This window comes from Mirounga angustirostris, unplaced genomic scaffold (genome assembly GCF_029215605.1).
Source record: "Mirounga angustirostris isolate CCGP_5_RB_7025 unplaced genomic scaffold, mMirAng1.0.hap1 SCAF_5, whole genome shotgun sequence".
NCBI lineage: Eukaryota > Metazoa > Chordata > Mammalia > Carnivora > Phocidae > Mirounga > Mirounga angustirostris.
The window spans coordinates 127,709,688-128,240,208 of NW_026991713.1; the positions used below are offsets into that span (position 1 = coordinate 127,709,688).

The 530,521-nt window shown below is 43.8% G+C and overlaps 1 protein-coding gene and 1 non-coding gene across 5 annotated transcripts; both read right to left on the reverse strand.

Annotated features, from left to right (window-relative positions):
- Positions 1-43,020: 43,020 nt before the first annotated feature.
- Positions 43,021-468,052, reverse strand: CAMK1D (calcium/calmodulin dependent protein kinase ID). Of its 4 annotated transcripts, none has more exons than XM_045874421.3 (11): positions 467,570-468,052; positions 312,709-312,840; positions 203,322-203,396; positions 99,553-99,691; positions 93,592-93,718; positions 76,949-77,024; positions 55,996-56,108; positions 54,360-54,438; positions 45,937-46,024; positions 44,924-45,041; positions 43,021-43,440 (listed from the first exon to the last, which is right to left on the reverse strand). In XM_045874421.3, the coding sequence occupies exons 1-11, from the start codon at positions 467,659-467,661 to the stop codon at positions 43,322-43,324; spliced, it is 1,158 nt and encodes a 385-aa protein (XP_045730377.1). In that variant the 5' UTR covers positions 467,662-468,052; the 3' UTR covers positions 43,021-43,321. The 4 variants fall into 4 exon arrangements, with proteins under 4 accessions (XP_045730377.1, XP_054363336.1, XP_064448137.1 ...); XM_054507361.2 differs by lacking the exon at positions 467,570-468,052 and adding an exon at positions 417,370-417,719; XM_064592067.1 differs by lacking the exon at positions 467,570-468,052 and adding an exon at positions 387,301-387,797.
- On the reverse strand, positions 389,726-389,850 carry LOC123845163 (U6atac minor spliceosomal RNA). Its single transcript, XR_006790996.1, has one exon. It is a non-coding gene; the product is annotated as a U6atac minor spliceosomal RNA (small nuclear RNA).
- Positions 468,053-530,521: the final 62,469 nt, after the last annotated feature.

Sequence of the window (530,521 nt, forward strand, 5' to 3'; positions counted from 1 at the left end):
GATTCATCCTGAAGCACAGTTCTTCTCCAGTTATGAATTTATGAAACCAAACAAGTGATATGCTTCCAAAATACAACAGTGGAACAGGTATAGGGACATTTCTATTCTAAAAGGGAGAACTTATAAAGAAGCAAGGGGAGACAGGCTGCAAACAGTCCAAAATCTAGCAAGATAAATTCCACTGAATCTTAAGTATGGAGAATAATCTTCTTTTGCTGGATGCTGTGCCCACTTGGGTGGTCGCATCACCCCCATGGCTTTAGGCAGCAGCCCTGCCCCCAGCTCTTTGTGGTAGCCCCACCCCTGAGGTCCTGGGTGGGGCAGCCTGACATGTAGAAACTGAGGAGGGGAGCCCTATCTTCTGAAATCTTTGAGACTAGTAAGGAGGAAACTTCCTTGCACCCTGTGCCTGTGGTGGGAATAACATCCTTGATGATCTCTGGATCACCTTAGGGGTCATTCTTCTCTTTTTCTGTAGCATAAAAAATGTTCACAGCCAAATAGCTCTACTGTCCTGTTCCCTTTGGTCTAAGCTGGCAGTGTCTGCTGGTATAATCCCATTTCTATGTCTGCTTCTGCTGAGATTGCTGATTAAATGCAGGGCTCAGCTCCATGACCTCTTTATCAAATGATTTCCCACTCACATCCTGGGTGTTCTCTTCAGAGCATACATTCTCATTTTTTACAATAAAGATAGGCTGGGAATTTTTGAAATCTTCAAGTTCTGGTTCCTTTTTGCTTAATAATTCCTGCAGTTTCTCTCTCTCCTCTCACATTTTCCTATAAGTGATGAGAGACTAAGCCACTCCTTTAACGCCTTGCTTAAAAACCTCCTCAGCTGTGTCCATTATACCTCAATAAAGCTGAAATTTTAAAATCTCCTCAGGTAAATATCCAATTTCATCACTCACAAGTTCCACCTTCCACAAAACACTAGAACACAATTCAGCCAAATTCTTTGCTAACTTATAGCAAGAGAGAATGCACTTCATAAAATAAAAGCTGTATATGCCAAGTAACATCAAGTCAATGGTAAAAAGCTGAAAGTTTCCTACAAGATCAGGAACACCTTTATTCTTGCCACTTTTATTCAAAATGGTACTGAGTCTTAACCAGAGCAACTAGGCAGGAAAAGACACAAGGCATTCAAATAGGAAAAGATGAAGTAAAATGGTTTCCATTTGCAGATGACATAATCATATATAAAACCCTAAAAACTCTACAAAAAAATATTAAATAAATTCAATAAATTTGGGGCACCTGGGTGGCTCAGGCAGTTAAGCATCTGCCTTTGGCTCAGGTCATGATCTCAGGGCCCTGAGATCGATCCCTGCATTGGGCTCCCTGCTCTGCGGGGAGTCTGCTTCTCCCTCTCTCCCTGCCTCTCCCCACCTTGTTCATGCTCTATCTCTCTCTCTTAAATAAAATTTTAAAAATTCAATACAGTTGCAAGATACATAATCAACATTAAAAATCAGTTGCATTTCTATACACTAACAACAAACTATCTAAAGGGAGAGATAAAAATAAAAAATAATCCCATTTGCAATAGCATCAAAACCAATGAAATATTTAGGAATAAATTTAATCAAGGAGGTGGAAGACGTGTACACTGAAAACTATAAAACACTGATAAAAGAAATTGAAGACTCAAATACATGAAATAATCTGTGCTTATGGACTGGAAAAATTAATATTGTTAAAATGTCCATTCTATCCACAGTGACCTCCAGATTCAATGCAATCCCTATCAAAAATTCAATGGCATTTCTTACAGTAATAAAAAACAATCATACAATTTGTATGGATCTACAAAAAATTCCAAATAATAAAAACAATCTTAAAAAAGAACAAAGCTAGAGGCATCAAACTTCCTGATTTCAAACCATATTACAAATCTACAGTAATCAAAACAGTTTGGTACTGACATAAAACAGACATGTAGATCAATAGAACAGAATAAAGATCTCAGAAATAACCACACACACACACACAAAATTTACAACAAAAGAGACAAGAATATACAATACGTAAAAGATAGCCCCTTCAATAAATGGTGCTGGGACTGGGTGTTATGTGCAAACAATGAATCATGGAACACTACATCAAAAACTAATGATGTAATGTATGGTGATTAACATAACATTAAAAAAAAACACACAATTTGAGGGGCATCTGGGTGGCTCAGTTGGTTAAGCACCCGCCTTCAGCTCAGATCATGATCTCAGAGTCCTGGGATGGAACCCCACGTTGGGCTCCCTGCTCGGTGAGAAGTCTGCTTCTCCCTTTCCCTCTGCCGCTCCCCCCCGTGCTCATGCTCTCTCTCTCTATCAAGTAAATAAATAAAAATCTTTAAAATAAAAAAAAATGGTGCTGGGAAAAGTCAATAGCCAAATGCAAAAGAATGAAACTGGATCACTATTTTATACCATAGATAAAAATCAACTCAAAATTAAAGACTTGAACATAAGACCTGAAATTATAAAACTTCTAGAAGAAAATATAGGGAGTAAGGTCCTTGACATCAGTCTTGGCAATGATTTTTTTTTTTTTTTTGTATTTGACACCAAAAACAAACACAGCAAAAGCAAATACACCATTACATCAAACTAAAAAGCTTCTATAAAGCAAAGGTTATCATAACAAAACAAAAAGGCAACCTACTGAAATGGAGAATATCTTTACAAATTGTGACATGTGAGTGAGGGATGTAAACTGGTACAGCCACTATGAAAAACAGTATGGAGGCTCCTCAGAAAGTAAAAATAAAGCTACCATATGATCGAGCAATTGTACTTTTGAGTATTTACCCAAAGGAAGTGAAATCACTATCTCAAAAAGATATCTGTATCCCCCCACGATCATTGCAGCTTAATTGATAGTAGCTAAGATATGTGTCCATTTGTGGTCAAATGCATAAGAGAAATGTGCTATATGTACACATGGAATATCATCTAGCCATAAAAAAGGAAATCCTGCCATTTGTGACAACAGGGATTTCACCTAGCATAATCTCAAAGTCCATAAGTCAGACAGAGAAAGACAAAGACTGTAAGATTCAACTTATATGCAGAATCTTAAAAAAAATCCTAAACTTATACGGTGGTGAAATGGAAGAACAAACAAGGTCCATCTATATGCTACTACAAGACACTCACCTCTGACCTAAACACACATAAAGACTGAAAGTAAAAGGATAGAAAACGATACTCCATGCAAACGCAAGTGAAAAAAGAGCTGAGGTACCAATACTCACATCAAACAAAACTGACTTTAAAACAAAGACTAACAAGAGACAAAGGACATTAAATAGTGATAAAGGGTTCAATTCAACAAGAAGACATAACAATTACAAATATCTATGTACCCAATTCTGATGCACCTAAATACATAAAGTAAATATTAACAAATATAAAGGGAGAAATTGACAGTAATACCATCATAGTAGGGGACTATAACACCTCTCTTAAATTTTTAGATAAATAATTCAGGCAGAAAATCAACAAGGTGTGTCTTTGAATGACCCATTAGACCAGATATATACAGAACAGATATATACAGAACATTCCATCCAAAGGCAGAAGACACATTCTTTTCAAGTACACGTGGAACATTCTTCAGGATAGATCACACATTAGGCCACAAAATAAGTCCCAATACATTTAAGATTGAAATCACATCATGCATCTTTTGTGACCACAATGGTACGAAATTACAAAGCCATCACAAGAAAACAACGAAAACCACACAAATACATGGTAGCTAAGCAATGTGCTACTAAACAACCTGTGGGTCGATGAAGAAATCAAAAAAGAAACAAAAAAATACATGGAGAAAAATGAAAATGAAAACACAATGGTCTAAAATCTTTGGGACACAGCAAAAGCAGTTCTAAGTGGGAAATTTATAGTGACACAGATCTAACTCAAAAAACAAGAAAAATTTCAATCTAACCCTACACCTAAAGGAACTAGAAAAAGGAGAACAAACAAAGCCCAAGATTGGGAGAAGGAAATAAAGATCAGAGCAGAAATAAAAGAAATAGAGACTAAAAAAATGTAAAGATCAATGAAACCAAGAGCTGGTTCTTTGAGAAGATAAAATTAATAAACCTTTAATAAGATTTATCAAGAAAAAGAGAAAGCTGGGGGGAGAGGAGTCAAGATGGCAGAGAAGAGGGGACCCTAAGTTTATCTGGTCCCTGGAATTCAGCTAGATAGTTTAACCATTCTGAACACCTGTGAAATCAATCGGAGACTTCAGAAAAGAATTGCAACAATTCTACATATAGAAAAGTGACCACTTTTTGGAACATAGGAGGTGCAGAGATGTGAATCTGGGGTGATAGAGGGAGGATACACCGCAGGGCCGGGATCCTGCTTCAAAAAGGCTACTGCAAAGTATTATAAGTAGTGGAGTGCAAAATCTGAACTTACAGTGGGGGACTTCCCTGGCTTAAAGGTGCTCAGGTGGCAGAGGGGGGGCAGAACGGCATGGCCTCAGGATCCCTGGGGTCACAAGAAGAATGGGGGTGCTTGAGTGCAGCAGAATTTCCAGGCATTGGAGGGGGGATGCCCACCAAACACAAGTCTAGGTGTGGGCATTCTGCTCATTGGTGCTATAAATTGTGAACTGCTGTGCAGTTGGGTGATCACTCTCTGGGTGGGGGCCCAGCAAAAGGCAGAAGCGAAGGGAGACCCTCCCCGCCCTCCCCAGGGAGGAGGAGCAGAGTGGGTCTGTGCCCTGGGAATCCATAGTTTGGAGATTCAAAACTGGGTCATGTACCTGAGACAAAAGCACTCGGTCACAGGCTGGGTGAACACAGAGTTCGGACAGAAACCAGGGAGACAAGAGTGGCTGACTGCTTTTCTGTGAGGGCTCATTGATGAGTGGGGGGTGCAAACTTTCAGCTCTGGGGCTAGAGATCAGGGGGCCACCATTTTCATTCCTCCATCAGTGTTGAAAGGCCTTCAGGGAGCAAAACAGTGCCACATAGTGGAATCCAGAGCTGCTTACACTGAGCCTGGACCCCTGGCAAGGTGGTACATTTCCACCTGAGCAAGACACCTGAGAATCAGTGCAACAGGCCTCTCCCCCAGAAGACCAGTGGGAACAACTAGCTAGCACCAAGTTTACTGATCACAGAGAACAGCAAAACTTCAGCTCTTGGGGAAAACAGTATATAGCATTTTTAAAAATTATTATTCTTTAGTCTCTCAGTTTTATTTTTTATCAGCTATTTTATTTTTCAATTCTTTTTTTTTTATTTTTTAAAAATATTTTATTTATTTATTTATTTGAGAGAGAGACAGCAGGAACAGGGCAGAGGGAGAGGGACAAGCAGGCTCCCAGCTGAGCAGGGAGCCTGACATGGGGCTCAATCCCAGGATTCTGGGGTCACAATCAGAGCTGAAGGCAGACACTTAACCAACTGAGTCACCAGGCATCCCTAAATTTTTATTTTTATATATATGTTGCATATGTATATTTTTATTTTTGGTTTCCTTTCCTTTCCTTTAATTTTTGTATGTAAGTTTTTCTTTCTTTCCTATTTTGGGATCTAGTTTCTTCTAACAAAAAGACCAAAATACACTCAGGATCTAGTTTAGTGTTTTGTTCTGTTTTTTTTTTTTTTTAACATTTTTTTATTTGAGAGAGATAGCGAGCGAGAGAGAGAGAGAACATGAGCAGGGGGAGGGAGAAGCAGACTCCCCGCTGAGCAGGGAGATTGATGCAGGGCTTGATCCCAGGACTCCAGGATCATGACATGAGCTGAAGGCAGATGCTTAACAGACTGAGCTACCCAGGTACCCCCTGCTCTGTATTACTTTTTGCTTGATTTTTTTCTTATTTTGTTTTGTTTTTCTTTTCTTTTTTTTTTTTCCTGGTGTTGTTATTTTGTCTTTTGTCTCTTTCTTTTATTCTTTTCTGGACATGACGATAAGATGGAGAAACTCACCCCAAAAGAAAGAACAAGAGGTATTACTCACTGCTAGGGATTTAATCAATATGGATACAGGTAAGAATTCGGAACTAGAATTCAAAACAAGGACTATAAAGATCCTAGCTGGGCTTGAAAAAAATCATAGAAGACACTAGAGAATCCCTTACTAGAGAAATAAAATAACTAAAATCTAATCAGGCCAAAATTAAAAATGCCATTACTTAGATGCAGTCACAAATGGAGGCTCTAACAGTGAGGATAAATGAGGCAGAAGAGTCAGTGATATAGAAGACAAAATGATGGAAAATAAGGAACCTGAGAAAAAGAGAGTAAACAACTACTGGATCACAAAGGGAGAGTTTGAGAAATCAGCTATACCTTCAAGTGAAATAATGTCTACATAATAGGGGTCCCAGAAGATGGAGAGAGAGAGAGAGAGGGGCAGAAGGTTTATTTGAACAAATTATACCTGATAACTTCCCTAATCTGGGGAAGGAAAGAGTCATTCAAATCCAGGAGGCACAGAGAACCCCTGTCACATCAATAAAAATAGGTCAACTCCATGACATATAATAGTGAAGCTTGCAAATTTCAGAGATAAAGAGAAAATCTTGAAAGTAGCTCAGGACAAGAGGTCCTTACCCTACAAGGGTAGAAACATAAGGCTGGCAGCAGACCTGTCTACAGAGACCTGGCAGGCCAGAAAGAACTGGCATGAGATATTCAATGTGCTAAATGGTAAAAATATGCAGCCAAGAATACTTTATCCAGGACGGCTATCATTCAGAATAGAAAGAGAGATAAAGAGTTTCCAGGACAAACAAAAACTAAAGGAATTTATGAACACTAAATGAGCCCTGCAAGAAATATTAAAGGGGATCCTTTGAGCAAAGAGAGAGCCCAGAATTAACAAAGACCAGAAAGGAACACAGACAATATGTAGAAACAGTGGCTTTACAGGTAATACAATGGCACTAAATTCATATCTTTCAATAATTACTCTGAATGTAAATGGACTAAATGCTCCAATCAAAAGACATAGGGTATCAGATTAGATTAAAACAAAAAAACAACAAAAAAACCCAAGACACATTGATATGCTGTCTATAAGAGACTCCTTTTGGGGCGCCTGGGTGGCTTAGTCATTAAGCATCTACCTTCAGCTCAGGTCATGATCCCAGGATCCTGGGGTCGAGCCCCGAATTGGGCTCCTGCTCTGAGGGAAGCCTGCTTCTCCCTCTTCCGCTCCCCCTCTTGTGTTCCCTCTCTCGCTGTCTCTCTCTGTCAAACAAATAAATAAATAATCTTAAAAAAAGAGAGAGAGACTCATTTTAGATACAAAGCCACCTCCAGATTGAAAGTGAGGGGGTTTAGAACCATTTATCATGCTAATGGACATCAAAAGAAAGCTGGGGTAGCAATTCTTATATAAAACAAACTAGATTTTCTTTAAGATTTTATTTGTCAGAGAGTGAGAGCACAAGCAGGGGGAGCAGCAGGTAGAGGGGGAAGCAGGCTCCTTGCTGAGGTAGGAGCCCAATGTGGGACTCAATCCCAGGACCCTGGAATCATGACCTGAGCTGAAGGCAGATGCTTAACTGACTGAGCCACCCCGGTGTCCCACGACAAACTAGATTTTAAACCAAAAACTGTGATAAGAGATGAAGGACACTATATCATAATAAAAGGGTCTATCCAACAAGAAGATCTTAGGATTGTAAATATTTATGCCCCTAACTTGGGAGTAGCCAACTATATAAACCAATTAATAACTAAATTAAACATATTGATAATAGTACAATAATAGTAGGAGACTTTAACACCCCACTCATAGCAATGGACATATCATCTAAGCAGAAGATCAACATGGAAACAAGGGCTTTGAATGACACACTGGACCAGATGGACTTCACAGATATATTCAGAGCATTTCATCCTAAAGCAACAGAATACACATTCTTCTTCAGTGCACATGGAACATTCTCCAGAATAGATCACATCCTGGGTCACAAATCAGGTCTCAACCAGTACAAAAAGATTGAGATTATACCATGCATATTTTCAGACCACAATGCCTTAAAACTTGAACTCAATCACAAGAAAAAATTTAGAAGGAACACAAATACATGGAGGTTAAAGAGCAGGTCAAAGAATGGGTCAGCCAGGAATTAAAGAATTTAAAAAATTCATGGAAACAAATGAAAATGAAAGCACAACTGTTCAAAATCTTTGGGAGACAGCAAAGGCAATCCTAAGAGGAAAGAGAGGAAAGTATATAGCAATACAAACCTTTCTCAAGAAACAAGAAAGGTCTCAAATACACAACCTAACCTTACCCCTAAAGGAGCTGGAGAAAGAACAGCAAATAAAGCCTAAATCCAGCAGGAGAAGAGAAATAATAAAGATTTGAACAGAAATCAATGAAATAGAGATCAAATAAACAGTAGAACAGATCAATGAAACTAGAGCTGGTTCTTTGAAACAATTAATAAGATCAATAAGCCCCTAGCTGGACTCATCAAAAAGAAAAGAGAAAGGATCCAAATTAATAAAATCATGAATGAAAGAGGAGAGATCACAACCAACACAAAAGAAATACAAACAATTATAAGAGAATATTTTGAGCAATTATATGCCAATGAATTAGGCAATCTGGAAGAAACCGATGCATTCCTAGAGATGTATAAACTACCAAAACTGCAACAGGAAGAAAAAGAAAACCTGAACAGACCCATATCAGCAAAGAAATTGAAGCAGTAATTAAGAATCTCCCAACAAACAAGACTCCAGGGCAGAATGACCTCCCAGTGGAATTCTACCAAACATTTAAAGAAGAATACCTATTCTGAAACTGTTTTAAAAAATAGAAATGGAAGGAAAACTTCCAAGCTCATTCTATGAGGCCAGCATTACCTTGATCCCAAAATCAGACAAAGACCCCATGAAAAGGAGAATTACAGACTAATATCCCTGATGAACATGGATGCAAAAATTCTCACCAAGATACTAGCTAATAGGATCCGACAGTATATTAAAAGGATTATTCACCACCTCCAGGTGGGATTTATTCCTGGACTGCAAAGGTGGTTCAACATCCACAAATCAATCAATGTGGTACACCTCATTAATAAAAGATAGGACAAAACCATATGATCCTCTCAATAGATGCAGAAAAAGCATGTGACCAAATATAGCATCTTTTCTTGATAAAAACTCTGTGCAGTGTAGGGATAGAAGGAACATAGCTCAATATAAAAGTCATACACAAAAACCCACAGCGAATATCATCCTCAACAGGGAAAAACAGAGCTCTTCCCCAAAGGTCAGGAACACAACAGGGATGCCCTCTGTCACTACCGTTGTTCAACATAGTACTAGAAATTCTAGCCTCAGCAATTCAAACATAAATAAAAGGCATCCTAAATTGGCAAAGAGGCCAAACTTTCACTCTTCACAGATGACGTGATACTCTATATAGAAAACCCAAAAGACTTCACCCAAAAATTGCTGGAACTGATAAAGGAATTCAGCAAAGTTGCAGGATATAAAACCAATGCACAGAAGTCAGTTGCATTTCTATACACTAACAATGAGGTAGAAGAAAGAGATATCAAGGAATCAATCCCATTTACAATTGCACCAAAAACCATAAGATATCTAGGAATAAACCGAACCAAAGAGGTAAAGGATGTGTAATCCGAAAACTATAGAACACTTATGAAAGAAATGGGGGAAGACACAAAGAAATAGAAAAACATTCCATGCTTATGGATTGGAAGAACAAAAATTTGTTAAAATGTCTATGTAACCCAAAGCAATCTACACATTCAGTGCAATCCCTATCAAAATGCCATCAGCATTTTTCATAGAGCTGGAACAAACAATCCTAAAATTTGTATGGAACCAGAAAAGACCCCAAATAGCCAAAGGAATATTAAAAAGAAAACCAAAGCTGGGGGCATCACAATTCTGGACTTCAAGCTGTATTACAAAGCTATAATCATCAAGATAGTATGGTACTGGCACAAAAACAGATACACAGATCAATGGAACAGAATAGAGAGCCCAGAAATGGACCCTCAACTCTATGTCAACTAGTCTTCAACAAAGCAGGAAAGAATATCCAATGGAAAAAAGATAGTTCAACAAACGGTGTTGAGAAAATTGGACAGCCATATGTAGAAGAGTGAAACTGTACCATTTTCTTATACCATCCACAAAGATAAACTCAAAATGGGTGAAAAACCTAAATGTGAGACAGGAATCCATCAAAATCCTAGAGGAAAACACAGGCAGCAACCTCTTCAACCTTGGCCTCAGCAACTTCTTGCTAGGCATGTCTCCAAAGGCAAGGGAAATAATAGCAAAAATGAACTATTGAGAATTCATCAAGATAAAAAGCTTTTGCACAACAAAGGAAACAGTCAACAAAACTAAAAGGCAACATACGGAATGGGAGAAGATATTTGTAAGTATCTTATCAGATAAAGGGCTAGTATCCAAAATCTATAAAGTACTCATCAAACACAACAACCAAAAACCAAAAAATCCATTCAAGAAATGGGCAGAAGACATGAATAGACATTTCCCAAAGAAGACATACAAATGGCCAACAGATACATGAAAAAGTGCTCAAAATCACTCATCATCAGGGAAATATAAATCAAAACCACCATGAGATACCACCTCACACTGGTCAGAATGGCTAAAATTAACCCAGGAAACAACAGATGTTGGCTAGGATGTGGAGAAAGGGGAACTCTCTTACACTGTTGGTGGGAATGCAAGCTGGTACAGCCACTCTGGAAAACAGTATGGAGATTCCTCAAAAAGTTAAAAATAGAGCTATCCTATGACCCAGCAATTACACTACTAGGTATTTATGCCAAGGATACAAACATGGTGATTCTAAGGGGCACATGCATCCCAGTGTTTACAGCAGCAATTTCCACAATAACCAAAATATGGAAAAAGCCCAGATGTCTATTGACAGATGAATGGATAAAGAAGATGTAGTATATATACACACAGTGGAATATTACTCAGTCATCTAAAAGAATGAAATCTTGCCATTTGTAATGACGTGGATGGAACTAGAGGGTATTAACGCTAAGTGAACTAAGTCAGAGAAAGACAAATACCATACAATTTCACACACATGTGTAATTTAAGAAACAAAACAGATAACACAGAGGAAGGGAGGGAAAAAATAAAAAGATAAGAACAGAGAGGGAGGCAAAGCATAGAGATTCTTAGGTATAGAGAACAAACTGAGGATTGCTGGAGGGGAGGTGGGCAGAGAGATGGGATAATTGGGTGATGGGCATTAAGGAGGGCCCTTGAAGTAATGAGCACTGGGTATTGTATGCAACTGATGAATCACTAAATTCTACCTCTGAAACTAATAATACCGTATATGTTAATTTAAAAAAAGAAAAAGAGAAAGAGAAAACTCATAAATAATATAAAAAACAAAAGAAGAGTAATAACCTACACCACAGGAATACAAAGGATTATGAGACTACTATGAAAAATTATATGCCAATGAATTGGACAACCTGAAAGAAATGGGTAAATTCCTAGAAACATACAATCTTCCACACCAAATCAGGAATAAATAGAAAATCTGAACAGAGAAATTATTAGTAATGAAATTGAACAGCTAATCAAAAAACTCCCAAAAAGAAAAATCCAGGACCAGATGGATTCATAAGTACATTCTACCAAACATTTAAAGCATAGTTAATGCCTATTCTCCTCAAACTACTCCAAAAAATAGAACAGGAAGGAAAGCTTCCAAATACATCATCTGAGGCCAGCATTATTCTGATACATAAATCAGACAGACACTACAAAAACAAAAAGAGGACAATACCTCTGATCAACATAAATGCAAAAATTTTCAACAAAATATTAGTAAACTGTATAATACATTAAGAGGATCATTCATCATGATCAAGGGGGATTTCTTCCAGGGACACAAGGATGGTTCAATATTTGGAAGTCACTGTGATACACCACATCAACAAAACCAAGGATAAAAATCATATGATCATCTCAATAGATGGAGAAAAAGCATTAGACAAGATTCAACATCTACTTATGATTAAAAAAAGAACTTTTAACAAAGGGGGTTTAGAGGGAACATAACATAATAAAGGCTTTATATGAAAATCCCACAGATAACATCATACTCAGTGGTGAAAAACAGAGCTTCTCCTCTAAGGTCAAGAAAAATACAAGGATGTCCAATGTCATCAATTTTATTTAACATAGATTGGAAAGTTTTAGCCTTGCAATCAGACAAAACAAAGAAATAGATGGCATTCAAATTGGTCACTATTTGCAGATGACATGATACTATATTTAGAAAGCCCTAAAAACCCACCAAAAAAACTATTAGAAGTATAAATGAATTCAGTGAAGTTGTAGAATAATATTAATACACAGAAGTTGGTTGCATTTCTAAACACTAATTACAAAGTAGCAGAAATAGAAATTAAGTAAACAATTCCATTTGCAACAGCACCAAAAAGAAAAAAAAACCTAGGAATAAACCTAATCAAGGAGATGAACAACCTGTACTTTGGAAACTATACAACACTGATGAAAGAAATTGAATAGGACACACACAAATGGAAAGATACTCCATATTCATGAATTGGAGGAATTAACATTGTTAAAGTGTTCGTACTACCCAAAGCAAACTACACATTCCATGCAATCCCTATTGAAATACCAATAGCATTTTTCACCAAACTGTAACAAATAATCCTAAAATTTGTATGGAACCACACAAGACCTGGAATAGGCAAAGCATCTTGAGAAAGAAGAACAAAGCTGGAGGTATCCCAATCCCCCAGTTCAAGATATACTACAAAGTTGTAGTAATCAAACAGTATGGTACATGACAAAAACATAGACATAGATCAATGGAACAGAATTGAGAGGCTAGAAATAAATCCATGCTTATGTGGTCAATTCATTCGTGACATAAGAGACAAGAATATACAATGAGGAAAAGACAGTCTCTTCAATAAATGATGCTGGGAAAACTGGACAGCTAAATGTAAAAGAATGAAACTGGACCATTTTCTCACATTATACACAAAAATAAACTAAAAAATGGATTAAAGATCTAACTGTAAGACCACAAACTGTAAAACTCCTAAAGAAAACATAGGCAGTAATTGACATCAGCCATAGCAACATTTTTCTAGATAAGTAGCCTCAGGCAAGGGAAACAAAAGCAAAAATAAACTATCAGGACTACATTAAAATAAAAAGCTTTTTTGCACAGTGAAGAAAACCATCAATAAAATGAAAAGGCAACACGCTGAATGGGAAAGGATATTGACAAATGATATATCCCACAAGCAGTTAATATCCAAAACATATAAAGAGCACATACAACTCAATACGAATGAAACCAATCCAATTAACAAATGGGCGGAAGTCTTGAATAGACAGTTCTCCAAAGACAACACATAGAGGGTCAACAGACACATGAAAAAATGTTCAATATCACTAATAATCAGGTAAATGCAAATCAAAACCATAGGAAATATCACCTTATACCTGTTAGAATGCTATTACCAAAAAGAGAAGAAATAACAAGTGTTGGCGAGGATATGGAGGAAAGGGAACCCTTATGCACTGCTGGTGTGAATGTAAATTAGTGCAGTCACTGTGAAAACAGTATGGAGTTTCTTCAAAAAATTAAAAACAGAAGTACCATACCAGCAAGTAATTCCACTACTGGGTATCTACTCAAAGAACAAAAAAACACTAATTTGAAAAATATATGCACCCCTATGTTGCAGCATTATTTAGAAGCCAAGATATGGGAGCAACCTAAGTGTCTATCAATAGATGAAAGGATAAAGATGTGATACATCTTTACACACACACACACACACACACACATAATGGAGTATTACCCATAAAAAAGAATGAGATCTTGCCATTTGCAACAACATGGATGGACCTAGAGGGTATTATGCTAAGTGAAGGAAGTCAGATTAAGAAAGACAAATACCATATACATAATTTCACTTAATGTGCAATCCAAAAAACCAATGAATAAACAAACAAACAAAATGCAAATACAGTTGCATAAATACAGAGAACAATCTGACGGTTGCCAGAGGGGAGGAGGATGGTGGAATGGGCAAAATAGGTGCTTGGAGTGGGAGATACAGAATTTTGGTCCTGGAATAAATAAATCACAGGAGTAAAAAGTACAGCACAGGGAATATAGTCAATGGTACTGTAATAGCATTGTATGGTGACAGATGGTAGCTACACATGTGGTGAGCATAGCATAATATATATATACCTATTGAATCACTGTACTTTACACCTGAAACTAATGCAACATTGTGTATCAACTCTACTTCTGTTTTTTATTATGTTAATCACCATACATTACATCTATGAAATCCCAAACTTACAGTTACACAGAACAGACTGTTGGTAGTCAGAGGCTGGATATAGAGGGTGGGCAAAATGGGTGAAGATGGTCAAAAGGTACAATCTTCAGTTACATGATAAATAAGCCCTGGGAATATAACATACAGCATGATGACTATCATTAACAATGCTTTATTGTACATTTGAAAGTTACTAATTGTGGGGAGCCTGGGTGGCTCAGCCAGTTAAGTGTCTGCCTTCAGCTCAGGTCATGATCCCGGGGTCCTGGGATCGAGCCCCACGTCAGGCTCCCTGCTCAGCGGGAAGCCTGCTTCTCCCTCTCCCACTCCCCCTGCTTGTGTTCCTGCTCTTGCTATCTCTCTGTCAAATAAATAAAATCTTAAAAAAAAGAAAGTTACTAATTGAGTAGACCTTAAAAGTCTTATCATAATATAAAAATTATACCTATGTGTGGTTTGGATGTTAACTAAACTCATTGTAGCAAACATTTTGCAGTATATACATATATCAAATAATTATGTTATACAGCTAAACCTAATGTTATAATGTCAATTACATCTCAGTAAAGAAAGAAAAAAAGAGAAGGTGTAGGAAGCCCTTCTTGTTTTAACATTGAGCTAGAGCTTAAGTTTTAATTGTTGAATCCAAAAATATAATGCTTCCTGAATAGCCAACCTAAGGGCACCGAGAGAACAAAATTATGTATTTCCCAAAAAAAAATACTTCTCAGATCTCTTGGGAGACATTCAGTCCTTTTCAAAGTAGAGCCAGATTAAATGCTTAAAAACTTAATTTATGGCAGATGGCCTTGTTTGATATCACCAAGTAGTTCTTTCCTAAAACAGATATTGTGAGATTGAGAGAGTGAAGGCTAGAGTAAGGGCAGGATGTTATTAAAAAGATGTTCAGCCCCATTGAAGAGCTGCCCTCTGATTGGCCGAAAACTGTTCTTGAATACACAACAATGGCTAATGGCTCATGGTCCACATTAAGAGACCTCATCGTATGAGGGTTGGGTTATTATTGACTCTGCAGCTGGTTCTGGGTTAAGTGATTTTCAAACTATGTTATCTCATTGAATCCACACAACCATCCTGGATCAAGTATTTTATAAATATAAAATGGAGCCTCATTTTACAGATGAAAAAAAGAAATAAAACCCAGAAAGGCTAACTTCCTTCCACTCATATAGCTAGTAGGTGATGGAATGAGGCTTGTGAACTTTGAGCTATCTCATTCCCAAGGATTCCCTTAGCCAAAAAGCTAATTGCAGAGAAGCAATGCTAACGAGAGCTTCTATGTTGGGAGCTCTTGCTAGATGTTAAGGTATTGTAATACACACTCTAAGTTAGCAAAGAGTCCCACAGGGTGGACGATGATAGCGATGGAGTACTTTGGGAAACAGGCAGGAACTGGAATGTACTATTAAGGGATCCCCTAGGAAGGCTTCAATTTTAACTACTTTCCTTTTAGACTTGGAGGAAAGTCATATCTAGCATACAATTTAAATAAGTTATCCCTACACCCTACGATGAAATTCCATTTAAGTACCCAAACTCTTTAGTAAACGGCACCAGGGAGCTGGTGGAAACATTGAGAAACCCATACAGAACTCACTAAGGAAGCAAAAAGAACGAAGTTAACCATGAGAATTTCACATGTGAGGAACAGACATTTGCCTCATGGATGGAAACAAACTAAATATATATATATATATCAGTAAAGATATCTCAGTCCAGATGCCTTGGTTGCAAATGACAGAAAACCCAACTCAAAGTATGTTAAACAGAAACTGAGAACTTCATTTTTAATTTTTGATTTGGTAATACATTCCCATGATTCCAAATCCAAAAGTTGGTAAAAGATGTATATGGAGAGGTCTTACCTGAATCTCCCAATCATTCTGGTTTCCTCTTGGGAACAGCCCAAATTACCAGTTTCTTGTGTATTCTTTCACACAGACACATTCACACAGTGTACTATTCTGCGCTTTGACTTTTTACTTAAAAATCGAGTGGTAGAGGGTGGGAGGGATGGGTGGCTGGGTGATGGACACTGGGGATGGTATGTGCTAAGGTGAGTGCTGTGAATTGTGTAAGACTGATGAATCACAGACCTGTACCTCTGAAACAAATAATACATTATATGTTAAAAAAAAAAAAAAGATAGTAGGAAGGAGAAAATGAAGGGGGGGGGAATTGGAGGGGGAGACAAACCATGAGAGACTATGGACTCTGAGAAACAAACTGAGGGTTCTAGAGAGGAGGGGGGTGGGGGGATGGGTTAGCCTGGTGATGGGTATTAAAGAGGGCATGTATTGACTGGAGCACTGGGTGTTATACACAAACAATGAATCATGGAACACTACATCAAAAACTAATGATGTAATGTATGGTGATTAACATAAAATAAAATTTTAAAAAAAGGAAAAAAGATCTGTATTCGAGATCGTTCCATATCAGTGCATGAAGAAATACCTCACTCTTGAAGCAGGTAATTTATCGTCCACAGAGGATTAAATTCTGGGGCATTTTTCTGTCAACTATGAGGGAAGTCTTATCTGGTGGCTCTCTCCCATGTCGTCATATCAAACCTAATGAGGCATTGTGTGGAGACTTCAGCTTCGTATGGTGCTGGTATGGACCCTAATGTGAGGGACAAGGAGGGGAACTGGGTGGGCCCCACATCCCTCCTTCCACCGGTACCCGGGAGCAGGGAATGGCATCCTGTTACAGGCAGCAGGAAAGTGGGACCCTGGAGGGACGGGAGAGCTTTCAGACTCCAGGAGTTTGGCCTCCAGTTCTCTCAGGAGAAACTAAAACTAACACCTACATCTTCACCATATGTACTGGGAAGAGGGGAGCCTTGAAACGGAGGAAGACTGATGCTTGGTTTCCACACGGAACTGAAAGTTAGTTCTACCTTAGCTCTAGTCTCCACTTGGGAGTGTCCCCACATAAAAGGCATTTGCATAGGAGAATGCCAGCATCACTCCCCTGTAGTCCGTTGTAGAAGTTAACGTAGGAGCCCCACACAGCCCATCGAGGCCCCCTTCCAACACCGTTCTCAGGAAGGTCTACAAATATGAATTCTATTCCTAGGAGATGGTTAGAGCTGCACTGAGTTCAGTGGCTGGGGACAGGAAACAGCTACTTCTCAGGGGCAAGAGTGCTGTTAGTGTTTTAAAAAACAGAAGCAAAAGGGAGAGTGGGAGGGCAGTAGGAAGTGATCCTTCTCCTGCCTTCAGTATTCCTGGTCCCCAGACCTGCAGGTTTGGACTGGAATCTATTCTACTGGCTCTCTGGCCTTGGAACTACACCACTGGGTCTCCAGCTTACACAAGACAGAGCATGGACTTTTCAGCTTTCTTAATAGCATGAACCAATACCTTATAATAACTCTCTTTCTAAATAGAGATATAGAGATATAGCCAATATCTTATAGTAAATCTCCTTTTAGATCTATTATCCATGTATCCATTCATACATCCCATTGGTTCCATTTCTCTGGAGAACTCTGAGTAATACCTTCATAAAAACCACAATGCCCACTTCTTAGTCATCCTCATCCCATAGTGGAACCCATATTGCTAAGAGAAGTAAGAGTTTGCCAATTTATAAGTCTTTTTCTACCAAACACAACTTAAATAAAATCCAAAAGAAAAAAGAAAGCAAAGCATACCAAATTCTTATGTCTGTAGCCTAAAAAATCAGGGGGGAAAAAAGCAAACAATACCAAATTCCTAAGTCTGTGGCCTAATTCTAAGTCAACCCTGATTTTTCTAAAACTCTGGCCACAGAGTGCTTTCCCCTGGGATCATGTCTCCACAAACTAAACAAGGTTTCACCCCAGACCCAAATTTCTGCCTCAGATTCACCAGAGTTTCACCGCAGCCTCGTGTTCCATTAAATCAGCTTTGTGTCTCCCTCTAATTGCAAAATTTAGATGAAGACTCATGGCTCTCTTCCACCCACAATGCTTATCTGAAGCTTCGTTCCTTTGGGTACACATATTTCTAGCTGGGCCTGCCAGCATCACTGAGTGCTAGCCAAGTTTGGCAGACATTAAGGGCTTGGGGCTCTTCTCCATGTTCTCTGCTCCAAGCTGGCAATAAATTCTCTCTACTCCCCAAAGTCCACCAGGCATATGGCCATTCCTGCCATGCTCCCAGGCTGGTTGATCCACCATCTTCCTTGCTATAAGCTCTGTGCCCACCTTGCACCTGCCTGCCCTGTTTGGAGTCAGGGTATCTATCATTAGTGTCAGTCTTCTAAATGTCCTCATAGCTCATTTCAGGCCCTGCTTCCCACATGTTGCTCAAGTGGGGAAAGCCTTAATTCCCCAGTTCAGTTGCTAGAAATAATGACAATTGAGGAGGATTGGAGAGATCAAAGATCAGTGTCAAGAAGTGTTGATGGAGACTTTTCTTGCCCCAGAATTTCAGCTAAAGGCCAAACCTGGGAGAAAAAAACCCAAAAAGCTATGCTAGGTACCTCTCATACTAAAAAGAGCCAACCATGGTTAGACATCATAGATTGGGATTAGCCATTCTTTGGCATGGTTAACTAAAATGTGTCCTTCCCTGGGACGGGGAGCCCAATTGGCAGGTACCCAAATCAAAGCTCAACTGGAAAATAGAAATGCTAGTCTCTTTCTTGCTTATTGCTTAATCTTTGCCACTTGGCCTCTGTGAAGGCAAGACACACCTCTTCATCCCTACAGACAGTTCACCACTGTGAACACCTATGGCCCACCAAGGTAACCACAACTTCCATTTTTCCCCCTTTCATTTCTCTTTCGATGGTAACAAGACAGAGGTAAAGGGGGTGGAGTGGTATTTTCTATCAAAGCCTCAAGCATTGGAGTCTTTCCTTGGCAACACTCTGTTGAAGGTAGGGGGACTTATTTAAAACCTGTGAACTTTGGGCCCAGCTGAATTTCTCAGAAAGCAGCACAGTTGCACTTGGCATTCTCCTACATTCAGTGACCTCAGGCCAATGATGGGCCAAATTATGGAGTAGAGATGATGCATCCTCACTTTTTCTCTTGATGCCCAATGGCCTTCTACCACATCAGCACCCACGTTAGTGGATGCCCTGGTCCTGTCTGCCTCAACAAGTGTCCTATTGCTGTGTTTTTTGACTTGCATCCCTTTTAAAATATCCATGTTCCATTCTCCCAGGGCTCTGAGCCCCGGCACTAAGGTGTTCTCCGGGTTTAGCTCTCTACACTATGGTATTTGCATTTAAACAGAGACCTGCTCCCAAATTTAACAGAAAGAACAGCCCTGAAGGTAAGAATTTTATTTTTATTTTTAAAATTATGTTATGTTAGTCACCATACAGTACATTATTAGTTTTTGATGTAGTGTCCCATTATTCATTGTTTGTGTATAACACCCAGTGCTCCATTCAATACGTGCCCTCCTTAATACCCATTACCAGGTTAACCCATCCCCCCACCCACCTCCCTTTCTGCAACCCTCAGTTTTTTCCTGGAGTACATAGTCTCTCATGGTTCATCTCCCCCTCTGATTTCCCCCCGCTTCATTTTTCCCTTCCTTCTCCTAATGTCCTCCATGCTATTCCTTGTTCCACAAATGAGTGAAACTAGATGATAATTGTCTTTCTCTGCTTGATTTATTTCACTTAGCATAATCTCCAGTTCCATCCATGTTGGTACAAATGCTGGGTTTTAGACATAGTAACAGGTTAAGGGGTAGATATGTTTGTAGGCAAGTTGGATTTCCAGGGCCTTCCCAATGAGACCATGTAGGCAGTAACTACAGGTCAGGGCAAACCCATTCATCATTTACAGAAAACACCAGTCAATTCAGAGTGAAAGGAAAGCAACACCCATTTCCATCTCCTTGCATCCTATGAAGTCTCATGGCATCAAGTTGCTTATTGAGTAAGGCTCTTTAAGCTCATTGAGGGGATTTCTTGGTGATGATTGGTATATAATTCACAAGGCACAAGGAGTTTACAAAAACACTGGATTAGATTCCTGAGTTAAAAATGTATTTGGATTGGATGAAAAGTTTCTCCAACCTCTCCTGAAATCACTGTGACTGCTTATTATGAGATTTGGGATGAGGAGTGGGCATTCATTATGGACAGGGATCAAGTAGGGTGACCACATAATTGTCCAAACTGGGATGCTGAGTGTGAAAGGGATACTTGAACATACTTCTGAGACACTAGTTTTAAACTGGGACTGTCCCAGACAAACTAAGACACAGGTCATCCTACATCCTATGTGTTGCAATTATAATGTAGTAAGAACTTGCATGCCATGTGGATAATCATTCTCCCCATACTGCTTTAGCAACTCCAGGATCCACTTTAGCAACTGGAAGGGGGCTGGTAATGGGAAATAGCATGCAAAGCTCAAAATAACCGACTCAGATGTTGTAGCAATGTCAACTTGCTAAAACCTTTCTAGATGCTTACACTCACTTTCTGTATTTTTCTCTTGTGGTCTCAGACCACACTTTGAGCCCTGCATGCAGTGTATTTGAGAGTCCTTGTTATGCAAAGGAGAGGTGAAATTCTTCTTAGTAGAGATTGTAACTGGGAGAAGAGCCATAAGAGGAGAGCTGTGTACCGGTCTCTTTGGCGTGAAGTGACTATAAGGAGGCAGATACATTGCTTTCAGAATGACAGAAGGATAAATAAGAAGGAAAGTCTTGGAAGCCGAATACTGAGATGATTTTTAGTGGTCACACCAGTCAAAGGAGATACAGAGTTGGCATGGAAAGAACAAAGAGAAATCTAAAATGTTGAGGAGAAAAAAAGCTAGATGTTGGGGTAAGGGTGTTCAGTGGAGGTACGGTCTGTGAAGGTTTCTCTCTCTTCTCAATATGCCCATATCCCTCCAAAGACGACTGCCCTCATGCATGATTATTCACTTTATAAAGGGAGGCACACAAAAGAGAGGATTTAGAAATGGGAACGACTCCAGGGTGTTCAAGTCCCTCTGTAAACCATCACCAAATTCTCCATCTGTCCTCTTATCCCCTACTATTGGCAACAATTTCAGGGCATTCAGTATGGTCTGGGGGACAAGAGAAGCTGCTCAGAAGAGAGAGCAGAGGGTAAGCTGACAGATGTAGCAACTGAAATAAGAATCAGATTCATTGTTGTGCTTTTCATCCCCAGGTAACTGTATTAATGGTCTTTTAGGGTGCACAAACATTTATAGAAGGCTTCTAGGGCAAGGTGATATTTTCTGAGCTGTGAGAGTTGAGGCATAGTCACTGATGGGTCAAAGGGATTTGCCATCTCTGTCTACCAGCTTAGCAGTCAAGTTTGCAAAACCTATATATAATATTAAACCTATATATAACTTAGGCCAGTGGTTCTTAGCTGTGGTGGTAATTGGTAACTTGAAGCTCCTTGAGTGACCATAACCTTAAGAACGGGTGATCAACACCTTCTCTTATAGGTGAGACAACCCCATTCTCTAGTCTCTCTTCCCTCCCCCCAAGCAGCTTTAATTTCCCTGGCCAGACCCCAAATACTAGGAAAATGAAAATGAACATTTTTATTACTCACCAAGCCAAAGGACTAAGGTCACAGAACACTATAGGTACAATCTGCATCAAGACAATCCTTAGGTTTTCCCTAGTTCCTGCTTTAGAGAGTCCTGTGGGCTCTGAAAGAATTTACCTGAACTAATATGAAGGCCTGACATCTCAAAGGGGCAGAAGAACCAGAGAAGGGAATAAGGGCAGAAACAGGAAGGGGAGAAAAATACTTATCGGGGAAAGTGAGACCAGAGATAGAGGCCGGAGTAAGTCACTTCCCTGGTGATCTGAGAATGTTGTCACCAGGCAACCTGATTGAGGACCTGTGGAAAAGACACTTGACTCCCCACAGACCTTCTTCCCTTCTTTCTTTTATTGGTAGAACTCAAGTTTTGGATCCTCAGCTAAAGACTACAATTCCCAGCCTTCCTTGCAACTAGATGTAACCATATATCTAAGTTCGGTCCAGTTAAGTGAGTGGAAGTGATATATACAATTCTGGTTGGACACTGAAATGGGAGCCACTTGCCCATCACTTCTTCTCTCTTCTCATTGGCTGGGGCAGGTAGATGTATTGAGCTTTTCCTGTCCATGCAGATAGGGAGAACATTAGTGGGATGGTGGAGCCAAAGAATGGAATTAGTGCCCTTATAAACACCAGAGAGCTCTCTTGCCCTTTCTGCAATATAAAGAGACAGGAAGAAGACACTATCTATGAAATGGGCTCTCACTGGACACCATCTGCTGGTGCCTTGATTTTGGACTTCCCAGCCTCCAGAACTCCAAAAAAATGTTTTTTTTTTTTTTCAGCCACTTAGTATGGCAGTTTGTTATAGCAGCCTGAGCAGACTAAGACATTTGTCTTTTGATTACATGGTAATCTTTGCTTCCTTTTGGAACCTTACCATATGTAGAAAGGGTATTTGGGATATGCTATCTTCCAGTATACTATGCTGAGTTACAGACATTTCTAGAATCCAAGAGAATGAAATACACTGGCTAGACAGACTGGACCCAAGACATTCAAAAGTATTTGAGGTAGGAAAGTAGAGCACAAGATCCCATGCACAACCTAAGCAGAGTTTTCCCTCCCTTCTCCCTGCCTCTTTGAGCCTCAGAGAAACAGAATCTCTATACTCCATCTTTGGATTATAGCTCAGGATCAAGAGAAATAAAATAAAAAAATCAACGAACTATAGCTACATGCATCCACATGGATAAATCTCATAAATGTAATGTCAAGCAAAATAAACCACAAAAAATGCATAAATTATGATTCAACTTACACAAAGTTCAAAATAGGCCAAATTAAGTCAGGATGTTTACGGATACATACATAAGTGGTAAAAAGCATCAAGAATAGCAGGACAGAGAACACCATGGAAAGGAGGATATGGTTAACTCTAATGGATAATAAGGGCATCATAGATGGGAAAGATCATGTGGTAGACTTTTGAGGTGCTGGCCATGATCTATTTTCCCGACCCTGGTGGAGTTATGCAGGACTTCTCTTTACAGGTATTTGTTAAATTATGTGTAGAGGCGGTATATATCTTTATGCGTGTAGGTTAACACCTAGCGGTGTGCTGGAGACAACTTGTGAGAGTCTGTTGTGTCAGCTCTCCCCACCTCCATACTCAGTGAGGCACGTTGGTAGCTTGAAATCAGCCTTGGAGGGAATATTTACATCACTATAACCAGCCAACAATCCAGGATTTTTTTCTTTTACCCGAGAACAGGTTTAACAGTACACCACTGCTTAAAAGTAACAATACATTTTTAAAAATATCCAAATTGGCTTATATAGACAGATAGGTTTTCATGTCAGAATATGTTCAATGACTTCAAGGCAAAGCCACATTTAGGAAGAACTCAACATGACAAGATCCCTGCAATGAAGAAAGGCTTAGAGTTAGATGATGAGAAAGGGTTGAAAGAACTATTGTTCTTCATTGATTGGGACTCTTAATTGATGTGTAACAAAAATCATTGCATTGATAGTAAAAATAGTGACCCTATCTAAGGACCCAGGAAAAATCTTCCCTTACAGTTTTTTTTTTTTTTTTTTTTTTTAGGGATTTAATTGTTTTTTGGCCCAGGCCTGAGGGGCATCTGGGGACATGTATGTGGGGACTCAAGCTTCCAAATGGTGGAAAATGTTCTTGATGAAGGCTTTGTGGGGCACCTGGGTGACTCAGTTGGTTAAGCATCTGACTTTTGATTTCAGCTCAGGTCTTGATGTGAAGTTTGGGTCATGAGTTCAAGCCCTGCATTGAGCTCCACACTGGGCATAGAGCTTGTATAATTAATTACTAAAAGACTTTGCAAGATGGTAAAAGATATAGTGGATCAGGTACTTTTTCAGTCTACCATCAACTTCATGGTCTCAGGAAATTTACACCAAAAATGACCCCAAACATACCATACCAACTCTTCAGCAATATTCTGGGCAGCTTTCTTAGTAACTAATTGTCATAACTTGTAAGGCAGTGAAAAAACTATATATTTGTAAGAGTCTATGTTCTTAACATTTTATAACCCTAACATAAGGCTATATGGTATCACCTATGTTTAATTCAGCTTTCCCAATAAAGTATTATTTTACATTAAAATAATCCCATATCTATTATGATGTAGAATAAGGAAATTTTCAGTTGTTTTGAAGGTATATTTTAAGCCTTCAGACAAGTTTTAGGCCTGTGAATGGCTTCTTTAGACAGTGAGTTGAGATCCCACTGAAGGGTGTAGGGAGGCATATAGCCCTATTTCAGTGGAAAAATTTCCACTGCTGGAGAAGAAAGTCAATGGGAATTTTTTTTTTTTTTAAGATTTTTTTATTTATTCAACAGGAGAGAGAGAGCACAAGCAGGGGTAGCAGCAGGCAGAGGGAAAGGGAGACGCAGTCTCCCCGCTGAGCAGGGAGCCCGATGTGGGACTCGAACCCAGGACCCTGGGATCATGACCTGAGCTGAAGGCAGACGCTTAACCATCTGAGCCACCCAGGCGCCCCTCAATGGGAATTTTTTTAAGTATAAGTATTATCATTTCAGTTAAAATAGGAATCTGAAAATAGATTTGGTTGGATGTTAATATCCTCATATATAAACCTGCAATGTGGAAACTTTGCTTGACTGGAAAATAGTGCTTTTGTTTGAGGGTGGGGTTGGGATGTGAAGAGTTGGGGAAAGAGAGGTCCCTTTGTGAATGGTTTTGACTTGTTTTCATTTAAGACCTAAGGACTGGGCCAAAGGATCTATACAATATAGCCATAGAGTTTTGTTATTTTTCCACTGGCTCTTGAGAAGAGTGGTTTACCTGGAGTTTAGTGGGATGGGCATGCAAGAGACTTGTGTTGAAGAAAGCTCTTCTATGGTGGCTGGTCATTAGGACCTGGAGTTCAATAGGTGGTGTCTACATCACAGGTATGGGAGAGTCTCCAAGCTCTCACCTATTCTTTCTGATTTTTACCAGCCTAGCAATCCATACTGCTATTACTCAGACTTCTGCTTCTCAGCTCCCCATTCCTTTTGGCTTCACTGGGCAGGATCTAATTCTTATTCATTGTAACAGGAGATAAAACAATGAGAGCATTCATTCATCGTATTTAATATCTGTGTTGCCAATGGCAGTTCCACCCCAAAATAATCATGAGGATTACTGTCACAACATGTTTTCCAAGAGTTAGGAGAGAAAGTGATGGGAATTCTACCACCAAGCTGTGTTGGAACTACACGTAAGCCATCAGAAGAGGAACCACCTCCCCTAATTAAGGAAAATTTTTTTCTAGAAATCTCTTTATGTCTTCATGAAAGTAGTTCTAAATATAAAACTAGAATTGGTTAGTAGCATGCAACTTTAGGTTGGCTCACATTTCTGTTAAATTATTTCCATCACAATTGGGGTAGACCATAGTGTGAGGATGTGTTGAAATCAAACCACAGGCATTGTTGTTCTAGACTTAGTTCGGATATTCCAAGCAGTTGAAGAGAATTAATTTCAAACTATTTTCAATTAAAGTTGGTTTGTGGGAAGAAGAGAGTTTATCAGACTTACTGGTGGAGCTCTTCAAAAACAAAAATTCCAATTCAACCCTACATTTCACTTGTCTCAATCAGAATTTCTCGAAGTATGAGTTAGGCAATTTCGTTTGAAAAAGTTGATTCTGATATGCACCACTTGATGGAGAGGTATGTTAAATAGGAATGCTGATTTACAAAAACTGGAGACAAGAGGGTAAAAGAGCCTCTTCCCCATCCTTCTAGTAACTTAAAACATTCAACAAAGCCCTGTATGGACTCTGTGGAAGAATGAAGAATGTCTACCTTCCAGCAGCCTATCCACTCTGATGGAATAGTTGAGAACTCAAACATGAGACACATGAACAGAAAGCTCACAGAACAGAGCAGAATGGGGCCATTCCTGCCAATCTCCCGCTCCCTCAGGAGCCTAAGTACCCACTTGCCCATGGAACCAGTGAATTTTCAGGTGTCACCTTGGTTAGCGTCAAGAGAATATGGATGAGTCATGCAAGCATTAGAAGCGGGTATCTTCAGCCATAGCAGATTGAGAGGTTTCTCTCCACTTTCATAGCTGGCGAGCTATACAGAGCTGCAAGAAGGATGCTTCCTTTGAGCACAGCATTGACCTCCTAGCCCCTTAAATGATACACTAATGACCTTCATCACCTCTTCTCCATGCAGAAGTTCTTGCTGGTTGGCAGACAGGAGGCAAGGTGTTTGTGAGTGCTGCTGCTAGACCTCCTGAGCATCTACCCAGTTCATTTAGAGACCCTCAGTAGAGAATTGCTTGCTCTCTGACCTCACAGCCATCCTAATTTAGGTTCTCCCTTCCCTAGGCAGTCATGCTTACATGTTTGGGATGATCAAGAAATGCATTTCCTCTTTGGATGGAGTACACATGTGTTTGCTCAAAATCCTTTTCCTTGGAAAACCACCCATAGCTGGTCTATCATAAAGCTCACCATCCCCTGTGATTTTTGGGGGGAGGAGGGGGAAGAGGGTGACCACCCTCTGGGCCTAGGCATGGGCATGTGATCAACACCACAGCAAACCAAATGCTCAACTTCCTTGGCCACAGTGACTCAGTGAGAGACCTGTGGCTCAAGCCAGAATAGCCTTGCCTGTTTCTGAAACTCTCAGAGAGACTTTCTTCCAGTGGGATCATAAGCCATTAGGGGGTCTTCTTTCCTTCTGTTTAAAAAAACCTGGATGGAGCAAAGAAGAGCTAAGAAACATGGAGAGAGTTCCCTGGATACATCTGAATAGAGCCCAAATACATGAACTTCTTAGTGATATAAACCCATTACTTTTTTTTTTTTTGCTTGAATTACTTAGAGTTCGGTTTTGTCATCTGTAACAAAAAGTTCTGATTAATCTATCTAATACAGTCACCAGATTTATCAAGTAAATATACAGAATGCCCAGTTGAAATTGGATCATTTCTTAGTGTAAGTATATCCTAGATGTTGTGTAGGATATACTTATACTAAAAAAAAATCTCTTTGTTTTCTCAAACTCAAATTTAACTGAGTGTTCCATATTTTATCTGTCAACATTATCTGGGATTTTTAATTTGTGTCAAAATTGTTTTAAATCCTTTGCTCAGGGTGCCTGTGTGGCTCAGTTGGTTAAGCGACTGCTTTTGGCTCAGGTCATGATCCCGGAGTCCTGGGATTGAGTCCCACATCAGGCTCCCTGCTCAGCAGGGAGTCTGCTTCTCCCTCTGACCCTACCCCCTCTTGGGCTCTCTCTCTCTCTCTCTCAAATAAATAAATAAAATCTTAAAAAAAATCCTTTGCTCAAAAGGGAAGAGACTGGTCACCTGGTGGATTTGCCCTTAAAGACCGTAGAGAGAAGACAAGAAGCATTCCTGTAAGAGCCACAGACAGAAGCATCCTAATTGAATCTTTGTTCTCTTTGTTCTCCAAGTCATCCCTGCCCTGACAAGGGCAGTAAGGAGTTTCAGGGTCAGGCTGTTTAATCCTCATCAGATCCAGAAATGCTTCAGCTGGGCCAGTGAGTCCCACTTTCCCTTACATGAGCATCATCTGAGGAAGCTTTACAAATTCCCACAGCACAGGTCACAGCCCAGACCAATTACATCAGAACTAGTGAAGACTCACATGGGGGATTTCAGCATGGAGTGAGGCCCCTAAGAAGATTCAGGCAAATTGGAAAAATTCAAACAAGTGAGAAGAGTCATCCTCAAGCTGCCCTCCTGCCCTCCAAGGAACTACCAGGAGTGAGCAAGTCACCGCCAAATGGGAGTTGGCTGAAATGCAGCCTCCCTGCTTGGACAGCATGGCATCACCCCTGCCACAGGGCATTGGGCCCCCATTTCAGAATTGCCCACGCATGGCCATGCAAGTGTTTGGGCAGGTGGGCAGGTGTTTGGGCCACAGGGAAGCAGATAGGGAGGCCCATCCTTGACTATAGTCTGCTCCAGAACAAACAAAGCATCTGACAGTTTCCTGCCTACACACACCTCAGTGCATGTTCCCCGAGCAAAGATAAGCCACATTATCAAGTTGAGGGGAGGGAGGGGACGGGCGAGGCAGAGTGGGGGCAAGGTGCCCTAGATGAGTTTCTGTGATAACCAAGAACAGCATTTCTTTCCTGCTCTTTCCTGCTCTCAACCCACCCCTCAGGGATAGGTCTGCCCGAGTGCAGCCCTGCCGGCTCCAGGTTCTTTTTTTTTTTTTTTTTTTAAGATTTTATTTATTTTTTAGAGAGCGAGAGAGAAACAGCATGAGAGGGGCAAGGGTCAGAGGGAGAAGCAGGCTCCCCGCTGAGCCGGGAGCCCGATGTGGGACTCGATCCCAGGACCCTGGGATCATGACCTGAGCCAAAGGCAGACGCTTAACCATCTGAGCCACCCAGGCGCCCCCGGCTCCAGGTTCTAATTGATGACTTTCTATTCCTGTAACTCATCTCAGAGGAACAGACCTTCCTCAGAGCCCCAGGATCACCAACAAGGCACCTGGGGAGGGCGCTCCTCAACCACCCCCAACACAGTCTCTGCCCCATCATACCCTTCCACCCCCGAGGGAGGAAATCATGTTTATTCTCCGAGACTATTTTCTAGAGCAGTTTTAGGTTCACAGCAAAATGGAGAGGAAGGTGCAGAGATTTCCTATCTGCCCCCGCCCCCACACACGCACAGCCTCCCCCATTAGCAACATCCCCACCAGACAGGAACAGTCGTTATAATTGATGAACCCCCACAGACCCATCATCATCTCCCAAAGTCCATAGTGAACATTAGGGTCACTCTTGGTGTTGTACCCTCTCTGGGTTTGGACAAGTATAGAACGCCACATATCCCTCGTTATAGTAGCACAAGAGTCTTTTCATTGCCCTGACAAAATCCTCCCCTCTCCACCTGTTCATCCCTGCCCCCCAGCTAACCCTTGGCAATTACTGCCTAGCCAGGTCTATTCTTGATTAGGTGCTCGAAGCTCCTGGCATTCTCCTCGGCATCCTGGATGCATCAGACACACACACACACACACACACACACAAATTGGCCAACTGAAAGGAAACAGCTGGGACTGTCTGATTAAAATGACTTGGAACACGGCCCCTTCTAGCTGTCATCAGTATCACCAGTGGGCCAAGCTTGGCTAAACGGAATATGGCATCCACATCCATCCTTGTGGTGGGATGACGCTAAGATGGCACTTAGCTGACACTGGGCAAGGTCCAGAGTAGGCTGGTGGACTCAAGTCCCTAGTGGCTCCCAGTGGGTTCTGGCCGCTTCCTGGAAGCCAGGCTGGGACGCCCAGTTCTGAACCAACACCTTTCAAGTTTTAAAGCCCTTCTGCCTACACAAAAGGAAAGACAAACAGGATAAGGCAGTAGAAGGAGGGTTTTGAGCCCTATTCCAGTGGGGCCTCAAGGTAAATGTGGCAGAGCCCTACCTTCCAGGAACCCTGCTTCTTACGGCTCCCACAAGCAGGTTAACAGTGACACGGGGCTGGTGCTACATGCCTGGTGAGGGATTTGTGACAAGGCTCTTCCTACCTGTCCTCTGTAAGCTGGGAAGCAGAGCGAATGGCCAGACAGTTCCTAAGAGGGCCGTACCTCTAGCAGGCTAACAAATGGCTAGAGGGAGAGCAGTGTGGACAAAGGGCAAATGAGCCACAAAATCAGAGACAGTGCCCAGATTTGTGTGCTCCAGAAAGGGGGTCCCTGAGGTGAGCAGCGTTAGGGGATCCCGTGCATTCATGTGGCACACGTAATTGGCAGGGGCTGACCAGCTAAGAGACACAGAAGCCATTCCATTTACCGGCTCGGCCATTTGGTGATTGATGAACTCATCCAACAAACAATTGTCCAGTGCCACCCAGTGTGTACTGGGCAGAAGGGGAGCAAAATAGTCACGGTCCTTGCCCTCGTTCACGCATACCCACGCTCCGCTCCTCCTGTGTGCAACAAAATAGGGGGAGGTAAGGAGCAACGAGGGGCTCCCACAGCTCACCCCAAATTCGGAGATGAACTTAGTAGCTTCCTAAACGGATTCACAAGCAAGTCTGCTCGAAGTGCGAATCTGTGGGCGGATGTTTTTAAGAGCATTGCAAGCTAATGCACAGTCACCTTAGGAAACTTTTCAAAACCATCTCACTTCCTCTGAGAAAAAGAGGATGGTACACGTTTCCCTGGGGGTGGGGGGATGGTTGGGGTGCTCTGATTCCCTTTAACCAAGTCTTGCCAGCTTTCACGGCTGCTGTAGAGGGGAGACCCTGCCCGAGCACAGATTAATCTTTCATCTCCTCCTTTTTAAAGACAATAGAAGTTTCCACTGTCCTCCCCCGCCCGCCGTAACCCCTATGTCTTACCTTCAAGGTGTAGGGTGCTGCAAAATCAGTCCCGCCCTGCCCTCCAGAGCCAGCTTATTCCACTGGTGGCTCAGATCCCACGGGACTTTCTAGGACGAGCAGCTGTGCAGAGCTTCTGTGCTAACACCCAAGGGCTTCACCTGCCTTTAGCTTTCACCTTCAGCCACTCAGCCGCTGCCTCTTCCCTAACACGTGGCTGGTCTCCCGTTTAGGGTTCCCTCCAGCCCGCAGGGCTCCTCCTTGGCATCACTGCTACATCCGCTCTTTGGAGGGGAGGGACTCTGAATTTAAGGAGGTTTAACCCAAAGGTGCCATCTAACTTGGCCGGAGGTAATACGGAGGAGTTGTGACTCGGGGTGGGGGCGCGGCCACCCTCCTGATAATGACTTACCACTTATGCCTTCTGTGCTTTAGAGACGGCTCCCCAGGGCCCGGCTCCGCTGGGTTCCCACCTGCCAGCTGCCACCGGCGAGTTGAGAGAGGCCCAAGGAAGCCTGGGCCCTGCTGTCAAACACTCACAACTGCTAGGGCCTGGCTCCTCCGGGTGTGGTCTCGAACCAGCAGCACTTGCCTCTCTCGGGAGCTTGTTAGCGAAGCAGAAGCTCAGCCCATCCTGGACCTGTTGCGTCAAATCCTGGGGCGCCACAAGACGCCAGGTGTTTCGTGGGCCTGCTTCAGTTCCAAAACCACTGCGCGAGGGGATGGTTCTTTTTCTGTGCAAGTGTTTTATCTGCATCTCTCTCTCTTTTCTCTCATTTTACTTCTTGCTCCATGAGGTCACGAGTGTCGATTGGCACAATGGCTGCTTTACCGTAAGGTCCTTTGGCCAGCAGAAGGCTTGTCACCGTGTAATAGGGTGGAGGTTTCCAGACAGACACTCGGAGAGCTGGATATTTATTCCTAAGTCCTTGCCCTCCCACAAAGGGAAAGCGATCAAGGGGTCTTGGCTGTGGTCAAGCATAGCAGACTGGTTGCAAGGGCTGCTTAATTCCTTCACGGGCCATGCTTTGCCTGTGGATTGATGAAATAGGTCTCCCGCAGGTATTTCCTATTGCTCAATAAACATAGATGCCCCTTTGAGTAATAAAATACACATTCATTTTTTTACAGCTTTATTGGAGTATAACTGATATACCAAGGATGGCATCTATCTATCTATCTATCTATCTATCTATCTATTTATTTATTTATTTTAAAAGATTTATTTATTTGGAGCGGGGAAGGGCAGAAGGTGAGGGAGAGAGAGTCCCAAGCAGACTCTGAGCTGAGCACGGAGCCCAATATGGGGTTTGATCTCATGACCCTGAGATCACGACCCGAGCCGAAACCAAGAGTTGGACGTTCAACCTACTGCGCCCCCCAGGTGCCCCAAGGATGGCACATATTTAGTGTGTACGATGTGATGAGTCTGGACTTCTGTCAACACCTGTGATACTACACTGCAGTGAAAGGAACAGACATTTGACACCTCCCAGAGTTTTCTTATGTCCCTTTGGGGTTCTTTTTTTTGTTATTTTAGTTTTGTTTTGGTAAGAAGACTTCACATGAGATCTACTCTTGTAAGAAATTTTGAAGTGCCCGAGATCTTACAGTTAACAGCAACAGATCTCTAGAATATATTCATCTTGCTTGACTTAAAGTTTATACCCATTGAATAACTAAATCTCCATTCCCCCCAGCCCCGACGACCACTACCGTGTTCTCTGCTTCTACAAATTTGATTTGTAGAATTTTATTTTAGATTCCTCGTATGGGTGGAATCATGTGGTATCTGTCCCTCTGTGACTGGCTCATTTCACTCAGCAAAATGTCCTCCATGTTGTCACGAATGGCAGGATTTCCTTCTTTTTTAAGGCTGGGTAATATTTCATCAAATGTATGTATATACCACCAATTCTTTACAAATTCGTAACTGTAAGTTTTTTGCACTGTACCTTTTCTTAGCCAATTCTATTTGCTAGTGTGCTCAGTTCCATGAAAAGAGGCCACATTCTTCAAGAGTTGGGGGGGCCATGGCTCTAAGCACTCTGAAGCTCCACGCTCCCTGGAGTGCCTTAATCAAGAGCAAATATGTATTTGTATTCAGTTGTGAGTTTTCAAAAGATTTAAGTGTTTACTAAAAGCTAAAGTATAAACATTGACCTCTTATTTTGCAGAGAAATAAGGTCTTTGGGGAGCTTTTTGCACCTGGATTATAGTGATGCTTGTGTAACATGACTTAGAGGAGTCCAAGGGTCCTTGGCAGGAAGGGTAGAAGGAGACTGTTTGTACTGTGATTACCTGAGGGAGAGAAAGGAAGAGCGAAGGAAGAGAGACGAAGAGTAGATACGTCTCTGCAGGACAGAACGCCCCTAACCATGGCCAAGCAAAGTGCTGAGGGCCTGGGTTCTGGCACCAGGCGACCTGCATTTAAATCCTGGCTCTGTCACCGGATGAGTGTCCTTGGGCTGCCGTAACAAAGTTCCACACACCAGTGGCTTCAGCCACAGAGATGGATTGTCTCACACCTTCTTGGAGACGAGAAGTCCGAGATGAAGGTGTTGGTTCCTCTGAGGGCTGTGAGGTCAGCAATCTGTTCATGCCTCCCCCCTAACTTCTGGCGATTTTCTGGCAATCCTTGGCAGCCTCGCCTTGTAGGTCTCTGTCTTAATCTTCCCATGGCATTCCCCCCCGTGTCTCTGTCTGTCTCTGTTCAAATTTCCGTTTCAAAAAGATAAGGATGCCAGTCATAGTGGATTAGGATCTGCCCTCAAAGACCCTATTTCCAAATCAGGGCCCATTCTGAGGTATTGAGGGTTAGTACTTCAATATTTGAATTTTTACGAGGCACAGTTCAACCCATAAGAGCCCCTCGCTAGTGGTGTGGCTGGGAGAAGTCACCTAACCTTCCTGTGCCTTGGTATCCTCATCTATAAAATGGAGATAATAGTAGTACCCCTACAGTAGAGTCATTAGAAGGACTGAAAAAGTCAAAACAGTGGCAGGCACACAGCACTATACGTGTTTGTTGTATGAGTTAATCAATCTCTTCTATCTCAGACGCCAGGTCTGTGGGTCCCTCCCTGCTGCGTGCTGCCTCCTCGTCTTCTCCACCTGCATGTCGAATATAGGGGATTTTGCTGATGAGAGATGGTGAGTTCCAGAAAGCACAGTGGGAGCGCCTCAGAGCGATGGGAAGACAGAGGTTAGTTCAGACAAGAGGAGACACCCCATGCTTGTTGAAGCTAGACCTGGAAGGCCTGGGCTAGAGTTGACCCTGGGCCCTCAGAGGAAGGCAGGTGATCACTTATGGTCCAGTTGTGTTTTGCTGTGAGCTAGGGAGTTTCTCAGCACAAGGTGGCTTGATGACTAGGCTGCCCTGGTTCTGCCCTTGAGAATCACCAAGGCCACCTCTCCCCCCAGAGATCCTGGTTCAGTTGGCCTGGGCATTAGTATCTTCAAAATGTCCCCAAGATGATCCAAACACTCAGGCAGGCATGAGAACCAGAGGGAGAGGTTCCTTCGAGTCTCAAAGTGGGGTCCAGGGTTGGGGCAGTGGTAGCACCTGAGAGCTTGTGAGGAAGGTAGAAGCTCGGGCCCCAGCCTAGACCTGCTGAATCAGAGTCTGCATCTTAGCATGATTCCCCAGGAGAATGCACTGGGATGCAGCTTTCTGAGCAGTGGCCGGGGGGAGGGGGAGTTCTGTAGCCAGGAGCATAGCCGAGGAGGCTGGGCTCTCCTCTAGGGCAGACCCACTTACCTGAGCCGGCGGTGATGCCCAGTGTTCCCCACTTGCAGTGCCCTTGAGACATTCCTTCATGGTGGGGATTCCTGTCCAGATACAAGACCATTACTTGTAAAGACTTACTCCCTGAGTAAGCTTTCTTTTCTCCCTCAGGGGTGCCATGTGACAAGCACCTTGGGCTAGGTGAGTACAAAAGTCAGCTGTTTTCCTCCGTACTGGGGAACAGCTGGTCCTCATTGGGGTGGGGGGGCGGTATGCTCATCTGCGAGTTCATAGCCAGGTTGGGCCGGCGGCTCAGCATCCCAAGTGAATTTCTCCATGAGCTGACATAAACAGCAAGGCCCACATAAATAGATCTTGGTGCACTCAAGAAAGAAAATATAGTGTTGAAGCTAAGGGGATGTTATTGGGAGGGGAGGAGGGGGCAAAGAGGTAGGCAAGAGGAAAAGGGTTAATAAATAGGCCATGAGCTGCATTTTCCTGGCCCACTGTCTTTCTGGAAAGAGTCCCCTTGCTGATGGAAACACACTAGGTGGATGAGCTCATGCTAAATACAGTTCCTCTCAAGGGAGGCTGGAAGAAAACAAGAGATCTGAGACACTTTCTTGAAAATATATCAGCAGCTTTGAAGGTGATCTGCAGGAGAATAGCAGATGACAGGGAGGTCTGCATGTCAGGAATGAAACTGTGTGTATGAACAGAACTTCCCTGAGATACGAATCCGAGCAAGAGAACAGACTAATTTTAAAAAATCCAGCAGTATTAACTGCATCTCTGATTCTAGATCAAGTCCAGCTTCTGTGACATTCATCCTTGAGAAATGGAACAACAGAACAGCAGAAAACACGTGGGCTGTTTGCATAGCGATGCCTATGCCCTCCCTGTGGGTCCTCATCACTGGGTGACAGGTAAGGCCAGGCTGAGCTACCAAACAAGATAAATGTCTCTTGGGGATTGGACCCTAGGAACAGTGTGGTTCTGAAAAGTTAACTGATTTGATTGTGTCAATCCTCAACTCCGTAATCATCATCGGTCCCCACTTACCTACTAAATAGAGTCCAGATTTCATGCTTTCGAATTCAGTGACCTGGACAAAATCATGAGAGGCGACTGGGCAGAATGGCCTTTGGTGTCAGTCCCAGCTGAGTCGAATTGGCTGACCTCGGTCAATCGCCAAAACTTTCTGAACCCAGCTGTGCACTGAAGGCACCTTCCTTATCAGGCTGATGGGCAAACGAGATGTGGAATGGGGTGCACTTAGCACAGTATCTAGAACTCAGTACATGATCCGTACATGACATCATCATTACTATGAGTTCTCGTTGTCACTACTAACACCAAGACTCCTCCCAGCCTGCCTTCTCTCCCCTTGGTTTGCCCACACCCTTGGCTCGTGCCTACCGAGAGAACGTACTATTCCGTCTGCATCCATGCTCTTGCTCACACGGTTCCTACTCACTTCCTGGATGGCAACTTCGTGGATAAACAAGCCCCCTTTCCCCCGAGCGAGGGTGCAGGGCCTGGCGGGGGAGGGTGTGGATTGGCAATCGGCCCCCACTACTGACTCCCTCAACTGGAAGCCCCTCTGTATGGAGGGTCCAAGAGCACATGTGCGTGCATACACAGACACTCTCTCTTTTTTGTTATGATGAGCTAACGTAACAGGAGTGCTTTTTGGAAATTACACATTCTGGGGGCTCCACACAGGTTTTGCAGCCAAATATGTAAAAAAGAAGGAGCTCACTACAGCTTCTCTCCCTTGGTCTTTGTCCACTAGAGTGTGCTGGCATAGTGATGCACATACACACCCCCGAGACCACCACTAGCCCGGCCAAATGTCTCGGCACGCATGTGACCTGAAGACATTCTGTTTTCCGATCCTTTCTCTATGAGATAGTTTTGTTGTAATCGTCCTCCTTGGGGGCACGGAGGGCCAGGACGATGTGGGTAGACATGATTCGTACCCCTTTTTGCCATTAAGCTTTGTGCTTGCTGTGATCAGGCATGGCTCTTTTCTGGATGGACAATCCCGTAACCATGCGAGAAGTCTTTTCTTCTTGTACTGTTGGCCCCTAGTGCATTATGATCAATGATAGATATTCACAAGAGAATGTGTCAGACCAAGTGTTATCTGGAAAATACAGGAAATTTGGGGTGAATTTCAGTGTCCCCAGAGAGGCTGGGTAAATCTAGGAAGGACAGAAGGGCTGACCTGCTCAATGTGTCTGGAGCCAAGCACTAAAAAAGTTTGACCTTAAACATTTCGACTTGAAGGCACTAATAAATACCAGCTTTCTATCAGGGTATGTTTTATACTTTAGTGTGTTTGCATTGGCTAAATTTTCAGTCACACTTGGCGAGTCCTATCTTTAATAAATCCTTACAAAGTTTTCAAAAGTGGTTAGGTTACCAAAGTTCTTTGGTTCCTTAAAATTTGCATCAACACTGTCACCTATGAACCCACCGAATGATCCATTTGCTTTGATATACTTCATAATTAGGGTCTGCACTAAGAGAAGCCAAACTGAATCAGAAAAGACTAGATGTCAGATGGTGTGTGCCATATTTCCTCGGGGCTCCCTTATTTCCACAAAGGCCATTTTCATCGATACTTGCTGCATGGGAAAGCATTAATCCTATGTTCCTCTAACACACGTCCGGTTCATTTCCCTCTGCAAACAGCCACTTACCATTTGGATTGGAGGTATCGTCTGGTCATCAGATCTACTCCCCACAACATATTTGATGACCTATGAAATGCTGGTCCCCCCACCCAAGAGAAAGAAAGATAGCAGGCAGCCTTCTGCTCAGAATGAATCTTTCTTTAGGCATGGAGAGCTCCAAAGTTATGCAGAGCAAACAGATGGGTGTGGGGGTGAAACTACTGACCCCCTACTCAGACAGGGGTTCCTTGAAATCGGCTTTTCCTCTAAGCAACTCATGAATATCTAGTTAGTGCAATTTGAGTTAATGGGCCCACCTCCAGCCTCTTTCTGCAGCAGCAAGGAAAAGGGGGAGCTTTCCCATCCAGCAGGGTGGTAAAGTGGGGCACCCTCCACAGACCTCAAAGCCAAGATGTGCCCACCTCTTCCTCTCCTGGCACTTCTGGCTCATTGGGCGGGTGACATGAAATATTTAGGGAACCTCATGAGTTTCCAGGGGCTCAGTTCAAACTCCCTGACTTCAAATCCAAACTTCGGAAAGGGGAGGAAAGAGAGAGCTCTTGGAACACCCCCCTCTCCCGCTTTATGGAGGAAACAAGCCGCATACATCTGAAGGTGATTAATTGTCTTTATTGGAGGAAAACAAGAAGTCATCAATCTCGTTATCATTATGATAGAAATCTTGATATGTGTACATGATTGTCAAGGCAGAGAATCATTTGCTACATAGGCCCATGAACAATTTTGCAGTGCCGCAAACCTATGTGGGTTAAACTTCTTGCAGTTTGTTACATGCATGGAATAAATGCACAGTTTCCCTTCTTTGGGACAAACATGTTTTTATGGGAAAATTAAACCAATCACAAGCCTCGTAATAATAGACGCGGGGACATTCCTGGATTCACCAGTTGTAAGCTTTTGGAAAACATGCTCGCTCGCTGGTGGGAAGGCTCGGAGAAGTGACGAAGGCCAATTAAGAAATTGTTCCCAATTTTATTCTGGACAGAACATGCCTTTTATGTCGTCCAACCTGAAAGTGGCACTAAGCTAAATGTTCTCTGAAACGTGCCGCCCTCTTTGGAAACAAAGATGCTCTGCAGCCTTTCTCCTGTCATCGGATGGCTCGTCATACACTCTGATGCTGGGGCCCTGGAGGGAGGGCGGTAGGCTTCTGTGTGTACGACTGATGTCCAAACGAGCGATTCTCTTGTTCCTTCTTTCTCCTTCTGGAGAGCACGGCTGCCAGCCCTGACCCAGACCCTGCAGGGCTGACATGAGGGCCTGGCCATCTCCATCTGCCCAGATTAAGGTTTGCCTTTGAGGACTAATTTATTTCGTGTTTGGGGCTTTGGGGTCCCTGGTGATGACTTGTCTCTATGACTGAAGCCTCAAACACTCCTCTTTTTCTTTTTTTTTTTTCCTGTCCATAAGAAAATAAAATCACCTCTAAGTAAAATAATTCCGTAAATAATCAGAAGAAATAATCACCGTATGAGAAGTTCCCTGGGGACCAAAAGGTTAAAAATAGATATGGCAAATGCAGAAGTGGTGTTGGTACAAAGGGTGAATGCAACAGTTTGTCCCTTTGGTGGAGACAGAGAGAGAGAGGCAGACACTGAGAAGCCATTCCACACTTGCTTTTGTCCACAAAACCAGACCTGGCAGCCACATGCTGCAGGGTTGGCTGCCAAATGCACAGCCTTTGGGTTCGCAGAAGCGGAGCCCCAACGCCGAGCCGCTCCAGCCACAGGCGGCAGGGAAGGCCGGGAAGGGCTGCTGTGCCTTCCAGTGATGGCCTGAGCCCGCGTGGGGCAGGAGACGGGCCGGGCCCTGGCCAGCGTGTGCAGCCGGCTTCACAGTGGGGCTGGGCTCCCGGGCCCTCGGCCAGGCTGCGACCATGATGCGCTGGGACCCCAGGTGGGGTACGGGCACAAGGGGGCACTCTGTCCGCTGGACCCTTTGGCCAGCTCCCCAGCAGACGGGGGTTTCCTGGTATCTTCGGGAAAGAAGCCCCCCTCGGAAGACTCCGTCCGGTTCACCTTTTCTAGCTCAACACTTTCAACTCTGGGAGCCAAAGGCTTGGAATGCTTGTTTGCAAATGTCAGGTGCACTTGCAGCCCCAACCGAGGACCAGGTGCCCCCCCCCGAAAAGAGCGGTGGGTTACATACAGGTATACACAATTTTTGGGGGGGGGGCGGGAAACAAACTGAACAGTGTTTGGTCTGGAATGTGTTTAAGGAAAAGGCAAACTCTTTTGCCGAGTGTGGGGAGACAGGACGTGGAAGGAGTACTGTTTGAGAAGAACATGCAAAGGTTTCGTGCATTGGTTGAAACAGAGGCCCTTCATCTCTTTGGCCAGAAGTGAGTGTGTGACCTTGGGAAAGAGTACATCTTATTTCTTTTTATGAGATGGGAGGAGGAGCTGCCGTTTGCTGGCCCTGGCTTTCCCTTCGTGTATCTGAGGGAAACCTCATGAGTCACATGGGGTAGGGAGTGTTGCAGCAACCCGAGTGCCCCCCGGCCTTCAGCCCTGGAGCCATGGTTCTTGCTGGGCCACAGAGCCTTCAAATACCGAGTTCTCTCCCCTGGATATGGTCTCTTCCGTCTAAAATTGCTCATAAAATGTCACATCCCATGGGTTAATCAGATGAAGCTGTCCCTCCTCGAGAGAGAGAGAGAGGGTCAACCCCCTTTCAGGAGGGGTCCCTGGGGTTCCCTCCCCTTTGTCCCTGGTGTTCCTGACCTTCACTCTAAAGGGGAGTTCCTGTCTCCCACCCGCAACCTGTCCCCAAGATATGCTGGACACCAAGGCAGACAAATGACAAGATGAGGTCAGTGCTGGGCAGGTAAACTGAGTCTGAGGGTCCTATGCCCAATCCCTGTCATCGATGGCCCTGGCTTCCTAAGCGCCAGAGCCTTGCTTGTTTAGCCAAAGCCATCTCGTGTTGCCCCATGCTGGCCTGCTGAGCTCCTTGAACATCATGCTAACCGCTGGCTGGAGAGCGGGAACCTCTCCAAGGCCACAAGCTCCCATGCAGGGAGGGGGCGCTACTCCTACTCTTGAGGTGGGGGTGCAGAAGTGACCAGAATTGTTGCCACAGTCAAGAACACTAAGCCCTGCCCTTTTTTTTTGGCATGCTTTCTGCATAGTCCTTTACAAAGGAGACACAAAGGGGAGATTATCCTTGCTGCTCTCTTATGGGGCTGGAGGCAGCAGGAGACGGGGAGCCCTGCCCCCGGCAACAGAGCTGTGGTCCATCTATCTGGGCATCTCCATTTCTCAAGGGTTTTCCATGGTCCTGTGTACTTCCCATTGGGGCTCCCTGCCCCTCTTGGCTCCAGCGGCCTTTACCCCATCCCAACCCAATACCCCAGGCCCTGGTGTGCTCGTGATGGAGAGCCATGAGCAGTCCGGACTCCGGGGTACCCTGGTTAAGAGTGATCAGCCGCTGGTCTGGGGGGCCCCACATGTGGGCGCACGCTTGCTGCTTGTCTCAGACCAGCGCTAGCTTTGCCTACTGCCTCATGGAGGAGGTGAAAAGCGGGACACGAGGGAAGGACAGACGGCAGCTGAGGGAGAGACCATTCACGGACATGATTTCAACATGTCCTATTCAAGTAGGAAAAACTGTCCACTTGCTCTGAGAAGCTTAGGAGACCAATGGGGAGCTTGGGGTTGAAAGGAAGCCCATGATGGGACCAGTGGCTGTCCCTGAGCCTCGGCCACACACTGGCTTCCACAGGGAGTGGAAGCCTAGGGCACGTAGGAGATGCGCAGCTCCTACGGGTGGGATCTGACATCGGCGAGGGGCCTGGGACTCAAATGCCCCACTCGGCAGGTCTTAACAAAAGGCACATTCTGGGTTCTCTTGTCGTGTGATATGATAATAAAGCATAAACAATACCAAATGCGGTTGAAAGAGAACCTCTCTCCTTCTGCCACAGAGGCTCTCTCAAAGAGCAAAAGTTCTTCCATATGGTATTTCTTTTTCTCCTCTTCCTAAAACAACAGGAAATGACCGAAGTCTGGTGGCGTTGAAACAGTCTTGACTTGCCTGATGTCAAGTTCAACGGAGTTTACCTTTTGGGCTGAAAGCAGTCACCGTCTCCTCACACAATGTTTTGGAGACCTGAAGCGTTACAGGCCAAGCATGGCCAGGGGCTGGCCCAAACCACAGAAGGGACGCTTGGGACAGGCCGCAACTTTCACCTCCTCTGCAAGTGTCAGGTAAGACATACCTTCAAACTAATAGAATAGAACATACATCCCATATATCAGCTCGAGGAAATAATTTAATCACCCATCAGTGAATGTGGCTCTCCCAATGCAAAGGACTGCATCGAGCACACAGGCCAAAGGACTGATCACGACTCCGGCACACATTACAGGGACCCCATCCGGGCAAATGATCACCCCCTGCAACATCTAATTACTTGTTTTCTGATACTATGGCAACACGAATGCTCCATTACGCCTGTTAGTAAGCAACACCCTAATAAAGCTCCTGGAGAGACACCTCAGTTTTCTCAGATACTCTTTCAAGTCTTCAGGCCATTTTTTTCTACCAGTAAGGCAGACCTACAGATCTACAGGGACATGTGGTGGACTTGAGGCTCGCGGTGCAAAATGCAGACTCATGGTCTTGCATGGGCAGGAGGGCCAAGGGATGCATGCCTCTGCAAGAGAGGGTCCTGGAAGCCCCCTTGAGAAGGGTTTGCCCCCGGGTTCACGCAGCGCTCTATCCTGCACACCTATGCACCACACGGACCGATAACACGGCCAGTTTGCCTGGGACATCGCCAGATTTAGCAATGAAAGTCCTCCAACCCAAGAAATTTTTCACTCCCAGGCAACCTGGGCCCTTTGGTGACTCCACCATCACAGGTCTTTGGTTTTTCAGATTGCCCTGGTCAGAGGGAGGCCTTCCAGCCCCAGCCGGGCCTGGTGGAGGCCGTCTCTGGCCATCCCTGTGGTGGTCAGTGTCCCGCTTGCTCGGCAGGCCACCTCTCCTTACCACACCCCAGATAGATGGACTCTTTTCCAAGGCCACTTCCCTCTCCTTGCCTGGATAACATTCAGAGAAGGACCAGGTAAAAATCTGCAGAAACGACTTATGTGAGTCAGAGGCCATTTTAAGTGTAAGATTAGAAATGCATTTTTTAAAAAACAGAGAGATTAACTTGAAAACTGCATAGCTGAGAGGGGAGCTTTCTGCGTTACCCTCAGGAGACATGGGGGCTGGGCGGGGAGTTCCCTTTGGACAAAATGGCATCTGGTTCCTTGTGGAAGGGGGGCTCTTATGTCTTTGCTGGGCATCCCCTTTACAGCACGTGGAGCCTCTGAAGTTTAGCCTTAGTCTCGGGGAAGGAGCAGGTTTCTGTATTTCTGACCACTGACAGAGAAGGTCCCTAGGGTCCCCAGTTGGCCAGGGATGGGCTGGAGGGGGTGCTGGAAAAGGTTTTCTGTAGATTCCCTCCCAAGGTGGCCCTGGAGACAAGACAGACCTGAGGAACTGCAGAGTCGTTTTCTTAGAGAGCTGCCCCTCCAGGGAAGGGGAGAGAAAGAGGAGAAGTAAAGTGCACTCTTCGCCTTGGAGACAGATGCTTGATCCTCTTATTAGAATTTTAAAAAATACGTTTACATTCCCCTAGGTGGGGAAAAAAAAAATCTCTTAAAGGTTAACATAAAACTCTACTACTGACAAGCAAAAGATACAGGTCATGGGACTCAGGAGTATAGATCAGAAAGCATATTTCGTAAAAGGTAAAAAATAAAACCCTAATGCACAATATTTACCGATACTTAAATAATCCAGTTGAAACCTTTTTTTTCATTAATGAAAAAAATACAACATAGACGGTTACCCATACCGAGAAGAGCGGAAATGACAGGGCTTGGGGGAGAGGACGCGGGAGGTCCGTTCCGTCAGAGCTTCTGCAAGATTCATATGTACAGCACCAGATCCTATTACGTCAGCTCCCTTGAGTCAGTATAGTTTGTGAGAAATGAACACTTCAGAATTGCAGTATAAAATATGGCCATAAAAAACTTCTGTCTTCCAGTCCTGTGCAGGAAGGTGCACCATGCAAGGTGGGATCGCTCCAGAGTGGCTGGTGGCGCTGGGGGCCCCCTTCCCTGGCCCCGCCCCTGGGCCCCGCCTCCAGAGCCAGTCACTTGCTTCCAGAGTGCACTGTGGTCACAGTGGTGGGCCTCGGTCTCCGCTCTGCCCCCACTCCAGAGACCCCCGATGAGGAAGAAACGAGACTACAGAGCGTGGAGGGTGCCCGACCTGCAGGGGGACAGTGGACACAGGAGGTCAAAGCTCCAGAAGAAAATACTCGCTCCCCTTTCCCACGGCAGGGTTTGGGGGTGAGGGGCAAACTTTTATACACTTGATTCTAAATTTTTACCTACCTGTAGGAAAGCATTTGCAAAGGGTCCTTAAAATGCTTTTTTCTTAGGCCCAACTCTTCCCTCCCATTCTCATTATCATGATCATAAGGGCTTTGTAGTTGACAACGACAGCGTTTAGCATCCTCATAGGATCGGTGCTGCTTACTGAGCACTTACTATGTACTAGGCTTCAGGCTAGGTGTTGAAGACACACTGTCATTATAAGAGCTGTTGTCACCACAGCTCCATGAGTAGAGATTTGAAGAATAAAGAAAGAATACGATCCCCCTTCTGCCCCCTTGTTTGGTGTGTGGTCTCTACTCCTGCTAAGAGGTGTCTGTGACACAGAGAGATCGCCATGGGAAATCACCTCTTTCTCCTATTCCAGCAGCCCTGGCCTAGAAAAATGCCTCACAGATTGCACCACCATGCTCCCCAAGCGCATGTGTTGGCGTCAGACAATCCTGATGTGGGATGAATCCCCTGAAGCTCAGCTCCAGTAGTGCATTTGCCTGTGAACTCTGTGGGCTCCGACAGAGGGAGATCCATTATATGTGGGTCTACCACGGTGTGCGATTGGGTCAGGGGATGCTCATGGATATTTCTGGGGAAAATATAAGGGCTCACCTTCCCCCATGAGTTGGGAAGACTATGGAGAGGGGGAGGGAACCCTTTTCTGAGGGTAATGGGGTGAAACGTGATGCCCAGAGCGAGACCAAATGGAAGGGCCTCATGATCAAGGAGATAAGGGCCAATGGGCACCATCAAGGCAACTGCTCTGAAATGGACAGGAGCCCCTGGGATGGCCTAATATAGAATTAAGATAAGTACATCAGAGGGTGGTGGGGAATGTGAGAGAGAAATAGACGAGTGCAAGCGACCGTCCACGCAAAGATGAGGGACCGTGCAATACTCTTACTTGGACTGCAAAGCCAATGCATGTCACATACTTCAGCTCCAATTATCATCATCCTCATCAAAAAACAGATATTAAAAGCCAATGAGATCAGGCGATCATGAGTCTCTGCCATCCCTTCCTCAACCCCTAAGAATGACACACAATGACGAGCGAACCTCAGGGGAAGGAGACACAGATCCGAAAGTGTCTGGGCTTTTGTCCAGACAGACATGGCCGTGTGGGACTTGAGCCACGGATTTCTCATCTCAAACTGGGAATAACAATCCTCACTATTGTGTGAATATCCGATAATGAAATGTTTAGGAAATATTCTTTCTAAATTAAATAAGGTCCCCGGGTTGTTGGGACATTCAATGGGATGAGGTATCAAAGACCGGGTGCTCATGGACGCCAGTCCCCTCCCCACCCCAGACGTGTCGGCAATACGGATTGGAAAGTTCTGTCCTTGCAGCATACGCACAATCTTTTTGGCTGGCCAAGCTGAGGCCGCTGGAAACACTTGCATTTGAACTGTCCAGGCTGCTGCCAAGATGAAGCTTCCTCATATGCCTCACGACGGCTGTGGCATTGAACGCTTGCTGAAATTTAAGAAAGGGAGAAAACGCACAAAATAGTCGGGCTCATTCGAAAAGACTCAGGTTGTGTCCGGTCGTTTCTCCTGTTACCCCGAGCATTTTGGACATCTTAAAACATTCTCATGATACTTTAGAAAGGAAGCTCATCTTGCCCATTCTTCCAAAATGACACGAAGTCATTGAGCCCCTCCCCCGCCGAGATGTATTTTGGAGATTTAAACAAATACTCTTCTTCTGACATAGCAAACATCTAGAATGAATGTAAACCAATTCTCTCTGTAATTTTAGAGAAGTGACTTTTAGAATCAAAGGCATGTTATAAAAGACAGTATCTGAAATGATACTCTATGATGAGGTTTTAAGGTAGTTTTTATTTCCTGTTGTTGGTGTTCGTGTCCTAACTCATAGCCTTTCCTCTGAATAAAGTAGGTCAGTGGAATTCATTTCGTTTCTGTACAGCCTCTTGGGGCAGAACAGCCAGCTCTTAATTTATGCACACTGATTAGAGCCTGGGGTTTAGGCTTTCCTAAACAGGGTTTCCCTGGGTTTCCCCTCCTGCTTTCGTATCATTTTAATAGAAGTCAACTATTCAAAGTTCCAGTAACGGAAAGGCAGACAACAGGAATTATGGTCTTAAGAAACAGCAACTGAGTAAGAACCAGCACTGTTGCTGGGGAAATATTAAATCGTGTACTTTATCCCTCCCACACCATGACACCCCCTTTGCGTCTTAATCCTCGTCGGTTAAAATTAGCAAGATTTTTCTGGGTGAGGTTCTGGGGATTTTCATCCAACTCAGGTGATAGTAACATTTAGAAATAATAAATGCTCCAACCGCAGGGAAAATTTTGTGGGAGTTGTTCGATTCACCAGGAATTGAATAAAGCATGAGACTTACTCTCCATTTGCTTTTTGCGAAGTTCTTCCGGATCTGGGCACTGACAGACTCATGGATGTTTTTATTGAGGGCCGTGTCACCAGCAATCCTGAAACAGAGGCAAAGATGCTTCTTTAAAAGAGTTTCTTGGGCAGGGGGTGGGGTGGGGGGTACTGTGACACTGGGTCCCACGCTGCTTTCCCAGGAAAGACTCAATGCTGCGCCCGTCCCGAGGTTCCCTGAGAGGGTGGCTCGTCGGCACCCTACCAGGCTGCGTGGCTCTTGTCTGAATCCACCACCATGCTCAAAGTCCTGTCCCCCTTCTAGACCCTGCACCCTCTGGGGGATTCGTGGACCTCTCTGCCTGGTTCCTACTTCTTCTCTTTTGACCTCAGTTCCTGCAACAGCAGAAGACACAAGGCAACCTGAACCCAGTTTCCCCTCCTCCTTCCTCCGTCTCCCTCTTCACCAGCTCTCTACCTGTAGGAGGTCCTGATGTGTTTCCTGCCTGATCTGACCGCCAGATCCCTACCTAGGGCCATCTTCCCAGCTTCTCCCTGCCTGAGGCTCCGTATTTGTGTCCTCTCCAGGCCCGCTGCTCCATGGACCCGCTCACAGCCTGGGCCCAGAACATCCTTCCGGCTCCATTCCAGCAGAATGAGGCTCGGCCACGTTGTCCTCGCCCACACCGGGTACCCCCTCACCTCTGTGCTCAGTGAAAGGGCACCCAGCCTCAGCTCACCCTGCTTGGCAAATCTTCTTCCTTTGCATTTCCCGGAAAAGTTCTCAGAATGGCTAGGACCAAATCCACTCTGCACTCAGCTGGTCATTCGTTGTTGCTTGTTCTATAGCCCTCTATTAGCAGGAAAGAAGGCGGGTCTGCTCTTCACCTCTGTCCTTAGAAACTACTTAGGAATTACCGCCCTCACCCTAGTCCTTCCTCCGTCTGCTTTATCACCTCTCCTTCCCTCCCGTCCTCCTCCCCTTCCCCTGGTCTCCCACCTCCCCCACCTCTCGGCTCACAATCTCCAGTCTCATTGGTAACATGAAGGTCACTCCCTTCTTCTCCCACACATTCCCATCAACCTCAGCACCATCCCTCCACTACAACTAATCACCTGGCCTTCCCCCCAGTTTCAGAGGAAGCTGTGTTTTGCTCTCATTCTTTTCTGCACTTAGAACCTTCCATATCTTCCTTTTCATTTAACAACTATTAAATTCTAGCTTGGTATCCAATACCTATGAAATAAATTTTTTTTTTAAGATTTTATGTATTTATTTGACAGAGAGAGACACAGCGAGAGAGGGAACACAAGCAGGGGGAGTGGGAGACAGAGAAGCAAGCTTCCTGCCGAGCAGGGAGCCCGATGTGGGGCCCGATCCCAGGACCCTGGGATCATGACCTGAGCTGAAGGCAGACGCTTAATTACTGAGCCACCCAGGCGCCCCCCCTATGAAATAAATTTTTGCATCTTGGAGGTTAAGGGGCAGATAAATGCTGGGAACACTGACCATCCTTTCTGGCTGGAAGGTGACTGGATGGTGAGAAAACCTGTCATCTCCCAGACCCACATGGCCCTGGACCCCAAAACAGCCTGGATGCCACACCTTGTGATGTCCAACCGTTTGGGGATATGAAGGTAACAAGCTTAGGCCTTATTCAGACAAGAAATCATCCCCAGGTAAAAAATATGTCCCCACCCACCCAGCCTTTCACTTTTTTTTTTTTTAAGATTTTATTTATTTATTTGAGAGAGAGAATGAGATAGAGAGAGAGAGCATGAGGGGGGAGGGTCAGAGGGAGAAGCAGACTCCCTGCTGAGCAGGGAGCCCGATGCGGGACTCGATCCTGGGACTCCAGGATCATGACCTGAGCCAAAGGCAGTCGCTTAACCAACTGAGCCACCCAGGCGCCCAGCCTTTCACTTTAGAATAGAAAACATGGTGCAGGACTGGACCTTTAGTCTGTGCCAGGCTGGGATGCAGTTTGGAAGGCAGTCCGATATTCTCAGCTAAGAGCAAGCCCTGCCCCTCCCAGTATAGACTCCCATCTTTTTCCCAGCAGGGCTGGAAAGACTTAGCCGAGAGGACGCTCAGAAACGGACTCAAGAGAACCAGGCTTCCATTTCTAACAGCTGCCAGTTGCCCACTTTCCCCAGAAACACACCAGTGAAATAGAATATCTGGCAAATCCATTCAAAACAAGAGGAACAAGGTTAGGGGACTGCGGACATCTTTATTAAGCTTTTCCTTCTAGATAATTCATGTGAGTGTTTTCCTCCTGCACCATTTTTAAAAGCTACATCCTCGGGGTGCCTGGATGGCTCAGTCGTTGGGTGTCTGCCTTTGGCTCAGGTCATGATCTCGGGGTCCTGGGATTGAGCCCCATGTCAGGCTCCCTGCTCAATGGGAAGCCTGCTTCTCCCTCTACCTCTGCTCCTCCCCACCCCACTCGTGTTCTCTCTCTCTCTCAAATAAATAAATAAATTCTTAAAAGGAAATAAAAGCTACGTCCTCAGAGAAGAAGGCCAATTCCAACTCAACGGTGGCCAGCACCTTCTTGGAAACGAGCATGCAGAAATGGTAGGAGTACGGGGTGCCTCAGGCTGAATACCGCCGCAGGGCAGAGCCATGCTCCAAACCAAACAGACCAGTGAGGGGGTCAGAGAGACTCCCTTCTCTGTGGGTTAGCATGGGCTGAGATGGAAGGAAAATGCAAACTTCCAATTATTTCAGGAATGTTCCGTGCTTACTTCCCCCATCCCAGGGCGTGCTGCAGCTGAGTAAGACCCAGCAGGGTAGATGTGGCCCAGAGGCTCCCATGAGGCCCTCTCCTTGGGGAGGTTGGCCCATGACAGCACATAGTCTTCCTCAAATGGGCCCCATCACGGAAATGCCTGCTGCTGATCATGAGCCAGGGAGTTTACAGCGACAACGTACGCCACTCTCCATGCTCAGCATACTGGCTTCAGCATTATTCGTTGACAACACTGGAGGCATGGAATGTTAGGATTGGAAAGGACTCTGATTGTACCTCGATGGTCCTAGGAATTAAACAATGCCTCCGACCCAGGGGAATCTCCTTATAAATCTGTATACATGCACACATATAAAGCTATGGACACCCACATTCCATTCATGTCTCTTCTGCTTTCCAGGTTTTTAAAAATAGTTTATTTTTATTTTTAAGTAACCTCTACACCCAACAGGGGGCTTGAACTTACAACCCTGAGATCAAGAGTTGAATGTTCTACAGACTGACCCAGCCAGGAGCCCCACTTTGCTTTCCAGTTTTAACCCCATGCTAAAAACGCAGATGGCATTCACATAAATCAACCTTTGCGATGTCTGTCTGGCTCTCCATACACAAATCATCAAACTCATCTCTCCCTGCCTTCTGGGGTTTTGTTTTGTACCTAGTCTGCTGTATTTCCACAGCTCTGATTTTGCATTTTTCTAGCCACCTGCTCAAGACAGGCTTGGTGATGCCTGTGTGTACCCCAGAGAGGGGTTTCTCAGACTCCTGGGCTGCTTCCTGATTCCTACAGTCAACCACAGCTTGGCAGGCTGGAGCCCAGAAGAGGGGAGGGGTCTCAGTGAGCACTGAGGAGAGGGCTGTAGGTGCCACCCTGGCCTGGCCGACACACGATGTCCCCCCAGGTGGGTCCACTGCCAAGCGTTGCCTGGGGCATGGATGCCCAGAAATCATCATTTTGGTTTCTGTGTCGACATAACTAGAGACAGAGGTCCAGAACAACCTGAACCAGACAAACCCCGTCAAGGTGCTTCCCTGTAAGGAGGAATGGGCTCCCACCCGGCCAGCAGGCTGGTGCTTCCTTACCATGAACCACCATGAAAAGGCAAAGCCTCACATGGGAGAGGCACAGAAACATCTAGCAAGATGGGCTGACTGACACAGCTTTGAAAGGAGCCCTGTCCTGGCCAAAGTGCCTGTTTTGGGCCGAGGGAAGGTGTCTGTGACTGCCAGGGGCCCTCCTGGCTCCAGGGAGCCTTGATTAAGTTGGAAGAGCAAGTGCAGAATAAGAGATCATGTTCTCTGGACAGAATCGATGTGCCAAGAGCACAGCTTCCAGAACAGTGGTGTGGACAGAGCCAGGCTTCCCTGGAATCATGACTCCACTTTCTGCCAGCTCTCTGTTGAATCTGTGCTCTTTGCCCAGGGAATTTTACATAAAAGAAACAAGGATATCAGAAATGCAGGCAGCAGGGGGCATTTCCCTGATGTTTGAGTCAAATTGCATTCATTTTTACCATTTCCTAATGGCTGACTTCCTGGGTCTTGGGAAACTCACGGTAGAAATGATACAGCGTCCGAAGTAAAGGAGAAGCTCTGAAGTAAAGAGGCATCAATTTGCTCAGGAGCTCACATGCTACTGCATCCTGAGTCTGGAGCCCAGGAAAGAGGTTGGCAACGCTGGAGACAGAGACTTCAGGGTCCATTGGCCTGGGTCCACTCAGGATGCAGTAGCATGTGAGTTGTTCCAGAGGCCAGCCGTCTAGGTCCTGAGTGGACCCAGGCCAATGACCCTGAAGTCTCTGTCTCCAGCCCAACCTCTTTCCTGGGCTCCAGACTCAGCAAAGTCTCCCCCCCGGCCCCGCTCCACACACAAGCTGCTACTCTTCTCAGTGGAGGCATCTCACCGGCCCAGTCCCTTCAACTGGAACCCTGGCAATAACCTCTGGGACCCCTGCCCCGAGGCTCCCCGCCCCTGGCATGTCCCTCGCACTCTCTGTCTGCTGCATCCCTGTGGCTCCAGACAGGCCCCCTCCCCCCTTCTCTGGGCCAGCCTCCACTCCACCTCCAGCCTGCACCTCCCTGCTGGCCTCCCTTGGCCCAGCGCCAGGGATTCATCCCCATCCTGCAGCCTGTTGAGCTGAGATGCAAATCTGATCACCTGCTTGAAACCTGTCAGGGGCCCCCACTGCCCAAAGGGAAAAGTACAAATTGCTTTGTGTGATGATAAATTAATGGCAACTCATACAGATGGGAGATATATTAGGTACCAGGTCCTCTTCTTCTTATCTGTATGTCATGTCTCGTTCAATCCCTGGAAAAGCCCTAGAGGATAAATACTGCCATTATTCATGATCTCAGTTTGACACGGGGGGCCCCCAGGGCTGGGGAGGTCGCCCAAGCAGTAACAGAGGGTGAAGTGGGGACCGGGACTCAGAGCTTGCACTACCCTGGCGGAGACCCCGGAGCTCGCGCCAGAACGCCGATGGCCGTGCCTTCCTTTCTGGTTCCCTCCTGCCTTGCTTCTTTGTCCATTGCCCCTCCAGCAATATGGAGTATGTGGTTCCAGGACAGAGATGCGGTTAGGTCCTGATGATGGGCCAGGCCGCTCACCCCACCTGGAAATCCTCTCCTCCCTCGACAGCCTGGTGAAGGCCTCATGGCATGAGGCTTGGCCCCTCTGGGAAGTCCTCTGCCAGGCCCCTCAGTGAAATGACCTCCCCCTTCTTTGGTTTTTCAAAAAAATGTCTGGTGAAGCAGGGACTAGGTTTCAGCTGGCCTCCTTCCTATCTTCCACAGAGCAAGGCTGGATAAGAGAACACATCGGAGGAAAACTGCTTCCCTTCCTTAGACATCACTTTCCTCCTCCATCAGATCATCCCCAAAGTCTCATACCTTTAGTCCTCATACAAGATAAATATGTGCTGCAATGTAACAGGATGGCTATGGTCAACCCTGCTCTAGCGTATATTTCAAAGTTGCAGAAGAGTAAATCCTAAAAGGTCTCATCCCAAGGAAACAATTGTTTCTGGTACCTACATAACAGGGTGGATGTTAATTACACTTCCTGCGGGAATCATTTTGCAATATATGCAGATTTTTTTGCATATTTTTGCAAAATATGAAGTCATGATGCTCTACACCATAAATTTATATACCGTGTACGTCAACCAGACCTCAACAAAACTGGAAGAAGACAAAGTCTCCTACAGCTTTGAAGGCCAGTGTTGGTATTGTTGGTGAAGTAAGAGAAGGTTTACTAACTTTATTGTCACATACTTTGACCTATTGTCCAATGTAACTTGTTACAAAATAAAATATCATTTATTTTAAACTTCTTAAAAATAGATATGACCGAATCGGCCTCCTTATTCAGAAGCATCTTTCCCTCCCCTTCTGCCATTCCTATCTTCCTTTTCCTTTCCTGACAGGGTGGTGTTGAAGAGCATTTATTTTGGAATCAGTTCTGGCCAGAAACAAGGGTGGCTTTACCATCAGGTAGTGGTTGCACAGTCTTGGATCAGGCTAAGTTACTTTATCTTTCTACATCGATTTTCTTATTTCTTTTTAAAAATTTTTTTTTAAAGATTTTATTTATTCATTTGAGAGAGAGAATGGGAGAGAGAGCACGAGAGGGGGGAGGGTCAGAGGGAGAAGCAGACTCCCCGCCGAGCAGGGAGCCCGATGCGGGACTCAATCCTGGGACTCCAGGATCATGACCTGAGCCGAAGGCAGTCGCTTAACCAACTGAGCCACCCAGGCGCCTGATTTTCTTATTTCTGACATGGAGACAAAACCTACCTTACAGGGTTATTATGAAGAAAAACATGAGATGATATTTTAACGCAATTAGAACTGCACCCGAAATAATTGATGCTCAGTGAGTGACAACTGTGGTCATAGATTAAAATATAGAGCTTCCTTGACTCACGATGGAGTTACGTCCCAATAAACCCATTGTAAGTGGAAACTATCATATGTCGAAAATGCATTTAATATACCAAACCTGCCAAACATAGCTTAGCCTTGTCTACCCTAACCATGTTCAGAACACTCACGGTAGCCTACAGTTGGGCAACATCATCTAACACAAAGCTCCTTGTGTGATCAAGTGTTGAGTAGCTCATGGAATTTCCTGAATACTGCACTGAAGGTGAAGAACAGAATGGCTGTACGGGGACAGAATGGGTGTCAGCGTATCGGTTGGAGACCGTCGTGGTCGCGTGGCTGACGGGAACCATGGCTGCCAGCGCCCGGCATCACGAGACAAGATTGTCACTGATGCAGCTAGCTCAAGAAAAGATTGCAATTCAAAACCGGAAGTACAGTCGCTACTGAATGGGTACCACTTTGGCACTATCGTAAAGTCAAAAAACATCATGAAGTTGGGAACCGTCTGTCCAATGAAACCAGCTCACGATGCTCCTCGGAGCAGGTGCCCTTTGGAGGACTAACTAGCATATGATGCTCGGGAGGAAACGCTATAGACAGTGGTGAAACAAACAAGGGGTAGTTTCCTAGAGCGCTTTTTAGGGGAATTTCTCCTGAAGCCAAAGGCTGTTTGTTGCCATCATACTGCATATTCTACCATTCCTGCTCTTTGTTTCCAAATGGATGTTCCTGGTGGTTTAATGAGAACAGCCTAACGAAGAATTTACTATGTCCCAGACATTGAGCTAAGCCCTTTGCAGGCATGATCTCAATGATTTCTTACATCAACTCTGTAAACAAGGTATTCTTGTTCTCATTTTAAAGATAAGAAAACTGGGGGGGCCTGGGTGGCTCAGTCGGTTAAGTGTCTGACTTGGTTTCAGCTCAGGTTATGATCTCAGGGTCGTGAGACTGAGCCCCACATCGGGCACCGTGCTCAGTGTGGAGTCTGCTAAAGACTCTTTCTCTGCCCCTCCCATCCACACACTCTCTCTCTCTAAAATAAACAAATAAATCTTTTAAAGAAATTAAAAAAAAATAATAAAGATAAGAAAATTGAGGCTCAGAGAAGTTACGTACAAGCCCAGAATAACGGCTAATTGATAGTGAAGCTGGGTTCAAACCTAGTAAGTGGTGCAAAAACAAGATGGCATCATGGGCACTGCTGAAAGCCTAGTATAGAATATCACAAGCCATTGATGAATGCCTCTGGGGTTGAAGACACATTAACTTGAAAGGCATTTCCTTTTTCTTTTCTTTTCTTTTTTTTTTTTTTTAAGTAGGCTCCACACCCACCTAGAACCCAACACGGGGCTTGAACTCACGACCCTGAGATCATGACCTGAGCCGAGATTAAGAGTCAGCTGCTTAACTGCCTGAGCCCCCCAGGTGCCCCAAAAAACATTTTAAAAGTAAAAGAATATATAACATCAATTCACTTACTTATTGAACGGTAAGCTCAAGGAATAAAACTCCAATCCTAATGCCTCCCTGGAGAACTACCTTCAATAAAAATGATCCTAAAATACTTCCTGTAGAATGAAAAGCCTACAGCTATCTTTTGCACAGTGTACTCGTCATCCGTGCATTCAGGAGGCTGTGTCCCGAGGGAACAGAAGAGTTCAAGTGTTGCCCTGGGGATGGGATGAAAGCCAGTGGTCGGAAGGAGAGGCAGTCACTCCACAGTTAGGAACGGCTGAGAGGGGGTTTAGCCTGGGAAGGCATCAGCGTGTCCTTCCTCGTGGGTGACTTTTCTTACCATGGGTGCCGAGCTGCTTGCTCACAAGTGTATCTTTTATTTGGATCTTTCTCCATCAGATTCCGGATGAAGTCTTTTGCTGTTTAGAAAGAAAGCACAAGGGGCAGAATCAGGGTGCGGCTGCAGATGTAACAACTTGCTGCCGCAGGGTCTTTGGGAATATGGCGTGAAGCATGAAAAACAGCCCAGTCCCGCCCCTGACCCTATGGTACGTTGAACACAAAAGGCAGGCGGGAACTGACATTTTGGGAGAAAGAGAAGTCAAGACTTGCACTGTCAGAGGGGACAGTGAATGAGGAGGCAGTCACACCAGGCCTGGGACCCTGCCTGCGCAACTCAAAGCCCTTCCCTTGGGCAGCTAGTGACATCTTTGGTTCAGAGATCAAAGATCTTTGTCATCATGTGCCTCCCGCTGGGCTCACTGCTGCCTGAGGACGCTGCTTTGTTGATGTCCTCTCTGTGTTTTAGACATCACTGATTCAACAAAATCCCTTCAGCCTCTGCTAAGGCCACCAGGACCTGAGGCTCTGTGGAGACAGAGCCCTCGAGAAGCCCCTCACAGCCCACTCAGCTGCCTGCAATGAACAGGACATCGAGATGTAACAAGATATGCCCCGGCGGGGAAGTGCGAAGCGCTAGGAGGCCCAGTCGGGTTAGGACCCAGAAGCGGGACCCTGAGAACATGAGGGACTGGGTCACAGAACCAGAGGATGACACCTGTATGCCAGGCCAGAGACCCGTGGCATCGCAGGGCCTGGCAGCTCTCTGCCCACAAGACTGGGTTTCTGGGGGCAAGGCTGTGCCCTCCTGAGCTCAGAAATAAAATATTCCCCATGTAGCTTTTCCCTGCAAGCCTTGGAGAACTGTACTCAGGTCCCAGGTTCTGGAAGGCTGAGGAACAAAGCAGGTGCCTCCAGTGAGGAGGAAATAACACATATTAAAAGGCGATATTTGAACAGCTCACCAGGACGAGCAGGGCTCTGCCCCATTTATTATTTTATTTGATCCTTGTACCACCCTCTGTGGTAGGGAGGACTATTGTTACCATCTTGACCTTGAGGCTCAAGAGACTTGTCAGTCTACCTGAGCCTTGGTTTTGATCTTTATCCCTGAGGAGGAAACAGTAAATGTCTCTGGGACAGTGTGGCACAGTAGCTGAGACGTGGGCTCTGGAGTGAGGGTCTGGGTTCAAATCCCAGCTCGGCCACTTACTAGCTGTATGGCTTGCATCAAGGCATATCACCTTCTGGGGCCTCAGTTTGCTTACCTGTCAAGTGGGGATACTAGTAACACCCATCTGATAGGTTGTCCTGAGGACTGAGTGAGTTAACACGTGTGCAGACCTTTTGGTGCTCGGCACACAGTAAACACTCAATAAATGTTAGCTAATATTGCTTCAGTCCTGGAGTGCTCAGACCAGGGCATGGCTTAGAATGATGGAGGAGTTGGTCCCGTCCCTCAGCGTGGCTCCGGTCAGATGTCCCAAGCCTGCCTTCTGCTTTGCAAGTCAAGTCCAAGTATGTAGGCTCATGGAGCTTCCTTGGGAGCCTCAGGACCACTCTGAAACCCCCGGGGTCCATCAGGGTCAAGTGGTCTGGGTGTAAGGGTCCCACCCCTGGGGAGCTAAGAGACCTACCAGAGTCGGAGATGTCATCCCAGTAGGGGGAGTCGAACTCATATTCTGCCTTGAGGATCTGTTCAAAGAGCTTGGAATCATTTTCATCATAAAAAGGAGGGTAGCCACAGAGCCTGGAAGACAAGACAGTGTAAGGATCTGTAACAGCTGTATATCCGCTGTGGTCACTGGACATTCTGCCTGGAAGGAAGAACCGTCACTCAAGGGGAGAAAACTGCACTGTGTGTGTTGGAAATACAACCTGAGCAAAGAAATCACACCTTCTAGGGGCAGAGGTGGCACAGAAATAAAGCTGTGATTTGATAAATTGCAAAAAGGTGGTGATCTAAAGTAAACACATACGTAAGTCCACCTTTCTTTCCATGTTATTAACCAGAGCCCCATATACTCCCAAACCAACACCTACACCTTCTGTGTGTAAAAGCTATTGAGGGATCTAGTACATGCTTGAGCCCACGTGAGGCAGGGCATCCAGGAAGGGGTGGCAGTTAGGCTGTAGCTCTAAGGGATGGGCAGAGCAGAGGCAAGGTCGGATTTTCCAGAAGGCCGGGCGCAAAGCTGCATCGTGTAGAACCTGGTTCTGGGCCCACGGCAGCCCAGAGGGTGGCCCCCGCGGTGGCAGCTCTGAATTTCCCCAGATCGCCAAACTTTGTTCAAAACACATCTCCAGCCTAGAGACCTGTGGAATGAGAACATATGAACGGGAATCCATAGGCCTATAAGGGATGAGGCTGTCGGCAAATAAGAAACCGAAGAAAGGTTCAAAATGCAGACTTGGTACACTCGTTCTTCAGCTACTCCTGCTGTGACACAGAGTATCACTTGTCACGCTGCCCAGGGGGGAGGCTGATGACATTTTTAAAGGCTGTGAGACATTGCGCGGGCCGATAAGATTCAAAATCATCTATCCCCACAAGGTTGATTTAGGGGCTAAGTGCCTGGAAAATTTCATTTTTTAAAGATTTGCTGCTTTTGGTAAAATGAATACGAGCCAGTGCTTCTGAAACCACTGAGGGCGTATTTTACTGCCCAGGAAACCGTGGAGCCGGGAGATGGATATGTAAATGCTTCCCATAATGAGGATTTGGGCTCAATGAAATGTGCATATTAGGAAAAGCAGACAGAGCAAAATGTTAGTTCATCTTGGAAAATAACTAAATTTTAGATATGTGAGGTTTTTGTTTATTAACAACTGTGTTTTACTTTACAGTTTGGCTTTCTTCTCAAGGGAAAAAAAATCTTTAAGAAAATTCCAAGAAAGATGTATTCTTCTTGTGCCAATTTTCTTAATGTATATTCCAATTTCTTCTGGTTTTTAAGCTCTCTTGGAGGGGAGAGGATACTGTTTATGTGGCTGTATGGAGGACGGGAGAAAAGGATGTGGATCTAGCCTGGAGATTAAGTTAACCTTAGGAAAGAGGATTTTAAAATAAGGATTGGAAAAGAAGAGAAGGACAGATAGAAGTTGCAGAATCTTCCCCAGATCTAGAAATTTCACAGAGCTCCCTGGCCAGGCTATTCCATTAGTAGGCTTGTGCAGAGGGTCCAAATAGGAAAAAAAAAACAACTTTGAGCTATTTATCTCCATATACAGAATGTGGAATTTTGTGGTCTGGACCTATTTGCAAGTGGAACCTCTATGTTCTTATTTTACATATCAAACCATTTAAATAATGTACAAATTATCTCACCAGGTGTACTCAAAGACAATAAAGCTATTTCCAACTGTTCTAAACTTAAAGTCTGTGGTTCAGAATAACATAACTTGCCAATCCAATGACTGAGGGTCACACCCAATTGTAGGCAACACACGTCCCCGGGGCTCAAGGATTGCCTCCAGCCCAGCCTCAGGATGGTCATCCAAGGAGTATCCTTACACCTTCAGTCTTTCCCACTTTGCCATCTTATCTACCTGTGGCCCCCTCCCGTAGATGTACTGCTAGATTCTAGTTTAGCCTTGACTGAGCACTTGTTTTGGGTCAAAAATGCCACTAAGAGCTTTGTGGTATTATCTCACTCAAACTTCACTCCCTGCAGGAGGTGAGCGTCCCCAACACCTTCTGTTCGTCCTTTAAAGCCATTTTCCACTCGCTCTGTGCCCTGGGAGGCTGACCTGTAGAGATACCAAAATGAGGAGTGAACTCCGTGACATCTGGTAGAGGTTGGTTAATGGGGTCCCCGGTGGAGATGGTGAAGGAAGAGGGAGTTCAGGGCCAGGGTATGTGCTGACCTGACCCCTCTCGTCTAGCACGCACCCTTTGACTGAAGACCACTGCTCCTCTCAGGGAGCAGAGCCTACCAGGCACTCCTCCTCGGATTCTGGTAACTGCTCCCAGCCTCCCTTCACCACCTTGGGTTTAGGGATGTTTACAGCTCAGTTGCTACAAAGCTCGGGGTCACAGTCCCTTCTACAATTCTCACTTTGAAGGCAAAGAAACTAATATGGAGCAAAGTCAGGACTCGAGGCCTATCCATCTGATTCCAGGTTTGTGTTCTTAACTATTTTGCTGATTCACTCAAGGGAAGGAGGCATGAGAATTGAACCTTAGGTTTCAGTCTTGACTTTGAATGCTCTCTGTAGGTCATTTGCCCACCTGCCCCTTCATCTGTAAGTAGAACCCGGTGATTGGACCCTACCTTTCCAACCCCATTTCCCATACTCGGGGTCTTGTATGCTAAGATGCTCAGAGTTCGCTCCCTACTGGGCACTTTTTATTTCTGGACCAAGGTAAATGTATGTACTTGACCTGGGCTGTCCTTCCCCTGTCACTTGCCTCTGGCACACCCTTGAAGACCAGCTGGGGTGTTACTAGGAAGACCCAGCTCCTTTCCGCCAGGTGGGGTGGCACTCCCCGCTGACACTTACTACACTGCAAGTTGCCCTGAGCTGTCCTCGAGCTCCCTAAGGCAGGACCACATCTCAGGTCTTACTCTCATCTTTGAACTCTCAGTGGCCAGCCCCGAGGTCCGCCCATAGCAGATGCTGAGTAAATGCTTGGATGAACAAACATGCTCTTGAAGAGGCTTCATCGTTGGCTGTTGAGCCCCCTGGCTGGGCTCTGAGACAGAGATAAGGATCTACAGTTTAGGAGAGTCCACCACTACCCCAGCTTAGGGAGCCCTCAGAGATCCCGCCTACCCTCCTGTACAATAACCCTATCAGGAGGCAATATTCTGTTATTGTTGACAGACATTCCAGAAGAACTCAATGTGTAAGGCCCGGTGTTGGGAGCAACCCGGCCTATCTTTGTAGAGAGAATGCAATGTGGTTTGGATGACCTAAAATGTCCCTGTTGGGCATGGACACATCTCATAAAGAAGAGTTTCCACGAAGGAGAAGCCTTTTCACATAAATGAATATGAAAATCGGCAATGGCCAACCACGGCTGATTCGGCAGTGCACAGTTTTTCTTGGAAACTGAAATGCTGTAATAGCTTAAGAGCTCCTGCTGAGAAGCCCCGCGAGTTTACTGGGGTAATTATGCTACATATGTTCCTCTTGCTTGTTTGCCCTTGGCCCCGTGTCTCTGTCCCTCTGAAAATGGATGCCTGCTAACAGGATTCCCAAGTAACAATCAGTCGTTACCTCTTTACCCTTTTATGTAACTTTATTTCCATAATTCAGCTCAACTCATTGGGGCAAAACAGTATGGAGGTGCCTCAAAAAATTAAAAATAGGACAACCATATTATCCAGTAATATCTCTTCTGGATATATTCCCAAGGGAAATGAAATCAGTACCTTGAAGAGAGATATGCATTCCCATGTTCACTGCAACATTATTCACAATAGTCAAGACATGGAAACAACCCAAGTGTTCATTGACAAATAATGGATAAAGAAATTATGGCAAATGGGGCCCCTAGGTACCTCATTCGGTTAAGGGTCTGACTCTTGAGATTCTCTCTGTCCCTCTCCCTCTGTCCCTTCCCCTACTCTCTCTCAAATAAATAAATGAATCTTAAAAAAAAAAAATGATGGTATGTATAGAAAATGGAATTTAGTCAGCCATAAAAGGAAGGTGATCCTGCCATTTGCAACAACATGGATGAAACCAGAGGGTTTAGTGAAATAAGCCAGGCACAGAAAGAAAAAAAAGTCAAATACATAGAAGCATAGAACAGTGGTTACCAGGGGTGGGGAGGTGGTGAGGGAAATGGGGAGATGGTGGTCAAAGGTCAAAGTCACATATATGTAGGGCAAATAAGTCTAGAGATCTTAAGGTACGGTGTGAGAACTATAGTTAATAATACTGTACTGAATACTGCACATTGGTTAAGACAGTAGACTTCAGGTGCTTTCATCACAAAATAGTAACAATGTCAGAATATATGTTAATTAGCTTAACTATAGTAATCATTTCACTACGTATATTAAATCATCACATTATAACCTTAAATATATACAGCTTTTATTGAAAAAAAGTCATGGTAGAGAAAGTACTAGCCGTGTTTAACATTAGGCAGTGACTTTTTAAAAAAGTGTTATTATGGGGGCACCTGGGTGGCTTAGTTGGTTAAGCATCTGACTTCGGCTCAGGTCATGATCTCGGTGTTCTGGGATTGAGCCCGCTTCTGGCTCTGTGCTCAGCAGGGAGTCTGCTTGTCCCTCTCCCTCTGCCCTTCCCCACGGCTCATGCTCGCTTTCTCTCTCAAATAAATAAATAAAATCTTTTAAAAAATGTTATTATGGTAAAAAAAAAAACAATATGAGATCTACCATTTTAATAAATTTTAAGTGTCTAGTACAGTACTGTTGACTCCAAGCACAATGTCTTCCAGCAGATCTCTAGAGCTTATTCATTTTTCATAACTGAAATGTTATGCCTGTTGCTTCCCCATTTCCCCCTCTCCAGCCCCTGTCAACCACCATTCCAGTCTGATTCTATGAATTTGGCTATTTTAGATACTTCATATGAGTAGAATCATGCAGTATTGGTCTTCCTGTGACTGACTTACTTCACTTAGTGTAATGTCCTAAAGGTTACCAATATTCCACTGTATGCATAGACCATGTTTTCTTTATCCATTCATCTATTGATGGACATTTACATTGTCACCATGTCTTCACTCTTGTGAATAATGCTGCAACGAACATGGGTGTGCTAATACCTCTTGGCGATCCTAATTTCAATTCTTTTGGATAGATACCCAGAACTGGGATTGCTGGATCATATAGTAAGTTCTAATTCTAATTTTTTTTAAGATTTATTTATTTATTTGCTAGAGAGGGAGGGTGGGGGGGGGCCGAGGGAGAAGAAAAGAATCTCCCCGCTGAGCGCTCAATGTGGTGCTCAATCCCATGACCTTGAGATCATGATCTGAGCCAAAACCAAGAGCCAGTCGCTTAACCAACTGAGCCGCCCAGGCGCCCCATTTCTAACTTTCTGAGGCACCTCCATTCCGTTCTCCACAGTCGCTGTGTCATTTTGTATTCCCTGCAACCGTGTGCGAGGGTTTTCTTTTTTCCACGTTCCCACCAACACTTTCTCTTGCTTTTTGGATTTCTCCAAAGAAGACATACACATGGCTAACAGGTACAGGACAACAGCACGTGTGTACGTGTCTGGGGTACCAGAATTCAGACTACCGGACCTATGGCACTGACTGTATGGCTGTGTAACAACAACAACGGCTGGTTTGGTTCTTTGCACGGGCCAGCGAGCGCTCAGCGTGAACACGAATGATCCCTCTTCCTGGGGAATGCGCTTGATTTTTCCCTGTTAGGTTTCCATCAACTATTAGCTGGCTGGCTTTCATGCCTTCTGTCCTGGATGTGACCACAGGCCTGCGGCAGCTGTTCCTACCCCTCCCGAAGTCACATGTACCTTCCCTGAGTGGTCCCCTCAGGTCCCCGCTGAGGACAGAGGATGAAAAACCACCCATCAGGTAGCCCTCTGGGGGGGTGCCCAGATGCTAACTGGGCATCGGCTGTGTCCCAGGCCTGGGGATCTAGCGTGGAAGGAGACCATGAGTCCTACTCTCGTGGCTTTTACATTCTATTTGGGGGGGTGGGGGTAGGGGACAGACACTCAACACTAAGCTTCAAAAGAAACAGGAAATTGAAAAAACAAACAGGAAATAGAAAAGTAGACAGGAAAGGTAATGGGAAGGTGGTCACAGGAAGCCACAGTATTGCATTCTGATTTGAGAGTATTTCTTTTCATACACTGTTCCCTATGCCTGGAATGCTCTTCCTCCTGTGTCCACCGCTGTGGCTCCTCTTTGCTCCTAGGGCCCCATGTGCCTGGCCTTTATCCCATGATGCCTTTCCTGACAACCACCCTTCCTCTGAGCTCCCCAACCTCTTAGGTGCAGCCATCATGGCGCACATGTGGGTTGATATGTGGGTCCCACCATCTCCTGTTAGATTCTGAGCTCCCTAAGGGAGGTGACAGTACCTCATTCATCTTCACCATCCCCAACACCCAGCCCAGGACATGCTCAGCAAAAATCAGCTGGATGAATGAGCCCATCAACACCTCAATGTTTCAGGGACTGCCACACCCCCACCACACTCAACTTCTCTCTGAACACTTCCCAATCTTAACACTCTACCTCAATCCCATCTCTTTCTTGGGTACCCTCAAAAAACTTAAAAAAGATTACTTCATGGTTATTACATGTGTCTGCCCACCTTGATCATGAGTTCCTGCAGGAGAGAGACAATGTCATATATTGCATTTCCTTTGTATCTTTCATTAGCATTCAACAATAATCAATATGTGTCAACTGACTATTCTTTCATAAATGGGAAATTTTACACGAAAATTGCTTGTGTGTGTTTGCGTGCAAAATGGCACTCATTCAAGTTGACTTACAAAGTAGGGTTGAACACCCTGAAATGGATATTTACTCTGGGGGAAATAATTTAACTAAAGTTTCTCATGTGTTAAAATTTTTAAGTTATTTTTGCAGTGAAGCCTGCTCATGCCCAATAGCCCCTGTTGTAAGTCCTCCAAAGTGGAGCAGAATGAGCACAACCATTCGTCAACAACCATTCTCGAAGCTCACGTTTGCCCTGCACCCTGATGGTTTCCTCCATGTATCAGTCTCTCTGGTCTGTTTTCCCTCCAACCAGATGATGCTCATGAGATGACACAACCCATATATCATACCCCATTCCCAGTCTGAATCCTCAAACCCAAAGCTGAAATATATGCCCGAGGAAGGACTTTGCCTCGTAGGGGGATTTGCACAGAATCACAGAATTTTATTCTGTGGGGTCCAGTAGTCATCCTCTGGCATTGGCCAACCCCTCACTTAGGAGGCTGGGAAAGTGGGCCCCAGTGAGATGAAGGGGTGGCCTCAACCAGAGCAAGTGGCAGGCATGGACATCTATCAGCCCAGGGCTCTGGCTTAGAGAAACAAAAGCCATTTCAGCCCCATTCTACAGAGATTTATGGAGTGCGAATGTTTAGGCCAAATGCTGATCATCTAATAGTGAAGAAGACAGGCCCTGTCCTAGCTCCTCAGAGTTCAGAGTCCAGCCATATGTGAAGAGCACAAGCAGAATGCTGACTCCTCTATAAAGGAGAAACTAAGTTGTATGTGTCCTGTAAACTTAATATTAATAGCCACCATGTGTTGAGTATTTACTGTGTGCCAGGCACTGGGCTATGCAACTTAACAGGTTTTGTCTCATTTATGAGACATGTGTGCTTATGACATAAGCACTTCCATCTTCCATTTCCAGATGAGGGACTGCATGAGAGATGAGGCAACTTTCTCACACCTAAGGGCAGAACAGAATTTTAACTTTACTCATCCAATTCCAGAGCCAAGTTGTATTAACCTTTAATATGAACACTGCAGTCAAGTATGTTATGGCAAAGATGAGGAAATGCATACACACCCTCTTCCTAGACCTGTCTCTGAAGTCAGGGTGCATGTTTTAGTATGTGATACATGAATCAGAGCCAGGACCAAGGCTGTAAGACCTGCCAAAGAAATAAAGACCAGCTGAGTCCTTGCACTCAGAAAGTCAACACCTAACCATCTAACCCAGCCTGCCTTCTGGAAAGACAGAGGGGAGGAGACTGGCTGGGACTATTAGGGCCTGTCCATGGGAGACAGGGATTGGAGAAAAATGGACCTGAGTTTATACTGAACCAAATTCCAATAGGATCATGTCCAGTAGCCTCATTGAACTCCCATGTGGAACCTTGAAAGGACATAAAGTATAGAAATCCTTCTGTCAAACATGAAAAAGTGCTCAACATCACTCGGCATCAGGGAAATCCAAATCAAAACCTCAGTGAGATACCACTTCACGCCAGTCAGAATGGCTAAAATTAACAAGTCAGGAAATGACAGATGCTGGCGAGGATGCAGAGAAATCCTCGCCAACATCTGTTGGTGGGAATGCAAGCTGGTGTAGCCACTCTGGAAAACAGTATGGCGGTTCCTCAAAATAGAAATAGAAAACAGAAATAGTTGAAAATAGAGCTACCCTATGACCCAGCAATTGTACTACTGGGTGTCTACCCCAAAGATACAAATGTAGTGATCTGAAGGGGCACATGCACCCCAATGTTTATGACAGCAATGTCCACAATAGCCAAACTATGGAAAGAGCCAAGATGTCCATCAACAGATGAATGGATAAAGAAGATGTGGTATATATATACAATGGAATATTATGCAGCTATCAAAAAAACGCGAAATCTTGCCATTTGCAACGACATGGATGGAACTAGAGGGTATTATGCTAAGTGAAATAAGTCAATCAGAGAAAGACAAGCATCATATGATCTCACTGATATGAAAAATTTGAGAAACAAGACAGAAGATCATAAGGGAAGGGAGGGAAAAATGAAACAAGACAAAACCAGAGAGGGAGACAAACCATAAGAGACTCTTAATCTCAGGAAACAAACTGAGGGTTGCTGGAGTGGAGGGGGGTGGGAGGGATGGGGTGGCTGGGTGATGGACACTGGGGAAGGTATGTGCTATGGTGAGTGCTGTGAATTGTGTAAGACTGACGAATCACAGAACTGTACCCCTGAAACAAATAATACATTGATTATATGTTAATAAAAATATAAAAATAAATAAATTAAAAAAAAAAAAGAAACCCTCTGTCAAGACTTTGTGGAATTCTACAGGACTGGGCAGGAGATGTGCCTCACCGACCCAGAATAACTGGGAAATCAAATAACATACATAAGTGAATTTCCTAAGCACCTGAAATGTGCTTAAGTGCCAAAACTTATTTTCAATATTTTAGAGTTTTGGGGGTTTTTTTGAGAGAGAGAGCGAGCATGTGTGAGGTGGGAGAGAGGCAGATGGAGAGGGAGAGAATCTTAAGCAGGCTCTATGCCCAGCACGGAGCACAACGCAGAGCTCAATCTCACGACCCTGAGATCATGACCTGAGCTGAAATCAAGAGTCGGACGATCAAATGACTAAGCCACCCAGTTGCCCCAATTATTTTCAATATTTTATACAAAAAGCATTTGGGTGCAATAGCTCACATTGACAATCGAATAATCACCAGAAAAAGGCAACCCAGAATTTGCTGTTGAGTCTAATTGGATAAAAGAGCTCTGAAGGAGAATGGAGATGTGACTTTTCAAGGAAAGGCTTGCTATTGTCCTCTGAAGGCCGACTGTCCCTCCGTTTTCAGAGAGGTTTCCTGCTGTGGTTTCCTCAGCCTGGGATTTCGAGAAACAAAACACAGATTCCAAATCTCAGCTCCAGCAAGTACAAGTTGAGTGACCTTGGGGAAATGACATATCCTCTTTAAGACTCAGTTTCTTCAGGGCACCTGGGTGGCTCGGTTGGGCGACTGCCTTCGGCTCAGGTCATGATCCCAGGGTCCTGGGATCGAGCCCCACATCGGGCTTCCTGCTCGGCGGGAAGCCTGCTTCTCCCTCTCCCACTCCCCCTGCTTGTGTTACCTCTCTCGCTGTCTCTCTCTCTCTGCCAAGTAAATAAATAAAATCTTTAAAAAAAATCTAAAAAATCTAAAAATCTAAAAAAAAAAGACTCAGTTTTTCTGTGAAATGAGGATAATAGCGCCCACCTTATATAGAGAAATAATATATATAACACATACTATATAATAATATGCACTATACATAAAACACACGCATAGATGGATAGATGGATGCGGAGACATACAGATAACAGGCAGAACATACAAAAGTGCTGTCACATGCTCTGTAATCCCTTTCCGGTCCTTCAGCAGAAGCACTCAAGTGGAACGCTGCTCACCACCAAGAAGAACAACGGAAGGGGGACAGAGCAGCAGACAAACCCCAAGGGACTCAGTCCAATGGCCTCAACATGGAAATGAAGCAATATATTTTTAAACTCTGTGCAAAGTCTCAGAATCGTCCACGAATGCCCATCCGTCCTGACCTAAACTTCTAAGCTTGCTCAAGAAAGGAAGAAGAGCAATGACTGAATTTTTATGGTCCTAACATTGTGTGCTGTGTCATGAATATGAGGACAGGGTGTCCCAGAGACCAGCTTGTCACTTTGCTCTTTGTAGACCAGTATTTCCAATCATTTAGCCCAGGAGCCCTCGATTCCAGGAAGAGCTCAAGATCTCCTGCATATGCCTGTATTCAATGGCATATTTATGAAGAAAGAATATTTTTATGCAATTAGACCAGGGTGCCATGGAAATGACTAAAACAACAAACCTCTATGTATATTATTGCAAACTAAGTAAGCCACATAGGGCCAACCCAGGCCCAAAGAGTCTCTGAAAAACATTCACAAAGCCAATCAAATCTGGGTGTCTCTTCCTTTGGAAATGAGAGTCTGTCTGATAAGCAACAACTCTGGGAAGGCCCCATTTACCTTTTTGTTTTGGCACTCAGTGGGTATTTACGAACGTCTGGGGCCTGTGCTAAAGAATCTGAGTTTTATCCATCTGACTCTGGATAATATGACAGACTTTAATAAAATAAAGCAAAGCTTTTTAAGCTGATAAACCTCTTGTACTTAGCTGCAAGGCCCACTTAGTGAACAAAACAGGTTTCAGCATATTATTCGGATTTATAAAATAGAATGACCAACGAGACCCGAATCATTACCAAGAAGTAATCCAATTATTTCAGCAACCATATGTTTGATTATGCACGCTCTAGAACTTTCTCCGTGCAATCTTGGAAGAGAGCAGGCTGGAGAAACTAGGAATGGTTCACATATTAAAACCATGTGCAGGCTGACTTCAGCAAAGCACGACTGATGAAAATACAGTGGATAAAGGTCCCATGTCACCCCCGGAGATTTGGATCATGCCTTGAAAGCTGAGAATGAGTAAGCAGATCAGGGAAAGATCTAGGGGAGAAAGGGAACACACTTCTTGGAAAGTTTATACACAACTGGCCTGAAGATTGGGAGCTGGGAAGAGGGGGTGGGGAGGGGACTCAGTACTTCCCCAAGCGTGAGAAATGAGTAGCATCCTCCATTTGGAGTTAAACGGTTTTAAAGGGGTGGGCTAGACAATGTAGTGTCCATAGCTGTTGCGTCGTGATCCATGGCCCCACTTCCAAGTGTCTAACTTTTTGATCGTTGCATTAGCCAGATGGATAGTACCTTGAGGATGTCTGGGGGATTGTGCAGAGGCTCTGCACCTCCTCCTGCAGGTCAAACCCAGCCAGAGGAAGCCCAGACCAAACGCCTTGTACTCTGCTCTCACTAATGGTGGAAGGGAGAACAGGAGGGGAGGAGGATGAGCAGGGAGAGCTTCAAACAGTTGGGAGTGTTGCGTTCGGAAAAACCCAGCGAAACTTCCAGCAGCTAAAATTAGTTCTCACGAGTCACAGATTTCATCCCGAAGCCCCGAGGGGTGCAGACATCCCGTCTGGAGGTGATTAACACCAGTGCTAACTGATGATTCTGAACCCCGGGCGGATTTCCAATTCAACTTTTTGCATCGAGACTTTTTTTTCCTGGTTGTGGGGCTCTTGCTTCCTCCCTCCCAGCTTGCTTCCTCCCTCCTCCTTCTCCAGCCTCTCTCTCTCTCACGTTCTGATCGGTAAGTGGTTGTGATGGTGTGCAGATGAACAGCCGCGTGCATTTGGGAAACTGCCACACCACGAGCTTCGGCCTTTGGTCACGCTGTGCACTTGGCCTCTGCTTACTCTCTTCCAGAGCACTCTGAGGATGCCTAGACAGTGAGGCCTTGGTGCACGGCAAGGGGACCTCAGGGCCCGAGGGCTGTCCTCAGCAGGGTCTCGCCACTGCACGCCGCACTGTTGGGTGCAGTCACCTGCTTCCAGTCTGTCCTTCCCTGGGTCCTCTCACCACCTCCGCAAACATTTCCTGACTTGTTCCTGAAAATCAGGGCCTCTCCCCTCCCCGCCTCCATCATCTGCACCTCCTGGTCACACACCCAGCATGGAGTAAGGGGTCCAAACTCATGACTTGCCACGGCACCTCCGATGGGCTTTCTGCTTCTTCACGCCATCTACGCGCCACCTCCCTCCCGACTCCGGTCTGCCGCCTGCATACCAGATGGTAAATATGGTAAAACGTCATCAGGGCCTCTTCTGACGCTTCCATTTGCCCACTCTGGTGACAGGTGAATTAAAAATCCTGATAATTCAAAGATGATACTTTTTTCCCCACCACCGATTGTTAGACATTAGAAGGTCAAAGCTGGATCAAATCTTTGAAGTTCTATTTGAAAAATTCATTTCAGATCGAATGCTACATCTTGTCTCAAACAGAGTAAGCACATCGTATCTTCAGATAATTGGTGCTGAAGGATAAACCATCCATCTCCCTGCACGATGGCCAATATTTGAAGATAGCCTGTCCAGAGCCAGATCACCATCGCCTCTGCTGGGGAGACCTCCTCAAGGCCAGGGCAGGGTTCAGGGCTCTGCCCTGGGAGCTCTTACCTCTCATTTCGGTGACAGCCGACAAGACTGGATTTTAACTGATCTGTTTACTGTCTGTCGCCTCCAGCAGACAGTCAGCACCTCCAAGACCAGTTGGTGATGAATCCATCTCTGCAACCCCATCATATCGCCTGACACATATTAGGCTCAATAAATGTTCGCTAAGTGAGTGAATGTCAATCCCCTGCCTTCCATTCTCCAAGGCTACATCTCCTGAAACGTTTAGCTGATGCTAAAATGACGGTTTCCAGGAGACGATGCTGACATGAACAAAAGAGAGCAGAGGAAGTGATGTGTTCTTCCATCTGGCCTGAAGCCACTGGCCATTGAGTGTAAAGATGATATAGGTGAGACGTTCCCTTCCTGCCTCTCCCTCCAGGTGTCCTCTCTACCCCAGGGCCTTTGAGAGACAAAGACAATGGTGGATTCACCATTGCCCCCACCACCTAAAGTGCAGAATTGCTTTATCTCGATTGCACTGCTTGTAAAATTCCCTCCCTCACCGCTGTGCACACCCCTCCACCTACTTTCTGAAACCAGAGAGTATTTGTTTGACTATGTCCTAAGGGGCTAGAGGTGAACCAACTGTCAACAGACAACCAATAAACTCTTTGTCCAGAAGCAGCAGGGAGAGGGCCACAGGCCCACAAACAAAGCAGAAATGTGGCCAAGCGATACCTGTGTCTGAGATTAAAGCTAACCAAAAGGCACTTAGCCACGCACAGGATCCACTCAGCAGAGACGATGGAGGGGAGATGAGGCACCTTTCTGGAAATCCTCGGAAAGCACCACGCTGAAATGCAGTCAGTGGAGTAAAATCAGTAAGCCTGAGAATGACAACCACCAAAGCCCGCGGCAATACAAGTGATGATACCTGAGGGATGGAAAGAGTGAGCAGGGTGGAGGCTGCTGTGCAGGGCAGGAGGCAGGACGGGGAGGTGTGCGCACCGGCCAGCATGGGGCCACTCCGGCCACCCCCAGGAACAGCCGTGCCGCAGCGGGACAGAAAGACTCCCTGGTAGAGAAAAACCCTGGAGACGACTATAGGCTTTGTGAAAACACATCAGGCCATCCAGCTCTAGGGCTCTGATTTCTTGTTCGTAAAGGAAACTTCTGCTTTTAATTTGCTTTCTCGTGGAGCATTTCCTCTTTGGGGGAGAACATGCTAGTTTGATGACATGCATATCCAATTACCCGGTGGGGCACAGATCTCATGATTTAGTAAACTGACACTCCAGGTTTTTTGTTTTGTTTTGTTTTGTTTTTAATCTCTTTTGAGTCTGGCTAGTGTGAATCAATTCGCTGGGATCGTCTGAGCAAGATGAATAAACAGATTAATTTAGTTTCTGAACTTCTAAAGCCAAAGTCCAGACCATGGACCCAAGGCAGCCTAAACAAGGCAATGTGTCCCATCCCACAAAGCTTAGGAATATAACAAGATGATTGCTGCCTGCTAGCAAGGCCAGTTAATTACTCCTATTAGTGTTAACACTCCTCCTACTGATGGTAGTAACCACCATCATAATGCCCCATGCTTGGGTCTTTCCCGGGCACTAATTATGCTACATTCTCTCCTACGGGAGCTTGGGTTCATGCTCTCTCCCTTGGACATGTGTATCCATAAAGAAGCAGCTGTCAATGGTTTAAAATCATGATGACTGCCTTGGCAAGGAGCATCCTTTGTCTCCGAAAATGGACCTACCATGCAGATGAGGCATTCTTAGCGCGGCTCTCACAAAGCCTATTAGGCTGTGTATGTTGGCCAATCGATATTTACGTGACCTGGTTTTAAAGACTGAACAACATCAGAGGCCAGTCAAAAAGCAAGGGAATTATGGTAAGTACTTGGCCTGGAGGTTCTGGTAGGCAGGGAAGTCAGAGGTCACAGCACGGGTAGGGGCCTCCCCACCCACGGCAGACCCGCCCTAACCATCCAGCCTGCCCTAAGGCTCTAATGCCTAAACTTCTTAAGACCTCCGCCCAGTTCTTGCCGGCAAACATCCCCTGTGTTTCTCCATAGCGCGCTGTATCCCCGAGCATAGTTTAGGCAAGCCATCATTAACTCATCTCCTTGACGTTTCGAGAAGAAAGGCAGCATATGTGTGATCACAAAATTCAGTCTGGTCAGTGAGATGCTGATTCTATGTCCTTGGAACTTGTGCTTTCTTGGCTGAGCCACATCTCCAGCCTGGACACCAACATGCTCATCGGGGGTTCCAGAACACTCTGTCCTCCATCCTTCTCAGTAACTTAAGTGGTGCAGGCAAAGATGGTTTTTTTTTTTGTTAAGTCCTGATCCCCAAAGAGAGATGCCTGACACGATAAGGACCCATTCGATGTATTTTTAAAAATGAGTATCCCTGATAGAAAAAAAATATTTCTCCTTCCAAATGATGGATAACATAGACATGAGTGCAGAGATCAAAAGAGAAGCAATTCGTCAAGTATCTGTGCTGGCAAAATGCGGAATCTTTTGCCTGGTGTGCAGAGAGGAGGACCTTTGGTACGTGGTCTGTCACAGGCGCTTTTGCCGTGATTGGGTATCTCAGAGTGACAGGTTAATCAAATGAAAATAATGCTGTACCCCCAAAAAACCGCAGAGGCTAACCCCTTCTCCATCCCAGGTAACACGAAGAATGGGAGTTGAGTGCGGACCCCTGTGGCAGAGCTGGCTTCCCCTGTGTGCTGTCTGTGGGTCATGGCCAGCTCAGCAGCCGTGCTCTCTGGTCTCCCGGTGCAGGATGGGAGTGGGGCGTCTGGGCGCAGTGTGTCAGTGGGAAGTAGCAAGAGTCTGAGAGTGAGATCCACGAGTTCCAGCTTCTAACCCTAGTTCGACCCGGAGCCAGCCTTGTGCTGGGAACACCAACCGAGGTCACAGGCCTCTCACAGAGGCCCTGCCTGCCATTTTGGAGTCTGACCCAGTCGTTCAATCAACCTGAGACTAATCCCTGGAGCAAAGCTAGTGGTGACCAGGGAACTACCACGTTTAAGCTTAACAAGTTTATACTTAAATAGAAATAAATATAGTATTGCTTTACTTAATACCGTATTTTAACCCTGCCAAGTATTGTGTTGTATACATGATAAGGATTTGGATGTACTATGTTCAAACTATCCTCAGATATATGTATATATATGCCCAGATCTCTCCCCCAGACTTCTGACCTCCCCATGTACATACACTATTCCATGGATATCTCAAAGAGGTCCCAACATGCCCAAGACAAAATTCTTGATCTCCCTGATCCTCCTAAACTTGCTCCTCCACCACCCCCTAATTCTTTTTTCTTAGCCATTTACATGATTGCTTAAGCCAAAGACTTGGCTTTATACTTGAAACTTCTCTTTTATCTCCCACATCCAAAATACCCCTACCACCTGACCCCCATCACTGCCTCCCTGGTAGAAGCAACTCTCACTGCTCACCTGACAGTGCCTCTCAAGGGTCTCCACCCTCCACTGCTGCCCTGTCCAACCCCTGTTCACAGAGTAGCTGGAATAGGAATAATCCTCGAGTGAAAATCAGGTCAGTGCACACCTCAGGCCCAAATCCTTCTTTGGCTTCCCATTAACCTCTGTTAAACCAAACTTTCTGCCAAGTCTCTCCCTCCCCAGGCTCTTGCCTACCTCTTGGAATATAACTTTTCTGATATCCTGTCTTGACACCATACTGTAACCATGCTGGCCTTTCAGATATTGCCCTCCCGGTGGGCTGGGGCAGACACATTCTTTACCTACTGCAAATCTGTTTCCTGCTTTTTCTTCCCCAGCACAACTGTGATTTGCCGCTCCTTCACATGGTCACCTGCTTCATTCGGCCAGCTGTTACCATCCCATTCTCTCTTCCAGGACCGCTTTAGAAATGAGCATGGGTGGCATTTCTGGCCAAGGAGACATGGCTGAGGGACTTCCGGGGAAGACAGTCTAGCCCTTACAGGTACACGGGGCTAAACATCCCCTCTTCTTCCACCAGCTGGTGCTGTGTCTGTCCCCGAGGCCTGCAGCTATGACGGCCATCATGTTTGGTTGAGGAGGGTGCAAGGAAAAACCAATGCACTGAGGATGGCAGAGAGCAAAGGTGGATATAACCTGGGAATGAGGATCTGACTTAGGCACTCATGGGGCTTTCCCACCTATGCACTTGTTATTGTGTGAGGTATGACTTTTTTTTAAATGCTTATGCCAGTTGGGCCTGGTTTGTCCCTTACTTGCAGCTGAAAGCATCTTCTGCTCACACTATTCACTCTGCCTGGAATACTTCCTCCTCACGCTTTATCTGCCTAACCTACTCATCATTTAGGTTTTGTTTTATTAGGTCCTCTGCTCAGAGAAGGCTTCCCTAGCCACCTGCTAGAAATAGGTAACCTCTGTTCCACTTTGCCAGAGCCCCTCATCCTCTTCCTTCAAAGCACTTTGCACATTTAAAATTCCATGTTCATTTATGAGGTTTCTTTGAATGCCTGTCTCTTTCACGAGACTGTGAGCCAGCTTCACAAACACAGGGGCTGTGTATGTGTTGTTGAGCACTCATTCCCAGTATCGAGCATAGTGACAGGTGCATGGTACATATTCTGTAAACATTTGCACAAAGAAATAAACACAAGCTGGATATAACATGGAAAGAAACGTCCTCTTCTCTCAGCGACATGGCCATGTCTGCATGTGAGGGCATAAGATGTTAGCACAAAGAGCTGGACTGGAAGTCAGAGTGGGGCTTGGGTTCAAATGTCGATTCCGATACCAAGTTATATAGTCTCCCTAAGTTTTATCTTCTCTCAGTGGGTTTAATAAAAACTGCATCTATCTTGTAGGATTGCAGGGAGGGTGAAGGGAGATAAAACTTGTGACCATATTTATATTCTTGCACTGTTCTACAGATGTTTGATGTCAGCATTATTATAAAGTAGGTGCTATGTCCATCCTGAAATGTCCATGTTTTAAGGGGATTCCACTGTAATACTTCTATTAAGCACAGCACAACCAAACCATTTCCTATGGACTGAAGAGTATCCCCCTCAAATTCATAGGTTGAAACCCTAACCCCCAATGTGATGGTGTTTGGAAATGGGCCTTTGAGAGGCAATTAAATTCAGATGAGGTCATGAGGATGGGGCCTCCATACTGGGGTCAGTGCCTTTATAAGAAGAGACACCAGAGAACATGCATGTTCCCCTTCTGCCTTGCGAGGACACAAGAAGGTGGCGGTCTGTGAGGTGGGGAGAAGGTCCTCACCAGGAATTGAATCAGCAGGCACCTAGATCTTGAACTTCCCAGACTTCTGAACTGTAAGAAATGAATCTGCTGATTGAGTCATCTGGTCTACCGTATTTTGTTCTAGCAGCCAGAATGTCTAAGATACCAATGCTTATCTCAGTAAAGCCATCTGCACCTCCTCATAGCTGTGCAGATAGATACCCTACCCCAGTGCCAAGACTTCAGGGAGACAATTACATATACAGTTATATATACAAAGGCAATCTATCGACATTGGTGTAGACCAGAGCGGTGGTTCAGGATTCAGAACAGATGTGAAGGAACAAGCAAGCAGAAGCCCAGATGAAGGGGCACTTTTTGCCTAGCCCCAGATTTCTCTAGATGATACCAGCTTTGGTCCTCTACAGGAAGGACAGTGGCTCGTCATTCATTTCTTTAAATCTTCCATGTCAAGTTTGGCAAGGTAGGATCTCTGACAAGAATTTCCACTGGGGTTTTAAGGAGCCAGAGTGAAGAACACATGGCCTGTGTCTGCTTTCGGCTTACCCAGGAAGCTCCCTAACGAGGTATGCAGAAGTGTGTGTGTGTGTGTGTGTGTGTGTGTGTGTGTGTGTGTGAAATTATTAGGGGAAAGGGCCCACAGCTTTCACCAGATTCTCAAAGGGTCTGTAACTCCCCCCTCCCCACGAAAAAGGATGAAACTACCTTAGAAAACAGTCAACGTGCTTTGAAAGTGAAAGCACTCTGTATGCAATATGCTAGTTTTATAGCTCAGACGAACCTGGCCTTTACCTATTTCCATAAGTGGGAGCCATAGGGGCCAAGGACATTATAATGGATAAATCCTGTGATAATGGCAGGCATCTACAGGAGCTGTCAACTAAATCCACACTAAACTACAAAAGCTGCCCAGTTGAATGTATGCTGTAGAAAGACTGCTTGCCTTCCAGATAATGAGACAAAGCCAACACAGGGGGGATGTTTCCAGCAGTCCCTGAGGATGCCACATACTGTCAGACCTTTCTCTGATCACAATCCCCCATGGTCTTTCATTGTGTGTAGCAGGCTCTATCTGCTAGAAAGCCTTCCCTTCCTTGGGGAGAAATTCATTTCCTATCAATTACAGACACCAGTTGGCCCAAACCCACTCTAGGAATATGCTCCGTAGTAAGCGTTTGAAAGTATCACTGCAAAAAGAAATTGTAATTAAAAAATAACTTGACAGTGGACTTAAGCAAAATAGAAAATAATAATAAAACCCAAAATTGATCACTCTTAATTAACTGTGACAACACTATGCCTATGATAGCATTTCCTGGGTTGTATAAGTGAGGTACCTGAGAAGAAATGAGGAATCTAAAAGCTCAATTTTGGTTTTCATCAAATTTTTTCTCATTTTGATTTCTTTTGGCGATGTCCTAATACTTTTATAGTGGTTTGTGTCCCCAGGAAATCCAAGGTGGCACATGAGAAAATGCTCAACATCATTAGCCATAAGAGAAACATTGCAGTATTATTTATAATAGCCAAGACATGGAAGCAACCCATGTGTCCATTGACAGACAGACAGACAGACAGACAGACACACACACACACACACACACAGAGGAATATTACTCAGCCATAAAAAAGGATGAGATCTTGTCATTTGCAATAACATGGATTGACATAGAGAGTATTATGCTAAGTGAATTAAGTCAGACCGAGAAAGACAAATACCATAAGATTTCATTCATATGTGGAATCTAAAAAAATGAAACAAATACATACATAAACAAATAAAAAGCAGAATCAGACCTATAAACACAGAGAACAAACTGATGGTTGCCAGAGGGAAGGGGGGTGGGGGATGAGCCAAATGGGTGAAGGGGAGAGGGAGGTCCAGGCTTCTAGCGATGGAAAGACTAAGTCATGGGGATGGAAGGTACAGCACGGGGAATATGGTCAATGATACTGTAATAGCCTTGTAAGGTGACAGAGGGCAGCTACACTTTTGAGCACAGCGTAAGCTATAGAGTTCAAATCACTATGTTGTACATCCGAAACTAATGTTAACACTGTGTGTCAACTCTACTCAAACAAGCACACTACAAATAAATTTTAAAAACGAGGAAGCAAATCACACCCACAATGAAAGCACTTCATACCGATCAGGACAGCTATTATAAAACATGGGAAATCAGTGTTGGGAGGGGTGTGGAGAAACTGGAACCCTTGCGCATTGCTGTCAGGAACGTAAAGCGAGGGTGCTGCTTTGCAAGACAGTATGGAGATTCCTCAAAAAGTTAAACGGAAGTACCATATGATCCAGCAACCCCACTTCCGGTATACCCCTAAAGGCAGACATCTGTACAGCTGTGCTCGTAACAGCATTAGGCACAATAGCCACGAGGTGGAAACCACCCACTGTCCATTGATGGATAAATGGAAAAACACAATGTATTATATGCATATAATGGACAATTATTCAGCCTTAAAAAGAAGAAAATTCTGACACCTGCTACAACATGGGTGAATCTTGAGGACATTATGATAAATGAAAAAGCCAGTCACGAAAGGCCAAATACTGGATGATCCCACTGACACAAGGAATCAAGAGTAGTCAAATGCACAGAGACAGAAAGTAGGAGGGTGGCTGCCAGGGACTTCAGGGAGTTAGTGTTTAACGGGGACAGAGCTGTCCTTTGGGAAGATGAGAAAGTTCCAGAGATGGCGGGTGGTGATAGTTGCCCAACACTGTGAATGTACCTGATGCCACTGAGCAGTTCATTAAAAAATGGTAAAAGTGGTAAATTTTGTGTTATGTATATTTTTCCACAATAAAAAAGAAAAAAAGAAAGAAAGAAAAAACCAGCCAAGGTGGCAAGCAATACTTACAAGATATAGGCAATCACCCCGATGGACCAGCAGTCAACAGCTTTGCTGTATGGTTTCTGGGCCAGGACCTCAGGAGCTGTGAAGTGATAAAGGAGAGACACAAGCCTGACTATTTAAACGCCCGAGACATAAAACATTTTTTTAGATTTTTCTTCTCTTTTTCTGTCTGCCCCCCAGGCTGAGCTTTCTGTGATTCTAAAAACTGGGTAGAGATATAGAAATTATTTTATGTGTTGGTTTTTCTAGCTAGAAAATCATGAGAGCATTGTGTGTGTGTGTGCGTGTGTGTAATGAGATTAACAAAAAAGTTCAACTAATCAATCTATCAATGAATTGGAATAGGGTGACTATTTCATGTCAGTGCTGTGCTAGGTACCGCAGCTCAGACGAGACTGAGTCAGAGACAGGTGGACTCCACTTGGAGCCTGGGGTGTGACTTCACCTAAAATTAATTCAGGGAAGCATTTCTGGCCCCTGGGGTAGGGCCCTCCTGGGTGCCGTGGGGGCATGAAAGTGAACCCTTCTCCTAATACCTTCATGGAGCTCACAATCCAGGGAAGGTGAGACCTGAAATCTGGTCCCTGGGAAACTACCTTAGGCCTGCTCTCAGCTCACTCTCGAAGGTTTGGGGCAGGTGTTTCTCATCCATGAAACAGCAAAAACACTCCTTAATTCCAATTCCTCGGTTCTAATCCAAGAGTCCTCCAGCCTGTCTCAGCTTATTTTGTCCTATTCTTGCACTTTCTGTTCCTGGCCTTGTGGCTTGAGCCCCGGGTTGGATACCCACTCCCAGTGTCTCCCAGCTGGAAGTGGCTGCCATATGTATTTGTGCAAAGACTAAATAAATATAAGAAAAACAGTGCATCTTCACAAGCAAAATCTCCTTTTCACCCAAATATACTTGACGGACATGTCTTTAGCATAGACTTTCCAGAAAACTTAAGAGAGTAGACAAAGTAAAACTAGCTGTCTGCTGGATTGTGTGTTCTATGGCTTTGGGATGCATTAACTCACTTATCCTGACTGGCCTTGAGGGGAAGAGCTTAATTATCATTATCATGATGACTCTCAAGTCACAGGTGAGGACCCAGAGGGACTGACAGTTCCAGGAACCTGCCCAAAGTGATCCACTGAGAAACTGGTCTCTAAACCAACTCCCTGTCGTGACCTGGGTTATTCATAAATGTTTTCTACTATAACCCTTTCAGCAACCCTCATGATGATCATTCGCTGCACCTGATCTAAGGGAAATGAGCCTCAGAGAAGTTCTCTTTCTGATGCCACCCAGTAGATATGGACCAGCTGGGATTTGAACCAGGTCGATCTCACCCTTGTCCCAGTTCCATCCATTGAAATATATTTACGGTTAAAGTGAGTGCTTCTTTAGTCTGTAAGAAAAGTCCCGTTGCAGGAAAACTAACAGGGAAATCCTCTCTTATGTTTGTTACGATAAATTTTCCTAAGTAGGACTGGGGACTATACAAACTTTTGTTGAAAGTTTCTGTTTATGATGGATGGTAAGAAATACAATCCACAGATAACCCCCAAATCTACTTTCCGATTTCAGCCCCCATTCCTCCACACTTGAATTAGACTTTATTTTTGTCTTTTTTACCAAGAGCAAAATAAATACATATGTCCTTTCTTTGCTTCGTTCACCCTCAGTGCAAGAGCGAAAGGAGAAACAGAACTATGAAGCTAGGGAACTCACAAATCGGAGAAGTGGCCCTTGGATAATTGGGAGCTGGCCACATCGATACTTCCATTTCCCTATAACTGCTAAGAGCATATTTCTCAGACACTCCTATTATGGCAACTGACAAAAGGGAGCCGTTTACCACAGTAAATGTCTTGCTGATTTAGGACGTATGCTCTCTCCGCGCTGATGTTCTGGTCTGAGCGGCCACAAGGGCACAGATGGTGGGAGGTGACTGCATTCTGTAAGGAGCTTATTTCTGAGCCTCCAGAGCCATCCGTGTGCCCTGACGGAAAGTTCAGGGAGGCACAGATGGCTCATCGGCGACGTCTGACCCGGTGTCACTTCCCAGCAGGACAGATGGCAGATATCCTGAGCACAGAGCCAGGCTGGTGGGCAGGAGCCCTGGCTTCCATGTCATGGGATCTGCTCGACTCCTTAGGGAGATGGCAAGCTAGCCAGGCTCAGCCACTCCAGGGCATCGACTGTCCAACAGTGGTGCAGGGGCAGCCAGAGTTCAGTGCAGGATTTGGGGCACAAGCTCATGTCACGTACCAGGTGTGACACGGGTGACAGACATGGGGAAGGAGCCCTGAAAAGGAAGAGGTCGGCCCCTCCAACAGCTGATTCCAAAGTTTATAAGCAAAGACTGAGCCGATCCCCTGAGCCATGATGTGTAGAGGGGTAAGACTCACGGCCCCTGCAAAGCAGGTTTCACTCCGAGGAGGAGCTGATACTGTATTATTTGGAGCTCCCCAGACTCCGCTCTCCAGCACTCTGGGCATGAGAGGGAGGGCTCCTTAAAAAAACATCCTCTTCCTCCTTCTCTTCCCCCTCTCCCTCCTTCCCTGCCTTTTAGAAAGAGGGAAATTCTGGCCACCATCCCTCACTCAGAAAAAGAAAGAATAAAGAACGCGGGGTCCCTCCAGAAGTCTGTATGCCCAGGGGCTCGTGCACACTCAGCATCTCCCCTTGGCGCTGGCAGAGCGACCCGCGTTCTGGAGAACCGTGCAAGGCCCCGCGTGCACTTGAAAACCAAGTGGCTGATTTTTATGCAGTGTGGAACTGGGATGTTGCTTGTGATGTTTAGACTCCTGAAGCCACAGATGACACACAGAATTTTTAAAATACTAGATTTTGTTTAAGTGGTAAAGTTTATAACATCAAATTTGTTTTGTTTTGTTTTGTTTTTTAAGGTATCTGGATCTTTCTCAGATGCTTCTAGTCTCACAATTGACAAAAGGGAGCTGCTGACAGAAGGATGACAGGATCAGTAGCTTGGGTGTTAGTGGGAAAATTTCTAAACGATTAACAAGCAAACATCGAGGTAGCAATACTGGGGGTAGAAGTCTATGTACTTGTGCCAAACATTTCTTGTTCTTTCTGGTGTTGTGTCTTATCTAGGTTCTGTCAACAACAGCACAATAAACATTTTTTAACCAATTGTTGACAGGTGAACCACTGGCCTTCAGGTGAGATTCTTCACTGCACTTGAAACAAATGGAGAGAGTAAAGTCCTTGGACGTGTAATGTAACAATAAAAAAGAGAAAGCGGACTGATCTGGGAAAGGATATTCTCACCAACCAAAAATATTTTTAAAAATTGTATTCATGGCAACACACACTAATGGCCTTAATTCCAATTCCACTCTTGATTTGATTCTTGAAACCAAATGTACTCAGGGCACCTGGGTGGCGCAGTCGGTTAAGCACCCGACTCTGGATTTCAGCTCAGGGCATGATCTCAGGGTCATGAGACCGAGCCCCGCATCGGGCTCAATGCTTCGCTCGGAGTCTGCTCGAGATTCCCTCCCTCTCCCGCTGGGTAAATAAATAAATAAATAAATAAATAAATAAAAAAAATCTTAAAAAAAACAACAACAAATGTTCTCTGGGACATTGTTTGAACAAGCCTACTATATCCCTTTAGCTACTTTTCATCTCGTAGTGATTCTTGGAAAGCATCAATTCTCAGGCAATATTCAGAACCCTCCTGACAATCTGCTATGGCGAGCAAATCATGCTGAATCCCTGGGATCTGCTGGCATATTTTCTTTCCTGTTCTCCTCTGGGTCCTGCAGTTGGCTCCCCTTGTTTGGCCAACCTGTTGAATTCTCCTGGTTTTTGGCCCACCTCCTACCCTCTCCCAGATCCTTTCAGCCTGTAGCCAGTGCTCTGTGAGATTCTACCTCTGGCTCTGATCACTTGAGAGACCAAGTGCCACTTTGAGAACCAGCTATGCTCCCTCGTATTATGTTATTAATCTTTTTATTACTTTATTAATCTTATACTATATAATCCTTGGCAAGAATTCGGCTGTAATTCTAAAAAGTCACAGCAACCAATTTACAAACTCTCAGACAACAAATGCGCTTCCAGGCAGAGGAGGCCCCGAGCACAGCCGACCAGGGGCCTTGCAAAGTGGGAAGGCTTCTCCGAGCCATGCCCACCACAAATCCACCGCCCCCCCAACACTGTCAGATGCCGAAGAACATCTGACAGAGAAACGATTTTCTCTTCTGACTGTACCCAGTGCAACTCACGCATTTCACGTGTAGTGGGAGGGTGACAGTGAATCTCACCACCCCCACACCTCCTCATAGAGGGAGGCTTTGAACTGAAATAACTTATTTTTTTTAAGATTTTATTTATTTATTTGACAGAGAGATAGAGAGAGCACAAGTAGGCAGAGGGGCAGGCAGAGGGAGAGGGAGAAGCAGGCTCCCCACCGAGCAGGGAGCCCAATGCGGGGCTCGATCTCAGGACCCTGGGATCATGACCTGAGCCGAAGACAGACGCTTAACCGACTGAGCCACCCAGGCGCCCCTAAACTGAAATAACTTAATTGGAACTATTGACACTTGACAAAAAGAGCTGTCATGAAAACACACCGCAGCCTGTTTGTGATGCCATCAGCCCCCAGGTAGAGCAGGACAGGGCTTTGTCTCCTGGTACAGCCTAGACTGAAGGAAAGGAATTGAGGCAAGAGGACTCTTGCATTCCTCCAGCTCATCTGAAGTCCCGGTCCCTGGAGGCTGTCAGGGGCTGTCAGGGGAACAGAGCCCCCCGGAGGTGCTGAAAAGGACATGCGCAAGATGGGTAGTGGTTGAGTGGGAGCAGCTCTGCCTGGGTGACACGTGTTGGGTTCCCAGGTCCACTCACCCAAATCCCATAGCATGCCAGCCTCCTGGACGCCCTACCGGACCTTCTGCATCTCTTCCCCGCTGCGTGTATCACACTGTCAAATACCAGGCTTCATGCCCCCTGACCACAAGCACATCGCTCGGGTCTGTATTTTTAGGGCTTAGCATAGTCTGTGTGGTTAACAAATGGCTATTCCTGACATGAATTTGGGGGATAAAAACAGGCAGAATTAGCCTTAAGTCTCTGCATGTGGCCGATTGTCATGCGTGCCGCTCTCCTTGTAAAACTTTTCTTCAAAGGGATTTCAGAATTACTACTTTTCGGTCTCAAGGGCAGAAAAGATATTCTATCAAGTGATCTCTCAGAACTTCCTTCCCAGCCGGATCTTGGGGTTAACAATTCCGTGCTCTTTGCCATCCCTGACAGAAACAGCATCCCATTGGCTGGTTTCGTTTACTCCAGCAAACAGAAGTTCTGATACCACGTATAGGATGCAGCTTTAGCAAAGCATCCCCGAGCTACTGGAGATATCTTCGGACCGACAGATATGGTCCTCTTTTCTGAGGCTTTTCTCATGCTTTTTAATGAAACAGTTGGTTCAAAATGTAAAATAATCGAATTTACTGCTGGGAGACTTGCTACCAACCCACTGGAAAATTCCACTGGGTGGGAAACGTCCTACAACCCGAGCTGTTTTATTTTGGTTGAGAGCAAGGGTTCCTGGTAAAGGGAAGGACTCCAGAGGTTTCAAAAAGGAAGGAAAAAAAATTCAGAAACCTTTCATCTTGTTTTTAAAACAATTAAATTGCCCATATTCCTTACTGAAAGAGAAGAGAAGGGCCTAACCAAGTCTAACTGGAAGCGGGAAGAGGGGCTGTCTATTGGCGTGGGGGTGATACTCAATCCCCAGGCTCTAAAAAAACAGAAAAGGAATTTTGCCTTTTCCTGCGCTCTCAGGGATGTGCTGAAGAGCACTTTCTGCAGAGAGAGGAGGAGACGGAGACTAGCTCACCCTGTTACCAAGTTCATGTCCTTCAGTAAAAGAAATCTGGGATCCCCCACTTATTACACCTGTGGACTTGGCGAGCCATTTGATCTCTTTAAGCCTCCAGTTTGTTCATCTGTAAAATGGGAACATTCACAGATCCCACCCTTTAGGACTGTAATGAGGCTTCATGAAAATAATAAACATAATAAGTTACAGAGAGAGCTAATAGTAGTTCATTATGTAAGGATGAAGGGTTGAGAGAACCACAGGAACAAAAAGAGAACAGAGGGTTTATTATTTTTTAGAATTAAGGATGGACAGATCCTTGATGTCGTTTAGTACTTTGCCTTGATTCTAGCTTTACATAATGGAAATGATTCATAAATGGAGATTTCCACCCTTTGCATTAGAACCTTCAGAAATCAGACCTGAACTGGGCCCCAAGTGATGGAAGGGCACGACTGAGGACGTGAATCTTTGAGTTGGAGGGAGCCTTCAAACTCCCTATACCAACCTCCTATCCAGTTGGTCCCTCTGTCCATTGAGTTACGGATCCTTCTGTTCACTTATTCACCAACATACTTCTACAGTCCCCTCTCGGTCCAGGCACAGTTCTAGAGACTGCATCCCAGGAACTGCCCATTCATCATTGCTGGCAGCGCCACGGGCGTGAGAACAGTCTGTCATGGCTGCAAGGTGCAATGCCCAGCTGCAGCCGATTCTTCATTTCATTGGCCCCAATTATAATTCCTTCTAAAGGGAGGTTAGAAAAATTTGTTCTAGGATAAAGAAGTTGTGGTATATATATACGATGGAATATTATACAGCCATCAAAAGGAATGAGATCTTGCCATTGGCAACAATGTGGATGGAACTGGAGGGTGTTATGCTGAGCGAAATAAGTCAATCAGAGAAAGACATGTATCATATGACCTCACTGATATGAGGAATTCTTAATCTCAGGAAACAAACTGAGGGTTGCTGGAGTGATGGGGGGGTGGGAGGGATGGGGTGGCTGGGTGATAGACATTGGGGAGGGTATGTGCTATGGTGAGCGCTGTGAAGTGTGCAAGACTGTTGAATCATAGATCTGTTCCTCTGAAACAAATAATACATTATATGTTAAGAAAAAAAAAAAAGAAGAAGATAGCAGGAGGGGAGGAATGAAGGGGGGGGAATCGGAGGGGGAGACGAACCATGAGAAACGATGGACTCTGAAAAACAAACTGAGGGTTCTAGAGGGGAGGGGAGTGGGAGGATGGGTTAGCCTGGTGATGGGTATTAAAGAGGGCACATTCTGCATGGAGCACTGGGTGTTATGCACAAACAATGAATCATGGAACACTACATCAAAAACTAATGATGTAATGTATGGTGATTAACATAACAATAAAAATTTTTTTTAAAAATTTGTTCCAGAAGACTACTTATAAATATGAATGTATCCTGATTTTTTCCCTAATTCTTTGGAGTTTGCAAAATTCCTGTGTATCTCAGAGAATTTGTTAACTTTCTGTGCCTCAGTTTCCTGTCTTGAAGGGCATCTGCTACTTCATCCTGAAGTTATGTCTTTGTGGTAAAGAATCTGAGCTCAAGTGAAGCGTTGCATGGGACCCTTCGTGTCAAGGAATACGGTTAGGGATTTGTGTCTAATCCAGCCCCAAAGAGTCAGTGACAACACGTGTCCAAGAAGTGGCAAGAAGGATTTCTTGCAAACACTGAGAGAGAAACAGGACATTTCTACCCAGGGGCTGCCTGTCCAGGGCTGATGAATAAAATTCTACAGATCAAGGGAAATAAAATTCAGGCATCCATTTCAGGTGGAATTTGGCTTTAGGAAGAACCGATTACAATGAGGGGCAGGACCGACGGCCCTGAGTCAGAACCGTTTCTGTCGGCGGAACGACCAGCAGCAGGGGGATTAAAAAAGAAAAATTCCGGATAACGAGGGGCTTTACTGTGAGCGTCCTCATAAATGGTGTTGCCCCACCGAGGTTTAGAGTACTGCCATCTGGGTGGCTGGCACATAAAAATACAGCTGAAATACAGACTCATTCTTTGCCTGTGGTTTGCCTTCCACCCAAAGTCCCGGTAGGTCAGACGAGTGTTCTTGGATCCCCTCTGTCCTTCTGCCAATACAAGTTCCTTTGCACTTTCTCGTCCTTCCCTTAGAGTTGCAATTGACTAAAACTGCATCACAAAACAGCAGCTCGCTCTGATTTTCCTGGTAGCCTCTTGAATGTTACCACAGGCATGAAAAGTCCCCTCGAAAGCATCGGCCCGGTTTGTAATTACCGTTCCGATTGGAGCTGGATTGCCATTCAAATGCTGCCAAAGCCAGAATGTGGCCGGTGGGAGGGGGTGGGGTGAGGCTGAGGACTGGGAAGGGAGTGGAAAATGGGAAGGCAGCTGGTGTTTGAAAATGTGGGAGAGACCTGGAATTTGGTGGGAGGGAGGAGGGCAAGTGTTCTGAGTGAGGCAATTCAGAGCAACGTGGCAAGAAATAAGACTGTGATGTGCTCCTTTAGAGGTGGTCCCAAGATCCAGGCTCTGCCCTCCGGGGTTCGTGACGGCAACGGGATGGCACCTTCACTACTTCTGAAATCTGACAAGCTCCGCGTCAAGATTGAGAGGACCTTTACAGGCATTCTGGTGTTTGGGGTTTTGATCATTAAAAGAAAAAAAACAACAACCCAGTAAGTTCCAAAACGGCACAGGGCCTCTTTTCCTCCTTGCCAGTTTGGAAACTATGACTCTCCGTCCCAATGTGATGTAGAGAGGAACCATCCAGAAATTGCAGAAGGGCACAGAGTGAAGAGTGAGGTAGGGGGACTGGACACGTGGAGTGGGGGCTCCTCCAAGGCATGGCTGGGTGAGCTCTGCCCATATGCTGACAAGGAGCTTCTGTCCCCGTCAGGCTAATCGAAGGAGCAGTCTTCCCACTCAAGGGGCCCTGTTCTCTCTAACAGATGGGGTCTGGCTGCCGCACCCGGGGCGACGAAACGCTCGCTGCTGGTTGTCACTGACTAGCTGCTGAGAGAGAAGGAAAGAGAAAATTCTTATCTGGGTCCTCTGCCTACCTGTCTGTGCCCTGCATGGCCATTTACGAGTTCTATAAACCCCATTTCAACACCAACGGTCTAAGAGGATGAGAATGACGTGATGCTCATAGCCATATACTAAAATGGGATGTTTAAGGGAGTAAATAAAAAAATCAAGCTCTGTGGGACAAATGGCCACACAGAAGAGTAAGGACGAAGCGCTAAGGCCAGAGGGCCCACGGGGAAAGATGAGAGGAATCACCATGACAGGTTGCCGACGAGGACAAAAATGGGTGATGGTAACTTACTCTTTTTTTCTTATCTGGTCTGAGGGAAGACGGGAAAAAATGGTGTCAGTATTCTCGACACATGGATATTTATAGATTTAAAGGAGTCACGTGTCTCTAGAAATATATGATATGGCAGAACCAGAAAAAAATCAGAGAGCTCAGTTAATCCCTCCAAGAAACTGAGAACCCAAGAGTTTAATGAAGGGCTCAGGCCTCCCACCTGTCTAACCAGTGGCAGAGATATGCAGGCTACTTGTCCTAGTGCTGTGACTGGTAACAGCTAGGGGCTGGATGGCTTGGAGAACAGAGGTCCTCATCCCAACACCATGCTGGCTGCAAAGACTACTTTCCAAGATCTCATCAGAGCCACAAGTCCCAAATCAAGCTCGAAGAACGCCACGGTCTCATGAATTAAGGGCATTCCTCTAACTGTCAAAAAAATATGCCAAGAATATTGACCAACCTTTCTTCATTTCCATTTACAAGAGACACGATGAAACTTGTTTCAACTCTTTTAGCCCAAGCTAGACCAAAGAGTTGTGTGGGCAGCACTACAAGTAAGTTATGGAAGGAAACCAGAAGGACTCCTTTTCCCGAAGCTTTAGTAACATGACAATCAGCCACCACGTGAAGAACCATGGTGTGGTTGTGCTGATACACACAGCCGTGGGCCAGGTGTAAGCGCGCCTTCCTATTTTTGAGCAACATCCCACAATGAAACAGTGTGGTTGCTGGTGTGGACTCCAGACGAAGGACTGTGCACTGTGGTGGATCATCAGTCAGTAGGGCTCGATGAAAAAGGAAAGTCTTATTTAGCTCAGAAACATCACGAAGCAATTCGAGTCTCTGCCACCCTGCCTTCCTGCCCCTTCTAAAGAGAAGTTTGGGATTCCTGAGTCACCCTGCTAGCAAGAGAACACATGCTTGCCTTCCTCTGGCAAGGCACTCTGTCATTTAATCTATAGACCATGGTTTGAAGGTCTTCTAAACTGCTTAATTTTCTTTCTGAAATCAGGAGAACGAGACCCACAGAATTGGAGAAATCACATTAGTGCACAAACCGCAACATCAAGAAATAGAACAATAGGCTTTCCTCTACCAAGAGGAGTTGATGTGTCATCTTTAGTTTATCAATGACATGACTAGAATGGGTGTTTTCTGTGACTGCCTGCTTCTATTTAGTGATTCAAGAGAGACCATTTGGATATTTTAGTTAACGTAGCAGAGCAAGCAACGTAAGTAACTTACTAACTTTCTTAGCTCTGACTTTCTCCTTATTGGTGACACCAAGGGGAGTGTTACACCTGGCTCAATTACATGGATTCCAAATCTAGGTCAATACCGTCCTGACTGCCACCATGTTACCCTGAGAAGCTGATTGCCACCAGAGAGCCCCATCCTTTCTTCTAAATTATCCCCAAGTACTTGTTTATGCGAGCCCCCTCTCCGAGCCAAATGAGTCTGTTCATTTCTTCCACACCCGACAAAAAGTAGTTTGGGACTCTGGGCCTTTGTTCTCCTGCTTATACTCTCCCCATCTTGGTCCAGAATTCTACTCTTTCTTCAAATCACGCCTCTCCCACGAGTTTTTCCCTGGTCATTCCAGTCCTTGCTGATCCCTCTCTCACCTGTATTTGTAATGTTGCTTCTGAAATACAGCAAACACGCTGCCTTATATGGGTCTGTATCACCCACCAGCCAGACTCCACTGGAGGGGCCCTAGGTGTTAGAGCGAGCTCTAGGAGCTGCCAGCAGTGGGAACCCCATACACAGTGATGGACAGATGCCCACACTCTCCTGCCATCAATGAGCTGATGCTCTGCAAGCACCCCGGCTCCTCATAAAGGACACATAATATCTGGACAGCTGTTAAGGGTAAAGGGTGAAGTTCAAGGTACTCAGATCCCTTTGCCTTCTCAGGCACCATGTGCACTGGGATACTTGGGATAAACAGCCCTTTTTTTTTCATTATTTCATCATTATTAGAGAGCTCATTTAAACTGAAGTAATCTTGATATTGCCAAAATTCACTATTCAGCTGAATAGCCATTTAGGCAATAGCAGTAAGAACAACAACAACAAAACAACAGCCTTCACAAATTGAAGCCGATACTTCTATCTAGAAGGAGTCTGAACTAGAGCTGAAAGCAGAGAGCAGCCCTCTGCATCTGGCTTGGGGTCCTGGACAGCACGGACCCCAGAATCGGGAGTGCCGATGGGGCGATGGGGCTGGGCTCTCCTGTGTACAAATCGAAACTGACCAGTAGAGGTGGGACTGTGGCTTCTTTGTCCAAGATCCCAAATTCCAAGACCTTGCAGAGATAAGCCAGTGGTGGGGGGCAGGTGGGAGTGGCGGCGTCCAGCCCCAGGGTTGACAGCATGCTGGGGTCCTCTTTACAAAGACCCGCTTCACTTTGTGCCCACTGGCTGTCAGGCTCCCACTGGCTTAATCAATTAATCATTCAAATGATCCATAAGTCAAGGCCCCCAAAGTCAAAGGTCAACACCCAGTCTTCATCTTACTTGATTTAATAGCAACAACGGACAAGAGAACTTTCTCCAACCCGAAGCACTTCCCAAGATACCACAGTGCCCTGGTTCTCTTCCCGCTTCACACGCTGCCCCCTCATAGTCCCAAGGTCTCCAGGGCTCAGCCGTGGGACCTCTCTTCTCCTCCATAATTCCCTGCCCCCGCGCCCCCGCCACCCTTGGCCATTTCATCCAGGTTCACGGCTTCAAAATACATCTGGAAGCTGTCAGCCCTCAAATACAGTCCACCCTCATGACACACGGGTTCTGTACTTGTGTAAATTTGCCTCCTTGCTAAAATTTGTAGCCGCCAAATCAATGCTTGCCATGCCTTTGCAGTCACTTATGGACATGAGCAGAGAGGCTCTGGCTGAGTTTCTAAGGCGCACTTTCCCTTGTTTGATCTCAAACAAGGCGACACTCTACCCTCCTGTTTAGACTCTCACGTTATAAACAAGTATCATTTTCATGGTCTAGTTAGCGTCAGGTTTTTCACATTTCTGCACATTTTGTAGATTCATGGTTTAAAACGGCCCCCAAGCGCAGTGATGAAGTGCCGTCTAGTGTTCCCGGCACAAGAAAGTGGAGATGTGCTTATAGAGAAAATATGTAGCTAGAGAAGCTTCCTTTAGGCATAAATTATGGGGCTGTTGACCATGAGCTCAACATTCATGAATCGAGACTATATATTAAATAAGGTGTCACTGAACAGAAATACACGTAAAACAATGTCAGGCATCAATCAGTAGATGAAAATGAGAGGACCAGAGGCTCATGAGGAATCTGACCCTGATCTCCCCTGGGAACAGTGGGTCAGTATTTACTAGTTCAGGGTCAAGGTGATGTTACAGAACATCATTACTGTGCATAATGAGAATCGATTGTATCTTGTTGCAGACCAGATCTCTCCCCAGAACTCCAGACTTGTGTTCCAACTGCCTTCTTGACCTTGCAAACTTTAACAAATCAAAATCTGAGCCCCTGGTAATATTTCTGCAACCTGCTCTTTCCACAGACTTTTACTTCTCAAGTAAGGGAAACTGCACCCTTCCAGGGGCTCAGGCCAAAAAGACCTTAGAATTATCATTGATTTCTCTGTCTCTAAAACCCTACTTTTAGTTTTTCAGAAGATCTCCATGGTATTACCTTCAAATTTTATCTGGAATCTGACAACTTCTCACTACGTCCCCTCTGCCAACCTAGCTCAGACCCCACCATTTCTCACTTGGATAATTCCAGAGCCTTCTAACTGGTCTCCCTCCTTCCACCCTGGCCCTGCACGCTGGCATCTCTCCTAATCCCCACCTGTCTCCTAGAAGTATCCTGGTAAGAGTCAGATCATGCCATGCCTTGCCTCAGAACCCTCCCATGCCTCCCCCAACCCTGAGTAAAAGCCATACTCTTGATAAAGACTTCTAAGTCCTGGTCTGCACATGTTCTGCCTGTTCCTTCTCTGACTTCACCTTCTACTGCTCTCCTCTTTGCTCACCCTGCTCCTGTTGCCCCCCCTCCCCCACATACCCCTGCCTCAGGGCCTTTGCACCATCCTTGGAATGCTCTTCTTCCAAATAACAATATGGCCAGCGACTTCACTTCTATCAAATCTTGACCTCTTAGTGTAGGCTGCCTTGATGACTTTATTTAAAATTGTAACCCCCTACACACACACACACACACACACACACACACACACACACCCTATTCTCTTTCCTGCTTTATTTTTCTCCATAGTACTTATCAATTTAAGATATTAAGTAATAGACTTAGCTGTTTGCATACAGTCTGTCTCCCTCTCACTCAAATGTAAGCACCTTGATTGAGGGCAGCGACTTTTATCTGTTTTTCTTTTCCTTTCTACTGATGCATCCCCAGTACCTAGAATAGCAGGTAGGCACTAAATAAATAATCCTTAAGTGATAAATAATGTAGCACCTACCAGACATTATTCAACCTGCCTGTTTGCCCTCTGTCTTTCACAATACTGTGAACATTTTGAAGTCAGAAACACTGTCCCTACATATTCATATTCCTAACACCAAACCACTGAGCATGGCACATAACAGGAATTTAGTAAATGCATGCTGAATGACTGGAAGAAGAGAAGAGAGAGAAAAATGCTAATTTTCATCATGAACCTTGGGTTTTTACCAATTTAACAAACGTCTGTGCAGAGATGAATAAGATAATCCCCCCTGTAGAAAAACCTGCAGTGCAGTGGGAAAGAGACACTGATACTTATGGACCCTGACACAATGTAGTCAGAGCCATGGTGAAAAAGTGGTCAGGAAAGGTCAGGAAAAGAACTAGGATGACAAAAGAGAGAATGGGTGTTGGGAAAGCAGCCCAAAGGGGGCAACAGGTAAGGTGGGTTTTGATGGATGAACAGGAGTTTGCCATGCAGCCTGGGTGGGGGTTGGGGGGTGGGGAGGAAACAGCCCAAACTCTGCTGCTCACTGCCCAAGGTATAGGTCTACAAGGTATGAGCTGCCCAATGTAGCCCCTTCCTTGCTCTAAGAGGACTCCCCAGGCATCTCAGTGCTCAACAAATATGAATGATCGGAACAGCTACATTCCCACAGAGTTCCTCTCTCCCTCCTCACTCAAAGAAAATTCCATATTTGACAATGGGATTACTTGACAGCTCCACTTGCCACCCTTTAGGGTAGCAACATTAAGGGCCACATCTACACATTGTTCCCAGTTCCCAGACTCATCAGCATCTGACATCTAAACAGAACCAGACCACAGGGATGACAGCCGCTTAGAAACCCAGAGAAAGTGCCGTTCCTGGGTTTTGCCAAGGCACAAAGAAGCAAAAACCCATTTGGAAAGTGCTAGAGCTTTCCAGTGTCAGAGCCCAATAGGAGAACAGTGTGATGCATATGTTAGTATGGACACTTGTGTCAGAACATCTGCCCTGCAGCCTGAGAGTCAACTTCTTGCAGGGGGAAGCTGGCGAGTCCCAGCAGCTCCTTGGCCCGGCGGGGGCCAGGGCCGTGGACTGCGCTGCAGACAGCAAAGCCATCCTGGCAAGAAGACCAGACACCATGACCTCACGGGCCTTTGCATTTCCTGATTCACCTGCTGAAACAGGCTTTTCTCCTCTGTGTCTTTGAAGAGAAAGGAGGAGAAGCACATCTCATTCATTTTTATTTGCCGCTTGCCTGGAGGCTTGGACTGAACTGGAGAAATCCCACATACACACCGCACGCACTCCTGCTCCCACCCCCCCCGCCCCCAGGGCACATGCGTGCAGCTCCCACGTGCAGCGATTCTAAGTCCCTCCCGTTGGGGTCCAGCCGGGTCCTGCTGCATCACTTCACCAGCCCAGAACTGAGAACGCGCATGGCGCCATGCATCTCATCCAGGCCAAGGTTGTGCTGGCTGGCTTCTCTGTGAGCAGAACCACCTCCCCGTCTCTGTCCAGCGCACACACCAACCAGGGACACGGTCCCTGCCCGTGACGCTCACACCGCCTTTATCTCCTCCTGAGTCTGTTGCTTCCCTTCACGTTATTCTCCGTTCCCCTTGGCCAGCTCTTCTCTCCTGTCCTTCGGGCACCTTTAAATATGAGAGGGTTGTGATCTAACACCCACGTTATGCCAGCACTCGAAGGGCCGAGAAGGGACCCGGAGGTCATTTGGAGTTTCCCACAATGCACTGGGCCCCAGGCTCATGAGGTTTGAGGCCTGCTGACCTCAGCCTGGCCTGAGAAGGCCATATGATTGTCCCTCAAACCAAACAGGAATGATGCCATTCATAGAACATTCCCTCCTCTCTTTCAGGCGGGCTGCCTATTCTCATGAGGAAAAGCCATCCTGTTGTGTATGACGAGAATTCAGCCTTGGTCTCCGTTTTTCAAAGTCTTTTCCAACTCCCTTTCCCCCTGCTCTCAGACATTCCCAGCTTGTATCCTCTCCCCAGACTTTTCCCACTTAGGGCTTTGACACCAAGCTGATGCCTCCACCTGGGACACTCTGTCCCCTCACAGCCCCAAGGCCGGATGCTTCTCCACATGCAGGTGAATACCCCAGTCTCGTTCCTGTTGCCCTTAGCCGTCCTAATCCCCCCAGCGCCTTGCCACTCTATTGCAAGCTCCCATTTTATCTTCTTCATTTTTTTCCCCTTTTATTTTCTTCATTTTCCACTTACCGTGGCCTGAAACAACCCCATTCTTCGCATCTTTGTCTGGTGTCTGTCACTCCCAACTAAAATGTGAACTCCATGAGGGCAGGCGCCCCGTGTGTCTCATGCACGGCCTTCACCCTCATGCCTAGAACAGCTGCTGGTACATAGTAGGCACCTTAGTATACATTTGCTACATGAGTGAATACATTTGTGTATATCAAAGTCTCGAAAACCACCAAGAATGCCCATGGCCTTTCTCCAGGTCCCCAGAAGACAGAAGGCGCTTCTCAGCATGCACGTGTTCAGCTCTGCCACAGCCTTTTCTGCATTCTCAATGTTTGGTACAAAGAATGTGGGGTTCTGATTTTAGGAAAAACTTTAGTTCTTGGCTTCGCCAGTACCGATAGGGACTTCAAGAGTGACTTCGTCAAGGTATGAAGTAGGTTCCTCCTATCGATATTCTCTTTCTGGTCGCTGCTATGTCAACATTTTACATGTTCTACTTGTGTCTGCACCTCATCATATCTTAGCACCTCACTGTAAATCATTTGAAAACACGGACATGTATGCCATATTTCTGGCATCAGAACCCGGGCATTCATCCAAATCAACTCCAGGCCTCCACTCAGGCCCACACCCAAATTAGACAGGATTTCTCCCCAACTATTAAAAGGTTTCAGGGGAAACTGCTTCTCTTCTAACTCATTCCAATGTCTCTCAGCCTTTTTATTCTCCCCTCGAGGGGAACGAAGACAGTTGTGATCCTGCGCCAGGCTCAGGTGCTTTAAGACAGACAAATTGGACCCGAACACACACACTGCGCTTACCAACATAGCCCGGGGTCCCACAGGCTGTGGACATCACATCTCCTTTGCCCTCCATTTTTGACAATCCAAAGTCACTGATCATTATTTTGGATTCCTCATCTTGACTGTAGTACAACAGATTTTCAGGCTGGAAGGAAAATAAGAAAAAAAATGGACAAAGTGTGTTTAAAGCTGGCTTCATTGTGGGAGACTCACCAAGCCATGAAATCTTGTTTTTTTTTTTTAATTTAAATTCAATTAGCCAACATATAGTATATCATTAGTTTCAGATGTAGTGTTCAATAATTCATCTGTTGCATATAAAACCCAGTGCTCATCACATCACGTGCCCTCCTTAATGCCCATTACCCAATTACCCCATCCCCCAACCATCTCCCCCCCAGCAACCCTCAGTTTGTTTCCCATAGTTAAGAGTCTCTCATGGTTTTTCTCCCTCTCTGATTTCTTTCCACTCAGTTTTCCCTCCCTTCCCCTATGATCCTCTGCACTGCTTCTTATATTCCACATATAAGTGAAACCATATGATAATTGCCTTTCTCTGATTGACTTATTTCACTTTTTAGCATAATACCCTCCAGTTCCATCCACATTGATGCAAATTGTAAGTATTCATCATTTCTGATCAAGCCACACAATCTAATCACAGTTTAAGAACATGCTTGACCTTCGGACATAGTAAATGCATTAAGAAAAGCAGTGTTTAGTAAGAGCGATGTGGAGGACCCTGCACAGTATTGGACACTTAGAGGTTTTCAGGAAATGTGATTCCCTTTCCCTTATCAGTACTTTGTCTTCTTCACAAAAGTGAACCTTATATTGGGGAAGCCTTGCATACCTCTCAGACTTGTCAGTTTATTTCTTGGGCTGAGAGAGGGGGGATCCCCAGAAATGACATGACTTCTGCAGGGGCTCTTCTGTTCCCTTTTTCTGACCCTTGTTAGCAACCTCTCTCTAGTCTAAGGGTCTCTCTTCCCGCCTTTAGTAACGTCCCATGTCTTGTCATTCTGACAGATGCGTCCCGCTTTCGCCTCTCCTGAGCCAGTGGACACCCCCTCCCCTGACTCTGCTTCCTGGGAAATAGAGGGATGTCATCACGGAAGACCCAGCACTTCATAGCCACGTGTCCTTAAGTACCCTGAGCTTCTGTTTGCCTTTCTGGAAAACATGGGTTGTGGTGGTTCTTCATTTGCTTCCCGGAAGAATACATGACAGAACTCAGCTCGACATGTGGCAGAGGTGTGATCACAGTTCCCGTCCCCACTACCGTTCTGCACCTCAGGGGCACCTCCAAGGCAGCTCCGTAGGAGGGGCCGAGGGGAGGCAAAGCAGAGGTGCAGCAGGGAGACAATGAAGCAAATAAAGCTTCATTGCATAATGTTTTATGAAAAATTGGGTATCATTCTTAACAAAAAAGAGAGAGAGAGTGGAGCTCAGGGAGACCGAGGGAGATGTTCCAGCCTCCGGGGCCGGGCCAGTCCTGCTCGGACGGAGCTTGAACACAGAAGGGCTGCCTCAATTAATGGCGTTGTCCCTGAGGGAGATAATGTTGAGGACTGACACCTCTCCTCTTCACCCACTAGGAAAATTCTGAAGATTGACCCAGCGAATAAGCAAATCACTTCTCTCCTTTACATTAAACCTTAAGGGAAACACAATAGGAAGACTCAGAACTGGGGAAGCCACTTCCCCTCACTGTTTCAGGTCTGGCTCTTCTCTCATCCCCAAGAGTGAAGCAAGAGCGTCTGTCAGTGGTTTGCAATGAATCTTTGGTTCCTGAGTGTTGAATTTGAGGAACCATTCTCTCATAGAGTGACTCGGCCCATTTCGAGAAGTGGTTCTAGTCTTGGCTGCCCAGCAGAATCACCTGTGACAACACCAAATGTCTGCATGTCTTCTTCAGTGGATTTGAGACGGGCCCGGGCCTCTGGATGTTAGAATCCACGGGGGGATTCTGATGTGCAACCACTGCTGTGAGGAAATTCTGAGAACTGCCTAAGACCCCCTCCTTGACCAAACTGTAGTCAGCCCTCTTCTTGATTAGGCCTCGACCTTGGCCTTCTGTGTCCTTCCTGTCTGCCGGGCCTGCATAGTCTAGTCTTAGCAAGAATCCTGCTGAGTCAGCATAGGAAGAATTCCCTCACCCTTGATATCTGGCCAAGTTCTTCACCTCCCACCTTGCATGTTATTTAAAAAAATGTATTCAGACACTTGGTAAAGACAGTAAGGAAAACTTTATTCAGGGGGACCACTGCCATGGGGTTCTACAGTCAGAGAGGAAGAGTAGACTCAAGTCCTAACACAACAAGGACGAATGGAAATTTATACCCAGGAACAGGGGGAGCGTCAGTGGATGGAAAGTTACTAAGAGGGGATATCAAGGGTGGGGGGTGTGTGGCTACATCAGTTTCAGAGGATCCTTGTTGAAAGGCGGGCCAGGGTGGGCAGATATGGAGGGTGGAGGATAAGGAATCTGATCAGATCTCAAGGGTGGGGGATGTTCACCAAAGTGACTCAGTGGGATTCTTGCTCAGCCTGGACTACATGGGCAGAGCCAATGGACTAAGCACAGAGCCCAAGAATGGAGCCTGGTCAGAAAGAAGACTCAGGAGGGGCTGAACTCAAGTTTGGTCAAGGGAGAGAGTCTACCAATGTCTAATAGGTTCTTGGCCAGCCTTTAGCAAGAATCCCCCCATCCCTGGTATCCCTTCTTAGCAATTTTCTATCTACAACCCTCATTCTGCTCAAAGGCTATAAATCCCCACATGTCCTTGATGAACTTGGAGTTGAACCCAATTCTCTCCCCTATTGTGATATTCTTGCAGTAGCCTTAAATAAAGTCTTCTTTAGTTTAAAAAGTGTCAGAATAATTTTTTTTTTAACAGAACCCAAAAGAAAAAATACTATCCTTCATCCAAACTCATAACATGAGAAGGAATGGCACTTAACATTCACAGTGACATTAATTCCGTGGATGAAGCATGCGGTTAGAAGAAAATCAAAATGTATGCTTGAGGGTGCTCTCAAGGAGTTTGAAGAGAGAATAAAATGGGCCAATCAATAATCAAAATAAGAATAGTGCTTTAAAAATGGGGTGAAATAATCTCATCAAAAGGTGCACATGGTTCATGATGAACAGTACGGATCTGATCATGGGGCAGAGAGGACTTTTTTTAAGTTTCTGATTTTTAATCTTCCTGACCCAGTACTTCTGCAGCTGAACAGCTAAGTAAGGAGTGGGAAGCCAGTGACCTCAGGCTACTCAACAAGGCTGCCTCTAGGCAAGAGATTGCCATGGGGCCAAATACCCCTCCTTACACATTCTTCTTCCAGGGGATACATCTGGGTCAGCAAAGCACTCTTTTGCAGGACAATTACCAAGGAGGTTCAAGAAACTGGTCATTCACAGCCTAGATCAGTACTTGTCCACAAGCATCTCCTGACTTAGTAAAGATGGCGGGGCTTTTTCTTGAGGGGAGTGGGGAACAGGAAAGTGGGAGAGAAGATAGGCTCAGGGGTAATCCAGATGGAGGCCCCCAGTTGGCAGTAGGAGGGCTTGGTCAGGCAGGGGGCCCAAGGGGGATCTGGCAATTCTGCCTGGGGTCCTGAGAAGCCCAGGATTCACCTAAAAAAAATAATGTCCTTTATTTTATGACATCCTTGCAAGACAACAGGTGGCCAATGCTAGAGTTGGAAAGTCAATACCAACCTTTTAATAGTTCACATAACAAGCTTTTAAAAGATCTGAATCAACACTTCCTATAAAGTTAATGTTATACACAATCACTCTCCTAATTCAGTGATTCCCAGCTGGTAGCAATTTAGCACCCCAGGGGACATTTGGCAGCGTCTATGGTTGTCTCGGCTATAGGAGTGGTCCTGGGTTCTAGTAGGTAGAGGTCAGAGATGTTGCTCAGCATCCTACAATGCACGGGCCAGCCCCCCACAACAAAGAACATCATGCAGGGGCTGAGCCCTATCCTGATCTGAGGGGGCAGCAGTGGACATTTCCTTCCTCAGTCCCTTGTTTTGAAAAAAGGACAACTGATTGTCTCTAGTAGCTTCCTGGGGCAAGAAGACACGAGACTACTTTTCTGGAGGAAGAGGGAGGAGGTGTATTCGCATGTGAGGGTGCGGTGGTATCCCAGATCATGCCCTAATCTTAAACTAACCTCATCATGTTCTTGGCCCTGGAGCATACACTTTGTTTTCATTTTTCTCAGATGTTTATGAAAATTTAATAACCCTAGCCCAACTTCTGCCATGTAGCTCAAACTCCTCTGTGTCTCTGAAAAGCAGCGACGAAAGGTCCCAACATGGCACTTCTTTCCACAGTGATCACCAGCCTGGTGGTCTCACAGCTGCCGGGGCTGGGAGCCTCAAATCCTTCCCTGAAAGCTCTGTGTGGGCAGAAAAAGCAGTTTCTCCTGTGCAGCCCATCTGCCTTCCAAAGGGGGAATACACAGTGCCCCTCGAGGAATGTTCTCTGCGTAGGAATGCCCATCATGGGACACCTCTGTGGTCGGTCACCACGCTAACTTGTTAAGAGAGCTGCCTCCTGTGTTCTAGAAGCAGGGAATCAGCATTTGGTGAGGGCACGAGAGAGCCGAGCAGGCGCCACCGCCTGGCATAGAGGGGCCAAGTGGGCTTAGCCCTCTCAAAGGCCTCTAGGTCCTGAAGATTAACCAGTTGGACTCACAGCCCATTTCAGCTCTCAAGAAGCCTGCAAAAGGCAAAAGCTGTAAGGACTCCATCAACATTCCCAAATACCCTTGTCTGGCAGTTCTCTAAGAATATTCCCAGGATAACATCAGCATCACCTGTAAACCCCTTAGAAATGTGAGTTCCTGGGCCCCACTGCAGACCCACAGCACCAGAACCTCTGGAGTGGGGCCAGACAATTCTGACGTAGGCTAACATTTGGGAGCCACTCCCCTAGTTGCTGGAAAATATCACAGAGAAGAAGAGGAGAGAACTTCACAGTGAGACCTTACGAAAAGAAAAGCTATACCATTTATTCACACCCAGTACTAGATAATGGACAGTTACTGAAATTCTGTTTTAAAAAAGGCTTCTGGTTTGTTCTTTAAACTGATTTAGATTTCACAGAGTCATGCAGAGCATGGCTTCATTGCAATAAAATCCCTGTGTTTATGAGGTGAGTGCAGGTATGTGGGCTGGAGTGGAGTTTCTGTCTTTACTGGTGCAGTGAGCTCTGGGGCCTGGACCCGTGGCCGCTGTAGAATGAAGCCTCAGTCCAGCCTTCATTGCTTTTTTGCTGTTCCTCCAATCAATATGTTCGCTATCTACCCTTGATGGCGTATGTTTGATACCTACCCTTTGGTATCTATACTGACCGGGGAGGGATGAAATGCCAGGGTGCCCGATGAAGGCCCCGATCCTTCAGTGCTATTGGGTGAAGGGTCAGTATGCCAACTCTTCATCAAGAAAAGATAACACTGTAACCTACAGGACACCGGGGGAAGGCTGTGATCGTAGGTCGTTCAACCTGTTTTTCTGGGTAACCTTCCATTTGTCTTCTTCTGTCATGCCCTCTATGTACTCGCTCCCTTTCTTTTACTCAGCATGGTGTACCAAAATGGGGCCAGAACTGGGGGAAGACTGTGAAGAACTGCACTGGGAGAAAGGTTTTCATGGCCAATAGATCCTAAACAAAATTACCTTTCAGGTCGGCTTGAAGCAAGACAAAACCTACCTCCCTGGGGCCCTTTGGCTGTATCGTGGTTATAAAATCTCCCAAATGATGGCCAGTGTCATTGATCTACATCATCTTTCTTTGGGTCCCAAAGGCCCTGACAACTAACAGTACACAAATGTCCACCATTCATTCCACCCATATCGCCATCAAGGCAACCTCATCCATTTTCTGGAGACTATCCTCTTGGAAAGGTCATTGTGGGTGGGAGAGTGGTCATGGAGGATGTTGCTAAGTGACGGCCTTACCTTGAGGTCCCTGTGGACAATGCCCATTCTATGGAGATAGTAGACAGCATCCAAGACTTGGCGGATCAGAGTGCTGGCATCTTTCTCTGTGTAAAATCCTTTCTCCACTATCCGATCAAACAGCTCTCCGCCGGATACACTGTTTTGTTTTGTTTTTTTAAAAAAAGAACAAATAAGAAATTTGAGGGACCTGAAATTGTTCAGGGAAAGCCATCAATAAGAGATTTCAATATGACAAAAGAACCAAACTTTATTTCCAAATAAATTCCTTTTCAGATTTAAGTTTTGCCCCATGGATTCCCCAGAAGCTATACCAGGGAAGCGTTTCTATGTCATGATGGTATGAGTATCCAGAATGGAATAAAGGCAATACAAATAAACCAGGGCTCATGGACTAGCCAGGATTGAGAAGTCTCTTCTGGCCTTTGCTTCCAACCTGCTATGACAATGTAAGGTCAGAACAACTTTCTAGAATATTGGCATCATCAGATACAGGGAGATGATGGATAGAATGCCTCCTTCACATAAGGAATTATCCTTAAAGGTCTGGAGGGTAGGGAGAATGGGGGGCAGTATTGTGGGCAAAGCAATGAATAGCCACAGGAATGTTTGGGTTCTTGACCAAGTTCTGCTCCTAATATGGTGAGGGCATGGGCGTTCCTTGAATCTCGGACCTCAGTCTTTTTATCTGTAAAATAAAGGGGTTAATCTAGTCAACCATATCCAACAGAAGGTAGGGGCATGCCCTCGGAGGCATCAGAACCTGAAAGCCAATTGTGATTTACAAAAAAAGGAAGAGGAACAACACTCCATTACCTTAACACTGATTTTTGGTGATATTTACTTTTAATTTGTTTTGAAATTCATGCTGCACTATACGTTTTCTTTGTGTTTATTGTGTTTGTTATTTATTGTATTTATTGTCTAGATTGGCAAAGGTCAAACAAGCCCAGGTGGACAGCCCCCAGAGCCCCATTCAGCTCCGATATTTGCTGTTGCTTTGAGTTTAGCAAAGTAACAGAGCTGCACAAATCTAACTTGGAACAATCCCCCAGCCTAGCCTTCCAACCCGCAGAATATATACTCCTCCAAGAAACACAGTGCTTCTTTCAAATAATTACGCCATCTTGGAAATCAGCTTCAAGGGATATATTAACACCATTTTCCTGTATAAAAAGAGAATTCCGAAAAACAAAATGAAGATGATTTATTTGAACTACTAAAATCATAAAACGGCTTCCCAAACAACTTTTACAGCTTTCATAGATACAGTAAAAGACATGCCCTAGCAGTAACACACATACACACACACGCAGCTCTGAATCATTTGCGGCAAGTCATGGCAATTAATAGGCAATAGCTGATCCACCAAAACCTTCCTTTTAAAAAACCAATAAAGAAAACCAGTTGCGGCTTTAAAAGGCCTAGGTGTTCAAGTGTCTCCCATTACCGAGAGTCATTCTAAGCGATGTTGTGCTTGGATAATGTCTTGTTTCCAAAGCAAACTGAGCAGTCAAGATAAGGAAAGGAAAGACGTTCGGGAGCAATAAACAATTCAGAGAGTGAAAAGAAATGGAGACATCAGGGCGAAACATCTTTTGATGACCAGGTTGTCTAAATGGTCCATCCTTAAGTAAACCCAGATCCCAAGACCTCCCCCCCTCAGCAGCAGGACATCAAGCTCTCACCAGGCTTCATGTTTTCAGATCCTTCTTGCCATGAGTTCCAGTGGAAGAACTCTGTAGACCTTGAGGGTCTACTACAGAACCTGTGTGTGTTCACTTCAGTTGATCATCTCTTCAAGCATTCATTTAAGACTCCCTGGGTGCCCACTAGGGGCCACCTACCGTGCCCTGTGGGTGCCAATCCTGGCAGCATTAGCTCTGAAGGAGGAAAGGTCTGTTTGGATTCTGCCCCTCTTCCTCCTCCGCCGTCCACCCACATTCCAATCATGGCACCCCTTCCAAGGGCTCCCGCGCTTTCTTACCACTGATCTGCCTGCCGCTCACATCCTCTGTTCTGCAGCCTACTGGAAGAGCTCAGGCAGGAATGCTCATCCCCTGACTGCCCCCACCTCCCACCCTGAGTACTCTATGACCCACCTTTACCAGATTCTCTCCCTCCTTCAAAACTGATCTCTCCTGCTTCCCATTCTCTCAAAGATCACATCTCCTATGTGATCTATAAGGTATTAATAGATCTTATTGAAGCAAATATTTGTCCTCCGATAGGGCAGCTATGCAGTAAGAACTGAAGCATCAGAGTTGAAGTGTAATTGTAACTGTAGTACGTTCTGTCACGGTCTCCATGCTCCGCACATTTGATATTTCAGTTCTGAAATTTCAAATTGCACCAGGGCTTTCTTCTGAACAGGGCTCAGAAAGTATTCGGTTTCTTTAGAAACCAAGGCAGAGGGGAGAAGTCAAAAAACTTGCCAATAAAAAAAAAAAATGTAAGGATACTCATAAAAATGCCTTAAAATTTGCAAATCACTGTATACTTTTCAAAAATCTCCTTAAGCATACATTTCAAATGGCTACTGTTATGTACTAATAACTGTTTATGCCCCCTCCCATATTCATGTGAAACCCTAAGCCCCAGTGTGATGGCATTTGGAGATGGGGTCATAGGCAGGTATTTAGGTTTAGATGAGGTCAGGAGAGTGGGGCCCTCATGGTGGGATTAGTGTCCTTATAAGAAGAGAAATCAGAATCCAGTCCAGTTCTCTCCTCTCCTCTCCCTCCCTCTCTCTCTCTCTCTGCCATGTGAGTACACAGTAAGGAGAAGGCCATCTATAAGTCAGGAAGAGTCCTTAAAAGGAGTCAAATCAGTTGGCACCTTGATTTTGGATATGCCGGACTCCAGAACTGTGATGTCTGTCATTTAAGCTGCCCTGTTTCTGGTATTTTGTTATGGCAGCCTGAGCTAAGACACCCACTTATTTTGAAAACCATCTGTGAACCACCAGAATCCCAGAATCACTGATGGGAATGTAAGTTTAGAATTGTGGTGAGGGGTGTGACTCATTTTCAGGCCTGCAGATCATGAATAGGTCGGGTGGTTGGCTGCTGAGCTGACTGACAGGTTGCTTTCTTCAATCAATAACCTTTTACAGCACGTTTCCCAAGTGCATGGTTTACAGCTCCACGTTAGAAATGGAGTACCCCAATGAGAGCAGGCCAAGCACTGGGACAGAGTTAGAAGGGTCAGGGGTCAGGTGATGGGGAAAAAGGAGTAGAACCATCATGACAGATCAACAAATAAAATTAATTAATGGTGGCTATGGGAGAGAGGTTCATTGGGGGGGGTGTAGATGTAGAAAGAAACTGGCTATTGGGGTGCCTGGAAGGCTCAGTGGGTTAAGCATCTGACTCTTGGTTTCAGCTCAGGTTGTCATCTTATGGTCATGGGATCGAGCACCATACCAGGCTCAGCAGAGTCTGCTTCAGATTCTCTCTCCCTCTGCCCCTCCCCTCCTCTCTTAAATAAATAAATTAAATTAAATCTTCAAAAAAAGAAAGAAACTAGCAATTAAAGAGGAGAGGACAGACATCATTCAAAATTCTCTATTCTTCTTAATTTAAACTTTTCCATTAATTTAGAACAACCTGTTTTTGCTTTGAACTTGGGTTTGCTCAGTCTCTGATCTTCCATGTCTATTATATTGTCCTGCTATCCCTGCATGTGAATTTTAAATATGCAAATATGAAATCTCAACAAAATTTCAGTTTATTTGTAAAATTTTAAGTAGTGCAATTCTCTTCAAATTAAAGAATCATTGTCAAGAAACATAATTTCAACGCTGCTGGATCAAGTACACGGTAAGTTCTGATTCCACCACAGCATACCGCGACATAACCGAGTCAGCATACCATGCACCCACTGTTAGTACTGGGTAGACCAAGCCATTCTTTACATGCACTTGAACTTCTCCATGCAGTTTCCATAGATGTTATCCCCTTGTTTTAAAATTCACTGCTAAGTATAACTTAAATTTTTTTTATCTTACAACAATATATACACATTCATTAAAAGATAGTACTTGTGCTAATGCTGAAAAATGGGGTCCAAAAACCTGCTCCTCTAGAAGATAGGTATAATAAAATATGAAGAAGGCTGCAGGAAACCAGAATATGTCACCCCAAAATATGCCTCCTTGACATAAAATTTACTTTGAGCTGCAAGCAATTAAGAAGCAGTAAATGCAAGAAAAATATTCCCCCTCTTTTGTCTAAAGGCAAGAAATAAGTTCTCCTTTTACTGGAGATAGACTCTATCAGTTCACAGACTGCACCAGGGAATGTACAAACAAACCTCATTCAACTAACCTTTTAGCTCCCTAGACTCCTCACCATTTACCATCCCTGGCCCAAACCCCTCTGCATTGTCAATTCTTCACAAATTTATTGTTTGTGTAAAAGGTATAGAAGCTTCCAGCTCTGATCACTCCACCCAGGTCTTCGTTCTCTGGGGAAGGATCCCAAGTAACTGCCAAACTTCATTAACACGTGTGTTTTCTTCCCACTAATCTGTCTTCGTCCGTTTCATCTTCAGAGCTAGCCAGGGACCTGACAAGGGTCAAGGAAAACTTTTTTCTCCCTCAAAGGCCAAACGGTATAAGGCTGTGCTGTTAATTTTAGAGAGCAGTCTGAGAAATATTAGCAGTAATGCTGAGATAATAAAAAGCAATGTTATAGCAAATATGCCTTGAAATTTACAAAGACCGCTGTTACCTAACTAGACAGCGATGGCAGAAAAGAGCTGGGGACACGGCTACGAAGCAAGGTGGCCTTTATGTGCCCCAGAGCAGCGCTAGTTATAAATGTTTTTTTCCAGAACCATCTCCCCCATTCACATGTAGTCCTAAGAGGAAGGATGAAATATGCAGGATGTGATTGAGAGAGGCTGCAAGCGAAGCATTTTCACCTGTGAGACCCCCAAGGCCCAGATGGCAGAGGTGTGTATTTTTTCACCGAGCCTGGAGAAAGAAAGGGCCCGTCTTCCCAGTTCTTTCCTCAATGAGATCCCAACTCTGTGGTCTCTGGGATTTCCCTCCTCCCACACAGGGCAGCCGCCCAGCTCCGGGGCCTGTGTTCTTAATCCTCATAGCTTCCCTTGGCTTTGGCACCCATGCACCCTGCTCCTGGGGGGACTCTCTCACCCACTCTGGGAAGATTAGGGGTTTATTCCATGCAACCTCTATCCTCAATATTTCCTCCTTTGACAAATCCTACTTTAATAATAAAAATATATTTTTTTCTTAGAATTCAGTTTCATAATATCTTCCTGGCTCAATCTGTTCAGAAAATTCCAAAACACAAACGCATGCCTCTCCACCTCATGGACCGGATCAGTGTAACTCCTGGTGTTCCATTGTACTTCAATTCTGGCTATTTTGCCTTCTCGATGTCTGGGTGTTACAGACTGACTGGTGTTCCACCCACTGATTTCAGATGTGGAGATCCTAACCCCTCGTACATCTCAGAATGTGACCGTATTGGAGGTGGGGTCTTTAAAGAGGTAATTATGGTTCAATAAGGTCAGATGTGTCCAATATGATGGGTGTCCATATAAGAGAGAAAGAAAGAGAGAGAGAGAGAGAGAGACCAGAATGTGAGCACATAGATACAACACTATGGGAACGCAGAGAGAAGATGGCCGCCTATAAGCCAAGGAGATGGACCTCAGGAAAAACCAAATCTGCCAACCCCCTGAACCTGGACTTTCTGTTGTTAAGCCCCCCAGTGAGTAGCATTTTTGTTAAAGCATCCCTAGCAAAGTAATAGACTGGGCAATATAAAGGATACCCCATAATCATACAGGGGATCTTTGAATTACATTCTCTTCTTGTGTTTTTCAAGATTTATTGGGGGGATGGGACAGTTTCTTCCACTGTATTTGCATTCTATGCTTTGTTTAATCATCAAATCATCAAATAATCTTGTATCAAGCCAAATATGTTGTCCCTGTTTCCAAGGGGCACATCGTCCACCATGGCAGGGGTGGGGTGGGGACTAAGATACACAGACAAGTAAGCACAGTGTAGATGGTTCTGAAGCTGGGGGGTGGGGGGGTGATGAAGGTGCTTTGGAAAATCCCAGAAAGACACCTAGAAGGGTCCTAGGGACAGGGCAGGAAAAGGAGAGTCTGAGCTGTCTTAAAGGACAAGTGATATTTAGTCAAGTGAAGAAAAGCCCAGGGGACAGGCAGACCCCAGTAATTTGGATTGTCATGAAAGGAGTCTCTGGTGAACTAAATATCTTTGGGGGAATACAGTCAGTGAAAGAGGATTCCCGAAGGCAGGGCAGACTTGAGAGAACAGAGTTAAGAGGAAGGACACGACAGGTGGAAGAAGAGGGTGGAGGCAGGAAGGAACAATGTATGTACAGCAGGCTGACTTATCTGGAAAATGCACCTGGTGAGGATGAAGTCACATCATAAAGGAATCTGCAAATCAAGCCTTGGACTCAGATGGGCTGCAGGGGAAGACAGCAAATTCTAATCTACCTGGGATCTAAGGTGACCCACTTCGGAAAGGGATGCTGCTAAAGGAGTGACCGTGTGTGGGTGTGGGTTTGGGGTGAGGGGCGTCATGGGCCAAGGGCCCTTTCTGAGATGTGCATGCTGTCATCCAACAAAGGTCTGTCATTGCCATCCTGGAGGCCCACAGCTTTTAGATTCTGGGCCCTGTAGCCTTCCTGCCACCCTCAGAGGTGTTCACAGGAGCAAACCCATTCCTCCAGACCCTTGTTGGCCCACTCTGCTGTGTGCACTGATTTTCCACCCACCCAAGCAACAACTTCCATTGCTTTCCATGGGGCCTCAGGGATTCCTTGGAATCATCTTCTCTCCAGGTTTCCAACTACGCCCCTTTAGTTCCCAGCCGGCTGCCCCTCGAGGTGGGCCAGGGCAAGTGTGGTTATGGCCAAAACCATGGAAAAGAAACAACTAAAGGCATTTTAATTGTGTATGGGAAACTTGCTTGCTGAGACCCTAATAAAGAAATTCTACTTCTGCATTACTCGTGAGGAAAAGACCAGAGGATTTATTGAGAAATTATTAGCATGTTCAAGGTTTCAAGAGAAAATAATTCCTCTAACTCAAAGCACCTGTTCGTTTCAATAAAGATAATTAGAAATCATTTTTAGGTTTTTGCATTCCAAGAGGGCAAAGCATATCTTATTCCTCTTGAATCCCCAGTATCTACGACTATTGTATTCCAGTGGGAAAGGAAGAGAAAGAAAAGAAAGAAATCCACAAATAAAGAAATGAAAAACATTCAGGGTCCAAAATGTGGTACAGAGAACCGAAACAAGCCTGAGATGAGTGGTGTAACCCTTTTTGAGCAGGCTCCAGGACCCACCCCATCCCTGGATGACAGGAAAGAGCCAGCCGAGGGACCATGGAGGGGAAGCAAAGGGGTGAGCCAGTCCCAAGATCCTGAGGACAGCAAAGGTCTTAACAGTATTTGGGGATCAAAAAAAAAGGTCAGCAGTGACTGGAGTCTGGTGGGCAATGGGTAGAATGGTTGAGAAAGAGGAAGGCCCAGATCATATGGCGCCACGTGTGACAGATTGAATGTTTGTGCCCCACCCCCCTCGATTCATATGTTGAAAACCTAATCCCCAATGTGATGGTATTTGGGGGTGGGGTCTGTGGGAGGTCATTGGGCCATGATGTCTCTCACTGGCACCCAACTATGCTGTTGCTCTGATCTAGGACTTCCAGGCTCCACAAACTGTGAGACATCAATTTCTACTGTTTATAAGCCACTGTCTATGGTCCTTTGTAATGGCAGCCCAAATGGACTAAGGCACCATGCAAACGAATGTTCAAACAGGATGTGTTTATCCTACCTTTGGTAAGAAATCATTAGAAGATTTTCAGTTGAGGGACAGGTGAACTTATATTTTTTCATGATCATGCTGGCTGCTACGTGGAGAATGGGTTTTAGAGGCAAGAGTGACCACAGGCAGATCACTGAGGAGCTCCTGCGGCCACATCCGGGTGAGAGAGGAGGGTGGTTCAGCTTGGGGAACACTGGAACTAGAGAGAAGTGGACACACGTGGAGTACGTTTTGGAGACACAGTAGACAAGACTCACTGATGAGGCTGACATGGGCATGCAGGAAAGAGAAGAATCAAGAATGCCTCCTAGATTTTTGGCTTGAGACACAGCCAGGTGGTAGCGCCATTATTTGAAATGTGGGACCTGGTGAAAGAACAGGTTTGGAAGGGTTAGGACAGCACTGACCACCAGAACTTCCTACAATGACAGAATGCTCTTTACCTACAATGTCCAATATGGTAGCTGCTAGTCACAGGAGGTTATTGTACATTTGAAATATGCCAGCACACCTGAAGAATTGTCTTTTGCATTTAACTTTAATTAATGTAAATAGCCACATGGCCCTACCGTATTGGATTGCTCAGACCTAGAGCCTTGAGTAGGATATGTGGAATCTGAGGTGCCTTTTGGATGAAGATATCAAGCAACAGCTGTGGGTATAAGTCTGAAGTTCAAGGACAAAGATCAGGACTAGCATTTAAAATCAGCAAGTCATCCACAGGGAGATGGTCCCCAAAGCCAAGATGCTAGACATGATCAACCACTGAGAGAGTGCAGTTGGATAAAAGAAAGATGTCTGAGCACTGGGAATGCCAACAATCAGATAAGGAAGAGCCGGCAAAGGACCAGGCAGAGAGGTAGGAAGCAAAGGAGGAGAGTGTGGTGCCATGGAAACCAAGTGTGGTGCCATGTAAACCAAGGAGGAGAGTGTGGTGCCATGGAAACCTCTGAGAGGTCAAGCACCATGAGGACAGAGAAATATCCATTGTATTGGGCAAGACAAAGTCCAGGGCTGGAGGCAGTGAGCCGGGAGTCATTGGCATATGAGATGGCCTCTAGACTGTGGGACTGGAGATGTCTGAGGACACAGAGAAGAGACGGGTACCCAGGACTGAGCTCTCTGAGCCTCATTTTTCTCCTCTGTAAAAGGGGTAATTATACTTGCTTTAAGAATCAAGTGAGACAATGCAAGTCTGTCCTAGACAGATTCCTGGCATGCCTCACATGCCTCACTGTTCTGCAAAAGTGCCTTCTCCCCTCCCACTGAGGATCTCGGGCAGGTGCACAGACAAGGCATCTGTGAGAAAGCTGCTAGGAACAGAGCTGCCACCAGAGGAAGGTGGCGCAGGACCTCTGGTTCTCTGGACACGAGAGCCCCTGTGCTTCTCTGTTCCCCGCAGACAGGCTGGGGATTTTGGAAAATATCCATGCCCTTGATTAGGATAGAGATTTGTGAAAATTTCAGCATTATTACATAATCTTGCAGTTTAGTATTGTGACTTCTTCTGCACTAATTAGTAATCTTTCTATAACCTTATATAACGAGGATTTGCAAGGGGAGGGTCAGAATGCTATCAACCTAGCACGGAGTATTTCCTGAGATGTTCTAGGTTCATCAAGCACTAGCTGACATGCCATAGCCCCACACAGTGACCTTCTGGTAGAACACACACAACACGGGCTCTGTAGGAACAGACACTCTTGGATGTTTTAAATACAGTTTGGGGAAAAGTTCTGCAAAGAACTGTTTGACTATTACACCCTGGCTTTCCAGGATTAGTTCCAATTAGGAAGATTTTACTTGGCAACACATTGTTCTGTTATAATTTTTCTAATATTAGAATAGCCTTGCATTCCTTGAGCAGATAACAACTGGAAGAGGCAGGAGATGGCTCTGGAATAGGTCTAGGAATGTGGCTTGGATACAGATAGTCCATAAATTGTAACTCCCATGTAGGGAGTCGCCATTGGACTGTAAGCACATCTTTGTCTATCTTGGGTAAGGGGCTGTGTTCAAAGCTGATAAGAGAGCGACCGCACACTCTCATGCACGCTCAGAGAGTCAGACTCTGAAGGCAACTGGCTAAGGCTCCAATTTTAGGACAAGCTTAAAAACTGCATTTTAAATTCTTTTTTGTTTGTCCAGTTTTTTTTAAAGATTTATTTATTTATTTATTTATTTATTTGAGACAGAGAATGAGATAGAGCATGAGAGGGTCAGAGGGAGAAGCAGACTCCCTGCCAAGCAGGGAGCCCGATGTGGGACTCGATCCAGGGACTCCAGGATCATGACCTGAGCCGAAGGCAGTCGCTTAACCAACTGAGCCACCCAGGCGCCCTGTTTGTCCAGTTTTAATGAAGTTCATTGTATGTATTTATATGAGTTCTAGTGTTTCTCAGCCAATGGGGATCTCTACTGAAAACCTTACAGCATATGTGTGGGAGAGCATGTGTATTTAGGTAATGCAAGAAAGATCTAACGATGCCTTCAAAAAAGTAAAAACAAAATAAAAATCTCCTGTCTACTGTTCAGCCTTGCGATATGCTCAGTGCCTTTGCTGATGAAGTCTGTGGGCTCCCCAAGTTTACTTTCTATCAATAGCGCTGACAAAGGTCATGGTCACGGCTACCCACTGCAGGGTTCCCTGGCTCCAGGCCACCCCTGTACTTGTTGAACCCTCACATAGTTTCTTAATCTGATTCTTACTCATTGTGGGGGTGAATGTCATTACTTCAGAAAAGGCTTTCCTGACCCCCAGACCAGATTAGGTTCCCCCCAATTATATTCTCTTAACTCCTGTATTTCTATGCAACACTCAGCTGTTAGAGTTAATTATTGGTATATTGGTATATATTGGTATATTCATTCGTGTAATGCTCTGTCCTCCCCACCTATCCCAGATGGTGAACTCCATGAGGCAGAGGCAATTTCAGCCTCCTTGCTGCTTTTACCCAGGGCCTAGCAGGGTACTGGCACAGATGAAACACTAACTAAATATTTACCGAATAAAAAAAGATGTTGCATAAGAAATGCATAGTGAGTGGGGTCTGGGTCTTGCTGGGCATGGCATCCTTCAGCAATCATGCACATCCTCAAAGCATGTGCCACAGAGCACCAGACAGAAGGGCCCCGAAGACTACTCTATGGAGCAGACCAGCAGCTGAGCCAATTTTCTCTTGCTCTCCACCACATCCATTCCCTCCCTTATTCATTCATTTATTCCTGCTCTCCCAGCCTCCTAAACCTGCTGCTAGTTTGCATGTTATAGCTTTGTCTCACCCGTCTTATCCTCCCTTGGCCTCCTCTGCTCTGGGTCTTGACTTTTTGCTTGGAGTAGGCACCCACACTCTGAAGAATGTCCTGGCTTTGCCCAGGGACCCTGAGCAGACTAGACCTTGTGGCTTCCCCTCAAAAGAAGGTCATACCTACAAGCATCTACATTAAGAGAAGCCCTTCATCATATTTTTATAATCATTCATTTAAAAAATTATGCCAAGAACAGACACATGAAAAGGTGCTCAACATCACTCATCATCAGGGAAATGCAAATCAAAACCACAATGAGACATCATCTCACACCTGTCAGAGTGGTTAAAATACAAAACACAAGAAATAACAAGTGTTGGCGAGGATGTGGAGAAAAAGGAACCCCCATGCACTGTTGGTGGGAATGCAAACCGGTGCAGCCATTGTGGAAACCAATACGGAGGTTCCTCGAAAAATTAAAAATAGAACTACCCTATGATCCAGTAATTGCACTACTGGGTATTTACCCAAAGATACAAAAACACAAACTCAGAGGAACACATGCACCCCTATGTTTACTGCAGCAGTGTTTACAATAGCCAAAATATGGAAGCAGCCCAAGTGTCCATCAAAAGATGAATGGGTAAAGATGTGGTGTATACATATACAATGGAATATTCTTCAGATATAAAAAAGAATCTTGCCATTTGCAACAACATGGGTGGAGCTAGAGAGTATAATGCTAAGTGAAATATGTCAGTCAGAGAAAGACAAATACCACATGATCTCACTCATATGTGGAAGTTAGGAAACAAAACAAACAAACAAAGGGGAAAAAGGGAGATAAACCAAAAAAATCCCAGACTCTTTACTATAGAGAACCAAGTGATGGTTACCAGAGGGGAGGTGGATAGGGGGATGGGTGAAACAGGTGGTGGGGATTAAGGAGTGCAACTGTTGTGATGAGCACTGGGTGTTATATGGAAGTGTTGAATCGCCATATCGTACACCAGAAACTAATATAACTGTATGTTAACTAACTGGAATTAAAATTTTTTAAAATGCAAAAACAAAAGTAAAAACAAAGAAATAAGAAAATGATGTCCAAAACGCATTTCAGAGAATCTGCCAAAGGGTAAGTTAGTGAGTGCTAGAGATCAGGGCTTGGCAACGGAGGGTGAGGGACTGGCTGGCAATGACTCGGCCCGATCTGTGCCATGTGGACAGGATGGGGCTGATCACAAGAGACCCAAACAGGCTGCAGAACAAAAGCAGGTAAGCCACGGAGTTTGTTGTCATTTGTATGTTTGATGGCTAAGTGTTTTAAGGCATTCCCTGGTAAATGTACACATACACATTATATGTGCACTGAAATGTTTTCTTCAATTAATGTGCTCTTTTAGGAGGAAGGTAACAAAACGAACCACTTGCCAGACATTCCAGGTCAACCCTCCGCTCTATCGCTCTTTCACTCAGCTCAAACTGCTGCAAGGCTGAGGCTGTAACAAAACCTTCACTCGTGGCTATATGGCCAGCAGCTTCTAGAACATACTTCCTATGTGTCCTAGTGCCCATATTGGGTAAAAGTAATGCTTGCTGGTGGATTTCTTCTTTTTTTCTTTCTAGCAGCCACACACTGACCTTCCACACTTAGCAAAGAGGGAAATAAGATGCCACATGACATTGAATGTGATCGTTGCAACATGTTCAAAGACAACATGTCACAACCTATAAAACCATATTATGTTTGTGTCTAGTGTGAGCCTTCACATAAAAAGTTGGCAAAAGTTTCTTCCAAGTTGATAAGGTCCATTAAGAAGGCAGGTCACTAACCCCAAACTACCACCCTGAAATTTGAATGACAATTTAGAATTACTGTCTCCTTGAAGCAGCCATGCCCAAAACTGAGGGGCGGCCTTTGGGCGAAGACTGTTTGTCAAGGTATGGATTGCTAGTAAGACCTCCAGTTCATATTTTTACAAGGAAACTGTCTCTCTGCAAACACAAATCATTAAAATAAGAGAGTAAAATCTCTTCAGTGACAATCAAATTCAATAGAGAAACAGAAGTCATGGAAAGAATCTGAACCTCTGTAGTCCACACTTGGCTTGTTATCCGTCACTGCTAAGGAACATTCCAGGCCTTGTGCGGCCATGCCCATTGCCCACAGTTTGGGGACATGGCACAGTGGAGCCCCTCCCAATGGGCTGTGTAAGTAGCCACTGTCCTCACCGACAGAGAGTCACTCTGGGCTGCCACTGATCCCCAGATCAGAAGCTTGGAGCGGCTTGCAGTAGTTTTTCAGATTCCAAAAAGGAAGCTCTTTCTTTCCCTCCTTAAGTTTTAAAATTGTCCTAAAGGAGAACTCCGAGCCCTGCCCACCTGGTCCCTCTTCCAACACCACGCATGTCTCCAAGATGTGATGGCCGGGGCTCACATGAGCTTCATGCATCATTCCCCTTCTTTCTTCCTGATGTTCTAAGCACAGAATGGTTCTGTACTCCCTCAGGTCCACAAGAGGACTTTGGCAGAAATATTGCTTACTCAAGATTCTTCTGAAAGGCACACTACTACTATGCTTGCTTTTGAACCATTTTTAAATATATATATATTTATATATTTTTATATATTTGTACTATAAATTAAATATATTATAAATTATCATATATGTATTTTAATAAATAATAACTAGAAAAGTTTAAATATTATGAGCTATGAGGGGTAAAGAGTGGAGTAGTCCCAGCCAAACTAGACACCAGGATAGCTCCTTAGCTTCTCTTTGCTGTATCTCTGACTGGGGCCAAGATGGTTAATTTTGCATTTCAACTCGACAGGAACACAGGATGCCCTATTCTGTGTGTGTCTGTGAGGGTGGGGTGTTTTTTTTTTTATTGCAAGATTAACATATGAATAGGTAGACTGAGTAAAGCAGATTGCTCTCCCCAATGTGGGTGGGCCCCGTCCAATCAGCTGAAGGCCTGGATAGAACAAAAAGGCTAAGAAAGAGGGAACTCCTCCTGCCTGAGTGCCTTAAAGCTGACACATCTGTTTTTTCTTGCCTTTGAACTTGAGCCAATACATCATCAGCTCTTTCTGGGTCTTGAGCCTATCAGTCTTTGGATGAGAACTACATCATCAACAATCCTGAGTCTCCAGCTTGCTGACTCACCCTGATGATCTTGGGACTTGTCAGCCTCTCTAAAATTGTAAACCAGTTCCTTACAATAAATCTCTTTATATATATGTATATATACTTATATAAAATATATAAAACATCATGTGTACACACACCTTATTGGCCCTGTTTCTCTGGAGAACCCTGACTAATGCATGACCAGGAACTTTCAACGTCCAGGTTTCTGAAGCTTCTAGAACTCCTTGGCTCAACCCAAACCCCAATTAACGGCATCATTTGTGGTATTCAGAAAAATAAATGTCTGGCCTCCAAAACATAGGTACCTTTGAGGCCATCTGGTGAAGCCCCTCGTTCTGCTGATGGGGACAGGGGTTCCCTGGCTGCAGTGTCACTCACCTACGGTCACATGGTTCTCGATGGTGGGGTCTCCTGGCATTGCGTCCTGTTGCCTCTTGTGAAAAGACACTTTTCTAGCAACCCTAGTCACTATCTATAAGAGAAGCCAGAGAGCAGAGAAAACAATGTAGCAAAAGAAGAGGAGATGAAGAAGAGGGGAACAGAAGAGGCAGCAAGGACCAGGAAAAGAGGAAGTATTTTCAGAAGCTGTCTGTCTGTCCAGAGACCATCCCCCCACGGCCCCCCCAAAACGTTCTCTGGAATGGAATGGGAGCATACGACATGGAAAATTCCCATTTGTAAATACTTCATCTACTGCTCCAAGTGCCCCCACGATGTCTGGCAAGCTCTTCTAAGGTACTTGAACCCCAAGCAGACAGATCTAAGGACTCAGTAACTTCTGTTTTTACTTTTACAGGTAATTGTAGGCATCCAGCCAAATACTAAATGCACCTTTGATGACAAAAACCCTTCAAGGCCAACTACAGCCTAATATGCTGTCCAAGGGCCAAAGGGGCCCCAGGACATACTTTCAACAAAGTTGCTGTCTTTGATTCATAGTTTTCTAGAAGAAAGTTCTTACACCACCCTCTCTTCTATTTGGAAACACAAAAACACAAATAAAAACCCATATACAGCAATACCTAAAAAACTCACAAAGCCACCTTAGGCAGAGACACACTTTCTTCAGTGCGACCAGAATTATTTACCTTTCCTATTCTCTTCAGCACACTCTGTTTCTAGTGTTTTTGCCTGGGGTGTGTGTTTACATAGACGTTTATTTGAAAATAACCATGAGCTTTGATCACTCGGGCTGTTATAAAACAGAGCAGGTTCTGTTTAATGAGTGAGGCCAGAGTGGACATCCTCACAGTCCTGCAAGTGACAGGGTTCTCAGCACCAACGGTCACCAAACTCATTCACTGTGCCCACAAAGCTTCATTTTTTGTGGGCACAGAACTGAGGGCCCCAAGCATAGAACTTATGTTCTAGTGTTCACCTTTCTTTGCTGCCAGAGTGTTTTAAAATGTGCCTTTCCACTTCATGCACACTGGGATGGTTATAACTTAAAAACAAAGCAAAAAGAAAAAATGGAAATGACAGCTGTTGGTGGGAATGTGGTTAAACTGGAATCCTCCCATATTGCTGGTGGGAATATAAAATGGTGCAGCCCCTCTGGGGAATAGAGTATGGTGGTTCTTCAAAATGTAAACAGAGAGTTACAATAGAACCCAGCAATTTCATTGCTAGGTGAATTAAACATATATATGCTTATAAAAATTTGTACCTGAAGTTCACCACAAAATTACTCATAATAGCCAAAAAGTGGAAATAACCCAATGGGCATCAACTGATGAATGGATTAACAATATGTGGTATATCCATATAATTCGTACAGGAATATTATTCAGCCATAAAAAGGAATTCAGTACTGGTACATACTATACAACACTGCAAACATATTGAAAACATTATGTTAAGGGAAAGAAATGAGACATAAGGCTACACATTGTGTGATTCCATTTATATGAAATTTCCAGAATAGGCAAATCTATAGAGATGGAAAAAAGATTAGTGTTTACCAAAGTCTGGAGTCGGGGGGATGGGGGATGGAAGGGGGGCTAACCACTAATGGGTACAGAGTTTATTTTGAGGGTGATGAAAAGTTTCTGGAATTATATAGTGGTGACGTTTTCATAATCTAGTGAATATACTAAAAAACACTGGATTTCATACCTTAAAAGGGTGAATTTGTGGTAGTGAATTATATTTTATCTTAAAAATCTTCTCTTTTGCTTTTTTAGACTCCTTATTTTATCAACAGGATGACAAATGTGCAAAGGCTTTTATACAAACCTTAGAATTTTCTCCCTTTGTCTTTTATCACTTCCTGTCTTTTCCTTACCTATTCCTTCTCCTCCTTTTGATGCCATACAAAGGTGGTCTCTCACTGGAGCTACTATTTCCTTTTTTAGAAAGCCCTCTCTCACTGCCTGCTGTCTTGCACACACTAATACAGCTCCCTGTCTCTGATATAAGTTCTCTTAGGGAATGGAGTAGAACTATAATGCACAGAGCCATCTGTCAAATGCGGTATTCTTAGATGACCTCTGGGAATAACTCACTTAAAGGGAGTGAGCCTCATTCTCTCTGGAAAGAGCCTGCCTTACATCTCCCAAGGTCTTACATGATGTGACCTCAAATAACTGGTAAATGGCACCTCACTCATATAAATGTGAGTCTTGTCTTTTTCCTATCAATAGATCCCTTCAGATAAGAACTTAATTGCGTTAAAACTTCACTAAAGTAATTTGCTTCAAAATATATCAGGAATGATTTTTTTTTTTTTTTTAAAGGGAGCATGCTGTTAGAGTGACAAAGATATTCTAAAACTGGATCGGGGGTATGGTTACATAACTTGGTGAAATTTACTGAAAAATCATTGAGTTGTACACTTCAGATGAGTGAATTTTATGGTATATAAATTATACCTCAATAAATTGTCAAAAAAAAAAAAAACCCAAAATAAGTAAACCATGGGGCTGGAAGGGGGAGATGTGAGTGGAGGTGGACAAAAGGAAGATGGGCTCTAGGCTGACAATTGTGGAAGCTGAGTGATGGGTAAATGGAGTGGGTACTGTTGGGCAGTGCCTAGTGCTACCCTTGAGACCATCTTAGGTGAGGGACTGGTGGCTGAGGATGGCTCTTGGCTGAGTCCCTCCAAAGGCCTTTCCCTTAGTGGAAGAGCTCTGCTTGTCCAAGGCTGTGCCTCCCTCTCTGGGCAGAGCCCACGGACAAAGACCAGACACTTGTTTCAAGGAAAGAGAGATCCTTTAAGGGCCATGCCCATCCACAGGTCCCAGAGTTAGCTGAGGCTTTTGTTGAGACTTGCAGCTCAGCATCTCCCTCTGGCCTGGCCTGCTTCCTTTCCTCCCTGCAGATACTGATTGCAACAGTTCTCCCCAGAAAACCACCTGCACCCAAACCCCTGCTTCAGAGTCTGTCTCCAGGGAACCTGATCTGAGACTGAGGCTCATTATATATTCTTTCTATGTTTGCAAGCATTTAAAATTTTTCATAAAAAGGAGTAAAAAAACAAAACAAAACCCCAAATTCCCCAAACTAAAAGACCACAAACTCTGGGGAAAATATATCTGACGTTTCATAGACTGTGTAGCCAATAATAAATTTGTCATTTGATGAATTCTACATCAGAACCCTGGCTCATCTTTATCAGCACTTTCCCTGCTCTTTCTTAATGACTGAGATGCATTTACCCATCTGTGTAGATGGGGTTGGTGAACTCAGGTCTCCTCTTGTCCCGACTGTCTCCAATCATTTTAAGAGTGTGCAGTCTCTGCCAAGCATGAAGAAAGGAAAACAAGGAATCTGAGAGTAATGAGACTTTCAGAAAGGCAATGAGATGCCAAGTAAGTCTGTACCCACACTTGAATTTAGAGTCCATTTGTTTCCTACATTTAATATAATTCCACTTGCTGCTAGAAAGCCCATAGGCAGGAGGATAATAAGATTTTGGTGATTAAATTATTTAAAGTCACTGATACTATAACATTTTAGAGCACATTCCACATATTCTGTCTGTTACATCAAAAGGATGATCTGGAAAATCCCCTTTCCTTAGGGAGCCCAGGAACCAATTATCTGAAATTGCCTTGCTTAAAAAAAAATCCCAAATCTTATTAGAAATCTCTGGTTATCTTACCATCATTAACTCCCATTGGCCCATTTCATGAATGTTGGTACTATATTAAATGTCCTCAACCAAAGAGATATAAATTATTGATGTTGTTATGCTAGATCCAACTCAGTTCCCAACACTATGGCATGTGTTGTTCTATGTGAAAACAGTTCTCTGCAGAGGCGGCACTGCCTTCCAAATTCTTACAAATTGCTGCAGAACTGCCTTGGTTCACCTATTTCTGCCTTATTCAGTCTCTTAGCTTCTCGAGTTGTCAGCCTGCCTATGTTCATCCATCTGTCCTGCCCACCTTTCTGATTCCATCTCCTGCTTCTGATCTTGTCTCTCCCATGATGTGGTACTTCCATGAATGAATCACTTACTTATAACACAAAGTCCTCTCCTACATGTAAATTTCCCCATAGGCTGTTCTTTGTGCCCACCTTTCTAAAACCCCAAACTTGTTTCGGGGAATACTACCCAAATGGAGAACAGGGGAGGGATCAGGGGATAGCAAATAGCACTACTCCTTTACCATGCTTTTTTTAAAATTGTATTTATCTTATTTTATTTTACTTTTACCTATTGACTCCCTTCACTCGTTTTTCCACCTCCCACCCCCTGCCTCTGGAAACCACCTCTATTCTCTGCATCTATGGGCTTGGTTATTTTTCATTTTTTTTTAAATTATTTTTAGATTTTACCTAGAAGAGAGATTGTACGGTATTTGTCTTTCTCTGACCATGCTAACTATTACATAATATTTTTACAAGTTAGGAAACATTTGACACAAATAATACCACATTTCAACTCATAACTGTTGTCAATCTTTTACTTTTTGAAAGTATCTGTGAGGTCAAAATGGCAAAATAGTTGTCTTCTATTGTCTTCTTCCAAAGAACACATATTTTGATAATCACCCACAATAAGAATGCCTTTGTGAAAGTCTAACAGTCCAGAGAAGATGTTTCAGCATACCCCTGGGGCCTAAGAAGAATCCAAGATTGGACCCATTGGAGAGAGTAAGAGGAACAGTTTAGCTTTACCTGTGTCATCCTTCTTCCACAGCTCAGGGCCAAGGGAGAGCTCCTTGTCCCATGACTTCTCCCATTTGGAAAGTGAGGACATATGAGTGAGCATCTGGCTTCCCTAGATGTGCAGGACACCACCAAAGATACCCACGTCTTTCTCCCCCTACCAGAAAACTGTGGTATACTGCATGGGTAGAAGACAAGAAGATGCTGGCAGACCAGTAGCCAGGTCTCTTTGATGCCCTCCAAGGGACACATATGGCTATCAGGGGGTTTCTCAGCAGAGACTTTACAGGCCAGGAGAGAGTGGAATGACAGATTCAAAGTGGTAAAAGAAAAAAAAAAAACAGCCAACCAAGAATACTTTACCTGGCCAAGTCCTTCAATAATGAAAGTGAGATAGAAACTTTCCCAAACAAACAAAAACTGAGGAAGTTAATCACCATTTAGAGATACCGTGTAAGAAATGCTTAAAGGTAATTTTCAAGCTGAAATGAAAGGATGCTAATTTTAACATGAAAACGAATGAAAATATAAAAAACACTGGTGAAGGCAAATATATAGTCAAATTCAGAGTACTCTAATACTGTATTGTGCTGGGGTGTTAATCAACTCTAGTATAAAGGTTAAAGGACAAATGTATTTAAAAATATAGCTATGAGGGGCACCTGGGTGGCTCAGATGGTTAAGCGTCTGCCTTCAGGTCATGATCCCAGGGTCCTGGGATCAAGCCCCGCATCAGGCTCCCTGCTCAAAGCGGGGCCTGCTTCTCCCCCTCCCTCTACTTCTCCCCCTGCTCATATTCTCTCTCTCTCTCTCTGTATCTCTGTGTCTCCAATGAATAAATAAAAAAATAAAAATAAAAAATAAAAATATAGCTATGATAATTTTTCAGTGGATGTAAAACATAAAAAAGAGGTAAATTGTGACATCAAATACATGATCTGTATGGGGAGAGGATTAAAGGGTAAAGTTTTTGTGTGCAATTGAAGTTAGTAATTATCAGCTTAAAACAGACTGTTATATTTATAAGATGTTTTCTGTAAGCTTCATGGTAACCACAAAGTAAAAAACCTACAGTAGATACACAAAATATAAAAAGAAGGGAATCAAAGCATATCACTATGGAAAATCAATTCACAATGGAAGGCTGCAAGAGAGGAAGCAAGGAATACAGGAACTATAAGCCAGAAAACAATGCAGTGGCATAGTAAGTCCTTACCTATTAATAATTACTTTAAATGTAAATTAATTAAATTCTCCACTCAAAAGGCATGGAGTAACTAAGTGTATAAAAGACCCAACAGTATGCTGCCTACAAAAGGCTCACCTCAGCTAAAAGGAAATATATAGACTCAGAGTAAAGTAATGGAAAAAGATATTCCATACAAATGGAAAATAAAATAGAGCAGGGGTAACCACACTTACAGACAAAAGAGACTTTAAGCAAAAAACTAACAAGAGACATAAAAGGTTATAATATAATAATAAGTGGGTCAAATCATCATGAAAATATAACAATTTAAACATATATGCACCCAACATTGAAGCATTAACTTATTTGAAGGGAGAAATAGACAATAGTACAATAATAGTAGAGGACTTTAATACCCTGCTTTCAATAATGGATTGATCATCTAAATAGAAAATCAATAAGGAAACATTGGACTTAAACTATACTTTAGACCAAATGGACCTAACAGACATATACAGACATTCCATCCAACAGTAACAGAATACACATTCTTCTCAAGTGCACATGAAATATTCTCCAGGATAGATCATATATTAGGTCACAAAGCAAGTATTAGCAGATTGAAGAAGACTGAAATCATACAAAGTATCTTTTCCAATTACAATGGTATGAAATTAAAATAACAGAAGGAAAACTAGAATATTCACAAATTACTAGATATTAAACAAAACACTCATGAACAAACAATGGGTCAAAGTAAAAGCCAAAATAGAAACAAAAAATCTTGAAACAAATGGAAATGGAAATATAATATAACAAAAGTTATGGAACACAGTAAAAACAGTTCTAAAGGGAAGTTTTAGAAATACAAAGATAAATGCTTATATTAAGAAAAAACAAAGAACAACCCAGGAAACAAGTGTTGGTGAGGATGCGGAGAAAGGGGAACTCTCTTACACTGTTGCTGGGAATGCAAACTGGTGCAGCCACTCTGGAAAACAGCATGGAGTTTCCTCAAAAAATTAAAAATAGAACTACCCTACAATTAATCAATTGCACTACTAGGTATTTAACCAAAGGATACAAAAATACTAATTCAAAGGGACACATACACCCTGATATTTATAGCAGCATTATCAACAATAGCCAAATTATGGAAAGAGCCCAAATGTCCATTAACTGATGAATAGATAAAGAAGAGGTGGTATACACACACACACACACACACACATACACACAAGGAAAATTAGCCATAAAAAAGAATGAAATCTTGCCATTTGCAACGTGGATGGAGCTAGAGAGTATAATGCTAAGTGAAATAAGTTAGTCAGAGAAAGCCAAATACCATATGATTTCACTCATATGTGGAATTTAAGAAACAAAACAGATGAAGATGGTGGGGGAAGACAAGCAAACCATAAAACAGCCTCAACTATAGAGAACAAACTAAGGGTTGCTGGAGGGGAGGTGGATAGGGAATGGGCTAGATGGATGATGGGTATTAGGAGGGTACTTGCAATGAGTATTAGATGTTGTATGTAAGTGATGAATCACAAAATTCTACTACTGAAACTAATATTCCACAATATATTAACTAACCAGAATTTAAATAAAAACTTAAAAAATAAAATAAATAAAAGAAAGAATGGGGAAAAAAAAGAAAAATCTTAAATAAACAAGCTAACTTTACACTTCAAGGAACAAGGAAAAAAACTGCCAAATTAACAGAAGGGAGGAAAAAGATGATAGCAGAAATAACTGAAATAGAGATTGGGAAAACAATAGAAAAGATTAATGAAAACATGAGCTGTTTTTTGAAAATATAAGCAATATATATATTTTTAAAGATTTTATTTATTTATTTGAGACAGAGAGAATGAGAGAGAGAGAGCACATGAGAGGGGGGAGGGTCAGAGGGAGAAGCAGGCTCCCTGCCGAGCAGGGAGCCCGATGAGGGACTTGATCCAGGGACTCCAGGATCATGACCTGAGCCGAAAGCAGTCACTTAACCAACTGAGCCACCCAGGCGCCCTGAAAATATAAGCAATATTGATAAAACTTTACTAACTATAAAAAATGAAACAAATAAAATCAGAAATAAAAAGAGGAGACATTACCACAGAGGAGACATAACCCACAGTTACCACAGAAATGAAAAAGATCATAAGAGACTACTATGAACAGTTATACACCAACTAATTGGATAACTTAAAAGAAATGGATAAATTCCTTAAACATAAAACCTACCAAGACTGATTAAAGAAGAGATAGGAAATCTGAACAGACAAATAATAAGTAAGGGGATTAAAGTAGTGGTTAAAACCATCCCAACCAAGAGAAGCTCATAGCAGATGGTTTCCCTGGTGAATTCTACCAAATGTTTAAAGAAGAATTAATGTCAATCGTTCTCAAGCTCTTCCAAAATAATTGACGAGGACACTACCAAACTCAGTTTATGTGGCCAACCTTACCCTGATACCAAGGCCAGAAAAGAACACAACAAGAAAACTACAGGCCAACCTGATGAACAAAGATGCAAAAATCCTCAACAAAATACTAGCAAACTGAATTCAACAGCACATTAAAAAGCTCATACACCATGATCAAGTAGAATTTATCCATGGTACACAAGGATGGTTCAACATACACCAATCAACGTGACACCACATTAACACAATGGTAGATAAAAATCATATGATCTTCTCAATAGATGGAGTAAAATCACTTGACAATTTCAGCATCTTTTCATGACAAAAACTTTCAACAAATTGAGAGTAGAAGGAACATACCTGAACATAATAAAAGCTACACTTGACAAGCTTACAGAAATCACATACTAAATGGCAAAAGATTGGAAACTTTTCCTTTAAGATGAGGATCAAGACAAAGGTGCCCACTCGGATCACTTGCATTCAACCTAGTACTGGAAGTCCTAGCAAGAGCAATTGGGCAAGAAAAATATAGGTAAGGGAGAAGGAAAATTGTCTCTGTTTGCAGATAATATGATTTTATGTAAAGAAAACCCTAAAGACTTCACAAAAAAAACTTTTTACAACTAATAAAAGAATGCAGTCGAATCTCAGGATAAAAAAATCAACATACAAAAGTCCGTTGTATTTCTATACACTAACAATGAGCTATCTAAAAGGAAATTAAGAAAATATTCTCATTTAAAATAATATCCAAAAAATGAAATAGAATACTTAGGAATATATTTAACCAAGGAGGCAAAAGATCTGTACACTAGAACTATAAGACACTGATAAAAGAAATTGAAGATGACACAAATAAATTGAAAGATATCCCATGTTCGTGAATCAAAAGAATTGATGTTGTTAAAATGTCTGTATTACCTAAAGCAACTGAATAGATTCAATACAATTCCCATCAAAATTCCAACTGAGTTTTTCACAGAAATAGAAAAAACAACCTTAAAACTCTTATGAAACCACAATAGACCCCATATAACCAAAGCAATACTGGGAAGGAAAAACAAAGCTGGAGGCATTACACTTCCTGACTTTGAACCATACTGCAAAGTTACAGCAATCCAAATGGTATGGTACCAGCATAAAAATGGACACACTGACCAATGGAACTGCCTTGAAAGCCCAGAAATAAACCCATGAATATATGGTCAACTAATATTTGACAAGAGGGCCAAGAATGCTCAATGGGAAAATGAAGTCTTTTGAATAAATGGTGCTGGGAAAACTGGATATTCAAAGTAAAAGAATGAAATTAGACTTTATCGTACACCACTCACAAAACTTCACTGAATATGGATTAAAGACTTAAATGAAAACCCTGAAACTACAAAATTCTAGAAGAAAATGCAGGGGGAAAACTGAGACACTGGTTGTGGGCATTGAATTTTTTAATAAGACACCAAAAACACAGGTGACAAAAGCAAAAAACACAAAACAAGTGGGACATCAAACTAAAAAGCTTCTGCACAGCAATGGAAATAATAAAATGAAAAGGCAACCTACAAAATGGGGAAAAGTATCTGCAAACCGTGTATCTAATAAGGGGTCAATATCCAAAATATATAAGGAACTCATACAACTCAATAGCAAAAACTCCATAAATAATCCAATTAATAGATGGCCAGAGGACCTGAATAAACACTTTTCCAAAGTAAATATACAAATGGCCAACAGGTATATTAAAAGATGTTCAACATCACTAATCATCAGGGAAATGGAAAACAAAACCACACTGAGATATCACCTGTCATCAAAACGATAAGAGGTAACAAGTATTGGTGAGGACGTGAGGCAAGGGGATCCTGGAAATTAAATTGGTGCAGCCACTATGGAAAACAATATGGAGGGTTCCTCAAAAAACTAAAAATCAAAATACCCTATGATCCAGGAATCCCACTACTGGATATATATCTGAAGGAAATGAAATCATTTTCTCAAAGTGATATCAATACCCCCCATTCATTACAGCATTATTCACAATAGCCAAGGCAAGAAAACAACCCAAGTGTCCATGGAAAGATGGGTGGATGAAGAAAATGTGGTGTATGTATGTATATATAAAATGGGCTATTATTTAACCATAAAGAAGGAAATCCTGCCATTCATGACATTATGGATCGTCCTTGAGGGCATTATGCTAAGTGAAATAAGTCAGACAGAGAAAGACAAGGACTGTATGTTCTCACACATGTCATCTAAAAAAGTCAAACTCACAGAAACAAGAAAGTGGAATGGTGGTTTTCAGGTGCTGAGGTGTGTGGGAAACGGGCAAATGTTGGTCAAAGGGTACAAATTTCCACTGGTAAGATGAATAAATTCTGGGGATTAAATGTATAGTGTGGTGATTACAGTTAATACTATTGCATTATATACTTGAATCTTAAATGTTCTCACCACACACAAGAAGAAATGACAATTATGCGAGGTGAAGGATGTGTTAATTGTTATTATCATCACTTCACCATTCATGTATCAAGTCACGCTGTACACCTTAAATTTATACAATATCATGTGTCCATTATATCTCAATAAAACTGGGGAAAAAGCATTTGTGCAAATGTATAAATTTCATTTGCTTCTCACAAGCAAGCTATTGCCGGTGTTGTTTTAAGGATGAAGTAGAAGAATTACAGAAAGGACAAATGGTTCAGCTGGTTAGTAGCTGAGCTGAAATGAACGCAAAGTCAGAGAATATGATACAGTTAGAGGCCTTCCAAATTTCTGATTGCAAATAATACACGCTCGTTAGAGACAATATGGAATGCACACAAAGCATACAAAACTTTAAAATAACACCCAAAACTACCCCCAGGGGCAGCCACAATTAACACTTTGCCTTTAACCTCTCAGTCTGTTATCTAAATTATATTGAGACCAAATTACATATATATGTAATTTTGTAGGGAACTTTTAAAGTAATATTATATAACAAATGTTTCTTAACATTAATAAAGATACTTTGTAAAATAATTTTTGAGGTTTTCACAATACTAAGTGTGGTTAAAGATATGGGGCGCCTCGGTGGCTCAGTGTTAAGCATCTGCCTTCGGCTTGGGTCATGTTCCCAGGGTCCTGGGATCGAGCCCCGCATAGGGCTCCCTGCTTTGCGGGAAGCCTGCTTCTCCCTCTCCCACTCCCCCTGCTTGTGCTCCTTCTCTCGCTGTGTCTCTCTCTGTCAAATAAATAAATAAAATCTTTTAAAAAAAGATAATTTAACAATATACTCCTTGGGAATATTTTGGTTATTATAAATAAAAAGTGAAGAACTTGGTGTAAATATCTTTGTGTATATTTTGGATAATACCTTTGGGGTCCATTCCTAGAAAGAACTATAGCCCACAAGATACTAGGAGGAAAGAAAGTGCTCATTTTCACTCATACCAAATCTCCTATAGAATGTTTGGCTCCTTGCCAAAATTAATTTTTTTTTTCACTTTATAGGTCACACATATACATTGCTGTAATTTGCATGTCTTTACGTACTAGTGAGTTGCAACATTTTACATGTTTATTTGCCATGTCTTACACATCTATGCCTTTGTTTACTCATTTCATTGGATTAAGCATCTGATGGTAGAAATTAGTATGAACTCTTAGTATGGTAAGGATACTAATCCTGGAGTCTATCAACTTTTGAAATATTTTTCACAGTTTAATATTTGACTTTTAATGTTATCCTCCATGCTTTGTCACTTATAGTTGCTTTCAATTTTATTAGGCCATTAAGTCTGTACACATAGTTTTTACTTATTTTTTTTAAAGACTTTATTTATTTATTTGAGAGAAGAGAAAGCATGAGTAGGGGGAGGGGCAGTGGGAGAGGGAGAAGCAGACTCCCCACTGAGCAGGGAGCCTGATGTGGGGCTTAATTCCAGGACCCCGGGATCATGACCTGAGCCGAAGGCAGACGTCTCACCAACTGAGCAATGCGTGTGCCCTTATTTTTTCTTTCTTTGAAGAAAGGTCTTTCCTCTTTCAAAGATCTCACAACTACTTCTTCCCAGAGATTGTGTGATTTGATTTGCTATTTTATATTATTTAATCCATCTAGAATTTGTTTTGGTGTGGTATCTGAGTCTTGTCTAATATAACTGGCCCATGAGATCAATAACTCTCAAGTGACAGTATGTTTTTTGTTTATTTTAGGTACTATAACACCCATTCTTAAGAGTATTTCTTATTCATTTGTGCTGGTCTTGTTTCCTAAAAGCAAGTAGAAAGCTATGGAATCTAGGATGTGGTCATAAGTGACAAAAATGGAAAACTTTCAATATACTATACTCAATACTCAGTAACTATATAAATAAACATTCACAATATAAAGCACTGATGACAGAAATATTATCTATCCTCACAGATACTAGTGGAGGGGCCAAACCATGGAGAGAAGGCCTTGGGACTTTATTCCATGGGCAACAGAGACAGTGCTCTAAGCACAGAAATCTCATGTGTAGGGTTATGTTCTAGAATGAGCATTCCAGAGCTGAGACTTGCCCAGGGGAAAACTAATGAAGGCGCAGATATCGTCAAAAGGTTAATGCAACCGGCCAGAAAGATGAGTGCAGTTGCCCAAAAGAAGCAACAGGGAGGGGAAGGAAGAAAAGAATTTGAGAGAGCGCTGGGAAAAGAATTGTCAGAACTCGGTGGTTAATTAGATGTTTGGGGGAGGGAAGGACGGGGCCAGGGAGAAGGTTTGAGAGAGTGGGGTGTGTGTCTAGCAGCCTTTCCACCAATAAGAGGACACTGTAAGCTCGCGTAATTAGTGAGCGAGAGATACAAAGAGTCACATAGATGACTTAGAAATGCTTATAAACATTTTAAATGTTCAAACTCACAACTTATAAAACACAGGTTGAAGCTTTGTGAGTGTCCTCCTGTGACTTAGGCTTGGCCAGGGCACATCCTCCTTGGACCTGCATCTCCTGAACTTGTTCGGGGATGCTTGCTGCTCTCTTGGGTTGGTAAGCCAGCATGATCAGCAGCCACGGTCCCCACTTGTGGGGGCAAAGCTCCTCCATGGCAGCAAAAATGAACCAACATGCAGAGAGAGTATGAGAGGAGAGAGGCTGAGAATGGCCAGAAGAGAGAATGAATGAACATGAGAGAATCAACACTGGCCAAAGGAGCTCCATTCTGGAACTCAGTTCTACTTGGGGTTGCTCTCGCTTGCAACCAAAGCAGTCTTTTTTTTTTTTTTTTAACATTTTATTTATTTATTTATTTATTTAGAGAGGTGGGGGAGGAGCAGAAAGAGAGGGAGAGGGAGAGGATCCCAGGCAGACTGTGCTGAGCCCAACACAGGGCTCGATCTCATGACCCAGAGATCATGACCTGAGCTGAAATCAAGAGTCAGATGCCCAGCCATCTGAGCCACCCACACGCCCCAACCAAAGAAGTCTTAACTAAGTACAAATGTCGTGCTGGCTTCTGGCATGGGCAACCAGGTAGATGGTGGGGTCATTCATCTAGAGAAACAATACGGGTGGCAGAAAATGTACTAGAAGGAAACAAAGTTTGAAATTAGAGCATGTGGATATATCCAAGTAAATGCATACAGCCTGTGCTTATCCATATACACTTGGCTTTATTATTCACTTGTCATATATTCTTTGAGTTTTGTATTGAAGTATTTTTTCTTTTTTTTTAAATTTTATTTCCTTTTTTTTTTTTTAAGATTTTATTTATTTATTTGACAGAGAGAGATACAGCGAGAGAGGGAACACAAGCAGGGGGAGTGGGAGAGGGAGAAGCAGGCTTCCTGCTGAGCAGGGAGCCCGATGCGGGGCTCGATCCTAGGACCCTGGGATCATGACCTGAGCCGAAGGCAGACGCTTAACGACTGAGCCACCCAGGTGCCCCATATTTTTTCAAAATTATAAAATACAAGGGGCGCCTGGGTGGCTCAGTTGGTTAAGCGACTGCCTTCGGCTCAGGTCATGATCCTGGAGTCCCAGGATCGAGTCCCGCATCGGGCTCCCTGCTCGGCAGGGAGTCTGCTTCTCTCTCTAACCCTCCCCTCTCTCATGTACTCTCTCTCTCTCATTCTCGCTCTCTCAAATAAATAAATAAATCTTTAAAAAAAAATTATAAAATACAAATCCTTATTTAAGAACTACCAAAAAACTTTTAATGCTAGAAGTTGCTTTGTTTCTAAAAAATTGAATTGTTTAAAAATTTTTTTTTAATTGTCAGTATTACTTTGACAAGAATTTGGAAGTTAATGAATAAAACTACTCAGTCTAACACAATGTTTATCTCTTCAATGGTTAGAGATCTGAGTCTCTTGGGTCGAGACCAATGGCAGCCTGTGTCTTCTTGGACACTCCATGGGGACATGGAAGGGAGGGCAGTGGCTGGTGACAGGGTGCAAGGGCAGGTCTGGGGCTTTCACTGAAGGGGAAAAGAGGAGAGGAGAAAAGCAAGAGCGTGGCTTCTCTTCTCCCCATTGAGGAAGAAACTTGTGGGCTGCTTGGGGCAATACAGACTCCACAGAAGTTTTGGCTTCTGGCACCATGATTAAAATCTCTGGATGAAAAAAGAGCACAGTTCAGGACTTGCTGCAGATCTGGCTGTCCTCCACATTAGCTCCCTCTGGCAGCACAGCCTTCTAGATGGTGCCAAATCTAAACAAAAGGATCCCACAGCATTCACTAGCTCAGAGATTCTTTAGAATTCCTCAAGGTGCCTACAGTGGAATTTCAATCAAAATCAGCTTATCCTTCTTTTCCCTTGCAATTTGAGCATCTGCCAGCCATCTATCAACCTTATAGCAATGGAATATGGGGGTCAAGGGTACAAGGAGGACAGCTTTTTTTTTTTAGCAGACTTTATTTTTTAGAGCAGTTTTAGGTCCACAGCAGAACTGAGAGGAAGGTACAGAGATTTCCCATATACCCCTTACCCCCACGCATGGAGAGCATCCTCATCACAACATCCCTCACCAGAGTGGTACGTTCGTCATACCTGATGAACCTACACTGACACATCATCATCATTCAAAGTCCACATTAGAGTCATTCTTGGTGTTGGACATTCTACGGGTCTGGATAAGTGTCTAATGACATGGATCCACCATTTTCATATCATACAGAGTAGTTTCACTGCCCTAAAAATCCTCTCTGGGCTCTGCATGTTCATCCCTCCCTCCTCAGTAACCCCTGGCAACCACTGTTTCTTTTATTATCTTCATAATTTTGCCTTTTCCAGAATGTCATATAGTTGGAATTGTACAGCACATAGCATTTTCAGATTGGCTTCTTCCACTTACTAATATGCATTTAAGTTTCCTCCAAGTCTTTCCATGGTAAATGCAGCTTTTTCATGTCTTTGTTTCTTTAAAAAAATAAATAAAAATAAAAAAACACTGATTGACTCTGCCACCCCATAACTCTCCTGGGATTAGAACTTGGTAGGCTGTCAGCCCCACATCTCAGACTGCTGCTCCTGGCTCCAAGGTCAGAGCAGGGCAATCGAAGTGAAGTGTGGTGATCCGGATCGAAGGGCACTTTGAGAGGGCTGGTGCCACAGACGGGTGAGTGCCCAGCCCTGTGATATGTTCCTCCCACCAAGCAATTCTCAGACCCCAGCTGGAGGTCCTACAATTTAACTCAATTCTGCCACTGTCTACCTGGAGATGGGTCCAATCCCACAGGGGAAGGGCTCCATTCTACAAGACTGTCCCCTCCCCTACTTCAGATGCCAATCGCACGCAAGTCCGGATTGTTACCTGTGTTGCTGACCCCCTGGCTATAAAGCAGAGAGTCCCATGACCATTAGCGTGGCTCACAGAACTCAGAGAAATATTTTCCTTACTAGATCACTGGTTTATTAGAAAAGGATAGGACTCAGAAATGACCAGAAGGAAGAGATGCGTAGGACAAGGTATAGGGAAAGGGCGTGGAGCTTCTATTGCTCTTGGAGCTCACTGCTCTCCCTGAATCTCCCTATGTTCACAAACCCTCTGAGCCTCATCCTTTTGGGGTTTTCTGGAGGCTCCACTACACAGGCATGATTGATTGAATCGCTGGCTGTTAGTGACTGAACGTCTCCAACCCTCTTCCCTTCCCAGAAGGTCTGGTGGGTATAACTGCCAAGTTCCAAAGCTCTAATCACCTGGTTGGTTCCCCCAGAGCTTTCCAAAAGTTGCCTCATTAACATTACAAAGACAACGCGCCACTTAGAAAATTTCAACGGTTTTAGGAGCTCGGTGCCAGGAACGGGACAAAAGCCAAACATCTATTTCCTGTCTCCTTTATAAATGACAGTATTACGAGTTCTTTTTAGGGAGACATGCTTCTGCCAGTTTATCATGTGGATGGTGTATTGCAAGGTAGTGGTGGGATGCCAGGTGCTGGAGTTTCAGTCCTCACTCCTCAACCTGTAGCTCCCTGAATTTGGACAAGATACTTTCCACTCCGGCACCCACATCTGTAAAATGGGCATAAAAATTGCGCTCAGCTCACAGGACCACTAGGATGAAGATACTGTATGAAAAACAGACACAGAGCAAGCCACTGTAAATACTAGCCATTATTATTATTATTATTTTAAGGAACTTCAATCTAGGCAAACGGTTGAGATCGTATCTCTATCACCCTGATGGGATCAAGTAAACGCTCACTGATTGAGCAGATATTTACTAAATGCATGTTTTGTGACAGTCATTCTGCTAGGGGTGGGGAGGAACCTGCCCAAATGCCCCCATCCATCCAAAGGAACTGCTTTTTATGCCCAACCCTATTCCAGAGAGCAGGCTGGAAAGGATGCAGGCAATAAAGAAAGAGAAAGCATATGTACTGTAAGAAAACTGAAGTTAAGGAACAGAATAAAACTAAGATAGGGTGAGGGAGAGGCAAGCATGCAAAGCCATCCTTGCACCATCCTTGGTGGAAGCAGATCACAATGTGGCTCTAAGATTTTTCTACAGCAAAGTGCAAGAGGTTTGTGTCTATAAATTAACACAAATCAATTGCTCGTGGGAAGCACAAGAAATATGGGGCTGAATGGAGGCCACTGCAGGAGGCTCAATCACACACAGTCTGGGCAGGGCTCAAGATTTGATCTTCTCACCTTTGAACCTCTCGCCTTTCAAAACCTTTAAAATAACTTAGAAATTGGGGCACCTGGGTGGCTCAGTCAGTTAAACTTCCAACTCTTGATTTTGGTTCAGGTCACAATCTCAGGGTCATGAGATCGAGCCCCACGTCGGGCTCTGCGCTCAGCAGGGGAGGCCACTGGAGATTCTCTCTCCCCCTCTCCCTCTGCCCCTCCCCCTGCTCTCTCTCTCTCTTAAAATAAGTAAGTAAATCTTTAAAAAAAAAAAAAATTTGTTGAATGAAAAATACACACAGAACTGCCCTGTCCCATGTTCCAAAGCTCCATTATGCTGGGAATTCTATTATACCCAACCACAATGACATGAAGGCCTAAAGGATGGCATCAAAATGCTGAACTGCAGTAAGAAAGCTAAGAATTATTTGTTACTTTTTAGTTGTTTCATGGGTTGGAGTATCTTTAAATTTTTTTCCCTTGTTACAGAATTTGTAGTAGTTGCAATCACTTCTGTTCAGAAGAGCTACTGCAAGTTATCATCTTCAGGACTACAAACTCTTCTAAATTTTTCTGTAAGCAGGCGCCTGACTGAAGAGCAAATGAGGGTGGAAACCCAGACACATGTACCAAAAGCCAAATAACAGTGGCAACCTCTATGGAATCATGGACTTTGGCAGCCAAGGTTCGCGGCTCTGGAGCATGGGTCAGGGAGGGGCATGAGGGGAGGTTAGAAAGGGCACGTAGAGAGACCAGGCTGCCTCATCTCATGCAGCCATCAAGAGCACAAAGACAGTATCTCCTTTATAGTGACCGCGTACAAGCAAAGCCTCTGGCTCGGTCTCGTTACTACACCAGCGATGCAGGACTGGAGCATTTCTTCCAATAGACTGTCACTCACAGCCTATGCTTCTTAAAACATGGGCCACGTCGTCGGGCCACTTATCTCTACTCTGATGCCAATTCACACGCACACACTCTCCTAGCCCTGCAGTGGCCTTTACCCTCAGACAGGGGCCCTGCTCGTGGATTAAAATTGTAACCCGTCTCAAATGCTTGCACAGGCATCACCAGTCCTGCCCCAGGATCCATACAAGCAGCGAGCTGGGATCACGAAACAGACGGGGCTGTTCCTGCAAGATGTTAGCACAAAATGGTTGCTAGAAAAACACGCAGTATTGCCCTTGATCTGTAATTTTAAAGATTGCTGCCACATTTATTAAGAAATGCAGTGCCATGAGTCTGTCAGCCCTCCAAGGCACAACACAAGTCTGGAAACGTGCTCAGTCCTATGGAGGCAGCATTTCTACTTTACTCATAGGGAGGCATCCGAGCACATTTTCCAGGTTAAATGGCCACCACGATCTATTTAGAAATATGCTACGTTTGAAAAAATCTGTGGCTCTTAGATATATCCTATGATATACAGTGATGCACCAGAATCTGACCTTGAGCATAATCAAATTTTTTTAAAAAGCCTAATTTCTTTAATGTTGGGAGTTGCATGTAAGGCTGTATGCCAGGGGTCACCACCTGGTATGGAAGAGTGCCCGAAAGACACCCCCATCCCAGTGTATGTAACTTACACCCCTAAATTATTTGTTTATCATCATCGCGACACAGGGATATAATCACAGTACAAACGTCAAAACACAAACTGCTTCGGAATTCACATGCTCCGTCAGTCAGAGTGAGACTGGAAGCAAGACATTACGAAATACCGTGAATAGGCACAGACCCATGATGATTAAACCCCGGATCACAAATACATCCTGGCTTGATGTTTCTGAGACATCACCTCTCTAATACTTCTGGACCTGAAAGGGATTGTTTAAAGGCTGCAGAAGGCTTGAGGTTGTAGCCTACTGTAATCAAAGTGAGCCTTATTTTTGCTTCCCTCACTGGCATAATGAGTTTTCAAAAAGCAGCAAAGCCTCAGCTGCTGGCTCTTTGGTCCCAGTACCCCCAAGCCTGATGCACGCTGCTGGGTGCCTGAGCAGAGCATCCGGGGGCGCTGCACGGGCGGGTCTGCATGTGGTCACGGGCGCAGCTGCTGGAGGCATGGGTTTAATGGGATGGGCCTGCGTGTACAGCTCGGAGTAAATTTGGTCCCAGTGAACATTTACCCAGATGCACAAAGAAGTGCAAAGAATTTGAGAGACAGAGAGAGAGAGAGAGACAGAGAGCCCGCAAGAGAGGGAGAACTCTTTTGATGGAAAAAAAGATGGGGACTCAAAGCCCTGCCCTATGTTTGAAAACCACAGTTGTGGTAGGCACAGCTTGGGAACTGGAAGATAGGACAACACACCCGAGCCCTATCACTTTGGCAAGTCACTTCTTTGTCCAACTCTCTGCTCCTCCACCAGCACAGAGTGGGTCTGAGGACTTAATAAATAAATAATATGGTGTTCAGCACGGTTTGCTCTATGATCTGGAGGTCTGACATTACTAACAGTAACACGTTCTGATGGTAGCTTCTGGAGAACGGTTTTCTGGAACATGCCTCTCTGAAGTTCTGTGGCAGAGAAGGATCTAATTAAAGTCGACAAGACGCAAGCCTGTTTTTTATTTGACTTCAGTATTCTCTTTGTAATATTAAATGTCACCAATTCTATTTTGTAAGTTCCATAAGAATCCTGATGAAGTATGCATTAGCTAGAAAAAGCAAATGGTGTGTGCACAGTGATGAAATACTGGAAAGTTCTGCCACAGAATCCTTTTCCAATGTGTTTGTAATGCATGGAGAGAGAGAGAAAGAGAAATTAGTATTTATTTGAAAAAATTTAAGTGCTGCCTGTAAATCCATTACGTAAACAATGGATTTAAAGAAAAACAAATGATAAAACGTTCTCTGTGGGGCAGGGGGCACCAATTTTAAATATATGCAACATCTGATATAAAAATTTCATTCTGTGATGGTCATTGACGGAGAACAAAATTGGAAATCGTCCACAGCAAATGTTATTTTGGGTATATGTCTGATACTGAATGTACTCAGAAGTACATTAAAATGGTTTGGGGGGCGCCTGGGTGGCTCAGTCGTTAAGCGTCTGCCTTCGGCTCAGGTCATGATCCCAGGGTCCTGGAATCGAGCCCCGCATCGGGCTCCCTGCTTGGCGGGAAGCCTGCTTCTCCCTCTCCCACTCCCCCTGCTTGTGTTACCTCTGTCACTGTGTCTCTCTGTCAAATAAATATATAAAATCTTTAAAAAACAATAAAATGGTTTTGGCCTTAAGTAAAACAGGAAAAAAAACCCTTGTTTTGATCTTCAACACGTATGAACTAGGAATATTCCCTAAAAAGAGAAACAATCTATACAAGGCAACACCGTACTATTCCGCAGTGTCTAATCTCTCAGGAACACATGACCCGCTTTGGAGTCCTTTCCATTCCTTCCTTCTCGGGAACAGGTGCAGACATGCCTCATGATACTAATCTCACCTGCCAGATTCCAAGATGAGAGATGAACGTTGAGAAAATAAAGTATCACTTAACATTGCCAGTGGGTACTTAGAACTTTTTGAGGGAGTTGTTAAAGGTTATATGATTAGTAATAATTCTGGCTGAATAAGCATTCTCTGAAAGAATTTTTCTAAAATCCTGTTTGGACTAATATTTCTGAGTTGAGCTTACATTTTGTTTTCTCTTTAAAAGGACTGTTTTCGTATCTTTTTTATTTAGGAAAAAAACACCCTATTTTTGAGTTTAGATGTAAAGGAGCTTCGAAATCCATTCACATGTAGAAATATATTATGCCTGATGTTGGTGAGGATTTCCAAAGTCGTGATCACAAGTGCTTTCGCGTGCACTTTCTTATTTCAGGTCTGTGGTGATCTGGTGGGGAGCTAGGACAGGGGTCTGCACGCTGATTTCAGAGACAGAGGATCATGGATCTGGGGGTGTTCCCCAGATCCCCCCACCACATGGCTAAAGAGAAACACAGCAGGGACTCTCTTCTGCTGCAGACTACTAGACAAACATGTTTAGTTATTATTTGAGACATTTATATTTTGAAAAAGTTGGGTGGAAGGAAATGTGCCTTTAACACTTTCCACAGTGACATCAAACATGTCTGGTGGCAGAAATATGGCCACAGATGGAGCATATTATGTTACCTGGTTAGACCCCAAGGAAGATCCAGAGAAGTAAGGCTGGGCAGGGCTCTATTTCAAGACAGAAGGAGCATCGCCTTCCATTTAGATCCCAGGCACCAGGCTGCCTGCTACTAATTCTCTAAAGTATGAACACTTCTGCAAATAGCCTTCTAGATGCGAAGACTCCTCAACGTTCACAACAATAGGGATATATACAACTGCGTTCTTTAAAGCAGATTTACAAAATTTCGGTTTTATCCAATAGTGACATTCCATTCTCAGCCCAGAAGATACAGAGTGATAGCTGTAATGAATCCAAGGAAGTGACAAGCCCCGGCAATGAGGTGACTCCTACCCTTAGTTAACTACAGGACGCTCTCAGGGAAATAAAAGCCCCAGAGTATAAACATCGAACCTTCTCCATTTGTACCAGTGTCATTTTCTTTACACTTTTAAGATAAAAGACAACCATAGATAAAAAAGATACAAATCCAGAAATACATTTAAAAGATCTGCTCGTGTATATTAAAACTACTGCGGGGGGGCGCCTGGGTGGCTCAGTCGTTAAGCGTCTGCCTTTGGCTCAGGTCATGATCCCAGGGTCTGGGATCGAGCCCCGTGTTGGGCTCCTTGTTCAGGAGGGAGCCTGCTTCTCCCTCTCCCTCTGCCCCTCCCTCTGCTTTTTCTCTCTCTCTCTCAAATAAATAAATAAAATCTTAAAAAAAAAAAAAGAAACCTACTACATGGACATGATAATTTACGGTGTATTTTAATCAGAAAAAAATTACTTTTGGTTTATAGAGAAACTGCCGCCTCTCAGATGCCTTGTTTTCATTCAATCTACAGGCTGATTAGTGAGGATAACAAGGGCGGAAGACGCATATTCACCTGCGCCAGGCTGCAGTTCGGCATGCTTTTACTTAACCGATTCCTCTGTGGTATTCTTAATAATTTGTTTCCTTAAGTAGATAACCTTCCCCTTCTTTCTGAAATGAGATGCCCTATAAATGATGCCAGGAGAGGTAGGCTTGTTTTAATTCTGGGTATGTCACTGACCAGCTGTGTTAGGTTAAGAAAGGTACTTACCCTCTCTGAGCTGTAGGTCCTTCACCTTTTCCTTTTTGAGCTATAATTCTCCAGTTCTCCTGCTTGAGAATTCACGTGTTCAAAAGGCGAACAAATCTCTGTCCTCCCACACTGTAGACTGTCTCTTTCCAAATAATTGTGAGTTCTAAATTAGTTAAGTGTGACTCCATGAGATTGCCTGATTAAGATCTGTGGGCCCACACCCATGCACACCCCACACCTCAACGCCCCAGAGGCTTTAGTCTCTTCATACACGCATATATTCTTGTCTCCATGCCTGTGCGTATATTGTAGACCATCCTTCTCCCCTTTCCCCCCATCTACACTCTCCTCAAGTTCCAGCTCACACCGCTTTCCATGTACTGCCATTAGAGATGGGCGGATTAATACTTTCAGCATCCTGTCACTTGTTTATTAAATAGTATCTGTTAACTGTTTACTGTGTTTTCTCATTTTTAACTCTTGTTTCAAGTGGTCCCAATTACACTACATGCATTTCAGTGACTATGTTTCTCTTGTTTGCTGCCCTAATACTAGAAACTCCTTTAGAAGGGAGATTTTTATCTTTCATCAAATTTAAATGGTAAGGCCCTTAGAGATCACCTGGTCCAAATGCCCCAGTAAGCTGTGGGAGAGAAAATCCACATTTGGTGAATGGAATGGCTATCGTCTTAGTTACCACAGACCAGGTGGCTTTAACAAACACTTATTTCTCACCATTCTTGAAGTCCAAGTTCACAGTGCTGACAGCTCTGGGTTTAGGGAGAGCTGGGTTCCTCGTTTTCAAATGCCACTATGCCCTCCTGCAGTGGAGAGCAGAGAGGAAGAGCTTGCTCTTGCCTCTTCTTACAAGGGCACTAATCCCATCATGAGGTTCCACCCTCAGAACCTATCTCCCAAAGGGCCCACCTCCTAATACCGGCGCATTAAGGTTAGGATTTCAACATGAATTTGGGGGGCACACATTCAGTCCATAATAACTATAACATGTCAAGCACTTGGCTACATATTCTTCACAATACCTCCATAAAGAATAATTTTTTCCACCTTCCATACGAGGATACGGATGGACACGCTTCTATTACTTCTAGGGGATGACTTTACAATTGGTGCTAATTTCAGACCTCTCTGGAATTAAAGTGCAGCCCAGGTGTTGATTCTTTTTGTAGATCTTCCAATTCGCATGTCCCCTGATCAGACTTTATTATTCACAACACCAGCCTAGACACCCAACTAGGCTCTGCTTTGAATTCACCAGAAGGGATCCAGCCACAGAATAGCACTAATGAGCAATGCAGACCCTGCTGAGGCTTGAAGGCAGCATGGAGGAAGGTCACCTCTCGCTCTGCACAGAGTGGAGACACACATCATGACGAGACAGCTCTGTTACTGCTCCAAAGTCCTTCCTTGCCCAAGCTCTCAGCAGAGGCTTTAGTTTGCCCCCAGCCCCGCCAGCTCTTAGCATGTCCAGGTCCGTTCCTCTCTCCCGGATCTCTCCCATTTCTCACTCCCTCCATGTACAAATCAATTCACTCTACCCTGCAGCGGCGTCTCCACTCACACTCCCTAAGGCGCTTCTGGGATCAGTAAAATGGGGGTCCCCCAGTTACAGACACCGCTGTTCTTAGAAACCAGCAAGGGGCTTAAACAACTCCTGCAAAACCTTCTGTTAGCAAAGGTTACCAGTAATTCGGAGCCCTAGAGACTGGCACTGCGTCCATAACCGGTACTTGTCTGTGGGGTAGAAAGCAGCCAAACCTGTTTCCCACCAATGATTTCCCATCCAACCCAAACCTACTGCTTCCCACCAGGGACTCTCCATCAGATCTTCACAGCGCTACCTTACCCGGAATACTGTGATCATTTATGTGTTTCCCTATTACTATGGTTTCCCTCTCCTAGGGGATGAGCTCTATGAGTACAGGGTCCTGTTCACTGCTGTATTCCTGATGCCTAAAAAGGGCCTGTCACCTAGGATATGCTCAGTAAATATTTTTTGAATGAATGAACAAATATATGAATGAATAGTGGCCAGAAAAAGCAACATGGAATTTGGAAGCTCTGAGCTATCTAACACCAGAATCCCAGATTTTGACCTGCCAGCCAACAATGCAAAATCGAGTGATAAACGACCTCCCTAATACATCTCCTCTAGAGAAATTCCATTCTTTCTTATATGGAGTTCTATAAAGTATTTTATTGAGCTGAATGTGGAGGGAGCCAGATGCAGAAAAGCTGCTAGCTCTCATCAAGGCTGTCCACCCTGTAAAAAAAATGTATGGGAATCAGTCTCAAAATACTTATGGAGTGACTGGAATGTCCCAGAACTGGGGGTAGGCAATGAGACTACACGAGTTGCAACATGGTCCCTGTCTCCATGTCCTTAGGTCCATGTGTCCATGTTTTTCCAGACTCTAGTCCCTTGGCCTTGAAATCCAGGTTCTGCCTGGAAAATCCTCCTTCCTCAATCCTGTACCCACCTGCATGACCCCAAGCCAGTCCTTCCATCGCTGATGCTGCCCAAGCACACTGGAGATGGCTCAATGTCTGCTACTCATGTGATGTAAATTAACCAGTCTAATTATTTGTGTATGTACATCTATACATCACCCAATGGCACCAAGTCCATGAGTCAGGGCCTGTGTTATATCATCCCACACAGAGTCTTGCCAAAGGTCTCTGTTGAGTGAATTCATAAATTCCAGAAGATAGGTACCCTATTGTTGGCTTCTGAGAACTACTCACACGCATGGTTTGACATATGTCCTTGGGTTGCAATTAATTCTAAGGCTGAAAAGGCTAAAGGATGATAGCACACACAGTAGGTCCTCGGCATCACCTGCCAAGAGCAGCCACCTTTCCATGGATTAGAAAAGCCTTGGATATGAATCCTTATTGATTCTGCAGGGCCATTCAAGAGATAAAATTTTTTTCTCCAGTGTAGCAGTATCATTCTCAAAAAATGCTGGAAAGGCTCCTATTTCATGTCTAAACTCCTTCAAGAGAATCAGGGCTTTGTGCCAGCCACTGGCTTGGGACAATGGCTCTCTGTTTACCTTAGTTGAGATTAGAGAATCCATCAACAATCATCTTATCTAACATGTCACCTTTGGGTCCCATTGCCCAGAAGCAATGGTTGGGTTGAAAGATCGGCAAGAATGCCTTGCAGTGACTTGTTGGAGGAGGCTGGTCACAGACTTGCCACATTTCTCATCACTCATCATGTCCCCTCATGTTCAACAACAACAGGCATCAATTCCTGTGTGTTATTAATGGGGTGATGTCTTGAGATACATTGCCATCATCTCCTCTAAATGTAACTGAAGACATAAAACCAAGTAGGGACATTCACTGGGTGATGTTCCAACATCCTTCCTCTTCTCACATTGAAACCCCCAAAGTTCTCTTTCCTAGGAATTCTGGAGATGGACCAAATGGGATTTCTTTACACCCTAATGAAAGTCATGAGTCCCAAGTCACATAAAATCATGTGTGCTTTGGACTTGCAAATGGTTTGATGTGGCTGCACCCTGTTGTTTACCTACAAAGGAATTCCTCCCTACAGGTGACAAAACTGAGTATTAAAACCATGTTTTCAAAGGTCTTTCTGCTTGAAGGTTAGTCCATGGGCCACCAGCATCAGCATCACCAGCATCACCAGGGAGCTCATTTGAAATGCAAATTCATAGCCCCTTTCCCACACAGATCTCTGAAGGTGGGGCCCAGGAACCTTTGCTTTAACAAAATATCTAGGTGATTCTTATGTGTGCTAAAATTTGAGATCTACTGCTCTAAAGCAGTAGATTTCTCAGCCATACTTCCTAGAGGACTGGAATCTAAAGGCTGCACTGAGCAATTATTTTGGGGTCCCTACAGTTGCTAACAGAGTTTTTCCCTAGGATAATTGCAAAAGAAACTTGCTACATAAAAACTGACTGAAGGAGGAGTAAGGTTGATAGGGAGACATGGGTTCACTGTAAGGACTTAGTACTTATCGAGTTCCTAGAGTCTTCTGGTGAGTGGTTTCGAGTGAGGTCAATACAAAGTGGTTCTAACCCTAAAAAGAGAAGAGGATTATTGGTGAAGGTCTGCTCAGTTCAGCCTGCCTACTCTCCTTGCCTCATATCTGGTGATCACAAGAACACTGGGTGAATTTCTCCTCGTAGATTTCTTTCATCATTATGATAACCTGCACCTTGAGACCTACTGTGGTGCATTTGTGAAATGAGTGAGACTCAACAATTCCTCAGGTGAATCTTCTTTTTTTTTTAAGATTTTATTTATTTATTTGAGAGAGAGAGAGCACATGAGACGGGGGGAGGGTCAGAGGGAGAAGCAGACTCACTGCTGAGCGGGGAGCCTGATGCGGGACTCGATCCAGGGACTCCAGGATCATGACCTGAGCCGAAGGCAGTCGCTTAACCAACTGAGCCACCCAGGCGCCCCCTCAGGTGAATCTTTAATGAGAAACTTTGGAGGAGAAATTACAATGATGCTATAGGAATACAAAAAATTTATAAGAGACTACTATGAAAAGTGACACACCAACAAACTGAATAACCAAAAGAATTGGATAAATTCCTAGAAACATACAACCTACCAGGACTGAATCATGAAGAAATAAAAAATCTGAACCAACCATGAACAAGTAAGGAGATTGGATTAGCAATCAAAAACCTCCCAACAAAGAAAAGCCCAGGACCAGATGCTTTCCCCTGTGAATTTTAGCAACCAGTTAAAGAAGGATTTATGCCAATCCTTCTGAAGCTCTTCCAAAAAACTGAAGACAAGGGAACACTTCCAAACTCATTCTACAAGGCCAGCATTACATTGATACCGAAGCCACATAAGGACACTACAAGAAAAGAAACCTACAGGCCAATATCCCTGATGAACATAGAGGAAAAAACCTCACAGAATATTAGCAAACCTAATTCAACCACACATTAAAGGGATCACATACCATGGCCAAGTGCAGTTGAATCCTGAGATGCAAGAACAGTTCAACACATGTAAAATGATTTATATGATACACTACATTAACAGAATGGAGGAATGATCCTCTTAATAGATGAAAAAAAAATCATTTGACAAAATTCACATCCTTTTATGATAAAAACCCTCAAGAAAGTAGGTATAGAAGGAATTTACTCAATATAACAAAGGCCGTATCTGACAAGCCCACAGCTAACATACTCAGTGGTGAAAAACTGAACACTTTTCCTCTAAGATCAGGACAAAACAAGAGTGACCACTCTCATCACTTCTATTTAACATAGTACCAGAAGTCCTAGAAAAGAGCAATCAGGCAAGAAAAAGAAATAAAAGGCATCCGAATAGAAAAGGAAGAAGTAAAATTGTCTGTGCAGATGACACAATATTCTATGTAAAGAACCCCAAAGACTCCACAAAACAACTGTTAGTAAACAAATATACTAAGGTTGCAGGATACACAATCAACTTACAAAAATCAGTTGCATTTTTATACACTAACCGTGAACTATCCAGAAAGGAAGTTAAGAAAACAATCCCATTTCAAAGCATCAAAAAGAATAAAAGACTTAGGAATAAACTTAACCAAGGAGGTGAAAGGCTTGTACACTGAAAACTACAAAACATTGGGTAGTATGGACTACCCAAAGCCATCTATATAATCAATGCAATTCCTATCAAAATCACAATGACATTCTTACAACAGAAATAGAGCAATCCTAAAATTTATAAGGAACTCTACAATTGATGCCAAATAGCAAAAGTAATCTTGAGAAAGACAAATAAAGCTGGAGGCATCACATTTCCTGATTTCAAAATATATTAAAAAGTGATGGTAATTAAAGCAGTATGGAACTGGCATAAAGATAGAAATATAAACCAGTGGAATAGAGTTGAGACCCCAGAAATAAATGCACACATATATGGTCAACTGATCTACCACAAGATTGGAAGAATACAAAATGGGGAAAGGATAGTCTCTTTGAAAAATGGTGCTGGGAAAACTGGATATACACATGTAAAAGAATGAAATTGGAGCCCTATCTCACACCATACACAAAAATCAACTTGAAATGGATAAGGCTTAAACGTAAGACTTGAAACTGTAAAACTCCCTAGCACACATAGAGGTAAGCTCCTTGACATGGGTCTTGGCAATGATTTCTTGGATAGGACACCAAAAGCACAGGCAACAAAAGCAAAAATAGACAAATGGGATGACATCAAACTAAGAATTTTCTGCACAGAAAAGGAAAAAATCAACAACATGTAAAGGTAACTTAAGGAATGGGAAAAAGCATTTGCAAATCATGTATCTGATAAGGAGTCGATATCCACAATTTATAAGGAACTCTTACAACTCAACATTAAAAACATCAAAGAACTGGATTGTGAAAAGGGGCAAAAGGACTGGAACCAACATTTCTTCAATAAGATACACAAATGGTCAGCAAGTATATGAAATGGTGCTCAAAGTCCCTAATCCTCAGGGAAATGCATGCAAAGCAAAACCACAAGGGGATATCACCTCATATCTGTTAGAATGGCTGTTACCAAAAAAAGCTACAACTTCTTCAGCCAAAGATCTGCTGACAGCATTGTGCCTACATTAGCGATACTGTACTCTGCACTTAAAAATTAAAGAGGATATATCTCATGTTGTGTTCTTACCACAATGAGAAAACATGCCCATAATCCTTTGCTTCTGTTTCCTTTTGGTTAAAAAATCTCTCCCAGGGGCGCCTGGGTGGCTCAGGTCATGATCCTGGAGTCCCGGGATCGAGTCCCGCATCGGGCTTCCTGCTCGGCAGGGAGTCTGCTTCTCCCTCTGACCCTCCCCCCGTCTCATGTGCTCTCTCTCATTCTCGCTCTCTCAAATAAATAAATCAATCTTTAAAAAAAAAAAAAAAAAGAATCTCTCCCATTGGATCTTGAAGTACTTTATAGATGGGAAAGTGCCCAATAGTGAGAACTATGAGAAGCAGGTACACAAGATTAGCAGAGAATATTGAAGTCAGATGAGCAACACACAACTTTTATGTTCTGCTCTGGGTGTGAACTCCCAACCCTGTCTTCGGAAGGACTAGGCCCAGTGATGAGACTTCTAAGGCACAGCATATGCACTAAAGAAAGGCTAGATGAAAGAAAAAGAAACAAGATATGAGGCATTTCAACTCTGAGTAAACACACACACACACACACACACACACAAAACAATTAAAAAGAAAAGCCAACGAAGATGGTAAGTCATGATGCGTGCAGTAAAACCATCCTGATGATCTTGTTTAGTAACCCCCTGCCAGCTCTAAACCTATACATTTAGTTTGAAATGATGAAGATCTGCTCACATTACCACATTAGGGCATTATTCAAAATTTACTCAAGTAATTTCTTCAGAGAAAGCCAACTTATTTATCCAAGGGGAGATTCAAAAAACTAAGGGAGCCATCTGGTGGCTCGTGTGCCTACTAACTGACATTCTTCCCTTGGGCACGAGATTCCTGTCCTATAAGCACTGTCCCTGGAGCAAATGGCCCAAGCCAACCCAGAGCTGACAGAAAGCATTCTGATGCTGTAGCAAAATGGGACAGTGTAATTTAGACACAATCAAACCAAAATGAAAGACGGATAAGATTAAGAGTAATCTGATATTATTCTCCCTACTTGCTCTGAAAAAGAGACCAAATAATGGCTATGAGTAACATATCGACTACGGAGACAATTAATTTAATAATTACCAAACTAGAAATCCAACCAAAAAAACATGAAGCAATGGCTCGCTGAAATGATGCATAGGTTTACTTAGCTTTATATCTTGCTCCTATTTTGTAAGAGAAGCAGTAGGGTAGGGTGGGAAGATGCAGTTCCTGCTCAGAAAAATAAAAAAAAATCACATTCTAAGCAAATTGTAATTAAAAGTACCTTAGGGGCACCTGGGTGGCTTGGTTGGTTAAATGTCTGCCTTCGGCCCAGGTCATGATCTCAGGGTCCTGGGACTGAGTCCCACGTCTGGTTCCCTGCTCAGCAGGGAGTCTGCTTGTCCCTCTACCCCTCCTCCCTACTCATGCTCCCCCCCTCACGCTCTCTCTCTCTCTCAAATAGATAAAAATCTTTAAAAAACAATAATACGTTAAAAATAAATAAAAACACCTTAGTATTTAATGCATACTTCCTTTCTCGTCTATAATGTCACACTAAAATTGTTAATGGTTTCAGTGCAGTGTCTATTTCTTCAAATACTCTTTCTCTATGGTACATTTTTTTCATGTTGAAAAATGTATATGTATCACTCTTTCTATGGAGGGAAGATGACTTCAAAATTTCAGATAATTGCCTTGAGTAAGAGATGGCTCTTCTGTAACAATACATTTCCATAAACTTTTCTTCTAATGTTTCTATCACTCCAATGTGCCCAGGCCCAAATAAGTTACTGGAAATGATTTTCTTCTTGCATGAGCAAAATGCAGTTCCTTACACGAAAGCCTAATTATACCGATTTTACTGGCAACCACAAAGAACAAGCAGTTAAGAGTTGCTCATTACTGCCTTTATACCTCATTGTTAAAGTATAAATTGGCTGTAAAAATGCACTAGAAAGTTGGCATAAATGTTAAAAACCAAAATGCAATTTTCCAAATTACTTACAAAACCAATACAAAGACTACTTTAAAAAAAGAGATATGTCTTCTAAACTATAGTTTATTTATAAAGCTTTTATTTATCTATTTGAGAGAGAGAGGGTGAGAGAGAGCACAAGCTGGGGGAGAAGCAGAGGGAGAGGGACAAGTAGACTCCATGCTGAGCACAGAGCCCAATGTGGGGCTCGATCCCATGACACTGAGATCATGACCTGAGCCAAAATCAAGAGTCAGACGCTTAACCGACTGAGCCACCCAGGCGCCCCTAAACTATAGGTTAAACCAAATATAATAATAAAACTGTGAAGTGTACTATGAAATGTACATTGTCACTGGACTATTCCTAAATTGATGGCATCCTGGGTTCTTTTTTAATTGCTTAACATTTTTGTTTATTTATTATTGTGGTTGTCTTGGATAAACTAAACATTTTCTGAGGTTCATATCTAGAAGTATGTAAATTATATATATCTGTTAGTTTGAAACACTCTAATTACATTAATTGTATGTTCCACCTTCTATTGAATTGCTTTCTTTAAATCAGTTTTAACTCCAATTGCTATTGCAATGTTTATTTCCTATGGGTATTAATGTATAAGTTGTTTCAACTTTTATTTTTAACTTATATTCATCTTTCTGTTGTATTCAATATGAAACTTACGGTTTGGTTTTTAAAACGCAAACGATTCCTTCATATTTATAATCACAAATTCATTACTTTAAGTTTAATGAAATCCAGCCATTTTTGCTATAATACTTGCTTTGAAAATGTAAACTTGTTCCACCATGATTGATATATTAGGGAATAATATATCACAAAATTTCATTTCTGCTTATATACAATTTTATCTGTCAGAAACACTAGATCAGTTCCAAATTGGGGTGGTTTTGCCCCTTCAGAGGACCATCTGGCAATGTCTAGAGACATCTGTGTCATGACTGAGGGATTTGCCACCAGTATCTAGTGAGTAGAGGCCAAGGACAATGATGAACATCCCACAATGAGTAAGACAACCCCCACAACACAAAATTGTGCAGTACAAAATGTCAGCAGTATAAAGGGTGCAAAAAGTTGCCCTGGGTGGACACAGAGAACCAAGCTGAGCAGGAATATAGAACACACTCATGCAGACCCTTCCAGCATCTACCATCACCTCGGATGACTCCTGTCTAGCCATCTGCTATCACAACTTACCGGATTTCAGGTAACCCTCCTTCCACCATTTTACAATAACTCACAAGCTCCATCCCTTCTTACACCCACTTCCACAAATTTCAGATAGTTTTTAAGGGAATTGTTCACTTCCTAATCATTTAACATGCATAAAACTGGGCATGTTCCTATCTTTCCATTTTAACTCATCACCAATGAATTTACTGAAAGTGGTGTGCCTAACACCATTCTCCCCATAAGCTCTGTGGTTTTGATTGCATGATTTTGCATCACGCTGTGAGTCTTAGAAACACACATGATGTATTATAGCAGAACCGAACGCATGGCTTCGTTTCTGCATTAAATACACTCCTCTTCTCTGATTAAATTCCTTACTTTCCAAATGTTTAAAAAAAAAAAAAAAGAAGGCTCGATTTTCTTCACTGTTTATTACTTGCATTTTCCGAAGTTCAGGAGATCCAAAATCTTACAGAGAACACGCTAACAGGCATCCTAGGATTTACCACCAACTGAACAAATTTAATGTTTTTCTTCAGATTTCCTTCTAATGAAATAAATAGAACATGACAAAGGAAACTCAAGCCCCCTTGTTTCCCTCTTCAATCCTGTTCTTATGTTCAGTCTCATTCTCTTTCTTGCCTGGAAACAAACATGATGATTGCGGTAACTTTTCAGTTCATGTTTTTATTTTCTACCACACGTAGGTATCCACACATAATGTGTGGTACTGCTGTGTCTTTTGTGGACAAGTCCTTTCTTAAACTGTAGCTCGCATTTTTCATTTGACATCTTCATACCTGTATACTTTGAGATGTAAAGAACTGATTTATTTTAAATTTGTATAGCGGTCCCTTCTCTGAACAGATCAGTCTTTAACCCAATTTTATCCACTGACCTTTTTTTTTTTTTCTTTTTTTTTCCGGTTCTGTGAAGTCCCTGATCATATCCTTTGCCTGTGGTTTTATTGGGTCACTTGACCTTTCATTTCTAGGATTTCTTTATATAATTTGTATATTGATTATTTGTGGACTACATTAGGTTACGAATACTTCCTCCTAGTCTGTGGTTTATCTTTTAATTTTATTTGTAGTGTCTTACAGAAGTTTTCAATTTTTAAAAAAATTTTTAATTTAATTTTTTTAAAGTAGGCTCCATGTCCAGCATGGATGTGGAGCCCAACACGGGGCCTGAACACACCACCCAAGATCAAGACCTGAGCTGAGATCGAGAGTCTGACACTCAACCAACTGAACCACCCAGGCATCCCAGGAGTTTTCTGTTTTGATGCAAATATATCAATCTTTTCTTAGGTTCTTTCACTTTTTGCATTTTAAGAAATTCCTTTCTACATTGAGGCTACAAAGATTTTCCACATTTTCTTCCAAAAGGCTGAAGGGCTGCTTTTCATGCTTGGATTTTTAATTTCGCAAGAATGTGGTTTTTTGATAGCAGACAGTAGTGATCCACCTTCGTGGTTTTTTTTCCAAATGGAAAAGTCAATGGTCCCAACACCAGTTTGAAGGTCTGTATATTAGTTTCCTATGGCTACTGTCACAAGGACCCCAAACTGGGTGGTTTAAGACAGTGGAAATGTGTTATCTGCCAGTTCTGGTGGCCATAAGTCTGAAATCCAGCAGGTGTCAGCAGGGCCATGCTCCCTCTGAACGCTGGAGGGGCGCCTCTGTGCCAGGCCTTTCTCTTGGCTGCTGGTGGCGGCTATTGATCCTTGGGGTTCCCTGGCTTGTGCTGAGTATCTCCCACTTGTGCCTCTGCTGTCACATGGATTCTCCCCTCATGTGTCTGTCTCTCCTCTTTGGAATCAGCTCAGCCATGGTCCTTTGAGGTCTCTCCTGGCCCTGCCCCGGTGACACTGAGCATCCCCGGTTGCTCTCCAGCACCTTCCCTACCGCCCGCTGCCCAGACCCTTAGGCCAAACCCAACTGCCCCAACCCCAGTGGCATTCTTTTTTTTATAATGTGTATTTTCTTTTCTAAAAAATGGAAGTATCATTAACAGTATTATGTTAATTTGAGGTGTACAATATAATAACCCAATAATTCTATACATTATTCAGTGCTTACAATGATAAGTATACTCTTAGTCTCCTTTACCTACTTCACCCATTCCCCCCAACTCCCCTCTGGCAACCATCAGCTTATTCTCTGTATTTAAGAATCTGGGGTTTTTGTTTTGTTTTGTTTTGTTGGTTTGTCTCTTTTTTTCTTTGTTCATTTGTTTTATTTCTTAAATTTCACATGAGTGAAATTATATGCTGTTTGTCTTTATCTGACTGACTTACTTCCTTTAGCATAATACCCTCTAGGTCCACCCATGTTGTTGCAAACGGCAAGATCTCATTCTTTTTTATGGCTGAGGAATATTCCCGTGTGTGTGTGTGTGTGTGTGTGTGTCTTTGTCTGTGTCTGTGTGTCTGTGTATGATTTTTATCCATCTATAGATGGACACTTGGGTTGCCTCCATATCTTCACTATTACAAATAACACTGCAATAAACATAGAGGTGCATATATCTTTTCAAATTAGTGTTTTCATTTTCGTTGGGTAAATATCCAGTAGCAGAATTACCGGATTATATGGTCACTCTATTTTAAAATTTTTAAGGAACCTCCATACCGTTTCCCACAGTGGCTGAACCAATTTGGATTCCCATCAACAGTGTGCGATAGTTCGTTTTTCTCCACATCCTTGCCAACAATTGTTTCTTGTGCTTTTTTATTTTAGCCATTCTGACAGGTGTAAAGTGGTATTGTGGTTTTGATTTGCACTTCCCTGATGATGAGTGATGTTGAGTATCTTTCCATGTGTCTATTGGGCATTTGTATGTCTTCTTTGGGAAAATGCCTATTCAGGTCCTCTGTCCATTGGATTTTTTTGGGGGGGGGGTTTGGTGTTGAGTTGTATGAGTTCTTTATTTATTTTTGGTATTAACCCCTTATTGAATATATCATGTGCTAATATCTTTTCCCATTCAGTTGGTTGCCTTGTTGTTTTGTTGATGGTTTCCCTTCCCTTCCTGTCATCCCAATAGTTTAATTTTGTTTTGGTTTCCTTTGCCGTAGGAGACATACCTAGAAAAATGTTTCTATAGATGATGTCAAAGAAATTACTGCCTATGTTTTTTTCTAGGACTTTCATGGTTTCAGGTCTCACAGTTAAGTCTCTAATTTGTTTTGAGTTTATTTTTGTGTATGGTGTAAGAAGTGGTCCAGTTTCATTCTTTTGTATGTGGCCGTCCAGTTTTCCTGGCACCATTTAGAGACTGTCTTTTCCCTATTGCATGTTCTTGCTTCCTTTGTCATAAATTAATTGACCATATGATTGTGGGTTTATTTCTGGGCTCTTTATTCTGTTCCATTGATCTGTCTATTTTTGTGATTGGCATTTTTAAAAAATGTTAACCACTACAGTTAAAATGAGAAATTATCAGTGTAGTCCCAGTGAATCTATGCTCTGACTATCTCTGTGGTCGGCAGCACTGTGTAGGGTATCTGGAAGAGACTGAAGATCACTGCCACTCTGCTCTCCTTTTTCCTCTGCTCTCTTCCTTGCTCCAGTAAGAGAATCCCAACAGCTGGGTTAGGGTTGATGGGCGGTGGCCTGCCCTCTAATCAGTCTTGACTTTCAGCTCACTGCTGTCATTCTTTATGCTTGAGGAGACAACGGGCCAAGACACCAGTTCAATTCCAGAAACTGAGTTCACAAAGTGTCGTACCAGCTTCCCAGGCACGCTGTCTGCCGAATATTATACTGTGAGTGTGGCTGAGTTGTTCAGATTGACATTGCGTAGACACAGCCCACACCTTGCGCAATGGGGAACAGGCCAAGGAGGTGGGGGTGCCGGCTGCGCAGATGTGAGCGTGTATGACAAGAGTGCTCATTAAGTAGCACATGTACCCTGTCGCAAGCCGAACATGAGCCCTCCTGTCTCGCATGCACAGCCCTGAAAGCTGAGCAAACGGATTCGAGAAGTATAACCCCTCACTGGAACAGCAGGGAGGCCCAATGCAAATTTCTCTGGCAGGGGCAACAAAGTTGGAGGGTCTCATGCAGTGGTTCTCAACTTGGGGGGGGGGAGCGATTTTGTCCCCCAGGGAACGTATGCCAATATCTGGAGACATTTTTTATTTCCTGACTGGGGAGTGCCACTAGCATGTGGTGGGTAGAAGCCGGGGATGCTACTAAATATCCTATATTACACAGGACAGCCTCCCACAACAAAGAATTATCCAGTCCAAAAGGTCTACAGTGCGGAGGTTGAGAATCTCTGTTCTCAAGGAATATGAAAACTACTTCAAAAAGATGATTTGTAAGCATACATAAGGGCAAAGGGAGGTGTTCCTCTCATTCTACCACTACTTGTAACTTAAAAATAGATGCCTAGCACAGTGCTCAATATACAGTAGGCATTCAATAACTATTTAATGAATTTACTAAAATAAGCCAAATGCACCCCCTCTCCTCCAAGATTCAATTATAATCTGGCTGAGGGTAAGGATGTACCTAAGTTGTATACATTTAACTTTTTAAAAAACGACATACTATCATAAGCACGTGGTGACACTGCCTTTTGCATGTAGAAGTTGGACTTTCGCACGAATAATCTGAGGTTTGCATTGCAGGAATGACTTCTAGTCAGACATTAGGTTTCAGTGGAATCACTGTATTTGTCTACAGCGCTGTATTTGTTCGTTTGATTATTCTTTTTAGCATTTCCTATTATTATTTGTAAAAACAAACTGAAAATGATCAAATGCAAGTGAAGCAACTAGAAGTAAGAAATGGCGAACTTACAACAGTAATGCAGTTGAGAAGAGACGAAGCTGGAACTCCCTAAATGGAGGAAAAGTGTCCGATCGGGTGCTTGCTGAACTCTAGCTCACCCACGGTTTGCATTTAGTTACGAGAAAACAAAGAACTATATGGGATGCTGGAAATACATAATCAGAAACTGTGGCTAAAGGACTAGCAGTAATGAGGGACCTTTTGTATGTTTTATATGCTCATTCATATAAATATTAATGTATTTTTAAAACTTCCTGGCATAGAAACAATGTCAGCTCAATCTTCAAGTTTTGCACATTAGTGCACATCTTAGGAAATACACTATACATGCAGGTAGAGGGTTGTCTGTATTAATCTTCTAAAGTGGGAACATGCCTCTGGGGTTCTGGTAAGGGTGGGGGTCGGCCCACAAGGGAAACCTACAGAAGAGGGTCAGGGCAGCAGTGTCCCCCCGCACTGTGGGCAGAGGCAGTCCCAGCCCACTACCCGTGGACTGTGCAAGATTTGCCTGCAGCGGAAGGGAAGACTTCACACTATCACAGTCCGATGGCAGTAGCCTACCTACCGCCTCTCGAGGGGATTCTATGCATCCAACAATCTTCTGACTGTACTTTGCCTTTCCAGGTATTTTTGCCTAAAGGGAACGAATATGCTGCTTTTAGCAAACATAAGCCTGCTGGCTAATTATATATTTCATTAGAACTTAATAAAACTGGCATTCTCCCACTGTTGATTAATAGGATGCTGCTCTGTCCAAAAGACCTGATCTTGATGTGTTGACACGTCGGCTGAGGTCTAGACCTTGGACTGCGGGAAATTAACTGTTGCAGTAAATGCCACTCCTTGGGGGCTGTTTATGCGTGTGGCTGATGTTCCAAGGTCTTCCCCGATCCTAATGACCATCTGCAGCTGAACGAATTTCAAGCTTGGGGATGGCCTGGCCAAGCAGCAGGTAAGTAGTATCTACTCTGCCAACATGGCACATCCAGGGGTTAATGTCACTGCTGCAAAAAACTCATTAGCCCTGAGTACCCTGGGAATTCTTGCGAGCCACCCTTCCACCAACCTCTGGGTAAAATGCAATTCATGGAGACCCCAAAGCCAAAACAAGCCCGATAATAAACCTGAGGGGGCTCCCACAAGTCTCCTGTGGTTTGATTTCTTAAAGGAGGCACCTACTTAGCAGAAGCCCTAAAAAGATCTGCAATAGGTTCAACGCCTCCAGGAGTCTCAAAAGGATCTTTTCTGCACAGAAATGTATTTTTCCGCATGATGATGCTTTGCTCCGTTCACAGAGAAGGGTCTTTGAAGCTCCTTGGAGTGTCAGATTGACAACGTAGCCTGCTGTTGCTAAACTCTGTGCCCTTTGTACTTCAGTCTTCTTGTCGGTAAAGGTGTGTGTGTGTGCGTGCGCGCATGCACTGGGGGCAGAAAGGGATATCAGGTCCCAATAACCCCAAGCTGAACCTTCCCCTCCTCGGCCCTGTGTGCCTCTATCCATGGCACTTCACAAGGTTGGCTTTGAATGATATTTAGCTGTATGACTATCCTAGGATCCGCCACTTGACTGTAAGCACTCTAGAAACAAGGGTGGCATCTTAACATCCCTGAATTCTCCACAATGACCACTATGCTGTGATGCTTCAAAAAAATGTCAGTTCTGGATGCCTGAGGGGCACAGTCGGATAAAGCGTCTGACTCTTGGTTTTGGCTCCGGTCGTGATCTATACAGATTGAGCCCCGTGTTGGGCTCTGTGCTCCGTGTGGAATCTGAGTTTCTCTCTCCCTTTGCCCCTCCCACTCGTGCACGCTCTCTCTCTCCCTCTTAAATAAATAAATCTCTTATTTATTTATTAAGATTTTATTTATTTATCTGACAGAGAGAGAGACACAGCGAGAGAGGGAACACAAGCAGGGGGAGTGGGAGAGGGAGAAGCAGGCTTCCCGCGGAGCAGGGAGCCCGATGTGGGGCTCGATCCCAGGACCCTGGGATTATGACATGAGCCGAAGGCAGACGCCCAACAACTGAGCCACCCAGGCACCCCCCAAATGCAGGTTTCTTTTTTTTTTTTTAAGATTTTATTTATTTATTTGAAAGAGAGAGACAGAGCGAGAGAGGGAACACAAGCAGGGGGAGTGGGAGAGAGAGAAGCAGGCTTCCCCTGAGCATGGAGCTCAATGGAGGGCTCCATCCCAGGACGCTGGGATCATGACCTGAGCCGAAGGCAGACGCTTAACGACTAAGCCACCCAGGCGCTCCTAAATAAATCTTTTAAAACAAAACAAAACAAAACAAAAAATCATCAGTTCCTATTGACTGTTTTTCCTATCGACGGTTCTGAGGAGTTTCAGGTGAAGAAGAGTGGGTGTTCCATAGGAGGCACCGAAACCTTGACTCTTGAGCTTCTTGGTGAAACTCTTAAAAGTACCTTCTGTATCTGCTGGGTCCCCTGTTCCTGGCACAACAGCTGATGCTCCACAGACAGATACTGACAAAATGTATAAATCAGCGAATAAACCCTACTTTGCCCCCTTGGAAGCAGCAATAAACAAAACCAAAAGAAGAACAGCTGATATGTGGCTCAGCATATGGGAATCATGATCAGATCGCATAGTACTCAGAATATTTGAAATTAGGTCTGTCCAAGAAAAATGTGTTCCCTTAATGGAAGTATACATTTCAACAGAAGAATTCTAGTGGAAATTTGTGGAAGTATACATTTCAAGAGAAGAATTCTGGTGGAAATTTGTTTTGGACCGACTTACTGTTTGTGGCATACAGAAAAAAACTGATGTCTGATCATCTTCATTACCAATGTTCCCTTAATGCTAGACTAGCACTGTTGTTTCTGCAGAACAGGTGCGTGGGAGCAGGTGGACTAGATATTTGGAGAAGCTGGAAAGGAAAGACACCAAAACGGTGTGGGGACGGTGGGTTGAGGCTGAATGTCCTCCCCTAACACATACTAGCAGAGTTTGCAATAACATCCACTTGTCTTGTCAAAACAAAGAATGCTTTGCATGGCGTTGCTTTTTATTAAGACATCAGCCCGCAGTAGCATGAAGCAGCAAGGTCTCTGAAGGACAATTTAGTGTCTCCCAACTCCGAAGAAGAAGAAAAAAAAATGAAACTACAGGAACAAAGGGAATTTGTCAGAACTCTTGCAAGGCTATGTTGTCACACATATCTATCTGCAAGTGATCCTGCTGAGCTCTCTGCTTTCTTTGGCTTCTTTTCCTTTTTCTTTTCCTTTTCCTGTAAAGCAGGGTTTGTTGAGTTTTTCACTGTGTTTTTCTCCGTTGGCCCTGCAGGTGGCGCCTCTGTCCCAGTAGGATCAGAAAGCCCGGCTATAAATACATCTTGATTCCTCAGAAGCAAGTACTCGCCACATCAACTTATGTAACTAAAACGGGCAGTTTTCTGTTTTGCTTTTTAGCTAGAAACCAACTGTTCTGGCAATCACAGGGCCATTAGACCTTATTAAGCTGAAATTAATACAAAGAGGCAGAGAAGAAGAAAAAGAACAGGCAACCGTGACTGGGAGTTCTAGGGAACTGGTTTAAGTTGGGGGGGGTGGGTGGATTTTGACTTCATAATGAATCAGACCAGCAAAACACACAAACACATATTCTGCCAAACAAAAATCCATGTTACAGTCTGAAAAGATGAAAATTCCAACTACGGCTGATCAAATGGCAAATACAACAGGGATTTGTGTAACTTTTTGTCTGCTGGTGGTGCTCATGGATACCCCAGTGTACACTTGGGGGGCCATATTCATGATAGGGGTCTGTTCATCCTGGTTTCCTGGTTGTACTGGAAGTATGAGGTGATATCTGCTCTTTATGGGATATATAGTTTGTTCTTTACAAAATCTCTCTCTGCCAGGGTCATGTCTCTTACATTCACTGGTTAAGGTTGGAGAGTGTTCTGGGCTGCAGCAAGTGGATTAATCCAAGCATTGCCAGCCACACATTATTCCATCCTCCACCCCACAACTTGCAGGACCTGAGCCCTAAAGAAGTCTATGCCCCTGGTCTCCCCAGGTTGTCCCAAGTGCTAATAACTGTCATGTACAAAATCAAGAGCTGTTACACTACAGAAGTACTTGGTTGCTTTTTTGTCTCGCCCACCAATCAGCAAGCTCTTTATTTTTCATCTGGGTATCTTCCATAGCTGGTGTTGTTCCTACTACAGAACAGTGCTCAATAAACAGGTACAATGACAGGGTACAGCCATCAACGGATTGTCCAAAGGGTTCTGCTGGAGGCAGCATAGAACTTATTTATAAGCCGGGGCGCCTGGGTGGCTCAGTTGGTTAAGCGACTGCCTTCGGCTCAGATCATGATCCTGGAGTCCCGGGATCGAGTCCCGCATCAGGCTCCCCGCTCAGCGGGGAGTCTGCCTCTCCCTCTGACTCTCCCCCTCTCATGCTCTCTCTCTATCGCTATCTCTCTCAATAAATAAATAAAAATCTTAAAAAAAAAAAAAAGAACTTATTTATAAGCCAATGTTGTTCCATCTGGACCCAGCTACTGCACCTATTTGTAGAAATACACCTTGGGTTCTAGGTAGGAAAACTAAGGAAGAAACTGAGTGTCTTTGAATCAGTTAGCTGTAGGTGACAGCAGTCAATATTTCTTGGAAAAATGACGTGACATTGTTTAAGCACTGATATAATATCTCACTTAACGTTCATAGCAATCTGTAGGATCAGGTCTTATCATATTTTAAGAGAGGAAACCAAGGAACGGAGAAGTTGAGTGATTTGCTTAAAGGCACACAGTAAAGTTGCTGAGTCAGGGTGAGAACCCATGCGGTCTGACTTGAGAGCTCTTTCTCTGAATCACTACCTGTCCTGCCTCCCTGTACTGCGTGGGTGTCTCCAATTCCATTAATGGAAAGTCTTAAGCAGCACCCACACGAATACCAGTAACTTCTTGCTGGGAGGTGGGAGAGATGGGGGAGGAAGGGCTTTGCAATCCGACCTTATTCATCCTTATCAGTAGCTGATCATCCATGTTGCTCTTAAACATACATCGTCGTCCACTAAGGGAAGTTTCTAGTACATCGGTTCAGAATTTCTGTTGTCCTTGGAACTTTTCAAGTGCTTCTCGGAGATCCTATTTTCTAATCAGGATGAATGGAATTAGCTAATGAAATGATGATGACGAGCTCTATTGGGATAAACGAACCTCAAAACCTACAATGGCTCATACATTCATGATCACTACTCTCCTCCTCGGAGTGACTCCAGGACCCAAGATCCTTCCTTCAGGTTGTTCCATCTTCAACAAGAAGTGTGTGCATCTCCATCAATTCAGCCGAAGGAGAAACAGTGCAAAGAATTTTGAACGGGTGGTTTCGATGGGCCAGGCCCAGATGCACACATTACTTCTGCTTACATACGATTGGGCAGAACATGCTCGTGGGGCTCAATCTAGCTGCAGGATTGACTGGAAAAATACAACCCAGCACTGTGCCCAGGAAGAAAAGGAAATGGCTTTGATAAAGAGCTAGCCAGCTTGGGCCACACAGGCTAATCTTAGAATTAACAGGAGGTGCAATCAATAAAAGAATTTCAAACCCTTACATTATTACAGTACATCAAATAGTCTTTTTTTTTTTTAAGGGAGAGAACCATGACATTGGAACTTCCAGGTTCTTCATTTTATGCAAGTAATTCAATGGCACAAGGAGACCACGGCTGATCTCCTTCCATTGCTTATGGGTCATGGTTGTGCCGGCACGAGGGGGCTGCACCCAGCAGTTACTACTGTTTGGGCACTGACCTTATAGTGAACATAACCAGTATTTCTTTCCATCCTCTGATGAGAGCACCACCACTGGTGACAGATGGCAAAGGCAAAACCGCTGATCACGTCAGAAATCACAAAAAGGTGAACCTATTCTGGGGAAAGGAGGGTTGGGGAGGGCTGGTGCTATCCACTGGACTCCTCGCCCTTATTCCCTCTTTCCACCCCAGGCTCCCAGCTACTGTAAAGAGCCATGGACAGACTGACTGATAAATAACTCTGTGCTATTATCCCAGGAGTGAGTTGTTTTTTTGTTTTGTTTTTTTTTAAGATTGTATTTATTTATTTGAGAGAGAGAGAATGAGAGAGAGCACATGAGATGGGGGAGGGCCAGAGGGAGAAGCAGACTCCCTGCCGAGCAGGGAGCCCGATGCGGGACTTGATCCAGAGACTCCAGGATCATGACCTGAGCCAAAGGCAGCCGCTCAACCAACTGAGCCACCCAGGCGCCCAGGAGTGAGTATTTCTACCACTACCCCTACAGCTCTGCTTTTCTAATTAATAGCAACTATATGATGCTCAGGTGCCCCTTTTCTAAGGATAAATGCTGTTGAATGAAAAATGATGGATGGGTCCCCGACTGTTCCTGCAATCAGATCACCTTTCTGTGCATCACTGGAGTCTTTCAGGGGCTCATGTTCACAGAAGGTCACAAGCCTGGGGACCAAACACCAGGTGCCAATTGCTGAGCCACTTTCCACTGCAGAAAATGGATGGTATCACACCCTCTCTAGCAGAATCTGGAGATTAGGATTACATTTTTGCCCCTGCCCCATCCCTTTCTAACTGACCAAATCAACTAAGTAGGATCACAAATTAGTTCCTGTCTAAAACTGAATATAGAGTGGTGACTGGTCATATAAGGCAGCAAAGAAATTTGACTAGGGCACTTCAATCATAAGCCTTTATAATGAGCTAGCTACCCTAAAGGATTTATCTTTTAGAGGATACCCATATTCTAATTCCAGAAGATAGAACACCATTGCACAAATTTGGTTTATTTTCCCCTTTCATATTATAAGAAGGACAATGATGCTATCACGCTTATATAATATACATACTTCATTATATATTTATAATTTTATAAATCATATAATTATATATTTATAACATATTTATATAAAATAGATCATATATAATATATAAACTAATTCTATTTATAATATATTACATAGTATAGTATAGTATGATATACTTTATGTGTTATTATAGTAATACAATATTATATATAACATATATAATATAGTGTGTGTGTGTGTGTGTATATATATATATATATATATATATATATATATATATATATATATATAGTCTTCAGCACCTTCCACAGTGGTCACAGAGGTATTTAAGAAATAGCTAGGGAAGGAAGGAAGCAACTAATGAATGAGTTTACAGACAAGGAAGGAAGGGAGAGAGGGGACCATTGTGATACAATCGGAAATACACTTAAAGCCCTGTTAGATATTCACAAGAAGATACTGCAGTCGGATGAGGAGATAGCCCTTTGCCCTTGACTCACTGATAAAATGAAAGCGAAGCCAAGCCCTGCAAACAGTAGGTTCCTTGGGCCTGGTTTAATGGCCTAAATCCCTGATTAAGAACCAAGAGATCTGGAATTGGAATTTGTCTTTGCTAAATAACTAAAGAGTTACAGTTTGGACAGAATAATTTACATCTCTTCTGGGCCTCATTTTGGACGGAATAATTTACATCTCTTCTGGGCCTCATTTTCAACATTATAAAATGAGAATACTTCCTGGTCTTTCTCATGGAGGGGGATGGGGGGCAGGCAGGCAGGGAGGGGCTGTGAGCGGGCTGTGGGATAACAAAAGGGTAAACTACTGGGGGAAGATACAAGGACTCCACAGATGCAAAGTGTTGCTGATGTCAATTCAGAATTTAGAAGACAGCACTCGTTACATATTCGTCTGTAATTTTCAAAATGCATTCTCCCGCATGTTCCAAGTTTTATTAAAACAAATAATAAAGGTGTCTGCTTTTGCATCTGGGACAAGACCTCAGAAATCATCAAAACTGAGACAGGGAAACTGAAGGAGTCCACAAAAATCTGCTTTTTGCTCCTTTTCCTGCTTCTATTCTTGCTAGGACCTGCACCACCCCTCCCCACCCCCCAATCTACACATGCCTCAGAATGCAAATAGTGTCTGTCTTCCTTATAAGGGACAAGGAGTGAATTATTTCTCTAGAAAAGGTAACATCTAAAGAAAGACCAGGTGAGAATGACTGGACAAAGCCATATTCCGGACCACCTGCGCTAGACATCTCAACGCCAAGACCCCCTGGCTTGGGCCCTCGTCTTTGTTCTAACCAGTTCCTGGATACCTGAGAGGACACATACACCAGACCACAATCCTCAATAAAAACCCCAGACCCAGAGCAAAGAAAAGACTCCCTCCTTTCCTTGTCTGAACCTGCACTCTCTATATACCTTCAATAAACTCTGTTTTCACCTCCTGCTGGCGCGAGTCTAATTTCCACCCTACTCTCTTGGCTGGTCCTGTGAGACCCCCTCTGGGTCCCTGGACCAGGCCTGCCTGCATCAAAACCACTGATGACCCTGTATGGTTTCCTGGGTGGGGGGCAGGGGGCAGTAAAACCAAACAGTTTGGCTGGCCTCACAAATGATCAAGTAAACAGCTCTAGAAAATAATGAAAATCCCAGCCACCATGCGAGCAGTACCCATCAGATAGCTTTTTTTTTTTTAATCAGGTAATGAGGAAAAAGCATCGGTGTAGCCACAATGATTAATGAATGAGCAGACTCTGAAAAGCCCACAATGGTGTCAACCAGCTCTTACCTCACACCTGAGTCACCTTGAGGTGCTTCCCTTAATTCTACTCAACAGACCATCAGTTGTTTTTTTTTTTTGGAAGTGCCCTAAGTGGTCTCTATGTGTGACGAGCTTAAAAACAAAAACAAATCGCCCCCCAAAACTGTAATTATGGGCAACAGTACTTAAAGCAAGAAATTCCAGGCAGCTAGTTCATTGTCTTTAATTTCTTTCTTATTGGCTTCCTATCAAAAATAACCTTTGCTTCGAAATGTCCCACCTGCTAAATATGCCTAAAATCCACCAGCTACTAAAATATTAAAAATTAAATTAAACAAAGTGACAAAACTCAACAGAATTATTTTGAAACTGACTGGATCATAAACTCTCTCGGATGCTGGTCTGGGGAGGACACGGAATGACCCAATCCTGCAGCTACTGAAGAAAATGCTCCTTGTTTCTGAGTTAGCAGACTCTTAGCCTCCATTCTAGATATTTTTATCCCCTGAAAGATTTAGAAATGCATTCAATTCTTTATATTCCCCCATTCTTACACTTTGCCTCCCCAGACTCTTAATTGCATTGCAAAGTCTTTTTTTTTTTCCATTTCCCTGTTTGTTTCCACAATGGCAAAGGGGTGAGACCAGCTCCTTTCTAGGCCAGCAACAACAAAAACCCTCCAACAAAGGCCTGAGGGCTCACCCCACATTTTCTCAGCCAAGAATTTTCTTTGCTACAATGTATTCCATCTTTACAAACCCTCGCTGTCTTTTTTTTTTTCCGTTTTACTTTCCATTTATATCACTGTGGAGGCTCCAGGCTTGACGTGGGATTTCCCCCAGCCTCCACAATCAGGTTCTCACCCGCCCCCCAGACTGGGTGACTCATCCAGGAGGAAGGTCTAACAATGTGCTGGGCTGCCGCCAGCTTCCAATATAGCCCTCCCCTCCCCCACCACAATTCAAGCCCCCCTCCTGCAACCCCTGAGACTCAGGGCCACTCCCTTGGCAGTGCAGCACCTGGGAGGCTGCTGAGAGGGAACACGGCCCCCCACCCCCTACCCCCAACTCACAGCTTCCCCCTTAAGATCAGGCCAGCTGCTAGTAGTGCTTCCCTGCTCTCTTACAGACCCTTCCATCCTCTAAGGCTCCCAGCTTCCAAATCTCTGAATGACTCGTGGACCTGAATTTGAATCCGGGTCAAGTTCCAATCTCCGGGCACCCAGGTCTTAGGCATCACCCCCCTCGGAACGCTAAGTTCGGCACTTCTGACCACGAATTTCCCTTCAGTTCCAGCAGCCTCCAGCCCCACCTGACCTTATCCCATTGTTTCATGGTGCCTGGTACTCAGGAGGCTGTCATGGTTTACCGACCTGAGTGCCCAGGTATTCGATTTTACACTGTGAGGCCCGGGCGCTGTAGCTATTTCTTTTGCTTCTTAGGACACTCGAGCCACGCAAGGCAGGTGCTAAGGATTTTACCGAGTAACCCACGCAAGGGGCCACAGCTAGGAAGTAAAGTTTGTTTGGTTTTGGAACTCCCGAAATTCTGTATATTTTCATGCTGTCTAGGGTTTCTGACAATAGCTTCAAAATTGCAACCAAGTGTCAAAACTAATCACCCGCCCCCCCCAGGTTTTCTTATCAGCTCACCAAGCTCATGAATGACAACCAAAGAAATGCCACCGATTAGCCAAAGTCCTTCCCAACCTGCAGTTTGTGCAGCCACTGGGTGGCCCCAGTGAGGCCACGGGGAGAGGCCTGGCCAGCTCTGGTCTTCGGAGACTTCTTCTGACCGTAATATTTTGAGCTCATTATGTGATACAAGTTGTCACTCACCCTCTACCTGGGAGAGTTCGGTTTGCTTCAGGACTTAAGGGAGGAGAGGAGTTCACTTTAAATATTTCATAGAATCCTAGAGCCATGAACATTGGTTGCAGTTGTCCCCCTGCAACCTTCAACCAAATCAGTACTTCACTGGACATCAAGGCCCAGGTCTAATTTTACAAAGCAGGGTTTTGAAAGGATGTGCATCTGCACGTAGTTGTATAAACAATGTAGCTGTCTGTGTCATATATTTCCACATATCACATATCTGGGGGCTAATGCTGCCCAGGAAACTCCCAGAGGAATGGAGACGGACAGGAGAAAATTCATATTGAAGTGTGGACTCCACCCCAGCTTCTTACTGTGCACCTGAGAACTTCAGGACTCCAACATCTAAGCAGGGTCATTTAAACTATGCTCCAGTAGGGGCGCCTGGGGGGCTCAGTTGGTTAAGTGTCTGCCCTTGGCTCAGGTCAAGATCCCGGGGTCCTGGGATCGAGTCCTGCATCGGGCTCCCTGCTCAGCGGGAAGTCGACTTCTTCCTCTGTTCCTCCCCCGCTCAAGCTTGTTCTCTCTCTGTCTTTGAAATAAATAAATAACATCTTTAAAAAAAAAAAAGGAAGAAAAATATGCTCCAGTACATCAAGCAAGTCGCCCATATTTAATACCCGATAATACCCTAGATCAGTAAAATTACACAGAGTCTCACTATATAACAAAAATGAAAAGAAGGAAAGAGCCTACCTGTCTGCAAGACTATAACGACTGAACTGTCCTCGGTGTTAATATGCATAATATGATTCAAGGAAATCCATGCTATTAAAGAGCACAAAGACACGCAAGATATTTTTAAATTATGAGCAAAGGAAAAGATCCCCAATTCTTCTGCTGAGGTCACCCGAAGATTTTAGAGAAACAAGTAATGAAAGTATATCCCCGAGTTTAACAAAAAAACAATTTGCACGATGCTACCTTGATCACTGTTATGCTAAGCTGAGGTCTGACTGGGATCAGCAATCGGGCAGAAGAGAAGGGAAGTAAGTATATAGGGCATATTGGTCATCCTTGCTATGCTTTTTCAATCTCCAAATGGAGTTAAGTTGCTTCTTCTTACACCTTACCTCCCTACCCACACCCAAATCTGTACCTTTCAACAGCAAAGTGTGTAAGCACATCCAAACCCCCCTACACCTGAACCTCCAGGCTTCCCTGGGGCGGGGGGCGGGGGGGAGGGCATCAACTTGGCTACAAGCCTGGGTTACAGCGGGCAGATAGTCACACATGCCACTATGGGATGGGTCTTGAAGGCTGAGGCTAAAATGACTGTACTCTGTGCTACTCTGAAATTTACTGTTGTGGAAACACAGTCTGCATTTGTAAACTAAATACAACGTGTGCCCTGGTCATTGCCATGACAAAGTCACCTCGATGATTCCTAGAGAGGCTACCATAGGATTACAGGTGAGGTGAGGGGGGAGGGGGGGGAGGAAAACCATCGAAGGAACACCTCCAATGCCCCAGGCCTTGTGCTAAGCAGAAACAAATCCTTAGAAATCTCCACCAAACCATGACTTGAAGGGCGTCTTTTTAGGGCTGATTTTACGGCTCAGGACATAGGCTCAAAGAGGTTCTAGTCCCAGACTTTGAATGCAGGTCTTCTAGAACCCAGGCTCTTTCCGAGAGGCCACACTCCTCTGAACCTTAACTGTCCTCATCATACTCAAACAACAGGGAATCCATGAGAGGTTAGAAGCAGGAAACTGAAGGCTGAAGCAACTGTATCGACCTTTGCCCTCCAGGTTCTGGAATTCCCCACCCCCCCACGCTGTCCTCACCTCTGTCATCTGTTCTTTGACCACACCCAACAGACGTGTCCTGCTTCCTCCTGGGCTTTGGCCACCTTCCCTGCTACCTACGCTCTATTTGGCCTTCTAGCTCTCTTCCCTTATCAAGAAACACTAAATTCGGGGTGCCTGAGTGGCTCAGTCGGTTGGGCGTCTGCCTTCGGCTCAGGTCATGATCTCAGGGTCCTGGGATCGAGCCCCGCGTCGCATTCCCAGCTCAGCAGCGAGTCTGCTTCTCCCTCCTCCTCTGTGAGCTCTTTCACTTTCGCTCTCTCAAATAAATAAATAAAATCTTAAAGAAAAAGAAACACTAAATTCTTGTTGGGAAGAACATATGAGATGACAAATTGGATTTGTAAGGGAGAACTCAAAATCAAAATTTCACACATTGATTTCTACCCCAGACAAAATAAACACACACAAAAAAACAACAATTAAAAAAAACTCTAGATAGATACAGTTAAAACAAAAACGCATTATTATAATCCTGCTTTCTGATACACTAAAGTTACAGTGAAATCTTAACTAGCCAGACTTCCACTAACCGGTACTCTGAATAACTAGAATTACTTTTTTTCTGAATTCAGTTTTGAAGAGAAAGATAATCGATACTCAAAGCTCATCAAGTGCTAACTAAGCAAAACAGATTCTGGGCTGTGTTCTCAAGTAGGGGTATGTCTCCCACTCCTCTCTAACTCCTATCTTTCTCCAGCTGGAAAATTCTTACTTGCCTGTCGGGCTTTATTCCAGTGATTTTGTAATGGGTTACGTCTTCCCAAACTGCACAGTTAGTTCTTCCTTTAAAATCCCAGATAACTTTACACATCTCTCTCTCTCTCTCTTTCTCTCTCTCTCTCTCTCTCTCGACATTAGCACTTACCATCCTAAATTGCCACTGTGGATATACACATATAGTTTCTGAATCTGGACCAAGGGCCAAGGCAATCATCTGTGTGTTCCCAGAGCACAACGTATAAAAAGTGTTCCCCCAAAATGCTTGTATTAAAGATTAAATGAGGGAATGAATGAAAAAGAGATCTTTTCCACTTTCTATCTTCACATCTACATAGCTGCACTATTGATTCCTCATTTCAGAACAATTATGCTGTAATTTCCTAAATCAATAGAGATGAAATGACTTTAGTGTAACTAAGTGCTAAATAAGGATGCCAATGTATGATAATGCATCTCATAAAGATGCTCAACTACTGCTGAAATCATGAAAGCATGAGTTTCTAGTTAACAATCACTTTTACTTAATCCTACTGTTCAATTCATAAAAGCATTCCTGTCCTCCAGGCAGTCCAGCTAAGGAAGAGATGGCTGTTCTTAGAGCAACACACAGCATACATCACACTTTGGTGAGATTGACAGGAGGTACGTCTCCACTCTTAGCATGAGAGCTGAGGAGAGGTCGTGATCCAAACGGAAATGGACCGCCGTACTCACAACCGAAGACCAGGCCAGTCTTCCTAAACCAGCATATATTATACACACCCCCCATGTCCATGTAAGTGAAACAAAAGTTGCAAAAAACAGTATTTTCTTATCCTCACTAGGTATGGTATATTTTATTGCCTATTCTGTTCTGTTTCTTTCTTCAAAGCCAGTTGCAATCCACCGAAGTGGTTTCAGGATCCACTGGTGTGTCAAAACCTGAGTATAAAGACATCTAAACTCTATCCAGAAACCACCAATCAAACAGAGCACAAGTCAGCCGCCTTAACTTATCCCTGATCCCCACTGGTCAGGACAAACAGCTCTGAGAGACAGCGCACCCACGACCTCTATATTTTAATTCTGTCCAATAACTTTTACCAGGTCTTACTTACATCATGCTTACGAAACACAAATTCCTACCAACACCACCACTGCAAGGGAGTAATTTACTAGAACAAGAAGAGAGAGAACTGATATGTAACTCGTGTTATAAATATACACTAACAAGTAGACTTTCCATGGGAGATTCATAGAATGAATGCCATCGAACATAAAGGGAAGGAATGACACAAACAACGCTTACATCTAATGATCCCCATGTCCTATGTCACTCCCAGTTCACAAAGTTTGACAGAAACCATTTTATTCCCAGGTGTCATTTCATAAATTGTCAGTCATCCAGAATATGCACTTCACCTGAGTTTCAATACTTGATGACTCATTCTTGGGGAAGTCTCTCTTTTTTTTGAGTGTTAGCACCTTAGATACAGAAAATGAGAGACTCTTGAAAATGTGACTAAGTGCTGGGAGGACTGTCGATGGTAGGGCTGTCGGTGGTAGACAAAGGTCTTAACTCAACACCCTGATGGCCGGATGCAGGGTCTACAGATGGCCCCCGGCCCACATTTTCGTCTGTCCTTAGCCATTATCCCTCGGTGGTTCATATGAGACTAAGATGGTAATAATGTAATTGTGAGAATGAGCTCGTGTTTATATTCCAGCAATGGTGGGGGACTGCTGACTGTAATCAGCTACATTTATAGGAAATCCTGACACCAGCAAGGGGTTTTACATAAATAATGTTCTATTTTTTAACCTTGCCTAATGAGTCTACTTCTTAAACTTATATTTAAAAGACTGAAAAGGGATGAACAGAGCACAGCTGTGGACACGCCTGCAGTGGGAGCTCATTAATACCACTAATTGGAGGGGCAGTTAAAGTACTTACCCTGCACACATCTACACACACACACACACACACACACTCTCTCTCTCTCTCTCTCTCTTCAAAAAAGCTGGGAAATAATTCAGGGAATAATATTGGTTTATTTTTGGCTCACCGAGAAGAGTGAATCAAGTACCAAACATTAGATGATTCATCTATGGAATGTATACATCAACTCCAGGCACCACATCCCTCACCTGGACTGATTTTGGGACTGAGCACATAGGTCCATCAGGGTTAGCACCATATTTGTGTCCCAAGTCTGGAAAGATCCAGGTATTGGTATTGACTAAAATTGCTTATGAGACAGACGGCTATTTACCAAATGACAGATTTATTTCTTAAAATGGCTAAACTTGGGGATGCAGGAGTGCACTTGTCACGATGAGCACTGGGTGATGTATGGAATTGTTGAATCACTATATTGTACACCTGAAACTCATATTACACTACATGTTAAAAAATTTTTTTTAAATTAAAAACGCCTAGGGGCTCCTGGGTGGCTCTGTCGGTTAAGCATCAGACTCTTGATTTCGGCTCAGGTCAAGGTTTCAGGGTTATGAGATAGAGCCCTGCCTCTGACTCTGTGCTAAGCAGGGAGCCTGCTTAATATTCTCTCTCTCTCCCCCTGACCCTCCCCCCCACCATGCATGTGCATGCTCTCCCTAAAAAATAAAAAATAAAATAAAAATGGCTAAAATTCAGGAAAAATCTTGAGTTTATTTCACAACTGGTTATCTTCTTAATGGTGATAAGCTATTGCTTAGAAGGAACCCCAAGGATCAAATTAACTTTTTGGGAGACAACTCTGACCTACGATGTAGCTGTGGGCCAGGCATTTACTTACTGAGCCTCAGTTTCTCTGTCCGTAAAGTAGGGACTATAAAATTGTAACATTCCCCTTAGTCCTAGTCTCTGGCCTCATGATCTGGAAGGAACAACAGTGCCTCCCTGATAGGGATCTAAAATAATGCACTTCAATGACCGTCAGTCACCACGGAGGACGCTATGTGAAACCCTCCGGAAGTACCAAAGAGGGACAACATGTCACTCATTCATTCCCAGCGCTACGCATTTCCTTCATCCATCCTCCCCCACCCTCCACTGGTGGTCTGGGCTCAAATCCTAGCTCTGCTATTTCCAGGCTATGTGCTGTGAGCAAGTTACGTGCCTTGGTGATTTAGAGATTAAATGAGGTAAGAGATGGTAAGGGCTCAGCACAGTCTCTGGCCCACAGTAGTGCACGGTACAGACTAGCTAGCATTCTGTGTGCTCAACTTGCAGGTACGGAGAGCCTCCTCTATAGGAGGCTCACAGGGAACCTGTCTTCCCGTAGCTCCAGTGAGTGTCCAAACCAGATTCCCACGCCCTGTCCCGGATTTGCCTGAAATCGAAATGGAGAAAACAAGCCTTCTCTACCTTGGAGGCGGGGCACTGATCGGGGCTCAACTTGAGCCTGGGGACAATTTGACAGAAACATGGCCAACAACCTCACCTCCTGGATGTTGGCATCAGCTCTCCTATCATCTCACTAGGCTGCACCAAGGGTGGCGCCCCCCGACGTCTTCTGCTGTATGCCAGGGACAGCAAGCCGTCCCTGAACACTTCGTGCTTCCCTCCTGCCTGGCCACAGGATTCCAGCCCCTACCTTGTTATATCTAAGGGGAGCCACACGAGTGAGTCAGAGCAAGGAATGTGGGGAGAAGTGATGTGCACAGCTTTTAGGCCTCAGAAAAACCTCCTGCCTGATGGTCTGTTCATTTTCTTATCCCTGCTACTGGTGCATATCTACACCTAGGAGTCTCTGCCTGCCTGGGAGTATGAATGACAGCAGGAAGAGAACCCCTGGCCCCCAGCCACGCTCCCAATTGCATATCACAGGAATGAGAAATGTGCTTCTCTCCTATGTAGCCCCTAAGATCTGGGATTTATCCACTCTAGCAGGAAAGAACCCGAGATTTCCTTTCTAGGAGCAAGTAAGAATGCACCATGTGTTTGGAGAAAAATAAAACTGCCTTAATTTATACAAGGCTTCTAGAGTAAATACTGGGGAATGACCTGAGGTTCATGGGAAGATGGACATTTAAGAAACATTTTACAGTGCAAAGCACAGGGTGGTTTATCACAGAGATGTCATTTAAGAAGCCACACTACCTTAAACAAAACAGAACTGACACAGAAGAGGCCATCGAGCCGGCCAGAAAGAATCGACACAGCCTTCTGTTCTCTCCTGATCCCCAGCCCGGCTCATACTGGAAGAAGCCTGAAGCCTGCTAAGTGTGTACTTAAAAAATAGGCAAATTCATTGCAATTAATTAATTTTTTAGTTAAATATTTGTGCAGGTTTTTATTTTTGATGGGGTTTTGTTTGTTTTGTCTTGTTTTTTTTTTTTACAAATTACTTTAGTTTATAATTCTAGTGAATAAGCCATCGGAAGTGAAAATTCTTTTTTTTTTTTGTTTAAGATTTTATTTATTTATTTGACAGAGAGAGAGGCAGCGAGAGAGGGAACACAAGCAAGGGGAGTGTGAGAAGGAGAAGCAGGCTTCCCGCGGAGCAGGGAGCCCGATGCGGGGCCCGATCCCAGGACCCTGGGATCGTGACCTGAGCTGAAGGCAGACGCTTAACGACTGAGCCACCCAGGCGCCCCGGAAGTGAAAATTCTTTACACGCTAAAGAATAAGCTATAGCCACTACAGAGTGGAAACGGGCTTTTAAATAACAGTACATTTTCAATCATACCCAAGGTGAGTAACAATACTGAATCCAATATAATTTATAGTTAAAAAAAAAAAAAGGCTAAGGTAGGGGCAGTGTAAGGTAAAGCCCAAAGCAATCTATAGGAATAATACACAGATTCAACCAGATTTTAGAAAAACAGATTGAAATCAGATTTGGGTTAAATTGTCCTAAAAACTCTCCAAATGGTTCTTACTTTCATATGTTCAAGAATCAGAACTAGAACCAGAGCTAGAATTTAGGAATCTCTAGGTACTAGAAAATGTTTCTCTACTTTTACCTGCTAACTCGTTACTCTGTTGTTAAATGAAAGGCAGGGAAGATTAAGAATAGGAATCTGCCGCTCAACTTCTGCAGTGTTGCCAAGTTTTTGGAGAATGCAAGGGATGGTTTTAAAAAATCAAAGACAAGGGGGAGATCCTTGACACAGACGCACTTCCTGTGTTTCCACTGCCCTTATTGAGCCTCTGGCTCTGGTCTGAATTTTGGCGGGTATCACAAGGGGAAATGCCTGATTTTTTACGCTTTATAAATTTGTAGAGAAAGATATGTAGTAAACTAAATTAAAACCGAGTACAATCCATCCTCATTATTTGTGGATTCCATATCTGCAAATTCCCAAACCTGCTAAAATTTCTTTGTAACACCAAAATCAGTCCTTGTGGCACTTTTGTGGTCCTTGGTGGACAGGAGCAGAGGGGAGGAGGACATTTGAACCCCAACTCACAGGAGTCCAGCCTCAGTCAAACAAGGCGAGATGCTTTGCCTTCCTGTTTCAGCTCCCGTACTCTAAGTAAGTTTCTTTTTGAAATTTATTTCGTGCCAATGCTTTTTGTCAGTGATTTTGTTGTTTAAAACGGCTCCCGGTCACAGTCCTGAAATGCTGCCTAGTGTTCCCGATTGCGAGAAGGCTGGGCTGTACCTTCCGGCAAAAATACATGTGCCAGATAAGCTTTGTTCAGACACGAGCTGTGGAGTTACGTTGGCTGTGAGTTCAATGGCAATGAATCAATTAAAAAAAAAAAAACCATATTAAACAGAAACACAAATTAATGTTATGTATTGACAGGTTGATGAAAAAGTTGTGACCAGAGGCTCACTGGCACCCAACCTTGTGTTCCCCTAGGAGCAATGGCGCAGGATTTGCTAGTCCAGTGTCCGTGGTGACCTTTTAAGTCTGAGAATTCCAGTAGTAAATTGCAGAGGCATTTACTATGCATCACACAGGATGCTAAACGTTTTCATAAACATGGTTTTGCAATTTAAGCATACTTAAAAACTGTATCGGGCCTGACAATAGAGTGGTATTTACAGAGTAAATACCTTGAGAAAACTAGTATCACGATTTCAATAAATAGCAGTCGGCCCAAGGCCATATAAGCTTTCCTGCCAAACCAACAATCCTTGCCAAGTAAACTGAACAAACTTCATGGGATTTAGTAGTTTTGGAAACTACCAGAGCCACTTCCTGTGGATTGCCTACAAAGACCACTGACCTTTCGCACCACATGGCTGCTAAAACGAACACAGCCCACCCTCTATTCCAAACCCTGAGCAATGCCTGGCCCACATCCAGCCTGGAACCAGAGGCTCAGTACCAGCAGTGGAAACACAGGAAGTGTGTCCGTGTCAAGCGTCTTTCCCTTGTCCTTGATTTTTAAAACCCTCACTGCATTCTCAAAAAACATGGCAACACTGCAGAAGTTGAACCCAGATTCTTAATCTTCCCTGCTTTGCATTTAGCAACAGAGTAGCAAGCCAGGAGGTCACAGTAGAGAAATCTTTTCTGGTGCCTAGAGAATCCCAGACTCTAGTTCTTGTTCTCAGACATAGGAAAGGTAAGAACCATTTTGAGAGTTTTTAGGACAATTTAACCCAAATCTCAATCCATCGTTTCCTTTAAATGCTGGGTGAATTCGGGAATTATTCCTACAGCCTGACTCGGGCTTTACCTCACACTGCCCCTGAGGTAGCCTCCTTTTTAACTATAAATTATATTGAATTCGGTATCATTTCTTTTTCCTAAGGTCAGTGACGGGTACCGATTAGCATGACAGCAAACAAACTGCTTAGCTGGGAACTCTGATCTACTTTATGAGGATCCAGGTGGATAAATACCCTGGAACATCAAACAAGACTGCCAAAATGGAGCCATTTCCAACCCCGACCCGTGTATTTACATAAAACTGACACAGCTTCATAAACTGTTTTTTTCGAAAGTCCCATTTTCCTATGAAAGCAAGAAATTCAAAACTGATTACTAGAACTACTTGTCCTACTGAGTAGAAAATCCTTACCTTTCCAAACATAATGAAGAAAACATCAAGAATTATAAGTAGAATTTAGTCAGTAAATGACAGCTTTTAGGGGATGACATTTTCATCTATTAAGACAATTATTGTTGAACATGAATATGAATGTATAACTTAAGTGGATGGATATTTCTGCAGGCATTCAGACTCCTGGGATAATTTTAAAGCAATAATTTTCAAGCTTCTTCACCCCAGGACAATTATTGAAAAAAAATCTGCAGAACATTCAAGCTCCACATGTCTCTTTTTCTAAGTCAAAGATACGGCAGGATTTCCAAAGAGATAAAATATCCCTTTATTTTTCAGTTGACTACCTTGTTACGTGGATTACGTGGTAAAACCGTTCCATTTTAGAGCGGGGCATGAATTCAGTGCCTCTACTCAGGGCCACAGTACAAATGGAAACCATAGCAGGTGCTCTGTCCCAGTACCTTATTCAAGAGGGCGGCTAAGGGGCCATCAGACAGCCACTGCCTGTCCTGTTTCTGCTGGAACTTTTGGGGACAAAAGAAGAGTTCTTTCTGCAGGGTGAAGGGGCTTTCAGCTGGAAAAACCACCTAAAAATAAAGAACCCAAGAGGATGCAGACCAAAAAGATGAAAACAGATTTGGACTGGAATCCAGCTGTGTCAGAAACAAGTTTTACCCCCATGAACTTTCAATTTTGAAGCGATACTCTTTTGCTCAAGCCAGGGTGAACTGGGTTGCTAATACTGTAACTGAATGAGCCCGGAATCATATATAGTCATTACAAAACTTCTCTTTCTTCTTCAAATAAAAATGCTAGTTCTCTGACATTTTTAAAAAGGCAAATAAATTTGGGGCCAGGGGGGTAAGGAGAGAAGAATAAAGTCCAGAACATACTAGCCATGTCTTTCGTTCAGCCAGCCTCACACTTTAAAAACTCTCTTAAATATTTTTTTAAAATTAAACAAATAGTGTGTGGTAACTGTATAAAACTATAAACATAGAGAGAAGAAAATAAATCACCTATCATCTCACTATTGTAAGACAACCTCTGTGGATGCTTTAATTTATATACTTTCAAACTTTGGAGGAGATCTATTTTTTAAATAAACTTTTAAAAAAGATTTATCTTTTTATCTGAGAAAGTGGAGGAGAGGGAGAGAGAATCTCAAGCAGACTCCCTGCTGAGTGCAGAGCCTGACACGGGGCTCCATCTCATGACCCTGAGATCATGACCTGAGCTGAAATCAAGAGTTGGAGGCCTAACCCCCCAGGCGCCCCTTAAATACTTTTTATTTGAGAAGTTTTAGATCTCCCGAAAAACTGCAAAGACAGTACAGCAAATATATGGATATCTCACTTCATATATCTCACAATCGGTTTCCCCTAATATTAATAGCTGCAGCTAGTTCAGAGGTGTTGCTCCCATTCCCATCCCACTCCCTATCATTAGCCAAAGATGTTTCTTGTGTTATGGGTTTTTTTTTTTAAGATTTTATTTATTTATTGAAGAGACAGAGAGAGAGAGTGAGCGCACACGCGCACACGCGCACACAAGAGAGGGGAGGAGGGGCAGAGGGGAAAGAGAGGGAGAGGGAGAGAATCCCAAGAAGATTCCGCACAGAGCCCAACATGGGGCCCAATCCCACGACCCCAAGAACATGACCTGAGCCAAAACCAAGAGTCAGACACTTAACCAACGGAACCACCCAGGTACCCCTTGTGTCTGTTTTAAAATTCACTGTGCATCCATCCTATACAATTGATTGTGAAATACAAAATATACATAATATGTCCTCTTTCCCCTAAAAAGGGTATATGTATGTGTAAGTCTATGTGTATCATATGAGCAATAAATACATATTTAAATATTACATATGAATAATAAAGGTAGACAATTTTTCATATCAGCACATATCCATCTGTGTCCTGCTACGCTATATTAATGTCCCATAATTTATTTAACTAGTTTCTTATTAATAGCTTGTTTCCACTTCTGTTTGTTTTGTGATCACAAATGAGGCAATAAATTGATTTGTTGGACAATTTTCCAGACTTGGAACTGCTGGGTCTAGAGTATGTGCATTTATTTTATTTTATTTTTTTTAAAGATTTTATTTATTTATTTGAGACAGAGAGAATGAGAGACAGAGAGCATGAGAGGGAGGAGGGTCAGAGGGAGAAGCAGATTCCCTGCCGAGCAGGGAGCCCGATGCGGGACTTGATCCCGGGACTCCAGGATCATGACCTGAGCCAAAGGCAGTCGCTTAACCGACTGAGCCACCCAGGTGCCCGAGTATGTGCATTTATATATGAAGAACTGATGCAACTAAACACCAAAAAGCAAACAATCCAATTATAAAATGGGCAGAGGACCTGGACAGAAATTTCTCCAGAGAAGACGTGCAGATGGCCGGCAGGCACATGCAAAGATGTTTGACATCATGCATCATCAAGGAAATGCAAATCATTACTACAATGAGGTATCACCTTACACCAGTCAGAATGAGTAGGACCAAAAAGACAAGAAATAACCAGTGTTGGCGAGGATGCAGAGAAAAGGGAACCCTCCTACACTGTTGGTGGAAACGTAAACTGCTGCAGCCACTGTGGGAAACACTATGAAGGTTCCTCAACAAAAAAAAATAGAACTACCATATGACCCAATAATTTACCCCCCAAAACCCCAAAACACTAATTTGAAAAGATGTATGCTCTTCTGTGTTTATTACAGCATTATTTACAATGGCCAAGATATGGAAGAGACCTAAGTGTCCATCAATAGATGAATGGATAAAGAAGATGTAAGATAGAGATCTCATATCATCTCATATATCTATCTACACTACATCTGATTTTATTTACATTTATGAAAAAAGGATGAGATCTTGCCATTTGCAACAATATGGATGAACCTAGAGGGTATTATGGTAAGTAAAATAAGACTGACAAAGACGAACACCACATGATTTCACTTTTATGTGGAATCTAAAAAGCAAAACAAATGAATAAACAAACAAAAAGCAGAAATCAGACTTATAAATACAGAGAACAAACTGCTGGTTGCCAGAGGGAATGGGGCTCAGGGGGAGGGGCCAAATGGGTGAAGGAGAGAGGGAGGTCCAGGCTTCTAGTGATGGAATGACTAAGTCATGGGGATGAAAGGTACAGCACAGGGAATATGGTCAATGTAAGGTGACAGAGGGCAGCTACACTTGTGGTGAGCACAGCATAAGAGGTGGTGAATCACTATGTTGCACACCTGAAATTAATGTACCAGCGTGTGTCGGCTGTCCTCAAGAAGATTTTTAAGAAGAGTATGTGCATTTAAAATCCTGAGCGATATGGCCACATTATCCTCCATAAAGATTGTACAAATGTCCAATCGCACAAAGAGTACCCAAGAATGCTTATTACCCTGCACTCTGCACTCCGTGGGTATTATCAACCTTTAACATCTTTACCGTGTGATCGTTTCTTTCTTTTTTTTTTAAAGATTTTATTTATTTATTTGACAGAGACACAACAAGAGAGGGAACACAAGCAGGGGGAGTGGGAGAGGGAGAAGCAGGCTACCCGTGGAGCACGGAGCCCGATGTGGGGCTCGATCCCATGACCCTGGGATCATGACCTGAGCCCAAGGCAGATGTGTAATGACTGAGCCACCCAGGTGTCCCGTTTCTTTCTTTTTTTTTTCAAAGCCATGTTGATTTCATCTGCGGGCCTCTCCGACTTCCTATCTTACATTCTCTCCAACTCTGAATCTGCTCCAGCCATACAGCCTTTATTCTGTTCGTCTTTTGCATCAAGCATATCCCACCCAGGACCTCTGCAGAAGTTACTTCTGCTGCCTGGAATGCTTTCCCCAGTTCTTTGCCCAACAGCCCCCTCCTTGTCTTAAATAACTTCACGTAAATGTCACTTCTTCCGAGAAGACTTCTCTGCAAACCTAAGCAAAGTCCAAGTCACTCTTGGTTTTATTTTATTATTATTTTTAAAGATTGAATCTATTTATCTGAGAGAGAGACAGCACAAGCAGGGGGAGGGGCAGAGGGACAGGGAGAAGGAGACTCCCCACTGAGCAGGGAGCCCGATGCGGGGTTCGATCGCAGGACCCCGAGATCATGACCTGAGCTGAAGTCAGATGCTTAACCTACTGAGCCACCCAGGTGCCCCCAAGCCACTTTTTGTTTTAAAATGTACATTTTAATTTTATTCAGTAAATTGAGGCCAACAGATCAGGGGACGATTGGCACTGAAAAGACAAACTGCTACTGAGGGTTTGCAAGAGAAGGAGGCACATGACGCCACGTGGGTCCACATGAGGAAGCCCTGGGGTCAGTCAGGAGGCAGAAAGAGTGGGGGAAATGTGGGCAAGAGCCTTTATTGTGGTTTCCAAGAAGAAATATGCAAGGCAGGGCAAGAGGGCTTACGACTGTCTAGTTTTAATAATTTCAGTCTGAGTAATTTCTAGGGTGCAAGGCCTGTCTTAAATTGTCTGCTACTTGTCCCTGGGGCATTAGGTTGAGAGGAACAGTGCTCCTGAGTGTAAGAGCCCCCTGGAGGAGGTGGTTAGGCTGTGGGCTCTAGATTGGTTGATGTGCATGTGTGATCACAGGTGAGTCATTTACTCTCTCTAGAAATTGGCTAACGAGGGTGGGGCAGCCTCTCCAAGGCTATCAAGTCCCGGAGATGTCAGAACATCAGAGACACATGGTTAATACACTGTCATATTATCCCACAACACCTCACCAAGGTGCCACCGCCTTGCTACCGTATTCGTGGACTGTATGCTGTCCGTTAGCGCCACTAGAATGCAAGCGCCTTAGGGCAGGATCATTGTCCTGGTCGCTGCTAATTCCCAGCCCTACTAAAACCTACAGCAGTGGAAGACACTCAATCCTCGTGTATTGAAAGAATGAATGACCACCTCTTCTTGGAATTGCTTATGTATGTCCTTTGCCTATTTATTTGTGACTTAAGACAAATTTATTATCTTACAGCTCTGTAAGTCAGAAGTGCCCATTTTTCTATTTAAATGGCTTGTACTTTTCTTGTTGATTTGCATTTTAATTAACGCAAAAATTAAAGCTCAGTCAGTTACATGTTTTGCAAATATTTTTCCTGTTTCCTTTTACTTTTTAAATTGCTTTATCTGTAAAGAACTTTTTATTTTTATTTGCCTGTAGTCAAACTCTCAATATTATTTGTTATGGCTTCTTAGTTTTATCTCAAGCTTAGAAATTTTTTGCAACCCAACATGATAAGAAATAGTATGATATTTAGTATTTTATTATTTCAGTATTTTACAATTATGTATTTGGTACAACTAGAGTTTATTTTGTATGAGTTAGTAAGGTAGAGATCATTTTTTCCCTCAATTACTAGCATGATATATTAAACAATCTGCCTTTCCCACTGGTCTGAAATATTTTCTTTAACATCTACCAAATTGTGTGTGTGTGTGTGTGTGTGTTTAATTGTGGGGGGCCTATTTTCCGAACTTTCTCCTCTGTCCCTTTATCTGTCTTGCACCAACATCACACATTACATAAATCACTCAGTACCAATGACCTCTACTGTATCAGTAAGAAACAGGCCACGCTCTATTATCAGATTATTGAATGGGCTAGTTTTGCAGCTAAATTGAAAAGCTGTATCAAAATACAGAAATACCTGTGAAGGAGAAGTAAAATTAACAACGTGTGAAATAAAAACAGCTGCTTTGTTAATACAGCCCTTTGTGACAGGGGAAAATAATTCAACCAAATGGTTTAACGTAACTTGGCCCTTTAAAGCAAAATGAGCAAAACAGGAACTGCCAGCCCTGTATCATCTCTCTTTGGAATCTAAGGTGACCTTCCTGAAAGCTATGTCAGTTGTAGGAGCGAAAGTGAACCGGGCAGGAAGGCCAGAGCTGAAGTCAACCACAGCCACGGAGGAACCAGACTTTCCCTCATTGGTGCTGACAATCTCAGCGTCTCCAGCCACAGGATGTAAATGTTGGTTTGGTTATGCAAGACCTCCCTCTCCTTTCATTTTATTTCACAGAATAGATGCACTACATATGTTGCATATTACAATACCGAGGAACTGGGCCCAGGCCAGGACTCCTACCTCTTTTGTCCGTAGTCCTCGAATGCTCACACTCAGTGCCAACTCATACTTCCTATCTGTTCAGCTGCTCTGCGTCCAACACTCGGCTGATCATGCATCAGTCCAATTTCTGGAAGGCCCTGCCTACCACGGCTCTTCTTCTATTTCAAGCACCACCTCAGAGCAGTCTTCAAGACTTTGGGGAGAAGGAAGAGAAAGTCTCTGGAGACCCTCTTTGTTATTTCGGGGACCAGTGGTTCAGCCATACGTGTGTGATCATTTGCATTGTGAAACAATGGTATCAACCTGCTATCAGTAGAAAATGTCACTGGAGTTGACTTCAGAAGGCACTGAAATATTAAGAGTCAAGGCACAAACAGTACATGGATAGTGGCTGGCCCAGTAAGTGCTCAATAAATGTAGCTCTTCCATATTTCTGCCAGTTCTCCCTGACTCTCAGCAAGTCTATGGTCACACGGCATATGAGGTCATTGCAAAGCTTGAGCGAAGCTCACAGGTCCACGGGGGGTGGGGGGGGTGTGGGGGCCACGGGGCAGAGGACCGACCAGTCCCCAGCACACAGGATGGTGCTTAGATGAGAGGGCAGGGCTCTGGTCAAGACCAAGTCATAAAACAATATAAATATCTATCACATCCATGATCTCTGCACATTGGAGAGATCTCTGTATGTTAACATCTTGTTCACTTCGCATACTTTTCAATGAAATTGTGAACCAGAATGAACCATCAGAAAAAAAATGACTAGGGCCGCCTGGATGGCTCAGTCGGTTAAGCGTCTGCCTTCAGCTCAGGTCATGATCCCAGGATTCTGGGATCGAGCCCCGCATCGGGCTCCCTGCTTGGCGAGGAGCCTGCTTCTCCCTCTGCCTCTGCTTCTCTCCCTGCTTGTGCTCTCTCGCTCTCTCTCTGTCAAATAAGTAAATAAAATCTTTAAAAAAACCCGAAATGACCAAATGTTAACCTTATTTTGTTTTCTACTTAATGTTAAACTGAATATAAGTAGAAACTGAATATAACTTTTTAAGTTATAAATAGTAAGCTCAGCTCAGTTCAGACCAATTCCTAATATCCACACTTTTGTGAGAAAACCACTTTACATATGCATTTAAGTGGGTTTTCTGTTCAAATGGATTTTAAATTTTGGATGAGGGGCAAGAGAAGCAAAATCTCTTTATGAAGCAGGCTGTCAAGCTGCCAGAAGGAGAAATACAGTATTAGAGAGTACACTTTGTTTAGTTAATGAGTATATTTAACCAGTTAATAGAGACTGAGTGGTGTTTGAAAGGAGAGGGGGTGGTAGGAGGAGAGAAGTAAGTAAGTTATTCAACTAGTTGCTAGGGAGACCTTCTAAGTGAAAAAATGCAGTCACATAGCGTGGTCATAATCTCCTTCTTGCAGCTTACTCCAAGTTGTATGGAGGAGGAAAGCAAGGGGGAACGTCCCTCTTCCCCCTTCTGGAGCATACGTGGGACCACTGAGAAGGGGCCTCCATGCTCCCTTTCTCAGAAGCATAAACAGCCTTCCAACAGACCTGAAAGAAGAAACTCATTACAGAGACACCTGAGGATAAACTGAAGCTGTGAGCATTCTGGAAATTAAAGGAATTCTAGGCCCTTGAAAGATCTACACCACTTCACTGACCTGTGGATCTCAAGGATTCTGGATGAGTTTTCTACCCAAACACGGCAGGGTAAAACTGCCAACATTATTAAAAAAAAAAACAAAAAACAAAACAAAAAAAAACCCTGTAATATTAAGGCACCAAATTCTATTGAGTTGTTTGTATTTCTTTAAATCTTTCTCCTCATTATTCATCTTTGAGAACAGAGGTTATTTATTAGTGACTGGGTTTTATCTGTTCTTCTTTCAATTAATTATTTACTTTTTTAGGATTAAAGCAGACACCGTGACACTATGATTCAGTCATTCACGCCAAATGGAGCTTTGCCAACTGACCCCCATGGGCATCACCATAAGCCACTTGTTCACCTGGTGGCCAGGAGAGATGTCGGCCCTGGAAGGAATGAGACAGCTCTGAAGAGCCATCCTGGAAAACGACAGGACTCCGATCACGACGGTATTCTCTAACCTTGGAAAACAAGCAGAGAGAACTTGGGAATACTTCCTGAGCAGAGCCTGGATGAAAACCATCTGTCATTTACCTTATTCCCTGGCTGCTTTCTGTCACGTCCATTTCTGGTGAGCGGGATTCCTTGTTTTCAACTAATTTTTACAGTTCAGGTGAAAGACCCACAGGTACATAGGTCATTTCATCAACCGTATTTATGGCCGCTCTCAAAGGCAGTCGATCACACAAACTGAAACACAGTGTTCTGGAGCGTAGGGGCCGCGGTGTTCCTGAGAAATTGTGAGGGAAGAACACGGGATAATTGGCAGAAGTGGCCTTTATTCTAGCCAACGGCTCTCTTGCATGCACTGCGGCCAATGCGGCCTCCTGCCCCAGCCTGGTGCCTCTGTGCCCCCTGGTTCAGGCACACCTACGCCGCACACCCAGGGGCCTCTGGTTTCGTTTAGGGATTTGGTCACGAGAAATATCATCGTGTTAGGATTTGGCCACCGTTCCCAGATCATCCATCTACCAGTTCACATCATGACAAAAAGAGAAGCTCATAAACTCACAAAGGTTCCACAGACATCAATTAAAGTCGTAACAAAAATTAAACAGCAACTTTAATCTATTACAAACATAAAACCCAGTAGGGAGAGAGCAGATGTACAAAGTCGGGGCACAGCCCAGGAGGCACTGTGTTAAAAGGCTCTTTGTCAAAACATACTGTGAAAAAAAAATTTTTTTTTGTGAGCATAGAATTGATAAATCAGAGAGAATGGCTGATCTTGAATCAACATGAATTCTCAGTGAGATAATTGAAGACCCAAATCATTAAGGGCTCAGTACAAAGGCTGATGTTAAAAATGAACCTGTTCTGGAAATGCACCACATCAGACTTTCTCCTATTTCGAGTCTGATATGACCCATCCATCCCCCGCCCCCTCGCTCTCTCCATCACATCCTTACACAGGAAGACTCGGGCTCTGATTACACCAGCAAAATGAAATTTTTGTCATCCTGAACACCGATTCTCATTGTGAGAATTACTGGTAGCTGCAAAATCGTTCCTATTCAAAACTGGCAGTGAAAGGTCCATTCTGCTTTAGTAACTAATGGTTCTTAAAGATCTGGTAAGCAATTTTCACAATATAGTCTTAAAGCCCTGGGAATAAGTACAGACGGGGGCTCTTTAAAGGCATTTTTTTTAATATGGCAAAATAAGAAATTTTATTTGTACAAAAGGGTATTGAGTAAAAACAGGTTCTTTTCCCATTCTAAACACCCAATCTTTCTCCCAAGAATCAACCCCTAGCAATTTTCTAAACATATCTCTGGACATTTCCTATGTATATAAGCATATATGTGTCTATATTACCTTATTTTATTATTTTTTAAATTTTTTTTAAGATTTTATTTATTTATTTAATTGACAGAGAGAGAGAGAGAGACAGCGAGAGAGGGAATACAAGCAGGGGGAGTGAGAGAGGGAGAAGCAGGCTTCCCGCTGAGCAGGGAGCCCGATGTGGGGCTCGATCCCAGGACCCCAGGATCATGACCTGAGCCAAAGGCAGTCGCTTAACCAACTGAGCCACCTAGGCGCCCCATATATTACCTTATTTTAAAAAACATAAATAAGAGCGTACACTCCAGACTGTTAATGTATAGTGTTCATTCATTAACATCCCATCTTCGCAACCATCCCGTATCAGTACGTACAAAGTAACCTCATTCAGGACATAACATTTCCACATATGTACGTTGCACCAATGATGGACCTTTCAAACTGTAAATAATGTTAATTTCCAAATAGGCTGAATTGAGACCGAAAGAATCTTAGACACACACCGTCCCTGGGGAGTTACTGCTGTTCTAACTCGTGGTCACCACTCGATGGGACTCACGGCTGCCTCTGTTACTCCAGTCCGGGAAATGGTGTCTGTTCCTCAGCTCTCTGGCCAGAGGTATAGTTGGGGGATGATGGGACAGCCTGAGATACACCTGACGGGCAGAAGCAGGCGAGGCGGAGTCCTACCCAAGCCTCATCATCTCCTGCAAAAGTGGACGAGTCTAAAGTTCCCATTCCTGCCCACTCACCTGTTCTCCAGGCGTCTGTCTCTCCTTCCCCAGGCACTCCCCAGTCCTCAACCCTCCATGACTTTCCGCCACACGAAACCACCACTCCCTCTCTCCCTATTAAGCTCAGGATGATTGAGAACAGGGAGAGAGTGAATCACTGCCCAGAGGGGCCCAGAGTGACTTTTCTGAATAAAAATATGCATAATTCAGTGGCTGAAGAACTATTCCTGGAGATGATGAACAATGCAGTCTTTTCATAAGGGACCCCGGTCAGGCTGCCATCAGTGAAACAAGCTGCACTCCATGGGAAGGCAGGTGCCTGAAAGAAGTCAATACTGTATGTATTACTGGCTTCTGGTGGCTCTTCCAGCATGGGAGGGATGGTCCCTCAGCACTGAGTCCTTGTAAAAGATGCTAAAACTCAGGCATGTCTCTCTGTTCTGACGTGTCTACACTCAAGGTCACAGTTCTGATATTGTGGAGTTAGAAATGACTATTTTTAGATAACTTTTGGAAGACAAGGCTTAGCCCTTTAGAAGCCCTTGGAAAACATCCCTCAGTTACAGACCTTGCTGGGATCTCAGGAGGCAGCTACTCTGTTCCCATTTCTCTCTGGAGCATTTCCTATGAGCCACTCTACATAAAGGTTTGTCTATTTCTACAGGGAAAAGGAACCTGTTCTAGGTTAATTCTATTTCCTGAGTTTAGAGATTTTAGCACCAAAAAAATAAATGAAAAGCACAATGATGGAAAGGGATTTTCCCCAACTCCCAACATCTTCTGGATATATTCTCTTTTGTTTTTTTTTTCATTATAGGGATTACCAAAGGTATGTATAATATATATTTACACAAGAAGCTGACAGATCACATCATCTTTACATTTCATGGCTATAGGCAGTTGTTTGATCCATACAGTGATGTGATTTTTTAAATAAGCAGTTGTTTAAAAAATATTTTAGGGGCACCTGGGTGATTCAGTCGGTTAAGCATCTGCCTTTGGCTCAGGTCATGATCCCAGGGTCCTGGGATGGAGCCCTGCATCGGGCTCCTGCTCAGCGGGAAGCCTGCTTCTCTCTCTCCCACTCCCCCTGCTTGTGTTCCCTCTCTCGCTGTCTCTCTCTCTGCCAAATAAATAAAATCTTTAAAATATATTTTTTAGAACAATCCCATCATTTGAATTTTTTTATTTAGACATATGAATCAAAGATCTCCTACTATACTTAGAGATGTCTTCTAAAGATTCAGTTACCTCCCTCAAAGACCCTTACCAAGTACTCCTATCTTCAAATGGCTGGAGTCCTTTCTTCCAAAGAACTTGGCATCAGTCAGTGGGAAATACCCTGGCTGGGACTGCTTCTGAGATATTTGCTTCTCCAATGTACTGACCCCGTGTCTGACCCAAGACAGCTTCTCCACTTCCCCCCATCCCATCTGACCCTCCAGAGATGCAGTGGGAGGTCACCGATCCATCGAAAGCACCTGCTAACTCAAAGTACTGCACTCTCCCAGGAGGAACGAAGTCTTCTTAAAATACCAGGATGTTACAGACTTCCTGCTGTGGCTGAGTCCCTGCACAGGAGGTCTCTGACTTGCCGGATGCCACACCAACAGGCCCCCGGGCTCTGCGGTGTGCATACTAAGGGCATCTGTGTGCGTCACTCACTTCACAGACAAGAAATTGCCCTTCCTTAACTTACTGTGCTCCTTATGGCTTAATTCACTTGTTTTAAAGGCATTAGGTGCCACATCTGTATGCAAGGCAACCTCACCCCTATGAGAGCCCACTTGTGCATCCATTATGAGTGAAATATCAGGTTTAGTTGCCCTGAGATATCTCCTTCTCATTTGCTTAGTCACTAGGGGTCTGAATAAATGGTTATCCCAGGGGTAATGAAAAGAAAAGTGTAATGTTGAATACAAATGTTTACTGATAGTTTAATTTATTAGGGAGCTCTACAAAAAAAAAAAGCCCCTAGATCCCTAAATTTATTTACTTAATAATCATGATGACAGACCTATTATGTTCCAGGCATTGGGCTGGACCTTGAGGATGCAAAAATAGTAAGACAATGATCCTGTTCTCAAGGGCCTTAGTTAGATGAGACACAAATGAGCAAATATGAGCAGAAAGAGCACGATAAAATCACGTGTGGGCACAGGTGGAAGAGTCAGGAAGATGGGCTTCACTCCCAGAGAGAAGGCAGGTTGGAAAGAGCATCACAGACAGAACTGCTGTATAATTTAGTATCCAACCAGTCCATTTTAAGAGTGAATAAAACCATACAATGTCTGAAATTTTTACTTGTGGACTGACAAACTGATTTATCACGTTGATTTAGCCCATAAAAGGAACTCTGTTTAACAACTATTTTTTTAAAGCAAAATTATCTCCAAAAAATTAAAATAACCTATATCCATGTACATCAAAACAAAAAAAAATTTTAACTTCTTTCTGTTCATTGTCTGAATATCAGAAAATAATCTCAGCATAGTAATTAGTCTTGGCACATATTCACAGATTTTAATCAGTTTTTATTCACGTCTGTCTCTACACGCATAGCTGAAGGATTTACTTTGTTCCAAAGTGGGTTTGTTATTTTGTATTTTTTTCATAAGAAGGCTTACAATCGTCTTACAATCATCTTCACAGTTGTATTTATGATCACTAAGTTTGAACCTGTCAACACCTTCAGTGAATTCTTCTCTAATGACCATAATGTTTTAACTTGGAAAATACTGCAATGCTCTAATACCTGTAATCCTGCTAAACGGACACATTCTAACTGTATATTTTTAGTCAAAATGTATAAATATTTCAGCCCCGATTTTTTTTTTACAGGTACTGCCGTTTTCAACAAGTAATACCTTTCTTGGATAAATATTTTGAAAAGATAAACCTTGTCAGAGAAACTGTCCCTATTAATGGTTTTTTAATTGCTTCTCCAAATTTGGATGCTGCAAAATAATCAGGCTTCTCAATCTTATTCCATTGTGGTACAGATATAAAATTATCCGATTAAAAATAGGAGCTCCGACCAAGACACTTCCCACAGATTGAGTTATTCCAAAGCACAATTCTAAAATTTCAAAACTAACTCTTATACACTATCAAGCGCTCATCGCCTAATTTGTTCAGCTTCTTTCTTTCTTTCATAGGGATGTCTTTCAAGTGTTGTTTTCAATAACTGCAATTTGCTAAAAGCTTCCAAAGTTGCTGTTTTTCACACTTCGCTCATTGAATACTTTGATTAAAGATTTCCAACTGTCTTTGAACCAATGCCATCAAAATATAGGGGATTTATTTACCAAGAAGTTTGATACTATGTAGTATACTTAAACTGGTTTGCAAAGTACGTCCCTTAAAGGCTCATACACTTCTAATAATACAATTGATGGAGCAGGTAGTTTAAGAAGAATAATAGAAGTCTGGAATACATAGAATATAAGAGAATGGAGGAAGACTGACCAGAAGCATGGGACAGGAGAGCTGAGTTGTGCTGAGGACTGAGAGTAAATGGTTCTCTCAGGGGTAATACAATGGGACACTGTTTCTGGGATGAGCAACATCTAATTTTCAGCAGCTCCAAGCCACCGACCTTCGTGCTGCCCTCCAGCAGTACCCAGCAGCCCTGCGTGGGAGCAGAGGATGCAGGCAGCTACACTGATGTCCAGTTTTATGTCTGCAGGGTGGATGCAGTGGGCACAGAGGGAAGGATGCTGGTGGGGGAGGGCCAGTGGCCATCGACGTGGTGCGGCTGGGTAGGGAAGCCCAGGGAGGGAGGCAGTGGGGGTTCCTAGCAATGTCAAAGAACTGGCGAGAAAGACATTAGGGGTTGTTGTCAGCCAGGCTGAAGGCAGCCTGGAGTGGTGGACACTAAGACGACAGAGCCACAGCAGCTCCAGGAACACCATTCTAGAGAGCGGCCACAGGCAGGAGAAGAGCAAGGCAGGCTGGCCAGGACAGAGCGTGAGAGCCTGAACGACAAAGGAAGCAAGGATTTTTTACTTCCAGATGTACAATTAATCATCTGGATGTGGCATCGGGGGATCCAGCAGAATTCTAAATGCCTGCTTCAAAACAGGAACCGGAGACCCTCTCTCCAACCCAGCCATTCCGGTGCCAGCCCCCCTCCCACCATGTGAAATATCGAAATGGGCTGCCAAGCCAGCTTCAGCACCAACATGTCTTATTTATAAAGCCATGGATTCGAAGAGATAAGACATGGTTTTAGAAACATCATCTTGGGAAATGGAGAGACTTAGCTAGCAAATGCAGAAAACCCAACAGATTTCTAACATCTGCGCTTGTGTCATGGGGATTTACACTGAGAAAATGGAGAGCAGCAAAAGAAACACGAGACCATGGGATTTTAGACCAGAGGCCATAAGCTCATCTTAAACAAATGAACAAACACCAGTAAGAACCCCTCCATGTTACAGGTAGACCCAGGGAGACCAGACGCTGAGCATTCACAGAGCCCATCAGAGGCAGAAAGGAGCCTGGAACCCACAGCTTGGGACACTTGTCCAATGCTCTTCCCATTGCACAGCATTCCTAAATAAATTTCTCAACTAATCCCTTTGAGATCTCCCTCAAACCTCCTTCCAGATGCCTGACACCATGTCCCACGTGGGAACATGAGGGGGTTTACACCTAGTAATCCCACCTTTCCTCATGACACAATCTGAAAACCATTTGCATTTCCATGATTCTAATGAAGGGGCAGTGATTTCCTCAAAAGGACAGAAGTTGGGGTTGGATTAGATGATTTCCAAGCTCCTGGACTGGAAAAACAAATATTGTTAAAATGTCTATACTACCCAAAAGCAATCTACACGTTTAGTGCAGTCCCCATCGAAATACCAACAGCATTTTTCACAGAACTAGAACAAAGAATCCTAAAAGATGTATGGAACGACAAAAGACCCTGATGAGCCAAAGCAGTCTTGAAAAAGAAAGCAAAGCTGGAGACATCAGAATTCTGGACTTCAAGTTATGTACAAAGCTGAAGTGATCAAAACAGTACGGCACTGGCACAACAGACACATAGATCAATAGCTCAGAAGAGAAAACCCAGAAACGAGCCCACAATTACATGGTCAATTAGTCTTTGACAAAGCAGGAAAGAATATTCAATGGAAAAAGTCTCTTCAACAAATGGTGTTGGGAGAGCTGGACAGCCACATGCAAAAGAATGAAACTGGACCACTGTCTGACACCATACACAAAAATAAATTCAGAATGGATTAAAGGCCTCAGTGTGAGACCTGAAACCATAAAAGTCCTAGAAGACAACACAGGCTGTACCTCTTTGAAATCAGCAGTAGCAACTTCTTTCTAGATATGTCTCCTGAGGCAAGGGAAACAAAAGCAAAAAATAAACTTGGGACTCATCAAAATAAAAAAGCTTCTGCACAGTGAAGGAAACAACCGACAAAACTAAAAGGCAACCTGTGGAGTGGGAGAAGATATTTGCAAATATCAGATAAAGGATTAGTATCCAAAATATATAAAGAACTTATGCAACTCAACACCCCAAACCCAAATAATCCAATTAAAAAATGAACAGACATTTCTCCAAAGCAGACATCCAGATGACCAACAGACATATGAAAAGAGGCTCAACATCACTCATCGTCAGGGAAATGCAAATCATAACAACGAGATATCACCTCACACCTGTCAGAATGGCTAAAATCAACAACACAAGAAACAACAGGTATTGGTGAAGATATGGAGAAAAAGAAACCCTGGTATATTGTTGGTGGGAATGCAAACTGGTGCAGCCATTGTGGCAAACAGTATGGAGGTTCCTCAAAATGTTAAAAATAGAACTACCTTATGATCCAGCAGTCGCTCTACAGAGTGTTTACAAGGAATACAAAAACACTAATTCAAAGGGATACATGCTCCCCGATGTTTATAGCAGCTTATTTACAATGGCAAGATATGGAAGCAGCCCAAGTGTCCATGGAATGATGAATGGATAAAGAAGAAGTGGTATACAAACACAATGGAATATTACCCAGCCATAAAAAGAATGAAATCTTGCCTTTTGCAACGACATGGATGGAGCTAGAGAGTGTAATGCTAAGTGAAATAAGTCAGTTAGAGAAAGACAAATACCATATGATCTGGAATTTAAGAAACAACCGCCATTTCTCCTCCTGACTCAGGGTCCACTCACGCAGCTCTCCTCTCCTGTGAGAGTCATTCTGCTGCACCCACTCCCCAACTCCCTGGGGGCCCTGATCTCCTTCAGCACAGGGCTTTGGGGGCTCACACCTATCCTGCACCTGCGGCAGACGTGCAGAGGTGCTTCTTCTGACAGTCACATGCAGGGCTGGCCACATAATCTGCTGCGCCCAGCTCAGAATAAAAATGTACACTCCTTATGCAAAAAAAAAAAAAAAAAAAAAAACAGGAAAAAATTGGTTTCCTTTCTTATACTATCTCTCACTCAACCTGTCATGGTGCTTTTTAATCTGTTGTTTAAGGTCATGCTCCCTTGGTCATGCAGATACTCGCCTGCAGGCTACGTGCAGACCCCTGTGGCCCCTGGGGGTCCGGCCCACACTGGTGTGCTGTGTTCATGCATCTGATCCAACTCCCTGCATGAGTGCCCAGGTCCCCACCGGGTGGAACTAGGGGAGTGGGTGGCCGAGAACCTCTCCTGGAAGGCGGCAGAAGGTGGAACCTGAAGTCCCTTAGACTTCACTGACAAAACACAGATTCAAAAATTAAATTACTAAGACCATGGCAAGTGCAAAGCATTAATCCCCAAGTATGGGGCCCTCCTGAGTGTGGGGCTCTGTGTGACTACACAGGTCATACACTGATGAAGTCAGGCCTGGTCACGTGGCTTACCCCCCACCCCCTTCCACCAGGTCTCTGCTCAAATGTCCAAATGTTATCAGAGAGGTCTCCCCTGACCATTTTGTATAAAATAGCAAACCACCTACCTACCTTTTGGCATTCCTATCTCCCTCACTTCTGTTATTTTTCTCAATAGACTTTGTCATTACCCAATAGATACTTATTTTATTAATTGTTTGTCCATTGTCTATCCCTTCTGCTGCCATGTAATTCTTCTATAAGAGAAGGGAGTCCATTTTATTCATGTCTGTATCTCCACTGGCTACTCATGCCAGACACATGGCAAGGGCTCCGAAACTACTTGTTGAGTAAATGAATGAATGGTTATCATGATGCATAATGATCGTTGCAGACAAAAAAATGTTGCAGAATTTCAGGTAAGGGCAAAAGAGCCCCTGGGATTACAGAGGGTGCAGCTCACATTTTAGAGGGGAATGATTAAAATCCACAGTTGCATTCTTCAAGGTCTATGCAGGATGTCTGGGTCCTGGGGAGGGCCCCAGTGGAGGAGACACCCTCGGGGAAAGGGTGACTAGGACTTAGCTGATGGCTATGCTGGCCTGGGTGGGGTTGGGGGTGAGGGAGTACTGTGCTCCAGGATGAAGGGCTGGTACAAAGACAGGCATTATAAGGAGCCCAAGTGGGACCGTGAGGGGTTTACTCTGATGCTCTGAAAGAAAAGAAAGGATCTAGATGCCTGACAAAAGTAAAAAGAACATTATTGAAATTGGGAAAACACGAGAGCCAACCTGAGGTTGGAGTGTACACATCCTATTTACAGGGCATGAGGAAATTGGTTTAGCCAAAGTGGAGAGCTTGTTTCTTTTAGTAAGTCATCAGATAGAATGGCAGTTCAGGAGCATCTCAAACCAAAAAGTGTCCTCTGATATATTCAGAAATGTATTCCTGCGTAGGCATGTTCTGTTTTGTGTGTGTGTGTGTGTGTTTTTTTACAAGCCCTGTTTTTATCTACTTAGGAAATTAGAAGCAATGAAGTTCATGGTAATACCTTCTGGATTTTTAATTTTACAAGCCTCAGCTTGCTGGCTTTAGAGCATTACATGTTTCCTTAAATCAAATAATTATTTGTACAACATATAAGTTAATAAATGGATAATTTCTGAAATTGATGCTTCATATTCTACACATGACTCTACTCTTTATGAACTTCTATGGATTCTCATACTCACTTGAGTACTAATAACCAGTTGTTACTATCAAAATTTTTACAATTGTAGGGGAGGTAGGCAGGGGAAATGGGTGAAACTGGTGAAGGGGATGAAGAGTACACTTATCACAATGAGCACTGAGTACTGAATAGAATTACTGAATCACTATATTGTGCACCTGAAACTAATATAACACTGTATAGTAACTCTACTGGAATTAAAATTAAAAACTATTAAAAAAAAACCCAAAACAACAACAACAACAAATGTTTACAATTGTTCTATAATGTATGGGATATTTAAATTGTGCACACTTTAAAGAACTCATTAGAAATTTAGTGGAAGATGTTAAATTTCATCCAAATTGGAAAGAATGGACATGATGATGTTTAGAAAGGCACTGTGAAAATCTTTAAGTCAAAAGTGATTGTATTAAAAACATGGTTATAAAAAGTAAAAACTGGGGGCGCCTGGTGTCTCAGTTGCTAAGTGTCTGACTCTTGGTTTCAGCTCAGATCATGATCTCAGGGTAGTGAGAATGAGCCCCTCATCAGGCTCCGTGCTCAACATGGAGGCCGCTTAAGATTCTCTCTCTCCCTCTCTGCTCTCTCTCTCAAAAAAAAAAAGTAAAACCTATTACAAAAGACAAAAGAGAATATTATACAATGATAAGAGGGTCAATTCACCAAGAAGACACAAGCACCATACATGTAGGGAACATCAGAGCTCCAAAATACATGGAGCAAACATAGACAGAATTGCAAGGAGAAAAAAGACAGCTCTATAAAAATGGTAGGAGACTTCCATACTCTAATCTCAATAGCAGATAGAACAACCAGACAGAACATCAGTTAGGAAATCGAGGACATGAACAACATTAAAGACCAGTTGGACCTAACAGACACACACAGAATGCCATCCAACAAGAGCGAAATACACATTTTTCCCAAGTTCACACAGAACATTTTTCACCATATGCTAGGCAAAAAAACAAGCCTTAATAATTTTTAAAAGACTGAAAATCATACAAAGTATCTTTTCCAAGCACAGTGGAAGGAAACTAGAAAATCAATAGCAGAAAGAAAACTGGAAAATTCACAAAAACATAGAAATTAAACAACACTTTCTTAAACAGCCACGGGGTCAAAGAAGAAATCACAGGGAAATGAGAAAATATCTTGAGACAAATGCAAATGAAAACACAGCATACCAAAACTGATGGGATGCAGCAAAAGCAATGCTAAGAGGAAAATTCATAGTCATAAATCCTTACATTAAAAGAGAAGAAAGTTCTCAGAAAACATGATTGTATATTAGAAATTTCATAGACTTGAACCTGGTAAAAGTGGTTTATGTTTATAATGGACCTTGGCTTTTTTTTTTTTTTCTTTACTTTCTTAGCTCTCTAAGGCCTTTACATATATTCAGTGGGTTTTCCAGCGGCAGGAGGGAAAAAAATAACAACGTATATTAAATTATTAGCTTGGAGGATGACAAAGCAGCAGCAGAGCCCAAAGTGCTGAACTCCACCCCCAAGACTGGACCCCTTACAGACTGGACCCCACCACAGACAACCCTCATAGACTGGACACCCCCCCCCGACAGACTGGACCCCTTACGATTTGGACCCCCATGGACTGAACTCCTCACAAACTGAACCCCCTCACAGACTGGACCCCCTCACAGCAGGACCCCTCACAGACTGGACCCCCTTACAGACAAGAATCCCTCACAGACTGGAAATCCTCACAGACTGGACCCCTTCACAGACTGGACCCCTCACAGACTGGACCCCCTCACAGACAGGACCCCTCACAGACTGGACCCCCTCACAGACAGGAATCCCTCACAGACTGGACCCCTTCACAGACAGGACCCCTCACAGACTGGACCCCTCACAGACTGGACCCCCTCACAGACAGGACCCCTCACAGACTGGACCCCCTCACAGACAGGAATCCCTCACAGACTGGACCCCTTCACAGACAGGACCCCTCACAGACTGGACCCCCTCACAGACAGAACCCCCTCACAGACTGGACCCCTTCACAGACTGGACCCCCTCACAGACAGAACCCCCTCACAGACTGGACCCCCTCACAGACTAGACCCCCTCACAGACTGGACCCCTTCACAGACAGGACCCCTCACAGACTGGACCCCCTCACAGACAGGAATCCCTCACAGACTGGACCCCTTCACAGACAGGACCCCTTCACAGACTGGACCCCTCACAGACTGGACCCCCTCACAGACAGGACCCCTCACAGACTGGACCCCCTCACAGACAGGAATCCCTCACAGACTGGACCCCTTCACAGACAGGACCCCTCACAGACTGGACCCCCTCACAGACAGAACCCCCTCACAGACTGGACCCCCTCACAGACAGGACCCCTCACAGACTGGACCCCTTCACAGACAGGACCCCTCACAGACTGGACCCCCTCACAGACTAGACCCCCTCACAGACTGGACCCCTTCACAGACAGGACCCCTTCACAGACTGGACCCCTCACAGACTGGACCCCCTCACAGACAGGACCCCTCACAGACTGGACCCCCTCACAGACAGGACCCCTCACAGACTGGACCCCCTCACAGACTAGACCCCTCACAGACTGGACCCCTTCACAGACAGGACCCCTCACAGACTGGACCCCTTCACAGACAGGACCCCTCACAGACTGGACCCCCTCACAGACAGAACCCCCTCACAGACTGGACCCCCTCACAGACTAGACCCCCTCACAGACTGGACCCCTTCACAGACAGGACCCCTCACAGACTGGACCCCCTCACAGACAGGAATCCCTCACAGACTGGACCCCTTCACAGACAGGACCCCTTCACAGACTGGACCCCTCACAGACTGGACCCCCTCACAGACAGGACCCCTCACAGACTGGACCCCCTCACAGACAGGAATCCCTCACAGACTGGACCCCTTCACAGACAGGACCCCTCACAGACTGGACCCCCTCACAGACAGAACCCCCTCACAGACTGGACCCCCTCACAGACAGGACCCCTCACAGACTGGACCCCTTCACAGACAGGACCCCTCACAGACTGGACCCCCTCACAGACTAGACCCCCTCACAGACTGGACCCCTTCACAGACAGGACCCCTTCACAGACTGGACCCCTCACAGACTGGACCCCCTCACAGACAGGACCCCTCACAGACTGGACCCCCTCACAGACAGGACCCCTCACAGACTGGACCCCCTCACAGACTAGACCCCTCACAGACTGGACCCCTTCACAGACAGGACCCCTCACAGACTGGACCCCTTCACAGACAGGACCCCTCACAGACTGGACCCCCTCACAGACAGAACCCCCTCACAGACTGGACCCCCTCACAGACTAGACCCCCTCACAGACTGGACCCCTTCACAGACAGGACCCCTCACAGACTGGACCCCCTCACAGACAGGAATCCCTCACAGACTGGACCCCTTCACAGACAGGACCCCTTCACAGACTGGACCCCTCACAGACTGGACCCCCTCACAGACAGGACCCCTCACAGACTGGACCCCCTCACAGACTGGAATCCCTCACAGACTGGACCCCTTCACAGACAGGACCCCTCACAGACTGGACCCCCTCACAGACAGGACCCCCTCACAGACTGGACCCCCTCACAGACAGGACCCCTCACAGACTGGACCCCCTTACCTTCTGGTCCCCCTCACAGACTGGACCCCCTCAAAGACTAAACCCTCATGTCCCACCCAGGCTCCTTATTACTTCTCCTTGTATCAGCCCTTCAGCCTGGAACACAGCCCCCACCACACCTATGCCCAGAACATCCATCTGGCTTGTCCTAATCCCCCTCTACCCAAGGATATATCCTCTACACAGTCTTCCCTGTGACCCAGAGTCCCTGCACAATCCCCAAGGGGTGCAGTGGTTGTGCGTCATGATGGCTCCTCCACAAAGAAAACCACTGGAGAGACCAGCTGTGCGCCCAACCCCTTCCCACCCACCCAATACTAAACAAAAGTCACCAGCCCCTAGGTTCTCAATTAGTGTCTGTTGTGAACAAAGATAAGGTTTTGGAAATCTATATGTAAATATATTAAGGTGTCATAGGTAGAACCACTTTTGTCTTCATTATTACACTTGGCTACTTAAAAAAACTTTCTACTGGGAGTAATAATTTGTGTTCTAATTACAAGTGTTTCTGGGAACACACTGTCTGGATTATGAATACAATATCCACATGAAGCTAACAGTGGCAACCCCCACAAACAGGGAATGTTTCAAATAGCCTTCTGCAGATGCCAATGGAGTAGATAAACCACATTTTTCTCTTGGAAGTGCATACATTTTCATGTCCTGAACCATGCAGGAATCTAAAATTCTTTAAAGAAAGTGCATTTCATTATTAGTGTTTCGAGCTCAGCAGGTTACTTCTACATATCTTAATACTATCATGAAATGAAAGAAATATTAGAAATATTTGTATCTTATGTGGAATATACATAATGCAACATATCATTATATTGGTAAAATTCATTAATTGACAAAATTATTTAAGAAAGAAACATGATCATTGCTGTGTATGTTGAGATTAGTTTAGTGATTTCCTGTGATATTATTTAGTAAACTGTTCCCCTCACAAAAATGACAAAATACAGGGCATTTTCTTGTTAGCTCTGCTTTTAAAATACTTATTGAATCATAAATAATTTTTTCCAAGTAAACCAAACTATTCACATTAGTATTACCTACAAGGTTTTTTCCTAGAAATTATCTGCAGTGTTGTATTATGCTGGTTAAGCTCATTCCCTGGGTCACTTGCCAGCTTGGGTAAATGATCCAACCACTCTGCTTAGGTTCTTCTTGTAAAATTGGGATAAAAGTGGCCCCTCAGGGGCCTGGGGGGCTCAGTTGGTTAAGTGTCTACGTTCAGCTCAGGTCATGAACCCAGGGTCCTGGGATGGAGCCCTGCATTGGGCTCCCTGCTCAGCGAGGAGTCTGCTTTTCCCCTCTCCCTCTGCCCCTCTCCCTGCTTGTGCTCTCTCTCTCTCACTCACTCTCTCTCTCTCAAATAAATAAATAAAGCATTTTTGTTTAAAAAGTGGCTCCTAAGTTTTTTGTAAGGGTTAAATGAATGAATACATGTTAACCATTGTCCCTTTTATATGTAATTATATTAATTGAACAAATACGTATTAAATGCCTACCATACCGTGCAAGCAGTTCTAGCAGAGAACAAAGGTGAGAGACATTTTCCGAGGAAGACAAGTGCTACAGAGAAAAATCAAGTTGGGGAAGGGGACAGGGAATGAATGTGAGCGTGGCAGGAATTGGTGGGAGTGTCTATCTCATACAGGGGATCTGGGGAACATCTCAATGAGAAGGTGCTATCTGGCAAAATTTTGAATATTTCCTTCATTCCATGAGAGCATTAAGTTCTCTAAGGGAAAGTGTTCCAAGCAGATAGAATACAAGGACAAAGGCCCACGGTGGTGCAGGCTTCGCATCTTTGGGGACCAGCAAGGAGGCCAGTGTGGCTGCAGGTGAATGAGATCATGAGAGAGAAGGGGAAGATGAGGTCAGAGAGGTGACCAGGGGTGCAGGACACACAGTGCCCTGGACGTCGCTCTAAGGACTTGGGTCTTCTACCCTGAGATGGGGAGCAATTGGGAGTTTTCAACAGAGACACAGTAAAATCTGGCTGATCTGTTAAGAAAGAAGAGTGCGGTGGGGAAGGTTGTGGGGAGAAAGCTAAGTTTTATAGATGATGGTGGCTTGAGTCAGGGTGGTAGCTATGGAGGTGATGGGACAGTGGTTAGATTGTCAACGGTCCCAAGCTGGGCCCACGGGATTTGCCAATGGATAGGACTGCGGGGCAGAAGAGCAAAAGATGAGTCAAGGATGACTGTGGCTTTTGGCCTGAGCAGCTTAGAAAAACAGAGTTGCCATTTGCTAAGATGAGCTAGACAGCAGGAGAAGCAGATTTTGTGTAAAATTCAGGAGTTTATTTTGGATCTGGTAAGTGAGTGATGCTTATTACACAGCCAAGTGGAACTCTTGAGCAGAAAGTTGGATATACATGCATGGTTTCAGGGGAGGAGTCCAGGCTGATGATAGAAATTTGGGAGTGACCCATATATAGAAATTTAAGTCTTACTGAAAATATGATATAATTCAATAGGGAATATAATATTTTTTTAGGGAAAAAAAGTCATTCTGATATATCCTTTGACTTGTACCAGCCCGAAGTATATTTTATAGCCTACCCTAGAATAGACATCAAAGAGGAGGAGTTGAGGTGTGTCCTTTATCATCTCCAAATATGTGGGCTGATATTCCACAACCAAAGTCAGATGAGGAATAAAGTCTAAACAAACGGACTTTTCATCTATAACTTATCTCAATGTTACACTGACCTTATACTATCTAAAGAAGAATGTTCCAAAAATTAGCATTCTGGAAAAAAAATATCATTCTCCAAAAACCCAAAAAAATTGTAAATATAGACCACTATAAACAATCAAATCTCTTCTGCTATAGCGGCAAAGGAACAAATATGCTACAGTACTCAGAATCGAAATAGCAATTAGCTAAGTAATAAAATTAGGGTGCTGAGCATCCCCTGTTATATCTGAGCATCAGTGCCCAAGATGATGTTTCCTAGGAAACCAAAAACCTCCCCAGCACAAATGTTGTGAAAGAAGTCCCCCCAAATGTTGCATTCTAGACACTCCCCAAGTATTTAAAAACAAAATCAATCAAACCAAGTCAGTTAAAAAAAGAAAATATTTCAGAATAAATTTAACAAAGATATAGAAGGCTTACACACTGAAAACTATATAACATTAAGAGAAATGAAAGATCTAAATAAATGAGGGATTGACCATGTTTATGGGTTGAAACATTTGATTTTTTTAAGTTGTCACTTGGTTCCAAACTAATATACAGATTCAACACAATCCCAAACAAATTCCCACAAGCCCTTCTGCAAAATAAATAAAAAGATAAACTGATTCTGACATTCATATGAAAATGCAAACAATCAAGAATACCCAAAGCAATTTTTAAAAAGATTTATTGACTTATTTGAGAGAGAGAAGCAGACTCTCCACTGAGCACAGAGCCCAACACGGGGCTTGATCCCATGACCCTGAGATCACGACCTGAGCCGAAATCAGTCAGATGCTTAACTGACTGAGCCACCCAGGCACCCCTAGAATACCCAAAGCAATTTTAAGAAAATATTAACAAAGTTAGAGGACTATGATACCTGATTTCAAGACTTACTAGAAAGCTATAGTAAATGAGATGGTATGGTATTGACAAAAGACATATAGAATAATGGAATAGAATGAGTCCAGAAATTAAATCAGCCTTATATGGTCAATTGATTTTTGACACAGGTACCAAGGCAATGAATTGAGAAAAGAAAAGTCTTTTTAACGAATGGTGCTGAAAATCGGATATTCCAATGGAAAAATAAAAGAATATCATCTTTACTTCACACCATACATCAAAATCAACTTGAAGTTGGTCTTATAACAGACCTAAGTAGAAAAACTAAAACTATACAACTTCTAGAAGAAAAGAACGTTTGCAAACTTAGGGTAGGCCAAAACTCCTCATACAGGACACAAAAAGCACAAACCATAAGAGAAAATAAATTGATGAGTTGAACTTTATCACAATTAAAACATTTCCTATTCAAAAGGTGCCATGAAGAATTAGGTGTTGGTTTCTTGGATATGATACCAAAAACATAAGTGACAAAAGAAAAAAATAAGCTGAACTATGTCAATATTAAAAACTTTGGTGTTACAAGCGATACCACTGACAAAGTAAAAGGACAACCCATAGGACAGGAGAAAATATTTTAATGTATGTCTAAGAAGGGACTTACAGTAGAATATATAAAGAAGTCTTACAGCTCAAAAACAAAAGGCAAACAACCCAATTTAAAAATGCATAAGGTATTTGAATAGATATTTCTTTAAACAGATACACAAGTGTCCTATAAGCACATGAAAAGATGATCAACATCATTAGTCATCAGGGAAATGTGAATCAAAACTGCAATGAGTTATCACTTCACACCCACAAGGATGGCTATCAACAGAAAGACAAAAAATAAACAAGTCTTGGAGAGGGTGTGGAGACACCAGAATCCTGACACACTACTTGGTGGGATCGTAAAATGGTGCCGTCTCTTTGGAACACAGTTCAGAAGTTCCTCAAAATGTTCAACATAGAGTTACCATTTGACCCAGCCATTCCACTCCTAGGTATACACCCAAGGGAAATGAAAACATTCAGTCACACAAAAATTTGTACATGGAAATGTCTAGCATCATTATCATTAATAGCTGAGAAGTATAAACAACCTAAATGTCCATCAACCAATGAATGGATAGATAAAATATGATATGTCCATACAGTGGGATATTATTTGGCCATAAAAGGGAATGAAGTATCAACACATGCTACAACATGGATAAATCCTGAAAACACGGAGCCACATGAGAGAAGACAGTCACCAAAGACCACACATCATCTGATCTAGAATAGGCAAACCCATGGGAACAGAAAGTAAGAGGCTGGGGAGAGAACTGAGAGTCACTGCTAATGGTATGGATCTTTTTTAGTTGTTCTCCTTTAGAGCATTAAGTGTTCTAAAATTAGATTGTATGATGGCTGTTCAACCTTGTGACTAAAACAAAAACCTCTGAATTGTACACTTTAAATGCATGAATTGTATGGCATGTGGACTATGTCTCAAGAAAGCTAGTTTTTAAAAAAGGCTCCATTAAGAAAACAAAAAAAGCAAGCTACAAAATGGGAGAAAAATTCATACTACATATATCTGACAAAACATAGAATAGATAAAGAACACTTACAACCCAATAATATGATGATGAACAATCCAATAAAAAGTGAGCAAAAGATCTGAAGAGACACTTTACCAGAGAAGATATGCAAATGGCCCATCAGGATATACGAGGGTGATCACCATCATTTATCAGCAGGGAAATGCAAATTAAAACTACTGTGAGATACGACTATACACCCATTAAATACATTTTTTTAAAGATTTTATTTATTTATTTGACAGACAGAGAGAGAGAGAGAGGGGGAACACAAGCAGGGGGAGTGGGAGAGGGAGAAGCAGGCTTCCTGCTGAGCAGGGAGCCCGATGCAGGGCTGGATCCTAGGAACCTGGGACCACACCCAAGCCGGAGGCAGACGCCTAACGACTGAACCACCCAGGTGCCCACGACTATACACCCATTAAAATGGCTAAAATTGAAAACACAAAGTATGAAGTGTTGATAGGAATGTACAGTAACAAGAACTTACATGCACTGTTGACAAAAATGTAAAATGGTAAAACCACTTTGGAAAACTGACAGTTTCTTAAAAAGTTCAACCTAACCCCTACTCTATGGCCCACTCATTCTGCTCCTAGGTCTTCACCCAAACATAGACCCACACCAAGGCTGTCCATGAATGTTCATAGCAGCTTTGTTCATAATAGCACCCAAACTGGAAATAATCCAAATGTCCAGCAACAGCAAATGGATAAAATGTGGACTAGTTGTAAGGATGGAATACTACTCAGCAATGAAAAAGAACAAACTACGGACCATGCTACCACACGAATGAATGTCAGTAAGTATGAGGAGTGAAATAAGCCAGACACAAAATGTACTGCTATATAATTTCATTCACATAACATTTTAGAAAATGCAAAATCATCTCTAATGAGTATAAATGGTAGCTTCCAGTGTCAGGGGTAAGGAAGGGAGCACGTCAAAGGACCAAAGGGATCTCTGGGGTGATGGAAATTTTCTGGTTTTGATTATGGCGGTGGTTTGGCCCGTATGATTCGCTCTCACATTCATCACTGAATTGTTCACTTTAAATGGGTGCATTTAATTGGATGTAAATTATACCTCAACAACGTTGCTTTAAAAAAAAAGGAATGAACTAGTAGGTATTATGTTAAGCGAAATAAGTCAATCAGAGAAAGACAATTATCATATGATCTCAATGACATGAGGAATTTAAGAAACAAGGCAGAGGATCATAGGGGAAGGGAGGGGAAAAATGAAACAAGACAAAACCAGAGAGGGAGACAAACCATAAGAGACTCTTAATCTCAGGAAACAAACTAAGGGTTGCTGGAGGGGAGGGGGGTGGGAGGGATGGGGGGGCTGGGTGATAGACATTGCAGAGGATATGTGCTATGGTGAGCGCTGTGAATTGTGTAAGACTGACGAATCACAGACCTGTACCCCTGAAACAAATAATACATTATATGTTAATAAAAAAATAAAAAACTAATAAAAAATTTAAAAAGGAATGAGAACCAATGGAAAAAAGAATTTATACACAAGTTAACAGCTGACAATTAGCAAATCCAATATTTGTGTAAACAGCACCTCTAAACTTCTCAACAGTGCACATAGATCGTGTTCTCCTTAAACACTTTAAACATTCCTTGCCTCTAGATCACCAACTTGCCTCACAAACCTCATATGGTACCCCCAAGAGTTAATTCTAGCCCAACTCCTCTGGGTTATTACAAATTCTGAGCAAACATGATCCATATTGAGGAGGTTTTAGGATAACTGCGAAAGAGAGGATAAATCCCTGGTAGAAAAGCTCAGTGAAGGGGTGGGGACAGCTGTGCCCCAAGAAGACTTCCAAACTTTGTCCTCAGGTTTGTTCCATTCCAGACACTCTTATGCCCTCATGCTGACCTATCTTTACATAAACTGCTGCTGGTAAGGATGCAATCAAGTTGCTTAGAAAGTTAGAATTTAAATCTACTTGAACTTCATCTCATAAAACGAAAGACCATCTGCAGAGATACTAATGAAACAAGACAGATGTCCATAAAGAAACAGTCTGTATTGAGGACCTGCTATTTATGGCACTCTTTATTTTTAATACATTTTTATTTTTTATACATTTTTCTCATTCAGTACTCCCTATAACCTTCTAATGTAAATATGATGATGAGGATGATGTCAATATTATTATTTCTTTCCATTAAGGAAACTGATATTCAGAGAGGCCCAATTATTTGTCCAAATTCACCCAGCTAGTAAGAGGCAGAGCTGAGATTTACATAGGGGGATGCTTTCAACTGATTTATTTAGTGACAGATCCATAAACAGAGAAGTTAAACAAATGAATACATATAGCACTGGATTCTAGTACTAATGATTTTTCTTTCTTTTTTTTTTTTTGCATCACCCATAAAAGACACACATTTAAATATACTACTGACATTTTGTGGGCTTTTTTCTCGTCATTAAAATGTTATATTCTTCCTACTGGGAAGTCAATATTTGGTGAGAAAGTGGTTCACCTGCTTCTTTAAGAGGAACCTCTATTGTTAAAAAGAAAACCAAAATGACACCACTTAGGTTAAGGCCCCAAGTCAATAAAACAAGACTTAATACATAACCTAACGGCAGTTTCAATCCCCCAGGAATGTAATTTTGAAATAGTCAATATAGAATTTCCTGGTCAATACTAGGAAATTTACTGATAGACCCCCTCTATTCCCTTTAGGAGGGCAACCTTGCCTAAACAACGCATTCCTTGCTAATAAATTCCTTTTTCCCCCCTTTGTAAGTGCTCTCTCTTTGCCTTTAAAAACCTTTCTTCTGTTTAGCTCAGTGGAGCTCTCTACTTGCTAGATGGGATGCTTGCCCAACTCATGAATCATTTAATAAAGCCAACTAGATCTTCATATTTACTAGGTTGAATTATGTTTTTTAACACTAGATAAAATAAAGTCACAAGAGCCTGCTAGGGAGTATCCCAAATTTGGGGAGAGCTATTGCTCTCAAGGAAGAACCAGGATGTGGCAAATTATAAAACAAACTGTATTGCAAGGAACTAGGAAAGACGGCATTTAGGTAATCAGAAATTAATGAGGAACCAGCAGTCAAAACTGCTTAAACCACCAATCTCATGGCTGACACTAACACCCAAAGCTATAAAACTGGTCACTGATGTGGGAAACACAGGCAAAAGAAAAAAAATTGTATTTCCTTACTACTTACAGCCCACTGACAAGTCCTTAGAATAGGCAGTGACATTCCTCTAGGAACTCCGCTGCCTGGATGTTAATACTTTGCTTAGGCAAGAGGCAATCTTAGCCCAACACCCCCAGATCCTGGAAGTCTACTTTAACATATAAAAATTCCTTTGGAAACTTCCTCTGTCTCTACCCTCCCAAGATACAGGTTGGCAATCATTCTCCAAGCATATGGCCCACTGATAGACATCTGAAGAGTCTCATGACTGAGTTTTTACTAAACAGTCATAAATGACCTTTTCCTAACAATAGCCAGCCCCCTCAGGATCCTGGAAACCTTGTTTCCAAAATACCTTGGAGGCTTGTGCTGTCCCTAACCCCTTCCCAACTTCAAAGTATATAATGAGTCAACCGTTACAACCCCAGGGTAGTTCTTTCTGCCCAGGGGTCCTATCCGGTGCTTTAATAAAACCACCTTTCTGCACGGAAGACATCTCAAGAATTCCTTCTTGGCCTTCGGCTCTAAACCCCAACATTTTCCTACATCAGTCACCACCTAGGACAGTCACTTGACAGAGAAAAATAGTCCACATGCTTCCAGTCTGGATACTTTTAAAAATGTTTGTACAAAAATGTCCTACAATGTCCTATAAAAACTCTCATGAAAGAAAGGAAAGAAAGAAAGAAAGAAAGAAAGAAAGAAAGAAGGAAGGAAGGAAGGAAGGAAGGAAGGAAGGAAGGAAAGAAAGAAAGAAAGAAAGAAAGAAAGAAAGAAAGAAAGAAAGAAAGAAAGAAAGAAAAAAAGAAAGAAAAGAAAGAAAGAAAGAAAGAAAGAAAGAAAGAAAGAAAAGGAAAGAAAGAAACAACCTACTAGTTGGGAGGGGAGGCTAATTTCATTTAACGGTTTACGTGTTACGTTTACATGTGTCTTACATGTTCGGGTCAAGGTTCAACCTGAATATTCAGCTTTCTTATTTCCTCCCTCTTCTGGTAACTTCCAGCATTTACTGGAATGCAGAAATCATCTGCAGGGGGTGACAATGTCACGGTCTGACCCCAACTAGACTTGTCTCACGCCTGGCACAAGATCCAGTTCAGTCCCATGTGCGTTTCTGTGCCAGCAGAGTAGATGGAAGGACAGAGCCCACAGCTACCATCTGCTGCCCTCCCCCAGGATCCCTCGAAATGAAGACGAGGTGGGAGTTTCTCCTAGAGACGGGAGCAGAGTGTCCCTCGCAGTGGGCCCACAGAAGTGTTTTCAGGAAGCAACATGTGGACCTCGCACATGAAAAAGCAAGAGACCCCCCGAATGGAGGCACCCTGCGACGGCCGCAGCAGGCTCCTCAATGAGGGCGAGAGATCATCAGTCTGGTGCAGTTCCTGCAGGGCAGACCCAGCCAGGCCCTCAGACTCTGTATCCGGCCTGCCGTCTAGAAGGGCACCCCAGCTCCCCGGGTCCCCGCTCCTGCTCCCACGGCTCACCTGGCCCACTACCTCAGTTTCTTTTACCGGCCGGTGGTCCCCACCGCCCCCCGACCCCCTTCCGCACCCCTCAGGCAAAGCGGGTACTTACAGCTGCATGACCAAGTACAAGTGGTTTGGGCTTTCGTAAATGTCCTCCAGGGCGACAATGTTTTCATGCTTGATCCTGAAAGAGAAAAAAGCACACACAAACAGAAGAGTGAGTATAGTGAGGCATGGAAACTTTTAAAAACAGACATCATTAGCTTCACTGTCACGTCCATGACTCCAGTCCAGGCAGAGGGAAACCAGACTGACCCCTCATTGGGGTTCTAGTCACCACCACTACCAAAGGTCAACCTAGGACCCCATGCCAACTAGACTGCTGCAATCAAAATGTGGTTCCCAGACACAGCACGGGCAGGCATCTCCTGATGGGGTGGCTGGGTGATGGACACTGGGGAGGGTATGTGTTATGGTGAGCACTGTGAATTGTGTAAGACTGATGAATCACAGACCTGTACCCCTGAAACAAATAATACATTATATGTTTTTAAAAAAAGATAGTAGGAAGGGAAAAATGAAGGGGGGGATATTGGAGGGGGAGACGAACCATGAGAGACAATGGACTCTGACAAACAAACAGAGGGTTCTAGAGGGGAGGGGGTGGGGGGATGGGTTAGCCTGGTGATGGTATTAAAGAGGGCACGTATTGAATGGAGCACTGGGTGTTATACACAAACAATGAATCAAGGAACACTACATCAAAAACTAATGATGTAATGTATGGTGATTATTATAATAAAATAAAATTTAAAAAAAGAAATGCAAATTCTCAGGCTCCACCCTGGTCAAACAGATCCTGACTCCCTGAGGGCAGACCCCAGGAACTGGTTCAGTATGACCCTTAGATGATCTGTAGGCACAAAGCAGAAATTCGGTAGTCAACCCTGTGCTTTTCAAGCTTCAGTGTGCACGCGAGCCAACATGGATTCTGGCTGCCCTGCCCATTTTGGTCCTGTGGGGCTGGGGCAGGCCGGAGCGTCTGCATTTCTAACAAGTTCCCAGGAGATGCTGAGGCTTCTGGTCTGAGTCGAGTAGCAAAGTCCTGACTCCAGAAGCGAGAGAGAGGGAAATAGCCTAATGCCAGCCCCTGGAACTACCCATTAAGAGTAGCTTTTGCTCAGAAGATAAGGCTTGCTAATTATTTTAAAGCATTTGAGGGAAGAATCATTTCACTACGTACGAGCTAATGAACTCTTACCACAAGCCTTTCACTGAAATGACTGCTGAACCATACAAAAGCAAGCATTTCATATGCAGATTCCCCCAACCCCGAAAGCAGGGACTACTTACTTATTTTGTTTCCCCTCATACCTAGCATCCATCTGCTTAATAAATAAGGGCTAAATGAATGAATAATATTTAAAGGCTGTCCCTACTCAACATTAAGAATCATTATTTACTTAGGGAAAAATGGAGGCAATTTTCCTAAGTGTGAGCTGTCTTTCCCTCAAATAGAAGTTTATAAGGTGGAACAAACCAGAATATTATCTTCCCTCCGAGCAGATGAGAGAAGAGAACAAAACACCTAACAGAGGGCGGCAATGTTTTCCTCTGATTTCTACAGCTCTGATTAGTCAACACGGGTGTTTGTAGGAGCGGAGATGACAGATTACATGAAATTCACATTTCATCTGGCTCCCGTGCGCAGAGCTACAGCCTAATATTTCCTTGTTACCACTGGTTACTTTGCTACCTGAGCAAAATAATACCCAAATTATATAAATAATTTATATAATAATATTATATAGATAATATAATAATAGTATATCATAGGAACCAAGTAAACTATGCTACCAAGGAAACCATGACAAATTAAGTTAGGACTGCTGAGATCCTAGACGTTTATGGAATGATCATTATTGGATATCCTGAAAGAATTATGACCACAAAAAGTACACAGCATACGGATGCTCCCAGTTTTTTAATTTTTTTTTTTAAAGATTTTATTTATTTATTTGACAGAGAGAGACACAGCGAGAGAGGGAACACAAGCAGGGGGAGTGGGAGAGGGAGAAGCAGCTTCCTGCGGAGCAGGGAGCCTGATGCGGGGCTCGATCCCAGGACCCTGGGATCATGACCTGAGCCGAAGGCAGATGCTTAACGACTGAGCCACCCAGGCTCACCAGTTTTTTAATTTTTAAAAATTTCCAATTAGAGTCATTTCCAAGGGCACAAACATTTTCTTTTAGTGAGGTTAATTTGGAGGTTCACGAAAAGCTTAGACTTACGGAGGGATATGAAATAGTGGGGTTTACATGAAGGGTTGCCAGATAAAATGCTGGGCACCCGGTTATGTTTAATTCTAGATAAACAACAAATACTTTTTTCAGTGTAAGTACACCCCAAATATTGCACTGTTATTTATCTGACATTCAAAAGTGACTAGGCAGCCTGCATTTTTATGTGCTAAATCTGGCCACCCTGGTTACATAAGTCACAGTCAATGAGCCTCTAAACTGAGCTTAGAGATTTGTACCTGCCGTCCCACCTCCCCTCAGATATTGAGGCAAGAAGGCTGTTTGAGCCCTGGAGTATAGCCATTAACACAGATTCAACTATATACAAAGAATCAACTCTGTGCAAAGCCCTTGCCCAGCCAAAATAGGAGACTCTAATAAATTAAGAACATAATCCCTTCTTTGGATGCAAGGGATAGAGAAATTAAAGTCTACTTAACCTGCCATTCTTACATGAGTCCTTGCAGTGGCTGGAATGATATCGCTCCTGACTCTCCCCCTCAACTAATAATTCAAGCAGTCAAGCAGTTGTCATGTACTGAGTTTCTACTCTGCTTCTGGAAGAATACGAGAAAAATATAAAATAAGATTTTCCTCTCAAAAGACTTATCACCTCGGGCGCCTGGGTGGCTCAGTTGTTAAGCGTCTGCCTTCGGCTCAGGTCATGATCCCAGGGTCCTGGGATCGAGCCCCACATCGGGCTCCCTGCTCGGCGGGAAGCCTGCTTCTCCCTCTCACACTCCCCCTGCTTGTGTTCCTGCTCTCGCTATCTCTCTCTCTGTCAAATAAATAAATAAAATCTTTAAAAAAAAAAAAAAAAAAGACTTATCACCCAGATAGAGAGACCCACGAAGCGGTTAGGAAAAAATTAAATGCTAACCTCTGTAGCATTGCCGTGAAGTTTAGAAAAAAGCAAGACCCCGGATGAGCCAGAAGTACAGTGAAGGCCTCAAAACATGATGGGCATCGTGCTGGATGGGTGACGTTTGAATAAGCATACTGCAGAAATTTCAAGGAAATCCTCACATGGCCTCTGAAATGTCTCTTAAGAAAAGTGGTTTAACTAACTTGTGGATGTTAGAACATGACAGAAGAAAACATTCTGGCCCCCAACAGCAGTTCTTAGGTACATTATTCCACCCTCAGACTCTTAAGATATACAAAAACCAAGCTTCAAGCTTTAGCATTGGGTACCTAGCTTGCCTTTACAAACATCAGAGGAACATCCCCCCACAGGCGCCCACCATAGATCAGGCACTGCGCCAGGAGTCCCAAGAGCACCAGGTTAGTTAGCCCTCGTGGAGCTCACACAGGTGGGCTTCCAGCTACAGTAAGGACACCTCCCAGCCAGCCTTTCTTATATGTACCAGGAATCAGCCTCCTTGCAATGAGTGGTGACACCTGGGAGCGACAGAGAACAAGATGACACCCTCTTCTCGTACTCCTGCAAATATTGGAGGGATATAATGTCTGCTTAGTGTTCTCTCCTTCCGGCCGATCAGTCCTCCTCCACCATGTTTTATATTACTCTCATCCTATTGCCGCTCTCATTGGTCCAAAACTGAGAGCATTGATCCCAGTATAAATTATAGCACCAAGAATAGGGTATTAAATAAGAGAGGTGAACTACCAACCATCATGAGTGGATGTTATACTTTAGCAAATAAAGCCTAATATTGGGTTCATTTTTTTTTTTAAAGCAGTTGCTCAACTGTTGGCACCTCAAGAGTATAAGCTCCACAGAGGTGGGGATTTTTAACTATTTTGTTCACTACCGTCTCCCTAATGCCAAGGAAAGTGCACAGCAGGTAGTACTTTTGATACATATTTGTTGAATGAATGAATGAACAATGAATGAATATTACATGCTGGGTCAATTAAATAACCAGATCAGTTTTACCTGAACTTCTACTAAACAAGATCTCCTTTCTTTTTCTGTCTTGAGCTTTTGAGCTTCAAGTCTTCCCTTTAGCTTAATTAAATTCAATCTTTTGGGGTTCCATGCGGTGCTTCAGACGATCAAGACTATTCTGAATTTTTATTCTCCCATCTATTATATTTACTGTCCCTCTCAACTTTGGGCCATCTACATATTTTGTTGGTACACATCCATCCCATATGTCTTTTTTTTTTTTTTTTTTTGAGCGCGAGCAAGAGAGTGCGCATGTGCGAGCAGGGAGGGGCAGAGGGAGAAGGAAAGAGAGAATGTTAAGCAGACTCCATGTCCAGCACAGAGCTCGATACAGGGCTTGACCTCACAACCCTAAGATCATGACTTGAGCTGAAATCAAGAGTCAGAGACTTAACTGACTGAGCCACCCAGGTGCCTCTCAACCCATATGTCTTGATCCAAATCCCTCAAGTCTTAAATGGGAACGTTACCCGTCAGAGCTGGCCTCTGGTATTACACCAGAGACCCCCATCAAGATAACCATGACACGAATCAACTGACTTTCACTGCTATCAAGCTGTACACCCAGCAGGACTATCATCTAGCCCATATTTTACCATCTTATCCATAAGAAGACAATTAGATTCCTTGCTGAAATGGCATTCCTTAGTCTTACACACCATATTATACTATATAAAAGGGAAATGGAACGTTTGGGAAGATTTGTTCTTAGTAAACCCATGGTGGCTCCTAGCAACCACTACCGTCTTTACTAAATGATCACAAACCATCTGCTTAATTTACTGTTCCAGAATTGTGCTGTGCATTGAAGTCAAACTTTCTGATCTGTCCATCTCATACCCTACCTGTTTTATGTTTGGAAAATTTGTCAACATCTCTTATATTCTTTTCTCAAACATTTCAGCTCTCTTTTGTGATAAATGCAATTTCCTCAGTCTCCTGGGATGTGAGACATCTAAATCTAGGGATGAACTAATCTTCTCACTTTCTTTAGGCCCTACGTACGTAGCTGTTTTATATGTACCATTTACTGAGTGTTAACTACAGGCATACCTCAGAGATATTGCTGGCTCGGTTCCAGACAACCACAATAAAGTGAATATCACAACAAAGAGAGTTAAATGAATTTTTTTGGTTTCCCAGTACATATAAAAGTTAAGTTTACACCATATTGCAGTCCAGTAAGTGTGCCATAACATTATGTCTAAAAAACCAATGTACATACAAAAAATACTTTATTGCTGGGGTGCCTGGCTGGCTCAGTCAGGAGAGCATACAACTCTTGATCTTGGGGTCATGAGACCAAGTCCCATGTTGGGCCTGGACTTTACTTAAAAGAATACATGATTGCCAAAAAAAAAAATGCTAACCATCATCTGAGCTTTCAGCAAGTCATAAACTTTTTGCTGGTCAAGGGTCTCACCTTGATGTTAATGGTTGCTGACTGATCAGGGTGGTGGTTGCTGAAGGCTGGGTTAGCTGTGGTAATTTCTTAAAATAAAACAACATTGAAGTTTGCTGTGATTGACTCTTCCTTTCATGAATGATTTCTCTGTAGCATGTGATGCTGTTTGACAGCATTTTACCCACGGAAGAACTTCTTTCAAAAGTGGAGTCAGTCCTCTCAAACCCTATTGTTGCTTTACCAACTAGGTTCATATAATATTCTAAATCCTTTATTGTCATTTCAACAGTCTTCACAGCATGTTCACTAGGACTAGATTCCATCTCAAGGAATGGTTTTCTTTGCTCTTCCATAAGAAGCAATTCCTCATCCATGAAAATTTTATCATAAGATTGATGTGATTCAGTCACATCTTCAGGCTTCACTTCAAATTCTGGTGCTCTTCCTACTTCCACCATATCTGCAGTGACTTCCTCCACTGATGTCTTGAGCCCCTCAAAATTATTCAAGACAGAGTTAAAATCACTTCTTCCAAACTCCTGTTCATGTTGATACTTTGACCTCTTCCCAGAATCAGAAATGTTCTTCATGGCATTTAGAACAGTGAATCCTTTCCAGAAGGTTTTCCATTTACTTTGCCCAAATCCATCAGTGGAATCGCTATTAATGGCAGCTATAGACTTACAAAATGTTTTTCTTAATAATAAGACTTGAAAGTCAAAATGACTCCTTGATCCCTGGGCTGCTGAATGGATGTTATATTAACACGCATGAAAACACCATTCATCTCATTGAACATCTCCATCAGAGCTCTTGGGTGACCAGGTACATTGTCAATGAGCAGTCATATCTTGGAAGGAATCCTTTGGGCAGGTCACAAGAGCAGGATTAAAATATTCAATACACCATGTTGTAAACAAATGTGCTGTCATCCAGGCTTTGTAAGATTAGATTTAGGATACTTCTAAGTATCCTAAACACAGAGTAGATTTAGGATACTTCTTAAAGGCCCTAGATTTTCGGAATGATAAGGGAACACTGGCTTCATGCTAAAGTCACGAGCTGCATTGGCCCCTAACAAGAGAGTCAGTCTGTCCTTTGAAGCTTTGAAGCCAGGCACTGATTTGTCCTCTCTAGCTATGACAGTCCTAGATGGCATCTTCTTCCAATAGAAAGCTGTTTCATCTACACTGAAAATCTGTTGTTTAGTGTAGCCACCTTCATTAATTATCTCGGTGGGATCTCCTGGAGAACTTGCTGCAGCTTCTACACCTGCACTTGGTGCTTCGCCTTGTGCTTTGATGTTGTGAAGACAGCTTCTTTCCTTAAGTGTCATGACATGATCTCTACTACCTTCAAACTTTTCTTCTGCAGGTTCATCACCTCTCTCAGCCCTCACAGAATTGAAGAGAGTCAGGACCTTTCTCTGGATGAGGCTTTGGCTTAAGGGAATGTTGTGGCCAGCTTATTCTTCTATCTAAACCATTAAAACTCTCTCCACATCAACAATAAGCCTCTTTTGCTTTCTTAGCATTTGTGTGCTCACTGGAGTAACACCTTTAATTTCCTTCGAGAACTTTTACTTCGCCTTTGCAACTTGCCTAACTGTTTGGGCCAAGAGACCTAGGTTTCAGACTATCTCGGCTTCTGGCATGCCTTTCTGACTGAGTTTAATCATTTCTAGCTTTTGATTTACAGTGAGAGATGTGTGAGTCTTCCTTTCACTTGAACACTTAGGGGCCATTCTATGATTATTAATTGACCTAACTTCAATACTGTTGTGTCTCATGGGATAGGAAGGCCTGAGGAGAAGGAGAGAGGTGGGGGAAGGGCAAGTCAAGAACAGGGCCATCAGAACACACACAAGAGTTATGGGTGAGGTTTGCCATCTGGTAAGGCATGATTTGTGGTGCCCCAAAACAATTACAATAGTAACATCAAAGATCACTGATAGCAGATCACTGTAACAAATATGATAATAATGAAAGAGATTGAAATATTGCAGGAATTACCAAAATATGACACAGAGACACGAAGTGAGCAAATGCTGTTGGAAAAAATGGTACTGTTAGAATTTCTCCACACACGGTTGCCACAAGCCTTTAATTTTGTTCATGAAAAACAAACAAACAAAAAACAAAATAAATGTAAAGTACAATAAAATGAGGTATGCCCTGGGGCACCTGGGTGGTTTAGTCCATTGAGCATCTCACTCTTGATCCCAGAGTCGTGAGTTCAAGCCCTGTGTTGGGCTCCATGAAAAATGAGATATGCCTGTATGTATCAAGACCATACTAAGTATTTTTCATTATGTTGTTTAATACACCAATCCTATGAAGCAGCTATCTGTGAGATAATAGAAAATATATATTGGTCTCTGCCCCTGGTTGCTGGCACAGAGCTCCTGAAATCCTTGTAATTTCCTAAGTGATAAGAACACTAGGAGTATCTCTTGTTCTAATATTTGGTCTTTGACCCCATCCCTGACACAGGGCTTCTAAAACTTTCAAATTTCTGGGTGACAGGAGTATCTTTTGTTCTAATGAAACTATCTGAGTGGGTTCCTGGATGGCTCCTTGGTGAGGGCTGGAAAAACCAACTCATGATTGGAATCTTCACCCTGTCCCTTACTTCTCTGGAGAGGGGAGAAGGGCTGAAAACAGAGTTAATGATCCATCATAACTCCATGATGAAACTTCCATGATATCTCAAAAGTACAGGGCTCAGAGAGCCTCCAGGTGGGCAAACACATCCATATAGGGAGGGTGACACATCCTAAATTCATGGAGACAGAAGGTTCTATGCTTGGGACACTCCAAGATCTCACCCTATGTATCTCTTCATCTGGCTGTTCATCTGTATCCTTTACCATATCCTTTAATAAACTGGTAAACACAGTGTTACCCTGAGTTCTGTGAGCCACTCTAGCAAATTAATTGAACCAAGGGAGGGGTCATTGGAACCTCCACTCTCAGGCCTGTTGCTCAGAAACACAAATGACAACCTGGGCTTGCAATTGGCAACTGTTTGTGTGTTGGGGGCGGTCCTGCAGGACCAAGCCCTTAACTTGTGGGATCTGACTCTACCTCTGGGAAGACAGAGTTAGAACTGAGTTAAATTGTAGGACACCCAGATGGTCTCCAAGAATTACTTGATGGAGGGGAAACCCACACACATTCAGTGGCCAGAAGTGAACTTCTACAGTGTTCTGTGTAAGTAAAAAAGGAAGATGCATAGGGAAGAAACACACAATAGGAAAGAACTGGAGTTTTCCCTACACAGGAGAAAGTAAAATGGAAAAACTTAGTTCAGTCTATCATTCCCCGCATTTGTAAAAGGGGAAAACTAAGACTCCAAGACATGAAGTACATATTCCAAGGTCACACAACTGGGAATTGGAATTGCTGAGAGTCTAACTCCCAAGTCCATGTTAAAGCACTTATACTATAATTTTCTGTTAACTAAGTTATAATGAGAATATGGAGGAGCACATATAAGTTCAATTATTTGTATGAAATCATGACACCTAAAGTCAGGGTGTTAAATTTCATAATTAACGATATAATATCCATGTCTGGAAGTGTGGGGATTTGAACTATCCTGAAATCTAGTGGAAGTTCTCAAGACCCCTGGTTGTAAATATCGTGACAGATAAAATCCCAGTGGGTCAAAATGAACGAGAGAAAGAGATATTCAGAAGCAGAAAGAATAGTTATGAGTCCAGAAATTATAGTTAGAAAGGGCCTAGGGTGCCTGGGTGGCTCAGTCGTTGAGTGACTGACTCTTGGTTTTGGTTCAGGTCATGATCTCATGGGTTGTGGGATGGAGCCCCTGTCGGGCTCTGCACTTGGTGGGGAATCTGCTTAAAGATTCTCTCCTTCTGCCCCTCCCCTGGCTCGCATGCTCCTGTTTTCTCTCTCTCTTTCTCTCAAATAAATAAATACTTTTTTTAAAAAAGGGGGGCCTTTCATCAGCCCAGATCTGCCAGTGTCATCAAAAGGAAGAATAAAATGGACAGAGAGAAGAGGCAAGGATGTCAGCTACAAGCAAATGGAAAAACCAAGGTGCCATTAACCTTGCATAGCTTATATAGCTAAATTCCGTAGTTCAGCATTCAGTCTTTCTAAAATACGGCCAAGAGGACCTTCATACATAAGGAATGTTCGTCCCCAAACAACAAACCTTTCTAAAATGCTCATATTTCAAAGGAACAATATCACTAAAAACAACTTTAGGTGATGAAAATAACCTCACTTAATTTTAATCACTTAGCATCTACCAGGACCAAAGTAAACATTAGCTGATACATCTATGTACAGAAGGTAGATGGTTTACATGACAATCTATGCTGAAGTCTCCATAATCCCCAATAAAAGACAGATGAGCTGGATAGAGGGAAGTGGGCCCAGGCTGGGGGGGCGGGGGGAGGGGGCGGGGAGAGAGAGAGAGAAGCTGAATGGGAGCACAGCATATATGGGCATTGATGCACACACAGCGTGCATGGTAACTGACAGCCAAGCAAGAAATCCCCAGAAAGAGCCAGGAAAACATTTTAAAGTTAATTCGTGCAACAAATCATACCAAATGCACAAGCAGGCCCCGTTCCAAAACCCCCAACCTGGAGGGAACATCAGGACCCAGAGAACAGGCACTCTATTGAATACACATGCCTCTTTGAAACAGCCACGCCACTTCTCCCTCCAGTTAATTCTCCACAGTTCAAGGATCCCCGAATTTTGAACTCCTTGTAAAACGAGGAATGTTAGAAAAACACAGAAGAGGAGAGAAAGGAAAGTTCAGCATATTTCACTGTCATGGCTCACTGATCTGGAGGAGGGGAGATTGTGGCAGCAATTATGAGTATTGTGAGAACTAACAGAAGAAGGAGAAGGCAACAAAACACCTTTCCTTTGTGTGGTCGTTGGAAATGGCCACTGATCTACTTAGATTAAAGGGGCCACTAGAGGATAAGAGATGGACAGGAGACAAGGTGATTACTAATGACGACAGAGGGGAGGATGGGAGGACCAGATCTCCGCGCAGAGGCTCAAAACGGAAGTTACGTCAATGAGCCGTGACTGACTTCCGGCCCTCCTCTCTCACCACTTCCGCGTTAATTGTCCAGTCAGGAGAAGGCGCTTCTCAGGTGAAAGGCAAGCCCCTTTTTCAAAGATCGTAAAGGACTAGGTCTTTCCCTAACCACCACGACGTTTTTCTAAACGGTCTGGAAAATTTAATTGTTGTTCACAAAAAAGATGCTATGGTTCTCTGGCATGGCAAATTGCCTCCAAAACATTTGAAGACTATTCTGATTTCTTGCCAAACACTCTTGTTTGTCTAAGTAAACACTAGGCTTTTTGTAAATAAAGCAAACCATTTCCTCCTTTCCTGGGTCAGACTATCTCCACCCCTCCTCCAGTTATAAGCAGTACAGGAAATAATGCTGAGAAAATTAGGATACTGTCAGTCACAAGGGAAAGTGGTAGAGTTGAAATATTTGCCAGATGGTATTAAAAGATAATACCTTTCTGGGCGCCTGGGTGGCTCAGTCGGTTAAGCAACTGCCTTCGGCTCAGGTCATGATCCCGGAGTCCCGGGATCGAGTCCCGCATCGGGCTCCCTGCTCGGCGGGGAGTCTGCTTCTCCCTCTGACCCTCCACCCTCTCATGCTCTCTATCTCATTCTCTCTCTCAAATAAATAAAACCTTTAAAAAAATAAAAATAAAAGATAATACCTTTCCTTTTTATAACTTAACAGGCACATTCACAGATGTTCCTTTGCTTCATTCTCACAACAACTCCATGAAGTAGGCATTATTATTCTTACTTTATAGATGATCACTCCCAGTTTATAGCCACTTAATTGTTCTCCCTCCCTCCCTTGCTCTTACTCTCTCACCATTCTCCATGCTGTCTCCTGAGCCATCACTCCACAAAACAGAAGTGATTAAACTTTTTGGCTTGAAATCCTTCCATAGCTCCTCATAGTCCAGGATAAAACCCACATGACTTGACACGACTTACAAGGTCCCTGTTGCTTGGTCCTTACCTGCCCCTCCCATTTTCCACCATTGCCCCACACCAAAACGTTACTGGCCCCTGGACAGCTCTCACACACCTGTGTACACCTTCTTCTCTGGCCACCTAGGTGTGCTCATCCCTCTCGTATCTTCTCACCAAACTACGCATCCTCTGAGACTTGTTCTAGATCATCCACTGAGAACCCTTTGCTATTCCTCATCTCTTGCAGGATGGATCCTCCCCCTTCTGGGCCAGCCCTGTTCTTTTATCACTTTGTTGTTGTACTACATTGCATCCATCTGTTTGCATGTACATGTGTGTACATATTTAGATGGTTTTATATGCAGAGAAAAAAAGTCTAGAAGGATACATATCAAACCAGCTACTAATACCGCAGAAAGTATGCTAGGGTGGGAGAGGATTTTCACCTTGCAGTTTTTCTGAACTGGGATTCTTCATCTGAGCCAAAAAACAGAGAAAAATGACTCGAGGGACTATTTTCTCAGTTCTCCCAGGGAAGGTACCATTCTAGTCGCATAGGAGAGAAAGTTAATTCAGTATACACAACAAATGCCTTAGAGCATTAGGGCTCGATTCTCTCACTGAGCCCAAGTAGAGAAAGGGTTGCCAGACTGTTCTACTGCCAGATTTTTACAAAGAGGTGCTTTTTAAAAGTTCTTGATCAAAATCATTAACATCTGGTTCACCAAAATATATCCATAATGCTGGACACAAAGAAATAGATACTAATTAGTCTAACTGCTCAAGAAATCAGGAGATTGGGTTGGGTCTCAGTTCCGACCATCTAACTGCAGGATTTTAGACAGGTCATTAAATACTTTCTGACTTGATTTCCTCATCTGTTAAATGAACATTAAAATATATGGTCTCATTATCTAGCTACAGAAACACACACCTGTGTAGAGGTAAAATATGCTATGTATACACATGTATATATCACACTACATATAGAGAGAGATCTTGTCTATTAAGAATATAGGTCGGGGCACCTGGATGGCTCAGTCGGCTGAGTGGTGGACTCTCGGTTTTGACTCAGGTCATGATTGGGGTCCTGGGATCGAGCCCAGCATCGGGCTCCACATTCAGTGCAGAGTCTACCTGGGATTCTCTCCCTCTGCTCCTCCCCCCACTCGTGTGCTCTCTCTGTCTCTCTCTCCAAAATAAAATAAATAACATCTTAAAAAAAGAAAGAAAGAAAGAAAAAGAAAAGAATATAGGCCACCTTGGGAAAGGCCAGAATTCAAAATCCAAAGCTTCAAATCATCTCCGTTGCCGCCAGCAGATGGAGCTGTAATCAATGGGAGACTAAGGAGCAAAGCCTGGTAAGTAAATCAACTACATCTTAAGAATGCAAGGCAGTTTTGTTGTTGTTGTTAAGGAGTAAGTACCACATGTGATAAGTCCCTCATTGTGAAATACGTTTTGCTTTGAATTCTTAAAAACAAACAAACAACAATTAAAACCCTTGTGCGCAGCTGACGATGTTTTCAAAAAAAAGCATCTCAGGCATCTTTAGCACACTGTAGAACACACGGGGTGGGGGGGCCTGGCCAGCATTCCCTGGCAGCCCTAGGGAGGCAGGGCAGGAGTCTGTATTGGTAGACTGGGAGGGGCACCAACTTGGCTGGCTCTGTCTCTAGGGGATGGAACGCTGGTCATGTCACTTCCCAGGGTCTCAGTTTTCTCATCTAGAAATTAACTTGTCAAACAGGATCCTCTCTGAGGTCCTCTCTAATAATCAATGAATTTAAAATTACTATGAGGCAGAGTGTACTGAAGTATATAGGGGCCCCCAAAGCTTGACCCTAACCAATAGGGTTCTCTAGGATAGTGTTTGCTGCATGGAAGCGTGGATGACAACGCACGCTTTAACAGGCTCTTCTGCATCAGTAAGCTTGTCGTTAGACATGGAATAGAATTCCTTAAGATAGGAAGCCACTTACATGGAAAAGACCTCTCTCTGCTCCCACAGCCAGCCTCTACAATGCCATGGACCAGCAGAGAAATGGCCAACTAATTTGCTCCTGTCTACAATAGCTCCAGAAGACCCAGTTGAAGCCTGGTGGTCTTTAGTACAAAAGAGAAAAAAGTTAGGTCCAAAATCAGTGTGCAATGCCCAGAGCTTGGCATATCCCAGCATTCCATGAATGTTCTGAAGAACGAATAAATGAATGAACAGCTAATTCTGGCCTTCCTAAAGTCTTACACACCAAAGGCACTCAAAAGCTGGATACCTGAATGAAAAAAAAAAAAAGTTTGAAAGGATTGACCTTATGCTTCTTTCCTACTCCTATTACCACCCAGGAGAAGTTACGTTGGGTTTCAAAATCGGCTGCATGTTCGAATTACCTGAGGAGTTTGAAAACATACTGACCCCCAGTCCACCCCTGGAGATTAGGATATGATTGGCCTGGGATGTGGATTAGGATTTTGTAAGCCTCCTAAAGGAGTCGGATGCAAAGTTTGAGAACCAGGGGCAAATTACTGAATTAACAACAAAAACCTTGGCGTGCTGCACAAGAATGCACATGAGATATTTGGGAGTTGGTAATGCCACAGTCTTAGTGTTCATTTCAAATTTTCTTGGCTGAATACATTTACTTCACAATAGGTCTGATTTAAAGGTAAGGTGTCCTGAGGATAAAGGTTCAAGTCTACTTGGCCAACACATTAGTAGTCCTCTTGGGAAAAGAGTATGAAAAAGAAGAAAATGTCACCTGGTTAACCGTAACATTAGCTTCTGATGATTCTCAGTCAGGCCTTGCAACACTAAGACATTTAAGGGAATGTTGTCATTTCTTTCTCCTGATTTTTTGGGGACCTTTTGTCAAAGGGAAATATATATTTTCTGGATGTTTCAACATGAGAATAGATGCCTGGAGTCTTGGAGGATATCAAGGGGCTTGCCTGTCTCAGGACAGAGAGGAGGCCTTGTAACTTTGATTTACTAGCTCTGCTGATATCAAAATACAGCATGCCAAGGTGTTCCAAGGTCACTGCAGATAATGATAATGCAAATTTAGAAGCCATGCCCATATGAAATACTGCTGACATAAAAGCAAGCTCCACTTGCCTGGACTGCTCTCCGAAGCTTCATGACACACAATCTGTGCCCCAGATGGAAGACTCTGGGCTGGAATTCAAGAGGCATCTTAGATGCATCCAGCTCTGAACCCTTGGATTTGAGTGAGCAAAAAGAAAAGGGGACCAAAACAATGCGTTGGTATCTTGGGAAAAAAACATCATTTCCTTTTTTCTTTCCTACCATGAAAGCCGCATGCTTTCCCCACGCTGATCCCCAGAGTGAGGATCCCGGGTTTCACCACTTGAACCCAAGACCATGCCAAGCCAAAAGGTGCCCTCCCTGGCAGGCTCCATGGCACGGGCCTGGCACAGGCACAGCCTTCTTGCTGACACAGGGACCCAAGGGTGCAACCCATGGGACAGTGGCCTACACCCACTCCAGATAATGAAGCATCTGGGGCCAGGTGAGCATCTCACTAAGCCTGCTAGCATACCATGCCATTTGTTTATACAGTGAGAAGCAAATGGTAAAAGAAAAAGATGGGGTGGGAAAGAGTAAGAAGCAAAATAGAAAAGGTTGTCTGTCTTGGACAACCATCTAATATCCACTTTCAGACTTTGGAGGGTTGAACGTGCACTGTAAAGTGTTCTTCGCTGTTCTAGGAAAGTACCCACATTCAAAGATAATAGTGCAGAATCGAGCATTCTTTAGTTTTTTTCACATCAGTAATTAATGCTGTCACATAATCTGTTCATATCAGACCCTGGCTTCACAAAATCAGGTGCGTTCAAATAGAAAACACCACTTTTTTTCAAGTACTCACATGTTGGGAATTCATAAGGGTGTTTGTGGTTGGTTGGGTATAATATATGCATTTTGTTTTATTCCTTAATTTTTTAGATTTATTTTATGTTATTTTAGAGAGAGCGTGCATGCAAGTGGGGGAAAGGGCAGAGAGAGAGAATTTTGAAGCAGACTCCCCGCTGAGCGCAGAGCCCCACGTGGAGCTTGATCCTATGACCCATGAGATCATGATCTGAGCCAAAACCAAGAGTCAGATGCTCAAAAGACTGAGCCACCCAGGTGCCCCAATATATGCATTTTAAAAACACAGAGATCATCTCTGTGGGTGTGTGTAGTAAGGGCAACTCTGTATTCTTTCTCAATAAAGCAAGAGCCATCTCTTCATAACTGAGATTGGAGTCATGATTAGAAAGAACAGCATGTTTTGTTTTGTTGATGATATTTTAAAAGGTGTGTGATATTCACATCACCTTTCTAGCTTACAGTTTTATGGGAGATGGATATTAAATGCTGAGGCAGTTCAGAATTTATAGTTTTATTATGTCCTACTCATAAAAGATTATAATAACCCAAGGGATTTCAGTTCTTAAGAAACTTCCCAGGGTGAGCTCCAGGGCTATGTGCAAATTCTCAGGAATGATAGTATAATTGACGATTGTGAATAAAACAATTGCCAGATTACCCAGCTGTCTATTCCCTCGTTTGGCAAGGGAATTAAGGAAAGCAAGTGCACCACGAAGGATTAGGGGATGGGAGAAATCCAGACACGTGGATCGTCCCCACCGATGACACAAAGGTAGCCAGAAAGGGGAGAATAGCAGTGGCCACACTCCCATGCCTGAGCAGAGCGGCTGATGTGTCCACTTGGTGGCCACGGTGTGTGAGCCACGGAGCGGGGAAGCCTGGGCCAGGTTCAGGTCATCCTCAGGCCACCGGGGGCATCTGAGGTGATTCTGCTTTTTTTTTTTTTTAGAACCAGGCCTAGAGAGATTTTTCCTCTAAGCATCAGAGCATATTAGTGCAATGGCTAGACTTCACTGAGGTCACTTTTGGCCGGTGCTTTTCAATCTGGTTTCCCCCGGAGCCTCCAGGTTCTCAATAAATATTTTAGAAACTGCAGTGAAACACAACTAACTGCACAGGCCCAAGTGCAACAGATACCAGATGTGAACCCACAGCAGAGAGGGCCAACGTGTTCGCTTATGTCCTCATTGACAGGATTCGTAATGACGCTTTTATAAAATTAAACTTAGAAATTCACTCTGATAAAATGCGACACTTCTGACCTGTTTATGTTTGGGGGTTCTATATAAGAATTTATGTTTTAAAAGGGTTCTGCTACTAAAAAAATGAAGAGGGAAAGAAAACAACAAAACAGGGGGAAAAGGGAAGGAGACAGGAAACTAGTACAGTAAACAACGCAGAAGTGAAGTGAAAGGCTTCTTCCCTAGAAGAAGACTATTAATAAACTTTCAGATACAATGGGAAGTCCTGCCTCTCAGAAAGTTATTCCCGAAGATGCTAGTGTATTTCTTCTTCCTCAATCTTTGGCCTCTTGAGAGTTTTGGTTTTTGTTTTTTTTTTTAAGTTAGGTTAAAATCAGGAAGAAACTGCCCTCTTTTTTGGGGGGGCAATTATTTATTTATTTGAGAGAGAGAGAGTGCGCGCACAAGCAGGGCGAGAGGCAGAGGGAGAAGGAGACTCCCCGCTGAGCAGGGAGCCCCAAGCGGGGCTCAATCCCAGGACCCTGGAATCATGATCTGAGCCGAAGGCAGACACTTAACCGACTGAGCCACCCAGGCGCCCACTATCTGCCCTTTTGTACCCTATGAATAGTATACCATGTGCTTCCCCAGGGAAGAACAAATAAATACAATTTAATTTTTTTAAAAATGAGGAAGAAACTAACAATGCAACAGTAGGGACAGGTAGGGTGGTAAGGACAGAAATACATACACGCACGCATGCACACATACAAACATGCACACACATACATACATGTACACAGTTTGGAGGCCACTGTCCTTAAGCCCAGTCTCAAGTCACAGTGTTGGGTCCACAGCATTGGCGTTCTTCACCCGAGGCTGGGGAACAGCCAGCCCTGTGTAACCCACTCTGCAGGCAGAGAACCTGGCAGAATGATTTATCTCAGGGAAAGGGTGCCAAGAACATTTGAGGGGCAAAGAAACAAAAAGAATAAGGGCGTGTGTGGAGGAAGGAGCAAAGCGTGTGCCTCCTGAAAAGCACACACAAGCCTGAGTCAGGATTATTTCCCAGTCTCCTGATGCAAAAGCAGAAGGCAGCCGAAGGCCCTGCGTGGATGTGTGCTGCTAGATTTCAGGAGCGTTAGGGAGTGGCAAGCTCTACTTGAGGGAATGAAGACTGGCAGTTCTAGGATCTTGCAGTAAGGAGGAGGAGTTAAAAGAACCATCTGGTGGCTTTTCCTCTTTTCTGTTTTTTTTTTTTCTCTCTCTCTCTTTTGTTGGGGGAGTGAGGAATGGGGCTGGTGGTGGATGTCGCATTTGGAAGTCTAACATGGTTAGATGATGGTTTGATGATGAATAAACACGGAGAAGTTTTGCTTGATAAGACAGTTTCGGGAGCCAACATGTACTCTGGGTGTTGGCTAGTTTGGGAAGGGGAAGACAAGGAAAAGAGCATACCAGAGGGAAGGAACAGCATTTGCAAAGACATAAAAGAGTGAGGTGTGCTGTGTTGGGACATAAGAGTCCTCAGGTGGGTGGGGGTCAGGGGAGATGGGTCGATGAGGGTCCATTGGGGAACATGATGAGGGGCTTTGGTACCAAGTTCAACAGTGTGAAGCTAAAGGAACTAAGAAGCAGTTTGCAAGTGTCGAGATCCAGCTCTGAAAAAAAGGAAATAAGAGTTTTTTGTTTTGCAGGGATATTTAAAGTGAGCAATGTGAAAGAGTTCCTTATAAACCATGCTTGATGCCTTACCCCATCTCTCCTACAAATGGCGTAACTTTAAACACGAAATTCACTTTACTCCGCTCCACTTTTAATTTCCCAAGTGAAAAGTTCATATGCATGTTTCTCTTTCGTCACGAACAAGCATAAGAAGTCAATTTGACCATAGTGTAAATGTCTAGATATCTTTGGGGACTGAGGCTAATTCAGGAACTCTTAATAGGTAGTGATGGAAAGACTAGAGTCTTGCGAAATGTCAAGTTCATGACTCTTTTCGCTGATACTTTTTTTCCCTCTAAAAGAAAAGGGGACTGTGAGAAAGAAAACATTATCTGTCATTATCTGGGGTTTTGTTCTTCAGAGTTTTCCTACATCTCCAGATTTGGAATACCATTCACTGCTGTTGTCTCCAGAAAACACACCATATATATTGGAAAGACCTTTTTTTTAATCTTCGTCAACCACAAACACTTTGAATAGAGAAAATGCCAGTTACTTAATGGAATTTCTGATAATCCAGAAACCCACCTAATGTTCCTTGGGCTCCTATCACACAGCCTCTGGCCATTTATTAGTCTGGCCTCTCTTTCCTTTCAGAGGTCTATCTATCTGCTCTTTTTCTTCTTGACTGTCATTCAAACTCGGTACCTAATAAAAGTAGAGACTGAAAATCAAGGCAGTGGACCTCACAGCTGCCTCTCTCTATTAGTGTGTGTTCAAACCCAGCAAAGCACAGATCTTAAGAGATACCAAGTAGACAAAGTGTCTCCCAATGAACACATGGCCCCTGATCTCCATATATATTGGAAAAGAATCTTTGAAGTGGAGAATAAATAAACAGAATAACCCTAAAGTCTGTTTAGTGGAGTGGTGGTGAGAGCCAACTGATCACCAAGCTCCCGCCTGTAATATACAAAGCACGTACATTCCCAGCTCTTACTCAAACACCATTGCTAGGCTGGTGGAACCTGGGAACCATGTATATTTTTAAAAGTCCTCAGCAATTCTGAAAATCAGCCAAATCTGAGAACCAGTGTTCTAGCCAGCCCTCCATTTACAGATGGAAAACTTAGGTGATTATCCAATAAACTCTGAGCTAGTTATAATGACAATATGTCCCAGTAGATAATTGCTTGATATTCTATGAAGAAACGATTCTTTTGTATAAAGTAATAAATCGAGACAACACAGTATTAAGTGAAATATGTTCTAACTCCTACCAGGTTTGAATTTTGGATTCTCAGATTCCTTTCAAGGTGGTAGGATGGGGAGGATCTCTGGGGTCAAAGTGGAGGGCACATGCACTGGGTGGGAGCATCTCCTTGGCCCTGTGTCCTTGACCCTTGCAGACACCTCACCCAGGAGAAGGGCAGGACCGGCACAGGGCTGGAAGGGACCCGTGAACCAGGGCTCTTCTTGCCTGGAATCAGGACAGAACTGCTTGTGAGGACAGAACCTGCCCCGATGAAAGCCAGCCTCTTTCCCTCTCTGTGAATATATAATATTCACAAATGTAACGATGTATATAGATTTCTACGGTGATAGATTTTCTACTAAGTATTGGCCTACAGAACATTTTGAAGGAACTTGTGTATTTCTAATAAAAAGAATCCAGTATGACAAAGGATAGAGAATTTCTAAAGTTTTAAAGTAATAGAATAATTTCCTACAATTCAGTCGGATTTGTTTTCTTGTTCAGCCTCATATTTTTTGAAATCACTATCATGTGTTTCTCCAGGCAGGCCACTGGGTTAATCATGCTTCATTTCAATATCTTATTGGAACAAGAGAAAATGCTAGGAAGGGCCTATTATCCTTATTCTACAAGGAAGGAAACTGAGATTTCAGGGGATTTAATAATCGGCCTGAGGTTACTCATGTGGCACATCCTGGACTCAAAACCCTGAGTTTTTCCTCTTTTTATACAGGAATTGCCTTTGAAATGAACATATGGATGTATTTCTCCATATTTCTTTAAGAAAAGTTAATTTCCCCAGAAAAATAGGGGTTTTACTACTTGTGTAATAGCATAACAATATTATTTACGTAACAAGATTTTTTTCATGTTTCTACTCTATCTGTGATTGTGGTAAGAGAGGGTTCTTTAAAGCTACACAAGTCAGACAGGGAGAAGCTATGAACTATTAAAATGAAAGAATATTAAAGAGCCTCACTGACATTTCAGGAAATTACTATCCTAACATCCTTGAAAAAACTATTTTAAAATCGATTACAAGAATCCTTCACTTCAGAAATCACCTCTCATACTAAGATTCAAGGTTTTATCCAGTTTCTGGATTAAAATACTTAACAGAATGAAAGAGAAGAGTAAGTAATTTTTCTCATAGAAATTTATTTTCTGTTTAGTGGAAGATTCTAAACAGAAGCTATTTATGATGTTTCAATTACTTTAAAGAAAACTAAGCATGTGTGAGAAATTATAGAAATTCTTCAAATAATATGCAAATAATTGAAATAAAGCCAGATAGCCTCATAATGAAAATGGGACAGATGAACTGTAACGTTTCCTTAGTCCTATTTACAACACAGGCAGGATTTTTGGATGAACTGCCTACAGATGGTATGGTGGATACCAGGTTGCCTCTCACTGGCCATGAACCCCTTCCTTCATTAAATTCTTGATTTTCACTGGGTCCACATTGCTGACTCACAACTTGTGCTTTGGGGAAAATGACCTCTACCCCTGGCAGTAAGACCGGGGCTTCTAGCTCAGGCCTGGAGCAAGGACACAATTGTTCTAGAAGTGGCTGGCAGCCATCTTGTGAGCAAAGAAGAAACTCTAGAATGATGCTGTGGACAGAAGAGCAAAGAAGTGGGCGGAAGCCAAGGTCTTGATCTCAGTATTGTTTTACTGAATCAAACTAAATGTAACCCATCCTGTCTTTGGAGGATCAGATGCATCAACCAATTTCCCCTCTTGGTGGTTTCAGCCAACTTGAGCTTTGTTTTCTGTCGCTTGCAATCAAATGTGTCCCAACTGATACAGATGGTCCAACAGGTGAAGAAGTTTGTGTATTTCTAAGTTGTTCCGTAAGTGCAAACAAAAAGAGAGGTATATTTCTTATCTAGGTTTAGAAATCCCATTGAGGGGCACCTAGGTGGCTCAGTTGGTTAATTGTCTGACTCTTGATTTTGGCTTAAGTCATGATGTCAGGGTTCTGAGATCAAGCCCCTTGTCGGGCTCCGTGCTCATCAGGGAATCTGCTTGAGATTCTGTCTGTCTCTCCCTGTGCCGCTCCCCCCACTTGCACATGTGTGTGCGTGCGGGTACACACTCTCTTTCAAATAAGTAAATAAACCTTTTTAAAAAAAGAAATCTAACTGAAAACCACACTGGTAGTGCAATAATGAATATGTCATTACTACTGATCCAGGCTAAAAACAGTAGGGAGTAAATGGTTGCTCCCATCAAACAGAAAGTGTGGGAAAGTCTTAATTGCTCCTCATACACTTCAAGAAAACGTTCAGCCACTTAAACATGTGAAAAGAACAAGACAGAAGAGGGTATGAACTTTGGAATGATTTTTGAGAGACCTGAGACACATGGTAGAGGTCAGGTGCTATGAAAAGTCAGCTCTGCAGAAGAAAGAAGCAGATTTAAACCATTTGTGAAGATTATCTAACCTTCAAACAATCCCACTTGGATTTCTGTGTATCAGAAATCTCATCCTAACATATGAAACTTCTATGTGAGCAATCTGACATGTATTTCCACTTTCTTCAGAGATAAAGAAAAGATCTACGGAATGCAGCCTTTTGGAATATTAACATGAAATTAACATTAACTTGTAATGGCTTATAAAAAAATAATGTAGGAATTTATTTCTCTGTGGCATTATACAAGACACGAATCAGAGCTTGCACTGCTGGGAAGGAAAAATGTATAATTTAGTATGAAAGGCCTAGAGCCCCTTCAGAATCAGAAGAAATCCTCTACATTTGAGGTGGCTGAGAAGAGCCAGGAATTCTGAGGAAAAGGTGCAGGCAAGCCAAGCACCGAGGCGGGAGCAACAACCAAGGAGGGGAATGAAGACAAGCCAGCTTCTGAGGAGAAGGGTCATGGAGGTCTCCAGTGATGAGGCAAAAGCTTTAGGTAAGGAAATATTAAATTTGATGGCGTATTAAGATGTTGAGTTATCTGATTTGTCCAAAACATGAAAGGAATTGGATTTCGGTGTTAAATATTTAGTCACTTGGCACGATCCTTGGGTTTGGCTTGTGTTTATTTGGTTGACTCACACTAATGGAAAAAGAGACATTTATTTTTGTTGAGACATTCCAAGAGGTAACTCTGCCCTGTTTGTTTTACTCAGGCAGCTCTAGGGTAGGGGCAACTGGGTGAGAGGCCTGGGGCGGGGGGGGCGGGTAGGAGGCTCTTACACCCCAAAGAAACCTGGCTCGCACCGGCCACATGAAAAGAATGTGTCATTTGCCAAGGAGAATAAATAAGTTATCCCTAGTTTTTACAGTCATTTGGAAAAGGAAAAGTTACATAACTCACTCTTCTAAGACTACTTTTGACTCATCTTTTTTTTTTTTTTTAACCTCGAATATACTAGGAAAAACTCTGGAGTTTTCTTCATAGAATATTCCCCTATACTCCCTGAAAATGACTACAGAACATTCTTCTATATTCTTCCATATTGTCAAGATCCAATCAAAACCAGAAACCCTAAAATAAACTAAAGAGAGTGAGTGGAAAATTAAATTAAAAGCATAAAAAACATGAAAAAAAAAAAAGAAACCAGTTATTAGGGTAAATTTAATTTGTGTCATCTATTATTGGTAGAATTATTTTTGAATCTAGCTTCTGGCCATATGTAAATGTAATAAGTATGCTTTTCATGCCTTCTTCTAAGCTATTTCCTTTTGCAGGATTGGGAAAAAATATGTTCTGAGCCAGCTCTGGGGAAAATCCCTAGAAATTTCCTTTCAGGTCCTACTGTCCACTGATCAACAGCTTTGGGGCATGACTGTTCAACCAGTCATCCATCCATTTAAGTGTGATATTATTTTTCTATCTCACCTACAAGGATATTCGTTAATTCATTCACAATCATTTATTGAAACTTCTAATGCTCCAGGCCCTGTCCGGGCTGCCCTCGGTGACTCTTAGCCCTGGCCTCAAGGAAATCACAGTCTCGTCCGTCGATGGGCCAGTTAATAATGAGAACACACCTGTGACAGGTACCGCATCTCTGGCACATGAAATTTCATCTGGGTCAAAATTTTGCTGAAAATTCAACGCTGGCTCAGAGCTATTCCTGCTTCCTTTTCTTAAGGTGCTCATGACCCATCTCTTCCACGATGTGTGTTACAGTCTCTAAAGAATCAACTTATTCCTTAGAATCATGGATTTAAATGTTTCTATTATTTAAATATTTACTTATTTTTACATCAAAATAGTTTATGAAAACTGTATTTTAAGCAAAGGATATCTATGACGACTGATAAAGTACTTTTTAAAAATTTTTAATTATTTTTTGAAGATTTTATTTATTTATTTGACAGAGAGAGAGAGAGAGAGACAGCAGGAGAGGGAACACAGCAGGGGGAGTGGGAGAGGGAGAAGCGGGCTTCCCTCGGTCCAGGGAGCCTGACGTGGGGCTCAATCCCAGGACCCTGGGATCATGACCTGAGCCGAACCTGAGCTTAACGACTGAGCCACCCAGATGCCCTTTACTTATCTATTTTAAAGTCGGCTCTACACCTAACGTGGGGCTCGAACTCATGACCCACCCCCCACCCCCCGGGAGATCAAGAGTCACAGGCTCTACTGATGAAGCCAGCCGGGTGCCCCTGATAGAGCATTCTTTAAAATCAACTCAAAAGAAAGACTTTACCTAGGATATGCAGTTTAGAGAGAGATTCCCAGTTTTTTCATGATGCCACAGGCTGGAAATAGATCCTATTTGTCGAGGACTGCAGTAAAAACAGAGCTAGGCCTCGCCCAGCAAAGTCAGCGACAGCATAGCACACAGGAGAGTTGCGTCAGGAATATTCTCTGAGAATGTGGAAAAAGTGTGCTTAATGTTCTTTTTAACAATTACAGAGAGATGCACATCGCCTGGTTTTTTTCTCATGAAACAAACAAAAAAAAATTTGTTTGTCCCTTTCTAACATCCTCATGGTTTCCAGAGCAAATAAAGTACCACTTGCTGCATGTGTCTACCTGGTTTGCCCATACTCAGCTCCCCAGATGGGGCTCAATGCCATTGATAGAACATACATCCTCTGAGAAGGAACATGTGGAAAGCTCTGTGCTCGCATGTGGAGGCCCCACCTGTAGGACTGCCTTGTTTCTACAGTGAGCGGGTCTGGGAACGGAGGGGCTCCTTGGCCTGCTGCATACCATAGGACCAGGCTTTCTGCATCTGAAATCCTTTTACTTTCCAACCCTCCACCCCTCACCCCGCTGGCAAAGCCTCGCCTAACTGAATGGGGGTAAAGGCAAGCTGACAGCAAACAAAATCCCAAATCAGGAGGAACATTCTCACGAGCAGAGTGAATGGAAATGGTTTTCTAGGAGCAGAAATCGCTGGGTCTAGGAACACAGATTCTCCTCGGTGAGAGGAAGGAGCTGTTCCGTGGAATAATAATAAGGACATCTGTCGGTTTCTATCATCCAATATAGTTTTTTTTTTTTTTTTCCCCTCTCATTAAAGTCACAGAGTTTGAGGGACTAGGGCTATCAGAAATCATCAATGATTCCGGCAGATCTAGCAAGGAAGTTTTCATGTAAAATTTCAGGTGTATAGAAGTCTCCAGTTGAATACCAGGGACACAGATAGAATCTCCAATTAAGGAATATATATCCACGAGTCATTGGATTGTTACATAATAACCCTTTCCCACAGAGCACTGTGATGAGAAATACCTAGGGGCTTAAATGATCTGGTAATGAATGCAATAATATGCAAATCAAAGTAACTAAACACATAATAAACAGATGGACAGTGAAAAACAAAATGTTAATTAAAAAGTAAATAAACATTACATCTCCTTTAAAACATGTTTTCACAGGAGTGTGTCCTAGAGCAAATGGAGACGAACATCCTCCTGGGGTCTCCCGGGAGTGGGGAATGAGCTGGATGGACTAACCCCTAAAGCCCTTTCTGGGTCTGATCCCATTTCTTGAAAAACTTTTTCTCCGTATTTATAAGGCAAATAAAAGGAAAGCAGTCTTTTTCCTTCTGATGCTGAAAGTCCTGTACATCGCTGCCATCTGAATTAATGAATGTATGCATTCGGCGTATAGATACTGAACACCTTGTGTGTTGCAGGAGAAAGGTGGGGGACGAGGCCCCGCCCCGGGGAGGAGAATGACAGACAGGTGAGATGGTTCCTAGTTGGACTAAACACTGGGAGGGAAGTGGCGGTGACAGGGACAGTCATGGCGACAAGGGTGGCCACAGAATGTGTGTCTGAGAGGCTTCCCCCACCACGGTGGAGGGAGGGGAGGGTCTCACCTTCCCCCTCCCACACTGGTCCCACATGTACAGATTTGATGATACAAAATGCAGCTTGGGCAGGGAGGTCTGCAAAGGCAGTGCCCGAGGGAGCGCATCCATCGCTTCGACAGACATGCACTGAATCTGAGGACAGAGCTCTAAGCAACATCCCCCCAGGTTGTCTGAGGGGACTTGGAGAGACTCCGGTGGGGAGCCTACTCTGTGGCTGTGGGTTTACATGTCAACTGGGGGTTGCGGGATCACGCAGGAGAGGGGGCTGACCAGTTGCAGACTTCCTGATGGAAATGAAGGAGACAGATGAAAGACCAGTAGGCTTTACTCGAGCAAAGTGGGGTGGGGTGGGAAATAAGGCAGACAGCGTCCTCCAGGCAGGGAAGAGCCTTGGCAAAAGGCGGGAGGCAGCAGAGAGCGTGATGCATGGTGAACAGCATGGAGTGGTTGGATTATAAAAGGCCGGGGGTGGGGATGAGGAAGGCTGGTGGAGGTGCAGGGATGAAGCCATGAACAAGGGCTAGATCATGGAGAGCAGCCAGGCCAAGAGTTTGGACCTCATCCAGAGAGCAATGCAGAGCCATTAAAAGTTGACCTGAGGAGGGTCATATGACAAAAATTATAGATCTGCAAATGAAAAAAAAACCCCGAAAAATCAGCTGGGAGCTTAGCCTCTGTCAATCCCTCGCCCTTCACATTGACCTTCGGGTCAGTCAATGAGGGTGGCGCTGTGTGTGGGGGGTGGGGGGGAGGCAGAGATAAGGGGTAGAGAGAGAGAGGAGGAGGGGGGCTCCTACAAACATGGTAGGCACCACTGCCTTCCCTTCCCTGAGGGCCTTCTGGCCACAAGGATCTCGGGAACCCCGCCCCATCCCCCCATCATTCTGCTGCCTGTGGTCCCTGGAGGCACCAGCCAGCAGGAGGGGTGGCAGTGGGGATGGGGCTCCCGGCTTGGGGCATTGGATGGCCATCCCCTACTCTCTAATATTAGAAACCAGCTTCTGCCTTTGCAGTGTTTTCCCTCTTATTTGCGTGTCAAACTAGAGAAAGAACATGTTTCTTTCCTTCTTTTACCATATGTTTGATGTTACCATCTGAGTGATATGCCTTAATATAGCACCGCAGCCTCATAAGCAGCTGAGGCTGCTTTACTGCTAATTCCTAACCGTGTTCTCTAACGGACTGTTTCTTCCAAGAATAAAAAAGATTGCTAACATTTGCACGATTTTATGCAACTGTTTTGCGCGTGGCCCACCCCCACATCAAAATGAGGGCACATGTACATTAGCAAGTTCAGGAACACCGGCACTGGGGTCTTCCCTGGACCTTCTGTACTATTAACATTTCCACCACCCACCTCCGCATGCATCCCGGCCAATAATGAGATTCAGAAGGAAATTTATGTCATATGTCCACATGTTTTCACAAAAGAAAGACACAGATGCCACCATCAATGGGCAGAAAGGTACATGTAACAGTGAGGACATTCACAGCCTCGAATTAGTTAAAAAAACCAATGCATGGCTTTTTTTGGTGGGGGCGGGGGGAGTATTCTCAACAGACAGAAGTACCCAGTCGTCACATCTTAGGAGTATGTTTCCACGCCAGCTTTAAAACGAAAGTATGGTTTTAATTTTTAGGTGCTTTTGCAGATGACCGTTGTGTTGGCATCTCACATTTATTGATTAGGAAAATCTGAGCACAAAGGAAACATGCCTAGCATTCTGAGAAAATGTGAGCCATGCTCTGATCTGTGAGGACAGTGACTGAAAGAAGCAAGATGCCAGAATCAAAATTTCAAGCTGAAAATCACCACGGAACAAGGGGGGAAAAAACCACGGCTTTGGAGGCAGCTGAGTTCAAATTCCCATCCCCATGTCTCCTGGCTGGGGAACTTTAAACCGGTTAACCCCTCTTAGCCTGTTTTCTCATCAGCAAAAATAGTGCATATCGTGTCCCCCTCTGGGATCAGGGTGACAATTAAATAAGATAACGTATACAATACCTGGTGCCTTGGCGAAATAAAACACACCTATTAGCACGGGAAGCCGTACCAAGTCCAAGGCCTTTGAGCAAGACGTAAAGAATCTGTGGGTGGACGCTGGTGATGGGTGCCCAGCAATGTGATGTATTTCATGCCACTGAACCATACACTTAAAAATGGTTAAGATGGTAAATTTTACGTGTATTTTACCGCAATTAAAAAAAAAAAAACAAAACTTCGAGAACAATTTGGAAAGTATTTAAAATGTGTGGATGGAGAAACTCGATCAAGGGGGAGATTTCTTGGTTTTCTTTCCAGTCTTGTGGATTGTTTCTCATTACTAAAATATGCATTTTAAGTAGTGAATGGGTAGTAATAAAATGTTTAATGGAGCATCATTTAACTCTAACATGAAAATGCTGGGTTTTATCAGGAATCACCTATTTTAGGAGAGAGGGAAGAAAAGAATTCACCATAATAAGATAAAAGCCTTAGTTCTCCAGATCACGGCTCCTGCTCTGAACGTAGGTTTAACGCTTATAAATAAAATCAGTTTTCCCGCATGAAAACATGTAGGCCTCATTTCTACTGACTATGGACGTTTGCAGGACTGTGTACCAATAGACCTGAATTGTAGACAGGCCTCTTCCATCCCTGGGAAGGTCCGCTGGGCCTTCCTGTCTCTCAGCGGTGTGTTGATCCCTCCACCCAGCCCCAGACTGGAGCTCCTGAGGGCAGGACCCCCTCCCCATGCTCCTGCGGGATGCCATGGGCTCAGAGGGCACTCGGTAAACTGGTGAGTGAATACGACATTGTATTTACTACAAATGGTGAAGTTGGAACAGTTTTCCACTCGCTCAGATGTTTCAATGATTACATTCATTAGAACAAACCAACAACTGCGAGGGTCTGTAAGTGGCCAGGGAAGGGGGGAAGCAAACACTTCATGAGCTGAAGTCACAGGAGATGGCTGTTCTCCATGCTGCTGTCCCCACCACAAGATCAGGCCCTGCCTGCACAGTCATGGTGCTGGGGTTTGGGGGCTCTCAGTACACAATCCACAAAGAGGCCTCCTAGCCCCCAAGCCTCGGTCTTCCACCACTCACCCCCATGGCATCCTATCTTATATCCTTCACAGCACACATCAACTTCTGCAATTATCTGGCTTATTGTCTATCTCCCCCATCCCTCCCCCTGCCATATTAACTCCATCAAAATTAAGACTTTATCTTGGTTTTGTTACTCCTAGCTTGGTACTGGCACATGCTGAATGAATGAATGAATGAATGAACAAATAGAAGATTGAACAAAACAAATCCTGATCTCCTCCTTATGCTGTCACCCAAGCCCCACTGAACATGGTCACCATCATGACCTCCAAATGCCTGGCTCACGTTATGATGGAACTCCCTCCCTCCCTCCCTCCCTCCCCTGGGAAGCCTGAGACACTGGCTCTCGATAGCAGGGAAGGTGATGGGGAAGGAGCCAGTAGGAAGAACAGCTGCACCAGACTCTAGTTGCAAGGACATGGAACATTGGTATCGCAAAAAAAGTCAAGAATCATGCTGACACTCTGGGGAAGGTAGATCAGGTGGCTCCAGAGACCAGGGCACAGTGTCTCCTGAACAGAATGTACACAGAAGAAAAAGGATGCGCCGCACCCGCTGGACAGGGGACAAGACTTCCTTGGTCCCCCATGCCACTCAGCTATGTGATAAGCCTCAAAAACCCCCAAACCTCATCTGTCCCCGTAGAACCAGAGCCTGAAGGGCAATTGGTGGAACCACAGGATGGTCACCTGGGGGCTGTCTTATGGCTGAAAACACCTGCCAAAGGGGTCCATGCAGGCATCTGTTTGGAGGTGACTCCTGACAAAGCAAAGGGGGTTTTTGTTGTGATGTTTTATTTGTTCTTTTCCAAATGAATCACTGCCCCTTCTATGCTGTGCGGCGGAAGAAGAGGAAGATGCAGATAAGAAGGAGGGTGGGTGCTTACGCATGAGAATCTGTCAAAGAATTGCTCCAGCCACATGGAAAACACTTGTTTTTCACCACGATGAGGCTGAAAGTCATCCTTCAAGAGACAAATAAAAAGCTCCTCTGAGTGGCTAAGGTGCAACCCAGGACCCTCCCCAGTAGGCCTCGGCCTCACGGCCCGTTGCCCACAGCGCCCCCGCGAGGCCGGAGGGGATCCTCTGTCCAAGGGTAGGTTGTGCCAAATCTGAAAACTCTTCTTTCAGTGTGAATGTCAAACTTACGGGGATCACAGACTCAGCGAGTCCAGTGATCGTAAAAGGTCAGAGCATCCCTGACAAAAGCCTGTGCCTAACCTTTCCAGAAGAATAGCTCTGTGATTTCCTTGGGACCAGGTTTCTACAACCGCCCTGCGTGGGCTGCATGGGTATCTACTGACGCTTATTGCTAAGAAGCTCACTATGCCTCCTCGCTCTTGAAGTTGACCTTCTCCAGTTTAATTTTCTGTGGAGACAGAAGTAACTGGACAGAAACCTCAGTTATTCAAAGATCGTTGTTGCCCCATCTTGCACTGTTGCTTCTCAGAGAAGAAGAAATTGCAAACCCCTCCATTCCGTGAACCTCCTCCCATAATACACCCTTTTGTCTACTTTTCTTGTTCCCCCGGCATGTCTCCCATTCCCCCACTTTCTCCCAAAGTGGGGCAGCCAAAACGGAATATGCCACTCCAGGGACGGGACCAAGAGAAAGGAGGGGATTCTCTCAGCTCCTGCTCAGCACATACATTCCTATCAGAGCAGGGTGCAACCGACTCACTGTGGTCAGCCTCTTGGAGCCTTGAAAGGGGAGGCCACAATCTGGAAGTCACTCCACCTTTTAGGCCAGGCATGGGGCAGCAAACAGGGAGAACTCCTCTGACCTTCTCAGAGTCCCATTTCCTTCATCTCTACAATGGGAATAACTACATCAAATGGACTTACTCCAGGTTGTGTGAGGTTCAAATACATGTGGAGACACTTAAGGCTGGTACTAGCCTGCAGTAGACTCCCCATGCCATTAGGATACAATCCAGTCCCACCAGGATGGCCCGCAAGGGCTGCCACGGTCTGATCCCATGAGCCCTTCTGACCATTCAACTCACTGTCACCCATCACATGGATCTGCCTACACTCCAAGGTCACCCTCCCCACTTTCCGGGCTTTCACATTTATATTTCCCTGCCTGGGATTCTCATCCCCAGATTCTCCACGGCTGGCTCCTCACACTTACCGTTTCTGCACACAAAAACATGACATTCTCTGATCCCCTATCTAAAATAGTTGCATGTGAAATGGGGAAGAGACCCGGGGGGAGGTGAATCTTAGCTACAAAGTCTGCAAATGACAGAGAAGGCTGAACTAAAGTTCAGTGTGGCCGTAATCAAATAGAGACCTCATCCATCAGCCAGGGGGCAGGGGCATCGTTCCAGACAGAGACAGATCAGTTCTGCTAGATTGGCAACAACCAACCTTGGCATAGTGCTTTAGAGTTTTTATTCATTTACTCATTCATTCGACGAATATTTGCTGAGCACCTCCTGCATGCCAGGGTCAGGATACAGACAGACAGAGTTTCTGCTCTCATGGCTTTTGTATCCTACTGGATGAGCTTTCCGAGACCGGCAAATGCATATCCTCAAGCCACTCCCTGCCTTCATATCCTTGTATTTTCTGCATAGCACATGATCTGACTCATTCCCTGTTCTGAACAATGGCCCCTGAACAATGATGGACACTGTCTTGATTTTTTTTGTCCACACTCAATAGATTGAAACCCTTTTTACTATGATTCACCACTGCCCTTAAAGTACCTACTCAAAGATCCTTTACTGACAAATATTTTGCACATGCAAAAATCACTGTGAGAACGGCAATACAGAGCTTCACAGGGTCTGTGCGGACCTCTAGAGACTTAAATTACTCCCCACTTTCAAAATAATGTCTTGGGGCGGGCGCCTGGGTGGCTCAGTCCATTAATCGACTGACTCGTGATTTCAGTTCAGATCATTGTCTCAGGGTCGTGAGATCGAGCCCGCCTCTGCCGCCTTGAGCCCCCAGTCAGGCTCCATGCTCAGGTCTGATTCCACTTGAGACTCCCTCTGCCCCTCCCCCTGCTCGTGCACAGGCGCTCTCTCTCAACTAAATAAATCAATCCATCAGATCTCAAATAAATAAATAAAGTCTTGACTGCAACCTCAAAACAGTTCCTCTACCTTGTTTTGGTTGGTTTGTGTTGTAAAATGATGCATCATCAAGTACTAAGAAGGATCCTAAAGACTATAAGGCATAGTTTCTGCTCTTAAGGAATGTTTACTTTGATGGGAGACATGGGGTGGAGGGACCCTGCTTTATCCACAGTGTTGCATCGTCTTGGTCCACCACCTCATCTACCCATCCTTACATGGAAACGCTGAAGGCTCTACTGACTTTCACCCTAAAAACAGCATTTATAAAGTGCTAGATACTGTGCTGTGCAGGAAGTAGATACAATCGGGTCTCAAAGAAGGGAGATTTGGAGAGATGCTGAGGTCATGAGTGAAAACTCACAGGCAAGATGAAGAAAGGAAATCTCACTGAGCAGAACATAGATAAGGAAAGAAGAGAAGCAGGGTCCTACCCATGGTCATGATGGGGGGAAGGGAATGTTTGGGGGGGGTTCGTGAGGAAAAGCAAGACATTAGTTCCAGAGGCAGAAGTGAGCCTGCCAGCAAGAAAAAGATGTGAGGAAGACTCACATCTGACAGTGAGGTCTGACAGTCATGTAACAGATAACCAGGTGATAAATGGCTCCAAGTATCAAGGGGCTAAATTGTTTAAATCCTATATCCTTAGGGTAAGAAAGGACTTCGGAGATCATTTGTCCAAACTATACACACAAGCAAGATAAAAGCCCACTTTGGGAGCTGCCCTGAGGTCCCTCTGAGCTCATGAAGGAGCAGGTCATCAGTACAAAGTGATGTAGCCCTGTCTCTCTCTGCCTCCTTCTACCGTCCATGCCATGGACCTCTTAACCGTTTCAGGGGGTGTCCACCCCCTTCTGTACCTGGAGCTCCTTGCTTAGATGATGCTACCAACCAACACCCGTTCCAGCCCAGAGAAATGGAACATCACAACAAAATCAGGAACTCCAGTGTTCAGATACTGTAAGAGTTACCGTTTGACACTTTTCTGCAAGATATTGTGGAGGCTGAAACAAAACCAGAGGTAGAGAATATGTCCCCATCTGTAATGACTATAATCAAGATCTTCCCACACAATGAGCTCTTCACTTAACAGCCACACAGAAGGCCTCTAACTTTGCTCCGTGTGATGTTCTGACAACTTTGACGTGGGAACAACATGCAAGAGATCTGAAAGAAAGGACAAGACTTTAGCTCTGTTTCTCTACTGGTTTTACTTTATATATAAATGTGTTTATTGTCATCTTGGGCTTTCAGTGCCTTGGAACAAGATATTTCCATGGCATCAAGTGGAGTGCAAAGTTTATTGCATAAAGTCACAGATTTTGAAATCACAATGAAATAAACTCCCTGGTAAATTTAAATGGAAAGGTAATACTTGTTATAGGTTTTTTTTTTTGGTTAACTAACAAATAAGAACTCAGCATCTAATAAAAATCTCCCCTTTCAAGCGCAGACTGTTATTGCTCTGTTGTTTTATCTTTCTTCCATAGTTTCATAACACTTGATAGAACAACTGAGTTATTGTGAGACCAAGAAAGTCTGTTGGACTCCTGAATATGTTGCTCAACATCTTACCTCTTCCAAGGTTAAGTGCATTTCAGAGCAACATCAAATGGGGGGATGCATCAGAACCAAGCAGAGAGAGCTTTTATAAATACAAATTCCAGGACCCCACCCCAGGCTTAATGAGTCAGAATCTCTGAAGGGGAGCCCACAGGTTTTCCTCAGCTACACCTACAGTTAAGAAGTATTCTTCAAGACAAAGAAGTTATTTTCTGACTGTGAGTTTTAGCCTTTAATAAGCTCTATGAAGAAAATGCAAAATATGGAATCATTCTAGTGTTCCTGGAAAGAAACCTGCATAGGTTTTTGTACAGGAAGCTCTCATTTCTGAACAGAAAAGCTCCATCAGTTCACTCCAACAGGGAAGAAGGGTCCCAGACTCTCAAAAAGGAGACAGGAGACCGGTACATAAGGGGCTTTCCACAAAGGTCCAGATAAGTCCACACTAGCTAAATGTGTTCATTTCTTCCAACAAAAGCAGCTCAGGGCTGTGCCTCAATCTAGTTCTCTAACAGCAGGTGGTGAGGACAGTCCTCAGAATGTCCTGGAAAATCTACTGCACATGCCCAGATCAAACATGCAGGAGGAACTTGGAGCTGCCGGAGCCCATTCTCTGTAATAAGCTTGAAGGGACAGACGAGGAGCTAAAAGGGCAGCGATTCAGGCTGTTTCCTGGATATAAGGCCGGATCAAGTAAATTGGAGAGCAATTCTGAAGGGCTCTGAAGGCCGGGGCAAAGGATCTGAACACCTCTCAATTAACAAGCATGTAGCTACCAAAGATGTTTTGGTATCAAGTGACAAAACAGTAATGAGGAACATGGGCTCTGGAGCCAGGCTGGCTGGGGTGTGAATCGCAGCTCTACAAATTCCAGCTGTGGGCTCTCGGGCAAGTGGCTTGCCCTCTCTGTGCCCGGACTTCTCCCCTTAGAAAGTGGGGATAATAGTGGTTCCTACCCCCCTGGGCTGCTCTGATGACCAGGTGAGTTTGTCTGTATGAAGCATCCGGGACATAGTAATACAGCGGAATGTGAGTCTGTATTTGTTCAATGGATTGATACACCAACTGGCATTATCCTAATACACTAGCCAGACGGAGCCTCTCAGGGGACTGCAATGATCTCGTGATGTGACACTGAGGGAAAGGATGCGAGGGCAGCACTGGCCAAGAAGAGAACAAGGCCCCGTCGGGGGTGAGGGGGAGGGGCTCAGCTGGGCAGCCAGGGGCCTGGGTTTGAATCCCAGCTGAGGCATGCTGGGCTTCCCTTAACCTCTCTCTGTTCTGCTTTCCCCCACTGTCAAAATGGGGGCACTTTCAGGACATGCCTTGCAGAGCTGCTATGAGGATTACACAAATAATATATAAACTATGAGGATATGTAACATAATAAAATTACATAATAACACAACATATATTGTTGTCCATAGCATAGCAACGTCAAGTGCTTAGAGGGGTTTCTGGCAGGGAGTGAACAGTCAGTAACACTGAGGTCGTTGTTACGATGATGATGAAAGTCAGGTGTTCTTGCCGCTGACCACAGCGGGAAGGGCATCCCCATCACCGACCTGGGGAGGAGCCGGGGAGGAAAGTCACAGGAGCAGGGCTCTGAACTCTGGGTTTACTGTTAACAGATATCATCTGGCGTCCTCCCTCCCACCTGGTGGAGAAGACGGGTGAGATGTCATCACTGCTCTCTGGATGACCCATCCAATGCTTGAGAAGCTGGGCTGCCCTTGGCCATGACACCAGAAAGCTCTGCACTGCGCCTAGAACCCGGTTCTTCCAACGCCCAGCCCTGCAGCTCCTCAGCCACTGGCAGGCTAATGAGGCTGCCGTGCCCCATTCCAGTGTCTTCCTGGAGCTTCCAACTCTGGGGGACACACTCTCCGTGGGAGCAATCCCCATCCACACCCCGTGCTGGGGGCCTGAGGCTGGTGGCAACTGCTCCCCACAAAGGCAGGGTTCCCATTGTCCACACACACACGGACTCGTTACTAGTAGGGAGTTAAAGCCAGAGCAGTGAAAAAGGCAGGTGGAGGGGGTCGCAATGCCCAATAAGACCAGTTTGGGCACTTTCTCGGTGGCCCAGAGAAGGAAGAAATGCTTTGAGCCTCGAACGGCCGCAAGAACAGAATGTTTTGTTCCTGAAAGAAAAAACCATCTGGGATCAGTGAGCTGAGCAACGCCTGAAGCCCTTGTCTTCAGTGGGGTGAGGGGTGGCGTCCCCGCCGGGGCTCCTGCAGGGCACACATGGCTGTCCACGGCCCTTCACTGAGGAACCGATGACCTCCTCCAGGAGAAGGGGCCCAGAGATTGTCCCTTCAAGCTCCAACCGAAGCTACTGTTGCCACGTGGAATATCAAATAGGGAATGTTCCTTTGCCAACCTGAGAAGCCTTTGCTTCTGTTTTGGGTTTCCCCTTTACCTTCAAAATAATCCAGCAGTATTTATCAAAACTTACTGTTGAAAAAAAAAAAAAAGCAATCATCTAATTGCAAATACACTGCTTAAAATAATGCTGCGTGCTCAGCCCTCCTGGGACCCTAATTTTCTCACTTGGGAAGTGAAAAGGACTCCAGCGCTGATGGGAGTGTAAACTGCAACCAAATTTTGGAAAATTAATCTGACAGTACCTATTAAAATGTAAAACAGACACATCTCTGACCCTACAATCCCATGCAGAGGAATCTTTCTATAGAAATAAAAGAACCCAGTAAGAAAGGATATGTGCAGGAGGATGTTTATCCAAGCATTATGTGTAGAGGCAATAATAAAAATAATAAAGTACGGAAACCAACCTAAAAGCCCATCAATGGTGAGATGGTTGAATAAATGACAGTATGTTCATATTATAGTATAAAATAAGGATCTTATTAAGAAGGACGAGTTGGGGGCTTTCATTAGGCACAGCAGAAAACACAGAGGAGGGGAAGAAATGACTCATCAAGACAAGGTCAACAAAACTGTGGCAGTAGAAGCAGATGGACAAGCTGCAACTGACTTGACAAAGACCAGCAGACCCAAACCTATGCCCAAGGGTGGGATGGGGACGGGGGCATGGAAAGTAAATAAAATCAGGGCCGGTTTGCATCACTGAGCCCCAGAAGGCTCAGAAACTGAAGGTGCCAGAGACCTCAGAAGGTTGATTTAAAAACAAGGGGATGCATCAGTCTTCAGAAGGACCATAGAGACTCCCCAGATTGTCTCCCCTACCCTCAAGCAAGCCCAAGGGGAAAGCTGGAGGTTCGCTTTCCAGGGAAAATGACTCAGGCAGGCTGAGATGTGGCTGAGGGGAGACAGAAGGACTTCAGGGAAGACAGGAGACTGACCAAAAGTCCTCACCTCACTCAGATCCTAGACGCTGGCAGCCAACCTCCATCTCCACCAAACAAAGACTCGTGGATGTTTATGGCAGCTTCGTTCATCACTGCCCAAACCAGAAAGCAACAAAGGTGTTCTTCAGTAGGCAGATGGATAAACCAACTGTGGTCCATCCGGACAAGATAACACTATTCAGCGCTAACAAGAAATGAGCCATCAAGCCACAAAAGAAGACATGGAGGAGGCTTGACTGCCTATTGCTAAGCGAAGGAAGCCAGTCTGGAAAGGCTACATACTGTCCGATTCCAACTATATGACTTTCTGGAAAAGGTAAAACTATGGAGGCAATAAAAAGGTCAGTGACTGGGGGGATGGGTAGGGAAGGAGAAGAAGGGAGAGAGAGAGATGAATAGGTGCAGGACAGTGAAACTATTCTATATGATACTGTAACAACAGGTACATGTCATTACACATTTGGTAAAATCCATAAAATACAACACAAAGAGTTAACCCCAATGTGAACTATATACTTTAGCTAATAATAATGTATCAATAATGACTTATCAATTGTTACAATGTATCACACTAATGCAAGACAATAGCTACTAAAATGAAAAACATACACACGTCTGATCCTACAATCCTATAATAGGAGATACTGTCACCTGAAACTAATGTCACATGTGTGTCAACTATACTCAAATAAAAATTTTTTAAAAATAGGGAAAACTAAGGGTGAGGGTTTATAGAAACTCTCTGTACTTTGCACTCTGTTTTTCTGAAAATGGGAAACTGCTTAAACAAACAAATAAAGTCTACTGATTTTTTTTAAAAACCCACAATGAGTCATGACTACATATGCACTAAAATGGCTAAAATTAAAAACACTGACAGCACCAACTATTAATGAGCAACCAGAATTCTCTTTGTTACTAGAGGGAATGAAAATGGTGCAACCACTTTGGAAAACAAATACACCACCTACCAAGTTACCCAGTTGTGCCCCCTCCTAAAGATTTACCCCAGAAAAGTGAAAACACATCTACACAAAGACTTGAACACAAATGTTTATAATGGCTTTAATATAATAGCCCCAAACTGTAAAGATCCCAAATGTTCATCAATAAGTAAATGGATAAACACTGTGTGATATGTTTATACAGTAGAATACTAGCCAGCAGTAAAGAACAAATACAGTAGCATGAAAGAAGCTCAATAACATTATGCTGAGGGAAAGAGACCAAACAAAAAGAGTACATGCTGTATGATTTCATTTACATTAAGTTCTAGAACAAGCAAAAATAATTTATAGTGGAGGCGCCTGGCTGGCTCAGTTGGTAGAACATGCAGGTCTTAATCTCGGGGTTGTGAGTTCGAGCCCCACATTGGGCATAGAGCCTACGGTTTTTTAAAGATTTTATTTATTTATTTGAGAGGGAGAGCACAAGTGGGGAGGAGGGGCAGAGGGAGAGGGAGAAGCAGACTCCCCGCTGAGCAGGGATCCCAATGTAGGGCTCGATTCCAAGACCCTGGGATCATGACCTGAGCTGAAGGTGGACGCTTAACCAACTGAGCCACCCAGGTGCCCCAAGGGCATAGAGCCTACTTCAAAAATAATAATAATAATTTATAGTGAAAAAAACTAAAAATAAAAAAAAAAAATCAGTGGTTGCCTGAGACAGAAGGTGAAGGGGATTAACTAGAAAGGGACACTGGGCATGTTTTTTTTTTTTTGAGGCTATGGAAATATTCTCTATTCTGTTTGGGCTGGTGATTATCTGGATGTACACACAAGTCAAAAACTCATAGAACTTTAAATGCTTTAAAGGGATGCATTTCATTGTATATAAATTAAGTTCTAACAGAGGTCATTAAAATGAAAAAGATAAACAGGGTAATTATTAAGTCCAAGAGAACATAAAAAAGTACAAGAAAGAAAATGTAATCCTAATGCAATTCTATGATTTTGCTGTGAATATTATTTACATAGTCACATAATGTAAGCACTAATCATTTAAGACATATGTGTGTGTCTGTATGTGTGTGAGCATATCTGTTTTGTGTGGTTAGATAAAAACGCTAAATCCTCTTGTTAGTATGACATCACTAGATGATGTTCTAAAACAGACGAATCACAGAATAGAAACATGTTGTTTAGAAATTTGGAGGTAAATGCCAGAGGAAACAGTTTAAGGAGTTTGAAGTGTGTCTGTGAAGAGAGAATCCAAGAATAGGGAGGATTGGGGCAAATGGCTGCTATTATTCATTTAAAGTCTAGTGTTACTATTGATTTTTAAAATTATGTACAAGTGTCTTGCTTTGCCAAAAGTAAAGTTAAATTTTAAAATAATGTAAAGACCCACAAGAATGTTCATGACATACTGTTAAGTGTGGAAAGCTGATTTTGGTAGAATATGAGTATGAAATAGCTTTCATTTAAAAACAAAAACTAATGATATAGGTAGAGGAATTTATGAGTATAAAGAAAAGTAAAGAATGGTGAACAACAAAAATGTTAACATTAGCTACTTCAGAGGGGAGGAATTTAAAGATTACAGAGGTGGTGCAATAGATTATTAACTTTTTCCACACATACTTCTGAGTCACTTATGTGTTATAATAAATGTATATTAGTTTTCCTATGAAAAACTCAACAACAGCAAAAATTGAGTAAAAAGGATTAGACTGGCTGGTCTCTAAGATCTAATATCATAAAAATATGGGACTCCAGCCTAATTTCTACAAGAAGTCCAGACTTACTGTAATGTGACTTTTATCCCAGACATGCCCACATGTAATCTTGGCAAATCATTAAAACCTCAAGCAAAGACATCTACCGATTGTACCATAATTTGACGTAACTGAATCCAAGCAATTAGAAAGCTAGCCCTTCACAGATTTCCAGGAGGTGAGAGAGAGTTGAAGCAGAGTGTATGCCAGCATGCAGGGAGTCATGGGCGAAGGTAAGGAAAGTTCTGGCAACCAGGGTCATGTGGATACTTTACGTGATATGCCATTTAATTCTTACAACAACCATAAAAGGAGTATGATGAAGAAGTTAAGGCTTAGGGGGTTCCAGATAAATGGAAAGCAACCATCTGTCGCTCTCACCTCGCAGCAGAAATGACTACCAGCTGAACTGGCCTCACCTGGACCAAGAGATTTGTTTTTCTAAATGAGATGGGCTCTCCTGTATAAAAGGAAGGAAGAGGGTAGGGGGCGCCTGGGTGGCTCGGTCAGTCAAGCATCTGCTTTCAGCTCAGGCCGTGATCCCAAGGTCCTGGGATGGAGCCCTGCATTAGGCTCCCTGCTTAGCAGGGGAGTCTGCTTCTCCCTCTGCCTCTGCCCCTCCTCCCTTGTGCTCTCTCTCTCTCAAATCTATAAATAAAATCTTTTAAAAAGGAGGGGGGAAAGCACATTTTGGCTACTGCCATCTTGGGTTTGTCATCTCTAAAGCAAGGACCTTTCCAGCCTAATGTAGCACCCTGATGGTGCCTGTCCCCATACAGCCCTCACTGCTGTGGGCCAGGTTCCTTCCTGCTTTTTCAAACACACCTTACTCCTTCCTCCCCTCTACTTGGGCTATTTGAGGAAGAAAAATGGCCTTCCACTTTAGCTTCTACAAAACCTAAGCTTCTGACCAACTCAAATACTTCCCTGACCACTCCAGCCATGCTTCTCTCTCCTTTCCCTGGAGTAGGCTGTTTAGGCAGAAGGGCCCAGGTGCCAAACTGATGGGGTTCAAAATCCAGCGGTCCACCACCCCCTTGCAGGAGAAAGGAATAGACCTATTTTTCCTATTCTTCCTGCTAGATACAAGTGGAAACCCTAGGCATTAGACATAAAACAAACATAAAAACATGCTGCAAGGTGGAAGGGAAAAGACAGACTAGCTAGACACCTCAGGATCTGAGGCACAGCATGGCAGCGCACTCCCTGGCTTTTCTCTATGCCTCATATATCCCAGATTTGGGGCTGGAAAAAGTGGCATCCCAGAAACACCAACGGGTGCAGACCAAAAAAAGTCCCAACAAATCCTGCTTTTTCTCTAGCCAAAAGACCAGGTTGGGGGCAAGCTAGCAAGACAAAACTTTTAGACCATAACCACTTGACTACAGCTAAATAGCGCAGATAAAACTTGTGGCCCATCATCACCCATACCAGCAAACGTCAAGTGGGAAGCCTAGACTTGTAACCTTGAGAGGCTATACCAAGGTGCCCCAATACCTTCACCAAGTATTCAAAGAAGGCCAGATAAGGAGCTGAGACTTTCATCTCCACTGGCTAGTAATAAGGGCTGTGTCCATCCTTTGCCCCCATCTTCCCTGCATTGTCAATGGAAACCCAGAGGTAGGCTACACTTCTGTCCTTACCTGACAGTAATGGTAACCATCCCCACCCCCTCCCCTCCACCCCCAGGAAGGAAACAGTGGTGAACCTGGACCTCTATCCCCTTCCATTTGGCAGTAATCAGGTGGCACCCACCCCCTTTACCTGCTAGAGCAGTGTCAGCAAAGCCATCTAAAATAGAAGGTTTTATGGTGCCTCAGTTGGTTAAGCATCTGCCTTTGGCTCAGGTCATGATCTTGGGGTCCTGGATTGAGCCCAGCATCGGGCTTCCTGCTCAATGGGGAGCCTGCTTCTCCCTCTCCCTCTGCCCCTTCCCACCCCCACTAGTGGCTCTCTCTTTTGCTCTCAAATAAATAAATTATTTTAAAAAATAAAATAGGAGGTTTGAATAATATCTAAAGTCTCATAAGGTAATACAAAAATGCCCAGTAACAACAACAACTTTTAGAACTAATAAGTGAGTTCAGCAAGATCTCAGGATGCAAGAAAAACCTGCAAAAGTCAATTGTAGTTCTGCATACTAGCAGTGAACACATGAACACCAATATTTAAAATATAATACCGTCTACAGTCCCTCAAAAAAAAAAAAAAAGTACTTTGATAAAAATCTAACCAAACATGTACAGGACTGATATAATGAAAAGTACATAGTCCTGATTAAAGAAATGGAGAGACATACCATGTTCATAGATTGGCAAGCTCAACATGGCAAAGATGTCAATTCTCCCTAAATTAATATACCAAATTATACCTCTCAAAATCACAGCATGATTTTTTGTGAATGTAAACAAGGTTGTTCTAATATTTATATGTAAAACAGCAAAAAAAAAATGAGGATACAGCTAAAGTCATTTTGAAAAAGGAGAATTTCAAAAATGAAGTGGAAGGAGTAACATCACTTGAAAGACTTACTGTCTAGCTACAGTAATCAAAAGTGTGGTACTGAAAGGGCAGCGGACATGTAGACCAATGGAATAGTACAGAGAATGCAGAAATAAACCCAGCTGATTTTTGGTAAAGCTGCAAAAGCAACTCAGTGAAGAAAGCCTTTTTAACACATGGCGCTCGGGCAACTGGAGAAAAAGGCAAAAATATTGAAGCAATAGGCAACAACAAAAACCCTGATCTAAGTCTCACACCGTATACAAAAATTAACCCAAAATGGATCACGAGGTTAAGAGTAAAGGTTAAAACTATAGAACTTTTAGGGGGGGAAAAGATAGTAGAAAATTTTTAGGATCTAAGTCTAGGCAAAGACTTTTTAGGCTTGACACCAAAAGTATGACAGATTTAGAAAAAAATGAGATAAATTAGACTTCATCAAAATTAAAAACTTTTGCTTTGTAAAAGACCCTGTTAGGAGGATGAAAAGACAAGCTACAGAGTGGAGAAACTATTTGCAAACCACATATCCAACAAAGGACTACTATACTCAGACTATATACTATATACTCGGACTATATAAAGAACTTTCAAACTCAACACTAAAAAAGCAACCAATCCAAATAGAACATGGGCACAAAGCAACATTTCACCAAAGAAGTAAAAAGATGGTGAAAATACACATGAAAACATGCTTGACACTGTTGGTCATTAGAGAAATACAAATTAAAGCCACAATAAGATACCATTACACACCTATCAGGATAGCTAAAATAAAAAACAGTGACACCGTTGAATGCTGGCAATGCAAAGATACTGGATCACTCATACTTTGCTGGTGGGAATGTAAAATGGTACACCTACTCTGGGAAACAGTTTGACAATTTCTTAAAAACCAAACATGTAACCACTATATAACCCAGCAATTGACTTCTGGGCATTTATCCCAGAGAAATAAAAATTTATGTTCACTCAAAAACCTGTACACAGAAGTTTATAGCAGCTTTATTTATTTATTTATTTGACAGAAAGAGAGACAGCGAGAGAGGGAACACAAGCAAGGGGAGTGGGAGAGGGAGAAGCAGGCTCCCCACGGAGCAGGGAACCCGATGCGGGGCTCGACCCCAGGACCGTGGGATCACGACCCGAGCCGAAGGCAGACGCTCAAGGACTGAGCCACCCAGGCGCCCCAGCAGCTTTATTTTTAATGGCTTAAAAAATGGAAACAAGCCAGATGTCCTTCAACTGGTGAGTAGTTAAATAAACTGTGGTCCACCCATTCCATGTAATACTTCTCAGCAATAAAATGGAATGAACTATTGATACATGCAACAACCTGAAAGAATTCCCAGAGAAAGTTGAGTGACAAAGACAATCTCAAGTTTACATATCTATGTATAACATTATAATGTTAATTTATGTATATAATTACATGTTAAGCACATGTATAATTTCACAACATTATTTTAAAAATAAAACTATAAAAACATAGAACAGGGGCCCCCGGGTGGCTCAGTCAGTTAAGCATCTGCCTTGGGCTCAGGTTATGATCTCCTTGGGTCCTGGGATGGAGCCCCGAGTCGGGCTCCCTGCTCAGTGGGGAGTCTGCTTCTCCCCCTTTTTCTGCCCCTCCCCTGGCTCATATGCTCTCTCGCTCTCTCTCTCTCTCCCCGTTTCAAATAAATAAATAAAATCTTAAAAAAAAAAAAGAAACAGAGAACAGGTTCCAGGTTGCCAGGCGTTAAGGAGGGGGTGGGAGCAGAAAAAACGTGAGTGTGTTACAAAAGCCCACGATGAGGGATGCTGGAACCTTCTGTATCTTGACTGTATCCATGTCAATATCCTGATTGTGACATTGTACTTCAGTTTTACAAGATGTTACCATTGGTGGAAACTGGGTAAAGGATTCATGAGATCTCTCTGTATTATTTCTTACAATTGCATTTGAATCTATAATAATCTCAAATAAAATGTTCGCGTTTTTTAAAAACCCATCTCTGTGTGGATTTGGTCAAGTTATCCTATGCCTATCTATGCCTCAGTTTCCTCAGGAGTAAAACAGAGATAATAGTAATAACACCAACCTCATAAAATTATTGTGATATTGAAGAGTTTACTAGATAGTAAATATTTAAAGAGAGTTTAGCAGATATTACTCAAAAAATACTAGCCCCCATTATTTCAATCAATAATTCAGAAGTATTTATTGAGCACCTGCTATAGGCCAAGACTCAATAATTTCTTTAAAAATCAGCATCTCATCTTGGGAGGTAGTACTACATAGTAGTGAGAGCATAGATTTTCGCATGAGCAAAAGACCTGGATTTAGAACCCCAGCACCACCATCATTCTTGCTGTGCATCCTTGGGCAACTTACTTAACCACTCTGAACTGCTTTTTCTTTAACAGTAAAATGGAGTGAATAATACACACTCATAAAGTTATGAGGACTGAGATGATGCATGTAAATACCTGCCATATAGCAAATCATCAATAAATGATAACTATTTGTAGGGCACCTGGATGGCTCAGTCAGCTAAACATCTGACTCTTGAACTCAGCTCATGTCTTGATCTCAGGGTCGTGAGTTCAAGCCCTGCGTTGCACTCCACATTGTGTGTGGAGCCTACTAAAAAAAGAAAAAGAAAAAAAAGAAGGATAACTATTTGTATGATGACTTATATATTCTTTATTGTTACTTTCTTTCTACATGAGTTTTAAGCTCCTTGAGAACATAGTCCTCTGTTTTTTTTCTCATGAATCCCTCTTGACACCAAGGATAATGTGATACGCCCATAAAGTGTTCAATAAGTACTTACTACAAAATAGAATAATCTGGCAATCCTTAATGAAATGCCTTCTCTTGAATATAAGGCCTGAGGAAATTCCCCTACAAGTCCAAGAAGGGGCTGGTACAAGGGTGAGCATTACGATACTCTTCATGGAGGCAGGGGGGCAGGGCAACCCACACACCCATCTCTAGGGAGATGGAGAGTAGAATGGAGTGAAAGCTGCTGAAATCAATGAACTAGAGGGAAATACAGTCACATGGCCAGATGTTAGAAACAGTGTGAATTAAAAATAGTAAGACACAGAATAGGGTTTATTTAAGAATACCACTCATGAAAATAAAAACACAAACTTGGCGCACCTGGCTGACTGAGTCAGAAGAGCGTGAGACTCTCGATCTCCGGGTCATGAGTTCAAGCCCCATGTTGGGTGTTGAGATTACTAAAAAATAAATAAACTTAAGAAAAACCAAAACAATAAAAACACAAATTCACTCACACACACCTACACTCACAAAATGACGAATTTGAAGAGGATGCTCATGTTTTAAAGAGAGATCAAATCCGTTATGGTGGGTACCAGTGGACAGGAAGAACAGAGGTCAAAGATGATGAAGATTTTTAAAAAAAACAAAAAAAGACAAGGAAGAGCCTGGAATCCGCTGTTGCTGACAAGCTACAGACTTAAGACTATATACTTAAGTCACCCCTCAATACTTGGGTCCAAAACAAATACGAATTGCATACAAAATAAATAAGGACTTACGTACATAGTGATAGTGTTCCACCCCAGACCTCGTGCGAGAGGCAGGAGCTAAAGAGACCACTGTGAATTGTCATTTCAAAATAAATATGAACTACTCTATTCTAATTACAGATGTTATACCACAAAATCAATGGTTTGTAAAACACCTATTGCTCCCTCTTCCCTTTTGCAAAGTCACTAGGAGGATTTCAAGAACGTCGCCACTGGAAGCAGCATTTCAGTGCCCCTGGTATGTGCTTTCTCATTTCCGTCTCTCCTGAACATTCAATATTTTTATCGCTGGTGAATCAGAGACACACAACCTGGAGGAGTGAAAACAATGCGGTTGGAATCTCAGCATCTGGAAAAACTGAAGAAAGGGTGTGTGCGCCATTCAGGGTCCTTCGCATTTGGTCCCCATGGTCAGAACCCAGATGGCGGAAGGGATAGAAAATTACTTTTTTCCTTGAAGTTAATGAACAGCTCTCCCATATGCAGGAAATACAAACTGCCATGCCATGGACTTCCTCCTTTTCCGCACATCAGAGCACCCCTACCTGCCCATCACACATTCTCCCACTCCAAGTAAAGGCTGAGGCTAATTCACATATTCTGGGGGTGGAGAAATTGTGATTGGTAATCCCTAACATTAGTGATGCCAATGTGAACAGCGGGAATTTCTGGAATGTGGGATTCTGAATGTTTTTCCTCTTTCTGCTGATACACTTTTCCTAATTTGTCTCCTATGAACACACATTGCTTTGGTCACTGTGGGGAAAAAAAAATTTTTTTTCAAAATGAAATAATAGCACCAATTAATCAGTTAAAAGGCTTAAAAATCGTGTTTCCTTTGGTGCACCAGTAACTGTATTACAAAGCATAAGTGCATTTTCAACTAATAAACTATTCTAAATCCCATTGGCCACGTGTGTCCTTGAGGGGAAAAATCTCACCTTGTGTATGAGATGCTCATGGTGTAAAGTACTTGGATGATTATAAGATGTCTTGAGCTCCTGTGACTAGACATGGCCAAACACTGAGAAAGCAATCCCAGAGCTAAATCTCCTGCCACCCCTTCTCCCTGCCCTGCCCCCAAAACACACAGGCAATTTTCTTAAAAAATACCATGAAGTGGGTGTCATATGACTTAGTGGCTAAGGGTGTGGACTCAGGAGGCACATTTGCCTGGGTCCCCAGTCTGGTTCCTCCACTCCCTCACTGTCAAGCTTCAGTCGAGATATTTGCCCTGTCTGTCCCCTGGGTTTTTCTGTGATGGGTGGGTAAAAACAGGGGCTGATTTGAGAATTAAATGAGCTAACACATAGAAAGGATGTCGAATAGTCTGGAGAACCAGAAACATCACTACATGTTAACTTCTGTAATTATTTATCAAGATAATTAAAAGTTCTGTTAGCCACTCAATTTCAAAACATTCTATAAGAAATATAATATTTGTTTGCCCACAATCCTACTTCCCTAACATGAAAACCAATTTCATTTCTTCGTATTTCCTTACCAGTTTTTAACTATATATTAAACACACACACACACACACACACACAAAGACATTCCTTTCCTCGGTTCCATTTCCAAAGAGGGGCAAAGAACTTGAACAATTCTCTTCTAGAAACTACACTTGATGGAATTAATTACTCAAATATATTTCCATATTTAGATTGCAATGGAATATAAAAACTGAAGAACCCCATAAGAGTCAAAAGCAGTGAGTTGAGCTGCTTCTGCTTCTAACTATCGAAGGCTCTCCTGAGAACTTCATGCCTGGTCCCATTCTGCCTCCTCCCTCCAAACCGCCAGTCACAGACTCCTGGATCACCCCAAATACCCTTCCAGGCTCTCGGGCTTTCTATATGCCACTCCTTCTCAGTCCTCCCTCCCAGCTCCTTCTACCAATCCTTAAAACTCACCTCAAATGCTGCCTCCCCTGAGAACCCCCAGGTTCGGTTGCCTGTGGCATGGATGATTAGTCAGGAATGTGTTTCTCTCACCATGCTGTGTTGTAGTTATTTGGGCACATGGCTTTCTTTTAAGATCGGAGACTTTCCACTGATTCTTCCTGGTCAGCAGTTTCTAAAGTAATGGTGGTCTGGACGCCACTCAAAGAATCAGAGGACATGAGACACAGCTGCCTTCCTTATTTTTAACAGCATGTAGCCCTGGGGCATTTGCATGTTGGCTTCTGCATGGCGAATGGGCTCTATGGGGAAGGAGGAGTACGCAAGTGGGTGAATAGTCGCCTTCGGGAAGGCAGGAGGGAGGGTCCCAGTGGTTTATCACAGACCTCTCCACATAGGCTAAGTTCAAATTAGTCTAAAGTCAGCCAGAAAGACAAAAATTATGTATATGGTAGTCAAAATTTCCCTTGGAAATTCTTTAAATTGACCATAAAGTATGGTGCACACATTTTTATATATTTAGCCCAATACACCAATACATATTTAGAACTTAGTAATATATAAAACTATAGGTACTGCATAATAGAGAGGACTCACTATGTACAAAAAATAACTTTACAGGGAGCCTGGGTGGTTCAGTCATTAAGCGTCTGCCTTCAGCTCAGGTCATGATCCCAGGGTCCTAGGATCCAGCCCTGCATCGGGCTCCCTGCTCAGTGGGAAGCCTCCTTCTCCCTCTTTCACTCCCCCTGCTTGTGTTCCCTCTCTCACTGTCTCTCTCTCTCTCTCTCTGTCAAATAAATAAAATCTTAAAAAAAAATAACTTTACAGTATTTTAAAAATACTTTACAGTATTTTTAAAAAGATTTTATTTATTTATTTGAGAGAGAATGAGCAGGGGCGGGTGCCAAGGATGAAGGAGAAGCAGACTCCCCCCTGACCCACGGAGCAGGGAGCCAGATGCAGGGATCGACCCCAGGACCCTGAGATCATGACCTGAGCCAAAGGCAGACGCTTAACCCGCTTAACCGACTGAGCCACCCAGGTGCCCCACTTTACAGTGTTTTTAATCACATGAAAGAGAGGTGCATACGATTGAATTTGCTCTCATTGAATGTATATATAATACAAATCTACAGTTTAATATTTTCATCACTGATCTGAGAGCAACAGTTTGGGCATGACAAGAACAATGACATTTATTGCTACATGCCAAACTCTGTGCTAAGCGCCTACAAGTATTAATTAATTCAATTTTCACAACCCAGTGAGCTAAAAGCACTATTACGATGCCACTTTACAGAGGAGGGAACTGAGACACACACAGAGGTCAAGCCATGGCTCAAGGGGACACGGCTACTAAGTGGTACGAGAACCGAGGCAGCCCAGCCCACTAACCATGCCCTACACTGACTGCCTCCCTTAGCTGTACATGGACAGAGACTGTGTGTGGTGGGGGAGATCCTGTGGATTTCAGTTGAAAGCAAACTCAAGTAGGGCAAAAATATGATGTGGCTGCCAAAAAAGTGTGATTCTTGGACCACTCCAACCCTTGCTCCAGAAATGGCAAGGAGAGTTCCCATTGTACGTTTGCTGGAAAGATCGGCTCACATCTGAAGTACTGGGAGTCGACTCCTGTGATATTTCTAAACCAAACACATTAGGAGACGGGCAGGGTTGTGGAATAATATATTTGATGGGGGAACGAAGGGGACGAAGGGAGTGGGTGTGAAAGGTGGGGGAGAAACCGAAGGAGGCAGAAGAACCCGGAGTTCCAGCACGGATTCTGGAATCAGCCTCCCGAGCTTACTGGGGAAGACACATTTTCCTTTTTGTCTCTCGGTTTTCTTCCCTGTAAAATAGGGATCTTATGGTTTACCTTGAAAAAGTCTTACAAAGATTAAATGAGCTGGTACACGAAGTCCTACACAGAGTACTTGACCCATAGTTAGGACTCAATAAAATGATCCATCATGGTCAGCATTATTACATAGTAACAATGGGAGGAGTCTACAAAGCCAGAGATTCAAACATAAGAATCCATTTCCTAATAGTTAAATTGTCCCAATAAAGGGCACTGCCTTGTAATGTAGTAACCCCTCCACCACTGGCCGTCCCGCCCATGACTTGACAGATAATATCCTGACATTGGAGGGTGTTACTCAGATGGTGGTCTAGGATCTTTTCATCTGACGTTTTTATGAACCAATGATTCCACAACTTCACAAGTAAGGTCACATATCCAAGCCGAAAACAGAAGTAACAGAGGAATAAAATAAGTAAAATATATGCCTTTAGCTTCAGTTTAGTTTAGGTAAATGCCCTTAAATCTTACCATGCTTCTAATGGCTTTTCACTTTATTTACTTTTTAATCCTTTAAAAAAAATAAGACATAGCCAGTCGATTTAGAAGAAAGAGAGTTCACAAAGCTAAGTGGTCATCATGCCTGGGTGGTGCGTCAGTTAAGCGTCCCAACTCTTGGTTTTGGTTCAGGTCATGATCTCAGGGTCTTGGGATCTAGCCCCACGTTGGGCACCCCGCTTAGCAGGGAGTCTGCTTAAGTGTCTCTCTCCCTCTCCCTCTGTCCCTCCTAGCACACTCTCTCTCTCTCTCTAAAAAAATAAATGAATCTTTAAAAAAAAGAAAAAATTCCCTTTGACCCTCCACAACCATACGATTGAAAGTGCTGAAATGGATTCTAAAGTTTCAAAACAGAAAAAGTTCACGGTTTCCAAGGCCACTTCACACATTTCAGATGATGGAAATGCAGATCAGGATTCTGATCAACACTGCCCTGGGTTCTTTACAGCTCTCCATCATCTCGTACGATGGCCATGGCCCTGACATTCCCACCAAGCGGGCTGCTATCAGGAGTACCAGCCACCCAGGCTCAGGAGCCACCTGTCATCCCTACAGACCAGTTTGGAAGGGAGACTTTTCTGCATATGGATTCTCCAACTCTTGCCTGCAGAAAGAGCTTTTTAAAAGTTTCCCAAAGCCTTGAGGTTGCTACAGGAAGGGCTTAAAGATGCTGAAAACTGAGTCCTTGGAGAAGGCTGGGATGAATCATATATAAAGTGTAGGGGGAAAGTCAGTGTTCAGCCACCGGTTTTAACTACCCTTAATCCAGCCCTCAAGGACGGAGGCACCATGCCACGCCATCTAGTCAGGTCTTGAGGTGGAAGTGGGGACATTCATCCCATTTGCTAATCATAGCCACTACAGATACTGTCTCCAAAATAAATTGCTGTCATGCATTTGCCTTATAGGACTCATGCGCCATGACTAGACTGGTCGGAATTTTAAGTACACCAATGCTCACAATAAAAGTCTCTATAAGAATTTTCCACTGTCAACGAAATCATGAAAATTCTGTGTATTAGTGTTTTGGAAGCACAGAGCTTCAGCCTTTCATTGTATAGGCAACAACACTAAATGCTCGAAGGACACGGACCTGCCCAGGCTGCACCAGGAGAGGGATAAGGCTACCTTTCTCTCTCTGCAAAGATCTTCTCCCTCTACAAGGACGACTGGGGGAAACTCCAGCTGTCTCTTGCCCCTGCTCCAGGAACTTCCTGATACAGCCAAGGACACCATTAAAGTCACATTATTAAAACTAGACCTGAGACCACAGACAGGAAAATGCCAAGGGACAGCATTCCTTCCCTCTGCCTCGAGAGTTTCTTTGTTCTTCAGTGAGGCCGCTCCATAACCCTTGAAGGTGACTCATCATCTCTTCTCCAGCTCAGAGTTTTGAAACTCCCTAAAACGACTCACAGGGGCACCTGTTGGAGGCCCAAGGAGGAGGGAATGTGGAAGGCAAAAGCCTCTCCTCTTCTTGGAAGGTACTGAAGAGCCGAGGAGAGTCTTAGGAGGAATAACTTTTTATTTTAACTACTGCATCCCAGTTCCCTTTTTATTAGCCTCTTAGTGGTCTAGCCTTAGACACAAAGTGCCCAGTGAAGTGGGGAAATAAGGCATTATCAGGATAAGGTGGGGCAACGAGAAACTTGGGTGACATTCTCCCGATGTACGTAGGGTATTAGGAACACAGGAAGGGTAGAGTCCATTAGTTGGGCAGGTAGCTAGAGGTGTGATCCAGGGTGGGGTTGAGCCTTCTCACCAGGAAGCAGATATCTGGGAGCAGAATAATCACAGAGTAGTCTCCAGAAACCAAAGGAACCAGATGAGGTCAGTGCAGCTGCTGGACTGGAGGACAATAGAGCTTGCATGTTGGAAGGAGGCTCTTATGGGCCCCGGAATGGCCTCTGCTGCACCCCTTCCAGGGACAGGGAAAGATCTTGTGTTTTGCAGTATAAATGGAATCTTCCAGGTTCCCTGCATTTGAATGGGGTCCAACAGTTCAGGGTCTCATTCTCAGTTCTAGAACTCACCAGTTCGGAGCCAGCATATGGTATGGTTAGGACGCTGGGAACCAAGGGCCTACATTCACATCCTGGTTCTGATACTCGTGTGACCCTGGACAAATTACTAAATATATCTGTGTCTAGGTTCCTAATCCATAAAATGGAGACCTAATAGGGTTCTTGTTTGGATTTACATATAAAGTACTTATAAGAGTGCCTGCTATGTAGTAAATGCTTTATTATAAGTGTTTGCTGTTATTTTCATTTCCCCATGGGGTTTTCAGGTCTTGAATCCTATTAACCAAACTCATAGGAAAATGATGTATTAGCCAGCAAGTTTATGCATAATTTTGAATTGAGACTTACAACAACCCAGTAGATAAAAAAAGTGAGGTCAGTTTGACAGCATATTTTTCATTCAAGTAAGAGAAGTCTACTTGAGAAACCAGATTAAGATCAAAAGATTGCTTTCTGAGCCCAAAGTCAGATCATCCTTCTGGGCTGCCACACAGAAAGACTGAGTCATCTATCCACTGCTGATCATCCCTGCCAAGGGGACCTGCAGGCTTGTGTCAGTGGATCGGGACACACCCTGCCTCAAAATGTGTTAGAGACCGATGGACCGACTCTTACGCGCACACTCTTCCATTTTCAATGACATGTTTAGTATTTGGGAGAGACAGCAGGTTTTTTCTGAGAGGCAGATGACAGAAGGGGGTCTGCTGAGAACATGGGGAGAAGACACCCTAGAATCCGGGGTGTGCCCAGAGAGAAGGGATTGGGGCCACATGCCAGCACCAAGATGCACCAAAGGCAGCTGAGCTGATGCAACGTACGTACTACCCCCTTGTTTGTATCCATTCTATAAAAAGTTTATGAACTTGAGACTTAAAGCCACATGCTGCCCATCTCCGCTTTGTCACCTGCTGTGACGCTGAGGTCAAGATTCTGAGTGTCTCTTTCAAGTCTAGATCCAGTGACCTCAAGCTTTAACTCAGCCATGTTGGAAAGTCTTTCCACCAGGGAAGGAGGCAGATGCTATAAGAGAGCCTTTTGTTAAGCATTCACCAGCACACCACTGGGCTGCTTCCCCACCACTTCCCCGAAATAGCTCTTATGGAGGCCAAATGACGTCACTATCCCTAAAATTCAACTGACACTGTCTAGTTTTAATTTTTCTCGAACTCTCCAGAGCGTGTGATGGGTGACCATGTCCTCCTTCTTGAACCCCTTCTCATGCCTAGCTGCTGGGACTCTCTGTTGACTTTTCTTTCTGAGCACATTTACTCAGGCTCTACAAGATTTGCTTCTCCTACCAGGCCCTGAAATGTTGGTATTACCCCACGCCTCTCTCCCTGATCACTGCAATATGTCCTTTAAGATACAGCTGGGGTGCTTCCTCCAGGAAGACTCCCTGGATACCTCTGGTCTGGTCTTCCCTGACATGCCCATTTCTAGAACACTCCTGACCTTATCTCCAACACAAATGAATGTCTGTCTACTTGCACACTACCCCCAGTTGGAGGGCAAGGACCTGGAACACCAGGCCTTGGAAGGAGAGCAACAATAATAAAAACAATAATGATAAACAGCTGCTACTGACGAGTGCAATGTGCTACCAGGCATTGTCCCAAGAGCCTTGCAGAGATTATTCCATTTTACTCTTTACACCAACCCTGTGATTTCTCCCACAAGACGCTTGACACTTGCAGAGCTGAAATAACTGGCCCAAGATTACGCACTGATACGAACTCCAAAGGGCAGGCGCTGAAGGCAACACGTGTAAATCATTGCTCCGCAATGCCTTTTCCAGTTGGCGTAGCCCAAGAACTTGACTTACCCTATGTGTGAGGGAAAACGAGAGGGACGGAGGGCCAGGGGCATCTTGTATAAGTAAAGGTTCTGCAATCGCAACACAAGATCTTGTTTATTACATTGTTGAATAAATGGAATAGTTCCTAACTCCGACTGACTTGGCTCTTTACAACGGCTATTTTTCAGGTCCTGTGGGGCCGGATTTTTGTTGTAAAACACAACTTACGGTTCCCTCTTATCACCGGCTTAGTGAAAATATTAATGCAGCATGGAAGAAGAGAAAATGCTACTTAAAACCCGACGGTCTTGAATCTCTCCACACAAATAGCAAAACACTTTAAACTATGTAAATCTGCTATTAGTTCCAAGGGCTCCATGGATTCACTGATATCTATGTATTACCTGTAGTGAATCTGTTTTGTTTTGTTATGAAATCTCAGTTTCCCCAAAAAAATAAAATAAAAAGCGCCCTCTCAGTTTGAACTCCTGTTCGTTGTCAAAGCAAAGGTACCTTTGAGCAATCTGCAAAGCTGTGACTTGCTCTGGATCCTCAGGGTAATTAGAGCATGCCAGGTATTTGCTGGAAGGTTTATGCTTTTGTGTCTGTGGTGGAGGCATGAGCTCAGGGATGCTCAGTGAACATGAACAGTGCAGGGGAGATATTCCCAGAAAATTAACATGTCACTAAACGGCCTAGGAGGTTTTCTGAATTCCTCTCGTTACAAAACCCACAATTCTCAAGAGCATTTTACCCTTTACAGTGATGTTGTGGGATAGTTTCTTAGAAAGTTCTTGTACCTTCAGCCCTGGAGTATCCTCACTAATGAGGGAATAGGGCATGTGGGGGATAAATTTGTACTTGGCTTTAAAACCCAGTAGGAAAGAAAAAGAGTGGGGGGTTGGGGAGGAGGGAAGAAGGAAAGGAAGGAAGAGAGAAAGACAAAGTGACAGGGAAGGAAGGGAGAGAGGGAAGGAAAAGAAAAAAGGAAGAAAGAAAGAAAAGAAGGGAGGGAGGGAGGAAAGAGAAATGCAAGAAAAGAAATGTTCATTAGAAGTCTGTTCTGCTCAGTCTGAAAACATTCCCACACCAATCTGGTGTTGGGGGCCCAGGAATGGGGCCCCTGATATGACCCACAAAGTATAATTCACCAGAGATTTGACTCCATTCCCTTCTTTTAAGAGGAGAATGACCACATACACATTATCTCACTCAATACCACTCACTGGGTGAAGTCAGTTGCTTGGCTGCGCGTTCACCGAGAGTCGGGGCTTGTCTGTTCCCCCATCTAATTAGGAAGAGCCAGCTCACAGGGATAACAACAAAGGCAGATGAGAAATACTGGGCCTCAGGTGTCATGTTTGTGGCATGAGGGAGGATGCATCTTGTATGGATGGCAGCTCTAAGAACCAGCTGCTCTGATTCCAAGTTCAGTCCTTCACCACCGCCGCCATATGAATGTCAACCACTGGATGCCAAGTGCTGCCTAAGTGCTCCTGGGTTTTAGGGTGCCAGTACATAATGTCCCTTTCCTCTCCTGCTGAGTTTAGAAACAACATTGAGTTGGAGAAGCCACACACCGAGAATGGAGATGAAAATGTGAGCTTCGTTCCTGAGAAGCCAACCAGGGAACGTGGTTTTACACCACTGAGTGGGCTATACGGACCCCTGAACTCCTTTGGTTTTGTTTATTTTTCTTTAATTCCAGTATAATTAACATACAGTGTTACATTAGTTTCAGGTGTACAATATAGTGATTCAACACTTCTATATATTACTCAGTGCTCATCATGGTAAGTGCACTCCTTAATCCCCATCACCTATTTCCTCCATCTTCCCACCCCTCTCCCCTCTGGTGACCATCAGTTTGTTCTCTATAGTTAAAAGTCTGTTTCTTGGTTTGTCTCCTTTTTTTCCCCCCTCTGTCCATTTGTTTTGTTTCTTAAATTCCACGAGTGAAATCATATGGCATTTGTCTTTCTCTGACTGACTGACTTCACTTAGCATTTATACTCTCTAAATCCATCCATGTTGTTGTAAATAGCAAGATTTAATTTTTTTAATTTTTTTTTAAGATTTTATTTATTTGCGAGAGAGAGAATGAAAGAGAGCATGAGAGGGAGGAGGGTCAGAGGGAGAAGCAGACTCCCTGCTGAGCAGGGAGCCTGATGTGGGACTCGATCCCGGGACTCCAGGATCATGACCAGAGCCGAAGGCAGTCGCTTAACCAACTGAGCCACCCAGGCGCCCAAGATTTAATTTTTTTAAAGATTTTATTTATTTATTTTATTATTTTAAAGAGAGAAAGAGAGAAAGAGCAGGGGGAGAGGCAAAGGGAGAGGGAGAGACTCTCAAGCAAACTCCATGCTTGGCATGGAGCCCAACGCAGGGCTCGATCTCACGAACCTGAGATCATGACCTGAGCCCAAATCAAGAGTCAGACACTTAACTGACTGAGCCACCCAGGTACCCCAAGATTTAACTCTTTTTTATGGCCAAATAATACCCCGTTGTGTATATATGCCACTTCTTCTTGATCTATTCATCTATTGATGGACACTTGGGCTGCTTCCATAATTTGGCTATTGTAAATAATGCTGCTATAAACATAAAGGTACATGTATCCTTTCAAATCAATGTTTTTTTGTTGTTGTTGTTTTTTGTTTTCACATTCTTTGGGTAAATACCCAGTAGTGCAATTACTGGATTGTAGAGTAGTTTTATTTTTAATTTTGGGGGGAAACTCCATACTGTTTTCCACAGTGGCTACACCAGCTTGCATTCCCACCAACAGTGTAAGAGGGTTCCTTTTTTCTCCATGTCTTTGCCAACAGCTGTTGTTTCTTGTGTTGTTGATTTTAGCCATTCTGACAGGTGCGAGGTTGATATCTCATTGTGGTTTTGATTTGCATTTCCCTGATGATGAGTGATGATAAGCATCTTTTCATGTGTCCGTTGGCCATCTGGATGTCTGCTTTGGAGAAGTGTCTGTTCCATTTTATAACTGGATGATTTGGTTTTTGGGTGTGAGTTGTAGAAATTCTTTATATATTTTGGATACTGACCCCTTATAGATATATCATTTGCAAATATCTTCTCCCATTCAGTAGGTTGTCTATTAGTTTTGTTGATTATTTCCTTCACTGTGCAGAAGCTTTTAATTTTGATGTTGTCCCAAGTTTATTTTTGCTTTTGTTTTCCTTGCCTCAGGAGACACATCTAGAAAAATGTTGCTATGGTCAATGTCAAAGAAGTTACTGCCTGTGTTCTCTTCTAGGATTTTTATGATTTCAGATCTCAGATTTATGTCCTTAATCTATTTTGAGTTAATTTTTGTGTATGGTGTCAGAAAGTGGTCCAGTTTCATATTTTTCCATGTAGCCGTCCAGTTTTCCCAACACCATTTGTTGAAGAGACTGTCTTTTTCCTATTGCATATTCTTGCCTCCTTTGTTGAAGATTAATTGACCATATAATTGTGGGTTTATTTCTGGGCTCCCTATTCTGTTCCATTGATCTATGTGTCTATGTTTGTGCCAGTACCATACTGTTTTGATTACTACAACTTTGTAGTATATAACTTGAAATCGGAATTGTGATGCCTCCAGCTTTGCTTTTCTCTTTCAAGATTGCTTTGGCTCTTCAGGGCCCTTTGTGGTTCCAAACAAATCTTAGGTTTGTTTGTTCTAGTTCTGTGAAAAATGCTGTAGGTATTTTGATAGAGATTGCATTAAATGTGTAGATTGCTTTGGGTAGTATAAGCATTTTAACAATATGTGTTCTTCCAGTCCATGGGCATGGAATGTCTTTCCATTTTTTTGTGTCCTCTTCCATTTCTTTCATCAATCTTTTATAGTTTTCAGAGTACAGGTCTTTTACCCCCTGGGTTAAGTTTACTACTAGGTATTTTATTATTTTCAGTGCAATTGTAAATGAGAATGTTTTCTTAATTTCTCTTTCTGCTCCATCATTATCAGTGTATAGAAATGCAACAAACTTCTGTACATTGATTTTATGTCCAGCAGTCTTAATGAATTCATTTATCAGTTCTAGTAGTTTTTTGGTTGACCCCTGAATTCTGTAGTCCAACCCACAACCCTTGGCCCTGAAGGACAGCTGTGGGTCTCTGCTGCAGAAGGATCAGAATGCACTCGCCAAGGAAACAAGAGGCCCCTCTGGGGCTAAGCTGTGCGCTCAGGTCTGTCTCCCAGGTTCTCTGTTGCTGCATGGTTTTTCCTCCTCCTGTGGGAAGAGGCCAATGAGGAGCCTCTGCTGAATGAGCCCCTGGAAGCCAGAAGCCAAGAGAATGCAGGTTTTATGCTGAGTGCATGTTCTTATGTCAGTTTCACAGCATCTCTGGGGCTGGACTCCCACATCTCCACTTTACTACTGATAGGAAAGTGAGGCTCGGCAAGGTGGGGACAAGGGCCCAAGGTCACCCAGGCAGGAAGGACAGCAGGATGAGCACCAACCCTGCCAGGCATTCAAGCCTATGCTGTCAGCCCTGCCCCAGCACATAACTGGGGTCCTGGTAGGTCAGTGATTTGGCCAAGCACCGCACATGGGAGTGGACAGGAGAGACTAACCAGGGCGCTATTTTCTGATCAATCACATAGACCTCATCACTGGAGTAATAGCTTCACGTCTCTAACCCACTGTCTTTCAAGGAGAAAAATGAACCCTGACTATATCACTGAAGATTTCATTTGGAAAATGATTCTGCTGACTTTAGAGACCATTACAATTAGCTGTGTATGACCTCTGGGCACATCCTCTGACCCAGAGGTCAGAGGTTAGAATTGTCAAGGCTGCAAAATAGTGCAAGAGCTCCCACATGTCCAACCTCAGCACAGAGCTTTTGGATTCCTCATTTTAAAATTCCTCTCCCCAAATGGGGCACCTGGGTGGCTCAGTCATGATCTTTTAGGGTGGTGAGATCAAGCCCCGTGTCGGGCTCCACACTCAGTGGGGAGTCTGCTTGAGATTCTCTCTCTCCTCTCCCTTTGTCCATCCCCCCACTTGCACTCTCTCTCTCTTTCTAAAAAAATAAAATAAAATAAACTCCCTCTCCCCGAAGATCATCAGTTCACAAGACTGCCCACTACTGGCTCGATTAGTACAGGATGTTAGCAGAAGAACTAGTGATTTTCTAGAACTATTCAAAGAAATATTGGAGCATAAAAACATGGAAGGGGAAAAAAAAAAAAGACTAATACACAGAAAATACCATCTAACACAAGTAGATAACATTTAATGAGCACATACAAGGCAAGCACTGTTCTTGGTATTTCACAGGTATCAGTTCATTTAATCTCACACTCACCATCAAGATAAGTACTACCACTAGCCTCTTTGTACAGATGGAGAAACTGAGGCACAGAGATGAGAACTAAACTGATCACTCAGTTTGTGCATCCAGGCAGACCTCAGACCCTCCCCTTGACTACCATGTTATATCTCCTGACCACCAGCCTTTAAAGGGGAAGACAACCTCCCCCCTCAACCATTCTTCCCTTTTGTTTCAAGGAAAGGAAAACAAGCGAATTCACTTCTCCCAGTTGAAGAGTAGACAGCAAGGCTCTATGTTATTGCTGAGTTTCAGGTATTTCTTCTCCCCTTCATCAGTGCTCAGCTGGACAATGAAGAACTGGCCCAGCCAAAGGGTACATGACCTGGTGCTTAACATCACTGATCATTAGGGAAATGCAAATCAAAACCACAGTGAGATATCGCCTCACATCTGAAAGAATGGCTAGTATCAAAAAGATAAGAGATAACAAGTGTTGGTGAGGATGTGGAGAAAAGGGAACAAACCCTCATGCACTGTTGATGGTAATGGAAATTGGACGACCATTATGGAAAACAGTATGGAAGTTACTCAAAAAATTAAAACTAGAACTACCATATGATCCAGCAATCCTATTTCTGAATATATATCCAAAGAAAATGAAGTCAGGAGCCTGAAGAGGTACTCCAATGTTCACTGCAGCAGTATTCACAATAGCCAAGACATGGAAACAACCTAAGTGTCCATCAATGGGTGAATGGATAAAAGAAATTGTGGTATATGTGTGCAGTAGAATATTAGTCAACCACACAAAAGGTAAAGAAATGCTGCCATTTGCAACAACTTGGATGAAACTCAAGGCCACTATGCTAAGTGACTTAAGTCAGTCAGAGAAAAACAAGTACTGGATGATCTCACTCACATGTGGAATCTAAAAGAGCCAAATTCATAGAGACAGAGAGTAGAATGGTGATTGCCAGGGGATGGTGGGTGGGAGAAATGGAAAGATGTTGGTCAGAGCATACATACTTCTAGTTATAAAATGACTAAGTCCTGGGGATGTAATCTACAGCAGGGTGACTACAATTAACAATACTGTATTGTATACTTGAAAGTTACTTAGAGAGTAATTCTTGAATGTTCTTACCACCACCACCACCACCACATGGAAATTACAGGAGATGAGAGAGGAATTAGTCTTACTGTGGTGATCATTTCACAATATATACATGTATCAAACCATCATGTCGTACACCTTCAACTTGTTATATGTCACTCACATCTCCATAGAGCTGGGAAAAACAAAGAACTGGCCCATTCTAAGAGTAAATGGGCATTTGCTCTGTGGGGAGGTGGGTATGAGTCTGGTCTACAGGGACAAAACGGGGCTTGAATATTTGCCATTTGCTTCCTTCCTTGTTGGACCCCTGGCAAGATGGGCCCCAGGTTCCTCTTCTACGAAATGAGTTTGATAATATCTAACCCCCAGCATCCTAATGGTAGTTCAAAAAGCTCATATCTACAAAGTTCTTGGTGTGGTGCTTGAGACACCAAAGGGAATCAGTAAGTGGAAGCTGTTATACACACTGCAGTTATGAGATATAACCTGCGTGTCCCCCGGGCTGGCTCGGGTCTAGGAGTAGCACAGAGACCTGCCCAGGAAGGATGTTTCCCACACCCAAAATCATCAGGAAGCCACGAGTTAAAATCCTGCTTTCCTTGTTAGGAGGAGCACTGGGTGTTGTATGTAAGTGATGAATCATTGAATTGAAACCAATATTATACTCTACGTGAACTAACTAGAATTTAAATTAAAATTTGGAAGGAAAAAAAAAAAAAAACCTTGCCTTCCCCTAGGAGCTCTGCCCTGTGAGGACCGTCCCATGGTTCCCACTGCTATCCAGTAGATCTCAGAGTGAAGCCCTTATCTACTGATGTTTGCTCTCTGGAGAACCTCAGGGAAAGCTCAGCCGAGCATTAAGTGTAGAGAAGAGCCTGGCCTATTCATAATTATCTGGTGTCCCAGCCTCTCTGAGACCTAGATTCTCTGCCTCTGGATGTGCTTGTGTGTGTGCAGGCCCATGCAGCAGAGGGCCTGGGGTCCGAGGTCTAGTGGTCCCTCTCCTGCCTGACGGTGGTCAGTCCCAACCTCGCCGCCCAGGTGGAAATGAGGATAGAGCTGATGCTTTCCCTCAGAGTAAAGAGCTATTCTGGCTGCTTTGCACCCCGAGTAGCATGGCTGAGAAATAAGCAGAGGAAGAGCACTTGGGTCCGCCTCTTTCTCTGACCTCAGGTGGCCCCTGGCCACCAGGACACCGGTTACCCGTGCAATGCTCAGTTCTGCCCTGTGGCTCCCAGCCCCTGCATCCACCCCCAGCCCCGAGGACTGTCTGAACACAGCTGCTGACACAGCCCCTCTGGTCCTGGGGCCTCGGGAGGAGGCTGGGATGTTTACTTTTGTTTCCCAATAACTCCTGTTTCCAAGAGCTCCCCGCCAACTGGAGAGGGAGGGAGTTAGCCACAAACAGCCATGTCCAAGGGCAGCCCAGGGCTGAGGCAGAAGAGAGGCCACACGGGGCCGTGGGCTCTGAGGGCTGGCCGTGGTACATCTGCCCCAAGGGCCTGCACTCCCTCGTGCCCGCCTTCACCAGCTCACTCCCGACAACACCCTTCTTTTGGATCGCTCCTCGGAAGGCAGTGAACAGGAATTACGCTGCAAAAGTCCCACTTGGGTCACAGAATAAAGGATGGGGAAGAGCCATGGCAGGGGGTGGTCACAGGGGACCCCTGAGTGGCCTGGAATCACCAGGTGCCGGGAAGCGTGGGTAGCTGGGGGCAAAATGCCACTGAGAGTTGGGCGGGGTGAGCAGACACCAGCACAAACACTGCCCTCTCTCACCCTCCATTAGAAGCCATGTGGTTCCCAGGGAGGCGCCCGGACCTCGGAGCTGGGAGACCTGGGTTCTGGTCCCAGCACTACGGCTTCCTAGTCTCATGGCCTTCATCTGTCAGGGCCCTGCTTGTTTTCTCTGCAGAATGAAAATATCCCCCGGGATCAGGATTTCCCAAAGGGTGGTTCTATGGGGCGCCACCAGCAGCACAGGCCCGCCCCTCCCCCACTCTTGGAGGTTCGAGCTGCCACGAGGACTCACACCTGCACACCCTCGGCACCCCGAGATACATGATGAACAGTACACCTCTGACACTTCATGGGCCCCTGAAACACTTCAAGCAATCCCTAGAAATGCTCCAAGTATCACTCGCAAGCAACAGGCGGCAAATTATTACTATTCTCGGGAATGAATCAACTTGAGATAATTAAGACTGACCCTCAAATTCCGGAAACCCTTTGAAGAGCATCAAATGAGAGCTTCCAGAAAGTTCCCCAGAGAAGCCAAGCGCACCGATTACATCTTGGATGAGACAGAAATTCAGTTTCCCTAGTGCCCATGCTGTACAAGCATGTTTGCGAATGCGTCGGAGATTTATCGTCCAGGTTTCATCTCGTGACTTATTAATGCCCATCATCTTCAAAGATGCTGGCACTTGTACTGCTCCCTGTGCCCAATTTCTACCAGCCTCGGGAGTTTTGCCCAACTTGTCTGCACACACCCATCTCATTGTGTTGCCTCTCTTACTATATTTGCTCACCCTGAGAAATGATTCTGCACCAGACGCTGGCTTGGCTGGGTGCTAAGAATGTGAACATGCATGAGAAATGACGTACCCCCAAGAAGGTGGGCAGGTAGGTCGATAAGGGATTTGTGATGGTTTATGATGGAAAAGTGATCTGAGCTAAGGCCACCATGAGAGGTGCTTACGGACGCTCTGGGGGCCCAGGGAAGGGACGCTGCCTGCAGATTTGGTGCCAGCTGTGCCCAAAGCCATGTAAGGACGGTTGTGAAGCAGGAAGGGACTCTGCGGGCCGGTGAGAGCATTCTAGGCACCAGAAGGTAATGCAAAGTCCCAGGGGCCTCCAGGCGCACAGTGTTTGGGGAATGGAAAGTGCAGGTGAGTCACAGCAAGAATGTGTATTCGAAGGCTGTCAGGGGTAAACAACGGCACTGGAAAGGTAGTTTGGGGCCACATGATGACTGGTTTGGCGCGCAAAAGTAAGGAGTTTGACCTTTATCCTGGAGACAGAGGGCAAACACGCAAAGACTGTGTATAGAAGGGAGTGGTGTGATCAGGTCTGAGTTTGAGAAGGATCAAGCAGAAAAGACATGAGAATGAATTCACACAGGTGTACCCCACCCATCGGCTGTGCTCTCAGGGGAAGTTCTACTTGGGTGCAAACGTGAAGGATGAGTTGGAGGAGGAAGGTAAGGCCATCTAGGGGACCTGCTTCAGTCGTTCAAGTCAGACATGATGATGGCTCTGAATGGGGAAAGTTAGCTGACAAACCAAAGACGTTTCAGACACTGAAGCAAGATGCCCTAATGATCAAGTAAATGATCGAGTAAATGGCTGCACCAGCGGGTGGGAGGCAGAGTTGCGACACTTCGGAAGTGTCAAGTGGGATTCCCAGGTTTTTCTGGCTTTGACACCTGAGCGACTGGCGTCCCCACTAACTGAGCCACGGACACAGCAGGAAAAGCCCGTCTGGGTAGGGGACAAGGAATTTGGACATGCCGAGCTGGAGAGGACTGTAGGACATTTATTGGGGAATACCGAGCAAGCGGTTAGAAATGCAAGGATACAGTTCACAGGTGGAATCAGGGCGGGAGCTCCAGCACGAGTCCATGTTCTGATGTCCTAGGCTTCCAAATCCCCACACAGCAGTGTGTGCATGTCGGACACCCTCCATGCGTGTCTGCAGGCCCAGCACCTGCCCGGAAGTCATAGAGCCTGACACAGATGATGCAGGTGCCCCATGAAGAAATGCTGACTCAGTGTTCAAAAAAGAGGCATCGCTTTTGATTCCAACTTCCATTTAAATAGAGGTGTTTCTGGTGTTCCAGGAATTCATCATCTACGATGGACCTGCTCTCCAGGAGGGTGAAGCTCTAATCTAACTCAGAGGATACCCCACGGCCCCACACTGCATTTGGACCACCCTGTGCTCAGAAGGCCGCTCTCTCTTGCATAATATAAAGAGTTTCTATCACGCAGAGATCTTCCCGTCATTGGGGTTGTTTTCACACATTCTCTGGCTTGGAAAAGTAATTGGCTTAAGAGAGTCCCATTACCTTGGACGGCTTTTGAAAGTGAAGTAAACAAGAGACTGAACGATGATGGCAAGGGAGCTCATAATGAGCTTTCCAATTATTTTATTATTATCAGACTTTGCTTTGGATAAAGAGCTGGTCCCATGAAATGGGTTTCACGGAAGTATGGGAAGGCAGACAGAATCACGGGGGATGTTTTTCAAATCGTAAGTAGGCATTTCCCTAGTTCTGGAAGATTCTGAAGTCCTACCTCCAAAGAGCAGTTGCATCCCTCTGGCAGGGCCCAGGGTTAGGGGGACTTCTTCTCTCCTAAGAGCTGAGCTCCCAGGCCACAGGTGCCTGATGCATGCCAGGTGAGCTGAAACGACCTAAGGAGGTGGTGGGAAGAAAGCCCTTCTAAGACGTCAAGTTGTGTGCACAACCTGTATCTTCAAGGACTGAACTGAGACCCCACGGAAGAAGCCACGTCACTCCACACACCTGCCAGGTCAGGACCACGTGAGATTCTGAGAGCCTCGGAGCCTGTGCATTCCCATGTGTTTTCAGATAAGGATTGGCCAGAAGAAAATCGAACAAGATCGGTCATAAAAGAAAAACTTGTTCACACTATTTACAGGACATAGAATGTTTGTGGGTGGAAGTTCATGCCACAAAAGACTGATAAAGGACTTAAAGATTTCTGAGCAAAAGGCTTGTATGCAGTAAATTAGAGGGAAAATTCTTTCATTATCAGACACTGTGGTCGCTAAAAGAGGGAGGCTACCACACTTCACCAGATCAGTATTTGCTAAACAAAGGAGCTTGGAATTTCCTCAGAATCAAAACACAGGTTCATTGACCCCTCTATATTTTGTTAAAAAAAAACAACAAACAAACTAAAAACTAAAAACAAAATGTGAATGGATTGCAGACTAGAGACTCTAGGTTTTGTTACATAGGATCCACTGTTTCTAAAGTCCCTCTTGGGTTGAATTTGTCCCAAAGGGAACATTTAATCAAACTTGGGGGCACCTTCCTAGCTATCCAATTATTTGGTGGCTGGGAACTAGAATCAAATCTACTTTGGTATTTCTCTCTCTTTTTTTTTTTTCTAGACCGAGTGTTTTTACAACCCTCTATTGTTCTCTATTTTCTTACAAAATAAGGCCACTTGTTGCTAACAGGCTTATTTGCCTTAATGCATGCATTCAAGTATCCTCTGGTTGATAATAAGGAATTTATAAAATTTTGGCATTCTTCTCTCCAGAGGCTGACGTGGGGGAATCTCACTGGAGCGACTCGGCAGGCCTCCCCCTGAAGCCCATGTGGAAACTGTGTAAATATTTATGGGCGGGGAGCTATATCTTAAACGCAAGAGCTCACAAGTGCTCATAAAATAGTAGCATCTCATTGGAGAAACAAAGCCAAAGGGGCAGCATGGCCCCATCTCTTCTGATCCTGTTCCTGTCTTTACCCTGGAATGGGCTTGTCAGGAAAGGGACTCAGCAGGGAAGGAACGCTGCAGAGAGAAAATGTTGGGGCTTTTCTTCTTACTTTGCATATGCCTTGGTCAGAGGATTTCTCCTAATCTTGATGCCACAGTTGGGGACAATGAAGTCATGAAACCTCCCAGGATCCAGTGAGCCAGATCCTTGTGTCTTCTCTGCGTCCCCACATCACCCCCTCCAGGCTCTAGGAGACCACAACTGTTAAACAAGGACCTAGGGGCAGCAGCGCCTTGCCTGAATTGCCTGAATCTTCCCTAATCAACTCTTAATATAGGGCAAAGACAGGGAGGCCCTTCTATTTCCAACACTCTCTCCCAAAACCTGACCCATAATCTTACAACTCAAGAAAACAGAATGGCCCAACTAATCCAAAAAAGATACTAAGTCACCACGATTGCTCAATAAATCATGATGATAAACATTTATTATCAGCCATAGGACCATGTGGACCCAGAGAATCCCCGGACACATCTATCCCCTTCTCTAATTTATGGGGAGGTTGCATCCCTTTTCGGAATGCTACGAATATTTGTACATGCTTTTGCTGATTCCAAAGTAGCTGTCTTCCCTATACTCTCCATACTCAACTGCCACCCCAAATACAGAGCTTACATCACATCACACATATTGATGTATTTTGGTCTTTGTAGACCTAATAAGAACAGATTTGCTATATCCAGTCATGCACATATAGCAGAGAGTATGTCATTTACAAGCCCCTCATTGAAAGATGAACATGCCTTGGTTTAATTTTGCTTCTGCCCCTGGACAGAAGCAAGAGGTTCAACTGACAACCGAAAAGCAAAGGAAGTTTCAGGAACCTGTCAATATAGATCCTTTCTCCTCCCTTCAGTCCTTCCAACTTGCCTTCATCCCTACAGCCCAGCCAGGATTCCAAAGATCATTTGTTTTCAGGGTTGTTCTGTGACAGGAGCATTTATCAGAAAGAATACCCAGGGATTTGACCTCTCAGTGGGGTGTTCTAAATCTGCAGGAAGCAGACTAGCCCGAAACATACTCCATTTTCTTTTGAAAACAAATTTGCTTCCTGAGATACATAAAAGGGTGCCCGGCACATAGTAGGTACTCAATAAATATTAGTTAAAACTCCTCAGGTTCTCTAGGTCCTTTGTTCCCTTCAGTCCCCTTTGGATGAAGCACAAATTGATGCATCTTGGGAGCTCTTTTCGGGCAAAATATCTGCATCATTCAAATTTTATCATGCTGGAGAACAGCTGTAGGAAATGAAACAATCTCAGCTGAAGTGGGAGCCCACACACAATCACATGCTTTGAGCAGATGCGCTACCATGATGGTCTACCACGGATGCCCATGAATAATGGAAAAGCAATCGAATATCCTCAAGTATTTTCATTTTCACAGCAGGGACCCAGGTTCAGCTATGGCTTTCATGTGGCAACACTGAAAATCAAGGCATGAATGAGGTCCTTCTGGAGCTCATAAGCGATCATCCTTCACCCAAGAAATGTGACCGCAGTGCTCGTATAGGAAGACATTGTGTAACTTACAAATCCATGCGCTCTAGAGTGTTGTCTACCTTGACATGAGCTCTTGAATGACTGGATTGTGTGTGTGTTTCTCCTCGACAGCATCTAGCATGGTGACATAGGCGCTTGGTGCTGGCAAACGTTTGTTGCTATTGTTTGATAACGACAGCAGCACCAATGCGATGTCCAGGTAACCGTCCCAGGTGTTTTGAGAGTAGAATACAGGCATACCCCATCTTATTGCATGTCTCTTTATTATGCTTTGCAGATATCGCATATTTTACAAATTGAAGGTTTGTGGCCACCTTGTAGGGAGCAAGTCTGTTGGCATCATTTCTCCAAAAGCATTTGCTCACATCACATCTCCGTGTTACATTTTAATAATTCTCACAATATCTTACACTTTTTCATTATTATTCAATTTGTTATGGGGCTCTGCAATCAGGGATTACAGCTCACTGAAAGCTCAGATGATGGTTAGCCTTTCTCAGCAGTAAAGTATTTTTAATTAAGGTACATATATTGGTTTTTTTTAAGATTTATTTATTTGAGAGAGAGAGGGCGTGGGGGGATGGGGCAGAAGGAGCGAGAGAGAGACTCTTAAGCAGACTCCACGCTGAGCACAGAGCCTGACTTGGGGCTCAATCTCATGACCCTGCGATCATGACCTGAGCCGAAATACCAAAAGTCGGACACTTGGCCGACTGTGCCACCCAGGTGCCCCTGTATATTGTTTATTTACATGTAATGCTATTGCACACTTAATAGACTACAGTACAGTATAAACTCCACTTTCCTATGCACTAGGAAACCAAAACATTCGTTTGACTCACTTTACTGCGATATTCGCTTCATTGTCTTGCTCTGGAACCAAACCAGCAATATCTCCAAAGTCTATCTGTACATCTCCCAGAGATCTGGTTAGAACACAGATAAAGCGACCCAGCTTGCATCGGCAAATATCAAGCTTCCTTCATCTTTGGAGAGAGAGTGAACAGCTAATAGTAGATGGTGAATACCCTCCTATAGCAGCCCAGGAGAACTGGCAAGTTGGTAGAGAACTGGCCCAGGATATGAATGAATCAAGGATCTAAAGTTAGAATGGCCACAGTGCACAAGGAGCTGGTTCCTTCCACACACCATCAGTTAGGGCACACCTGCGCCTCTCTGTCACCACAAAGACACCTGTCTCTGTTCAGAGTGTGGGTGACAGCCGCCCCCTTCTATGGCTGTCACTGTGAAGCACCCCCTCATTTACTGCAGTACCTCCCAGAAAGGGAAATCCTGCTCCCTCCAGATGGTAAACGCATCTGTGAAGGAGACTTTCAACCCCGAAGACCAAGAAGGCCAATGACCGTGAGTTAGCAGAGCTGTGAACTGCAGGATGATGCCACAAGCAGAATGCCCTGGCCTCAATTCCTGGAAGTTCAAAGTGAAGTCTCCCGAGCTAGAAGAGCTGGAACATCACAGCTGAGTTCAGTTCTCCGGGGCGGGGGGGGGGGGGGGGGTGACGGGTGACAGATGTTCCCCCAACCATTGACGTTATCACAGAATCAGCTCAACCCCCTGTATTCAGGAAATTAAGAGCAGTCACCACAGAGCCCAAGTGTGATCTGCAAAAGTGTTTGGTTTTTTACAAATAGATACTGTTCTCCCAGCTGCTTGAACCAAGCAAGGAGATTAAGTGCTAAGCTTCCCCTCAAGCCTGCAAATTCCTGCAAAGCAGGAGCTGTGTGTTTAGAATTCAACATCCCCACTAACTGGGACATTGTAGGGACCCAATAAATGCTGAATGCATTCAACCCCTGACTCCACAGATAGCTTCACAGCCTCCTCTCAACATTTATCTTCAACATGCTAAGTTTGCTAGAGTATGCACAGGAAAGAAAATACTCGGCTTTCCTTTACCAACCAGGAAGTTCTTAAAGACAAATAAAACAGCCACAAGGAAAATGTAGAAAAGAAAAAAGAAAGTGAGGTGGGGGGGGGTAATGTGAATGGGACAGGTGGCCTGGAGGCATGGAGGACAGGGTACTGGGGATTGGTGTGAACCATGCCTTAGAAAGCCTCTCCAGACACCCCCCTGGTGAAATTCTGAACTGCACCGCAGGATTTCAGCATCACACTCTCAGGAGTAAGGATCCATACACCTTCATTTTTAAACACACTCCCTAAAGCTTTGTCAGTGTGAGCAACACTCATCTACAGACTACAGAGGGAAGCGTTGGGGATAAATTCAACCCCCCCCCAAATTTCTCCCCACTCTCCCCACTCACTCCCTGTTCCCCCTTTCCCAGGTCATCCCCCTTTTTAGGACTGCTGGCTCCCTTGGCTCCATTCCTGCACAGGTGGTCTTAGGCCTGCCAAGGAGGAGCCCCACTCAGACTACATTTCCCCCACAGCTGGTTCTCCCCAACCGGTACTGAGCCCTAGAGAACAAGGAAGGTAGAAGTGAGGCAGAGGCCGCTCCTCACAGTCACCGAGGTATTAGATTCATCCAGGGCCAGCTATGACATGTGCAGAGACCAGTGCAAAATGAAAATGCAGGGTCCCTTGTTCAGAAAGCAGGGAGGAAAGTTTCTCCCTCCTTGCACGGTCTCTTAATCTGCCAGGGTGTTTGTTGTTTGCTTCTTACTGTCACAGAGATCCTAGGCCAGTGACCCCCTCCCCGCCCCCGCCACCCATACCAGCACCGGGGGCGGGAGGAACAGCAGAGGGAGCAGAACCCACCCTGGAGAGGCCACCTGGTGATATGGACGGAACCTAAGCCCCCAGAGCATGCTGACTGGGCTTGACTTGCAAACCACAAATGCAAAGATAAAGCGATTTCAACATTTCAGGATGGTCCTGGATGTCTTGCCCACCATAGTAGCAGGTCCTGAGGAGCAGGTCCTAGCTCATGAGCCAAGGGGCAGGGCTGATGCCAGAGCCTCGGCATCTTAGGAAATCCCCAGATTTGGATCATTCTCTGCGTTCCTGATCCTTCCCCGCCTCCTGGCCTTGGCAAACAGGGACTCTCCCTGGAATCATTCCGAGAATCATTCTTGGCAGTTCTGCTTCTCTAACACTTGCAACTCTGCCAGTACCTGAACCTCTCTGTTATAGGCTGGCTGCGCCCCCAAAATTCTCATGTTGAAGCCCTGCCCCCCGGTGTGATGGTACTGGAGGTGGGGCCTTCTGGAGGTGAGGGCATCAGGGTAGGGTCCTCATGATGGGATTGGGGCCCTTACAAAAGAGGAAGAGATCAGTGCTCTCTTGCGCGCTCGCGTTCTTTCTCTCTCTCTCTTTCTCCCCCTCTCTCCTGGCCATGTGAGGACACAGCAAGGTCTGCAAGCCAGAGAGCTCTCCTAGACACCAGACGCCAAATCTGCTGACCTTGATCTTGGACTTCTAGCCTCCAGAACTATGAGAAATAAATGTCTGTTGTTTAAGCCCCCTCCCCCTAGACTGTGGTATTCTGTCACAGCAGCCCAGCTGACTAAGACACCCTGAAGTACTCACTCGGCACATATACAGGAGTTTCTGCTTTCTGCAGCAGAACCCTGACCCGTGGAATCTATTGTCCCAGAGAGAGCCCTGGGTCCCAGGCCCCTGGGCGTGGCTACATCTGGCAGCCTGCCGGAGTCAACCACTTCCTGGGACCCCCCGCACACAGAGCAGGCTGGCCCAGTTGAGGACCACAGGATCAACCTTCTGTAAATTGTGTGTGTGTGTTTTTTTTTTACCAGGAAAGTGAGTGTCTGAAAAATTATGCATTTCCCAAGTAGACAAACTGCTGGTAACCTAAAGTAGGCCTTGACCTCCTGATCATAGGAAACACGTCTCCATCTGAGACATTGAGAAATGCCTGAGTTCACTGACTCCCTGCGAATTTACTGCAGAGAATGGGAAGGGCAGAAAAGGCAGAGTCCATCATCACTGGCTCTGCTGGTGGGTGGCTCCATGTTCCTCTAACTCTTGATTCTATGGAGACTGACGAGTGTTGACAGTCTCAACTGAAGGCATTCATAAGGCAAGAAAAATACAACTGGGATCAGCACATCTCAAAATGTCACTTTGCAATTAGTTGCCTATAAAAATAAGGATCACACCTATAGACTTAAGCATGACTGAGCAAAACAAACTCATTTTGTATAAAAGAAATTACTACATCTTGAAACACTTGGCGTAGACCTAATAGGTGGTGGCTTGTTTTCGTTTTCTTTTTTTTTCCCTTTCCCCAAATCATATTAATGACAATTTGACATGGCCAAGTGTTCCTCCCTGTAATATGGATGCCATCAGGCTCTTAAGATGAGCTCATCTCTCATAATGACACACACATAACTTCACTCTCAGGTTTTAATTAGAGAAGAAGGGATTATAAATTCCCATTTGGCACCACAACTGCCTGACCAAAGGTAATTACCAATTGAGTGGCCTGAGTTCGGGAAGAAAGATAAGCCCAGAAGGATCTAGGCATGGGGGAGACGAATCAAGTCCAAAGACCACAAAGGATTTTATTTTTAAGAAATAGTCAGAACTAGAAGATACAGAAAAGGGTTGCAAACAGATGGAGGACAGTGGTATACTGTTGACAGATAGGAAACAGAAGGCACACCTCAATGCCTACTGCACTTCCACCTCATTCGTTCGTTCGTTCATTCATTCATTCATTCATTCATTCATTCATTCAGTAAATGCTTATTAAGTACCTGCTATGTGCCCAGCACTATGCTTGCCCTACAGGTGCAGAAACAAACATCCGTCAATCCTCATATTTAACAAACTCTAGTCCACAGGGACTAGTCCGCATGATCCTATTGTGCAGAAAAATTACATAGTGCTTTTAAGTGAGTTGGTAAACGATGGTCAGGTGTCTACTACTTGTTTCTATAAATAAAGTTTTATTGGAACTCAGCCCACCCCCTCATTTACATATTCTCTACAGCAGCTCTTACCTTACGGCAGCAGAGTTGAGCAGATGCCCGCATGGCCTGCATGGTTTAACACTGACTGTTGGGATTTTTCCAGAAAACATCTACTGACCCTCTAAGTCCGGTCTAAGAGAACAAAATGGGGCCCTAACTTAGACTGGGGTTTAGGAAGGCTTCCTAGAGGAGGTGGCATTTCAGAGACATCTGAGAGACAAGGAAGAATGAGCCAGTTGACAAAATGCCAACTGGTCACAGCAGAGGATTGAGGGGTAGGGCTGGGCTGACAGCCACCGGGGAGGACCAGTCCCTGTCCCCCAAACCTGGTCCTGTACCACCTTTGCAATGTCCCTATTTAGAGGGAATTGACACCCAAGATGGTCCTTTAAACAAGATATTTTTATCTCTTAAATTAATTATTGACATGCAAAAGAAAGATACCTCTGGCTGGGAAATTATCAACCTGATCTGTGATTTCAGACTTTACATCTATCCTGAGAAATACTGGAGAATAAGAAAAGTCCTGATTTTCAAAATAAAAGGGTGGATTCCAGAAAAGAAAAGGATCCATGATGCCTGACGTCATCCCCCTTGAAAATTCTAGATTATTAAATGGAAGTTCTAGAAACATCGTGAAAACCCTGAGGTGATGACTCTGAGCCACACCAACCTCCTTTCCTATCTTGGCAGCGTCACCAGGGTGGGTGACCGGTCAGAAGAATGCTACACGTAGATCGGATGCTCATTTCAGCCAAATGATCAACCAAAGCCTTTTCATATTTCCTTTGATAAAGGAAGAGACAAATAGGCTTTCAAAAACCCTATCATGCAGATGTATTACTGACTGCACAATCATAACCAGAGAGAACAATGAAGTAGGCAGGGCTAGTCTTCTTGGTCTTCCTCGCATGGGTGAAGCCCTCCCAAGTGAGAAAAGCAAAGGTTACTTTTTCAGAGCTTGCCAGGGCAAGTGACTGAGCCACCAGCCCTTGAGTTTGAAGGAGACTCAAAGGCAGACAGAGGAGTGGGAGGCTCCACTCTGGACTAGAACCTGTTGGCCTGGGGAGGCTATAGTCAGGCTAACTAGAAGCAGGACATCCTCTGTGGCTGACTGGGGGAGCATACTGGGCTGCCTCAGGCTGGTCCTACTCTGGGAACAAAGACAGAAATTAGAGAAGTGCCAGTAACTAATCAAGTCTGGGCCATTTAGGGCCAATTGCCACTGGGGTTATTGGTTCATTCCCTGGACTGGCTGCTGCAGATTAGAGGTCAGAGTCCTAGAGTTACATATGGCCTGGCCACTGTCTATCTGCATAATGTCCCTACCTACCACCGTTCTGTATTTAACATAGTGAGAATAATAGACTGCTGGGGTGGATTTCCTTGAAAGTGGCAGGAAGACAGTTTGCTAAGTAGACAAAACAAGCAATTCATTAGCCCCAGATTCAGAGGAGATAAAATTAAAAATCAAATATCTTCCCCAAGGAAAATCAGGGGCATAAAGATTGATGAAATGTAAATGCACTGCAAGAGTAGCTAAAACAATCTTCAGCAAAGTCGGTTTACATGGGTCCCATCAATGCCCAAGTAAAGCAGGTGACTGATTCGCCTACTCCTTGCTCTGTGACCTTGGACAAGTCACTCGGTCTCTATCAGCCATAACTGCTCAACTGTAAAATAAATAGGCTGAATTAAAATCACTCAGGTCCTTTATGGTTGCAAAATTTTACGGTTCTGTGATTCTCGTCATTTGGAGAGTTCTTTTATTCTACAAATGGCAGCTTTATGTCTGCCCAGCTAGCTATATTAATTCATTAGGAGCTGCATTTGAAAAAACAAAACACACCCATGTTTTGTAAAAGTTCATTCATTCAACAATAATAATGGAACAGTAACAAGGAATAAAACACTCTCCCTGGTGCCATGGGAGAAACAAAGAGAAAAGACCCAGCACCAAAGGACTGGAGTTGAGAAGTTAAATATGCGCATAATTAACTCTAAACAAGAAACGAAGTATTCAGTGCCCTAAAATGATACAAGAAAGTGCTACAGAAAATGACAAATACTATGTACAAGCTGAGAGGCTTCCCTAAAGGTGGTAAAAAGAATCAGCTAGTAATTGCATTTTTTAGCCTACTGTAATTTGCAAAGAATTTTCGTTTGCTCCCATTGCTCCTCCTCAACTCCTCCGCCCTCCCCTCACCCCTGGCTTTGGGGTTTGGCACATCAGAGTCACACAACAGATCTCTACTGCAAAGGGCATTTTAAAAGACGGTTTATGCCAGGATATTGACAACTCTACATTTGACAGGATGTTCTGGCCAGAGAAATTACTAAATAATTGCCATGAAGGGGCACAAATGTTCCCGAGGCTGATTTTTCCTTAAAGTCTCTGTTCCTTGGAAGTGGTAAATGCTGAAAATTGCCATTTCCTGCTGTCCTCCACCCCCATCTGAAGCTATTCACGGTGTTGGAGGGGTGGATTTTTAAAAAACGTAGCTTCCTAACACTTAGAAGGCCTTCCATTTCCACTGGCAAGAGGGGTTAGGGAAGATTTTTCACGTGCCCCTTCCTGCCCCAGGGAAGCCTGATCTTTAAGTCCTGCAGCTCTCCTGCTACTACCCCAAAACGCTTCCATTTTCTCCAATTTAAGAAAAACACATGCAAATCACAAAACACAGAGTGCCCTCTGCCCAGGAAGCACAGCCACCCCCTGTAGGCATGCTTTTCAGGCTGCCTCCAGCCACAGTGAGCAAGTCAGCGTCTCTGAAACAACAAACAACTCTGGGTCACATTTTCTAAGTCCTTTCCCTATGACAAAAATGATACACAAGAGGCACCTTAAATTGATACCACTGTCTCTTGTTTAATGTGGACCATAAGTAACTTCTTGAGCAGCCACTGCTAATGGCAAATTGATTGTCCTGTTTGGGGCAGGGTGGGGGGCAGGAATGTCCAGTTCAGTGGAAAGGCTTTCTTTCTCTATTACTTCCTTTTCAGGGTGAGACAGAGGTTGAGCAGGTGCACTGTGGGGAGTAGAGAGACCTGCAAGCCGGAAACAGGAAGTTCTAAGAGACCAATGGCTCCTGGCTTGTCAATTCCTAAAAACAAGCACCCAAATACTGACTCAATATTTACTAAATCTGGCAAGAGATTTGGAGGTCCCTCCTGGTGTTTGCATATTTTCACAAATCCCCAAACAATTAGCAGGCGCTTTTTGAGAGCAGGGTTTCTCTTTGTTTTCCTGCAAACTCTCATGGGTGTGCCTATTTAAATTCTGTGACTAAAAGCCCTTGGGGATGATGCTAAGTATGCAGTCAGGGTGCCTAATCATTATTCTTAACAAGTTCACCATCTTCATGTGGCCAAACCAGCTATGGGACTCTCCCCACCCAGTCGCTAGCGTACGCATCTGGCAGAGCTCTGTGCTTTGCAAGCTGGAACCCATATGAGATAACCAAGGGACAAAAGCAGCTGCGGTCCCCAAATGCCCTGCCAATTACGATAAGTACTGAACTACCCAGGTTTTTGTTTGTTTGTTTGGTTGGTTTTGCTCCCTTTGGAATATTCCCTTACTTTATCTTGAGTTGCTATAAACTAACTCATTTCAACAGTAGATAGATGTAAATGCCTTTACTTAATATTGATGTTCTCCTGCAAAGCTGCATGTAAATATATCCTTTAGAAAAAAAAAACTAAGAAAGTCGCTGTTGTAAAAAGCTTGAAGGCAAAATCTTTGATAACTCAGTATACCCTTTTACAGCCAGCCAGCCATTCCTCATTCATCTCTTGCGTTTATTGATGACAGGCTCATGCATCTACAGAGCAATCTACAGAAGTGCAAAAGCAAACCCAAATATTCTCCTTTGAGCACTGAATAAGAAAAGGAGGGTGAAAATATCTTCCTAAAAATGTAAAGATGAATTGCTTTCTTACAAGAAGAAAACAAATTTCATGGCAATCTGCACAAATCGCTCCACCTGCAGATTCCTGGGGGGCCCTCCCTGCTCTCATCCTGCCCGCTGTGTTAGTCTGGTCCAAGGATTCTCAACCCTGGCTCCACGTCAGAACCGCCTGGGGGATTTTTTAAAAATACTCATGTCTTGACCCTAGTCCCGGAGATTCTGATTTAATTGATCTGGGATGGGTGATTTTAACATGCAGCCAGAGTTCAGAACCACAGGCTGTAATCAAAGTCAATAAATCACTTCAATCCATCACCTCACGCCGAATAAATGTAGACAACTAGAAAGTCAATATGCTGAAAGTTCCAGATCTCTCAGAATTTTGTATACAGGATATTACTAGAGGGGCTACAAACTGTTGTTTGTGCCCGCTTATGTTGGGAGTTCGGAGTGTATTTTAGGACAGGAGTGGGAGATGGCTCCTCGAATTGTCACTCAATAATTTTAGATTATTTACCACCACCACCTTCTCTCAACGCTGCAGGGATGTCTGTTTTCCTTTAAAAGGAAAGGAAGCTATAAAATCAGAGCATGGTACTCAGAGATTCATGTCTAACTAGACAATTCACAGAACAGGACACTGAAGCCAAGAATAAATAAGATGAAAACTGCTAAAGGGAAGTTGCCCCAACTGAGAGGAAACCAAGAAAAGTAGACAGTGATCCAAATTTTCTTGTAGGGCATGAGGTTTAAGAGTAGGCTCAGCCCCTAGGTAGCTAGCCAGCAGCCTCTGTGGCTCATGTTCCTTAGCAGTAAGACAAGAGCACTGACTTTTCTCCGAAGCTGCTCTCAGTCCTGGGGCTAGACAAGCAAGCCCTTACCTGTCAGTCATGGCCTCGGAAAAGCCAGTATAGAAAAAGGAGGGTTTGGGGATTTGGGGGTGTTTTTCTTTTTCATTTTTTCATTAAGAGATTGTTCTTTATTCTGAGATTCCATCTTTCCTGTATTTTTTTATAAAGTTAAGTTCACTTCTTCTGCGAAATGACTTTCGGGGTAGATTCAGTTGGTTTGGATGTGTGTCTACAAAAGAGCAGCTCAATAAACGTTTCCTGAACAACCCAACGCAGAGTTCGTGTACACGTAAGTAACCACGTACCGTGAGAGGCACTGGGTACGTTTTTTAACCAGCAAGAGCACAGATAATGCTCTTTGGCAGCCAGCAATTGATTAGTACTTCACAGAAGACAGATGTCCTGGCCTCATCCACAATGTATTTCAGTGGTTATATTGATCCATGGACCAACGTGAGGCAGTCTTACAGGTGAGTGAGGGGAAGGGCATTTTTCCACTCTCTGTGTCTATCTCTTGTTTCAATGCTTTGCTCTTCTTTTTCGTTCTGATACAGGCATGTCTACTGAAGACCAGGAGGAAAAGGGCAAGAGAGCCCTGCCCGAAAAGTGAGGTTATTTTTAGTGCTCATCACCTGGAGCATGAGAGGGAGCCCTCCAGAGACAGGAAAGTGGGATTGCAGAAGGGAATGAGGAAAGGCGGAAGGGGACAGACACCTTGGACCTTCTCTCTCTTGGCCTAGATGTTAAGGGATCTGTAAATCCAGCATTTTCCTTCCAGATGGCAGGTGAGAGATGGTAGAAACCACCTGGAAACCAGGGAAACTGGTTCCCAGACAGATCCACAGGGACCGGACATAACCCTCGGGCCACAGAGAGCAAAATATATCCCTCGAGGGACAGAAATACCTTGATTTATGGAACTCTCCGTGTTTAAGTTTGCCTCTGTAATCATCCCCCAGCACTGGGTATCCTCCAAAGTGCCACATAACCAGAGGAAGAGAGACTGAAGAAAGCTTGTTTGCCTGTGTCTGAGCCTACCTATAAAGGGACAGCCATGGATGACCATGCTCCCAGGCATGAAACACCAAGCAGAGGTTACTCTTGGGGCTCAGGGGAGGCTGTGGGTCAGGCTCTCTCTCTGGGGGGGGTGGGGGGGGGCTTCCCTCAGAACCAGCTTTGAAGAACAGGTGTTGTTTTTAATAAAGGAAGTCAGACTATCCAACCACTGAAGTGAACCTTTGCTGCCTTCCTTTTTAGTAAATTCCATTTGCTATTGTACATAAACATGCTGACTTTTCAGATACATAGTTGGCCTTATTTTAATAATCTTGAGCTCTTTCCTCTACCACATGGAGTCCTAGAAGATGGCACTCACTGGCAGCACTCCCAGCTTCCCCTGACCCTGACCCACTGTTCCCTCCCTTGGAACATAAGGACCTAGACAATGGCTTTCTCAAATTGAGGACAGCCTCTGGCCTCAAGGAGGTCCCTTGTTTGGAGAACAGCCCTTGGAATTAGAAGCCAGTGGAAAGTGAGTGCTCTGCGAAAGGGCAGAAAGAGAGCCATCCGGAACGCTGAGTCCTTGCTCAGCCCCTGCCATGCACAGCACCAGATAACTCTGGAAGCATCAGGCTTCAGGAGGAAATGTCAGTACCAGAGAGTTCAGGCCATGAGACTGATACACGTTTATGTGTGTATTTAACTCTTTTGAATTCAAAACTCTCTGAGCTTTCATAGGATTAAAAACAGAAATGAAAGTAAATCTTTCTTGCTAAAAGTCAACCATCAGGATGCTCTGCCTCTCTCTGGAGGCTGAGTCTCTCCTTACAAGGCACCCTGTAAGGGTGAGAGTGAATTTTTACTACATTTTACTGCAAGCAGGACAAGTTCCACACACCTCTGCGATGGTACTAGAGATGTTCCTCTTCGGAGGAATACAACTAAGCAGTTTTAATTCCCTGACTCTCATTTAAGTGTGAACACTTTTGACAACTCTTGGTGGGGTGCTGGGTTGACAAGACACCACTCTTTTCTGGGCATAGCTCCCAAAACACCAAGAGGGGCCACCAAGGGCCACAGTTATGCCATGTAAGCCCAACCCTATCTGCTTGATCCAAGGATAACTCTTATGCCAAGACAGGCCTATGCTCTCCCAGGATTCTAAATTTGGGAAAGGAGAGAGAGAGAGAGAAGAAGAGGGAGAGGACAGAAGGGGAAGGGAGAGGAGAGGGATGAGAATTAAGTTGAGTTTTACCAATGGTTATGCCCTATAAAGAGGATTATGAATTCCTAAAATGACATTCCAGAAACAGACCTGACTGACCCTCCAGGAGGGTCTTGCTTGTTCATTTTTCTCTTCGAATAGCTAAGATAAACAAGTGTTCTCCTAATAAACATCTTTTGCTTGAGCTAACCAGAATTAGTTTTCTCTAACTAATATGAAAAGGCTATATAGGTCTATGTTAGGCAGCTAATATTTAAGAAAAAAAAAAAACACAGTAGAAACAATTTAAATACATTGAAAATACTTTTCAAAATTTTGTGAAAGACTTCATGTAGGTTTGGTGGGAAAAAGCCATTGAGTTAGGCATCCACAGTGGGCCTTCCATAGTGCTGGGGTCTGAATACTCATGGTATGAATATTCACGAATACTCAGGTTCTGAATGCTATAGCCAAAAGACCACCTGTCACAGCAGGGTCCCTAGCAAACCTCCTATTGCAAAAGGCTGAAAGAAGCCAATGGCATTAGTGGCTTTCCTTGCCACAGCTGACCCTCAGTTAAAACTTACGCCAGGCATGCATCAGAGCACTCCAGTCACTGAGTGGGGTGATGCTCTCTTGCGCAGGGCAGATGTTGCTGTCCTGAAGCCTCCAGCAGGCCTCAGAATGAGCCAGATGGCAAGTCCCCGAAGAGCAGCCAAAGCTGTCCAGGCTGACCCTGGGGGCCCTCACAGGCTCTTGTGCTTGGTCACTCCCTTGGAGAAACAGCTGCAGGATCAGAGTGGAGACCTTGGGCTGAGACGGCTCAGTCGTGCTTTTCAGAGTGTGGTCTCCCAACCAGGGGGATCAGCATCACTGGGGAGCAGAAATGCAGCATCTCGAGCCAGAATCTGGGGCTGGGCCCAGCAATCCGTAGTGCTACCATCCCTCCAGGTGATCCTGATACCTCTTAAATTGGGGAACCACCGGCTTACATCCTCTAGTTCGTTGCAAGACGGACTGGCCAAGTTGTAAAAAATATCTCAGCAAGGATATCTCCTCACTTCACCTCTTTGTAGGGAGGGCAGCCCCTGTGGTCTGAATATAGCTCCCAGCCTACCCCCGGATTGTCCACAAAACTTACTGATAGCCTTTCCAAGCTGTGTGTGATTTCCCCCTTATTTCAGTTGGTTAGCTTTTTTAAATCCCAAAATTATGACACGTTTGTATTAGGAGGCAGATACACACACACACACACACACACACACACCCCACCGCCATAGGCTTAGATTTGAGAAACACCTAGATTTTAAGCTCAGTTTTGGCAAGCAGCTGACCTCCCTGAACTTCCTCATCAGTAACATGGAGATTCAACACCTGCCCAATGGTGGTGCTACACAGTCGGGAGATAAATAACACAGCAACAGGAATACGTGTGCTCAACAACAGAGATGTTACCACCACCACCACCATCAACAACAACAACAACACTACCACCACCACGATCAGCATCAGCACCCTCATCATCATCATCTCTCCCCCACCAAATCATCTTCACGGCTTACGTCTTGGACAGTGGACTCTGGTTTTGGCTTTTTTCCCAGAGAATCACATGTGACTCATCCTTACTTATCACTTAAAATGTATTGCCACTCTGCCAAGTAAGAGCAATATACCTGGGGGCGCCTGGGTGGCTCAGGTCATGATCCCAGGGTTCTGGGATCCAGCCCCGCGCCAGGCTCCCTGCTCAGCAGGAAGCCTGCTTCTCCCTCTCCTACTCCCCCTGCTTGTGTTCCCTCTCTCGCTGTCTCTCTCTCTCTCTGTCAAATAAATAAATAAAATCTTTAAAAAAAAAAAAAAGAGCAATATACCTGTATAAGACCCTTGGCCTTGTTAGCTTTTTATTTACTTACTTATATAAACCTTAGGGTTCAGGCATCATTTCATGAATCAATACATTAACCAGAAACTGAGAGATTCAGGTCCAGCCTTCTGCTCTCCAAGCATGCAAAGACAAAAAGAAAAACAGGTGTCCCCAGCAGTGCAGAAATTGTTTCCACTGAAAACAGCGCTCGAGTGCTGACAGCCACTTGGCCATCATAATGTTCTGATTACTCTAAATCTGCTTGGTACAATCACACTCATGCAGTCCTTGAAAAGATAAGAACTCAGAGTGGAAACGCCACCCCAGTGAGAAAGCCCGAAACACGGAAAAGATCATGAACATGGAGATACTCAAACCGATTCAGTTACTGGCAATATCAGATAAAAACTAAGGGCCCTAATGGAAAACAGCATCACCCCCGCTGTTGGTCTTAAAACATATCTGGCTGAAAACAGGATATTAAAAATGTTACTTTAACCAATGAACAAAGAAAAAAAGAAACAAACAAAAACCAGACTCTTAAACAGACTCTTAACTGTAGAGAACAGATGGTCACCAGAGAGCAGGTGGGGGGAATGAGGGACACAGATGATGGGGATGAAGAGCACACTTAGCACGATTCAGCAGAGAACTGATTCAGCAGAGAACTGCTGAATCACTATATTGTACACCTGAAACTAATATAACACTTTATACTGGAATTAAAAATTTTTAAATGCTATTTTAACTACGGCAAGTGTCAAACTGTATGTTTGCCAAGATAATTTCTCTTACATAGGTGCCAAGGAAAATCCAACTCCTATAATTGGAGCCATCACACTAAGGAGGCACTGAGAAATCAACTCACTCTTTCCTCCTCTGGGCAGAACTATAACGATCCCTGTAGAAATTGCATTTTCTAAATTCTCCAGATAAAATACTATAGTCTCCCTCATTCCAATATTAAGTAAGCTTCTCTAACAGAAGATTGTTTTTATCCAACCTAAATTTAATCTGTGACTTCTGAGGGAGTTCAAAACATGCCCCCATCCCCAAAATCTGCCGCTCTGACCTATTGAATATTTTGAGTTAAAAACAGCAAAAATAAGCAAAACACACTGACCTTCCTTCTTTTTCTCAAAAGCAGGAGAGGAAATTCCCATGTGGAAGATGTCCTTCCTCTACCAGAAGGAAAGTAACATTCTTATCATCAAGGATGAGAAGTTGAGACCAAGAGAATTCTGCACAAATGGACCTTGTTAAAATAATTCCCATCTACCTTTAAACTTCCCCACAGAGTTCAGTCATTTGTCCACAAGCCTGTCTTTGTGGCACCCAAGGCAAACGCAAGTTGGTTTCCCCAATTTCTTTGGGTCTCTATTCCTCATGAAGGCTTCTATACCACGTAACACTGGTGTTCAATGCATTTGTATGCCTTTCTCCTATTGATCCGTCTTATGTCAACTCAATCCTCAGGGCCAGCCTAAAAGACCCCTTCGGAGGGTAAAGGAAAAGTTTGCCCCCTACACTTCCACATCCTCAAGTCCCACATCCTGAACCTCACCCAGCCTGTGACAAACGGTGAACTCAGTGGTTTAATTTCTCTGGGACGATCTGCACTCTAAAATAAGAGATGGGGGCACCTGGGTCGGGGGGGTGGCGCGGGCTCGGTCGGTTAGGAGTCTGACTCTTGGTTTTGGCTCAGGTCATGGTCTCGGGCTGTGAGATGGAGCCCCACGTCAGGCTCCATGTTCAGCACAGAGTCCGCTTCAGAATCTCTCTCCTTCTCCCTCTCCCTCTGCTTCTCCCCCAGCTTGTGCAGGCATGAGCGTGCTCTCTCTCTCTTAAATAAATAAATAAATAAATAAATAAAATCTTCTAAAAACTTTTTTTAAATTAAAAATTATGATTCTAAATCTTCGAGGATTTAAAAAAAAAAGCATAGTGGCCCCACAAAATCCTGGCCACTCAAATGCAGTCATAAATATATGTTAACTGATGCCAGTTGTCTTACTTCTCCAGGTTAAATCACACCAGTTGCTTCTGGCTCTCCTCCCAGAACCTAATCTCCAACCTCTGGCCATTCTTGTGGCTCCTCATGGAACCTTCTCGAAGTGCTCTCCTGTTCTTAGGCTGTTTCCAGCAGGACATAGTAGTCCAGGACTCCTGCTTTTTTTCTCTCTTTCTAATGGGCTTCAATGATATGTCATTTAGTCGTGATTTACATTCTATTTTTCATGTACAAAGTGGAGATGGAGCTGGTTAACAAGCCCTGCTTGAACAGTGAGGTTGTGCATACAAAGTATATTTCCCACTGTCCACAGAGTCTCAGAGGAGTTCATCTCTAGCCAGTTCAACACCTTCAGAGTCAACAGCTTTGGACACCAAGTCTATGACCCAGGAGACAAGCTGCCAGCCCCAGCAGGCTCCAATCTCCCATTGAAGAGATATAGATACAGGGAGAGAGGGAGAGAGAGAGATCATATATCTATATATTTAAACATATATTTTAGTCTGACTACATTGGTACAGCCTAGATTTCCAGTTCAAAAACATCTGTTAATCAAATTGCTTACAGATCACACTGACAAGCAAACTGTAGCCTTCAGAATTATCTACAGATGGGAGAAGTCTGGCAAATGCGGCCAGGTTTGGATAACTAAACCTTCAGGATATCCCTCACTGGGAAATTTGCCTCTGCCTGAAGACCCTATGAGGTTTCATAGGATAATCTTTGCCTCCACAGAAGACATCAAGTCACTGGGTTCTCTACTCAGGAAAAAATGCCCAAGGAGACACCCAAGACAAAGAGCTTAGAGTGGACACCTTTTTAAATGATTCCACCTGAGTAAGAGCAACAAGGAGGTTTTCAGGCCCCTTTGAAACCCAAAGTCACTCCCTGAACTTCTGGGTTACCTTGGTGGGAACTATGCGGATGGATGCAGAGAACAGACCCTGGCTGCTGCCTTAAGGATTATAAGCAAATTGGAGGCAGCTCAGGGTCCCCTGTGATGGCAACAGCATCCTAGAGAGGGGGAACAGGATTCCGGCTAGTTGGTCAGGAAAGGCTTCATATTTGAGCCTTGGAGATGGCCTTTCAAAGATGGCTGATATTTGTAATGGGCAGAGAGAGAAAGGGTAAGGGGATTATGGAACTGACAAAACGAAGACATCGAGATGGGATGGAATCAAACACAGTCTTTCAAGAGAGCAGACAAGAGTTCTTGTTTGCCCAGTGCAAGAGAGGGACATGTCACGGAAGACACAGCAGGAAAGAGACTGACACCCAAACATGGAGGTCTTGAATGCCAGATTAAATGGTTTGAGCACAGAAGAGCCATTCTTTAATTGAGAGAGAGAGCGAGATAATGAAAGAGTGCTGTAAGATTGGGTTGGCTTTTGTGACACACAACAGATCGGAAGAGGTAGAGAGTAAAGGCTTTTGCAATTGTCCAGGTATAAGGCAATGGGAGCCAGCACAGGAAGGCAGAAGAAGGAAAAGAAAGGAAGAGAAAGATACCAGAGGGGACTTATCACCACAGGCCCAGGAAGTGGAAACAGGAGAGCAGTTCTCTCTAGTCATGCTTCAGCCCTTGTGCTGTTCCCTGTTCATGCTCTTCCCACCACTCTGGCTGTTTCTTCCGTCTTCCCAGGGCTCCTCACCCTACCATGTGCACCTGGCCACCTTTGGCTTCTGTCTGATCTTTCATCTGTCATCTCATTCATTGCATTGTTCAGCCCCAGAATTTGTTTGGTTCTTTTTTATGATTTCTCTCTGTTGAACCTCTCGCTTTGTTCATGTACTGTTTCCATGATTTCATTGAGATTTCTGTGTGCTCTTGTACTTCTTTGAGCTTCCTTAAAACAAGTATTCAAAATTCCTTGTCCAGTAATTCACAGATCTCCGTTTCTTTGGGGTCAGTTACTGTCAAATTATTGTGTTGTTTGGTAGTCACGTTCATGTCCTTGATTGTTCATGTCCTTTGAAACCTTGCATTGGTGTGTGTCTTCTCATTCGAAGAAAGAGTCACTTTTTCTGGTTTTTACTGAGTGGCTCCGCAAGAGAGATACCTTCATCTGTCATTCTGGCTAGGGATTCTGGGATTTTCTCAAACTTTTTCTATGGAGGTACCCACTCCACACTTCTTGTTCCTCTTGGGGGTAATTAAGATGATATGCATTCTCTCCACCCCACAGAGCCATGCTAGGTGCTGAGACCCTCCCATTTGTCTTCCCCAGGACAGTGACCTGACACACGCAGGTTTGCAGGTCTTCTCCCAACCCCAGAGCCAGAATGGCTTTCTGCACTTGCTCACTAATTACCTGCAAAGGCTTGTTTTTGCTATGTGTGGAACCATGTGTTGGACTCAGCCACAGGTGAGGAGGACAGGAGAATGTGGATAAGGTGTCCCCTGGGGTCAGATGGGGGGGCTCTGCAAGGCAAGGCTTCCCAGGGATTTGTTGGCAAAGTTCCTGATGGAGTCCATGAGTTGGTTAGTAGGAAGAACCATGAAGCAGTTGGCCGTGTCCTATGGCTTGTTCCAGCTTGAGTTTAGGAGTCAGAGGACCATGGCACATGAGGGGTGGGTGGCAGGAAGGCTTACTGGTACACAGTCAAAGTAGCCATCACCTCCTTCAAGTGCCCCATTCCTGGCAGGGATTGACAAAGACCTCCCCAGCCTACTCTAGAACAAAGAGTAGAAATGCATGTAAGTATTCTTGAGCTGACTCCATGCCTCTACTCTGTCCCTTCCTTCTGGGCCGAATTTTGAGATTGTCTGTGTCACCAGAGGGGGTTCCTTTCCTACTGGACGCTCCAACCCTACATTCTGAGCAGTAGAGGCTGGTGATATAAGACATGTGGGCGTGCTGCCTGGCTGAAATGTGCAGGATCCAGCCAGACACAAGCACAGATTTGTCTATGAAGCTCTAGAAACATGGTTTCAAGTCGCTAGTATAATGGTCTCCAAATTGTATTCACTCTGTACCCTTCCGGCACAAAATCCTTTTGCATCCCCCAACATCCCCCCAATATGTATACTTATTTACATATGGTAACAGATCTACTACCATCCTAACATATTAGGTACATTGAAAACTTACACATTAAAACTTTTAAAAGCAGATAATAGAAATAATTTTCGCTTCTCGCAGAAAAACCTTATTAATAATAGCACTTTCAGTGAGATCAGTGAAGCTGACCACATCAGTCATTGTTCTGTCCTTGTCACATGGTGGACAAAATGCTCCCACAAGTACATGTGTCAGCTGTCTCACAGTATGATCTTCAGGTCATGACTTCCTTCAGGAATCTTCTTAGGTTCTCGGTCTACTTTGTGAGGGTTAGTTTAGGTAAAACTAGATCATATAATCCAGAAATCCACTTAACTGAACACATGGAAACTGCCTTATGTCTTCTCAGGTGGAGGTGGGTGAGCAAGGGCACCTCTCAGGCCCATTCTTCCCTTGGAATGACTCACAGAGCTGTGTTTGTCTGCCTGACAAGCCAGGGGCCAATTCTAAATGATATTTGTCATTTTTTTTTCTTTCTTACTTTTAAAGATAAAATTATGAGTAGGTGTTCTTTTTTTTTTTTTTTAAGATATTATTTATTTGAGAGAGAGGGAACACAAGCAGGGGGAGTGGGAGAGGGAGAAGCAGGCTCCCCACTGAGCAGGGAGCCCGATACAGGACTCAATCCCAGGACCCCGGGATCATGACCTCAGCCGAAGGCAGACGCTTAACCCACTGAGCCACCCAGGCGCCCCTGAGTAGATGTTCTAACACTTTCTTTCTATACCCCAGTGGATCATCTCATGGGCCCCCACTGTGGAGACCACCGCTTTCAACATCAGGGCTGGAGGCACAGCCTTGCCCGTCCTCCTAATTTAAGTAAGAGACAAAACCTGGAAATCTTCAAAGTCGAAGATGTGGAGAAAAAGGCAGTGCAGGTGTTGGATTTTGAAAAATGTCCCCATTGAGGAGACAGGAAGAAGAAGAGTCTGCCAAGGAGAGAAGAAAGAGCCCTCAGAAAAGTAGGGAGGTGCTACGGACTGAATGTCTGTGTCCCCCAAAAATTCATATGTGGAAGTCCTATTGCCCAGTGTCAAGATATTAGGTGGTGGGGCCTTTGGAGGGTGCTTAACTCCCAAGGGTAGAGCCCTCATGAATGCGGGATTGGTGCCCTTATAAAGGAGACCCCTCTGAGCCCCCAAGCCAACTTCTGCCACGTGAAGACACTGCAAAAACATGCCATCTATGAACCAGGAAGTGGTACCTTGATCTTGGATTTCCCAACTTCCAGAATGGTGAGAAGGAAGCTTCAGTTGTCTGTAAGCTACCCAGTCTCTGCTCTTTGGTTACAGTAGCCGGAATGAACTAAAACAGGAGACAAATGTACTTAATGTCATAATCAAGCAATCTGAGAGTTTTGAGAACAGGGCGCTGGCCAAGCATAGGTCAACAGGGTGTCACATTTCAGAAAAATCAAAGAGCATCTATACTTTGGAAAGGCTATGACATTTGGCAACCCGAAATTATTGGCGATCTTTGAGGAAACAGCCGCAGTACCATGGTGTGGCAGAAATCAGGTTGTAAGGGGTTAGTGACTGAGCTGATGAGTGAGGAGGTACAGCGGTTGATGTAGAAACCCTAAAGAAGTTTAGTAGTGAATGAAGGCCGGAGGAAGGAAGGGAGGGAAGAGAAAAGCAGGAAGGAAAATACAAGCGACATTCTGAAATCATCAGTGATGAAAACCACGGACTAAAAGTCAGAACTTCAGAAGATGAGTTCTCCCACTATATGCAGCCAACAATAAGTGTTTGGTCCATTTGGACCATCTTAAAAAATCCAGGCTATAGTCACTACTTACCTTATAGGCCTAAATGTTCATCCAAATGAGTATAACGCATCTCAGCAGTGCTAACTGTAATACACCACCATGATATTCAAGGTCTTCATCTGTGTCTGTGCCCATCAGCCCCGCATATGGGGGAAACTGCTCCATGCCCCCTCTCTCCTACCCTGAGCAATGTGCCTGCCACAGCCAACCTCTACCCACTGGTGTCACCAACCATAACAAGCACTGTGTTCTTCTCTTTTTTAAGATTTTATTTATTTATTTGAGAGAGAGCACACGTGTGCATGAGCAGGGAGGAGGGGCAGAGGGAGAAGGACGAGCAGACTCCTGATGAACATGGAGCCCAACACGGGCTCGATTCCAAGACCCTGAGATCATGACCTGAGCCAAAGTCAGATGCTTAACTGACTGAGCCACCCAGGTGCCCCTGAAGCACTGTGTTCTTATGTAGGGTTGCGGGTTTGTGGCCTCATGGATTTCTGGGTTGGCCTCATTTCTCTCAGGCCAATGGGGTCATGGTAATTAATTCTGTCATTATGCATCCTACTGGAAGGAGAGAAAAATGTCCAAATGTACAGCCTTGCATCCTGCCATTGGCTTAGGTTCTCTATTTCTGTTCATGCCCCAGCACATTCCCAAACACTCAGACTTAAGAACCCGCTTCCTTCACACCTTGCCTCCCTATGTTTGCAGAGCTCCCCTGATCCTTCCTCCTCGTGTCCCAGGTGAGGTCCATGTGCCCCATCCCTTGGCCAGGACTTCCCCCAATCATATGCCAGGTGGTCTCTCAGCTTCTACCCTACCCCGCATGGCTCTGATTGGTCTTCATATGGCACACCACCTCAGGCGCCATCTTCATCCCCCCAACATTCCCTCCCAGTCTTCCTCCATGCAAAATACTGCAGAGGTTACCCCGCTGCTCATGGAGGAGGTACACCTGTGGCACCTCTGTGCTCTGACCTGACCTCCCCACACCTGCTCACATGCACCTTCTCCAGCAATCCAGCGCCTCTTCCAGACTCAGCCCGCATATTATATCTCTCTGTCTAGAAGTGTTCCAGCTGCCCCATCCACTGAGACCTCCCTTCCCCCTGCCTCTATTCCAGAAAAGCCTACCCTCCTTCCAGGTTCCTCCAATGTCACCTTCTTCTGACTCACTGGGTGGCTATGATCAGTGTCTCTTCTGAACCTGTCTGCCAAGTGTCTGTGCCCATCCTGCAGTGTGCTCTGGCCACCTTATGCACACTTGTTGGGTGTTCCAGGAAAGCTGCCTGTCTCAACACATCAGCGTCTTGAGATGTGGACTGCATTTTATTTGTATGTGAAAGTGTGTGTCCAAGTGATCAATAAGGTTCAAGAAATGAAATCTAGGAATTCAGCTCGCATTAACGCCAATTTCTTTCCAGAAGGTAGTTTTCTGGCTGGAACTTTGGAGTCATTAATACAGTTTTTTCATATTTAAAATACTGGGCAAGCTGTAAACATGAGAGGCAAAACTCAACCAGACTTGTTTTCAACAGGACGGGTATGTCATTGGTGGGCCATTCACACATTTCCCTCTGACTACATTTTAAAAGAGAGTATCATGCATCCCCTCTGAGAAGAACTGACAACAAAAGTGTAAATTCTATGCCAATTCTGAGGGGGATTCAATGTACTACATTGAAACAATTTTTTGTTGTTTTTTAGTGTCAATTTCCATCTTCGAAAAGAATACAAATTTGTCACTCTCAAACATTTTGTTAAGATAAACGTAGTTATGCTTTCAAAGTGCCCGAAGATTCTATTCACTCAAAGAAATAAAGCATTCTGAAATTTTTTTTAGAGGAAAGGGAATACATCATCATGTTCCTCAATCTTCCCTTATGTGAAATTGCTATCATTCAATGCAACAAAATATACAAAGCACCTAGGATGTCTCAGGAGCTTTGCCATGTACTAGAAATACATTTGGATCTCAGATAACACCCCTGTCCTCAAGGAGCTTTCAACGCAGTGGGAAAGAGACAAGGAAATGGTTAATTCCTCTACATTGTGGTGAGTGGTGCAAGAGAGAAAAATTCCAGATGCTACTGGATCTCACAGAAGGGGCAGCTAAATCTGCTTTCTGCAGGGAAGTGTCCTAGATCAGAGCGTCTCAAAGACAAATGTGCAAACCAATCACCTGGGCTTCTGGTTCCACCGCACATTCTGATTCAGAGGCACCGGGACGGGACCTGGGAGTCTGCATTTTGAACAAGTTCCCAGGTGCAGATGGTGGTTAGCAGACCACACACTTGGGGTAGCAAAGCGCCAGAGGACCAGACCCGACCTGAGGCCAGACCAGCCCAGCGCTAGGGAGGAAGTACATTCCGGCAGAAGAGGGGATGTGAAAATAGGCCAGACCACAGAGCAAACCATCCCTTTTCTCTCTATCTTAAAGAAGTAAACGGGGGGGCGGAGCAAGATGGCGGAGGCGTAGGAGACCTGGATTTTGTCTCCTCTCAGGAATTCAGCTGGATAGGGATCAAACCATTCTGAACACCTACAAACTCAACAGGAGATCGAAGAAAAGAATAGCAACAACTCTCTGAACAGAAAAGCCACCACTTTCTGGAAGGTAGGACGTGTGGAGAAGTGAATCCCAGGCGATATTCAGGAGGATAGACGGCGGGGGAGGGGCCTCCTTCAGCCACTTCTGGCAAGTGATAGAGCCGCAGAGCACAAAATCGGAACTTTTAAAAGTCTGCTCTGCTGAGGGACGTCACCCCGGTGGCTAAGCGGGGGGTGGAACCCTCCGGGACAGTGTGGCCTCAGGACCCTCGGGGTCACAGAAAGACCGGGGGTGCCTGAGTGTGGCAGAGCTCCCAGGTATCGGAGCGGGGAAGCCGGCTGCAGAGGCGGAGCCCAGGCGCGGGCTCTCAGCTCGGGGTTGCCATAAACCGTGATCCGTGGCACAGTCGGGCCCCTGCTCCTCCAGCAGGGACCCAACAAGTGGCAGATCCGGGGAGACTCACCTTCCTCCCCCGGGAGGAGCCGCGCGGGAGCGCACTGCAGGGATCTGCTGGGTTTGGAGACTCCACCCGGGGTCGGTTGCCGGAGATAGAAACGCGCGGTCACAGGCCGGGTGAGCACAGAGTGCGGCCAGAGACCGGGGAGACGGGAGTGACTGACGGCTTTTCTCTGGGGGCTCACTGAGGAGCGGGGCCCCAAGTTCTCGGCTCCTCCAGGGCGGAGATGGGGAGGCCGCCATTTTCACTCTCCGCCTCCAAAGCTGTACGGAAAGCTCGCAGGGAACAAAAGCCCGGAGAGCAAACCCGAGCAGATTACTTAGCCGGGAGGGGGCAAGGGCGGGGCAATTCCGCCTCCGGCAGAGACATTTGGAAACTACGGCAACAGGCCCCTCCCCAGAAGACCAGCGAGAACAGCCGGCCAAGACCAAGTTTACCCATCAATGAGAACGGCAGAACTCCAGCGCTAGGGGACTACTGCACATAGAATTCACAGCTTTTTTACCATGATTCTTTAGTCTTTTAAAGTTAATTTTTTTTTAACTGTCTTTTTGTCTTTTTATTTCTTTTTGAATTTTTCTTTTTCCCTTTTTCAAACAACATCTTATCAATCCCTTTTTTTGTTTTTTTATTTTTTTTTTAAGATTTTATTTATTTATTTGAGAGAGAGAGAATGAGAGACAGAGAGCACGAGAGGGCAGAGGGCAGAGGGCAGAGGGCAGAGGGAGAAGCAGACCCCCCGCTGAGCAGGGAGCCCGATGCGGGACTCGATCCCGGGACTCCAGGATCATGACCTGAGCCGAAGGCAGTCGCTTAACCAACTGAGCCACCCAGGCGCCCCGAATCCCTTTTTTTAAAAAAAAAAAACATTTTTATTTTTCATTTTTAGAGTCATATTCTATCCCTTCATAGTAGTTACCCATATTTTTGGCTTATATATATAAGTTGTTCTCTCTTTAAAATTTTGAGACAGTTTCTTCTAACAGATTAAAATATACCCTAAATCTCTAGTATATGGTGCTTTCTATTCCCTTGCGTGATCACATCCTCTCCCTTTTTTTTTTCTCTTTTTCTTTTTTTAAATCCTCTTCTTTCTTTTTTCAAACAACTTCTTATCAATTCCTTTTATAACATTTTTTATAATGTCCATTTTTACAGTCATATTCCATCCCTTCATCATATCAACCCTTATTTTTGTACATTTAAGTTTTTCTTTCTTTAAAATTTTGGGAGGCACTTTCTTCTAAAAGACCAAAATACACCCCAAATCTAGTGTGTGGCACTGATCTATATACCATATAGATCATATTTGATCACATTCTGGTTTTCCTTTTGTTGTTGTTGTTTTGTTTTGTTTGTTTTTGTTTTTATCTTTATCTTTTTTTTTTTCTTTTTCTTTTTTCTCTCTTTCCCTTTCTTATCCCACTGCTTCAGGGCTTTTCTGATTTGTTTAGAGTATATTTTCTGGGGACGTGGTTACTCTGCTAACATTTTGTTCTCTCATTAATCTATTCTCCTCTGCACAAAATGACAAGACGGAAAAAATCACCTCAACAAAAAGAACAAGAGGTAGTACCGACTGCCAGGGACCTACTCAATACGGACATTAGTACGATGTCAGATCTAGAGTTCAGAATCATCACTTTAAAGATACTAGCTGGGCTTGAAAAAAATATGGAAGTTATTAGAGAAACCCTTTCTGGAGAAGTAAAAGAGCTAAAATCCAACCAAGTAGAAATCAAAAAGGCTATTAATGAGGTGCAATCAAAAATGGGGGCGCTAAGTGCTAGAATAAATGAGGCAGAACAGAGAATCAGTAATATAGAAGATGAAATGATGGAAAATAAAGAAGCTGATAAAAAGAGAGATAAACAACTACTGGATCACGAGGGCAGAATTCGAGAGATAAGCGATACCATAAGACGAAACAACATTAGAATAATTGGGATCCCAGAAGAAGAAGAAAGAGAGAGAGGGGCAGAAGGTATAATGGAGCAAATTATAGCAGAGAACTTCCCTAATTTGGGGAAAGAAACAGGCATCAAAATCCAGGAAGCACAGAGAACCCCTCTCAAAATCAATAAAAATAGGTCAACACCCCGACATCTAATAGTAAAATTTACGAGTCTCATAGACAAAGAGAAAATCCTGAAAGCAGCTCAGGAGAAGAGATATGTAACCTACAAGGGTAGAAACATTAGATTGGCAACAGACCTATCCACAGAGACCTGGCAGGCCAGAAAGGACTGGCAGGATATATTCAGAGCACTAAATGAGAAAAATATGCAGCCAAGAATACTCTATCCAGCTAGGCTGTCATTGAAAATTGAAGGAGAGATAAAAAGCTTCCAGGACAAACAAAAACTAAAGGAATTTGCAAACACAAAACCAGCCCTACAGGAAATCTTGAAAGGGGTCCTCTAAGCAAAGAGAGACCCTAAAAGCAACATAGACCAGAAAGGAACACAGACAATATATGGTAACAGTCACCTTACAGGCAATACAATGGCACTAAATTCCTATCTTTCAATAGTTACCCTGAATGTAAATGGGCTAAACGCCCCAATCAAAAGACACAGGCTAACAGACTGGATTAAAAAACAAGATCCATCGATATGCTGTCTGCAAGAGACTCATTTTAGAACCAAAGACACCCCCAGATTGAAAGTGAGGGGGTGGAAAACCATTTACCATGCTAATGGACACCAAAAGAAAGCTGGGGTGGCAATCCTTATATCAGACAAATTAGATTTTAAACCAAAGACTGTAATAAGAGATGAGGAAGGACACTGTATCATACTTAAAGGATCCATCCAACAAGAAGATCTAACAATTGTAAATATCTATGCCCCTAACATGGGAGCAGCCAATTATATAAGGCAATTAATAACAAAAGCAAAGAAACACATCGAAAACAATACAATAATAGTGGGGGACTTTAACATCCCCCTCACTGAAATGGACAGATCGTCTAAGCAAAAGATCAACAAGGAAATGAAGACTTTAAATGACACACTGGACCAAATGGACTTCACAGACATATTCAGAACATTCCACCCCAAAGCAACGGAATACACATTCTTCTCTAGTGCCCATGGAACATTCTCCAGAATAGATCACATCCTAGGTCATAAATCAGGTCTCAACCGGTACCAAAAGATTGGGATCATTCCCTGCCTATTTTCAGACCACAATGCTTTGAAACTAGAACTCAATCACAAGAGGAAAGTCGGAAAGAACTCAAATACATGGAGGCTAAGGAGCATCCTACTGAAGAATGAATGGGTCAACCAGGAAATTAAAGAAGAATTAAAAAAATACATGGAAACCAATGAAAATGAAAACACAACTGTTCAAAATCTTTGGGATGCAGCAAAGGCAGTCCTAAGAGGAAAGTATATAGCAATACAAGCCTTTCTCAAGAAACAAGAAAGGTCTCAAGTACACAACCTAACCCTACACCTAAAGGAGCTGGAGAAAGAACAGCAAATAAAGCCTAAACCCAGCAGGAGAAGAGAAATCATAAAGATCAGAGCAGAAATCAATGAAATAGAAACTAAAAGAACAGTAGAACAGATCAACGAAACTAGGAGCTGGTTCTTTGAAAGAATTAACAAGATTGATAAACCCCTGGCCAGACTTATCAAAAAGAGAAGAGAAATGACCCAAATCAACAAAATCATGAATGAAAGAGGAGAGATCACAACCAACACCAAAGAAATACAAACAATTATAAGAACATATTATGAGCAACTCTATGCCAGCAAATTAGATAAGCTGGAAGAGATGGATGCATTCCTAGAGATGTATCAACTACCAAAACTGAACCAGGATGAAATAGAAAACCTGAACAGACCTATAACCACTAAGGAAATTGAAGCAGTCATCAAAAATCTCCCAAAAAACAAAAGCCCAGGGCCAGATGGCTTCCCAGGGGAATTCTACCAAACATTTCAAGAAGAATTAATACCTTTTCTTCTGAAACTGTTCCAAAAAATAGAAACGGAAGGAAAACTTCCAAACTCATTTTATGAGGCCAGCATTACCTTGATCCCAAAACCAGACAAAGACCCCATCAAAAAGGAGAATTACAGACCAATATCCCTGATGAACATGGATGCAAAAATTCTCACCAAAATACTAGCCAATAGGATCCAACAGTATATTAAAAGGATTATTCACCATGACCAAGTGGGATTTATCCCTGGGCTGCAAGGTTGGTTCAACATCCGCAAATCAATCAATGTGATACAATACATTAACAAAAGAAAGAACAAGAATCATATGATCCTCTCAATAGATGCAGAAAAAGCTTTTGACAAAGTACAGCATCCTTTCTTGATCAAAACTCTTCAGAGTATAGGCATAGAGGGTACATACCTCAATATCATAAAAGCCATCTATGAAAAACCTACAGCAAATATTATTCTCAATGGGGAAAAACTGAGAGCTTTCCCCCTAAGGTCAGGAACGCGGCAGGGATGTCCACTATCACCACTGCTATTCAACATAGTATTGGAAGTCCTAGCCACAGCAATCAGACAACAAAAAGAAATCAAAGGCATCCAAATTGGCAAAGAAGAAGTCAAACTCTCACTCTTTGCAGATGATATGATACTTTATGTGGAAAACCCAAAAGACTCCACCCCAAAACTGCTAGAACTCATACAGGAATTCAGTAAAGTGGCAGGATATAAAATCAATGCACAGAAGTCAGTGGCATTCCTATACACCACCAACAAGACAGAAGAAAGAGAAATTAAGGAGTCGATCCCATTTACAATTGCACCCAAAACCATAAGATACCTAGGAATAAATCTAACCAAAGAGACAAAGGATCTATACTCAGAAAACTATAAAATACTCATGAAAGAAATTGAGGAAGACACAAAGAAATGGAAAAACGTTCCATGCTCATGGATTGGAAGAACAAGTATTGTGAAGATGTCAATGCTACCTAGAGCAATCTACACATTCAATGCAATCCCCATCAAAATACCATCCACTTTTTTCAAAGAAATGGAACAAATAATCCTAAAATTTGTATGGAACCAGAAAAGACCGCGAATAGCCAAAGGAATGTTGAAAAAGAAAAGCAAAGCCGGCGGCATCACAATTCCGGACTTCAAGCTCTATTACAAAGCTGTCATCATCAAGACGGCATGGTACTGGCACAAAAACAGACACATAGATCAATGGAACAGAATAGAGAGCCCAGAAATGGACCCTCAACTCTATGGTCAACTCATCTTTGACAAAGCAGGAAAGAATGTCCAATGGAACAAAGACAGTCTCTTCAACAAATGGTGTTGGGAAAATTGGATAGCCACATGCAGAAGAATGAAACTGGACCCTTTCCTTACACCACACACAAAAATAGACTCCAAATGGTTGAAAGACCTCAATGTGAGACAGGATTCCATCAAAATCCTAAAGGAGAACACAGGCAGCAACCTCTTTGACCTCAGCCGAAGCAACTTCTTCCTAGAAACATCGCCAAAGGCAAGGGAAGCAAGGGCAAAAATGAACTATTGGGACTTCATCAAGATAAAAAGCTTTTGCACAGCAAAGGAAACAGTCAACAAAACCAAAAGACAACCAACAGAATGGGAGAAGATATTTGCAAATGACATATCAGATAAAGGGCTAGTATCCAAAATCTATAAAGAACTTATCAAACTCAACACCCAAAGAACAAAGAATCCAATCAAGAAATGGGCAGAAGACATGAACAGACATTTTTCCAAAGAAGACATCCAAATGGCCAACAGACACATGAAAAAGTGCTCAATATCGCTCAGCATCAGGGAAATCCAAATCAAAACCTCAATGAGATACCACCTCACACCAGTCAGAATGGCTAAAATTAACAAGTCAGGAAACGACAGATGTTGGCGGGGATGCGGAGAAAGGGGAACCCTCCTACACTGTTGGTGGGAATGCAAGCTGGCAGCAGTCACTCTGGAAAACTGTATGGAGGTTCCTCACAAAGTTGAAAATAGAGCTACCATATGATCCAGCAATTGCACTACTGGGTATTTACCGCAAAGATACAAAAGTAGGGATCCGAAGGGGTACGTGCACCCTGATGTTTATAGCAGCAATGTCCACAATAGCCAAACTATGGAAAGAGCCAAGATGTCCATCGACAGATGAATGGATAAAGAAGATGTGGTATATATATAGAATGGAATATTATGCAGCCATCAAAAGGAATGAGATCTTGCCATTTGCAACGACGTGGATGGAACTGGAGGGTATTATGTTGAGTGAAATAAGTCAAAAAGAGAAAGACATGTATCATATGATCTCACTGATATGAGGAATTCTTAATCGCAGGAATCAAACTGAGGGTTGTTGGAGTGGGGGGTGGGGTGGGAGGGATGGGGTGACTGGGGGATAGACACTGGGGAGGGTATGTGCTCTGGTAAGCTCTGTGAATTGTGCAAGACTGTTGAATCTCAGATCTGTAACTCTGAAACAAATAATGCAATATATGTGAAGAAAAAAAAAAGAAGAAGAAGGTAGCGGGAGGGGAAGAATGAAGCGGGGGAAATCGGAGGGGTAGACGAACCATGAGAGACGATGGACTCTGAAAAACAAACAGGGTTCTAGAGGGGAGGGGGGTGGGAGGATGGGTTAGCCTGGTGGTGGGTATTGAGGAGGGCACATTCTGCATGGAGCACTGGGTGTTGTGCATAAACAATGAATCATGGAACACTTCATCTAAAACTAATGATGTAATGTATGGGGATTAACATAAGAATAAAAAAAAAAAGAAGTAAACGAAGGGAGGGAGACAAAGAATTAAGGCTAGGCAAGTATCTGCAATCTTGGAAGCGTGATGCGGCCTTCTTACGTAGATCTGAGAGCCCTCCAATTCAGAGTAATTAGAAGACACATCTAAATTATTTAAAAGTCTGAGCCATAAAAAATTGTTAAAGGGAGCAGAGTTATTTCAAGTACTTGTAGACTCTTGAACCTACAGCTGCCCAGGGTCACCGCCATATCTCTTTAGGTGAAAAGGTAATTACCAACATTTAGGATACGGGGTTCAAGATCTTACAAATATTCATTTTTCTAGGTAGGTTTCTTTTTTAGCAGAAGAGAAAAATTTCAACTGGATCTGTATCATGGTAAACCAAATTGCAAATAACAAGATTTTATATGATAAATATAGTGTAGAACGCCATCCAGAAAGAGATGCAATGAAAAACATTCTAAATGATATACTGATATTATGGGTTAGTTCATTCACAAAATTATGGTTTATGCACATAAGTGAATGCAGGTCGGTACTGCAAATGGAGATGAAATTGTATACACTAGGTGAACTCTTGAGTACAGAGAATACACAAGTCTGAAGTATGTGCTCTGCAAAGTCTCACTGCCATCTGGTCACCTGACTCGGCAACAATAATGTGGAAATATCAGGCATATTTCTTGCTTATGTAATTTCTTCAAAACAAAATTTCCATTCGGAAGCTTGTGCTATATTGTTTGACATTATTGTATTTATAAAGGAAAAAACACTCATGCTAAATGGTTTTTTAAACAGGAATATTATCTTCTTGGAAAACTTATATTGACTGAATATTAATAATAGTGGACTTCATAATAACTTCATAATGACTGTCCCTGAAGTGCCTAAATGAGCTAACGCATCCAAGTCTGCATAATAAAATACTGTGTCACTTCATTAAATGACTATGTTTTGGAAAGTAAAAACTATTTGCCATATTTCTCTAGGAAATTATATCGATAAGCAACTTATTTTTTTTTTCAGCTTTACTGTGGTATAAATGACAATCAGCAACTTATTCATGGATACTCTTGGTGGGTCAGATCAGCTTATCTATTCCTACTAAACTTCTATGAGGTATTAAAAAATGAAGCACTCAAAAAAAAAAAAGAAAGAAAGAAAGAAAAGGCAAACGAGGAAGGAAAGAACGAACAAATGAATGAACTCGGGGCCCAAGAACAAATCCACCAAAATTTCAACCACCATATTGACATCTTTCAAGAAAACCTGAGTAGAAGCAGGTGTGGGAGTCTCCAGTTGCGATCAGTGGCTTTGTCCTGGAGGCACCCTACCAGGATTAAACAAACAACAAACACAAGTACAACAACAACACATCAGGCATTCCCAGAGAGAGAACTGGGTTTGGAATTGGGGAGATATGGTTCACACCAACCACATGAACCCAACCCAGGGAAGCCTTCATTTTCAAGAAATAGCTGCCTCATCCCTTTGCTCTCCAGCTAGGAGTCTTGCTAGAAAGAATACCTCATGCTTGAGTGAAAACTTCTTTCTGTAAGTTTACCTTTAGACATAGAAAATGTTACATACTGATGTATAAAAATTTGCCATTAATGAAAATTCTGTGGTTTCTTGAGCAGGTGGACTTACCCCACAAACAGTACCTTTTAATTCAGACTCTGCCCAGTGGCTTCCCCGGCCCTGCTTCACCTACCCTGGGCCACCCCAGATGACCCAATGGCCCTCACACCTGCTCTGACGTCCAGGACAGCCTGGGAGAAGGCAGCTCTCCCTTTGTTTCTAGAACATCCTGGAAAGGTACAGAGAGTGCAAAGGATCAAACAGAGCAAAGAAGGAATAGGAGGTGGGCTCAGGTGTTTCGCATGCCTTCCTGGCCTGAGGCGGGATGGGGACAGTGAAGGTTTCCCGGATTACAAGTACCCCATGGTAACACTGTCCATATTGCCCAAATTACTCCCCAGTCTGCAGCTGGCCTCCTCCTACTGCACTTCTGAGAAGTACTATCTTCATTCTCTTGACAAAAAACTGGCCCAAAGGACCAACATCATCTCTAACACAGGCTCTGAGGCTGGTTCCTGAGCCCCTTTCTAGTGAATTCCAGAGAACCAGAGGCAGCATGGGGTCAGAACACAAGCGCAATCATAGCTGCCCACAGCACCCCTGCACCACCACGGAGGGGGAAGCAGAAAGAACAGCACATCTAATTGAAATCACCAGGGGACTGGTGGGACAGAGTCCTCAGTCCGTGGCAAACATATCAAGGGGCTTTTAAAGACAAGGAAGAGTTATTTCTTTCATTCTCCTAAGGGATGCTCTCCAAGGGAGCCAGTGTGGTTCTGTGGAAAGGGTTCTGAATTAGGAAGCCAGAAACCACCATTCTAGACGCACACCTGCTCAAGCTGGCTCTGTGACCTTGGGCCAGTCACTTACCCTTGCTGGGCCTGTCTCCTCACCTGGAGGTCAAGAGAATTGGACCAAGATCTCTCTAGGCTGCTTTTCCAGTTCTAATGCCCTTGACGAATGTTTGTGGAAGGAGACCAGAAGAGAGAAAAGGAGAGCATCAGTTTTCATGCTTGTTTCCAGCAAGACAAACAGCAAAGCTGACACAGTCTCAGCAACTCTGCAACTACACCGGGTACCCAGCCACCTCACACTGCTGACGCTGTTTCCTCAGCCAGAAGCGCTTCCTTGGGCTCCAACAGGGCACCTTACAAGGACACAAAACATGTGTGATGTAACTTCTGGAAAGGCATCTTCCCCCACTGTCCTAGTCCCGCTATTCCCACTGTCTGGCAAGATGTCCCCCGTCCATGTAATAATAGTATAAACAGCAAGCATTTGCAGATCCCATGCCATGTGCCAGGCACTGCTCAAAGCACCTTACGAGTGTTGATTCTTTAATCTCTACAACGACTATGGGAGGCAAGGACTAGTATCATCCCCGTTTTCCCGACAATGGAAGCACAGAGCTGATATAATCTGCCCAAGGCCACAGAGCTCCTAAGTGATGTAGTTGGGTGAAAACTTAGGTAGGCTTGCTCTCAGGCCCTCACCAATATTTTACACCGCTTCTCTGATGACGTTATAAAATAGACAACTAGAGATTTATTCTTTCACCATTAATGAGCACCCCCTACAAGCAGTGGGTGTCGCCTACATCAAGAATACGTGGCCTTGTCTTGGGGCTCCTCGGTGGCTCAGTCAGTTGAGCGTCTGACTCTTAATTTCGGCTCAGGTCATGATCTCGGGTCATGAGATTGAGCCCCATGTTGAGCTCTGAGCTTGGCGGGGAGTCTACTTGAGATTCTCTCTCTCCTTCTCCCTCTGCCCCTCCCCTTGCTCATGCACACTCTCCCCCCCCCCCACTTTCTCTCAAATAAATAAATAAAATCTTAAAAAAAAAAAAAGAATACATGGCCCTGTCTTAAAAAGACAACATGGAGACACCAGATGGATCAAATCATAATGGGAAAGACCGACAGATGTTGGTCTGACTTCCTGCTCTACCTGTTACTACTTATGTGGCCTCTGGAAGTTTCTCATAAACTCCCCACTCCTCATCTATAAGATGTGGATAATAATATCTACTTCATAGGATTACATAAAATGGTGCTTGTGGAAGTCCCAGCTAGTTTATAAATTATGACAAACTGAGAATATCTGTATTTAAAAATTTTATTTATTCACTTATTTTAGAGAGAGAGAAAGAAAGAGAGAAAGTGCAGGCAGGGGGAGAGGGAGAGAGAGAATCTCAGGCGGACTCCCCACTGAGCACAGAGCCTGAGTCAGCACTTGACCTCATTCTCATGACCTGAGCTGAAATCAAAAGTCAGTCATTTAACCGACTGAGCCACCCAGGCGCCCTGAGAATATCTGTATTTAAATCTCAAAGGATAAAAAAAATAAAAAATAAAAAATAAAATCTCAAAGGATAAGTATAAATTGCTCTAGACTTTAGTGGACTAGGTTGAGACAAAAGTTGGATTCTGATTTTAGAGTTCTCAGTCTCTTAATTGAATTAATTCACATCTATTTCAATTAATCTATTGACATCTATCATCTATTGAAATCTATCGATATTTCTTTCTTACAAGCATGAAGATTCCAACCAGTTGTTTCTAGTTGTTTCATCCAAAGTTCCAATGGTGGTTTCCTAACAGAAGGGAGGGCTGGGTATCCTAAAACATGGAAGGAAGCCCCACAAGTGAGAAGCTCTCTGCTGCCTCCCCAGCTCCATCATTTGCTCAAACTATATACTCTGCACCTCAGGTTCTCCTTTCGTGAAGTGGATACAAGTTTCCGCCCTCATCTCTTCCACAGAGATATTCTGAGCTCTTACCATAGTACAATGAGAGTAGTAATGCCTAACACTTCATCCTCCCTAACACCTGAACATTTCAAAGTTTCAAAAAGCTTTTCATATGTCTTATTATCTTACTTAGGTAACTAGACAGCAGATTTTTAACAGCCTTGAGGGGTATATTTACTAAATTCGGTGAAAAGAATTTTCTGCTCTTCAGTAGAAAGATATAAAAACACTGAAATGTATTTAAAATGTGCATACAGATGCATATGTACATGTGTGAATATGTGCATATATGTATATGCATATCCACACACATGCATGTATATATGCACAGAGACACGTACACATGCATGCATTTAGCACATTAATTCTGCAGCCTTCAGCAAGAATGAGGATAGCACATCTAACATACCACAGCATTTGTTCAGAAATATCCTTGCATGTGTTTGGATTCCCCAGTGAGACCTACCACATGTCTGAATACTATAGTCAACACTATTTTTAAAATATTTCTAAAAGAAAGTACAAACGGTTAAAAATTGGATAATGAATCCCATTTATCAAATTCCATGCAACTACTATTTTAGAAATGGTTTCTTTAGTTACATACTTCCTAAAAATTTTAGACCAGTCACCTAAGACTCTGGCCTCAATTTTAAGATGACTTCGAGAAGTCAGTCAGTCATACAACTTTAAGATGGTGACTGTTTAAACCACTCCAATGATAACCTTGGACTTCAGGTATGTAGAATAAAATTTATTCACCAAATTATGCATAGTTTAAACTAGATGATCAATCATAAATAAAACCTCACTAAAACCATTTCTCTGCCCATATAAATAATGCCAAAACCATGCAGAGGACAAATTTTATAAAACGTAACGTTAAACAGAAGAGTAACAGCAAACCGTCGGTGTATATTTATTTCTTTTTCTGCATTTGCCATCATCCTCTATCTCAGCACTCCTGTACTTACTTGTTCCTGCTGTGTGATCCTCCAATACAAGCTCTTCTGAATTTTTAGGAATATTAGGTCACAAAATACATATACATTTCTGTTGGAATCATTTAAGTGATATCCATATAAATCATTAGCTAAGTAAGTTCACAGAGGAAGGAGGAAAACATTTGCCAAGCTATATTATTAGAGGAATTTAAACAGCCAACCAGCCCACACAAGGTTGACTCCCCCAGCACCACATTAGGTGGCAGGGAGATCGCGCATGGAAACAAGCCTGCAAGTAACTGACACTACCTTGAAAAGTGTGATAAAACACACTGTTTCTTCAACTACTCGAAATATCTGCGGAGTCATATATATAGTATAAAAGGTGGTAAGAGCAGCCAGACTGGATTTAAGTTGGCTCTGTTGCCATAGGAAAATCACCTTCCCCTCAAAGCTGCCTCCTCTTCTAGAATGGAGTTCTGTAAACAATGCCCAAGAAATTGATAATAAAATAACATATCCCAATAATAATGCAATTGCAATAATAATACATTGATTCTGGATCTCAAATCAAATAAAAAAAATGTTCCTAGATTATCTGCTATGGACAAAGTACCAGGTGAAGACCACTAGGAAGCACAAATGTAGCTTCTCTGACTGTACAGTTGGGCTGGCAATAACCATATTGATTTCTTATCCACACACACAATGTTAAGCTGAAATAAAACAATGAGTACCAAATGGTGGCAAGGCAAGATTGAGGTCAGGTCTCTCCTAGGGCCATAGGGAAGAGAGTCAGCTCTTCTTTGGGATTCGATGCTTTCACAGAGCCTGGTTTGAATAGGTCCCGGCTGGGTTGTGTCCAGATTCTGGCAGGCATGGGGTCATTCAGCAGATGCACCCACATGTGCCTACTCCAAGCTTGGCAAAATTGTGACTTCAATCACACAACAACAACACCCACCAAATCACGAACCGCGCCTCCCTCACCTCTGTTTTAATTGAATGACATGTTTTTTCTACATTAAGGAACTTGCACTAAGGGTTTTCTGGGAGGAGTCAAGGGTTCTAGGATCATAAACGATATACTTCCTTCTCTGCTGGTTATCACATGGCCTTTGCCATTACTTTTTATATTTCCTGCCTGTGTCCTTAATTCCAAAACTACTTTTCCAAAGAAAAGGTCTCCCTTTGTTAGAATATCATCTTCGAAACAGATCAAATAGAGTCTTAAAAAGCTATCTTGGTGCCTAAGAAACTCTGAGTATCAGCTTTACCAGCTTAGCCATTTCCAGCCCCTGGAAAAGTGGTTTTGTTCACTCCGAATCAATGAATTTCTACTGAAGCGTATGTTTCTCTAATACACACAATAAACTGGCATTTGGCAGTGATTTCAGCACGTAAACAGGGCCAGCCTGCCATGAGAACAAAGCTGCAGGAACAGAAGCAAGCCAGATTTCAATGAGTTCATCTATGGGGAAACCTTTCTCTGAAGGCTATTACTTAATACAAAACCAGCTGTCCTCGCCTTTGGGTGCTCAAGCTGCCTTCCCCCGAGTTAGTCTGCACTGAGAGAAATGTGTTTGGTCTAAGAAAACCAGAGAATCAAGCTACTGCAAGGAGCGCTCAGGCCTCTGGAGTTCTGCAGGTGCCTGGCTAAGTGTCCATTTACTCTCCAGAAGGCACAGGCTCACCACGCTTCCTGCAACCCATCCTGACTTGGCCACAGGGAATCCTGGGCTTTGGCGTCTGCCACCTTTAGCGGCCTTGATCCCCTTCCGATAGTGCACCTATCGCTGAGTCGTGCTGACTTGACCAACCCCAACTCCAGCTTCTTCAGTCCAGGAATGGCTGTTACTACCCTCCTTCTTTGGCCCCCCTCAAAGAACCAGCTGCTTCCCTTGAACCCAGCCAGCGGCTGGTGCCTGCTCCCCACTAACAGGATGGCGGGCTCAAGTCAATTTCCCTCACTTACGATGAGATCCAGCTCTTTGAAAGGGACCATATTTGAGTTCCCTCCTCTAACTGAAACCTCTCACCTAAAGGAAGCACTGTCTGGCGTGTTTGTGCGTGGACACATCTCTCCACACAGCTGAACACAGAAAAGCATTTTCACCCCCTGGGCAGTGAGACTAGGAGGCAAGGGCCCCATGCAGCTCTTCTCAACACTGAGTCGGCTGCGTGTCCGAATCGCTAGGTGGGGAGCAGGGGAAGCGCCCACCATAACCTCCAACGCAGTTGGTCTAGGATGGATCCTGAGCATCTGATGTTCTGAAAAGCATCCCCGGTGACTTTAATGTGGGTGGAAAGCCGCTGATTTAGGGAGAAAATGGCAAAGACGTTCAGCCGAGACTCCCCAGTGTACCCAGATGGAGAACATCCAATTTAAAAGCCAGTCCTACCCAGATCCCTGCCCCCTGCCCACTCCCACTCCCCACCGCAAGATAATCTCTGCAGCCTACAAAGTATGCATTGGAACAGCACGTTGAACTCTGGGGCCACACTTCATTTAGATGGTGCCTCTGCAACCCGCCTAAGCCTCGGAACCCCCTATTAGGGAAAGGGATCCTCTAGATATATTTGTTTTCCATCTCCTCCCCTCTTCATCTCTCATTTAAATGCAGCCCTGGTTATATACTTGCCTTTCTGCTTCTCCAGAAAATGCTTTATGTGTTGCCTTGAAATGAGATTTGGGCAGTGCCTGCCCTCTAAGTAAATAACAGCACAAAAACTATAAGCTCTATAATGCAATCAGGGGATGCAACACTAATGATATGATATTCCATAAGGCACAAAAGACTCCATTTGAGGGACGAAAACCAGCCATTCTGCTGGGGAAACTCACATGGAATCAGAGAAATCCCGCCCCCTGAATGCCAGAGTCAGACCAGCAGCTTTCTGTTACATAGTGACTGTCCACCATGATGCTTGTCACTTGTTATTCCTCGGAGCCTGGTTTCCTATCTACTTATCAAGTAGAAAATTCATTTTAGAACTATTTTCAGAGCAAGTACGAAGACATCCTTAAGGATAAATTAGCTACATTACTTCGATTCAATGAAAGACATAAATCTCTCACCCTGCAATGAGCTCAGCACATCGGAGGACAAGCCATCCTCAGACGGGCCTGCTTAGATGAAAAATGGCACAGAAATACACAAATGACTGGGGTATATAGCAGAACATGGAATAAAGCAGGTCTCTTTGGGACCTCATCTACAATGATTTAGCTATGGAAAGTACCACAAAGTTTTTTTGTTCTTTGTTGTTTCAGAAAGTTTTAACATCCAGCAAGCCCAGATCACAACCATGTTCCAGACCTAGCTAGGCAATTGGCCATCCCCACCTGGCCCTCCCAAGACCCTCAAACTCAGTGTGTCTAAATCAGAACTCAGCACCTGCCCTCCAGTGCTTGCATTCCTGATCTCAGTTAAGGAGTTGGTATCTACCCCGGTTATCCAATCAGAAACCTGATGGTTATCTTAGAACATTATCTCTTCTCAACCCTCTCCCCACTTCTTCCAAATCCCTAAGTCCTGGACATTCCATGTTGTGCACACCGTCATCTTTGTCTCTCCCATCCCAGCTCACAGCTCCTGTTTCTTTTTTTTTTTTTTTTTTTTTTAAGATTTTATTTATTTATTCATGAGAGACAGAGAGAGAGAGGCAGAGGGAGAAGCAGGCTCCCAAGGAGCAGAGAGCCCGATGCGGGACTCGATCCCAGGACCCTGGGATCATGACCTGAGCTGAAGGCAGTCGCTTAACCAACTGAGCCACCCAGGCGCCCTCACAGCTCCTGTTTCTACATGTTGCTTCCCAGACTCCTCCGACAGCCTCCTAACAGTTCCCCTGCACTAAGTCTCTCCCCCTCCAATCCCTCCTGCATTCCGCCACAATAATCTTAATGAAACAATCCTGATCGTGTCGCTCATCCATTAAAACCCTTCAGTGGCTGACTGTCTATGGAATGATGTTCAAAGTCCAAAGCAGGGTATGCGATCCTCCCCAATGCAACCTCTCCAACCTCAGGTCTCCGTGCCTCACCTTGAACCATCTGCCCCAGTCAAATGAGCCACTTCCCAGCACACCAGCCTGTCTCCCATCCCCTGACCTCTGCTGGGGCAGCTCCCTCCTGGTTGGAATAACCCCGTCTTTCTGCCCCCAGCAAAATATACTCTCTGTCTGGACCCACCTCCTCCTCAAAACCTTTGCTCTCACCCCTCCCCGCAGGAAGAACTGGGCAGCTTGCACCTTGAGCCCCTGGTCAGACCTTCTCTCAAGGAATCTACATTATCACACTTATTTATAACCCAGCTGTAAGCTCCTGGAAGGCCAGAATTGCATCTTATCTTTCCAACCTTGGTGCCTAGCAGTGCCACCTGACACATAGGAATTTAATAAATATTGGTTAAATGTTTGAATGTTGCGATGATGGCATTCTAACAGTTCCAAAACTGTTTTTCTTTACCACTCATACGCTTTGCTTTCGGCTGCTTATGATGCAGAACTGCCTCTTGTAAATCATTTGCAGAGATCCAAAAAAAAAATCAGCACAGGAGATTTATCACCTTCTTATTCCCCTTGAGAAATCATTTCTTTTTTCTTTATTCCTGAAAGAAGGGTCACACTTCAAGGCACTTCAAGAGCTGATAATAAGAAATGACCAAAATGAGTTACTCCAAATTCCTGCCCTACCTGCAGTTCAATGTCCTCTCCCTGAAAGTGATTATTGACGTAGGCACCAGGTTGAGACACTAATTAAAGCAGAATGACCATGGCATAAACCAAGACTGGCTTCTGAAATCTATATCTGTGCCCCCTGCCCACGTAGATGCAGAATAACTATAAGAATAAAAACTGACTTCCCTGGTTTTGTGGCTTCTAAGCCTATGAGGGAGTCACCTAAAAATAAAGGTGCCATTCTCAATTCAGCGGTGGGCAGCCCCTGTGCCCACGGCCAAAGCTCTGGAAGGTTCTGGGCCCACTCAGAATTCCATCTGAATGTCAAATATCTGCAAAGTGGCTGCAAGACCCAGCAAACACCCTCTTCCCCAAGTGCTGATTTCATACTGGAAAATGAACAATTTAAATAAATGTTTCATTAACGTGGTGTTTTCCTGCTTGATGCTAATGTACTTAGAGTAATTTGTTTTTCCAGGTTCTCTTCCATAGGATCATTTCATGCAATCCTCCCCAGGACAATCTGAAACTCTTTGTGTCCCTAACAGACAATCCAGAGAACCTAGAAACCAACCAAACAACCAAACCACCAAACAAATAAGCAAAAACCCTTCCGCTGAAAAACTGTCAAGACCCATTTGTTCTGGAACACAGATCACATACAACGCAGAACAGGACAGACCATCCTGACCACGTTGGTGGCCCTGGGTTTGTACCAACAGCAACACGGCATCCTTCAGCAGGCACTACGGGTCCCAGAGAGACAAGTGGGAGAGGTGGGTTATTCAGGAAGAATGTGAGTATGTAACATTTTGTTTTGAGCCCCTAGAAGGCTTGTTCCCACTCTGCTTTGCTTATCTGTACATGGATTCTTGCTGTGTACTGACTCCAAACCCCAAAAATTTCAAGGATATTTCTAACATCCTTTATTAATAGAAGCTCTTAAGAATTTCATAGCATAATGCTCAGATACACTCTCCAAACATGCAAAAGCAGGTACCCTATAAGGGTTTGTTCCCCCAACCCTGTGAGACACAGGGGATCATGTCAACATGGGGAGCAGGCTGGATGGCACACCATTAAGACATCATCTTTTGGGGGGATCCAACCACATCAGAATGGCTCTGTGTGTGCCATCATGCTGGAAGCGGGATTTTGATTCGGTTCTATCACACATGGCGAATGAAATTAAAACCAACAAAGAGGTGAAGCACTTGAACGGTGCACTCTGCGGAACTTGCTGGATGCCAGGAGCCATGTATGTGGCAGGAAGCAGAAGACCGATTAAAGAGTATGTAAATGGCTCTGGTGGCGTTGGCACTCCAGGCTCTGCCATCTAGGAGCCACAAGGCCCTGGATAAGTGACTTTATTCTGAGCTTCATCTCCTGCTTGTAAAATAAAGCCATGACAATGAGAAAACAGAAACAGTATGAGCAGCAGGGCAACACCGGCTACCCTCTACTGAGCATTCACGACTCACGACATAGCAGGTGCCGTGGAAAGCACCCTATAAACACTTGTTAAGCACCATCTCCCTTACTCCTGAGGACCCCTTCGAGGGAGAGATGCTTAACTCCAGTTCATGGAGAAGGCTCAGGGTTCAGTGACCAGCCCAAGGTCACCGAGCTAGAGTGAGTTCAAACCAAGTCTTTCTGACCAGTGTGTTCACTGGAGATCGTAACTCCAAAGACTGCCACAAAAGGTGTGAGATGATAGGTATATATATATATACACACATATATATGCAAAATGCTCTGAATGCACCACAAGAACATCAGTCATTGGTAATGCCCGTCCCTTCCAGCATTCGGATTGGCCTCGTTGACCTCTGGGCACCCAGCTCCTGGCGGCCTCTCCTTCCCCCAGATGGGGGACCCAACAATCCAAAGGTGGTGGGGAAAGAGGCCATCCCCCGGGGGCACTTACTTTCTCAGAACAGCTATCTCGTTCTCTATGCTGCTCTCCTTGCCCTTCAGCGCCTTCTTAGGGATGCACTTCACCGCAAAGAGTCTTCCACTGGCCTTCTCTTCGGCCAAGACCACTTCAGAAAATGCCCCGCTGTGAACAAAGAAGGAGAAAAAGAAGCGGCTTAGATTCAGAGTTCCACAGGGTTCCCCGGTGGCTCCTCCAATCCTGTTACCAAGGTTGAAGGAATAATAACAACAATGGCCAGCATTACTGTTACTTTTTTAGCCAGCATTACTCCCTACTGGACTTCTTCATGCAAACAAGTACACACACGCAAAGATGCCCTCGTGCAAAGGGCCACGGGGATGCCCACCTGGGTTGGAGCCGCTCCCACCACCACCTGCCACCCTGCAGAACAACGCAGTGGCAGTCGCCTCGGAGCAAACAGGGATGCTCCCAGAATGGTTCCTGCAGAGAAAGCTCGTGTCCATCTCAGTAGCCAGCACCCCACCCCCAAGTCAACGAGAAAGTAATGCTCGAATTTCTAGATTCCTCACAGGTCCCTTCATTCCAAGAAAATTTCGGAGCCCGTTGCAAACGTTAATTAATTCTCACCGACAGGTAAGGGTGTAACTGAAATGTGAGTTGATGCGACACATGGTATCGACATGGGGCTAATTTATTGGTCAGGACACTCAAGTTGTTTTTCAATACAAACAAAGGCATACATGATGCCCTGAGTGGGGGAGACTATTCTGCCTGAAAATGTGAATTGAACTCTGCAAAGGCAGAACAACACACTGAAAATCCAACCAGGACATTTGGGGTCAGAGAGCTCATTTCTCCAGAGAAGACCCCTGTGGTCAGCAAGCCCCAGAGCCAGCGCCTCAGTGGCCACCATGTTCCCCATCCCGTCACCTCCTCTATCTGCCAGCAGGCAGGGCCTGGGTCCCATGCTCGGCCTGGGGGGCAGAACGTCCCTAAGGACTGAAACAGAAGTAGGGTCCTCCATTGCCCACTCCAGGCCCCAGGAACTTGGACTCTGTGCACACAGGCTAAGGAAAATCCATGGTCCACTGAGTCATTCCCTGTCTCTAGACTTCAAGGAGCAACTCTTTTTCCCTCAGAGAGATACTACACATGGCTTCTACACAGTTATAATTAGAGACAAACCCTCCTGCATCAAAAGAAACCACTAGAAGGACCAAGGTCATCCCAATACCGGAGCCTCAGGGTCTCTGTTCTTCAGTCAACATCAAAGAGATGCTCAAGCAAGGAAAACATACTTTTCTCTTCCTCTCTTTACCCATGTGACAAGGGTACATCTCCATCACAGACCAAAGAAAATACAAATATATATATTTTAAAATCCCTTCCAGTGAGAGGAATTCACTCTGCTTAGTGCAATTAACTGTGAGTCTTCAGACAACGCTCCTTCTGGAACAGAAACTCGAGAGAAAAAGTTCAGCTACCTTCATGTCTATATCTAATTATATAAACCTGAGGGGCAGAAGATCGGCTTTCCACCAAAGAACCAAATGGAAAATATCAGAACAAAGATCTTCTGCCCAAATCCACCAATTACTGGTCGCGTGCCTTGCGTGCCTCACAGACACAGAAACCTTCTAGAACCAACCAGAACAACAGTTATGAAACATAAATACAAAAAACCTACAACAGATTTCTCACAGAGGGATAAATGGAATCAGACATTCACGGCCAACAGATTTCGCCCAATGAAACCAATTCTTGGCAACTTGAGGGAATCCCCTGAACCCAACTGTCTCTCCTCCTCACCCGTGTCTCTGGGATTGACTGACAGGGATCCACTTTACGGCAAGGGCTCTTAGGTGGACAAAACCATGGACAATTATGCTCTGCTCCCTTTCCTTACCCTCCAGAAGGTAGAACAAGAACTATGTTAGAGATGAGAAAAATCAGGGAGGAAAGACCAGGATTCTAGCACCATGGGTGATCTTAAACCAGGGATTCCATGCATTTGTTTTCGGTTTCCCTATGTGCCATTTGAGTCCTTGGTGCTGATGACACCACAGTGGTTTCTCTCCTGAGTCTGTTGGGCTGAGCGCATCTATTTTCCAGAGAGGAGAGAAGCCCTTTAGTGGCAGTGACCAAGCTGCCAGAGTTTGGTCTGAGACCTGCTAGACTTCTTGGCTGCCCCCTGCCCTGCTCTGCACCCACCATGCTCCTTCCTCTTCAGAATCTGCATGGAGAGTAACAGACTACGGCCAACACGGAAGAGGTACTAGCTATCAAGAGCTTGTAAGAGAAAACACCTCCTTATTCTGTTGATCATTCCCTCCCTGGAAAACAGGATGGGAAGTGAGGTTTCTGTGTATGAACTGACCTGGACCCATGACAGAAGGAAGGGACTACGGTCTCCATGGGAGCCAGTGCTGGTGGGTTGCTGCAGGAAGCTGAGGTCAAGGTGAGGCAGTAATGCTCCTGGATCAAGGGCTCTCTGTCTTTGTCCCTGACTTCAGGAGGGATGGACTTATCTGCAACCCTGGGTGAGGGCAGGACAGTGGGACATAAATACGTAAGGGGCTTCACAAGCTAAGCTTGACCACAAGTTACCTGTGAAAGGACACAAGGCAGGCCCCCGATGGCCAAGGATGCCCATCATGACTCCAGGAGTCTCCATCCACAGTTCCCCCGTGGAGTCACAAAGCCAAGGCTACAGTCCCATTCTCTCAGGCTGAAATTCGGTCTGCAATCCCATGTCTGGGCATGCTACCAAAAGAATCGATAGCAGGGACTCAAACAGATATTTGTGCCCCCGTGCTCATAGCTGCATTATTCACAACAGCCGAAAGGTGGGAACGACCCAGATATGCATCAATGGATGAATGGATAAACAAAATGTGGCCTATCCATATAATGGACTATTATTCAGCCATACCAGAGAATGGAATTTTGGCACCTGCTACAAGACGGATGAACCCTGAAGACATGACACGAAATGAAATAGGCCAGAATCAAAAGGACAAATACTGTACGATTCCACTTATACGAAGTACCCAGGGTGGTCAAATGCATACACAGAAAGAGTAATGGTGGTTGCCAGATTTGGGGGAGCAGAGAATGGGGAGTCAGTGTTTAATGGGGACAGGGTTTCTATATGGGAAGATAAACAACGTCTGCAGATGGCTGGTGGTGATGGTTACACAAGAGTGTGAATTGACTTAATGCCACTGAACTACATGCTTACAAACGGTTAAAGGGATACATTTTATATTATGTATGTTTTACCATAAGAAAAAATTAAAAGTCTGCCTGGTTCTACTCACTGGCATTACCTGGGGATGGACGCACTGAAAAAATTCAATAAACCTTTTCTCTCACTACCTTCCTGAAGGAGAAAGAAATGAGTAACAGCAGGGGTCGTATACCACTTGGCACTCACAAAGCACTTTGGCGTTTATCAGCTAATCCAATTCTTGCCACAACCCCAGAAAGTGTACAGGGCTTGTGACTGTCACCTCCGTTTTGCAGATAAAGAAGCCGGGGCTCAGTCACACAGGTAGTAAGGTTCAGAAAAGGAAGTTTAGGTTTTCTAACCCCTCCGAGGTCCTTTCCCACACACTACACTGGGCTGAAGCATGCTGTTGGCAGGGAGCCTGGCTCTCAAACACGGAAGGTGACAGCCGTGGAGGGTCACCGTGCCTCTGGGTGAGCTGCCAACCCTCCCCAAGCGTGCAAATCCACCTCCTCGCCTCCTTATTTAGCCAAACAATGTGCATTTACCTTCTTCAGCTTTCCAAAGACAAAGCTGTCTGGTCTTCTTAGGCGATACAAGATTAGCATAAATTGTTATTGTTCCTGCAATAAGCAGAAATCACTTGAAGGCACTTCCCCCCATGGCAGGAAAGCTAATTAAAAACATCAGAAGCAGAAACACATGAATGAAGAGTTTGGGCACTTTCAATGTAATTACACAACAAAGAAGTGTGTGTCTGGGCTGGGGCAGGGTGGGGTGGGAGAGGGGGAAGGAGAGAGGGGGAGGCAGGCTGGGAGGCGGCTGGTGGCAGGAAGGAAGATGGCAAGAACAATGATCTGAGAGTCCATAAAGGTTTCAGACAACCCAATGAAATAAATTCCTAGGAACACAAGCAGGGACAGAGAGTTACAGAGTTTTAGAAATACAGAGGTCAAAGGAGGTTCCCCCCATCAGCTGCCCATTTAAAACGGAACGGTAGAGACTTCCAGCCAGACTGTGCACACCTGCATCTTGGAATGCAGTCTGCTTCTGCCTGGCACCCAAGCCCCCCCACCCCGGTCTCTGCAATCTGACTCCCGCAACCCCAACCGCCACCGTTTGCCTGAAACCAGGTGGTCTGGGCCCTAGGGGAGGGGCCGTCTCCCAACAGCTCAATCAATGGCTCCTTCTTGCTGCTCATCCTACTGGTTTCTTGTATGGCCTCCTTCCTAAAACTCACTTCTTCTTGGATCTACAACACAGTTCTCACCTTTTACCTCCTGTCCATTGTGTCTCCACCTCCACCTGCTCCTCTTCCCCCCATCAAACGTCAATGCTCCCCCAGGCTGCATCCTCGGCTCTCCCTTCATCCTATTCTGCACCTGCCCCCTGGAAAATCAGTTGTCTCCAGTTTCCACCCCCCAACTCCTCATGGCCCCCTAACCTTCATCTAAATGTTAATCTCGTTCATGTGCAATCTCATCTTTCCAGCTGCTTACGAGGGCCTTCTGGCTGAATCTCCCGACCAGCCTCTGAAGAGCCCCATAAACAAAGTAAAAAACAATATTTTTTAATTAATTTTTTTAAATTTTATTTTATTATGTTACGTGGCTAAAATTAACAAGTCAGGAAACGACAGATGTTGGCGAGGGTGCGGAGAAAGGAGAACCCTCCTACGCTGTTGGTGGGAATGCAAGCTGGTGCAGTCACTCTGGAAAACAGTATGGAGGTTCCTCAAAAAGTTGAAAATAGAGCTACCATATGATCCAGCAATTGCACTACTGGGTATTTACCCCAAAGATACAAATGTAGGGATCCGAAGGAGTACGTGCACCCCGATATTTATAGCAGCAATGTCCACAATAGCCAAACTGCGGAAGGAGCCAAGATGTCCATCGACAAATGAATGGATAAAGATGTGGTATATATATACAATGGAATATTATGCAGCCATCAAAAAAAAACCCCGAAATCTTGCCATTTGCAACGAGGTGGATGGAACTAGAGGGTATTATGCTAAGTGAAATAAGTCAATCAGAGAAAGACAATTATCATATGATCTCACTGATATGAGGAATTCTTAATCTCAGGAAACAAACTGAGGGTTGCTGGAGTGGTGGGGGTGGGGAGTGGAAGGGATGGGGTGGCTGGGTGGTAAGCGCTGTGAATTGTGTAAAAAACAGTATTTTTATCCCCGAAGTTCCTCCTCTGTTCTCTCTCTCATTTCTACCAGTTCAATAACACAGCCTAGAAACCTGTCTACTTCACTCCTCCCTGTCTCATCTCCTTCACCAAGTATGCTTGGGTCTCCCCTAAAGACTCCCAGATGCCCATCTGTTCCAACCCTATGCCACTGCACTGGCTCAAGTTCTGGTCCTTTCACTCCGTACTATTTCCAGGACTCTGTCCTGGCCCCTCCGCCCCCAGCAAGCCTGGCCCCCACCTGCTTTCTTCTGCCTGCTCCCAGCATTACTTTTCTAAAGAAAAGATCTAGTTATGTTGCTGCCTTATCTAAAACCCTGAGGTTTCATGTCTCCGAGATAAAGTGGAAACTCCTTCGCAAGGGATCTCTGGCGCTCAAAGCTCTCCTCAACCTGACCCCAGCTTTGCAGACTCATCCACTCTAGAGCCAACTTCCCCAACACAAACATACCCCTGCCAGATACACATCACCTCCACCCCACCACATCAATCAACTGGCTGTACTCCTGGCCTTGCTTCAAGTCTTGCCCACCTTCCCACTTCCTTCAACACCATTCCTTTCTCTTTCTGCTTGGCAAAATTCCATTTATATTTTAAAGGCCCCAGCTGGTATATTCCCCTCTCTTTGAAGGCTTTCTCAATTGCTTTCCCACCCAGACAGAATGAGGCCCTCATTCTGAGACTTGTACGCTTGGCTTATACCTACATCACCCCACTGACACCTCCCACTGTGGTCCTTTATGTACTTGCCTACGTGACAGCAAGCATCCCAAGCCACTCTCTTTCTGTGTCTCCATACCTAACAATCCTGGCACCAACTGGTGCCCAAGGCAGTTCTGCTGATCACCATCACTTGAGGCTCTACTCTCTTTCTCCACCTAGCTTTCTACATCTCCCCGGTGCTGTAGACCCACAAAATAAATGACCTTCCACTCCATGTTGAAGAAAATGATATGGTCTCTGGGCACCTGGGTGGCTCAGTCGGTTAAGCGACTGCCTTCAGTTCAGGTCATGATCCTGGAGTCCCGGGATTGAGTCCCACATCAGGCTCCCTTGCTCAGCAGGGAGTGTGCTTCTCCCTCTGACCCCCCCTCTCATGTGCTCTCTCTCTCTCTCTCATTCTCACTCTCTCAAATAAATAAATGAATAAAATCTTTAAAAAAAAAAAAAAAAAGAAAATGATATGGTCCGTTTCCTCCTTCACAAAGTGTTCCTCCACATTTCTATGCAAGTGTAGGCAGAAAGAACCTCAAAGGTTTCTCTTAAAGCATAAAAACTCTTTGAGTCTTCCTGGATATATTTTAAACCACACATTTGTGTGCCTGAACACATAAGTAATATTCTCCAGCTGAAGAATCCTGAGAACATGGTTTGTCCTGACTAGTAAAAATATTAAATTTGTGACATTGTGATATGACATTTCTCCCCATAAACCTTCATCCTGGTTAAATAAGCCGAATTTGGTAGGAAAGAGGAGAGGGCAGATTTTTAGATGGTTGAAAGGACTTTGGAAAAGCATGTTCATGGGAGAAATAAAAATCCCAGTGTTTTAAAGGTTGCATTTCTTCGAGTTGTAACAACATATTTACTTGATTTTTAAAGAATACTAACATTCCATTAAAAAAAAAACACCAATTTTCCATCTAAATTAAATCTCTGTGCCAAATTATTGAAAGGTCAAACAAAAAGTTATTCTTGAAATGCTACATATTTTCAGCTCCTGAAGATAAGCTGTACAAATTACAAAAATTTAATCCTTCCCCTTTCTCTTCCACATTTCAAAGAAAATCAAATCTCATCACCTGGAGGCAGCTTACTCTGATTATATGCCAGGCACCCAGGAGGAAATAAACAATGTTTTGCTAGCTGAATTTCTAAGACTCGGGGAAATGTCACATTTTCTATATTGACTAAAGAATTCTAAACAACTGCTTCTGCTTTTAACTTCATAAACAATGGCTCTGAAAAAGGCTGTTTCTTTTTGCTTTATCTAGTCAGCTGTGAGAAGGCAATCCCAATGTTTTAATGGTGGATCATCCATGCCCTAGACTATGCATGCTAGAAAGTGCCCCCCTGAGGGGATGTACCCAGTCCTCCTGGAGGGAAATGATTCCAACTCCAACTGACCAAGGGAAGGGCAACAACATTAAGGGGGCTGGGCTCTGGGAATTCCTTACATTCCTGAGTTTACTGAAAATCAGCATTTAATGGTTTTGTGAACTACAGATAGACATTCACCTGCCCTTTGTGAAAAAAAAAAAAAAAAATCCTAGAGCCATTCAGAGCACCTTACCTCCAGATCTGCTTCTACATACAGTAGACCCCCTATCCCCAGGTTCACTTCCCACAGTCAACCAAGGCCTGGAAGCAGATGATTCTCCTTCTGACGATAGGCAGCCTCATGCTTTGTCACAATGCCTACATCATTCACCTACTTCATCGCATCACGGAGGCATTTTATCATCTCGCTCCATCACAAGAAGAAGGGTGAGTATAGCACAAGAAGGTATTTTGAGAGAGACTATACTCGTAACTTTCATTACAATATATTGTTATAATTGTTCTATTTTATTGTTCCTATTGACTAATCCCTTACTGTGCCTAATTTATAAATTAAACTTTATCACAGGTATGCATGTATAGGAAAAAACATAGTATTTAGACATTCAGTATTACCTGTGATTTCAGGCATCCACTGGGGGGCCCCCATGGATAAGGGGGACCAGAACTCAGAGCTAAGGCACACCCAGAGCTATGCTGGCTAATCTACCTACTCACTACCAATTATTACCATAAAAAGCAAAAATAAGAATCTATGAATTCTGCTTTCCCAATTTCCAATGATCTTTAACCTGAAGTTGTTAAGAACACATACCAGATAGTATTTAAAAAGGGTACTTCATGTGCTGGCTGCTTTAAGTGCATATAATTTCAAAATAAATCCCTTTCTCATACAAAAGCAATTTAATCACAAGAGGGACAAACATTTAACCTCCAACAACCTACAGTGACTTGCACATTTTAGATGTTCTACCAACGTCCATCAAATTGAACTGGTGACACCTTAAAGAGACAGATGCCTCTGATTTTCACCAAGAATCAGGAATTCCAGAGCTGTCTCTTTGATTCACAACAGTACACGAAACCAATCGTTCGGTAAAATTATACCCATCCCAAATTAGACCAAGAAATAATCAGATGGTGCTGAAATGATCTGCCCAATTAGCTTAGAGTCAGCTATTACTGGATCATTGCCTTCTCATTCTTTTTAGTCATTCTACATACAAATCAGATTGATTGTGTTATTAACTGTATTAACACCATCATCTCTGGCCTATGACCTATGACCATGACTGCTGGGCAACTGGGCAGAGAGACGTTATGGCCTTGGGCCATAAATTAAAATGTTCTTTTCCACTAAGCATACTCTTTCCCCAGTGTTAGGCCAGGACAATATTAAGGGCTGAAGGAAGAAAAAAATGGGGGAAAAAATAAACTTCCCAGTGAAAAATGAAGTTGGTGATCCTTGGCTTTAGAGCATCTAAGCACTAGACGGTGCCTCTTAGACCTATTGTTCCAGACCAGAATCAATTCTTAAAATAAGAAAACCTGTCTGCTAACTCTAACAATAATCTTACTGACCCCAGAGGATCCAAACAGATAAAAACAGTAGTGGAGTCAGATGGTCTAAGCAACTCTCCAGACAGAAATGAGACAATTTCAGAAGTGGCATTAACTCTTTCTGGTCACATCTTCGGTCTAAAATCTCGACTAACTCACACGCCACTGATGACATTTTGTAGTGCTAATTCAGCCCACTGACCTCAAGAAATCCATGCCCAGGCGGAAAAACACAGCAAACAAAGCAAAAAAAAAAAAAAAAAAAAAAAGGCAAAAAGAAAAGTTTTGCCTTCACACGCTTCAAGAATAAATATGCACACATGAAAATTCGTATCCCATTTAGACAGAACATCTATTCATTAAAGTATGCCTTCTAAAAGCTCTACTTGGCAATTACACTGAAAGCCATATGTTAGTTTATGTTAATGCTTGAGCTAAAAGTATCAAAATCCCATTTCTTAAAAAAATAATCCATAAGTCAGGCCCTTATTAATTTGGACCCATGCCTCACCAACCAGTTCAAATTAGAGACCTATCCTTAACTTTAGGAGGTTATGCATACAAATAGGGAGGCTCCTACTGAAAATAGCTCTTCTTTTTCACTCCAAAATCCCATTTTCCTCTTCAACTTGGTAAATCCTACAATGACTAGCAAGTTTCCCTAATAGCTTCAAGAACCATGATGAAACGTTCTTAAATATTCAGACGATTAGCCTGATTTCTGCCCAGATCAATTCCCATTCTGAATACGTCCCTGTGTCTAGAGCCACTGGAACTGTTGGGGTTATGACAATGCTTGTCATGGGGGAAGGCATCAAAATGCCAGCAATAGTCATTGCGTGTGACATCTCTGGTTTCTTGAGGTTTTTCTGCGGCACTAAATCTATACTGTTAACTGCTTCACTGATCCAAATGCAGAAGATAAATAAATTCCAAATGAAGGCGTATTGCCATATTTGAAGGCACCAGCTTCATTTAATAACCCAACTTTTCCCCTTTGGCTTCTCTGACAGGGCCTCACATTTTATCTCTGTCCTTTTCCAGTCACTTGTGAAAGGTTGATATGGAGCCTGACTATGTCAGTCATTTTTCCTTAGCTCACCAACAGGGAGCATTAATGGGAGGCCTGGTTCAGGGAGGCAGGCGGGGACAGGACACAAGATTCAGTTCTTCTGGGATTACAAAGTCTCCTATAGCCACAGCTAAAAAGCTAGCAACACTGAAAGGCATAGGAAGTGTCCGTGTGGGCCATATATGCATTTGTTGCAAGGGTATACTTCACTTGCATGATACGGGTTAAAGGGGTTCAGGACAGGCCCCCCACCCCACCCAAAATGTGCCACTTTGGCATGCGGATTATTTTGAGCTGAAGGCACTTCACACCCTGCAGGCTCAAGAGAAACTTCTGTCCCTCCCTTAACCACATGGAAGAATCTAAATTGGGGGTCTTTCCCAGAATGAAGTTTACTAACAGAGATAAATTTGATCTGAGTGACCCATCTATATGGCAGGGCAAACATCTACTTTCCAAACACCTTCTCCTCTTACTGCCCCGGGAAGTGCGTCCTTTTCCTCTGAGGTCCCGGGCCCCTACCCCCTTCTCCTAAGTTCAGAATGACATACACACCTCATTTTGCCTGTCTTTGGAATTCCCATGTCTATGTGGATTCTCTGTATGTACACCTAATAAATTTGATTTTTGCAGTGAAAAAAAAAATTATTCTCTCCTATTACTCTGTCTCATATTAATCTGATTCTTAGTCCAGCTAGAAGGGCCTTTGAGGGGACAGGAAATCTTGTTCCTCAACGAGGTAGGGACTTGGATGAAACTGGAACTCCCATTATATTCTCCATCTTTCTTTGTCAACTGTGCAGACCTGTCAGGTGGTACATCTCCTTGTGTCTACACGGATCTCCCGTTTGACAAAGATTCTCCCTACAGAAGTGGCTCTTCAGAGTGGCCCTCTTTCTCACTCCTATCTATTATGGTAAGGAGATCAGAACTAGAAGGCATTCATGTCCTCCTCCCGTGACCGCTACAAAGATCCAATGTCCTCCTAATGCCAAATACATATTTCTTTATAGGGGCCAGAGGACATCATCATCAAATGGTGGGCAATACCTTAACAGCTAAGCTGGGGGAGCTATTTTAAGATAATCCCATCTGGCCCACCCTCACATGGCCATTCCTACTCCTTGGGACCCTCTGGAAAGCTCTGATTTTAAGCACTCTTTTATATCTATTTTAATGCTGGTTAAGGGCAGATGGATCAACAGGTGACTTGAAGGAAAAGTCTTTCAAGTTCCATGCCAGCCAAACTCACATATCAATATCCTTTCTAATTAGTTTTTCAAGATCCCACATTAAAAAAAAAGAGTCTTATTAGTATAATAATTACTACATTAGGGGTGCCTGGGTGGTTCAGTTGGTTAAGCATCCAACTCTTGATCTCAGCTCAGGTCTTGATCTCATGGTCATGAGTTCAAGCCCCACATTGGGCTCCAAAAAGTAATGATAATAACAATTACTACATTAAAGGGACATTTGGTTACATCTACATAAAAAAGAGGAGGTCTATCAATAACCTGTTTAAAAAAAAATCAAAAGTTTGAGGGGCGCCTGGCTGGCTCAGTTGGGTGGAGCATGTGACTCTTGATCCCAGGGGCATGAGAGTTCCAGCCCCATACTGGGTGCAGAGATTACTTAAAAATAAAATCTTAAGGGGCACCTGGGTGGCTCAGTTGGTTAAGCATCTGTATTCAGCTCAGGTCATGATCCCAGGGTCCTCAGATTGAGCCCCACAATGGGCTCCCTGCTCAGTGGATACTCTGCATCTCCCTCTCCCCCTGCTTGTGCTCTCTCTCTCTCACTCTCTCTGTCAAATAAATAAATAAAAATCTTTAAAAATAATAATAAATAAAATAAAATCTTTTAAAAAATCAAAAGTTTGGAATAGCAAATCATTGGAAATATTCAAAATATCTATAATAGGGGACTGGTTAAGTAAATTACAATCTAAAAATACAATGAAGTACTATGCAGCCATTTAAAATAATTAAACAGATTGATGTGTGCTGAAATAGAATTATCCCTAAGATATATTGTTAAGTGAAAAAAATGAAGGTGTAGAGCAAAGCGTCCATTATGTTCCCCTTTGCACCCACACCACACACACACACACACACACACACACACACACACAATCTCTAGAAAGAGACGAAGCAAGTTATACTTGCCTCTAGGAAGAGGCTTAAGAATGAGGAGAGTTACTTTTTATCCATTTTACTATGTATGTGCACTATTTTTCCATTAAAAGTTATTTAATGAAGTACAGAAAATTTTAGAAAAGGACAGTGAGAGCTATCAGTAATCATCTATGCAAAATGACTATCCAGCTAATTAAAGCCTCTTAGGTCCAACTAGTTATACCCTACTGATGAAATGTCCCCATTATATGGTGAAGTTTACCCTTTGTGATATCTGGATATCTAAATAGGACTGGTATTCACTGGTATGAATCAGCCTTGTATACTTGGTTCACAATTAGCCTGAACACCTTCACCAATGAAAATATTTTTTAAAAAGGTGGGGGGGTGTCAAGGAACTTTTCTTCATAGAGATCATTCATATATAACATCAGGGAACTCATTCGTGGGGAAGGGGGAACTTGACTCGGGCCCTGAAGGATGACTATGTTTAAACAGGCAAAAACATCAGGGAAGAAGAAGGAAGTCAAGAAAGGTGGGTTGACAGAAGGAGAACATGATCCAGAGCCAGTGCCCTCAATAGGGCAGATCATAAATACACGAGGGGATTGTGGGATTGAGCAATGGTTTTTTATGCAGAGCATATTGCTAGGAACAAACTGTATGTGTGCATGTGTAAAACTATAAAACATATCATTGGTGTTCACAGACTCAGACAGAATAATGGCCCCCTAAACATATCCATGTCCTAATCCCTGGGATCTGTGAATGTTAGCTTACATGGCAAAAGGGACTCTGCAGCTGTGATTAGATGAAGGGTCTTAAAATGGGGCTATGATACTGGATAAGCCAGGTGGCCCAATGTAATCACAAGGGTCCTTACAAGAGGGAGGCCGGAAGATCAGAATCAGAGGAGATGGGATGCTGGAAGCAGTAGTCGAAGTGATGCTGTTGCAGAAGGAGGATGTGAGTGAAGGAATGCTGGCAATTTCTAGAAGCTTAAAAAGGCTAAGAACAGGTTCTCCCTAGACCCCCTAGAAGGGACATAGTCCTGTCAACATGTTTACTTTAGCCTGCAAGACCCACTTCTGGACTTCTGCTTGCAACCATAAGATAAATTTGTGTAGTCTTAGTCCACCAGGTCTGTGGCAATTTGTTATAGCAGCAATAAGGAACTAATACAAATACATATCTGTATTATTAGTGTTTATCCTTATTTTACAGATGAGGAAACTGACCTCATCAAGGTTCAAGAACTTGTCCAAATCTCAAAGCCGGTGCCTGGAGGTACCAGGACTCAAACCCAGGTGTGAGGGGTTGATGGAATGCTGCCCTTGGAAAAGGAGCTTGAGACACACCAGGGACAAAAATCAGATGGGAGAGTGTCACTTAGCACAGCAGGTAGTAACAAGGCATGAAGTTTGGGACAAATGAAGGAAATGAACAGAGCTAATATGTGGTATTCTCAAACATGTCGTAGGCCACTGTGATCTTTTACATCATTTGAACAGAAAGAGGTAAGTGTCCTCCCTAACAAAGTGATATGGCTTTGCTATGTAAGAAATTCATTTATGGCAAACACTGTCTCTACTTCCACTGAGTAATATAAAACATGCTTTCTATATTTTCAACATGAAAATTCTCTTCTCTTTCTTCTTACTTTAGGAAGTGATTACTCCAGGGGCGCCTGGGTGGCTCAGCCATTAAGCGTCTGCCTTCGGCTCAGGTCATGATCCCAGAGTCCTGGGATCGAGCCCCGCATCGGGCTCCCTGCTCTGCGGGAAGCCTGCTTCTCCCTCTCTCACTCCCCCTTCTTGTGTTCCCTCTCTCACTGTCTCTCTCTCTGTCAAATAAATAAAATCTTAAAAAAAAAAAAAAAGGAAGTGATTACTCCATAATTGGCTGAATCTCCCTACACTAACCAATGAAATGCCCTGCACATCTTTTCAAAACTGAGCTATATTTTGGACAGTTCCATAAACAAGGTTGTAGACAGAACTTGGTCAAGATGCAAGTTATTCTGTCCTTTCCTTGTATGTATAGAGTTGCACCATGGGGAACAATTCCCTTTGTCAGGAAGATAGGTTATTGTGCAAAGAATGAAGCTTCCCTAATCTAGATAATCACCACCATCATCATCATCATCCCCATCATCATCACCATCAACACCACCATCACCATCATCATTATCACCACCATGACCACCACCATCATCAACATCTATACTGTTTATTAAAGCCTTATTAGAAGCCTATTTTGAAAACTATATGCTAATAATTTTCTAATTCTACCAATAACCCTGCATGATAACATTATGCCTACTTTACACCTGAGAAAACCTAAGTTCTCAAAGAGGTTAAAAATTTTACTAATGAGATAATAAACTGATGTTCTAACCCTGGCTTGTTGTGAGAATCATGCTTTTTCATTTTTAAACCATGCCACCTCTTCAGGTATAGTTAATTTCATAATTCAGCAAAAGTAATGAGTGAATAGGGTGCAGAGGGGGGTTTTTTGCTATATTTTGCCCCCAAAAAGAATGTCCAAATTCTCGCCCACTATGTCAACAGCAATCTGGGCTCTGATGGGTGAAATCATTGAAATTTTCTTAACCAGAGAACGCTCTGGCTAATAACTTTGGCTTCTTTCTAAGTTTCTGACAGTGTTTGCCCATTTCAACCCCAAGGACTGAAGACAGAAGGTTCTCTTGCCTCTGATTTCCAGGTACCCATGCTCTTCATTAAAGGAGAGTAGAAGAATTTTCAATTTGAACTTTCTTTTCATGTTCCTAATCCACTCCTCACTGTTTTAAAATGAGGCCCCCTCCTTATTGTCTTACATCTTAAAATGCTACGTAATAATTTTTATTCTTTTCAAAAATACAAAAACTCAGTAGACTCAAGATTGACCCTTATATTTCCCCACCTGCTAAGTCCTCTTTCTAAACTGCCCACACATTTCATTATGCATCTCCTGATTAATAGAGCAGACTTAATCTTCAAGCACAATTGACAAGTTCTCCCATGTCCTAAAACATGATCCCATTAACACTGTCCCAGCTGAAAGAAAAGTTCATTCGTCCACAGGCATTAGTGACTTGGTACAAAGATTTATTCACCATTCAATCCCACACAACACAAACTACCAACCAATTTGTTGTGAGGTGCTGATTACGACACTACTTCTAGATGAAAATAAGAATAAGTCTGCCTAGTGGCCACCCACAAAAACTAAAGATCATTCCCCGAGATACCACTGCACACAAAATGGAGACCAGACGTGTAGGGATATTGTTCTCTGGGCTTTTCTCCTGACCTGGCCATGGAAGTTACGACACATCACAGAGATGATGGAAATGAATGCACGGGTTGATCCACCTCTACCAGCCCTTGGCAAGTCTCAAGTGGTAAGAATAGTGCCCTGAATGCTCTGACCCCTGCAGAGGCCACCAGCCCCAGGCACAGGCTGCTTGGCTTCTTCAGTTAGGGCAGAGAAACATGCGGACATAGCTGTTCATCTGTCTCTCTCCCCGTGCCAGGCAGAAGGCACTCATTCAAAACTCCCTGGCTCTCTTCCTTGACCCTACACCCATTGAGGGTTGCGTTGCTCTGAGATTTATGAGCTTCCCCAGGGCAGGTGATTTGAGGGGTTCCAAAAGGCTTGCTTGCCCAGAGACATCTCCCCACACTGTCCCACTGAGGAGCTTGAGCCACTTCTCTGGGTTAAGGGACCTACCTAGGGACATCTCCCCCCAAAGCACAAGTGTGTTTCCTGGGAGCCACATGAGCATCGGTTCAGCAATAAGCCTTAATGACAGTGACAACGATCTGTAGTTTAACCACTAGTTAGCTCCAGCCCCGGGAAGACGGACTCCCTTTCACAGAAACCTGGATGACAAGCTGGTGCCAACCACGATATGTGGCACGGTCCCCTTGCACCGCTTCCCGCAGGTGGTGAGACACGGTGGCAAGGTCCGCTGACCCTGCCGCCGCCTTGGGGAGCAGGTGACGCATCCGTGAGCTGGCAGGGAGTACAGAGCACTCTGAGATAGCAGGTCCTGGGGAGACGGAGGGGGATGGAACGCACGTCCTGCCCCCAGGAAGCTCCCACACCAGGGAGAGGGAAGCAGCCTGTAAACATATACGTGCCTGGTGTTGGTAAGAACTAGAAACAAAGATAAAGCAGGGGGAGAAAAAGACAGAGTGTGCATTCACGGACCGGGTAGCCAGGGCAGGCCTCTGTGCTGAGAATGGAACAGCACAAGGAAGGGATCACAGGCACATCCAGAAGACTTCCAGGATGGGGAAGCGCACACAAGGGGCCCCACCAGATGGAAGAAGAGCAGGCGGCCAGGCTGCATGCAGCTGTGTGAAGGGGCGAGTAGGCAGGATCATGAGATCCAGGAACAGCATTTGCGCCCGTGGGCCACAGCAAGGGTTTGGTGGGGTTTGGAGTATCTTTCCTGAAAGATTTCAATCCGCTGGTTGTGGGACACATTTTTGTTCCCTGTGAGAGCTTTAAAAAAGCACCAAGACTCAGGCCAAGCATCATTTTAGCCAAAGTAACTCCTATTCTCATTCCTAAAAAGTAGAATTGAGACCGATGTAGTGGAAGTTCCTCAAGAAGCTGAGAAGGCCCTCTGTTCTAGCCTGAGTGATCTCAGGAAGCTGCTGAAATGCACCCTCTTTTTGCCTCCGTTTTGCCACCTGCAAGATGGAGACGGTGCCCCGCCTTCCGCCCCAGGCGAGAGCTGCAAAGGAGCATGCCAGGCAGGTTCTCCCACCCACGGTGAGCGCAGGCTGGAACCCCAGGGGCTCCGCCTCCCACACTCATCTGTGTGCGTCTTCTGCTCCGCGCTGGCTGCATGGAGAATTATAATGCTATTCTGCATCTCATCACTAATCTGCCGGACGCCTAGCAACTGCTCTGCACCTCCTCAGGCCCTTCCTGGAACTGGCACTTCATCCTCATAATGGCAAAAGTCATTTCACATACCTAGCAACAAAAGGAGGCTATGGAAATTTATCGAAACCACACACACACACACAAATATAACACTAAAATGATTTAACTTCTTTTTTTCATTTGCCACACACTTTAATGCTGCTGAAAAGTACGCTTAAAAATAGACACTGGAGCCACAAATTGTCTTCACCATTAAATCAGATCCACCTCCCCAGCAGCAGCAAAATGAACCCCTTTCTCACTGCTTCTCCTCTAAGGAAAAAAAAAATCTGCCTTCTCCTCTAAGGAAAAAAAAATCTGCCTTCTCCTCTAAGGAAAAAAAATCACTGTGTCTCAACCCTCGCAAATGGCAGGAGCTGAAGAGATCATCGGTCAGTCTCCAGGATGCTCCAGTCCTGGCATCTTTCCTGAGGGTAAATATCAGGGACAATTACAATGGCCTTGTTTCTTTATTTGGTTTTTAAACAAAAATACCAGTCCAGGTCTCCCTACCAAGTGTGAGCAGCCACCAGCTGGCCACCCTCTCTCTCTGTGAGCTTCACAGTACTTTGAACAGAAGAGATCAAAGTGGAAATTTTTAAATGGAAAAGATGAGAACACATGTCGCATCCTTGTTCCTCAGCAGAGCATTTGATACAGCACCTAGGCAAATGATATTTGGTAAATGAGTTTGGATGCCTTCGCCATGCTGTAATAACATACCTAGAAAATCTGGGTTCTCTAAAGACATTGCTGAAATTTCCAAGTAAAAGCTACAATAAAAATGCTGGAAATGTTTTAGGAGACAAGAATTAGAAGGTATGCATAAGTTAACGCCACAAGTTAAAGATGCAAATGTCCTAAGTTAAGGACACCAAGCCCAAAAATTATGTTGGAAAAGAGAAAATAGTCAAGTCTTTCAAATAAGAAATTGGGGCATAGTAAAAGATACTGTAAGCAAAGTATAATGACTAACAGGCTGGGATGGGGGTGGAGGGATAATTGCAACCAGGAGGACACAGAGTTAATATCCCAGTGACAACAAGGGCTTGCTTCCCACTGAGGCTGCCACACACACACACAACTCCAGGGGGTACTGTTCACAGAAACCGTGCCCAGCAGAGATGCCCCGGTCCCACAGTTCAGTGTGGGCAAGGATACAATCACACAGTTCACAGGATGGCCAATGAACATATGAACTGATGCCCGACCTTACTAGTAGCCCCAGAAATGCTAAATAAAATCTCAACAGGATGCCTTCCTTCCCATCAGGTTGGGAAAAAAGGTCAATTTACATGGGAAATTTGCTGCCTGGAAATCACCATAACATTTTTGGAAATGGATCTGGCTGTGCCTGTTCACCTGCATCTTAGGAAACCTAATCTATAGAAATAAACACATGATATAACAATGTATGTGTAAAATGCTTATTGCGGTGCTATTAGAAATGGAAAATAAGGAAAACATTATGAATGGCCAGTAATGGTGGAATAGTTCATCCATACCATGGAATATTACATGGCTAATGAAAAGAGTTAGAGCTACATGTATTTATCTAAAGGGATGCAATATCCCAATTAATCTAGAGGGAGGTAACTATCCCAAACGACAAAAGTAAGCTATGTTATAGCCATTCAGCGGAATACTCTAGCAGTTAAATTAAGTGATGAGATCTACATGAATCAACAGGGATAAATCTCCAAAACATAATAATAGGTGAGCAAAAGCAGGTTATGAAGAGAGACCTACAGGATCGATTCCACTTAGGTCTCTCTATAAAACGCACACACATACAGACCAATAATCCTAAGGCCCTACACTGCTAAGACATACAGTATAGACATATGTAGTAAAAGTCTGAAGACACATAATAAGAATGCACAGCAGCTTCAGGTATAGATTGACTCTGGAGAGGAAGAGAATGGGATGTGTATCCATAACTGGTTGCTATAGCTGTAACATTTTTGAGGGAGAAAGCTGAAGCAAATACGGCAAAATGTTAATCAACATTTGCTCAGTCTGGGTGGTGACTACATAGTAATCTGTTCATTTATTTCTCTCTACTTCTTGGTAAATTTGAAGATTTCATGATTTTTAAAAAATTTAACCCAAGGCAGAACAGCACAGTGGGGGTAAGTGAGACCATATACCTCAATGGGGCTGTTGTAAGGATTAAATAGAAAGATTACATACTCACTCCTTAGTGTGATCAGGAAATACTAATTATTTTGGTGAGGCAACAGGCCCTAAAACAAAAATATTCACAAAACATTTTAAGAACTTGGAGAAAAGACCAAAACTTGCCTGGCCAAAACCGAGCACTGAACCTTTGCAAAGCAAGGGCATGTGAGTAACCTTATAGGAGTAGGAATTTTCTAGAGTGAACTTCAACCTAGTAAAGAGAGGGCCCTGTCCAGATTCAGATCACACAATGGACACCGTTAGCACACAACCACGGAAGTCAGGTGGTCCTTCGAATGGCCTCTGGATGTTGGCCGGACAGTGTCAGCTTGAACTATTTAACTCCTGGTCTCATTATTTCTTTGAACTGACTTCATCGAGGACTTCTTGGCCATTCCCATGAGGATACATCACTTACTAGGGCACAGTTAACCATTACCAATGATGGAAGAGGAGAATAAAGTCCCTGCTTTCACGTGGTTAGAGAACAAAAACCAAGACCCAGGAAGCACTGAACAAAGAGAAACAAGTCACGGTAGAATCCAGAGCTAAATCTGGCAGGATGGACAAGAAGTTGGAGAATGGAGAACATGGCGAGGGCTGGTGTCACCACACAGACTCGGAAGGGAGGAGGCCTGACCTGGGGGAACAGGAACAGGAAGAATATCCATGGGAAAAATGAGTGGGAGCTGCAGCTGAGACTGTTCCTCATTCCACGGGACTCAGTGTGTCTCAATGTCTTTCCCAGTAACAGAGTCCTGGCAGTACTGGGGCAGCACTCCGCCCAGCGGCTGGCTGTGCCCTGAATCCATTCCCCTCTGATCACAGGCACAGAACAAGATGCTAGGTATTAGCCTTTCAGGGATGTGTGGCCATGTGACTGAGCTCTGGCCAACGGAGCAGGAGCAGATGATGTGGGCCCTTCCAGGTTGGCCCAGAAACACCTCCCACACACGACCCTCCATTCTTGCTCACCACATGTCCATTCAGTGCAAGGACTCAGGTCCTAGAGGAGAGGCAGGGAGCCTGGGTCTCTCAGTCCCCAGGTGGGAGGCCTACTGGCAACAAGGGACAACTTTATTTTTCTCCAATAAGAGAAAAATGAAGGCCTATCATGGGAAGGCACTACATTCAGAGGTTTATTTGTTACAACAGCTAACCTTACTCTCATACACCAGACTGCAAAGTTACATTTCTGAACTTCCCTTTCAGCTAGAGGTAGCCGAGATTAAAGCCAAAGTCACTGTGTGAGGCTTACAAAGGAACTCTTTTAAAAGAGAAGTGATTTGTCCCTTGCTCTTTCTTTTCTTCTAGAATAAGGTCATGATGGCTGAATCTCTGGTGGTCAGCTTGTGACTGTGAGGATAGAAGTTCCTTGCTTGTGGTTATGGCATAGAAAAGTCGAAAGAACCTAGGCTCCTCATGTCTTCATAGAACCACCATATCAGCCCTGGATTATCTATTTTTTAAATTCTTTTACCTGAGATAACAAATGCATGACCTGTTCATGCCATGTTAATACAAACTGCATTACTATTAGCCAAATTCTCTTCCTTATTAATAAGATGGCCGTAAGAACCACCCAGTTAGAGTGGAGGTTCTCTGTCACACTGAAGAGTCAGTGGCAGGAAAGGTGGATCACGACAATGATCCAGAGCCATTAAAATAATGATAACGTAGACTAAAGAAGCATGGAAACCCATATCCAGAAAGCAGAGCACAAAAAAAGAACATGGTGGTCATAGAGTAAACACAACTGGAAGTTTATGGCATGAAAATCAGGCTTTAAAAAGATAAACTCATAATTAGTCAGTCTATGAGGGCATTGTGCATGCCATTATAGAATGATGACCAGGAGATGGCATGAGGAGCGGTGCCTGAGACACATCCTTCCATTCAAATGATCTCACAACCAGACAAACAATGCAAGAGGGAGATGGTTCAGAACAGTGATGCATTCAAAAAGACCAGTCATGAAAATAAAATGAGAAGAATTAAACATGACTCTTTGGGCCAAGTGATCAATCTTTAGCTATAGAATGAATGAATGAATGAAGACAACATGTAGTTTTTAAAAGCCTAAAAAACAAAAGAAAAAGGGCAAGATGCCCAATCAAATTAAGAAAAGGAAACCCAATTATGAATGGAAAACAAAGATTTTTTTTCCATCCTATGAATGATTTAATTGCTCAATAACCTTCCCAGGGAGAGCATGGTCAAGTGGAAGTGGCCAGCTAGCCTGGCCAAAGCTCTCCACCAGGTAGTATTTGGAATATCTTTTATTGGGAAGAGTTGGATTAGGTCCCTGTTGGAATTGAACTGAGAGTGTGCTCAGATTCCTAGTTATAAATCTTTGTAACTAGAGATGGAAAATCTCCATTACTTGATTAGCAATCCCCTGGCCTCTGTAACAATACCCAAATTCATCATTTAATAGTTATTTGCTGCATCAACCACCCTTGAGGAAAACAGCAAAAGTCATTTTTCAGTTTGTGATGGACCCAGATAGAACATTATGAGAATATTATTGCTAGGAAACAGAGAAAGGGAAAGCAATGTCAGGTGACAGCAATTTTGAGTCTTGTTTCTCATTTATAATTACTCTGCATTCTCTAATTTATCACTTCAGCATGGAAGATGAATCTTGAACAAGTGCCCCCCGCCATGCTATTCTGTGCAAGACGTGTTTTGTTTTGTTTTCTCAATTCTGACGATTCCCTGTAGCTCCCCCCCCACCAACTTCCCGCTCCATGGCGGTGCACAATGATAGACACTGTAGTCATTATGTTTATCATTAGTAACTTGGTTCTAAATAATTGGACTTTGCCCACAGACAATACGTTTAAACAAATGTGACGCATACAGATGAGGAAGGGCCAGGGCACGAGGAACCTTCTGATGTTGGTAATTTCCATGTCTCTGACAATCACAAGGCAGAAAGGAGAATGGATGCACCCGGGGCAGGTTTCTGGGTAAAGCCTTGTTTTGTGCCTGACCGGGTCCCTAATGTACATACTTCTGAAAACCAAAACCAAAACAAGTACCGGCGGTTCATCATCAAATCGTGATGGTTTCACCACTAATGTCCAAAGCAAGAATGCTGATGTTGATGTCAACTTCATGTAGCTTCCACCCATTTTATTTGCCACAGGGGAAGCCTCACATTTAGGGTCCTTTAAAGCCTGTGTAAGAGGGAGATCATTCCCTTCCTTGGAATTGCGATCAGCACTATGTGCTTATGTATATTAAGGTACACTACCCAGCTTGACAGATCATGACCAGTTGGCTAGATATCTTTTTCATAAGTGTGCAAGAGAAAATTCACATTCACGTTGTTCCCATTTCCCAAGCCCTACCTCCATGAGGCACATGACGATGGATCTTCCTTCATCTTCAGTGTAATAGAGGGGAAAACATATCTATTCCTGTCCATATTTAATCATACTCATCCTGAAAGGCTCATGAGTACTCAGCCCTAGAGGAAAATCTATAAAATATATATTGGTGTAAGGACTTTCTTCATGACTTTGCACAGCACTCATATTTTAAAATTGCGTTTGCTGAAAGGATGTCCTTTCTTGCTCAGCAACAATGAGCAAAATTTATAAGTGACCTCTGTCCACCACATTAAGGAATACCTAGCTCTCTGTCGTTCATCTCTCACAAACCTGGAAAACAGACCAGCAGACCAGCAGATCCATTAAAATAAATACTCATGAACACTGGCCCTCTAGAACATTTTATATCATCTAAATCAAAAAACTATGGCAAACATAAATTATGCAATCAGGAAACAAAGGCACATAACTAAGGTGATCCTTTGTCTCAGTTTGCCCAGCACAGTCCCAGTATAATTACTACTAGTACCCACCTCCCTTCACTCAGAAAAAGTATCCCAACTGGGACAAAACATTACATGGTAATTACATGTGTGATTAGTATATGGTAAATACTCATAGGTAGGAAGTCCTCAGTAAAGAAATGTGAATGACTCTTGACCCAAGTGTGTCACTGTGCTTGGGCAAGTTACCTATCATCTCTGAGCATCCATTTCCTCATACAAAAGACATGGGGATTATAACAGCTATTTGGAAGGTTTATTTTAAACATCAGAGATGGGTCCTGCAGAGCACCTGGGACATCTGTGTTCTACAAATGCAGCTACGAAGATGGTAATGAAGATGAGGATTTCATCACTTTTGCTCTCTAGAACTGTTTCCTATCTATAACAACTAACAGTCGTATATCATTTTACCTTTTACGAGATGCTTTCCAATACATCACGGTATGCGATTTATAACATTTGGAGGTAAACTTAGACCTTGTGAGTCTCTTCCAAATCTAACCACCTATGATTCTATTATTCCAAAATACACTGGCTAGAAATGTACTGCACCATCCAGAGGGACAGCAATAGTCATTGAAAAGACCTCTTATCTGTGCTAGAGAATCCTACTGCCATCTCTCTGGCAAGTCACCTGACTTTTCTCAAATTTCCTACATGCAGAATGAATATACTTGCTACCTGAGAATGATATATGTGATGTGCTAACAAAAACACTTCATGCTGAAGATGATTTGTACATTTATCTCTATAGCAGTTTTCTAGCTAGCATGTGCTGGTATGTGATAGTTATATATTGGATGTTATTATCACTTTTGTTATTATTACATAATTTTTGTTATATGTATGGACTTTTGAACCAGACAACCTAGGTAGCTCCTCCACTGACTAGCTATGTGACCTTGGGCAAGTTTCTTAATTTCTCTCATGAGGTATCATCATCTGTAAAATGGGAATAATACTATCTATCTATCTAATAGGGTTGCTGTAAGGATTTAATGAGTTAATACATGTATAGTGTTTACAGTGCCTAGAACATAATGTGTTCAGTAACTGTTGTTTTACTGTCATTATTAATAGCATTATTAAAATCTCCAAAATGTATTATTAAGTAAAAAAGAAAAAAGAAGCAAGTGCTGAACAGAATGTTAAATGGTGTGCTACTGTTATTTTTAAAAAGGAGGATGTAACACTTGCAGGACTGGAGTAAGCCCATAAAAGCCTATGTCTCCCACTGATACAAGTGAAGTGTCTGTACAGAATACAAAAACAAACTTCCTGACGACTCTGAGAAGCCAACAGTACCAGACAGATTTAGAGGGAAGTTGAAACTTGAAGAAATATAGATTGGTAAATTTCCTGAATTAAATTTTCCTCTTTTAATTCTTGGCTTTGATCCAAAGATGGGTCAAATCAAAGAACTGTACAGTGGGAAGACATGAGAACTCCAAGAAAAATCTCACCTTTCTGCCCAGAGAATTAGGAAAAAGAGCTCCTGAAAACCAAAGAATGTGACAGGATATCCCTGGTATTTTTTCTCTTCTCTCTGCCCTGGTCTAAGGCCAGCCCTGGGCATCATGAGCACCTAAGACCCCAAGAAATAACCCATCTCTCTGGCCAAAGGGACTAGAAAAGGGGAATCCTGTGGTCTGAAGAGTAGAAAGAGATGCTGGTTACCTTTGTTCTCTTTCTCCTCTCACTGCTTTACCCTCTGGACATCCTCAGTCCACAGAGCGGCACGAAAGTGTTTGTGGTGTGAGGATAAAACTCTGAGACATATCCACCTTTCTGACAAGAAGAACTGGGAAAAGGGACCCCTGAGAGAGAGTGTGAAGAAAATCCCAGAGAGGGGAGAGTTGGAGAAAGAAATCTTAAAAAACTGTGTATGAATCAAAACAAGTTCCAGACCTACTCATGAAATGTGCATGTGTGAAACACACCCAAAGAAGCAATGGCTTCGAGAAGTAAATTATGACATAAAGAACCATACAAATCCCAAACTAATCCAGAACAACACATACAAACAATATAGTAAGGGCTTTGAAAACTGAATGGACATTGTTACCATGAAAGGTGAGACAGACTTGTCATCTGAGCCTAATCTGGTTGGCTCTCTTAAAAAATAATAAATAAAATAAAGAAGGAGGAGGAGATGGAGGAAGAGATGAAGAAGGAGAAGAGGGAGGAGGAGGAGAAGGAGGAGGCAGAGAAGAAGAAGAAGGAAAAGAAGAAGAAAGAAGAAAGAAGAAGAAGGAGAACAACAACAAACAAAACCATCATTCTCCAGCAAATTTTAATTAGGGCCCAGAGTCTCACAACATAGTATTCAAAATATCCAGGATACAATCTAAAATTATTCAACATGCCAAAAAAGGGAAAAATACAATCCAGAGATGCTAACCCCAAGATGATCAAGATGTTGGAATTACCAGACAAAAACTTTAAAGCACTGATTATATTTATGCTCTAGGAGTGTGAATATTGTTGAAATTAATGGAAAGACATAAGTTTTCAGGGGAAAATTAAAAATATTGAAAAGAACTAAATGGAAATTTTAGACTTGAAAAATACAATAATTGAATTCTTTTGAAAATTCACTAGATGCATTAAATAACAGGTGCAGGAAAGGGTCAATAAACTTGAAAATTGAACAATAAAAATTACTGAATCTCAAGGGTAGAGAAAAACAAATTGAGAAAAAAAGTGATCAGAGCCTTAGGAACTTGTGGAGCAATATCAAAAGATCTAATAGTCATGTCACTGCAGTCCCAAAATAAGAAAAGAAAGTGACTGGTACAGAAAAAAAAAAGAAGAAGAAGAAGAAGAAGAAATGCTAAAGATGTATTAAATACAGTAAAAGACATAAATTTACACATTGAGAAAGTCTGTCAAACCCTAAGCAAAATAAATTCAAAGAAAAGAATACACGTTCAATAATCAAATTGCTGAAAAGCAAAAATAAAGAAAAAATCTTGAAAGCAGTCAAAGAAAATCAACACATCACATACAGAGAAAATAGCAATCTCATTAGAAATGATGGAAACTAGAAGACAATGGAAAAAATCTTTAAAGATTTTAAAATTCCATATCCAGTGAAAGTCAATATCCAATAAAATACCATTTAGGAATAAAAGTAAAATAAAGACATCTTCAGTGAGGTTTAAAAAAAGAGAAAAATCATCACCCAAAGATGTGGCCTAAAACAAATGCTAAAGAAAGCTCTTCAAACTGAAGGAAAATAATATTAAAATAACTTAGAACTTTAAGAATAAAATAAAGGGAAAGCTAAAGAATGGTAAACATCTGTGTAAATATGACAGATTATTTGTCTCTGCTTAAGTTCTTTATAATTAGGATGACTGCTGAAAGCAAAAATTGAGTTTTTAATGTATGTAGACAACTGTACTATAAAAAGGACACAGTAAAGAAATTTATTTGGTTGTAGAGCTTGTAAATTTTATTCAATCAATGAAATACTATCTCAAAGTAGATTATGAAAAGGTAGGCATATATATTGTAATCCCCCGAGCAAACACACACACACACACACACACACATGCTCACCTACACACACACACTCACACACACAAAAAAGATATATGACCAAAAGTCCAAATGAGAGATTTTAATGGACTCTTCAAAATATCCAATAATCCCAAAAAAGGGAAGAAGTAATAATGAGGGGTGCCAAAAGAAGAAAAGACAAACAGAAAGCAAATAATAAAATGGTAGACCCAAATCCAACTATATGAATAATTACATTAAATGTTAATGATCCAAACAAACCAATTAAAAGACAGAGATGGTAAGACTGTATAAAAAACCAAGACCTAAGTATATGTTGCCTACAGGAAACACCTAAAAATATAAAGACAAAGATATAGATAGGGTCAAATTAAAGGGATGGAAAAAGATGTACAATGGAAACACCAACCAAAAGAAAGCTGTTTATTAACACCAGACAAAATAAACTTCAGAACAAGGACAATAAGGAACAAAGAGGATTGTTACATAAGGGTAAAAGAATAAACTCACCAAGAAGAAATAACAATATTAAATGTGTATGTATCTAAAAACAGGGCTTCACACTATATGAAGAAAAATTTTAAAACTGAAAGGAAAAAATAGAACAAATTCAATGTTATACTAGGATAGGTACATAAACAGTCCTCTCTAAGTAATCAACACAAGTACACAGAAAATCAGCAAGGATATAGAAGTCCTGAATAATACTATCAAATTTTTTGACCAATTGTCATTTATGGAACACTGTACCCACCAACAGCAGAACACACAGTCTTTTCAAGTGCACATGGAATATTCACCAAAATACACTACATTGTGGATCATGAAACAAACCCTGAAGTTTTTAAAAGATTTATTTATTTATTTATTCGACAGAGAGACACAGCAACAGAGGGAACACAAGCAGTGGGAGTGGGAGAGGGAGAAGCAGGCTTCCCACGGAGCGGGGAGCCCGATGCGGGGCTCGATCCCAGGACCCTGGGATCATGACCTGAGCCGAAGGCAGACGCTTAACGACTGAGCCACCCAGGCGCCCAACCCTAAAGTTTTTAAAGAATTAAAATCATACAAAGTATATTATCCAGCTATAAAGGAATTCAATCAGAAATCAATATCAGATTATATAGAAAATTCCCAAATACTTAGAAAGTAAAGAACATGCTTCTAAATAACCCAGGAGTCAAAAAGAGACAAATTAGAAAATGAACTGATTGACACAAAAATACAACATACCGAAAATTTGTGACATACAGATTAGAGAGTAATATATACTACTAAACACTTGTATTAGAAATAAGAAAGATCTCAGGGTGCCTGGGTGGTTCAATTGGTTAGACATTCAACTCTTGGTTTCAGCTCAGGTCATGATCTCAAGGTCATGGGATCAGACCCAAGTCGGGCTCTGCGCTCAATGGGGAGTCTGCTTCTCTCCCTCTCCATCTGTCCCTCCCCCTGCTCACATGCTCTCTTTCTAAAATAAATAAATAAATCTCTTAAAAATTTTTTAAAAAGAAACAAGATTTCAAGGCAATAATCTAAGATTTCACTTCAAGAAACTAGAAAAATAAGAGCAAATTAAACCCAAATTTGGCATAAGGAAGGAATATATAAGGATAAGAGCAAGAATTGATGAAATTGAAAACAGAAAAACAAAAGAGAAAAATCAGTTGAACCAAAAGCTGGTTCTTTAAAAAGATCTATAAAATTGATAAATTTCTAGCCAGGCTGGCCAAGTGGAAAAAAGAGAGAATACAAATTACTAATATCGAGATTAAATGAAGAGATGACACTACAGACCCTATAAACATTAACGGGCTGATAAAAGAATATTATAAACAATCCAGCCTGTGTATTTGACAACTCAGACTAGGTGTGAGCAAACTTTTTTGTAAATGGACAGTCAGTAAATATTTAAAGCTTGTTGACCATTTGGTCTCTGTCATAATTACTCTACTCTGCTATTATAGGGCAAAGTAGCCATGGACATTAAGTAAATAAATAGGCTATATTCTAATAGAACTTCATTTACAAGAATAAATGGCTGGCCTGTGGGCCTTATTTTATTGATGACTGGCTTAGATGGAATTGACCAATTCCTTTAAATAAAAACTATCACTCAAGAAGAAACAGAGAACCTGAACATACTCCTATAGCTATAAGAAAATTGATTCATAGTTAAAATCCTTCCAAAAACAAAATTGAAGGACCAGTTTCACTGATGATTTCTACCAAATACCTAAGGAAGAAATAATACCAATTCTACATAATCCTTTCCAGAAAAATGAAGAGAAGGAAACACCTTCCAACTCATTTTATGAGTCAAGGATTTCTCTGGTATCAAAACCAGTTATACAATGTTGGTGGGAATATAAAATGGTAACAAATTTCATGAGCACAGACACAAAAATCCTCAACAAACTATTAGCAAATTGAATCTAGCCATATATACCAAGCATAATATACCATAATCAAGTGGTATATACTCCAAGAATACAAAGCTGTTTCAACTTTTGAAAATCAATTTAATCCACATTTTAACAGACTAAAGCAGGAAAACTACATGATCATCTCAATAGATGCAGAAAAAGTGGCAAAATTCAAAATATCCATTCATGATTAAAAACAGTAACAATAACAACTTCAGCAAACTTAAAATAGAACTTCCTTAACCCAATAAAGAGCATCTATAAAAACCCTATAGCTAATGTCATACTTAAAGGTGGAAGCCTGAACGTTTTTCCCCTAAGGTCAGAACCAAGTCAAGGATGTCAGATCTCACCACTCCTATCTCCTATTAAACATCATACTGAACACCCAAGCAAGTGCAATAAAGCAAGACAAAGGGGCACAGATTGAAAAGAAAGAAATATATCTACCTCCATTTGTAGATGACATGATTGTTCAGGTAGAAAATCCCATAGAATCTATTACAAAAAAAGTATCTGGAACTACTAAATGAATTTAGCCAAGATCACAGGATTCAAGCTCAATATGTAAAAAAGCAACTATATTTTTACATATTAACAATGAAAAATTGACAATAAAAAAATTAAAAATAATACGATTTACAATAGCTGCCTAAAAAATGAAACACTTAGGTACAAAGACAACAAAATCGTGTAAGATCTGTATACTGAAAAATACAAAACACTGATGAAAGAATCGAGAAAATCTAAATAGACGCAGAGGCAGATGATGTTCATAGATTGGAAGACTAACATTATTAGAATTTAGTTTTTTCCCAAATTGATCTACAGATTCAATGCAATCCCAATCCAAATACCAGTAGGGTTTTTTGTGGAAATTGACAAAATAATTCTAAAATGTATATGGAAAGGTAAAGGAAATATAATAACTAAAAACATTCTGAACAATAAACAAAAAAAAATTGGAGGACTCACTACCTGATTTCAAGATTTAGTATAAAACCACAATAATCAAGACAGTGTGGTGTGGTCCTGGCAAAAGGATTAACACAAAAATCAGTGACACAGATACTTAGTCTATCAATAGACCCACACAAATATGGTCAGTCAACTTTTGACGAAGGTGCAAAGCAGAAAGAATAGTCTTTTGAACAAATATTATCAGGATAAGCCCTATGCAGAAAGAAAAACGGCAACACACAACTCCTACCTTAAACAAAAATTAATTCAAAATGGATCATCTATGTTGAAGTGAACCACAAAACTATAAAACAGTACAAGAAAATCTTTGTGATCTTGGTTTAGTCCAAGAGTTCTTAGCTATGACAGTAGGAGCACAATCCCAGAAAAGAAAACACTGGAATATTGGACTTCATCAAAATTAAAAACTTCTGCTCTTAAGAGGGTGAAAAGATGGGGCGCTTGGGTGACTCAGTTAGTTAAGCAACTGCCTTCAGCTCTGGTCATGATCCCAGGGTCCTGGGATCGAGCCCCACATTGGGCTCCCTACTCCACGGGGAGCCTGTTTCTCCCTCTCCCTCTGCCTGCCACTCCCCTTGCTTGTGCTCTCTCTCTCTGTGTCAAATAAGTAAATAAAATCTTTAAAACAAAAAAAGAGGGTAAAAAGAAAACCCACAGACTGAAAGTACTCGAAAATAAAACTGGCAAAAAGATTGTTTCCAAAATATATAAAGAACTCTTAAAGATCAATGATAAGAAAAACAACCCAATTTTTTTAGAAATGAGTAAAAGATTTACAAACATGACAGCTAGCAAATGAGCACATGAAAAGATGCTCAAAATCATTAGTTATTAGGGAACTGTAAAGTACAGTGAGATATCTCTACATGACTATTAGGATGGCTAATTTTTTTTAAACCTGGCAGTACCAAGAGATACCAAGAAGACAGAGCAATTAGAAGCATCATACACTTGAACTATGAAATGGTACAGACACTTTGGAAAACAGCTTAGTGGTTTCTGATAAAGTTAAACATATACTTACCTTATCACCCAGCAATCCACTCTCAGCTATTTGCCCAAGATAAATTAAAACATATATTGACACAAAAACCTACATGCAAATGCTTATAACAGCCATATTCATAGTCGCCTAAACTGGAAACAACCCAAAAGTCCTTCCACTGGTGGACGGCTCAGACTATTGGACATCATACAACAGCATGATACTCAGAAATAAAAAGTAGCAAATTACTAATACATGCAACAACCCCTATGATTCTCAAAAGCATTGTGCTGAGAGAAAGAAGCCAGACTCAGAAGGCTACATACTGTAGGATCCCATTTATATTACATTATGACAAAGAAAACCTATAGAGAAAGAGAACTCGGTTGCCAAGGATTAGGGCCGGAGGGGGGTATCTGACTACAAAGGGGCAGCACAAGGGAATGTGGGGGGGGGGTTATGGAAATGTTCTGTATCTTGATGGTGGTGCTAATTAAATGATTCTCTGCACGTGTCAAAACTCATAGAACTATACACCAAAACAGTGATTTTTACCGTATAAAAATCAAAAAAAAGCATTTTTTTAAAAGGGTGTATAAACGTACAGGGATAAATGCATGGCACTGGCTATGCACCAGGCCCTGTATTAGGCACCTCCTATTGGGTGGGAAAAATAAATAATGAAGCTTCTTCCCTCGAGTTACAAGCCTGCTTTGACTGAAGCCCGGCTTGGTCTAGTACTCTTCGTTCATTCCACGCTAGGGAGCCAACTGAACTAAATTATTATTAAAACATAATTACTAATAGTACAGACTTGAAAGCAAGACCGACCTATGCCTTGAAATCCTGCCTGCCCCACATACTTCCTACAGGACTTGAAGTAAGTCGCTTCAGTTTTCTTATCTGTAAAAAGGAAACGACACCCTTACCTCACTGTGTCAGTGTGGGAATTAAATGAGATAGTGAGAGAGCCCGCAGCTCAGCATCTGGCATATGGCAGACGAGAATTGAAGGGAAGTTATTAATTTTTTTCATAAGTTTTTGTTCATTGATGCAAACGCTCTAGGTGTGGCCCAAGGTGGACCTATATTATTGCAAAATTTGCATAATCATGAACAGTGTGCTGAACGTAAGCAACATATGTGTGTGTAGGGTTTTACCCCTGTGCTAAACCATAATGTGTTATATCCCCCTCTTGCCTCCTAATGAGAACAGTCTGATCAAATAACTGTAATGAGTATCAGCATTAGTGAAACCCTAATATTTCTATACTGCTCTCCAGCTAATGAGCACTTTGGGATCCATTACGTCCTTACCCCACTGTAACAAGCCAGGGAAACTGTTCTCCCCCTCTTGCCTCCTAATGAGAACAGTCTGATCAAATAACTGTAATGAGTATCAGCATTAGTGAAACCCTAATATTTCTTTTTTTTTTAAGATTTTATTTATTTATTTGAGAGAGAGAGAATGAGAGACAGAGAGCATGAGAGGGAGGAGGGTCAGAGGGAGAAGCAGACTCCCCGCTGAGCAGGGAGCCCGATGCGGGACTCGATCCCAGGACTCCAGGATCATGACCCGAGCCGAAGGCAGTCGCTTAACCAACTGAGCCACCCAGGCGCCCTATGAGCCACTTTCTATGAAGAGGTCCCAGGCCCTGCCTTCAAGAAGCTCACATCTTCCTAATAGGCCTTCCTTGCTGGGCCTGTTGTATCTCATGATGACTTGATTAACTAGCGGGTTAGCGCTGAAAGCCAGAAGGCCCACGCATTTGCAATAATGTTGCCTCCTTCTGCAGAGGCTCACATGATTTATGTCTGTCCCATCCCATGAACTCCAAAGCCTGACATAATGACTTCCTGGAGGCTGCCCGAGTCCAGTTATTCCACTCGCTGTCCTAACACCTCTTCTATACAAGAGAGCATTCGGAAAGGCCGCGAAAAAGACCTTGGAGAGACACAAAAAAAAAAAAAAAAAAAAAAAAAATTTAAAGGCCAGTCAATGAAGCCAGCAAAAGAAACAGAAACACTCGATTGGGGGACAGATGATCATGAGTCCCCATCAGAATTTCTTGTTCTGGTCTGGGACTGGACCGGGCAGTAAATCCAAACCCTTGCTCCTCGTGATGGGGTTAACACAATCCTGACTGTACGCTCTGAGGTCAGTGCTGTTGACTCCATTGAGAAGAAAAGAGACGAAGCAGTTCAAGTGTGTTCACCTTGGTCCTTCTATTATGGGAATTGTCAACATCAGACACACACGGTTTGCTTGTTTTTCCCCTGCGCTCTTTGAGCACACGGAAATCACCTGAACCACGAAAAATTTTCCCTCAGAAACAAGCAAAGGCCCAGGTGAGCTTTAGTGTGCTTTCATAAACACGACCTTTCTCCCGGGTTTAACAAAACACAGAGATGGTCTGTCCACTGCATCACACCCACTTCCAGACTCAAAGACATCAACAAAGGGGCAACTGGAAAGGAGAAAAACAAAACCACAGTGGCAACCAAGGAGTCTAAATCCAGGAAGCCAAAATGAAGCTGTATCTATCAAAATAAATGCATGCTCTATTTAATTACACCTCCAGTAACGAGCACCAGAGCTCCCTATGGGCAGGTGCCAAAACAGTAGGCTTTTGGTAGAGCAGGTGGTCTGAAACCAGACAGGTTAAGGCATTGCCTTTTTGAGACCTGACTGATCCCAACTGAACCACCAAGGTATCCGGCTCTATCCATCCCTGTGCATCTTTTAGAAAGGGTTGTTATAAACATTTTGATGAGTGGACATATATTGATACTTATTTGCACTCAAGCCATATGCTAAGGCTTTAGACAGAGTTACAGTGTGTTGGGCTTTTTATTACACTGAAATATGCCAGGGAATAATGATAGCTTCCTCTAGCAAAGTGCTTCCTTATATTTCTCAGTGTGCTTTCCCATACGTGAATGATTTCATTTAGCTCCTTTCCAACAGCCCAGTGAGGAACACAGGGTACAGATCATTATACCCATCTCACAGATGAGGAAACTGAGAAACAACACATATACCTGGAGTGAACTCCTGCAGCTTGTGAATAGCACGGACTGGGGATCTCCACACTCGTAGGTTGCATATGCTGCCCCCCACTGCTCGGAGATGCTGCTGGCTTGGTGAGAAATTATGGACAGCCCATTCTTATGATCTGTGTGGTGGGATCAAGTCTCTGTGTCCATCCTTCTATATGGCCCCAGGGTTCTGGATTCTGTCACACATGTGAATCAGCCAAAAAGTTGCTTTTTAAAAATACCGATGTCCGGGGGCGCCTGGGTGGCTCAGTTGGTTAAGCGACTGCCTTCAGCTCAGGTCATGATCCTGGGGTCCCTGGATCGAGTCCTGCATCGGGCTCCCTGCTCGGCAGGGAGTCTGCTTCTCCCTCTGACCCTCCCCCCTCTCATGCTCTCTCTCTCTCATTCTCTCTCTCAAATAAATAAATAAAATCTTTAAAAAATAATAAAATAAAAAAATGAAAAATAAATAAAAATAATAAAAATACCGATGTCGGGGCGCCTGGGTGGCTCAGTCGGTTAAGCATCTACCTTCGGCTCAGGTCATGATCCCAGGGTCCTGGGATCGAGCCCCACATTAGGCTCCCTGCTCAGCGAGAAGCCTGCTTCTCCCTCTCCCTCTGCCTGCCACTCCCCCTGTTTGTGTTCTCTCTCTCTCTGTCCAATAAAAAAATAAAATTTAAAAAATAAATCAAATAAAAATATGCATGTCTAGGCACCACCCAGAGATTCCGATCCAGCTGGACTGGAATAGGGCCCAGGGATGTGTATTTTTTGAAAAGTTCTCCCCAGGAGATTCCAATTTGCATCCACAGATGAAAACCACTAGTCTTTAGACCCTACTAGGTAATAAATACCTGAGCTGCCTATATACAGCATTGCAGCAATGACCGATAAAACCCAAGGAAAGGAGATGCTCAATTCCAAAACCTAGATCCACTACCACCTACAGCACTGAATTTGGGAGACAGGGCAGATACCGGTGAAGAGCAACTTGAGCCTATGTGTGACAAAGCAGACCACCGACTGCACGCTAAAATCACGCACACTGGAAGTGCTGAAGAGATGAAAAGTGAAGGTCAAACCCTCCTGCTTCGGAAGCCAGCTCTTTTGCAAAGCCTAACTGCCAGACCCCTTACCTCCTCCACACCCCATTTCTCATCAGAGTGCAGGGACTGCCTTCAAGAATGAGAAATCAGTGGTGTACACATCAGGGCCACCAGTCTGCATTCATTTGCATTCATTTCCACCATCTTCCCTGCAGAAGGGATGCAGAGAGAGCCAGAAAATGCCATGCTTGTACATTTGTGTCCCCACTGCATTCTGCGGAAGGCACTCCTCTAATTCATTCAGGGGTGACCACAATGAAATTTCATGTCATTGGTGACTCTGGGGAAGGACTGAATTTACTGCGTGGTCCCCGAGGCTGCACGGGCATAACCAGGACCACACTCTTCTTGGCAAAGGGTCCGATTCTGCTGCACTCCTGTGTGTGGCCACCTTAGTGACAGAACATTCGAGATTCTCAGACATGCTTGTCAATGAAGGAGTACTTTGGGGCGGGGGTGGGTGGGTGGGGAAGAAATGATTACATTAGATCTTCAGACAGCTTTGGAAAAGGTTTCAAAAAGCCGACACAGCTTCCCAAACTATCTAGAACTGAGAAGCGCAGCCCTGTGAGCTAAGGCCCCCAGGGCACACGGGTGCTGCGGGCTAGAGTTTGAATTTACCTTCAGTTTTTATTTGCCCACAACTTGGAATCCATTTGAAAGTCTAAGAGCATGTCCTCCCTCCCTTTGCTAGAGCCTGTTTTTAAACAAGGATCACTGAGATGTCACACTCTAAAACCTCAAAGTTCTGAAAGACCCAGCGCCCCATCCATGTCAAAACATGCAAATTCACATCGAAAGGAAGCTGAGGACCCATGGCTCACTCATGTGATGAAAACACAACACTGGTTTGGTCAAATACTGGTCTCTAATCATTTTTCCTCCAAGAGCAGAATTCCAGGTCAGGAAATGGCTGTGGAGTACCTGAGCTCAGGGTGGTGAGGGCACACTCACTAAAGGCAGGTGATGCCTCTGGCCTGGGGCCCTTCCCATGATTAGCTGCTAAAGGGAAAGATGTGCAATTACCCAAATAAAGGCTCTCTCCAGCCTCTGAATTTTGGCACGTGCCGCTTCCTCTTCTGAGATGCCTTCCTGTATCTCAGAAGATTTAATAAGAGGTGATGGTCACAGCCTGTGTGTGTCCCTCCCACCTCCCCGCGCAGATGATTTCCTACATCATGAGAACTTGCCTGCCCCATCCTCCAGGTCGAGGGAAGCAGTTTTCCAGAGGTGCTGATGTTGCTTATAAACTCATTTCCTTCACAATCTTAAAGAGAGTCAAAGGACAGAGGACACTCCTTTTTTTTTTTTTCATTGCTTTGGCTTAAACACAGAAACTAAGTCAAGTGGGTTCCCCAAGCCAATCCTCCCAGCTTTATTAAAGTTCTATCAACCAAATATGGACCTCAAGATGAGAGTTGAGAGGGGAAGGTAGAAGAGAAGGGGACTGATGTGTTTGCTTTTTTCCACTGTGGTAAAATATATATAAATATGACATAAAAGCTATCATCATACCCATTTTTAAGTGTTCAGGTCAGTGGCATTGAGGATACTCACAGTGCTGTGCACCCGTCACCACCATCCATCTCCAGAACTTTCTCATCCCCCCAAACTGAAACTCTGTCCCCATTACACACTAACTCCCCACTTCCCTCCTCCCTGCCTCCCCTGACACCCACCACTGTACTTTCTGTCTCCGTGAATTTGACTGCTCCAGATACCTCCTCTAAGCAGAATCACACAGTATTTGTCCTTCTGTGTCTGGCTGATTTCTTTCATTCTGCATAACATCCTCAAGGTTCATCCATGTCATACCGTGGATCAGAATTCCCTTCCTTTTTAAGACTGAATAATATTCCACTGTATGGATTACCACACTTTGCTCATCCATTCATCTGTCAGGGGACATCTGGGGTGTTTCCATCTTTTGGCTATTGCAAATAATGATGTGTTTACTTTTGGAAGGATCAGTCTGAGGTATCAAAGAAACCTACAGAGGGCAATAGCCAGCATAGAGCAGGAAATGAGGATTTCTCACTGAGAGTGGGCAGCAAACCAGAGACTGGAGTCTGGGCATCATCATCCTAGGGCTATTTCTCCAAGTGTCTTGGGATGCACATTAAAAATGCAAATGTCTCGGGCGCCTGGGTGGCTCAGATGGTTAAGCGTCTGCCTTCGGCTCAGGTCATGATCTCAGGGTCCTGGGATGGAGTCCCGCATCGGGCTCCCTGCTCCTTGGGAGCCTGCTTCTCCCTCTGCCTTTCTCTCTCGCTCTGTCTCTCATGAATAAAAAAATGCAAATGTCTCAATCCTACCCCAGGCCTACTGAATCAGACAAGCTGGACACAGGACCCAGGACTCTGCATTTTGCAAGCTCCCTAGGAAATTCTGAGGCCTAAGAACAATTCGGCCTCGACATTATGGGTGAACCCTGGGGAACAGAAGAGGTGAAGACGGATGGTATAAAGGGGGGCGGTGCACTTCTAGAACACAATCTTAAGAAGCATCTACATTCACAGGAAGGAAGGATCAAAATGAGCCACCACTGGAGACAGGACAGATGAATTAGTTATGTGGAGATGCAGGAGGGAATCAATAAGAGATAAAGAAAAGAATCAGGAATTGCAATAAAGGCCCAGTTGAGAGTAAACAACGTGAGTCGAGGGGGACCTGGTCAGCCACTTTCTAGAAAGTGGATTCTCAGGGTGTCACCAGCCTACACAGAATACCTTGGTATAAATTTGAAAAAGCTTCCTTTCCTATGGGTGCCCCTTGGCCAGCAAGCTACAGAAATCAAAGCAGCTGGGGGGCTTGAATCCATCTCCTCTAGTGCCCGCTGCCCTGTCCCTCCTAGATTTCCTGATTTAGTGGGAAATCACTCCAGCCACAGAAACCGGAAGTTGAGATACCTCTTACCTCAGCGAGCCCAAGCACTCCCCATCTGATTAGTAGAAATTCAGAAGAGAAGAGGCACCTCACAGAGGCTGGGCATCCCTGGTTGCTAAGGCCAGAATCCTCAAAGCTACCACCCGTAGCAGACAGATAGCAGCTGAGCTGATCTAGGAAACCCTATTTCCTTCCCCTGGTCTGCTCCTTCTGGGGCTTTCTCAGCCTCCTTGTTTTCTCTCCTGTGTTTGCCAGCTTCAGGAATGGATTACACACACTACCCATCAGAAGGAAGAATCATGGGAAAGTAGGGCTGCCAGAAAAATCCAGGTGGTAGCCTTCTCGTAGACAGTAAGGTGTATTCAAGCAGGAGTTGTAAAGTTTTCAAAATCCTTCAGAAACTCATCCTTCAGAAAACAGTTTTTCTTTAAAAAAATTTTTTTTTACAAATAATACAAGCAGCATATTTAGTATCACATTATTGGGCCAGATTGGTATGATGGAAAGACTTTTCCTCCCCTTGTGTTTTGGGGTGGTTGGCTTTTTTTTTTTTTTTTGGTTTTGTTTTGGTTTTTTTGGTTTTGTTTTGTTTTTTTTGTAAGCACACTTCACATGAGATCCATCCTTTTAACATGATGAAAATGTTCAGTACCATATGGTGAACTACAGGAACTCAGCTGCACTGTGGATCTCTAGCACTTCTTCATCTTGCATAACTAAAACTCTATGCCCACCGAGAAACAATTCCCATCTCCGCCACCCCCCAGGCCCCGGCAACCACCATCCTATTCTCAGATTCTGTGAGTTTGACTATTTTGAATACCTCATGCAAAGTAGAATTGTGCAGTATTTGTCTATCTGTGACTGGCTTAGCATAACGTCCTCTAGGTTCATCCAGGTTGTCACAAATGGCAGGATTTCCTTCTTTATTAAGGCTGAATCATATTCCATTGTATGTGTCTACCACATTTTTCTTGACCTGTTCATCTGCTGATGGACATTTGGATTGTTTCCACATCTTGGCTATTGTGAATATCGCAGCTAAACATGGGGTGCAGCTAAACATGGGGTGCAGCTAACTCTTTGAGATCCCAGTTTCAAGTCTTTTGCTACCCTTAAAATTTTTAGTGAGGCGCTCAGCATTGTAACAACCCAATAAATCAACTCCTCTATTAATTAGTGTAGTTAATTTGAAAAATGTTCCCAGCTCTGCATTTGTATAAGGAATATTAAAAAGACCATTGTCTTGCCCCCAAAACATTCCATGAGCACTGTTGCTAGGAACTAAGGATATAATGTGACCCGAAGGAGACAGGGTCCCACCCTAGTGCTCAGTGGTACCAAGCACTGGGTGAGCATGAGAGAAAGAGCCTGAGTCCTTCCATTTACTCACAGTCTGTAGAGAATCATGCTTCCCAACACTGACTCACACATTATCTCTTCTGATGCTCACAGAAGCCTCCGGAAGCAAGCCAGACAAACATACTACACCCATTATACAGAGGAGAAAATAAAGGTTTGGGGAGTGAAGTGACTTGCCAGTCCTCACTCATTTAGCATGTGGTAGAGCCTGGAACCCTCCTAGATTCCCCATTCTTCTAACCTATGACTCTCCTACAAAAGAATGAATTCTGGGTGCCCTGCTTTGGGGAGAAATGACACATTTTCACACACATGTGATGTGTCGGGGGCTAGAGCGGAGAAGGAGGAAGAGGTAGGCACCTGTCTGAAATCACTGGTTCCATCTGAGCAGCCCTTTAATGAAGACCAAACAGTGATAAAACCACAAAGCAAAGACGAGATCCAACTTTGCCAGGAGAAGCGCAATTAAATTCTCATAAAACAGACACTAGAGCTGGCCCATTTGCTCTCACTATTATTTATTCTTGGTTGTGCAATCATGCTGAATAAGCAATAAATGATGGACAGAGCTTGTGAAGAACAGAGCTTAAACTCCTTCAGTGGAAGGGAAGTGGCCGGATGGACCACTCGGTCAGGGAGTCCCCTCCAGGAAGCAGAGGTTACTCTTCACTGGCACTGCAACATTTGGAAGCTTCTGATCCACCTTCCAGAAGCTTTCTACACCCCACTTTTATTGCCTTTAACATTCCAGAGCAGACCTAAGGGTCTCCGTAGGCCTGACCCACCCTGGGTTGTACAGAAGAATGTCCATTTCCCTAGCACCCTTGAGAGAAAAGAGGTTCAGAAGCTCTGTCCTTGCAAACATGTTCATTGTCTGAAGACTCTCAGGAGTCCATCTGCTCTTACGCCCAGAGACACGCCCTGCAAGTGGCCAACACTGCCGTCAAGTTTCCATGGCCACCATACACCTCTTTCCATGAGGCCTCGCTACACTCTCACTGCTTTTGCGCCCATCAGGACAGGATGGAAGTAATAATGATCATAAAACACCTTGAAAATAAACATCTGTCCAGAGGAGCAGCAACAAACCAGAGACTAAGGGCCCACGGCTGCCCTGGCGCCCGTCGGAAGCAGAAGGAGGTGAAACCCCGGGCTCCCCACGTGCCCTTTCGCTGCCCTCGACAGAAATGTCCTGCCCGGGGTCGCTGCCGCCCTGCCTCCAAGAAACGGGGCCCACTCCTCAGGACAGAGTCAGCGGTAACCCAAGGCTGTGCACGGCAGAACTCGGAAGAAAAGCCAGGACAGCAGCCACCTCCTGGGAGTGATTAGGAGAAGGGCACAGAGTGGCCACCAGGCCCTTGGACAGGACTTATTCCCAGAGGACCGCACACCCAGCCTTTCTGACTCCGGCTGATACACTCCAGGCCTCTGCCAGAGAGAGAGGCCTCAGCGAACACAGGAAACCAGGGACACTTGTGGGATATTTTTCCGTAGGAGAGCCAGCCGGAAACCCTCAGACAGCAAGTCCAAGGCTCCTTGAGAAACACCGTCAATTCTTAGGTCCATGTCTTGCCTGCTTAGGAACCAGGCCTTTTAAACCTGGTGACTCTAACATCTCTCCAAAGCAGGACTACAAGAGAAAATATTCTAATACAATCTTCCATCCTACAGACTACCCTGCAGGAGTCCGCAGACCCAACTCTGAAAGGCTGGCCCACCAGCAGAGGAAAGGAGGTAAGACTGGTTAGGAAGCACAAAACGATAACATCTCTCAGTTAATCCTCCATCAGATGCACCTACTCACCAAGGGCGGAGCCAGCCTGGCCTTGCTTGAGCTTCCTGTCTCACAGTAAGACCTCCACTCACAAACGGGTCCACACAGATGCACGCATGCACGTGTGTGCGCACATATATGCACAAACACGCATGCACGCACGCACGCATGAGCATGCACACACACGCCCGCCTCCCCATCAGCCCACTGCTGCCAACGCCCCTTCTCTCCCCCCGAGGCCCCTTTCTCTCCTCTCCCTTCTGCCCAGCCGCCTTCCCTTGCCCGCCCCTCCTCCATTGTTAAAAGTAGCCCAGGCTGGCCAGACGGCAATGACACACGCCGAGAGGGACCTGCTACTCTGCTGTAAACCAGCTCTCAGGAGTTGTTTTTGGTTCACGCATCTCATTGAATGTATTTAAATATATTATATGCAGCCACCTGGCTACACAGGCAGGGAGAGAAGCAAGAGCCCCTCCCGTGATCCCAACAGCACATGCACACACACACGCACGCACACACGTGTGCACAGACAGGTATGGGCACACCCGCACACAGATACATATGCCTACTCACATGGGCACAAATGCACACATACACATGCACACTCATACACACATGCATACCCACATGTGTGCGCACACATACATACATGCATGCCCACACGGGCACACACACATACACACATATATGCATGCACACCCACACATACACATTCATACGCAAACACATACACATAGGCGCGCACACACACACACCCGCATGCGCATTAATACACAGGACGGCAGGATGGGCAACCGTGCAGGACTGACGAAGCCTGCACCGAGGGCAGGAAGGCGGAGATGCTCACATTATGGAAGAATAAAAGGCTGGCAAAGCCCATTCCCTCCTGCAGTAAAGATGGGCTCCAAGGAGGAAAGGAGGAAACGCACAGCCCTCACGGGACCTCAGGCACGCACAGATCTCCAAGCGTCAGCCGGGCCTGCAGTCCTGCACGTTCCTCCTTCACGACGCCTTCTGATTTGCTGGTTGGCCTCTGGGAGCACAGGCTGCCGCCATGTGGGACTGAGGCCGAGGCTACTGCTACAGGTCAAGTGTCCTGGTGTCAGCCTGCTCAGATTGAAGCCTGCTCGGCCCCTTCCTTGGGCTCCTGCTGAGTTTCTCGGGGTCGACCTCCTCCTCTGCGCAAGGCAGTTGCAGGACAGTGCCGCTCATGAAGGTATCCAGAGGACAGAATGCGGTGGCTGCAGTAATGCTTAGGACAAGGCCTCCCAAGAAAGATCACCTCTGCTGAGCCCGTGACCCAAGACGTTAATCTGCCCGCACCCAGTGCTCTTAGGGTAAACTGAGGACCAGGCCAGTGTTCTTCCAACTTGCAGAGCATATTACCATCTGTTTTTCCATCTGCTGCAATGCACCCCTTTCTCCCTTTCAGAGTCTCCTTCCTTCAGACGAGCCTTTCTGCCACGAGTCTCACCCACCACTGTCAGAAAAACCTCCCTTGTCCACCAGGGCGGTACTCTGGCCCACACCCCACCTGCACCTCATTACTTTATAGTCCCACTCTCCACTCCCGCCGCCCCCGACACGGAGCCTCTACCCACACAGGCTGGTCTTCCTACTGTCCTCCTTACTGCACACTCACCCCTGCCTCTGAGCCCTGGCCACTCCTGCTGCCCTTCCTTCTTCCAGCAGCCTAAATGCTGTTCCACTTCCAGGTCAGTGCAGCCTCCCTGGAGCCGTCCCCAGTGCCTTCAGCGCAGGTGGCTCTCTGCCACAGGGGTCATATCGGTATCACTCACCTCAGCAAAGATCACACGCTGCCCCCATAGCACCACACGGCTTTGGGAACGCACCCTTGGGACACCAGGGTTTCTCGATCTCAGTACCACTGACATTTGGGTTGGACCATTCCTTGTTGTGGGGGCCCGCCTGTGCACTGTAGGATGCTTAGCAGCATCTCTGGTCTCTACCCACTAGACACTAGGAGAAGCCTGGGCAACCCCCAAATGTCTCCAGACATTGCTAAATGTCCCTGGGGTGGGGTGCAAAATCTCCCCCAGTTGAGAATGACTGGATACATTTCTCTCTCCTTTTTTTTAAAGATCTCTTTATTTATTTTAGGGGGGAGGGGCAGAGGGAGAGCTAGAGTCCCCAGGCAGACTCCCCACCAAGCCTGGAGTCCGATGCGGGGCTCAATCCCAGGACCCCAAGATCGTGACCTGAGTCAAAACCAAGAGTTGGACACTCAACTGACTGAGCCACCCAGGTGCCCCAAAATACATTTATCTCTTTAAATAAACCCTGAGCTCCTGGAGAACAGGGTCCACGTTATTTATTGATTTTTATTTCCTTCCCAGCACCAAGTACAGGACGGTAAATTCCTGCTGGCATAAACAAATACATGAATGAATACACAAGTTGGCACACAGCAGGACAAGGGCACAGGAAAGCATTTAGCACAGGGGAACCTGTATCCCCAGGTAAACCAACAGCTGAACATACAGAAAGTCCCCCATGTCCTTTACTATATTATAGACGAGAACCAGATTTCTGAATCACTGCTCCCCTTAGTGAATTTCAGCCAGGAGATAGTGCTTTGAATTAGTAGGGCTCAATAAAAGTTTGAAGAATGAGTAATCCCCCCCACCCCAAGCACTATTTATAGAAAAAATTATGAACTAAAATAAACAGGAAATTGCTACTACCCAGGTAAGGTGGGACGGCCATATTTCCATTTTCCCTGCACTTTCCTTCATTGCTGCATAAGCAGAATGGCTGTGACCTGAGAAACCATGGCGGCAAATAGAGAAGGGCTTGGCAAGCAGGTGGGCACAGATCTGGATGCCAGATACATCCATTATGAGCCCAGACGTTGCTGGCGAGCTGCCTCTGGGAGCTCCACTTTCCTCATCTGTAAAAGGAGAAACAGACTGCCAACCGCAGAAGGTTATGTGAGGCTTAACGGAGGCAACTGTGTGATAGTCTTTACGTAGTAGGCTTTCAATAACAGTACAAATTCATCGTCTTTGTAGGAGCCAGAGAATTCGACAATGTGATTGCTCATCAACCAGATGTTAGGTGCAAAGCACAGCACTGTACTTCATGCTAAGTCCCTTCAGACCTTGATGTCTTCTAAAAGAAACATCGCTGAGCTGATAAAGTAGCAGAATGTCAAAGCCACTTTTGACAGATGATCCTCTCCAAATGGAGGTCCAGAAAATACAATGAATTGCCTAAAGTCACAAGGCAAAGGGTGGTACCAGACCTCAAAGCCCAGTCTTTTCTGCTATATCCTAGGTATATTCTCCATCACTAGAAAGACCGGTCACCCCAACAGGGGTGGTGACAGCAAAGGTTCCTCCAGTCCTACAAGAAGAAGGCTCCCGCTGCTGGTTCCTGTCCCCTCGAGAGCAGATTCACACTGTGCCTCGTGTGTCTCTGTCCCCAGTGAGGTCTAAAAGCAGGTAGGTCCAGCCTGGGACAGGTACACGCACCGAATGATTCTGCCCCAGGAGGGCAAGGAAGAAGGTGCAGAGCTTTCTTCCCCTTCTTGATCATCCGCACAGCCAAAACCACACCCTCTCTGGGCATCCCACTTCTGCCATGGCTTCATCAAATGACCCACAGAGGGTTCTTCTTCCTATGAGTCCTTCTCCTCCACTGGACCGGGGACAAGGTCAGTCTGTTCCAGTACATCTGTTAGGGGTTCTGGAACTGTACACAAGGTTTTGGCAGAGACACCCTGGCAGGTAATGGGGCTGCTGACTCGCATCAACACCCCATAAAAGAGCTTTCTCAAAACCTCACAGCTAAGTAGCAGACGATCCACCAATGATTCTATGCTCTGCTCTTCTTGGTCTGCTCTAAGGTGAAAATCTCCCCATTTCAAGCCCATCTGTTGAAGAGAGGAGAAAAACAGCCCTTATTTGTGTTGTTTCAGCCAAATCCTATCATAAAACCCTATGTGTGCCACCCCCTAGGCAGAGTCTCCTGGGTAGGGATTCAGATTTGGGGGGGGAAATTGATCCTAATGGCCCAGGGCCAGCTACATGAAAGTGTTTACTTCTGCTTTGGCACTCCCATGTCCTTCTTTTTTCATTTGATTTTTTTCTCAGAAGCAACTGGAAGGTAAGAAAATCATGAAATATGCATGCAGATATGGATTGTGGGCAGGAAAGATAAAGCAGAACAGTGCTTAACAGAATGAGAAAAAAGATATAGTCTCCGGGCCATGAAACAAGACCCGGAATCATCCATCCGCATCTTAGCCAAGGTGCTGGTCACCCTAAGTGGCCTCATCCGGGAAGCTCTAAGGACTGAGACTGATAAAAAAGACACTATAAGGAAAAACCACCCAGGAAGCTTTTACTTACCCCATACCCTTTCCATCCCTCGTGGCTCACTAATCAATAAGATAAATGGTATTAAAGCACTAAGTTTGATATGGACACACAAAAAAAAACACAGGTCCGGAGGCCAAAAAAGTAGATTTCAGGTAGGACCCCAGGCAAGTCATGCACAATCAATGTATTAATGTATCCACTGCTAGAAGTGTGCGTGAATATCTGCCACCTGAATTCTATTGTGAAAACTGGCAGAAATTCTTAACTTAGATGACATTCCATGGAAGAAAAGTCTTCGGCATAGACGTCCAGGCAACACCATCATTGCTCCTCTTCAAGGCTTTCCTGAACATGGGACTGCCCAGGACTGAAGGCACCCCAACAAGTTGTAGAGTGAAAAAGGATGTTCAGACGACAATGATTTTGATGTTCTCTAAATCCCAAGATCAGCTCGTAGTCTTAAGATCAGCCAGTTTCCCATCATCCCCTGTCCACCTTGAAGGACACCTTCCCCCTCATTCCTCACCACCCATCTCCAATCTGGAAGCCAGAGTCTCTTTTCTGTTGCCAAGCCTCTTTTGGAGACATCCAAACATGGGCATTAACGCAATGCTTCTGGAAATGGTCCCTTGTTTCAGAAGCCAGGTTTTATGCCAACTGGAAATTGGGTACATCAGTAGTTCTGGAGTTTAGTCATATCTCAGCCAAGGAGCTCCTGGAGAACTCTGTTACCCAAACCCACCTACCCTGGCCTACATAAGGCCTTCCCTACCTGGATAACTCAGAAGTCTTCTTTTCTTTTGTCCTATTGGCACCAGATACCAACACTCTAAGATTTGGGCCATGGGGCACATCAGTTCCACCAGTCTGTCTGGGCTGTCATGGCACTGAGGCCTAGGTTCTCAAGGCATCACATCTGTCTGGCTTTCCTCCACCATCACAGCCTCCTCTTACCCCATCCTCTTTCTTGCCTCCAGCCCTTCCCCACCCCCACTCAAATAATGCCACATCCTTCATCACTTGCTTCTGGCCTTGGTACTTTCCACTCCAATCACCTAACTCGTACTTCCTTACTAATTTGTAGGCTTAAGTGTAGTCGATTTTCATAAACTAGGCTTTTGTGAATTATTGTGTACTTTTCAGCCCCAGTCATTTGAGGTACAGGTAATAAAAATTTTAAATAAAATGTATTAAAGTGTGAATAAGGGGCGCCTGGGTGGCTCAATTGTTAAGAATCTGCCTTCAGCTCAGGTCATGATCCCAGGGTCCTGGGATCGAGTCCTACATCAGGCTCCCTGCTCAGCAGAGAGTCTGCTTCTCCCTCTCCCACTCCTCCTGCTTGTGTTCTCTTTCTCGCTGTGTCTCTCTCTGTCAAATACATAAATAAAATCTTTAAAATAAAAATAAATAGGGGTGCCTGGGTGGCTCAGTCGTTAAGTGTTTGCCTTCGGCTCAGGTCATGATCCCAGGGTCCTGGGATCAAGCCCCGCATCGGGCTCCCTGCTCAGTGGGAAGCCTGCTTCTCTCTCTCCCACTCCCCCTGCTTGTGTTCCCTCTCTCACTGTCTCTCTCTGTCAAATAAATAAATAAAATCTTTTTTAAATAAATAAATAAATATAAATAAATAAATAAAGTGTGAATAAGTGCATTTTGTCATTTTAAACAAACAATGTTTACCTCAGGTCTTGATACATGGGGGCAAACCAAATCTTAGAGCTAAAAGAATGTAAGCCCATAACAACCGTAAAAAGAAATTCAACTTGTTTTCAAGTGTCATTAATGGATTGATTCCACTATAATATAGCTAAAGTCTGTGACTGCAGCAGAGACTGCTAACCATTCCCCGCTAGCTATGCTCTCTTTCTTCTTTGGGGAGAAAGCCCCTGATTTCCAGCTAGACCCACACACCACACATTGGAGACTCTATTTCCCATCCTCCTTTGCAATTAGGCATGACCACTGTCTCAACTCTGGACAGTTCACACATGCCTTTTGCCCCTATCTCTCTGTCCCTTCTTCCATTCCACTGCCTGGAGTAAGGCTGTCCCAATTTCATACCCTGAGATTAAGGCCACACAATGCGGAGCAACAAGCTAGACGGAGCCTGGGTCCCTGACACCAGGAAGAACCACATGAGCCCTAGACCACCCACCAGGCCTTGTGCAAGAGGAACAGCCCTTATCCTGTTTGACTCATAGTTATCTATAGCTTTCTATGACTTGCAGCCAATCTTACTCATAACTGATACAATCATTAAAGGGTAAGAATCTAAAGTTTTAAAACTGGACATGAACTTCATAAAGACATTAACAACCAAAGTAATTTACTAAGACACTTGTCCACATCCCTTAGAGAACAAAGGGATATTTAAGAAAACATACGTTTAAAAGAATGTTTCAGGAAAAAAAGTTTTTCCTACAGTAGGTAAGTATATATTTCCAATTTTTAAACATTTCACATCATTAAATCCTTTGCAGATAATACAATAAATCCCCTTGTGCATTCTTTCTTTATTCTACTAGCATAACACATTGGAATGTTTTCATCCTTTCAAAATTGTGTAAGTGTTTGTTCCTCAGCTTTCCCAAGGACATAAAACCTTGAATGAGCAATATACCCAAATGAACCATTCTGGCATTCTGCATATCTTAGAGAGCGAAATATTTTGCTGCCTTCACTGGAAAAAATGTCTTTGAGTTTTAAAATTAAGATAAGTAATTTTTTGTAAACTGGGAAGAACGGACCCATTAAGAGAAGTACCTTGGGGGTCACCTGGGTGGCTCAGTTGAGCATCTGACTCTTGATTTTAGCTCAGGTCATGATCTGAGGGTCCTGAGATGGAGCCCGAAGTTGGACTCTGAGCCCAGGGGGGAGTCTGCTTGTCTCCCTCTCTCCCTGCCCCTCCCCCGACTTGCACCCTCTCTCTCTGAAATAAATAAATCAATCTAAAAAAAGGGAGAAGTATCTTGGAAATTGAAAAAGGCATATTATTGGGTGCCTGGGTGGCTCAGTTGGCTAAGCAACTGCCTTCGGCTCAGGTCATGATCCTGGAGTCCCTGGATCGAGTCCTGCATCGGGCTCCCTGCTCGGCAGGGAGTCTGCTTCTCCCTCTTACCCTAACCCCTCTCATGTGCTCTCTCCTTCTCTCTCTAATAAATAAAATCTTTAAAAAAAAAAAAAGGCATATTATTGTTTGAACTAATCAATGTTTGATAACATTTAGCTCATTCTACACAGTCACTAAAATTAATGTCATTGTTATGTCCTGCCCTATTAGAAGGTCTTATGTACAGATCGAAGAAGAAACAACTATTGGTCCACATCTGGGAACTCTGTGGCAGCAAACAAGTCAAAGGCATTTTCCTTTCTTATAAATGGCACAGTTGACTTTTTTTTTTTCCCACTGAAGGATTTTGACAGTGGTTCTTTTAATTCTAAGTAAGAAGATTTTCACCTGAAATAGAAATTCTACCTCCAAGCTCCTCTTACCTGACAGATTTCTAGTTTATGTTTACAATTGGTTTTATTACTGGATCTCAAATTCAAAACAGTGAGATAGTCAACTCTGACCCAACCAAACCAATGAAGAGTCACAAGAAAATCCAAGGCAACAGTGAATACGAAAGTGAACACAAAAATATCTGGCTTTGTGACACACTAGGCGTCAGTGGGGGGGGGGGGGAGGGAGGGCAAGGAGGCAGCAGACTTCCCTTCCTGTCTGTGACTTTCCAATATAATGTATGTGAGAGTGAGAAAGAGAGAGGCTCTCATGTTAGAAATTAGCATGTATTCCCTAACACAAACCAGCTAAGAAGAAAAAATGGTTCAAAAATAAGCTGCATGCCAAAAATATACCGAGCGAAGCTAGCCCAGGATGCAACATTCCCCATAGATAATCCACCCTAGATAATCTGGTTCTTTAACAGAATTTAAGCTGCAAGCTGCTTCTAGTATTTACCTTCATCTGAGGTACTGTACTATAAATGGCTGAGATTTGTCTTGTCAGTACTGACTTGACACCTGCCAGTCCTGAGATACCTCCATCTTGCTGGGCACTTTAGAGCTCTCCCTGGAGACCACCAGCAAGCCTGTATTTCCCTCTCCACAAGCACTGTGCTGAAGGTAATAACCTTAACCCAGGTCTCCAGTCCAAGGTTAAATCCCCTATAATATCCCTTCAATTATTCTCACCACCATATTTCCCCTCACTGTCCCCAAACTGCAATTCCCACATTTTAAAACAACATGCATTTTCCATTTGTCCTTCAAGGGCTCAGGGGTGGAGAGGGGCTTCTAGCAAAAGACAAGTATAGCCTCAATCCACTTGAACCCATCCCATATAAAATGAGTAACTTAAGACAGGTATACAAACAGGTTGGTGTCAGGGGCACTATTCTAGACTACAACACATAACTAATCTTTCCTCCATGAGGATTTGAATGTACTTATCAATTCCTCATCAATTTAGGTTGGTAGTGGTTTCTTTAATCTGATTCTGCATTCATTCCCTGAGAGTGTGATTTCTCCACTACCTAAGAAATTTAATTGACACCATTTATAAAAATACTATGCCAATGGTAAGTTCACTATCAATGACCATAGAACAACTGGGATTAGGTCTGAGCAGTGAGACACTTAAAAAGAAGATAGGAGATTCTTCCAAACCCCATTGGCTCAAGCATGAAAATCATAACCACCCAATGAATGTGTTTACTTCCCTCCACCCTGACCCCCAAGCAAACGTTACTGATGCATCGTTAGGTGGTCAGCATACTTGCCAAGTGGTCCAGTGAAATCCAGATTTTTCCCCAACATTTCAAAGATTTGTCTTGTCACTTTTTACAGGAACTGTATCTAAATGGAGTCTCAATAAATCAGAGAGTACAGTGTTATGGAAAGCATATTGGACCAGGTCAAGCTTGGGCCACTGAGGTGCCTTACCAAGACCTGCCAATCAGGAAATGCCTTCCATTGTGAGTTGAATCGTGTGCCTTCAAAATGCATATGCTGAAGTCCTAACCCCCAGGATTTAGAATGTAACCTTATTTGGAGACGAGGTCTTTACTGAGGTAATCAAGTTAGGGTGGGCCCTAATCCTGCATGTCTAATATCCTTTCAAAAAAAGAAAATTTGGACAAACAGACAACACATAGAGGGGAGATGATGTCAAGAGACACCTGGAGCCAAAGAGAGAGGCCTGGAACAGATCCCTCGCTCACAGCCCTCAGAAAGAAGCGCGCTAGCACCTTGATTTAATCGGGACGTGCAGCCTCCAGAACTTTGACATAATACATTTCTGTCATTCAGCTCCCTGGTTGGTGGTCCTAGCACACTGCTACACCTTGTGTTCTAAAATGACCTTATTCTCTACATCCAAACTACTGCTTATGAAGAGGAACGCCAGGTAAAGTGGGACAGAAGCCCCTGCGGCCAGCACTGATGTCACAAACTCTCCTTCCCAGAACTAGCTTTACATTCTCAGATTGGAGGGTGGGGGGAGCAAGCAGTCAAGACACGCAAGGCTCCCCTCCACATAGCTGGGTTGGCAAAACAACTTAAATAAACAGTCGAGGCTGAAATGCAAGAAGACAAGTCATTTTCATGTGAATGTCACTGAGAGCAGTAAGGAGAGAGGTTCAGGTGAAAGCATCATAGGGTTACAGAAAGAGCGCTGGGTCAAGAGTCTAGACACACTCCATAAGCTCTCGACCCTGGCTTTGCCACTGATCAGCTAGGTGACGGGAAATGAGTCTAGCCATCATCTTTTCAGCAGTGAATAAAGGAATGGGGGCGGGGGGGATCCAGAGTATCTGTCTCAGTTGTCCAGTATCTATGGTCCATAAATACATTTCCAGCAGTCTGTGAACTCCCTCAATGGTCTGCAAAATTGCAGGGGTGTATGCCTATGTGCATTTCTCTTGTGAGAAGGTGCCCAGCTTACAGCAGATATTTAAACAATGGAGAAAGGTTAAGAATTTACTCAAGGGGCTCTTGCAAGGTTCCTTCTTGCCCTAACACTTTGCAGGTGGGTGGGTTACAGATGCTTGCTGCATCTTTGCCTGGGCCACCACGCACCCCGAAAGATACCTGTCCCCCTCAAGCCTTCAGTCTGGGCTCCGCGATTCTCACAGAATCACTTTGCTGGCCACTTGTCTTCTTTTTTTTTTTAACATTTTATTATTTATTTGACAGAGAGAGAGAGAGCATGAGCAGGGGGTAGGCAGAGGGAGAGGAAGAAGTAGGCTCCCTGCCGATCAGAGAGCCCAATGCGGGGCTCGATCCCAGAACCCCGAGATCATGACCTGAGCCGAAGGCAGACGCTTAACCGACTGAGCCACTCAGGAGCCCCGCCACTTGCCTTCTAAGAGACACAGGCAAGACCTGTTTTCTGGACAGCCAAGGAACAGACCAGAGACTGCAAACATTGTTTATAGAGCTTGTGTCATAAGAATATTTGCCTACATGGCAAAACAAAACAAAACAAAAAACCATATTACAATGCCCTCTTATTAGTAAGAATATATAAAGCAAGTGTTCAAGGGTTTCACCCATTAATAAAACCCGTTGCACCTGCCAAAGCTGGCACAGAATTGGAGCCATGGGAGCTAATAATCTGTGCCCAGCCAGAGAGTGGGGCTACGAAATCACCCTAAAGAGATGAACAATCTGGGGTCAACTGCAGAGCCAGGAGCAGGCAGGCCCTTAGATCCAGCTCAGGGAGCCCCAAGCTCCACCCCTGCTGGCCACTCATGCATACCAGGTGGGCAGGCTGGAGACCCATAGGCAACTATGGGAGGAGAGCAGCCAGCTCCCTGGATTGGGAAGGTCTCCCCTCTTGCCACAGGTCCCTTGAATGAATGATTATGGCTGCAAATGAGGGCAGCTGTGTGTGCATTTTTTTTTTTAGATTTATTTAGTTGAGAGAGAGAGAGTGCACAAGTGGGGGGAGGGGCAGAGGGAGAGGGAGAGAATCCTCAAACAGACTCCCTGCTGAGCTCGGAGCCCGACTCCAACTCCAGGCTCACTCCCAGGACCCCAAGATCATGACCTGAGCCGAAATCAAGAGTCGGCCGCTTAACCGACTGAGCCACCCAGGCGCCCCTGTGTGTGTATTCCTGTCGCTCCAGCTTGCTGGTGAATAAGATCCATGGTGAAGGTGTTCTAGGCTCTCTGCTATGAACCTCCCACCTTGGAGAGAACAGCCCCTGGGACTGCAGTCACAAAATCCACAGTATTTTATCTCAGTTAAGCCTGTGACATACTTCACATGTGACAATGAAAGATGACCTGCCTGGTTCTCAGAGCTGGTAAATGACAGAGAGAGGCTCCAGCCACCCTCTACTCTGTCTCCCATGGTGCATTTGGGGATCTTTTATTCTGGCAGAATTTTCTTGTAGACACAGGAATTTCTTCCCCCGACCCCGACACAGGAAAAAAAAAATGCACCTCCTTATCCTTGCATCACTCAAAACGTAAATTTAAAGTGACCTTTCCCCATGAGGCTGGATTAATTTTATAGCAAAAAACAAGTTAATAAGATAAATATAAGTATTCCCGACAAAAGCAGTATCACTCGATTTAACCTCTGCCCTACGTCTGGCGACTACTCTGTCCAGCCTGATGAGCTCAATTAACCACCATCAGTTATATACCAGAACAGTGCAGCCCAGACATTCCCAGATATTTTTTTCAGAGCTTGAGATTCTGTCTTCAGACTCCAGGCACACTGTCTTAGCCCGTTCAGGCTGCTATAACAAAATACCACAGACTGGCTGGCTTCTAAACAACGGGCATTTACTTCTCACAGGTCTGAAGGTGGGAAGCACAAGATCAAGGTCTGCTGAGAGCCCCCTTCCTGGTTCATGACTGTGTCCTCACGTGGCAGAAACAGGGAGAAAACTCGCTGGGGTCTCGTTCATAAGGGCACTAGCCCATCGTGAGGGTTCCACCCTATGACCTAATCACCTCCCCAAAGCCCCACCTACAGACACCATCACACTGGGGGTTAGGTTTCAACATTCAACTTTTGGGGGGGACACAAACATTCAGCTGATAACACACGCACGCTCATACCCTCCAGTGACCCGTAGTTACAACCAAATGCACACGGAGCAGGAGGGTTCTGGGAAAGGCAAGGAAATGGGCCATGGAAATGTGATGTGTCCAACTCAATAAACGTTTGTCAAATCCCTGGTGTCCACAAGGCATTATTTTCCTTTCCGTTACCTAGCGAATGAAGCCGGTGAGCCCAGCCTGACTCCATCATGCTGGGCACATTAACCGAGGGGCAGTGGGGCTGGCATCCTGGCATTTTCCTTCGACACCGTCCTGTCTCCTCCCTCTGTCTGCAAACCTTCCCCCTCCCCCACTCCTCCCTTGTCCTCTGATTAAGCTGAGCCAGGTCCCCGGGTGCCCTTTCCACACCGCAGGAGCCAAACAGCCACGGGTGGTAGAAGAATCTAGCAAGTCACAGTGTCCCAGCGCCCTGCTAGCAGCTGGCTTTGATGACAGTTCCAAGGGCAGTATTGCTGTTTCACAACACTTATCACACTGTAATTAATTTCAAAACAATGTCTCTCGAGTCCTGTGGCCCCGCGCACCAGGTGGGGAGGGGACAACCCTCAAGTGGCTTCCCGGGCCAGTTAAGGCTTCCCAGCAATGGCTCTGGTGCAGGGTGCAGGGCACGCTGCTGGCACGCAGCGGGCTGCTAGGGATTGCACCCAGAGAAAGCCGGAGACACACCGGAGTGGCACCCGCCTATTCCCTCCCGTGGCCTGGCCACGTGACACCAACACTTTTAGCGCCTGGAGGCGCCTGCAAGTGTGGAGGTCCCCTTCACAGCTGTCCCGCGCTTTCTGGAGCAGGGCAACACGGTGTCCAGCAACACGTTCCCCTCGTGCTGAGGGCGCCGAACTCCTGGCCGCACATGGCTGTCTGCCGAGCCGGCCTTCGCCTGTAAACAGCCGCTGGGGCAGATGGTCAACCCAAGGCCACGCAAGGTAATAGTGCAGAAGAGAGCGTGGACGGGTCCCAAGAACACAGGCAGCTACACACTACGATAACTACCCCGGAAGGGGACGGGGGGAAAGCATTCCATTCATTTAGGTCACGTAGACAGTCTATATTTAAAAATGGACTCTGGGGCGCCTGGGTGGCTCAGTTGGTTAAGCGACCGCCTTCGGCTCAGGTCATGATCCTGGAGTCCCGGGATCGAGTCCCGCATCGGGCTCCCTGCTCGGCGGGGAGTCTGCTTCTCTCTCTCCCACTCCCCGTTTGTGTTCCCTCTCTCGCTGTGTCTTTCTCTGTCAAATAAATAGATAAAATCTTAAAAAATAAATAAATAAAATAAATAAATAAATAAATAAATAAATAAATAAATAAATAAAAATGGACTCTGGCACCCACATCACAGTCACTATTGCTTACTGCTGTGGTCTGACAAGTCAACCCTTCATTTGGGGCTCAGTAGGGGACTCTGAAGACAAAGGCATTTTCCCATAGGATACGCGTCCAGGGCACAGGAAGCATCCCCAGGTGTATTTTGCTACCATCATGTACGTGATTTGGGCACCCGCCTCTGTGGTTTCAGGGACCTTGGAAGCTCTCCAACCTCAGAAAAAAAAAAAATCTGCACCCTTGAAAGAGTTAACCTTGAAAACCTCACCTCAGACTTGCCACTCTATGAAGCACAGGTATGATACTAGGCTGTTATCAGTCACTTCTACCTTCGAGTGAATGATGTGGTGAGAATGAGAGCAGACAACATCTGTGAAGGGAGGGGACTTGGGAAAGAGAGAGAGAACACAAGGAGGGGGACCGGGAGAGGGAGAAGCAGGCTTCCCACAGAGCAGGGAGCCCGATGTGGGCTCGATCCCAGGACCACCTGAGCCGAAGGCAGACGCTTAATGACTGAGCCACCCAGGCGCCCCTAAATCTTTTTTTTAATATTTATTATTATTATTTATTTGAGAGAGAGACTGAGAGAGAGAGCACGAGAAGGGGGAGGGTCGGGGGAGAAGCAGACCCCCACACTGAGCAGGGAGCCCGATGTGGGACTCGATTCTGAGACTCCAGGATCATGACCTGAGCCGAAGGCAGTCGCTTAACCAACTGACCCACCCAGGCACCCCTAAGGTAGTTGTTCTAATTGCCATTGCTCTTCCAGATGGGGTCTCTCTCCTGAAATAAATCAACACGGCCCCTGGTACTTTCAATGCCGGCACCGACTTTAAAAAGTGTGTACTTTTGGGCACCTGGGTGGCTCGGTCAGTTAAGCATCAGCCTTCGGCTCAGGTCATGATCCCAGGGTCCTGGGCCCAGCCCAGCGTCGGGCTCCCTGCTCAGCCGGGAGCCTGCTTCTCTCTCTGCCCTTCTCCCCTGCACATTCTCTCTCTGTGTCTGAAATAAATAAATAAAATCTTAAAAAAAAAAAAAAGTGCGTACTTTTTTCTGCACCACCACAAATGGAGAACAGCAGACGTTTGTTTTTGCCTGGTTGGGCAGCAGTCTCTCGTAACTCTTCATCATCTTGCTTCAGGGCTGTGCCAAAGGGTCACTGGTCATTGCTCTTTCCCAACAGATATCACACCGATCTACTGCGTTGATAACATCATAAAAGCTTTTTTTTAAGATTTTATTTATTTGAGACAGAAAGAGAGGGAGCACGAGAAGGGAGGAGAGGTAGAAGCAGGCTCCCCTCTGAGCAGGGAGCCCTACGTGGGGCTCGATGCCAGGACCCCAGGATCACGACCTGAGTTGAAGTCAGATGCCCCAACCGACGGAGCCACCCAGGCGTCCATCGATAACATCATCATAATAAAACTTGGAGAGCAGAAAATAGCAGGGGCCAAGGATGTCTTGGTAAGATCTGTGTAAGCTAAAGGTAGCCGATGTATCCCACGGAATTAAAGGCTACATCAGTGACATATCTGGGAGGTCCAGTAGGGCATGAAGGGCGCCAGAGGGGTACTTCATTTGAGGTAATCTATGCACAAATCAGAATTTTCCAAATAAAACAGAGAACTTGTTCATTAAAGGGACCTCAGAAGAATCCTATTTCAATGTGAAAAGATAGCTCCTAATTTCTCCTTTTGTCCTTTTTCACAGGTTTACATTTTTGTGCATTGAGTTTCCTAAAAGCAGGGCCCCTGTGAGAGCCACATGCAGAAGAGTGAAAATGGACCACTTTCTTACACCATACGCAAAAATAAACTCAAAATGGGTGAAAGACCTAAATGTGAGACAGGAATCCATCAAAATCCTGAGGAGAACAGAGGCAGCAACCTCTTTTACCTCGGCCGCAGCAACTTCTTCCCAGTCACATCTCCAGAGGCAAGGGAAACAAAAGCAAAAATTAACTACTGGGACTTGATCAAGATAAAAAGCTTCTGCACAGCAAAGGAAACAGTCAACAAAACTAAAAGGCAGCCTACAGAATGGGAGAAGATATTTGCAAGTGACATATCAGATAAAGGGCTAGTATCCAAAATCTATAAAGAACTTAACAAACTCAACACCCAAAAAATAAATAATCCAGTCAAGAAATGGGCAGAAGACATGAACAGACATTTCTGCAAAGAAGACATTCAAATGGCCAACAGACATATGAAAAAATGCTCCCACGTCACTCGGCATCAGGGAAACACAAATCAAAACCACAATGAGATACCACCTCACACCAATGAGAATGGCTAAAATTAACAAGTCAGGAAACAACAGATGTTGACAAGGATGTGGAGAAAGGGGAACCCTCCTACACTGTTGGTGGGCATGCAAGCTGGTGCAGCCACTCTGGAAAACAGTATGGAGGTTCCTCAAAAATTTAGAAATAGAACTACCCTATGACCCAGCAACTACCCTACTAGGTATTTACCCAAAGGATACATAGTGATTCAAAGGGGCACCTGCACCCCAGTGTTTATAGCAGCAATGTCTATAATAGCCAAACTATGGAAAGAGCCTAGATGTCCATCAACAGATGAATGGATAAAGAAGATGTGGTGTATATATATACAATGGAATATTACTGGGCCATCAAAAAGAATGAAATCTTGCTATTTACAAAGACGTGGATAGAACTAGAGGGTGTTATGCTAAGCGAAATAAGTCAGAGAAAGACAAATACCATATGATTTCACTCATATGTGGAATTTAAGAAACAAAACAAATGAACGTAGGGGAAGGGAAGGAAAATAAAATAAGTAAAAACAGAGAGAGAGGCAAAGCATAAGAGACTCTTAGCTATAGGGAACAAACTGAACAACTGAGGGTTGCTGGAGGGGGGTGGTGAGGCAATGGGGTAACTGGGTGATGGACACTAAGAAGGGCACTTGAAGTAATGAGCACTGGGTGTTGTATGCAACTGATGAATCACTAAACTCTGCCTCTGAAACTAATAATACACTATGTTAACTAAATAAAATTTAAATAAAAAATTGATTAAAAAAAAGCAAGGCTCCTATACCTATAAGTCTCTGCCCCACTGCCTGCTACACAAAGACTAAATGATGAGATCTCAAATTTGTCTGCCCTGCTCACTCCCTGCCTTCTCATGAAATCCTATCCCAGATAAGAGGGCATTTGGGCCACAAAGTATGCTTTAATTTGGCAGATGGTTGTACTAGTTAGGGTTCTACAGAGAAACCAAAGCAATAGAACCAGAAACAGAACCAATAAATAAAGAGATTTATTATAGTTATAATTGGTGCACGTGATTATGGAGGCAGACAAGTCCCAAGATCTAGAGTGTGAGTCAGCAAGCTGGAGACCCAGGGGAGCCGATGGTGCAGTTCATTCTGAAGGCTTGCAGGCTCAAGCCCCCGGAAGAGCCAATGTTGCAACTGGAATCCAAAAGCAGAAAGAGGTCAATGTCCCAGTTAAGAGGCTGTCAGGCAGGAGGAATTCCCTTTTATTTGGGGGCAGTTCAGCCTTTTATTCTATTCAGGCCTTCAACTGATTGAATAAGGCCCATTTCATTAGGGAGGGCAATCTGCTTTACTCAGTCTGCTGATTTAAAGGTTAATCTGATCCAAAAACACAACTCACAGAAACACCCAGAATAATGTTTGACCAAATGTCTGGGCACCCTGTGGCCCAGTCAAACTGACACCATTACAACGGTGATGCCCATCTTCTGCAAGGGAGAATACAGGAGTAGGTGAACAGGCCCCACATGAATCTGAGGATCCCAGAGTGAACGTGGCTGACACGGAGAGACCAGACTGCAGAAATGGAGCCCAGCCATGGGACCCCCGGGTGGGAAACTGCTTTAGCACCAGGCTTTCTGGGCAATCTTGTAGCCAGAGCGTCAGATGGACAGCAGGAAGACTCAGCTGGGGTTAAACTTGGTTCTACCGCAAATAGTGCCCTTGCAAGAGGGATTCACAGACTCCTATTGCTATCAGGTGTTAAACCCTAGCTAATCTGCAGGGAAACAAATAAGATCACATCTTGGCATTTCAAGCGATTTTCTTCTCAAAGTTCTAACCTTCCCTTCTCTGTGACCTTGGACTCATGACTCCCTGAGAAAGTATTAACACTCTCTGTTCACAGATAAAAACACTGAATTACAGAGAGTTTGGGGAGGTGTGGCCCTCACCATCCGAGTCCCCGCCTTCCCTCCCAGGATTCCTGCAGTGCTCACAGCCCGCCAACCAGGGCCTTGACTTTCTCCAGCTTTCGAGGCTTCGTCTGACCAGACCTTCCCTGTCCTCCACCAAGAGAGGTGGCTGGCGGCAGCCATGTCTCAGTGGGCGAGCTTTCCCCCAACGTGCTGGTTTGCTGCCCTGGTCCTTCTGGACTCCCGTCCCTGGGTTCACCACAGTCACACTGCCATGACAGGCAGAAGCAGGAGCATAAGGGGCTCTAGAACCAGCAGAATACCCTCAAGAAGCCCTGTCCACCAGGAGCCCGGGTGTCCTCAGGCCCCATCAGTCTTTCTACGCAGGGGGAGGGCCAGAGGCAGCCACGATCCTCAGCCCCAGCTCCCACCCTTCCCTCATATCCATTTCTCACCGCCATCATCGGCTTTAGCCACATTTGCTAAAAATACACCTCGCTCCCTTGTTACACTTACTAATACATTCTATTTCAGGCCTGTTTGCATTCTTACTTAGAAATACCCGCATGGGTAGCAGTGAAAACATGCAGAATGCTATAGCTTTTCCTTGAGGAGGGTTCGTTCCCCTCTGCTCTGCTGTGCTCAGCCCACGAATCGGAAAAGCAAACCTTTCCTCACTGGATGGGAACTGGGTATGAAACCTTTCCTCACCAGATGGGAATTAGTGAAATAAAAGAAAAGGGCTGCATCAGAGGAGGAAGGAAGAAGCCAAGAAGAGACTCAGCTGGGCACACAGTGGAGCTGGCGGTCCCTTCTTGGCACACCTGCCCTCCGTGGGCACACGCGCAGCCCCGAGCCCCAGAGTCACTGTCGCCCCAGAAAGTCAAGCAGTTGCAGAGTGGCCTCATAACACTAGTAAGAAACTTGGAGAACATCTAAAGAAAGCCACAAACCAGGCTGAACTCCACGAGCCAGCCCCTGGAAGCTGTTTTCTGAGTCCGCAGCCCGGGGAAGTCATTATTTCCGCTGCACAGTGGTCCCCTTGTATGAGCTCATCCTCCCCCACCCCCCGCCCCGGAGCTAATGTCCCTGCTGGCTTCCCTCGGCCGTCTTGGAAGAGCTCCCTGCCTTTCCTGGCGTTTCCAAGAACTTTGGCTCTCTCGTATAATTATGTGGAGGATAATGACAGCTCTCCAGTCTCTGATCTTTGCCTTCCTGGAGGGAAGGAGGTAGAAGTACCATATGACCAATTTCAAGGCCTTAATTCATTCATTCTTCTTCCTGTTTTATCCAGTGACTGGGTACTGGAAGGCACGCGAGGAGAGGAGAAGGGACGGCAGGGCTGGGGCCAGACCCGGGAGGAGGGGGGAATCTTGGGGGGCAAGCCAGAGCTCAGCACACAGCTGGTGCAATATTTATGTCTTTCCAACGGCCAAACTCATGGGTGACAGGTGCATGGATGAGCACAGAAGGAAGCATTCAGAATGCTGACTCTGTGCCCTGCCCTTTTCCGGTCTCAGGACGTTGCACCGGCCTGAACTTGGAGCCATCACTGTTACCCAGGTATGAAATCACCTCATTAAAAATACAAAAACAATTTTAAAACAAAGCATGAGACTGAATGATGGCTCCCTCAACTAAGCTAGATAGGAGCCTCCCAAAGTCTGGAATCTGGGGGCTTCCCCCAGCTCCATGCACACAGTGGCCGGGAAGAGATGGTTAATGGCAGGCAGGAGAAGCTGATCCAGCCAGACATGACAATGAAGGATCACGAGATAAAAGGAACAGGAAGCTAAGGGTGAAATTTCTCTAACTACATTATCTCTTTTGCACACTTAGCGAGCCCCGTGATCTGGCCAGGGAAATGATTATTGACAACCCTGAAAGAGGAGATCCTAACATCTGAAAATCTCCCAAATCCAAGCAAGAGCAGATCTTACTCATCCACGCTTGATTCTACCCTTAGTAACAGAAAATATTGGCATAAACAGGGAACCCTCCATCACCATCACGGCATCCCATTGGTGGGTTCAGATGATCAAAATAAGCCTTATCTCCTCACAGTATATCCTCAGGTGCTGCCACTGAATTCAATTACATCCGCATAACAAAAGACAGTCACAACCACGGGCTATTTATCATGCATGCCCAGTAGGCTGCAGAGATGCAAATACGTGTGTCATATATATGCGCATATGGAAAAAACCCACTCACACTGAAAAGAAGTTTCCCAGAACCTCATCCCCTTTCATTTTCTCTGCTATTCCTCTGAATAGCTTGTCTTGAACACTGTAGCTGCCAAGACAGAAGAATTCACTGCTTGAGAAGGAAAAAAAAAATTCTATTATTCAAACTTTCTTTCCTTGGGCGGAAGGAGAATAGTGAAAGGGGCTGGTGAGCTTTCTTTAGCAGGAAGAAGGTTATTTCTCCATTTAGCTACCAGGCAGTACAAAGGAAAGTGGGATGCAGGGGAGCTGCCCTGAGCCCTCCACCAGGAGGCCCCATGTCCCCCGGCTCTAATGGGACTCCAAGAAACGACTTACTCCCCGCCCCTCCCCCCACCCCCTGCCGTGCCCCTCTTCTTCCCACCTTGCTGCTGAGCATTCTGGAGACAGGGGCAGGTGTGGAGGGAAACAAGGAGAGGGAGCTGGGGCAGGCTGTGCCAGTTCACTTCCCTCTTTTCAGAATTGCTAAGAGGATTAAAGAGGTAATTGTTGCTTCTGGAGCTCTTCAGCTATAAGACGCTCTATAAATACCCGCAACCACCCCCTCCAGGGAAAACACATTTCATTACAGTGGAGGTGAACACTGCAGAGCCCGTGAGAAAGACGGGGATGCATCGTGGAGGGATTTTTCTGCCATCCTGAGTGGACCCAGAGTAACCACCTTGTAGAGTGAATGACCCACCCCAACTGGCATCTAATAGGCTTATTCCCGTGTGTCCCTCCAGTGTGCACTTACAGAGCACCGACTGACGGCTCAAAGAGCAGCAGGGCACGGTGGTTAAGCACATGGGGCTTGAGCGAGGCTACCTGGCTGGAATCCTCTGCCCGCTTACTAGCTGTCTGACCTTGGCAAGTCACTTAACTAACCCCATGACACGGGGACACAGAATCTGCCTCACAAGGTCTTTGTGAGAATTCAAAGGGCTCGTGTTTGTCCGGGGGTCAGCGGTGAGAGCTAAAGTAAGGCACGGCTATGCAACTTGCCTACCAAATGTAGGGCTCTGTAGTCTTTTATTTCTTCCTTGAGTATTTTCAAGTAGGTTATTAGCATTAAAAATGAGGTGAAGGAGGAAGGATTGACCAATTCGATGTGGACTGAGCACTCACTCCTGTGGAAAACAGAGAAGCGAAGACAAGGTCCCTGAGCTTCCCAGAACCCCAACAAGGAAGAGTGTTCGGGTGTTTTTATCTTTAGCTTCCAGGCAGTGGCATACAAAAGGAGTGGAGGAGAAGCGTATTTATCACAGGCACTGTTTAGAATTGCCAGGAGACAGTGATAATAAAGCAGACTCACTTTTAGTTGATGTTACTATTGTTCTAAGTTCTGTATGGACAGTGCCCTCCCATAGCTCCTGCCTCCAACCGTTCCCTTTGCCTCAGGATACCTGCCCACGCATGCCAGGAGCTCACCTGAAAGAGACGACCCCTCACTTGAATCTTCTACTAGGAAGCCCTGAGTCCATACAGGGCAGTGAGCCGGCTTCCCTCCTCGAAGGTTCCTGGGAAGCTGTACTTCCCGTAAAGGGAAGAGACGCCTGCAGTCAGCCAGGCCCTGGTGGGAATCCCTGTCCTGCATTTAGATGAGCAGCTCAGAGTGGCGGTTCCCAAAGTGTGGTCCCTGGCACCAGCAGCTGCAGCACCTGGGAACTTGTTAGAAATGCAACTTCTCAGGATGCCTGGGTGGCTCAGTCGGTTAAGCATCTGCCTTCGGCTCAGGTCATGATCCCAGGGTCCTGGGATCGAGTCCCGCATCGGGCTCCCTGCTCCGCAGGGAGCCTGCTTCTCCCTCTGCCTCTGTCTCTCTCTCTGTTTCTCATGAATAAATAAATAAAATCTTTAAAAAAAAAAAAAAAAAGAAATGCAACTTCTCCGGCTCCATCGCAGAGCTCCCTCCCCAATCAGAAATGCTGGGGGTGGGGCCAGACAGCCCGTGTTTTAACAAACCTTCCAGGGGATTCTTTTTTTTTTTTTTTAAAGATTTTATTTATTTATTTGAGACAGAGAGAATGAGAGACAGAGAGCATGAGAGGGGGGAGGGTCAGAGGGAGAAGCAGACTCCCTGCCGAGCAGGGAGCCCGATGCGGGACTTGATCCCGGGACTCCAGGATCATGACCTGAGCCGAAGGCAGTCGCTTAACCAACTGAGCCACCCAGGCGCCCACCTTCCAGGGGATTCTGATGTCCACTCAACTTTGAGAACCACCGGCTTCAAGAAACTTACCTCAATTTTCTAGAGTCACAGTTTTCTCATCCGGAACCGGGGGTAACAACACTCACCCCATCGGGTGTTACCCTATAGTGTTACCCTATAGTGTAAGAATTAAATGAGATAATACATGTCAAGCACTTGGTACAGTGCCCCAAACACGGCCAGCACTCAATACACTGTACCTATTATTATCAATGGTCAGTGGAACACATTCAGAAACAGCTAGAACGAGCGTAGAATCCATGACAGCCCTGAGGCTCAGGGAAGTGGGTTAAAGGACAGTCGGAGGAGAGAAGTTGAAGGAAACCCACAGATATTACTGTGCATTACCCCAGGTCCCCCAGTGTCTCGGGGTCACTATCCCATGTTACTTGTGATCCTACCAACTCCCGCTCCTCGAGTATCTTGGGGGTTGAGAGTCCCAGGGAATAAAAGTGTACCCCATTTTATTGTTAAAATAAGGGTAGCATGAGTTTTGAGGAGTTGCCTCCAGAGAGAATGAGATGTGTCTGAGTTCAAATACTGGTACTTAAAATGTGTCACCGAAGTGTTTAGAACTTGTTCTGAATTGCTGAAGGGTATTTTTGGTAAGGAACGGTGATAAGAAGCATCATGTGCTGACTGACAGAGCATCTGGAATTCAAGAGCTAAGGAGAGAGCCCGCTGGAAGGATCCCATCTTGGATTATAAACCACCATTACTTGAAACAATTCTGGAAGAGATGACGAGGGCCTCCTCACAGCCGGAGGCAGTGGACCCTTGTCAAGCATGTGGTCCCTCCCACCTCCCCCAACCTCCTCCCTTTGGCTCCCAGCACACCACCTGCCCTAGTTCACAGTTATTCCCCTGACCCCCTTCCCAGCCCCTTCTGCAGACTCCTCTCCCCTGGCCCACGTAGCTGCCATGCCTCAGCCCATCTCCCAGCATGTCTCCTGAAACCCCACTCTTCCTCTCTGGATTCTGTGCACAGGAAGACAGAGGAATGGGACACAGCTCCGGGATGGAGGCCACCTTTAAATCTTGGCCTACTGTTCACTCTGTCACCCAAAATGGATACAGGAATAGACAAAGAAGAGGAAGGTCTTCCCCTCTGTGCCTTCTCTCTCTCGGGCAACCGCATCCTCCTGGGCACTAGGATGGCATCCAGAGCTATGTCAGCTTCAGGTCAATCCTAAGCACCAGATCTTCCTATCCACCCACCTACATACCTCTGCCTGATGGTCCACCAACATCTCAAAGTCAAGTCACCGCGAAAGTGAACCCATTAGCCTTCCCCTAAGTCCATTCCTCCTCCTGTGTGGTTCCTTCCAATTCTATAGTAATAGGACGTGGAGCAGAGGAAATGAAGAGCCGGGTCTGCTAGGAACGAGGATTGGCAAGCCTATGGGAAGGGGCTGACAAGGTCACACAATGGGGTGCTAGTAAGAGAACAGTTGTAACGACTCGCCCCAAATTCAAGTTCAAAGTACGGTACAAAAATTTAGGTGGAAATACTTACAACATTCAACATCCAATTACTCGCCTACTTCCATCTGTCACCTTCAAAACAAACCAAGAAAATATTAATCCTCCCAAAAGGCACCCAAAACAAAAAGTCCTGACCTGACAAGAGAATTTCGGTAAAGAAACGTAACCATCTTTGAATAAGAAGTTGTGGCGTGTATGTATACAATGAAATATTCAGCCATAAAAAACACGAAGACCTATCATTTGCAGCAACATGGATGGAACCTGAAGGCATTACGTGGAGTGAAATAAGTCAGACAGAGAAAAACAGGTACTGAGTGATCTCACTTCTATGTGGAATCTTAAAAAAAAAAAACCTCAGAAAAAAAGGATTAGACTCAGACTACGGGTTCTAAGGGCTGGAGGGTGAGGGGATATGGGGAGTTACTGTTTAATTGATACAGAGTTTCAGTTCTGGAAGACAAAAAGAGGTCTAGGGATGGGTGGTGGGGATGGTTGTGCAGCCCTGTGAATGTACTTAATGCCACTGAACTGTAGGTATAAAAATGGTTAAAATGGTAAAGTGTATGTTATGTATATTTTACAATTTATTTTTTAAGATTTTATTTATTTATTTATTTGAGAAAGAGAGAGCGTATGTGTGAGCAGAGGGAGGGGCAGACGGAGAGGGAGAGAGAGAATCTCAAGCAGACTCCACACTAAGCGTGGAGCCCAACACAGGGCTCGATCTCATGGCCCTAAGATCATGAGCTGAGCCAAAACCAAGAGTCGGACACTTAACCAACTGAGCCACTCAGGCGCCCCCATATTACAATTTAAATAATGGTTAAAAAAAAAAAAAACAACTTCTGGTAGAGGTACCAGTTAGGGACCCCATCACAGAGGAACTAGAGGCTTCCCCAGAGGTACTGTTAGCAAAACGGCCCACCTCCCATCAGACCTAGAAGTGGAAGGAAGGTCCAAAGTGACTCAAGAAAAGTTTCTAATAAAAAAAAAAAATTCTTTTTATTGTATAGCAAAATCACATAAACATATTGATTATTGAATTCACACATTCAATTCTATTAACTTATAAGGCATGCTTCGTTATAAACTAGCATTGGTTTAAAAATAGGCCCCAGAGCTGCCTTTTCGGGATGTAGAATTCTGAGAAAGCCATTCTACAAGACGTTCCACCAGATTCCCACACGACGACGGCAGGGCCTTCTAAGCAGCCTTCCTAGATCAAATCTCCATCTGTCTCTAAAGAATGATCTGTACAAATTTCAGATTCTTTTCCCCACCAATTAACCCCTTCCTGTTGCTGCCCAAAGCCCACAGGACAAGTCTAGCCCTCGAGTGTAAGACGTGGCCACTGGGCCTCGGGGAGAGCGAGCTCTGGGCCTCGGGGAGAGCGAGCTCTGGGCCTCGGGGAGAGCGAGCTCTGGCCGTGCAGTTACACAGTGGACTCCCTGGCCCGAAGCCTGGCTCCACCCTCTGTCCGGAGGACCTTCTGTCCATCCCAGCCCCTCTGATCTTAGCTCTGTCCTCTGTAAAATGTTCCTACCTCTAGAGTTGGTATGAGGGGTAAAGGAACCCATGTCTGTAAATATGCTCAGTGTCTTGCGCCTAATAAGGACCATGGAAGTCCTAGCTGTTGTTACCCTTCTGCTCTGCAAGGGACTTCGTGGTGTGGACACAGCCTGCTTTCTCCCAGGGCAACTTCCGACCTTGCTTTCTGCATGGTGCATTTTCACGAACACGCCACACTGTGAATGCCTCCAGCCTCCGCATGTGCTGTTCCTTCTGCCTGCACGTCCCCTTCCCTCTGCCCCACACTGGCCTCGCAAACGCTTTAAGGGGTGTCACTTCACCACTGATGGCTTTCCTGACTCCTGCACGGACTTATGCCCACTTTCCTGGGTTTCTGTTGACCCTTGCGACCCCTACCCTGGCTACTTCCCAGCTTCCCTGACTCCCCAGGTAATGAGCATCAGGCTCATTCACTGTGCATATCACTGTGCACTGAGCCTCGAGCAACGGGCCTGGCATACTCACGAATGAATGAACGAGTGAACGAATGCTGTGCAGTCAAAGTGTGAGACTGAGCCCAGGAATGAAGGGAGGAAGGAAGGAGACAGGTGGAGCAGCTGTGGAGGAAAAGGGGTGCACTCAGGAGAGAGGAGGAGAAGCAAGGGTTTTAATCACAGGAGGGAAAGAATCAAAGGACACAGGGATGCTGTGTACAGGCCACGGAGGCTCACAGGTCTCACCAGGGCCCAAACCATCAATGCATTTGACAAATTTAGACCCAGAGAGACCAACGATGGGGAAGCGCATGGACAGCATGTCGTCTATACCTTTACACGCCCTCGCACCTCAGTAAAGGGAGTTACACGCCCAAAAGCCCAAAGAGGCTGCATCTTGACAACGGGGAGGATAAGAAAGGCAGAGACCTCTCACGTTAAATGGGCACTTGCAGTCAAGCTCCAAATTATGCCTTTTCAACGTGTCTGTCCTTGTTCTACACAAGCAATCAAGGAAGAAATCGGAGACCCACCCGGCAAGTGGAGAGGTGGGTGGGGAGCCCAGGCTGTGGGGAGGAGTGCTCCAGCCCTGCGTTTCCTGATTCCCAGGGACTTACAAGCTAAGGGACCTTGGCCAGCAGCCTGGCAGTCAGGTGAGCTCCTGACCTGTGGACCCTCAGGCTTTGGGTGGCTACGCTCTAGTCAAAGAGCCAGGACATGTTTCACATGGTCGGTCACCTGATAGGCAAAGCCAGCCCCATGACAGCCCCTAAAATACAGGTTCGCCATCTTCAATGAGGTGCTGTTTCCTGTTACAAGTCAACAAGAAGAACACATGATCTCGGGCCCAAAAGGGAACGTGACAGAGAATCATAAAGGCAGCTGGCCTGCCCGTGTACGGAACATACTGATGCAGGCCGGGGCTAACTTCCCAGGAGGAGCCAGCCTGCTCCCCACAGCCTGCAGTGGGCTTACCCAAGAGCAGACTCCGTGATCAGTGAACGGCCACTCAGTCCCCAGCTTTGGATCGATACTGGCAAATGAGAAAGACTAAAAATAAACATAGGAAAACACACATGGAGGAAAAAGAGGAGGGGTAGGGAGCAGAGAGAGATGAGAGGATGCTTATGGCACTCTGACTTTGGGAAGGCAAGTGGGACCCCCCCCTCCCTGACCCACACACACGCTGGGGCCCCGGTCAGTATAGAGGTGGGGGCACACTGGGTCATGGTGCACACTTCAAGCTAGGACTGGGTTTCCTGGGATTCAAAAGGCATATACAGTATTGGGGGGAAGATTTACAATATGAGAAAATGCCCAGGATATGTCATTTAATGACAACTGCAAGAAACAATACACAATAGGAAAGTAATTGTGTTAACTATGCATAGAAAAAGCCTGGAAAATATATTTTTATAACTTAACAGTGGTTATGTCAGAGGATGAGAGCCAATTTTCATATTCTTCTTCAAGTCTTTATCACATAAGGGGTGGGGGGAAGCACACTTTCTTACATTTACAAAGCAAGCCTCCATGTACTATATAGAGAGTCAAAGTTTTCAAAAGCATTCGAGAAAGTAATCATAAAATCTGGGAGGCAAGTGTAGCCCTCAAGGCTAGCTGTATTTATATAATAATGGACATTCTGCAATAATGTAAAAAAACTAATTATCTGGTTGCTTACTAATATGTGAACATTTGGAATCATTGAGACATATCTTTGGACCCAAAGAAAAATCCAAAGCAATGAAGCAGAATTTCACCACCCTTTCTTTCTGGTATTCATCCATTTCCTTAAATATCAGAATATGCTCTGAAGAAAATGTTCAATACTTAAAAAAAAAAAAAAAAAAAAGACTAACCTGGTAAACCAAAAAAATGAGAACAGAGAAAAAAAAAATCTGCCAGGAATAACAAGGTTCTGTGAGAACCGATTATATAAAAAGGCTTGAAAGAATAATTGAACATGTGCATTTTCCAAATCCCTTGAAAGGGTCATTTCAACTAAATAGTTCTCCAAGTAAAATAAAACATTATTTTCTCCAGAAGCTGCAAATTTAAAAACTGGATTCTTAAAATCTTATTAAATAATATTATACTATAAGCACGTTTGCCAAAGCATTTTATTATATTAGCTTTTCCTGGAAAAAGTTCTCAGGGTTCCCACATCGTAAGCAGTTGTTATGTAGTTATTTGTTTAAGAACTAGTAATTCCTGTGAAAGGTGTGTCTTTTATTTTCCAGATCTATAGCAGAAGGTGGCCAACCAAATAAGGGAATATTATGCAAATGTTGCCTTTCTTGGCCAGGGCCCAGCCAAAGCAGTGACGTAATTCCAGCAGCCTGCCCATCGCTAAGGGAAGGCCTGGCTCGGAGTTAAGAGTTAACTGTGAGTTAGTTACTTATACAGGCTGAAACCCAGAGGCTTTTAAGTCGGACAAGGGGGACTGTGTGTGTGGGGGGGGAACCTCTATCTTCTAACCTAGAAGGCTGGATTCAATTCGGGAGTGTAAAAACGCTGGGTGGTTTTTTTTCTCTCCCTAAATAGAAACAAGGCCATGTTCCCACTTCAGAGAAGCTCCTTCGGCTCAGTGGGACCCTGGGCTTCAAGGGTCCCAGAAACATAACGGGCTCCTGCCTTCCGCACCACTCTCCTCTCCTCACCCCGCCTCCTCAGTATCAGGGGAGCTTCGGGTCCTCATTCCCTGGAAATGTCTCCCTAGGGAGAAGTTGACTTCATTTCCATCAGCATTAATGACCCACCTTTCCAGCACGATGCTGTGCGGGCTGCACAATGCCGATGAGATTTGGTTAAGAGACTGCTAAATCATGAATAAAAAGGGCACCACCAGCCCTCCAATACCTCATTATTTGCTCGCCTGAATCCAATAAGAAAAACAACTACACGAAAGGAAAGAAGGACAAAGACAGGCTAATTCTCAAGGCTTCTGGAAATTCTGGTTCGGAAGGCGGCGGGTGTGGTCTGGGATTTGGCTGCAGACCAGACTTAGGGCCCCTGTAAGCCTAAACCATGGCACGTGTTCCTGCCGCGTGGCTGGAGCAGGGAGGTCACAGTGGTCAGGGCACCCACCAGTGGCTGCCTCAGCCGTGGAAATGGCAGGACAACCCTCCGTCCTTGCCTCTGGGCTGCCAAACAGACTGTGCTCAGCCCCAAGCCTGCCACCCTGGGAAACCTCTCCTCCCCCACGGGGGACCCCCTCGTCGTCCCACACTCAGCTCTGCTCTGCAGCTGGAAACCAGCCTCGCCCCAACAGTTTCACCAAGTTCTGGGTCCACCTTTGCCACAGGAGCCTACAATCTGGCTTTTTGTTTTTTCTCTCCAATCTTACTTCACCATTTTAAAAGCACTTTTCTAAAAAAATATTTGAAGAGGGACGCCTGGGTGGCTCAGTCGGTTGAGCATCCAACTCTTGATTTTGGCTCAGGTCATGATCTCAGGGTCATGGGATGGAGCCCCATGATGGGCTCTGCGCTCAGTGTGGAGTCTGCTTGAGATTCTCTCTCTCCCTCTCCCTCTGCCCCACCCTTGCACCTCCCCCCTGCTCACACATGCGCGCGCGCGCTCTCTCTCTCTCTCTCTCTCAAAATAAATAAATACATCTTTTTTTTTTTAAGATTTTATTTATTTATTTGACAGAGAGAAACACAGTGAGAGAGGGAACACAAGCAGGGGGAGTTGGAGAAGGAGAAACAGGCTTCCCGCAGAGCAGGGAGCCCGATGCGGGGCTCGATCCCAGGACCCCAGGGATCATGACCTGAGCCGAAGGCAGACACTTAACGACTGAGCCACCCAGGTGCCCCAATAAATACATCTTTTTAAAAATATTTGAACAAAATCAGCAGATCATAGAAATGATATGGGTGGACTGTATCAATATCAACATCCTGGTTGTGATATTGTGTTATATTTTTTTTTTAAGATTTATTTATTTATTTGAGAGAGCGAGAATGAGAGAGAGAGAGTACATGAGAGGGGGGAGGGTTAGAGGGAGAAGCAGTCTCCCTGCCGAGCAGGGAGCCTGATGCGGGACTCGATCCCGGGTCTCCAGGATCATGACCTGAGCCGAAGGCAGTCGCCTAACCAACTGAGCCACCCAGGTGCCCCTGTGTTATATTTTTGTCAGAAAAATTTTCCCTTCTTTGGAGCTATCATAGTGACCATCCTGTAACTCAGAAGGGCCAAAGGCACAGTCCCAGACACAGAGTCTTCTCAAAGGGCAGAGGTTTAAGAGACCGACAATCCTCCTTAGTATATTTAGAGCTGGTTGTACTTACCAAAGTATTTCTAATCCATTAACTCATTTGCTCCTTATAATACTTGTCAATACTTTTGTATAAAGAAACAAAAGCTAACTCAAATATTTGTTAATTCTTGGTCACTCAGGAATTGATGATTCACGATTATGTTAGCCTTTTCTGGGCCTCCTCCTATCTTGCAGGACATTTTACCATCTTCCTACCAGTGGATAGGTAGTAGTCTGAGAGATAGAGAATGAGTCTTGAGTCAGAGAGGTGAGGTTAGAACCCAGCTCTATGACTCAGTAGGTGGCCCTGCGTTAACCTCCCTGAACCTCTGTCTCTTCATCTGGAACAGGGAGGTAACACCCACATTGCAGAGCTGAAGCAGTGATTAAATGAGACACCTCGATAGAACATGTGGTGATTGCTCACAATGTTAGCTCTTCTGTCAAAAGTTGTTTTTAAAATAAGATTGGTTCCATAGAAACAAGAAGAAACAACCGAAGTGAAAATTTTCGATTATCAAAGAATTTATATTATCTACAAGAATCCCTGAGTTCATGGGCAATCGAGGATCATCTATAATTAGTAGCTGCTACAGAAATGCCCAGATGAGCAGGAGGATTTCTTTTTTATTTTCATTTATCTGAGTAAAGAAATGTTGTCCCATTATCTTACCTTTCAATAAGAAATCCACTATTAAAGCTCTGCATGTAACTAAAGTCCACAGAACACTAAGTACAAGTGTGTTCTCATCAGATTTCCACATTTTAGCTGTACACGCAAACGCAGAATTTAGGAATGATGACTCCCCGCCCGATGTCCAGAATGACTGGGGCACAGGTGTGTTTTTCAATCTAACCTGCTTAAGAGAATGGCCTTATAAACCATACATAAGTGGCCAAATTCCAAAGAATATCAAACATGACAAAACATATTTGGGGTGAATATATTGACCACTCCCTTCTGCCTTGTCCAACACAAGCCACTAACACTAAACTTCTCAAACCATAGTACGTGGGCCTGGAAGTAGGTGGAGCCACAAGGTTACAATGGCACATCTTCCTAGAACATCGGTGTTCCTCAATGGGAGTCCGTGAGACACCCAGAGTCGCCCGAGTTCATGTGTTCACCACTCTCTGCACTTGAGAGTACTCAGGGGAAGCCTGAAAAGCACTATTGAGGGGCACCTGACTGGCTCAGGTGGGAGAGCATGCAACTCTTGATCTCAGGGCTGTGAGTTCAAGCCCCATGTTGGGCGTGGAGCCTACTGAAAGAAAGGAAGGAAGGAAGGAAGGGAGGGAGGAAGGAGTGAGGGAGTGAGGGAGGGAGAAAGGGAGGGAGGAAGGAAAACACGGCACTATTGAGGGTGAGGGAAAATACCAATTTACTGAACACCTATCTGCCAAGGCCTGTGCTAGATGTCTGCACATCAATCATCTTAATTTCTCACTTAGTCGTTCAACAATCATGGGAAGAAGACAGGGAACAGCCAGTGAGCTTTATTACTGTTTTGAGATACATTTTAACCAGGCTTTCAGAACCCAGCTCAGCGTTAATATCACATCCTTCAAGTCATGGGCCCTAGGTTGGGGTGGGGGGGGAAGACACTAGGAACTTGGTAGTGAAAACACCAGCAGCAACCTCAGACATGAAAACATCGGTTGATATATATACAAAATGTGCTGGTGGGTTATGAATTTTGTTTACTTAAAAAGAGCAACTTCTGAATATAAACATATGACTGAATTTACTAATAAATACTAATAACTACCCACATGTGATACATTTATATACATATAATATTTTGTTAAAAACCTCTTAAAGGCGCACCTGGGTGGCTCAGTCATTCAGCGTCTGACTTCAGCTCAGGTTGTGATCTGGAGGTCCTGGGATGGAGCCTCCGCCTCCCAGCAGGAAGTCGGCTGCTCCCTCTCCCTCTTCTTCTCCCCCAGCCCCTCCCTCCACTTGTGCTCTCTCTCTCAAATAAATAAATAAAATCTTAAAAACAAAAAACGAAAACCTTCTTAGTGCTTATTTTGTTTCCCTAACCTAATCAGGCAAGAAATAACTTTGCTCCTGCCACAAATTTCAGCCACTGTTTGCTCAACAGAATTTGGCCAAGAGATGAGCCTTCTTTGGTGTAGTGTATACCACTTCTCCCCAGCCCACCCAGATTGTTCCTTGTCCATGTCGCTGCTAAGTGTTGCCCTCTGAGTCTTCTCACCAACATGAAAGGAACCTATTACTGCAACTGGTTAGAAATAAAAGCTCCTTGACTCAAGTTGGCCTGTTGAGCCTGTTGGGCCTGTCCTCCAATCCATCGCCTGTTGAATAACACACACGACACAGAAATTGCCTGTCATGAACACCAATACAATATACAAATATCAGCTATTTTTGTTGTCCTCGTGACTATCGTATTTTACACCCATTCTGTTGGACTGCCTTGGGACTCCCACAAATATGGTCAAATGCCCAGCAGCAGTTTAAAAAACTCTTAACATGTGTCTGGTTGGCCACTTGGATGTCTTCTTTGGAAAAATGTCTGTTCATGTCTTGGATGGGTCAGCCTGGTGATGGCTATTAAAGAGGGCACATATTGAATGGAGCACTGGGTGTTATACACAAACAATGAATCATGGAACACTACATCAAATAAATAAATTAATTAATAAATTAATTAATTAATTAAACTCCAGTCTTCATTACAAAAAAAAAACCTCTTAACAGGCCAGACATAACAAATTGTCAATTCGGTAAAATATGAAAAATTTATTTGCCATGAAATTAAAAGAATTTGGGCTTTGGCGGAACACTAAAACTGTTTGAAACATACACTCGTCTTCCTTCGCTGACTCAGCAAGGAGCCAGGGATCATGCTGTGTGCAGAAGACAGAAGAAGTGTTGGCTGAGAATATTCGCGCAAAGTGGACACCAGAGAACAGTTTACTGTGTGGTTAGAAAACGGAGCTGCTTCCAAGAAAAGCAATTCTTTGGTTTCTATGATAGGCAACAAACTTCTTCCCCCAAAGCTGCCGTGGCAAAGCAACGCAGTCTCCCCCGGTGTGGCTAGTCTTCTATTAGAAGCCTGTAGGGGCCACAGTCGTAGGGGAAGAACACCCCCAAAATTATGAGGGATTTCACAGGCTGCTGCACCGCTTTTGGATACGCTTACTCTACAAACATCCCCCTAAACGGCAAAAGGCATCAGAGAATTTGCTCCATCGTCCGTTCTCACCTTTGCATCCCTGTGGTTCTTATTTCCTCTCTGGAAATGAACTTCTGAAAGAAAACACAACCCAGCGTGAGCACCAGATGTAGACCCTCTCGGTGCCCAGATTCCTTGCATCACGCTTGCGCAAAGCCTTGGACACTGCGAACGGTCACACCATCAGGGAGCGGCTCCGGTGACTCCCACAGCCAGGCCCAGCGATGTCACACGTTCCTGCAAGGCCAGGACAGACAGCAGAGTGGAAGAGCTCACCTACCAGGAAGCAGAGATCACATCCTCCTGAGTTCGCCCGGAGATTCCAAGAGAGAACAGCTCTGACAAAGTCCCCAGATGGCCAGTCCTCCCAGATGACCCAAGTCTCTTAAGCAGTGGGCAAGAGGAAAACACACTGGCAAGTCTCCATGGCCATTACATTTCTGTGCATCCCCTAGGATGACAGAGGATCCCTGGGACCCCTGAGCGTTTCCTTACTATTCTACAGAGAACACTTTATTGGGATTATAAAGTAAGGATCTGCATTACTCTGCATTTTTTTTTTTTAACTTAAAACTGACTTCTGGTGCTTTCTTCACTAAATCACAAACCTACGATTGTTTGTGAATATGCTGGCTCCAGATAGATCTGTATTTTGGTCTTTGGTTGCCAGGAAAATTCCAGACTCCCAACTCTGGCTGCCAGTCTCCGTGTTTTTATTCCATCAAATCTGAGCAAGACTTAAGCGGTCGGAGAAGTGGAGATGCGAGAAGCACATTGACCGTCACAATTTCCTACGGCCTCTGATCTCTGTTTCTCCAGTTTCACCAAAACTTAATGGAACCGAAAGGCAGAGAGGAAAAAATAAAGATCTCTCCCTTTAAAAAATCATGTCATTGTTGAAATTTTAAAAAATAACCGTATTAATAATTCATCTGATTCAGAAACGGTGAAAGAGAAATCTGCCAGTTAAAAGACCAGAATGAGAAAAAAAAATAAACAAAGGAGAAATGTTGCAAATATCTACATCATCTACCGTGGGAACATCTCTACAGTATTTTCAGAAAATAACTGCCTTGAAGATACGTGGAACATGAGTACTATGTTGGGGGGTGTGCGTGTTTCAATTTGCTATAACTAATACGTCACAGTAAAGGGACGATTTACATTTAACCACTTTCTGAGTGGAAAAAAATAACAGACTTGTCAGAGTAATATTTTTTCTGTTTAATAACCTATGGTTATAGTCACAAATCATAGCAATAACATGATCCCAAATCCAGCCCCACTGTTGTGAAGACAAACTATAATGGTCAAATCAACTTTTGATTTATTCACCTAAATTCTGGTCTCCTACCAATACAGTAGTAGATTGGGGTACAGTGACTGCTAAAATGTGTTTCTTTATTTGAAACTTAACTGAAGGGATAATGAGATTATGTAAAATGACATCCTGATCGCTGTAGCCAAAGAATGAAAGTGAGAATTTACCCCACTTTATTATCCTATGGCGAGAATATTATACACAAACTCAGCTCAGACACGCAGGAATACAGATCAGCAGTTAACCTCCCTCCTGACCTCAGTGGGAACTGCTCTCACCTCCTTCCCCGGGGCCCAGAAGCATAAGCCTTCTCCCCCTCGCTCATCATCTCCTTGTTGTCTGTCCCTTCAAGCAGCTCCATGAAAGCTTGGACCCTAAGGCTCCCACGGGCAGCACCTAAAATAGTGCCTGGCACATCACACAGGCAGACTGGTTCAGTAAGCCCCTGTGATTGAATGACTGAACTTGAGAGCTTCTGAGAAAGGAAATGGAGTGGATGACCTCACCCTTTCATGATGCATTCAACCGGCTTCCCTCTGCCACGGGCTCTTGGTCTAGTTCAATGTCAAGTGGCATGCCCAGACAGATTCACTTTTGTCGGTGGGTTGTCTTTGGCAGAATTCCAAAAGTCAACACAGTATAAAAAGATACATGCAGACGGAGCCATTCCTACACCTACTCCCAACCCCTACGTTCCCCACTGACTGCTACAGATCCGCGTCTGTAGTCGTTTCTCGTTTATCTTTCCAGTGTTTCCCTATGCAAATATAAGCAAATTCCCCTACATATCTCCAGATCCCCACCTTTCTTACATAAAGATACCATAGTCAATACACCAGTCTCCAGCTTGTTTCTTTCACGCGGCAATGTACCTGGACACCATTCCACATCAGAACACACATCATCACTCTCTTTTAACAACCACACGGCACCCACTGCACAAGGACGGCATCATTCAACCACTCCCTCACAGACTGCCCTACATCTGGTTGCTCCTGGTGCTCTGGTGTTACACGCAAACCTTCAATGCTGCCCTTGTGTAGGTGTCACCTAGGTATGCGTGCAGGTGTGTGTGTGGGGGGAAGACTCCCAGAACAGGACATCTGTAATGTTGGTTTACACTGTACGGTTGTTAAGAAATATTGTTAGGTGCCGTGGTGGTGATAGCTTCAATGTGCGTGTGTGTTACAGGGCACCAGAATATTTTTCCATTCTCGTCAAGGGGAGTGCTAACCTGATTCTTCACTTTCATGAAACACAGACCCTTTGAAATTTTAAATCAGTGCAGCATCCCAGTGGTAGCCGGAGTTCAGTTTCCCTATTCTACTTCCATCCATCAGTTTTCTAGGCTAACAGATTTTCCCACTAGTAACCTATTAGAGGAAAACAGGCCCTCTAAAAAAGCCTTGAAAGCCTAGTTAATATGGGTGGAATTAAATTTTTATAAGAGTATTCAGGGATTCTAAATCAGCAGCAAATACTTTCTTTTCATCACAATACCCAAAATGACATGGAAAGAAAAACATAAATGAATATTTAAAAACCTTATTCATTCCAATGCAGGGACCCCCAAAAGTAGTTGATATTCTGAGTTTTTTTAGTAATTCATGACTTTTTTTTCACAGTGACAACCTAAAATTAGAAAATGATGCCTATTTGCAGAATTAATGAAAAGGTCTTTTTCCCACCCTTCCAGAGAAGGCATGAGGAAACAACATACTTTCACATGAGAATCTCGGCTCTCAGGAAGCTGACCCTCTGACTTAGAATATTTATTACAGTCAAGGAGCACAAAAGCAGTGATCTCCTTTTGTTCCAACATATACTTTGCTAAATACAAACATACTAGACTCTATTCCCTTGTTTGATACAGTTTTGTATGATCCATTTAATATACTTCAAAACCATGTGTTATGAACAATATGATGTTCTCTCTGTATTTGTGACTATAAACCAATTCTAGGGACAGTTAGTTACCTTAATCAATAACTCACCAAGACATGTTCAAGAATGTTTTTAGCTACTTTATTCACAATAGCCTCAAACTGGAAATAATAAAATGTCTACCAAGTATAGAATGGGTATCTAAATTTCATACAATGGAACACTACAGATCAATGGGAAAAAATGAACAATTTATACAACATGAAGGAAACTCACAAAACTTACGTATGATTCCATTATATGAAATTCAAACCAGCAAAACTAATTCGTGGTGACAGAGGTCAGAACGGTGATTACCTTCGAGAAGGAAGGGCATTATTCTGACTGAGGAAAAGGGTCCCAGAGAGCTTTCAAAGGTGCTGGAAATGTTCTACATCTTGATCTAGGGGGTCCTTAGATAGGTTAAAAAATTCTGAAATTTGTTATCTTTACTATATATAAATTATATCTCAGCATCCTGAGCTGGTCCTTACTCCAGGAACAGCCAACTAGAACAGCTCCTGTTATCTATATTTGAGTAATATTAGCTCCGCTGCTGACTAGCAAAATGAATGTGAGGAATGATTTTTTTTCTTGGTGAAATCAGAGGTTAATTAGCACGATGAGCGTTAAGAATGGGGTACAGAACAGGGGCGCCTGGGTGACTCAGTCGTTAAGCGCCTGCCTTCGGCTCAGGTCATGGTCCCAGGGTCCTGGGATCGAGCCCCGCATCGGGCTCCCTGCTTCTCAGGAGGCCTGCCTCTCCCTCTCCCACTCCCCCTGCTTGTGTTCCCTCTCTCACTGTGTCTCTGTCAAATAAATAAATAAAATCTTAAAAAAAAAAAAAAAAAGAATGGGGTAAAACAGTTTAGATAGTCTCTATCCTTGAACCAACAGGGTACAAGACTCCATCCGACAAGGCCCAGGGCCTGTACCCTTAGACTTGATCCCAAAATGGTCCAGGCATTGGTTTGGAGGATTTCTGGGCTGCCTGATGCCTATCATAATGGAAATGGAATCCTGCTTTTGGAATATTGGCAACTTTGCTTCAAGAGAAGCTTTCATCCTAAGTGGTGGTCAGAGCACCTAAGAGGACACAGAGCGGGAACTTCAGGTGACAGAATGGAACGTATGGACTAGATTCTGCCTGACTGCTAATACCCATTTGTTTAAGAAGTGTCTTGATGCTGAATTTGTTCGGAAACTTGCTGTCATTTAAGCTGGTCATGAGGCTGTAAGAGAATAGCTAATCCTCGCTCAACTACAACTTTCCGGTGGCTACCATCCCCTACCCCAAAAAACTTAAGAGTATGCATGACCAGTCTGGCTTAGCCCTATTGTCAGCAAGTCTGGAGACTGTTAGAGCATGAAAATGTGCACACATGCATGTTGGAGGGTGATACGTTTCCTTATGAACAAAATGAAGAATGGAACCAGAGGTGAGAAAAGTTGTATAAATGGGTATATGACAGCACAGCAACACCCAGAGAAAGATGCCAACCAGGGGGAAGTTTCCAGCAGCACCCACAGCTCTTGGAGGCTTGTACAGAGAAATAGAAGATATGATCGTATTTGTGAATGACCCAAAATTAAACGAGATGAAAGACTCAGAATTCTAAAAGGTCTTGACAGGCTGATTTGGTAAACTCCATCTAACAATATTAAATATACAATTTAGGTGCACAAAAATTAACAACTCAGAACAAAAAGGACAAGGATCAATGACAAAATCCATTATACTCGTTACATTTAAAACTTTAGGGGTTTTGGATAACAAGTTCAGGTTCAATGTGAATTGGAAATATGTTATGGTCACCAAAAATGTAATGCATATATTACATTTAAAAAAAAAAGTTTACTTTGAAAAGATGTAATGCAAACAGATACTTGTTCATCTATGTTCATATCAGCATTAGTCACAAAAACCAAAAGGGAGAAGCAACCTAAGGGTCCACTGACAGATGAATTGGATAAACAAAATGGGACATATCCTTGGGGGCACCTGGGTATCGGTTAAGCATCTGCCTTTGGCTCTGGTCATGATCCCAGGGTCCTGGGGTTGGGCTCCCTGCTCGGCAGGGGTCTGCTTTTCCCTCTCCCTCTGCCCCTCCCCCTATTTGTGCTGTCTCTCTCTCTCTCTCTCAAATAAATAAATAAATATCTTTTTAAAAAATGGGACATATCCATACAATGGAATATTCATCTCCCTCCATGAGGGGATTGCTGGTCACCTGTGAAAGGAAAAGTCTCCCAAAACATGTTCTGCCTCAAGTCCCCAATGTCTCTACCCTGGTTCCTGGTACATCAAGTTCCCAATGTCTCTGCCCTGGTTCCTGGCACGCTCTGGGGCAAAAGGTCTGTCAGTCAGAGGAGCTGACTTCCTGGACACTCAGGGCATGGGCACCCTTTCAGAGAAGCCCGGAATTCCTCTAGGTAATAAATATTTCAGAAAGCCTTGGCTCTCCATCCCACTTCCTCTCTGCTCCCTCCCCAACACACACACACACACACACATACACACACACGCACACACATCCATCCTGAATCTCTGCCTCCCAAATGCAAACAGTTGACTGGTATATTCATTCATGCAATAAATATTCAGAGTTTAGGGGAAATTTTGAAGTTGAATTTTTTTTTAAATATTTATCTCTTCAGGGAGTGTGTATCTCATGAATGACAATATTTATTGAACAATACTATTATCAGAACTTATCTCATTTCTCTCTCTCCTAAAATAAATTAGTCTATGAAGCTGACACAGAGGGAAGGAGCCCACAAGGCACCCACAATGCTGGGGAATGCCAGGTCCCAAGAAGAAGATTACTGTAAGGGGGAAGAATCATTCACGCTCTTGGTGTCCCTTTCTCTGTGGCTGTTCCTCCCTGTGTCCCCTCCCACCTCCTCCTCCACAGGGCAGGAGGGGGGACTTGCCTGGCTGGCCGGGAGGAATGGGAAGGCTGGAAGCTCAGCCCCTTCTCCCTCTGTCCCTTGGAAACCTGCTGGAAGCCCACCTAAGGTTTTGTCACATATCACAGCCTCCAATTTAGCTTTTATCAGAAATAGTTATTACTTTGGTCTCCACCTGCCTGACCCCTCAACCCTAGTTCTCAACTGGTTCAGAGCACCGGTGGGAAGAGCATGTTCCTAATCAGCCCTCATACCTCACACACATAACAAGGTGGTCCCAGGCAGGTTTGTGGGTGGAAGGCTAAGAGGCTGGGAAGTGGCTTCACAGGGACACCTGCACGATGACAAGAATGTGCCAACAGGCCAGTGATCTCTGAGGCTGGAGGACCCAAGATCCCCTAGGCTGTCACTATAGGACTTTTTCACTCTTTCGTTCTGGAACAATGGGACTTCCCCTGGACAGGTAACCTGAGAGACCCAGCATTCAGTCTCTCTGAAGAAAATACCAGAGTCTCAGATAACAAAACAAAATGAAATCAGAAGGACTGCCCAAGTCCTCCTTGTAATTGTTAATGGCACTGAACGTTTATGGAGCACAAAAAATGTAAGCCACTCTTGGGCCTAAAACTCTTTCTGGCAAGTGCACAACCTACCTAACGCTGGGTCTGCCCAACCCAGTGTGACATGCGCTCCCCACCTGTCTTGACTGATCCCATGAGCCAAGCAATTTCCACATTTCCATCTCATCGTGCTAGAGAGCCATAGTTGATGTCTATATATTTTGGGTCCTCCTTGTCCAAGAACAAGAGAGAAATGAACAGCATTAGAGCTGCACTTGGTTAAAGGTATTAAAACATGAACACTGAGCCTTAGAGACCACTTAGTACTACCCCTCATTCCCCACACAAAGCAACTGCACTAACATAAAGTAAATGCGGTGTCCGACCTACCCATACCTGGGGAAGCCTGAACATGAACTGGATATGAGAGGATATTAAAGACATATTATTAATTGTGTTAGTTATGATAATGTTATTTTGGTTACCTGGGGAAATTTCTTTCTTTCCTTCCTTCCTTTCTTGGGGGGAATGGAGGGGACGGAAGGCCATATTATACTAGGGGTGGAATGTCAAGATATCTTTTTTTAAGTTGAGATATAATTGACATATAACACTGTGAACATTTAAGGTGTACAATGTGTTTATTTGGTGCCCCCCTAGAGTCAGCTAACGCCTCCACTGGTGTTACCATTTCTTTTTTGTGCTCAGAACATTTATGATCTAGTCTCTCAGGAACTTTCAAGTATATAATACAGTGTGTTAACTCTATTCACCATGCTGTGCATTAGATTCCCCAGAACTTATTCACCTTCTCACTGTAAGTTTGTACCCTTTGACCAAGATCTCCCCAATTCTCCCACCCTCTGTCCCTGGTAACCACCACTCTACACCCTGCGTCTACAAGTTTGGCTTTTTTAGATTCCACATGTAAGTTGTATCATACATTATTTGTCTTTCTCTGTCTGACTTATCTCACTTAACATAATGCCCTAGAGGTCCATCCATGTGGTCACATATGGCAAGATTTCCTTCTTTCTCATGGCTGAATAATATTCCATTGAACGTACAAACCACACCTTATATATCCAATCATATGTTGACACTTCGGTGGTTTCCATGTCTTGGCTATTGTGAAATTGTGCAATAAAATATCTTTAATTTACTTTAAAATATCTTAGCATTTTTTACAAATGGAGTGAATGAATGAATGAATGAATGAATGAATAGCTGGTCTGACCCAGAGGACACACAGCTAGTTAGTGGTGGGCTGGTTAATAGTCCAGCATCCTTCCTCTAATGTTTTACAAAAGACCATTTGCAAAATTTTATATCCTCTACACCAGAGCAGCTACTCAAGGTGACTGTAGCCATGTAGAGGGCCATTCAGGCTCTGCCCACTCAGCTTTGGAGGGGCCCTACAGGCTCCCAATCAGTGTGACAAACTGAGTTTGATAAAAAAAAAAAAAAAAGTTGCTAGGTTGGCCTTCTTCTCTGATCCAAACAGCCAAGTAATGGCCACATAGTCATTAAACATTTGCCTGGGTGGACATTTGTTCCAACTTTCTAAGACCACATCAGTGTACCAAGAAACTCAATTCTTTCATAATGTAATAACATGATCTAAAAGAATTAGTGTATAATCACATATAATAACCATGAACTGCTTATTAGGTACCAGGGACTATTCTAAGCATTTGACAAGAATGATCTCAGTTAATCACCACAACCTCCAAGAGATTATTGTCTCCATGATGTAGATGAAGTAGGGGCACAGAGAGTTTAAGAAACTTGCCACACCCACAGAGCCCTGAGGGACAGAGTCAGCATTTTGGATGACTCTGCCATACGTTCTCCTTAAGGCCACATACCATTTCCTCATAGTCACACCTAATGGGAGAAATGGTCCAGGGATAATTCTTTCTCATTGCTATCTTTAAAAATACTACAGAAGAATTGGGGCACCTGGATGACTCAGTCAATTAGGCGTCTGACTCTTAATTTTGGCTTAGGTCATGATCTCATGGGTCATGGGACTGAGCCCCGCTTCGGGCTCCACGCTCAGCAGAGTCTGCTTGTCCTTCTGCTGCTCTTCCCCCCACCCAACTTGCATTCTCTCTCACTCTCTCTCTATCAAATAAATAAATAAATCTTTAAAAAAAATAACTACACAAGATTAAAAAACAAAAGTAAAAGAGAAAAATTAAATCTGCCCTATAGGCCAAAAAAAAAAGTCTGACTTCAGAAAAATCTTTCACTGTGTTTTCCCCAATAAAATTCAAATTATTTACATGCTGTTTAACTCTCTTCCTCAAACAAACCTGGGCAAGAAGTCCAGGGAGCTCTGCAATTTCTCCTCTAGAAAACTACCTGGAGGCTGCCCAGTGGGCAGCAGAGGCCTCAGGCTGCCCATTCAGCCTCTCATAGTGAAGTGATAGAAAGTCACTCCCTTGAAGGGTTCTGGGTGACTTTCTGCAGAAAAATCTTCACACACACTCACAGGAAATAAAGGAGAATGCAGTCAACCTTCCAATACCTTCACTATCTCTCAGAACTGACAATAACTTTGAATGAATCAATTCCTTCTTTAATGTTGTGCCATCAAAGCGAAAATAAGACAAAAGACCAAGAAAGTCAGATTCAAACAACGAATCCTAGAAAGGGGGAGGCGTCTTAGGATGAACTGGGGAAACCCCCACCTTGGGGTGGTACTCAGCCCTGTTCCGGAGCCCCTCCCTCCATTAGTCCAATTATCCCAACAGGAATAAATGAAGGGTGGCTCCTGTCATCACAGAAGTCGGAATTCTCAACAGAAGTCAAAGTCAAATGAAGATACAGCATAGGTAGCATCTGAAGGCATGGAGGGAAGGAAAGCCTAAAAACCAGATCAACACCAACCGAGTGGTCTGATTCCGAAGGGTTCAGGGATTACTGGCATGGAGGTTGCCACAAAGGGCTTTGATTACAAGAAGAGAAAGGATTTATATCATGGTTACTATCCCTACTGGAAAAAAAGCCAAGCTTCCTCAAATATAAGCAGGCTGAATGATGAAGTTAATAATTGAGGCCAGGAAGCCATATTTCCTATTGCAATAGAAATGAATACTGCTATCTGCGAAGGACAAGAGCCTCTCCCACAGAGGAACTTCTTGTTCCTCCCCTAAATTTATTATCGTGAAAACTAGTATTTGACATTCGCTAAATGCCAACAACATGCCCATATCTGCTATTATGACTACATCATTACTTTACCTCTGAACTGACTTTCTAAACATTGTTAACTTCGTCCTGGACAACAAAAGGCAGGCATGAAGATAAGGAAGGCAATTAAGAGTTATGCTAACAATAAAAATAAAGTAGTGATAATAATTTTCTGCTTTGTCCAGGCATGGTTTATGACTTTGACATTAAAAAGACTGGGAAGCTTTTTTCTTGTTGTGACTACTGCAGACAAGGCAGATGTGGTAATTACAAATGGCTAAAGGCAAATTAGGAAAAGAAAAGATCCTGGGACAGTCTCCTGTCTAAAACTGTGTTAACAGGGCACCTGGGTGGCTCAGTTGGTTAAGCAACTGCCTTCGGCTCAGGTCATGATCCTGGAGACCCGGGATCGAGTCCTGCATCGGGCTCCCTGCTCAGCGGGGAGCCTGCTTCCCCTCTGACCCTCCCCCCTCTCATGTCTCTCTCATTCTCTCTGTCTCAAATAAATAAATAAAATCTTTTAAAAAATAAATAAATAAATAAAAATAAAATAAAACTGTGTTAACATTGTAAGACTATGCTACTTGGAATACCCAAAGGAAAATCTGTCTACTCTGCAGCCCAATTATGTCTCCCCCTTTCTGGGCCATATTTCTTGAGCTCTGCATCTCACACTCAGGACAGCGAGGCTGACATGGAAGCCAGCCGAATAACAAGAGGAAGGAAGCTGAAGGAAGGACGCCACAGGAAGCCAAAATAAAAATGGCAGAAACAGAGCTAGGTCTAACTCAACTCTGGTCATGAAGAGTTCAAACTCCCTGGGTGGTTTCATTCCAGAACTCTCATGTTGTCTCATTTTGTGTATTTTTGTCCTCCAAGTCTCCGATTCCAGGGGTATGGACGTTTCCCTGGTTGTTCTCATGCCCGACTACCTGAACACAACACACGGTTCGTGCCTCCAGGAAGGCAATTACAGTACTATATTGTAACTACTAATTCCTATGCTTGTCTGCCCCCTCTCCTGCCATTGCCGGGTCCTCAAAATGCGAGCGACATCACTCATCCACCTGGCACACAGTGGGCATCCATCATCTCTGCCCCATAAGCAGTGAGCAGATCTTATAAACAGACAATTCCTGAGAAGACTTTCTGCTCATAAATGCCCTTCCTCCTGAAGCCAAAGTTTCACTATTGAGGGTTAATGGCTTTGGCTCTGTTGTCCAGAGTCCTTAAGAAAATAGATCTCTTTGAAAGGAGTGTCCCTGTTTTCTCAACTGCTGTGAGCTAATATATAAAGGGAATAAAAGAAACTGGCTCAGAATCGAAGGGAAGTATTAGAGAAGAGAGAAATAGGGAGGAGAAGAGGAAAGAGTAAAGAACTGAGAGGAAAGGGAAAGGTGGAAAGGAGGCAAAGTCATACCCCGCCTTCCTCAGAGTTTTGCCTGGAATCTGCCATCACCACCTTCTCTCCCCACAGAACGGTGGACGCCTCCAAGTATACTCGCTTCTAAGGAGCTTCTCCTTGCAAATGAAATGGAGGGAGCAGGTTTTCACTCTTCCCAAAATGCTCAACAATGGCTGAACATTCCTTTTTGATCTTTTCCTTGTTGTAAAAGAAAACAAAGGAAGAGAAAAGGACTCCACATATAACCTTCCGCAATCTAAAAGAACAGAATGGGGGCGCCTGGGTGGCTCGGTCGTTAAGCGTCTGCCTTCGGCTCAGGTCATGATCCCAGGGTCCTGGGATTGAGCCCCACATCAGGCTCCCTGCTTGGCGGGAAGCCTGCTTCTCCCTCTCCCACTCCCCCTGCTTGTGTTCCCTCTCTCACTGTGTCTCTCTCTGTCAAATAAATAAATAAAACCTTTTTTTAAAATAAATAAATAAATAAATAAAAATAAATAAAAGAACAGAATGGGGGTGCCTGGCTGGCTCTGTTGGTGGAGCACGTGACTCTTGATCTTGGGGCTGTGAGTTCGAGCCCCACGTTGGGTGTAGAGATTACTTAAAACTAAAATCTTTAAAATAAATGAATGAAAAGGGGCACCTGGGTAGCTCAGTCATTAAGCATCTGCCTTGGGCTTGGTTCATGATCCCGGGGTCCTGGGATCGAGCACCGCATCGGGCTCCCTGCTCAGCGGGAAGCCTGCTTCTCCCTCTCCCGCTCCCCCTGCTTGTGTTCCCTCTCTCACTGTGTCTTTCTCTGTCAAATAAATAAAATCTTTAAAAAAATAAAAAAATAAAAAATCAATAAAATGAATGAATGAATGAATGAAAAGAGCAGAATGATTAGACTTTACCCATACGAAAACCCTGAAGGTGAATATTCAAGGTCTGGGATGGCAGCTACAAGGGTGACTAAAACCGGAAGGGCTTTGCAGGTCCATTTGAATTAAACTATTAGCAGAATGAAGTTCCATTTTTGTATGACATTTAAGAGGAACCAAAGTTAGTTTTTTGTTTCTTTGTTGGTTTGTTTTATTTTTTTAAGTAATCTCTACACTCAACATGGGGTTCTAATTCACGATTCTGAGATCAAGAGTCAGATGCTCTTCCAACTGAGCCAGCCAGGCGCCCCAGGAACCAAAGTTTTAAGGAAAGCAAACTACTAGTTAAGACTCCTGTGATAATTCTTTGAGCCTTTGGTTTAAATTTTATGGAGTTTTGGTCCATCCTAATTCCTTAATAAGACCTGAAGAATTATTACTTGCTGCATTTTTATGCCATCAGAGAGATACTCCTTCATAAATTTAAAAATAAGTTGTGAACTTGCATTTTTTTTTCACCTTTGTGTGCAAGAAAATTCATTTTATACAATTTCCAAACCATTCTGTGTTCTGGAGACTTTACTGAGATGGACTTTTATCAAGTGCTTCTTAGGCTATAGGGAGGTTTTCATTCCCATCTTTGAGTAGAATATATAAAGTTTAGACTGAGAGGCAAAAAAAGAGTTTGGTTCTTGTCACACAAATTAAACAAACAACAACAACAAAACATATATATGAATGAATCCAAAAGGGCCAAGAATGGCAGGAGGAAAAAAAGGTCAAGCAACAGATATACTAGTTCATAAATGCCAGGTGACCCAAAAGCAATTCTTCTAAGGAGCTGCAAGAGATTGAACCCCAGGGCAGCCCCAGCTCCACTTGTTCCCAGATTTAAAGAGATGTTTCTACCAGAAAGCAACACAAATCAGGCCACCACATTCTTTCCCATTTTTTTGAGAAAGACAAAATCTCGTCAGCGTCTCTGGTGACAAAGACACAGCAGAAGAAACAAAGTAAGTCCTCGCCCCCTTCTCAGGACTCCGGACCCATCAGATTCAAGTGCAAACCACTCAGGAGGGCAGCTCCGCAGCCTGTTCACCTAGCAGATGTTCACACTGACCATGCTAACGGAAGGGGGGAGGAAGAAAAGTAAGAGCCAATATCCACAGTCATTATCACAACGAAGCCCTAAAATGCAGGCAAATAATAAAACAGAACATTTCTGTCCTATCAATCCAATCTCCATAGCTCAACTAAATGGTGATAAAGCTTCCTGCAAACATAAAGGGATGTACATTCACAGAATAATTTTGAAAACGTGTGGCTCTTGCTCTCTGGTCTTCAGTCAATAAATGCACCATAGACGAACATTTTCAATAAATATTAAACCACAATAGACAACCATTCTGGTCTCTGAGACACACGCAGTGTTTTTACCCACAGAAAGCACCTGTTGTAATAACTTCAAAAATGAGTTGTGGAAAAGAAAAATAATTTTACCCCATGGTACACAGAACAATAGGCCTCAGACAGTCAGGCATTGGGACTGGGATAATAGCTCCTGGTAGACACAGACAAGAGTGCCTGAGATCTGTCCAGCCCAGACTACGGTCTCCCACACACCAAGAGAGCATGGCTCCATTATAATAACTGAGCGCGGAAGATGGGAAAGAATCCTGCAGCAGAAGGCTGAGGTCTTGGGAAGATACTGCAGAAAGCCAAAATCAAATAGAAGTATTATGTCTTTCTAAAAAAAAAAATATATATATATATATATATATATATATATATATAAATAACATACTGCTATCCAAGGGTGTGGTTTGTATTCGGTGTCCAAAGGCAAGCTTCTTTACTTGTTGCTATTAAACTAGTTAAAACTATTAACTATTCACTACCTGGTAGAATGGAGTCAGGCAGGAAGGAAAGAGGTAGGCTTCCTCTGTGTTATGGAGAACAAATCTAACACATCTCTACCACAATGCCTCAAACTTCAGAAGGAATGGTGAGAATTTTAAATCTCAGGGTTAATAATCCCTAGCATAAAACCAAAAATGTAGACCCACTACTCCTGGGTGAGAGGTCAGCAACTGTAGGCAAATTTCATTAAAATGTTTAACTCCAAGACGAATGAAATGAATGGAAAATAGGTCACAGCAGACAGGAATGTGCCCACAAGGAAAAGACATGCCCAGGGACTTCTCCTCACAGAATAACCTTTGCTTAGAAAACAGGCTTTTCACTCTGGAAAACAGTATGGAGGTTCCTCAAAAAGTTAAAAATAGAACTACCCTACGACCCAGTAATTGCCCTACTAGTTATTTATCCAAAGGATACAAACATAGTGATTTGAAGGGGCACCTGCACCCCAATGTTTATAGCAGCAATGTCCACAATAGCCAAACTACAGAAAGAGCCCAGATGTCCATTGACAGATGAATGGATAAAGAAGTATATACACACACACACACACACACATATAATGTAATATTAACCATCAAAAAGGATGAAATCTTGCCATTTGCAATGACATGGATAGAGCTAGAGGGTATTATGCTAAGTGAAATAAGTCAGTCAGAGAAAGACAAATACCATATGATCTCACTCATAAGTGGAATTTAAGAAACAAAACAGATGAACATAGGGGAAGGGAAGGAAAAATAAAATAAGATGAAATCAGAGAGGGAGGCAAACCATAAGAGACTCTTAACTATAGGAAACAAACTGAGGGTTGTTGGAGAGGAATGGGTAGAGCGATGGGGTAACTGGGTGATGGGCATTAAGGAGGGCACGTGATGTAATGAGCATTGGGTGTTATATGCAACTGATGAATCGCTAAATTCTACCCCTGAAACTAATAATACACTATATGTTAATTAAATTGAATTTAAATTTAAAAAAATTTTTTTAAAGAAAACAGGCTTTTCTTAGAAGCTGAGTATGCCATTTAGGAAAGAAACTGAATTAACGTCCTGAAGAATTATACCTTTTTCATCCTTCCAGGTCAGAGAGGACAATAGCCATATACAAAGTTTCATTAGGGAAGAGGACGAACAGGTCATTTACCCGATGTGAAGAAGAGTACCAGAGGTAGACAAAACATGCCACGAGTGGCTCAGAGTGAGGATTCTTTTCCCAGGCATATCTGTGAGCAGTGGTCCAAAATGAAGAGGATGAGGACCGTTACTCAGAGTGAAGGGCCAATGCCCTCAGCCACCAGAATAGCTCTGACACAGAGCGGGCTGTGCAGGAAAGAGGTAACACAGCAAGGCCTGACTCCTATCCTTGCAAAGGCCTCTTACAAGGGTGGCCCTTGGCTGGGATCTGAGAAATTCGACTTGGAAAGCGTTCCCACCACTTTAACTGATGAGAGTGGCTCACTGTCTGTTTATGCAATCCATGTGGTTTATGCCCAAGTAGAACAAAAAGGCAGAGAGAGGGAGAATTCACTCTCTCTCCCTGATGATGAGCTGGGACATCGGCCTTCTCCTGTCCTCAGACTGGAATTACAACACTGGCTCTCCTGGGTCTCCCGCTTTCTGACAGCAGATCCTGGGGCCTCTCAGTCTCCATAATGACATGAGCCAATTCTTTATCATAAGTCCCTATCTATCCATCCATCCATCCATCCATCTCCTATTGGTTCTGTTTCTCTGGAGAACCCTAAGATAAGAGTATTACTTAATAGGTTTGAGAATATCACAAGGAATTTAACTCTTTAATTATGAATGAAGATTTGCTAATTTAGGATTTGCTAAATTTTTGCAATCCTCAGGCAGTCACCTGTTAGATGCTATTATCCCTAAAGTCACCAGCCAATTCTGGGCCAGTATTGAAGGCTCACAACTGGTGAGGGAAACAGCCTGGAATATATAAGCCAGCACCCAGACTACTTCATAATTTTCACTGGATCCAGGCCTGCTCCTGGCCCCTGATAATGACAAGACTGGCCATCTACTGGGCACCCATGATCAGGGCTCAGGGCGAGCCCTTTCTCACACATCACTGCATAACTGCAAATCCTAAAGGACTCTCCTATTTTGCTGATGAGATTCAGAAAGGCCAAGCAACTAGTCAGAAGTCACAAGTCAAGGTGGTGTGTCTGATTCCAAATCCCACACACTCTGTACCATCATGCTACGGACAACTACAATTTAGGAAATACTCTAACACACTGGGGTTTTAATTTAGTCTTTGGAAGAGAAAAAATTTAGGGCTGGTTATCCAAGGTAAGAAAGCAATAGAAAAGTAAGAGAGCTTTTCTCTGTTGGTATATACAAAAATATTAAGTATTACTCTAGGCCTTTGGAAATACTAAGGGCACCCTGAGAAGGATGGCCCCAGCCCAAGTCTGATCCCAAGGACCTAAGGAAAAGTCGTTGAAACTCATAGCACACTGCCCCTGTGACAGACAGCCTTCTAAGTGTCTCGTTCTATTCAAGTTGAAGGGGAAAAAAACCTGTACTATGCCTACGAAGGCTTCCACAATGGGGGGAAAAAGGTTTTTGTTGAACATCTGCTTTCCTTCTGGGATTCTGGAATCTGGAATCATAGGCAGAGGGTGCCTATGTGACCAGCCCCCAATAAAAACCCTGGCCACTGAGTCTCTAACAAGCTCCTCTGGTAGACACTTCACACATATTGCCACAACGGGGGATGGAGGGTGTGGATATGGAGGCCGAGAGGCCCCCCAGGCTGCTGTCTGCAAGCTGGGGAACCAGAAAAGCCAACAGTAAGATTCGGTCTGAGTCCGAAGGCCTGAGAACCAGGAGCTCCAAGGTCCAAGGGCAGGAGAAGATAGATGTCCCAGCTCAAGAAGAGAGAGCACATTCACCCTTCTGCTGCCTTTTTATTCCATTCAGGCCTGCAGAATTAAAAGAGGCTCACCCACATGGGGAAGGACAGTCGGCTTTACTCGCCTACAGATTCAAGTGTTAATCTCTTCCAGAGACAACCTCACAGACACACCCAGAAATAACGTTTTACCAGCTATCTGGGCATCCCTTACTTAGCCCAGCCAAACTGACATATAAAATTACCTATCATAAGATATGACTGCAAAGACTCTTGGAATCCATAATCTGGTTTTTGCTTCTTTTCTGTGGTTTTCATTCAGCGAATATACACCAAGTACCAGCTTTCTGGGGAGCCATACATAAGGTATTTGGGGGAGATACCGAAGGTCCCAGTCTGCTTCAATTCAGGTGGAACCTGAATAAGGACTCCAAAATTTCATGCATTGGAACGATTAGATTCTCATTCCCTAGGCCCAATTTCATCCTCTGTCAACTAAATAACTAGGCAAAGTCAGGGGAGAGGACCGTAAGAAAGCCTAGACTACTTTGTTTGAAAAAGCAAATATTAAAAAAAAAAAAGCAAACCCTTAAGAATACAAAAACACTAACTCAAAAGGATATATGCACCCCTACATTATACCAGCATTATTTGCAATAGCCATGATATGGAAGCAGCCCAAGTGTCCATCAACTGATGAATGGATAAAGAAGATGTGGTAGATACATATGATGGAATATTATTCAGCCATCAAAAAGAATGAAATCTTGCCATTTGCAATGATGTGGATGATCTAGAGAGTATTATGCTAAGTGAAGTCAGAAGGAGAAAGGCAAATACCATACGATTTCACTCATATGTAGAATTTAAGAAACAAAAGGACAAAGGGAAAAAAGAGACAAAACAAAAACACTCTTAACTATAGAAAACAAAGAGATGGTCACCAGAGGTGGGGGGGTTGGGTGAAACAGGTGAAGGGGATTAAGAGCACACTTACCATGATGAGCACTCAGTAATGTACAGAATTGTTGATTCATTACATTGTACACCTGAAACCCACATAACACTGTTAATTATACTGGGATTAAAATTTAAAAAAAAAGAAAAGAAAAAGAAGTGAAAAATAAATAAATAAATAATCAAACCTTTCAATCTGAAAAAGAAAAAAAAAATGTTATGCACCTAGAGAGGGAAATAAGGGCAGAAGGAAAACTAGAAATTGTTGGTAATTAAATCCTTTGGCCTGCAGAAAAGCACTTGGTAGTGATGAGAACAATCAGTGAATCTCCAGGAAAGTATCAGGCATTAAAGTAGCTGAGATGAGAGAAGGTTTTCAGCTGAGAGACTGGGGGGGACCTCCAGGACCCTGCCTAATCTCTAAAAAAACAGTATAAATAGGGTCATTCTGAGGTTGGCTGAGACGAAATCTGACCTAGCACTTGGTGTGTGGTCTGTCAGATTTTCCCCGGCAGGATGACGTAATTCATGCCCCACTTGCCCCCATGCATCTGGGCACCGTCCACGGTCCTTTACAGTTCTCCAGTGACATAGTTCAGAGATTGTTAAATTGCTGCGGAACATTCGTATTTACTTTAATTCTGTGGACCTTGTGTAAGACTCTCAGGAAAAAAAAAAAAAGCAGTCAGAGGCTATAAGAAGTTGCACAGAAGGTCTTCAAATCCTCAACAGAAGCGAGGAGGTTGTAAATCTTAAAATGTAATATAGAAAAACGGATAATAGCCATGACTTCTAACTTTCCTAGCTAATCCCTTCAGGGAATCAGCAAAAAAGGAAAAAAGTCAGATGTGGTCATGTAGGGAAGATGAGAGTCCTGTAAAGCATGAACATCTCCCCACATGCTCCCCGCCCCTGGAGTAGGAGAGGACCCACTCATTCCACCCACACCTGCTTGGTTGCTTCTCACTAGTCAGGCTGGCGTGCTGAACAGCCATAGCGGTTTTTCTGGAGTATTAGAGAATCTTTTAAACAAATCATTCCTTGAGGGAAGTGAGAGAGTCATTTATTACCTCTTGGTAGTGTGTGTATGTGATTACTCGGTTCCCCTGGGGGTGTCTGAGAACCAGCCCTGCACCCACTCGATCTCTCCGTCCCCACTTCTCTATCTACTCCCCCTCAGTGACCGAGTGATCAGAGCCTCTGATTCTTCCAGACCCAACCGCTGCCCTGGTTCCCTCTGGCAACTGAACAGTCTAGCATTCGGTGTGGATGAGCTCAGAGCAGGTCTCGGTTTCCGCGTCAGCCCTCACCAAGCAGGGATTACGGTGCTGCGGTGAAAACCAGCTCCCGCCTCCACGGGGCATACGTAGGTGAAATACAGGTTTGATCAACTTTGCCGCAAAACTGCCTTTAACTTTTATTAAAAGTTTTAATTTTCTTCGTCCTTTCTCTGCTACAATAATAAGGGAATAAGAGCAAGGTGGAGAAAGCATACGTTAAAAAAATAAGAAGAAAATGAGGTAAATCTCCTGATTTGTTATCACATCTCTGCATAAAAGTTCCAAGAGAGAAACAATAGAGATCCAACGCTCGAGACACAAAGATTCCAGATCCAGCTCTGTCCCTAAGGAAGCGTGTGGTCTTCTGAGTCTGCCTAATCTGAGGGGTCTGGACTCAGTTTCTTCATTTGCTAAGTCAACAACGTATGGCCTCATTCTCAGACTTCAGCACGTGGCCCACAAGGAGGACACAGGGAAGGTCATGGAATTAATTCAAATGACCTGGGGTAGCGGCTAATTTGATTTAGTGAAAGCTGAAGGGCATTGATGCCTTTCACCCTTGTCAGAAGCAAGAGCTCAGAGCTGCCGGGAGCTACCCTGCCTGGCATTAGCCGCCCACCGTCACGGGTAAGTGCCCCAAGATGCTTTCTTCTCTCAGAGGATGGCTCCCCTCAGGTGCTTGCTTCTCATATTGCTTTGCTGAGCAATGCCTCTTCTGTCGCGGATACCAAGGTCCCCGTCAGCTTATCCCATCCAAGCACTCACAAATTCCCAGAGAGCCGGATCTGAAGCGATAAGGGTTTTCGAGGATGACCCTGGCTGCTGACTCTGGCACAAGAGAGAGCTGCGAGGGACAGCAAAGGGGCATGTGTGTGTGTCTTCCTCAGTATGTATGGCAACGGACATGAGGCCAGAAAGCCAGAGGCTGGGAAAAATAAGGAGGAGAAAGCGAGCAGGGTAGAATGTGGGAGACAAAACAAAGGGAGTGGTTGACCCACGGCCACCTAAGAGACACCCATGCTGGGGGGATGGCCTGTTCTTCTAAGAGCTGCCTTCCCTCGGGATACTAAACCAGAAGATTAAATTAACGGGAACAGTCCTACACACAGAGCCCAGGCATTCCCTGGAAGCGAGGGAGGAGCCTGGCTGCAGGCGCATCCTCTGCCCTGGTCTCCCAGATCTGACCTGGTACCGATGTGTGCCAGCCCCGTGCCAAGTGCGGGCACCCCAAGATGGGTGTGCAGGGTCCCAGGTGTTACAGGAGAGACGAGAGGGCGGGGAAGGGCCGTTCTGACCTTCAGTGGTCGGGGAAGAAGGCCGTGAGGGGGTGCCACGTAAACTGCGAGGTGAAGTTTGAGGAGAAGCCAGCCCTACAGAGAAAGAAGGTGGGGCGGTGGAGGCATCAAGAGGAAGTGTGGGCACAGGGCGAGTGGGAAAGGCCTGGCAGGCTGGGGAACTCGGGGTCGCCCGTGTGACTGAAGGGGCAGTGGGGGGAGGTGAATGCAGGGCAGTGAGAGGTGCACAGAGCCCCCCACATCTGGCCTCTCAGCCCAGCTAAGGAAGCTAGGGTGTACTCCGCCTGTGGCGGGAAGGTGACGTGGGCACAGGGCGCCTGGATCCGCCTGCCCTGTCCCAGGATTGCACCAGCTCCCATGGACAGGCCCAACTGAGAGGCACAAGATGGGAAGGAGGCAGCCACTGGGAAGCCACTATATCTGCCAGGAGAGGGAAATGATGCCGTGGTCTAGGGCGTCCACAGACATGGAGGGAAGTAGACACCTTGAGGGACGACACGAGGCAGGGTTTTGAAGGTGGGAAAGAAACCCTGGTAAGAAGGAACTATGAGGCACGCATCTTTAAGAGGTGTGTACCTGCAGCAGGTCAGGCCCAATCCAGCACTGTCCTGTCAAGGAAGGGTAAGCTCTATAAAGCTAGAAAAGAATTTCCAGCCCTGTGACATTTCCCACTGAGTAAAGTGGATGAAGCCAAATGTTCCAGCTGCGGCCTCCAGGATCGTCAGTGGACGGACGCATCAGGGCTGGTTATCCCCTGCTCTCTCAGGTCTATCTTCTACCCCTTCTCTCCTGCTCTGTGTCCTGGAGGCCCCCCTGCTGATGGCATCACCCAGGCCCTCTGGTTTTGGGCTGGCCCATGGGGGACCCATCAGAAGAGCAGAGAGGCCAACAGGAGAGAGATCAGGGTGTTTCCTCCCTGTTCCATCCGTGCTTCAGTCCAGAGTTCCAGCAATGGCTGTGTCCCCAAGACATTTGCTCTGGCACCACTCACCATGGCTCACTGGGCTCCTCCCCTTGGCCCGGTGCCCAGGAGTGGCACAAGTCCTGGGCACCCAAACAGCTTTTGCTGACTTCCTTCACCCTGCCTGTACTTCCGTCATTAGCCCCTCTAGTAAATTCTCTTCACTGGAACCCCCTGATAGGATTTGCCTTTCCTGCTGGGACCCCGTCTGAAACACCAGGGGAGCCCAGTTGTCTTGACCACCCTCTGCAGCCCAGCAACCCCCCTAGTGTCGATGGGTTGACTCCATCTCTGGTCCAACTACTCCAAAGCTCACGAACGTCTCATTAAAGAGGAATCATCGTAGTGTTTGAAATAACAACTTACCACGAACAGTGCGCCCCAGAGGAAATTGTCAAATCCTAGCAGGATCAGCACACATTAGCTGAAGAGGTGGCATACACCTGGCAAGGCCTCATCTCCCACACTGTCACATGAGCCTGAATGATTCAACCGCAGGATGAGAATTTGATGAACTATATCCCGAGCGTTTCCAGCAACACAATTGAAAATGTTATCAGTGCAGGGGTTTAAAGGGTTCCTCTCATCCCGTAAGAGTCAGGATGACTGAGACAGTTTCTCCGTTGGGAGGAATCCTACTTTAATCTTGCCCTTTTATGTGCCGGTTAAACAATATTGATCAAAACTTGTTGCTCCTGGCAGGTGCCCAGCAAACCTTAGAGAGCAGTGCCCGATATAGAGCCCTCGGCCCTGAAGGAGATGAGCATCTGAGGAGAGGGGGAAGCAGGCAGACTAGCTCTGGGAAGCGCCCAGAGCTAACAAAGTGCAGGAGCGAGGGGACAGCCTGTCTAGTGAGGAGGAGAGAACCAGGAGGTTTCCTGGGAGAAATGAAATCGAAGCAGAGGCCCACGGGAAGTGCAGGGACCAGCCAGGAGAGGAGGTAGCGGGGTCCGACTCCAGGCAGGCAGACCCACGTGGGTAAAGGCTGGAGGAAGAAAACGTGGCATAGCCCTCAAGGTTCAGCACAGCTGATGCAGAACGTGACCAGAAGGACAGAGGTGAGGACGCTGGGGGCGGGTGGCCCCTCTCGAAAGTCCTTATAAGGCGGGAGAACGTACGGGTTTATCATCCAAACAGGGGATGTTAAGAGAGACATATCTGCACTGGGAAAACAGACCCACCAGACGTGCGGCGACTCCACTTCTATGACTCTGTGGACAATGGGAAGTCCCTGATGGGTATGGAGCAGAGGAGGAACACCATCAGATCTGTGCTTCAGGAAAATCATTCCAGGGCGCCTCCATGGACAATAAGCTGGAAAGGAGCTGACACTGAAGAATGAGAGAGCGAGCAGTGAAGATGTTATTGGAGAAATTCAGGAAAGAGATGACGGGGGCTCCCTGCTATGTTGGGGGTGGGGGATCAGTGGAGGGGTCACTGTTAACAGATAAATTCAAGAGACTGACAGTTGGTTAAGCGACTGCCTTCGGCTCAGGTCATGATCCTGGAGTTCCCGGGGAGCCTGCTTCTCCCTCTGACCCTACCCCCTCTCATGTGCTCTCTCTCTCTCATTCTCTCTGTCTCAAATAAATAAATAAAATCTTTAAAAAAAAAAAAAAAATCAAGAGACTGAAATTGAAATTGACAATGAGGGGCAGTGAACGGAAATGGGGGCTGGGAGGAGAGATGAGAGGGAGAGGAAGGAGCCCAAATCTTAATCAGATGCCAGGCGGTGGCAGGGGGAGGAGGATGTGGGCCACTGGGAAATGGGAGATGGAGGACCCGGTGGGGAGGGCAGGGAGATGGAGAGTGCACTTGAGACAAGCTGGGCTGTACCACGTAGGGACGTCCAGGAAGCCGTGGATATAGGGGTAAGGGCTCGGGAAAGAGACTAGGGCTGGAAACCAGGACATGGGACTTAGTTAGCAGCATATGCATGATCATGAAAATGGCCCTGGATCAGGGGGCAGTGACCTTGAGAAGTCCCCCAGGAAGACAGGGGTACAGGCTGCAGTGAGTGCAGGAGTGAGGGGACGGAGAAGCAAATCAGACAAGACATTTGGCCTTAGAGGGTGTCATCTTATTGGGGCTGGGAGACACTACACTTTGAACAAGAAGTACTGACTAGACAGGAATGTCATAATAGACACATAATGTCACAGCAAAAGGCCCCTCTAAATTCAAATATACACCATTTGGAGTCTTTTCCTTGATTTCGGTTCCACAGAAACCAACCCTTAAAACAACCAAGTTAGTCAGGATAAAACATTCATGGCTGTCTGAACAAACCTGAAGGGAAATGTCCCTTAGATCCACATCTGGGACATTCAAGCTATCGTTTCAAGCTGGCTTCAATCTGACTGGCAAGAGGAAGACTAAATTTCCGTCACTGACACTTTTCAGACAAACAGAGGTGTTGTGTCCCTGGGTAATCCAGAGCGTCTCACTCAGCGGCCAGAGGTTAACAGAATTTGTCACAGGTAGAATTTCAGGGGGTTTCTTTTTGATACAATTAAGTGGTCCCACATAATATTAGATGAGGTGCATAGATAGTACAAGAGGAAACTCTCAAGTGCCTGGGAGTACAGAGAAGGGACAGAAATCCCCCTTCCTGCATTGTTCTGTACCATAAAATCATCCTTCCTTTCTGGATATAAGCACGAGCTCCATGTACATAAGCAACACCCCCTCAAAAGAAATAGAGACTACTGCGAAATTTTTTACAAACAAAAATCATTACATATGTACATGTTTACTAAAGAGAGTTCAAACTGGGAAAACATAACCCAGAATACGATTTTCCATTTACCTGTTAAGCCTTTTTTTTTTTTTTTTTAAATCTCCTAACTTCCCTTCCGTTTTGGCTGGGCGTTCCAATGGCATGCTGGAGCTTGAAATACACAGCTATTCACATCCAGGAGCTGCGTCCCCTCGTAATACCTGTTATTATGCAGTAATGCTCGTGGACATGGGGCACCAGCTCTTCAGAGCTGGTGAGTTATTTTTTGATCATTGTGTAATTATCCCATTACCAACAGACGCTGAAAATCAAGAGGAACCAGAGAAACACTCTCTCCCTCTTGTTATACACAACTAAAATCCTTACTGAAAGATTCATCACCAACAGATTTATTAGCCCCTCAGTATCTGCTCGTGGTTGAGCCAAGGAGAGAATTTTCATATTGGTGTAACTATCAAATATGAAGGGAGAAATCGTTCCTGAATGCCTGGCTTCAAAGGCATAAAAGAAAACCACAAGGGCATGATTGGAACTATGAAAGAGGACCCAGGCAATGTGGCTCTGCCCAAACCATGGCCAGTGACATAAGACACAAGTCAATGGAAAATGAAGGCAATGGTCTGGCTGGACTGATTATACTTGGTGATACTGTTGGCTAGGGGACACACGGGTAGTAAGCTCCCTCGATCCTCATGAAAAGCTCTGCTCACAAAGCTCTGACCCTCAGTATCAGTCACATAAGCAAGGTGCTTTATTAACAGAATTTTACTCCTCTCACCAAGCTCACAGAGCAACGCCCAGGCCGCTTCACGCTTGAGAGAAAGTTCTTCTTACACTTGAATGTGTACGTGGGAAAGACACCAGGCCCAAACACCTGGAGCGTATACTTGCCTGGTCTCCGAATTCCTCACCCAGAGAGGCAGGTGGCCAGGCCTGGGTTCAGTGGAAACCATGAGGCTGTTCAGGGCCTCCTGCCTCCTAAGAGGTAGAAGACTGGAGTTAGTATCATAATTCTGCAAGGACCCCATGTGGGCAGATCACACTGACAAGGGGGGCTTCTGCAGGCATAAAGGAAAACAATATGCTTATTTCTTTTAGATGGAGCAGCCCCTTGCACCCTTCCACCCTCCTTCTTGTGTGATAGCTAGAGCACTGGACTCCTCATTTGCCCTGGATACCAACATGAGCCCAGAAGAAAGATGACAGCCCTCTGGGAATGGAAAAAAATGACATCTGACACTTTATTTTATAAAAGCAGAATGACTCTCAGGCAGGCATCGGCTGTAATACTGCTGTTGAAATGCACTTGGGTTTCTCCTGAAATCTTCAGTCTTCCTAGATTACACGATGGCCCTTTGCAAGAGAGAGGCTCTTAGAAGAACCAGAAACTGCAAGCAGTCTGGGATGGAGCATTCTTCTAGACCAACTCGAAGAAGATTATATTTGACTAAGATTTCCACCAAAAAGGGTTAATTAAATTAGCAAGCTTTGGTTACCCCAAAATCTTACCAATGCCAAAAATCCATTGCCAATAAGGCCTTGTTGGAGTTACAAAAACAAATATTATAATTTATAAAATAATAAAAATAATTAGGGGCACCTGGCTGGCTCAGTCAATAGAGCATGTGACTCTTGATCCTGGGGTTGTGAGCTCAAGCCCCACACTGAGTGTAGAGATTACTTAAAAAATAAGAATCTTAAAAATAATAATAATTATTATACATGTTCATTCATTAGAAGTGGTCCATCAATATAAAATATTGAAATGGCTATTATATCATGCATCCACTACCTCTACCACAAAAGTGCCATGTTTTGAAAAGTTGCGCAGCTGTGATTTTTCACAAAGCCTGAAAAAAACTATTACATCCAATTCTTTATCACTTACTAAACTTTTTAAACTTCAATTTAGTTATCGAAGTCATTATGAAAGTAGGTTCCATCAGGAGTCATGCTCCAGATGAATAGCTATGATGGAAACATTACGTAAAAACCCGATACACAGAATGAAATCCTAAGAAGCCAAAAACCCAGTTTTTCCAGTATTAGTATTTTCTGCAACCTCGAAATAATGGGAACTCTTTTTGCTTTTTGGTGTCTGTGTGTGTGTGTGTGTGTGTTTTCTCTTTTGATCTAAGGCTGAATCATTTTCTGGCTTCATTCAGAATCCACTGAAGCCCAATGGGGAGCTAGTTATTTGTGCTCAGTGCTTTATGCCCTAGGAAAACCATGGGTCTGACTCATTTCTAATGTGTGCCCTGTGTGTTGTTAATAAAGCCTGTGGAAAAGTCAAGAAACAGGACTTGGCTCTGGTATTCTAGTGGATTTTCCCATTTTTCATGGTAACTTGGAAAATGTTCCTGCCCAAGGCCAGTGGGTGTCGGAATAACCCAGTTCTATTCTTGGAACCTCCAGTAAGAAGCCTCAGGCTAGCAATCTCACCTCACTGGGCTGAATTCTCTCAATTTTGCCTTTTTTTTTTTTTTTCCTGAAGTGGAGGGAATATGGAGGGATAGCAATTGATAAGGTTATATCCACCAACTTTAGAAGAAAATATATGAAAAATCATAATGCTTATGAGGTTTCCCGTCCCCAGGGTTTTAAAAAGCAGGATGGATTTCCATTTATTTGAGATGATGAGGTCTGAAATGGAAATGCATGACTTCTCGGAGACCTTTCTAAATTTTATGTCAAAAAGAGACAGAGAAATTCACTCACTCACAAAAGTCAAGCAAAAAAGAACCAAGAAACTCTTCTAAAGTCTCTTATGAGCAATGCCTTAACCACATCCCATCCTCAGTTCAAGTCCTCCATCTACAGCAAACCTGTGGACATCTCTCAGCAGAGGCAGACTGCACTCCCCATCTTCTACCCAAATGGGGGTCTGAAACTCCTGGCAAATGCAGTAATGGGGTCCTTCACTCTTATAACACCTTGATTAGTTTCTTAAAAGGTTCCCTTTTGGACTTTCAAATTAGCAAAAAATAAAATAAAAATTAGTGGTAATCACTCTCAAGGATGTGATATGATAGACATGCTCATTAGTAGTAGTTGTAGGAGTATAAATTAGTAAAAAAACCTTTCTAAGAGCCATGACAACATCTTAAAACAAAAGTATATATTTTAACTTAATTTCCCCTTCTCAGAATCTATCACAAGACCCATGTTCATTGCAACAGTATTCACAATGGCCAAGATATGGAAACAACTTAAGTGTCTGTCGATGGATGAGGAGATAAAGAAGGTGTGGGCTATACATACAATGGAATATTATTCAGCCATGAGAAAGAAGGAAATCCTGCCTTTTGTCACAACACAGAAGGATCTTCAGGGCATTATGATGAGTGAAATAAGTCAGACAGAGAAAGACAAATACTGCATGGTATCACTTATATGTGGAATCTAAAAAAAAAAAAAAAAGTCAAACTCATAGATACAGAGAGTAGAATGGTGCTTTCCAGGGGCTGGGGGAATGAGGGAAAGAGATTCATAAAAGGGTACATACTTTCTGCTATAAGAAGAATAAGATCTGAGGATCTAATGTATAACATGATGACTGTAGTTGATAACATTGTATTATATCATTAAAATTTTCCAACAGAATAAAGCTTAAATGTTCTCACAAAAAGAAAATATATAAATAGGGGTGCCTGGGTGGCTCAGTCATTAAGCATCTGCCTTCCGCTCAGGTCATGATCCCAGGGTCCTGGGATTGAGCCCCACATCAGGCTCCCTGCTCAGCAGGAAGCCTGCTTATCCCTCTCCCACTCCCCCTGCTTGTGTTCTCTCTCTCGCTGTGTCGCTCTCTGTTAAATAAAGAAATAAAATCTTTAAAAAAGAAAGAAAGAAAGAAAGAAAACATATAAATATGTGATAGATGTGATAATTAACTGGATGGAGGAAGCTTTTCACAATGTATACATACATCAAGTCATCACAATATACATTTTAAATATCTCCCCACTTTATCTGTCATCAATAAGGCTGAAAAAAGGTATCAGTTTTAGTGTATGTGCTGCCAAAGGGAGCACTGAAAAAAATTATATTGAAACCAGGCGATAAAAAAAAGAAAATACTCAGGATTGTGCTGAGAAATGTATGGACAAGGATGTTCCCTACATGTTATGTACAATAGTAAAAAAAAAAAAAAAAAAGCCAAATGTTGAACAATAGAAGAGTGGATAAATAAGACACATCCAGACAAGGAGATATTAAAAAGTCACTGAAAAGCATATTTGCAAACAACTATATAATTCGTGGTAAATTGCTCCAGATATAATATTGGAAGAAAAAATTCAGGTTTAAAGTTATATAGTAAGTGTGTTAGCAACTTAGACAAATGCAATTTAGCCAGCGAGCATAATAATAATAACTTAGGAGGAGTCAGTAAGAAAGCAAGTCCCTCTCTAGTGCTACCGTGGGTTCATCTGTGTCTCTAATCTGTGAACAGCTGGTCAATGTTTTATCCTCCATATGGCGCCCCAGTATTGTAACCACAGGTTTCTTTTGATGACATATTTCTGTGTCACCTGACCCACTAAACGGAGAGCTCTCTGCAGGCAAGGACTGGTTTAAACATTGCTCTGGACACCAAGCAATATATTCTGCTCTGTCACCCTGGGGATGCTTCTTCATTCCTGCTCATCTTGCTATGTGTCAGTTAGCATGGAGTGCCCGGGTGGCTGGAAGAGGTTTCGCTGAAAGAAAACATAGATGCCCAGTGACCATTTGATTGCAGTGTTCGAGTGGGCCCCTACGTCAGAGATCTCCGGGCAACTCCCTCTCACACTCATCAGGAGAGGCCAGCTGTGGGCCTGCCCAGGCCTCATTTCTGCAGGAGCCATGAGGCCTGCAGTTCACTGTGGCTGAACCCTGGCTCCCAGGTCAACTGCCCCTACCCTCCCTTCCTTAACCCCAGCAAATTCTTCCTCCGCCCCAGCCGGGGCCCCAGGGCTACCTTCTGAGCAATCCCCCTGGCTGAATGCCACCCTAAACAACTTGTTGTCACCTCCTGTTCTGCAAGAGATCCCGCCTCTGTTTTCCTTCTCTGGAACCTGTTTTCTCTGGCATGGTGGCACCCCCAAAATTCCTGGCTCTCTTCAAAGAGATGACATTGAAACATCCCCCATAGTCCGTAAAGTGGCTGTGCTATTGCCTCTCTCTCTCTCTCTCTCTCTCTCTCTCTCACACACACATACACACACACACACACAGAATAGAAGAAAATTCAGAATGTCATGGTCCATCACCCTGTTTAGGCAATAATAATAGTTACTATGTTTTGAAAACTTATTCTATGCCAGCACTGTGCTCATAAGCTCTTTCCATGGGCTGTCCTGCAAGACAAGCGCCGTTACTATCCCCATTTCACAGATGAGAAAACAGAGGCTGCAAGAGCTTAAGCACCTGCCCAACCTCACGCCACTGAACCAGGACCCATGCTATGGATCCCCAAAAATGTGGCTATGGAGCCCCAACAATGTCACTGTCACACAGAAGTCCACGGGCTCAGCATCTCCAGACTGGCAGGCTTTTAGGGGGCCCACCAACAGACCACGGGGACACACCCACAATGAAGCTCATTTCTGGCAGAACACGGCCAGAAGCTGGGACACTGGAGCAGGGGTGGATGAAGGCATAAGGAGGGAAGAGAAGGGAAGGAACAGGGCCAAAAGGGTGGCAGAGAGCACGTGCAGAGATATTTCCCACTCACCCTGGAAAAGCTGTGACACTGAGTGTGTGGCAATGGCTTCTAGCTCTTTCCACTGCCAAGTCCTAGTCAGAATCTTCCCTCCGGCGCCCAGAGAAATCCCTGCCTCAGAGCAACTCCTGCCTGCACGCAAAGCCTTTCCACCTTTACCATCTCCCCAACGCACACTCTGTGGGGTTACTCACAGGGCCACTCTGAGTCCCGGGCTGGGATTATCGAGCCCCATCCAGGACAGGTTAGAAACGAAGCCGTCCAGCCAGAGGGCTGTAACAGAAGGAGAAACAGGACTTGGCAGCCTTGAGTCATTCCACCAACACCCTTCCTCTCTGTGCTACATAATTTTTCCTTCTCTGAATTTTATGTGCAACCAGCAATCAAGACAGGAAAAACAAGCAAAGTCTTACATACACCGCAAAATGCTGATTTGTCTATTCTATTAATAATACAAAATCTCAGCAAATGCAAATGGCATTACATGAATAATTCCATAAAAAGTTAAATCCAAGCTAAATGTTTCAATTTAAAATGACATTTGCAGAGACCTCTCCGTTAATATGTTTAATACTGATTTTTTTAAAGGGACAATCCTGTATTTCCCTAAGGAAAAAACTATGAAGACACTAAAAACCAACAAATATTTTTAAAACTGAATTTCAAAACTGTCTTTTATTCTGCTCGACTGCACCAGTCTTGCCACAAGAATAGCCACAATCGTATATTAATAAATTCTTTTGCCCTGCAGTCAAATGCCTATCTTTCAAAGAAGACAAAATAACCGTGATTTCAATCTGCGCAAACAAGGAGGTTATTTCTCAGCACTGAGTTTAGAATAATGAAGCAAAATGTGCAGAAGTCCATGATAAATTGTCATGGACATGTAACGCCTAGAAGAAATAATTTTCAGAAAGTATAAATACTTACAGAATAAATGTGTATTCTAACATACACTCCGGATACTAAAATTAACGACTAGCTGACCTAGTAAGTAACTTTATTTTGAAAGGAAAAATCACACGTATTGCAAATGATATTAACAGACTAGAGAAGCTTGGGCAGCATGCGGCACGATTCTTCAACAAAAGGGAAGTTAATAAGCTAGGGAAGGTGGTCCTCAGGTTATAATGAGACAGACAAGCATGGCAGGGGGAAATCTATAAATTGGGGAGGTAATGTGATCCAACAGGGAAACAAGACAGATTTACAAGGGAAAATCAAAGAGGGTCAACTAGATTTCTTTTTCCAATAGAATTCAAAATGAATGTTAAAGGGAACCTTTTGAGCACAGAAAAAGAAACTGATTCTCCCTAATTTACTTCCTGAATGTGAACTGAATTTGGCCATCAAGCAAGATCTGAAAAGCCTCAACTAAGAATACATCTACACAGGCAAAGCCAAGTAGAGAATTAAGGTAATCAAGCATCCAACAAATTGACACAAAATGCTGGGATACTGTGACCAAGAAAGAGGATTTTTCAAGGAAACTATCCAAATTCAAATTAATGGGAAAAGTTGCTAAATTGTCTTCAACACTTTGCCTAAAATACTCCAAAATAATGGTGAGAGCTCATCAGAATGCGTCCAGAAAGAGGCCTACAAGTGGGCATCAGTGTTAGATTTTTTTCAAATAGCGAGGCTCGAGAAAGCTGTGAAACGTTCACGAAATGCAAGCTGTTTGTACAAAATTTAACATCTCCCACCAACTATGAGACAGTAAGGCACAATAGACAAAATGTCGGATAAAAAACTCTAGCCAGGATCCTTGTAGCTCTCACTCTCTCCAGCCACTTCTGAAGCCACAGAGGGGAAAGATGATTTCAGATAAAACACGTCACAACTAATAAATATCGCGTACACAGGCCGCGGTCTTCTTGGTACAGTGAGTTTGCTTCAAGACATAGGGTTTGGCAATTATGATCTTCAGAAAATAACACAGTTTAAGACTTAGCCAAATTAAGAAACAGTGTCTCGTCCTTCACCTGGTCCACTCCCCCCTACCTCCTGTTTAAAAGCAGAAAAATTTTCAATGAAAGAACTAACCCACACATTTATTAGATGATGGTCCTCAGACTTTTGGCTTGCAGTGAGCTGTAGAATTTTCCCCCAAAATCAAGGAACGGAATTAGAGTCACCAACTGTGAACTTTTCCACCAAGGTCAGTACATCCAAAGGACCAATATAGTACCCATCATATGATGAAAGGGAGGATACTGAACATCAGAAAACAGGAAAGACAAGATTTCAAGGAAAAGGAGGATTATCTTTTCCATTTGATACCTCTGGATTTCTGAAAACCTGGTACATTTTTTTCCTCCTTTTCCTGCACACCAGGGAAAACTTTGTCATGAACCAGCATCGAGACAAAGTGGTCCCCATGGTACAGAGCAGTGGGCCTCGGCCCAGCAGCGCTGGCATCATCTGGGAACTTGTCAGAAATGCAAGCTCTCTAACCCCAAGCAACTCTGGGGCTACAGCCTAGAATCAAACAAGCCCTCCAGGTGGGTCCCGGTGCCAGTTAAAGACCAACAGTATAACCCAAAGCATATGCATTTCAACACTGGGAAGGACATCCAAGGCGCCTGATTCAAGGCTGGCAGACCTAAGTTTCTCATCTCCAAACTCTGTGCAAACAGTATATTTTTTCCAAACAAACAAGGGCACAGTTTTGATCTGAAATACATGGTGTGACGATGCAACAGAATATCTGACATCAGAACCACCCCACATGCAAGGATTGAAGATCCATAAACATCAGCAAATGACCGGCAGCTTCCTCAAACACACAGCGCCATGACCTTCCGGGCTGACTCATCATCGTCCCCATCATCACCACCAGCACTATCATCATACGATACACATACCACGTAACAAGTTCAGGTAACATTCAAATTCATGATTCCATTTTTATTTTAATCAACCCAGCAGTCCCGTGAAGCTGGTGTAGTGGCAGATACGATCAGCCCATTCGGCAGATGTGGAACCTGAGGTTTGGCCAAGGGCACGTGAGCCACCTGGAGCATCTCATACCTGCTCTTGACAGTTTTGGTTTTTAAAGTAGCGGACCTCTTCTTTCCCTTGGGATCCAGCACAAGAAGACCACTTACCACAGTACAATCCCCAAATTTATACTTTCCCAAGGGGGCCGAGAGTGTTGTCATGATTTCCGGCACACACAGAATGCTGCAGAGGTGCCCGGCAGTTCCCCAGCAGGTCTCGGGAGCAGCCGGGGCACACCCCAGGGACCTGCCCTCTGTCCCCTGCCGGCCTGCCCTGAGGATCCCTGGGACCATCACGTGCTTCCTTTGATTTTTCTGGGTCCCTCTGCACCCCAGCAAGACCAGCCCTCACCTCTGCCAAAGCAGGCGGGCCATTTCTCCCCAACCCCTGAATAAACCTCCCACCTGCCAAGAGATGTGGGCATGACTCTGGAGCATCAAGACCGCAAGGCCCCTCAGAGAGGAGAAGGGGCCCGATTCCCATGTAGGAAGCTGCTCTCGGGGAAATGTGCTGCTCATCACTGTGACCTGGTCCAGGGCAGGCAAGGACCTGTCATGAGCCAAGTAGAAAAGAACAGTGAGAAGACGTTCATGAATGCCTTCCAGGGTCCAGGGACAGAAAGAACCCAGGAGGACCAAACACAGATGAGCAAGTGATTCATCTGAGGGAAAGATTAAAAAAAAAGGAGGCTGGAAAATTCAGTGCTGAACGCCCGCACTTTACCCTGGACTGTTTCTGGTACACTCAACCCAGGCATCTTGCTATAACTTACAATTGGTTTCATTTTTAATAGACACCATTTGACTTTTCTTTCTCTAGTGGCCATGAAGAGGAGCCACGAATGTGTCAGGGCGTCAGAGCAGCTGGGGGGAAACAGTCCGCATCCCCTCTGGTCATGGCATCCAGAGTCCCTAATGCCACAAGCTCAGCCCACTGACCAGCAAAGGAGGGTCATTTACAGCGCGCTTTATTGTAAACAGGTGGGGAAGGAACATGGCTGCATGATTAGCCCCCTGGACTGAGTCTCCTACTTTGCTTCTCTCAACAAACGTGACTCTGATGGACTCAAACCTCAAACAAGACTCATCAAAAGACATCAGCAGACCTTGTAGCCTTTGTTTAGGAGTCATTATTTTCCTTCCTGGCTTTGTAGCTATTATCAACAATAAGCAAATTAGAATGCATTTACAATATTTTTCTCCTCGAAACCCCACAGTGTGTAAGTCAAGGCTTAGATATGCAAGAACCAGAGGGCTAGCCGAGGTCATCTTGTTCCAGGGATGGTTACTCAGCACCCAGACTGGCCCAAATAAATATTCCATGAGTCAACGTTCAGTGAGATGGTGTCAGGGGGGCCCATGAGAAAAGCTCAAAGCTTAGTAATGAATGAACACACTGGATTTTTTAACACATATTTCACAGATAAGGAGGGGAAGAGCAAAGGTTCACCACGAGCATTCTAGAAATGTCACAGACACACAGTGGCCACTGCAACAAATCATTATGCTCTGCCACCTTTGGTAATGAGTACAAACCCAAGAAGAGCAAGAGTACGGAGGAGATCTGCAGAGATGAGTTAAAAATAATCAATATGAAAGGCAGAGGGAAGAATATCTTCCAAGGTGAAACAGACTCAGCAAAGGCTAGACCCCAGGCCATCCCTAAGGTCTCAAATCGCTTTACCTTAAGCCATCCATTAAATGTGTGTTGCTCTGGTCAGAGAAAACTAATATCTGTCATCAAGCACATTATATATTTGCCCCACTGCCTTACAGAACTGGAGGTATCCTCCTTTGGTTTGTGAAACCAACAACAAAAAAGATTTATCAATTCACTTTCCCCGGGGAGCAGCCCGCCAGAGAAGTACCTTTTTTTTTCCTGTGTTTCTTCAGCCCCTCGAGACACATTTATTATAAGGAGACAGATATAAATCTGTTTTGAGCAGACTGCAAGAGTAAATTGGAATGATACTAAGCTTCAGAGGAACTGGCTTTTCTTTTAAATACCTCTGGAGCAGGGAGTAGGGTGAATTGCTCCAAGTTCTTGCAATTCTAACCTGGCCCCTCCTATTATCTTCCCCAGACATGTTTATTAACTGGATGACCTCACTTATAAGAGACACAGAGGGGCACCTGGGTGGCTCAGTTGGTTAAGGGTCTGCCTACGGCTCAGGTCATGATCCCAGGGTCCTGGGATCGAGCCCCGCATCAGGCTCCCTGCTCAGAGGGAAAATTGCTTCTCCCTTTCCCACTGCCCCTGCTTGTGTTCCCTCTCTCGCTGTCTCTCTGTCAAATAAATAAATAAAATCTTTAAAAAAAAAAAAAAGAGAGAGAGAGAGAGAGACAGAAATACACACACTCAAGAAAATGCACATAGTAAAAAAAAAAAAAAATGCACACAGTTACACACATTCACACCAGGAAATGGCACTTCTGACTTGTCACTACCATCACCTTGCTGGAAATTGTTAGTCAATGCAATCGTGAAATATTTGCTAGCAATATGGCAGGCAAACTGATCTGTTGAGAATTATGGGGAAGCCCTAAGAAAATACAAAGCATGTATCAAGATTTCCAGTGACATGGATAAATGAAATGTGGGGTATACTTACAAAAGAACATTATGCGGCCGTAAAAAGGAAAAGTTCTGACACCTGCTACCACATGGATGAAACTTGACGATATCACGCTGAGTGAAATAAGTCAGACACAAAAGGACAAATACTGTATGCCTCCACTAACGTGAAGTACATACAACAGGCAAATACACTGAGACACTGAGTAGATGAGAGGTTAGCAGGGGCTGGAAGAGGAGGTACTGGGGAGTTATTGCTTAATGGTTACAGAGTTTCTGCTTGGGATGATGAAAAAGTTTTGGAAATAGTGATGGCTGCATGACATTGTGAATGTAATTAATGCCACGGAATTGTACATTTAAAAATGGTTAAGATGGCCAACTTTGGGAGATAGAAATCTATATATCCACAATTTACAAAGAATAATATAGTAAAAACCAGTGAATAGTACACTTTAAATGGATGAATTGTATGGCCTCTGAATTGTATTTATACCTCAATAGGATTGTTTAAAAAAAAAAAAAAAGATCTCAAGTGGTGTAAGAGCTTCCTGATCACCCCACGTAAAATAGCACTCCCTCTTTTATCCCCTTATTCTCTATCACAACATTCATCACGAGTGTAACTGTTTTATTTCTTTGTGTACACATTCTTAACCTACATCCCATTTCTCCTCCTATCCACGAATGTAGGGACCAAATACACAGAGGTAGGGCCATGGGGGTCTTACTCATTTGTCTCCCCTGTGCCTGCCCACGAAAGGTCCTGAATATTTATTTATAAATGAGTAAACGAAGTAAGTCAATAAGGAATGGAAAAGGCAAGAAAGGAATAAAAACCATACAAGAGAAAAATACCTCTATGACTTGAAAAGACTGAGCACAGGAGAAAACCAGTGGCTGAGAACACCATTGGACCAGGTACTGCGTGTGACCACTGAGTCTAGAAAGAGAGCCCCTCACCTACCTCAGCTCCCGAGTCACCCAAGCTTTCCCACGTCACTGCATGCCACGCCCACCTGAACCGGAGCCCCGCCCCCTGCCGTCTACACTGGATATGAACAATTCTCCGGAAAAAGGTCTGACAGGGCACCTATCTTTGGTCCAAATGTTTCCACAGGCAAAGGAAGTCAGCTGTGCCATGCGCATACCTGGAATAGTGGCTATGGTGTTTCAGACAGGGCATGAGAAAATTAGAGAGTCAGCAAACCATGTCCCTGGGAAAGAATTCTGTTTTTATTTTCCCCAGAAGATTTGTTTGGGGAAAAGCACTTAAACCATGACTGCTGTAAAATGCTCAAGAAAATCGCCTATTCGCATGATGTTCGTCAACTTCCACCATAGCTGGAACTGATGGGTCAAAACCTCCTCCCAGACTGGATATTCATTCAACCAGACATTTCTTCACCAACCCCTTGACGTCTCCTGAAGGAGCCTCTTCCTTGCCCTTAGGCTATTCACAGTCTAGCGGGAGGAGCCTGATACCACCACAGCCGACTGTAATATAATGTATGGGTGCAGTGATAGATTGAGGGGGAGGGGCCTCCGGGAAACTTCCAGAAGAAGGGCTTACTGCAAAATAATGAGCAGGAGTCAACGGTGGCGGGAAGGAGGGAGCTGGAGGCAGACAACCAGTCAGAAAAGACCCAGACAGGCAACAGCAAAGCAGACAGGGCTGGGGGAAGAGGGCAGGGATAACGATGGTGCCATCAACAGTTCAGTGGGAAGGAAATGTGAAGCTGGAGAGAGGGAATGCTGAAAAGGAAATGTGCAAAAGAAGCAAGGACTTGTATGATTTGCTCTGGCAACGGCAAGCTCCTGAAGGATTCTTTTTTTTTTTTTCTTTCTGAGAATTCTTTTTATTCTTTGAAAAATTTTTAAATAATAAATATAAAATGTGCTAGCCATTACTCACGTTTATTTAAAATATTCTGGAAAACAATAAAAAAATGAAAATCACTGATTAATCCCATTACACAGAAGTAGCCAATAAAAATAGTGTATATTATTCTAGTCTTTTCCTTATGCAAACATTTTATATATGTATTTCTTTTTTTTTATTATGTTAGTCACCATACATCATTAGTTTTTGATGTAAGGTTCCATGATTCATTGTTTGCATATAACACCCAGTGCTCCATGCAGAGCATGCCCTCTTTAATACCCATCACCAGGCTAACCCATCCCCCCACCCCCCTCCCCTCTAGAACCCTCAGTTTGTTTCTCAGAGTCCATAGTCTCTCATGGTTCGTCTCCCCCTCCGATTTCCCCCTCTTCATTTTTCCCTTCCTACTATCTTCTGCTCCTGAAGGATTCTAAGCTGGGGTAGGACATGACCCTACCTGCATTTTAGATCCAGCACTTGTGGTGACCTCTCCTTCCATGGTGGGCATCACTATCCCCATTTAACTCATCACGCTGAGAGGCCGAACAGATTGGATTCCGCCCCTGGCTGCTCAATGCAGGACCCGCGTCCTTTCCACCAGGCTAAGGAGAATTTATAGAGGGGTTTAGACATGAATATAAGGACCAAGATAGGCTAGTAGATGGTGATGCAGAATTATGGATGTTAAAGATTTATTTTAGAATTTCAGGACATCTGAGAAGGTTTACAGGCAGTGTGGAAGAGATAGAGAAAACAAAATGGAAAATTCTAGAGATGAGGAGGGTGGCTAAAGGGCAGCAGGCCAGGGCAGCGAGACTCCTGGAGGAGAAGTCTTCCTTAGAAAGAAGGAGGGATTCCAAGGTTTGGAGAGATGAAGTCACAACAAATCACTCTGGCCGGCCTCCGCCCCCTGGAAAGAGGCAGAGAAAATCACGAACAAGCAGGATGAGAAAGGGCTGGAACAGCCCATGAGAAAATCTAACAGGCAGCTCAAGGCAAAAACATGACACGGCAGAGGTGGGAGGTGGCCCAGGTAGAATCAGAAAGCATGATTTTGCAGAGAACCCAATAGTTTAAATTTTTAACATCTTTTTGTCAGATATTAACTTCTATTTTCTTCCAGTTACTTTATTATTTCTTTTTTACATTTAACTTTCTAATATCTGTAATTTATTTTGGTGTTTGGGGGATGGGAGGCAGTGGTGGTCCCTAACTAGGGATGGCACTGCTCCCCCAGGGGTATCTGGAAGCAAGTGGGGCTCGGTGGTCTATCTCAGCAGGGTGGGCACTCCTGCTCTTTAGCGGATGGGAGTCAGGGAGGCCGAATGTCTGGAGATGCACCAGGCAGTGCTTAGCCGGGAAGAATCATCTTGGCCACAGTACCAATAGCGCCTGCCATTGAGAAACAAAATGTATTACTTTTTTCCAACTGGTTAGACCACAATCCCACTGTCAGTGTATTTATTCACATATTCAATTATACCTTTGACAACTAAGCACTGAGCAACCCTCCGAGCCAACTCCTCTTGCTGGCTCTATGCAAACAAGTCAGACACTTGTCACATGCCCTATCCCCACTGATCTTCAAACATACATAGAGAAATGAAATTTAAATGCTTTGAAGTTCATAAACAACTTTTAAAAACGAGCCAAGTATGGCTAAGCAGGAGTCTCCCAGGTCCTGATAAGAGTTACTTATAGTGAACACTTAACTATGTGTGCAAATATTAAAGCTAAGTTGTTAAACAACATGACCGCATCCGTGTTGATACAATTCATTTGCTTAGCAAACTCCTTTCTCGTACATACGGGCTTGAACAAACTCCGGCCTACCCCTGTGGGTTTTTACTTGGCACTCCAAAGGTACGGAGGTCTCGATAAATGAGGTTTTACGAGGGGTTCTGACATGACAGGGGTGCATGGGCCAATTGCAGGTGTTAATTGTTCTGTGTTTCTGTCTGACAGACTGTGACTAATTTTTTCAGGTAGCTGCTTAGGGCAGTGGGCATGCGAGTCAATACACAGACGCTCTAAGCCAACCAAGAGTTGAGTTGCAGTGCCAGTTCCTACTGAACCTACAAACGGCCTGGAGTACACAGCTCTCTGGCTGCCATTTCTACGGAGACATTATGGGTTGGCCCCAAGGTTCCCTCAAGCTCTGTCTGCACTGGATATAATGTATTACCTTACAAAGGCCCCATGTTTCTGACCTGAGCAAGTGATTTAAAGTCTTGAGGTCTAAAAATGAGCTGGCTGGACTGCAAGCAGCTGTGGACGTCCCCAAAGGGAGCAGTGAACGCACCAGGGCTATTTTCAGTTTTTCGAGAGGCCCCACAGAAACCACCCATTTACCCACAATAGGATGGCACAGGCTAAAACATATTTACTTTGGACTAGAATTATGTCAACTCAACGGACAGTGGCCGTGGTGACAGCTCAGGGAGGAGAAGCCCTCGCCAGCAGCTAGGTCTGTCCTTTATTCATAAAAATATAAAGGAAATGTATTAGCACTTCAAAAACACAGTTTCCTTGTTCCTTGTGATTAAAAGGTGATCCCTTAAAGAAGATGTGGTTCATATATACAATGGAATATTACTCAGGCATTAGAAAGGATGAATACCCACCATTTGCATCGACATGGATGGAACTAGAGGGGATTACGCTAAGTGAAATAAGTCAAGCAGAGAAAAACAAGTATCATATGGTTTCACTCATATGTGGAACATAAGGAATAGCATGGAGGACCACAGGGGAAGGGAGGGAAAACTGAATGGGAAGAAATCAGAGACAGAGACAAACCAGGAGAGACTCTGGACTCTGGGAAACAAACTGTGGGTTACAGAAGGGAGGGGTGTGAGGGGACGGAGTAACCGGGTGATGGGCATAAGGAGGGCACATGATGTGATGAGCACTGGGTGTTATATGCAACTAATGAATCAATCAATAAATAAAAGGTGACCCTTAAGGTCCCTTGTATTCTAAAGTTCTATGATTCTTTACAGGAAGTTATTCATACCAAGAATAACCCATTCTTAGTGTAGCCTTAATACATAATTAACAGGAATGAACAGCTTTCTCCCTTGGCTTCCCGACACTTGTTTATAGCTTTTCAACTTTTGTAAAAGCATATCTATTTATAAGGGGGTGCCGTATTTCCAAAAAGAATTAGGTGCCATTGTACATTCTCTGAAGATGGTAAGGGATGGTCTGGATTTGCTCAATTAGCAGTTTCTTCCTCAATTTCTACCTCTTCATAAAGCTCAAGCTACTAGATATTCGTTTCTTCTCTCTTTCCTCCTTTTCTTTCCAAAGCGCAGGAAAGGCTTTTCAGGTGAGCCGATGCCATCACCTGCGTGATGGCCCTGGAGCTCCCTGGCCTTGGCATCATTCATCAGTAACATCAGAGCTATGTGCCACCTCGACCGTGAGGTCTATACCAGAGAAGCAGTTGAGATGACGTAGGGGAGAAACTTCGGAGTTCAATGCATTATATAATATAGTTTATTCTCGTCTTGATTTTTCATTTACGAAGATTTATACATATTTGTAAATGAATCATTTCATTATTATTATTATTACTATTATGAATAACGGACTACGATTTTAAAGTATGGTGAACGTTTGCAGGTCAAATATTTTTTAACGCACGAAGATTTTCTACAGGGATTCTACGGCGCATCCTTAATGCCCAAATGAGAAATGAATCTCTTAGAAAACCAAACCTGAATTCCAGTTTTATGTTTGGTTGTGAATTTAGAGTCATTATATAAGATCTGTTCATGTAATTATTTTGAGATATAATCTTTTTGAGTGCTCACTATGCCAGGAACTGGGCTAAGAAATAGCATCAATTATCTCGTTTAATCCTCACAAATAAAGTGGGTTCTATTATCATCGCTATGCAAGAAAGATGTTTCGACACAGAGCAGGGACTTGCACAAGGGGTGAACCCGCCCGTGACGGGATAAACAAGGTCCACCTGCACCAGTCTTTAGCCACCGCACCATTCCACAGGGCAGGTGTGAACACAGGATAGCAAGAAGGGGACAGCTTATCCAAGTCACTTGAAAACCAGCCCCCAGCCTTTCAGGGCATCTGGTTTCATGCACCCACACTGGTGTTCAGACCACATCATCAGAAATTTTCTTTCTTTCCAGGTACTTTGACCCATTTTGCTCCACGCTCTTTTTCTGCCGACCTTAATTACTTAAGTAGATAATGCAGGCAAAAACAAGCAGATAAGACAAAACAAAAGAAAACCCTGCCTCAGGGATATAACCCTGGAGCTGTATTTATGCCATAATGATGAATCTATTCACCTGTATACTGGGTATCTCCACTCTGAGGTGGCAAGGCAACTCTATGCATTCAGAACTCCTTACCTTTCTCCCCCAGACCTGCTCCTGTGTGTCTTCTCCGTAGAGGGCACCATCTTTTACTCAGCTCTCCAAGCACAAACTCTTCTTAGCCCTTCCTTCTTGGATGGCCCCAAATCTAAAATGATCCCAAAGAGCTGAACTTGACCTACTTCAGGATGTCATCTGTCTGTCCCATCTTCCCATACCCCTGCCAGTCCCCATACCCTTCACCTCTACCCCAGAACCCCTCCATGAATCCAAGAGAAATCTAGCTGATCTCCTTGACACCTGTCTTAAAGTTCCCCCCTACAGCTCCAAGCTGGGCTTTCAAATGCATGGAAAGGCTCATCATGTTTCCTCTCCAATTCCCTCATCTGCAGGATAAACTCCACACAACTAAGTGTGGCACAGAAAGTCCTCGAAACCACAACTCCCTTTCCAGCTTCTTCTCTCACCACTCCCCTATTCTTGCCTGAACCCCCAAACAGACCCTGTGCTCTTCCATCCTCTGGATCACAGGACCACAGTGGGGCCATCTGCTCGGAAGCCCTCTCTCCCTTGCTCAGCTGGTAAACTCCTACTCATCCCTCAAGCCTCAGGCCCTGCACCCCCTCATCTATGAAGCCTTCCTTGACTCTCCCAGGCCAACTCTGAGACACCCCGACCACAGCCTTCTGAGGCTCGTCTCAAGGAACCTCCCCTGGCAGTGTCTCCAGGACACTGGGCTGGCATTGATTTGTTGCATGGAAGAGCATGGACTCTTCTTCCCAGCAGAAGGTGGGCTCCGCTTCCCTGGGCTGAGGGCTGGCTGTCTTTACACCCCTAGCACCCGGCCCAGGCCCAGGCACAAAGTAGGGGCTCTATAATATCTACGGATTACATAAACATGAATCAAGCTACATACATGGGAAGGAAAGAAAACCACTGGCTTTATAATTTATTGAGGTGAGAACCAGTCTTAGAATCTGGTTTGAGCTTATAAGACATCCCCTGAAGGGGAGAGGTTAAGGAGAGAAAAGGTGTTCTTGGACCAGAGATGTGTCCCAGAGGGAGAAGGGAATTCGATAAGGAGCACACACTTCCCGGAGGCCTGTGTCCTACCCTGGTGAAGGTTGTGAGCCCCCGTCAGCTGAAATGCGAAGCCCTCAAGTGGGGATTCCAGAAAGATGAAGTCATGTCTTAAAACACACTCCGTTCCTCAGAAGATAAATTTCTCAAAACCACAACAATTACATCTTATGTACTATTTTGTCAGGATTAGTGGTTGTGGGACATGTGGCTGTTAAAAAAAAAAAAATCGTTGAAGCCGTGTGAAATCAGAGAATTAATGAGGACTCTGACTGTAAGCGAGGAGGTCCGTGCAGCTTCCCAACTCCAGGCTTCTCTGAGCTCTTTTATCTTCCGGGCACAGAAGCCTCAGTTGAATAATAAAAGAATAACTCAGATGCTGTTCTCCTCACTAGGCCCCCAGTCTGAGTCTCAGCCTTCAAGTGAGCCGTGAGTCCAAGTTCACGGCCAAGTCCAAGTAGCAGAGGCATCTACCAGCATTGGAAAGTTACCCCTTTCGATGAACCCTAGAGATGCAACAAATCAATGCCATCCTGTTAGGGACATGCTTTAAAAGACTGTCTTGTAAAAATAAAATCAAATACTTCATATTCTGAGTGAAAAACCTGCCTACCTAGACATTACCCTGAAATTCGTTCTTAAATTTCTAAGGCTATAATATCCACGTGCAAATGACAGATCTTCCCCGCCTTACCATGGGGTTGCATCCCGATAAACCCATTCTAAACTGAAAATATGGTAAGATGAAAATGCATTTAATACACCTAACTTAGAGATCATCATGGCTTAGCCTGGCCTGCCTTACACATGCCCACAACACTCCCATCAGCCAGCAGGTGGGCAAATCACCTCGCACGAAGCCTATTTGATCATCAGGGGTTGACTGTCCTGTGTCATGTGTTGAGGACGGCCCTGAGAAGAACAGAACGGTGATGGGTGCAAAATGGTTGTCGGGATGGGTCATCCGCCCTCATGATTGCTGGCTGCCTGGGATCTGCAGCTCACTGCCCAGCATCCGAGAGAGGACTGACCGCACGTCGCTAGCCCGGGACAAGATCCAACTTCAAAATCCCAAGTAGTTTCTACTGAATCTGCATCACGTTTGCACCATCATAAAGCTGAAAAATCGTGAGTCGGGGACTATCTGTACATGCAGGTGATTCTCATGATTCACAGTAGTCACGTCCTGTAAAATCATGTTGAATTTGCAGATAATGAACCACTGCTCCTAGGGGAAACATAGCACTGGGCTCCTTTGGGCCTCTGGTCACAGCACTTTTGTCAACTGATCCATACATAACCTTGCTTTATGTGTGTTTCTGTATAAAGATACCCTCTTTAATATATATTTCTGGTTCATTAACATGAAACACGGCCAATAGCACCATAACTCATGCTTGAACAGGCTTGTCTAGCACATGTGTTTGCTCCTGAAGGCACATCTCAGCCTTCTTTCATTCAGGAACTGTACATAGCACTTCAGCGCTGGGCTTTGGGGTCGTTCGCTGCAGTGAAATCACTAACACACAGCACAAAAATGTGAAAAACATGGCACTAAACTGTTAAACTGCAAAAAAACAGGAATGTACTGATGCTGAACTTTCTTACTCAGCGATAAGTAATATTCATCCTTGGATACTGAAAACAATTGCAAAAACACATAGGACTCTATGCACCTTAGGAGGTGTGTTTCCCAGCAAATTTGGTGTTCTCTTGTGAGTATAGTTAGCTAAATTTGTAATATATTTAGGATTTGTTCAAATGTATAATGGTAATCAACCACGATAAGTAAATACAAGAACTTTTTAATTTTTAGACCATTACAGCCATAGGAAATTTAATTTAAATGTAGATACAGATTTTTGCAAGGACAAATATAATACCCAAGGACAACAACATTCTGTGGGGACAGAATATGAATTTGGAGAAAAAAAGAGAATGAGGTAGAAATTCCAATGGTTAAAGACGAGACAATTCGAGTGCTTTTTAAATGGTGATGATGGGTATCAAGTCTCTGTGGTGTTTAGATTCCACCGGTTATATTTAAAAGAATGATGTAAAGTTTTATTTAAAGATGTCGATATTTACAATAAGCTAAAAATAACATCCTTTGCAACTCTTCAATTATGATGAAAAATGTTAGCTATCAACACAGAGTGTGTGAGGGGATAGATGGCTTTACAAAACTATTTTGGGGATTAGGTGAGCAAAAGGCAGAATACAGGCCCCTCCAAGGCAAGTTCACCTTTCAGTTCCACCCTAGTCTTAACATTCTGCAAGAGAAGCTGGAAACTGGATTTTCTATGTACAGTTTACCTTTTCATACTATGCTGGTTCAGAAATTTTTTTAAGCAGTGTGCAGGCCAAACAAAACACATCTAAAGGCCAATATTGTTTCTACCTTGACTCTGAGCAACAGTTACCATCTTCTGTCAACTTTTCCATATGCTGATAGGAGAGCCCCTCATTCAAAAAATGCTCACTGAACACCTCCCAGTTGTTCCAGACAGTACCCTGGGTCCTGGGGACACAAAGATGGCAGAAATAACTGCCCTCAAGGAAAACAAATGACAGATAGATAACCTTTGGCAATACCATCTGTTCAATGCAGTGCTTGTTAGATCCTAGGTAGGGTATCCATGGAAGCTTGGCTTGAGTGGGTTTAGGAATAGATGGTTTATTTGTGAAAGCTTAGTGGGGGGAGACAAGGCAGGACTAGAAGCGTCCTGAATAACTAGCACAAGGTGTAACTTCAATGCCAGTGACTAAGCAAGGCTACCTGGGGAAGGCTCCTTGGAAGATGGCCAACCAGGCAGCCTGGAGCAAAGATCACATCAGGATGTCTGAACGCAAAGAACACCCACAGTGAGACAAAACCAGCCCCGCTCCTCATTTTCAGTTCCTCTGTTAAAAACAGGCACATGATGGAAATAAACCATTGAGACAAGATCCAAAAATAATCTTAACTGGGCATAAAACCTCATATAAAAATTCTTCTTTTAATCACTTCTGGAAGGCAGCTGAAAGGTACATACACCAAAACTCAGCTTGTAAAGCAATCAACTTAATCTGTTTCTTTGAAAGATTAATTAAAACAGAGATTACCGATGGCGGCAGATGAGCTGGGTCAGCCGATGGGGCACAGTGGAGATGAGAGAGAAATTGTTTTAAGATCACACAAACACAGCTGCAGGCCAAACGCGGAGATGTTGCATAAAACCTGCTTCTTCCTAGGCCCTCTAATTCAATTCCTGGGGATGACGCTTGACTTAAAAACCCGAATCTCAGGAAGAGCATGCAGCAGGACTCCAGTACACTAGGCAAGCAGCCCGCCCTTGTGGGCCGTGACCAACAGGGAGCCTACGGAGGTCTTGAACTTCTGAGCCAAGTCAGCCACAGCGGCAGAACAGCCACAGACCAGAGGGACCAGCGAAGGGAGCAAGGAACACAACTGTTGCCCTGAACTCAAGCAAGATTTTAAGTGCTTCTTTAAAACAATGTCAAGCATCTGCTCAGGTAAGGCCTCGATGAGAAGTAGAGCTAAGAAACTAGAACAGTGAGGAGACTCTGTCCACAGAGCCCTCACCCCAAAAGGAGCTGCTAAGAAAAGGAGTTTTCTCCGATGGAGAACTGCTCTTGTTTTTTCCCCCACTGGCAGCAAAAAGGAGATTACACAGGAGATGGTTATGGAAATTCTGGTTTGGGGACCCAGAATTTGAACACACTGTCGTGATGTAAGCTTTAATACTGAAAAAGCCTCCATAGCACTCATCAGAAAAATGACAATATGTGCAACAGTTCCCAAAGTTCTTAAACCCACAAGAGGAACAGAGGCAGACAATGAAGATACAGAAGAAGAAGGGACATCAGCCGTGGGAGGAGGAGCCCCTGAAGCCACCTAGCTCCTGGGACTCTGCTGCTGGCCTCCTGCATCTCTTCCCCACGAAAGTCCACCGCGGCTTCCATCTAAGGAACCCAAGACGTAGCTCCCCAGTGCTGAAAAACCAGCTTTCCCCAAATGCAACAGAACATTCCCGACCACACTAGATAGCAGGCCCTGCGTCTCTCTCCCTACCTGTGCGCTGAGGAGACGGGGCCGGAATTTCGTGAGCAGATCATTTCTTTCATGGTCCTCCTCACTCCAACAAGCTCTCATTCTCCTGGTTCAGCAATTCCCACCCAATGTCGTGTAACAACCCTCATGACAACTCTCATTCTGGATGCTCCTACTATGTGGATACTAATGACTGTTTTATTTTGGGAAGGGAAGGGAGTAGGGATTCAGGGAAATACACTAAAATTTGAATATAAAATGTACTGTTAACACCTAAGTAATCTTTAAGAGTACAGATCCCAGAGCCAGCCTTCATTGTCTCATCTGTAAATTGGGAATAATAATCACAGCCTGCCTTGTGGGGTAGTCATGAAAATTAAACGAGTGAGTTGTAAAGCACTTAGAACAAAAGGTGCCACAAAGCACTATGTGTTTAAATAAAACTATATAACCGTTTTATCTCCCATCAAGAAGCAACTACAAATTACACCCAAGTCAGACTGGAGGAGCACCGTGCTGCAATGGGAAGCCCACCTGGGGCAGCGGCAACACCCAACCCCACTTCTCCCAGCTCCTAGGTGAGACAGCCACTAGGCCCCTCCCCCTGCCCCCTCCACCACTCCCCCCACCACACCAGCTCAGCGCCCTCGCTGGGACCCCACCACACTGACCTCCTAGCTCTCCTCTTGGCCTGCAGGCCCTCCCACCCAATCCCCCTACCCCAGACACCAAGGTCGGTTTAGAATATTCTAATTTTAGACTATTATATTATATTATAGCTAGTATCACCTGAATATTTGAACAGCTTGTATCATCAGCTAAAATTAAGGAGAATTTTGCCTAGACTTCAGAACTCACGATCTGACCCCTTACCTACCTTTGTAACCTTATTTCCTACTGATTTCCTTCATGACCAGAGAACTGAACCTCACCCTTTACGTCCATCCCACCATCCCCACGGCGATGGCTTGAGTTCCCGCCTCCAAAGCTGGACATGGACATCCCCCGCCCCCCCCAACGCTTCGAGGTTTGGCTAATGCTCTAACACTCCCATCACATCTCCGGACCAGGCAGAATTATTATCTCCTCTTCTAAACTCACAGAGCATTCATCCCTGCTTGGGGAAGGCAGAGAAGTGTCTTGTCAGGAGTTAAAAGAGTCCCAGCTCTGCCACTTACTAGCTGAATGTCTCTGGGCCAGAAAATTTAAATCTCTGAACCTATCTCACTGTGGTTATGAGGATAAATGGAGATAATATATGCAAAATGCTTGGTTTTAGTTCTCTTCACCTGCCCTTTCTTATGGAATTTATTACTTCTCTAAATTTTATTATAGTTTTAGGCTTCTCGGTTTTCTTTCTCCTGACACTCTTAAGTTCCTTGAGTGCATATTTCTGTGTTTCTCCAAAAACCTAGCACAAGGCCTTACACTTAGTAGGAGCTAAACAGCAATTTATCAAATGAAGGAAGAGATGAATGGAATATTTTACACTTACTCTTTATATTATTATTGGGGGGGGGAGGGGCACAAGGAGACAGAATCCCAAGCAGGCTCCACGACCAGAGCAGAGCCCAAAAGGGGGCTCGATCCCACCACCCTGAGATCATGACCTGAGCCAAAATCAAGTCAGACACTTAACTGACTGAGCCACCCAGGTGCCCCGACTCTTTGTATTATTTTTAATCATTCCTCATTTTCACCTATGTTGTTGTTAATGACAATAACCATCCCATACGTTGAGTACAGATATCCAGATGGTTCTGAGGGGAAAACTCTATTCTGAGTCCTGAATGATTCAGCTCCACTCATTCAAAGTTATCTATTTTCTACTGGCTTGTTCCTGTACCCCTACTACCAGGAAATACCCTACTTGACACTATGTGGCCTCTAGAAAGACAATTCCTGTTCCCAAATTCACCCACTCACATTGTAAAGACATTTTCGCAGGCCTCACAAATTTAACCAACTGGGGTGTTTTGTTTTTCTTTAAAAAAAAAAAATTGAAAATCATCATCCTGAAAAGGAATATTTTATTCATGCCAGTTTAAGTAGTGACAGGAAAATATTCAGTACTCAAAATGGAATGAAAAAAAAAAAAAACGGTCAGCATGAATTTCCAAAAGCATCTGGAAAATTGGCAAAAGATTCAAGAATACAAAAAGCAACTAGTGATCCCAGCTGGGGTGAAGTTGCTGTCATATTACATGTGATACCAACTCTAAGACTGCTTTAGGAATTCCCAAAAACTACTCTGGAAAGCTCATTTACATAATGATTTCGATTTAATCTGAAGAAAGCACACCTACAACTTGTCCCCAGGGTCCCAAATGTCTTTAAAGTACTCGACTTTGTATTGAGAATAACAAGAATCCAGGCAGACATCTGACTTAAAACAGAAGTGAATCTTCCCCTTATATCCCTAAATATACCATGACCCAAGAAAAGGGTTTCCTCACTTTGATGTGTGGTAGCTCAACACATCAGCTCTAGAACCGGCTTGAACCTCACACACCCCCACCCCCATTCAGTGGCAGACATTGAGCACATTCGTGACCCCAAACTGAATCCCATCAATTTGACTCATAAAGTCAAGATAATGTACAGACAGCATTCCATATTCATGCACCCTGGACCTAAATACGTTTTGAATCTAGTGGGCCAGAAGGACCACATTGTGGGGATAACTAGACCTGCATTTCAGACCAGGATCAGTAACCCACTAGGTGTGTGGCCTTGAGCAAGTCCCTCCACCCCTCTGGGCTTCTGTTTCTTGTATGTCATTTACACATTAGACTAGATGCTCCTGCTCTCACGTAACGCGAGCTTTGGGGAACCGAGAGACTGGAGACACACAGTTTCAGAAGTGCCCCTGGAGGCCATTCTGGGCCCTGGCCTTGCTCTCTTATTTGGGTTTTGCTCTTGCATTCTGTCCTATTCCGTCCCTAACTAGCTGTGTGGGCGTGAACAACGCACTGAACCCTTCTGTGCCAGGATTTTTTTTTCTCTGTAAAACATGACGATAAGCTGTATATATACACCATCCCTTCTAGCTCTAGACGTCTACCTATCAGAGAAATCCCTTCCACGAGGGAGTACAACAGAGACTGAACCACTTCGCAGTTTTCCAGCCCCTTGGTGCAAATTGCCAGCAAAAGGACTGCAAAAATTCTGCATCGGCTTTGAAAATGAACAGACCATGCCAAGCAAGTGCTTTCTAAAAGGTCAAGTATAGGATAAACATTACGTATTCATTCCTCCAGAGCAGCCAGGGCAGTCGATTGGTCACACCCATGACTCAAAAGGAAATTCCATCCAGGACCACCAGTCACCTCCCAAAGTTAGTCACCCTGCACCGTGGAGCGGGGACTCACAGGGTTGCGGGGGGAGGAGGGGGGAGTGCATCCCATGGCTAGCACAAAAATGACCTATAGGGAAAGTGACCTTTTCACTGGGGCTCTGGGAGACCTACTACAGGTATGTACACTGAATTCACCAACCCCCACCCCACCCCCCCGGCTCCCCTGGCCTAAATCCATATGGAAGACATCAAAAAAAAAAAAAAAAACAGAAGACCACAGGTGACAATCCTGTGACCACTTTGTTCTCAGCCTTTTCCCCAAGAAGGAAGGAGCTTCAGAAAGATAACAGTTGACAAGGACACCAGGATCAAGAGAGACAGTTTCCTTAAAAATAAAACTTTCAAACTCACGGCCATTAACACTCACCCAAAATAAATGGACGAGAGCCAGCCAGGAAAGGGCACGTTACTAAAACTGGCCCTCCGGCCTCCAAAAGGCTCAGCAGAATTATTCTTGCTGTGAGGAGAGGAGGAAGGAAGGTCTGGTTATTGTGCCAATGTGCTGGGAGGCACACAACTAGGTCACGTTCCCACTCGGGCCTGCTTGCTGCAGGAGGGCATCCTGGAGGCGCTGTTCAGAGCCGGCCCCACTCCTGCTCCCATGCTTAGCAACTCTCAGGAAGCCTGAGGAAGGTGCCTCTGGCCACACCCGCCGCGGGGAGACGAGACAGGATGTTTCCAGAGTGCATGGCATCCTAAAGAGCCTGTCCCAAGAGCAGCAATCTAGCACACATCCAGGGGCTTGCTGCCACATGAAAGACACAGCCGGGACACTCTGCAATGGACGGCCATCCACACAAACCCTTCAACTCACTTCACGACCTCACACCATCCCTAACTCAGGAGCTGATGCCGTGAATCACCCGGAACCTGGATGACAAGCCTCTTCTCTAACGTGACGCGCTTGCGTCTTGCAGGTCCTGCCCAATGAAAACACAGGGACTGGAAGCGTCTTCGACGAAGCACAGGTGCATCTCCGGCAGCTCCCTGGGACGTAAAGCAGGCAGATTTAACAAAAATCGTCTTCACAACTGGCATCACCAGCCTCACCTTTCTCCGAGGCTCATAAAGCATTTGCCTCCAACAGCAGAGTTTTTAGAAGAACATGATGTGACTCGGGGAGCCGGGTACCACACTCACATTCATGCCATATCTCACGACTTCCTCAGGCTGTGATGTTTTTCTTTTCATAGCAGACAAACCTCCACGTTGGCACAGTTTATCCGAAAAATGGTTGGAACCTCTAGCCCCAGGCGATCACAGAGCTGCTTATGAATACCTCAGAGGGCTTGCAATGGCGCCTTTTTCACAATTTATTAATTAAAGAGGCACGTTAGATGAGATGCGCTCTCACTTTTCCTTTTAACCTCTGCAATCAGCCGATCGGAAGCTCTCTTAACTCTCTTTAACAGCAGAGGCACAAACACCGAGCGTGCCCAAGTATGTCCTAGGAAAGACAGGCACACCAGCGCATTCCACGGCTTTCTTCTCCTCTGCTTTTAACCAGTTTTACCTGACACCATTTCTTTGCAGACACAGGATACAGAAGCCGGAGTATGAAGGAAAAAGCTGAATGTGAGAAAAACCGTTAAGTTCCAGGCTGACTCAGGTAAAAATTCTATAGTCAACCAGGGCTTAGAAGTCTCCTCCTCCCAAAGCGGAGGGGGAAACAGCCCAGTGTCCCAAAACAGTCTCCCAAAATATCGCTGAAGGAGGCGCGGGATACAGACATCACTGGAGAGTGGACATCTCCTGAGAATCACTGCTCCAGGTATTGCCTGGAGCCACACACGGAACACTTAGCTGTGCAAGAAACGCTAAGTGGCAGGTGCCTGCAGAAAGGACGCGAAGCTCAGGAAAGACACATCTGAGGTTCCTTCCCTGGCCCTAAAGGCTCCATGTCCTTGCCGTCCAGTCAGGAAAGCGACTTGCTACTAGAGGGGGTGGGGAGGCAGGTGAAAGAGAGGTGTTATGGCCCAATTTTTAGAGATGAATAAGGTATTTCGGAACTAACATTCTGAAAGAGATAGCTAGCATTGATGGGGCAATTATGACCTGCTTAAGATACATACCACTAACTTACAGTAACAGCTTACGATGTCTAATGTACAGATTATATTTTTTAAGCTCTCAATGAAAGTTAGCTATTTTATATTAGGTATATAGTGTCTGTGTGTCAAAACGTGGAAGAATGTCATTATTTTCAGAATAGTAATAATTGTAATATAAGATATGTGAAGGTAAGGTTATCTTCTTAGTTCCTTATTATTTTAGAAACATTTTAAGCCAGTCTCTTATATGTAAATTGTACATAAAATTTCTTTTTCTGATCACTAATAAACGATTAGCATTAAAAAAAAATCTGGAAAATACAGCAAGGCAAGAAGAAGAAAATTAAAGTTCTCTGTCATTTCAACACCCAAGAGGTGACTACTATCACTATAGTTGATGTACATACTTCCAGCCCTCTCCCTAGGCATATAATTATAAATGTTCTTCCACAAAATTGGGATCATGTTATTTGATAACTTATGTTTCACATTAAATGGTGTGTCACTTACCCATGCCCTAAAATAGTATTCTGCATCATGAGTTAAAGCCTGTAGGGTGTCACATTCTATTGATGTGCTATATTTTAGAATATTTTATAAATATTATTAAATGAGTTGTTTCCAACCGTCAATTACTATAGGAAATACTAGTGGATGGAGAGAGAGAGAAACAGATTTCCTTTTTTCCATAAAAGCTTTATGGAGATAAAATTCGCAATCCACTGATTTAAAGTGTGCAATTCAGTGGTTTCACTATATTTATAGTACGTGCAAGGATTGCCATAATCTATTTTGTGACATGTTCATCATTCCGCCACCAAAAAATGGGCACCTTTTAGCTGTCATTCTCTCCATCCCCTCAAGCCCTCCCACCCCTAGTCCTAGGTGACCACTAATCTGCTTTCCATCTTCACAGATTTGTCTATTCTGACATTTCATATAAATGGAATAACACATTATGTGGTTTTTGGTGACTGGCTTCTTCCATTTACCCTAATGTTTTCGAGGTTCAACCATACTGTAGTATGCATCACTACCTCATTCCTTTTTATGGCTAAATATTATACCTTTGTATGGATATACTTCATTTGTTTATGCATTATCGGTCGATGAACATTTAGGTTGTCTCCTCTTTGGGGCTAGTATGAATAAGGCTGCCCTGAACATCCATGTGCAAGTTATTGTGTGGACACATATTTGCAGTTCTCTTGGGTATATATCTAGGAGCAGAATTGTCGGCTTACATAGTAACTGTATTTTAACCTCTTAAGGAATTGCCAGACTGTTTTCCAAAGCAGCTGCACCATTTTACATTGTCACCAGTAATGTCTCCACATCTTCACCAACACTTGTTATTACCCATCTTTTTATTATATTCATCCCAGGGGGCATGAAGTGATATCTCACTGTGGTTTTGATCTGCACTTCCGTGTTGGCTTACAATGTTGAGCATCTTTCCGTGTGCTTATTGGTCATGTGTACACTTCTTTGCAAAAATGTGTATTTGGATCCCTTGTCCATTTTTAATTGGGTTGTATTTTAATTACTGAGTTGTGCTTTAAAACATATTTTAAATAACAGTCTCTTACCAGATTTGGAAAAAAAAAAATCTTCCCATTATGTGGGTTGTCTTTTCACCATCTTGACCATGTCCTTTGAAGCACAAAAGTTTTCAGTTTGGATGAAGTATTAATTTGTCTATTTTTTCTTTTGTTGCTTGTGCTTTTGGTGTCCTAAGAAACACTGCTTACTCCAAAGCACACTGATTTACACCTATGTTTTCTTCTAAGTGTTTTATAGTTTTAGCTCTGGTATATAGGTCATGGAACCATTCTGAGTTAATTTTTGTATATGGTGTCAGGTAATGGTCCCAATTCATTCTTTTGCATATGGAGATCTAGCTGTCCCAGCACCATTTGTTGAAAAGACTATTCTTTGCCCCATTAAATTGTCTTAAGTACCCTTGTCAACAATCAATAGACCATAAATGTAAAGGTCTATTTCAGGACTCTTAATTCCAGTCCACTGAGCTATAGAAGTCTGTCTTTATGCCAGCACCACACTGTCTTGATTATTGTAGCTTTGTAGTAAGTTTTGGAAAATCAAGAAGTGTGATTTCTCCAACTTTGTTCTTTTTCAAGACTGTTTTGGAGTCCTCTGCATTTCCATATAAACTTTAGGATCAGTTTGTCAACTTTTGCAAAAAGGACAGCTAGGATTTTGATAGATACTATGTTGACTCTGTGGATAAATTTAGGAACTTTTGCTATCTTGACCCTATTAAGTCTTCCAATCCACTAATACAGGATGTCTTTCCACTTATTTAGGACTTTATTAATTTCTTCCAATGATATTTTGTACTCTGCAGTGTACAAGTCTTATACTTCTTTGGTAAATTTATTCCTAACTGTTTTATTCTTTTTGATGCCATTATGAATGAAACTGTTTTATTAATTTTGTTTTTGGATGGTTCATTCCCAGAATATATATATAAATGATTTTGTATATTGTATATTATATATTGATTTTGTATCCATCCTACAGCTTCGATGAACTCATATTAGGAGTAGATTTTTAATGGAGATTTTAGTGGAGTTTAGGATTTTCTCTCTATAAGATCATGTCATCTGTAAATAGAAACAGCAAATAGAGACTTATTACTTTACAATCTGGATGCCTTTTATTTTGTTGGGGGTTTTTTTGTTTTGTTTTTTGGTTTTTTTTGCCTAACTGTCCAGACTGGAAGCTCCAGTACAGTGTTGAACAGAACTGGTGAGAGCAGACATCTTGCCTTGTTCTTAATCTGAGGAGAAAGCATTCATTCTTTCACCATTAAGTATGATGTTAGCTCTGGGAGTAGAATTCTTAACTGTAATTTTTGTGGGAAGGTAAAAAGGTTATTTCAGTGTTCTACCCTTTCATAAAAATCCTAAATATGCCCATTTCCAATTGTACAATTTCCTCAATATTTATTTCTCTAATACAATTTCAACATCCTTTGCACTTATAATAGGTCGGAAAGGGGCAGTGACATATTAAAGGGAAATCTCAGGTGGTTGTGAAGTTCAAGGAGAAATGGACGGATTTAATGAAATCCAAAGCCTGTGTCTGGTGAAATAAACACCTGCGAAGATAAAGCCCAAGCAGTGGGCATTAAGTTAAAGTCATTTTGACATTTCCCTGAGTTGTCAGTCACTCAATTCACTAGTCAAAGGAAGACTTCATTCTGAGCCTGTTCTGAAATTCTGTATCAGTTTTCGTGCTTGAATGTTCCCTGAGTTCTCATTGTCCTACCCACCAAAATTAGTTCTACCACAAAAGGCTCTTCACAGTACCTAAAAAAAACATTTGGGGAAAATCTATTCTAATTGTATTTAAATCTGTAAATCCAGAACAAAGAGGGATTTGACAGTTACTTAATTTGATTATTTAGTCACACCAAATACTTCAGATCAAAAACTACACTCAGAAAGGCAGATCATCTGCTCTGACCCCTCAACAAATTATATTACAGCAACATCTGGTTAGCTGGGATACATATTCAGAGGTATAGGGGGAAAAAATCTGGGCTTGAAAAGACATGGTCTTTCCATTCCTAGCTGTACATCTTTGGGCAAGTTTGTATCCTCTCTGTGCCAACTGTTAAAAAATTTTTAAAGGATAGCCTTGCAGGAATGTTGTGTAGATTACACGACACGCTTTTCATAAAATGCCTGGAATATAGTAGGTGCTATTATTACTGATAGCAGAAGTATTTCTTAACTAAAGTGTTCAGGAAATGGAGTTGTCGATCCATTATAATTTCTGGTTTTCAAACTTCTGGGGCTGAAAATCCTTCAAAACAATATTCGTATTTTTTTTTTTTTTTTGCATCTGTATTCTGGTAGACAGCTACATCTTCCATTTCATTTCTAAGTATTTCATGTGCAAGATCCCATACAAGTTACTGAGAGGCGTGTCAGGCTCATCCACAAGCAGTTTATAATCTGGAATAAGTGTGATGCGCATCATAAGGACTTTATGTGCGTTACCATTACACAGTATCATAGGGACAGAAGGTGCCGGAGTTTGGGCTGATGAGGCCCAGCACCGACTTGGCACACCTTCTAAACCATGGTTTTCACTAATAAATTGCAAATAGGAGCTAACACAATTGGTGTTTGCCTGTTCTCCTTTAAAGAGTCGCATAGGAAAAAAGCCGACGGGCTGAATTACCTTATGTCCCCAAACCCCCGGAAAAGCCATGTCTGCACTCTGAAAACTCATCAGCAACGGCACTGCCAAACTCCCCATCTCTCCCATTTTAATTTTTTTTTTTTTAAGATTTTATTTATTTGGGAGAGAGAATGAGAGACAGAGAGCATGAGAGGGAGGAGGGTCAGAGGGAGAAGCAGACTCCCCGCCGAGCAGGGAGTCCGATGCGGGACTCCATCCAGGGACTCCAGGATCACGACCTGAGCCGAAGGCAGTCGCTTAACCAACTGAGCCACCCAGGCGCCCCCATCTCTCCCATTATAGCATGCTCCTGACACAGGCTAATTGGCTCATCTGAAACCGTCCAATTAACATGATGAGAACTGCCCAGCACTGTGAAGGTGAACTCGGGCCACGTCGGTACGTGTGCTACACCACCACCTTCCAAAAACTCAGACTGTGATTCTAATCAATCCTGAGAGGTCCGCTCTGTCCTCTTTGAAAGCTTGACAACGAGCCTAAAGACAATATATTTTCTTAGCTGTGAAAACCGTAGGCACCCGACAAAAGTTCCTGTCTCAGAAAGGTTAGCACCCCGTTGGCAAGCAGGGGAAAAACGAAGGAGTGGAGATCCGTGTGCAGCAGAGCAGTTGCTGAGAGAGGGACTTGTTCAGGAAACTCAGCAGACGCTCCTTCCAGAGTCAAGGCTGGACGCCTCCCAGGGCCCAGGTGCTGGGCTTAGCGGAGCCACCAGCTTTCCAGAGGATGACACGAAACTTAATTAAACAGTATCAAATATCTCATACATGCAAAAACATGCGCACACCGGCGCACGTGCGCGCACGCGCGCACACACACACACACACACACACATACATACGGGGCTGTCTCCCAATTAGCAACGTCAGCCACAGAAAACCATTCATCAACAACTAAAAATCATCAAGCAATGACAGAAATAAACCCAACAATAAGTTAGCAGACGGGGAGCTCCTACACTTGGTCTCCTGAAATGAAAGCAGCCCCCCCCCCGGCAGGAGAGCCAAGCCGCTGACGCCGAAGGACAAAGGCCACACGGTAATAAAGCACAGAAAACAAGGCGAGCCCCACAGCCGCCTGCGCTCACCCATGTCCCGTAGCTCTTGACAGCCACGGCTCACGGTGATTGAGTGCTCACTGTGAGGCAGGCCTGTGCTAAGAACTTGACCTCTGTCGGTTCACTGAATTTTTTTTTTTTTTTAAGATTTTTTTATTATTTATCTGACAGAGACAGCGAAAGAGGGAACACAAGCAAGGGCAGTGGGAGAGGGAGAAGCAGGCTTCCCGCGGAGCAGGGAGCCCGATGTGGGGCTCGATCCCAGCACTCTGGGATCATGACCTGAGCCGAAGGCAGACGCTTAACGACTGAGCCACCCAGGCGCCCGGTTCACTGAATTCTCACAACAGCAGAGACAGGGGTTCCCGAGGACCACACTCCTCAGCCTCCCTGAGAGTTTGATAAGGAATCAAAAGTAGGACAAGAAGGCAGATTGCAATCATGTTTACTCCTCTCGAAGGAGAACCTACATGCATTTCCGTCCCCTAAAAGCTTGAGCATTTGTGCCATCACGGAAGGAGCCCTGCACACAAAAGTTCCTATTATTTACACCAAATCTACCACCTTTCGCGCTGTGGCCCTGGGGAAGGCCCCAACCGTCCCAGGCCTCTGTTTCCTCAACCTGATCAAAGAACAAGATGTTCACAAGGCCCTCGCCAGAGTCAACATTCTGCGGCTTTAAAATCCATAATGTCCCTACATCTGCTCAAGGCCACGTGAGGACCGCATGATACAAACCCGGGCTGAGCCCGGTTACCAGAGGAACCTGACAGATGACATGTTCACAATAAAGCGACATGTTTTTCACGTTCTTCCTACTTCCCTTTTAAGAAACGGTACCCAGGGGCGCCTGGGTGGCTCAGTCGGTTAAGCGACTGCCTTCGGCTCAGGTCATGATCCCGGAGTCCCTGGATCGAGTCCCGCATCGGGCTTCCTGCTCGGCGGGGAGTCTGCTTCTCCCTCTGACCCTCCCCCTCTCCTGTGCTCTCTCTCTCTCTCTCTCATTCTCTCTGTCTCAAATAAATAAATAAAATCTTTAAAAAAAAAAAAAGAAACGGTACCCAGGATTTCTCTTAGCAAACTGCAGGTTTTGATCACATTGGTCCTCATCAGGCCTCAAGCACACCGGGAAGGGGGCAGCATTAATTCTGCGGCTTTATGCGGCGCCTGGCCCATTGTTGGTGCTCGATGTATGTACAAAAGTGACCTCCTTTTACAATTATTTTGAAGGTACAGCTCGTTCTCTCCACTTCCACCTCCTTTTTATTTCCCTAAGTCTAAAGAAAAGACGAAGGCCTTCGACTAAATCGAAATGGAAGAAATTCATAAAATGCACTAGCTACTTCACACAGGGATATACTTTTCGCTGTTTTCATCTGAACCTCAAGCCATTCATTTTAAGCCAAAAGAGATGGGTAAATGACAGACCAGCCGATTATATCATTACTGAATATGTGAGCCTTACATCAGGTGAGAAACGCTCTATAAAAATATATAGATTTGGGTGCACCATGATAAAAATCAATCTATTTTATAAAAGCAATAATCACATGAAAAGCAGAAGTGCCATTATGTTATCTGCTTCATAAAAGGAAGGACTGTTCAGCCTCCTTTCTGTTGTCAGACTGAATAATTATGACACAAAATGGGCCACAAATGTGACTGAAACCTCGCAGCATTAGGAACTTTTATCTTGAAACCATGTATCTGCTTAACTGGCAGCTGGAACAGGCTCAGCTGCTCTCAGGGCTGAGGGGAAAAGGGTTTCACCTGATCTGAAATCAGATCTGCCTCCTCTCCACCCCGCTCCCAGCCCACCCCCCACTCACAGTCACGCAAGCCAAACACTCACTTGTTCTCTTTTGCAGCCCTCTCCCATCATTCCTTGCAATGCCAAGCCCTAAGACACTGCAGGTGCATGGCCTGTGAACTGTAACATCAGAGAAGAAACCACATGAGCAAATGTCTCCCTTTTTCCAGCTCTGCAGGACCATGTAGCAAATATCATGAAAGAGTACCTTCTAAGAACTCCTTGAGGAAAGGAGCGGTTGTGACCTTTTCATTTTTGTGTCCATAGGGCCTATAATATACTAGGGTGTGTGTGTGTGTGTGTGTGTGCATGCACCTGTGATGAACTGCATTCTTACCTCTTTGCAGTTTGACCCTCCAAATATTATTTCTGGCTACACGTTGACATATCAATTACCAGGAAACTTAGCAATCCCTGCCCTTCATATGCAAGGACAACATCTCAAAACATCCTTTTTTTAAAGTTCTCCTAAAAGATTTATGCTGATCCATTTGCTTTATGACACAATTTTGAAAGCTATCAAACTGGGAGTTAAAGGTGTCATATTTGACCATGAATCAGAGTGGCAGAAATAGGCCCAAAATGAAGTGATTTCAGCTAACATTTATTGAGCACTTGATATATACCAGGCATTATGCAAAAACAAAACAACAAAAAAAGCACAAACTTCTGCACTTCATCTCACCAAAACCTCTTAGCAATCTTAGACAATGTGTGCCATTGTTATCTCCATTCTATGAATGATAGAGGCTCAGCATTCCACACATATACGGCTGGTGAGCAGGAGAGCCAGGAGTCAGGCCTAGGGAGGACTGTACCCCCATCCACAGACCATGACCTACTTATAAGATCCACTATGCTTTGATGTCAGCCTTGGCAGCCAGGAAGTTGGCCGCATGAAGATCAAGTTCTTTGCAGACGTTGTGCCTAAGATAGCCAAGAATTTTAGGCAGTTCTGCACTGGAGAATTCAGGAGAGTCCCTTGGCTCAAGTGTGTGGTAAACTGGAAAGGCCTATGATTACCTGTCATCATCATTCCAAGTCTCCTTCTTCGGGGTTATACAAAAGGTGGGGTTCCAACAGGATACAAAGGAAGCACCTTCCACAGGGTCATAACGGATTTCATGATTCAGGGTGGGGATTTTGTTAACGGAGATGGTATTAGAGTCGCCGGTATTTACTGGGGGCAGGGGGGCCATTTGCAGATGAAAATTGTAAACTTAGACATTCAGCTCCAGATCTGCTTCAGTGGTCCCAGTACAAATGGCTGCCAGTTCTTCATCACCTGCTCTAAATGTCGTTGGCTGGATGGGAAGCACATAGTGTTTGAAAAAAAATCACTGACGGACTTCTAGTGATGCAAAAGATTAAGAATGTTCCCAGAGGCCCCAACCATAAGCCCAAATCCCCCATGGTGATGTCACAGTGTGGGGAGCTGAGGTCCAGAGCAAAATGGATCAGGCCTTCCCTTGCTCTGGGTGATGCGCATGAGTAAAATAATTTGGATTAGACCGTGTGTTGGCTTCCCTGCCTGCTGATGCCCTCTTTGATCAAGAGGCCTTGGAAGTGTCACAGATGCAGAACCCAGGATTTTCTGTGTTTAAGTTTACAACTGTAAATAAAATTGTTTATTTTTAATCCATTATAAAACTGAGAAAGCCTACAGGCCACAGCATTCTGAGAACACCTCAAATTTTTGCAAAGTAGTGCCTCAAATATTTTTTTTATATACCAAAAAATGTATGACCATGCCTGGGTAGGATTACCACACAGGACATCACAATACAAGACTTCCCCAAGTACCCAATGCCCTCAGTGTTCAAAAACTTTTTTAACCACTAACCCTAAGAAAAGTTTAATCAATCAGTAAAATCCCTTTGACATCAGGCTGGAAGGTTGGAGGGAAAAGTTTTCTAATTAAAAGGGATCAGACCAGCTCTGCAACCTGCAGAACTCAGTGCAAAATGGGGAGGGGGGGAGGAAGGGAATCCTTGTTCAAAAAATATCAAGAATTTCAATACAGAGGGAGAAACGCATTAGGGGAACATGGGACCCTGTGTCACTGTGAAGCTGGCCCCAGAGGGCATCGATGTCCAGGACCCGGGAGGTCACTCTGAAATCCAAAGGAATGAGGCCTATGGGCTACGACATGGCCTGTGAGCTCAGCTGCATGTGTCAGATGCTTTCTCCAGAATGAAACCCAGGCAAAGTCAGAACCTCAAACTGGAACGTGAAACAGCTTGGCTCCTGATTATCTCTGGATGTGAACTCAATACAACTTCAAGTGTTTCTTTATAAAGACATTGCCTGTAACGGTGGGAAAAGGTCATTCTGCATATAAATCATTAGAGAAACAGATTTCCAAACAGATCCTGAAAAGAAACAGTGAGTAATGTTGCACATCACACTGGCACGTCTTCCTTAATAGAGCAGGTGTTCAAAACTTTTAATATTTCTATTGGCTGTCTCCTGGTATGTTCTAATTAGTGAAAATATAAAGAAACCATTTAAGGCACATAGTATGAGTCCTTTATTGCACAGCTAATAATGATTTTGTTTAATTGCCAAGCCCTGAGAAAAAGTAAATCTGATCTAAAAAACTTTTGAAAAGCACTTACAGTACTTTGTAACAAGAAAAGGGAAATAGGGGTGCCTGGGTGGCTCCATCATTAAGCGTCTGCCTTCGGCTCAGGTCATGATCCCAGGATCCTGGGATCGAGCCCCGCATCGGGCTCCTTGCTCTGCGGGACCCTGCTTCTCCCTCTCCTATTCCCCCTGCTTGTGTTCCCTCTCTCGCTGTCTCTCTCTCTGTCAAATAAATAAAATAAATCTTTAAAAAAAAAAAAAGGGAAATAATTATTTTAGTGTGATCAGAACAAAAACAATTAAAAAAAGTTCAGTATAAAAAGAACACTGAGCTGGGAGTCAGCAATATAACAATATCTGTCCCCTACTTGTTCAACAAGCCACTAAGTAAGCAGCTCAACACCAGCCCAAACAGGAGGGGTAAGGATAGAAATCACATTCCTGTGCACGTTTTACTAGCCATTTCAGAAAATAAACCAGACTTGGGGCTCCTGGATGGCTCAGTCAGTTGAGCGTCTGCCGGCTCAGGTCATGATCCCAGGGTCGGGCCCTCTGCTTGGCGGGGAGCCTGCTTCTCCTTCTCCCTCTCCCTCTGCTGTTCCCCCTGCTTGTGTTCTCTCGCTCTCAAATAAAAAATAAATAAACAGGGCGCCTGGGTGGCTCAGTTGGTTAAGCGACTGCCTTCGGCTCAGGTCATGATCCTGGAGTCCCGGGATCGAGTCCCGCATCGGGCTCCCTGCTCAGCGGGAAGTCTGCTTCTCCCTCTGGCCCTCCCCCTCTCATGTGCTCTCTCTCTCTCAAATAAATAAATGAAATCTTTAAAAAATAAATAAATAAATAAATAAACAAACAAACAAACAAACCTGACTTGATCTGAACTTCTGGATATCTGCCTGAATTGCGCATGACCTTTTGCTAACAGATACCTAAGCTATAAATGATGTGTATTTTGCACAGTTTTTTCTTTTGCAAACAGTCTGATTTGAAATCTCAGGGTTCTCTGGGTGTGTTAAAAAATGATGTTCTTCATGTTGCTGGTACAGAAATAGCAACCCAATAACAAAATTGATCCTTAACCTGTAAACGAGTCCTGAGGCCCATCCTCTCTCAACACAGAGGTTTCTGATGAAGCATAAGCCAGGTCATAGAGCCCAAGTCCAGGCCCCTCTCCTGCACACTGAGCATAATACAACTCCCCAGCTCCGGCACAGAAGGCAAGGCCTCCAGTGCACCCGTGAAGGAAGCTGAAGATCTAGAGACCCAGGAACCACAGTTATGACACACCAGCACACAAGTCTCCTGTCAGTGGTGCAGATTTCTAGGACACACCCTGGAGAAGCCTGTTCCACCTCAGTCAGCCCAGCTGTGAGCCAGGCACAGCCTTCCAGAGCTGCTTCAGACAGATCTAGGGTCAATCCCTGTCCTGCGACTTACGCATCATGGGACCTGGGGTCAGTCAGTTCTCCTCAACTGTCAAACAGTACTTAATACACAGGGTCATTGACGAATTAAATGACCCACCAATTGGTCAAGTGTCTAGTGAAGTATCCCATGCCTAGCAGATATTACTCTTTTTCAAACCACCTCCACGCCTTCACACTAACTCCAGTCTTGGCAATCTCCTCAAAAAATCTAATACATCCAGAATGTAGGTGTTGGCAAAGGAGAAAATGCACATTTTTTTTTCACTCAGGTTTTGCCAAGGTACCGAGAACAAGGAAAACTTTTACCTTAGAGGGACTACATCTGGGACACTGAGACAAAGGGCTCAATAAATTCTGAGGGAAAAACCAGGAAATGCTACTGCACATGCCCAGAAATTTTCATCGCATCTGCAGTTCTATGGCCATCACATCTACTAAAGAAAAATGAAGGGATCATCATCGGGTTTTAGACACACTGGCATGCAGAAAAAAATCACAAAGCCACTAAAGGCCCGATCTGCAAGGGAAACAATGAAAAAGCCAAGTACGCCTTGCTTCCATGAGTAATCTCAAGACCACAACAAGCCATGCTTGAGGTGGGATATCTCAAAAAGGAAAGTAACAGAAAATAGTATTTAAAAGGACACCACAGGACACAGCCAACTGTGGTACCCAACTGACAGAAGGGTGTGATTCAAACATTGTTTATATTTCATTTTGGGCCGTCCTACTGAGGAAGACTCTGTTTGGGGGCCCTGACAACTAGTCTTCTTTCCCTGAGTGCAGTCCTGATGGCAGCCAACAGAAAGAGCCCGCCAGCAGGCTGAGGGAGGAAGCAAGGCAAAGCCCCACAGATTAAAAATTCACCCCAGCTAATCCACTGAGTAAGTAATCCACAAGCAGAAAAGTGGTAATGATCTAGAGAGACAAAATCCAGAGGAAGAAAAGAGGGACGGAACATTCTGAAGAGCTTATCAGTAAGGAAAACATTTAGAAAAGCAAGCTTCCTGAGCAGCTACGGAGACAACTTCACGACTCCAGGATTTTTAAAACTGAACCAAACAAAGCCTCCATCTGTTGTGCAGCCTGCAAGGTACTGGGGGGCGATTCGGGGGACACCGCGGGTGGGAGATGGCCCCTGCTCTCAAAGAGCTTCTCGTTCCGTCGGAGAAAACTCTCACAAAAGGGAAGACTTGGAACAACTGACCCTCAACTGGGAAGAATCTAAGACTGAAGAAGACAGGAGAGGAGCCCCAGGTGGGCTGCTTATGTCTAGGGACACTTGACCCCGGGCAGAAGAGACCACCCTGCAGCAGAGCCCTGGTGGTGGAAGCAGGAGACACCACAGGAGCGGGGCACAGAGACTGGAATGTGTCTGCATACCTGTGGGACACAGGGGGACCACATCTCGCGTTTGCCACCAAAGCCCCCTCGGCTACAGCAGCAGCTGTGTGTTAAATGAATACATGACAGCCACCTGGGAAGTGGGACATGGGAGATGCTCTACCAGAAAAACAATCCCATGACCAGCTCTTATGACCGGTCTCCATCTATTACCAGGAATCAAAGCACACTGTCCTTCCTCCGGGCCTCAACCTGACCGTCAGGATCACAGAGTATGGTCATCACAGGCCACAGAGAAAGAGTATCTACCAGGCCGTCACAGTACTTCTCATGTGGCCAATATTCACAAACGGTTTGCTGAATGAACGCTGTGAGTCTGGCTCACTTCACAGTCTCCAATCTCCCCTCTCACATCATCCATGTGACTACCAGCCCTTAATTCTAGTCCAGCCCCTGTGGTTTTCAAGATCATTTTCCTATCTCTTTCCCCAAACTCATTCTAACAAAACATAAACTCTTTCCCACTGACCTAGAAGTGGCTGTTATTGTTTAATTTCTTATACTTAAGAAAATGCTTTAATTGGACAGCCACATGCAGAAGAATGAAACTGGACCATTTCCTTACACCACACACAAAAATAGACTCCAAATGGTTGAAAGACCTCAATGTGAGACAGGAATCCATCAAAATCCTAAAGGAGAACACAAGCAGCAACCTCTTCGACCTCAGCTGCAGCAACTTCTTCCTAGAAACATTGCCAAAGGCAAGGGAAGCAAGAGCAAAAATGAACTATTGGAACTGCATCAAGATAAAAAGCTTCTGCACAGCAAAAGAAACAGTCAACAAAACCAAAAGACAAGCGACAGAATGGGAGAAGATATTTGCAAATGACATATCAGATAAAGGGCTAGTATCCAAAATCTATAAAGAACTTATCAAATTCAACACCCAAAGAACAAAGAATCCAATCAAGAAATGGGCAGAAGACATGAACAGACATTTTTCCAAAGAAGACATTCAAATGGCCAACGGACACATGAAAAAGTGCTGAACATCGCTTGGCATCAGGGAAATCCAAATCAAAACCTCAGTGAGATACCACCTCACACCAGTCAGAATGGCTAAAATTAACAAGTCAGGAAACGACAGATATTGGCGGGGATGCGGAGAAAGGGGAACCCTCCTACACTGTTGGTGGGAATGCAAGCTGGTGCAACCACTCTGGAAAACAGTATGGAGGTTCCTCACAAAGTTGAAAATAGAGCTACCATATGATTCAGCAATTGCACTACTGGGTATTTACCCCAAAGATACAAATGTAGGGATCCGAAGGGGTACGTGCACTACGATGTTTATAGCAGCAACGTCCACAATAGCCAAACTGTGGAAAGAGCCCAGATGTCCATCAACAGATGAATGGATAAAGAAGATGTAGTATATATATACAATGGAATATTATGCAGCCATCAAAAGGAATGAGATCTTGCCATTTGCAATGACGTGGATGGAACTGGAGGTGTTATGCTGAGTGAAATAAGTCAATCAGAGAAAGACATGTATCATATGACCTCACTGATATGAGGAATTCTTAATCTCAGGAAACAAACTGAGGGTTGCTGGAGTGGGGGGTGGGGTGGGAGGGATGGGGTGTCTGGGTGATAGACATTGGGGAGGGTATGTGCTATGGTGAGCGCTGTGAATTGTGCAAGACTGTTGAATCACAGATCTGTACCTTTGAAACAAATAATGCAATATATGTTAAGAAAAAAAAAGAAGATAGAAGGAGGGGAAGAATGAAGGGGGGGAAATCGGGAGGGGGAGATGAACCATGAGAGACGATGGACTCTGAAAAACAAACTGAGGGTTCTAGAGGGGAGGGGGGTGAGAGGACAGGTCAGCCTGGTGATGGGTATTAAAGAGGGCACATTCTGCATGGAGCACTGGGTGTTATGCACAAACAATGAATCATGGAACACTACATCAAAAACTAATGATGTAATGTATGGTGATTAACATAACAATAAAAATTTTAAAAAAAGAAAATGCTTTAAGCCAAAGGAATGAATCTCTAATGGTACTCCTGACCTTTTCAATGGAGTTTAAATCACATGTAACATCTTTCTGTTTAAAATTCAAGTCAGTGCCCCTTTATTTAGCACCTAAAATACGTAGCATGCTTTGTACCCCCCCCCTTTTTTTTTACAACCAAAGCCTACAATAAGCTGGAAAGGTAGGTATTGTTATCCCCACTTAAATAGGAGAAAACAGAAAGAAGCTCAGAAAGAGCACGTAATTTGCTCAAGGTCTCATCGCTCACAAATGGCACAATTAGGACTTGAACTTCCTTAATCTAATCAAAGCCCATGCTCCTTTTATTCCACTTATCTACTCATTCACTGATGAAACGTGTAGGTGTCCCATCTGAGCCAGGCACTGGTAGTGTGTGTGAGGCCTGCTCTGCCCGCGTGTGGGAAAGCCTCCACACACGGGCTCCGAATGCAGGTCTTTGGCAGCAAGACCCTATAGGGGCCATAGGAGCCCCCACTCTGCTCTCAGGTCTCCGAATGTGGCTCCCTCTCACTGACTTGGGGACCCATGGTCTAGGAGCCACAGCATGCCCGGAGAGGGGGTGGGGACACACAGAAGGGGCAATGGATTCACTGTTCATGGCTCTGAATTCTCTCTGGAGCCAAATGCATCCTCGGGAGCTCATTTTGCACCTACAAAGTGAATTACTGAGGAACGTAACAATAACAGCTGAAGTAAGAGATCTCTAACATGGATGGTTTCTTCTCTGGTAACTGCTGTTATGTTGATGGTGATGGGACAGTGCCTCTGAATGTTCACTGTCACCCTCATCAGGGATAACATGACATCCAAGATCTGGATGTGGTCCAGACTAACTGTGGGACCTCAGGCAGCCCACTGATGAGAGAGCTGGCCTGGCCAGTATCCAAGCGAGTTAGAAAGACTTTAGCTTCTGATTGCAAGAATGAGTTGATTGTGAATACTATGTTCTAAAGGGAGGCTGGCTTGAAGGTTTTGGGTGTGAGCAGTTTGGTAAAAGGCAGGACTGTGTACACAAGTGTCTTAGTCCCTCCCTGCTCCAGTAACAGAATGCCATGGGCTGGGTGGTTGATACACAACAGAAACTGACTTCTCACAGTCCTGGAGATTGGAAGTCCAAGAGAGGGCCGCCAGCAGATTCAGTGTCTGGTGAGGGCTCACTTCCTGGTTCATAGACGACCGCCTTCCTGCTGTGTCCTCACGTGGTGGAAGGGCCCCAGAACTCCCTGGGGTCTCTTTTACAACAGGGTACTAATTCCATCATAGGCCTTCACCTCCATGACCTAATCACCTCCCAAAGGCTCCACCTCCTAATACCACCACACTGGGGGTTAGGTTTCAACATACGAATCTGGGGGAGGAGGAACAAAAACATTCAGTCTATAGCAAACAGTATTTATTTTATAAGTGAAGTGCCTTAAGCCAGATTCTCCTGTCCTACCCCAACCAAGGAGAATCAGCCACATTTGGATATAGTTTTACCTCTTTCTTCCCACATGTATAACTAGCTAACCAGATGTCTCTTGAGCAGGGTCTCCTGTTGGCACCAGGTTCTGTCCCACTTCAGACTCTGTACACGTTTAGAGGTGCTGATGAGGGTAGAGATGGGACCATGACAATAACCCCAACAACGCCCTCACCCACCCCCCCTGCCAACCTAACGCAAGTAGTCAGAAACCCACAGCACTCAACAAAGACCACCACCCCTATATCCAGAGCAGATACCCAACCTGTGCAGAGGGGTTCAATCAACCAAGTTGGTAAAATATTGAAATATTTTCATGCCAATCAGTAAATAACCACAGCCTGACCCTAGCCCCAAACAGCTGACCTCTGGGGCCTCTCCTGAGATCTCCGCACTCTCCAGAGAGACTGACTACCCAGGACCCAACCAGACAACAAGTCAATTCTTATTGCCCTCCTCCTTATTACACTCTTCTAGATTTTTTAAATTCTCTACTAAGATGACACGTTGCTTTTATGATTTTTTTAAAGTTTTTTTTAAGGTACCTATCACTTAAACACTAAGAATGAAAACAACAAACACCTCAATAGAGCCAGTTGAACTATACTATGAAACTCTAGTTTTTGTTGACGCTTCCAGAGTCAAGGTTGACACACAGCCCAACTTCTATGGGAACACTGCCCAAAAGATGATAGCTAGGTTTCAAAGAGTATATGTGATACTTACATTTACGAGAAAGGAATATTTTTAAAGCTATAATTTTCATAACATAATAACACCTTCTATTTATATAAGGCCTTACTACACATGCCTTATCTCATTTAGGACATAAAACTGTAACGTAAGCAGGTGTAACTCAGGTGTAATTATCCCATTTAACAAACAAGGTAATCAAGACATACAGAGGATAAGATCATAATTCCACAGCTCTCAAGTGACAGAGCTAGGACTCAACTCCAATCTCCTGACCTCTATTTCCTTCCGAAGTATGCCGGAGTCACCTCATACCTGGTTGTAAGAGCCTGATTCAAGAATTTTGCAGTAGGTCGTTAGGCCATGGGCAGCTTGAAACCATTCCATGTGGGAGTATTTATACCATGGAAATCAGCAGTTGTTACAAATCAGAGCCCATCTCCTTGACATTCCATAATACGTCCACACAAGTGGAGGTATTTCTTCTTAATTCTTAATATTCTCTATCCCCATCAACCCCTCTAACTAGCTTGTAAACCTGTGACACAGGAGAAAGAGCACTGAGCTGGGGACTCAGAAGACACTTAGATCCCCACCTGCCACTCAGCAGCGTTTTCCCATGAGTCATTTGACCTCTCTGAACCTCCATTTCCTTATCTGTAAAGTGAGGGCCATACCCGAATCATGCAGGTAAAAAAACATTTTGCAAACAGCGAAACACCACATGGCTGTGAAAAACAATATGGCGGCACTTCCAAAATTTCAGCAGAGAATTACCATATGATCCAGCAGTGTTACTTCTGGGTACACACCCAAGAGAACTGAAAGTCAGGACTTGAAGACACACATGTACCTCCAGTCCATGAAGCATTATTCATGACAGCCAAAAGGCGGAAGTAACTCCAAGTGTGCACCAACAGATGAATGAATAAACACAACGGGGTATAGACACACCGTGGAATAGTATTCTGCCTTAAAAGGCAAGGGGGAAGAAAAGAAAAAGAAGGAAGTTCTGGTACATGCTTCTTTGTGGATGAACCTCAAGGACGTTATCCTAAGTAAAATAAGCCAGTCGCAAAAGGACAAATATTTTATGACTTCACTTCTATGAGGCACCTACAGCAGTCAAATTCATAGAGACAGGCAGTAGAATGGTGATTGTCAAGGACTTAGGGGGAGGGTGGACTGGGGAGTGTAATGTGTGTAATGGGGACAGAGTTTCAGTTTGGGGGGATGAGAAAGTTCTAGAGATGGACGATGGTGACGGGTGCACAGCACTGTGAGCGTCTTCAACACCACTGACCCATACACTTAAAAATGGTTTGACGCTAACTTTTCTGTTATGTATTTTTTACCAAAGTTAAACACACACACACAAATATGAAGTCTTGTTATTATATCCCAGTTGTGAAAGGAGCCAAAAGGGCCACAAAAAGCTCACGTTCCTTTTTTATCCTTACCAGGACCACAAACTCCATCTTCGCTGACCATGCTAATACAGGCAGAAAGAACCCACAAGTAGTATCATTCCTGCACATATTGTCAGATACAGACTGTCCCCGACTTTTATGCAAGGTCTGCTCCAAATGGTCATTACAAGCTTTTTATTGTTGTTATTCAAGGCATATTTTTCTTAAACAAATGAAATTTTTCGGGATTACCTAGGACCCTACTCCGGCCTAGACAAACTTTGGGGTCACTGCCATGGCTGGATTACAGTGCTAACAGTCCCGGCCTGGTCCTGGGAGGAGGGATTGGGGAAACACAGAGGCCACACCACGGCAGCCCCCTTGGGGAGCCCAGGCCAGCAAGCACCCAGCTTTGTCATGGCTCCACAGGGGGCCTCACTCAGCCCCCCTCTTCCCAGTTTGCAACCCATCTGAGCCTCCTCAGTCCCCCCAAAGTCCCAAGACTACAATTACCTATCTCCCTCCTGCCTTACATTCAAACACAAATTCTTTTCAGTTAGGTGTTGGAGAAAAAGCACTTCCTTCAAAATCGCTTACATCCTAAATGGCTGGGCCCTCAACCTATTTCAAGGTGTTCATATCTTCTGATGTTTCAAGGCAATTTTCAAACGGCCATTCCTATCAAGGCTAAAGAAGTGGCAGCCCAGAGACAGAAGGACACGTGGGGGCAGGGGCACCAGCCCTGTGGGACACCTGCCACCTCCATCACTCTGCCAAACCTCCCACTCGGCACCCACTCTCTTCCCTCCACCCACAAGTTTTCTAACGCTACAAAGGATTTGGGGCTTTTGGGTTTGGGGGCTTTGGTTTTTTGTGGGGGGTCTTTTCCCCCACAATACTGTGGGTCTCAGTTTAGAGGGGACAGAGTTGTGGGAGGAGGCAGGCAGGAGGGTCACCTGAAAACCAGGGACATCCGAGGCTGTACTGAAAACCTTTCGGGTTCCAGTTACAGCACCAAATTCCATTGGGTGTAAAGGCAATTGCACTGATGTGTGTCGTGGTCATGAAAGACAGGGAGGTCCTCTGTCAAGCAGAACTGTCAGAGCCTTTTCTCCCCCTGCTCACTCCATGACAGAGGTCCCAATAAATTGTCACCCCAGACTTTGACCATTAAAAGGGCTAAAATGGAGAGGTCAAGACAAGGGATCCACTCCCCAACTGTCACACCTATATCCTGAGACCTGGGAAATGAAACTTTTGAGATCTTATCCCACCTCCCCCCCCAACGATTCCCCCATAAAGATATTTTTAAATAAACTGCTACATGTGTCCATGTGGTGTACAGACAGAAGGCTGCCATTTCTTAAATACTCTGGCCGCTAAAATCAATTCAGGACATATCAGCTTTAAACTATAAAACACGATGTTTTGTCATATGGCAAATAAATTACTTAAGCCCTCAAATCAGAACCTTCTTTTCAATGAGAAACAAAGCTGACACACTGTAGCCATTCTTGGAAAGGAAAAGCACGGGTTGAAGCCGAAGCAGGGCCACAGCTGCTCAGAGACCTGTGAGCTGTTTAGGAAGACAGAAACTGCTCAGAGAACTGTTGCACAAGGTGATGCAGACAGGGACAGGCTAAAACAAAACAAAACAAAAGCCCCAGCTCAGGATGCAGGGAGAGGTGCAGAGACAAAGCTGATGAGATAACCAGGGGAAGGAATGAGTCTGTGATATACAGCAAACTAGGTCACTCCAGCACACGAGCTAGCCCAGAGGATGTTTCGGGCGGAGTCTCTTGGTTAATGCTAGCACTCTATGAACTAATCACCCTCCTGGGGGGAGCAAATGTTGAACGGCTCCATGGACCCTCCGGATCTGTGCAAATGGCCTCTGAGGAGCAGTGTTCCAGCACCACAGGGGCTAATGAGAGGGAACAAGAACATATTCATGGACCACGCATTGTACTAAGTGGTTTTCACGGGCTCTCATTAAATCCTCCCTACAGCCCTGAGATTATGTGCTCGTCTTATCCTGTTTTATGGACATGAGGCTGAGAATGGCCAAATAATTTGCCCAAACCCAGATGGCTGAGAAGCAGTGGACCACGATTTGCACTCATGTCCTAGTGACCTCAGAGATTATATACTAAGCTACTCACTGGTGCTGGGCAAAACACCCAGCAATGGTTCGTCCCTGGCTGACTGAACACTTGTTGATGGATTCTTAAATCAATTTGGGAGGGGGGGGGGCGGAGGAAGGTCAAATATGCACCACTCTGCCTATTTGCAACAAGAGCTTCCAAAAATCAATTTCCAACAGATACTGACATGTTCTTCCCCATGGTCCTGGCCCTGAATTTCCATAGGCAGTGCCCCTCAACCACAGCTAGGGAAAGCAACTAGAGTTGATGACAGCTACTCTTTACTTAATCCCAATTACGTGCCAGGCACCTCATATACATCATTGAATCCTTACAAGAATTTCACAAGGCAACAACTTCCATCTCCATCTTAACTCAGAGAGATTAAGGAACCTCTCCAGAGGCACACAGCTTGGAACGGTTGGGCTGGAGTCACCTTTCTGTTAGGGGTCATGGCCTCCTGATGCCTCTCCTACCTGACCTCAGCAAATATGCTATTTTCAAGGCTTATCCTTAAGATTTGGTGTTACCCAGAAGAAAGAATCCCTCTGTTTCTGAATCCTTCTGAAATAACTAGGAAAAACACCACAAGACACAGAGCCGAGCCCTGGAGACGTGGAATGAACTTGGTGTGCCACTGAATGAACTTGGCCTGTGGCATCCATTTGGAGGTTAGCCTTGGTCTGACTGGAACCTAAATAATCCATTTACTGCATAATAAACATTTTTTTTAGAAATCAAGCAGGATCTAGTGAAAGCTAGCCCAAGGAAAAAGTGGTTTCCTGCACCAAAGAAAGTCGAAGGGGCATAACCAACGTGAACTGAGAAAGAAGATTAGGATAGCATCTCTCCCAGGGTCCACCTATCCTTCTGTTTTAGCTACATATGCATTGGATTGACCATCTCGAGCCAGAAAAGAAACTCAAGGCAACTGACTAGGACACCAGGCTTCCTGCTGGCCACCCAGAAGCAGTTCCTTCTTCAATTAAAAATATGGCTCCCCAGGAGGCTGTGGACTCCCTGATGATTCCTGGGAAATCTGGTAAGGATTGGAGGTGTGAGGTTGGAGGTCTATCACTGTGGGTGCAAGTTGATCAGCAATGTGACAGTCCCCCTCTGGGACCCTAAGCTGTCCCAGAGGAGAGAGGAGGGGAAGAAGAGAGATTGAAGGGGATTTAAGGAGATTTATTTGGGGAAAGGAAAGATTAAGGGGATTTATGGAGACCTAGCCAAAAAAAAACTCAACAAATTAACCCCTAAAATCCTCCCCTGTGGGGACACGAATGTCCATCCAGCAAGTCTAATTATTGTCCATTCAGTGGCCACGTTTGAACCAGAAATTTCTGCTTGAGACACAGTCCTTATCAGCCCCTTCAGGAACAAGCTCTCTACCCGAAGAGCAACTTCCCAAATCCCACTGCACTAATCAATAACACCAGTGTTTATCTTTTTCCCAATCAAGAAAAATGTTTGGCTTTTCCTCCCCAAATATAGAACATCCTGTCAAAGAGAGGAGCAGGAAGGATGCTCATGCTTATTATTTTTCAAGGAATGCCTGGGCTTTAAATCACCAAATAAAGTGGGAGAGTTATAGGGTATAGGAGAGAGTTATATATATGGGAGAGTTATAGGCCCACCTATCAAGGTGAGCTAGCTCTTCCTATTGATAATTCTAAGGTAAAACCCAGCATTTTCACAGAAAATTAAGCAGTTCTTCCAGTTGCTAAAATACCCAGTCTATCACCACTTGCCCTCTGTGCCCAAGGAGGAGGCACTTCAAAAGCCCTCTCCAGACATAAACTCAGAGGGAAGGAAATTCATTTGAAATGTAGGAGTCCCTCACAAGGGGGACCCAGAAGCCCAAAGGATGTGAGCTTACCTTCTAAACTGTTTCCAAGAGCCTCCCAGAGCATGGACAGCCCTGCTATGCAGACGGAGCAGGCACTCAGAAAATCCTTGCATAAACTGACCAAAACCATCCAATGGCACCATTCTTCCAACCCCAAAGCCTTGGAGAATCTCACACCCAACCACAGCAATTCCTTTCTGTTGTCCCTTCCAAAAATATCCAGGATCCAATCACTTCTCATCACCTCCATAGCTACTTCCTCCTTCTAAACCACCTGTCTGTCACCTGGATCATTGCAATGGCCTCCAAGCTGGTCTCCCCACTTCTGTCCCTAAGCCCACCAGTCCATCATCAACACTGCCAAGTACAGTGATGATGGAAACACCTAAGTCAGATCAAGGTTCTCCTCTACTCAAAACCCTCCAAAATGTCCCCCACGTCTCTCAGAGCAAAGACAAAGTTTTGACGAAGGCCTATAAAGGTCCTCCATGAATCCGATCTCCCCTCCGCCTTGCCCCACCACTTCCTCACCCTCATGCCTCTCTTAGCTCCCACCCCCCTCCCCTGACCACCCACTCCCAGCCACACGGGCCTCTTGGAACACCAGACAAGCTTCCCACCAGGCCCTCAGCTCTTGCTGCCCTCTCTTATGGGAACATTCTGCCTTCAGATGTCCCAGGGCTCCTTTAGATGGTATTCAAATACTAGCTTCTCAGTGAGGTCATCCATGACAACCCGGCCTCAAGTTGCCATCACCCCACTCCACAGAATCCCCCTTCCCTGCTTGGTTTCCTCCCTCATGTGTGTACTGGAGTAATTACACCATACTCTACATTTTACTTACTTATCTTTTTCATTCCCTGGTTCTCCTACCAGAAGGTAAGCTCCAAGAGGGTATTTTTTTGTTGTTTGTTTGTAGCTATGCCCCGCAGTGCCTAGAATACAGCAGATGCTCAGTAGATATCTTTAAATGTATGGGAGGCTGAATTTATATCCTGCCCCCCTAAACAAGAGATCTGAGAAATACAAACTCCTAACAAATACCGCACCTGGGATATCCTCAGGGAGAAATCTAGGGGCTTCTGCCCCTATGTTCCTCTTGGTGATATTCTTTCAAATGCTTCACCCAGACTCTAAAATTCTGAATAATCCCAGAATAAATACTATTAAACCAGCCAGTCAAATATACAAACCACCTGAAGCAGCTTTGCATTCTACCCCTCTTACCCCCAACATACATCCCCAAAAAAGACTGTGTTTTCCACCGGGGCTTTCAGATAACTCAATCATCCGTCTCCTCAACAGGTGTATTTACTGAGCAATTTCAGAATAAGGAGTGTAAGGATGATACTAGTGGGAAAAGACCGTGCTTGCCCCACGGATATTTCTATTTATACTCTTCCTAAAGCAGCACCAGCAGGCACTCATTTAATGAAAAAGGGAACGCACTATGCTATTGACATTAAGTGGGATAAGACTTCCTGTCCCGAGCTGTTTCACTTTGCTACTAGCATGGGCCTAAAAATGTCGCTCCAAACAAAAATGAGCTGCGCTAGCCACACATGGAAGGCTTGTAAAGAGCCCCAGCGAGGGCACCTGGGTGGCTCAGATGGTTGAGCGTCTCCCTTCGGCTCAGGTCGTGATCCCGGGGTCCTGGGATCGAGTCCCACGTCGGGCTCTCTGCTCCTTGGGAGCCTGCTTCTCCCTCTGCCTCTCTCTCTCTGTCTCTCATGAATAAATAAATAAAATCTTAAAAAAAAAAAAAAAAAAAGAGCCCCAGCGAGTAGCTTCCTTATACAGGTGAGCCATAAATTCTCAGGGTTCTAAGAGCACTTGAAAACCATCTTGTCTTCCCTGTCCCCCCCCCACCCCTGATTTTAGAGAGGAGGAAGCTGAGACAGGGAGAGAGTGGTGTGGACAAATGACCAAGCAGCCCACAGGCCACACAACCCATTAGTGGCTGAGCCAGACCTGGGAGCCAGGCTCAAACCCTCCACGATGCCCAGTCCAGCTCCCTACCGACAGCAATTACTTCACTGTAAAATGCTCAGTCTATAAGAAAACCATGCATTCACACCCTGCAGAGATGAAGATCTATTTTCTAGGACATGCCATTTCCTATACTCCAGAGGAAAGGAGGTATATTGGGACAATCATTCTGTGTCATGCCAAGTACTGAGGCCTTCTCTGTTCAGATGCCTTTCATGGTGTGGAAATTACAGAAGTGATTTCCATGAGTCTGGGGTACTTCCTGGACACCACACCAAAGCTCTCTTCCCATCCGTATTCTTCTCCAAATGGCAATTTTTTTTAAATTTCAAAAGTTGTTGAAAGGTATCTCCAATAGAGGTGGTCTGAAGAGCCTTGGTAAATACACTGACAGAAATGTTCACTACCCCTAATTTGCTGTTACACATTTATTTGCTCACACAGTGTGCCAAGGATCTGAAAACACGTCGTGGATTACTAAACAGTAATTAGGTCTTTCACCTTACTCAGAGCTATGGTCAGGTTCTGGAATTCCCGTTCAGAGGAAGTTACATGCAGCCCACTGGTTGGGAGGTTCTTCCTGAGGCCTGACTGAGAGGCACATCAGTTAACCCAGGCCCAAACCCCAAAGACAGATCCTTTTGCCTAGGCTGTCCCTGGCTTCCTTCATCTCCTTCCCACCCTCCTGGGCCCACCTTCACTCCCATTTGGCCCCCACCCTCCAGCAAGTCTCCTCTGACCACACAAACTAAATGACTCGACCCTTTGGCTTCAACAGTAAGTGTTCTAGCTCCGCAGGGAAAGGTATGTGAATCAGGCAGCCAGATATCGGATGACAAAGTTTGGCTAAGTGTGCTCCTCAGGCCTTTACGATGCTTTATTTTATTTTATTTTAGATTTTATTTATTTATTTATTTGACAGAGAGAGACACAGCGAGAGAGGGAACACAAGCAGGGGGAGTGGGAGAGGGAGAAGCAGACTCCCCACCGAGCAGGGAGCCTGATGAGGGGCTGGAACCCAGGACCCTGAGATCATGACCTGAGCCAAAGGCAGACACTTAACAACTGAGCCACCCTGGCAGCCCTACAGTGCTTCATTTTAAAAGCATTTTAACACTGAGAGATGACAGTCTGGCTCCTGGCAGGGCTTTCCTGCCTTAGGATCCTGAAGGCATATGGGGAAGATGTGACAAACAAAAGGACTTGGAACTGCAGAGTATCTTGGAAATGAATCCCAATCTTGATTAGTGATGCCTTTGACTTATGCTAGGTTTCATTACAACAGGAGAGGGGTCCAGACTCCTCATCTGCACAGACAGGACGGGAAGCGACCTCCCTATTCGGACTCAGGTCAAGGTCACTGGAGCTGGCCCCGGGTGAAACAGGCATGCTGAACTTCAGACCACTGCTACGAAGTCCAAGCAGACAAAATAATGCTGATAATCTAAAAGCTTTGAAATGTTGCCATATTTAGATAACAGGTTACCCCAGAATGATGTTTTCTTTGCATTAATATTAAAATTAGCTTTCCAAATACTCAAGTTAAATCAAATTATTAGAAAACATTTGCTGTTACATAACCCACAACATAGGTCAACCCCATATGGATCATGATGAGTTGTTCTGCCTAGATTCAAGTATCAGCTCCACCACTTAATAACTAGCTCATGTTTGGCGAGTCACTTAATCTCTCTGTCACCTCATTTTTCCCCAATCTGCCAATTGGGGATAATAGCAAAACCCACCTTCTAAGCTTATTATGAGAGTGAAATACATGTAAGGCACTTAGAATAATGCCTGATACTTGGTATTCATTTAAGAAAGTCACCTATAATTATTATTATTACGTCATTGAGTAAAAACATTTTGATCATTTAATTATTTGTGTTAGACTCTTTTAGAACCCACGCCAGCACCACAGGGCCTCAGTGGAAAGCTTCTTTTCAAAGAATTATTTCCAAGGCAGAAGGCAAAGCTTTGGGACCCCAACAGAGACCCATGCCCAAGTTCACGGGGCACTTCACCAGAGTCCAAGAGATTGTTCTGCAACAGCTCCCCTGGCCTCTCTGGTACCAGAAGGCAAATCCCCATCCTTCCCAGAGGGAAAACCGCCTGCAGTCACCCCCAAACAGCACCTGGTTCAGCAGGAGCCACTTAATAAAGCCACAGCTCACTGAGCTTCCGCGGCCTGGCTGCTGCAGAGGTGAGGCTGCAGGGCTCTCCTGAAAAGCAGGAGTCAGTTAGGGGGAGACGGCCTCTGTCCACCTGGAAGCTGCAGGCAGGGGGAGCAGAGAGAGGGGCTCAGGTGGGGATGCGCCATGCAAAGGAAGGCATTCCCACATACCGAGACTCCGCTCTCTCCCATCCCCTCCTCTGCAGCCACATAACCGGTCTCAGGATGACAAGCAAGGGCATGCTTCTTGCTTCTCCATAACTTGAGCATCCCAGCGTCAAAACCCCATATCCGAATAAACCTCAAGAGTAATTTTCAAAAGTTTTGACCAAAACTCACCCCTTAACTGGCCATGCTGAGAGAGGCAGTCCCAAACCCCTCTTTATTAAAAAGGGCAAAGTCCCTTCTATTTTCATCCCAACAAAGATAGTCTATACCCACAGGTGCCCTCCCTAAAGTACAGCACAACAGCTGGGAGACCCTATTCTCAGCCTTGCCAGTGTGCTTTCCTGGGAATCAGAAGCATGGCTGGGAATGCTGCCTTCACAACTTCACTCTGGGGGACCCACTGCAGATGTGGGGGTGGGGGTGAGGGAAATGACTGAACAGCCACAGGGGACCCTGAGTAGGGGGCAGCAGACAATCTGGGTTGGAAAATGTGGTTCTGGAAAAGCAAGCCAACACAAAAACAAGGAAAGGAGGGAAAGGGAAGGAAGGGGAGAAGGAAGAACACAATGATTTAGCTCACCAAACACCTCCTCTTTCTCTTCCCAGCCTAATCAACACCTCCATGAACCCCTGCTAAATGTTCAGTTCATATAGCACATGTGTGCGTGTGAGAGAATATATATACTGACAGATACTGATCACCAACAGATACTGATCACATGAGGGAAGAAAATAACTTGAACTTCAGACTCACCAGCAATGCCTGATTCTCTTTCACTATCAGCCTCCCTACCTATTCTGGGGCGCTTCAAAACAAAACAAACAAAAACCAACTCCTGGGCAGAAAGAGAGCACCCACTGAACTGAGCAGCATATGCTTGGGGGCACTGATGCCATCGATTTCTGAGTATTTCAGCTTCCTGTCGACGCAGTCCAACACTGGACTAAAGGTAGCCCGGGAGAGAAGTCCCCTGTAGGGAGACACTCACAGACCCTCCCTGGAGACATACACCCCAGCGTGTGTGGCTGAGCCTATGTGAAATGGACATGCACTCAGGTAAGGCTCTACCCACACGTGACCCTGCACACTGCGAAATTCTTCCCTTCCATGATCGCGTGGCTTCCAAAGTCTTGCCTACACCTAGTACGTGCAGATGTCGATTCTCTAAGAATACATGATGGAAGGGCAGAAATGGGAATGACCGAAGCCCCATTTTCTCGAGACCCTATCTCTCATCTACACGGTGCGCCCACACACACGGTGAGTAAACGTACACAGCCAGGAAACACTCATATCCACCATGCTCAGCCCACAGTCACGCGTGGGGAGAAGAAGTCGAGGAGGGCGGCGGTGTCAGGGGAAGTGGAAAGTCGCCTGCCGGGGGCTGTCCTCCCAAAAGCTCAGAGGTCCTCTCGCCCCCGCCCGGGAGCGGTGTCCACCCGCGCCCGAGGGACGCAGCCCCACGCGATGGACACGCGGGGGGCTCCGCAGAGCCGAAAACCGGACAATGAGGACGCGGCGACCAGCCGGTTCCTGCTGCGGTGGCCGGTGGTGGTGGCAGCAGGCGCCGCCTGTGCACCCGCGGCCGCCGGTAGGTACCTCCACCCTTCTCTCCCGGAGCCCCACTTACGTTCCGAGAGTCTCCTTGAACTCGAAGATTTTCTTGATGTCTTCAGCTTGCTTTTTCCAGGAGGAGCTGCTCTCGCCGTTCTCCCGGGCCATGGCAGACGAGGGCGGCGTGTGCCGAGGGCGGCGAGGCTGCGCGGCCGGGGCGCGTGGGGCCGGGTTGGGCGCGCTGAGGAGGGGGCGCCCGGCGACAGGGGCGCAGGCGGCGGCGGCGAGCCTGTCCGGGAGGGCTGGGGCCGGCGTGCGGGGATGCTCGGCGCGGGAGCCGGAGGAGACTTTGTGCTGCGGCAGAGCTTCCTCTTCTGCAGTTTCCTCTTTCACTCTCGCCGCCGCCGCGGTCCCTCCCTGGCTCTTATTTCTGCTCGTCTCGGGCACAGACTTCCTGCCGCCGCCGCTCGCCCCGCTCCTTTGCCGCCGGCTGCCAGCCTCACTTTCTGCTACTTTCTTGCCTCCCTTCTCCTCCCTCCCTGCCGCCGGCCTTGCTCCCTCCCCCTCCTCCCCCTCCTCCTCCTCCCGCGGGCTCCCCGCCCTCCCCGCGCGCCCCGGCCACCTCCCGCCTCTCCGCCTCCGGCGCGTTGCCGCCTTCGGGGATGTCCTGCTCCCCGGGAGCGCCGTGCACCGGGCGCGGGGCACCGCCGTCTGCTGGCCGCGGCGCGCGCCCTGGAGCCCCGGAGAGGGCAGGTGCGGGGGACCCCGGCAGGTGCAGGGCGCCGGGGCGCGCGCGGGAGGACCCCAGCCCTTGAGGTGCTTTAGTAATTCTCCAGTCAAGTCCCGGGGGCGCGAGGGCTTTCCTCCTTGGCGGCGGGAGGGGGCGCCTCTGCGTTGTGCTTGGCAGCAGCGGGGTGGGGGCGGGAGTGCGAGGCTGCCGGGATCCGAGGCGCCGAGGGTGGGGGCGCTTTCCCCGAGCGCCCGGGCCAGTGGCCTGTGCGTCCCGGGGCGGCGCGGAGCAGGCGGGCGGGGGCCGGTTGTTATGGCGACGGGAGAAGGCGGTGGGGATGCAGGCGGAGGTGGGCGTTGACTCGGGCCCCGCCGTGCGGGCCCGCTTCTGGCCCTCCCGACTCGGCGACTAGAGCTAATTCGCATTGCACCAAAATCGGCGCTCGCGTCAAATTCTGGCCGAGGGAGAGGGCCTCGTGGCGAGGAGAAAGCCTGGAAGCCTCGGGACCGGGGACGCGCAGGACGTGCCGGCCGCTGCCTCGTTTTCCCTTTGGGAGCTGGACTCCCGGAGTTACTAGGCGCCCGGGCTGCGGGTGGATTTGGGGACCTCCCGGCGCGGGCTTCGTACCCCTCTTGGGCTGCCTCGGTCCCCGGACTGGAACTGCCAGCGGGCCTGGGCGGGCCTGGCCGGCCTTCGCTGCTGTTCGGAACCCCCTGGTTCTCCCCCTCTCCTCCTGCTGAAACCCAGAGACTTAGTGAAAAGTGAACATCTGCCCCCACACCCTCCTCAAAAGGAGGGCTTCCCCCTCCTTAGCCCTGCCTGCAGTGGGCTTAGTAGGGCACCCGGAGGCGGAGCTTGTACCTGGAAATATCCTTTCCTACTGGCTGGAGAAAAGAACTCGGAGTTCCCCCTAGCCTCCCATCTCAGAGATGCTCTTTGACTGCCCACCCTTTTCCCACGTCCACCTGTCAGAGGGGGACCCACGTGCAGATCCCCGTTCCCAACCTGAAGGGACTACTCTTGATTCAGAAAATAGTAGTTTTCTTTGTATCCAGATTATCGCTCACGCTCCCGTAGGGCCCCTGGCCCCTCTGCTGAGTTGAGTAAACAGCTTTGTCTCTTGATTGTTGCTTGACACCTGCCCCATTTTCCCAGGACTGTTCCAATTTCACCGTAAGGGGGGGGGGAATCTACTCCCTGAAAAGGAAACTTCATCCAGCATCTTCTTCCTGGGCCTGACAGGGTGGATGCAGGCCCAGTGCTCTCCCGGAAACCGTCTGGACACTGACAGCCCTCCACCCCTTCTCTGACCCCAAGGAGATCAGAAGATACCCTGACCTGCCCATCCCTCCACACCTCCATGCTGGTTTCCTGTCTTTCAGGGGCTGTTAGCTTAAGGCTCTCCAGGCTGGCCAGAGGAAATTCAGTATTACTTGGCTGTTACAATGGGTAAGCGGAACTTCCAGGACAGATAATTGAGGACACAAGAAATCGGGGCACATCACCGAAATGCAAGGCCAATAGCACCCCTTTCAACCAGAACTGGATTTGAGGAACTAGAATATCTTTTCCTTCTGTCAAAGGTTCAGTAATATGAAGAGTTAGAACCGGGAATAACTAAGATGCTAGTGGACACCTTCCCATGCCCTACTATGAGCATCTTCTCTTCCCTCCTTCCCTTCCTCCCATTTTCCTCCTTCTTACTCAGTTCTTTCCTCTCTGTTTCACCCTTGCTCCTAGCCTAAGGATCAGCCTCCAGAGCTCCTGAAAACACTTCTCAGTCTCAGCTTTTGTCCCCAGAACTAAGGAAATGCTGATGCTCTCTCTCTTTCTCCCTATCAAAGAGAGGCAGTTGTCCAAGAGGAACAAAAGTGAAGGAGAAGCAGGGGAGGGTGGCACCTGGCTCAATGGCTGTGACTTTACCTACCATCCTGTAACATCCGTGAGGTCAAGGAACACATTGCCTCTTGCACCACTGTATGCTCAGCACCTAGCATGGTAACTCACACATAGTAACTGACAGATGAATGGGCATAAGATGGATAAAGAAATGAAATAGAATCAAGACAACTTTTTGGTATTTGTTGTACTGATGTAAAGGCTATAGAGAAACTTCTTTCTCTTCCAAACTTTGTAATGATGTTCATTCAGCATTATCAGGCTATGCTCAGCTGGACTAGGTCCCAAAGAAAAGATACAAACATTTAATGTGAAGCTAAGGAGGCCAGACCCAAAAGAATGGATCCCCAAGGAGGCAGAAATGTCACAGACAAATTGTGTGGCTTTACTATGGTCATTCCTCCCTTACTGGACTCCATGTAAAATAAAAGATCTTGATCCTGGAGATTGCAGTGGAAAACAAAATCCACCATTTCCTAAGAATGGTTATGCATTAGACTGTACACTGCCTAATTCTGTTCACTGGAGGGCCCTCACTTGGACTGTTTTCCAGTAACTGACCATTTCCTCCAGCCTGCCATGTTTTTCTAGAGAGACAGGTGATGGCAGCCAGTCTCATGATTCTACCCCACCTCCACTGTCAATCATTTATTATCTATTGATCAAAGGCTATCTGTCCCCCAACAATTCCACTCTAGAAAGCTCTGTCACATATTCTGAATTACTAAAGTTAGGTCACACATCTTTATATTTTCTTAAAGCTCTTACAATTTTGCTTAAAGAGCCCAAAGGTATTTTTTTTAAAGATTTTATTTCTTTCTTTGAGAGAGAAAGCATGAATGGTGGAGGAGGGGCAGGGGGAGAGGGAAAGGGAGAAGTAAACCCCCACTGAGCAGGAAGCCCAACATGGGGCTTGATCCCTGCACCTGGAGATCATGATCTGAGCTGAAGCCAGATGCCTAACCAACTGAGCCACCCAGAGTTACTTTTAATAACGTATCATTAAGTAGTTACTAATATTATGCCCATCAACCTTCTCTCCCACCAACCCTCTTGCCAGTAGATCAGGCTTGTGTGGCCCAGGTTCAGAACTGGGCAGATGGTGTAAGGGAGATAAATACTATCTAAAGCAGATTCATAGATTAAATCTGAAATTTTCTAAATTATCCCTATTCAATCTTTCATACCTAAAGTGATAAGCTGGCAAGGCAAACTGGGGCGGTGGAAAGAACTGGAAATCCAGGAAACTAGACTTAAGGCCCAGCTCACAAAATTTGTAAAAACACTTGACCTCCCTGGACCTGTAAAATGCAGGTTGTAGAAGGGAGAATGGTACATAAATTTGGTAATTTTTAAGACTTGTAAATCAATGATTTTTTTTTTATTTGACAAAAAAACCTGAGATGCCTGGGTGGCTCAGTCGGTTAAGCATCTGCCTTCAGCTCAGGTCATGATCTCGGGGTCCTAGAATCGAGTCCCGCATCTGGCTCCTTGCTCCACGGGGAGCCTGCTTCTCCCTCTGCCTGCCACTCCCCCTGCTTGTGCTCTTTATGATAAATAAATTAAATTTTAAAAAAAAAGAATATCATTAATCTTTGAAAACTTAAGAATTCTTTGGTCCAAAATTGTATTGATCAAAAATATTTTATTAGGTGACCTCATATAGATACATTCTCCATGAAAAACTTAAATCTCAACAAGAAATATTGCAGGGAAAAACATTTCCTTCTTAAAAGTTGGGTGCTATCCTCTCCATCAAAAGTACTGTTTGACAACACTTTGATGTTAGAGCCTCTTCTCATAAATACTGCAAAAGTTTTAGCATCTTAAATTGTGTACTTAGTTCTTAAAAATAGTTAAAAGAGTTACTAGAGCATATGTTCTATATACTGATGATTAGCATAAGTTGTTGCCAGTTTACAGGACAATAATATCTAGGAAAAGCATAGCTGAATGAGGAATCAGAAAGAAGGGCCACCTCTGCGAGAAGCAGCTTGTCAGGGAGGCATAGTCAAGAAAAGGGACTCAATATTGTCATTTCAGATCTCTACTGGAGAAGGTAAAGATTAAAAGAACCTTCAGTCACAAACCTGGGTCATAAAGAAACTGAGCATGATCCAAGGAAAATTCTAGCTAGCCTGGAAAATATCTAAGGCCCACTCCTTAACCTGAACCTCTTACATATTAATGGCCATTCATGGAGGAACTCATGTAGTTCACATGATGAAAAGTCAAGGTGGAACCAGCACAAAATCTTTACAAAATTCCTCTAATTAAAGCCAAAACAAAAAAAATTGGGGGGTGGAAGGGTAATAGGAAAAATGGTAGCAGTGAAGATTCAACACAAGGAAAAAAAAATTGCTACAGAAAAAGTAAAGTTTGTGTTCAAACACATCACAATAAAAAAAAAAAAACTATAAAACAAAGATGCGTTTGCTCAGGAAAGACAGGGCAAGACAACAGGAGGGATTAAAACAAGCTGGAGAGCTCAGGAAGGAAGCAGGAAACAAAGTGAAACCACCATAGATACAAAGATTATCTTGGACATGGAAATGGCACAAGGAAAATTGCTGAAAATGTTTTAAGTGATCTAGAGGACAAATCAAGAATAGTGGGAAAATAAAATGGAACAGAGGTTAGCTAGAAAATTATATGAAACACAAAGGAAGTACAATATATCCATAAATGGTAACCCTTCTGAAGAAGCTGAAATAATGCAACAAAAAAATATTTAAAGATGTTATTCAAGAAAACTTTTCAGAAATGAAGAAAGGCTAATCTACAGACCAAAAGGCACATCACATACTAGAAAATATATGGATGATCAGTATCAAGATGTACCCTAGTAAAACTTATCTCTAAAGAAATATTTCTTTGATTTTCAAAGAAAAAATAATCAAGTCATGTGTATTGAAGAAAAAAAATATCAGTCTGTTACTTCTACAGTCACAGCCAATGATAGAAGATGTGTTTACAAAGTCCCTAAGGAAATTAATTGTCGTGTAAGATTTTCCTAATAATAGCTAACAGTTACTGCATTCATATTATGCATCAGCCCTGTTCTAAGTGCTTTACCGCATTTATTTGTGAATGCTCATGTCAATTCTATGAAGTAGGTAATATCCTTCTTCCATTTCATAGTGGAGCAGACCAAGATAAGAAAGGTTAAGTAACACACCCCAGATCACCCAGCATGAATGAATAAAACACACGCAGCCTGGCTCCAGAACCCTGCCTCTAACTATGGTACTCTCAAATAACAGGCCTCAGACAAACACTGAGAAGCTGTTACTAGAAGGAATGGATGTTGAGCAGGCAAACAGGGGAGATGTCTACCACAATGTAAAAATCCTCTTCTTAATTAAAAAAGAGAGAGAGAGATTTGATAGTTGTTCAAAACCAAAATAAGAGAATCAAATGGCTGCTAGATCCACAAATACACCTTTTCCTGTGTGTTTAGTTTCACTTTTTTCAAACCTTAAGGGACTTTTAAGCAGACACACCCCTTGGATCTTACCTAGTGGACATAACCTTTATCTTTCTACCTTAGACCCAAGACAAGAGTGAGACTTTTCCTGACATTCTCCTGGACCTGGATTTTGCTTCTTCTACAAGTGACATTGAGACAAAATCTTGTCAGTTCCTGTTAGAATTAAGAGTCTATTCTTAACTCACTGAAGTGCATTTGGCAATATGCACAGTGCATTTATAAAATTAAGGACACTGCAAACAGTAAATGTGCTACCTCTTCTATGGAGAATCAGCCTAAACAATAATGGCACCTCCCCTGATTTTCTACCCAGAATGGAATCTATAACAGACATTGAAATAGAATCTCCCCAGTTTACATTTGAACTAATAGTATATTCCAAACAACTGAGGGAGGTACATTTGATGATGTACATAAATGCATTTACAAACACCGAGGGCATCAAGTCAATAAATACCTGTTTCATACAAGCAGAGCCAGACCTAAACACCCAACTACAACAGCTTCAAATAACTGCCCATAAAGGTTGATTTTCTCCGAAATCCCGTATCTTTTAAAAATCATTTCCTGTGGGCGCCTGGGTGGCTCAGTTGGTTAAGCGACTGCCTTCGGCTCAGGTCATGATCCTGGAGTCCCTGGATCGAGTCCCGCATCGGGCTCCCTGCTCGGCGGGGAGTCTGCTTCTCCCTCTGACCCTCCCCCTCTCATGTGCTCTCTCTCTCTCTCTCTCTCTCTCATTCTCTCTGTCTCAAATAAATAAATAAAATCTTAAAAAAAAAATAAAAATAAAAATAAAAATCATTTCCTGTAAAGATGAGTAATTATCAAAAGATGGGAGCCTGACTGTACAATGTTTTCTTCCTTTTTAGCTATTTGAACCACAAACATTTTCAAAATATAACAGTTACTTAAAGAGTGTTGAAAAAGGAAAGAAATCAACCTTTAAAAATGTCTTCCAATATCAGTTCTGGTATATCTGGGGGCATTAGGATGATGAACCAGTGAGTTGACCTTAATTATGTCCATCAACTATTTAGAGTGCCTTAATTTCTCTGTGAGACATTTGTTGAGCTTGTACTTTGAAATAGACAACTTGGATAGAAAAATAAACTAAGCACAGTTCCTGCCCTCAAGATGTCTAAACATCTAAGAGACAAAGAGAGACATGTCAACAGATAGCAAGCATAAAATGTGATTCAGGCCATCATGGAAGTTTGCACAGAGACTGCGCTGGGAAGCGCAGAATAGGCAGGGTCCACCTTCCCGAGGATGTTAAAAGAGTCTTCACAAAGGAACTTTTGAACTGAGTCTGGAAGGATCTGTAAGAATTTGCCAAGCAGAGAAGGAAGGGTGCAGATTTTTGAGCAGACAGAAAAGCACGTTTAAAGGTACCAAAATCAAAGAACGTTGTATCCGTCTGAATAGCCTGGTGACAATCCCAGAATCTTAGTGGCTCATAATAACAGAAGTTTGTTTCTCACTTCCATCATAAATTGGTTGGGGATGTGCTGACAGACCAGCTGCCATCTTAAGCTTTGCTAGTTGCTATGATGGAGGGAAACCCAGCCAGGTCTTGCACCAGCAGCCCATCACTTCCACTCAAGTTATTGGCCAGAACTATTGATACAGTCTCTCCCAACCACAAGGGGGCCAGGAAGGGCAATCTTGTTTAACCCAGAAGCCAGAAGGAGATTTGGCCATAGCACTAATTGCCACCACGAAGGCCCCGCAGGAGGCTGCACATTTAGGAACTGATGCTGTGCAAATGGGGTTGAGTGCAGCAAGCAGAGAGGAGGCTGGAGGAAACTGAAGGGCCTATTTGTGAAAGGCCTAATTTGCTCTTCCTTTGAGCCCCAAAATAAAAATTTAAGTGCTTCAACAAGTATGACAACCAGGGTTGAAAACCTAGCAACTCCCCACCCTGCATTTCAGTAATGGCTCTGTCACCCACGGGAAGAACACGGGCTTGTGGTGTTTTTTCTCATCCTGGCCACGCACAGCCTGAACCACAATAGAACCCTGTATACCTCTGAAGGAATTCAGGCCAATAGCTCCAGAGAAAATTGCCGTATTGCTTCCTATATTCCTATTTGTGATGTTAGTAATAGCTTTCAATTTCTAGTCATTAAGGAATCTTGAAGTCTGGGTCAAGTGCTGAGGATGTGCCAAAGACAGATGAATGAGCCAGGATTCTAAAATGCAATCTCCTATTGGGGCATCGCTGCAGGCATTAGTCTCAGAACTAGTCAGGGGCAATTCACTGAATCTTAACTCCAATAGAGGTGTGACCCTGGAATTATGTCACTGGTGACTGTCTGGGTACACCACGCAAGTGACTTTGCAAACAGCCTGATGCAGGAAACAAGCCAACAAGCAACTGGGTTTGTCAGTGGGTCTGGTGAGAGCTGTTTGTAAGTTCAGTCTTTCTGCCATGGGGCAACAGGGAGACAGGGGAGCGGGTGCAATGAGGGGTTTTCTAAAACAAGACTTGGGTTAGAGGCATCTAGCTCCTGTTCCAACACTGGTGCGCTGAATACAGGGTACAAACCAGAGCGAGGTGTGGTGCAAAATGGAAGAACCCAGGTCTCATCTGATGTCTAACACACTCCCTGACTTCAGGCACTTTCCAGTCCTTCCTTCAAATGAGGCTGACATATGGGGATGGAGGAGATAACATCTGGAAAGCACTTTGAACTTCTCAGAAGAAAGGCAACAGATAAACATAAGGTATTTATACTATGCATCTTTTTCTCTTAATAGCTGTCACATCTGGCTCTTTGTTTTTTTGCCTGAGTTATAAATGAATGGCTAAAAAGAAAACATATCCCCACTAAAAACACATCTACCCACAAGACTTCCACTAGATTGTTGCATTTTATATTAGATGGAAATAATCTAGGAATGTCACAAGATTCTTGTATCCCACAGGGGTTTTCTAGCTGAAGGAAACCTATCAATTCACCAGATCCTGCCCATACATTATCCCCTGAGTGCGTCTTGGGCACTGTGGCATTGACCCTTTGAAACCAAGATTTTAAAAATCAGTAACCGGAAACATATCCATTTTTATATTTAAAAACCTACAAGTGGAGACTAATATTTTTATAAAAGCGAATGACTTGTAGCTTAATTTTTTTTAAGATCTGCTCCTGCAAGTTGACAAAGTATCCCTGTAGGCGACCAGGGTGCTGCTATTTCCCCAAGTGTTTCTGAAAACAGGAAAGGTGAAGGGGAAATATCCAGCCAAAAGTGACAGGGCAAAACGTTGGCTAAGTGCTTCTCAGCATTCCTGGTCCAAGTGCTTTTTCCAGGGTTCACAGATGCCAGCGTCTGTGGAATTTACACCTCCAATGGACATAAACCAGCCTGTGGGATTATTGGGGTATTAACTACACCCGTGACAAAATGTAGGCGCTCTACCTAATGCAACCACCGGCCTTAAATGGATGAACTTAGGAAAGAGGTTTAAAAGGTCGGCCGGCCTCGAGAAGAGTCTTTATGCAGGAACCGAGGAAAGGCTGCTGAGTTGGGCCCCATAGTCTGAGGAGCAACTCTGCTTCTGCACTCATCTTCCTCCCCAGAGAGGCCAGGCCTCCCAAGTCTCAGACAGCTCCGCGGTCCCCTCAAGGTTAACAACGCTGTTTCCCGCTGAACCAGCCAGAAAAACACTGGAAGTGGGTTTATTTTTACCTGGGGCTTTGTCATCTATCATTACCGAAAAACTAAGAGACAGGTTTTGGCTGAATATCCTGAGGATTATTTAAGATCTCCATGCAGGATTTGGCCCTCAGTCTGCTGCATTTATCTTATTTGGAGTGGTCTTCTTCTCCCTGCCAATGTTCCTCATTAGTAAGGATATTTGTATTCAAAAGAAGAGGTGGTCTCTCTTGGTCAGACACCTAAGGGATCCTGTGATGACATCGTGATGCAGCCCTCATGATATCATAGCTTCTTTCATGGAAACAAATCATTGGTACCTTGGATGACATGGTATATTTAACCAAAGGGGAGGGGGAGGCACATTTAGAAATCTCTTGCAGGGCATCTGGGTGGCTCAGTCGGTTGAGCGTCTGCCTTCGGCTCAGGTCATGATCCCAGAGTCCTGGGATTGAGTCCTGCATCAGGCTCTCTGCTCAGGGAGTGTGCTTCTCCCTCGACCCCTGCCCCCTGCATGTGATCTCTCTCTCTCTCAAAAAAAAAAAAAAAAGAAATCTTAAAAAAAAAAAAAAGAAAGAAATCTCTTGCAGATTTCTTCAGCACACAGACATAACAGCCAAAACCTTGCTTTATTGAAGGGCCCTCCTTCTGGATTCAAGTATATTTCACGCCAGGAGGGTACCTTTTCCCTGGTCTGCAAGATGAAAATTATATTACCTACTGATTTGATGCCTTCTCAAACCACAACGAGACCAGTTGTGTGATGCATTTGTGATGCCCCTTTATCTTCTACATTACATTCAAACTAGTCATTTTTGGTTTTCAAAGTTCTCTGCTCATAGGGCTAGGCATATATCTCCTATCTCACCTTCCTTCCCAATCAAGCAAATTTGACTGGAGCCTCTCAGAGCAAATCCAGAATGACAGAAACTGGTTACCGGGTGCCCAACACCGTGCAGACCCAGACCCATCCCTCTGCTCTCGTTTCCATATCTAATTTCAAGTTCTTTCCTATTCACAGTTGATTTTCCCCAAGCACCAAACCCACTCTCCTCAAACTCAACAAAGACTTCTTTCAGGATGGTTTTTGACAGGTGAGGAAACTGAGTCATCAAACTTGCCCAAAGGCACACATCTACACAGAAGGGAATGGAACTTACAGCAAAGTTCTAACTGAAAGAAAACCCACCAGTGTATATATCACCTCCAAGTGAAAAATTCATTGAAAGGAGAGCTTTGGGTGAAAGCCAAGGATAACCACCCATGACCTTTATATTTCACATTCCAACTCTCAAGCAAAAATCCTGAGAGCAAAACCTACGTTTCTCCCACCAAGGCATTTATTTATCAATAAGAACTAAAGCCAAGTTCAGAAAGAAAATACAGGTTTTCCCCCACTATCCAAAAGCAGAGCATTCCTATGAAACCTTTCATAAGCCAAAATGATGTAAAGCAAAGGAGCAATTACCATTAATTTATATGGAAATTTTTTGAGCATTCCCAGACCCAAAAAAAATAATCTCTATTAGGCTTCTTCGATACCTTAGGACATATCTTGTTAACAGATGCACAAAATAAATCAAGATAAAGTACAGGTGCTCACAGGCACGGTTTAAATCGATGGCTGTTTGATGATGAGACACTGAGTGCAGTGCTGAGGAAGGAGCTTGGCGGGGCCACTCAGTGCTGGGGTGCACATTGCCTCTGTAATGGCCGGCTGCAAAAAACGCTGGGAGCCATTTTTGTTTTCCACCTTTTTCTCAAACTTTCAAAAAGCAGTGGGATACCTATACCCTGGAAAAAGTTGAAGGCCTATATAGATCGCTACCTGGTCCTGAGAAGGGCACTGCTATGCTCAGCTGTCTGCCTTGAGTTGAGAAAATGGGGTTTCCCCAGCATTCCCGAGAGCACTGACCCCTCACACTTCTCTGTGACCCTGTTGCTCACAGCATTCCCTGGGGGGAGTGGGAGGGGTGTAAGTCACTGGGTAACTAAAACCCATAAAGCTGGGTGTGTGGCTCTGATTTTGAATCCAGGCCGGCTTCACAGTGCCCAGTGATAACTCAGAAATCCAGCATTGTTCTGGAATCTCTGGCTTTGCTTCGAGATGTCCCCTGCGTGACCAAGCACGGAGCTTAGACTTCTTCATTACCACACCAGCATATTCCACTGCATGTAAACAATCGCAATGTAAGAATTCTATCATCCTAAACCCTCCTACAGATCCCTGGCAGAAGGTCAGTGGGGGTTTTTTCCTCTGTTGCTTGGCTGACTCAGATCCCTCCTCTCCTTGAGGAGGCCGAAGTTCCAGGTTTTCTGGTTTCAAAATAAATTGGCAGAAATCTGAAACAATGCCAATACCGCCCTCCTGCCCGCAGGCAGCTGGGTCCCAGTGGGAGGTCTCTTAGCAACCAGGCTCAAATCAAATATTTGGGCGTCTGGACACATTCTTATTGGAATGAGCTCATGAACAAAAATTTCTCTTTCCCTCAACCCAGCTACCGAGGGTTATGAAAAGATGCTGAGTCCCTCGGTTGCCTCCCTGTACTGGATGAGTCTGTGACTCAGGCAAGAACGTTAAATTAGAGGCAGCCCCAGACTGGCAGGCCAGAGATCCGACTTCTGTTTCTGGCTTGATATGTGTCCTTGGACAAGACCCTTGAACTTTTTGTTGCTGTGCCTACAGAAAGCCCAAAGTTTTAAGGTGACCTTCTGCATGCTGCCTGTTCACCAAAAATCAGAATATTCACAGGCTCACAAAGGGCCTGAGCTCCGGTTCAATTCAGAAGTGAACCAGGAGGAAGGAGGGTTTCGGAGCCCTCTTCCTCCACGTGCCACCTTATCCTACCTCCCCCCAACCAACCTTTCCCCAAAATGCCAATGGCCAATGGGAGGGAGAAGGGGGCACATGAGTGCTAGCCAAGAGCTTCACTTCTTTTACTTTTTTTTAAATTTTTTATTGTTATGTTAATCACCATACATTACATCATTAGTTTTTGATGTAGTGTTCCATGATTCATTGTTTGTGCATAACACCCAGTGCTCCATGCAGAACGTGCCCTCTTTAATACCCATCACTTCTTTTACTTTTAAACCCAGAATCCCACGCTTACACTATCCCTGTGTACTCGGGAAAGACTAAATACTTCACTTTGGCTTTGGATGATAATTCAAATCGATATCCTTATGTACAGGGGAAGCTTTTATCCTCAGCTTCCACATCTATAAAATAGAGCCTTTAAACCGTAGTCTCCTGATCTTCTGAGAGATGGCCCCTCCTTGGCCAGCACGCCCACCCCTCCTACCTCTGGAAACCCATCATAATTACTGAGTGTACCACCCCATTGGCCACCGGAGTGGCTTATTTCTGTGGGCATAGATGCCTCACCTCATCCTTGAGCCCCCAGTGATGCCACGTCTCATACCCCGTTGTCACCTTTTAAATCACCTTACCCACTGGGGCAAATGCAACTAGTCCTAAAGAAACCCTTGCTGAATTTAATGAACATCCAAACGTCACGGGCCTGAGGATGCTCAAACAGGGTGGCATGAAGAGCTCTCCCCAGTAGGAGATATCATATTTCTTTTCCAGAGAAATGAGAAGTCAGAGAGCAGTGGAGTGCAGTGAGAAGAGTGTGGCTCTTAACTAACACCACCGGTTTGCCTCAGCCCCTCTGTAGCTGTGCGGCCTTAGGCAGGTTGCATAACCTCAGTCTGTTTCCTTATCAGGAAAACGGACATAACAGTAGTATCTAATTTGCTGGATGGTTTCAAGCAAATTAACTGAAGAGGAGCTATAAAGCACTTCACACGAAGGCAGTCAATAAAGGGTAGTTCTTACTGTTGTCATGACTTTGTCTGTCGCCCAATCATGTGATCATTAAATAAAAGCACAGTTGGGTTACTTAGTTGTTCTGACTACAAAATTATTTTAATTGTTTATCTAAAAAGCTGCAGAAGAGTATGGAATGAAGGAGTCAAGGACCCCAGCTTCTTTGGCTTAAGGTAAATGACATTATTGTTTTTAAATCACTCCTTGGTTTGTTTTTGGGTTTTGTTTTTTTTGTTTTTTTTTAAGTTAGGGGCACCTGGGTGACTCAGTCAGTGAAGTCTCTGACTCCTGCTTTCAGCTCAGGTCATGATCTCAGGGTCGTGAGATCGAGCCCCATGTCAGGCTCCGCACTCAGCTTGGAGTCTGCTTCTTTCTCTCCCTCTCCCTCCCTCCTCCTGCTCACACACTCTCTCTCTCTCTCTAAAATAAATAAATCAATCTTAATAAAAAAAAAGTATCTGTGGCAAAAATGATAAATAGAGCATTTATTAAAATAATTTTTGTCCAAGGAAATACACAAGTTAATCATCAGGATTCAACAGTGACCCTGAATCCCGTATTTCATGACCTCTCGTTCCTTGATCTGCTTTGGAAGCAGCTTGAGCTTTACTCTGGGGAGAGTCAGAGATCAATTTGATGATTTTGTTTACACTATAGAAGATGCCAGACTTCAAGCACTAAAAAACATGCTCGTTCTGAAATAAGCCTGAGCAAGCCTTGACAATGGGCACATTTTATCCATCTCACTGTCATCAGAACAAAGAAGCCAGCATTATCTATCACAGCCAAAACTGGAAACAGTCCCAGCATCCAACAGGTGGAGACCCTGTTTTCACAAAGCAATGGAATATAATGCTTTCACTTAAGGTGTAGATTCTAGTCAAAATAATATCAAGTGAAAAAAAACTAAAACAAAGTAACAGGGATTGTACTGATCTAACAACCAGGTTTATTAATAAAGAGGAATAGGATCTTCTAAATAGTAGAAGCTGTTACGAAGATTTGAGCTTGCCCCCCCTCCCAAGAGTACACTTTTCCTATATTTTTTCATTTTAAAATACATGCAGTAACCCTTTCTCCTATGCAATGTTTATCAAGCATCTACTATCCATCAGGCATTGTTGGGGAAACCACAGTGAAAAATAAATAAATTTGCCATCCTCATAGAGCTTCCATTCTAGTGTAGGACACAGATAATAAGCAAAAATGTTATTGTACCATTTTACAAAACACTTTCACATTTTATGGCCACACTGTCAAGTAGCTAGGGTTTAATGAACCTCTGTGATAAATGTGGGAATGAACTTAACCAACATCAGCTAGCTGATAAGTGTCAGACCTGGGACTTAAACCTACGTCATCTGGTATTTCGGCTTTTGGCAATAGCAGACTAAGTAATTTAGATCAACCTTCCTACCAAAGACAACTTAAAAAGCTGGATGAAATATTTGCTTAATTTTCTTAAAAGCATCAAAGCAATAATAAGGTAGTGAAGAAACACCTGCCAAAAACTAGAGAGGACAAACCCCAGAGAGGTTAGCCCAGCCCACAAAGCTTTTATCCTAAGGCATGTCAATCTGGAAAAAGCACCTTTGAAAATGAGCTCTTGTTCTGATGCCTCACGAGGCCGAAGCCGAGAGTCTGCCAAAGCTGGGGATTCAGAGAAGCCACTCGCCATTTTAAGCTGGATCGCCAGGGTAAAGGAGAAAGGGAAGCATAGAGCCCTCGGCCTCACAGACAGGTTCCCTTCATCACTGGGTCAAGGGAATCTCAAGCTTTGCACTTGGATTAAGGTGGCTTCAGACAGGAAGTGCTCTGAATGCCTGGCAGGCAGACACAAGGGAAAGCCTCTCCAGAAGAAGATTCCACAATTGCAATCTTCTAATGTCTAATATATTTGTTTCAATGTCAGGACATTGTAAGAACAGCAAAAACAGCCAAAAGTGCAAGCAGGCCCACAAAGACTTCAGAAATAGGTATTCTTCAATATAGACCACTAAACAACTCTACTTACTATATTCAGAAACATAAATGCCACACTTGAAAATTTTGACAGGGAACTGGAAACTAGAAAATTATGTAAAAGATTTTAAAAAGAGCCAAATAGAAACTCTCAAACTGAGGACTGCAGTCACAGAAAGTTAAAAACTCCAATGGCTGGCTTAACAGCAGATTATCACAGCTAAGTGAGGATTAGTGAACCAGAATATAGGTCAGTCAGAGATAATGTCCAGAATTCAGCTGAAAAGGGGGGAAAAACGGGGAAAAAAATGAAAAAAAAAAAAAAAAACAGGATACGCTCCAAAGATGGAACACATTGAATTGGCAGGTGGAAAGGAAGGAAATATTGGAACAAAGACAGTATTTGGAGAGATAATAGCCAAGGATTTTCCAGAACTGATGGGCAGACATCAACTCACAGTTTCAAGACCCCAACAAATCCCAAGCAACCTGAATTTTTTTTTTTTAATCCATACCTAGATACAACATAAAGAAACTGCAAACAACCAAAGCCCGAGCAATCTTGAACCTAGATCACCTGAGGCTGAGTTTGGCTTTCTTCCCATCCCACTGAGGCCCTTCTCCACCGAGGCCTCGTCGCTCGCCGGCTGGCCCCCCTCTCCCTGGGTGAGTGGCAACAGCATCAATTCCCAAGTGATCTTCTTTTCACATACGCAGAAATACCACTGGTTTCTAGAACAGTTCTGATGGCCACAACTAGTTAGTAGTAATCAGAAAGAATGAAACTTGCTCTTTAAAGCCGGCAGGCCAAGAAGGGGATGAAAATGCAACCAATGGAAGCAGCTTTTTTTGTTTGTTTGTTTTTTAAGATTTTATTTATTTATTTGACACAGAGAGAGGGAACACAAGCAGGGGAAGCAGCAGAGGGAGAGGGAGAAGTAGGCTCCCCGCAGAGCAGGGAGCCTGATGCAGGACTTGATCCCAGGACCCTGGGATCATGACCTGAGCCGAAGGCAGATGCTTAACCGACGGAGCCACCCAGGCACCCCTGGAAGCAGCTTTATCATGAATCTGAGCTGACAGCAGAGGGACGCCCACAGCCTGTCACTGGCCATCCCTTATTCCCATCGGCCTGTCTCCCTCCCACATCCTCACTGCCATGTTCGGCCTCAAACTCCAGCCTGTGGTCCCATCTGACGTCCCCTGTCACACCAGAAGGATTTTTAACTCACATGAAAGCAAAAGAATCAGCAACTGCCAGGTGGAAATGGGAAGAGCAGAATAAAACTATTCCAGTCTTCTCTCACCGGCTGGTTACCTGTGTGATCCAATGACCCCACAGTCCCTAAGATAGAGAAGAGCTCAAGGCTGGGAGGGAGGGTGGGTGATGAGGGAGGAGGCAATTTCATTTTTACACTATTCTTTATGGGTGCTCCAAACACCAGGGCAAGATGTATTTCTTCCATCCTATATGCCCAGCCTCTGAATCAGGGCTTGGAATTACAATAGGAAGTCACACGTTAATTTGTGAGTGAACAAATCTGTAGACAAAGGCAATTCTGCCAAGGCCATATCAGGAATATTGACTCTCAGGAAGGTTTCAGACACACAGACTACTCCCTAGAGAAATGAAAAACTCCTCATCTCGTTGCTGTCATCTTCTCCTATCACACGTTATCTGCTGTAGTTTCTAAAAATGTACAGATTTTTTTAAAAGTTAGGGTGAAAATGGACTTACATGATTTTGCAGTGTATTGAGTCCTTTTAAAAGTCCTGAGCACTGGCACTGTAGGGCTCTGGTCCTGAAATAGTGCTAGTGCTTTGGCAGATCCCATACTACACCCAAACACCTTCTGGGTCTCCGGCTCTTGTCCCCAGCTAACTATAAAAGTCTACCGTCTTGCTCAGGGAGGGGTAGGACATAGTTGAAAGGGCACTAGGCCAGAAGCCAGGATGTGACCTGTGCACTGTAGGCAAGTCACTCACTCGCCGGGACCCCATGCCTCAGTGGCAAGAAGAGCTTATCATAGAGCAATGGTAGGGGGGATGCAGAGTGAGTGGGATGGGTGTGTTCTGCCAAAATCTCTAGGTAGTATGAGGTGTGTAGTTCAAAACAGCCCCAGGCAATTCTGATACACCCTTTTCCAGAAGCAGCCCTTGCACAAGAGGATGGTTCCTTACCGTCCCTAGTAGGAGTAAAGATTCCACGATTGTCCCCCTATGCCCTCCGTATTCTGCCTTCCCCCCGCTTCTGCTTCCACCTCGGTTAGAATCAGGAGCAGTGGTTTATACAACAGACCCCGCGAGCTCTGGCCCCATACTTGACATGCTTAGTCACCACGACAGATTAGTTGAAGCCAAGCTGCAGTCCCCAAAGCCATTCTGCAGCAAAGCAGATCCTACAACAAGCTAATCAGCCATCAAAATGCAACCACTGGAAGCAGCTTTATCAGGAATCTGAGCTGACAGCAGAGGGATGCCCATAGGGCTGTCACTGGCCATCCCTTGTTCCCGACGGTCCTCTCCCCGGCCCCCTCTCCCCTACAGCCCTTACTGCCATGTCCTGCCTCAAATTCCAGCCCGTTACCTTATCTGATGTCCCCTGTCACACCAGAAACTTTCTTAAAAGTCCTCACATTCTGCACATGAAATGGTACCCAGAAATAATTCCTTTCATTCTGGGGGCCCTTCATGGCTTTTAAAGAGTGTTCACACTGTGGAAAGCCTGCAGTTATGAAATGTTGGGTTGCATAGCCTCAGGAGGATCTGGGGATTACACAGAAGTGACTTGCTTTCCATTTAAGCAGTCGTATAAATTTTCCCTGAAACCGTTGGTTGCAGCCCTAAGGAGGAGCACAAAACACATATTCCCCCCACCTTCAAGACTAATTGGTGCCCGGGAGGAATACTAGTCACCCTTCATTGTCTTCAGATGTTCACAAGGTGACTTTGCTACTACATCACTGTCCATGGGCCACATGCTGCAGTTGGCTTTGCCAGTTTTGAGGACGTTTACACCAACTCTTCCATCCACACCCTCCATCAGCTCCCTGCCTTGTGACCAGTGGCAGACACTTAGAGAATGTCTGGCCACTGACTGAAGCCGTGGAAAAAAAGCAAAGCTCCCTGGTCTAGATGTGGCCAGACCTGTTCTTAATGGGTAGAGGCCAAGGCAGGCAGGGGTACCTGCCATAGGGCCATCCCTAGCATTTGGCAATTCTGTAATTGCTATGGGCTCAAACAACCAGAAATCACTGTCTGGCAGCCCCTGGGCTCAATCAAACCTATAGAAATGACTTGTTTTGGCCAGAGAGGGTTAGGGTTTTTTTTGGGTTTTGTTTAAGTTGCCAACATTTAAAATGTAGGAGATTTCATACAAAAATCTGGATTCCTTGCTGTTCTTGAAAAATCAGAGACTCTAACAACATTTCTGATTAGCTGTCATCACTTGGAGATGAATAGTCCTACTTGTTTAGATAGGGCATCCCAGTCACCAGAGCCAGGTTTTGTGGGGCCTGAAGCTTATGTAATTTGGGACAGCCCCTCTGAGAAAAATAAATCAAAATTATAACTATAAAATTCCTAGGGCCCCTCCAAGGGCCTGAGCGAGTGGTGGGTCATGAAGCTTAAACACCAGGAGCTTCCAGGTAAATCCCCCTCAGGTTCCCACCCGTGGCCTCTCCTTTCACCCCCAGTCCAGGGCCTGCATGCTGCCCGTGTAGGTGTCAGAGTCCATGACCTCTTGCCTATATGTTGTGGTCACCACTCCTTATTCCTGCTCCAATTTCCAATATAAACACAGCCCTGTAAAGCAGGCCCCACCTTCCCGACAACTCCGGTAACTAAATGAAGGATGACTTCATTTATTTTAAAAGGTAGTAAAAAGAAGTCTTCATGCTTTACAACTCCCTCTCCTTTGCGAGGTTAGAAGGAAAGGACCATCTAAGCATCTGCCTAGAGTTAATATAGAAAGTGACTCCTTACCAGCACAGAGATCTAAGAAGAGCAACAAAAAGGAGGGGACAGTCCTAAATGTCTGCTGGGTCTACAGCCTAATTTCCATTCCACTGGGGATGCTCACTGAGATAGTCTATCACCTCTAAATGGCTTTGTTTTGGAGGGTCAGGTGGAGAGGAAACATGCCAAAAAAATACTTTCCCAGTGGGTGGCGGACTGTACTACCAGAGTTACATCAGGAATGAGATAATCAGCAGTATTTATTGAGTGCCTACTGTGTACTAACTCTACCTCTTATATACCAAGAATTGTACTAGGCAGCACATGGTGGCTCCCTGTGGATTCCTGCAATCTAGTTGTGGAAAAGGACACCCACAGAGGAAGTTAGATAAGAGGGAAATATAATAAAGGTTTGTAGGAATTCAGGCCAAACTGGGAAGATGATCCCCAAGCAGGGGAACCCCAGGAGCCTTGGAAATGCAGGGAGCAGCACTGAGAACATTCCGATGGTGAGAAGGGTTTGGGGGACCAGAAGGTCTGAGTCTGGAGAGCTGGAGGGTTGCAAAGAAACTGGGGACAAAGAAATAAAAAGTAGATAGGGAACCTATCAGGAAGAGATGTGAATTTAAGATAAAGGTCCCTGGATTGTGTGACTCAGTGATAGAGTACAAGAAATAAAATAAAACTGCATGTGGGTGGTGCTTTTTGGTTTACTGAAAACAAGCATTGTGACTTATTCCCATTTGATTCTTACTTATATTCTGCATTATACGTGTTTTTGTAGAAAACATGGAAATTGGCAAAACTTAAAAACTGTAATTCTATCAATCAGCAAAACCACTATCATTTTGGCATATTTTCTTCCTGTTTTATTTCCAAAGATAATTTTTTTTCAAAAATAGGATGAATGTATCTATTTTCACTAAACATTGTAAGACTTGCCCCTTGTCGCTGAATATTCTTTGAAAACAAGATGCTTACTGGCTACCTAATATTCCATTTTTTGATGTACCATAATGCTATTAATTGCTCTCTGTTGAACATTTATGTTGTTTCCAATTTTTCATTATTATAAATCATACTGCACTGAGTATCCCTGGATATAAATATGGGTCCACACTTCTCCGATTGCTTGGTGATATGCAATTATTAGAGCTAAGGGCATAAATATTTTTAGGACTCTTAATAGATAATGACAAATTGTTTTCAAAAAAAGATTTTACCAATTTGCACATTCATCCAGAGTACATGAAAGGGCTTGTTTCCTGTAGATCTACCCTAGAATTAAGTATTATTTTCCCAGTCTTTGCTGATTTGTTTTTTTTTTAAAGATTTTATTTATTTATTTTGACAGAGACAAAGAGACAGCGAGAGAGGGAACACAAGCAGGGGGAGTGGGAGAGGGAGAAGCAGGCTTCCCACTGAGAAGGGAACCTGATGTGGGGCTCGATCCAAGGACCCTGGGATAATGACCTGAGCTGAAGGTGGACGTTTAACAACTGAGCCATCCAGGCGCCCCTAGTCTTTGCTAATTTGATAAGTGAGAAATTCCATTTCACAGAATTTCATCTAAGTAATTATTTTTGTTACTCATGAGTTTGCATTTTTTACACATATTTTTCATCTATGTGTATTTCTGCAAATTATCTGCACTTTGACTCATTTTTCTATTGGCACAAAGCATTTATCATTTTGCATTTTAAAAGCTCTTAATATATTAGATTGCTATTTGTTGTAATGTGTGTGTTAATTTTGCTTGATATTTTGACCAAAAACTGCCTTACATTTGATATCATTCAATCGGTGGATCTTTCTTTTTTTGATTTCTTCTGATTTTTGTTGTTGTTGTTGTTGTTATAATGTCTTTTTCTACTCTGAGATCACATATTTTCTTTTAGATTTTTTATGGTTTCATTTTCACATTTCACTCTTAACCATCTGGAATTCATCTGGACATGTCTTTACCTCTGATGGTAAAAGTAAATATAACTCGAGACTTCCCAGATAGTCTGTCTTCCGATCAACATTCATTAAATAATTCATTAAATAGATTCATCCCCTTATCACATGATTTGTAAAGCTCTTTTGTCATATACTCTCTATTACATGTTCTGGGATTGGCTTCATGGCTGTCTCCTCTGTTCTATTTATCTGTGTTTTACTCTTTACACCAATAACACACTGCTTTAATTACTGTGATCTTCAATACACATATAGAACTTTCTACTGTTTCATAGATCTTTTATGCATGTGCTTTCATAAATAATTCTACTTGAAAATAAAGACTATCTATTCCTCTCATTTCTTTGTTATTACTCATGTAAAAGACAAATATTCATGTAGAAGACAAACGTTCTGAGGTACAGATGTGTGGACTTAACCTAAGAAAGGGTCTTGCAGTTCTGTGCCTCTTTTTTGGTGGGAAAAAAAAACATAAACTAAAAAGCATGGTCTGATTATTAAAATGGAACACTCACTAAACTGGAAAAATCAAAACAAAACAGGAGTGAAATCTGAAACGAGCTTGCCTTGATTTATTTTTTTAAGTTGAAATTGGGAAACCTGGACTTGTAAAAAGAAAGCCAAGCTTTGGAGGTGGAAAGTTCTCATCCTCTGAGCTTTCCTTTCCCAAATAGAAACTTTCAAGGATGAGCCAAGAATCCACAGAAGAAGAAATGAATGAATTTCTCCGGCTCTTTAGAAGTGACCCATGAATCACCAGCTTTGTCTGGTGAACTTTGCCTACTGCGGCTCAGATTCTTCTCTAAATAGGGTCTACAGTGATGGGTACGTACACCCTACACGGCACCCTCAGTGTAGGATCAACTGCCAAGGATTTAGGGACCCCTGGTTCATCTGGGTATAAAACCCTGCAAATCTGGTTGACTTGCAGCCTTTTCCATCATCACAAGACACGTGACAGCTGAGTTCAGCCAGCTTACTTGATCAAAACATGGTGCCAGTGGGGCTGTGGTCAGCAGGCCACCCTACATTCTGAGTCTTCCCTACACCTCCCACTCAGCTGGTCTTCAGAAATGAGTGCCCTGGTTCACAAGCAAATTCTGGGTAAGCTTTGAGTCAGTACAACCCATTGCCATCACTAGAAAACAATGAAGGTGCTCACCCTCTTAGGTAGAGGTAAGTCAGTCTGCCTCACCTGCTGATTGTGGCTCCCAGAGAATGAGCTCTGTGCTTTATTTATTGCTCTTCTATAAATAGAAGACATCTGACAATTACTACATGTTTCATGAATGAATGAATGAGTGAATTAGAACATTCAAAAGATAGTCTGTTACTAGGGAATTGAACTAAATTGTAGTCCCTATCAGTTAAACTCACAATCTTAGCAATTTGGACATTTTTACATGGTCCGAATATGTATGTGATTCCTTTTATCTGCGTATTTTGAACAACCCAAAAAGAACGTCAAAAAAGATATGTGTCTTCTTGGAGCTTGAGAGGCAGCCCTGAATTTTTTTCTGGAGGTGAATAAATAAGAACCAGATGAGGGAGAGAGAGAGAGAGAGGCCTGTGCACGGGAGCTAATATGCAGATGCCACCATTAAAAATAAACCCTGGTTCAGGAAGAAAGACCCATGAGGCATCTGATTTTCCTCGAATTTTCTTTTCAGTTGTGTTTTCAAGGAAATTGATGTTCCTGAGGAATGTCTGAAAATGATGGAGTTAGCTATATCTAAACTCCTGTCTAGCCCTGAAATTGTATGAATCTGGGACAGCTTATCTTTTGCAGAAACGGCCATGAGAAAACATGGAGTCCTGCACAATGGAACCAGGCCCGTCTGTTGGGTTTAGTTGGGTTTTCCTTCATGCACAGAAATTTCCTCATTGCTCTGTGTGCGCAATGAGTCTGTACATGACAGCATTGCCTACCAGACGCTGACCACTGCTAAAGTATTGTGGCTACAGAAATGAAAATTTTCAGGGACAATTCATCTCATTAAATCAGAGGGAAGACTGCTCACAATCTGACACAGTCTTAATCCCAGAATTTTATAGAAAAGAATGACAACCTTGTCTAACAAGGCTGCCTGATCAAGGGAATAATATTCCTTCATAGAGGGAACTATGGGGGCCACTTTAATAATCTGGGAATAGGACATGTACCTAATGTTTACTATCATCTGGGAAGAAATGCATCTAAGGCATTGAAACTCACCAAAAACTATTTACCTCTAACAGCTCCAGTCCTTGTTTACCTTATTCATTTGTATGATCTTTAAAGAAATTGTTTTGTTAAGTACACACAGGAAAACTTCAACTCAGCTGCTGTTCAGTGGCCATGAATTCCAAATTAGAAGTGTCTGAACTTAATGAAACTGCATTACAGATTGAAATTCATCATTTTATAATATACCATAAAACTTGGGCACATAGCCCACCTTTGGCTACCCACTTCTACAGCCACAGATTATTGGTTCTATGAGGCTAACTTTTAATTATCCTGGGCTCCCCAGCTTCAGTCTTATAACTTCCCATACCATGAGCTGTTATAAACTCACAAAACGCAAATTAATTTCAATATTAACCTAAAAAAAAATTAAATCCCATAAATAATTGATTCCAGAAGCAAACAGGAATATTTTTAAGTTTCCTGTTGTTTGAATTAGCCTCACACATACCCCCTTTGCCCCCATAGCGGACCACAAGGCAGCGAGGGGCAGGACAGACTGGTGGTTAGGAAAACAGGATTTGGCACTAGACCAAACTGGGTTTCAACCTCAGCTCTACCTATGGTTGAACTCCTCTGAGTCCCTGTCTCATCTGTGAAATTGGTGAGAATACATATAAAGAGCTGAGCCACTGCCCAGGACACAGACCAAACTCATGAAATAATAGCTTTTCAACCACCATCAATAAAGAACTCCTTATAAGCAGGCACTAAATACCTCCCTTACATTAAGAAGGGACAGAAAAGATGACATTGCTAGTCCATCTCCCTGCTGCTAATATGTGAAAAGAACATGGAAATTGCTCTCCCGCAAGTGACAAGTAATAGTTAAAATATTTGATGACCCAAAGACCCATCCCGTACATTAGACCTCCCACATGGGGGCCAGCACTTGCAACAGCATGGCTGTCTCTGGAGGGTTATGTGTAGGAAGCCACTGAAAACAAGGCCAGTGCAAGTGGAGGATCCAAAAGCATCAGTGCAAGTGGAGGATCCAAAAGCATCTGGAAGCCTACCAGACCCACTGACTTAGAAGAATGACACCCTGGACATGTGGGAGATGAACATTTGAGCCCCAGCTCAGTGTGAGGGTGGGGGTGACTACTTTATAACACAGCTTCATCCCACACTTACAGTCAGGAGCCCCACTCCCCACCCATTATCATCAGCCCTGATTTGACAAAGGAACATCGGTCCAGAAGTTCATGAATATGCTGGTTTTTGGAACTCAAAACACACTTTCCTCCAAAAGGTGTTATAAATAGTTGTTAGGTTTGTTTTTTGTTTTTTTGTTTTCCCTTGGTTAGGTTCACAAAGGACTCCACCGTTAAAGGTGTCACTGAAGGGGTAGCCCTGAGCCTGACCCCTGGGACTGATGGCTTTCTAAATTGCAACAGCTGGGCAGCAAAGTAAAGCATCCCTGTGCCTCAGTTTCCTCACATGTAAATTAGAAACAGTATTACTTCTATGCATATAAAGCATTTAGATAGTGCCTGACAGGGAGTAGATACACAAATATTAGCTGTCATTATGTTTCTCATGAAGGCAATGAGGTCACAGAGTAGGATCTTCAGGAGGTTGACAGCAGGGCATTTCAGCCTCCAAGGAGAGCGAGGATTGTACAAGAATCCTGTGGCAAAGAGGAAGGACTTGGGGGAACCGGTCTCCCAAGGTGGCTGTTTATTAAGCACTTAGCACATCCCAGGCAGTGTGCTGAGAGCTTCCCATGCACCATCTCTTATTCCTCCAAAGCTTTAACGGAATGATGACAGTGATTACCATCACCTCATTTGTTCACAGGGAAACTAGAGCCCCAAAAGGCAGAGGGACCATTTTCTACCAAATTTGGGTCTTTTTCCTCCTGTGACATGTTTTCAGCTGCCTGCCTTCAGGTCTCTGCCTAGAAAATAAGAGCTGCCTTTGTAAGCAGAATGTTTCTCAGTAACTTCCATGTTAAGAAAAACACCAACAACCTTCATGCACCACAAAAGAAACAGGCTGTAAATATGAGCCCTCAGTGATAATCCCTACTTACCCTCTAAGAAATGCTTATTTTTTTTAAAGATTTTATTTATTTATTTCACAGATAGAGACATAGCGAGAGAGAGAACACAAGCAGGGGGAGTGGGAGAGGGAGAAGCAGGCCTTCCCGTGGAGCAGGGAGCCCGATGTGGGGCTCGATCCCAAGACCCTGGGACCATGACCTGAGCCAAAGGCAGACGCTTAATGACTGAGCCACCCAGGTGCCCCTAAGAAAAGCTTATGCCCTAGAGCATTTAGGCAACATCTACTGGGAATGGGCCTCTTTTGCCCTCTTCTTCACTAGAACATTCTTTGCATACTGCCACTCTATCTCGTTAGTTCCTGGATCCATTTCCAGTACCAAAGGCAGTGGGAACTATGCCAAGGGCACAGGTGGGGTAGCCTGTGTGGTGTCGGAAGGGAAACGGGCACTGAAATGTCTAGTGTTTGTGAAAACTGGGTCTGCTTCTACTTATGACAACAATTCAGATAGGAAGAAGCTTTCGTTGCATGAGAGTTTTCAGAGGAATGGTCATCAATTATTACTATAAGAGATTAGGAATAAACCTCCTAAATGCCGGAGGAAGACAGGGGCAAAAGGGCCCCTAGAGGTGTTCACCAAGATTTCTTAACAATCAGAAACTAGAAAGTTCAGCCAAGGGGTGCCTGGGAGGCCCAGTCAAACATCCGACTCTTGATTTTGGCTCAGGTCATGATCTTGGGGTCGTGAGAGGGAGCTCCGTGTCAGACTCTGCACTGGGTGAGGAGTCTGCTTGGGATTCTCTCTCCCTCTTCCTAGTGTCCCTTCCCCTACTCTCATGCTCTACATAAATAAATAAATAAATAAATAAATAAATAAATAAATAAATAAATAAAATCTTAAAAAAAAAAAAAAAGAAAGTTCAGGCAAGAAAAGTTGAATGGAGATGGGGTGGTAAGATGGGCAAGACCATTTGAATGTGAAGGAAAACTCCATCATCTGTAGGGAAGTAGAAGGACCAGTCTCCACCCTCTCCCTGAGGGTTTAGTGTTGGCAAGAATCTCACTGATCAAAGAAGAGAAGTAGGTAAGGACAGAGAAGTAGCTGATCCACTGAGGACTAAAATGCATCAATAGCTGGTTGGAACCCAAAAATGCAAGAAAGTAAAAATCCTAGCTATTTGGTGTCACACAGCGCATCTGGTTCACCTGAGTTAGCAAATACTTATTGAACACCTACCACTGGTCCAGCACTTGGAGTGTTAGGAAGAGTTTATTGGCCGTAAACATTGTGATTCATTGAAACGTCTTCACCCTGGGAGAGAGAGAATTTTCTTCACTGGATAGAACAACTCATCTCAAAGTCAAGTTCTGCTTGGAGACAGTGTCCTCTCTAGTCAGTTTCTCAAAAGTCAAAGACGACTTTGCTGCAGAGGTTGAAGTCTTAAAACTACAGATTCTGAGGGGATTCAAATGTTAACAATTGGATATATTGTTTTGCTTTTAATAAATATATTATTACTCTTCTCATGGTTTAATTTGCCATTTAATAGTTTCCAGTTTTGTACATTGTCATGGTTGCAAAGAAAACATCTTTAAATCCTTGAGAATCAAATTAAAGTCAAGTCAGGAAACTTTTTCCTCTTAATATTATAAGAACATTTGTCAGGAAAGTGCCTTGGCACTCAGTCAGAACTCCCCCTCATAAACTGGAGAATTTTCTTGAGGCAGATTACCATATGTTGGACAATGAAATCTCTACGTCTTGCAGGCTGTTTCTTTTCTTTAATAAGAAATTCTTATTCTTAGATGCACTTTACAAAACTACTACTGGTTTGTAGGCATAAATGCACCATAAGTCCTGTATATAATACTAACAAAAGTTTTGGATTTGGGTTTTGTTTATTTTGTTTTGTTTCAATAAAAAGAGCATATCAAATATGTACCCGGTTTATTTAAGATCATTTCTATTAACAAAATATTCTATTCTAGCTGTAATATAATTAATGGAGAAAATCTTTTCTGATGCTTACCTGTTTTTAAGTAATCTGTACACCCAACGTGGGGCTTGAATTCAGGACCCTGAGATCAAGAGTCGAATGTTCTACCGACTGAGCTGACTCCAGTGGAGAAAAGTTTTTATTAAAGAAAATTGTATTTAAATATTCAGCATCTCAAGGTTACTCTATCAGATCACCTCATAGCAGCATCAGCTAGGATTTCAGTGAAGAGGGGTCAAAAATAAGGTATAATCCTTGCCCTCAAAGATCTAAATTCTGTACTTGGAACCCCAAACTATTCTAATGAATACAGTAAAATAATATGTACCTTAATAAAAAATACTTCTTGGATTAGTCTCATTGATAAAACAACAGGAGGCCTACTTGGCTTAAAATTATATTTGATTTGGTTTTTTTTGTTTTTTATTTGATCTTTCAAGCAATTGCCCAAACTGGGCATTTTATTGGGTTGAATTGTTGAGTAGATAATTCATCCATTTATCTATTCAACATTTACTGAGTGTTTATAATGGGCCAGGCACCATACTAAGTGTAGAAGATTTAGCAGTGAACAAGTAATCAAACCTAAGGCTCATTCCGATGGGTGGGTTTGCCAGCCCTCTTTGTAATGAAGGTGGCAATGGGAGTAAACAAAACAATGTTAGGATAGTTTCTCTTCTCCCCAGCGTAGAGTCAACCATGAATCTGAAAGAATCTGAAAGGTGTTTGAGATGAGGCAGAAATGAGCCTCTTTTCTTTCTTATCAGCTTGACTGAACCTCTTCATACTGAAAGGAGATGGTCCTACTTTTGCCTTTAAAAGCTGTATGTTCCCTCCTGATGTTTCTGCTCAACAAAATCCCTCTCTGAAGGCCAAATGCCATTTGATAAAGTTTGATGCAAACCAAGTTTAGGATTTTGCAGTTTGGAGCCTTCCACAGAGGAAATTCATGTTGTTCCTTTGGGAATGTGGAAATATCCTGAAGGAGCCTTCCTTAGAAATGGTAGACTCTTTTGGATCCATCTGGTGCTTTCTACCTCCTGGTGCCCACCCCTGTGGTCCTCTTAGTCACTAAAATCTGTTAGCACAGGAACATTCTAGAGCACACTGAACTTATGAGACCCCTCCCCTAAAAGTGAATTGACTCTTACCATTCAAGAGTAGCAACAGACGGCTCCTGCTTGGAGCCTGTGCAGATAAATTACAGTGCCTTCCTTAAGGCACTTAATTCTCTGCTACCGTTCTCCCATTGGAGCTTTCATCCAAAGCTCCAAGCTGCCTATCACCAACTCCTTACAAGCTGATAGTATTGAGCAGCTACTATGTGCAGGAAGTGTTCAGGGGTTGACGGATACAGAGCCCCCAATTAGGACGGGTAAAACAAAGGGTGACGTCAGGTGACTTTTTGATAGGTTCTATAATATGAATATATGGTGAGTTCTATGGAGTGAGTGGTTGCCTTCTGAATGGGTCTTAAAGAGTAAGTGAGAATTGGGGGGCGGAGCAAGATGGTGGAGGAGTAGGAGACCTGGATTTCGTCTGGTCTCAGGAATTCAGCTGGATGGGGATCAAACCATTCTGAACACCTACAAACTCAACAGGAGATCGAAGAAAAGAATAGCAACAACTCTCTGAACAGAAAAACGACCACTTTCTGGAAGGTAGGACGTACATGCGAAGTGAATCTGAGGCGATATTCAGGAGGATAGACGGTGGGGGAGGAGGCCTCCAGCAGCCACTTCTGGCCAAGTGATAGAGCCGCGGAGCACAAAATCGGAACATTTAGAAGTCAGCTCCGCTGAGGGACGTTGCTCCAGTGGCTAAGTGGGGGGTGGAACCCTCGTGGGACAATGTGGTCTCAGGACCCTCGGGGTCAGGAAAGACCGGGGGTGCCTGAGTGCGGCAGAGCTCCCAGGTATCGGAGCGGGGAAGCCGGCTGCAGAACGGAGCCGAGGAGTGGGCTTTCAGCTTGGGGTTGCCAGAGACCATGATCCGGGGCACAGTCGGGCCACTGCTCCTCCAGCAGGGACCCAACAAGTGGCAGATCCGGGGAGACTCCCCTTCCTCCCCGGGGAGGAGCGGCGCGGAAGCGCACCGCAGGGATCTGCTGGGTTTGGAGACTCCACACCAAGTCGGGTGCCAGAGATAGAAACGCTCAGTCACAGGCCTGGTGAGCACGGAGTGCGGCCGGAGACCGGGGAGACGGGAGTGATTGACTGCTTTTTTGGGGGGCTCACTGAGTCGTGGGGCCCTGAGTTCTCAGCTCCTCCCGGGTGGAGACTGGGAGGCCGCCAATTTCATTCTCTTCCTCCAAAGCTGTACGGAAAGCTTGCAGGGAACAAAAGCTCCCGAGAGCAAACCTGAGCAGATTACTTAGCCTGGACCAGCAAGGGCGGGGCAGTTCCGCCTCCGGCAAAGACATTTGGGAACCACGGCAACAGGCCCCTCCCCCAGAAGGTCAGCAAGAACAGCCAGACAAGACCAAGTTTACCTATCAATGAGAATGGCAGAACTCCAGCGCTAGGGGAATACTGCACATAGAATCCATGGCTTTTTTAACCATGATTCTTTAGTCTTTCAAAGTTAATTTTTTTTTTGAATTTTTCTTTTTCCCTTTTTCAACCAACATCTTATCAATCTCTTTTTTTTTTTTTTAAAGATTTTATTTATTTATTTGACAGAGAGAGACACAGCGAGAGAGGGAACGGAAGCAGGGGGAGTGGGAGAGGGAGAGGGAGAAGCAGGCTTCCCGCCAAGCAGGGAGCCCGATGCGGGGCTCGATCCCAGGACCCTGGGATCATGACCTGAGCTGAAGGCAGACGCTTAACAACTGAGCCACCCAGGCGCCCCTTATCAATCTCTTTTTTAAAAAACATTTTTATTTTTCATTTTTAGAGTCATATTCCATCCCTTCATAGTAGTTACGCTTATTTTTGGCATATATATATAAGTTGTTCTCTTTTTAAAATTTTGAGATCGTTTCTTCTAACAGATCAAAATATACCCTAAATCTCTAGTGTATGGTTTTTTTCTACTCTCCTGCCTGATCATATTCTCTCCCTTTTTTTATCTTTTTTTTAATCCTCTTCTTTCTTTTTTCAAACAACTTCTTATCAATTCCTTTTATAAAATTTTTTTATAATTTTCATCTTTACAGTCATATTCCATCCCTTCATCATATCAACCCTTATTTTTGTACATACATAAGTTATTCTTTCTTTAAAATTTTGGGAGGCACTTTCTTCTAACAGACCAAAATACACCCAAAATCTAGTGTGTGGCACTGATCTATGCACCAGCCTGATCATATTTGATCATATTCTGGTTTTTATTGTTTTGTTCTGTTTTTGTTTATTTTTATCTTTATCTTTTTCTTTTTTCTTTCTTTCCCTTTCTTTTCCCCTAGCTTCAGGTCTTTTCTGATTTGTTTAGAGTATATTTTCTGGGGACGTTGTTACCCTGTTAGCAGTTTGTTCTCTCATTCATCTATTCTCCTCTGGACAAAATGACAAGATGGAAAAAATCACGTCAACAAAAAGAACAAGAGGTAGTACCGACTGCCAGGGACCTACTCAATACGGATATCAGTACGATGTCGGATCTAGAGTTCAGAATCATCATTTTAAAGATACTAGCTGGGCTTGAAAAAAGCATGGAAGTTATTAGAGAAACTCTTTCTGGAAAAATAAAAGAACTAAAATCTAATCAAGTCAAAATCAAAAAGGCTATTAATGAGGTGCAATCAAAAATGGGGGCGCTCACTGCTAGGATAAATGAGGCAGAAGAGAAAATCAGTGATATAGAAGATGAAATGATGGAAAATAAAGAAGCTGAGAAAAAGAGAGATAAACAACTACTGATCACGAGGGCAGAATTCGAGAGATAAGCGATACCATAAGACGAAACAACATTAGAATAATTGGGATCCCAGAAGAAGAAGAAAGAGAGAGAGGGGCAGAAGGTATAATGGAGCAAATTATAGCAGAGAACTTCCCTAATTTGGGGAAGGAAACAGGCATCAAAATCCAGGAAGCACAGAGAACCCCTCTCAAAATCAATAAAAATAGGTCAACACCCCGACATCTAATAGTAAAACTTACAAGTCTCAGAGACAAAGAGAAAATCCTGAAAGCAGCTCGGGAGAAGAGATCTATAACCTACAATGGTAGAAACATTAGATTGGCAACCGACCCATCCACAGAGACCTGGCAGGCCAGAAAGGACTGGCATGATATATTCAGAGCACTAAATGAGAAAAATATGCAGCCAAGAATACTCTATCCAGCTAGGCTGTCATTGAAAATAGAAGGAGAGATAAAAAACTTCCAGGACAAACAAAAACTAAAGGAATTTGCAAACACGAAGCCAGCCCTACAAGAAATTTTGAAAGGGGTCCTCTAAGCAAAGAGAGAGCCTAAAAGCAACATAGACCAGAAAGGAACACAGACAATATACAGTAACAGTCACCTTAAAGGCAATACAATGGCACTAAATTCCTATCTTTCAATAGTTACCCTGAATGTAAATGGGCTAAATGCCCCAATCAAAAGACACAGGCTATCAGAATGGATTAAAAAACAAGACCCATCAATATGCTGTCTGCAAGAGACTCATTTTAGACCCAAAGACACCCCCAGATTGAAAGTGAGGGGGTGGAAAACCATTTACCATGCTAATGGACACCAAAAGAAAGCTGGGGTGGCAATCCTTATATCAGACAAATTAGATTTTAAACCAAAGACTGTAATAAGGGATGAGGAAGGACACTATATCGTACCTAAAGGGTCTATCCAATAAGAAGATCTAACAATTGTAAATATCTATGCCCCTAACATGGGAGCAGCCAATTATATAAGGCAATTAATAACAAAAGCAAAGAAACACATTGACAACAATACAATAATAGTGGAGGACTTTAACACCCTCCTCACTGAAATGGACAGATCATCTAAGCAAAAGATCAACAAGGAAATAAAGACTTTAAATGACACACTGGACCAAATGGACTTCACAGACATATTCAGAACATTCATCCCAAAGCAACAGAATACACATTCTTCTCTAGTACCCATGGAACATTCTCCAGAATAGATCACATCCTAGGTCATAAATCAGGTATCAACTGGTATCAAAAGATTGGGATCATTCCCTGCCTATTTTCAGACCACAATGCTTTGAAACTAGAACTCAATCACAAGAGGAAAGTTGGAAAGAACTCAAATACATGGAGGCTTAAAGAGCATCCTACTAAAGAATGAATGGGTCAACCAGGAAATTAAAGAAGAATTTAAAAAATTCTTCGAAACCAATGAAAATGAAAACACAACTGTTCAAAATCTTTGGGATGCAGCAAAGGCAGTCCTGAGAGGAAAGTATATAGCAATACAAGCTTTTCTCAAGAAACAAGAAAGGTCTCAAGTACACAACCTAACCCTACACCTAAAGGAGCTGGAGAAAGAACAGCAAATAAAGCCTAAACCCAGCAGGAGAAGAGAAATAATAAAGATCAGAGCAGAAATCAATGAAATAGAAACTAAAAGAACAGTAGAACAGATCAACGAAACTAGGAGCTGGTTCTTTGAAAGAATTAACAAGATTGGGGCGCCTGGGTGGCTCAGTTGGTTAAGCGACTGCCTTCGGCTCAGGTCATGATCCTGGAGTCCCTGGATCAAGTCCTGCATCGGGCTTCCTGCTCGGCAGGGAGTCTGCTTCTCCCTCTGACCCTCCCCTCTCTCATGTGCTCCTCTCATTCTCTCTCCCTCAAATAAATAAATAAAATCTTAAAAAAAAAAAAAAAGAATTAATAAGATTGATAAACCCCTGGCCAGACTTATCAAAAAGAAAAGAGAAATGACCCAAATCAACAAAATCATGAATGAAAGAAGAGAAATCACAACCAACACCAAAGAAATACAAACAATTATAAGAACATATTATGAGCAACTCTATGCCAGCAAATTAAATAACCTGGAAGAAATGGATTCATTCCTAGAGATTATCAACTACCAAAACTGAACCAGGAAGGAATAGAAAACCTGAACAGACCTATAACCACTAAGGAAATTGAAGCAGTCATTAAAAATCTCCCAACAAAAAAAAGCCCAGGGCCAGATGGCTTTGCAGGGGAATTCTACCAAACATTTAAGGAAGAATTAATACCTATTCTTCTGAAACTGTTCCAAAAAATAGAAATGGAAGGAAAACTTCCAAACTCGTTTTATGAGGCCACCATTACCTTGATCCCAAAACCAGACAAAGACCCCAACAAAAAGGAGAATTACAGACCAATATCCTTGATGAACATGGATACAAAAATTCTCACCAAAATACTAGCCAATAGGATCCAACAGTACATTAAAAGGATTATTCACCACGACGAAGTGGGATTTATCCCTGGGCTGCAAGGTTGGTTCAACATCCACAATCAATCAACGTGATACAATACATTAACAAAAGAAAGAACAAGAACCATACGATCCTCTCAATAGATGCAGAAAAAGCATTTGACAAAGTACAGCATCCTTTCTTGATCAAAACTCTTCAGAGTATAGGGATAGAGGGTACATACCTCAATATCATAAAAGCCATCTATGAAAAAACCTACAGCGAATATCATTCTCAATGGGGAAAAACTGAGAGCTTTCCCCCTAAGGTCAGGAACGTGGCAGGGATGTCCACTATCACCATTGCTATTCAACATAGTATTAGAAGTCCTAGCCACAGCAATCAGACAACAAAAAAGAAATCAAAGGCATCCAAATCGGCAAAGAAGAAGTCAAACTCTCACTCTTTGCAGATGATATGATACTTTATGTGGAAAACCCAAAAGACTCCACCCCAAAACTGCTAGAACTCATACAGGAATTCAGTCAAGTGGCAGGATATAAAATCAATGCACAGAAATCAGTGGCATTTCTATACACCAAAAACAAGACAGACGAAAGAGAAATTAAGGAGTCAATCCCATTCACAATTGCACCCAAAACCATAAGATACCTAGGAATAAATCTAACCAAAGAGGCAAAGGATCTGTACTCAGAAAACTATAAAATACTCATGAAAGAAATTGAGGAAGACACAAAGAAATGGAAAAACGTTCCATGCTCATGGATTGGAAGAACAAATACTGTGAAGATGTCAATGCTACCGAGAGCAAAATACACATTCATTGCAATCCCCTTCAAAATACCATCCACTTTTTTCAAAGAAATGGAACAAATAATCCTAAAATTTGCATGGAACCAGAAAAGACCCCGCATAGCCAGAGGAATGTTGAAAAAGAAAAGCAAAGCTGGCGGCATCACAATTCCGGACTTCAAGCTCTATTACAAAGCTGTCATCATCAAGACAGTATGGTACTGGCACAAAAACAGACACATAGATCAATGGAACAGAATAGAGAGCCCAGAAATGGACCCTCAACTCTATGGTCAACTCATCTTTGACAAAGCAGGAAAGAATGTCCAATGGAAAAAAGACAGTCTCTTCAACAAATGGTGTTGGGAAAATTGGACAGCCACATGCAGAAGAATGAAACGACCATTTCCTTACACCACACACAAAAACAGACTCCAAATGGTTGAAAGACCTCAATGTGAGACAGGAGTCCATCAAAATCCTAAAGGAGAACACAGGCAGCAACCTCTTCGACCTCAGCTGCAGCAAATTCTTCCTAGAAACATTGCCAAAGGCAAAGAAAGCAAGGGCAAAAATGAACTATTGGGACTGCATCAAGATAAAAAGCTTCTGCACAGCAAAAGAAACAGTCAACAAAACCAAAAGACAAGCGACAGAATGGGAGAAGATATTTGCAAATGACATATCAGATAAAGGGCTAGTATCCAAAATCTATAAAGAACTTATCAAACTCAACACCCAAAGAACAAAGAATCCAATCAAGAAATGGGTAGAAGACATGAACAGACATTTTTCCAAAGAAGACATCCAAATGGCCAACGGACACATGAAAAAGTGCTCAACATCGCTCGGCATCAGGGAAATCCAAATCAAAACCTCAATGAGATACCACCTCACACCAGTCAGAATGGCTAAAATTAACAAGTCAGGAAACGACAGATGTTGGTGGGGATGCGGAGAAAGGGGAACCCTCCTACACTGTTGGTGGGAATGCAAGCTGGTGCAGCCACTCTGGAAAACAGTAGGGAGGTTCCTCACAAAGTTGAAAATAGAGCTACCATACGATCCAGCAATTGCACTACTGGGTATTTACCCCAAAGATACAAATGTAGGGATCCGAAGGGGTACGTGCACCCTGATGTTTATAGCAGCAATGTCCACAATAGCCAAACTGTGGAAAGAGCCAAGATGTCCATCGACATATGAATGGATAAAGAAGATGTAGTATATATATACAATGGAATATTACGCAGCCATCAAAAGGAATGAGATCTTGCCATTTGCAACGACGTGGATGGAACTGGAGGGTATTATGCTGAGCGAAATAAGTCAAACAGAGAAAAACATGTATCATATGACCTCAATGATATGAGGAATTCTTAATCTCAGGAAACAAACTGAGGGTTGCTGGAGTGGGGGGTGGGGTGGGAGGGATGGGGTGGCTGGGTGATAGACACTGGGGAGGGTATGTGCTATGGTGAGTGCTGTGAATTGTGCAAGACTGTTGAATCTCAGATCTGTACCTCTGAAACAAATAATGCAATATATGTTAAGAAAAAAAAAAAGAAGATAGCGGGAGGGGAAGAATGAAGGGGGAATATCGGAGGGGGAGACGAACCATGAGAGACGATGGACTCTGAAAAACAAACTGAGGGTTCTAGAGGGTAGGGGGGTGGGAGGATGGGTTAGCCTGGTGATGGATATTAAAGAGGGCACGTTCTGCATGGAGCACTGGATGTTATGCACGAACAATGAATCATGGAACACTACATCAAAAACTAATGATGTAATGTATGGTGATTAACATAACAATAAAAATATTTTTAAAAAAAGAGTAAGTGAGAATTCTATAGGTGGAGGTTGGGGTTGCAACATTAGGCAAAACCTCAAATATCTACTGTGTCTAGTTCATTCAGGCTATTCTTACAGAACACCAGAGAAAATTCTCACAGTTCTAGAGGCTAGAAGTCAAAGATCACAGAACCAGCAAATCTGGTATGTAGTGGGGGCCCACTTTCTGGTTCATAGGTGGCTGTCTTCTCCCTGTGGAAGGGGTGAGGGAGAGCTCTCTAGGCTCTCTTTCATAAGGGCACTAGTCCCATTCATGTGGGCTCCATCCTCATGACCTGCTTAATCACCTCCCAAAGGCCCTACCTCCTAACACCATCACATGAGGTTAGGTTCAACATATGAATTTGGGGGGAACACACTCAGTCTGTAGTTTACTGTAACTATGTATATAACGTACATCAGGGCATGTCGTAAGAGATGAGAGTAACAGAGATGGTGAGAGACCGAAAGACTGTGTATATCATGCTAAGGAAGGATTACATGTCTATTACAAATTGGGAAACTGAGGTTCATGGTCATTACACTTGTCACCTAAGGTCACTCTCACAAGAACAGGATTTGGGGAAGTAATATACCTTTCTCCATCCTGCTAGGGCAGGAATGAGGAAGGAGTAAATACCCAGAGGTGGAAGAGATCAAAGCCTCTGGTGATAGGCTGCATTGTTGCCTCTTGTCCCTGCAGCCTGCTCCTTGCTCAGCAGACTGAGAGCAAAACGGCCTTTAAGAGGTTCTTATTCACACACAGCCCAGCCCCATCGCCACAATGGCCTGGAAACCCAGCTGCTTCTTGCTATGGTCCCCATGTAGCTGAGCTAGTTCACAGGTTAAAGCCCATCCTCATCTACATCCCTGCCCTTCTGCCTCAGTACCTGGGAGGCCCTCTTGGTGAAGAACTGGTGGGATGCACTGCATGACTCTGCAGGCTGGGACCAAAGAGGGCCACTCCCTCTGTGCTGGCCCTCATTCTGGGAAAAAGACCAAACCCTTATCAGAATTCTAGAAATTACCCTCAAGTCCTTAGGAGTTTAACCACACTCACATCTGAGTTGAATATAGTAGCCCACGTGGCCTCCTGGAGCCTTGAGAACAGTAGAGTATCATGGACCACTGAGGTTTAACAAGAAATCAGAATTTCATGGGGGTCTTCGTCTGGAGGGCCCTTCCATAAGCAAAATTTTTCTTGGTTTAAACCAATACGTGCTGCCAGCATCTGTGACCACCAAGCCACCTCCTGAGTGGGGCTGTGGAAGGCACAGTATCCATATCCTAGCTCTATCCCTGTTTCTCTAACTCTAGATAGTCTGCTAACTATGGATTTCTAGGGAAGTGCTTATTCTTTCTGAACTTCATAGGGCTGAGCTAGGACTACCTCCAGTGGTTTTTGCCAGGAACTCATGAGAGGATTCAGATAAGAGGGCTTGTAAAAATGTCAAACATGATATAAAATGTTAGTCATGACCATTAATCATTATTGCCTATGGCTAATCTCATCAGCACCCAGTGTTTTCAGTTTCCTATGTAGGAAGTAACCCATTCTCATGCTCACGGCTGGAATCCAGAAACATTATAGAAAAGCTTCTCTTGTTTCCAGTTAATGGTCCCAATCTCACATCAGATGGCATTGTCACAGGGTTGTTTATTTTATTTATTTATGTTTTTGGCAGAACTTCCGAGTCCAAAGCACAATTCAGCATAAACAAAGGCCTGGCTCTGACCCAACATATTAATCAATGAATTAATTCTTTCCCCCATCCATTAACCTTCGGCCTGAAGCAGTGACTTAGCATTGGAGGAATCAGGAATTCTTAAGCTATTTGAGATGCCTTGAGGACTAGGGGGAAAAGCAAGCAGTCCTCCGTCTCCAGAGAAAGGAGTGGCCAAGATGACCTGTGACCTCCCGGCTCTCAGGCCACCTTAGTTTTGTCTAGTCTTCCAGCAGAAAAAGCAATGCTCCTGCTACTAGTTATACACTGGATCTAGGTGTATCTATTATAATACTTATTTTAAGCATTCACTTTCCAGATATGTGTCCCCCTCCCCCACCCTTCCTCCCTTACCTTTCTCAGACTGTGTTTTTATAATTGTGGTTAAAAAAAAAAAAAAAAAAAGACAGGGCGCCTGGGTGGCTCAGTTGGTTAAGCGACTGCCTTCGGCTCAGGTCATGATCCTGGAGTCCCGGGATCGAGTCCCGCATCGGGCTCCCTGCTTGGCAGGGAGTCTGCTTCTCCCTCTGACCCTCCCCCCTCTCATGTGCTCTGTCTCTCTCATTCTCTCTGTCTCAAATAAATAAATAAAATCTTTAAAAAAAAAAAAAAAGACACACATAACATGAAATTTACCATCTTAACCATTTTAAGTGTACTACTCAGTAGCGCTCACACTGTTGAGCAATGTATCTCCAGAACTTTGTCATTTTGCAAAACTGAGACTCTATACCCATTAAACAAACCCCCCTCTCCCATCCCCCCTTTCATAGACTTTTAAATCTTTATGATTTCCTTCCAACCACTTTGCTCTTCACAGACTCTCCCACTAGTAGACAGCTCTAGCCTTTTTTTTTTTTAAGATATTGTAGCTGGCCTTATTCAACTGCCTTATAAGTTCTAGAATCATCTCTGTTTGACTTTTAAAAAGCACCAACAAGCATATCTTTAGTGGTGAAGCTTTCTCTGTCAGGGCAGCCTGAGGGGTAGCTGACGTTGATGTGGCATGTAAAACCGAGCCACCACAGAGAGGAGAGGACAATTGTTAGTGCTCACTGGAGCCAGGTCTTGAGCACAGCCCTTTGTCTGCTGATTTCTAATAGGCATTTTTCAAGAAGTAAAAACTAAAAGGGAGGGGTCCTATAGTCAAATCTTCGGAGGGACCTTGGATGACTCCAAGTTGAAAAGGACTCTTTCCTGTGTGATGGCTCTGATTCTTGGCCATGTCACTGAAGTGAGCAGTGCCCCACGGAGCACCTGGCTCAGGAACACTGCCTGCTAGGGGTCTCCAGAGGGGCTGGCCCAGCACCATGAGAGAGCCCAAAGATGGCGGGCAGAGCTCGAGAGGTAGGATCGCACTTCCTCCTGGGACAGCTGCATATCCAGGGAGTTGTATTTATCAGAAAAAGTCACAGAGACCAGTCCCTCTGAGGGAAGGGAATATAAAGTTAGATTCGCCCAGTTTTAGAAATCTGTCCTATCTTTCCCCTTTTCAGAGAAAGGGCAGCCAAAACAGAGTACTGGGTATCAAGTAGGTTGCCCAGAGATACTGTTTGCCCGAGCCAGTTCACATGGCCATAACAAAATACCACAGGCTGAGCAGTTCAGTTTATTTCTCACAGTTCTGGAGGCTGGGAGTCCAAGGTCAAGGTGTGGGCCGCTTAGGTCCCCAGGTGGGAGACAGCCACCTTCTCGCTCTGACCTTTCCTCGTATGTGTACTTAGAGTGCCTTCCCTTTCCCTCTCATGAGGGCCCCACCTCCATGACCTAATCTAACCCACTTTCATGACTTAATCTATTACCTCCCAAAGGTCCCATATCCAAGGACCATCACACTGGGAGTTAGGGCTTCAACATATGAATTTGGAGGGACATGAACTTTCAGTCCATAATACTTTTAATGGCTTTATTGAAAGTATAGTAAAACACACTGTATACTTCCAAAAAGGGTTTAAGCCATCTTAAAATAAAGGCAGAGGGATCAGGAACTGTGGAGAAGGCACGCATCATTATACCAGGAACCAGGGGTGGGCAAGTATTGTTATTAAACACTAAATTTAGTTCATTCTGAGCATCATGGGGGATAAAAAGAAATGTGATGGCTCCCTATTCAGATACTAAAAAAGCATTTTTCCACTGAATTAAATTCTAAAAGGAATTTATTATTAAATCTAAACAAGTATGAAAATGCACATTTACTTCATGTGGCTGGTTCTTGTGCTGGTCCTTGATAAAAACAAAGGGCAGCTAAGCAAGGGGGAGGATTCTACAGGTCTGAACATATTCGTGTCTGATGACCAACCTTAATACAACAGGGAGAGTCAGGAGAGATGAAAGCAGGATCTCACAAGTGTGTTTGTGTCCTCCTCACCACCCTACCCCACCCCACATGGAACCTGCACCACCTTCAGCTGAACTGCTGACAATGTGTAGATTCTCGGACCAATCCATATCTACTGAATCAGAATATTGGGAGGAGGGGGTTAGAAACTCCCTAGTTTTGAAACTCCCTGGGTGATTCTGATGCCCATGAAGCTCTGAGACACCATGATTTAGAAGACAATGTTGGTAGGGCACCTGGGTGACTCAGTGGGTTAAGCATCTGCCTTTGGCTCAGGTCATGATCCCAGAGTCCTGGGATCGAGTCCTGCATCGGGCTGGGCTCCCTGCTCAGTGGGAAGCCTGCTTCTCCCTCTGCCTGTCACTCCCCTTGCTTGTGCTCGCTCTCTTTCAAATAATAAATAAGTAAAATCTTTTTTTTTAGGATTTTCTTTTTTTTTGTATTTATTTGACAGAGAGAGACACAACGAGAGAGGGAACACAAGCAGGGGGAGTGGGAGAGGGAGAAGCAGGCTTCCCGCAGAGCAGGGAGCCCAATGTGGGGCTCAATCCCAGGACCCTGGGATCATGACCTAAGCTGAAGGCAGATACTTAATGACTGAGCCACCCAGTCGCCCAAAATTAGTAAAATCTTGAAAGAAAGAAAGAAAGAAAGAAAGAAAGAAAGAAAGAAAGAAAGAAAGAAAGAAAGAAAGAAAAGAATGTTGGCATGTAGTGTCATAAGCATTTTATTTCATATTGTCTGAATTGCTAGATAGAAAGCATTCCCTGTTCCTCAGGTACCCGAGGCCAGCTACAAAAATTGATGGACTGTTGTGAAGATTAAGGGGTCTGACATATGTTCTCTTTTTGAAAGAAAGGCTATTGTTCCCAAAGCAGCAGGACCCAAGTTCTTCTCAACCAAGGACTATGAGCCCACCTAAAACCTCTCGTGAGCATCTAGTTACAGCAATGTCATGCACCACGAAGTACAGAAGAAATAACTTAGCCTTGAAATTCAGACAGGTGTTAGCAGTCAACTGCCATGATCACAGAATGTTTTCTTGTGCTACCTAACATGCTGTAATATTGATGAGCAATTCCTCCACTGTGCCCATCATAACAAACAGGTGAGAGACAGCTGCGGTCTCGAAATACCAGACTCAAAAGATGATTCTCTTGTACGCTTGACAAAGGAGAGTGTTGTTTAATAGTCAGGAATATAGTGAGCCAGCAGTTTAAACTGTTGGTAGCTTGGAATCTGCCACATGTGAGTATTTATACCACAGAAATCAACAGATGCTACAAATCAGTGCTCATTTTCCCTCCTCAGAGAGCTGGTTCACCAGTGTACGACTAGCGCGGACCAAGGAATGAATCTGAAATGCAGGGAGCAGTCACCTTCCTGAATCCTGTGACAGAGACTCCCTCTTCCCACAAGAACACTCTCTTGTCCTGTGCCCAGTGTTAACTTGGGTAATGGTCTGTGAGGAAGGTTGTGCTTCCCCAGGTAATCAAGTGCATTTAATTCTATTTAGACAGGCTCCATGTGGTTGATTTGTAAGGGTCACTACAACAAATAAACAACAACAAAAACCTTTTAGCTGATATATTTCTTTCATTAAGAACTATGCTTTTGAGGGGCACCTGGCTGGCTCAGTCAGTGGAGCATGTGACTCTTGATCTCAGGGTCAAGAGTTCAAGCCCCACATTGGGCATGGAGACTACTAAAAAACAAACAACAAAAACTATGCTTTTTTGTGCCCCATTGGGGATAAATTTTAAATGCAAACGACTAGAAAAATGAGTTCATTGATTTAAATTCATACCTAGGTGGGAATGACTGATACTAGATCTTTCCTGAGTGCAGGCTTGGCTGGGGGGCAAAGGATACAAATCAGTAGTGTTGAGTCTGAAAAAAGTGAGAAGAGTGGCCAGTGGGAAGCAAAAGAGCTGCCAGGAGGGAGGCTGGAATGTGCAGGAAACGTGGCTGACGGCTTCCTTAGGTCCAGAGCCTGTCCTATCAAGAAGCGTGTCTTTAGGGCACAAAAGCAGAAATCAGACACTGATTTGCACACAGCTCTACAGCATTTTACACCAATATCTCCAGGGCACAGCACCTCTCCCAGGACTGCAGACCAGTTCTGGGCTACTCTGTACACCGGGATCTAGTTGTTATTACTACAAAAACACTAGTTCACATCAAAACCAGTAAATGTATGTGATTAAAGTCAAGAATAGTGCCTGTTGTGGGCAAGAAGCTTAGGAATGGACACTTCCGGAGAGCATTTTGGCCATTTGTAGCATAAGTCTTAAAAGAATGTATACTCCGACCTAGTAAGTCCACTTGTAAGGATTTCTCTTAATATCATCAAACTAGTCACCAAAGATGTATCCGAAGCATGTTTATTGAAGCCTTATTTATTAAGAAAATTTTTTAAAATATTAAAATATTTAAATATTGACCCATGGAAAATCGTTAAAATGTTATGGTACCCTCCAGAAAAAGGAATTATTATTAGACATTAAAAATGATGTGGATGACTAATGATATGAAAATATGATTAAAATACATTGATGAGTGAAAAACTTTGTAACAATACGTTTATTGTGACTCCACTCTTAAAAGTTTACATGCTTCTCTCTCTATATATATATACACTCATCCCCATGACTGGAATGCATTGGGTAAAATGGTAGGAGTGGTTATGTCTAGATGATGTGATTTCAAGTAAATGCTTTCTTTTTGTTGCCTACATTTCTAATATTCATGAATTTATCATATATTGTTTGCATAGAAAAGTAATACAGTTTTTAAAAGGAACTTCATCAATGCAAAAGGGAGGAGAGGCAGGACTGGTCTCCATTTATGATTGATTGAGGTTGTCAGTTTTGTCTGTGTTGAACAAAGGAGATTTAGGGTGGGTGTGGATGTGCAGACAGCAAAGTCCAAAGAGAAAGGGCAGCAACTGTTGAGGGTACAGACTTTTAATGCTGGGCTAAGTCTGGTTTCTATTTGTGTCTCATCCATCTGCCCATATGCCCTCTCTATTGGTGACATCGATTCATTCCATGTCTAAGAGAGGCAATGTTACCGGAAGAACCACCTAAAATTTTACAGTCACTGTATATTTGGGGGGAAATGACTAGAACCATTTCTCATAAAACTGAAAAATTCCCCTGCAGACCATCAGCAAAATACACAGAACAATAATGGGCAGCAGCTGTGGTCCAAACAAATGGAGCAGAAATGACCCATGTGGAAAAAAAAAAAAAAGGCCTCTGTTTTTAATCCCATCCTCTTCAAACTTCAGCCAGTTGTCTTTAACTTCGAACAACAAAGGGTAACATGAAGAACTGCTTCCACTGGGCAAGTGCACCCCCAATCTAAGATGTTAAGAGGCATTCTGTATGCGGACAGAACTATTATCACCGTACCCAGCTCACGCTCCTTGAACATTACTGGGAAGCCCTTGATTCCATTCATTAATACCCAACATATCAAATCTCTGCTCTACCAATGACCAGGTATTTTCATTTTCCCTGTGCTCAGCCCTTATGGAGAATCCAAAGGAAGCTGACGTTAAGCTTCCTGCTTCTGTGAATGACCAGCTAGAGAGTCAATTGGTTAAAAATGCAAGACAGCATATACGTAGGCACTAAATTGGTGGTTGAGTTAGGGAAATAGAGTCTAATGTGGGCTGACATAATCAGGGAGGGGGTGCTGGGTCATGAAAGATGGTCAGTTGGCTTGGGGAAGGCAAACAGGCTGAGCAAAGGCATGGTGGTGTGCAAGCAAGTGGTGTGAGCGAGGAGATATCCAGAAACTGCTGGGAACAGGCAGAGGTTGATATTGGTAGGTTAGAAAGTTGGGATTGAACGAAAGTAATGAAGGAGGTTGAGAGCCTGGAAAAGAGCCTCAGGTGAAGGCTGTAGCAAAAGGCAGCCTTCGAATGGCAGGCAGGAGTGAGGTCTTGAGCAAGAGGATGATGTGATGCAAGCAATGCTCTTACCAGGTAGCAGAAGTTTCTTAACAAGATTTTAAGTACAGTAATCCCTATGAAACGAGCAAACATGAGAGTATGTTCTCTCTCTCGGACAAGCCTACATTACTTGCTTCACCAAACCTACTCTGGGTTTAAATAATCTAAAACAAAGACTCTTTCTTAGCCCAATCATGAACCAGGTTGCCTTCTTGTTCTTTTTTTTTTTATTTTCAAGATTTTATTTTTAAGTAATCTCTACACCCAATGTGGAGCTTGAACCCATAACCCCAAGATCAAGAGCCGCATGCTCCACCCACTGAGCCAGCCAGGTGCCCCTTGTTCTTTTTTTTAATCCACTTATATTTGCAACTGCTCCACAGAAGTTGGCTCCCTTGTCCCTCTACCTAGAGAAATACCTCCATCTTTTCCTGTTTGGAAACAAAACCATAGGCCCTGGAGTGTTGCCAAGATAACATGCTATGTGCTACAAGCCAGGTCAGCCAAACCTTCCAGACTGCTCCTAGGACTACTAACCAGGACCCACTTGGAGGCTAGGTGACCACACCCAAGCCACCACAGGAACCTAAACAGTGGGCCCCATCCATGAGAGGCTAAGGGGACCAGTGAAACTCTTACGTGAGAAAAATCAACACCACCTCCTTCCATACCAGAACCAGTGTGATTGCAGGGCAACCTTCCTGAGATACTTCTGACCTCAGGGGACCGAAGAGGCTCCTTGTTCTAGAGTAAAACAGCCTGGAGAAAATCCTACCCTGTCTTCTACGTCATGGGGTTTCTGCCTCAATCCTCTACTTCTCAAAATAGCCTAAATATCACCCCAAAAAATGCCACCCACTCTTTTGAGTGACCATCTTCCAAAGACCAAAATAGGCCCTGGTTTCTATTTTTAAGAGTAAATGCAAAAAAAAATAAAAATCTCTATGTGGTTTACTGTTGCACTCCCTGCACCCCAAGACCCTCTTACAAGTTCCTGCTCTATTTTCCCATAGGCCCCCCCATACCAGTGGTTCTCAATCTTGAGTGTACATTATAATTACCCAGACCTGGAGAGTTTGTTAAACACACAGTCCTGCCCCACCCGCCCCCCAGCGGTTTTGATTCAGCATGTTCAAGGTGAAACCAAACTTTGCATTGGTGATAAATTTGTATTGACAACAAATTTCTCTGCTGTAAGATGTTCTCCATCCATGCTTATCGGCACAGATGCTCTTTGCAGTTCAAAGGTAGCTTTCTCCTGGAAGAGAGAGATGTGGGGGCAAAAAGACTTCAAAGGTGAAGGCTTTCTGGGTGGGGTAGCTGCAGTTGGCTGGCTATATTAACAAAGGAAATCACCCAGGCAAAACTGCTCAGAGATAAAAAGGATATTCAGTCAGCAGAACTTTCTGAGGTGAATGAGTTAAAAATTTGGTTCCTAAACCTGTGCTTGAGTCCTAGAACCAACACCTTATAACCATAAAATCAGAGAATCTTAGAACTAGGTGACACCTCTTTGAATTCCCTCATTTTAAATATGACAAAATGTGAGGCCCAGAAAAGTTAACTAAGTTGTCCAAGATCTGAGAGCTAACAAGTAGCAGGAATGGGATTAGAACCCAGGTTTTGTAACTTTTTAAAATCACTTTAACTTGTTTAATGTACAAATGAAAGAAAAGGAAGAGTTTTGCTACCAGTAACTTGCTGTTAATTAACCTTCATGCCAATAACAATTATAAACTCAGAAGAGTTACCAGATAGGAAAAGATGCAGGGAAAAAGTATACCCAAAGGCAAAAGGATGAAAAACAGCTAATAAAAGTAGACCCAAAGATGACCTGTTTGTTGGAATTAGCAAATGAATATGGTAAAAAAAATTGTGAAGGAAAAGATAGATGCAAAGGGGAAAGAAATGGTGAATTTAAAAGCAATATAGAAACAACAACAAAAAAGCCAAATGGAAATCCCAGGACAGAAAAAATATCTGAAATAAAATTTATCACCTGGGATTAATAGATTGTTCACTGCAGAAGAAAGAATCAGTGAACCCAGACAGATGAACAGAAATATTCTAAACTAAACAACAAAGACAAAAGAGACTGGGAGAAAGTGAGCAGAGACTCAATGACCTGTAGGACTGCAACAAATAGTCTAAAGTAAATCCTGTGAAATAGCCTGATGAGTATTACAAATTAAAAGAAATGTACAGACCACTATCCCTCAAGAACAAAGATGCAAATGTTGACAAGATATTAGCAAAGCAAGCAATATATGCAATGATAAATCATAACCTAGTGGGGTTTATTCCAAGGATGTAAAGTTGGTTTATCACTTGAAAATCAATGAATATATTTCACCACATTAACAGAATAAATAAGAAAACTCATGGCTAACTCTGTTGATGCAGAAAAAGCATTTGACAATTTCAACACCCATTCATGATAAAAATATCATACTTAAGGTTGAAATATTTAATTTATTCTAAGACTGAGAATGAGGCAAGGATGTCTGCTTTTACTACTTCAACACTGCTTGTGCCATAAGGCAAAAATTAACTCATTAATCAGTTAATTAGTGGTATAGAGCTTGAAAATGAAGAAGTAAAACTGTCATTATTTGCTGATGGCATTACTGTCAACATAAAAAAGCCAAGGAATCTGGAAAAACAAAACAACAAAAACCACTAAAAGAACTAATAAGTGAATTTAGTAAGATTACAGAATGTAAGGTAAATATACAAAAATCAATTGTATTTCTATATGCTAGCAATAAGTATAATTTAAATCACTATATTGTACATCTGAAATTAATATAATTCTGTATGTTAACTTACTGGAATTAAAATAAAAGTAAATAAATAATTAAATTTTGAAATGATACTATTATAATAGCATCACAACTATGACATACACAGAAGATGTGTAAGATCTCTACATTAAAAAGTGCAAAACAGGAGGCAAGATGGTGGAAGAGTAGGGGAACTCATTTCATCTGGTCCCTTGAATTCAGCTAGATATCTATCAAATCATTCTGAACACCTGTGAATTCAAGCTGAGATATAAGAAGAGAATTGCTGGAATTCTACAAATAGAAAAGTGACCACTTTTTGCAAGGTAGGAGGTGCAGAGGAGTGAATCTTAGGGGATATATTGGAAGATAAATGGCAGGGGGTGGAGGGAGCCTCCAAAAACCTGCTACCAGAAACTGATATAGCCCTAAAGTGCAAAATCGGAACTTTTAGAAGTCTGCTCCAGTGAGAGACAATCCTGCCTGAAAGGTGCTCAGGTGGTAAAGCGGGGCAGAATCCTAGGTGGGACAGTGTGGTCTCAGGATCCCCAGGGTCACAGAAAGAACAGGAGTTCTGTTCTGAGCCGACAGAGTCCCCAAGCATCAGAGCAGGGAAGATGGCTGCAAACAGCAAGTCCAGGAGTGGGCTTTCAGCCTGGTGTTGCTATAAACAACGAACCCCAGCACAACTGGGCTCTCCATCTGGGGGCCCAGCAAAGGGAAGAAAGGTGGCAACCCTCCTCCTCCCCCGCAGGAGGATCAGCAGGGGTATGCTTGGCAGGAGTCTGCAGAGTTTGGCACACACAAAAGTGAAGACTGTTTTTCCCTGAAGGTTTACTGAAAAGTGGGGGATGCAATCTTTCAGCTATGGGGCTGGAGATTGGGGCACTGTCATTTTTATTTTTGTCCTCTACAGCAGTACAGAAAGCCTTCAGGGAACAAAACCCACATAGAGCAACCTGAAGCAGTTACAATGAGCCTAGCCCCCTGGCAAGGGGCAGTGCAACTCCACCCAGGCAAAAACACCTGAGAATTAGCACAGCAGGCCCCTCCCCCAGAAGACCAGCTGGAACATCAGGCTAATACCAAGTTTATGGAGCACACAGAACTACAAAACTCCAGTGCTAGAGGAAATTAGTATATAGAATTTGAGATTTTTTTTCTCATGATTCTTTTATCTTTCAGTTTAAAATTTTCCTTTTCTTTTTTTCTTCTTTTCCTTTTCAACTAGTTTCTTATTTTATCAACTCTTTGTTTTTAAGTCTTTTTTTTTTAATTTTCATTTTTACATTTACATTTTATAGATATATTCTTCATTTTTGGCTTCCTTTCACTGTATTCAATTTTATTTTTGTAAATATATAAGTTTTTCTTTCTTTACAATTGTGGGATCAAGTATCCTCTAACAGATGAAAATACGCCCAGGACCAAGTGTATCACCCTGTTCTGTCTACTGGTTTGATTATATTCTCTCTTTCTACCCCCCCTTTTTTTTTCTTTTTTGGTTTCTGATCTCTTCTAATTCATCTAGTAGGTATTTTGCTGGGGTTGTGGTTGATATTTTTATTTTTATTTCATTTTTTTCTCTCATTTATCTATTCTTCCTCAGACAAAGTAACTATAAGGAGGAATTCACCACAAAAGAAAGAACCAGAGTTAATACTCTCTGCCATAGATGTAATCAATATGGATATAAGTAAAATGTCAAACCTGGAATTCAGAATAATGATTATAAAGATACTGGGGCGCCTGGGTGGCTCAGTTGGTTAAGCGACTGCCTTCCGCTCAGGTCATGATCCTGGAGTCCCTGGATCGAGTCCCGCATCAAGCTCCCTGCTCGGCAGGGAGCCTGCTTCTCCCTCTGACCCTCCCCCCTCTCATGTGCTCTCTGTCTCTCTCATTCTCTCTGTCTCAAATAAATAAATAAAATCTTTAAAAAAAATGATTATAAAGATACTAGCTGGGACTGAAAAAAGCATAAAAGACAATGAGTGAATTCCTTAGTGCAGAAATAAAAGAACTAAAATCTAATCAGGCCAAAATTAAAAATGCTTTAACTGAGATGCAGTCTAAAATGGACACTCTAATAGCTAGGGTAAATGAGGCAGAAGAGAGAGTCAGTGGCATGGAAGACAAAATGTTGGAAAGTAAAGGAACTGAGGAAAAAAGAGAAAAACAACTAAGGTATCATGAGGGGAGACTTTGAGAAATCAGCAATACCATAAAGCAAAACAATATTAGATTGATTGAGGTCCCAGAGGAAGAGGAAAGAGAGAGAGACAGACAGAAGGTATATTTGAGCAAATCATAGCTGAGACCTTTCCTAATCTGTGGAAGGAAACAGGCATTCAAGTCCAGAAGGCACAGAGAACCCCCTCTCAAAATCAACAAAAATAGATCAACACCCCAACATATAATAGCAAAGCTTGCAAATTTCAGAGATAAAGAGAAAATCCTGAATGCAGATCTGAGACAAGAAGTCCTTAACCTACAAGGGTAGATACACTAGACTGGCAGCAGACCTATCCACAGAGACCTGGTAGGCCAGTAAGGGCTGACATGATATTTTCAGGGTACTAAATGAGAAAAACATGGAGCCAAGAATACTTTATCAGCAAGGCTGTCATTCAGAATGGAAGGAGAGATAAAGAGCTTCCAGGACAAACAGAAACTTCAGGAATTTGTGACCACTAAACCAGCCCTACAAGAAGTATTAAAGGGGATCCTGTATGCGAGGAAAGACCCCAAAAGTAACACAGACCAGGAAGGAACAGAGACAATATACAGAAACAGTGACTTTACAGGTAATACAATGGCACTAAATTCTTATCTTTCAATAGTCACTCTGAATGTAAATGGGCTAAATGCTCCAATTAAAAGACACAGGGTATCATATTGGATTAAAAAAGTAAGACCCATCCATATGCTGTCTACAAGACACTCATTTTAGACCCAAAGACACCTCCAGATTGAAAGTGAGGTGGTGGAGAATCATTTATCATGCTACTGGACATCAAAAGAAAGCTGGGGTGGCAATCCTCATATCAGACAAATTAGATTTTAAACCAAAGACTAAAAGACTGTGATAAGAGATGAAGAGGGACACTGTATCATACTTAAAGGGTCTATCCAACAAGAAGTTCTAATAATTATAAATATTTATGCTCCTAACTTGGGAGCAGCCAATTATATAAACCAATTAATAACAAAATTAAAGAAAAACACTTATAATAATACAATAATAGTAGGGGACTTTAACATCCCACTCACTGTGATGGACATATCATCTAAGCAGAAGATCAATAAGGAAACAAGGACTTTGAATGACACACTGGACCAGTACATTAAAAGGAGTATTCACCACAACCAGGTGGGATTTAGTCCTGGGTTGGAGGGGTGGTTCAACATCCACAAATCAGTCAATGTAATATATCACATTAACAAAAGAAAGGACAAGACCATATGATCCCCTCAATTGATGCAGAAAAAGCATTTGACAAAATATAGCATTCTTTCTTGATTAAAACTCTCCACAGTGTAGGGATAGAGAAAACATACCTCAATATCATAAAAGCCATCTACGAAAAGCCCACAGCAAATATCATTCTCAACAGGGAAAAACTGAGAGCTTTCCCCTAAGATCAGGTACACGACAGGGAAGTCCACTCTCACCACTGTTGTTCAACATAGTGCTAGCCGTCCTAGCCTCAGCAATCAGACAACAAAAAGAAATAAAAAGCATTCAAATTGACAACGAAGTCAAACTCTCACTCTTCGCAGATGACATGATACTTTATGTGGAAAACTCAAAAAACTCCACCCTAAAATCGCTACAACTGATACAGGAATTCAGCAAGGTGTCAGGATATAAAATCAGCGCACAGAAATCAGTTGCATTTCTATACACTAACAATGAGACAGAAGAGAAATTAAGGAGTTGATCCTATTTACAATTGCACCAAAAACCATAAGGTACCTAGGGATAAACCTAACCAAAGAGGTAAAGATCTGTACTCTAAAAACTACAGGACACTTATGAAAGAAATTGAAGAAGACACAAAGAGATGGAAAAACATTCCATGCTCATGAATTGGGAGAATAAATATTGCTAAAATGTCTATGCTGCCCAGAGCAATCTACACATTCAATGCAATCCCTATCAAAGTAACATCAACATTTTTCACAGAGCTGGAACAAATAATCCTAAAATTTGTATGGAACCAGAAAAGACCCCAAATAGCCAGAGGAATACTGAAAAAGAAAAACCAAAGCTGGGGGTATCACAATGCCAGACTTCAAGCTCTATTACAAAGCTATAATCATCAAGACAGTATGGTACTGGCACAAAAACAGACACAAAGATCAATGGAACAGAATAGAGAACCCAGAAATGGACCCTCAACTCTATGGTCAACTGATCTTCAACAAAGCAGGAAAGAAGATCCAATGGAAAAAAGATAGTCTCTTCAACAAATGGTGTCAGGAAAATTGGACAGCCACATGTAGAAGAGTGAAACTAGACCATTTTCTTACACCATATACAAAGATAAACCAAAATGGATGAAAGACCTAAATGTGAGACAGGAATCCATCAAAATCCTAAAGGAGAACACAGGCAGCAACCTCTTCAACCTCGGTCACAGCAAATTCTTATTAGACACGTCTCCAAAAGCAAGGGAAACAAAAGCAAAAATGGACTATTGGGACTTCATCAAGATAAAAAGCTTCTGCACAGCAAAAGAAACAGTCAACAAAACCAAAAGACAAGTGACAGAATGGGAGAAGATATTTGCAAATGACATATCAGATAAAGGGCTAGTATCCAAGATCTATAAAGAATTTATCAAACTCAACTCCCAAAAAACAAATAATCCAGTCAAGAAATGGGCAGAAAACATAAACAGACATTTGTCCAAAGAAGACATACAAATGGCCAACAGACACATGAAAAAGTGCTCCATATCACTCGGCATCAGGAAAATACAAATCAAAACCACAAGAGATACCAGCTCACACCAGTCAGAATGGCTAAAATTAACAACTCAGGAAACAGCAAATGTTGGTGAGGATGTGGAGAAAGGGGAACTCTCTTACACTGTTGGTAGGAATGCAAGGTGGTATAGCCACTCTGGAAAACAGTATGGAGGTTCCTCAAGAAGTTAAAAATAGAGCTACCCTATGACCCAGCAATTGCACTACTAGGTATTTACCCCAAAGATACAAATGTAGTGATCAAAAGGGGCACCTGCACCCCAATGTTCATAGCAGCACTGTTCATAATAGCCAAACTGTGGAAAGAGCCAAGATATCCATTGACAGATAAATGGATAAAGAAGATATGATATATACACACACACACACACACACACATAATGGAATATTATGCAACCATCAGAAAGGATGAATACTTACCATTTACATCAACATAGATGGAACTGGAGGGATTATGCTGAACAAAATAAGTCAATCAGAGAAAGATAATTGTCATATGCTTTCACTCATAGGTGGAATATAAGAAATAATGTAGAGGATCATAGGGGAAGGGAGGGAAAACTGAATGGGAAGAAATCAGAGAGGGAGACAAACCATGAAAGATTCTTAACTATAGGAAACAAACAGGGTTGCTCGAGGGGAGGTGGGTGGGGAGAATGGGGTACCTGGATAATGGGCATTAAGGAGGGCATGTGATGTGATGAGCACTGGATGTTATATGCAACTGATGAATTACTGAACTCTATATTTGAAACTAATAATTTACTATATGTTGGCTAATTGAATTTAAATAAATAAATAGTATGATAACATTGTTGAGAAGAACTTCTTAAATGCCTAAATATTAAAGAGAGAGATATGTCATATTCATGAGTTGGAAGATTCAATTCGTTAAGATGTTAGTTCTCTTCAAAGTGATCTACAGAGTCAATATGATCCCAATCAAAATCTCAACAGGTTTTGTAGAAATTAGCAGGCTGATTCTAAGATATAAAGACTTAGAACAGCCAAAATAATCTTGGTAAAAAGGAGTACCAGATTGGAAGATTTACACTACCCGATTTCAAGGCTTACTATAAAAGTACAAAACAGTTTGGTATTGGTGCAAAGACAGACAAAGAGATCAGTGGAACAGAATAGGGAGTCCAGGAATTGGGTGGGTGTGTGTGTGTGTGTGTGTGTGTGTGTAAAATGTGATCAGTTGATTTTCAACAGAGATACACAGGTAATTCAGAGGGGGAATTCATTTCAACAAATCATGCTGGAACTATTGAATATCCATATTGAAATAACAATGTACTTTGACCCCTGCCTCACACCACACACAAAAATTTATTTAAGATGGATCTTAGACCAGGGTGGTTGGGTGGCTCAGTTGGTTAAGCGTCTGCCTCCAGCTCAGGTCATGATCCCAGAGTCCTGGGATGGAGTCCCATGTCAGGCTCCCTGCTCAGTGGGGAGTCTGCTTCTCCCCCTTCTCCTGTTCCTTCTCTTTCTGTCTCTCTCAAATAAATAAATAAAATCTCTAGAAAAAAAAAAAAAGATGGATCTTAGACCTAAAAGTAAAAGCCAAAATTATAAGTCTCCTAGAAGAAAACAAGGGGGGATATCTTCATTACTCTGGGGTAGGCAACAATTTCCTAGAATCCAGAAAGTAGTAACCATAAAAGAAAAGACTGATAAACTGGAAATCATCAAATTTAAAACAATTCTGTTCAAAGAACACCATTAAGAAAATTGAAAAGGCAAGCCACAGGCTGGGAGAAATACACAATACAAATATCTGACAGAGGTCTTACATCCAGAATATATAATGTATTTCTACAAGTCAAAAATAAAAAGACAAACCCAATTTTTCAATGGACAAAAGAATTTAACAGACATTTCACAACAGATGATACACAAATCCCCAATGAGCACATAGAAAGGTGCTCAAAATCATTAGTAATTATGGAAATGCCAATTAAAACCAGAGTGACATGCCCCTTGACCCCCATTATCAGCTAAAATCTAAAAGACTGACAATATTAAATGCTGGCAAGGAGATGAAGCAACTGGAATTTTCTTACAGTGTTAGTAGGACTTTAAAATGGTACAACTACTTGGATAAGACCTTAGCAGTTTTTTAATAAGACTGAACATATATAACTAGCATATGATCTGCCAACTCCTAGCAATTTACCCAACAGAAATGAAAGTATAGGTCATTGGTGAGCTGAGAGGGATGTTGTTGGTATGATTGAGATGAAATCCAAACTGGAGTGGGTGGAGGTGTGAGTGGGAGGTGAGGAAGTGAAGAAAGAGCAGTAGCTGGGCCGGGAGCTGGGTGGGTGCAGGTTGGGGCTGAGGATTTTTTTGTTTGTTGTAAAACAGCCTTAAGCATGTCAGGCATATCCATCACACCAAAAACCAGTACAAAATTCAAACAGTATTGCTTAACCAAACAGATTACAGGAAAATAAGATCTTCTTGAAATATCTGGAGAAGCTGGAGGAGATCATTTTGTCTAGAAGCAGTCTGTTAAATAAAAAAGTTTGAAATGGCTATATCTGACTACATGAACTTTTGAAAATATGTCAAATGAAAAAAACAATTAAAATGCAAACAGACCAGGAGAGAGATTTGCATCAACTCTAACAAAAGGTTAATATTGTTATTACTAAGAGAAAGTCCTTATAACTGACTTTTTAAAAGGTCTCCTGGATAAATGGGAAAAGAATAAAGCTACAATTCAAAGAACTACAGCCAGTGGAAAAATATATGAAATATTGCTTAATTGTTCTAATGATAATGTTCTAATGATAAATATTAAAATACTGAATTTTCATTCTGCTATTAGTTTAGCAAAACAAAGTTTTAAACTAACATAACTAATGTTAGCAGGATGTCATTTATAGATGGATGGACAAAGAAGGTGATATATGTTTATATGCCATTTATATATTACAAATGGGCATAATTATTTTCAAAGTCATTTTGGCACAATGCGTCAATAGTCATTAAAATATTCACATTCTAACTTTGTTATTTAGAGCAACAACATTGCATTTTAGATGGCCTATAGATAAAGATGTTCCTTGTAGGGTTGGTTATAATAACAAAAGAAAAAAAAGAAGTAATTTAAACGTCCACATAGGAAGGAAATGATCAGCACCCTGGTTAAAAGCTCAGGGCCTGGGCAGAACCAGTTCTACCACTCCAGTCCTTCATCTGAAAAAAAAAAGAGCTGCTACCCTGAAGTTGCAAGAAACAAATCAGATAAACATGGAAAGTTGACTATAATATAAACTGTACATGTTAGATGTTATTATTTCTTCTACTTAACAAAATACCACTTAGCCATAAGAAGCTAAAAGTGTGAAACAAAACTTAAGAGAAACTATCTAGCAAAATGTATATACTAAGTAGGGGGAAAATTCCAATTATAAACATTATATTGGCATTACACTTCTAACAGCCTACCTATCTCTAATAAATTATATGTGATGTGCAGGGAGCCCAGAGGTATTTTCGCATCTTCCCATAACCTTGTAATATTATTTTCATATATGAAAATAAATTCACAAAGCAGGATACACCCTCTATCAGACCACAAGTTCTGATTTTAAACAAAGTGAAGTGAAGGCAATCTGTCTGGGCTGCCAGATCCCTTCCTTTCTGTCAGCCTGGCCAGCAGGGCAGGCACTTCTCAGTGTTGAATTTATTGTGCTCCTTTGGGTGGCATCTCCAGATTCTATCTGAAAGGCTCCATCTTTTCAAGCTTTCTAACTGAATGAATGGGCACCATCAACTGTGTCTCTATTGTCCCCACCTTTATAGATTCTGTCTCTAATCTTACTCCACAAGCAGGGACGAAGGAACTGTAGGAGATGGGCCACGCTCTGCCTTCTTCAACCTTGACAGACAAGAAAAGCTGTATTTTCCAGGTCTGGTGTTGCCTGGAAGCTTCTTTCCTATTATTCAAAAGCCCTTCAGTCTGTGCCTAATCCACATGATTAAGAAGGGCTTTGCTGTTTAATTGCTTCATGCTCCCTATGTGTGGGTTATGTTCATTCAACACCAGTTTTTAGTAGTACTAGTCCCCAATTCAAACTCAGCTACTGTTTGTGGAAGAGATTTTTCTATTAACTTTTTCAATATAAGTAGCTAATGGTAGTTGCAACTAAAACCTGCTTACTACAAACTTGAATTATAGCAAGCAAAAACAGTGATGCCATTCAACTTGGCAGCTGCATGGTAATCAAGTCCACAAACATTTTACTTAGATATATTTTGAGCATCTACTGTGTGCCAGGTGTCATGCTAAGTACTGCAAACATAAATTCCCATGGTTGAAAAAGAACTTACAGATCACATGTTCCAACCATCCAAAAAGTTCTTGGATCTGATTTACAATATCTCCATCAAGACTAAACTAAAGTTCCTATAGTGAATCTGTGAACTCACAGATTCCCAAGGTAGTCCATCCCACTTTTAGCCAGCTCTGAGAGTTAGCAAGTTCTCCCCTGGGTTAATTCATAATTCACAATCATCAATTATGCTGAGGGATTATAATCAGCTATCACCTCTTGCTAAGAACATCAATTACTCCTGTCCTTTATACTGGCATCCAAGTGTCCTAGTTATCTCTCTCCCTGTGACTCAGCAAACATTGCAGATGTTTTTAAGACCAGGAAGTTGGCAATTACCAAACAGGTGTTCTGTACTCTGGCACCCCATAGAAATAAGTAGCTCCCTGGTTAGTTAAAATGGTGTCTAGGGGCTAGATTTTAGACATGTAGCTGGCATTCAGCCCAGTGCAATTAGGAGACCAGCAGGAGTAAATTAATCTCTTAGCCTCTTGGATGATGAGCCACAAATTCCATAAAAGGCCCAACTTCCAGCCCCTAGCCCTGAAGATTAATGGTTTTTCACCCTAAGTATAAGTGCTTACTACTCTTGACGCAGATACATCCTCAGAGGGAATTCTGACCAAAAGTTATTACCCCACTCTGGTTATGAGGAAATGCTTTGCCCAAGAAGCAGAAGTTAATAGGGGTGGAGAGGCTTGACGACTGACATAAATGGCCTCAAAGAAAGCTCTCATTTAAATTGTAAAACTTAAATAATTCTTCTAGTAGACAATGAAGCAATGTGTTCAAATTTTTTATGGGAAGTGGCTCTGAATTTAGAGTTCTCTGTCCACTCAAACTATCAAGCAATGTGAAGGAACCAAAAGACACTGCGGGACATGCATGTAGAAACTCAGAAGGTTAACTGCCCATGTACCCACCATGAAAAGGTTACCTGAGAGACTACTTTGGCAAAATAAAAGAGGAATTCAAGAAAGGGAAAGAAATGGGGTACAAGAAAGGATCACTAAATATGACCCAGAAGATGTACCAAGAGGCTTGACAATTTGAAGAGCCTTCCATCAGCAATGAAATTCTAGAGCCAGGAGACCGGATTGCTGTATCTATAGTCCATTCACACTTCAAGAGAGCCCTTCTTGAATAACTCAAAACTCTCTAAAAATATTTCTCTCCATTAAGCTTAAATTAAGTCCTTAATTTATTTTGTCTCCTTCCACAGTGACCAATTCACTTCAGCATCAATAAAGCATTCCATGCAAGACAAAGATACCCACTTTCACCACTTTTATTCAACATACTACTGAAAATCCAAAGCAATCAGACAAGAAAAAGAAATAAGATGCATCCATATTGGTACAGAAGTTAAATTGTCACTATTTGTAGATGACATGATACTATTCATACAAAATCCTAAAGACTCCACCAAGAAACTACTAAAAGTAATAAATGAACTCAGTAAAGTTGTAGAATACAACACTAATACCCAGAAATTGGCAGCATTTCTATACACTAATAATGAAGTAGTAGAAAGAGAAATTAAGAAAATAGCACCATTTACAATTGCATCAAAAAGAATAAAATATTTAGGAATAAACTTAACCGAAGAGGTGAAAGACCTATACTCTGAAAACTATAAAACACTGATGAAAGAAATTGAAGATGACACAAACAATTGGACAGTCCATGCTCATGGATTAGAATTGTTGAAATTTCCATATTACCCGAAGCAATCTACAAATTCAATGCAAAATATCAAAATATCAATAGCATTTTTCACAAAACTAGAACAAACAATACTAAAATTTGTATGGAACCACAAAAGATCCCAAATAGCCAAAGCAATCTTGAGAAAGAAAATAAAGCTGGAGGGTGCCTTGGGTGGCTCAGTACGTTCAGCATCTGCCTTTGGCTCAGGTCATGATCTCAGGGTCCTGGGATCAAGCCCCACGTCAGGTTCCCTCCTCAGCAAAGAGTCTGCTTCTCCCTCTCCCCCTGCCCCTCCCCCCACTTGTGCTCTCTCCCTCTCTCTCAAATAAATAAAATCTTTAAAAAGAAGAGAAAAGAGGGGTGCCTGGGTGGCTCAGTCGTTAAGCGTCTGCCTTCGGCTCAGGTCATGATCCCAGGGTCCTGGGATCGAGCCCCACATCGGGCTCCCTGCTCCACGGGAAGCCTGCTTCTCCCTCTCCCACTCCCCCTGCTTGTGTTGCCTCTCTCGCTGTGTCTCTCTCTGTCAAATAAATAAATAAAATATTTTTTTAAAAAAAGAGAAAAGAAAAGAAAGGTGGAGGTATCACAATTCCAAATTTCAAGATATACTACAAAGCTATAGTAACCAAAACAGTATGGTACTAGAACCAGAATAGACACATAGATCAAGAGAACAGAATAGAGAGCTCAGAAATAAAGCCATGATTATATAGCCAATTACTCTATGACAAAGGAGGCAAGAATATACAATGGAGAAAAGATAGTCTCTTCAACAAAAGGTGTTGGGAAAACTGGACAGCTACATGTAAAAGAATGAAAATGGACCACTTTTTAACACGATACACAAAAATAAACTCAAAATGGATGAAAGACTTAAATGTGAGATCTGAAATCATAAAAATCCTAGAACACAGGCAGTAATTTCTCTGACATTGGCCATAGCAACATTTTTCTAGATATGTCTTCTAAGGCAAGGGAAATAAAGGACAATAAACAATTGGGACTATACCAAAATAAAAAGCTTTTGCACAGCAAAGGAAACCAAGAAAACAAAAAGGCAACCAACTGAGTGGGAGAAGATATTTGCAAATGATATATCCAATAAGGAGTTAATATCTAAAATATATAAAGACCTTATACAACTCAACACCAAAAAGGCAAACAATCCAATTGAAAAATTGGCAGAGAACCTGAATAGACCTTTTTCCAAAGACAACATACAGATAGCCAACAGACACATGAAAAGATGCTCAACATCACTAATCATCAGAGAAATGCAAATCAGAACCACAATGGGACATCACTTCATACCTGTCACAATGGCTAAAATAAAAAATACAAGAAATAAGGTGAGGATGTGGAGAAAAAAGATCCCTCATGCACTGTGGGAATGTAAATTGGTACAGCCACTGTGGAAAATGGTATGGAGGTTCCTCAAAAATTAAAAAAAGAACTACCATATGGTCCAATAATTCCACTATTTGGTATTTACCCAAAGAAAATGAAAACACGGGCGCCTGGGTGGCTCAGTTGGTTAAGCGACTGCCTTCGGCTCAGGTCATGATCCTGGCGTCCCGGGATCGAGTCCCGCATCAGGCTCCCTGCTCAGCGGGGAACCTGCTTCTCCCTCTGACCCTCCCCCCTCTCATGTGCTCTCTCTCAAATAAATAAATAAAATCTTAAAAAAAAAAAAGAAAAGAAAATGAAAACACTAATTTGAAAAGATATAAGCACACCTATGTTTACTGCAGCATTATTTACAATAGCCAAGGTATGGAAGCAACCTATTCATTGACAGATGAATGGATAAGGAAGATGTAGACACACACACACACACACACACACAGAAGTATTATTTAGCCATAAAAAAAGGATGAAATCTTGCCATTTGAGATAACATGGATGGACCTAGAATGTATTATGCTAAGTGAACAAAGTCAGACTGTAAAAGAAAATACCATATGATTTCCCTCATAGGTGGAATCTAAGAAGAAAGAGAGAGAGAAAGAAAGAAAGAGAGAGAGAGAGAAACTACAAGAAATGAATAAACAAACAAAAAGCAAAATTAGACTCATAAATACAGAGAACAAACTGATGATTGCCAGAGGGGAGGGGGGAGGTAGGCTGGGCAAAATGGGTAAAGGGAAGTGAGAAATAATACAGGCTTCCAGTGATGGAATGAATAAGTCACAGGAATAAAAGACACAGCATAAAGACTATCATCAGTGATACCATTATAGCATTGTATGGTGACAGGTGGTAGCTATACTTGCGGGGAGCACAGCATAATGTATAAACTTGTTGAATCACTATGTTGTACACCTGAAACTAATGTAACATTGTGTGTCAACTATACTCAAATTTTAAAAGTTAAAAAAAATCACAATATTGTTCCAAGGGGACTGACACAAGCAATGCCCAGTCCCAGGCCTGGTAGTTTCCCAAGTGGTCCATCTCTGATCATCTGGTAGGGGATTTCCTACGGCAAGAAAGAGAGACCTGCTGAATGCGAAGTTCTTGAGTCTGTGGTAACTAATTTTCTGAGCCAGAAGTCAGAATGTGAGATCTTACTGTCAAATCAAAATATACTTAGCTGAACAAAATAGAATATTCAAACCAGACTGTTCTTGAAAATTCAGGATCTATGGCTATCATTGTCGCGAGATGCATGGGGGACAGGGACAACAAGGAAGGCCTAAAAAGCTGAGGTCCTCACCAGTGAGCACTCTGATCATGAGCTTTTCACGTGAACCTCTTATTGTGCTTCTCTTTGAGAAGTCCTTCCAGCGACTGGCAGGTCCTCTCTCCTGGGCAGGGTAAAGACACTCGACACTCGGTGCTCTCACAGGCTTTATGACTGGGCACTCCTTTAAATCTATAGTCTTTAGGGATTTGTTTAATGATTATGACAGTCTGTGTGGGGTTAAGGGATGGGGAAACAGAGAAAATGAAAGTGTCTGATAACTCAGCCCTTCTCTCTAGTATTTAACTCAGGCCTGACACTGTGTATCCCACTTAGCAAACAAGTTCTCTAGCTAGAAGGCTGCTGGACAGCTTGTTTTCTTTACTCTAGCATGCCCTCAGGAATGGCAGGGTGGGGTGCGATCTTACCTTTACCTTAAGCCACTCATCAAAGTACTTCTTCTTACCTCTTAGAATATTCTACCTCAGAATTCCGAAAGATAGGATTTTCCATCGCATTACATTTCCACAGTATTTTAGTGTTTCTTACAGATCGAGGCCCCTAACAACCATAGAGCTAAATGGTCTACTCCTCAATGCATTTTGATCACAGGCTCTAGGAAATACTATTACTTCAGGAATGTATACTCAGAAGGTGGACATCTGGGCCTACCCTTATCTCCAAGGCTCCTGCAAATGAGCCATTGGTCTTGGCCACCAGAATGTCCCAGTGGCAGCTGAGAGGGAAAGATAAGACCTGGCAAGTCCTCCTTTCCCTCTAGAGTTTGTGTCAGTCAGTGAACTCTGTCACAAGAGAGAGATAAGGGCTGGGTAAGCTCACTTCCCACAGAGATTGTTTCATACCCGGTAGACACATGCCCCAAATCCAGAGAAGCAGTAGGCGTTTGGCAAATATTTACCTAGCTACATGGCAACAGGGCCGTACTAGCTAGAATTCTATTTAACATCAAGGACACACCCTGCACACCATTCTCTCCATACACATAAAAAAGGCTACATCCTTTCCTGTGGCTATCTTTCCAAGTGTTAAAATCCATGTGAATGTTGGACACTTTTAATTCCCAAATCATCCTGTTATCCAGGATTTGAACACCCAATGGGGAAAATACTAGGTTTGCTTTCATGTGTGAAGTGAATGGCTGTCACTGAGCCTCAAAGTTCAGACTCATCCTTGCATTCTCAGAAATGAGAATCACAAGCCCTGCAGACTTTTCTAGTTCTGCTGCTGATCTTCCACGGATAAATTAAGGAAACCAAGTATTTTGTGCTTAAGGAAATCCACAACAAACACAACAGAGGACCCAGAACATAACCTTCCCATACTTTCCATCACTTGCTAAGGGAAAAACTTAACCAGTGCCTTCAGAGGCCAACCTAACTAAGTCACTTTCTCCTCAAAATATGCAACTGTTGACTTCATGCTGTCAAGATAATAGCAAGTTATCAGAAAGGCTTGGTTGAAGGGTGGAGCACATATAAAGAACACAAGAGGAAGACTTTAGTCATTAAAAACCCACATAGCAAGACAGACATTTGTCTCTGTATACATAACATTATCAGATTACCATATGCCACTGCTCTTAAGTATGAGGACCTAATATAAGGTAAACATTATGCACAGAGTAAGTCTTTTTATTAACTACCACTTGCATGGTGCCATCTTGTGGTGAATCCCTTTAGCAACTTGAAAGAAACAAGGCCAACTTTATAGAATTATCAAATTTTGAAGTAATATACAAAATTAAAATGTATAAAATTATAAATTTTATAAAGTACAGTAT

Bases quoted from the DNA above. Each gene is read 5' to 3' on its own strand.
- CAMK1D (XM_045874421.3), bottom strand. From the start codon at position 467,661: ATGGCCCGGGAGAACGGCGAGAGCAGCTCCTCCTGGAAAAAGCAAGCT. The intron at 99,692-203,321 runs GTAAGTACCCGC...AAAACAAAACAG, and splicing joins TTGTACTTGGTCATGCAGCT to TGTATCCGGCGGAGAGCTGT. The intron at 45,042-45,936 runs GTAAGTCTCATG...CTTAAATTTCAG, and splicing joins TCGCAAAAAGCAAATGGAGA to CAAGCGTTCAATGCCACAGC.